Source organism: Bos indicus, chromosome 12 (genome assembly GCF_029378745.1).
Source record: "Bos indicus isolate NIAB-ARS_2022 breed Sahiwal x Tharparkar chromosome 12, NIAB-ARS_B.indTharparkar_mat_pri_1.0, whole genome shotgun sequence".
Classification (NCBI taxonomy): Eukaryota; Metazoa; Chordata; class Mammalia; order Artiodactyla; family Bovidae; genus Bos; species Bos indicus.
This window is the reverse complement of record NC_091771.1, coordinates 51,143,677-51,631,263: the sequence shown is the minus strand read 5'-3', so window position 1 is coordinate 51,631,263 and position 487,587 is coordinate 51,143,677. Positions and strand designations below refer to the sequence as shown.

At 39.4% G+C, this 487,587-nt stretch overlaps 2 long non-coding RNA genes across 6 annotated transcripts; one reads left to right on the top strand and one right to left on the bottom strand.

Annotated features, from left to right (window-relative positions):
- Positions 1-4,605: 4,605 nt before the first annotated feature.
- Positions 4,606-23,624, bottom strand: LOC139186218 (uncharacterized). Of its 3 annotated transcripts, none has more exons than XR_011569772.1 (3): positions 23,378-23,624; positions 12,053-13,211; positions 4,606-7,391 (listed from the first exon to the last, which is right to left on the bottom strand). It is a non-coding gene; the product is annotated as an uncharacterized lncRNA (long non-coding RNA). The 3 variants fall into 3 exon arrangements; XR_011569773.1 differs by lacking the exon at positions 23,378-23,624 and having other exon boundaries at positions 12,053-12,231; positions 12,586-17,147; XR_011569774.1 differs by lacking the exon at positions 23,378-23,624 and having other exon boundaries at positions 12,053-12,656; positions 13,043-17,147.
- Positions 23,625-24,370: 746 nt separating this feature from the next.
- LOC139186217 (uncharacterized) lies at positions 24,371-283,499 on the top strand. 3 transcript variants are annotated; one of them, XR_011569769.1, is made up of 7 exons: positions 24,371-25,433; positions 59,989-60,079; positions 60,289-60,421; positions 70,049-70,135; positions 154,530-154,593; positions 156,608-156,735; positions 158,676-161,252. It is a non-coding gene; the product is annotated as an uncharacterized lncRNA (long non-coding RNA). The 3 variants fall into 3 exon arrangements; XR_011569770.1 differs by lacking the exons at positions 156,608-156,735; positions 158,676-161,252 and adding an exon at positions 281,958-283,499; XR_011569771.1 differs by lacking the exons at positions 154,530-154,593; positions 156,608-156,735; positions 158,676-161,252 and adding an exon at positions 78,226-78,432.
- The last annotated feature ends 204,088 nt before the right edge of the window (positions 283,500-487,587 follow it).

Here is a 487,587-nt window from a genome sequence, read left to right as displayed (position 1 = left end):
TGCTAATTTCATAGTCCTGATTTAACTGTTCCTTGATCCCTTTCCCCTTTGGTAACCATAGCTTATTTTCTCTGTCTGTGAGTCTGTTTCATATATAGATTCATTTGTATTATTTTTTTGATTCCACATATAAGTGATATCATATAGTATTTGTCTTTTTCTATTAGACTTACTTCACTTAGTATAATTTTTTCTAGGTCTATCTATGTTGCTGCAAGTAGCAATATTTCATTCTTTTTATGGCTGAATACTATTCCACTGTGTATATACCACTTCTTAAGCCAATTGTCTGTTGATGGTCGCTTGGATTGTTTTCATGTCTTGGCTACTGTACATAGTGCTGCTATGAACAATGAGGGACATACACCTTTTTGAATTGCAATTTTCATCTTTTCCAGATTTACATCGAGGACTGGGATTGCTGGATCATTAAGTTCTTGCCCTAATAGCTTAGAGTGAAACACAGCTAACATAAGAGAGCCAATAAAATGAGGAGATGAATGGGAAAATTCCTCAGCCTATGTATTCCAAGTGGGAAGCTGATATTTGGGTGTGGGCTGCTTTTCCAACTACAGACAAAGCAGCATAATTTGTTTAAAAGAGGTCAGTTGGAAGAGTTTTCCAAAAAAATATTTCGAGGCAGTTAACATATGTGGTGAATATCATGCGTATTTAAATGGTCTGAAGAAAGTCTCCCTTAGTAGCAGACAGAAATATTAACTATATGGACAGTTCCATTACATTATGCCTCAGTTCCTCTCATCTGCCTAGAGTAGCCCTATCTGGGAAGACTGACTCCTGCACAGCATTTCAGTCACCAGAAAGGCTTGAACATGGCTGAGGGCATTAGAGGTTCCTCCTGATGGGAGGCTTACAGAACAGGTTCTTCTGGAGTGTTCTCACATTTTCACCAGTGACTGGACTGATAAATTCCCCAGTAAAATTGTCCCTTGGATGCAAATATCCCAAGCAAAGAGAGTAACTTCCGTTTGTTTTCCAAGGAAATGTTGCTTATTGCAAAAGAATGGAATCATCTTCCCAGAAAAAGCTGATTATAATAGTGTTTAGAGCTCTTTGAGAAAAATCCTTTCCCGATGCATTTTATTTGCTATGTTTTATTTAGAACAGAGAGTCTCTCTTTCAAGTATGTTTATTTCTTTTGGTTAAGTGGTGCCTATGACATTTATGGCCTAGAAGAGTGTAACATATCAATTATGCTGTCAAAAAACTAACCAATCTAAAGTTTGCCAAGTTATCTCTTGAGAATTTTTGGTTTCTTAAAGTACCTCATGTATTATATTATGTAGTTTAAGGTTGAGACAAAAAAAGTTGAAAATTCTAGATTTTTAAATATATATCTCAAAATAGTATTTTATTGTATTTAGGGAAATTTTTTAAACAGATTAGTCTTACTTAGTAATGTCCTTTTTCTAAGTTTTACATTACTTAAGCACTGAACTTGGGATATTGTTACTTAATAATATTCATACAAGTATTTTCCCTTGTATCAATAGAAGTTGAATAGTTCTTAGATTCCACCAGCTTGTTTAAGTCCCCAGGCTGAGATGACTCCCGCAGCAGTAGTCCTCTCACTGCATCCATCAGTGACCACTTCTTCTGAGAGGCAGGCCCTGATTCGTTGTGGCTACTGTGTTATTCAGGGAAACCTCCAGAAGTACAGGAGAGGGCAGAGGCTGCCTGGCTTGGCCTTTCTAGTCCTGTGGGTTGGCTGCTGCCTCTCTGCTTGGCATGTGCAGCTTGCTCTTGACCTCTAGTGGCCTGGAGTGTTTATCCTGAGTTGCTGTGGTCTGGAATTCTGCCTCCTGACCTAAGCTGTTCATTTCACTCTTTGGTCAATGGGAAAATGGCCTTCCTTCTAGAGTCCAGGTCTCTCCTTCTTGAGCATGTGGGTTGGAAGTAATGACTGCCTCATAACAGACTTTAAGAGCTAACATGAGTTTCAGTTATGTTACGAGCTCTCCAGTGGCAAAATGGCAATTCATACAGCAGAGTGGCTTAGGGTCTTACTGTGACAGGTTTGCACATTTAAAGAAAGTTGTTTTTTTTAACATATTTCTCTCTTTTCTAAGGTGTGTAGGCAGTCCTGCCCTCAACATTTTTGAGGCCCAGAGTAAGAGTAAAAAAATGGAGATGCACATGTAAAAGTCTAAATACTTGAGTATAAATCAAGCAAACCACTGCAAGGAGATCCGACCAGTCCATTCTAAAGGAGATCAGTCCCGGGTGTTCTTTGGAAGGACTGATGATAAAACTGAAACTCCAATACTTTGGCCACCTCATGCGAAGAGTTGACTCATTGGAAAAGACTCTGATGCTAGGAGGGATTGGGGACAGGAGGAGAAGGGGAAAACAGAGGATGAGATGGCTGGATGGCATCACCGACTCAATGGACATGAGTTTGGGTGAACTCCGGGAGTTGATGATGGACAGGGAGGCCTGGCGTGCTTCAATCATGGGGTCACAAAGAGTCGGACACGACTGAGCAACTGAACTGAACTGAATGTGTTATATAAAATACATCTTATTCTCCTAATGACAAATGTCCCTTTATTTCAATGAAATTTCCATTTAAAAAATTTCAGCCTTTTTACATTTTTTGAACTCATTTCTCATTTTCTATCATAATTTTGTCTTGTTTTCAACCTTGATGATCTAAAGTATAGTGTACTAAATTTGAAGACACTTTTTAAAAACATAAATTAAAATAGATGTAAAGATGGAAAAATAAAATATTTTTGTATTTTCCAAAAGATTCTTTTATTTTTTTTCTGAAATATTAAAAAAACTCTATTGAAAATTAAGATGTAAAATTCAAGTGGGAATTAGTAAATATCATAAATTTTAATCAATTTTGAAAATAAAGCTGGATATTTAATTTTCTGGATATAAATAATTTAAATATATCTATAAAAATAAAACTATTACTACTTCTAGTGTTCAAAGTCCATCTAGTTGCCACTGTAAAGATATTTTGCTTCATGCATGTTTTGTTTAGATCTTTATGCATTGTTTTAAAATGTGAACTTATATATGTATAACTTAAGAGTCATGTGAACTATTTAATATTGAAGAATGTTACTCATTTTGCACATGCAACTTCTATAACCAGTGTGCTGATTTGTGAGTGCCTCTGGACCCCCAATTTGAAACATAAAAAGAAGGAAGACTGAATGCTCAGTAGTAATGGGAAATGATACCTCATTATGCATGAAGTTATTATATTCATAATATTGGGGGGTGAGTGTGACACATTCTTTATTATGGTTTTCTTTTCTTAAGCACTTTTAGCTGCTAACACCCTCCCTGTACTCTGAAGCATTGTCAATCTCTGAAGTTGGCAGGGTCATAGCCCTCAAACCTTCATGGCATTTGGATACAGTTGTCATCCTTTCAAAGACAGGATGAGAGATGTGAAATTTCCCTGAGGCTTGAACAACATGAATAATGAGAGCAGATATGTAGGCTTTATGGACTGTGTTTAAATTCTGAGTCTTGGTTTAAAAGAGACAAAGATGCCCAGATGTTCTTTAGTGAATTCCTTTTGCTTGAAACCCAATCAAGAGACTGAGTTTTCTTTTTTTAGTTTTGTTTTGTAGGATAGCTGCTTAACAATGTTGTGTAGTTTCAAGTGGACAGCAAAGAGACTCAGCCATACATATGCGTGTGTGTGTGCCAAGTCTCTTCATTTGTGTCTGACTCTCTGTGAACTTACAGACTGTAGCCTGCCAGGCTCCTCTGTTCATGGGATTCTCCAGGCAAGATTATTGGAGTGGGTTGCCACGCTCTCCTTCAGGGGATCTTCCCGACCCAGGGATCAAACCCAGTTCTCTTACCTGTCCTGCATTAGCAGGCAGGTTCTTTACCGCTAGCACCACCTGAGAAGGCCCAGCCACACATATCAGATCAGATCAGTCACTCAGTCATGTCCGACTCTTTGCGACCCCATGAATCGCAGCACGCCAGGCCTCCCTGTCCCTCACCAACTCCCGGAGTTCACTCAGACTCACGTCCATCCAGTCAGTGATGCCATCCAGCCATCTCATCCTCTGTCATCCCCTTCTCCTCCTGCCCCCAATGCCTCCCAGCATCAGAGTCTTTTCCAATGAGTCAACACTTCGCATGAGGTGGCCAAAGTACTGGAGTTTCAGCTTTAGCATCATTCCTTCCAAAGAAATCCCAGGGCTGATCTCCTTTAGAATGGACTGGTTGGATCTCCTTGCAGTCCAAGGGACTCTCAAGAGTCTTCTCCAACACCACAGTTCAAAAGCATCAATTCGTCAGCACTCAGCCTTCTTCACAGTCCAACTCTCACATCCATACATGACCACAGGAAAAACCGTAGCCTTGACTAGACAAACCTTTGTTGGCAAAGTAATGCCTCTGCTTTTGAATATGCTATCTAGGTTGGTCATAACTTTCCTCCCAAGGAGTAAGTGTCTTTTAATTTCATGGCTGCAGTCACCATCTGCAGTGATTTTTGTGTTGAATTCTCCACCAAAATCCCCTCCCAGGGGATCCAGGCTACCATATAACATTGAGCAGAAGGCCCTGTGCCATTCAGTAGGTCCTTATCTGTTACCCATTTTAAATACAGCAGTGTGTACATGTTTATCCCCAACTCCTGAAAAGTGTGAGTGTCAGTGTATCAGCTTGCTCTGGGCCAGTCAGCACTTTAGCTTTGGATACTTAAGTATTGTTTGGCTTCTCATTTGCTCCCACATTCTCTCCTTGTTTACAATGTTTCCTTTGGCTGTCCTTTCCTGCCATCTAGTTTCCTCTGGACATTTCCAGAAGTCATATTTTTAATGTACCTGAATATCATCGTTGTCATAGTTTGAGCCCTTTCCATGTTTTGCACGTCTCTGAGGATTGTGACAGTGAAAGATACATTTTTTAGGGTCTTAGGGAAGATCATAAGTACTCTCAGAAGTGTTGCCTAAATCCACATGCTGGTCCAACCCAACTGGTGGTCTAGCTTACAAAACAGCATCCTGTTACATTTAAATTATTATCCTTCTGAATAATCTCTTCTCAACACTGGTGGTCTAAAAAATGACAAAATGTTCCAGATAGTGTGCTTTGAAGATAAACATGATATTGCTGACAGAACTTATTCCTAAATTCTTTGGTTCTTCTGTTGATCTTACTTCCTCATAAGAGGTAGTTACCACCCAAGTGTAAAAATAGATGCCATTTTTGGCTTTTCTGAGAAGGTCTTCTTTCATTTTGACTATATTCATATGGAGCAGATCCCACATAGATAATTTATGGTTAAAATAGAGCATTTAGGAGCTCAGTTTATCTTTTTTATTGAGATGTAATTCATATATTAGTTTTACAAAGATTCAATATTTGTATGCATTGCCACATGTATAATGATCTCCACAATAAGTCTGGTTAGCATGTCACCTTACGTTGCTGTTGTTTAGTTGCTAAGTTGTGTCCAACTCTTTGCAATTCTATAGACTGCAGCACACCAGGCTCCTCCATCCTCTACTATTCCCCGAGTTTGCTTAGATTCAAGTCCATTGAGTTGGTGATGCTATCTAACCGTCTCATTCTCTGTCGCATCCTCATCTCACATAATTACATTTTTTTTCTTTTTATGAGAGCTTTTAAGATCTATTTTCTTAGCAACTTTAAAATATACAATTATTAACTACAATTACCATACGCACATTATATATACCCATGACTTAATTGTTTTGTAACTTTAAGTTTGTACCTTTTGACTTTCTTCACCCACTTCTCCCACCCTAGATTGCTTCTGGCAGACACCAGTGTGCTCTCTGTTTCTATGAGTTCAGGTTTGTTAGATTCCACATATTAGTGAGTTGATACAGTATTTGTCTTTCTCTGTTTGGCATATTTCACTTAGCATAATACTGTTAGTATCAATCCATGTTGTTGCAAATGGCAAGATTTCACTCCTTTTTATGGCCGAATAATATTCCACCATATGGATATGCCATATTTTCCTTATTCATTTATCCCTCAGTTGATACCTGGATTATTTCCATGTCTTGCTATTGTAAATAATGTTGCAATAAACATAGGGGTGTTTATATCTTTTCAAGTTACTATTTTCTCTTTCTTTGGATGAATACTCAGGAGTGAAATTGCTAAGTTGTATGGTAGTTCTATTTTTAATTTTTTGAGTAAACTCCATACTAAGGAAACCATTTTCCTTAGTAACTGTACCAATTTACATTCCCACTAACAGGCTTTCCTTTTCTCTACATCCTTGGCAACACTTGTTTTTTGTGGTATTTTTGATAATAGCCATTTTGACAGGTGTGAGGTGGTATCTCACTGTGGTTTCAATTTGCATTTTAGCAGTTCAGAGTGTTTATAGATGAGGCTAAACATTAACTATCCGGGTATTGCTCATCAGTTCTGTATCTCTCATTAGTCTTAAAGTTTTTAATCCTAGTACTTCCTCAATTACCTTCTTGCTTCAGAATGATCAGTCATTTTGACACCCAGTATCATCTTTCAGTTCTCTTCTGTAGCCCTTCTTCCCTTTCACTTTTTCCACATTCCATATTAAAATTTGCATGGTGGTTAAGGCCATGAATCCATAGACTGCAGCACACCAGGCTCCTCTTGGAGCTAGGCCTTGAATCCTAGCTCTATCACTCGCTAGAATGGGACTTTTGGAAACAACCCACCCTGTCAGTTTCCCTGTTTATAGAATGGGGATTATAATGCCAATCTCATAGGGTGGTGGGAAAGATGAAATAAGATAATGCAGGTAAAGCACTTGGCAGAGATCTGACATGGGAAAGATACCACCAAATGGTACTTACTGCTGTTTGTCTTTCCTTTTATTTGTCTTTGGATTGTTTCATAGCTTTACCTGAACATCAGTTCAATTGAAGGAGGGAAATTGAAGGGGAATTTTAAAATTAAACAGCAGAACCAAGAGTTTCACAGTAATCTACTGGATATTAATTGAACACAGAAACATAGGCTGCCTCCTCTGAGATATACTGCTTTGAGAAAGAAGGAGATTCTTTCATGGATGTTACCAAAGCCAAACAAAATAATTATTCTTTCTCTCCAGGTATGGGTTTCTGATATCATTTCCATTTCCAGGGGAATTGAACTTAAGTAATTAATAGAATGTTATCTGTATAACACTGTATAAATACCAACAAACAAGTCCCACCAAACCCCCAAAACAGAAGATTCAAGCCCAGTCCTAAGGCACTCATGCTGTTATTCCCTCCACCCCCAGCTATCACCAGGCTGGCAGTAGGGTGGGCTGGTGGTAGGAGGAACATGTGCTGCTAACACGTGGTTTCTTCAGGGAAGAGGTCATACTTTGGTTGTGAAGAAGCACTATTTCAGGTCCTGTATTTAGTTTACTACAAAAAAATAAAAATATGGTGCATTAAAGGAAATAGAACTTAAATGGGGATAAAAACCCAATTAATCAAAGCATTTAATTCTCTAATGAGCATAAAAATGTCCCCTTCCTGGAAATAACTGAAATGAAATAACCGAAACTTTTTGAACATGTTAATTGGCTTTCTCTGCTTGCTTCCTCACAGGCTTACTCAGTGTTCCTGAAAATTCTCAAAGCAACCCTCCTGTATATCTTTAATCTTGCTATTCCTGGACTGGAGTCCCCTCTCTCTACCTCTCCACGAATCCTAAATAGTTCAAGGTCTTGCTGGCATTTCTGTTCCTCCTGAGACCTCTCTTCCTCCTGCTTTACCTTTTCATTGCTCTCTAAATTGTTTCAGTTAAACTTTAAACCATGTAGGAGAGCAAGGACCATGTCTTGTATTTTAAAAGTGCCACATCCCATGTGGTAGCTGGGTGTAGTTCTGGACACACTAGATATAAACTGAATACATTTTGTCTGATGGTTTGAAGACCTGCCTTTTACTTGACCAGAAATTCAGACAAATTTGGCAAGACGTTTATCCCTTTCAAAATATGATTAATAAGACTTTATGAAAAACTCTGGTCTCGTATGTTTTAAAATTTCCCTGCTCGTAGAATTCTCTGAGGCTCATACAAAGCAGCTGTGGATAGTGATCACGAGGTGTACTTTCACAAGCAACAGGAAAAGCAAACAGATGCAGTTGAAACCCATCCGGAAGAGTAAAAGGTGGTGGAAATATCACACTAGGAAATAAATTCATAAACACTGTAGACTTCGCTGTTACCCCTGAAGAATCATCCCAAATATACTAGATAACAACCTCAAATTCCTATGACGCTAAACAAGCAGAGCTTCTGGAAAATAATCCCTTTTGTCTTGCCTGTTTTTCTTGATTAAACAAGAAAAACAACATGGAAATGACTGGCAAGGTAGTGGCCAAAGGAAAAAGGAAAACCCCAAACTCAGAAGGCCACGAGTGTGAGATGACCTTTTCGTTTACTCTCTGCTTTTTATCTGCTGCTGTTTGGGATTCAGGAAAGACAGCTCTTCATGTTGTCTCAGCTGCATCTGCTGTAGCTTTTCTTTCCATTTCTAAAAGTCTCTCAGCAGATTCTATCATCTAAACAAAACAAAACAGCACAAATCCATAGATAACTTCCTCCTGGTTTTAAACCTGCCACATTTTGATGTCAGGAAAGAACAATTCTTTCTTTTTACTCCTCTCTCTTCAATAGTAGCTTTGGATGTGTGCTTGTCTCTTAAAGTTTTCTTATTTCAGGGTATATACGTGATGTTCTTTTTTCAAATCCATGTTAGATAATACAGATAAGGATGGTTTCTACAAATTACTGCATAAATCATTATAGTAGCTACATGAGAGGTTGTTAGATGGATTATTGAAGATGAAACACTATTCTCATCCTCTATTCTCTTGGCAGAAATGGTATTTGTAGAGGCAAGTAGGCTTGGCTTATTCTGTTACAGATTTAATCCTTCTTTTCCTTCTTTCTCCTCTTGCCTTCCATTTCTCCTTCCCTGCTACACTATTCTCAGCCTGCTATGCAGTGATTCTAAAGTATAATGACCTCCCAGTGTCTTCTTAATATTTGCCCACTTCATATAGGAAGCAGGACAGTGGGCCTTGGTTTGCTGCTTTCTTTAATATTGACGTATTTAGCAGCATTTTAGCTTATGGACACAAACTCAGAATTTTTTAAAAATTTGGCTTCTATATTTAGCTCGACTCTTCAGTGTCACATAGATTTTCCACATATTCTAACATGCATTTCCCTCCAGTCCTCATTGAATTAAATCTCACTGCTCTTTAGTTCTCGTTGATGGTTCTTTCCAGGAATGGTATCATATTAAATTTTTAAAAATACGTGGGAAATAATTTGACTTTTAGAAGCTATGTTTTGATTTTGAAAGAAAAATGGATGTGATTTTTTAAAAACCCCTTCCCCAACTATTCGAGAAAAATCAGAAAGTAGCAGCTAAGTGGTGGTTACTATGTGCTCCAGTATGTAATGAGGAAAGTAAATAATCACTCCTAAAGGCCCAGGCATTTGCCTCCCATTATAGAGACAAGTGATAAATAATACATTATCTGTAGTACTGTGTCAATAACATTATCAATAATATTAACTAGAATTGTAAACACCCTTGGTGATGATGGTAAACACCCTTGGTGAAACTAGCTTTGATACCCAAATGTAATAAGAACAGGGCAACTAAGGGACTGAAGTATCCATAAACAGGGAATGAGAGAAGGGCCTTGGACTGTTTATTTTGCAGAAGAAGAGATTAAAATGAGATGTGAAAGAGGGAGCAAACTCTGTCCACATTGTTCCTTCAGGCTTGTTGGGTTTGTTGCCTTCTAGAAATAGTCCAGCAAAGGTTGAGCAACTAGACTTCTGGAAAATGACAAACAGAGTTCTTTTCCTGGGTGAGAGCATGGGGGATGGTGTCTGTGGTCTGTGCATGAGATATGGGGAGAGTTCCAAGTTGCTAGTTGACGTAAAGGCAGGATGTTACTGAGATCGCTGATGGTAGTCTGCACTGAGCGTTTCCGATGGCTTAAGGCTGTGAACCCATTTCTTGTTGTGGGTTCCCCTGTCTCCTGTGTACTGTGAGTTGTGAGGTTGAGGTCCCGGGTGGCCAACAGGGAAGTCTGCAAATCTGCACTGGAACACCGGGTAGCAGGGAGAAGCACCCAGCAAGTTGGGGCTGAACATTTGGTTTGGTCAACTCATAAGGGAATTTGTTTATTGACACCAGACTTGCCCTGTTTTTCCACTGGGATCACAAGAGCTTTCCTCTTGTTAACTTTAGAGAAGTTGAGAAGGTGAAGGTCAAAGCATTTGTGCATGGTAAGTTGCTTTAGTCATGTCCGACTCTTTGTGACCCTATGGACTAGCCCACCAGGTCCTCTGTAGGATTCTCCAGGCAAGAATACCAGAGTGGGTTTCCATTTCTTTCTCCATGGGATCTTCCCTACCCAGGGATTGAACCCACATCTCTTATGTTTCCTGCATTGGCAGGCAGGTTCTTTACCACTAGCGCCACCTGGGAATCCTTTGTGGAGGTTGTCAAAGAACACTTATAAAAGCTATAGTTAGTTCGTGTTAGTTGTTCAGCTGTGTCTGACTCTTTCCGACCCCATGGACCCCACCAGGCTCCTCTGTCCATGGAATTCTCCAGGCAAGAATACTGGAGTGTGTGGCCATTTCGTTCTCCAGGGGATCTTCTGACCCAGGGATCAAACCCATCTCTCCCTCACTGCAGGCAGATTCTTTACCCCTGAGCCACCAGGGAAGCCCCTAAAAGCTATAGACCCTCTCAGTAAGCCCTGAGCATGGTGTGAACATCAGTTGGGACCTGTGTGTTGTCTGAGGACCTGACTGTCTTGGAGGCTTTCATTGTTCTGTCACAAGGCATCATAGACATCCTTTCCTGTGATGGTTTTGTTGTAGCTAATAGGAAGAAAAAAAATGGCAAGTGTAAGCTTGGGAGAGTGAGAGAAGTGGTATGAGAAATACATAGATGTACTGAGAGGAAAGGAGTGGAATCAATGTAGGATGAGAATTTGAAACACAGAAATGGGAGAGGAAGAAAAAGAGATGTTCTTTGGATGCTTACAGATCAAAGAACTAGAACTTGAAAAGGAACTTGACTTACAGAGACAAAGCATATTGAATAAGTAAGAGAAGAAGCAATGGAAATAACTTTATCTCTTCTTTCCTATGAAATAGAACTCTCCTTTGTTGAAAGATGTATTATCTGGTCTACTGCCAACCTCCAAGCTCTAGAAGTAGGCACTTGTGATATTCCTTGTTTCAATCTAGGAACCTGGTGGATAAACCATAGTGATAACATACTTAAAGTAAGCTTGATTTTTAAAAAAAATCAGTTAAAGATAGATTTGCATCCAGAATTTTACATTGGTAGAAACCAGAAGGCTTAAGGAATCCAAGAAAAAGAGATTTTGTTTTCATTTAACATCATTCGATTGGAAACACAAGAACCGAGAGGTGGTTTTTAAAAACTCCTCATGACAATAGTAAAATAAGTGACTAATGTCCTGGAGTGAAGCCAGAGACCAGTATATGTCCCAGTTTCCTGGGATGAAGGAAGGATGCTCGTATTTGTGGAAAGGGAAAGGGAAGTCATACTTATGGAGTGCCACACACTAGGCTAAACACCTTACATGTTCGATCTCATTTATTCATCACAACCCTGCAATTCAGCATTATTATTGCTGTTTTGCAAAGGAGGAAACTGTGGTTCTGTCACTTAGGAAAACATATATAAGGGCCATAAGTAATTTTTTAAACTATGTCTTTCATTTATTGGGTATCTGGGGTTTGGAGTCAAGTGTAAGGTTTCTATAACTTGACTTTCAAGGCTGTGAGATTTCTTTTGAGAAATTGTCAGCTCCTCCCTTTTGTGAGAGTATATTGACATCCTACACTCCCTACTGCCACTACTCGGTTGCTACTCATCTCAACTAAGATGGCAAGAGCTGAAACCTCCAGGTCATGATGTCCTGCCATTCTGAAACTTCACCTGCAGCTTCTGATGGTAACATCTGTTGAAACCTGGTTAAGCCTATAGTTGGACAAGGAGACAACTTACCCATCCTTCTCTTGACTCAGGTTAAGCAGCTCTCACACTTGTGATGGAGAGTCCCTGCAGAAGCATCTTGGAATTGATGTCTCCCTCCTGGAAAGTCCCATCTCAGGATGTCTTAATGTACTGAATTGTGTCTTCTCCTTCTACCAATTCAAATGTTGAAGCTTCAACTCCCAACATGACTGTATTTGGAGACAGAGCCTCTGAGAAGGTCATAAGGATTAAATGAATCATAAGGGTAGAGATTAATCTAATAGGTCTGGTATCCTTGTAAGAAGAGGAGGTGATATGAGATCTCTTCTCTCTGCCAGTACACAGAGGAGAGGCCATGTGAGGACATGGCAAGAAGATGGCCATCTACAAACCAGGAGGAGACGCATCACTAGAACCAACCTTCGCAACACCATGATCTTGGACTTCTAGCTTCCAGTACTGTGAGAAAATACACATCTGTTGTTTAAGTCACTCAGTCCATGCTATTTTGTTATGGCAACCTGAGATGATTAACATAGATGATTTCTGCCAAAAAACTGTACCTGTAATAAGGGATTGAACACCAGTAGTTTCTTCGGCATGAGGTGCCAGAAAGCACTGTGAGATGGTGGGGCTGTGAGACAAAGAAGGAAGGAAAACCAGTGAAAAGTGTGGTCATGAGTGAACTGGACTATGTGGAATTGGATCTCAGTGCTTCTGGGGAGCTTCTGAAGGATTGTGGAACACATCTCCGAATCCTCTTATTGCAGAGTATTTATCCATCTACTCCTCTCCCCCAGTCATTGAGTGTCCCTCCCACAACCCCAGAGCAATTTCCAGCCTGCCAAGATCCACAGCCAGCGCAGGCAGAGATGTAGAAAGCCATTTAAGCATGAAGAGTCAAACAGTTATCTCTTGAATAGGCCAAGAGTGACCTTCAAAACGAATGTTAAATTTCCATCTTAAAAAGAAATCACTATACAATGTGTGCAGTAGATACTTCACTCCATCTCTACATACCTTATCCTGGATCCTTTCCAGTCATGAGCTTATCCCATTCCTGCAACTCATCCTCTCCTGAACTGCTCAGGTGTGGAGTAATATTTCCGAATGGAGGAAAAGTCACAAATGTCCTCATGTCAGAATCTCACCATCAAAAGTTCCCACTGTGAGTTAAAGAGTTTTGTTTCTGGTAGGATGGTATAGACAAACAGTTGATAAGTGCTAGCCTGAGAAGCTTAATTCAACTGAAATTCTCCTGACGAAGTCCCTGCCACTGCCTAGCACTGATTTGACAAATTTCTCACCTTTGGAATTTGCGCTTTATATTAAGGCATTATGCCCAGCAACAGGCTAACCAAGGGCATATTTCAAGGGGAGGGGTGAACAACACAAGGGTGCATTGTTTCCCATTGGCCCCTATTATCAGAGCAAAATGAAGAAGTGCAATTGGTTGTATTTGTTGGGAGAGAGAGATAAGCAGACAAGCAATCCTGGGCTCCTTGATAGAGAGAGGGTAACAGCAGAACTCTGGTTACTACACCCTCTTCCTGCCCATCACTATTGCTGTTCTGCCTTGGACTCCATCCCAAGTGAAGTGTTCTTCCCACTAATTGTTTAATGTGGCTTAGTCATGTTTTCCTCAAAGAAGGCACTTGGCTTGAGTGTATGTGGTGAAAATTTTCTTGCTTTCCACACCTCCCTCCCTTCTTTTCTCACTCGCCTCCTGTTTCTTTCTCTTTGTGTGCTTAGTCGCTCAGTCGTGTCCAACTCTTTGTAACCCCATGGATGGTAGCCTGCCAGGCTCTTCTATCCATGGGGATTCTCCAGGCAAGAATACTGGAGTGAATTGTCATGACCTCCTCCAGGGGATCTTCCCCACCCAGGGATTGAAGCCAGGTCTCCTGCATTGCCAATGGATTCTGTACCCACAGAGCCACAAGTCACATAAAAAATATTGACATTATCTTTAAAAAAAAAATCATACTTGCTCACCATAAAATATCACACAATGCTGAAAAGTATAAAACTGCAATGATTATAAATATCTTCAATTACCTACCAGAAATAACTTATGGTTATTTCAGACACCTTTCTGTATATATTAGAAAGATAGATACATAGAGATATAAATACTTATAAAAAATGGAGTTATTCTCCATATGCTACTTGAAAGTGATATGCATTAAATTTTATCTTGTTAATAATTTAGCCAAAAAAAAGAAGAAACAGAATTAAATGAAGTATTGCTGAAGTTCAGATAAATTTTCACTGTAAGGCAAATTGGTTCTCAAGGTATCTTGCTAAGAGGATACAGAGAATGTAGTCGTTTTTTTAAAAACTACAGATTTAAATTTTGGATAGTATCTATTGACTCCTTGCTCTGAATATTAGAAAATTAGCACACTTTCCCCCTCCAGCTTTCACCTGGATGCCAGTTTTGAAAATTATTCATATTATAATTTTTCTATTTTCAAGATTTTTGAGATTTACGTTTATGCATAGTTCTATGATGCTGGGAGGGATTGGGGGCAAGAGGAGAAGGGGACGACAGAGGATGAGATGGCTGGATAGCATCACTGACTTGATGGACGTGAGTCTGAGTGAACTCCAGGAGTTGGAGAGGGACAGGGAGGCCTGGCGTGCTGCGATTCATGGGGTCGCAAAGAGTTGGACACGACTGAGCGACTGATCTGATCTGATCTGATCTGATGTACACACTGATTCGATGTTTACCACCTGTCTGTTCTTTCCAAAGTAATTTATTTTTGTTCATTTTTATGTTGACTGGATCTTACCTTTCAATATTTAAAAAATCTTTAAATTAAATTAAAATTTTTGGGGGGGGAGCAACTTGTGGGGTCTTAGTTCCCTGACCAGGCATCAAACCTGGGCCCAAGGCAGTGAATGTGGCAAGTCCTAACCATTGGACTGCCAGGGAATTCCCAGTTTTTCATTTTTCTTTCCTTTTAGGTCTTATGGGTTATAGAGTTTCCAAGTTCTTACCCAAACTGACTCTCAAGACTATAAATATTATCTGAAATTGAGAAATTTTGTGGAAAAATTTGGGATCTATCTGATTAGTTACTTGCTTTTTATGCCTAGATTTAAACAATGTTTGTTAATTTTTAATGGCAGCGAGGTACTTTTCCAGGATGTATACTGCCATTGATCATACTGATAATGTTTTTACAACTGCAGGTTTTACTCTAATAATTTGTACCTGGAAGGATCTAGTTCAAGGAAATTTATTTATTTTTATAGGATATCTTTGTACATTTTCTTCTATTCCATTTTTCTGTTCTGTCTTCACAACAATTATGTGTATGTTCATTTTTAAATCTAGCTTCCCTATGTATCACTTTTTCTAGACATTTTAAGTATATTATTCCTCTTTTCTATCTCATTTTGTTTAATTTTCTCAAGACTACTTATTATGTCCCTGAGGATATTTTCAGTTGTTCTTATTCCATTTTCTTAATTTCTTCTTGTGTAGCATCTACCACTCAAATGTTGTTTTCCACTTCCATTTATTTTCTGAGCTCTGCTTTCTTGGATATGATATTCTTCTATAATTTAACAAGCTCTTCTTTGTACTGTTATGATGACTTTGTCTTTTCTATGAGGCCAAGGAGAGCTGTTTGTCTCTTATCTTCATTATCTTTCTTTCCCCTACTCACTCCTCATAATTGAATAGAGCTAGTGGTTTCCTGACACACTGATGCATTTGTGTGTCAGAACTGGGGTTAAGGTGAGACAAGCAAAGTGCCTGGGGTGCAAAATTCAAGAGCAACAGACTTTCAGGGTCTCCCTGGGCTCCTTACTTGCCTCACCTTACTCCTGGCCCTAGTTCGTATGTGCGTGTTTGTGTGTATGTAGAGAATGGGTGTTGGGGGTAACACTGAATGGGTAGCAGTGGTGCAGTAAGTCATGGATACCTGCTGACCGCCTTAGGGTTTCTTGTCTTGGAGACTTTCTCCCTTCCCAAAGTTGACACTCCCTTTTTGCCTAGGGACACAATTTTCCTGTGTTTTTTCCCTATATAGAGAATAGTATAGTGAACAGCAGTCATTTGAATCACAGGCTCACTGTTCTCTGCCCATCACTCTTTCCTCTCCTCCCTCTACGCTGCTTCACTTCTGCCTACTTCCCTTGGGTAAGAGGCTGGATCATCCCATAGAAAAGGTAAGGTGACATGCTTTCACTCTGAGCTCCTTTTCCTTTCTCCAGTTTTGTGATATTGCTCTATGACTGTCCGGGACCATTCCCTGCCTCTCTCATCATCTGTTTTCATGTCAAGAACACATGGTTTCAGTTCAAAGATTACTGGCTGTGACCTTCACTTACTGTAGGGGATGCCTTTATCTCACCTAACATCTGAGAAACTGCGCACGTACGCAGCTAACTGACTCAGTCCAGATTGCACAGTGCCTGCAGGTTGGCTCTCGGATGTGTGATTTGTGGTTGTGATACTGCCCATGTTTTGCAGAAGTGGGAGCTTTTCCTCTGTATTTTTAGATATTTTTGTGGGTTTCTCTAGGGTGGCAAGCTGAGAAAAAGGGCTAAGAGGCATAGTGTGAAAGGAGATGGGCAGGATCCAGAAAGGGACACTGTTGTTGTTGAGGCTGTGACTTCCACAAGGTACCAACACTTTGCTTTTGTACAGGCTCCAAGCTGAAATTAGGGACGTTGATTAAGAAGGGAGGAAAATTTGTCTTAGCTTTTCATTTTTGTTACAAGGAAGGGGGGATGTGGAGGGCCTTTTCCAAGGCTAGGACTGAAGATTCCAACCACAACTAGTGCGCAAAAGTTGATTACTTCTGCATTGTCATTTCCAGACATAGATACGCTGTTGTGATTCACCCAGTGGGCCAGTCATGTCATATAGTTTGCCCATCGTGGACATGGGGTCTCCTTGGAGCTAGATTGTTGCTTGTCTGGGTCTTTCCCAGGCTCTTCCTTGGACTGCCTAGGCTCTAAACCTAAATAATTTTTTTTTTAATTTTAGCAAAATAGACTAAATTAATTTAGTTTATACTTTTTAGTCATAAGAAGAAAGCAACATACTACCCCAAAGACAATCATATTTAGGAAAAATGTCTTTTCTGAAACTTGGTTATTTTTGTTGTTCCATGATAGAGTTAAAAACAGTCTTCTGAGGTTCTTGGGAATTGACCAATGGGCATTTTCAAGGCTGATTGTAGCATCTCCTTTTCTGAGCCTTGTTAGAAAAGTTTAAATAGGAATAAGTTAGCCTAGTTTGAAATCATTACTGTCCGGAAGAATGTAGGTTTTTAGACAACTTCTTGAGATTATTTCCAGATCTATGATTCAATGGTAAGTACTCCCCAAGTTTTCCAATGTAAAATTACTATTTATAGAAAAACCAAGAAAGAAGGAGTTATGGTAGATAATTTCTTGTAATATTTTTAGTGATCCTAGACCAAGTCCTTTAAAAAAATTTTTTAGCAATTCATTTGACACACTAAGTGCACAAATCTTTTATTTTTCTGTTAAATACATTGGTCTCACTTATAAAACATGATCAGTGGTATTCATAAGCTCTCAGATAATTCTGTCATGTAAATAAATAACCTTTCCTTTAGGTTTGAGACTGTAAAGAATCTGCCTGCTATGCAGGAGTCCCAAGTCAGGAAGATCCCCTGAGAAGGGAATGGCTACCCACTCCAATATTCTTGCCTGGAGAGTCAGTCCCATGGACAGAGGAGCCTGGTGGGCTATAGTCCATGGATCTCAAAGAGTCGGACACAACGAAGTGGCTGACATTTTCACTTTCTTTTTTTCCATTCTTGAATAAATTGCCTTTAAGTGTTCATCTAGATTTACAGTCTTTTGAGTCAGTACATTATTGAGATCATCTGTGGATTTAGTTTATATTCCCCATTTTCTCTTTTTTGAATATATTAATATTTAGTTTCAGTGTGCATCATATCTGTTTAATTTTAGTTTTGAATAGCTGTAGTAATAACATTTTTGAGATTTACTGTTCATTTCTTTTTTAAATATAAAATTTAAACATGCATTTTCTTTCATAAGGAATCACGTCTTGTGCTTCTGAGTGATTTCCCCCCTGCCCCCATTCCTCCCCACTTCTTTCTATTGTCATCCATTACTTCTGTCTACATCCCTTCTCTGAATCAGCATTTGTTTATTTGGGAGTGTGAAAGTGAAAGCGTCAGTTGCTCAGTTGTGTCTGACTCTTTGTGATCCCATGGACTGTAGCCCATCAGGCTCCTCTGTCCATGAAATTCTCCAGGCAGGAAAACTACAGTGGGTTGCTATTCCCTTCTCCAGGGGATCTTCCCAACCCAGGGATTGAACCCAGGTCTCTTGCATTGCAAGCAGATTCTCTACTGCCTGAGCCACCCTTGAAGTAGTTGTATATAATTAATTGCTTTGCTGCTGATGGGATTGACCACATGGCTCCCAAATTTGATGTTGCAGTGGGCCAACACTTTTGATATAATCCAGACAGTACTATGAAACTGATAATATTAGGTGAAGCAATGGAGAAAAGGATCAGTACATGTAAAAGAATCGATTTTTGTGGGTTCTAATCATCTTGCTTTTATTTTCTTTTATCACTCTGCTTCTTTCTTTTTCCTTTCCCATAGACTACTTTGATCATGATATTTTTTATGGCTCCTCTTTCCCATAATCTGTTCTCAACTAGGATGATTGCCTAGCACCGAGTAAGAAATTTTCTCCTGTGAGCCTTCTCTCTCATCAAGCTCAACTTTCATTCTTCTCAGGAGATGGATTACAGAAGGAGCAGATTTAAAATTCACTGCCTGCTCATGAATAAACATGGTAAAGAGAGCTGTTGAGGTAAAGTTATATTACAAAGTATTTGTTTAAAAAACTCATCCTTTTGTTCTCATGGAATTTCTCTCTTAAATTCACTTTAGCAAATAATAACAACCATAAAAAATAAATATACCCAAAGGCCTTAATAAAAAGGGAGAACAAATGCACAGCATTTTATGTCATGAAAATAATAGCTCTGGGAAGTCCACTGGAACGTCCACTGCTTCAGCCTGACCTTGGCTGTTGGATTTCCAATGTTTCCCCTCAAGTTCTAGATGAACTGTGAGTGCATGCGTGCACGCAATCTCACGTGTGCCTGAAACACATCCGCTGACTAGAAGTTGGTGTATTGAGATTTCGTGATTGTTTTTGTTCATCAGAGTGCTTATTTAAGACACATGAAGTTAATGACAGTCCACTCACCTCTCATTCTGCCCTCCTCCTCAATCTTTATTTCCTGGGTAATAGGAACTTCTTCTTCCCAAACAGTTTTGCTGCAATTGGGAACTATGGCCACTTGATGTGAAGAGCTGACTCATTGGAAAAGACCCTGATGCTGGGAAAGATTGCAGGTAAAAGGAGAAGGGGGCAGCAGAGGATGAGAGGGTTGGATGGCATCCCTGACTCAATGGACATAAGTTGGAGCAAACTCCAGGAGATGGTGAAGGACAGGGAAGCCTGGCGTGCTGCTGTCTATGAGGCTGCAGAGAGCTGGACACAACTTGATGGTTGAACGACAGCAACTATACTAATGTGTGTTTGGAAGCCATTTTATTATTTTTAAAGTGTTTTTTAAAGTGTCTTTCTACCCTTTTTATTCCCACTAGACTTTGAAAGAGTCTTAAAGAGCATTGCCACTATCTGCATTTATAATCACCAGTATTTTTAAGTTTTTTTTTTTTATTAGAACACTGGACTGGGCTCTTTGGTTGTTACCGAAAAATAGTGGAAGTAGCCATTCATTTTCTTAATGTGCCAAATGTTCTAGTCCAAGCTAAATATCATGGCTGGGATAGATTAAGGGAGAAGGACTTCTTTTTTTTCTTACTTGGTATTTCTTATATATTTAAAAACATATTTATTAATTATAATTGGAGGCTAATTACTTTACAATATTGTGGTGGTTTTTACCATACATTGACATGAATCAGCCACGGGTGTACATGTGTCCCCCCTGCCCCGAACCCCTCTCCCACCTCCCTCCCCATTTCATTCCTCTGGTTGTCCCAGTGCACTGGCTTTGAGTGCCCTGTTTCATGCACTGAGCTTGGGCTGGTCATCTATTTCACATATGGTAATATACATGCTTCAATGCTATTCTAGAGGAGGACATAGAATTCTGAGAAGCAGGCAGGGTTCCTTGTCTTTGCACAGACTGGACCAGGAGTCCAAAGACTTGCCTTTTAATTTGTCTCTGACACTAACTAGGTGTCTTCATACCGCTTCACCTTTTGGAATCTTTGTCTCTTTGTTGATTAGGTTAGTTTTAGAGGAGAACTGCTTCAATCTTGTTTTTCTCCTGCTTTCAAGCCTCTCCCCAGCTCGCTGAATTAAAGTCCAACTCTGTGCTTGGCATCCGTGGCCCAGAGCCTGCCTTCCCGACCGGGTCTGCTGTGAAGCTACGGCAGGCACCTACTCTGTCGTGGGTGGTGTGGTTCCCTAGGGCTCCCCTGGCTCTTTCGTCTCAGCCTGGCCTGATTGTCCTTCTCACTCTGCCGTGTTCTCCTACAGTGCACACACTGCTTTCCACCCAGCAGCTGAAGGCAGAAGCCTAGCTGTTCCTTTTTACATTCCCTCAGCATCCCTCACCAGTTGATCCTTTGCCACTCCATCCTATTAATTTCTTCTGCTTAAAATCTTTTCATGCATTTCCTCTGTATTCCATGTGCTAGGTTGAGTCTCCTTTGTATTGTACCTCAATTGTTGCCATAACTCCTAATGCTTTTTGCTTCAGTTCTTCCCTTTAAATCTGTTCTCCATTCTGCTGGCCAGGTGATCTTTGTAAAATGCAGTTACAGTCCTGCATGCAGTCCTTCAGTGCGTTTCCATTAGTCTATGGAAAGTAACCAAAAGCTTTTCACAGCCCACTTTGTATTGTGGTTACATGTGCCTTTGCTTTGTCTTGCCTCTTGATTATGAGCTATCAGAGAGTGGGGCCTATGCATTACTCAGCTTTTTATTTCCCAAAGCTTCTAGCAGAGCAGCTCACATTCTAGTAGGTGTTTGCTGCATGCGTGTTATGTGATTCTATCAAATAGAACTGATATTATCTATTGTATCTTTCTCAAATCCGAAATATTGTATGGAAGACTTTCGGTAAAATTAAATGGATCCATCCTCAGCAATTAAAAAAAAAAAGCCTGCATGAGTCACATAATCATAAGTCCATCCGAAAACTTTTTCTTTCTATGAATAAAAACTCATCTTTATGTAAATGATGTTCCAGTCATGATGAACTGTTGCAAATCTCAGAAACAATGACGGAGCTCTCCAGATGAAAGTCCAAAGAAGGTGAAGCTGGGATGCAGTCTGTCTTTGGAGCTCTCAGCAGCAAATAGGGTGGCAGGACTTGATGAGAGCACTGTGCTAAGTGATCCTTAAGGACTCAGCAGACTATAGGGCTCCCTACAGACAGCCAGCAAGCCCTTAATGGGCATCCCAGAGGGGCTTAATCTTCCATGTGCTGTACTCAGACACAGTCATGTCCGACTCTTTGTGACCCCATGGACTGTTGCCCGCCATACCGTCTATACCGCCACTCAAGAACCTTTGCTCTTGGCTAAGATTACTTGGTAAATCTGCAAAGTTGATTGGCCCACAGCCAGAGTTCAAATATTCTCTTTCTCATCAGTTTTTCCTTTTACATCTCCCAGGCATGGATAAAAGCTATGAGATGGGCCGGCTCGAGTCCTAGTCCACTTTAAGCATTATTTCACCAGAAAAAACAACTCACCGTTGCCCCTCTTAAAGAGATAAAAACTCCCCTGCTTAGAATTCTGTGACTCATGCCACTTGGACACAACTACATTCTTTCTAGGGCGGAAACCCTGAATTCAAGTGCAGCTGGCCAAGTTGGGGAAGAACTTTAAGCTGTTTCTGGGAAAGAACTTAAGTCTTCTTACTGATGATGAGAAACAGTTTTTAGTCTTTGTGAAGAGTTAGAAGCAGTATGCTGTTGAATAATAACCTCGGGGCCAGCCAAAGAATGTTTGAGTGGTGTTTTGATTACCATTAAGTTTTTTCTTTTTTAGTGTAACCTACTAAGTTTCTGAATTCTTGTGATAAATGTAATTCTAGAGAAGCATCAAAGGGGAAGGAAGTACAGATGGGAGTGAAAACAGGGAAGGGTTACCAGATATTTGTAATAGCAAAGTGTCTTTTTGCTAAACAGTTTTGTAGCTAAAGCCACAATTTTCTGTGTAGTTGGGGATAGATGCCATATTTTCTTCCTATATGGCGGGATCTAAGCTAGCACTCAGCCCACTTGATAGACCTCACATAAACCCTGCAAGATGAACAAACTCTAACTGCCAAACAGAATCTACATTTGCCTCAGAGACCGATGAGTATTTATTCAGTGCCCCTAGTAGAATTACTTAGGGACTAAAATAAAGCTGTGACAAAGCAGGAAAGGCACAGCAGTGAGAAATGCAGTGTTTAACAGAAGGGATGTTGACGAAACAGGACTGATGCTAAACTCCCTTGGGCAAGTAATCATCTCTTCGAGCCTTTCTAAATCACGGAAGTGTGTTGTGAGTTTTTTCTGGTCTGCATGTTTTCTATAGTCTGCTGAGGCCTTGAGGATCGCTTAGCACAATGCTCTCATCCAGGGTAAAGGGGATCTAAAATGAATGTCATTCAGCCTTATTATCTAACCACAAACTTTGTGCCTTGGACCTGGAGACTCCTGAGTGCCTGCTATGGTTGAAAGTCCCAGGGGGCAACAGTTCAGTAGCTAACTGAGGCTTTCTTTTGTGTACATCTTGCCAAAATCCCTTAAGAGCATCTTTACCGCCGCGCAGTTTTCAGGATGAATCCTTTTCAAGTGTAAAATAAACAGGGGTTTAAAAATCTTCCCTTCTGTTGCAGACAGAATTCCAGCTGTCGGTTTCTTCCTTCCCTCCAGCAAAAACAAAGCGAGTGACTTGTATCCATTTACAGGCCACAGAGTTTCACCTTGGTGCTCCCTTTACTGGTCGGGATGCATTCCTTCTGTTGCATTTCCTGCATCAGCTAGCTTTTCATCTTCCTGCCTCCCTCAGTGTTTCCCCAACTCATTGTAACTCTTCAAGCCCTTAAAAGTTTTCCTATTGCTATCGCTTGCTAATTTTTTTGGTTCATTTCCCCAATATTACCCTTTTCCTGCCAATCCACCATGCTGCCATAGTTACCTTTACAAAACACACCACAAGTTTTATCTGCCTTAAGCCTGCTTAAAACTGGTGATAAGTCCCTACTGTTTCCCAAAGTGTGTGGGATAAAGTACCAGCTCCTCGGTGTTGGGGTTTGAGGCAGAAGCTTACTTACCGTTCTTCCTTTCCAGATTCAGAATCAATTGTGTGTTCGACACACAAGCCAGATGGAGATGAAAATGCAGCGTTCGGCTCACTACTGATCATGCTGCACTGGGGCTTGGGCCAGAGGCAGGCTAAAATATGACTTCCTGGAACCTTTGCCTTGAACTTACCCATAAAGTTCAGGAAGAGCTGCTGGAGAACTTCTGGTAGAGGTTTTGACGGGGCCTGGGGACAGCCTCAGGGGTTGAGCAATCAATCACAAGCCTGTTTGCAGGGCTTGCTGAGTCTCTGGAAATAACACTTCCTTAAAATCTCAGATGGAGGTCAGCCTATTCAATGTCTGGAAATCCAATAGGCTAGCAACTAAGACACAGTCATACCACAGCCTGATCCTTGAATCCAACCTGCTTTCAGAGTTCCTGATTAGCCCACTTGGAGTTCCTATTTCTTAGCAATGTCTTTACCTGTTTCCCTCTTGGTCCCTGTTCTTGGAATAGGCTGGGATAATGAGATGGGGTTTATCCTCCTGGAAGTTGCTTTAAAATGATGACATCATAGTCTATTTCAGGTGGGAGCATATAGCCTGAAGTACTTGGTGAGGTCTGGGGAAATTTGGTTTCCTCGGTGTTCTAGCTCTTCCTGCCTTCCCATATGATTTCCTTTCAAAATAGAAAAATAAGTTCTTGTGTCCACATAAAGATTGCTGGAAGAAGAAATGGTGAGACTCTGTGGACCTTCCCTTCTCCTATCAGAGGGTGAGCTTGGCCTGAAACGTCTAGGACCTCACTGAAGCAAGATTAAAACACAGTCAACCCACTTTAACTTTGTCATGGTTGGTTCCCCAGACACAAGTAAGTGAACTAGATTGAGTCCCAGAACACAGATAGGAAAAATCTGCCAGGCTGCTTTGTTACCACTTACCCAGTACTGTCACCTTCCCAGGAACAAAAGGCCACTCTCACTGCCCAGCATCCTGCTTGTTTTCAACCAGACTCATGTTGTAATGCCTGTCAGTTTCAACACCCCACTTCCCACTACTGATTGCTATTTTAGGCAGAATTCTTGTGGGTGCAAGTTAGAGAAACCCAACTCAAACTAGACTATGGTTAGAAGTATGGAAACCCAAGAGGTGTCTCTGACCTCAGGGTTGGCTGCATCCTGGGACCTAAACTACCTTAAACGATGAGTTTTTTTTTTTTCTCTCCATATCTTGGCTCTTCTCTTTGGTAGTCTTTAGCTTCAGTGTATATTTTTATAACTGCTTCTAGCAGTCAGAGATGACTGAGCAATTGACCGTTTCACTTTCTAGCACCATAGAAAGAAGACTCTTCTTTTCCCAGAGACCGTGTCTCAAATGTGATGGAGAAGGCCTGATTAGCCCACTTAGAGTTCCTGTTTCTTAGCAATGTATTTATCTGTTTCCCTCTTGGTCCCTGTTCTTGGAACAGGCTGGGATAATGAGATGGGGTTTATCCTCATGGAAGTTGCTTTAAAATGGTGAAATCACAGTCTTCCACTCATGTGCCTCTCCCTTGCCCAATTTCAATGCCCACATGGATGGGTTGCTCTGAACAACCAAGTACAACCATTGTGCCGTAATTGTGTGTTTATGTGTCTCACTGAGACTCTGTGTTAGACTCAGAGCTACAGCATGGCAAAGAAGATCACAATTTGTCCCTCCCACAAAGTCAGGAGGCCACGGTACAGTCTGGAGTTCATTTGTTTGAAAAGGGAAGGAAAGAGACTCCCTAAGCGCTGCAGCCCCATGGCCGTGTGCCGTGTGCTGTAACCACCAGTGCCAGTGGGGTCACCACCCCATCCATCATACTGAGAAAGGATCCTGGCACAACCACTGGCCCCGCTGAGCTTGAAACCTCCCCTGCCGAAGCCTGAGGCTCAGTGTAGCTGTCGCCTGGGAGGTCTGCAGAGATGTGGCCCTGGCCAAACCACCTGCTCTGGCTTTTCATTGCCTGCTCCCCTACCCCAACTGTCAAATTTTCCCAGAGCACCGAGGTTTCTGAATATGGGTTAAGAGCATTCACCGTGACTCTCAAAGATGCATCCAGGTAAGGGTGCTGCACACTGACATGGTTTAGGTTCCAGGTTCTTTTTATAACGTCCCTCCCTTCCTTTTTATAACTGAACTTCGTTTATTATTATTTAATAATTTTCTTTATTTATTTTTGGTTGTGCTGGGTCTTTGTTGCTCCATGGGCCGGGGCGAGGGCTAGTTTTCTTTAGCTGCGGTAAGCGAGGACTACTCTCTTGCGGTGTGTGGGCTTCTCATCGCGTTGACTTCTCATGTTGCAGAGCACAGGCTCTAAAGCACAGGGTCAATAGTTGTGCTGCATGAATTTAGATTCATGGCCCATGGGATCTTCCCAGTTCAGGGATCAAACTCGTGTCTCCTGCATTGCCAGGCGTTGGCAGATTCTTTACCGCTGAGACCCAGGGAAGCCCCCAAACAAGCTTCCTTATTTTAAATTAATTTTAGTTTTACAGAAAAATTGCAAAGACGGTATAATTCCCATATGTCCTTTGCCTGGCTTCTCCTCTTGCTGACATCTTACAATCATGATGAATTTTTCAGAACTAGGAGATTATTACTCTTTCCTAAAATACAGACTTCATTCAGATTTCAGTAGTTTTCTCACCAATATGATTTTGTTGTTGCTGTGCCAGGATATCACATTGTCTTTAACCAAGTTCCTTTGATTTACTCACAAAACTAATTCTCTTACATCAGTTGCTAGTGTGGTAGATTAGCTGTCCTAATGGCCTTCATTGATGACCCCTCCCTGTATCCATGCTCCTTGCAATGTGAAATCTTAGCATCTCCTATAAAGAAGTGCTCTACCTCCCCATTCTTGAATCCGGCTGATGTTGTGACTTGCTTTGGCCAATAAAATGCAGCCGATATCAAGATCTGCTTATTCCAAGCCTGGATCCCAAGAAGCCTCGGGTGCTATTGCTCCCTCCCTTGGACCCCAGCCTCCTTTATGAGAACAAGGCTGGGCTAACCTGCTGAACAGAGGAACTACATGAATGGGATAGGAGATATCCCAGCTGTATACTGAAGCCATAGACAGCCAGACCCCAGCTGACTCAGATCCATGAGCAAGTCCAGCCATCATCAGCTGAGCCTGTCCCATTGCAGAAGGGTCATCCAAATGGCCCATAGACTTGTGAGCAAAATAAATGTTTAAGATGGTGAGTCACTTAAGATTTGTGGTGTGTTTATGTAAAGGTGTCATAGCAAGAAATAGCTAATACAGTTGGGACTGGATGGTGACCCAAAGTTCACTGTCACCAATAAGTTGAGTTAAATTCATTGAACTTTTCAGGTTGTGGGCCTTCTTGGGAGTGGTCTTAGACCTTTGTAATCCGAGTTAATGAACACTTCTTTATCCCCTTCTCTGGATCTGAGTGGATTTGGATAGAAATCACATATGTGAAACAATATTTCTCCTGTCACACTGGGTAGTTCTGAATGCTTTCCTAACCACTATGTCATGGGCTTGTGCATGCTGATTGAAGTCGTGGGTCACCACAATATGTCCCTGGATTTCTTTCTGTCTCATTCCAAGGACAAGAAATCTCTGCATACTTTCTCTAAGTTTTGCTGCTTTGAGTATTTCCCAAATAAACTGTCTATATTGGCAGGGTTTTCTGCTGACTCTAGTGGATACAAGTCTGGAATTTAAATTTGATATCTTCAGCCATCTTAAACTTTTTTTTTTCCCTTTCTTCCAGGGCAGACAATGGTCATTTTAAAAAAAGTGCTCTGAAAACTGTGGCGTGCTGCTTTGAGGGAAAACCAGTTACAAAGGGGCAGCCTATCCTCTCATATCATGTCCATTAAACAGTTTTACTTTCTCAGTCTTGGAATTCAATTCTGATTCTCCTGGAGAAGGGTTTGTTTTTCTCCTTTACAAGGTCTCAAGCTTTTCCTCTGCCTTTTCCTCCTTCCTGGATTTCTCCTCCTTCCTACTGGAATGGTGGCAGTTTCCCCAGGATTACAAAGATGCAGGCGGTAGTCCCAAGTTTCTGCCATTCTCCCTCCAGAAACTATCTTACCCCTGCCTCTCATCTAGGCGTTTCAGTATCTTGTGGATGCAGAAACAAGACAGCCATGTGTTTCTGAGCTCTGATCAGCAGCTGTTGTCTGGAGGTGACAGATGAGGAAGGGGACCTGGAGTGTAGCAGGCTTTCAGACACTCCTTCTGTGTGTGGTTCTCTGCCCAGCTTTTGAGACAACTATTCCCCTGCCAGTGCCTGAGTCTCTGGGTTTCTGTGAAATGAAGTCACTTGCTTCATTCCCTTCTTCCTCCCTTTCCAGTGCTCATTGGGAGCACTTGTTCAGCTTTTGGTAACTTGAATACTTTTCCATCTTCCAAAATGTCTTGACACCGCTCATTAATGTGTTTATTAAAATATTTCAATGTATGTGTGTATTTGGCTGTGCCGGGTCTTAGTTGCAGTATGTAAGATCTTTAGTTGCAGCATTCGCACTCACAGTTGCAGCCTGTGGGATCTACTTCCCTGACCTGTGCCCCGCTCTGGGAGCACACAGTCTTAACCCCGGGCCACCAGGGATGTCCCAACACTGCTTTTTCACTACTATCTCTTATGTTCTCTTAGTCCTTGTGAATCTTCTTTCCGAATGCATTATTAATTTTTATTAAACTTCAAAAGTACATAAATGCTTAACATTAATTTTCATGCCTTTTGTGCCTAAGTTATTTAATAGTATATAAAAGCAATTAACATATTATTTACTATCACAGCCATAAAGTTGATGATAAAAAGACATATCAATATGAAGAAATATTGAATAGATATAATAAATCTTCCTAAAAGTAAAATGAAAATAAATACACCCTCAGATGTAACTTATATAAAACTTGATACTGCAGGGGTGGGTTTAAATCTTGATTTGATATCTTCTCTTATTTTAGTGGGTTTTGCAAGGGAGTTATGTTCACATTCCATCTGCCATGTTAGCCTGAAGTCTTCAGACTTTTTGGATTTTTATGAACATATATAAACTTGTTCTGCTGTTATTTTCTTCTTTAGGAAGTCTGTCTGGCTTTTTAAAAAGTCACTTAATAAATTATTTCAAAAGAAAAAGGAGTTGAAACTGTAGAGTTTGGAATTTTAAAACAAAATTTTTTTTATCTTTAAGAATTTGAGTAACTCTGAAAAGAATAGCAACAAAATGTAAACACCCTTGGGCACATCTAACATTTGATTATATACAATTTTTTGTTCAAGAGAGTAGATTTTCTTTTCTTATTGATATTAGCACTCTCATTAACACAGAGCTCATATTCATTATTCTCATCTTGATCACCCATTTTACCATTCTTCTGAGAAGCAAAAGAGTTTTTCTGAAAGACAGGAAGTAGCTCTCACGGCTTCTTTTCCGTGAACTTGATGTTGGCTATGATAGGGACAATATAAACAGTGTTTGTCCTTTAACATATTAAGGATGTGACATTATAGTGAAGTCCTACCTAAGTTTTCACAAGTGCAAATATTTTATACATATATATATATATATATATATATATATAAACTGGATTGTAACACTTTGTGTTTTGCAAATTGCTTATTTCTCTTTATAGATTATGAACCCCTTCACATCAGTACATAAAGAACTAACTCATTCTTTTTTTTTTTCTAAGATAGCTTCTCAAATGGTTTGCTATTCAAAACAATGTTGTAATAAGCACGCCTTAATATACGTTTTTGCTCATCTGTTTATGTATTTCTGTTAGATATTTTTTCTGGAGTAGAATTACGAGTCACATGACTAGCACCCATTATATTTTGATAGATAAGGCCAGATTGCCTTTCAAAAAACTATCAATTTATACTTTGCATTTTTAGAATATTCATTATTTCATCCTTTCTTCAAAACGATATTTATTTTCTCCTCCAGATCTTTGCTCATCTGATAAGCAAGACAGTATGGTCTTAGTTCACACTCTTGATTATCAGTGTGACCATGTTGCTATTCACTGCACCTCCAGTCTCCATACACAAGCCAGTACTTTCCTCCCATTTCTGATGGTAGAAGAATGAAGTCAGCCCTAAGGTTTGCAAGAAATCTGGATGTTTGTTCATTAAAGGGAATTGTCATTGAGAACACGGATGACCCCAAAGGCGTAAATCTTGTTTACCTCCTGATTCTGTCACTTTGGTAGTATTTTAGAAATATGCCAGTTCAGGACACAAATGCTCTCTCCCTGGTTCTCTCTGAGAAGAGTTTGAACTCTAATAATTGTCTCTAGCTAGAGGGAACCACACTTCTTTGATTTCCTTTCTTGTGCTTTAGTGCAATCTTTGGGAGTTTCTTTCTGTGTCACTTCCTTGTGATAGTCACTAGAGATATATTTTGATTCTTTCATTTTAGGCTTTTGAAGAGTTTGTACTCTTGACTGCTTTTCTCCCCCATGAGATGTGGCCATGGGATGCTTCCTTTTTACCTAAAGCCCTGAGAGAAGGGTTCTAAGGAAGAAAGAGTGGCCTGATGCCCAAGAAAGGGAAGTAAACTGGCTAAAATTGCCATGAGAGCAAGGAAGTGAATTGGATGCCTATTATTAATCTTTTCACATTCTTTAGTTTCACCTCTTACTTTAGCCATTCAGGCTTCAGTCTATTTTGGGAAGTGAAAATTGACTATATCTTACCTTGAACCTCTTGCTTCCTGTGCTGTGGTTTTTCTGAAGCTGTGGTGAATATTGTAGGACATTGTAGGACCCCACTTCGCACTAATGCAGTAGCTTCTGGACTTATGGGGGAGTTTTCACCCAGGGCACAACCTTGATCAATAAGGGATGGATGCCTCCAGAGAAGGCAATGGCACCCCACTCCAGTACTCTTGCCTGGAAAATCCAATAGACAGAGGAACCTGGTAAGCTGCAGTCCATGGGGTCGCTAAGAGTCAGACATGACTGAGTGATTTCGCTTTCACTTTTCACTTTCATGCATTGGAGAAGGAAATGGCAACCCACTCCAGTGTTCTTGCCTGGAAAATCCCAGAGAGGGCAGAGCCTGGTGGGCTGCCATCTATGGGGTTGCACAGAGTCGGACACGACTGAAGCGACAGCAGTAGCAGCAGCAGCAGCAGCTGCCAGAGAACTTTGTCTTCCTTTCTTCTCCTAGCTGGGTGGCTTGAGATGGATTTCATGACTACTTAGAAGGTTCTACCAGAATGAATTGACATAGGAGTGGCCAGTGCATCTGTGGTAGGTTGAAAAATGATACCCCAAAGATAATCATGTTCTTTCCCTGGAACCTGTAAATATGTTATCTTATGGCATAAGGGAATTTTCAGATATGAATGCATTGAGGATTTTGAGGTGAGTAGGTTATCATGAGTTATCTGGATGGACCAAATGTAATCAAAAGAGACTTTGTAAGAAGGAGGCAGTAGGGGACTTCCCTGGTGGTCCAGTGTTAAGACTGTGCTTCCACTGCAGGGGCATGGATTCAGTCTCTGGTTGGGGAGCTAAGATCCTGCATGGTGCATGGTGCAGCCAAAAGTAAAAATAAAAAATAAAAAAGAAGGAGGCAGTAGAATTAGAGATAATAGAAGATATGATGATGGATACAAGAGGCTGGAGTTTTGTGGAAAAGGGGTTGTGGAGCTAAGGAATACGGGCAGCATCTAAGTAGAATCTGAAAAAAATAAAACAAAATAAAAAACCCAAGGGAATGGATTCTGCTTTCAGAAGCTCCAAAATAAACCAGCACTGTCAGCACCTTGCTTTTAGCCTGTAAGACCCACTTCAGACATCTGACTTCAGGACTGTGAGATAATAAATTTCATTGTTTTAAGACACAGCAGTAACAGAAAACTAATAGATCATCTGTGTTTCATTCCCTCATCCCTTACTCTGTTCCTTGGGATCATATTCCCATATTAATTGCTTATACAGTCACCTGTGTCTCAGAGTCTGCTTTTAGGGGAACCTAGGCTAAAACAGGAAGTAATTGGACTTTCTCTGACAGTTCCTACAGTTTGTTTTCTTAAAAATCAGATTTGCTTGGTCTGTCTTAAATCCCATCAAAGAAGGCCATTGGCCAAGGAAAGAAAGGAAAGGAGGGCAAGGAGGTCTCAACTGAAAGATACTAAAGTATCTTCAAGGATCAGAAGGAGTCAGGAACTGCAAGTGCCTACCCAGAGTACATGTCCATGTCTGGGAATTGAAGATGAGGTCCCAGTACTGGGGGAGACAGTGTGTGTGTGTGTGTGTGTGTGTGTGTGTGTGTGTGTGTGTGTGTGTTGAAGAGCATCATCAGGGTCTATAGGAAAACAGATAAAAAATACCTTCTTATATTTCCAGTGAATGAAACTTAATGTAGGCAGTTGTCTATGCAGGTGACAGAGGAGCTGAGAACCAGACAGGGGCTGGAGAGGTGACCCAGAAATTGGAAAGAGCAGGAAACCACTACATCCTTAGGGTGGAGAACAGTGAGGAATGGTGCTATTGCAGTCCATGGGCTGGGACCAGCAGAAAGAAGGTGGAATCAGAGTGGGGCTCTTTGCTAGGACGGACTCTCTGAGGAAGCACAGCCATTTATTTCTGAAGAGGACATTGGAGGTCAAGTGACATGAGGAGAATTATCCTGGCTTCTCCCTCCAGCCCCTTTCTGGTCCCCATTTAGTGCCCTAATTGGCCAAACCCAAAGAAACCAGCTTGCTGAAATACAGGACAGGCGGGATAAGAATGAATCTGACAGCAAACAGACCTGGGACTGGCCTAGAGCATCCTGCCTAAGAATCTATGAAGAGACACCCATGAGAGAAAGAATCCATTTTAAACACCAGCCAATCTCTGTGGAAACAAATTTCAGATTGGTGCCAATTGGGCAAAATTTTTTCTTTACTTGTCTTTCTTCCTTTCCATGCTCTAAGCCCTGAGGGATCAGAAACTGTGGCCATTAAGTAGGACAGGTTTCTGGAGATGCTGATGGAATAAAGAAGGAAGAATCTACCTTTCCTTTTCCACTACTGATTTCCCACCTATCCTGGGTTAGAGCTATGGAAGGTAGAAGTTTTAACTCTGAATGAAGATTAAGTTTTTGGTTATTAGATAAAACACACCTCAATTACTAAGACAAGTCTATTTTAGGCAGTACTGACATAACTGGAGGATATTTTTTGAGGAAAGTTAGATAACCTATCGGAGAAGGCAGTGGCACCCCACTCCAGTACTCTTGCCTGGAAAATCCCATGGATGGAGGAGCCTGGTAGGCTGCAGTCCACGGGGTCGCACAGAGTCAGACATGACTGAAGTGACTTAGCAGCAGCAGCAGCAGATAACCTATGGTGCATGAGTGCTAAGTCACTTCAGTCATGTCCAACTCTATGTAACCCTAGGGACTATAGCCTGCCAAGCTCCTCTGTCCACAGGGATTCTCCAGGCAAGAATATTGAAGTGGGTGGCCATGCCCTCCTCCAGGGGGTCTTCCTGACCCAGGGATTGAACCTACATCTCTTACGTCTCCTGCATTGGCAGGTGGGTTCTTTACCACTAGCACCACCTGGATAACCTATGGGGCCTACCCTAATTGTGAGAGAAGAACACAATTTATTTGAAATTTTCTCATTCCATCTGTGCCTGAGAAACTTTGTGAACTGGTCCCTTTGAATCTTTTCTTATTTGGTTAGAGGTCACAAGAAAGATTCCACACTCCTCCCTTTACACTCACTGGTGGGTTAGGGGCCAATGATTGTGTAACCGTTTTTGTTTTTATTTTTGTTTTAACTACCTCCACTGTAGGAAATCAAGTGTGGGAATGACTGGCATCCATTATTGTGGAGCTTCAGCCACAACTTAGATGTAACATTTTCTTTTTAAAATTTATTCATTTTTAATTGAAGGATAATTGCTTTTGAGTATTGCATTGGTTTCTACCAAACATCAACATGAATCAGTCATGGAAATGTTTGCCCATGTCCCCTCCCACTTGACTCTTTTACCATTCTTTATATCCATACTTGAAGTAATTATGTTTTTAGTTTCAGCAGGAAAAAGAAGGAGCGTATGAGATGTGTTTAGTTATGAAGGTATAAGGAAAAGTCTGTCACTATACAAATCGCCTTCGGTGATTGTTGAAATTCATATCCCTTGTACATGGACACTTGTCTGGAATGATGAAGAACTCTTGTATAAGGCACTTCTGCTCCACAAACAAATAACATAATCTTAGATGAGCATTGGAACAAGTCAGCTTGAAATCAGAGTTGTGAGCCAATGGGAAAAATGGTGTGCAGCAAAGAAATATGTTTTCTGAAGTCCCCTCTGATTTTGGAACAGAAACTTTCATAAGCCCATGACTGAAAGTGTATCACAGCAAAGAATGGACATGGAAACACCCCAGTTACAGACATACAGGAGTTGAAACTACTGAAGAGTAGTTTTCTCTTCTTCCTGAAGAGAAAATGCTGTCCAATCTTAGATGAAAAGTATGGAGGCCTGGGACATATTTGAAAGAAGAGAGCTTACCCCATTATCAGGAAAGGAAGAAATTTTCAAGCTAGGAATTGGGATACTAAAGCAGACTCGGGAAACCCGAGGGAGGGAGTGGGAGGGAGCATGAGAAAGGATCCAGAAAGTGAAGATAAAATCTACACAGAGTAGGTGACCACACCTCAGAGACTCAATGACTTTGGGGAGGAGAAACGAATGGCAGGAGACTGTGTTGGTGTTTCCCCCAATACTTTTCTCTGCCTTTAAACAAGAGCAGCTGCTCACTCTCCTTGAGCAAGCACTACCTGAAGCCTGTCTGCTCTCAAGGGAAGCCATGCCTGTGTCTGAGGTTGGGCAATCTGGGTGTGGTGGGGTGGGTGTGGTCAGTGATGTTGGAAGAAAGGAGAGTCTCTAGAGAAACAAATGGTGATTCTCCAGTAGAAAGATGTGAGCACTTCAATAGATTTGCATCCAATAAACATGTTGTTGGGTAGCCTCTTGTTCTGAAGAAACAGATTCCAGTTGTTAACTTTATCCCGCTTTCTGGGAAGAGCAGGTTGTGTGCAGTACACTCAGATGCCAGCAAATGTCACTTCTAGGAATGCAAAGCTAGTCAAGCTAGCCAAGGAGATAAATGAAGCAAGATGACACACATGTACACAATTGCGAGGGAAGGAAATGGATGCAGAGCCCTCAGGAGATGGGAGTAGTGTGGTCAGTGGTGGTGCAAGAGGATTACGCACGGACTGTGACATGTGAGAAGGATTATGTGTGACTGTGACATGTCATGCATGGGCCATGTGATGAAAGGGAAAGATTTGGAAGGACCCCACAACAAAGAGCAGAGGAGCCTTGAGACTGCCAGCTCCGGCCACATGCATGCTATTGAGGGCATGGCAGTGCATCAGCACCCGTGCATTCCCGTTCATGTGGCCCGCATCACACCTGATGCAGAGGAGCTACAGCAACTGTATATCTAGTGAGTATTTGCTGAGAGCTGATGTGATGGGAAAAACTGATGCCTGTTCAGCTCCATCTGAAACCCTCAGAATAGATCTCCCCCTCGTAGTGACCCAGAAAACTTAGTGGTTCTAATGTCACTCCCAATCCCATCTAAAGAATACATCCAAAACCAGAAATTTAGGTGCTTGACAAACGGGGATATGGGACATGGGACAGGAAAACCCTCCTGCCTTTAGTTGGTGTGACCAAAGAGAAACAACTTGAGATTCTTTCTCAGAGCTGGGACATGTGGAAACATGGCCACGTGTACCGTCTCTGTTATGTGAGCAACAAAAACCATGTTTTCTAAAGCTATCTCCTTATTCCTACTTCCTTCTTGAAAAGAAGACTATGACAAACTTAGTGTATTAAAAATCAAAGGCATCACTCTGCTGACAAAGGTCTGTATAGTCAAAGCTGTGGTTTTTCCAGTAGTCATGTATGAATGTGAGAATTGGACCATAAAGAAGGCTGAACGCCGAAGAACTGATGCTTTTAAACTGTGGTGTTGGAGAAGACTCTTGAGAGTCCCTTGAATGGCAAGGAGATCAAACCAGTCAATCCTAAGGGAAATCAATCCTGAATACTCATTGGAAGGACTGATGCTAAAGCTGGAACTTCAATACTTTGGCCATCGGATGTGAAGAAACTGACTCATTGGAAAAGACCCTGATGCTGAGAAAGATTGAAGGCAGGAGGAGAAGGGGGCGGCAGAGAATGAGATGGCTGGATGGCATCACTGACTCAATGGAAATGAACTGGGGTGAACTCCAGGAGATGATGAGGGACAGGGAAGCCTGGTGTGCTGCAATCCATGGGGTTGCAAAGAGTAGAACACAACTTAGTGACTGAACAACTCCCTACCCTGTAACTCACATTGCTATTAAAAAGAAAAAAACAAAACAAAACAAGTAATATTCCACTTCAATTTTGATTTCTAAAGAAGACCCAAAATACGGGTGTCACCAAGACTTTTATCAGTTTCTTTGCTCTTTGACATTATAGCACACACTATCTCCATAATCTCAGTATCAGCAAATGTTATCTAGGTGTTTATAGGTGGTGCTGAAACCCTAGCTTTCCATTCTCTTACCCTGACTTGAACTATGGTTAGTAGTTAGTCTCTGAAAGATCAGATGCATTGCTTCTAGAGAAAGTGTGTCCTAATTTGAGTGATTCAGAAGTACAGGCAGAAAAAGTCAAAGGTTATTTTGTAATTAATAGCAATTTATGAATATTTAATACTACATTGGACATAGATTTCCTTTGTTGTTTTAAAAACATTTTCATACACAAGTCTAGAAATGCATTTGGCTCAACTCTGAAAAACAGACACTGAAGAATTTAGAGCAGATAGCTAGGCAGTTGTTGAATTTAAGTCCTGTCTTAATCTGGGGAGAGGAAAGGCCTATCTCCAGCATGATCTGATACAGAAAGAGAGGTAAGCGGGGATCTCTTCTGAGTAATTCCACTGAGGGCTCACTCTCTTTGTCTATATTTGTGAGTCGTATGATTCACTAGGCTGGTAGTGAAATCATTAGGGAAATGCTGTGCTTGGAAAATTCTCTATATCAGCTTATTTTTGTTGTTGAAATAGATAAAGCAATTAAGCTGCTATTAGAGGTAACTGGCTTTCTAATTTCAATTTGTCAAAAGTAATTTCTTTCATGTTATACAAACATACATACAAGTATAAACCTGCCATAAGTATTTTAAATAATTAAAAAATTAGCTAATCATTTTTGAAATTATTCTAAAACTAAAAGTCCCCTAGGAGTGACTACAAACTTGCAAATTAGATCTTAAAGAGGGTTTAAAAAAAAAAAATCTCAGTAAGGTCTCAAACCACAAGAGACAATTTTTTTTTTAACTCCAAAATTCATCTGGCTTTTATAAGCATTTGAAAAAAATTTTTTCTTTTGGGGATTTCCATATAAGACACTATTATTCTCATATTGCATTTTGCATGTATTTTTAGACACAGTATGGCAGCTTTGATGAAGTATGAAAGGAACTAAATATTTTTAAACTTTTCATGAAAAATTTTTTGAGGGGGGAAAGGAAGAGAATTTTTAAGTCTGCTTTTAGATTTCTCTCAAAAGTAGATCCAAGATAAAAGGGAGAATTGAGCATAACTGGGAACTCAGATAGTGAAGCCCTGTTAATTTAATGCTAACTTACCTTCCACAGCGGGGTCAGCACCTGTCTTCCCATGTTCTCTGGTGGATCAGACGCCAGAGACCCAGGTTTGATCCCTGGGTTTAGAAGATGCCCTGGAGAAGAATGGCAACCCACTCAGTATTATTGCCTGGAGAATTCCATGAACAGAAGAGCCTGGTGGACTATAGTCTATGGGGTCGCTAAGAGTCAGACACAGTTGAGTGACTAACACTTCCCACATCAGGGCACACAGATTGCAAGCAATTGATGCTGATTCTTTCTCACTTAAGCATATAAGGACTGTGTAGGAAGGATTCTGGAGCTCTTACACATTCCAAGGAACTGTTGAATCCCCAGGCCTATGGAAGGACAGGAGCTGGAACAAGTCCAGGGGTTTGTCAGGAATCCACTGACCATCTCACAGTGCCCTTGGAAAAACTCAGCCCTAATGGCTTCCATCTGTTTTTCCTGCTGTTGTAGATAGATGGAGCCTCCCAGGAAAGACAATCCAATTAGTCTGGCCTGGATCACATGCCCTTTTTCCAGTGTCCATGGGACCAAAAGAATGGGAAGGGGTTTGATTTTTCAAATGGAAAGCAGAGGTTGTTGACAGGACACGTGGGAAGGGAGGCTAGCCCAGCATGCTCAGTTCAGTTCAGTCGCTCAGTCGTGTCCAACTCTTTGCGATCCCATGAATCGCAGCACACCAGGCCTCCCTGTCTATCACCAACTCCCGGAGTTCACTCAGACTCACGTCCATCCAGTGAGTGATGCCATCCAGCCATCTCATCCTCTGTCCTCCCCTTTTCCTCCTGCCCCCAATCCCTCCCAGCATCAGAGTCTTTTCCAATGAGTCAACTCTTCGCGTGAAGTGGCCAAAGTACTCGAGTTTCAGCTTCAGCATCATTCCCTCCAAAGAAATCCTGGGGCTGATCTCCTTCAGAATGGACTGGTTGGTCCTTGCAGTCCAAGGGACTCTCAAGAGTCTTCTCCAACACCATAGTTCAAAAGCATCAATTCTTCGGCGCTCAGCCTTCTTCACAGTCCAACTCTCACATCCATACATGACCATAGGAAAAACCATAGCCTTGACTAGACGAACCTTTGTTGACAAAGTAATGTCTCTGCTTTTGAATATGCTATCTAGGTTGGTCATAACTTTCCTTCCAAGGAGTAAGCGTCTTTTAATTTCATGGCTGCAGTCACCATCTGTAGTGATTTTGGAGCACAGAAAAATAAAGTCTGACACTGTTTCCACTGTTTCCCCATCTATTTCCCATGAAGTGACGGGACTGGATGCCATGATCTTCCTTTTCTGAATGTTGAGCTTTAAGCCAACTTTTTCACTCTCCACTTTCACTTTCATCAAGAAGCTTTTTAGTTCCTCTTCACTTTCTGCCATAAGGGTGGTGTCATCTGCGTATCTGAGGTTATTGGTATTTCTCCCGGCAATCTTGATCTCACAGGAGATATGGGTTCAATTCCTGGGTCAAGAAGATCCCCTAGAGGAGGGCATGGCAATCCACTACAATATTCTTGCCTGAAGAATCCCATGGACAGAGGAGCCTGGTGGGCTACAGTCTATAGGGTTGTAAAGAGTCGGATGTGACTGAAGCAACTAAGCACGTACCCTTAAGCCATATCACCTAACATGATGTCAACACGATTGCAGGTACAAAGACAATGTTCAGATTAAAAATCTGATTCTTTGCCATGCTTTTTATGTTCTTCTGATGTTTTTGTGTAGATTCTCAGTTGAACGTTCTGAAAGGAAAGGCGCTGAGCTGAAGGAAAGGCATTGATTAGGAAAGCTGGGTGGTCAAAGACTGCTGTGATGTCTCTTTCTTCTTTCTTAGACGGACATCCCTCATTGTTAGAAGAATTTAAAGAGAAATGAATCCAATCTACTTTCTATTTATTTCGCACCATAATTATAATAATAACGCACTCTATAATTCATGCAGATTATCTGCAACTCTTAATAAGAGGAACTGGAAAGCAGTGCAATCAACATTCTATATATACTTACCTTGAGACTGGGAATTACCGTGCATTTAAGTGTAATGACATAAACTGCTCCCGTCTGATTATAGCAGCATAATGAGATGGCTTCTATATCTGACATGCATTTAACTAAAAGAATGTGTCAATGATAGGGACATAGGAAATGATTTAGATGATAAATGATAAACATTGACATTACAAACAAATTTATTTTTATACATTTCCCATCTTTTCTCCATTCTATCCAGAGTTCTGAGGTTCTTGTCTTATGTAAAGAATAGTCTTGCAAAATAGTTATATTTCTTTTAGAAGTCCCCATGATTTCACTGATTTATAGGCAGAGGTGGATTTGCTTTGAAGCAAATGAAACTTTAGTTTCAGTACCCTTCACTTATCTGGGCTCCTTCTTAGCCCCTGTTTTCAACTTTGTATTTTTGTGGAATTGTTTTCCTTAAAAGATAATTCCTCCAATTTTTATCACTTTAGGCCCTAGAAACCCTGAGTCTACCCTGCTTTTAGGTTTTATGTATCTAACCAACCCAATGTTAGCCACCCCCTCAACCACACCCTGATTCTGTTTCAGGCTGCATCAACCCAGGTTTGGATCACCGTACAGTCAATAGCTTTGTCAAGAAATCCAATAAACATCAAGAATTTTTGTTAGTGTATTTTTTGGATAGTGTTTACTGAAGACATGGAGTGGAGGAACATGGTGGGAGGATTGAGTAGGAATAGGTGTCCTAGATTATGTAACATAGAGCCCCCTGGTGGCTTTGACAATAAAGAATCTGCCTGCAATGCAGGAGACCTGGGTTCCATCCTGGGTTGGAAAGATTCCCTGGAGGAGGAAATGGCAACCCACTCCAGTATTCTTGCCTGAAGAATCCCATGGACAGAGGAGCCTGGCAGGCTACAATATATGGGGTGGAGAAGAGTCAGACACAATTGAGTAACATACAAACCTTACTATGTAACATAGAGCATGGTAGGACTTGAGAGATGGTTCCATCAAATGTCAAAAATGGACTCAGCATGCTGGAATCTGTCTTGGCTGAGAGATGTATGCACCACTAAGAAGGACCCTGAGTGAGACTCAGTATGGGTCAGTCAAGATGAATGGCCAGGGACAACCCAGAAACTAACTCTGTTACCATAAAACCTGAGACTGCAAGCCACGTGGCAGAGTACTTCTCCTGGCCTGCCTTACCCTGCTGCTCTCTGCCCAGGCACCTCTTTCCAAAAAGTCTTTTGCTTTGCCAGTAAAAAAAGAAAAAAAAAAAAAAAAAGGAATCAGATTCCATACAGTTATCTATTTGTTAAAAATGGTTCACACAGTTACTTACTAGAAACAGTTCAATATCATTCTAATATATGCATGGAAATAAGCACCTTACCAAGAACTAACAGCCTTAATTAACTATATGCAAAATCTCCTTTGCCTTGTAAGATAACAATCACAGGCATGATATGTCATCGTATTCATAGCCCCAATTTTAATTTAATCATACTATGCACTAAATTATGGCATCACTGACTTGATGGACATGTGTTTGAGCAACTCCAGGAGTTGGTGATAGACAGGGAAGCCTGGTGTGCTGCAGTCCATGGGGTTGCGAAGAGTCGGACACAACTGAGCGACTGAACTGAACTGATTGTTGAAATGGCGTGAGAGCATAGCAGCATGACATTGAATAATTAGTCAATTCAATCAGAAAATAATCAAGATTGAAGTTTGAGTTGACCAGGAAGTTGTATCAAGATTATCAAACACACCAAGAAACTTAATGACTAGGGTGAAAAAAAAATCGTACTAGATAACTTACATTAACTGGACTTCTTTCTTGGCCTCGCCCCTACCAAGACTCTGCTGCTGTTTCTTCACTCTTGCCTCTGCTTCTCTGTGTCCTCTTCCTTCTTTTAAATTTCCCCAGAGGTCTTCAAACTCCTTTGCCCTCTGTTATGCAGAATGACCCAGCTTTTTCAGTACTCCTACCCCTGGGTTGTTGCTCACTCATCACAGGACCTAGAACATGAGGCCACATTTAACAGTTTTCTGATTCTTGGAAAACACTTGAATGAAAATCTTTTAGTTGAACGTGTCCTCTGGCGTCTCAAATCTCACTAAAATGTGCAATGCTTGCACCAAGAGGAGTTTTGAGAGCTGAAATATTCTTTAAATTTTACATGCATGTTTTCACATTTGAAGGGGCTTTCCTGATGGCTCAGATGAAAAAAAGATCTGCCTGCAATGGAGGAGACCTGGGTTCAATCTCTGGGTCAGGGAGATCACCTGGAGAAGGGAATGGCAACCCACTCCAGTATTCTTTCCTGGAGAATTCCAAGTACAAAGGAGCCTGGCGGGCTACAGTCCATGGAGTTGCAGTTACATGACTGAACGACTAACACTTTAACTTTCTTTTCACATTTGAACCATGTTTAATTGGACAAAAACACTGGCATTGGATGGTTTGCTGCCGGATTACTGTCTTATCTGTTCATCATCTAACTTAGAAGTAGTAGCTTATAGTAGGGGCTCAGTAAACAAATGCTGAATGCTTATTGAATGAGATTATCACTTTAATAAGAGGTGGCATTATTGACATCTGCCTTTTTAGTATGGCTTGATACAGAAGCTGCAGGAAATACACACTGACTGGGCCGTTTCCTCCAGGGAGTTTCCGGAATCTGTATAGATTAGACGAACAAAGAAATGAAAAGAAAACCAAGCCAGAGTAATCTATTTACAACTTGAGTGATCACTGACAGGGGCATTTTGAGCTAGCTCTTACTATTGACATGTCTGCTTGCATATTATTTTGTAAGCAATGTTTTCTAGCTTTGGAATTTTCATAAAAACATAGATTCCGTAGAAAAATAATCTAACTTTTCAGAATCTCTTTTATATTGCACATGAGGAAATACAGAGAAAGAATATGTAACATAATAAAGAACAGATTTATGGCACAGACAAAAGCTAACAAGTCTCTGTTCGTTTCAAATATTCTGAATCTTCCTGAATATTATCATATAAGGAAAGACAATTTTTCAAAATAGCAATGGAAGAAACAATGTATTTTTAGGTTCCTGAAATGGTTTTCTATGTTGTAGCACTTCTGGCTAGAAATAAAGTGTAACTTATATTCTTTTAATTAGTGCCAGTTCTCAAAGAAGAGACATATTTTCTGGTTCCATCAATGTGCCCCATTAATATCCTTTATCATTGCTATCTCATCCTTTGAGTTGTTGTTGTTATTGTTCATTCACTTAGTCGTATCTGACATGAACTGCAGCACTCCAGGCTTCTCTGTCCTTCACTGTCTCCTGGAGTTTGCTCAAACTCATGTCCATTGAGTTGGTGATACCATCCAACCATTTCATCCTCCATCACTCTCTTCTCCTGCCACTAGTCTTGCCCAGTAGCAGGCCTTTTTCAAATGAGTCAGCTTTTCGCATCAGGTGGCCAAAGTACTGGAGCTTCAGCATCAGTATTAGTCCTTCCAGATATTCAGGGTTGATTTCCTTTAGGGTTGACTGGTTTGATCTCCTTGCTGTCCAAGGAACTCTTAAGAGTCTTCTCCAGCACCAGAATTTGAAAGCACCAATTCTTCCAGTGCTCAGCCTTCTTTATGGTCCAACTCTCACATCCGTACATGCCTACTGGAAAAACCATGGCTTTGACCAGACAGATCTTTGTTGACAGAGTGGTGTCTCTGCTTTTTAATATGCTGTCTAGGTTTGTCATAGCTTTTCTTTCAAGGAGCAAGTGTCTTTTAATTTTGTAGCCACAGTCACTGTCCACAGTGACTTTGGAATCCAAGAAAATAAGTTCTGTTACTTTTTCCAATTTGCCCCCATCTATTTGCTATGAAGTGATGGGACCAGATGCCATGACCTTAGTTTTTTGAATGTTGAGTTTTAAGCCAGCTTTTTCATTCTCCTCTTTTAGCCTCATCCAAAAGCCCTTTCGTTCCTCTTCACTTTCTGCCTTTAGAGTGGTCTCATCTGCGTATCTGAGGTTGTTGCTATTTCTCCCAGAAATCTTGATTCCAGCTTCTGATCTAGCCCAGCATTTCACATGATGTACTCTGCATATAAATTAAATAAGCCGAGTGACAATTTACAGCCTTAACGTACTCCTTTCCCTATTTGGAACCAGTCTATTGTTTCATGTCCAGTTCTAACTATTGTTTCTTGTCCCGCACACATATTTCTCAGGAGGCAGGTCAGGTGGTCTAGTATTCCCATCTCTTTAGGAATTTACCACAGTTTGTTGTGATCCACACAGTCAAAGGCTTTAGCATAGTCAATGAAGTAGAAGTAGATGCTTTTCTGGACCTCCTTTGAATTAACTGGGGCCAACTCTTTGATTCAGGTTAATAGGAATAAGCTATTCAGGGATGAATCCTCTGACTGGTGTGTCTGAAGATTCTATGTCATGCCTTAGACTGGGTTTTTTCATAGCCACTTCACAAAGGTGTTATTGTCACACTACCGAAAGACCTCATTTAGGCTACTGAAGAGATGGATAAAGGCACCAACTTAGTATTTTAGTCACAATCTTAGTATAAACCATTCCCTTAAATAAGTTTCCAAGACTAGTTATTTACTCTTTGAGCCCAATATCAGTAGCCATGGTAGCTCAGATGGTAAAGAATCTGCCTGCAATTCAGTAGACCTGGGTTCGATCTCTGGGTCTGGAAGATCCCCTGCAGAAGGGAACAGCAATCTACTCCAGTACTCCTGCCTGGAAAATCCCATGGACAGAGGAACCTGGTAGGCTACATTCTATGGGGTTGCAAAGAGTTGGACATGGCTGAGCGACTAACACTTTCATTTTCATATTTCAGAGCCCAATGTCATCATTTCAGAGAGACAACACTAACACCAGAATTTTCCATGATTAAGTCACGACTTGGGAGCTTTTTGTTTCAGCAGATGTTATATGGTATGAGAGTTAATAGAATACAATATAGATTAAAAGAAAAACATACATATTTTTCTTTCTTTAACATGTTTCTATGACACTGTTTATTGCAGCTCCATCTTCCATTCTTCCTTAAGAAGTTTAGTCATTGTGCTTTTTCTTAGCATAGACAGGAACTGAAAATCTGAACCTAAAATATTTTTAAGGACAGATTGACAGGAACTGGATTTAGTATTGCTGCTGTTGCTGCTAAGTTGCTTCAGTTGTGTCCGACTCTGTGCAACCCCATAGAGGGCAGCCCACCAGGCTCCCCCGTCCCTGGGATTCTCCAGGCAAGAACACTGGAGTGGGTTGCCATTTCCTTCTCCAGTGCATGAAAGTGAAAAGTGAAAGTGAAGTTGCTCAGTAGTGTCTGACTCTTAGCAACCCCATGGACTGCAGCTTACCAGGCTCCTCCATCCATGGGATTTTCCAGGCAAGAGTACTGGAGTGGGGTGCCATTGCCTTCACCAGGATTTAGTATTAGGAGACATCATTAGTTTGCTATAATATGTTCCTTGAAAAAGTCCATATAGCCTCAGACTTCTGTAAGAATTCATTTTATAAATTCAAAGTACATAAAACAAACATTTAAAAAAAGTCTTATTTTTTCTTTACCTTGTCTTTCTTGTTATTATAGTAGTTAAAAAAAAATGACAGCAGCCTCCATTAATCGCTTAACCTATTGATGTAACCGTAGTGGTATCATTGATTTCCAATTTTCAGGAAAACCTTTCCTGCTGGCGGAAGCCCAAATCTATTCATTTATTTTTGTGTGTACTCCAGAGAGGTGGATGAACCCACTGATCCAGTGGTGAACCAGCTGTAAATATTTAATATTTATCACTGAAATTATGTCCAGTTTGAATATTGACAGTCACTGGCGTGCATGGTCTGGTATGGCCTGTGATACATAACACGTGTCCAGTGGGCTACAGTTCATATCCTCTTTGTAGATTGACTTCTTTGCTATGTTGTAGTTTTGCAACATAATTTTCCAGATAGCTGTCCTGCAGTCCAGATTTGAATTTCAGTTAATCTTGATGCCTTTTGATAGAAGGATTATGTAAAAGACATTTGGTCTTTACTCTTTTGCACTATTTGAATATTATTAAAACTTTAACATCCTTAAGTGTACTTGAGAATTATTGACCTTTATAATTGTCGTAACAGCTGTGCCCTCTTGTGCTGTGTCTTACTCGAGATAATTTGCTGCACCAAGAGGAAGATTCTGCCTTCAGATCTTCACCACGGCAAGAAACATTTTGCTATGAGCCACTAAGGTCATTCACATTTAAGTGTTTAAATCTTGGCTTTTATTTTGAGATCCTTGGAGGTCTGCCCAGACTCAGTCTTTGAAGCCATTGTTATCTTCTCAGTCACCATATACCTTCTGGCTCCTTCAGTTCAGTTCAGTTTAGTCACTCAGTTGTGTCTGACTCTTTGAGACCCCATGGACTGCAGCATGCCAGGCCTCCCTGTCCATCACCAACTCCCGGAGTTTACTCAAACTCATGTTCATTGAGTTGGTGATGCCATCCAACCATCTCATCCTCTGTCATCCCCTTCTCCTCCTGCCTTCAATCTTTCTCAGCATCAGGGTCTTTTCCAATGAGTCAGTTTCTTCACATCAGGTGCCCAAGTATTGAAGTTTCAGCTTCAGCATCTGTCCTTCTAATGGTCATTCAGGACTGATTTGTTGGATCTCCTTGCAGTCCAAGTACTCTCAAGAGTCTTTTCCAACACCACAGTTCAAAAGCATCAATTCTTCAGCTTTCCTTACAGTCCATCTCTCACATCCATACATGACCACTGGAAAAACCATAGCTTTGGCTAGACGGACCTTTGTCGGCAAAGTAATGTCCCTGCTTTTTCATATGCTGTCTAGGTTGGTCATAACTTTTCTTCCAAGGAGCAAGCATCTTTTAATTTCATGGCTGCAGTCACCATCTGCAGTGATTTTGGAGCCCCTAAAAATAAAGTCTGTCACTTTTTCCACTGTTTCCCTATCTATTTATCATGAAGTGATGGGACTGGATGCCATGATCTTAGTTTTCTGAATGTTGAGTTTTAAGCCAACTTTTCCACTCTCCTCTTTCACTTTCATCAAGAGGTTCTTTAGTTCTTCAAGGGAGCATGAATACCTAGAAGTAGTGGAGACGGTTCTTCTGAAAACTCATGTCCTGTTGGACTGGCTCTGGTCTGCTAGAATTCTGACTTCAAGATCAAGGGCTTTTTGTCCCTTGTGCTGATTACTCTTTTCCTCTTGGCTTTGGCGCTAGCCTTCTGTCTCTTGGACTTTTGAGCCTCACTTTTCCCCGTGGTTCATCATCAGGTATACACTTGACTCTGAGTATTCACAACTCTACAGTTCCCATTCCAACCTAGGGAATCTGGTTCTGAGCAAAACCAAATCATCAAACCAGGTTTAATCATAAACCTGGTTGAGTTGGATCAGCAGTCTGTTTAAGAGGAAAACAATCATACACTGTTTGACTGTTTCTATGTTCTTTAAAACAAAATAGGTATAAGACCCCTGCTTTCTGGTTAGGGGGTCCAGATGTTCTGTGCTATTATAGCAGTATTTAGTACTTCCATTTGAAAATTGTGAATTAATATTAACTACAGCTTATCAGGCTTCCCAGGTGGTGCTAGTAGTAAAGAACCCGCCTGCCATTGCAGGAAACATAAGAGACATGGGTTCAATCCCTGGGTCAGGAAGATCCCCTGGAGGAGGGCATGGCAACCCACTCCAGTATTCTTGTCTGAGAAATCCCACAGACAGAGGAGCCTGGTAGGCTGTGGTTCACAGGGTCACAAAGAGTCGGACACAACTGAAGAGACTTAAACACATGCATGCACAGCATATTCATTAAAAATTACACATTCCACTGGCTTCTCTACAAAATTAATTCTATTATTTCTTTCATCTCTGGGGGAAATCCATGACAGTCTAAGAGAAATAGGGTCACTAAACAAACTTTTGGCTCGTTATACTTGTGAAATGGATAGAAAATTGGAAACAGTGTAATAATTCTACCTATTGTGTGTTTAGTTTATCAAGTGCATTTTAAAAAAGAAAAATGGCTTTTTCCATAGTTTTAATCAGGTATTATTAAGTACTCTAGAAGAATGCTTTGTGAAAAAAGGAAGGGCCTAGAAGCAGACTGCCTGAGGTTTAAACCTGGCCTATGGGATCTTGGACAAGTCACTTAATTTGTCCTTGGTTTCCTCATCTGTAAATGACAACATTTAGAAGGTCTGGGGGATGATTCCATAAAGTTAGATAATGTTTGGAATATTTATTATGGGTCTTGTTCATTATAAGAACTGCTGCTGCTAAGTCGCTTCAGTCGTGTCTGACTCTGTGTGACCCCAGAGACAGCAGCCCACCAAGCTCCCCTGTCCCTGGGATTCTCCAGGCAAGAACACTGGAGTGGGTTGCCATTTCCTTCTCCAATGCATGAAAGTGAAAAGTGAAAGGGGAGTCACTCAGTCATGTCCGCCTCTTCGAGACCCCATGGACTACAGCCCACCAAACTCCTCTGGCCATGGGATTTTCCAGGCAAGAGTACTGGAGTGGGGTGCCATCGCCTTCTCCATTATAAGAACTACATAAATGTTATTGTGATATATATGCTAGACCAGACTCCTTTCATCTAAAAGTAACAGAGATTTAACTCAAATTAGCTTAACTATTAAGGAAATTTACTTTCTTATGTAACAGGAAGATCACTGGTAGGACTTAAGGGGTGCTGAGTCCATAACTCTGTGATGCTATAGTGATTCATATTCTTTCCACCTGTGATCTGCAGTTCCTAAGAGTTGGCTTCAGGCACAGACAGTAGCATGGTCTTAGTAGTTTCCTTAAAAAAAAATCTAGTAGAACAAGGGAAGCTATTCCATCTAGCAGCTCTCTTTAAGCAAGGGGACTTTTCTTTGTTCTCAGATGAGTCATAAGCCTCTTACAGAACCAGTCACTAACAAATGAAATGAGAGTTCCCTTAGACTATTTAAGTACAACTTCTGGATCTAAAGATGGGGTCAGTTTTATTTTGGGGAAGAGGTGCCTTTTTCAAGATTGTGTGAACAACCTCAGTAACATAAGAACTTCCTCAGAGATTGGTGTTAAAACTATTAAGGAGTATTCTGTCTTCTTGGGAAATGTGACACATTGACATCACAAAGAGAAAAGCAGCAAGAATTAGGTCTTCCTGTCTAATCCTTAGGATGATTTCCAAAATCCCCATTTTTGTAGACTCAAGAAGTTTAATATGGGGTTTTGACATTTGTCATATTTAAAATAGGATAATTATTAAAATGTTGTTTCTTCATTATCAGTTTTTCAATTACATAATTCCAATATGATTTGCCTGAACATTCCACATTCTTTTGACCTGATCCTTACTCAGTTCAATTCAGTCGCTCAGTCGTGTCCGACTCTTTGCGACCCCATGAATCGCAGCACACCAGGCCTCCCTGTCCATCACCAATTCCCAGAGTTCACTCAGACTCACGTCCATCCAGTCAGTGGTGCCATCCAGCCATCTCATCCTCTGTCCTCCCCTTCTCCTCCTGCCCCCAATCCCTCCCAGCATCAGAGTCTTTCCCAATGAGTCAACTCTTCACATGAGGTGGCCAAAGTACTGGAGTTTCAGCTTCAGCATCATTCCCTCCAAAGAAATCCCGGGGCTGATCTCCTTCAGAATGGACTGGTTGGATCTCCTTGCAGTCCAAGGGACTCTCAAGAGTCTTCTCCAACACCACAGTTCAAAACCATCAATTCTTCGGCGCTCAGCCTTCTTCACAGTCCAACTCTCACATCCATACATGACCACAGGAAAAACCATAGCCTTGATTAGACGGACCTTTGTTGGCAAAGTAATGTCTCTGCTTTTGAATATGCTATCTAGGTTGGTCATAACTTTTCTTCCAAGATCCTTACTGTACCCATGTAATAAGGCAGAGCTGATATAAATGTCTTTATTTCACAGATGTAACCAGAGGTAGAGAGGTGAAGTGACAGTGCTGACATCCTCTGACACAGACCCTAGGCCTTTTCATTATATCTTGTGCTGTGCGTCTCCTATTTTCCTTGATGTCCTATCTCTTTAACTTGAGGATATACTTTTTAAGGTAAGAGACGTAGTGAAATAAAATTCATATTTTAAGGCAAGACAAGAAAAAATTTAAACACAGACATTTTTTCTGCCCATTTGGGCCCCCTCCCTCCCCGCTACTGTGCACTGTGCAGCTGCCTGGTGTGTTAGCCAGACCGCCCCGTGGCAGAAACACCTGCTTAGCTGTAAAGGTCATCTTTCTTCTCCTGGCACCAGAAGATGCTAGATTTTAGAAGATAGCATTCCTTTCTCAGTCCTCCAAGGGGTTACGATGACCCATCACACAAGTACATGCACATATCTTTGGTGAGTTTTATATACAAAGCCAATAATTTCCCTTAAGTAATTTGCCTAAGTAATTGCCTTAGCTTAGATATTTACTTTTGACCCTGTTCTTTTCTCAGTTTTCACATTTAATTTTTTTTTTATTTGGAGGATAATTGCTTTACAATATTGTGTCAATTTCTGCCATACAACGTTATGAACCAGTCATATATGTGTGTCAATTTTATATATATATATATATATATATATATGTATATATGCGCCTCCTTCTCACCGTCCCCCCACCCCGCCCCCACCCCATCCTGTCCTTCAGAGTCATCACAGAGTGCCAGGCTGGGCTCCCTGTTATTCAGCAGCTTCCCTCTAGCTATTTATTTTACACCTGGTAGTGTATATATGTCAAGGCTACTTTCTCAGATTACCCTCATGCTCTCCTTTCCCTGCTGTGTCTACAAGTCTGTCCTCCACATCTGTGTCTCCTCTTCTGACCCCATTAATGTTACCAGCTTGATTACTTGTATTCCGCCTATTTTACAAGACTATTGTTTCTTGCATTACCAGATTTGGGACTGAACCTCTGATAAAATGAATGATAATTAGGTGATTTGAAATATTGACCAAATATTCAATTCTGTAAGATCAATGATTGTGATAGTGTGTGATAGATCAATAATTGTAACTATGAGGAAAAGCAGCGAGAGGGAACCATTTCTTGGACCATGGCAGGCAAGTAAGACGAGCGGTCCAGAGAGTTTTGGTTACTGTTAACAGGAAGAGCACATTGAGTGGCCCACAGCAAAATCCTTGCCTGATCTGGGGGTGTGCATTCCTAGCACCTTGGGACAAATTGATCATGAGATACCCCCTCAAACCTTCATTGAAATTAATAATGAAAGGGCAGGGATTGTAAAATAAAGAATGCTGCCCATCATTCAGTTCTCTAAGAATCAAGTCTTCAGCCACTGCTGTCCCTGACCTCCAATACACCCTGAAAGGAATTCAGGGCAAGGATCAGGATGATGCACTTTGTGCTCTGAGAAAACTGGCAGAACTGGCCCTCAGAGAGTTAGAAATTTTCAGGAGAAAAATTTTTATGAACCTGGATTCTGACATCTTCCCGTACTTAGGAAAGCACTAAAATCATAAACTAAGGTATCTGCTACTTGTGACTGGCAGTAGACTTCTGCCAGGCTGTGTACTTGACTGCATATACCTGCTTTGCCAGAACCACAAAAACGCTGGACTCCCCTTTTACCTCTTTGCAACAGTCCTCAGAGCTTTCTGAGAGACTAACTTCCAGATTATAAGCCTCAGGTTAGCTCAAATGAAATTCTCTATATCTTTCTTTGAGTATTAATTTTTTGTAGACAGATGTATCTTCTATGTATTCTAATGTCTAGTATTTTAGGGTTCAGAAAATGTTTATTGATTGCAAATATTCTGCTGAAACAGAGAAAGATTAAAAATGTTGAGTTTGAGTCTTTCCTTGACAGCGATATACCTCTGGACAAAGCAATTAATCTTTGTGTGGGTCAGTCTTCAGGGGCATTTATTTACATCCAAGTAAACCCATTCTCCTATAAAGTGGAAAAGGCAGTTTGATACTTAACTTCCTCTTCTTGACTTTTTTGTGATCCTCCATAGTATGTCTCACAAATTAGACTGTATTTTAAAAACATGAAGTCATTAACATATCTGAAAACCTAAAGATCATAAAGTAAGTTAAGTATAGAAGTAAACAAAGCCAAAATCCAATCTGGCCAAAAGAAGCTAAAAAGAAAAACAAACCAGTTCAGCAGAAGCAAATGGAATTAATTACCAGCTTCCAAGCCTGGCTTTTCCAGGAGAGATGAGAACAATCAATTGGAAATAGATTAATTACCTAATCTATATAGTTCAGAATAAGATAATAGCAATAGCAGCAACTAAATCTAATTGAGTAGTTTAAGACATCTGAGACCAAACACTTCTGATCATAAGTAAATTTACTTTCATTAAATTATGTTATTTTAATCTAAGGATAATTTTCTAAATGAATTATATTGTACTGTATTCATCCACAAAAGGCCCAAGGCCCAAAGACTACAGCCTAAACCCAGATGGGTAAAGAAGTGGCATTGGATCAACATTTACCTGTCTAGAGTCATTTGAAAAATATGCTATTTGTTTTTTTTTTTTTTTTTTTTTCTATTTTCATCTTGAACTCATTCCCAAATTGTTTTGATTTTATCAATGCACTGAATTATAACCAAAGTCAACAAGGTCATCTACATGGACAGTTGCTGCAAAAGTTTTTATAGGTAATAAATAGCTTTATTCCAAAGTGCGTGGCCTGCATTCACAGGAAGAAAAATACTGACATAAAAAATATATTGGCATTTAATCAGAATATGACACTTAGAAGTAATGTGGAATGAAAATGTAAGAATAAAAAAGTTTCTTTTCAACTCATTGAAAATAGACCATAATTTGTATTATAACGCATTCTTTTATGAATGCTATTTGTACATCCAAGCAAAGTTTATAGTATCTTTTGGTGAATGAAAGAGAGAAGTTTAAGGGCTAATAAAAGGGGACCGTTTTGGCTGTTGCACTGGTGCCTCTGCTTCTGAATGAAAAAAAAAATCATTTTTTTAAAAAGACTTCTTTTTTTTGGATATGGACCATTTTTGAAGTCTTTTGTGAATTTGTTACAACATTGTTTCTGTTATATGTTGTGGTTTTTGGCCTAGAGGTAAAACCCAAAGTGGGTTTTACTATTTCTATTGTAAACATTTACTATTTTATGTAAACATTTACTATTTCTATTGTAGTAAATGTTACATTATTCAACAGATGGTTATCAAATTCATGGATTATCTAGTCCCTTTATTTCCTCTCTTTATTTAAACCTGCCTTCATTTTAGTCACCCCGCCAGGGAAAATATAAATTAAAGATGAACAAAGAGTGAACTAACAGTGATGGCTAAATGAAATTATATTGCTTGAAATACATTTTAGTCACCCATTCTGCCCTTGTCTCCTCATTTGTTGTCACTAAATTTTAATGACATGCTGAATTTCTCCTTTAGCCTTTCAGCTGTTTTGGGCGAGTAAGGTGTGGCAAATCCATTTTAATTGACAGTGGTTCTATCCCAATTAAGTGTAAACAACTCTGACAAGTTATTTTTGCAGCCAGAATGTTTTCAAAAAATATTTCTTCCCTCTGTGCTGTGCTGTCGCTCAGTCATGTCTGACTCTTTGTGACCCCATGGACTATAGTCCACCAGGCCCCTCTATCCATGGGATTTCCAGGCAGGAATACTGGAGTGGATTGCCATTTCCTACTCTAGGGGATCTTCTCAACCCAGAGATTAAACCTGTGTCTCCAGGGTCTCCTGCATTGGCAGGAGGATTCTTTGGATTCTTTGTCACTGAACCACCTGGGAAGCCTGACTAAATTTGAAATAATATTTAAGGTAAAGAGAAAAGGTATTTGAAAGTCTTGATACAATTACTGATTCCTTTTGGGAAACATATTAGCTGTAGTTTCAGCAGCATTCTCTATTATTAATCTTATTGCTGGATTTTTAAAGTATTTCTCAGGAAATGGATTAATTCATGAAATCTGACAAGATCTCTTGGCTTTATATGGTAGATAGATCTGTAAGGACTAGGGGGTTATCTGGTTATGCAAATCTTCTGTAAATACTGCCCTGAACTGTGAAAACTGGGAAATGTTCCCAGGGTAGGCAGAAAGAAGGGTGGGCTCTTACAGGAGGAAGGATGTGACAATGCTGTTTGTGATGGTTTGAATGTGTCCAGGTAGTCCCTGGTGGCTCAGATGGTAAAGCGTCTGCCTGCCATGTGGGAGACCTGGGTTCGATTCCTGGGTCGGGAAGATCCCCTGGAGAAGGAAATGACAATCCACTCCAGCACTCTTACCTGGAAAATCCCATGGACGGAGGAGCCTGATAGGCTACAGCCCATGGGGTCACAAAGTGTCGGACACGACTGAGCGACTTCACTTTCACTTTCTTTCAGGCTGCAATCAGAAGAATGGGCTAGGACTAAATGACTTTAGAGCTTTCTTCTAGATCAAGGAGCGTTTCCAATAATTAACTGTACTTGCTATTCAGAAATTTCAATCTCTATATTTAGACCCCTATATGTCCCATTGTTTATTTTCATTTAAAATTTTTTTTTAAAAATTACGATTTAATTTGGCTGTGCTGGGACTTTGTTGCTACACCTGGACTTTCTCTAGTTGCAGCAAGCAGAGGCTACCCTCTGGTTGTGGTGTGCAGGCTTCGTATTGCAGTGGCTTCTCTTGTTTCAGTGCAAGGGCTCGAAGGATTGCCGGCGTCAGTAGTTTCAAGACTTGGGTTTAGTTGCCCCACAGCATGTAGGATCTTCTTGGACCAGGGATGGAACCTATGTCCCCTGCTTTGGCAGGTGGATTCTTCACCACTGGGCCACTGGGGAAGTCTCCCCCATTTTCATATGTAACCCAGATAGGAAATAAAGCCTCTCAAGCTTCTAATAACCAAATATTATTTTCTAAGACCCCTCCTAAAGTCATGGTTTTGAGAGTCTAGAGCTTGCCTCATGATTTCTGTTAATTTAAAGAATTTTCACTCATATAGTGAAAAACCTCTCTATTTCTGCCTCTCCTTTATCCCATGTCAATTGCAGAGTTCAAAATTACTTTCCTGCCTTTTCCAAAGTCATTTTTGCCTTTCTGCCATCAAACCTGCATACCTAAACTCAAAGAGAATTATCTCTTAGGGTAACTGATCACTTTGGCAAGACAGCAGTTTATTACACATATGTTATATTTTGTTACAACAACTCTTCTTCCTCGAATATCAGCTGCAAAAGAATTTCTTCCTCTTTCCTTTTACAACCTCTCTTCCTTTAAAATTATCTTTAAAACATCGCTCCATGGATAGCAACCCATCTGGAATCATTTAGAGGTAGCCTGCTTTGGTTTATTCCAGAGTTTCCAGTTACACAGATATAGTCTGGGAAAAGGCCAAAATAAAATTCCAGCACAGATCTGTCTAGTGGCTGTTGACCATCCCTACTATTTCTGCCATGTCTCTGTTAGGGACAAAGATGAAGCTTTAGCTGAAAGGTAGCATCTAGACAAGTTAGAAATATAGGTGTCCTAAACATATTTCTATTTCAATTTTTTTACTCTGCACTTATAATCAAATCCTCATTAAGCCTATGGGACCACCTGGCACTGCTACTTTGAATGATAAATTCAGTACAGATAATGCATCCAGCTGGGAATACTTAAGAAAACTCAAATCCTTTTTAAAGTTTTTAATAAAAATAGGTTTTAAAACTTAAATGAAGATCTGTGCAAGATTTGGGTTTAATTGGATGCTGGTCTAAATTAGAAGAAATGATAGTTGAATATTTTCTTATAACTTAACAAATGCTATTGAATGGTTTCTGATTGTTTTTCTAGCCACAGCTGAGGGTAGCATTTTTCTCCCCTGGGCATATTTGAGAGTTTGCAAAGCTTTGCTTACAATAGGGGCTTAAACAATTATAGGTTTAAACTCAGTTCGTAGGACTCTGAAGCAATTATGTATTTAAATCTAAGAGTGAAGCTCTGGTGTATGCTTCAGCAATGTGGCAAATCTATAAATATATCTTTCTTTTTATTGAGCTTGCATTTACCTGCATGATGCACTCCATTTTTTCCTTGGAAGATATGTTTTTTTCCATACAGCAACAGAAAATGTTATATTCTGAGGTATGTTTAAACTTCCTTTAATTTTACTCCATTTAATCCAAGGATTAACTTTATTATCTCTTCTCTGTTTTTTCTTCCCTAAGAGCTGAAACATTTTCATGATGTTCTAAATCCTACAGCACTGAATTGAATATAAATGGAATTCCAAACAAGCAAATGCATAATCTATCATCCCTTTCTGGGGCTGCCAAATATCAAAAGAAAGTTAATTCTTTGCTTTCAGGGTTTTTACATATATATATTATTTTCACTTAGGCATTTAAAACACTTTATTAGGTTTTAGTGTTATCTGAGGCACTTCTATTTTTATATAAACAGATATGTGGAGTAAGTAGAATATTTCTTCTTATAGTTCTGCAGTTGGACCATTTTAAAGAAATACGCTTCTTTCTAAGGAGAAACATTGTTAAATGTGCTTGATTTGGAGTTGCAGGGCCAGTAGCAAATTATTCAATACTAAGCTTCCCTAATAATAGGACCAATCTCCTCATGTTAGGGAAGACGAGCTGAGACTCGTCAAAGAAAAGTGACTCCTCTAAGTTACTGGCAAAGTTCTGTGCTCTTTGCAGCATAACCTGTTGCCTCTCATCCAGAAAGCTTTCCACATTCATTGAACTTCTACTGCATGCCAAGACTATATAGGGGACATTTTGTTAAACTGAATGTTAGTTAACATGTCTATCACCTCATATATTATAATATTTTTTGGTGTATGGCAAGAACATTTCAAATCCACTCTCTTTGCAACTTTCAAGTTTATAATAACAGTGTTGTTAACTATAGTCAGCATGGTAAAGAGTATGTTGCAGGAAGGCGGACCCCTTCCAGGGCTTGAAACTGGGCTCTTGTCTAACACTCAGAAATGAATTGTCCAAGGAGACACATGTGCTGACAAAGCAAGAGATTTTATTGGGAAAGGCACCTGGGTGGAGAGCAGTAGGATAAGGGAACCCAGGAGAACTGCTCTGCCGCGTGGCTCGCAGTCTCGGGTTTTATGGTGATGGGATTAGTTTCCAGGTGGTCTTTGGCCAATCATTGTAATTCAGTCTTTCCTGGTGGTACACACATTGCTTAGCCAAGATGGATGCTAGTGAGAGGGATTCTGGGAAGTGGATGGACACGGTGTCTCCTTTAGACCTTTCCCGAAATCTTCCTGTTGGTGGTGGCTTATTAGTTCCGTATTCCTTATCAGCATCTCCTGTCATAAAACAACTCATGCAAATGGTTACTATGGTGCCTGGCCAGGATGGGTGATTTCAATCAGTGTGCTTCCCCTAACAAGTAGATCCCCAGAACTTATTCATCTTTCAACTGGAAATTTGTACCCTTTGACCAACATCTTCTCATTCTTCCCACCCCCAGCCTCTGGCAACCACCATTTTACTCTGCTTTTATGAGTTTGGCTTTTTTTTAAATTTCACATATAAATGGAATCACACAGCATTCATACAGTATTTGTCTTAATCTGACTTGTTTTGCTCAGCACCATGTCCTCAAGGTCCAGCCATGTTGTTACAAATTGTTATTGTTTTAGTTTCTAAGTTGTGTTCAACCTCGTGGACTGTAACTCTCCAGGCTCCTCTGTCTATGGGATTTCCCAGGCAAGAATACTGGAGTGGGTGGCCGTGCCCTACTCCAGGGGATCTTCCTAACCCAGAGGGAAAACCTGTGCCTTCTGCATTGGCAGGCAGATTCTTTACCACTCCACTGAGCCAATCCATTGATGGACACTTGATTTGTTTCCATGTCTTAATCACTGTGAACAGTACTGCAGTGGATGGACATGGGGTTATGAGAGCATAGGTTCTGATAACAGAGAGGCCCAGATTCAAATCTTATCTCTATTATCTACTGGTTGTTACTTATGGCCAAGTAAGCTTTTATGGAATCTCCATAGCGTGTGCACTGGCTGGGACATGAGTAGGATGCTGTGAGAGCATGGAAAAGAGGCCCCAGCAAGGCTGGGGGATGTTGAAGAGGTCATACCTGATCCTCTGCAATTGAAAGACTAATACTGAAATTTGTAGCATAATGTGTTAGATGCAGAAAAGTTTTCTTGTTCAAAAAATGTTTCTCTCTATCATCAATCATTACTCTCAGTATCACACTGCTGGAATACTTAAAATTGCCGCTGTTGTAATAACTTCTTTCAGATAAACCTTTTCTCTAAAGTACATCAATAAAATACAAGTATGTCCAAAAACTGGGGTGACATATTCAGAATATATCCCCTTGCCCTTTTTCCTCTTCCTTGTTACCTGGAGGCAGGTCAGGGATTTGGGAAAGTGAACAGGATAAAAAAGTTGTGGCAAAGAGGCAGAGAGAGAGATTTGGTGGAAAGGTTGAGCTCCAGATGCCTGGAAGGGCACTCCTCTGGAGGAGGCAGGTAGTGTGTAGTGGGTGTGAGCAGATATAGGGATAAACTTTGCTGACCGGATTGTTTTTCTGAGACCATCCCTAGAAGTGGAGACAAGTTTTCATGACAATAACTTTATAAAACATTGACAGTTGGAAACCTGAGACTATAAAAGAAGGGTTTTCCTTTGTCTATAGTTTTGGCACACATGTTTTATATTTAAAGAAAAAATGAGGGGAGAGGCAGCATGTGTACAAGTGTGGAAAATACAGAAAGTAGCTACTATGAGGAATTACCTTTCATATGAATAATATTTTGTATATTTGTCAAAACCTAAATCCAGGGGTGAATGAGAACTGGAATACGAGGAGAAACCTTTGGGAAGAAGTAGCTAACCAACCCCAAGGTTGCAGTTTTCAATGCATATGTCTTGTGACACTGCTGACTGGGTCTTAGGAAATTCTAGGATTTCCATCAGAACTCCTCATGTACCAAAGGGCACCTTGGGCCACCATGTTTGACTCAACTGTGCTCTTAGTCCTTGGAAAGCCAAATAGATAAAAGTTTGCTTCATTTCTAGCATCCTAGCATTTACACTTTGAACAAACTAGATTTCTGTCATATCTTATCAACCATAACAAATCAATGGTATGAGCAAGGCATGTTTTGGCGTCATTGTTAATATTTGATTTCATTTTCTAATAGAGATGTGCATGAGCTATACATCAATAGAGACAAATAATATCCTTATGTGCTTTACATGTTGAAATTCTATCAGATGTCTGGAGTCAAATGTACAGTAATAAAAATTGATTAGCAAAGTTGTCAGTTTTATATAAAAACAGTGACAAAAACTTTTAAATAAGTGAGTAAGGAAACAGATTGGCAGTTACTAAAATATTACAAGTGACTTAACTTGGTAAACTTTTGGAAGAATAATACATATTCTTGAAAACTTTTATATATATATATATATAGTTTCAGAAATTTAAATAATGCAAGACAAAATAAAAGGGAGTAGATAATACAATTTTAAGCATTGTAGAATCATTTGGGTATTAGCATTCATAAATAAATACAATGACATAAAAATTGCATTTAATTATTATTTATTTCCATTTAAGGCTTAAGTCTTTCACAACAAAATGTCTTCACATTTGTGAGGAAAATTAAAAGCAGAAGACAAACTGTGCCACCTGAAGATTTTCAAAGCAGGAAAATCTTAAAAATTACATACAACATCCATGAAACTCCTCTCTGATGCAGACATCATGAAGGCTCTAAAGAATGTGAACAAGCAATTATTAGGCATTGTTAGGCTGAGTAGTTATGAAGATAAGTACACATTCTCATGGAAATTAATTAGCTGAAAGTTTATTGATGCTGTATGTGATGCTGAAGTACGCATTTGGCTATTCAGCTTTCTGAAGGCCAAGGGTGAAGCTGACTGGCAATTTCAGGGATGTCTGTGAATGAAGTTAACAACCTTGCTTCTCCCAATCTGCAGAAATAAGTGCTGCTGCAGACACAAAAGTGTCTCAGAATTAATGGCAGATGAGTCACATGATGAATATGTGTGCTGGAGGCAAAGACTCAACACATTTTGGAGAAGGTGGTATTGTTTTATTTTACATTGCTGCCAGAAAGGAATCACACAGGTAAAAATTAGGATCTTAACTTACACAATGTGATTGACTGTATTCCAAACATAAATATATTCTCAAGGTTTTTCTCCTTTGCTAGTTCTAGCGACTAAAAATCAAGTTATCAAAACCTAACCAGGCAATATGTTGGAGATTTTTGCTTCTACAGTTTCACTGAACCACTTGCTTAAACTGCTCAAGAAAACTCTATAAAGTTTCAGATTCCCTGCTATTTTGGAATGCTATAATTCCAGGAATGAAATAGGAACAGAGCTAGGTAGTAGTGTTTGGGGTATCTTATAGATTATTTTCAACAATAACCTACTGGCTCACTCAGTAAAGAATCCACCTACAATGCAGGAGACTGCCTACAGTGCAGGAGACCTGGGTCAAGAAGATCCCCTGGAGAAGGAAATGGCAACCCACTCCAGTATTCTTGCCTAGAGAATTCCATGGACAGGGGAGCCTGGTGGGCTATAGTCCATGGGGTCACAAGAGTTGGACATTTTATCTATCAGCTAAGATCTTCAATGAACCCAGTGGAGGGGAGAGAAAAGTGTTTTAAGATTCAAGTATTTAAGATGATTTAAACCACGTGAGCCCTGGTGGTTCCGATGGTAAAGAATCCGCCTGCAATGTAGGAGACATGGGTTCGATCGCTGGGCTGGGAAGATCCCCTGGAGAAGGGAACATCTACTCACTCCAGTATTTTTGCCTAGAGAATCTCCCTGGACAGAGGAGCCTGGCGGGTCACAGTCCATGTGGTCACAAAGAGCTGGAAATGACTGAGTGACTAAGCACAGCACAAACCAGGTGAAGTCATTCATTAATGCACTTATTTATTTATTTTTGCAGCTAAACTTGGCAGCCATGAAGTTCATTTAGGCAGAAAACTTGAAGGACTGTTTCGGATGTATCTGGCACTCCAGCAAATTGCATTTTCTAAGTATGACTGCACTAACATGTGTCCCATCACATACGCTCTTCAGAGAGTATGATACTGACAGTAGTTTTGCCCATTAAAACTAGATGTGTGTTTGCAACTGCCTTGACCAACAGAATGTGGCAGAAGTGATGCTGTGTGGCTTTCAAGTCTACATTATAATTAGGCAGTATGATTCCATTTGCTGTCTTTTTTGTCTCCCTCTCTCTCAGCTTGTTCACTTTTCAAACACAGCCCCCATGTTGTGTGGAAGTTCTGGCCCCATGGTGAGGCTGTGCCTGTGGGTTTCCATCCAGCAGCCTAAGCTCAAGTCTCAGCCGACAGCTGGAATCAAATGCCAGATTGGTGAGTAAACAAGCCTTTGGATGATTCCAGGTGCCAGACTTCAAACTTCTAGCTGCGGCCCCAGGCCTAATGGAGAAGATACCAGTTCCCCCGGGGTGCCCTGTGTGAATTTTGACCCACAGGAATCATGGCCAATAATAAAGGACTCTAGTGGTTTTCATCCAGTCCACTCTGGAGTGATTATTATGCAGCAGCAGATCTCGAGGTAATTTTCCCACCTCTCCTGCTTGCTGGCTTTCCCACTGTAGTCAGAACACGCTTGTTCACAAACAAAGTCAATTCATGAAGTTTGTATAAAAAAGGAGGAAATTGAAATGGAGTTCTCCAAAGAGGATAAAAGGTTAAAATGGTGATTTAAAAAGTGAAGTGGTTGAAATTAACAATGAAAATATTAATATAAATCAAAACTATAAAGATTCAGAATAAAAGTAAGAGAAAAGAATAATTTTAAAAGCTAAAGTATAAAATTTAAAATAAAAATTAACAGTAATATAAAGAAAAAGAATTAAAAAATTTTAAAATGAGAAAATCCTTTCTTTGTTTCCTCCATCCTTCCCTCCCTTACTCCCTTTCCCGTCCCTCCTTTCCTTTAACAAGGAACCAATTTTCAAATAAAACCTGTCCTTATTAAAAAGAGTTAAACATATGAAATGATCAATTTTACTCATAGCTGACATTTAAATTAAAATTCCAGTTATATACATGTATGAAAACATGCATTCTCAGTTAACATCCGACTCTTTGCGACCTCATGGACTGCTGCCCTCCGGTCTGCTCTGTCCATGGAATTCTCCAGGCAATTTGGAGTGGATATTCCCTTCCCAGGGGATCTTCCCGACCCAGGAATTGAACCTGGGTCTCCTGAATTTTGCAGGCAGATTTTATATGTATATGTATATACATTTAATACTGAGGTCCGTCCTTTATTTAGACGTGTTTGTTTGTTTTTTGTTGCTGTTGTTTTGATCTCCCTGTATTGTACACCAGAACCTTATGTTTTTATTTTCTATTTTTTTAATTTATTTTTTTTGTTGAAGGATAATTGCTTTACAGAATTTTGTTGTTTTCTGTTAAACCTCAACATGAATCAGCCATAGGTATACATATATCCCCTGCCTTTTGAAACTCCCTCCCATCTCCCTCTCCATCCCACCCCTGTAGGTAGATACCGAGCCCCTCTTTCAAATTCCTGAGCTATACAACAAATTCCCGTTGGCTATTTTACATATGGTAATATAAGTTTCCATGTTACTCTTTCCATACATCTCACCCTCACCTCCCCTCTCCCCATGTCCATAAGTCTGTCCTCTATGTCTGTTTCTCTACTGTTCCCCTGTAAATAAATTCTTCAGAACCATTTTTCTAGATTCTGTATATATGCATTAGAATACAATATTTACCTTTCTCTTTCTGACTTACTTCATTCTGTATAATAGGTTCTAGGTTCATCTACCTCATTAGAACTGACTCAAATGCATTCCTTTTTTATGGCTGAGTAATACAGCTCAGTTGGTAAAGAATCCACCTGCAATGTAGGAGACCCCTGTTCGATTCCTGGGTAGGGAAGGTCTGCTGGAGAAGGAATAGCCTACCCACTCCAGTATTCTTAGGCTTTCCTTGTGGCTCAGCTGGTAAAGAATCTGCTTGCAATGTGGGAGACCTGGGTCTGATCCCTGGGTAGGGAAGATCCCCTGGAGAAGGGAAAGGCTACCCACTCCAGTATTCTGGCCTGGATAATTCCATGGACTGTATAGTCCACAGGTTGCAAAGAATCGGATATGACTGAGAGACTTTCACTTTCACTTAACATTCCATTGTGTATATGTACCACAGTTTCTTTATCCATTCATCTGTCAGTGGACATCGAGGTTGCTTCCATGTTTTAGCTATTGTAAATAGTGCTGCAATGAACAATGGGATACATATGTCTTTTTCAATTTTGGTTTCCTCAGGTTATATGCCTAGGAGTGGGATTGCTGGGTCACATGGTGCTTTTACTCCTAGTTTTTAAAAGAATCTACATACCATCTTCCATAGTGGCTGTATCGATTTACATTCCTACCAACAGTGCAAGAGCATCCCCTTTTCTCCACACCCTTTCCAGCATTTATTCTTTGTAGACTTTTTAATGATGGCCATTCTGGCTGGTATGAGGTGATATCTCATTGTAGTTTTGATTTGCATTTCTCTAATAATGGGCAATGTTTAGCATCTTTTCATGTGTTTCTTAGCCATTTGTATGTCCTCTTTGGAGAAATGTCTGTTTAGGTCTTTTCCCCACTTTTTGATTGGGTTGTTTTTCTGACATTGAGTTGTATGAGCTGCTTGTATATTTTGAAAATTAATTCTTTGTCAGTTGTTTCATTTGTTATTATTTTCTCCCACTCTGAGGGTTGTCTTTTCATTTTGCTTATAGTTTCCTTTGCTGTGCCAAGGCTTTTAAGTTTTTTAAAAGCTTTTAACAGGTTCCCACTTGCTTAAGCAATAGCACCCCACTCCAGTACTTTTGCCTAGAAAATCCCATGGATGGAGGAGCCTGGTAGGCTGTAGTCCATGGGGTCGCTAGAGTCGGACACGACTGAGTGACTTCACTTTCACTTTTCACTTTCATGCATTGGAGAAGGAAATGGCAACCTGCTCCAGTGTTCTTGCCTGGAGAATCCCAGGGACGGGGGGAGCCTGGTGGGCTGCCGTCTATGGGGTTGCACAGAGTCGGATACGACTAAAGCAACTTAGCAGCAGCAGCAGCACTTGCTTACTTTTGTTTTTATTTCCGTTACTCTAGGAGGTGGGTCATAGAGGATTTTGCTTTGATTTATGTCATTGAATGTTCTAACTGTGTTTTCCTCTAAGAGTTTTAAAGTTGCTGGACTTACATTAAGGTCTTTAATCCATTTTTGAGTTTATCTTTGTGTGTGGTGTTAGGAAGTGTTCTAATTTCATTCTTTTTTACATGTAGCTGTCCAGTTTCCCCAGCACCATTTGTTGAATAGGCTGTCTTTGCCCCATTATGTATTCTTGCCTCCTTTGTCAAAAATAAGGTACCCATAGGTGCATGGGTTTATTTATTGTCTTTATATCTTGTTCCATTGGTATATATTTCTGTTTTTGTGCTAGTACCATACTGTTTTTGATGACTGTAGCTTTGTAGTATAATCTGAAGGCAGGACGGTTGATTCCTCCAGGTCTATTCTTCTTTCTCAAGACTACTTTGGCTATTTGGGGTCTTTTGTGTTTCCATAGGAATTGTGAAATTTTTTGTTCTAGTTCTTTGAAAAATGCCATTGGTGATTTGAAAGGGATCTCATTGAATCTGTAGATTGCATTTGATAGTATAGTTATTTTTACAATATTGATTCTTCCTACCCAGAAACATGGCATATCTATCTATCTGTTTATGTCCTCTTTGATTTCTTTCATTAGTGTCTTATAATTTTCTGTGTAAAAGTTCTTTTGTCTCCTTAGGTGGGTTTATTCTTACATATTTACTTCTTTATTTTGCAATGGTGAATGGTATTGATTCCTCAATTCCTCTTTCTGATTTTTCATTGTTAGTGTATAGAAATACAAGTGATTTCTGTGTATTGATCTTGTATCCTGCAACTTTGCTAAATTCACTGATTAGCTCTAGTAATTTTCTGACACTATCTTTAGGGTTTTCTATGTACAATATTATGTCATCTACAAACAGTGAGAGCTTTACTTCTTCTTTTCCTTCTTCTTTTCTTGGATTCCTTTTATTTCTTTTTCTTCTCTGATTGCTGTAGCTAGGACTTCCAGAACTATGTTGAATAATAGTGGTGAAAGTGGACACCCTTGTCTTGTTCCTGATCTCAGTGGAAATGCATTCAGTTTTCCACCATTGAGAATAATGTTTGCTGTAGGCTTATCATATATGGCCTTTACTATGTTGAGGTAGGTTCCTTCTATGCCCATTTTTTGAAGAGTTTTCATTGTAAATGGGTGCTGGATTGTGTCAAAGGCTTTTTCTGCATCTACTGAGATGGTTATAAGGGTTTATCTTTCAATTTGTTAATATAGTGTATCATATTGATTTTCATATATTGAAGAATTCTTGCATTCTTGGAATAAACCCAACTTGATCATGGTGTATGAGCTTTTTGATGTGTTGCTGAATTCTGTTTGCCAGAATTTTGTTGAGGATTTTTGCATCTATGTTCATCAGTGATACTGGCCTGTAGTTTTCTTTTTTTGTGTTGTCTTTGTCTGGTTTTGGTATCTGGGTGATGGTGGCCTCGTAGAATGAACTTGGAAGTGTTCCTTCCTCTGCAATTTTTTGAAAGAGTTTTAGAAGGATAGGCATTAGCTCTTCTCTACATGTTTGATAGAATTCTCCCGTGAAGCCATCTGGTCCTGGGCTTTTGTTTTTTGGGAGATTTTTGATCATAGCTTCAATTTCAGTGTTTGTAATTGAATTGTTCATGATTTCTATTTCTTCCTGGTTTAGTCTTGGAAACTTGAATTTTTCTAAGAATCTGTCCATTTCTTCCAAGTTACCCATTTTATTGCCATATAGTTGTTCATGGTAGTCTCTTATAATCCTTTGTATTTCTCCATTGTCTGTTGTAACCTCTCCTTTTTCATATGTAATTTTGTTGATTTGATTTTTCTCTTTTTTTCTTGATGAATCTGGCTAAAAGTTTGTCAATTTTGTTTATCTTCTTAAAGAAACAACTTTTAGTTTTATTAATCTTTAGTATTGTTTCTTTTATTTCATTTTCATTTATTTCTGCTCAGTTCTTTACAATTTCTCTCCTTCTACTAATTTTGAGAGTTTTTTGTTCTTCTTTTTCCAGTTGTTTTAGGTGTAAAGTTAGGTTGTCTCTTCAATGTTTTTCTTGTTTCTCGAGGTAGGATCGTGTTGCTATAAACGTCACTCTTAGAACTGCTTTTGCTGCATCCCGTAGGTTTTGAGTAGTCATGTTTTGATTGTCAATTGTTTCTAGAAATTTTTTGATTTCCCTTTTGATTTCTTCAGTAACTTGTTGGTTATTTAGAAACATGCTGTTTAATCTCCATGTATTTGTGTTTCTCACGGTTTTTTTCTTGTAATCGATATTTAGTCTCACAGCATTGTAGGCAGAGAAGATGCTTGATGTAGTTTCAATTTTCTTAAATTTACTGAAATTTGATTTGTGACCCAAGATGTGGTCTATCCTGGAGAATGTTCCATGTGCACTTGAGATGAAGGTGTATTCTTCTGCATTTGGATGGAATGTCCTGAAGATATCAATGAGATCCATGTCATGTACTGTATCATTTAGGACTTGTGTTTCCTTATTAATTTTCTGGTTTGATGATTTGTCCATTGGTGAGAATGGGGTGTTAAAGTCTCCTACTATTATTGTGTTACTGTCAATTTCTCCTTTTATGTCTTAGTGTTTCTCTTGTGTATTGAGGTGCTCCTATGCTGGGTGCATAGATATTTACAATTGTTATGCCTTCTTGGATTGATCCCTTGATCATTATGTAGTGTCCTTCCTTATCTCTTGTAATCTACTTTGTTTTAAGGTTATTTTATTCGATATGAGGATTGCTACTCCAGCTTTCTCTTGCTTTCCATTTGCATAGAATATATTTTTCCATCCTCTAACTTTCAGTTATATGTATCTTTAGGTGAAATGGGTTTCTTGTAGACACTATAGATGGGTCTTGCTGTTTTATCCATTCAGTCAGTCTGTGTCTTTTGGTTAAAGCATTTAATCCATTTACATTTAAAGCAATTGTTTATATACACTTCCTATTGTCATTTTCTTAATTTTTTGGTGTTGATTTTGCAGATCTTTTTCCTTCTCTTGTGTTTTTTACCTATATAAATCTGTTAAGCATTTGTTGTAAAGCTGGTTTGGTGGTTTCTAAAGCTGACTGACTGACTGAGTGTTAGTTCTCTAGTAGGCTAGGGTCTTGGAGTCAGTGTTCCCACTCCAAAGGCTCAGGGCTTCATCTCTGGCCAGGAATGAAGATTCCACAAGTGGCTTATTATGGCATTAGTTCAGTTCAGTTCAGTTCAGTTCAGTCGCTCAGTCATGTCCGACTCTTTGTGACCCCATGAACTGCAGCATGCCAGCCCCACCCCCCCACCCCACCCCCCGTCCATCACCAACTCCTGGAGTCTACCCAAATCCATGTCCATTGAATCAGTGATGCCATCTAACCATCTCATCCTCTGTTGTCCCCTTCTCCTGCCCTCAATCTTTCTCAGCATCAGGGTCTTTTCAAATGAGACAGCTCTACACATCAGGTGGCCAAAGTATTGGAGTTTCAGCTTCAGCACCAGTCCTTCTAATGAACACCCAGGACTGATCTCCTTTAGGATGGACTGGTCGGATCTCCAAGGGACTCTCAAGAGTCTTCTCCAACACCACAGTTCAAAAGCATCAATTCTTCAGTGCTCAGCTTTCTTTATAGTCCAACTCTCACATCCATACATGACCAATGGAAAAGCCATAGCCTTGAGTAAATGGACCTTTATTGGCAAAGTAATGTCTCTGCTTTTCAATATGCTCTCTAGATTGGTCATAACTTTCCTTCCAAGGAGTAAGTGTCTTTTAATTTCATGGCTGCAATCACCATCTGCAGTGATTGGAGCCCAGAAAAATAAAGTCAGCCATTGTTTCGCCATCTATTTGCCATGAAGTGATGGGACCAGATGTCATGATGTTAGTTTTCTGAATGTTGAGCTTTAAGCCAACTTTTTCACTCTCCTCTTTCACTTTCATCAAGAGGCTCTTTGGTTCTTCACTTTCTGCCATAAGAGTGGTGTCATCTGCATATCTGAGGCTATTGATATTTCTCCCAGCAATCTTGATTCCAGCTTGTGCTTCCTCCAGCCCAGTGTTTCTCAGATGTACTCTGCATATAAGTTAAATAAGCAGGGTGACAATATACAGCCTTAATGTACTCCTTTTCCTATTTGGAACCAGTCTGTTGTTCCACGTCCAGTTCTAACTGTTGCTTCCTGACCTGCATACAGGTTTCTCAAGAGGCAGGTCAGGTGGTCTGGTATTCCCATCTCTTTCAGAATTTTCCACAGTTTATTGTCATCCACACAGTCAAAGTCTTTGACATAGACAATAAAGCAGAAATAGATAAATGAGCTTAAAACAAATATCCAAAAACAAGAAACCAAAGATGAATCCCAGACAAATGACAGGTACAAAATCAGGCAAATGATAATTAAAATAATGGAATATACACATATGAATATATACCCATGAGCAAAGTGAAAACAGTCCAACAAAAATAAAATACAATAGATTGACCTGTTGAACAAAGGAAATAAATTATATTTACTAGCTAAGAACAAAAGTAACTAAAGCGCAAACTGGAAAACAAAACTAAAGCAAGGTGTCAAGTGGAGAATAAAGCAGTGAAAATAAAACTAACAAAATGTTGAGAGGAAAGGAAAGAAAAAAAAAGAAAGAAAGAATAGATATGCAAAGTTAAATAGAGGTACATGAAGAAGATTTATATACATTTAAGGTTAACTGCAAGGGGAGAAGAACAGTACGAAAGGCAAACAGAGTAATAAATATAGAAAAAATATGATAAGTTTAAAAAAATTAAAAATTAAAATTATAAAAAAGAGAGAAGAAAAAAATGGAAAAAGAAAGAAACAAGGAAACAAAAGGAAAACTCCACAGAACCGCAAAAGCCAACGTAGAGGCAGAGGTTTATAGCAACATAAAAAGTGTGACTGAGTGTACAAATATATACACCCATAAGCAAAATCAAAAGAGTCAATCGAAAATAAAGTATAGTAGATTGACTCAGCAAACAAAGGAAACCAAAAATTATATCTACCAGAACAAAACTAACTAAAGCACAACTGGAAAACAAAACTAAAGTAAGGTGCCAATTGGGGAATAAAGCAATGAACATAAAACTAAGAAAATGTTGACAGGAAAGGAAAGAAAGAAAAGAAGGAGAGACTAGATATGCAAAGTTAAATAGAGGTACATGAAGAAGATTTATATACATTAAAGATTAAATGTAAGGGGAAAAGAACAGCAGGAAAAGAAAAGGAATAAATATAGAAAAAATATAATAGGTTTAAAAAATTAAAATTAAAAAAAGAGAAAAAAAAGGGAAAACACAATACTGCAAGAGCAGAGGTTTATAACAACAATAAAAGATGTGACTGAGAAAAAAAAAAAAACTCAAAAGCTTAATTAGATTTCATAGTGCCAATAAAATCAACAACTATGACAGAGAGGGGAGGAAAGAAAGAAAAAAAAAAAAAGAATCCAAAAGAATCTACAGAGCACATCAAAACATAAGAATAATAAATGTTTTCCTTGAGTCACTGCTGTTAGAGTCCTTACCCTTGCTGGGAGTCACAGTCCACTTCACCTCCCTAGCATTCCCTCCAACACTGTGCTGATCTCTGGGCCTGCTGTGGCGGCAGCTCAGATTCTATTCTGGTCCTACTCCTATGTGTTCTTGCTTCCAATGTTCACAGCTATCAGAACTAGTGTGTTTTCTTTTGTGGGAGCTCTCAATGACCATTTATCTATTCCATAGACATAGAGTCTGCTTAGTTGATCCTGTGGATTTAATCTGCAGCTTCTACAGCTAGTAGGAAGGTTTTGGATCTTATTCCTTAGCTACACTGCCCCTGAGTTTCAATTGTGGTTTTATTTCCACCTCTGCATGTGAGTTGTCCATGGGGGTTTGCTCTTGAGGCTGCCCTGGAGGATTTGGGTTTGCCCCTGTGAGGGCCAGGTGTGGAGGTGGTGCAGCTGCTTGGGTCGCAGGGGTTCTGGCAGCACCAGGTACTCAGGGGAGTTGGTGGCTAGGGCAGCAGGAAATATAGTGCTCTAGAAGTGTATGGCAACCTGTATTGGCCAATACGCTTGAATATTCTTGCCTAGAGAACACCCCGCCCTGATGGAGCAGCCTGGCAGGCCATAGTCTACAGGGCCACAAAGAGCTGGACACTACCAAAGCAACCCTTTGTGCATAGGTGCAAGACTTCTTTTTGGCCTGTGGCAGCTCTGCCCCAGTGAGAGTTGAGTGTGAAGGTGGCACAGCTGCTTGGCTTGCGGGGAACCTGGCAGCGCCAAGTGTGCAGGGACATGGACTGCCTCTGCTGCAGGAGTTATGGCCCTATCAGAGTCTTTTCTCAAGGCTCTTGTAGCTCAAAGAAGGGTTCTTTGGCTAATCTTACTAAGTAGCTCCACCCATTCAGGCACTTAGAGGGCTTTCTTGTCTGGGGCCCTTATCTGTTGTTCCGCACATCAGGCACATAGAGGGCCCCCCTGGCCGGGATTCTATTCTGTAGATCGGTGCATCAGGCACTTAAAGGGGCACCCTGGGTGGGGCCCTACTCTGTAGTTTGGGTGCATTAGTCACTTAAAGGAGCACCCTGGGTTGAGTCCTGCTCTGTAGTTCAGTGCGTCAGGCATTTGATGGGCCAGCCTCTCTATTGTTCAGCTGCTGTTGCTGGTATGTGGATGGAGAGAGAGGCTATGGTGATGGCTCCACCCCCTACACATGACTCAGCAGTATTGCCTTGCTTCCATGGCTGCCAGGCTTTCCTCCACAGGCATTTCCCACCACGATCTCCTCCCTCACCTCTCCTCAATCTGTCTCTGCACTCAACAGTACCCCTCGCCCTGGGATTGCTCCACAATCTGGAAACTCCAGCTCCCAGCCACTGCGCCTTCCAGGGGACCTGCATCCCTGTCCAAGGTATGTATGGCTGCAGCAAGGACTATCTGATTGTCCTTCCATTTAGGCTGCCACAGAACAGCTGTTTTACTCTTAGCCTTAAATGTTTCTCCTCTAACTCAGACAAATGCCTTGATGTGGAGATCGGACCCCTGCTTCAGTTCCCCACCCGCCAAGGGCGAGTCCAGTCCTACTAACACTCCTTTTTTTCCCCCTAGCTCCGTCATCCTACTGAGTTTCATGCAGTTCTATATATTCTTTTCCGCTGGTCAGGTACTCCTCTCCGCTCTCAGCTGGTGTTCTGCATGCACTTCTGTGTCTGAAGTTCTACTCCTGATGTATCCGTGAAGAAAGACGTACTCCACGTCCATCTGCTCCTCTGCCCTCTTGTTCTCTTTGACTTCCTTGCTTTTTACTAGATGTTCTTTTTCTATGCCAGGATCCCATCCAGGCCACCACATTACCTTTAGTTGTCATGTCTCCTTACTTTCATCTTGGCTATGACAGATTCTCACACTTTTCTTGTTTTTGATGTCCTTGAAAGTTTTGAGTACAGTTTGAGTATTTTGCAGAATATCTCTCAATTAGGTCTGATCTTCCTTCTCATGATCAGAGGAAGGAAGGGGAGGGACACCACAGAAACAAATAATCATTCTCACCATATCATATCAAAGATATATCCTATCAACACAATTTATCCCTACTAATATTAGTCTTGATCACCTGGATGAGGTAGAGGTTGTCAGGTTTCTCCAAGGTAAAGTTACCCTTTTCCCTAGAGTTTCCACACTCTGTTCTCTGGAAGGAAGTTGCTATGTATATCTTGCATTTAAGGAGTTCTATTCCAGGGGCTTCCCTTGTGGTCCAGTGGTTAAGAATCTGCCTGTCAATACAGGGATGTGGGTTTGATCCCTGGCTGGAGAGCTAAGATCTCACATGCAACTAGCCTGTGCACTACAGCTACTGACCCCCATGTGTCTAGAGCCCATGCTCCGCAACAAGAGAAGCCACTACAATGAAATGTCTACACACCACAACTGGAGAGTAGCCCTCGCTTGATGCAGCTAAAGAAAAGCCTACACAGCAACAAAGACCCAGCACAGCCAAAAATAAATAAATACACAAAAATTATTTAAAAAGGAGTTATATTCACCTCCTTGAGGGAAGTGAGCTACATAAATGTGGAATTCTTCTGCATAGATTTGTATTTTCTCCTACATTTATTTGGTATTCAATTATGTATTTATACTGGTATGGGTTCAGGTATTTATTTTATACTCTGGGTTATAGTCCAATACTACTTTATTTTGTTGCTCAAATTATTGCATCTTTGACTATTCCAAGCTCCTTTCAGTTCAGTTCAATCTCAGTCGTGTCTGACTCTTTGCAACTCCATGGACGGCAACATGCCAGTCTTCTCTGTCCATCACCAACTCCCAGAGCCTACTCAAACTATGTCCATTGCGTTGGTGATGCCATCCAAGCTCCTTTAGTTGGCTTCATTGTCCTTCTACATATACACATCATTGTGTTTTTACCTTTTTTTTTTTAAAGGCACTTTCTCACTTTCTGAAACTGCAATATGCTCCAGGCTCATTTGGTGTATTTTGTGCTCCCATTCTAGAATTAGTCTTTTCCCCAAGGAATCCTAATTTCTTTTGTTGGAGAATGGATATTATAAACCACAACTTGGGTGCTAGGTGTAATTGCTACTGGGATGTTATTGCTTCTTGGATCTTTCAGTTGACAGAGCAAGGAAATATATGTGTATACACTAATCTGTGCATATACATATATCTGAAAATATTTCTATAATATATCCATCTGTATCTATATTAAGCTAAACATCAGTTTATACTGATATCTCCAACTCTAATCCATTCCCATGCAGATCATTCTAGCCTTCTTCTCTTGCTTCTTTGTAAGCTCCCACTCCTACAGTGACAGATGGTTCCAACCATCCACCATCCACTTGTTAACTCTCAGTATACTTGCAGAGTGGTTTCAGAATAGGAAATAACTTGTCAACTAGAGTGTAATGCTTATGTACAATTTGTTTTTGCTTTCAATCTTAGTCTCCCCTCATTTTCAAAGTTACGTAGATCAGCACTTTTCCTTCCATTCCCTCCAAGGACGTTGTTTCACATATTTGTAATACACTTAGATTCTTTTGTCACATACCACATTCCATCCAGGGATTCCCTGATCTTGTAAATTTTAAAAAATTTGCAAGATGTTTACTCTGAAAAACACTATGGTGTTTGACACAGGTATAGTGTCATGTGTCCACCATTACAATGTCACAAAGAGTAGATTCATCACCATAAGTCTCTTCCATGCTTCATGCATATAGCACCCTATGATATAATTTAAAAGGCATCTAGAATATTTGTAACTGTTTTCTACTTATTGCATTTGTATTTTGTTCAATACTTTACACATTTTATTATCATTCTTGTTCTTCTAGAGTTACTATGTTTTTTCTCCCTCTGGCTTCTTGGATTTTTTCAAGGTTCTTTCCTTGTCTTTGATTTTCCACAGTATGAACATGATATGTATGCCTAGGTTTAAGCTTTTGCTTGTTTGCTTTTTAATCCTGCTTGGTATTCACTGAGTTTCTGGATATGTGGTTTGGTGCCCATTATTAATTTTGGAAAGTTCTTGATCATTATTACTTAAAATATTTCTTCTTCTCTATTCTGTCTCTCTTTCCTTCTGGTATTCTAACTATGTGTACCTGTATCTTTTCATATTGTCTCATAGTTATTGGATGTTCTCTATTTTTCTCTTTTTTTTGTCCTTGTTTTTCTTTAATTTTACTTTGGGAAGTTTCTATTGTCCTATATTCAAGCTCATTGATTTTTTCCTTAGCTGTCTAGTCTATGAATGTTCCCATCAAAGGTATTCTTTGTTTCTTCAAGTGTTTTGACTTCTAGTATTTCCTTTTGATTCTTATAGTTTCCATCTGTCTGATTACCACCTAACCCATCTATCCTGACATGTGGTCTACTTTTTATATTAGAGCCATTATAGAAAATACTTTTATATTAGTCATCGTTACCTTAATTTTTTTGTTTAATCACTTCAACATCTGAGTCATATATAAGTCTTCTTTTTTATTGCTTTATCTGGCACAAGGATTTCAACTCCAAGTGGGAAAACTAAAGAAATGAAAAATAGAATAAATAAGGATAACACATTTCCATTACTTAAGTACAAAGACATAGAGATAAATGTTTAGTAAAAAAGAAAAAAGAGATAAATGAAAAGATAACACAGGGTGATAGAGTGAATACTCATGTGCTTGTGCTCGTGTCCAACTCTTTGTGACCCCATGAGGAGCCTGCCAGGCTCCTCTGTCCATGGGATTCTCCAGGCAAGAATGGTATAGGTTGCTGTGCCCTCCTCCAGGGGATCTTCGTGACCCAGGGATCAAACCCAGGTCTCCTGCATTGCAGGCAGATTCTTTACCATCTGGCCACAAGGTATCTACAGTAGATCCTAATTCCTGTAACTTGTGAATATTACTTTACATGATAAAAGAGATGGATTAAGTTAAGGATTTTGAGAATGTAAATTATCTTAGATGATCTGGGTGGCCTCTAAATGTAATTCCAAGTGAAGGCAATATGACCACCGAAGCAAGAGTTTTGCTTCTGATTTTGAAAATAAAAGATGGGGCCAAGAGCCACAGTGCAAGGAATGCATATTGAGAAAATGGGAAAGCAAGGGGATGGGATTTTCTCTAGAAACTAACACGTTCATTTCATCCCAGTGAAACCACTTTGGACTTCTGGTTTCCAGAATTGTGAGAATAAATAAATATACGTTAGGTCACTAAATTTGTGATACTTTGTGATAGCAGTCATAGGAGACTAGCTCACATGGTGAATTTTTTAAAAGAGGTCTCAGTTGGCTCTGGTGTCCTTCAGAATTGAAGAGCCCCATGGACTTCTCTGGTGGCGCAGTCAGTTAAGAATGCATTTGCAGTGCAGGAGCTGCAGATTTGATCCCTGGGTGGGGAAGATCCCCTGGAGGAGGGCATGATAATCCACTCCAGTATTCTTGCCTGGAGAGAATCCCATGGACAGAGGAGCCTGGCCGGCTACAGACCATAGGATCACAAAGAATCGGACATGGCTGAAGTGACTGAGCATCCCGACACCTGAGTGGAAACTCTCTCTGTGGTGGAATCCCAGGTGAATGGAAGACCTGAGGCAGAATGCTGTAGATATCTCTTCTTCTCTGTCTTTCCTTTACTGTCTAGCAGCTTGAGCTCCTTGCCAGAGCATTTATTTCAAGTGGAATCACCTGCCAACTAATTAGAGACTATTAGGCAAACAGGAGTGATTCACACATTTTCTGCTATGCAGCCACAAAATCTCTAAGTTTGAGCCTGTTGGCACAGCCAGAGAACTAAATACTCAGCAAAAATGTAAACAAAATGAAAGTTGTCTTAGATAAATTGGGCAAAGAAAATTCCTGAATGTAAACAAAATAAAAAAGGATACATTTGAAAGGATGATAAAAATGTCAAAGAGGCTGAGAACATGCGAGCATATATGAAATGCTGTTGTTAGTGAACTCTTTTTAGAAATAAGAAATTAAAACAGAAATATCTCTAAGTTGACTAAAGACATTTTTGAAATATTTTGTTTGTTAAAATAGAAAACTAAAGGGATAGGAAAAAAAAAAACCTCAAACATCAGGGAGAGTTTTACTGATACAGCATAAACAAATTAAATTTTGATAAAAATTGATTTTAGGTTAATAGGCCACTAGAGACTCATAAGGAAATTAGTTCACATATTCCCTTCCTGTATGTGGTATGAAGTAATTCTAATGTTTAAAAGACTGCAAATGTCTGTAGCACATATCATTCTAGTAAGTGTAACCCACCAAAGACCCTTATTTTACTCCAGTAACTGACTAAAATAAATGTCTTCATCAAAATTCATTCAATGGATCACCTAAATTCCTTTCACACTTGCAATACCAGATCTGCCCAAGTCACACACAATATTGAGATCATCACACACCATCTTTTCAATTCAATAAACATTCATTGAATATCTACTATGTGTTAGGCATGACTGAAGTTTCTCCTTGAACTTGAAGTTTTATGAATAGTAACTTTATTTGCTCTGTCATTATCACTTCTAAGTAAATGGGTCAGATGGAAAGGATGAGACTGTTTTCAAAGGATCTGAATTAGGCTGCTGAAAAAAATTTGCCAACACAGTAGAGTTTCTGCTAATCCACAGATTTCTTAGTGGTCAGCATTAGAAGCCATTTCTCATTCTCAAAATTTCCTCTCTTATGCTGATTGAAAAATTTTAAGGATAACTTAAGCATTATTTGAACATAATGGGGCCATACCCTCTGCTCTAAATTTTGGCTTTGATATGCCACACATCCTTTATGTTCCACATCCATGCTGCTCTGTCGACATCTACTCTTCTTACTTATTAATTAATTCACTTTTGCTACACAAGTTGATTTTCACCAAAGATCTTGAATCTAGATCAATACAAAGAGTTTGTGTTATGTAACAAACTTTGTAATGGGGATGCTTGGGCCTCATATGTTCATTAATTGTAATAGCATCTGAGTTGATTTTCTTTGGTCTACGTAACTGAAGTTGCCTAGCAAGAAAAGCTATAAATGACAGCGTCACTGTTGCTGAAGTGACATTATGAATGTTCAAAGTTTTTGGTTCACTGCCCTGGCAAGTGGGGCTTCCTCTCAGGTGGTGTAGAGATAAAGAATCTGTCTGTTAATGCACAAGATGCAAGAGACACAGGTTCAGTTCTTGGGTCAGGAAGATCCCCTGGAGAAGGAAATGGCAACCCACTCCCGTATTCTTGCCAGGAAAATCCCAAGGACAGAGGAGCCTGGTGGGCTATAATTCATGGGGTCGCAAAGAATCAGACATGACTGAGCACACATGCAGGCTCCCCTGCAAGTGCCAAGAGTCTGGTTGTCTTTGTTCCTGTGGATATGGTAGGGATACGGCCAAGAACGCAGACGTTTAATGAGTTCAGGCAGAGGCTCATAGGTCAGCTTTGTTGCTGGCCCTTTCACACCCTTGGCCTAGTTAACTGGTCTTTCAGTAACTGGGCCTCGGTGTTTCTTCTCCACATTCTTTTTGCTTCTGGGCATCCTGCCTAGGGTCTTAGTTCTTCCAAGCCCAAAGTTTCTCTTGTTCCTTTCAATCTTCTCAGGTCTGAACCCTTCTCTTGTCTCTGAAGCCCAGGCATCAGGACTAGATTCAAGAACTCTCTGCCTAATTTCCTCTATCTTTGTCTCCTATCTGGTACCAGAGCCCTCTGAAGTCTCCCCCTTAGAACTGTGCTCCACCTGCTGAGAATCTGCTCTTGGCTGTTCACAGCACTGACTCTTTGCAGCTCTTGCTTTTTCCTTATAAAGGCTGATAAGGACCTTTCCTCAGTACCTGCTATCTCTGTCCCATTCCTGTGACCAAAACATGACATCAACTGCTATTTCTGAACCTGTAAGTAAAAGACAGTGGAAACTGGAAAAAGATACTCATTTATTGGTTTCTATAAATTTGGCAAATTATTTTTATGAAATGTTTGATTATATCAAACACATCATGTAGCAAAAAGTAGTGAATAGTCCACCTTTCCTTTCTGATTTTGCCTCTTGAAGAAACTAGAGTCAACATTCTACCAGGAGTAGTTTTCAACTACCTTGCCTATGGGAATTATCAGAGGAGTTTAGAAAATATACTGATATATGATATCCATCCAATAGTGTGCTGCCAAGATTAACAACTGGCTCTGTGGCGGTGGGGATGGGGGGGGCAATAGCTAGTTCTCAAGTCAGCATGAACCAGCACCAGACTCCATCATCCCATCCCTTCTCTCATCCCACCCCTCCCCACTGTAAATGAATTAGACTCTCTGAGGATCAAGTCAAGGAAATCTGTCTCTCATAGAGCCCTTGTAAGGCAGTGCTTGGCATCCTGGGTCTGTAACCTGTTTCTATCCCTTAGTGTCTATCTAACTTTAGGAAACTTATTAGGCATCCCTTTCCCCAACTATAACATGGTGGTATTAAATGTCCCCACCTCTTAGGGTAATTGCAAAGATTAAAGGAGTTTATATGAGGCCTTAGATGAATGTCAGGCATGGAAGCTCTTATTAGTCTCTTTTTGCTCAGATTCTTCCTCTTCATGGGGCCTCTTGGAGAAAACTGTCTTGGAGAAGACTTGAATGGTGACTTTTGTGTATTGAATTGTCTCAAATCACTCAGAGATGTGCATTGGAAAGACTTAAGGATGAGCCTAGATTAAGAATTTAGACTGAGGAGATATAAGAATTTTAATTAAATAGACAACTGAAATTCAGAGAGTATTGTATTTCATTTCTTACTACAGACTGGGTCAAAGGGGTTAGAAAACATTTGATCAGCTCGAAACATTTTCTGTGGACTTACTCCAATACTGTGAACCCAGGTTAAAAATGCATGCTACTTTGGCAATGCACAATGCATAAAGGCACACTCCTCTTAAGAAGCTTGCCTCTGTGGAGTAAGTACAGGCTTGGACTTTGATGAATACTGAAAGCAGAAATCAGTCCCTTGAAATGAATTTCTGAAGAAGAGCTTAAGGGTTCAGATGCACTGCTCACATCATTTAAAAAAAAAAAAAAAAAAAAAACGTGCTCTCTTAAGGAAACCCTGCTCACTTTAAATCACAGAAATTTCCAGCCAGAAGGCACCTTAGAGATCATTCGTTATTCACCTAAAAAAGAAGAACTTGTTGCTAACTGGCTCTGAGTTTTAATAAGTAAGTTCTGAACAAGCCCCTGGCATTTTCTCAAATGTTCTTGGGCTCTTGGCTTTTCCCTCCCTCAGTTGAGCCTTCTGAATGGAATTTTTAAGATTTGCTGTGAGTTCCTGTTAACTGTGCTTTGTCAGGTCACCCTGGACAAAGGGACTCTTACGAAATAAAATAAAGGAAAATAATAAAAAGTTATTTCTTCTTGTTCTTTCTTTTCTTAAAATTTTAGAAGGTTATTTCTAAGTAATGATATTGGATCAGCTTGTAAATATGTTGGTTTTCTGTTGTTGTAATTGTTTTGCAGCAATGAAACCTCTGTGGTAGTACGTAGGATCCCACTCTGGCAAGTTACGGTCTACATTGATGCTGAAAGGTCTAGATGATCCATGTTTCCACCACTGTTTGGATCAGAAAAGCTGTTCACAGTGGAAGAAGTAAGGTACCAGGAAGATATGATTACTCTGTAGGCTGCCCAGTGGAGTAGCAGTTATGTTCCTAGCTTTCTTTTTTCTCTGTGGTTCAGAAAACTGGAATTTCATCTTTTTAAAAAGTGTTTTAAAATTTCACATATGATGTGAAATATTGGGGGGGGGCAGGGGGACAGGAGGAAGGAAAGAGGGAAACATTTTTAAATGTTCTTATTTCACATAAGGCACTGCAAGCTGCGGTTTTCGTGTGTTCCTCCGTGAAACCTAACTTCCATCGTTGTCATGAAGCGGTGAAACCGCATGACAGTGGTAACAGTTAGGTTTCACGATGTGCTAAAGCTGTAGGGTTGATACTTAGCAAAACTGTTTTGAGCAGCTGGTTCTGACTCCAAACGTGTTATGGGGTCAGAGGCTATAAGGCCAAAGGGCTTTTTACCTGTTTAGGTATTTGCTTTGCCCACTCTTCTGTGAGCTCCACTGAGAGTAGAAATGTTGTCTTCCTCATCTTTACACCTATCACCAAGAAGTGTCCCCTGGTACCTAGAGGTCTAGATGATCCAGGTCTAGATAATTGAAAAAGGTCTGTGATAATTGAAAAGATTGTAACTTTAATATGTGTGACTTACTTATAGGCCCTATCAGACTTTCAAAGGCTGGATATTCAAATGTATTGATAGGAAATTAAGTAGGACTTAACATACTGTCCTATCTCAGAACTTAATAGTTGCTAAATAAACCTTAAGTGGCGGTTTCCCAGGTGGCACTAATGGTAAAGAACCCACCTGCCAATGCAGGCCATGTAAGAGACTTGGGTTTGATCCCTGGGTGGGGAAGATCCCCTGGAGGAGGGCATGGTAACCCACTCCAGTATTCCATGGGCAGATGAAGCCTGGCAGGCTACAGTCCACACAGTTGCAAAGAGTCAGACATGACTAAAGTGACTGAGCATCACGCATGGAGGAGGTGAGATAAGGAGGGGTATTGTGAGGAGAAGCACGGTGAAGTAGGTAATGTGCTCTGGATTCCAGAGTACTTGGAGTTTTGTTGCAATGGAAGTGGTACAGTTAGTGTCAAATGAAATCAAATATGCTAGTGAAGATTGGTACCATTGTTTAAGCACCATATATACAGTCTCTATGAAAAAATTCACTCAGTTCTAAATAATCAGTCATAAAATTTTGAACCAACATTAGTCCTTATTTTGTCTGAACTTCATAAGATATGGAGAAGGAAATGGCAACCCACTCCAGTGTTCTTGCCTGGAGAATCCCATGGATGGAGAAGCCTGGTAGGCTGCAGTCCATGGGGTCACACAGAGTCGAACACGACTGAAGCGACTTAGCAGCAGCAAAAGATATAAGCATTTCAGGTTAAACATGTTGAAATCATCCAAGTTCTCTGAGAAAATGAATAATTTTATCTTTCCACATTTATTATTTAATATTTATAAGCTATTCAATAGTATTTTCAATAGTATTTTACTATTTTGATAGTACTTTTCATGACACATGTTTACACAAGAAATATTATCATGATGAATAATGACTAAACAGGATTTCAGCTGAAATGCGTATTACAAGATAATAGACAGAATGGTGTTTGAGAACTATGTTGTTGAATTTGAAATCAAATGTTGTTTGAAAACAACACCGTGTCTTGTGTGACAACCTCAGCTAGAGAATGTGCCCTTAGATAAAGCATGCTTGGTCGCTCAGTTGTCTCCCACTCTTTTGTGATCCCATGGACTATAACTCACCAGGCTCCTCTGCCCATGAGATTTTTCAGGGAAGAATACGGGAGTGGGTTGCTATTTCCTCCTCCAGGAGATCTTCCCAACCCAGGGATTGAACCCAGGTCTCCTGTGTTTCCTGCATGTCAGATGGATTCTTTACCTGCTGAGCTATGGTGAAAGCCCTATAAATAATAGGTAATCTTAAAACTTGGCTTAGAAAATATGTAGAAATTCTTTACCCAAAGATGTTTGTAGTTTCAAAAAAGACATAAGGTAACTAGACAAACGGAGAAGGCAATGGCACCCCACTCCAGTACTCTTGCCTGGAAAGTCCCATGGATGGAGGAGCCTGGAAGGCTGCAGTCTAGGGGGTCGCTAAGAGTCGGACATGACTGAGCGACTTCACTTTCACTTTTCACTTTCATGCATTGGAGAAGGAAATGGCAACCCACTCCAGTGTTCTTGCCTGGAGAATCCCAGGGATGGGGGAGCCTGGTGGGCTGTCATCTATGGGGTTGCACAGAGTTGGACACAGTTGAAGTGACTTAGCAGCAACTAGACAAAAGTCTGGAACAAGTAGCAAAGAATCAACTTCTCCCATGGAAAGAAGCCAGGCTGTGTGTTCCATGGGTCAGCTTGAGATAGGAAATCTGTAGATGTCAGGTTCCTCCTCAGAGCTTTAGTTGGGAAGACAGATCACAGAGAAGCTAGAAAATATGATGAGGGAAGGTTCCCAATGCCTCGCTTCTGAAGCTGCAGGATTTCTTAGTATTGTGAGCCTTAAAAATCTCCTTCTTTCAAGTGTACACTGGAAGATTGGGACTGATCAAACCCAGATGCAACCAGAACCCTTAACCTTCTTCTCCCCACTGTGTCCTAGAGACAGAATTCTTGATGCCTTAAGCGTGGGTTGAAGTGGCTAAATGTGGCATCTGGATGATGAGAAAACTATAGTTTTCCTCTTGGGTGATCAAGATGTGGGAAGAAGCTATTGGAGGCATTCAAAACAAAACTGAACTCCAACAAAAACCCCAAATCAGGAGGAAAAAAGCAGTCAGGCTGCTACCCTTGGGGAACCCTTTGAAAACCCATTCAGACTCTGCTATTCTACTTAAAATCTTGTTTCTACCCTGTCTTGATAGGCTTTGACTCCTTTTCACTACCTCTTTCATCTCTAGTTTTGGGGCAGGTTTTATATCCCTGAGTTCATGATCTCTTATGTTGATGCCTTATTGGTGCTAACACTGGTTATTGTTTGTGGGTAGAAAGCAGGAGGGGCTTTGGGGCTTCCTAAATTAGTGATTGATTCTAGTTCCAGACTCTAAAGTGAATTCCGATCACCAGGTGAATGTTTATAGATGAGAGTGAGGAATTATAATTTGTAAGAACTGAAGATTTTGCAACCCACTCCAGTGTTCTTGCCTGGAGAATCCCAGGGACGGCAGAGCCTGGTGGGCTGCCGTCTCTGGGGTCACACAGAGTTGGACACGACTGAAGCGACTTAGCAGCAGCAGCAGCAGCAGTTAGGGAAAAGGGGAGACAAAGAGTTGAAAACTAGGCTTGTTGTTGTGGTTTAGTTGCTAAGTCATGTCTGACTCTTTGGGACCCTGTAGCCCACTAGGCTCTTCTGTCCATGGGATTTCCAAGGCAAGAATACTGGAATGGGTTGCCATTTCCTTCTCCAAGGGATCTTCCCAAACCAGGGGTCAAATCCACGTCTCCTGCATTGACAGGCAGATTCTGTACTGCTGAGCCACCAAGGAAGGGGAAACTAGATTAGGCATATGTATATGTATTCCAAAGAACCTCCTGGTGAGGTAGATGGACTTGAGCAGAAAGGATAGTAGTAAGTTGGAATTTGAAAGAAAATCCAAACACCTTGGGATGTTCAAGGAGAGAGGACCAATTTTAAGAACTGTTTGGTCTTCAATGACCAAAGATAGCCATGACAAATAAACTTCTAAGCATAGTTTTCATCTGCCATGTCATCATCTCTCTTGGATTCTATTTTTTTCTCATTTATGTAAGATTCATGTGTTTTATTCCACATATTCATTTTGAGAAATGAAATATTTCCTGCCATATCAGTAAACAAGGATGTCACCAGTCATCAGCGATTCCAGCCCCCCAGTATGAGCTGGTGAGCCCTAAGCATACTCAGGAAGGAGAATATCTGTTATCTAATAGCAATCAGGGTTCAACCACTCCCTGTGGTGAGCCCCAAGGGGGCTCAGGATGAGAAAAACATGGGATACTGACCCAGGGCAGATGCAATGCATAGGAAAGGAATGATTTCAGGGAGTCCAGACTCTTGAATCTTCCAGACTCTTGCATCTTCCCATACATAGAGAAGTGCTAAATTGCTTAACTTGGGATATCAGGGCTTCCATGGTGACTCAAACAGTAAACAATTTGCCTGCCATGCAGGAGACTTGGGTTCAATTCCTGGGTTGAGATGATCCTCTGAAGGGAATGGCAGCCCACTCCAGTATTCTTGCCTGGAGAAGTCCGTGGACAGAGGAGCTTGGGAGGCTACAGTCCATGGGGTCATAAGCCCCATAAATTGGGATATCTGGTTTTCTTTAATTAACAATAACCTTTTGATGTTCAGACTACCTGCCCTTTGTTGCAAAACTTCTATATAACGTGGCTTCTCCTGTCTCCTCCTCCAAGAAGTTCTCTCAGGGTTTCTTGAGATGCTGCCTCCCAGGTTTGAAGTTCTAAAAATCCAAATAAAACATTACTCTCAACTTTGAGATTGTGACTGTTTTATTTTAAGTTGCCAGTTTTTAAGAGCAACTTAAAAGCTTCCATCACATGATCATACATAGCCCTGACCACCTTGTAATATACTTAAGTAGATTATCTCTCTCCTGTGCCATTCTTTAGGTGTAGTTCTAGGCAATGGGCTGTGTCCCACTTGTCTGTGATGTTCCAGTGCCTGCAGTACACAGGGCACTAAAATATTTGTTGAAATAAAGTGTTGTATTGGTGTAATTGTTTTGTTGAAGTTGAGCTATAACCACTGAAGGGAAAAGTAAGACCTTGGGTAAAGGTAGGGAAGAAGAGACTATTCTGTGATATCTCACACCCCTTTTCCAAAATATAACATGATTTCACTCACCTTCCTTTACAAGCTTTGTGTCTTCTTTTAGACCATATCTGAATGCTCTTCTTTTATTTAAGGTACGATTGGAAATATAATCATTGAAGATTGAAATGTACTAGGGAGAGCTTGACAAGAGCTATAAAAAAAAAAGGCTCTGAAGTATTTATATAACAGTTTATCAGACATGAATGCCATGTGTTTAGAAATCTGTGGTGCCCTGCAGCTGACAAGAAAGTATAGTCAATAAATTAAAATCCCAGGGGGAAAAAACCAGGTCTACAGGATGCAGAGAAGCAAAAGGCAAGTCAGAATTAATGGGACTTCCAGGGAGAGTTGAATTTGGTTAAATGTGCTGATCTGATTCTAACTGGACTATCTCAAGATTTCCTTTATTGATAAAAACACACATTATCTCATAGAATAGAAACAGTATGCATTTCTCAGTAATTAATAACAATGTTGATGGGATCATTACAGTGATTCCTCTAGCCATTGTGACAAGAGCATTGATTTTTTATTGGCACTGTTTAAGAATATAATACAGATACTTCCTTCTCTTAGCTTCCCTAGTGGCTCATTGATGTAGGAAACGTGGGTTCGATTCCTGGATCAGGAAGATCGCCTGGAGAAAGAAATGGCAACCCACTCAAGTAGACTTGCTTGGGAAATCCCATGGACAGAAGCGCCTCTGGTGGGCTACAGTCCATGGGGTCACAAAAGCATCGAACCGGATATAGTTTCCTTCTCTCAGAAACATATAATTGTATTTAAAAATCCCAACTTAAAGATACATAAAACATGAATACAATAGCTCCCAAGAGTAACAGGGCTGAGTCACTTTCCACTGTAGACCATTTAATGTCTTTGGATTTTTCAATAATTTTTTTCATTTTTTAAAAGTTGATGTGTAGTTGACTTAAAATAATACCTTTGGATTTTTGAACCGTATTATTACTCAAAATTTATTTCAAAATCCCAACATAATATCTATTTGCATTAAAAATAATTCATTTCAGAGCTTCTTTAAATAGACAATTTCCTTTGTCTATTTAAAGTAACATTTCTATTGTATAAATTTTCAGAAAGATTTAAATCCATGCTTGTGGAAATTCAATGTTTGCTTGCTTCTTATTTAAAGGACTTACATCAGGGAGGTAGAATTATGGAGGAAAGATTACTCAGTAGCTGTGACATCTTGAGTGTCTTATTTACCTGCTCTGCTCTGATCTAATATAGAAAAGGAAAGAGGGAGATAGGTGTTTCTAAGATAGCTTCCTGTTATTTCCTGTGTAGGTCTATAATTCTGCTACATACAAGACAAAGTTTCCTAAATAATAAAAAGTCTCTTTCATGTCATTGTGCACATAAATTTCTGTGTACTAGAAGATAACCTAGCCAAAGAGCAGAAGAGGCTTGTTTATCTGATTCTAACACCTTCTCCCCTCTGGTTCCTTTTCCTGTAAGTCATGCCCTGTGGTGTGATGGGAAGAGAGGAAAGCTGTAGAGCTATACCTGAATTCTCCCAGGTTCTTTGTTCCAACAGAGCAGTTACAAATAGCAATCATCTTTTAGTGCTTCTTTCCACCCCACTTCCCAATTCAAACATCTTCATTTCTCCTTAAAGGAAAACAACCAGCCAACCTTAAGGAATACCCCCCGCCCCCCGCCTCCACCAACCCTGCCGCAACAAACCATTAGGATCAACATATATAACAAAATATTTTCTAATAAACTAATTAAGCAAACAAAAGGATGAAAAATGTATGCACTCCTACAGTACCCTATATACTTCCTTTATCTTCACACTCATTATACCTGCATTTTGATGCTTTTGACTTGATGCCTTTGAACTGTGGTGTTGGAGAAGACTCTTGAGAGTCCCTTGGACTACAAGGAGATCAAACCAGTCAATCCTAAAGGAAATCAGTCCTGAATATTCATTGGAAGGACCAATACTGAAGCTGAAGCTCCAATACTTTGGACTCCTGATGCAAAAGACTGACTCATTTGAAAAGACCCTGATGTTGGGAAAGACTGAAGGCAGGAGGAGAAGGGGACAACAGAGGATGAAATGGTTGGATGGCATCACCGACTTGATGGACATGAATTGAGCAAGCTCTGGGAGTTGATGACAGACAGGGAAGCCTGGTGTGCTGCAGTCCATAGGGTCACAGAGAGTTGGACACAACTGAGCGACTGAACTAACTGATACCTGCATGGTTTAGCTAGGTTAGGGGTTGTATTTGTTATGTAAAATGAATGAAAATATAAACACTTGAAACTTAGAGGAAAACAGGATAACATTTACATGATGTTTTTGTTTCTCCCCCTGGACTGGAATTCCAAATTAGTACTTTTTATTAACCATTTTTTACCAGCTAGGCAACATATTTACTTCTCTATGTTTTTCAGAAAAGGAAATTTAACTTTAGTACAATTTTAGTCCAATAGGCAGTCTTCTATAATTCATGCAGTTTATCTAAAACCTAAATGTTGCCGGAAAAAAGGAGAGAATGAATGAATGGCAACATACAACCACTGTTAGCAGGAAAGCCAGCCTCCTCTTTACTCATCTGCCAAAGCCATTTTTCTTTCTACAGGATTTTGCTTCAAAGGCTTAGCCTCAGGTATCTGGTTACTTCTTGGTATTTCCAAATGTATTTTCACATATTTCCCTCTAGGGATCCAACTTTTTGCTACATCAAGGGACTATGTGACTCTATTTTAATTTTCATTTTCCATGTCTGTTCTCACATTTCTCCGAATTTGAAGAAGGATTTGGTATCACAAATAAGTGAACGAATGAGTTAAGAGACCATAAACACATGGGGAAAATGGCTGTGGAAAGGAATTAGCAGAAATAATTTATGTCAAGAATAAGTAAGGAAATGAGTAAGGAAAATATGCTAAAATAGAAAAGATAGATAAGAGACGGAAAGACGTCAAAAGGAAATCTAGGAGAGATGCTCTTTACCACTAGTGCTTCCCAGGTGGTGCTAGTGGTAAAGAGCCCACCTGCCAATGCAGGAAATGTAAGAGTTGGGTTCAATCCTTGGGTCAGGAAGATCCAGATGCAGGCATGTATTCCTGGAGAATTCCATGGACAGAGGAGCCTGATGGCCTGCAGTATATTTTGGATGTTGATAGCAATCGCTGGATCTCTTAAATGTTCAGTTCAGTGCAGTTCAGTCACTCAGTCGTGTCTGACTCTTTGTGACCCCATGGATTGCAGCCCGCCAGGCCTCCCTGTCCATCACCAACTCCTGGAGTTTACTCAAACTCATGGCCATCCAACCATCTCATCCTCTGTCATCCCCTTGTCCTCTTGCCTTCAATCTTTCCCAGCATCAAGTGGCCAAAGTTTTGGAGTTTTAGCTTCAACATCAGTCCTCCTAATGATCATTCAGGACTGATTTCCGTTAGGATGGACTGGTTGGATCTCCTTGCAGTCCAAAGGACTCTCACGGGTCTTCTCCAGCACCACAGTTGAAAAGCATCAATTCTTTGGCGCTCAGCTTTCTTTACAGTCCAACTCTCGAGTCCACACATGACTACTGGAAAAGCCCTAGCTTTGACTAGACAGACCTTTGTTGGCAAAGTAACATCTCTGCTTTTTAATATGCTGTCTAGGTTGGTCATAACTTTCCTTCCAAGGAGCAAGCGTCTTTTAATTTCATGGCTGCAGTCACCATCTGCAGTGATTTTGGAGCCCAGAATAAAGTCTCTCACTGTTTCTGGTCCCAGATGCGATGATCTTAGTTTTCTGAATGTTGAGTTTTAAGCCAGCTTTTTCACTCTCCTCTTTTAGCCTCATCAAAAAGCCCTTTAGTTCCTCTTCACTTTCTGCCATTAAAGTGGTATCATCTGTGTATCTGAGGTTGTTGCTATTTCTCCCGGAAATCTTGATTCCAGCTTGTGTTTCTTCCAGCCCAGCGTTTCTCATGATGTACTCTGCATATAAGTTAAATAAGCAGGGTGACAATATACAGCCTTGACGTACTCCTTTCCCTATTTGGAACCAATCTATTGTTCCATGTCCAGTTCTAACTGTTGCTTCTCGACCTGCATACAGATTTCTCAGGAGGCAGGTCAGGTGGTCTGGTATTCCCATCTCCTTAAGAATTTTCCACAGTTTGTTGTGACCCACACAGTCAAAGGCTTTGGTGTAGTCAATAAAGCAGAAATAGATGTTTTTCTGGAACTCTCTTGCCTTTTCAATGATCCAATGGATGTTGGCAATTTGATCTCTGGTTCCTCTGACTTTCCTAAATCCAGCTTGAACATCTGGAAGTTCACCGTTCACATATTCTTGATGCCTGGCTTGGAGAATTTTGAGCATTACTCTGCTAGCATGTGAGATGAGTGCAATTGTGCGGTAGTTTGAGCATTCTTTGGCATTGCCTTTCTTTGGGATTGGAATGAAAACTGACCTTTTCCAGTCCTGTAGCCACTGCTGAGTTTTCCAAATTTGCTGGTATATTGAGTGCAGCACTTTCACAGCATCATCTTTTAGGATTTGAAATAGCTCCACTGGAATTCCATCACCTCCACTAGCTTTGTTTGTAGTGATGCTTCTAAGGCCCACTTGACTGTGCATTCCAGGATGTCTGGCTCTAGGTGAGTGATCACCCATCTTAAGTGTTAGCTTACTATCAGGTGCTTGAGCAACTAGTAGTCCCAACAATAAAATATGGGAGTGCCCATTTGCTCCTATCTTCATCAGTACTGAATGCTCAAAATCCTATTTTGCAGTTAAAGTTGAAAATTGCCATTTCTCTGAATTCTAGTGAAACTAAGCATCTTTTCATGTTTATTCCCAAATGTGTTTCATATTCTGTGAATTGCTTATTTGTACCTTTTGTTTATTTTTCTTTCATTTTTTTCAAATTGGAGGCATTCTTTTTACTTTTTTAGAAGTACTGGCCCTTTGTCACATGAACTGCAAATATTTCCCTAGTTTATCATTTTCATTTTGACTTTGTTTGTAGTGAATTGGGCATATAATATGTTTTAATTTTATGAAGACAAAAGATGTCTCTTTTTTATTTATGATTTAATGCAATTGTGTTTTGCATAGGAAGTTTTCCTCTACCTCAAATTTATGAGAATATTTTAATTTTCTAATTTTTAAGAACTTGAAAAATACTTTTGTGCTTAACTTTTATCCATCTGGAATTCATTTTGGCATATGGTATGAGGTAGATGATCTAGCTTGTTTTTTTTCTAGACAGATAGCCAGTTATGCCAGGATCATGTATTAATAAACCAATTATTTCACACTGAATTAAATTGGCACTTCTGTGGATCTATTTCTGCACTGTCTATTTTGTTCCACAAACATTATATTTACTATTTCTGTGTCAGTGTCAGATATTATAGTAACTTTGCAGTACATTTAAATATCTGATAAAGTACATATTCTCCTTATCATTTTTCTTTTTTCATAATTTTTTTCTACCAAGACACTTCTTATATCTATAAACTTAAAAAAAAATTTTATCCATCCCTCCACCAAAAACAACAAAAGGATCATCAAAATTAGGATTTTGATTGAAATTGCATTAAATTATTAAATTGATATTTGTTGAATACAATTTTGGGGTAAAGCTCCTAACTTTTTATATCACAATCTTGTTCTTCATCTTGGTTATTCTTGATCTTCTGCATTTTAATATGGAATTTAGATTGCCAACTTCTACCAAAAACTGTAAAAATTTGAAACCAAAGACAAATTTTGAAACAACTGATATCTTTAAAAAGCTCAGTTTTTCAATTCATGAAAATAATTATAGCCCTCCATTTATTTAAGTTATAATTCTCTTAATAATATTTTTAAAATTATTGATTCCTAGGTATTTGACATTTTTATACTGTTGTAAATGCTACTTAAAAAAACCCTACATTTATTTATGCTCTATAGAAACAATATTGATTTTTTCTATTGTTGTTTCTATCTAGAACTCTTGGTAGCATCACATTAATTCTAATAAGTTCTCTTTTTGTTTACAATTTTTTTTCTCTGTATTACAATCACCTCATTGTGTCAATGCAAAGAAGCAGAGGAAAACATTAGAATGTGAAAGACTAGAGATCTTTTCAAGAAAATTAGAGATACCAAAGGAATATTTCATGGAAAGATGGGTGAAATAAAGGACAGAAATGGTATGGACCTAATAGAAGCAGATGATATTAAGAAGAGGTGGCAAGAATACACACAAGAACTATACATAAAAGATCTTCATGACCTGCTAATCACGATAGTGTGATCACTCACCTAGAGCCATACATCTTGGGATGCGAAGCCAAGTGGGCCTGAGGAAGCATCACTACGAACAACGCTAGTGGAGGTGATGGAATTTCAGTGGAGCTATTTCAAATCCTAAAAGATGATGCTGTGAAAGTGCTGCACTCAATATACCAGCAAATTTGGAAAACTCAGCAGTGGCTATAGGACTGGAAAAGGTCAGTTTTCATTCCAATCCCAAAGAAAGGCAATGCCAAAGAATGCTCAAACTACCGCACAATTGCACTCATCTCACATGCTAGCAGAGTAATGCTCAAAATTCTCCAAGCCAGGCATCAGCAATACGTGAACCGTGAACTTCCAGATGTTCAAGCTGGATTTAGGAAAGTCAGAGGAACCAGAGATCAAATTGCCAACATCCATTGGATCATTGAAAAGGCAAGAGAGTTCCAGAAAAACATCTATTTCTGCTTTTCCCTGATGACTAAAGATATTGAGCACCCTTCTATGTACTTATTAGCCATATATATGTTTTTTAGTGTGTGAAGTGTCTGTTCAAATCTTTTGCTTACTTTTGTTTTTTTTTTTTTTTTTGTTTGTTTGTTTTTTAAAAAATGTTTATTTATTTGGATGCACCAGGTCTTAATTGAGACAATCTGGATCTTCAATCTTCGTTGCAACATGAGAAATCTTTTAGCTGTGGTGTGTAGGATCTAGTTCCCTGACCAGAGATTGAACCTGGGTCCCCTGTGTTGACAGCACAGTCTTGGCTACTAGACCACCAGGGAAATCCTCACGTTGTTTCTAAATGGAGTTTATTTTCTTATTGAGGTGTAAAAATTCTCTCTACTGGACATAAGTCCTTTGCCAGTTGTATGTATTATAAAAGTTTCCCAGCCTTTGACTTGGGTTTCCCACTTTAATAGTGGTGCTTTTTGAGGAGAAAGTTTTAAATTAACAAAAAAAAATCTAATTAATCACTGTCTTCAAAATGTGTTCTGTTTATAAAATCTTTGTCTCTCTCAAGGTTTCAAAGGGCTTTGCTCTTTTTTTCTAGATGTTTTTTATAATTTTAATGTTTAGATTTATAATCCATCTGGAGTTTATTTTTGTTTGCCATGTAAAGTAAGGGTCAAAGTTCATCTTTTTTTCCACACTGATATCCGGTTACTTAGTACCATTCACTGAAAATACATTTTTTTTTTCCTCTCCCCAAATTACCTTGGTGAGTTTGTTAAAAACAAACAAACAAACAAAAAAAAAAAACAATCCCTGAAAACTTCCACTCTGTGAAAAACCTCATCCCAAATGGAGCAAATACATGTGGATCTATATTTGGATTCTCTGTTTTGTTCCATTTTTTTAATGAATCTATTTTTATGCTACTATCACACTTGACAACTGTAGCTTTATATAGTAAGTGTTAAAATCAGGTGATTTATATCTTCAAACTTTGTTCATATTCAACATTGTTTTAGGTATTTTAGGTCTTCTCCATTTCTACATGATTATGAGAATCAGTTTGTTAATTTAAAAAGAAACCTTGTGCCTTTTTTTTTTTTTTTTTGGAATTTGCACTGAAGCTTAGATAAATCTGGGAGACCTGGTATCTTAACCTTGCATCAGTCATACCATGGACATAGTATATTTCTCCACTTATTTAGGTCTTCATTTGTTTTTAGCAATGTTTTGTAGTTTTCAGTTTAGAGTCTTGTACATGTGTTTTAAGTTTATCCTCAGTATTCTACTTTTAAATATTACTCTAAATGGGTTTTAAATTGTTTTCATTTTCTAATTGTTTATTGGAGCATAAACATTGTGCTTGATATACAAATATGATTAATTTTTAAAGTTTCTCTTGATTTCTGTGACTGTGCTATATTCATTTGTAAGTTCTGATGGCTTATTCTGGAGATGCCTTAGAATTTACTACGTAAAAAATGATGTCATCTGTAAAAAATGAAAGTTTTACTTCTCTCTTTCCAATTGGAATGCCTTTTCTTTTTTTGACTTATAACAAAACCGGCTAGGACCTCAAATATTATATGGACATGGAGAGAGGAGACATCCTTGCCTTGTTGTCATTGTGTCACTTGTAATTCATTTTTATTATCTTTCGATTCATATATATATATTTTTGAATTTTCTATAATTAAAGAAAACAAGGGAAATGTTGATCTCTGAATATGAGAACTAATGTTTATAGCTAATAATGTTAATATTCAAGATTCTAATGAATCAGATACAATTTTAGCATTCTCTTTCTTGAGAGGGAGTATATATATATATATATGTGTGTGTGTATATGAATAAATATATATATAGAGAGAGGTATCTGGAGAAGGACATGGTAACCCACTCCAGTATTCTTGGCTGGAGAATCCCATGGACAGAGGAGCCTGGTGGGCTATAGTCCATGGGGTAACAAAGAATCGGACATGACTGAGTGACCAACACACACACACACACACACACACAACTTTAAAATCTCGTGCGTGTTTGCTAAGTCTCTTCAGTTGTGTCTGACTCTTTGTGACCCTATGGACTGTAGCCCTCCAGGCTCCTCTGTCTATGGAATTATCCAGGCAAGAATACTGGAGTGGATTGCCATTTCCTTCTCTAGGGTATTTTCCTGACCCAGTTATTGAAGCCATGGTCTCCTACATTGGCAGGCACTTTCTTTACTGTTAGCACCACCTGCTGCTGCTGCTGCTAAGTCGCTTCAGTCGTGGCTGACTCCCCAGATATTAGCATATGTCTTGTTTTGCGGGTTGTGACTATGCCAAAGCCTTTGACTGTGTGGATCACAATAAACTGTGGAAAATTCTAAAAGAGATGGGAATACCAGACCACCCGACCTGCCTCTTGAGAAATTTGTATGCAGGTCAGGAAGCAACAGTTACAACTAAACATGGAACAACAGACTGGTTCCAAATAGGAAAAGGAGTACGTCAAGGCTGTATATTGTCACCCTGCTTATTTAACTTCTCTGCAGAGTACATCATGAGAAATGCTGGGCTGGAAGAAGCACAAGCTGGAATCAAGATTGCCGGGAGAAATCTCGATAACCTCAGATATGCAGATGATACCACCCTTATGACAGAAAGTGAAGAAGAACTAAAAGCCTCTTGATGAAAGTGAAAGTGGAAAGTGAAAAAGTTGGCTTAAAGCTCAACATTCAGAAAACAAAGATCATGGCATCTGGTCCCATCACTTCATGGGAAATAGATGGGGAAACAGTGTCAGACTTTATCTTTTTGGGCTCCAAGATCACTGCAGATGGTGACTGCAGCCATGAAATTAAAAGATGCTTACTCCTTGGAAGAAAAGTTATGTCCAACCTAGATAGCATATTCAAAAGCAGAGACATTACTTTGCCAACAAAGGTGTGTCTAGTCAAGGCTATGGTTTTTCCTGTGGTCATGTATGGATGTGAGAGTTGGACTGTGAAGAAGGCTGAGTGCCGAAGAATTGATGCTTTTGAACTGTGGTGTCGGAGAAGACTCTTGAGAGTCCCTTGGACTGCAAGGAGATCCAACCAGTCCATTCTGAAGGAGATCAGCCCTGGGATTTCTTTGGAAGGAATGATGCTAAAGCTGAAACTCCAGTACTTTGGCCACCTCTTGCGAAGAGTTGACTCATTGGAAAAGACTCTGATGCTGGGAGGGATTGAGGGCAGGAGAAGAAGGGGGCAACAGAGGATGAGATGGCTGGATGGCATCACTGACTGGATGGACGTGAGTCTGAGTGAACTCCAGGAGTTGGTGATGGACAGGGAGGCCTGGCATGCTGTGATTCATGGGGTCCCAAAGAGTCGGACATGACTGAGTGACTGAACTGAACTGAACTGAACTATGAGATTAAAATGTATGTGTATAGCAATGCTGAAGTAGCCTTGCTGGCTCTCTCAAGGATATATGTAGTTCATGCCACAAGCAATTCAGCCATGGCTATTGCTACTGGTCATTAACAGACTGAAACTTGTAGGATGTCTGGCTCTGCTGGTGGCATTTGGTGCCTCAATATAGATAGTTTTAGGGCAATATCTTTTATTGCAACTATTATTTCACTGGATTTTTAAATTTGGGAACCAGAATGCACAGCTAAAGAATGTTTCTCAATATTTAAACATATAGAATTTTCAGTGTGGTAAATGCATTGATTGTACAGGTGTATCCCTTAACAATACCATCCTGAAAGAGAGTAATTCTTGGCATTTTTTTTTATACTTTACAATATTGTAATGATTTTGCCATACATTAACATGCATCTGCCACGGGTGTACATGTGTTCCCCATCCTGACCCCCCCCCCCCCCACCTCCCTCCCCATACCATCCCTCTGGGTCATCCCAGTGCACCAGCCCCAAGCTTCCTGTTTCCTGCATTGAACCTGGACTGACGATTTGTTTCTTATATGATATTATACATGTTTTAATGCCATTCTCCCAAATCATCCCCCCCTCCCTCTCCCACAGAGTCCAAAAGACTGTTCTATACATCTGTGTCTCTTTTGCTGTCTCACATACAGGGTTATTGTTACCATCTTTCTAAATTCCATATATATGCATTAGTATATACTGTATTGGTGTTTTTCTTTCTGGCTTACTTCACTCTGTACAATAGGCTCCAGTTTCATCCACCTCATTAGAACTGATTCAAATATATTCTTTTTTTTGGCACGTTTTTGTCTAGGAACCTTCTATGAATGTGAAAATGTTCTTAGTAATGACAGACAACCTCGTTGCAGACTGCCTTGTATACAGCTTCCTTTGGTTTACACAAAGTGGATATTAAAATTGGATTTTGATGCCTAAATTCTTTCTGTTGTTAGAACACCTGGTTCCCGAAATTGCTTTTATGCATGGACTCTTGCCTGTTTTCTCTAATTAATGTGGTTGTGTATGTGTATTTGTTTTCGTTTCTCCTTCTACTTCTTGGCGTTTATGGCCCTTCCAGATGCTCTAAGTCCTAGGGTGAAAGATGTAAGACAAAATCTCATACAATGTTAAATTTCCCAGTAAGCCAAAGCAAATCAGTCAGGGAAAAGGGTTAACATATATTATCTACTTGTTTAATAATTTCTGTCTTCATTAGGCTAGTTATTATTTTCACTAATCTCATCCTAATTTCATTAAATACTGAGTATTTACTTACAGAGCTGCCTTATACTTTACATGAAACAATTTTAAATGGATCTAGTATTTCTTGGAATGATCTGTCTGCTCTAAATTGATTGCCAGCCCAGTGTTTTGAGCACTATCTGTGGAGTCAGGAAGTCTGGGCCTTTGTCATCTATCGTACTAGCTGAGTTTATAAGGGTACTGATTTTGTACTCTTTAAAATAACCCATTTGACATCATTTGTGGGATACGCCCATGCATATCCTGCTTCTAACTGGTTGTGTGACCCTGTATAAAACACTTATTCTTTCTGGGATTCAGGTTCCTCATTTGTAGATTAGGAGATGGGTCTAGATGGTCCCTGAGATCCTTTGTGGTTCTAATATCTCAGGATTAAAAATTTATTAAAGTTCTTCATTGGAAATTTCAGTCTCCAAATGGACTTTTGCAACAGAAGATTATATATAGTTATTTGGTTTCTATGTTGCACTGCGTGGGCATATCCCACGAATGATGTCAAATGGGTTATTTTAAAGAGCACAAAATCTGTACGCTTATAAACTCAGCTAGTATGATAGATGACAAATTATCCACGTGTCATATCAGTAAAGGAGAAAGACATTCATACAGTTATATTAAATCACTGCCATTGTATTTACTGTCTACCTACAGTAAAACAAAAGCCATTTTGTCACATTACTGATTCCTAAGAGGGAATGTTTTGCTGTGTGCTTTCTGAAGCTACACAACAGAAAATTATTTTTCTGGTTTCTGACAAATCTTTCAAACATCTTCTATTAGTTTAAGAAATCATTCCCTTAGATCCAATAAGTTTCACATCCACTAGAAACCCTAAGCTGGTATTTTAGGACTCCTTTGGAGCAAGTTTTATACAGGCTGAGTTTCCTGAGTTGTCACTGACACTGCTAGTTGAGCAAATAGAATGATCTGTAGTAGAGAAAAAATTGTTTATAGCTTCCCAGCTTCTTGCCTCTTATATCAGAAACTTTCTAGTTAAATGTTTCCACAGATCTCTGGGGAGCTGGGATTGCTGGGTACAGGATGCCACAACCGAGGACAGTTGAAGCTTCACCTTCTTTGGTTGATTGGCATTTATGTTCAGCCTGTTCATGTGATTGCCTGACTCCCTTTCTATCTGACTCCCTCTCTATATTCTGTATTATTAGAATTTGGAGCACTGTAGTAGATTTGATTCACTGTATTCTTTATTATTGTCTGACAATAACTATTCAAGTCTACTAAGTTCCAGTTACTATACTAGGCACTGCACAATATCCAACATCATTCAACTCTTACAACAATGAAAATATTGTCCTTTGATTGACATGGGTGCTAAAAAATCAGCAAGGTTAAGTTGTTTGCCCAAGACCACACAGTAGGAAGAGAGACTAGAGGGTGATCTCAGCTCTGTGACTACAAAGCTTTGTTCTGTCACTGGGTCTTAGGCGTGGTGTGCAAAGCAGCTTGTTTGTGTGTTCACTCTGAATGTGGAAGTTGTTCACACTGCTTATTCTATTAGATTGGTTATAGATTAAGCAGTGAGACCACTGCTTCGTCCACCAAATCCCCCTTTTCTAATCATTTGCATCTGTTTTCCCCCACTGATATCATATTCTGTTCAAGTTATTTGCATTATGGTTTTAATTCCTTCTATTTGGCTCAGTTCCTGAAAATAAGGCCATAGCCATTCATGATAATAGCACAGACATAGTACTGGCTTTTAAATAAACTTATGCTTATTTCCAGCTATGGCTTCTGTTATTAGAATTTTTAGCCTCTTGGTTATAGTTACAGAATCATAAAATAAGAAAAAAATTTCGATATTATGGGAAAGTAACCCTTCAATTAACAAGAGGAAATGAGTCCCCTAAAAGGTTGAATATTGCTCAATATATTTATGCTCATGGGAAAGTTTTTTAGTTGCATAAAATATTGAAAGAAAAAGGGCACTCCTATTACTATGGTTGAAGTGAAAGTGAAAGACACTCAGTCATGTCTGACTCATTGTGACCCCATGAAACATTGTGACCCCGTGAAACATTGTGACCCCATGGACTTTACAGTCCATGAAATTCTCCAGGCCAGAATACTGGAGTGGGTAGCCTTTCCCTTCTCCAGGGGATCTTCCCAACCCAAGGATAGAACCCAGGTCTCCTGCATTGCAGGGGGATTCTTTACCAGCTGAGTCACAAGGGAAGCCCATTACTATGGTTAGGTCTGTGTGTGTTAGTTGCTCAGTCGTGCCCAACTCTTTGTGACCCCATGGACTGCAGCCCACCAGGCTCCTCTGTCCATGGGATTTTCCAGGCAAAGATACTGGAGTGGTTTGCCATTTCCTTCTCCAGGGGATCTTCCAGACCCAGGTATCAAACCTGGGTCTCCTGCACTGCAGGAAATCTTTATGGACTGAACTAATAGGGAAGCCCCATGGTTGTTAGGTCTGAACCCTGGTGGTTCAGACAGTAAAGTGGCTGCCTACAATGTGGGAGACCTGGGTTCAATCTCTGGGTTGGGAAGATCTCCTGGAGAAGGAAATGGCAACCCACTCCAGTATTCTTGCCTGGAAAATCCCATGGATGCAGGAACCTGGTAGGCTACAGTCCATGGGGTCACAAAGAATTGGACACGACTGAGCGACTTCACTTTCTTTCCTTCTGTGGTTCAGTTCAGTTCAGTTCAGTCGCTCAGTCGTGTCCGACTCTTTGTGACCCCATGAATTGCAGCACGCCAGTCCTCCCTGTCCATCACCAACTCCTGGAGTTCATTCAGACCCACGTCCATTGAGTCAGTGATGCCATTCAGCCATCTCATCCTCTGTCATTCCCTTCTTCTCCTGCCCCCAATCCCTCCCAGCATCAGAGTCTTTTCCAATGAGTCAACTCTTCACATGAGGTGGCCAAAGTACTGGAGTTTCAGCTTTAGCATCATTCCTTCCAAAGAAATCCCAGGGCTGATCTCCTTCAGAATGGACTGGTTGGATCTCCTTGCAGTCCAAGGGGCTCTCAAGAGTCTTCTCCAGCACCACAGTTCAAAAGCATCAATTCTTCGGCACTCAGCTTTCTTCACAGTCCAACTCTCACATCCATCTTTCTATGGTTAGTATATAATCCAATTAATTTTGTCCTTAAGTCTTTCAGCTTCTTGGATATCCTGTATATAACAGTGTATAAAATGGTTTTTAAATGATTTTTCCCCAAATCATCCCTTCGTGACCTATCTTTTGATTTCTAAAAATGCTCCTATGCTTGGCTACTTCATATTTTGGTGAAAATAAAGTTGCTCATACAATAAGGGCATCTTTGTTTAAGATGGAATCTGTTTCACTTTACCAAGGTTAGAGGGCTGCATAGTGCTTCATTTGGGGAGTTTCTACACAAAAATAAAAATAAAATACTATTAGTAGATAAAAATACTAATTTAAAAAACCTAATTATCCCCTGTGAAGAAATAACTGGATGATGTAAACATGTATGTTGTAAGCAATTAAAAATGAACTCCAGGGGTAGAAGATACACATAACCTTTTATTAAAGATTCATGGATTCTGTTCCTTGATTTTTTCAGGTTATCATTCTTGCCTTTGAGCAGATGTTCTGCCATATACACACTTCTATGGAATTAAAAGAAAGCTCTCTTGCAAGCACTTATGTAAATATTAGCACAGTCTGCCGTGCATCCGCTAGGATGAGAGAGAGCTAGGAGGGAGTTAGCCATTTATCTACTTGCCCCCTGAAGCAACTTTGTTTCCATCAGTTCAGTTCAGTTCAGTTGCTCAGTCATGTCTGATTCTTTGTGACCCCATGAACCACAGCACACCAGGCCTCCCTGTCCATCACCAACTCCCGGAGTCCACCCAAACTCATGTCCGTTGACTCGGTGATACCATCTAACCATCTCCTCCTGCCTTCAATCTTTCCCAACATCAGGGTCTTTTCAAATGAGTCAGCTCTTTGCATCAGGTGGCCAAAATATTGGAGTTTCCGCTTCAATATCAGACCTTCCAATGAACACCCAGGACTGATCTCCTTTAGGATGGACTGGTTGGATCTCCTTGCAGTCTGAAGAGCTTTCTATACCACAGTTCAAAAGCATCAATTCTTCAGCACTCAGCTTTTGTTATAGTTCAACTCTCACATCCACACATGACCACTAGAAAAACCATAGCCTTGACTAGATGGACCTTTGTTGACAAAGTAATATCTCTGCTTTTCAATATGTTGTCTGCTGCTGCTGCTGCTGCTAAGTCACTTCAGTAGTGTCTGACTCTGTGCAATCCCTTAGACAGCAGCCCACCAGGCTCTGCCATCCCTGGGATTCTCCAGGCAAGAACACTGGAGTGGGTTGCCATTTCCTCCTCCAATGCATGAAAGTGAAAAGTGAAAGTGAAGTTGCTCAGTCGTGTCTGACTTTTTGCGACCCCATGGACTGCAGCCTACCAGGCTCCTCCATCCATGGGATTTTCCAGGCAAGAGTACTGGAGTGTGGTGCCATTGCCTTCTCCAAATATGCTAAGTTCGTCATAACTTTCCTTCCAAGGAGTAAGCGCCTTTTAATTTCATGGCTGCAATCACCATCTGCAGTAATTTTGGAGCCCCCAAAATAAAGTCAGCCACTGTTTTCACTGTTTTCCCATCTATTTGCCATGAAGTGATGGGATCAGATACCATGATCTTAGTTTTTTGAATGTTGAGCTTTAAGCCAACCTTTTCACTCTCCTCTTTCACTTTCATCAAGAAGCTTTTTAGTTCTTCTTCACTTTCTGCCATAAGGGTGGTGTCATCTGCATATCTGAGGTTATTGATGTTTCTCCCAGCAATCTTGATTCCAGTTTGTGCTTCTTCCAGCCCAGCGTTTCTCATGATGTTTGTTTCCATAGTTCACCGTTATAAAGCCTGAACATACCCAAAGTCCTTCATCAGCTCTGGTCTACTTGCCTAGTTAGACACTATGAGTCAGCAACTCCAATGAGGCTGTCATACATATAGGGCAATCCTACTATACATCTGTATATATTTTATTTTTTATTTTTCAAAACAGTTTCAAACTATCTTTAGAACTTCCCTCATAACACCTTTCTCCTTCACTCTTAGCTGATGACCTTGTCTTATATAACTAATCAAATAGCAGTTCTCCAAACTATCAATCTACACACTTTCTTGGTGGCTCAAACAGTAACAAGTCTGCCTCTAATACAGGAGTTCCAGGTTCAATCCCCAGGTTGGGAAGATTCCCTGAAGAAGGGATTGGCAACCTTCTCCAGTATTCTTGCCTGGAGAATTCCACGGATAGAGGAGCCTGGCAGGGTACAGTCCATGGACTCGAAAAGAGTTGGACATGACTGAGTGACTTTGACTCACACACTCCTGTAGGCTACTCTCTGGCTTGTTATTGTAGATGGAGTGTCCCTGAGCATACCAAGGGTCAAAACCCTCAATTCATTGTGGTCTGAATCATAATTTTTCTTAATTAAAAAATTATTTATTTTTACAAATATTTGTTTATTTTTAATTGCTTGATGGTTTACAATATTGGTTTGATTTCTGTCATACATCAACATGAAATAACCATAGGTGTACATGTGTCCTCTCCCTCTTGAATCTCCCTCCCATCTCCCACCCATTCACACCCCTCTAGGTTATTCCAGAGCCCCAGTTTGAGTTCCCTGAGTCATACAGCAAATTCCCATTGGCTATCTATTTACATATGTTAGTGTATATGCACCCATGCTACTCTCTCCATTCATCTCACCCATTTCCTCTTCTCCCCCCACCCTTGTCTGTAAGTCTGTTCTCTATGTATACATCTCCATCACTGCTCTACAAACAGATTCGTCAGTACCATCCTTCTAGATTCCATATATATGTGTTAATATAATATAAAATAATTGTTTTTCTCTTTCTGACTTACTTCACTCTGTATAATAGACTCTAGGGTCATCCACCTCAGTAGAACTGACTCAAATGCATTCTTTTTTATGACTGAGTAGTAGTTTTTTTTTTTTTTCTTCAAATATTTGGCTCTGCCAGTTCTCCGTCTCTGTCTCTTGCATCTTCTGTATGTCTCAACTGGATGATTTCCATCAAATATTCAGGGAAATTTCCCTTCCATCTTAAATATCCCATCTCAAAAAAGAAGAAAAACTCATTTCTCTGTGGCTATAGTTCCATTTCTATGTTCACCTCTGGAACAAAATTTCTTCTAAATAGTTTATTTTTTCCACATGATATTTATATTCTCCCTTCAACCAACTCTTATTTACCCCTCAACTATGTTGAGGTGGTTCCTGTCCAAATTATGAGATGAGCTCTGGGTTGCCAATAAATTGGTTATTTCTCTGTCTTTATCTTTGTTGACCTCTCAACAGCATTCAGCATTGGGATGCTCCTAGGACCCTTCTCCTCTCTACTTTTTCTCCCATGGTAATTTCATGCAGTCCCACTTAAGAAACAAAACAAAACAATGTACATGCTAATGACTCCTAAGTCTATGTCTTGAGTGCTGCTATTTTCCCATAATTCTAGATTCAGGTATCTAATACCTACTGGAACTCTCCACATAGATGTCTAATTGATACTTTGAATTTAATATGACCAAACAGAATTTTTAATTCTGGTATAACTTAACTCCACTAATTTTCTTTTTTTCAGGCTTTCTCATGCTGATAAATGTTGTCACTGTCCCTTCAGTTGCTCAAGGGAGTTATCTCTAAGTTTATACTTTATCCTGCTTGCTGCATCCATTTTCCTAGTGAGCTTTGTTGATCATATCTCAGATATATTGACCTCATTCATTTGTTTTCATTTCTACTTTTGCCCTCCTAGTCTAATCTACCATGATTATCGTTTGACCTAGTGTATGAGTCTTCTCTGAGTCTCTGTGTTTCTACTTTTGTCTCCTGGGCTGGTAAACTGTCTTTTTGTTCTCTGATCTCTTGTTCAGCTCTGTGTCTCAGAGAACTAAATTTCCCAGCCTCCCTTGACCTCCGGTTTCTGAATAGATTGGGTCAATAGAAGCAATTGGTGGAAGACTGCTTTTTGTGGTCTCTCTCTCACATTTTCTGTGTGACTCCAGGTGCTGTCAGACAGTTCCACCACCTTCGCTGGAAAGCCTTTCCATGCTAAGATCAGCTGGGTGACTGCAGCACCTGAGCCCTGTTCCTACTACCTTTGTCCTTGCTTCCCTCGGTCCCAGAGGTGGCAGTGGCTACAGTGAGTCTCACCTTGCTTCATCACACCCTGTTCAAATTCTTAGGTCTTCTGTCAGTTATGTACCCAATTCCTAGAACTAAATATCCTTTGTTTAAAAGACCCTAAAGTGATTTTTAAAGCATTTCTTTGTTTAGCACTAATTAATATACTCCTACACAGTATAATTTCCACACAGCAGCCAGAGAAATAGTTTTAAAAATGTAACTTAGATCCTGTCAAAAACATTTAAATCTTTCTAATAACTTCTTATCACAATGAGAATTAAATGTAAACTTCTCATATTGGATGACAAAGTGCACCATGATCTGGTTCCAGTTTGTGACTCTTAATCTCATTTATACCATTTTATGTTTCACTCATTAGGTTCCAGCCATGCTGGTCTTTGTTCTGCTCTTTGAATAAACCAAGTTGTTCTAGCTTCAGTAATTTTGCACAAAAGCATCCCTTTACCTAGAACACTCTTCTCTCTGACCCTCATGATGTAGCTCTTTATCATCCAGATCTCAGCTTTAACATCAGCTCTTCAGTCAAGACTTTTATGAGTCCTATTGTAAAGTGATTCCTCTTTGCTTTCTTACATTAATCTATGTTAATTAATTAATCTATGTTAATTCTTTGCATATCATTTGTTAATATGTAATCATTTTTATTTCCTGTCTGTCAATTTTCTGATTTATTCAGGCATTCATTTTGTCCCTATCTTCTAGGTAGAGATCCTAATCTGTCTTGTTCCAGTTTTTAGAACAATGTTTGGTACATACAAGGGCTTTCCTGATAGCTCAGTTGGTAAAGAATCTGCCTGCACTGCAGGAGACCCCAATTCAATTCCTGGGTCAGGAAGATCCCCTGGAGAAGGGATAGGCTATCTACTCCAGTATTCTTGGGTTTCCCTTGTGGTTCAGCTGGTAAAGAATCCACTTGCAGTGTGGGAGACCTGGGTTTGATCCCTGGGTTGGGAAGATCCCCTGGAGAAGGAAAAGGCTACCCGCTCCAGTATTCTGGCTGGAGAATTCCATGGACTATGTAGTCCATGGCGTCGCAAAGAGTCAAACATGACTGAACTACTTTCACTTTCACTTTCACTTTTCACTTGGTACATACAAACCACCAATAAATATTTGAATGGATATACAAATGAATGAAAATCAGACTTCTGTTGAGGCAATGGTTGCATGGATAAGCACTAGAATCCCTAAATTAAGTAACTAAATATTCATTTAGTGTTTAGAAGATAAATTGAAGAATGTTGCTAAGGTGCTAAGTATTATGTATAAAAGAAGACTGCAGCCTAATATAAAAGAAGGTAAAATACTACAGTCAAGTTCACTACTCTGTGTCTATAGGTGGAGTCACGAATATACTCTCATGCTCTTTATAGCTGAGTGGAAAGAGGTTAAAAGGAGTGACTGCAGGCTTCATCTGCTAGAGACTTCAACTTCTGGTAATGGCTGATAAGGCAATTCAGTATAACTCTAATATTGAAAATAGCTTTAAAAGGTGAAAAAATAAACTGAAAGTACTTGCTTGAAGGCATTGGTGTGCTAATAAGACAGTAAAAAAATTGTAGAGTCAAAATCTAAGGAAAAAGGGAGGTCCAGAGAAGTAAGCCTGGCATTCGGGTCAGTTTTTCCAGTTTTTCTTTAAGTACCTAATGATTTGAAAGAGGTAGCGGAGAGACTGAAAAACACAGGAGGGCTTTTGACAGCTACGTGGGACCAAGGGGACAAACTGGAAAGGTGAACAAGTAATAGACTGAAAATATATTTACATTCAGAATGTGGAAACCACTCCCACAAATCAATAAACTAAAGACAGAAAATGAAGTAGAAGCCGTAAGACTCGACCAGACACTTTCAAAAGAGGATGTACAAATAGCCAACAACATGGAAAGTGTTCAATTCTTTTAGCAGAAGTCGAATGTAAAGTAAAACCATAATGAATACCATTATACAACCACCAGAAAAGATATAATCATGTGTTGGTGAGGATTTGGAGCAACCAGAACTCCCACAGAACTGATGAGGCTGTAAATTAACAACAGATCTTAAGACAAAGTTTGACATTATCTTCCAAAGTTGAAATTATGCCACTCTCATAGCCATATATGAGCTTGTGTATTGAGAAATTTACAAGGATATTTATTTATGCCAATACATTTGTTACTTCAAATGTTTCTTCTCCTCCTTTCTCTTTCTAGTATTCCAATTATGTATATATTATGCTTTTTGATATTGCCCCACTGTTCCTGCATACTCTATTCTGTTTTTTTTTTTTTTAATTTCACTGGTCATACCCAGTGCAGTGATGAGCCCATTGAAACAATCCTTCATTTTTGTTGCAGTGTTTTTGACTTGTACCATTTAAAAAATTCTTTTAGTTTCCATACCTTTACTCACTTTACCTGTTTGCCCATGCATGCTGCCTAGTTTTTTTCTAACATAAAAAAGATAGAGTCCTTAACATACAGCTATTTAAAATTCCTTATCTGATAACTTTAACAGGTATGTCACATGTGTCTGGACTGCTTTGTCTCTTCAGATTGTTATTTATCCTTCCTTTTCATATGTGCTGTAGTTTTTTATAGAAAGCAGGACATGTATCAGGTAATAGGAGCTAAGGCAAATGGACCTTTATGTGAAAGCTTATGTCAGTCTGGCTAGGAATTGGGCTGTTTTTAACATTTGCTGTAGTTATAGGTGCTGTGCATGCATGCTCAGTCACTCAGTCGTGTCTAAATCTTTGTGACCTACCATGGACTCCTCTGTCCATGGGATGCTCCAGGCAAGAATACTGAAGTGGGTTTCCATTTGCTTCTCCAGCTATAGGTTCTAGAGGCTTTGAATTTCTCCAATATCCTTATTCTTGTCTCCCTTCTTCACTTTCCTAATTATTCCTTCTCAGAAAGAGACTGTGTCATGCAGCTTTTTCAAGTGTAATCCACTGTTATTATACTAGAGCCCTGTTGGTGTGGTGGTGGGATGTGGCAAAGGGGAAGTGTGATTAAATCTCAGATTTTCAGTGGGCTGTGGAGTCAGCACAGTAGGCAAACTTCTAGGATGGGTCTTCAACATTTTACACCTCCTAATTCCTGGAACCTGTGAATGTGATGAGCTGCATTTCCTTGACTGTGTAATGTTACATGGTATATTAGTTTGCTAGGACTGCCACAACAAAGCACCACAAATTAGATGGCTTAAAACAACAACGTATTGCCTCGCAGTTCTAGAAGCTAGACATCTGAAAATAAGGAGTTGTCAGGACCATGCTCCCTCTGAGACTCTGGGTAGAATCCTTCCTTGCCTCTTCCTAGCTTCTGATGGGGGTGGATAATCCTTGCTGTTCTCTTCCAGTTGCTCTAGTCAATCTCTACCTTTGCCTTTACATGGCATGTTCCTTGTGTGTCTTCATATGATTTTCCTTCTCTGCCAGGCTCTATGTCCAAATTTTCCCTTTTTATAAGGATGCTGGTTATATTTGATGAGGGAGCTTCCCAGGTGTCTTAGTGTTAAAGAACCCACCTGCCAATGCAGGATATGCAGGTTTGATCGCTGGGTTGAGAAGATCCCCTGGAGAAGGAAATGGCAACCCACTCTAGTGTTCTTATCTGAAAGAAATCCCATGGACGGCGGAGCCTGGGGAGCTACAGTCCATGGAGTCACAAAGAATCAGACATGACTGAGCAACTGAGCACATGCATATATTGGATGAGGGTCTAACTTAATGACCTCATTTCAACTTGATTACCTCCTTAAAGACCCTGTTTCCAAATGAGGTCACATTGTGGGGTACTATGGGAAAGGACTTGAACATACCTTTTTGGGAAGACACGAAGCCATAAGATAAGATATAGTTGACCTTAGAACATGGAAGATTACCTAGGTGGACCTAATGTAATTGCATAAACCTTTAAAAGCAGAGAATTTTCTCTGCTGGGTGACAGAAGAAGTGAGAAAGATTTGAAGCAGAAGTGGAATTTGATGTGTCATCTCTGGTTTGAAGATGGAAAGGGCCAAGAATCAAGGAATATGAGCACCCTCTGGGATCTGTAGGTGGACTCTGGTTGGTAGTCATCAAGGAAAGGGACTTCAGGTGCAGAGCTGGAAGGAGATGAGAGTTCTACCAATAACATGAAAGTGGATTCCTCTCCTGTGCCTTTAGACTAGTTAGTCAACAACTTGATTTTGGTCCCATGAGAATTTAGCTGAGTCCACTTGAACTTCTGATCTACAGAACAATGAAACAAATGGATATTGTTTTAAGTCACCAAGTTTATTGTAATTTTATATAGCAGTAAAAACCTAGCACAATAAGGTACAGAGTGCTATGAACTGGTCTCCAGATTTTATGCTACAGAGCCACACTGGGATCCAGAACCATTATTATTTTTTTAAAAAAAACTTCTTATTTTATATTGAAGTATAGCTGATTAACCGTATGGTGATAGTTTCAATGGACAGCAAAGGGACTCAACCACACATATACATATATCCCTTCTCCCCCAAATTCCCCTCCCATCCAGGTTGCCACATAACATCGAGCAGAGTTTCCTGGGCTATACAGTGGGTCCTTTTGGTTATCAATTTAAAATATAGCAGTGTATACATGTCGATTCCAAACTCCCTAACTATCCCTTCCCCCTGGCAACTGTTCTTAAATAACAGTTTTCCCTACAAGAGCCACTGACACAATTGGATTTGGGGAAAGACTATGACTAACATCGGAAGCAGATTTTGGAAGTTGTTGGGAGCTTAAGGGACAATTCAGAAATTTGCTGTGCTGTTAAAGGGCAGCTGTGGTGACCAATGGACCCCGTTAAAGGCTGCTGGCAGTGCCAGCATAAATATATTGACAGCAGCCATCCCTGGAAGTGATGGAGACCATTTTAATTGGAAACTTCTAGTCTTATGTATTAGTGGTTACTTCTAGTCTTTTATATTAGAAATGTGAAAGTACCACTGATTAGTTAAGCATAGCCCCAGAAAAGCAGACTGGAATTAAATTTAAGAGTTAGTGGGGTACTTGGTATACACCCTCAGGAAACCATAGTTGAAAAAGACACATGTACCGCAATGTTCTTTTCAGCACTATTTACAATTGCTGGGAGAAGGAAGCAACCTAGATGTCCATTGACAGATGCATGGATAAATAAACTGTGCTACATATACACAATGAAATATTACTCAGATTTTAAAAAGAATGCATTTGAATCTGTTCTAATGAGGTGGATGAACTTAGAGCCTATCATATGAGTGAAGTAAGTCAGAAAGAGAAAGACACATATCCTATATTAATGCATCTATATGGAATTTGGAAATAATGATGATCCTATTTGCAGGGCAACAAAGGAGATGCAGATATTAAGAACAGACTCACAGTACGGGAGGGAGAAGGTTGGGACCTGAAAAAGTAGCATTGAAACATACATTACTATACATAAAGTGGATAGCTGGTGGGAATTTTGCTGTATGATGCAGGGAACCCAAAGCTGGTGCTCAGTGATGATCACGAGGGATGGGATGAGGAGGGAGGTGGAAGGGCCACTTAGGAAGGGAGGGGGGCCATATGTATACCTATGGCTAACTCATGTTGATTATGGCGGAAACCATCACAATATTGTAGAGCAATTATCCTCCAATTAAAAATAAAAAAGAGTCAGTGGGGGAACTTGAGGAATAACTGGGAACCAGAGAAGTCCTATCACATGAACAGGGCACACACACGGGGCTCCCCCCAAAACTGGTGGCTTGAGGATACACATATCTTCAAAGGCACACTTGGGACAAACTGGACAGCATCCACAAGGTGACGATGTTAGGGGTGGGGATAACGTTTCTATACATGTGGAGTTTGCTGATTAACTAAAGGGTTGGGTTGAGCAAACAGCATGAACATCTTCAATTCTCATCCTTAGGCAGGAGTTCAGGCATGTGGGAGCTGACCAGATATGGTTAGTGACCCAGAAATCCTGATGAAATCTCCCATAAATGCAGAATCCTTGAATTGAAACTGATATTCATATTCTCAGCTTCTTAGGGTATTATTTGGGTTTGGAAAAGGAATACATACATGCCTATTTCCTTAGATCCTCTTATTTCTAAATCACTACTTTCCTTGGATGATGCATTTCTATCCTTCACTTAAGAAGGATCCAGTAAAACTGTTTCAATAGAAACACTTCATATTGAAGTGTTTCAACACGCTCTTTCATGAAATAGAATTTGGCTTTTTGTTTATGTCCAGTTTAAAATTATGCACCAGTAACTTATGAAGTCAACCTAACATGAAGAAAACAATTTCTCAAGAACTGCTTGGTTTCAGTTTCTGTAATTCTTTCCCTTCACTGGTGTCATTGGTCGCCTCAGCACCATTTGCCTGGTCCTAGCACGTGGCAATGGCACCCCACTCCAGTACTCTTGCCTGGAAAATTCCATGGACGGAGGAGCCTAGTGGGCTGCAGTCCCTGGGGTCGCTAAGAGTAGGACACGACCGAGCGACTTCACTTTCAATTTTCACTTTCATGCATTGGAGAAGGAAATGGCAACCTACTCCAGTGTTCTTGCCTGGAGAATCCCAGGGATGGGGGAGCCTGGTGGACTGCTGTCTGTGGGGTCGCACAGAGTCAGACACGACTGAAGTGACTTAGCAGCAGCAGCAGCAGCACATGGACATAGCCTGACCATGGCTAAATTAGGTTTAAGGGCTGATGACTCAACCTCAAGTCACTGTTTCTGCTCCGCTGGCCTTTCCCTTGGTCTCCAGAATCTGCTTCTAGACTGTGCATCACCTCACCTCAGCAGATCAGTCTTGGTCCTGAGTGGCCCCAATCAGCTGCAGTCATCCAAACCTAGGCTCTCTTCAGTTCTTCCGGGTGTCTTCCCCTGGCCAGGGTGCAGAGACTGATTCCTACTTTGAAGTTCCTTAGTATCCTTGATCACCTTAGTTATTCAACACTTAGCCTGAGCTACTTTGTAAAGTATTCATATTTTTGCTTAATCTGAACTCATTGATAATTCAGAGGTAAGAGAGCTCTAAGCAAGCATTTATTCTAATATGCTCATTTTCAGAATCTGAAACTCGCCTTGAAAAGATTAAATATTAGGCTAAAATCATACTGAGGAAGAACCAAGACCACAATTATAAGAAATTACATTCTTTGTCTTGTTATTTTTGCTGTACAATCAAGTAACATTTTATTTTGTATTCTCATCAGAGTATCAGACCCTCAATCATTAGAGACCAATCTTTGTTTTCTCTATATTTATAGTAGATAAAATATTTTGATGTCATGAATGAGAAAGCTTACTGATAGGTATCTTAGTCATCTCCCATGGCTATTTAAAGTTTATAAATTTTTTTAAATTATAATTTTATTTTTATTTATTTGTTAACTTTAGGCTGTGCTAGGTCTTTGTAGCGAGTAGGGGTTATTTTCTAGGTGTTGTGCTTGGGCTTCCCATGCAGTGGCTTCTCTCGTTGTAGAACATGAGCTCCAGGGCATGAAGGCTACAGTAGTTACAGCAAGTAGGCACAGGAGTTGGCGCTTCCCAGGCTCTAGAGCAGTCTTAATAGTTGTGGTCATGAGCTTTGCTGCTCAGGGCAATGTGGGATCTTCCTGGATCAGGGATCGAACCCATGTCTCTTGCATTGGCAGGCAGATTCCTTAGCATTGAGCCAGCAGTGAAGCTCCAAATGTTATGATGATTATGCCTGCCTTTATTTATACCATGAGGATTGACATCAGTTACATAGGTGTTTCCTTTATGGACTTCAAGAAGATATGGTCCAAATTTTAGCTTCTCTGTGAGTCAAATAGGAACCAATCCTGTAGTAAGATTCCATATAGGTAATAAACTTGACAGAAGAAAAAGAAGGAAAAAAAAAAAAAAACCAGCCAAAATACATTTCTTTAAAAGATAGGAGAAACACTTAAAATATTATATATTAGTCAATTTTATCAGTTTCACTTTCATTGAGAACACAGGTATATTTGAACTAGAAAGGTTAACATAAGTACTAGAGATTTCACAATGGGATTTTTTTGGTCTTGATATATATTGATTGTGAGGCATTAATGCCACATTTATTGTTGAATACAGTACACCATAATACTGTGTATGTAAAATGTTTTCTTAGTATTCATTAATCTAAAATATATATATTGCTATTTTTTGTAGTCTGCTAGTAAGGCCTAATAAACTTAGTCAGAAATCTAGATTTTATTGGCATACTTCAAATTGCTGGTGTTCCTTGATTAGAAAGGTTATTTCCGGGGTACCATTGTTAAGATTAAAAAAATAACAAATTTGACATGCACATTTATTTAAAGGAATTTGAGTTACTTGTGCATGAATTGAAGAGTTTTCTGGTAAGTTATTAGCGTCTGTTCTGCATCAAGGGACAGAATTTCACTCAGCAGTCCCTTTTCCCTCTTACCTTTTAAAAATGACTATGCGACAGCTTACTGTAGGAAACATTGAACAATTGTTTGATATTCTTCACTGAATTTGGCAACAGACATTCAAATGTTAAAGTGTTTATTTGTGAGATTTTTACCAATCATCAGCTGGGACATGGAATGAAAGAATGAATAAAAAATTGCAGTAAATGGTAACCCAAAAGTAGCAGCTTGGATCAACCCTGGTACTTGATGGAGAATAAGGTATAGTTTATGAAGTGCCCTTCAAAGTCCTTGGTGTGTCTAATTGTGGAGTTAGGAGTCACAGGCTTGAAGAGCAGGGAGGAAACTCTACACAACTATGCCAATGATTCAGACAACTGGTGTGCGGCGGTCAGGATGACTGCCCTGCCCCCCATGCCCCTCACCCCACAACAAAACAACCTCAGCTGGCAAGTTTGGCACTGATGCTGGGCAGCAGGATTTTTTTCTACTGATTTCAATCTAATCTAAATCCACTGCTATTTTTAAATTTCCTGGAATCAACTTAATTAGCTATGTCATTTTCAAGTCAATTTATCCATTGAGTTAAACAGCCTCCAGTGAGGTGCAATAATCTCTTAGAAACTAGATGGCCCTTGCAGGTCTCTGGCCAGTACGCATAGCCAGTACATGCCCCGCATTGGCGTCTGCATATCCCCAAACCAGGATATTCAGGCAGCAGCTGTGGTTACCCTTTACCAGGGCGACCATGGGGCAGCTTCTCCTTAAGTCACACAGGCTTGGTGTCCTATGCAGCATAATTTTATGGAAATAAAACCTGAAGCATAAACATTTTTGGAAACTAGTCCGTAACCATACATAATAAACCATAGAAGAACAGGAAATTCTTTCTAAGGAGGACACACATTTTTTAAGTTTTTCTTTTTTTAGCCCAGTAATTAGGTTGCCCATATGAAAAATCTCTGTTGCAATTTACAAATGTAATAGTTATAACATGATGCAAAAGATTGAGTTATAAACAAACTCTACTGTTCTAGATAAAAAGAGAAATGTATGGCTTGAAAGTGATCCATCTAAAGGAAGTTATATGCTTGAGTTATTTGCTGGGGATTCTCTCAGGCTCCTGGCTTTGCTCTCCTTGGGCAGAACTGCCTGCTGAGGTTTTCCTTGGGTGTAGTTTTGCTGTGACAGGAAGCCCTCCTCCTCATCTTTAGTACCTGTCCCGTCAGGGGAACGTTCAGTGCTGCTCTTCGCTCTTGAAAAGGGGAGCCCACTGTGTGACTAAGGTTCTTTGATGGAATGATTGGTGGAGCATGAGGTAGATAACTTGGCAAGTCATGACTTACAGCACACCTGTTGGACATATGCTGGTAACGAAAAGGTCACTTGGTAACTTGCTTGCAAAAATCCTGGTTGTTTTCCAAAAGTGACTTGTCAAAAGCTTAAAAATTAAAAACCACCACCTGTTACCTTATTTCCTCTTGCTTCAAAAGAAAAAAAAAAAAGAACAAAATAAAACAAAAAATTCCAAACAAACCTTACTTGAAAGCTTCTATTGAACAGGCCAAAATATTCTGTGATGCTAAATAAAATAATTGGTGACAGGTGGCTAGTTAAGTCCAGCAGCTGTAATCATGATGACAAAGAGAACTTTCATGGTCAAGTCCAGGGTCTTCAACATACTTTTGATGTGAATGGAAGCTTTGTATGGCTAAGGAATAAGAATACAACAGAATACTGTATCAGCTGAATGCTGCCAAATGCTAGGAAAACTAAAAAAATGGTCATTTTTTTTTAAACTTAAAAAAGTACTTTACATTCCTCATAATAAATTCTTACTTTATTTCCCACTTTTTACTCATACATATAAGGATTTACATAGTTAGAAGAACCATTTTCTTTACTAATCATGACATGATTGATGGCCAGAGTTAAGGCAAAATAATCTGGGGAAGCATAATTTGTTCTTACTTAAATGACAAGTGTTATTTAGTTCTTCTATAATGTTTCTTTGAAAAGAGTGGGTTAATTTATTAATATATTTTAAGGCAACATTTACTTCTTGAAATCACGTTAGAGACAATGAGGCCAAGTATTGATATGAAACTTGATAGATACTTCATTTATCAAGTTATACAGTTGCAGAGCTGGTAGAAATAGAAAACAGACCTTAAGCAAATCAGACAGGTAAGTGCTGACTCCATGTTTTAAAATAAAGTCAGAGTAGGAGTGCCCATAAGGACTTTGGTGGAATTTCCTAGTATTTGACTTAGTTTCTGTATTATTAGGCTTCCCTGATAGCTCAATTGGTAAAGAATCCACCTGCAATGCAGGAGACCCCAATTTGATTCCTGGATCGGGAAGTTCTGCTGGAGAAGGGATAGGCTACCCACTCCAGTATTCTTGGGCTTCCCTTATGGCTCAGTTGGTAAAGAATCCACCTGCATTGCAGGAGACCTGGGTTTGATGCCTGGGTTGGGAAGATCCCTTGGAGAAGGGAAAGGTTACCCACTCCAGTATTCTGGCCTGGGTAATCCAATGGACTATATAGGCCATGCGGTCACAAAGAGTCAGACAGGACTGAGCGACTTTTACTTTCACTTCTGTGTTACTAGTATTTATGCTATAACTCTCCTTCAATTTCCTGTTCTTTTCTTGTGTGCTGAGCATTGTCGTAGGGTGAAATCAAAAGGAAAAATGCCTGTACTCATCTTGCTGCTTAAGACAGTGCCCTATTTTGCTCCTTTGATGTGTTGCCATGCTTCTTTAGAGATTATTTTATTGTACTATATTTGTACTGTTTTCTGAATCCTTGGAATCTTATGATAATAAATCATAACTACAAACACTTACACAGAGCTTGTACCAAACAGTAGTTTCAGCACTTTAAACACATTAGCTCATGTGATTCTCATGTCCAGTCGCTGAAGTCAGTGCCTATCATTATCTCCATTTAATAGATGTGGACACAGAGGCAGAGAGAGAATAAATAACCTGTGCAGCTTCATAGAGTGAGCAAAAGGTTCAGCCTGGATGCAAATGCAGGCAGTCCCACTGCAGAGTTAGCCAGGCTGCCTCCCATTCAAGGTTTCCGTGATCTCTTACTCATCATATTGAATGGCATTTTTTGTTAGGCTGCTTAGCATCTTGATGTCACTTGGCACTGGTAATCCTCCTCTTTCAATTCTTCCTTGGATTCTGTGACCATGAAGTCTTCTGGTTCTTCTAGTTATTTGCTTTATTCTTTTTTTGTGGATTTTATTGTGCTGTTTACATTTTTGCGTGTCTGTTCTATACTTGTACACTCATCGAGCCCTGTCCTCATTCTTGTTTATTTTCCCACTCTACTACCTTTCCTCTGGAAATCTTTTCATCCAGCACCGCTTTGTTTGGCTGATTCTCATGTATTATTGCCATCCCTGACCTCTTGCCTGAAATATATGCTACATGTCTCTCTTCCGAAATGTTTCACAGGTACTATAAAGACAACACATCCCCAAATTCATCACCTCCTAACTATCCCCTTCTTTCCCTTTGTTACCCAAACAGTATGTGTGTGGGATCCAGCTGCTTGCTGCTCAAAAGCCAATAAACAGGCCAGGTTGGTGGAAAGGAAAGTTTGCCTTATTTTGGATGCTGGCAATTGGGAGTGGGGGTGGGTGGCAGACATCCCAAAGGCTGACTGTCCACCCCCCTGACAAGCAGGGCGTGAGAGCTTTTATAGACAGACTAGGGGGTGTACATGCAGAAGCAGCATAGTTATCTCCAACAGTCATCTTCCAATTGGTTATCAATGGTCTGACCAGCATCATCTTGATTTTTTTAGGTACAATTAATCTTCAGTTCCAGGGCCAACTTGTTTCTATTTCTCTGCAGTCAGTTTTCAGAATTGCAGCAGCTCTTGTCGTGAGTACACTCTGGTCATCATGCAGTTAACTTCTCCACCGGTATTTCAGTATCTGTAAGACAGCTCACAAGATATGGTTCAGAATATTATCTGTACCCCTCGAGAAAAAACTAAAGGTCCTTGACTCTGCTTAAAGACTATCATTATTGAGCCTCCTTTGACTGTTTTTCTTTGTTTTAGCATTCCTCATTTTTCTGATTAAACTTATTTTTTGACTAAAGTTTTCCACAGGCAAAACTGAGGCAGAGGACATGGTTGGGGGTCGGGGCGGGGGGGGGGGGGGGGGGGGGCCAAGGGCCAGTGGTCCTGCTCTGTTTCACCTTCACCGTGTGTCTGCATCTCAGCTCACTTAATGGCACCACTTTCCTTCCATCCATGTAGATTAGGCAGCATGAGAATCATCCTCAAAGGCTCTCTTCCTGTGACTTTTTTGGGTATAGTTAGTCATAAAGGATTTTCAGTAGAAAGAACACTTTGAGGAGAGGATAGTGATGTGACTATTCTTGGCATGTTAGGGCAATGGTAAGTGGCATAGTAGGTCAAAGGAAGAAAGGGTGAGGCTAGGAAAGAAATACTTAGAAGAGATTGACTGAGTATAATTTATCAGTCTTCAAATGGAAGTGTTCTTTGAGATCAAAGTGTATTATTGGTTGATTGGCTTTTCATCAGTAGGTGTCTCTTTTTTAGAGTACCCTAAGTGAAGACACTGAGATCAGATCTGATCATTTCTACATATCCAGGACCTTGGCATTACAGTGCTTCTAGAGGCCAAGAGACTAAGAGATGGACTGACACCAAAGAAGACACTATCAGCTAGACATGGGGACTGGAAGTAGAAATTAAGCCTGGGAGAGGAGAACATTCTTTCCAGTGCTCATGTCCCCTATCCAGGACACTACCCCCAAGCATCAAGCCCCTGGGGAAGCCAATCCAGTAATCAAAGTACCTTGTGAGCCTGGAGAGAGTAAGGATAGAAAAATAGCCCAGAAGCAGGGACTGTGGTTTCTCCTCCATGCCTCTACTCTGAGAATTGATTAATTGCTAGTGAGTAGCATTCACTTATGGAGAAGGCAGTGGCACCCCACTCCAGTTCTCTTGCCTGGAAAATCCCATGGGCGGAGCAGCCTGGTAGCCTGCAGTCCATGGGATCGCTAAGAGTCGAACATGACTGAGTGATTTCACTTTCATGCATTGGAGAAGGAAATGGCAACCCACTCCAGTGTTCTTGCCTGGAGAATCCCAGGGACGGGGGTGCCTGGTGGGCTGCCGTCTCTGGGGTCGCAGAGTCAGACATGACTGAAGCGACTTAGCAGCAGCAGCAGTGGTAAAGAATCCACCTGCCAGTGCAGGAGACACAAGAGACATAGGTTTGATGCCTGGGTTAGGAAGATCCCTGGAGAATAAAATGGCAACCCATCACTTCATGGCAAATAGATGGAGAAACAGTGGAAACAGTGGCTGATTTTAATTTTTTGGGCCCCAGAATCACTGCAGGTGGTGATTGCAGCCATGAAATTAAAAGATGCTTACTCCTTGGAAGGAAAGTTATGACCAACCTAGACAGCATATTAAAAAGCAGAGACATTACTTTGCCAACAAATGTCCGTCTAGTCAAGGCTATGGTATTTCCAGTAGTCATGTATGGATGTGAGAGTTGGACTATAAAGAAAGCTGAGTGCGGAAGAATTGATGCTTTTGAACTGTGGTTTTGGAGAAGACTCTTGAGAGTCCCTTGGACTGCAGGGAGATCCAACCAGTCCATCCTAAAGGAGATCAGTCCTGGGTGTTCATTGAAAGGTCTGATGTTGAAGCTGAAACTCCAATATTTTGGCCACCTGATGTGAAGAGCTGACTCATTTGAAAAGACCCTGATGTTGGGGAAGATTGAGAGCAGGAGGAGAAGGGGACAACAGAGGATGAGATGGTTAGATGGCATCACCGACTCAATGGACATGAGTTTGGGTAAACTCTGGGAGTTGGTGATGGACAGGAAGGCCTGGCGCAGTTCATGGGGTCACAAAGAGTCAGACACGACTGAGTAACTGAACTGAACTGAACTGAACAGGATTTTTGCCTGGAAAATTCCATGGGCAGAGGAGCCTTACTGCTATGAATTCTATTCCATGTCCTTACTCCCTCCATCGCCTTTCAAGCACACACTCTTAGGTAGGTTGAAATAGCTAGAGGCAAGGGGCTAATTCCTTAAGATATGGAAATCATTCCATCCTTGTACTGTAAGATCAAGTCTTTTCTCGTTTTAAGGGGGTGGGATTTAGGCAGATAAATGATGTTTTAGTGAGTCAGAATAGGTGAACCCTTTACTTTGAGCAGAGTATCTATAATCCTCAATTAAGGCAGTGACCTGGCCTCTGTAGGGGCCTCTGGCTGATGTCAGACTGAACAGAGGGGAGTCTGGGGGAGAGCCATGTCTGAGGAGTTGAAGGAGGGGTAGAGAACCTCGAAGACTCTTGCTTACTAGCTTTGTGAGATTCTGTTTAGGCACTCAGATACTAGGGCAGAATTGGGAGTTTCCTGGGGTTTTCTAATTTATGACATTTTCTTTTCATTTTGATGAAGCCAGAGTAAGAAAATTGTTCTCTACAAATGCTTAGTAACCTATCAGTTCCTTTGCACTTCTTTCAGAAGACTGGCTTCTTTGTAAATTGAACAAGTCTCCCTTCACCCTCTCCAAACAGATACAGAAGACAGAACATCAGAGTAGTCCAGTCACCTCTGAGCCATTCTCGGTCTCCTTGAGGTTCCAGGGGTTCACGTCATGAAATTCCAAAACAGATCATACCTCTGTGATGGGAGATATTTTGATATAATTATTTCCTTCTTTGGTTTTCTTTGTTTTGATTTCATCACTACAGTTACTTTACACTTAAGTCTGTTTTATAAATTAAGGGTTGGCAATTTGTCAATGAAAATAAACCATAAACTGCTAAAAAAAAATGTAGGGAGAGGAAATAGAACTAGTGAAACATAGAAATCCAAACATATGGTCGCCTATATTCCCCATATGAAACATTATACATGGTCTGACAAGTGTGTATCTATTTAGAGACAAGATCACCATATATATTGCTGTTCAGTCGCTAAGTCATGTCTGACTCTTTGTGACCCCATGAACTACAACATACCAGGCTCCTCTGTCCTTCACTATCCCCCCAAGTTTGCTCAAACTCATGACTATTGAGTTGGTTATGCCATCCAGTTATCTTATCCTCTGTTTCCCCCTTCTCCTTCTGGCCTCGTTCTTTCCCAGCATCAGGGTCTTTTCCAATGAATCTGCTGTTCACATCAGGTGACTAAAGTAATGGAGCTTCAGCTTCAGCATCAGTCCTTCTAATGAATATTCAGACTTGATTTCCTTTAAGATTGATTGGTTTGATATCCTTGTAATCCAAGGGACTCTCAAGAGTCTTCTCCAGCACCACAGTTTGAAAGCATCAGTTGTTCAGTGCTCAGCCTTCTTAATGGTGCAACTGCCATATCCATACATGACTACTGGAAAAACCATAGCTTTAACTATATGAAAGTGAAAGTCATTCAGTCATGTCTGACTCTTTGCAGACTGTATATGGACTATACAGTCCAGGGAATTCTTCAGGCCAGAATACTGGAGTGGATAGCCTTTCCCTTCTCCATGGGATCTTCCAAACCCAGTGATCAAACCCAGGTCTCCTGCATTGCAGGCAGATTCTTTACCAGCTGAGCTACGAGGAAAGTCCTTTGATTATATGGATATTTGTTAAAGTGATATCTCTGTTTTTAATATGCTGTCTAGGTTTGTCATGGCTTTTCTTCCAAGGAGCAAGTGTCTTTTAATTTCATGGCTGCAGCCACCATCCACAGTGATTTTGGAGCCCAAGAAAATAAAATCTGTCACTGTTTTCAGTGTTTCCCTATCCATTTGCCATGAAGGCATGGGACCGGATGCCATGATTTTAGTTTTTTGAATGTTGAGTTTTAAGCCAGCTTTTTCACTCTCCTCCTTTATCCTCATCAAGAGGCTCTTTAGTTTCTCTTTGCTTCTGTCCAAAAAAAATATTACACCACAAGTATTCCTGACAACTTGGCTTTTATGATTTCTACAAGCCTTAGAATAAGGGACCTAGGTGGGCAGCTCCCGCTGCCAGCTGCAGAGAGCACAAGTGGATCTTTGGAGAGGCTCCATTCAAACCCTTTTGCTCTTCTTCTCAAGGCGATATTGACAGAGGAGGGATATTTATTCCCCCATTCCCGTGGAAGCATCAGCAGGCTTCAAGTAGCAAAATCTCTTACCAAAGTTCAAATATTTCCTAGAACCGGCTTTTCTAATGTAAAAACTCCAGGAAAGCATACATAAGGTTACCAAGCGCTCAAAACCGCATATCCTCTTAACTTTACATTGCATTAAAAAGTTGATTAAAATCAAGCTTGATTCTTAACTGCATCACTGTGCTCTTTCTATATGAAAAAGATTCATGCTGAGCTATACACTTAAAAGAACGTGTGTGCTTTTCTACAAGTAGATTTCCTCTCAACTATAGGTTCACCGCGCCTTTCATGCTCACGTATCTGTGTACCTTTTGTGTTCCACTGGCTGAAAACATCTTTTTGTGACAATAAGAAAGTTCTCCATAAAGAGCAATCTGGTAAAAGGACTCTTTTCTCTACTTTAATTTGTATGACAACTTGAGCTTTTATCCTGTCCATATTGAATAAGTCTAGAGTGATACTGAATGATTAAGAATTGTGTATACATATATAGTTTAGCCACTTGCTTATATTTTTACTCATGTTTTGGAGACATTACAAGCTGTTAAAACACAGGAAAATATAGACTACTATAGAGATGGGAAGCTTAGGTTATTCCTTGGTATGTGTTCTGTTAAACTGTCATCTGAAGTTCATTCCTGGGAGGAATGGTTTGGCTTTGATGTTTTAATAGGTCTGGAAGTCATTTTGCAAGTGCCAGCTTCCCCATTCTTTTTTTCTTGATTCCATACCCTCCTGCAAAGTCATAACACTGATAGAAATTAAAAGACAACATTGGTCCACGGGGAAGGAAAAGGCCTCTCCCACCCTTTGATCCCTGTCCTTCATTCCCCAATCCTCCTCAATAGGGGAGCCAGCATCTTATTTCTGCCTCTTGATCTTATTATAAGGCAAAGAGGGGACATTAGTAATAAGATATAAGTCATCCCAAGCAAAAATGAGAAATTATAAAGGACATTTTGGTCTCCAGGGTAAGAAATTTATTTTACTTTTAACTCAGACAAGCCCCTGAGAACTATTATAATTGGGAGAAAAGATTCAATTCCCACACCATAAGATGTTCCTGCTTTTAACCAAGATATTTCACATACTCCCTATCCCTTCACCCTCTGCCCATGTTCGCAAATTCCTGTACCCTAGAAATTCCTTCTAGGCTTGGACCTCTACTGTCAAATGCAACCCCAAGATGGACTTACTGCCAGTAAGTGAATTGGTAGATTGTAGTGTTCCTACTTCATTTATTACCAAGTAGTTAGACTTGTCTCCCCTGGAGAAGGAAATAGCAACCTACTCCAGTATTCTTGCCTGGAGAATTCCAGGGACAGAGGGAACCTGGCAAGCTATAGTCTATGGAGTCACAAAGAGTCGGACATGACTGAGCGACTAAGCACACACTAAGGACAGGGATCAAAGGGTGGGAGAGGCCTTTTCCTTCCCCGTGGACCAATGTTGTCTTTTAATTTCTATCAGTGTTACGACTTTGCAGGAGGGTATCAAATCAAGAAAAAAAGAATGGGGAAGCTGGCGCTTGCAAAATGACTTCCAGACCTATTAAAATGACTGAGCAACTAAGCACACACTAAGTTAGACTTGGGGGACTTCCCTGGTGGCTCAGTGGTAAAGAATCTGCCTGCTATGCAGGAGACATAGGATACATGGGTTCGAGCCCCAGGTTGGAAAGATCCCCTGGAGGAGGGCATGGCAACCCACCCCAGTGTTCTTGTCTGGAGAATCCCATAAACAGGAGCCTGGTGGGCTACAGTCCATACGGTTGCAGAGAGTGGGACACAACTGAAGCCACTGTGCACACATGTACACTCGCAGACAGACTTGGGAGCCTTGTTTTGTTAAGTATCAATGTCTGGGGTTGTCTGAGAGAAGTGCTCTTTACCGTGCTCTGACAGCTGTGCTCGAAGGTAAGCAATTGTCACTTTCGAATGAAGAGCTTCCAAAATGTGTCACTTCCATGTTGTCGTCTATTGCACTGTCTTCCAATGTCCTTCATAAAAATATCAGGACACAGATTCCCTTGGTCTTGTGTCTATTTTACCACTTTGCGTTGCACCCTTGAGAAATTCTCAGTGTAAAAATGGGTCTTCTCTTTGACTCAGAGGTTGGACTTATACATACAAAGAACTTTGAGAATTCTGGCTGTAATGGTTAATTTTATGTGTCAAATTGACTTGGCTAAGGAATAAACCCAGGTTAGTGGTAAAACATTATTTCTGGACGTGACTATGAGGGCATTTCAGGAAAAGATTAGCATATGAACCATAGACTGAGTAAAGAAGATGGCCCTTCCCAGGGCAGGTGGAATTTATCTAATTCACTGAGTGTCTGAGTAGAGCAACAAGCCAGAGGAAGGGTGAATTTGGTCCCTGGCAATCCACTCCAGTACTATTGCCTGGAAAGTCCCATGGACAGAGGATCCTGGTAGGCTACACTCCATGGGGTCGCAAAGAGTCGGACACTACTGAGCGACTTCACTTACAGCTGGGACATCCATCCTCTTGTGCCCTTAGCCATTGGTGCTTCTGGTTCTTAGGTCTTCAGACTCAGACTGAGACTTACACCACTGACTCCCCTGGTTCTTAGGCCTTCAAGTTTGAACTGAAAACTATACCACTGGCTTCCCTGAGCCTTCAACTTGCAGATACCAGGGACTTCTCCAGCTTCTATAATTGTATAAGTCAAGCACTCATAATAAGTATCTTTATTGATATTGAATATATATATTCAATATATCCCATTAGTTCTGCATCTCAGAAGAATAGTAACTAACACATTTGTTAATGTCATAATGCAAGTTCAAGCTAGTCATGTGATTAAAGACCCGAATGAGCCTGTGTAGGACAGTAGTTAGGACAGGGTTCTGGAGTCAGGCTGCTGGAGTATGAATCTTGGCTATGAATGCTGCTCACATTACCTGTGTGTATGGGGGAAGTTATTTAACAGCTCTTTGTTTCAAACTTCTCAACTTTAAGCTGGGAGCATGATTAATGCTTATCTAATAAAATCATTTGTAAGCACCTGTAGGTGCTTACTTGCAAAACCTGCAACCCCAAAATGTCTCCAGGGCATGCAGATTATTTAGAGATGGAAATAATCAAGGCCCAGGAAGAAACCTTGACTTTTGCCATAACTATCTAAAATAGTTTGTATAGAAGTCCTGTTCCCAGAGTAGAGCTTTGCAGAGATATCTGCCAAGTATGGGCTAGGTGTAGTGGGGAAAACTCTGGAGACCAGAGTCCACTGTGTCCCATTTTCTCTGCAGGGCCCAGCAAACATTTATTTACCAAACATATGCTTTTCCATCCTCATGTGAATTGTCTTCCTCCCTTTTGAGATTGCAAACTGCTACCCCCGGCATCTTCCTTTGTCTTTAGTTGAAGATGGTATTAACATTTAAGGTGAGGGTTTTGGCCATTTTGACAAATGACTCAATTCTCTTGGGTCTCATCCATGCATATATGTTATTAAACTTTTGTTTGATTTAATCTGTCTCATGTCAACTTAATTCTTAAACCAGCCAGAAGAACCAGGGAAAGTAAAGGAAAATTCCTTCCTTTCCAACACCCCATGAGCTGTACATGCAAGGTTTTTAGAATAGTCCTTATCATGTGTTACCCATTATTTAAAAATTTCCCACCTTCCCACTTGTTGCTATTTTTCCTTTCTCTCTTAGACTACATATGCTGGGCTATGATACTCCTGCCTGGGCAGGTCACATAGATATGTGATAATAAAGCATTGTTCTCTGGACCCACCATTCCTCTTGCCTATAGCTGAAAACCTTGTGCAATATGTTCTCCACTTAATATATGACAAAATAATTACTCTTAAGATGTTAATGACTGAAAATATCTATGCATGTTCTTTCTTCCCTGCCTTTGTATTTAAATAGGGCAGAAGATGTTAATTCAAAGTGTGAATTCCTAAGGGGTAGGCTTTAAGATGAGGTATATTTCTATTGGTGTTTACTGCTATAATATTGATGACATCCTTCAAATCATAGATATAAGGCAGTGGTCAACTCTAGTTGCTTAAAATAATCAAATTCCTTGCTCATTTGCAACTTGTCACTATCACATCCTCATTATTGTTGTTGTTATCATTTGAATAAAAATAGTCATTTGAGCACTTTCCTTGGCATTTTACAAGATTATCTGAATCCTAAAAAGTCTCTTCTAGGTAAGTATTACTATTCCCTATTTACATATAAGGGGCTTCCTTGGTGGCTCAGTGGTAAAGAATTTGCCGGCCAATGCAGATGTGGGTTTGATCCCTGGGTTGGGAAAATACCCTGGAGAAGGAGATGGCAACCCACTCCAATTTTCTTTCCTGTGAAATCCCATGGACAGAGCAGCCTGGCAGGTTATAGTCCATGGGGTCGTAAAAGAACTGGACATGACAGCAACTAAACAACAACAATATACAGATAAGAGGACCAAGATTTAAAGAAATTGACTTGGCAAAGGCACGCAAGTGGTGAACGTTTGCCGTTTGAGCTCATTTTGTGCTCCATGCGTTGTCTCATTCGGAAGGTAACAGCTTAGTTCCCATAAAACTGAAATGGACAGTCACCTAGTTTATGATCTTCCTTCTCTTGTGGACATCATAAGACAGCCTGCCTCTTCTCATGATGCCCTCAGAGGGTCCCACTACTTGTTTGTAGGAAGAGTAAATAGATGATGTGTGAATGCATTTATAAAATCTGTACATTTTTCAAGGAATGAGATGTAACCAATGACTGTTGGTTAGCTTTGTTAGTTTTCATATAATGAATGGCTCAATAAGTACCTGGAAAGTAAGCTACTGCATCCACTATTCACAGACCATCTTAATAGCATTAGTAAATCAGAAAAACCAGGTATCTGAATCACATTCATTTACACCTTACACAAACCAAACTGCCTACAATCACAATATCTGACAATTACATGATTAATTTCACCAATAAGGAGAAGAGTTCCTAGATCCATCTTAAAATGTAAATAAGCTCACTTAGGCAGTCCCTCTTGGCCAAATTAACCGATCTCTCGTATCCTCTACTCTTTGTGCTTTATCCACCCAACCAGAAACAGTGTATTCTACTGTTTTCACTTGTACTGTATTTTGAGTATAGCCCTACCAGCATCCATTTCAGCATGGTGGGTCGAAAGGTATTTCTCACTTTTCATTTCCAGTAAGTCTATTGCAAGTTGCATGGGGAAATCTTGTAAGGGCTTGCTGTGCTGAAAATGTGTCTCATGGTGTCCCATATTTTACTGCCCTGTGAACCAAACTGAGCAATACTGAAAATAACAGTAACCAGAAACATAGATTCAGTGTCACTACAAATTCCTGCTCCAAGGACCAGCTTTCCACTTTTAAACAAAGAGGTTGCATATGGTGCATATCTAAGACAGTCACTGTAGATTTTTTGGACTTTTAAAATTTTTAAAGAACTCAAAAACATTATATAATATTAGCAATGTTCAACTACAGTGCATAGCTGGGACATTCGAAGAGTGCTGTTGTATGTCTCTTGATTGATTTCTAACTTCAAAACAATAAAACATATAAAAAAAAATGAAAGTCCCTAAGTTGTATCCAACTCTTTGTGACTCCATGGACTGTAGCCTGCCAGGCTCCTCTGTTCATGGAATTCTCCAGGCAAAAATACTGGAGTGGGTAGCCATTTCCTTCTCGAAGAGATCTTTCTGACCCAGGGATTGAACCCAGGTCTCTTGCATTGCAGTCAGGTTCTTTACCATATGAGCCACCAAGGAAGCCCAATAAAACATATAACCATGGATTAAAACTTAGGGGTAAAAACCAAAGATGTTTTATACCATGGCACAGTTTTTCAAAAATAAAGCCCTCGTGTGGGATTCAAATAAAGTGAAAAGCAAGACCGTAAGCTAATGATTTTTTTAAGTCTATTTAGAATTCAAAAACATTTTCATCACTCCGAATTAGAATTCAACAGTGATGCAACTGATAATGTGTTCAATTGCTTAGAGATATGCAGAAAAATGCAACCGAGTTAAAAAACATTAATTAACATTGTTCAGAATTTGTGTGATATTTTGTTTCTTAGGTCTGTTTTCTTTCAGAAACTTTGTTGTTTTCCCAGTGAAATGATTCAAAAGCTTTTTAAATAAGTACATCTGGTTGCATTCATATAACAAAGGAAAATTACTCCGAGAAAAGCAGTTAAAGTCAGATAAATCTATAATCATCCAGTAAAGGTGGACACATTAAAACTGTATTTTCTTTTGCTGAGTGATTGGGAGAAAAAATTGCCGTAACTTATTCTTTTTACTCCAAATGGTTAAGAACAAAATGCTTACTTTACTGGTCTCTGCTTTTGTGCACTGCTGACTGTGCTGATACACGAATTACTTTCCATATATTGATTTTCTGTTGAAATGAGAATCTGCAAGGTGCTCTAAAATGGATGGGCAGGGTCTCAATGTCTATAAAGTGGTGTGCTGGTACAGATTCAGGGAAACTTCAGTTTTCAGGCTGCACGTGCCGCTTGGAAGGAAGTGGGTTCGTACTGCACACTGGTGTTGATGGTGCCCAAAGGTTTTTATGAGTAACCTGGACAGCGACTCTCAACCTGGGTGTTTCTAAGGTGAGGGGACACTACACAGGGACTATGTATCTGTCACTAGTGTGATTGCTCAGGCCATCGAGGTGCTGAGTTTGGTCCATTTATAATCCAACACAGCCACAGGTCACCACGATGTAGGGGACATGTTGCTCATCAGCAAAATGAAACCTAGGAGCTCTTGGGTTGAGCCCTGGAAGAAAATCTCCAAAGAGGAGTTAGCATCCAGTGCCCTAATTGTTCTCATTTATCTAAGAGTCTTCTCACTCCAATTCCTTGTACCATTAAGGATACACTCAATCCATTAAAAGGACTTTGATTTTCTCAAGGAATAGCAGAGATAGACCAGACCTTTCAAAAAAAACTTTTTAAAATACCAAGAGTAAACAAAGGTGTAAAATACAGCAACTATAGGCAGAAAATTACAGCCAGTATATATAATATTAGGATTTTCCTGCTATGGCTAACCTTAGCTTTATCCCTAAAAGAACACTTTTAGCTGGATTCTTCATTTTCTAGCTTCCTGGTTGCATTTCATGTCTTTCTTTCAGAAAAAAAAAAAAAAATGCCTTTATTCACCTGGTATTTTTGCTACAAAGTCAAGAAAGGGTATTTTAACTCTGATTCATTCATGAGGCTATCCAATTATTCCTGGTTTTTAACCTGAGGAACAAAACTTTATCCTAAAAGAATGCCAGAAAAGGACACATTTTTTTTTTTTTTAGATGAAAATAGGCTATATGTATAGGAAGTGGCTTGGTCTCTAGAGCCTCAAGCTATGATATTCCCTTTAAACCAGCATCAAGTCATATATATCACTTAGCTTCCTTTTGGTCAAGAGTGACAGAAACTTGACTTAACTGGCTTAAATTTTGAGGAAATATGTAGGATTGTTTAACAGAAGCAGGGCAGGCACGAGATTTAGTTAAGCCAGCATCTCAGGGTGCCATAAAGGATCCAGATTCTTTGCATTTCATCTGCTGCTCATGATGTAGACTTCATGCTAAAACTGGATCCTTGATAACCATAAAGGAACTTCTAGTAGCAAATGAAGTACCTTATTTTTCAGCCATTTTGGCACAAAAGACAGAAAGAATTTCTTCCTGGAAATTGTCCTCTGATGTCTCACTGACCTGATTCGAGTCAGATGCCTATTCCTGAACTGATGTGTGTTTCCTGAAAAATACTATGATTCATTGGCCTAGGCATGGCTTCTTGATGCTTGTGTGAATGAATAAATGCCCATGATTGATATAGACTTAGTATCCACTCTGCAGTAGGGTCAATTCTCTACATTACACTGATGATTCCCAATGAGTAGTGGTAGAATTAATGTGGGGCAGTCAATCATGTGTGTATCTGCCTATAAAAATTAATTATCAACAAAGGATGATCAAGAGGTCACTCCATTATGCTCTATCTTTTTGAATTATAAAATTCTTGGCTTCTTACTTTATTACTTACTCTTTAGTGAGGGATTCAGTAAGCATTATAAATGACTGAGACATTGTGGAAATATCTTTGGTCTAATGTCTCTCTTGGAACTCTGGGATGTTCAAGGATAGTTGGAGAAGAATTAGTTCAGTTCAGTCACTCAATTATGTCTGACTCTTTGCAACCACATGGACTGCAGCATGCCAAGCTTCCCTGTCCATCACTAACTCATGGAGCTTGCTCAAACTCATGTCTATCAAGTTGGTGATGGCATTCAACCCTTTTGTCCTCTATTGTCCCCTTTTCCTCCTGCCTTCAGTCATTCCCAGCATCAGGGTCTTTTCCAATGAGTCAGTTCTTCACACCAGGTGGCCAAAGTATGGGAATTTCCGCTTCAGCATCAGTCCTTCCAATGAATATTCAGGACTGATTTCCTTTAAGATTAACTGGTTTGATCTTCTTGCTGTCCAAGGGACTCTCAAGACTCTTTTCCAACACCACAGTTCAAAAGCATCAATTCTTTGGTGCTCAGCTCTCTTTATGGTCCAATTCTCACATCCATACATGACTACTGGAAAAACCATAGTTTTGCCTATATGGACCTTTGTCGGTAAAGTAATGTCTCTGCTTTCTAATATGCTGTCTAGGAGAAGAATAGGGGTTCTATTTTTTCTCTCCTTAGTTTTACATACATGTGTACCTGGAGTGGGAGCTCTTCAGCTGGATACGTTCTCTTTCAGCTAATATGTACGCTTTCTGTTGCACCTTGACCACTTTACCAGATGTTGCATTTCTCAGACCCATACAGATCTGGCCTTATGAGTTTCTTGGGACAAGAGGATTTTACACAAATGTGAGGTCGATGCAGACTGAGCAGAGCCTTGGAGCTCTGATGGATGTTGTTCATGCTGGCTGGTCAATAGCCATTGAACAATTCTAGCTACTGTCACGGAGAAGGAGATGGCACCCCACTCCAGTACTCTTGCCTGGAGAATGCTATGGATGGAGGAGCCTGGTAGGCTGCAGTCCATGGGGTCGCAAAGAGTCGGAGACGGCTGAGTGACTTCACTTTCACTTTTCACTTTCATGCATTGGAGAAGGAAATGGCAACCCACTCCAGTGTTCTTGCCTGGAGAATCCCAGGGATGGGGGAGCCTGGTGGGCTGTCATCTATGGGGTTGCACAGAGTTGGACACGACTGAAGCGACTTAGCAGCAGCAGCAGCAGCTGTTGTCAAGGTGTCATCCTCCCTGAACTCCATTGAAGAGGATACTAGCTCTTTGGTGTAAGAACCACTCACAAGAGTGGAGACTAGGTGGTTTATGGGCTCTGTTTCTGAACCTGTGGTGTGTCTCTGTGTTAGCAATAGCCTGGACTTCTGGTTGGAGGCTGGGCCATCTCTGCATCCTGACTTGGCTTTAATCTGTGGTCTCTTCACAGTGGAATCTCTTGTCCCAAGCTCCACCAATTCCCACACAATCTCTTTCTGCCTCCTCAACACAGACAAATGAATTCCATTTAGACCTTGCTTATTACATGTTCCTTCAAATCTAATGTTTATTTCTTGAGTTGTTTCTTTCCTTCCTTAAGAGTTTTGTACCTTAAAAGCCAGCAACAGGCTCCTACTTTCAGCTCTCTGTTAATACATGCATATTGATTGAACTATTTGTCTAACCCTCTTCTCAGAATCTCACCAATTTCTGTGCCTTTAATTTCAAATTAGTCTCACTATTTATTCTTCTTTAAAATTACATGCCCTCAAAGTCCTGAGGATTGGAATATCTTTTATAGGGTGAAATAATAAATCAATATGATACTGTGGATCATTTATTTTACATTAATGGCTTTGAGCCAGCTAGACAGTAGATGAGGTGACTCTTGGAGAATCTATTTAACTTTCTGGAGGCAAACATCTTATATAAACTTGCTTTAATTTTTAGAGAATTTCTAGAAATCAAAACGTTCTATGCCTAATTTGCAAGGATTGTCTAATACGATAAGCTCATTTTTTTTTTATCAGTAACCTTATTTATAAGACATTATTGATGAACTTTTAATTCATAACATAATGTTTATATATGTAATAATAATATTAACTAGTATTGAGTACTTTGAAAGATTACAGGGTACTTTTTTATTTTTTTAGCTCAATTATTTTGAACCTATGATAGCAGGTATAAACATTGTTTCTATTTTACAGAAAGTTTAAGCAATAAGCTCAAGGTCATGTGTGCAAAGTGATGGAGCTGATATTTAGATAACTACAATCTAACTTCAAAACCTGCATGCTTTCTATTGGACCAAACTACTTGTATTTACCACTGGGAAAACCCCTTTACTAAAATCTAAATGTTCCCTTAGCCTCTGTGACCTTGGAAAGAATCCATGGACACTAAGAAAACATTTTGATGCATTTGAATAATATAAAAAGTGATTTTATAATCTCAATGACAAGGAAGAAGGCTAAAAGGATTTTTTTTTTTTAATTTTTGAAAGGACACCCACTGCTACATAATATATAGCTTGTTGACTCAGGGAGTGATAGAACTCATTTTTGTTAAAGGATAACACTATTTCCTTAAACTTATAGGCTAATTAGTTTCTTAGCTGCTCCTTCTGAAAAGCAGCTCAATGCCAATTACCTAATTGACACACTGCAGACTTCATTTTCCTAGGTCTATCTTTTATGAGGAGAGAAGGAAAGGTTTAAATTTAGAAAGGGAAAAGTAGCCTTTGATACCTAGGACATAGCTTGATACTATCAGCTAGATGTTGGCGTTTTTAAAATCCAACCTTAGGAAACTCACAGTACGACCTTGTTGTCTATTTCACGAAGTACCAGCATTGCACAAGGCCTCTCTGTGACCAATAAATGATAGGAGGCACAGAAGGAGACCGCTCTGTAATATTGTCTACACACAAACAGACCAGGATTATGTACCAGCCACAAAACCCCACACAATCCCCGAGCTTGCATAATATGAGTGACTGCTGCTTCTTTCCTGACCCCAGCCTCACTCTACACTCCCCTTCTTCCCTAGAAGATAGGTTCTAGAATGTCTTCTTTTTCCTAAAACAACTGCTTTGCTTCCTGAAACTTGCCCAAAGTCACCTAACCCAAGTCTGATACCTGCAGTAAGTTCTTTCTAATATCCTCTTATTGAGACATCCCATGGTTCTTGTCGTGTACGCCTCCTTTATTACAACAAGCAATAAATTCAGCTTGTTTAAACACAGAGGTGTTCCTCCTGATAGTTTTTAGCTGGAGGCCATTGATAAAGTTTAGTTATTCAGTAAGAAGAAAGATTTAAGTAAAGTGTATTCCATTAATCTCTTTAGTAACACATTTTATTACCTCAGAGACATCTCCTGGGGGTAATAATAGAAGGTTATTTGTGATTGTTCTTATCAGAATAGTTTTTGGATTATCAATATGATCTCCACAGACACCATTCCCGCCCAGTTATTGACAGTTATTTAGAATTTGCACCTTAATGCAAGGTCAGTATTGAAGATTTTGGATACTTCTTATGTCCATGTGCAGTGGGTAAACCAGAGATATACCTTGAAGCTATTTTTAGTAGTCCACTTAGTATTATTCCAGGAGATAGTGGAGGACAGGGAAACTTGGCATGCTATAGTCCATGGGGTTGCAGAGAGACACGACTGAGCGACTGAACAGCTAGCTGGGTGACTTTGGAAAAGGTGTTTGTTTAACTATTTGTGAGATGGAGATAATGATAGTGTTAAATTCACAGGGATGTTGTGAGGACTGAGTGAGATAATTAGTCATGTATTAATCACTCAATGTATTTTAGCCATTATAATAATTTTCACTATTGTCATGACTTAGGAGTGGTATGTTAGTTTGCTCAGGTTGACATAAAACGATACCACAGACTGGGTGGCTTAAACAACAGAAATTTATTTCTCAGTCTGGAGCCTGAAAGTCTAAGATTAACATGCCAACACAGTTGAGCTCTGGGGAGAATCCTCTTCCTGGCTTCCTTCTTGCTGAGTCCGCACACTGGGGTTGGCGGGGCAGAGAGGGAGATGGGAGGTGGGGAGGGAGGGAGGGAAAATGTGAATGAGCACAAGCTCTCTGGTCTCTTCTTACAAGGGACTAATCCTATCATGGAGGTCCTACCCTCATGACTTCACCCAAACCTATTTATCTTCCAAAGGCCCATCTCCAAATACCATCACAATGGGGGTTAGGTCACCAGCATATGAATTTTGGGGGTACATAATTCAGCCCACTGCTAGTGGTCTTGTCTTTTAACTCATGAAAGAGCTGCAAAATAACTATATTAAAACCTAAATAATAATTTCTGGTGGTCAATTCCCTCAATATTGATTTAGGGTTAATAATTTGCCATAGTAAATTCTGTAGGATACATCAAAAATTTATATGGTTCAAAGTTATGCTTTCTATGAGTCCTTGATGGAAATTTTTCATGACCTTTCCCATCTGTACCTCCTCCATCCTCTCTGGATTGAGGAAGAGTGGCTTTCTATTAGGACTGAAGCACTTATCAGACTTCTCAGCTTTAGTTAGAGAGTGGCAGGTCCACCCACAGATGGGCTGACTCAGAAAAAAAGTGGCTCTGGATTTAACTGAAAAGATAGAATATTGAAATATAGGTACTCATGGGGATATTATCTCAAACTCTCTGCCACTTCTTATTAAAAGCTCAGTTTAAAGAACAAATACTTACATATTGTGATCCATTTATTCCTCCGTGCTTTCTAAAATCCATACTAAATTTAAGTCAGAGCTGAGGATAGTTGAGTAGCTGTGCTGTATTATTTTGGCTCATGTAGGATTGCTTTTACAAATGGGATTTAGTGATTGTGCTGTTAGCCTGCATTAGATGTCTCAAACTAAGATCTTTTGATTTTGATACTTACTGCTAAATCTGGTGAATGGCAGAGTGTCTAGAAAAATAGTTAAGTGTTCAGTCAATGAATGATGAAACAAATATATAAATGATTACATGGGTATTTGGTATTCATTACTATTCATTACCACTGGTTCAATCCCTGGGTTGGGAAGATCCCTTGGAGGAGGACATGGCAACCCACTCTAGTTTTCTTGCCTGGAGAATCCCATGGACAGAGCAGCCTGGCAGGCTACAGTCCATAGGGTCACACAGAGTTGGACACAACTAAAGCGACTTATGACCAACCTAGATAGCATATTCAAAAGCAGAGGCATTACTTTGCCAACAAAGGTCCGTCTAGTCAAAGCTATGGTTTTTCCTGTGGTCATGTATGGATGTGAGAGTTGGACTGTGAAGAAGGCTGAGCGCTGAAGAACTGATGCTTTTGAACTGTGGTGTTGGAGAAGACTCTTGAGAGTCCCTTGGACTGCAAGGAGATCCAACCAGTCCTGAAGGAGATCAGTCCTGGGATTTCTTTGGAAGGAATGATGCTAAAGCTGAAACTCCAGTACTTTGGCCACCTCATGTGAAGAGTTGACTCATTGGAAAAGATTCTGATGCTGGGAGGGATTGGGGGCGGGAGGAGAAGGGGACGACAGAGGATGAGATGGCTGGATGGCATCACTGACTCGATGGATGTGAGTCTGAGTGAACTCTGGGAGTTGGTGATGGACAGGGAGGTCTGGCGTGCTGCGATTCACGGGGTCGCAAAGAGTCAGACACGACTCAGCGACTGAACTGAACTGAAAGCGACGGCACACATGCATGCTGTACTCATACACAACATTCATTAGAGTGGGAGAAATTTCTCATGGAATTTAACACAAAGACAAGAAGCATTCTACAAGTATTTTAAGAGCTTTTATTTTTAAATTAGCATATAGTAAAATTAACTTTTTGGGGAACATAGTAGAATGTACAGTCAGTAGGTACACAGTAGAATTTTAACATATATCTACTTTCAGGTAACCATCATCACAATAGGATACAGAACAGTTTAATCATCTACAAAAAATTCCCCTGTGCTTTCATTTTTGTCGGGCTTCCCTAGTGGCTCAGATGTAAACAATCTGCCTGCGATGTAGAAGACCTGGGTTTGATCCCTGGGTTGGGAAGATCCCCTGGAGGAGGGAATGACAACCCACTCCAGTAGCCATGGAAAATCCTATGGACAAAGAAGCCTGACGGGCTACAGTCACGAAGAATCGCAAAGAACGGTCACAAAGAGTCAGACACTACTGAGCAACTAACACTTTTGTTTCATTTTGTAGTCAGACTTCCCCCTCCCTCTAATCCCTAGTCACTGATGTATTGCCAATCACTACAGTTTTGTCTTTTTGACAATATCATAAAAATAGAATCATACAATATGTAACCTTATAAGACTGGCTTCTTTCATTTAGCAGAATGCCTTTGAGATCATCCAAGACGTCATATCATAATTTCTTTTTATTACTGGGTAGTATTCCATCATATGAATGTAACAGTATCTTCTCATCCACTGAAAGGTGTTTGGGTTATTTCAGATTTTAGTTGTTATAAATAAAGTTGTTATGATCATCCATGTGCTATTTTGTGTGTGTGTGTAAGTTTTTGTTACTGAGGAGAAATAACTTAAAGTAAGAATGTGATCATATGGTAACTGTATGTTCAACTTTGTAATGACTTCCCCAGTGGCACAGCGGTAAAGAATCCACCCACCAATGCAGGAGACACAAGAGACATGGGTTTATTTCTTGGGTCTGAAAGATCTCCTGGAATAAGAAATGGCAACCCACTCCAGAATTCTTGCCTGGAAAATTCCATGGACAAAGGAGCCTGGCAGGCTATAGTACATGGGGTCGCTATGACTGAGCGACTTCACTTTCACTTTTCACTTTCATGCATTGGAGAAGGAAATGGCAACCCACTCCAGTGTTCTTGCCTGGAGAATCCCAGGGATGGGGGAGCCTGGTGGGCTGCTGTCTCTGGGGTCGCCCAGAGTCGGACACGACTGAAGCGACTTAGCAGCAGCTGCAGCAGCGGCAAGATAAGGAACAACACAGAAAGTCCATCTCACCTCTCCAATTGAAAATTGTAGTGGAAATCTTAGTTGGAATAATAAGGCAAGAACAACAACAACAAAACGCATACACATTGGAAAGGTAGATATAAAAGTCTCTTTTTTGATAGATGGGATGATTGTCTGCTTAGAAAATCCTATGTAATCCACAGTAAATCCCCTAAGACAAATAACTCAGTTTGGCAAGAATGCAGGATGCAAAGTCAACACACCAAAATCAATTATATGTATATTACCAATGAACAATTAAAAACTGAAAAGTTTTTTAAATACCATTTATATTAGTTCCAAAAGATAAAAAGTATTAGGAATGTATCTAAACAAACACTTGCAGAACTAGTATGCTGAAAACTACAAAATGTTGATGAAAGAAGACCTTGATAAATGGAGTCACCTCGCTTTTGGGGATTTAAAGATACAATATTACTAAGATGCCAATTCTTCCTGATCTATAGATTTAACTCAAGTTCAGTTCAGTCGCTCAGTCATGTCTGACTCTTTGTGACCCTATGGACTGTAGCATGCCAGGCTTCCCTGTCCATCACCAACTCATGGAACTTGCTCAAACTCATGTCCATCTAGTTGATGATGCCATCCAACCATCTTATCCTCTGTTGTCCCCTTCTCCTCCTGCCTTCAATCTTTCCCAGCATCAGAGTCTTTTGCAACGAATCAGTTCTTTGTATCAGGTGGCTAAACTATTGGAATTTCAGCTTCAGAATCAGTTCTTCCAATGAATATTCAGGACTACTTCCTTTAGGATTGACTGGTTTGGTCTCCTTTCAGTCCTAGGGACTTTCTACAGTCTTCTCCAATACCGTAGTTCAAAAGCATCAATTCTTCAGGGCTCAGCTTTCTTTATAGTCCAACTCTTACATCCATACATGAATACTGGAAAAACCATAGCTTTGACTAGACGGATCTTTGTTGGTAAAGTAATATCTCTGCTTTTTAATATGCTGTCTAGGTTGGTCATTGGAGAAGGCAATGGCACCCCACTCCAGTACTCTTGCCTGGAAAATCCCATGGGTGGAGGAGCCTGGTAGGCTGCCGTCCATGGGGTCGCTAGCAGTCGGACACGACTGAGTGACTTCACTTTCACTTTTCACTTTCATGCATTGGAGAAGGAAATGGCAACCCACTCCAGTGTTCTTGCCTGGAGAATCCCAGGGATGGGGTAGCCTGGTGGGCTGCTGTCCATGGGGTCGCACAGAGTCCAGACATGACTGAAGCTACTTAGCAGCAGTAGCAGCAGGTTGGTCATAGCTTTTCTTCCAAGAAGCAAGCATCTTTTAATTTCATGGCTGCAGTCACCATCTGCAGTGATGTTGGAGCCCAAGAAAATAAAGTCTGCCACTATTTGCATTGTTTCCCCATCTATTTGCCATGAAGTGATGGGACTGGATGCCATGATCTTAGTTTTTTGCAAAGTCTACAGGATTTTCAGTAAATACAGAAAACTAATTCTAAAATTTATATGAAAGGCAAAGGGATTGAAATAAGGCAGTTCTCAAAATAAGAATAAAGTGGGAGTAATCTCACCACTCAATTTTAAGTCTTACAATAAAGTTTTTTGGTCAGGTCTTATGGAAAAGCCCAAATGAAAATTTTGCTCAACCTATATTTTCTTTTTCCATGTGAGTTAAGATTTCTCTGATTTTTCTATACTGAGTTAATTTGGATTGTATTCTGGTCATTTAAACATTATGAAATTGTGCGTGTTGTTTAAATCCAAAGGACAGTGTTGATATTTTTCTTTCTACAGGCAATCAGTTAAGTTGGGTTCAGCCTGCACATTTCCATCAATCCTTGGTTGGCTGTGGTTTCAGTGTTCCTTCATCTTCAAAGCTTTCTCAGTGTTACTCAGATCTGTTTCATGTGTGTATCACCCAGTGGTCAGTGCTGGGGCCAGGGCGCTGGTCTGTCCTGGGTGGTGTTCTATACCTTGGTTCAGTTTTCAAAGTCCTTATTATGCTGTTTAGCTTTATTTCCACACATGTGTGGTCAGAGTCCCAGTGGTCATATACTAATTTATGGGATCAGTTTCCTGAGTACTTCCCTCTCAGTGGTCTCCCTTTTACTTCCCAATTCTTTGGAGGTAACTCTTATAAATCTTTGGTCCAGAAACTTAAAGACTTTACTTACTTCACATTGCCATGTATTCCGATGACTGTGCCCACTCTGGGGCCAAGAGGAGATAGGACCAAAAGAGAGAAAAAGCATGAAGGGCTCACCTGTTCTCTTGAGATCAAAGCTCCTACAATCAGGGAAGAAGTTTCCCCTTCTAGAGGGTTTTAGGTGTCTGCTCTTCCGGGTGCTGCTGCTGTTGGGGCTAGCAGATTTCTTTCTCATTCCTTGATCCCCAGTCATGGGTTTCTTCTGGGGCTACCCAAGTCATCATCAATGCCCTTGCCTCTGTTTCTTCTAAATCCTGGCTGGAGCTACTGGAGAAAAACTTACCAACAGTTCACCAATACTTTGAATTTTGATCTGCTTTCCTAATATACCTGCTACATTTCAGTGTCTTCAGAGAGCTCTTCCTTGTATTCATTCCAAATTTTATGATTTTATGACTGCGTTCATATGGCAGAGATGGAGTGATGAGTGCTTAGTCCATATTACCTGGAACAAGAACCGTGTTTGGTTTGCTTTTATATTCTGAACATAGGAGGTCGTGTAACTTACAGTTTATCTCTCACTGCCTTTCAGAAATTTTATTTTATTTATTTTTTTAAAATTTTATTTTATTTTTAAACTTTACATAATTGTATTAGTTTTGCCAAATATCAAAATGAATCCATCACAGGTATACATGTGCTCCCCATCCTGAACCCTCCTCCCTCCCCATACCATCCCTCTGGGTCGTCCCAGTGCACTAGCCCCAAGCATCCAGTATCATGCATTGAACCTGGACTGGCATCTCTCACTGCCTTTCAGAAATTTTAGAGTAAAATTTGGGCTTTCCTGGTGGCTCAGATGGTAAAGAATCTGCCTGCCATGTAGGAGACCTGGGTTCCATCACTGGGTTAGGAAGATCCCCTGGGGAAATGAATGGGTACCCACTCCCGTATTCTTGCCTGGAGAATTCCATGGACAGATGAGCCTGGTGGCCTACAGTCCATAGGGTCACAAAGAGTCGGACATGATTGAGTGACTGACATTTTTAGCTGACCTATGGCCACACCCACAGCCCAAGATAACTCTGTGGTATTTTGAACCTTTAGCCATTCTGTCATATCCCAGAGATTTGAGAAAGGTCTAGGAAATCTAGGTAAACATCATCTCCTAAACCCTAATATTTCTCTGTGCTGCACCCTTGGGTCTTGTGTGCATTTGTGTGTGTATACGTGTGTGTTTGTGTTTTATACTCTGTAGAATCTTATGATCTAACTAAAGTGAAAGGAAGACGTTTGTAAAACAAATGTGATTCATTCTTGGAAGATTATTCACAATTTTCTGAATGTAAAATGCTCTTTAATGCTTTCAAGCTAATGCCCACAGTATTATTTCTACCTAAAATGCTTTAGCATCCTTTTATAACTGGAAAATTCCTAGTCATTCACAAAAGCCTTTGGAATGTGTTTTTCTCTCTCTTAGCCTCTTTAATTGATCTGCTGCAGGCAAAACTGGTTGTTTTTTTATGCTTCAAGGACACTTCATTCACATACTAATATTTTGACATTTGTGGTATGTTGCATTATTGTTTCCAGTTGTCTGCTCTTGCTCCTTCTTCTTAAGAGTGGGTTTCCCTTGTGGCTCAGACAGTAAAGAATCTGCCTACAGTGCGGGAGACCTGGGTTTGATCCCTGGGTCAGCAAGTTCCCCTGGAGAAGGGCATGGCTACTCATGCCAATAGTCTTGCCTGGCAAACTCCATGGACAGAGGAGGCTGGTGGGGTGGCAAAGAGTTGGACTCAACTGAGTGACTAACACTTTCACTTTCACTCCTCTTAAGCGTATAACACACCCCACTCTTGCCATGATGCCAAGGAGATGGTATTTTTCTATTCCATAGACAGAATGGGCTGTTTGACTTTCCCTGACTGAGAGAATGTGAGTGGACATGTGTCCTTTCCAGCAGTAATTTATACATGTTGTGTGATTTAGTTTAGCCTTTTGCTCTTGCTGTCTACCATGAGAATGAGATTTCTAGGTGGTGGGGGGTGGCGGGGAGTCACACTTTCAGCCAGCATCCAGAATGAGAAGACACGTGGAGCAGAAATAAGCAGAGTTCCAGATGACCTGCAGACCACTAAGTGAGAAATGCGTGATTTTTTAAAAAGTAAGCCACCGGGATTTTCAGGTTTATTGTTATTGTTATTATTGTTGCAAAATCTGACTAAGAGAATGTCTGAATCTCCAGCTAGACTGGGCCGAGTTTAAAATGGGAGAGGTACTTGTGGAAAGCTGTTGAGGACAAAAGACCAAGGAGGATAATAGGACTAAGGATTTCACACACAGGAGTCCCTGGGGCCTCCAGCACTTCCAGCCTGAGCCTCCTGGGGTAAATTCAGACCAAATGGACCATGAATGGATTGTCCCAGTCTGAGTATATACTTTGGAATGGCACTGTTTTTGATCCTGTTTGAGTCCAGGGATAGCCCAGTATGGTTCACAAAGACATATATATGATTCATACCTCAGTGGGATTCAATTTAGGAATTGGATGGTTTAAATTAACTCCAATACTGATAAACTGGATAACAAGTCACTGATTACGTTTCTCAATCTCATTTTCTTTTTATCATCCATAAAAATGAAGGGGCATAAGGGTAGATAAGAGTTAGTTTAGTCATTTTCAAAGTCCATTTTTAGTCTTATTTTTTTCTTTGATCTTTGTTTCAACATTTTTACTTCAGTTCTTTGTATGCCTGTGTAGTTTACATGTATCCACAGAAGGGACCAAGTTTCTGCATAAAAATACCATTTCAATTATTTGGAATTTTATTAAAGTAAATAACTGCAGGTTGCATCACTAAACAGGGAAGGGGGCTCAGTTATTCAGTTGTGTCTGACTCTTTGTGACTCTTTAAACTGTAGCCTGCCAGGCTCTGCTGTCCATGGGATTTTTTTCAGGTAAGAACCCTCGAGTGGGTTGCCATTTCCTTCTCCAGGGGATCTTTGTGAATCTGTGTCTCCTGCGTCTCCTTCATTGCAAGTGGATTCTTTACCCACGGACACATCAGGGAAGCCCATCACTAAACAGAATCATCAACAAAACAACCATGTTTGGTGCCATTCCGGTTGGGAGTATGTAGGCTTTCCTGAGCATCTCAGCCTACTGCCTTCTCAGATTGCTCTCCAGCTCTATTTCAAACCACTCTCAACTCCTAACCCTATGGCTTCTTTGCCTTGACCCTGTGCTGTGCTGTGCTTAGTTGCTCAGTCATGTACAACTCTTTGCAACCCCATGGACTGTAGCCCGCTAGGTTCTTCTATCCATGGGGATTCTCCAGGTAAGAATACTGGAGTGGTTGCCATGCCCTCCTCCAGGGGATTTTCCCAATGCAGTGATCAAACCCAGATCTCCCACACTGCAGGTGAGTTTTTTTTTTTTTTTTTTACCATCTGAGCCACCAGAGAAGCCCATGAATACTGAAATGGGCAGCCTGTCTCTTCTCCAGGGGATCTTCCTGATGCAGGAATCAAACTGGGATCTCCTGCATTACAGGAGGATTCTTTACCAGCTGAGGTACTACGCAAGCCCTTGCCCTGGCAAAGACAAAGAAAGACTTGCTCTTCTTGACTGTCCCTGGTGTTTCTACTCAGAAAGGAAGGTAAAAAGACTATTTGGGGCTTCTCATGGGTCCCTGATGGAAAGTGCAGTTGGTCTCTTGTGGTTCAGAGTCCTAGGAATTGTACATAAAAACTTACAGAAAAATTGAGCTGGCTAAGAGGTTCAGTTCAGTTCAGTCGCTCAGTCATGTCCAACTTTTTGCGACCCCATGAACTGCAGCATGCCAGGCCTTCTTGTCCATAACCAACTCGCTGAGTCCACCCAAACCCATGTCCATTGAGTCAGTGATGCCATCCAACCATCTTATCCTCTGTTGTCCCCTTCTCCTCCTTCCCTCATTCTTACCCAGGATCAGGGTCTTTTCAAATGAGTCAGCTCTTCTCATCAGGCGACCAAAGTATTGGACTTTCAGCTTCAACATCTTACCAATGAACACCCAGGACTCATCTCCTTTAGGATGGACTGGTTGGATCTCCTTGCAGTCCAAGGAACTCTCAAGAATCTTCTCCAACACCACAGTTCAAAAGCATCAATTCTGAAATTACCTAATTCCTAATTTAGAGATGAGGCCTTAAAATCCAGAGATTTTGCAGAGATTTTGACTTACTTAACTCAGCAAAGCTGACTAGTGGGAAGTTTGGGGATAGACATTGGATCTGTGACTCTCCTCCTCAAAACTAAAGATTGAAGCTTTAGGAATCTAAGGAAAAATAAACTACATAATAAAATGCAAAATGATCTCTAAATTATACCAGGTTAGAAGCAGAAAAGGGATTTGATAGCTCAGCTCCAGTCTCCTTGATTCTTATCCTTTTCTCCCATTAAATATGCCATTTTGGTCAGCCCACTTGATGACAACCCACTTTTTTAAATTAAATTTATTTTTTTATTGAAGGATATTTGCTTCACTGAATTTTGTTGTTTTTTGTCAAAGCTCAACATGAATCAGCCATAGGTATACATATATCCCCTCCCTTTTGAAACTCCCTCCCAATCCCACCCCTCTAGGTTGATACAGAGCCCCTGTTTGAATTTCCTGAGCCATACAGCAAATTCCCATTGGCTATCTACTTTACATATGTAAGGTAAGTTTCCATGTTACTCTTTCCATACATCTCACCCTCTCCTCCCCTCTCCCCATGTCCATAAGTCTATTCTCTATGTCTTTTTCTCCATTGCTGCCCTGTAAATAAATTCTTCAGTACTATTTTTCAAGATTCCATATATATGCGTTAGAATGTGATATTTATCTTTCTCTTTCTGACTCACTTCACTCTGTATTATAGGTTCTAGGTTCATCCACCTCATTAGAACTGACTCAAATGCATTCTATTTTATGGCTGAGTAATATTCCATTGTGTATATGTACCACAACTTCTTTGTCCATTCATCTGTCGATGGGCATCTAGGTTGCTTCCATGTTTTGGCTATTGTAAATAGTGCTTCAATGAACAATGGGATACATGTGTCTTTTTCAACCCTGGTTTCCTTAAGGTATATGCCTAGGAGTGAGATTACTGGGTCATATGGTGGTTTTATTCCTAGTTTTTAAAGGAATCTCCATACCGTCTTCCATGGTGGCTGTATCAATTTACAATCCTACCAATGGTGCAAGAGTGTTCCCCTTTCTCCACACCCTCTCCAGCATTTATTGTTTGTAGACTTTTTGATGATGGCCATTCAGACCGCTGTGAGATGATATCTCATTGTGGTTTTGATTTGCATTTCTCTAATAATGAGCAATGTTGAGCATCTTTTCTTGTGTTTGTTGGCCACCTGTCTGTCTTCTTTGGAGAAACATCTGTTTAGGTCTTTTCCCCACCTTTTGAGTGAGTTATTTGCTTTTCTGGAATTGAATCATATGAGCTGCTTGTATGTTTTGGAAATTAATCCTTTGTCAGTTGTTTCATTTTTTTTCTGTTTTTGCTGTTATTTTTTTTGTTGTTGTTATATTTTTTTCATTTTTGCTGTTATTTTCTCCTGTTCTGAGGGTTGTCCTTTCACCTTGTTTATAGTTTCCTTAGATGTATAAAAGCTTTTAAGTTTTATCAGGTCCCACTTGTTTATTTTTGTTTTTATTTCCATTACTCTAGGAGGTGGGTCATAGAGGATCTTACTTTGATTTATGTCATTGAGTGTTCTGCCTATGTTTTCCTCTAAGAGTTTTATTGTTTATGGTCTTACATTTAGGTCTTCAGTCCATTTTGAGTTTATCTTTGTATATGGTGTTAGGAGATATTCTAATTTCATTCTTTTACATGTAGCTGTCCAGTTTTCCCAGTACCATTTATTGAAGACGCTCTCTTTGCTCCATTGTATATGCTTGCCTCCTTTGTCAAAAATATGTTATCCATAGGTGCATGGGTTTATTTCTGGGCTTTATATCTTGTTCCATTGGTCTATATTTCTATTTTTGTGCCAGTACCATACTGTCTTGATGACTGTAGCTTTGTAGTATAATCTGAAGTCAGGAAGGTTGATTCCTCCAGCTCCATTTCTGTTTCTCAGGACTGCTTTGCCTATTTGGGGTCTTCTGTATCTCCATAGGAATTGTGAAATTTTTTGTCCTAGTTCTGTGAAAAATGCCATTGGTAATTTGATAGGGATCTCATTGAATCTGTAGATTGCATTTGGTAGTATAGTCATTTTTACAATATTGATTCTTCCTACCTGGGAACACGGAATATCTCTCCATCTGTTTATGTCATCTTTGATTTCTTTCATCAGTGTCTTATAATTCTCTGTGTACAGTTCTTTTTTCTCCCTAGGTAAGTTGATTCCTAGATTTTTAATTCTTTTTGTTGCAATGGTGAATGGGATTGATTCCTTAATTTCTTATTTCTGTGTATTGATTTTGTATCCTGCAACTTTGCTAAATTCACCAATTAGCTCTAGTAATTTTCTGATACTATCTTTAGGGTTTTCTATATACAGTATCATGTCATCTACAAAGAGTGAGAGCTTTACTTCTTTTCTCATCTGGATTCCCTTTATTTCTTTTTCTTCTCTGATTGTGGTAGCTAGGACTTCCAGAACTATGCTGAATAATAGCAGTGAAAGTGGACACCCTTGTCTTGTTCCTGATCTTAGGGGGAATGCATTCAGTTTTCCACCATTGAGAATAATGTTTGCTGTCAGTTCAGTTCAGTCGCTCAGTCATGTCCGACTCTTTGTGACCCTATGAATTACAGCACGCCAGGCCTCCCTGTCTATCACCAGCTCCCGGAGTTCACCCAGACTCACGTCCATTGAGTCAGTGATGCCATCCAGCCAGTAGGCTTATCATATATGACCATTACTATGTTGAGGTAGGTTCCCTCTATGCCCATTTTTGAAGAGTTTTCATCATAAATGGGTGCTGAATTTTGTAAAAGGCTTTTTCTGCATCTATTGAGATGATCATATGGTTTTTATCTTTCAATTTGTTAATATAGTGTATCACACTGATTGATTTTTGTATATTGAAGAACACTTGCATTCCTGGAATAAACCCAACTTGATCATGGTGCATGCATCAGCTTTTTGATGTGTTCCTGAATTCTGTTTGCTAAAATTTTGTTGAGGATTTTTGCATCTATGTTCATCATTGATACTGGCCTGTAGTTTTTATTTTTTTGTGCTGTCTTTGTCTGGTTTTGGTATCAGGGTGATGGTGCCCTCATAATAGGTTTGGAAGTGTTCCTTCCTCTGCAACTTTTTGAAAGTGTTTTAGAAGGTTAGGCATTACCCCTTCTCTAAATGTTTGGTAGAATTCTCCTGTGAAGCCATTTGGTCCTGGGCTTTTGATTTTTTGGGAGATTTTTGATCACAGCTTCAATTTCAGTGCTTGTAATTGGGTTGTTTATAATTCCTATTTCTTCCTGGTTCAGTCTTGGAAGATTGAACTTTTCTAAGAATCTGTTCATTTCTTCCAAGTTATCCATTTTATTGCCATACAGTTGTTCATAGTAGTCTCTTATAATCCTTTGTATTTCTGCATTGTCTGTTGTAACCTCTCCATTACCATTTCTAATTTTGTTGCTTTGATTTTCCTCTCTTTTTTTCTTGATGAGTCTGGCTAAAGGTTTGTCAATTTTGTTTATCTTCTCAAAGAACCAGCTTTTAGTTTTATTAGTCTTTACTATTCTTTCATTTCTTTTTCATTTATTTCCACTCAGATCTTTATGATTTCTTCCCTTCTACTAATTTTTTGTTGTTGTTGTTCTTTTTCCAGTTGTTTTAGGTGTAAAGTTAGGTTGTCTATTCGATGTTTTTCTTGTTTCTTGAGGTAGGATTGTATTGCTGTAAACTTCCCTCTTAGAACTGCTTTTGCTGCACCACATAGGTTTTGAGTTGTCATGTTTTCATTGTCATTTGTTTCTAGAAATTTTTTTATTTCCATTTTGATTTCTTCATTACTCTGTTGGTTATTAAGAAACATGTTGTTTAATCTCCATGTGTTTGTGTTTCCTATAGTTTTTTTTTTTTTTTTTTTTCCCTAGCCTCATAGCATTGTGGTTAGAGAAGATGCTTGATATGATTTCAATGTTCTTAAATTTACTGAGGTTTGGTTTGTGACCCAAGATGTGGTCTATCCTGGAGAATGTTCCATGTGCACTTGAGAAGCAGGGGTATTCTGCATTTGGATGGAATCTCCTGAAGATATCAATGAGACCCATCTGATCTATGTATCATTTAAGACTTGCGTTTCCTTATTGATTTTCTGTTTTGATGATCTATACATCGATGTGAGTGGGGTGTTAAAGTCTCCTATTATTATTGTGTTACTGTCAATTTCTCCTTTTATGTCTGTTATAGTGTTTTATGTCTGTTATAAGTGTTTGTCTTATGTATTGAGCTGCTCCTATGTTGGGTGCATAGATATTTACAATTGTTATGCCTTCCTCTTGGATTGATCCCTTGATCATTATGTAGTGTCTTTCCTTATCTCTTGTAATCTACTTTATTCTAAAGTCTATTTTGTTTTGATATGAGGATTGTACTCCAGCTTTCTTTTGCTTCCTGTTTGCATGGAATATATTTTTCCATCCTCTCATTTTCAGTCTATATGTGTCTTTAGGTCTGATTGGTTTTCTTGTAGAGAGTATACATATATATGGGTCTTGTTTTTGTATCCATTCAGCCAGTCTTTTGCTTGGAGCATTTAATCCATTTACATTTAAAGTAACTTTATATACATCTTCCTATTGCCATTTTCTTAATTGTTTGGGGTTGATTTTGTAGATCTTTTTTCTTCTCTTGTATTTCTTGACTATATAAGTTCCTTTAACATATGTTGTAAAGCTGGTTTGGTGGTACTGAATTCTCTTAACTTTTGCTTGTCTGAAAAACTTTTAATTTCTCCATCAATTTTGAATGAGATCCTTGCCAAGCACAGTAATCTTGCCTGTAGATTTTTCCCTTTTAGTACTTTAAATATATCCTGCCATTCCCTTCTGGCCTGCAAAGTGTCTGCTGAAAGATCAGCTGTTAAATGTATGGGATTTCCCTTGTATGTTACTTGTTGCTTCTCCCTTGCTGCTTTTAATATTCTTTCTTTGTGTTTAGTCTTTGTTAGTTTGATTAGTGTGTGTCTTGGCATGTTTCTCCTAGGGTTTATCCTGTATGGGACTCCTTGTGCCTCTTGGACTTGATTGACTATTTCCTTCTCCATGTTGGGGAAATTTTCAAGTATAATCTCTTCAAAAAATTTCTCATACACTTTCTTTTTCTCTTTTTCTTCTCAGACCCCTATAATTCTAATGTTGTTGTGTTTGATATTGTCCCAGATGTCTCTGAGACTGTCCTCAGTTCTTTTCATTCTTTTCACTTTATTCTGCTCTTTAGAAGTTATTTCTACCATTTTATCTTCCAGCTCACTGTTTCACTCTTCTGCTTCAGATATCCTGCTATTGATTCCTTCTAGAGTATTTTTAATTTCAGTAATTGTGTTGTTTGTCTCTGCATGTTTATTCTTTAATTTTTATAGGTGTTTGTTAATTGATTCTTGTATTTTCTCCATTTTGTTTTCAAAGTTTTTGATCACTTTTACTCTCATGATTCTGAATTCTTTTTCAGGTAGTTTGCCTATTTCCTCTTCATTTATTTGGACTTCTGTGTTTCTAGCTTGTTCCTTCATGTGTGTAGTATTTCTCTACCTTTTCATTATTATTTTTTTAAACTTATTGTGTTTGAGGTCTCCTTTTCCCAGGGTTCAAGGTTGAATTCTTTCTTCCTTTTGGTTTTTGCCCTCTTAAGGTTGGTCCAGTGATTTGTTAAGCTTCCCATAGGGTGAGGTTTATGCTGAGTTTTTGGTTTTTTGTTTGTTTTTCCTCTTTTGAGCAAGGCTGAGTGTCTGCTGATGATTGGGTTTGTATTTTTGTTTTGTTTGTTGTTTAGATGAGGCACCCTGCACAGGGTGCTACTGGTGGTTCGGTGATGCCTGGTCTTTATTCCAGTGGTTTCCTTGTGCGTTCTCACTATTTGATACCCCTTAGGGCTCTGGTAGTCTAGGGTTTGGAGTCAGTGCTCCCACTCCAAAGGCTCAGGGCTTGATCTCTGGTCAGGAAAGGAGATTCCACAAGTGGTTTGTTATGGCATTAAGTGAGCTTAAAACAAATATCCAAAAATGAGAAACCAAAGATGAACCACAGACAAACAGTAGTTACAAAATCAGGCAAATAATAATTAAAGTAATGGAATATACACATATGCATATACAACCAGGAACAAAGTCAAAACAGCCCAACAAAATTAAAGTACAATAGATTGATCTGATGATCAAAGGAAATAAAAAATTATATTTACCAGTTAAGAACAAAACTGACTAAAGCACAAACTGGAAAACAAAACTAAAGTAAGGTCCCAGTTGGGGAATAAAGCAATGAAAACAAAAGTAACAGATATGTTGAGAAGAAAGCAAAGAAAGAAAAGAAAGAAAGAATAGATATGAAAAGTTAAATAGAGGTAGATAAAAAAGATTTGTATATATTAAAGATTAACTACAAGGGAAAAAGAACAGTAGGAAAAGGAAGCAAAGGAATAAATGTAGAAAAATAATAATATGTTTAAAAATTAAAATTATAGAAAGAGAAAAAAAAAAAAGGAAAACTCCTTGGAACTGCAAAAGTCCAACGTAGAGGCAAAGGTTTATAACAACAATAAAAAATGTGACTGAGGAAAAAAAGATTTAAGAAAAATGGTCAAAAGCTTAATTAGATTTCATAGTGCCAATAAAATCAACAACTACAATAGAGAAGGGGGGAGGAAAAAAAATCCAAACGATTCTACAAAACAAGTCAAAAGATAAATATAAATTAACAACAATAATAATATTTATTTATTATAAAAGAATAATAAATGTTTTTCTTGAGTCATTTCTGTCAGAGTCCTTTCCTTTGCTGGGAGTCACAGTCCACCTCGCCTCCCGGGGATGCCTTCTGCCGCTGCACTGATCTCTGGACCTGCTGTGGAGGCAGCTCAGATTCTAATCCAGTCCTACTCCTCTGTATTCTTGCCTCCAATGTCCACAGCTATCTTTCCTTTTGTGGGAGCTCTCAATAACCTTTTATCTATTCCATAGATGCATAGTCTGCCTAGTTGATCCTGTGGATTTAATCTGCAGCTTGCACAGCTGGTGGGAAGGTTTTGGGTCTTCTTCCTTAGCCACACTGCCCCTGGGTTTTATTTGTGGTTTTATTTCCACCTCTGCATGTGGGTCGTCCACTGGGGTTTGCTTATGAGGCTGCCTTGCAGAACTTGGGTTTTCCCCTGTGAGGGCCAGGTGTGGAGGTGGTGCAGCTGCTTGGGTCTCAGGGGTTCTGGCAGCACCAGGTACTCAGGAGAGTTGGTGGCTAGGGCAGCAGGAAATACAGTGCTCTAGAAGGGTATGGCAACCTGTATTGGCCAATATGCTCCAGTATTCTTGCCTGGAGAACTCTCCTCCCTGACAGAGAAGCCTGGCAGGCCACAGACTACAGGGTCACAGAGTCAGACACTACCAAAGCGACCCTGCATGCATAGGCACAAGATATTTTTTGCCTGTGGCAGCTCCTCCTCAGTGAGAGTTGAGTGTGAAGGTAGCGCAGCTGCTTGGCTTGCAGGGACCCTGGAAGCGCCAAGTGTGCAGGGACAAGGACTGCTTCTGCTGCAGGAGTTATGGCTCTATCAGAGTCTTTTTTTGAGCCTCTTGTAGCTGGCCATCAGAAGGCCTCTTTGGCCAGTCTTTCTCCATAGCTCTGCCTGTTCAGGCACTTAGAGGGCTCCCTTGCCTCGGGTCCTTCTCTGTTGTTCAGTTGTGTCAGTAACTGGCGTGTGGGGAGAAAGAGGCTATGGTGATGGCTCTACCCACTATGGGTGACTCAGCAGTATTGCCTTGCTTCCATAGCTGCCCGGCTTTCCTCCACAGGCATTTCCCACCACAATCTCCTCCCTCACATCCCCTCGATCTGTCTCCACACTCAACAGGAGCCCCTGCCCGGGGATTGCTCCATAATCCCTAAACTCCAGCTCCTAGCCACTGTGCCTTCCAGGGGACCAGCGTTCCTGTGTGGGGTATGCATGGTTGCAACAAGGACAGTCTGATTCTCCTTCCATTTAGGCTGCCACAGATCACCTGTTTTCGCTCTCAGCCTTAAATGTTTCTCCTCCGACTCAGACAATTGCCCTGATGCGGGGATGGGTCCCCTGCTTCAGTTCCCCCACCTGCCGAGGAAAGGTCCAGTCCTACTAACACTCTTGTTTTCCCCCCAGTTCAGTCATCTTACCGAGTTTTGCTTGGTTCTGTATATTCCTTCCCACTGGTAAGGTACTTCCTCCGCTCTCAGCTGGTGTTCTGCATGTGCTTCTGTATCTGAAGGTGTATTCCTGATGTATCCGTGGAGAGAGAGGTATGCCACATCCATGAACTCCTCTGCCATCTTGTTTTCTCTTGACAACCCATTTTTAAAAAGTGCTTTGCACCAGCTTTTAAACAGCAACAACTAAAACACTGAAAAAAAGAGAAAAGCATAGCCCTCCCCCGCCCCCCCACCCCGAAAAAGAAAGAAAGAAAGAACTCAGTAGGTTGCTTGTATTTTGAGGATCACAAGAAAACTGACAAATTGCTCAACCTGTAAGCCTCAGTTACTCCAGTTATCAATTGTGTATCATAATTCTTGCTTGTAAAGTCCTTTGAAATATTCAGATAGGAGACTCCAAAGGGACAAAGTAATTAAGATGATTAGTTACAGCAGAAAAATGTTTAAATCAATGTTCCATGTAGTGTCCTTCATATTACATTATTCTTGATTCTTAACCCCCTTGTAGATACAGGAGATGAGCTAAGAGACACAGAAAGATTGGAATTCATTGGGTGGGGGAAACTAGTCTTGGCTCAGCATCTGTTGAGCAGGAAGTTGCCTTATTCAGACTGCCTCATTTAATGTTTCTAAGAAGCCCCTCCAAAGAAAGAAAGGAAGAAAGTTGAAGCTCAGAGCAGATACATTTCCCAAGATCACACAACACCTAGACTTGAACGCTGACCTTTATAACTCCAAAATCCATGCCCTTAAGATAGGTTGACTTCTTGCCTTGCTCTGTGTGTGTATCCTAAAAGGAAGTGAGATAGTTGGACAAGGGGTAGGTAGTGGGGTGAGAAGAAATATATGAGCAAGATTATCTGGTTCTATGTGTGCATTTATTAATTCATTGTTTTATATATTGCTTGCTGACTATTCTCGAGACACTGTGAGATAGACAAGCTATCTATTTTACAGTTTCCATCTTCAAGGACCTTAGGGTCTCATAAGGTGAGGAATAATCACAACACAATCACAAGAAAGTGTTTTAAGTACTCAGATGTGTAAGAGCAGAGGGAGTTCTAAAATTTCTATATGGAGGGGTGTTCGATATGGTCGGTTGGTCTAAACGTCCATTCTGACCTCTTTTTGTGAGCTTTCTTGTGTTGCAAAAGGGTGGAAAGCAAAAGTCTAGTTTTTCTGGATTCCCTTGCAGCTGATGTTTTCAGTATAAAATAACTTCCACTAAATCGGTGCATGAGTCCTGGAAAGCAGAAGAGAGGCAGAGGTCTTTTTCTGACACTCTTGCTGAGAACATGGGTTCAGAGTTGTGAATGCTGAGAGGGAGTTACAGCAGCTGAAACCTTGCTTGCCTGTGAGAGTCATAAGACAGCTACGGTTGTTGCCCCAACTGGGTTGATGGCAGGGTCTTCTTGATTCTGATGCTGGTGTTTTCTTGAATCCAATAGTTCCAGTCACCCCTGGCTCCTTCTCCTTCAGCCCTTCCAACAATTTTATAAGCACTTAATCCTTGTAATCAATCTCTTTCTATTTATATATGTAGAGTAGGATCTATTTCCTGCCCAAATGCCTGATGGATATAAAGGAGCTTAGGGAGAGGGATTCACTGGAAGGGAGAGGGATTCACTGGAAGGGAGAGGGATTCACTGGAAGGGGGAGGGAGTATCAAACTTTCCTTAAGAAGTCATTTGCATGATGAGCATCTTGTGTCTCCATAATTGTGTATTTATTTTGATTGGCTTTAGGCAATAAGTGGCTTTAGTGGATAGGTTTTGTTCTAACAAAAAACACTGACATGTTGCCCTTTTTCCCCTTTCTTTCTGCTATTATGTTCTAGTTTAAATCAACTATGTATCCTTCCTAGCTTCTCAACTGAGTTTGTTGTTTAGTCACTAAGTCCTGTCTGACTCCCTGTGACCCTATGGACTGCAGCACACCAGGCTTCCCTGTCCTTCACCATCACGCGAAGATTGCTCAAACTCATGTCCATTGGGTCAGTGATGTCACCCAATCATCTCATCCTCTGTCGCTTTTTCCTCTTGCACACAATCTTTCCCAGAGTCTTTTCCAATGAGTTGGCTCTTAGGCAACTGTCAGGCAGAGCTGATTAAACTGTCCCCTTTATGTTTTGTTGTTCTAACCAATATTAGTTGGAATGATCCTCACCCACTCCTGATCAATAATCTGTGAGACATGGGACTGAAGTACTAAATGAAACTTACTTTGAAACCAAAACTAATCTTTAAACCGAGAAGTATAATAGTGATATAATACAGAAAAAAACATTGAATTTTTAAGATTATATTAGACTATGTTAGTTTTGAAACTGGATGTCTGTATTGAATAACGAAGCCTATTTCAGCATGGTGATAGCTTTTCTTTCTCTTTTATTGACTAAGATAAAGAAATAACTTGTGGTTTGTTATCTCTTATATGGATTTGCTGGCTTCTATTAGTAGTTACTTAGGTGCCATTTGCAACAAATGTGAACCTAGAGGTTATCATGCTAAAATGAAACAAGTCAGAGAAAGACAAATGCTGTATGACTCCACTTATATATGAAATTCAAAAACCAAAACAAATGAACAAACAAAACAAAACAGAAATAGACTCAGAGACGCAGAGAACAAACTGGTGGTCCTGGGAGTGGGGTGTGGGAGTGGGAGAGCTGGGTGAAATAGATGAAGAGGATTAAGAAGCACAAACTTCCAATTATAAAATATACATCATGAGAGTCTAATGCTGTAATGCATAGCATAAGGAGTATAGTCAATGATATTGTAATAACTTCATATAGTGACAGATGGTCACCATATGGTCACTAGATTTATTGTGGTGATCAATTTCTAATGTATGTAAATGTTGAATATGTGGTATACCTGAAAGTGGTACAATCTTACATGTCAATTATACTTCAATAAAACAATGAAAAGGAAAAAAATAATTATTTTGGCGCCTTAAGATCTGTAGGGGCTTCCCAGGTGGCTCCGTGGTAAAGAATCTGCCTACCAGTGCAGGAGATGGGCTCACTCCCTGGGCTGGGAAGATCCATTGGAGGAGGGAATGGCAACCCACTCCAGTAGTCTTGCCTGGGAAATCCCATGGAAAAGGAGCCTATTGGGCTGCAGTCCATGGGGTTGAAAAGAATCAGACATGACTTAGCAACTAATTAAGAGATACATACTTAATATCTGTAAGTATAAAAAATATTTTACTTATTTCTGCAATGCATTTTATAATCATTTCTATGAAATGTAATTTGTTTAATATGATAAGGTAATAAGTGCACTAGTTACATCATTTGTATTGCTTAGTCTACCAGACAAGGAGTGTGCCTGGTGCACTTCTGACTTTTAATAGATAAAATGCCCTGATTAAAAAAAAAAAGTATTGAGAGAGTATAAAATCTATCCCAAACAATCCCTGTACTGTATCCCTAGTTTTTACAGTCTAGAGAGAATAATATAGATCTGAAAAGTAACATTAAGGCTGGTCCATAGGATGTGGGTTAAGAAGTAGGATGGCTAGTCAATGAAGCCTCCAAAAGGCAGGCAACCTGTGTGCTGAGTCTTGAAAGATGGAGTCCCTTTGCCTGGTAGATATAGGGAAGGTCGGTGTATTCCAGGTAGAGGAGCACAAGGATCAAAACCTTGAAAGTAAAAGAGGGCAGTAGGAATCTGCAAATTGCTCAGTGTGACTAAAACACAGGCAGAGGGAAACCCAGAGAGGCCCTCACTGGTCCAAACCTTCAAGGTAAGGCCCACCTTATCATAGGTTTTGCAGTGGGATAATGGGGAGAGTTTGATGCGTTTTAAGCCAGGAAACAACATGACTGCTTTGATTTTTGAAAGAACACTAGCTGCAGTAATGAGGATGGAGAATAATACTGGGGGCAGGAAGACACTTGGGAAACTCAGGGAGAGGAGATATAAGATGATAGAAGGTCGATTCCAGTGGGCTGCAGAGTGAAAAGCTGTGTTACCAGAAGTGCAGATTAGTCCCCAGAAAAGATGAATTGGAGAGCAAAGATGGGGAGACACTAACTTGAGAGAGCTACAGAGTCAAAGAGCTTTTTATTTGTCTAGTTTGTTTGTCCAATGTGTGAGACTTCAACAAACTTATTGGTTAAATGGGAAAAACAAGGAAAGAAAAGTACTAGAAATAGGAGAGAGGCAAAATTTTTTATAAGGCTTAAATAAATATAATAGTATACTGAAATACAGTCCAGATCTTTCTAAATATAAAATCAATGTTACACAATATATTGGAAGATGATATAGATAATGATGCTTACAAATTCATGTTGATGTATGGCAAAACCAATACAATATTGTAAAATAATTAGCCTCTAATTAAAATAAATAGATTAAAAAAATTTTTTTGATGAAAAAGTATGGTAGACAAAAGAGTGGCTCAGATGTCCATGCCCTACTTCTTGAGGCTTGTTATTATGTTACCTTACATAGCTGAAGGGACTTTGAAAGTGTATTAGATTAAGGGTGTTGAGATGCGAGATTATTCTGAATTGGGTAAATGCAATGTAGTCATAAGAATCTTCTTAAGTGGAAAGTGAGAGGGTTCCGAGTCAGGGATGAAGATGGGAGATGTGATGAAGGAAGCAGAGTTGTGTGTGTGTGTGTGTGTGTGTGTGTGTGTGAGAGAGAGAGAGAGAGAGAGAGAGAGAGAGAGACTTGAACATACCACGCTGCTAGACTTAAACACACAGAAGGAAGAGATGATGAATCAAGAAATCTAAGTAGCCTTTAGAAGGTAGAAAAAGAAGGAAATGGATCCTTCTCTAGAGCCCTGGGAAGGAATGCAGCCCTGACAACTCCTTGATTGCCAGACTTCTGACCTCCGGAACTGCAAGCTAACAATTTTGTTCTGTCGTAATCCACGAGTTTGGGGTGATTTGTTACGGTAGCATAGAAAGCTAATACAATATGAGATGGGAACCAAATAGCGAAGGGGAAATGGATATTCTTGATGACAAAGTTTTAGACTTTTTGTATCAGTTCCAAATTATAAACCTGACAATAGGCAATTCAAAACTGAGAAAAAAATACTGAGAAAGGTTATACAAAAAGCAACAAGTGTGCAGATAAAAACAGTTAACAACAGTGCTAATATAAAGCATACTATAATCAACACAAGGGCTTCCCAGGTGGTGCTGGTGGCAAAGAATCCACCTGCCAAGGCATGAGACACAAGAGGCACGGGTTCAACACGTGGGTTAAGGAGATCCACTGGAGCTGGAAGCCGCACCCCACTCTAGGATTCTTGCCTGGAAAATTCCATGGACAGAGAAGCCTGGCAGGCTGCAGTCCATGAGATCGCAAAGAGTCAGACACGACTGAGTGACTGAGCAACAAAACCAGCATAAAAAGACTAATCTAATAGAAAGGGAAAAAAGAATAATAAATTGATAATGTCAGAAGAAATCCAAAAAATATAGGTAAAAATGTGTTGCTAAGAAATGTGAATTAGAACTTTGAAATAACCCTTTAAAAAAATTCTGGACAAGCAGCAATGATTTACTTGATAGCCAGTGCTGGCCATAGTATAGGTAGGGTACAGACATTGCCATAAACTCTAGGTGAGGTTATAATTTGCTAAAAGCTTTCTAGATATCAATTAGCATTTATTATTTAAATAATAATTGTTTATACTCTTTGATTTAGCAGTTTGATTTCTAGGATTTCATTCTTTAAAAAATGCAGATTCAAGTGAACTATGATATACATATAAGAGTGTTCATAGTAGCATTGTTTGTATAGAAAAAATAGAAATACGCTAAAATTAATATTATTAGAATGTTTGAAAGACATTTGCCATATTTGAATAATGGACTACTATGTTCCCTTTAAAGAAATGAGGTAGATAAACTATAATACATTGATAAGTGACCAAAGATAGTTGAAGAAAATATGCCTGCTGTGATTCTATCATAAAAATATATATGTGTCATGTGCATTTATATATTTGTGAATTGCATGCACATGTAGTTTGTATCTGTATATACTTGGAAATGATCTGAGAATTTACAAGCAAAGAGTTAACAGAGGAAATGTGATTATAGGAGATTTTACCTTCTGATTTATTTCTCTATCATTCATACTTTTTTGGCAACACAGGCTTTTTTATCCAGGAATGAAAAACTTATTTTCATTGAAAATAAATACATTTTCAGTGAAAATGTATTTATATTAGAGTTTTAATGACTCTTCAGTGACTTAATTGAGCCCAGTGTAGAATATTCTTCTCTTGGTAACAAATGACCACTCTGACTACATGTGAAAGAAAGATTCTAGCAAATTATTGTTTTTGCAGCATAGACAACAAATAACTACTTGTTGAGATGATAAATGAGTAAATAGAAGAAAATTGACATGCTTTCATAGCTAAGAAAGGAAAGGCTCTATAAATCTCCTATTGGAACCAACACTCATTTCTTTGATGCTACTTGAGGAAAGATGTGTCAAATATCTCTGGCAATTTCTTTCCTCCCTCTTGCAATTTCCTCCCTCTTGATTTCAGTGTCCTGACATCAGTTTGGAATCTTCATATAACACAAGGTATAAATATAACCTATTGGAAATCTTAAGTACAATGTTTCCTGTTGATTTAGAGTCAATTGGCCCAAGAAAAAATTCCAGAGCGAAGCATCTGTGGAGTCCAGTGTTCTGAATCATGTGAGTAATATGTTGCCACATAGTGGTAACAACTGCATCTAGTAAGATTTTGAACTGGCATTTAAAGACCTCTCATTTTAAATGTGATTATGTTTAATTGCATAGCACTAGTTTAAAATGATATCAACCTTGACAGTTTAAAAAATATTTCAGCCATTAGCTACATCATGATGGTGAGTGAGGTTGGACAGTCACATAACCAATTTCAAATAGACAAATGAGACCCAGTGATTGAAACTGACTTTACATCTGAGGAGAGCTTAGAAAGATTAGGTCTTACAGTTGAAGTTTTAGAACTGTATTCTCTTCACGTGCACCCAAGGGACCCCCTTCCCCTAGCTTTTTTTGTTTTCAAGTTGGACCAGATGTAGACACCTGGACCATTCAGTGTCTCTCCCCACGTGGACTGCAAATGGATTCAGGAGGCCAGTTCTCTATAGATGGGGAGATGTGTCCTGGAAAGTCAGGAGTGCTGGTAGCTTCATATTTCTCTGTGTGGATGGACAGTAGAGAAAACCCACTGGGAGGGAAAGAGAAGGATGGGAGAGGGGGAGGGGAATAGGAAAAGGAGTAAGATAAACGATGAAAAGAAAGAGGAGAGGAATGGGAGAAACCAGGTGTGCAGGAAGAAGCAGAGACAAGAGACAGTAAAAGAAAGAGAGTACTACCTGGGTTCCTGAGGGATTCACAGCTCTAGTGCTTTCCTAGGTCCGGATAATATTCCTATAATTATTTGCACCTTTTTCCCTAAGATACATTGGCATGGCTTCTACTATTCACTATGTTAGAGTCCTAATTAACACCAGAGAAGAAGTAAGTGTGCCTTTTGTCCAGAATTATTTCAAGCAAGTCTTGAAGTCAAGCTGTCTAGATGGCCAGAGCCTCCTGTACCTGCTGAGGTCCGTGTCTTATTTCAGTTACTCCAGAGCTGAGTATTTGTGAATCAACCACCTTCAGCTCTTGATCACTTCCATTTTCCATTACTCCCAACACTTGGATGTCCACTGGAAGCAGGGGGCAGTTGGTTGCTTTGGAGAAATTACATACCTCCCAAGCTTTACCCTCTTCTTCCTTCATTACTGACCACAGAGTCACAGCATTATGTGACAAATCAGAAGGAGACCTGGGTTCAATCACTGGGTTGGGAAGATCCCTTGGAGGAGGGCATGACAACCCACTCCAGTATACTCGCCTGGAGAATCCCCATGGACAGAAGAGCCTCATGGGTTATAGTCCATAGGGTTGCAAAGAGTCAGACATGACTTCGCAACTAAGCACAGCACATTCAGCATTATGTGACAAATCAGAAGCAAAGCCAGGACCAGAACCTTCCACTATTAGAGTCTCTTCCCTGTGTACTGCCAGCTGAAGTGAGCATCCATGTTTGGCTATAATCAAGCAAACAAAGCCGATGCTTTGGGGAAATGGTGATGAACTTCATGAAAAGCAGCAATTTCCCTCAGCTCTCAACATTTTCAGAGGCAGCTTCAATTCTTGTTCCCTCTTGCAGAGCAGTGCCCAGCTCCCACAGCAAGAAAAGCATTCAACTTTTCACAGCCTTCATTTTCAGGGTCAGTATAGTAAATAAGAAAAAAGCTCTGAGCTTAATTGGAACTTCTTTTGTAAAGCAGAACGTAAGGGTCACTTAAATGTCAAAACATTTTCCAGTGATCTGAGCAACGTACCTTTCCCTAATGCAATTGCCAAATTTTTCAACATGACATTTGCATTACAGAAAGACTTGCAGGGAATTAGAAATCACACCAGGTCTGATTTTTTATCCTCTGCAATAATGGAAATAGGGAATTCCCACAGAGGTTTTGCAAATATTTTGTTTTGGTTTCTTTCAATTATTATTATTATTTGCTGAAAGTTGGTTTTAAGCTTTTTTTCTTCTACTTCCATGAACTATACTTTCTTTTCCAATGTAGAAATTGGTATCATTAGAGTTCAAATTTCAACAAATTACAGAATCAAATTTTTTTATCTTAAATTAATATTCACTGTGGCTCAGATGGTCAAGAATCTGCCTGCAATGCAGGAGACCTGGGTTTGATCCCTGGGTTTGGAAGATCCCCTGGAGAAGGGAATGGCAACACACTCCAATATTCTTGCCTGGAGAATTCCATCAACAGAAGCCTGGTAAGCTGCAGTCCATTGGGCTGCAAAGAGTTGGACACAACTGAGTGATTAACACACACACAATCAATAAAATTAATAACCAAACTGACATCAAAGTGATATTCATGGAGATATTTTAAGGGATGGTAACATAAACACTATTTGTTTTGGTATTTTAGTTAATGGTTATTTGTATGCCTTTAAAATTAATCACCCCCTACCTACGTATTGAAAGAGGATAGTGAGTTTAACCAAACTTTACTGTTTCAGGTCGTGATCATTCAAGGTAGTGCTATTTTGAAATCTTAAATTTTAGCTTGCTTGGTAAAAATATTTTTCATACAGTAAATTTATAGTGCAAACATAGTGTCAAGGAAAATGGTTAAAATGTTTAATTTAGTCTCTCATTTCCTTGTCAGAGAAACCCTACAAGATAGGCAGTACCCACTGTAAACTCCTTTTACACTTGATACAAGAGGGTGGCAGAGAGGTTGAGAACTTAAGATCGCACAGCTACTATTTGGCTCAGCTGGAAAGTGAACCCCAATTTTTCTGACTGCGTGCCTGTGCTATTTTCTTTGCCAAGATGCATCCAACAACAGCATCAACAGTTTATTTATTAATTAATTTACTCACCAAGCATTTATTGAGTCCCTATAACACAGACAGGCTCTGGCAGTATCAAAATGAATAATATCCAGTCCCTTGCTGGGGCTTAGGAGATGATTACGGAATAATGTGGCCACCTCTGTCACAGAGTTATGTACACAAAGAAACCACAAAAGACACACTTATTTGCTAATAATGAATTCTACTTATTGCTCTACTGAAGTCGTATTGTTGGCATTCTTTGAGTTGCTTTGTGTGATTCAAATAGAAGAACTAACTGCGTTTCTTTAATAGCTGTGAGTAGCTCAGATTATACTATTTAAGGCTGGCCATTCACCAAGTAGCCTAACGTTTTACCTTATTTACTTTGATGATTTCTGTGAGAGAGATATGGTAAAAGATACAGCAAGCCAGGCTGACATTTCATCCAAAGGATGACTTAGGTTCTGACTATGAGTAAAAAAACACTTTTGTCTCTTCCAGAAAACTAGGAAAGTAACACCCTTGGTGTGTCAGTATTTCACCATATACATTATTCTTGTAAACACTGTTCTTTGAAATTCCTCAAGATGTAACTTTAAATATGAATATTTTCTTTAGTTTTATATTTTTCTAGAAACATTTATAGAACTTTCTGTAGCTTTCAGGTACTGCTTTCATATACATTGGTATATGCAAAGGAGGAACATTTATTTGAAAAAAAAGAACCCTGTTTTCATACATTATAGCAAATTATTTCACTACCTATAAACTGGATAAAAGAGTTGCACTGAATACTCAGGGTTGTAAATAGGATAAAATTAGATAACATATGAAAAATTATTTAGGAAACTCTATCAGATAAATGGTATGGCTCTAGTAAAAGTAAACTTATGTGCTATAAAGTATATAGTTCAAAATTGCAAAGTATGTGGAGTGGTTTAGATATCCTAAAGGACTTTATTTTTGAAACAAATTCTAATTGATTAAACATCTTAGTGGTGCAAATGGCTTCCTCTAAAATATTTGCTTTATGGGCTCAGGTGTTGAAATTTCTCATAGCAGGACACACTTGCCCTTCCTTTATAAAGCACATCTGTTTTAATGGACTTTTGTTTTGGGTAACACCTCTGGGCTCTCCTGGTGGCTCAGATGGGGAAAAAAATAAAAAACAAACCTCCTGCCAATGCGGGAAACCCAGGTTCAATCACTGGATTGGGAAGATACCCTGGAGAAGGAAATGGCTACCCACTCCAGTATTCTTGCCTGGCGAATTCCATGGACAGAGGAGACTGGCGGGCTACAGTCTATAGGGTCACAAACAGTCAGATATGACTGAGTAGCTAACACTTTCACTTTCTTTTCTCTTTCAGTGCAAAAGAAGCCAGTTTGATCCTTGTGTATTTGTTTTTGCTAGAAGTCCAGTGTTTCTCAGATGACAGCAAAAACAAGTGACAGCTTTTAGCACAACCAGAGTCAAAGTCCGAAAGCTTTTTAAAATCAAGTCTGGAACTTTCCACAAAGCTGGACCCCTGGCCATGAGAATAACACTGATCAACAGTGTTGTCATAGTCCCAGACCTGTCATACTGTACTTAAATGCTGTTACAATTTGCTACAGAAAGTGCATCAGCCTCAAATGATGAAGTTTGTGTTCTGCCTGCTGCATGAGTTTCAGACAAGCACGCAAAAGGTGACAGGCTTGTGTTGTCAGCACCTACAAGTGCAGCACGAAGGTGCTCAAGGATTGATCTTGGAGAGATTGGAAGGCTGATTGAAAATTGTTAGAGGCCGAGATGGTATCTGTAGGTGGAGCTGGCTGGTGTTAGTGAAAGTTACTGCCGGAACTGTTGTTTGCCTCTGGGCAAACAATACTTCTTCCTAATTCGAATTAGTATTTCCAAACGCTATAAAAAGAGAGTCAATTTTGTGTAGGCTGCCCGGGAAAAAGAATGTAAAACACCCTATGGGTGATTAGGATTATAAAATTACTACACAGAATACATTAAAGAATGAGGGGGAAGTTGGGGGACAGGGGAAACCTATTCTTCTATTTCCAGATAAATGGCAGAGTTTGGCAATAAAATTTCATTGCTCATGAAGTTAGAGTGCCTTGCTGTAACAGTTCTAAGAGAGGTTTAGAATGCCCCAGCTGAAGTCTTTAAACCATAGTCACCATCCAAGAAAATATATTGGAAGCAGGCATTGATGGAAGGCAGGAAAAGAAATACTGGAAACTCAGTTAGGTTTGAGAGTTGTACCTCTCACCCTGAAGTGGTTAACTCTGCTTCCAAAATTTTTTTGAGATCTTCATTTTACCATCATATTATTTGTTAAGTTTGAAGATTTTCTTGTTTTCTCTCTTAGTATTCTTAGATGTATAGAATCGTGTTTTACTTTGTGGACTGAGTATAGTACTATCATACCTCCCTGACAATTATAGTTTACTCAATTATAGTTTACTCAAAGTTCATCTCTGCTTAGTGCAGTATTTTTGTTTGTCCTGAGTTATTATTATTATTTTTACTTTTTGCTTATCTTAACTTCTCTCTTTCATGTTGAAAACTTTCCTCAAATGAGTAATGATTCTTAACTTCCACTCATTTTTTAAGAATGAGACAAGGAGATCCAACCAGTCTATTCTGAAGGAGATCAGCCCTGGGATTTCTTTGGAAGGAATGATGCTAAAGCTGAAACTCCAGTACTTTGGCCACCTCATGTGAAGAGTTGACTCATTGGAAAAGAGTCTGATGCTGGGAGGGATTGGGGGCAGGAGGAGAAGGGGACGACAGAGGATGAGATGGCTGGATGGCATCACTGACTCGATGGACGTGAATCTGAGTGAACTCCGGGAGTTGGTGATGGACAGGGAGGCCTGGCGTGCTGCGATTCATGGGGTCGCAAAGAGTCAGACACGACTGAGCGACTGAACTGAACTGAATAAAAGGTTGGTCAGTCACTATGCATAATTGGGAAGGGTTTATCAATGAGTGACTTCTTTATTGACAGACCCCACACTACCTCTTCTCTTAGTTTGGTCATTTTCCCATTTGAAAGGTATAAACCTTTCCATCAGCATCCTGGAGGAAGTGAGCAGGGCTCTCACTGCTCACTTGATGTCCATATTTTCAACATAATACACTGGCCCTCAGTTCTGCTTATGCGTTGAGCTCAGAATCTCTCTTGTTCACTCTTTTTAGAGAGTAAACTTCTCTCTTCTGTTGGGGTGGGAGAGACCGCAGGGGTTTTAAGTGCATTTTGTGCAGATTTTCAATTTATTCTGTTTTTATAGCCCATCTGAACTTCCACTCTCACATAACAAGGTGCCTTAATTCCTGAGCTTTTCTGTGGATCATCCTGACTTTTTCCTGCTACTGGTGGTGGGTTACTTTTCTCAGCTCTGTGTCATCAGTTACCTCTTATCCAATACCTTTCTCGTTTCCAAAGTTGTTTTGCTATTGTCTTCTTTCTTGTTCTCTTTTTCTTTGTGGATTTATACCCTTAAAAAAAGCACCTCTCTGCACTGTTATCTAGTGTGGTTTGGGAAAAGAACTAATAAACACTATCTGTAAGTGGTCTCAGTGCTTTTAATATTGCTGTAAAAAATCTGGTTGTGAAAGTAACATGTGTTGTTTTGGACAACTTTTATAATTATAAAATATAAAGTAATCCAGGATCCTACTTTCTGTAGGTAGTTAACATTTTGGTTATTTCCTTGAAGTCATTTTTTCCTGGAATTATTTTTTACATAATTGAGACCATTTTGTGGTTATAATTTTATATCTTCTTTTTATTTTTACTCAAAATTATAAAGATTTTCCATGTTATTAAAACAATTTGTAAACATTATTTTTATAAGCTCCATTATGTTGATTTTCATATACCACAGTTTATGTAGACATGTCTGTTACTGGGCATTTGGGATGTTTCCCTTTTTACAATATTTTTAAAATATTAAGGAATGAAAATTTGTATATGAAAGTGGGGTGGGGTACACTAGGGAATGGGGAGTGTGGTAGGTATACGGGGAGAAGTATCTTGTTCATTTTTTTCTGAAGACGCAAAGATAGACTGTGGCTTTCCTGGTGACTCAGTTGGTAAAGAATCTGCCTGCAATGTGGGAGACCTGGGTTGGATCCCTGGGTTGGGAAGATCCCCTGGAGAAGGGAATTCTCCAGTATTCTTGCCTGGAGAATTCCAGGAACAAAGGGGTCGGGTGTGCTACTGTCCATGGGGTCACAAAGACTTAGACATGACTTTTGCTTCAAAGATAGACCAATAATCTAACCCTACTCCTGTATGTGAGTAAAAAATAGATTCCACTTTGAGATCCCATGTACTGTAGCCCGCCAGGCTCCTCTGTCCATGGGATTTTCTAGGCAAGAATACTGGAGAATGTCCTTCTCCAGGAGATCTTCCCAACCCAGGGATTGAACCCAGATCTCCTGCATTGTGGGTAGATTATTCACTGCCTGAGCTATCAGGGAAGCCCAAATATAATACTACAGTGGGTTTAATAATAATGACACAAAGACATTAAGTATCAATCCTTGGAACTTGTAAATAGTAACTTAAATGATAAGAGGATCCTTGTAGATGTAATTTCATTAAGGCTCTTGAGATAAGATTACCCTGAATTGTCTGAGTGGTCCCTAAATGCCATCACAAATATCCTTGTTAGAGAAGGGCAGAGGTAGGTAATTCAGACAAGAGGATAACGTTATGTTGAGACAGAGTAGAGATGTGGCTACAAGCCAAGGAATGCTAGCAGACCCCAGAAGTTGGAAGAGCCAAGAAAAGGATTCTCCCCTAGAGCCTTCAGAAGCATGGTGCTGCTAACACCTTGATGTTGGACTTCTGTCTCCAGAACTAAGGAAATGCATTTCTGTTGTTTTAAGTCACACAGTTTGTGGTCATCTGTCATAGCAACCATGGTAAACTTATACAAGTACTATTAAATGAAAACTATCATTACCACTTTCCCTTTAAACCTTAATACATGAGTCTCAAGATACAGACAACAAAATTCTTAGATCATTCTTTGTCGGGCCAAGGGTTTTCACAGAACACTGATTAACATTTCCGTAGTCTGGAAAAACTAGCACTTAGGAAAAAGACATGCCATACATAATTCCCGGGATTATTGTCATGTTACCTGAGAAGATTAAGCTTCTCAGTTCTACTCCCCTAAGCAACACAATATAGGATAAAGACTAATGTTTTAAAATTAGATTTGGCTCAACTCTCAGCTCTCTTACTAGATGTGTGATTTTAAGCATGTTCTTAACCCCTTACCTTGCAACACTGGAGATAAACTTGTTCTGGTACCATCTTCAGAGGCACTTCAAAAGAAACTTGGGTCCATGAAGATCTCTCATGATCAAGTCTAAGCTTCATATATGTATTCTTTTATCACAGTCCAATAAATCTCTGGGCATTCAGAGATTATAGTGTGAAAAATATAATTTGTTCAGAATTTGAGTAATTTTGTTCATGTTAAAATTTGAATAGTTTAACATAGCACTTTGTAAAATGAAAGGAATGGATACTAATAGTAGAAATTTAGACATTATGGCTGGCTCATGAGAATGATTTTTTTAGTAAGAATTGCATTTAATGTATAAATTTCAAGCATCATGTATTGATAAATCAGCCCTTCCATATCAGTATTTCTTTCTGTCTCATTATGACAAGAGGGCAAATGAGTGCAGTTATAAAAATAACGAAAAAGTAAGATTCATCTCCTTATGTTGTTGTGCAGTCTAGAAGGATTTACCCTTAGACCAAGGCTTATTTCCCTTTATGTGAAAGAGAAATCAGTGGAAAACCACAATGGATAAACAATCCCTATTACAGATCTTAAAAAGTGGAGTTGTGAACGGTTTCCACGAAGAGCAGCAGACCATCCCTAACTTACCACCCTGGATTGAAGCCAACATTCACAGCTGCTCTTACTTCTCAACTCTGCAGAACCAGCTTATCCAAGGAATTAGTTCTACTCAGTATTTCTTTAGGGGGTTGTGCTCCTTTTGACTGAGTCTGGAATTTTTAAAATACTCATTACTAAATGCTCACTTTTACATTTAATCTTTTAAAAGCATTTGATGCCATGCCTCCTTTTGGAGGAACTGTAGACAGTGGGGTTGGGTCACAGGCTGATGATACTAACAGCTGTCACTGCTGTAGGAGTATCATGAGGGATTACAAGATGAATTCTCTGATATGCGGACCAGATGTGTTCTTGGTGGAGATATAATAGCCAATTTTTTTCATTGTCATTCTTCCTAGTGGGAGATATAACAGCTGATTTTATTTCATTGTTCTATGGTCAGGGAACGAAGACACTGAGAAGCTGGAACTTGGTGATTGAGTGGCTGATAAGTTCAATAAGGACAAAAGACAAGAACATTTTGGCTGGTGCACTAGGGCATCAGGGCCAGTGCTATTGTGGTCAATGTTTCTCATTCAGCTCCCTGGAGAAAGATCCCCATTTGTAGTATTTGCTGCTGCTGCTGCTAAGTCGCTTCAGTCGTGTCCGACTCTGTGCTACCCCATAGACAGCAGCCCAGCAGGCTCCCCCGTCCCTAGGATTCTCCAGGCAAGAACACTGGAGTGGGTTGCCATTTCCTTCTCCAATGCGTGAAAATGAAAAGTGAAAGGGAAGTCGCTCAGTCGTGTCCGACTCTCAGTGACCCCGTGGACTGCAGCCTACCAGGCTCCTCTGTCCATGGGATTTTCCAGGCAAGAGTACTGGAGTGGGGTGCCATTGTCTTCTCCATGTAGTATTTGCTAATGATTATGAAATAAACTGGCTTCCCAGGTGGTGCTAGTGGTAAAGAACCTGCCTGCCAGTGCAGGAAACATGAGAGACACAGTTTCGATCTCTGGGTCAAGAAAATTCCCTGGAGGAGGAAATGGCAACCCACTCCAGTATTCTTGCCTGGAGAATCCCATGGACAGAGGAACCTGGCAGGCTATAGTCCATGGGGTTGCAAAGAGTTGGACATAAGTGGACCCAGTTAGCATGCACATGAAATGGATACTTCCATTATGGCTGGTTGTAAGCTGTACAGTGTGATGTCAATTGGCTCAAAAAATTCCTGAAATTTGACATTTATTTCTGACAAGCTGGCAAGAGCCAGATTCAGCACATCATTGACAAGATAAGGACAGAAATGTGCTGTGTGTGTGCGTGTGATGGAATCACCTATTATAAATGGAAGTGGTTTAGGTTTGTACAGTATAATAGCCAAAGGTCTTTGGGATATTTGGACAGTGGTAGGTCATAAAACTCAGAGAAGGCAATGGCACCCCACTCTAGTACTCTTGCCTGGAAAATCCCATGAATGGAGGAGCCTGGTGGGCTGCAGTCCATGGGGTCGCAAAGAGTTGGACACAACTGAGTGACTTCCCTTTCACTTTTCACTTTCATGCATTGGAAAGGAAATGGCAACCCACTCCAGTGTTCTTGCCTGGAGAATCCCAGGGACAGGGGAGCCTGCTGGGCTGCTGTCTATGGGGTCGCACAGAGTCGGACATGACTGAAGCGACTTAGCAGCAGCAGGTCAGAAAACTATGTGGGATCTCTGCTCAGTCTTTGACCTTACACATGAGTTGTTGCAGGTAGCAACATTCTGAGCATGTGTAGGTGGGTGCAAGGTCATTGTGCGTTTTGTTGACCATGTGAATGACTCTGAGGACTGACCAGGGTGGCATCAGGAATTAAGTGTCTCTGTGGCTAGCGACAGTGTGTATTGTGTCCTGTTCTTATAGAACAAGGCACCAACTTTTTGTGCCTCTGAGAACACCAGTACGCACTCGCATGCATTCTACTGCCATTAAGCATTTGTTCAGTCTGTGGGACTGTAGACCTGTTTTGGGTTTTGCATCCAGATATGCTCATGGTAAGGATTCCCTCTGCTTTACGTACTACTTTTGTTTCTGACAAAGGACATTAGTGTGGCAGTCTGTCAACAAATAGTGAATTGTGACTGCCAGCACACATTGAATTCTGAACATTTCCAGGTTGTTCCAAGTGACAGAGGAATGTCTTAACACATCTTCAAGGAACACCAGGCCTCAGTACTCCAAGAAGCACCAGGCACTTTCTACACCTTGAAGGTGCTATCACTGACCCCAGCTGTTCCCCTACACTGGAACTGACTGTGACTGAGACCCATTTTTGGAGGAACAGGGAGAGGACAAAGTCATTTGCGCCTTCCTGGATAGAATGTTATACATGTCCATGCTGAGAGCAAACCAAAGAAGAGCCTCAGCAAAAACCACCATGAGTGTCTGCACTGATCCTCTGGCACAGGGGTTGGCAAACCATGGCCTCCAGGTCAAATCCAATCCCTTTTCCTGTTTTTGTAAATTTTGACTGTAACAGGGCCATGCCCATTCATGCGCGTATTGCCTATGTCTGATGTGTGGTACAACTTGTGACAGAGATTGTACAGTCTGCAAAGCCAGAAACCTTTCCTATCTGGCTCTTTAAAAAGAATTGTTTCAGAGTTCCTCCTACTTCTCTGCCCCACACCTTCACTTTCCTGATTTTTCTACTTCTGTGTTAGTGATTATACAATGAGATAGAGGTGTTGGCTAACCTTCTCATGGGAAATATATTGCAATAAGTAAATGTATTCACTCAGCAAGTTGTACCCCTTAACTTTCCATGATGTTATATGTCAATTATATTTCAATTTTTAAAAATTGAAGGAAGCAAATAGGATATGTTGAATGGCATATGTACCTTTCTATTTCGTGGGCTTTACCATGATGCTAATAAGAACAAAAGACTCCAAAAAATGATGAGTGATGGTCAATGTTAAATGTGTAATTCTTCCTGTATTTAAATTCCCTTTTGAAAAGTATGAGAACTTGGAAACAAAAAGAAATATTAAAGAAATTTCTAAAACAGTTCCAATTTTAGAAGAAAGATTTTTCCTTCCTTTTGAAAAGTTCCCCTTTCACAGAAATTGGAGAATAAACCATGTATCTCTGAGAAAATAACATCCCTTTCCTACCCTTTTTTTAGAGAAGATCTTTCTCAGCAATAGTTACCAGGTACGTTCTTGACAAGAGACATGGACATCGGCTACTTACTCCCACAATTTCAAAAAGAAAAACAAGTTTTTCACAAGTTCAGCCAAAGGGCAAAAGTGTCATTTTTTGGGACAAAAGACAACCTCCAAATATTTGGATTAGGGTTGAATAACTGATTGTAGTAGTTTCCTAGAGCGGTTATAATAAAGTACCATCAGCTGAGCAGCTTGAAACAACAGAAATGTATTCTCTTACAATTCTGGCGGTAAGAAGCCACAAACCAAGGCATTGGCAGGGAGCCACTAGAGGAATATGCCTCCTTGCCTCTTCCACCTTCTGGTAGCCCCGAGCATGCCATCACTTATGGAAGTGTAGCCTCCTTTCCTGCCTCAGTCTTCACTTGGCCAACTTCTCTCTGTGCCTGAGCCCATGTTTCCCTCTTTTTATAAGGACACCCATCATAGTGGATTAAGGGCCCATCCTAAGGACCTCATCTTAACTTGATTACAGCTCAGAGACCCTATTTCCAGATAAGGTCACATTCATAGGTTTCAGGAGGGTTAAGACATAAGCGTATCTTTTGGGCAGGACACAATTCAAGTTATAACAGTGACCGAATATTTATGAGCTGTGGATACAAAAGAACTGAGGCAACCACATTCTCTATCTTAAGAATCTAAAATCTAAGCAAAATAGGAAGGTTTTTTTTTTTTTTTTTTTTTAAGGATGTCATGGATCAGGACTGTGACTAGTCAGAGCCTTGTGCAAACTGAAATTGTAAGGAAGTAGAAAAGATATAAAAAGGTGGAGAGAGTAGAAGAGAGATGATGTGTATTGTGAAAGAGGGATGAAGAGAGACAGGTGGAAAGTAAATGAAGATTTTGCACAGCAGCTTCGATTCTTCAACTGAGCATCCTTATATTTAAGGTACCTCTGCCCTTGGGATAACCCAAGTGGTTTTTTGTTACTTGGAAACGAAAGAACCAAACGCTAACGCCTGCTCATTGTCCACAAGATTCAGGCAGGAAGGCTCAGGTTGGGAGGTCACAAGAGGGACAAGGGAGGAGAAAGTAAGGAACAAAATCTTGTGATTCCTTCCTTTCCTGTTTTGTTTGTGCCTTGCTGCCTGTCTTTGTTTTCTGTCATGGATTCTCATAGAAGCATTTGTTTGTAAAGTCACACTGACCTTCAAATCCAGCTAGAACAAAGGATGAGGAGAAGCTCTTCTTGATATTACATCCCTTTTTATTAAGTCAGGCATTTCTCATTCTCCTGGTCTCAGCTAGACAAATAAAAAGATAAGGAAACACACACACACACACACACACACATTCCATCCTTTTCACTTCTCAAATTCACTTTTCAGTCTTGACTATAATTTCCCCTTCAATGAATGTTTTGTAAAATGTGAATTGTTTGCTGGGTCAATAAAAGACAAGGTGATGGAAAAATCAGATTTCATACTTTTAAGAACCATGCTGACAGTTGCTATGTGGGAAAGCCTTGTCTCAAGTACATCCTAGACTTTCTCTGTAGGGTAGAGAGCCCAGCCAGCTATGGGCTCAGGGTGTACTCTTCCTGGCAACTGGAGACCCGTGTCATTTTCTCCTAAAGATTCTGAATTAATATTTTTGATACTCTTGAGTGTAATTCCCTTGCACACTCATAGTGATGGCAAAATAAATTGCATACAGCCTCAGCTTTTCTTCCTGATCAATAGAAACAATCCTGTGGTTTTTGAGCTTTCCAAGAAGTGGCTTTAATACTCTGTCCAATTAAAGCTTCCTATATCAACCTCTTGAAAAATCAACAAAATTTTTTCTAGGAAGAATTTTAGTTTGTGTTAAGGCATTTTTGCTTTTTGGCACTTTTAAACTGAAGTGGGAAATGTTTGTATTCTTAGAAGCTTTCATGACAGAAACATTTATCGTTGCTCTCTGAAGATAATGTCTTCATGCTTGCTTTGTGACTTTCATTTTGGGGTACAGAGTCAAGTTGAATCCAAAAGCTTGTTTGCTACCTTTGACTTTTGCAAGCAATATTCATCCGAATGCCTGTATCTCCCAGTCTTTAACAATCGCTGTTTCGGGTGGAGGTGTGCTCCATTTTATTGCGAAGCCTTCTACAAATTGCCAGAGTTCCTTTTATGTGAACCCTGACATACATTACTAGTGTGGTTGTAAAATCTTTACAATCATGTTATCTGTCAGGGTCTAAGAATGATATATGGACATTGTCAAGTAGAAGATACATCTTGCTGGAAAAAACTGTACTCTGTGGTTACCTGGCACATTTAAATCAGCAATGCTCGTTTTAACTCAAGGAAAATAGTTTCTGTGTTTGATAAAAGCAAATTATATTTTAAAATTCTGTATAACATATTGTGAAAAGTTCTCTTATGTTCCTGAAAAATTTAGTTTAATTGGCTATTATCAGATAAGGGACAAAAATCAGATATGGCATCACCAGGAAGCATGTGAATAAAATCAACAGAAAAGTAATTGTACCAGTAATGGCCTCCCTTTTAGGATATTTGGTTTATTCTTTATACATCTAAGTTTTCGTGTATTTCTCTTTTGTTGTTTATTAACTTTAACTTTATCATGATAAAGGTAAAGAAACATATGGCAAACTACAGCCCATATTTTCCTTTTGCTGTGTTCCATTTAAGAGAAGAAAAATGCAAGTGAAGAGTAGGATGTGATAATCCTCTCTAAAGAAACCAGAAAGGTTTCTTTTTTTGATGCTGATTGGATGTTACCATATAAAGAGGGAAGAAGTAATTGCTTCATAATTAAATTTGCTCTCTCCAATCCACCGTCAATTTATTTATTTTAAAAATATTTTAAAAAGATACTAGAAAAATTTATCTAGTACTTTCTTTTTTTTATTTTATTTTTAAACTTTACATAATTGTATTAGTTTTGCCAAATATCAAAATGAATCCATCACAGGTATACATGTGCTCCCCATCCTGAACCCTCCTCCCTCCTCCCTCCCCATACCATCCCTCTGGGTCGTCCCAGTGCACTAGCCCCAAGCATCCAGTATCGTGCATCGAACCTGGACTGGCATCTTGTTTCATACATGATATTTTACATGTTTCAATGCCATTCTCCCAAATCTTCCCACCCTCTCCCTCTCCCACAGAGTCCATAAGACTGTTCCATACATCAGCGTCACTTTTGCTGTCTCGTACACAGGGTTATTGTTACCATCTTTCTAAATTCCATATATATGCGTTAGTATACGGTATTGGTGTTTTTCCTTCTGGCTTACTTCACTCTGTATAATAGGCTCCAGTTTCATCCACCTCATTAGAACTGATTCAAATGTATTCTTTTTAATGGCTGAGTAATACTCCATTGTGTATGTGTACCACAGCTTTCTTATCCATTCATCTGCTGATGGACATCTAGGTTGCTTCCATGTCCTGGCTATTATAAACAGTGCTGCGATGAACATTGGGGTACACGTGTCTCTTTCCCTTCTGGTTTCCTGTGTGTATGCCCAGCAGTGGTATTGCTGGATCATAAGGCAGTTCTATTTCCAGTTTTTTAAGGAATCTCCACACTGTTCTCCATAGTGGCTGTACTAGTTTGCATTCCCACCAAGAGTGTAAGAGGCTTCCCTTTCCTCCACACCCTCTCCAACATTTATTATTTGTAGACTTTTGGATCACAGCCATTCTGACTGGTGTGAAATGGTACCTCATAGTGGTCTTGATTTGCATTTCTCTGATAATGAGTGATGTTGAGCATCTTTTCATGTGTTTGTTAGCCATCTGTATGTCTTCTTTGGAGAAATGTCTATTTAGTTCTTTGGCCCATTTTTTGATTGGGTCATTTATTTTTCTGGAGTTGAGCTGTAGGAGTTGCTTGTATATTTTTGAGATTAGTTGTTTGTCCGTTGCTTCCTTTGCTATTATTTTCTCCCATTCTGAAGGCTGTCTTTTCACCTTGCTGATAGTTTCCTTTGATGTGCAGAAGGTTTTAAGGTTAATTAGGTCCCATTTGTTTATTTTTGCTTTTATTTCCGATATTCTGGGAGGTGGGTCATAGAGGATCCTGCTGTGATGTATGTCAGAGAGTGTTGTGCCTATGTTCTCCTCTAGGAGTTTTATAGTTTCTGGTCTTATGTTTAGATCTTTAATCCATTTTGAGTTTATTTTTGTGTATGGTGTTAGAAAGTGTTCTAGTTTCATTCTTTTACAAGTGGTTGACCAGTTTTCCCAGCACCACTTGTTAAAGAGATTGTCTTTAATCCATTCTATATTCTTGCCTCCTTTGTCAAAGATAAGGTGTCCATATGTGCGTGGATTTATCTCTGGGCTTTCTATTTTGTTCCATTGATCTATATTTCTGTCTTTGTGCCAGTACCATACTGTCTTGATAACTGTGGCTTTGTAGTAGAGCCTGAAGTCAGGTAGGTTGATTCCTCCAGTTCCATTCTTCTTTCTCAAGATAGCTTTGGCTATTCGAGGTTTTTTGTATTTCCATACAAATTGTGAAATTATTTGTTCTAGCTCTGTGAAGAATACTGTTGGTAGCTTGATAGGGATTGCATTGAATCTATAGATTGCTTTGGGTAGTATACTCATTTTCACTATATTGATTCTTCCAATCCATGAACATGGTATATTTCCAGTACTTTCTTTTGAAAGACCCAGCCTGGATAATAAATCAGGTACCATTACAAACATTTCTTTCATTGCAGGTCTCAAGAACTCTAAGCTGTGTGTGTGTGTGTGTGTGTGTATGTGTATATGTTATTTTACTTTGATTTTTGGGGAAAAACCAGGACTTCTACTTAGAAAGCGGATGATCCCAGATTTTGGAGGCAGATTACCTGGTTTCAAACCTTGGTTCTGCCACTGATTAGCTTTATGACCCAGGGCCATGCACATAATCTCTTGTTAACTCAGATTCTTCATGTGTAAAACGAAATAATAGTGTTACGTTTCCCATAGGGTTCGAAGAGTGCCAGGCAGAAGTGGTTACTATGTGAGTGTTCGCTCTTCTTATTATTTGCATGATGAATAGATGGTCTGTTCCACATAGCAAATATTTGATTATGCACACTTACCTGGTCAACTCATTTGTCATCTGCTCTCCAGGGGGCCACCACATTGCACAACACAGAATACAACATAGAATACAATGTGAGTGACACCCCACTCAGGTCCAATGTTGTGTTCTCTGAGAATAATGTCTTCTAGTCTATTGCAATTTGGAGGCCTTGAACCATCTGTTTCCATTTTATACCTGTCAATGTAGGCCGTCAGCTTGTTGCAGAACTTCTAAACTGCACTAAGAGGATGAATTTCTGCAATCCAGAAAAGAAGAGAAAAAAATCCTTCTCCTGTAGAAGAAAACAAATCAAACAAACATTTCTATAAGGATGTGACCAAATTGGACTAAGCAGTGTAGTCAGTTTGCTACTCTGTGGTTCGTCTAAAATAGGCAAATTATTCTGGGTAGACCTCACAGTACTGTGTGTTGCCAGGTGACGAAAAAGGCAATGCTCTCAGGGAACTGGTATACCAGATATTTTAGCTCTATTATCATGGTAATGTGGAGAAGGCAATGGCACCCCACTCCAGTACTCTTGCCTGGAAAATCCCGTGGACAGAGGAGCCTGGTAGGCTGCAGTCCATGGGGTCGCTAAGAGTGGGACACGACTGAGCAACTTCACTTTCACTTTTCACTTTCATGCATTGGAGAAGGAAATGGCAACCCACGCCAGTGTTCTTGCCTGGAGAATCCCAGGGACCGGGGAGCCTGGTGGGCTGCCGTCTATGGGGTCGCACAGAGTCGGACACGACTGAAGTGACTTAGCAAGTTTACAGTGGATGTTGCCCAATAGATGTCAGTTTCAAAAATGTGTCTTTTATAAGACAAGGAGGGAAGGATATTCTGTTTCTTGGACTTTTGGCTGGTGGCTTTGAATATGTGATCCAAAGTATAAAGTCACGCACTGTATTAGCATTTCAGAGCTTACCCTTGGACATCAATACCCAAGAGATATTGATACTCAGTTACACTGAATTTTAAGCTATGGGGATTTGTGTTTATTTTTGTTTCAAAACAATAACCACCTGCTGCCTTGCCAGAATTTTGTTTCTTCCAATCAAAATAATATAGCTCTTAAAAATTCATTTTCTGTACTTCTGAGAAGCAGAGTGTTAGGAGAGAATGTTCTCTTCTATTTCTTTAGTTTTTGTTTGTTCCCCTAGTTAATTACCAAATCCCAGGGGTAATGGAATTTAATTCAATCATCATAAATGTAGCATGGGACCCATTTAGGAATTTTCCAGTCTGTAATCCAATCCCATCATCATCCTTTTCTGGCCAAAAAAGAGACTGTTGCTGCAGAGAAGGCATCTGAAGTTCCTTTTTTCTAACTTCACATTTATAACTATCACTTGTAAAAATAAACTGTTTCAAAAGATGAAGTACTTCTTCTTATCTCCTCAAAGAATTGTGAAATTACTATGTGCAAATGTTTATAAAGACTTTAATTAGCACTTTAGGATTTCACATAGAGATCTGTAAATAAACAGAGGACTGAAATTTGAAAAGTACTTTTGAAACCCTTACTGTATATGATACTTTTAATTAAGGCCTAACACCTCATCCTGACTCTATTATTTCTAGGAACTTCTGTAACCCTTTACCCTAGTTTATGCTATTCCTTTCTGTCTAGGTCCCTCTTACTTTCCACTTTTACTACTGTCTTATTTTTATCACCTTACCACTTTACCATGGACTTCTCCCCGAGACTGAATTTTCAACTTATATTTGAATACGTTATCATCCATTTCAATAACACCTTTATATACCTGATGCCCTTGACTTTCTTCCATATTTTAAATTTTTTTATGTATTTAATTAGACTTAATTTTGGCCTACAACCTGAATTTTTTATATCCTCCTCTCTTGGGTTGGCTTTCCTGGTGGCTCAGTGGTAAAGAATCTGCCTGACAATGCAGGGGATGCAGGTTCGATCCCTGGGTCAGGAAGATCCCCTGGAGAAGGAAATGGCAACCCACTCCAGTATTCTGGCCTGAGAAATCTCATGGACAGAGGATCCTGGTGTGCTACTGTCCATGGGGTCGCAAAGATTTGGAAATGACTTAGCCACTAAACAACAGACAGAAACTCTTGGATTGCTGGAGAAAGTCATGTTGATGTAGGTGCTTAAAAATTCAAAGAAAATAACCTTTGGCGAGCTCCCAGCCAATCCTGCTAGTCAACTGTCATGATTGAGCCAGGGTCTTCATAGCTGCCATTCCCTAAATGTTTTGCTGTCTTCAGATCAGGAAACCAATCCATGTCTTGTATTTTCACCAAGGTGAAAACTTATTCATACCATCTTAAAAAAGTCAACCTTATTTCCAACTCATATTCCTTCAGGTCAGGTATTTCCCCCCTTGCATTTCCTTTGTATTTTCACCTGTCATATTAATCTTAATTTTTATAAAGTCTTAACAATGGAGAAAGAAGATTCATTTTTCTTCTCAAAGCCAGTGGCTTATACCATGCTCACAATGCATCTCTTTTGTAGAACTTACTCTACTAATTATTTCCAGTTATTTTACATCTCTGAAAACTTTGTTTCCAATTTATTTCTTTTTTCCAATTAACATTTTTGTATCTTCTTTAAATTTCTGCTATGTTTCCTTTTCAGTAGCATTCTATGCCCACTAGCTCCTTTTCAATCAATTGCTGATTCCATAAACACAATTTGATGTCTAACATCCCATTGAAAGAAATACTCTCCTGAAGGCACAATTTCCTAATTGCAATGAATTATCTTATATTTAAAATAAACCACATACATTTACATGTTTATTTTCCATCTTCTCAAACAAGAATATAGACCCCTTTAGGATGAATAATTTATCTGTCTGGTTCCTCACTGTGTCTCCAACATATCCTCTCTGGTGCACACCTGACCCTCCATAACTATTCACTGAGTGAAAAAGTAATCACCTCATCCAAGAGCCCCTTCTCAAACCAACTTTAATTTTCAGAGACTTCTGATAATAATTCTGCTCAATATTAATTGAGTCAATTTAATTTGATTGAGGGCAATTTATTCTTTGGGATTATCTTTCTCATCTTTCATTTCCACCAAGATATCCAGTCGGCTCCCAATTTATTATTCTGCAAACCCTCCTAAGTATTTCTTTTCTCATCCACTCTCATCTCAGCATGCTGAACTGGAAAAATTTCAGTAGCGTATCCTAGCTTCCTTCCATGCCTCTTGTTCAATCCATTCTTCCCTGAGCCACCCGTGTAATCTTCATCTGAAACAAAGTTCTAGCCACACAACTCTTAGCACTTTGTGACTTACACACTAGAATCATAGGAGATCCATGACTCGGCTCTAATTGGTCTTCACTGTCTTATCTCTGAAAAATTTCTTACATGAAATATATGTCCCTTTGCATGTTAGAACTTGACCATAAAGAAGGCTGAGCACTGAAGAACTGATGCTTTCAAATTGTAGTGTTGAAGAAGACTCTTGAGAGTCTCTTGGACAGCAAGGGGATCAAACCAGTCAATTCTAAAGGAAATCAACCCTGAACATTCATTGGAAGGACTGATGCTGAAGCTCCAATGCTTTGGCCACCTGATTTGAACAGCTGACTCACTGGAAAAGACCCTGATGTTGGGAAAGATTGAGGGCAGGAGAAGGGGACATCAGAGGTTGAGATGGATGGATGGCATCAGTGACTCAATGGACATGAGTTTGAACAAACTCTGGGAGATGGTGATGGACAGGGAAGCATGGAGTGCTGCAGTCCATGGGGTCACCGAGTCAGACATGACTTAGCGACTGAACAATAAAACATTTTTCAAGTATACTCCATGGATTTTATAAATATAAATCAAGGTAAATGTCATCTTAATTCAGTTCTCCTGAAATTTCTGCTTCCATAAGCTATCTAACTCATATGTTAGAATGTAATTCACATGTTACTCTCTTTCCATAAGCTCTGTCAAGTGCTCCCCAAATGGAAGTGACCACTTCCACCTCTAAATCCTCATAACATTTTGCACTTGTTTCATGGTGCAACTTATATTGTGTATCTATTAAATATATTTATAAGTATTTTTCTCGTGTTTGCAAAACTATACATTGAGTACAGGCATACAGTTTTTGTATATTTTTATTTCATTAGTACTTAGCACAGCGTCCTTTCCTTCCAGCTTTACTGAAGTAAAATTACATACAATGAAATCCATTTTAAGTGGAGTTTGATGAATTTTGGCAGTTACTTGGTTGGCCTTAGAAATAGCTGTGAAAAGAAGAGAAGTGAAAAGCAAAGGAGTAAATGAAAGATATTCTCATTTGAATGCAGAGTTCCAAAGAATAGCAAGGAGAGATAAGAAAGCCTTCCTCAGCGATCAGTGCAAAAAATAGAGGAAAACAACAGAATGGGAAAGACTAGAGATCTCTTCAAGAAAATTAGAGCTACCAAGGGAACATTTCATGCAAAGATGGGCTGAATAAAGGACAGAAATGGTATGGACCTAACAGAAGCAGAAGATATTGAGAAGAGGTGGCAAGAATACACAGAAGAACTGTACAAAAAAGATCTTCATGACCAGATAATCACGACGGTGTGGTCACTGACCTAGAGCCAGACATCCTGGAATGTGAAGTCAAGTGGGCCTCAGAAAGCATCACTGCAAACAAAGCTAGTGGAGGTGATGGAATTCCAGTTGAGCTCTGTCAAATCCTGAAAGATGATGCTGTGAAAGTGCTGCACTCAATATGCCAGCAAATTTGGAAAACTCAACAGTGGCCACAGGACTGGAAAAGGTCAGTTTTCATTCCAATCCCAAAGAAAAGCAATGCCAAAGAATGTTCAAACTACCGCCCAATTGCACTCATCTCACACGCTAGTAAAGTAATGCTCAAAATTCTGCAAGCCAGGCTTCAGCAATACGTGAACTGTGAACTTCCAGATGTTCAAGCTGGTTTTAGAAAAGGCAGAGGAACCAGAGATCAAATTGCCAACATCCGCTGGATCATCGAAAAAGCAAGAGGGTTCCAGAAAAACATCTTATTTCTGCTTTATTGACTATGCCAAAGCCTTGACTGTGTGGATCACAATAAACTGTGGAAAATTCTAAAAGAGATGGGAATATCAGACCACCTGACCTGCCTCTTGAGAAACCTGTATGCAGGTCAGGAAGCAACAGTTAGAACTGGACATGGAACAACAGACTGGTTCCGAATAGGAAAAGGAGTACACCAAGGCTGTATATTGTCACCCTGCTTATTTAACTTATATCATGAGAAACGCTGGGCTGGAAGAAGCACAAGCTGGAATCAAGATTGCTGGGAGAAATATCAATCACCTCAGATATGCAGATGACACCACCCTTATGGCAGAAAGTGAAGAGGAACTCAAAAACCTCTTGATGAAAGTGAAAGAGGAGAGTGAAAAAGTTGGCGTAAAGCTTAACATTTAGAAAACGAAGATCATGGCATCTGGTCCCATCACTTCATGGGAAATAGATGGGGAAACAGTGGAAACAGTGTCAGATTTTATTTTTCTGGTCTCCAGAATCACTGCAGATGGTGATTGCAGCCATGAAATAAAAGATGCTTACTCCTTGGAAGGAAAATTATGACCAACCTAGATAGCATATTCAAAAGCAGAGACATTACTTTGCCAACAAAGGTCCATCTTGTCAAGGCTATGGTTCTTCTGGTGGTCCTGTATGGATGTGAGAGTTGGACTGTGAAGAAAACTGAGCACCGAAAAATTGATGCTTTTGAACTGTTGGAGAAGACTCTTGAGAGTCCCTTGGACTTCAAGGAGATCCAAACAGTCCAGTCTAAAGGAGATCAGTCCTGGGTGTTCATTTGAAGGACTGATGCTAAAGCTGAAACTCCAATCCTTTGGCCACCTCATGCAAAGAGTTGACTCATTGGAAAAGACCCTGATGCTGGGAGGGATTGGGGGCAGGAGGAGAAGGGGAGGACAGAGGATGAGATGGCTGGATGGCATCACCGACTCGATGGACATGAGTTTGTGTGAACTCCGGGAGTTGGTGATGGACAGGGAGGCCTGGCGTGCTGCAATTCATGGGGTCGAAAAGAGTTGGACACGACTGAGTGACGGAACTGAACTGAACTGGGTTGCCCAAAGGTTTGTTCAGGTTTTTCCTTAAGATCTTATGAAAAATCAGTATAAACCTTTTGACCAAGTCAATATATAAAGTTATCATTCCATAAGCAAGAAACAGAATATTTCTAATATTATAAACATTTCATCATGCATCTTTGAAAACTGTTCCCCTTTAATCTGTAGCCTTAGATAATTACAGATATTTCTGGAACTATAGTTTGCTTTTTTAGAATTTATATGAAATTGCTTTTGCGCTTGATTGCTTTCATTTTTATATAGCTTTCCACCCTTGACGTTTCATATTTTAGTTGATTTCATGTATTAATAATCCATTGTATTGCTGAGTATGAATAGACCACCATGTTTATACATTCAGAAGCTGGTGGATATATATATATTTTTTTCAGCTTTTGGGTATTACAGATAAAGGTGTTATGAACATTTATGCACAAGCTTTGTTATGAACATGTGCATTCATTTATGTTAGCTAAATCATATTGTAGATCTATATCTAGCATTTAAAGAAACTTTAAGAACATTTTCAGAAGTTGTGGAGCAGGCTTAATAGAGTATGGGGGTCTAGGGACAAAATGGATGTGCCATTTAACTTCTATAATGAGAGGGCCTGAGGAGGGGCAGGAAGCTGAAGGTAGTCAATCCAGTAAGTCATAATTCCTTGCTCTGTTCTTGGACCTGAGCCAATTTTTGGATCTGGAACCACTGACTAAAGGGTGGCCTCTAGGAGAAAGGTCACAGCAACTCCCTGGCAATTGCATATTGTAATGATTTCACTGTGCCTCCGCAGAAGAACCTGTATCATTTACTCAGATGACTACACAGTCAGGAGAGGGAAATGCTCAGATATTTCAAGGACTATTGAACACAAGTAAGTTGATTTTGATGCTTGGAGAACCAGAGCATCATGATGGCTCCCCTGCTAGAATGCTGGTTTATGAAGGTTAGATAATAAATGGAGTTCTAAAATCTACTTTCTAATAGGTCCATTGGTTCTACTGGTCTATTCCGTGGTCATTTCCCAAATGTATAGTAGGATGAACATACTTATAGTTGGGATAATTCTTTCATTGAGTATTTGGCCTATTTGGTAAGAGATCATATACTGAGGACAGCCTAATAGGAACCTCTGAAACTTCCCTGGCTACCATATTCTGGGGCAAGGGTAGAGTGAGCACAGCAGAGATAGTGGGGTGGTGCTCCCTTGTAATTTCCTTATCTCCTTTTGATTTGTCAGTCTGGCCTCTTCAGATACTGATGGACCTGGAGAATAACTTTAGATCACTGCAAGCTCATACATATAGTAGCCCTGTTGGCAGCCGTTGTGCCAGATGTTTCATTTGTTGCTAAAAGAGATATAGAAAGCCTCAGTTAAATGACAGTGGTCCATTAATTTGGTGAATGTGTGTGTGTGTGTGTGTTTTTCTGAATTCTAATCAGAGAAGACGGAGAAGGTGATGACACCCCACTCCAGTTCTGTTGCCTGGAAAATCCCATGGACGGAGGAGCCTGGTGGGCTGCAGTCCATGGGGTCACTACGAGTCGGACAGGACTCAGTGACTTCACTTTCACTTTTCACTTTCATGCATTGGAGAAGGAAATGGCACCCCACTCCAGTATTCTTGCCTGGAGAATCCCAGGGACAGGGGAGCCTGGTGGGCTGCTGTCTATGGGGTTGCACAGTCGGACACGACTGAAGCGACTTAGTAGCAGCAGCAGCAGCAATCAGAGATGATCAGAAATAGTTCATATTTTTATGGAATGGACAAATATTTATGAATATGTTTGCCCTACCACAGAGAAGGCAATGGCACCCCACTCCAGTACTCTTGCCTGGAAAATCCCATGGATGGAGGAGCCTGGTAGGCTGCAGTCCATGGGGTCGCAAAGAGTCGGACACGACTGAGCAACTTCACTTTCACTTTTCACTTTCATGCCTTGGAGAAGGAAATGGCAACCCACTCCAATGTTCTTGCCTGGAGAATCCCAGGGACAGGGGAGCCTGGTGGGCCGCCGTCTATAGGGTCACATAGAGTCGGACACGACTGAAGCGACTTAGCAGTAGCGGTAGCAGTTGCCCTACCTAGGGCTTTGCTAACTCATATTCCTTCTTTCATAATCAGGTATGAAGGGACCAGGAGCCCACAGAACATCATACGCATCCATCACACCAATGATATTATGTTGATTGGGCAGGATGAACAAGAAGGGGCTAATATGCTACAGGCTCAGGATCCTACACCAGGATCCATTCTTTCTCCTTTTCTCTTGGTCTCAATGGAAGTCTTTTCTTTAACGCTAATTCATTTATTTGCCTACTCAAAAATCCTGTGCTTCTTTGTCTTGTATATTTAACATCCTCTCAAATAGCTCTTTCTTATCAATTTTTGACGCTCTCCATTGAAACAAACTCTGACAACCCTTCCTTTATCCCACATTTCTATCTATACTTGTTTCTATTCCTTTACCTTTTCCCACATTATAATTAAAATTTTCCAATTTAGTTTTAATATCCATTATGTAATAAAATTTGATATTACAGTTCAGCTTTGCAATCCTCTTGAGCTCCGGATTCATATAACTAACTGCCTACTTAATATTTTTACTTGGATAATTCAAAGTTACCACAAACTCAGCTTATTTAGATTCAAAGTCATTCTCTACTTGCTAATTCTAGTCTTTTCCTTCAATGGACCTTGACTCAACAGCTCCAGAAACCCAGGAATTAACCTTACCTTTTGCTTTTGTCTTATTCTCAACACCTGATCTACCACTGAAGTGAACTGTTAGTCGCTCAGTCATGTCCAACTCTTTGTGACCCCATAGACTGCAGCCCACCAGGCTCCTGTATCCATGGGATTCTCCAGGCAAGAATACTTAAGTGGGTTGCCACTCTCTTTTCCATGGGATCTTCCTGGCCCAGGGATTGAACCCGGGTCTCCCACATTATAGGCAGATTCTTTATCATCTGAGCCACAAGGAAGCCTGGTCTACCACTAGGAAGGGTTTTTCCTCCTGATGCTTTTCGGTGTGTCCCTTTTTCTTCTCTACTGCCTCTGTCCTTGTTCAAGCTACCACACTTTCGCCTAGAATACTGTATCACTTTCTAACAGACTTTCCCTTAGAGTCAATTGTCTTCTTCCAGTCTTTACTCCATAGTCAGAGAAATAATATTTTTCTCCAAAGAGAAACCTGATCAAGTCACACTTTCTGTATACCACTTTAGTAAAATAAAACCCCAATATTTAATGTGGCCAAACATACCCGCCATTGTCTGTCTTTACTTTTCTCCATGTTGCACTTTAATTTTACACAATTTCCTCAGCCCATGCCCCTCATGTAGGGAGCTCTTACCTTTCAGTCACCAGACATGCAGGAAGTACTTCTCTGGCCATCAACAGTCATTTATTTCTCCTTATTCAATGCTCTTTATACTTGTACTTCATTCTGTTCTCTCATTTATGAAACGTTTAACTAGAAGTTGCTATGTGTCAAATGTAAAATTACATAATCCTATTTCATAGGATTGCTGTAAATATTGATTGAGCTAATATTTTAATTAGCTCAATAATATTTTAATTAGCCTAATAATTACTTATAACAATCCTATGACATAAATACTTTAAAAATTTTCCATTTTATATATCAGCAAACTGAGGACCTAGAAGTTAAGTAATTTTCCCAGGGTCATATAGTTAGTCTCTGATAGAAGAGATCAATCTCAGGCATCAGACTCCAGAGTTCATGCTTTACAGACCTTACTTATGCTGTTTCTCTCCCGTAGTGACATTTTTCAGTCACAATTTACATTTATTTGTATGAATGTCTATTTTCCCATTTTAAGGATAACAATCTGTGTAACTCATTATTATGGTATATAATACAACCAGAAATGAAAGGATGAAAACTGAATGAATAAAATATTAAACTATTCATATAAATCTATATTTTAGATATTAACTTCCTCTCATATGCGTCCTGTACTTTGGAGTTTCATATTGCTATGTTAAATTATTTCATCAAAAATCTGTATGAGCTTTGGCAGAGGTTTTTGAAGTAGGTAATGAGTATTTTCATGGCCTAACAAGTTAAAAAATGGAGAGTCTTAAGTAGAGACATCAGCATGTCAGAAATGTTAGAGAATATTCATTTTTCACTCACGTTGAAAGTTTCATGAACCAGAAAGTTTCATGATGTTCCATTTCCCTTCCTCCAATTAATTATGAATTCAAATTCCTTGTCAAGCTAAAGTCAAGGAATAGTAAAAGAAGGGAACATTTTTCTGATTATGAAATAACACATGTTCATTACATGGAGTTTTAGAAATGTAGAAGATTTTTAAGAAGATATTAAGAATCAATTACTGCTAAATCTGCCAAGAAAAGAAAAGTGAGAATATTTTGGTGTATAAATCCTTTAAGACCTCTATGCACATGTAGATATATAAATCATATTTGTACATATATTTATGTCAAATACAGAGGAATACATATACATATGTGTGTGCTATGCTAAGTCACTTCAGTCGTGTCCAACTCTGTGCGACCCCATAGACAGCAGCCCACCAGGCTTCCCCGTCCCTGGGATTCTCCAGGCAAGAACACTGGAGTGGGTTGCCATTTCCTTCTCCAATGCATGAAAGTGAAAAGTGAAAGTGAAGTTGCTCAGTCGTGTCGGACTCTAGCAACCCCATGGACTGCAGCCTACCAGGCTCCTCCGTCCATGGGATTGTCTAGGCAAAAGTACTGGAGTGGGGTGCCATTGCCTTCTCTGCATATGTGTGTATGAGTATGTATACTTTCAAAATTAGCATGTTACTTTATATGAATACTTATTTAACCTTATATAAGAAGCAGTGCTGGAGAAGACTCTTGAGAATCCCTTGGACAGCAAGGAGATCAAATCAGTCAATCCTAAAAGAAATCAGCCTTGAATATTCATTGGAAGGACTGATGCTGAAGCCAAATCACCAATACTTTGGCCACCTGATGTGAAGAGCTGACTTATTGGAAAAGACCCTGATGCTGGGAAAGATTGAGGTCAGGAAGAGAAGGGGACGACAGAGCATGAGATGGTTGGATGGCATCACCAACTCAATGGTCATGAGTTTGAGCAAATTCTAGGAGATGGTGAAGGACAGGGAAACCTGGTGTATTGCAGTCCCATGGGGTCACAAAGAGTTGGACACAACTGAACAATGACAACAAGAAGCAAATTTCACTATTATTGTTTTTCAAAAACAAGGTATTTATTTAATGTCTTGATAATATTCATCCTATGGATAAGCCATAACTTATTTTGCAACTCGTTCTTATTCTCAGTATTTTTAAAAGTAATAGCTCAATGTTTTATTAAGTATAAACAACTACCCTCATCTCTAAAATTTTCCTCATAACTGAGTGTTCAAAGTGGAGAGGCTAGATCTTAAATGTTTTCACCAGAAGAAAGAAATAATAATTGTGTGAGGTGATGAAGGTGTTAGCTAATGCTACAGTGGTAATAATATTGCAATATAACATGTGTATCAAATAAGCATGTTGTACACTTCAAAGTTACATAATGCTGTGTGGCAATTATATCTCCATTTTAAAAGTCAATTTAAATTTCTTGATTCATGTTGCCTGACTGCTTCCAGAAAGATTGTACATAATTACACAAAAGCATTTAGGGGTACCTATTTTATGATACCTTTATTAACTTTAAATATTGCTCCTGGAAACAAAATCTTTGATGATCAGAAACTTTGCTAACACCGTGTGAAAGAGTCTTTGAGAAACAGATGTTCTCATATTTTGTGAATATGTGTAAAAATTGATACAAGTTATATGGAGGGAAATTTGGAAACTCTTGCTAAAACTACATTTCTTTTTTGATAACAATTTGATTAATTTCTCCAGATATATTCAAGCTTGGTCTCAAAGTCATGCGACCAAGTGAATATATACAAAAGTATTCATGACCCCTTGTTTGTAAATAGTCAAAGGTTGTAAACAACTCAATTATCCATCTAAACAAGACTGGTTATACAAGTATGGTAGAGTTGCAGCATAGACTGGTCTTTCCTGGTGGCTCAGACAATAAAGAATCTGCCTGCAATGCAGAAGACCTGGATTCAATTCCTAGGTCAGGAAGAACCCCTTGAGACAGGAATGGCTATCCACTCCAATATCCTTGCTTGGATAATTCCATGAACAGAGGAGCCTGGTGGGCTTCAGTCCATGGGGGTCACAAAGAGTAGGACATGATTGAGTAGCTAACACTTTCATGCCAAAGACTACTGGACCAGTTAGAGCTCTTGATGCTAAAAATAACAGAAATCTAACCCCAAATGACTTACACTATAAGGAAGTCCATTGGTAACTTGACAGTGCAGAGACAGAGTGAACTTCAGGCAGCTGTAACCTCCTGACTCTCATGTTCTTATCTCTTATTATCCCCAAAGACCAAGTTTCTCTGCTCTGCCTTCTATATTATCTGCTACAACACATGCACTGCAGGCAGGTTCATTACCATCGGAGCCATCAGGGAAGCTCAGGGCTTCCCAGGTGGTGTTGTTGCTGCTACTAAGTCGCTTCAGTTGTGTCCGACTCTGTGTGACCCCATAGACGGCAGCCCATCAGGCTCCTCCGTCCCTGGGATTCTCCAGGCAGGAACACTGGAGTGGGCTGCCATTTCCTTCTCCAGGTGGTGCTAGTGGTTGGAAATCTGCCTGCCAGTGTAGGAGACATAAGAAATGAGGGTTCACTCCCTGGGTCAGGAAGATCCCTCAGAAGAGGGGACGGCACCCCACTCCCGTGTTCTTGCCTGGAGAACTCCATTGACAGAAAAGCCCATGTAGTACCCTCACACCTGTGTACTTTAAATATTCCTAGTCCTAAGTCAACTATACATTAACAAAAAAAGAAAACAATTTCTAATTCAAAAAATTCCTAGTTTTAATTTCTAAGATGGTAAATGTTAACATATATGACAAACATTAACTAAGGTGTTTTGGTTCCTCAATACATTTTAAGTGTTTAAAGGAGTCCTGAGAAGTTTGAGCCTTATAGTTCTACTTAGATATTGTCCATTTTTTTTAAATGCAAAGGTTTAATAGTGATTGTAAAGATATTTTTATTAATGTTAGTCTTCCCTCTCTCTCTCACATATTTTCATTTTTTTTTAAATTTTATTTTATTTTTAAACTTTACAATATTGTATTGGTTTTGCCAAACATTTTTGTTTTATTCTCTTCTAAAAATTGGATATGGCAAACGTCTCTCCATTTGATTGATTTCACTTTTTACCTGACCATAGCTATAACCAACCCTATTCTGAACTATTTTATGTTTAGCTCTTTTTTTGAATCTTTTCTAAATATCTGAGGTTTAAAACAAAGCTTATTGATTTTTATTCCTTATTGTTTAACATGAAAAGTTTAAAGTTATATTTAAGAACAAAATATTTTGGCCTAAAAATTTAAAATAAGTCAAACTAATGCAGATGTACTATAGCAATAAACGTATCTTTCTAGATACACAAAAACTCAGGAACAACATCCAGATGTGCTTTCTTAAAAAATTACTTGAAGACATAGTCAGCCAAAAATTTGATCATAAAAATTCAGTAGCATGGAAGGGTGTTATAAAACAAAGTTGTATTTTTCATTAAAACTACCTTAAAACAGTTTTGGTCAATCAAATTGCTGTAAATAAGTATATTTCCTGAGTCCTTGACTTCCTATTTTTCTGTTTCTTTCATCCATTAAAAGCAACTTACTAAATACATTTAAGTCACAACTTTTCCCCTTCAAATGCCTTTATATCATGTATATCAGCATCCTCTTGCTCCTTTAACAAATTACCAGACAGTGGCTTAAAACAACAGTGACATTCTATCTTACAGTTTTGGTTGTTGGAGGTCTGAAATCAATTTCACTGGACTAAGATAAAAGTGTCAGCAGGGCTGGTTCTTTTTGGAAGCCCCGAGGAATATCTGTTTGCTTGTCTTTTCCATCTTATGGGAAGACACTCACATTTAGACCTGGGGTCTCTTCTTTCATCTTCAAAGCCAGCATCATAGCATCTTCTCTTCTCTCTGATCTCTGCTTCCATCATCTCATCTCTTTCTGATTTGGATCTTTCTGCCTTTCTCTTACAAGAACCCTTATGATTACACTGAGTCCACTTGAGTACTCTAGAATCATCTCACCTCAAAATGCTTAACTAATGACATCTGCAAAGTCCCTTATACTTTGGGAGATAATATATTCCCAGGTTCTGAGGGTTGGAATGGGGATGTCTTGTGGCAAGGATATGATTCAACCTAGCATACCATGTTCCATTTGTTCTGGTATTTAGTGTTTCAGAGGAAAAGTAAGGTTATCACTATTTTCATTTTCTTAAATCTGTAGTTATTTTCAAACAATTTAAAATCACCTATCTTTTTTTTTGAATTCTTAAAAGGATATGGTAGTGGTAGACTTCACTTGTAAATTTAATTATTGGACCCAGGTCTTTTTCCCTTTCTGTTCCCAAACTCTTTGCCTTGAACTTTGTAGTTCCTGCTGCCAGTGAGGTGGATGCATTCCCCAGCCCTTGTCTTTGGTCTTGACTAGCTGGCTTGCCCTCCAGCCTCATTTTATCACTTCTCATTTGCCCTGGTCTAGCCACATGCACCAGGCCTTCAAATAACATTTCCTTTGCCTCAAAGGTCAATCCCCTCTCTTGAACTTGGATGCATTCTCTTCATCCTCGAGGCCACTGTGTTAAGGAAGCCTTCTCTGATTCCTGGACAAAATTTTACTGCTCAGCAGCCATTCATTGCCCTTCAGTCTCATTAAGCCAATTGATGAGACACAAGACTATGTTCAACTGTTACTGGAGACATAATCCATTTAACAGATATTTATTGTGAACTTGATATAATGTCCTTGAGAGGGCTCTCAACCCAAGAGAAATATTGCATCTCCAAAAACAGCTCTTGTTGACTGAGGACCTGCTCAGATAACTTGGCAGATGTTGTCCAAATCTGGTTTTCAGCTGCTTGTACATGTACGCACACATATGTACTTTAATCTACTTTAGAGTCTGTAGACTTTGAGGATTGCTGAGGATATGCCTGGGTAGATAATCTTGACAGGAAGCAGGGCTTGTTAGTGACAGAGACAACTTGGATTATCTTGAGACGTATGGCACTTAAATAAAATCAAGACACTCTCTCCTCTATTTGTATAGGATTTGCCTTCAGAAAACACTTTTGGTGCTGAAAACCCTTCAGGAACACTCTGGAGTATACCAGGGTTGACTGATGGGCCCAAGAACCAGTGCTCATGCTAAAACTGAATGTGTTATTCTACACCTCATTTCCAAGCTTGCCAGGCAGATTATGATGGCCAGGATGAAAGCTGAAACTATGGGATGGCCATGAGATTTCATTTACTTGTTAAATGAGACCATGAAACAGCTTAGTTTGATTGAGTGCAGTACTTCCAACTCTCCTGTGGAAAAAGAAATACACTTCAAACGGTTATATAAGTCTGCTTTCAGACCTTTGGGTTCTCATTTATGCACTCTCCATGCATAAATGGGCTTGAGCTTAGCCAATGCTAAGGACACTGTTTACCCATCTATAGACCATTCCTTTCCTCTAAGCCTGATAGAGAGGGGAATGGAGATGGCTTCTTAGAGAGCTGAATCCCTGGAGAAACATACCGCCTAGCATGTCAACATCCTCCCAATGTCCTTCTTTTGTATTTCTTTTCATTGAGGTATACCTATTCTTCCTTATCAAGATCTATCATGAGATTCAACTTGCTTGTAGGGTTAGTTGATGACTGATCTTTCTAGAAATACGCTTTCATTATAACACCATACCATCAACTTCTCACCTAACATGTGGCCTGGTTCTACATGCCAGAGGCAGGATTCCCCCACTCACTTTACAGAGTCTGTGATTATTCCAAACTCCACCCTCAAGTTCTTTAGGCCAGAAAGACTGTGGCTTTTTTAAAATCAGAGTTTTACCAAATATCAAAATGAATCCATCACAGGTATACATGTGCTCCCCATCCTGAACCCTCCTCCCTCCTCCCTCCCCATACCATCCCTCTGTTTGGCAGAACTAATACAATTATGTAAAGTTTAAAAATAAAATAAAATTAAAAAAAATATATATATATAAGCAAAAAAAAAAAATCAGAGTTTTAGATGTCCTTCATCTTAATTAAGACCTATATTTGTCTACATTTAAATCACACTTTCAATCAGATTAATTGATCCTGAAATACTTTGAACATGTTTCCTTTGTAATTACAAAAAGAGGCATATTTCTGCAGAGAGTAATAGTAAGTAGGGGTTTCCCAAGTAGTACTAGTGGTGAAGAACCCACCTGCTGGAGACATAAGAGATGCAGTTTCGATGCAGTTTCACCTGGAGAAGGGCATGGCAACCAACTCCAGTATTCTTGCTGGAGAATCCCATGGACAAAGGAGCCTGTTGGGCTATGGTCCGTAGGGTTGCAAAGAGTTTGACATGAAGTGACTTAGCATGCAGCTTGTAGGAAGTAAAGACACGGGAACTTGAAACTGCAACCAACAGCACTGTGACCTTAGGCAAATCCCCTCTTTTGTCTGAGGGGTGATTTCCTCATTTGGAACACAAAGTATCAGTCTCAAATTTCTTTTAACATATATATCTCTATAAATTTTAAAGTTCTGTGGTTTTCATGGTGGGACAAGAGTTGGGGGGGAAGATTCCTTCTTTCCGTTTTCTTTTAAAAACTGTATTGAGGTACAATTGGCACACAATAAACTGCATAGATTTAAACTGAATAATTTCATATGCTTTGATTTCCCAGGTATACCCCTGGGAAACCATCACCATAGCCAAGATATCCATATCCATTGTTCCCCATTGGTGCCCCATTGTGATCACTCCTAGTCCTCCTTTCAGCTCCTCCTCTGAAAGGAGAAAACCACTCATCTGCTTTTAATCTCTATAAATTACTATGGGGAATGGAAATCCACTCCAGTATTCTTGCCTGGAGAATGCTATGGACAGAGGAACCTGACGGGTTACAGTCCATGGGGTTGCAGAGAGTCCAACATGACTGAGCGACTAACACATACACAGTGTCACCTCATGGTTTTGACTTACAGAACCCTAACAACTAATGATATTGAGTCAATTTTCATGGGGTTCTTTGCCATTTATATATATTCTCTGGTGCAGTGTCTTTCAAGGTTTGCCTGCTTTTTATTAGATTGTTTGATTTTTTTATTATTGGGTTTTCAGAGTTTTTTGAAGTGAGGTTAAGACAATGATTCTGAAACAAGTATAATAAACATAATTTTATTTTTTATTTTTTTTTTCTTCAGGTGGAACTCCCTGTGGGACCCACATATGTATTTTATTTTATTTATTTATTTTTTTAGTTTTTTTTTTTAATTTGATTTTATTTTTAAACTTTACAATATTGTATTAGTTTTGCCAAATATCGAAATGAATCCGCCACAGGTATACCCGTGTTCCCCATCCTGAACCCTCCTCCCTCCTCCCTCCCCCACCCTCCCTCTGGGTCGTCCCAGTGCACCAGCCCCAAGCATCCAGTACCGTGCATCGAACCTGGACTGGCAACTCGTTTCATACATGATATTATACATGTTTCAATGCCATTCTCCCAAATCTTCCCACCCTTTCCCTCTCCCATAGAGTCCATAAGACTGTTCTATACATCGATGTCTCTTTTGCTGTCTCGTACACAGGGTTATTGTTAAATGAAAAAAAATAAATAAAGTACATTCTGGATACAAATGCTGTACCAGATATATTAGCAGTGTCTTTTAAAGAGCAGAAATTATGTGGACCCTGAATTTCTGACCCACATAAATATAAGGTACCATAAAATGGTGGTGGTTTAAAGTCACTAGGTTTTAGGGTAGTTTATTACATAGCAGTATATTATCAGAACATTCACCATGGGATCTTTAATCTTTAATCACCAAGGAATAAAGAAGGAGAGGAGCAGAAATGAGTCAGGCAGCAGATACAGTGATTCAATCTGCTTTTGCCCCACCCAGTGGCTCTGTTTTCACTTTTCTGGTAAGCACAGGCATGCATGTGAAGTCACTTCAGTCATGTCCAACTCTTTGCAACCCTACCGACTGTAGCCTGCAGGCTCCTCTGTTCATTGGATTCTCCAGCAGGAATATTGGAGTGGGTTGCCATGCCCTCCTCCAGGAGATCTTCCCAACCCAGGGATCAAACTAGCATCTCTTGCATCTTCTGCATTGGCAGGCATGTTCTTTATCTCTAGCACCACCTGGGAAGCTCTCTAGGAAGCTGAACCTCTCCTTGAGTTCTATAATTTCAAGTCCTGATAAAAGAGAAGGAAATTCATTAGGACTGACTCAAATGTATTCTTTTTTAAAGCCGAATAACATTCCATTGTATACATGTACCACAATTTCCATATCCATTCATCTGTTGATGCACATCTAGGCTGCTTCCATGTCCTAGCTATTGTAAAAAGTGTTGCAACGAGCATTGGGGCAGATGGACCTACAGCCTATTGTACACAGTGAGGTAAATAAAAAAGAGAAAGACAAATATTTTATATTAAATGCATATGTATGGAATCTAGAAAGATGGTACCGATGAACCTATGTCCAGGGCAGTACGGAGATGCAGACATGGAGAACAGACGTGTGGACCCAGTGTGGGAGGGAGAAGGTGGGACAAATTGAGAGAGTAGTAACATACAATGGAATGTCACTCAGCTTTAAAAAAGAATACATTTGAGTCAGTCCTAATGAACTTCCTTCTCTTTTATCAGCACCTGAAATTATAGAATTCAAGGAGACAGTGAGCTTCCGAGAGGGCTTCCCCAGGGGCTCAAGTGGTAAAGAATCTTCCTGTAATGCAGGAGACTCAGGAAATGGGGGTTCAATCCCTGAGGTGGGAAGATTCCTCTGCAGGAGGAAATGGCAACCCACTCCAGCTTTCTTGCCTGGAGAATCACATGGACAGAGGAGCCTGGTGGGCTACAGTCCATGGGGTCGTAAAGAGTTGGACATAACTGAGCATGCATGAATGACCTGACCTGATGACAAGTATCATTGCACATTTCTATAATGCCTAGTGCTGAGGACTCAATGGGGCTCAAGTTTTAGCATCTGCTCATAGGAAGCATGTAGAGAGTGATGTCATTGCTTCTTTGGGCAGCAGTGGGTATTGGTTCTTCCTGAAATATCCTTTGTATCAATCTGGACAATGTCTGGGTCTGGCCATGAAATATTTCCAGTGAACATATATCACTTCTTATAAGAGCATGTCTGAGGGCTACAGAGGTTCTTCCAGTCTGAGGCAGGCATCTCAGGCACCCTCTGGAGGAAATTACACCTTGTTCTTCCACAGAAAGAAGTGGGAGAAGGAGTATTAATTTTCTATATAAGCAGCATTCTCAGACTACAGTTGATGGACAGTTACTTTTCTCGGTAGGCATACCTTTGGTTCCTCAAGATGATAGGTTTGGAAGTCCTAAAATAGCTTCTTCCTTTCCTGAATGTGAAATTTGAAAGGGAATACTTTGATGGATTTCCTGCACTAAATGGTACCTGAACATTTGCAGACACAATATAATTAGAGTATTGTTTGATACTTATAGTGTGTGGATTATCAAGACCTAGGGCAATTCAAAATGTGGGGAAAAAAAGCAATAAAATATACAAGTAAAAAAGGAATTGGGAATAAAATTGTTAATAAAGTACCTTTTGCTTCTAAACGCAGGATGCAATGTCACAAAAGAAAATGGAGATACCTAAGTAGAATAAAATTCCAAGGGACTTCTGTTCTGAAGTATCAAAGCTACACATAATGGCAAGGACAGTTCTCAAAACCCATATAGACTGTCATCAGTGAAAGGTCAGAGTCTTTCTCTCTTAAGCTGAAATAGGCTTGTGCTAATGCTAAGTGCTTTTGTTTGCAGTTGTTTTTAAAAATAATCTTGGGCTCAACAAGGGAAATGCCATAGCTGTGACAATTAAATTATTTGAAGAATCTGAAATGTCTTACATTATGTAAGTCTGCAATTAAAATTACTTGAGGCACTTTTTGTTGTAATAGTAACATATATTCATTGTTATAAATCTTGAAAACACATGTAAACAAAAATTGACTATCAGCTGTTAATATTTTGTCATATTGCTTTTTAGTCTTTTGTCTTTGTTTTTATGCATTTGCCTCAATTATTTAAGGAACAAAAAATTAGATTCACGTTATAAAATACAGCAAAATGGTAGTGTTCAATAGAAGACAGTGCTTCTTCACCCATATAATCACTGCCAACAGTTGTTGCCAAGTTCCACTCTTTTTTCTATGCATATATATTAACCAAAAATGGGATCTTAGTGTACATTCTACTTTATCTGTTTGTCTGATCACATATTAATTTTGTAAAATATTCTTTTATATCATTTTTAATGAAATGGACTTAGTGATTGAATTACTCAAACTCATTAATATTTAGGTTGTTTTAATGTTTATATCATCATGATTAGATAAGTATTTATATGTATCCTTAGGATAAATTTCCAGAAGGGGAATGTTGTATCAAATATTTTCTGGTCTTTTAAGATTTCTCTTGCGATAAAAACAAAAATTGTCCTCCAGGAGAGATACAAATTTAGTTTCTTATCGGCAGAGTGTGAGAAAGTGTCTTTCCCTTATGGTTGTCTATGTTGACTATTATTTTTTAATCTTCTCTAATCTGATCCTAAGAGGATCTAATTATTATAATTTACATTTCTTTAACTGCTGAGTGAATGTGAGCATACAATTTCCAGTTTAGAGAAAACAGTAAATTGAATGTGCTTAGCATAGTCCTTGGAGAAGGAAATGGCAACCCACTCCAGTGTTCTTGCCTGGAGAATCCCAGGGACGGAGGACCCTGGTGGGCTGCCGTCTATGGGGTCGCACAGAGTCAGACACGACTGAAGCGACTTAGCAGCAGTAGCAGTAGCAGCAGTATAGTCCTTGGGGTTTAACTGAGTGAGTAACTTGCATCAGGTGACTCCAAGTGGGAAAGCTGCTGTAAGATGAAGTGAGAAGTGTGGCACTACCTACTTCACAGATCCCATGTTGACAGCCTAAGTCCACAAAAAGTGACAGCAGGATGAGATATGCTGGGAGCAAAGACGGAAGCAATGGAGACCCTTGTGGAGTCATGTTTCTTTTTCATTTGGGAGAGTTTTGTAGCTTTGAGGTCTCTAAGGTCTTTCCCTTTGGCTTTCCATCTGATTTGAAGATGGGACCACCTCTTTGAATGCCTTTATTCTTTCTGTAGAAGTTTTTGGAACCAATCCATTTTGGAGTGCTGGTTTACACACCTGGACCTCATTCTGAATGACTATCCTCTCTTCTCTGCAGACTTTAGTCCCAGGAAGCCCATTAGAACTATCTGGGGAACTTTCGTGACCATTCATACCTCTCTCCCCTCTCCATCCCCTCACAAATTAAGTTAGAATCTCTGGGCAATGGGACCTGGACAGAGTGGTGCCTTATTTAAAGCTTCAAATATGACACTAATGTGCCTCCAGGCTAAAAAAACAAAAACCAAAACCCACTGGATTAGTTTATTTCCACCCTTCATTTGGAAAGCAAATTTGGAAGACTCGGCAGTGGCCACAGGACTAGAAAAGGTCAGTTTTCATTCCAATCCCAAAGAAAGGCAATGCCAAAGAATGCTCAAACTACCGCACGATTGCACTCATTTCACACGCTAACAAAATAATGCTCAAAATTCTCGAAGCCAGGCTTCAACAGTACGTGAATTCTGAACTTTCAGGATTTAGAAAGGCAGAGGAAGCTGGATTTAGAAAAGGCAAAGGAATCAGAGATCAAATTGCCAACATCTGTTGGATCATCGAAAAAGCAAGAGATTGCCAGAAAAGCATCTTCTCCTGCTTTATTGATTACACTAAAGCCTTTGACTGTGTAGATCACAACAAACTGTGGAAAATTCTTCAAGAGATGAGAATGCCAGACCACCATACCTGCCTCCAGAGAAATCTGTATGGAGGTCAGGAAGCAACAGTTAGAATCGGACATGGAACTGGTTCCACACTGGTAAAGGAGTATGTCAAGGCTGTATATCGTTACCCTGATTATTTAATTTATGTAAGCTGGAGTCAAGATTGCTAGGAGAAATATCAATAACCTCAGATATGCAGATGACACCACCCTTATGGCAGAAAGCAAAGAACTAAAGAGCCTTTTGATGAAAGTGAAAGAGGAAAGTCAAAAAGTTGGCTTAAAACTCAACATTCAAGAAACAAATATCATGGCATCCAGTCTCATCACTTAATGGAAAATAGATGGAGGAACAATGGAAACAGTGAGATACTTTGTTTTTTGGGGCTCCAAAATCACTGCAGATGGTGACTGCAACCATGAAATTAAAAGACACTTGGAAGAAAAGCTATGGTCAACCTTGACAACATATTAAAAAGCAGAGACATTACTTTGCTGACAAAGATCTGTCTAGTCAAAGCTATGGTTTTTCCAGTAGTCATGTATGGATGTGAGAGTTGGAGTATAAAGAAAGTTGAACACTGAAGAATTGATGCTTTTGAACTGTGGTATTGCAGAAGACTCTCGAGAGTCCCTTGGACTGCAGGGAGTTCCAACTAGTCAATCCTAAAATAAATCAGTCCTGAATATTCATTAGAAGGACTGATGCTGAAGCTGAAATTCCAATACTTTGGCCACCTGATGTGAAGAACTGACTCATTGGAAAAGACCCTGATGCTGGGAATGATTGAAGGCAGGAGAAGGGAATGACAGAGGATGAGATGGTTGGATGGCATCAACAACTTGATGGACATGAGTTTGAGTAAGCTCTGGGAGTTGGTGATGGACAGGGAATCCTGGCATGCTGTAGTCCATGGGGTCACAAAGAGTCAGAAACGACTGAGCAACTGAACTGAACTGATTCTTCGTATATTACAAGAAGCACTTCTCTTCACACTGTTCCCCTCCCTGTATACAGATATATATATATATATATATATATATATATATATATATACACACACATATATATATCTGGTGTATATATATATATATATATATATATATATATACACACACACACACACACATATATATGTATATATGTATAATTTTCCTAGCCAGCTCTAACTTGGATTTTACTGAAAAGAATCAGAACAATGAAGTGATAAACAATATGCAGTTTTACTACCTAGGTGCATGTAAGCCTAATGAGTATCACAATAATGCTTCTTGTTAAATCAGCAGTCTCTCCTGTTAGGGAGAGTTCAGTATGTTCTATGCCTAGAATCAATTTCATATTGATTCAAATATTTATTAGTACCAGCAAACAAATCAGTCCCTTAGCTTCAAGGATGTGAGTCTAGAAGTTCAGCCAGGGGACTAGAAATAGTTACAGCAGCCTATGAGCCTAGAGAAACTGTCTTATCTGAAGTCCAGGAGCTCTGACATCTGGCAACCAGACCACAATCCCAGGTTTGTCTTTATTTCCTTGCTGACATTTCAGATATAGAAACTACCAAATCACACTGGCTAGCTGGACCCATGGGTCCCACTATGGCTTCCTTGACATCTTTCTCTCTTTAGGTTGACTTTGATGTAAGATTTTGTAATTTCCATCTCGTCTCTCAGTTGTGGTCCAAAATGTTTGTCTTTCCCTCATGATTCAGAAGAACCACAGGGAGACCTGGGTTCAATCCCTGGGTCGGGAAGATTCCCTGGAGAAGGAAATGGCAACCCACTCCAGTATTCTTGCTTAGGAAATCCCATGGACAGAGGAGCCTGGCACAAGCTACTCTCCATGGGGTCGCAAAGAGTCGGACACGACTGAATGACTTCATTTTCTTTCTTTCTTTCTTTACAGGGAAGAATAGCTCTAAACCAAAGTTGGTTCCCCTAGCAAGAATCATCTCCTTTTTCTAGGGTCTTCTCCAGTTCCCTCTTTGGAAGCTTCCCCATCCTCTACAACAACGGACAAGAGACAAAAGTGTATATTAGAGACTTCCCTGGTGGTCTAGTAGCTAAGACTTCCCCTTTCCAAAGCAGGAAGTGTGAGTTCAATTCTTGGTCAAGGAGCTAAAATCTCACATGCCCTGGGGCCAAAAAACAAAACATAAAACAGAAGCAATGTTGTAACGAATTCAATAAAGTCTTTAAAAATGGTCTGCATCAAAAAATCTTTAAAAAGTGTATATTAGACAGGGAAACACTATGCTTAGTATTCAGATAGTGCTATCCCAGCAGAAACGTTCTTCTTAGGGCTTTTAAATACATTAGCTCTTTTTTATTTGAATACCTGCATCTAGTCAAAGCTATGGTTTTTCCAGTAGTCATGTATGGGTGTGAGAGTTGAACTATAAAGAAAGCTGAGCATTGAAGAATTTATGCTTTTGAACTGTGGTGTTAGAGAAGACTCTTGAGAGTCCCTTGTACTGCAAGGAGATCCGATGGACTGCAGTCCATCCTAAAGGAAATCAGTCTTGAATATTCACTGGAAGGACTGATGCTAAAGCTGAAACTTCAATACTCTGGCCACCTGATGTGAAGAACTGACTCATTGGAAAATACCTTGATGCTGGGAAAGATTGAAGGCAGGAGGAGAAGGGGATGACAGAGAATGCAATGGTTCGATGACATCACCAACTTGTTGGACATGAGTTTGAGCAAGCTCTGGGAGTTGGTGGTGGACAGGGAAGCCTGGTGTGCTTCATTCCTTGGGGTCGCAAAGAGTCCTCCAACATGACCGAGTGACTGAAATGAACTGAACTGAACTGACTTTGATCCCCCGTTACTGCTGGCAGAAGTGTAATTAAGAATATGAAATCGTGGTCAAAGACCTATGGGCATGCAGGAGACTTTATCAGTTTGAGTCTCTCTGAGCTTTAACGTTCTCATCTGAACAGTTCATAATAACACCCGCCCTGCTGGCCTCACAGGGTTGTTGCAAGAGGAAGAGTATGTAGAATATATGATTTGAAAGCTTTGAAGTGATGAACACCTCATTAAACTTCATTACTGAAGTTTAATCTATAAGCAATAAAATGCACAAGGTTCAATACATTTTTGCCAAATATATACACCGTGTAAAAATACCCACAGAGAGCCACAATAGCTCACCATCGCTGTAGAAAGATCTCTTGTTCTTTTATGTTTAATCCATATCACATCTCCAGTCACCACACAGAAAACCACCCTTCTGATTTTTACAGCCTAGATTAATTTTCCTTGTCATTTAATCTCAGATAAATGGGATCATATATTATGCGTTTTTGTATGTGTTTGAACTTGTTCTCTAAAATAATGTCTGTCAGATGCATGTATGTTTTGCATATCCTTCCTTTTTATTGAAAGTGACAGTCGCTCAGTCGTGTCTGACTCTTTGAGATCCCATGGACTGTACAATCTATGGAATTCTCCAGGCCAGAATACTGGAATGCGTAGCCATTCCTTTCTTCAGGGGATCTTCCCAACCCAGGGATCAAACCCTGAACTTCCACATTGCAGGCAGATTCTTACCAGCTGAGCCATCAGGGAAGCCCAAGAATACTGGAGTGGGTAGCCAATCCCTTCTTCAGTGGATCTTCCTGACCCAGGAATTGAATTGGGGTCTCCTGCATTGCAGGTGGATTCTTAACCTGCTGAGCTACCAGTGAAGCCCTTTTTATTGCTGAGGAGTATTTTGTTGCATGAATATACCACATTTTGTTTATCCACACTCTAGTTGATTGATATTTAGGTTATTCCCATTTTTAGCTGTTATGAGTCAAACTACTATAAACCTTTTTGTACATGTTATTTGGTATATACACACTTTCTTTTCCCTTAAGTGTGTATTCAGGGTGGAATTGCTGGGTTATGGGGGCAGGTACGACTTTATCTTTGTAAAAAATTGTTAAATTGCTCTCAAATGCATATTTGAGATAGTTCATGCAAATATGTTCAGTCTCTTTAGTTTCAGTGATTCTCATGGGTTTCAGTACCGTTTTAACTTGCATTTCCCTAATGACTAATGATGCCAATCAGCTTTTCATGTGGCTAGAGGTTATTTGTATATACTCTTTGGTGAAGTGTCAAATCTTTTATCTATTTAAAAATTAGGTTATTACTGGATAGTCAAAATCCTTACAGTTAAAAATTCTTCTAATTATATTAGTTTATTTCCTTAGCAAACATAACAGAAAACAAATATGGAAACAGAATTCTAAATCTAATAGCCAGTGATTTTTCAAATTTCAATGTTAATACAAGTTACCTGGATGTCCTTTGAAAGGTCCATTATGATTCAATAGGCCTTGAGCATGGCCCAAGATTCTGAATTTCTATCAGGGTGCTGCAAAATGTCAACACCAGTGGTCCAGTTACCACCTTTGAGTAGCAAAGTAATCGGTGCATCTTTTATGATGGAGTAATGAAAAGTCATTTTATATAGATACATCTATCAATAACCTCAGATATGCAGATGACACCACTCTTATGGCAGAAAGTGAAGAACTAAAGAGCCTCTTGATGTAAGTGAAGGAGGTGAGTCAAAAACTTGGGTTAAAACTCAACATTCAGAAAACTAAGATCATGGCATCTGGTTCCATCACTTCATGGCAAATAGATGGGGAAATAACTGAAACAGTGAGAGACTTTGCTTTTTTGGGCTCCAAAACCACTGCAGATGGTGGCTGCAGTCATGAAATTAAAAGACACTTGCTCCTTGGAAGAAAAGTTATGACCAACTGAGACAGAGTATTAAAAAGCAGAGACATTACTTTGCCAACAAAGGTCCACCTAGTCAAAGCTATGGTTTTTCCAGTAGTCATGTATGGATGTGAGAGTTGGACTATAAAGAAAGCGGAGCACCAAAGAATTGATGCTTTTGAACTGTGGTGTTGGAGAAGACTCTTGAGAGTCCCTTGGACTACAAGGAGATCCAGCCAATGGATCCTAAAGGAAATCAGTCCTGAATATTCATTGGAAAGACTGATGCTGAAGCTGAAACTCCAATGCTTTGGCTACCTGATGCGAAGAGCTGACTCATTTGAAAAGACCCTGATGCTGAGAAAGATTGAAGGCGAGAGGGAAAGGGGATGACAGAGGATGAGATGGTTGGATGGCATCACTGATTCAATGGTTATGAGTTTGAGTAAACGCCGGGAGTTGGTGATGGACAGGGAAGCCTGGTGTGCTACAGTCCATGGGGTCGCAAAGAGTCAGACACAACTGAGCGACTGAACTGAACTGAACATTTATTGTAAATCACTATTCTTTTGGAATTAAAGCCTGAAAATGCCAAGCATGAAAAGAGTATTAGACATAAGATTAAAAGTTATAGATTCTGGTATATTGATTTGATTAGTGGGCCCAATTCTCCAACCTCATGCTTTCAAATCATTTGCCCTATAACTTTGTTATGCCTTTCACGTCCACTCTGTATCAGGCGTGTGACTTGCTTTGTCCAGCGAGATGTTAGCAGTTTTCACAAAGCAGAGTGTAATTGTGTAATTGGACTTGTCTGTGCTTGTTTCTCTGTGTTCACCCATTCAGCTTCCTGAAGAATGAGAAGACACAAGGTCATTTATTGGTCAATCTTTCCTTAGTGCCTCCTATTTATTGAGCACGTGCTTTGCATCAGGTAACATGTGAATCACTCTACTTATATTTTCCTAGTACACTTCCCCAAATAACTCCATGCCATAGGTAGTACTGTGGAGGATATTGAAACCTAACAGAGTTTCAGTGAAGTAATAAGCCCCAGGCTAGGACTTAAATTCTTTTTTTTTTCCTGAGTCCAGATAAAATTTTAGGAACCAAGTTGAGGCAGCCTAAAACAACATCCGATAAGGGAGATAAGAACTCTAGAATTCTGAGGGGCAGCAGTAGAGAAGTAGAGAAGGATTTTCATTGGTATCCTAATGCCTCTCTTTATGCAGTTCTTTCCTTCATCAAAAGATCACCCATTTATTGTTTGTAGATTTTTTGATGATGGCCATTCTGACCAGTGTGAGGTGATACCTCATTGTAAACTGATCTACATTTCTCTAATAATTAGTAATGCTGAACATGTTTTCATGTGTCTCTTGGCCACCTTATGTCTTCTTTGGAGAAATGTCTATTTAGGTCTTCCACCCATTTTTTTTTTTTTTTGGATTGGGTTTTTGTTGTTGTTGTTATTACTGAGCTGCATGAGCTGTTTGTATATTTGGAGATTAATAGAAGCAACCTAAATGTCCATCGACAGATGAATGGATAAAGATGTGGTACATATATGCAATGAAATATTACTCAGCTGTAAAAAGGAAGAAATTTTATCATCTGTAGATATGTGGATACACCTAGAGTGTGTCATACAGAGTAAAATAAGTCATAAAGAGAAGAACAAATATTGTATATTAACACATATATTGGAATCTAGAAAAGTGTATGGATGAACCAATTTGCAGGGAAGGAAAAGAAACATGTAGAGAATGGACATGTAGACATGAGGAGTGAAAGGGGGAGTGGGGTGAATTGGGAGACTGGGATTGACATATGCATATACCACCATGTGTGAAATAGATTCTTAGTGGGAAGCTGTTGTATATAGCACAGGGAGCTCAGCTTGGTGCTCTGTGATGTGGTGACCTAAATGGGTAGGCTGAGGGCTGTGGGAGGGAGGTCCAAGAGGGAAGGGATGTATGTCTACATATGGCTGATTCGCTTTGTTGTATGGCAGAAACTAACACAACACTGTGAAGAAATTATAGTCCAATAAAAATAGATCATCCATTATCTGTAGCCTCAATAACTCTGTGTAGCAAACTTAAAGCTCACTGCATTAAAAAAAATAAGCATCTATTTAATTTAAGAATTAACAAATCAGGTGGGGAAGTTCTTCTTGTATCCATCCATGCTGCCCCAGCCAGCAGTCAGTGAACCACCAAATGCCAGCATGAGAAATTAAAATTTTTCATATTTTACCTGGATTTTATATGATTTTATGTATAATTCATATATATTATATATATACATGTGGAGTGATGACAGACATCAATATTCAAGTTAATGTGTAAAAAACCATTATTATACTAAGTCTATTCCAGGCAGAGCATGCTATTCAGATAGTTGTGTAACTTTTACTGAAGTACCAAAATATTTTACTCTTATGGGTAATAATTTTATTTATAATATTGATTTCCTACACTCACTATCTGAGTCTGGGCTGATAAATCTGTTTTTCAAGGATCTTAAATCTTTTCCTAAAAGTTACTTTTATATGTAGCATCCTACTTCTGGCAACTATATCAACTCTACCAAGACTGCTTTGTTTAAGTTGAACCACAGTTTATTTCAGTTAAAATAAAATATAGCAGCAATACTCGATTCAGAATGCCATTTGGAAGATTGCTTAACTTGGTAAGTAAGATAGACTTCCAGTGATTTTGGTCAGTAGCTGAGTAAACCAGGATGATTACAATGATGCACACTCTGTGTTACTAGAATTGATTTTCTTGTGGGCTCCCTTTATCTCATGACCTTTATTCTTCTTTTTTTTTTTTCTGGGCTGTTGGGCAATATATGTTGCATCGTTTGGAAAAAATAATTACTTGTCTGTGGTTCTCCCAGTACTAAATATAAGAACCTTAGAAGGAAAACATGTTACTTTACTAGCAATAGTAAAAGGAAGAAAGTGTTCTTTGTGTTTAGAATTATGAAGGAGAGCTCTGTGTCTTGAATCTGATTTTGTTGCTGTATATTGGGAATGTCTGGAACAATAAAGATTACTATGAGCCAAGAGAGCTAGAAAGCCGTTAGCCTAATGTTTCATTTATTATTTTCTCTCTACAAAACTCATTCAGACAGTAGGATCATGGAGAGATCAGAAACAAGAGTAGTTTATGTATGAATTGCCACAAATGACATACACCTAGACATTTTAAGCTCAAAGTTGGGTACTTAAAACAGACCTGCTGTTCAGCTGGTTACTTGAGGCATTATCTCAAATATGCAATATGAGAGTCTTCTCTTGGGTTTCAGTTTTGGATAGACAAAGGGAAAAAGATAATAAGTTTGGAATATAAATATTGCTCACAGCAGTACCTAAAGAACGGTGTTCCGAGAGGGCAAACAACAATAATAAATAATGGATTGTGAAATGCAAATCTGAAGAGGAGTTTTCTGCTGGGCTTTAACCTTGAAGGATACTTTAAAGAGTTTAAAAAGTATGTAACTTTCTGTAGTTTTTAGCAAGAATGACAATTAGCCTAACTGTCAGTATACGAGGTACAGAATCCACATAGGAGATAAATAAATGCAATTTAATATGAAATAAGATGGAAACAAAACAAAAGAAAACGGCAGCTAGAAATAGAAGCTTCAGAGTCTTCCCTGGAGATCCAGTGGTTAAGACTTCCTCCTCCCAATGCAGAGAGTGCAAGTTCAATCCCTGGTCAGGGAGCCACATGCCTCAGGGCCAAAAAATAAAAACATGAAACGGAAGCGATATTTTAACAAGTTCAATACATATTTTAAAAATAGTCCACATCAAAAACAAACAAAACAGAAGCCACAGAGTAGAACGCTCTTTGCTTGACCTGGGCAAAGGTTAAATCAAACAGTTAATACTTTTTGCAAAATAGACAGTGGCCTTTCATTTGGCTAATGGTAAATATAAGGTTCTTTACCAGAGAGATGGCTATAGAACTGGCAACTGTTGTATCTCATGCAATGAAAGTGAAAAAGGGAATTCCCCAGCAAAGTTTTTCTTAATATTTTCTTTTGATTTTTTAAAATATTTATTTCTAAAATAATTTGAGAACTTTCCAATATTAGAGGAGTATTTTATTTTATGTTACTTGCTGAGTATTTCTTCTTTTGCTTATTTCTTATTTATCAAATCTGAGCTTCTAAAAAGTCTAGCTGAGTTAATTTGTAATAGTAGCTGTATTATACATTTTATTAACTATGGCTTGATAACTCATCTTTTGGCAAATGTTAGAATTCAGATCTCTCAAGAATCAGATATATGTAGCACATATGACAGAATGCATGAAGAGGCAAATAATACAGTTTCAGGCTGCTGCAATTAGGAATGTTTTAGCATGCTTTTTCTACCCAAAGGGATATTCCCTGCTGACAACACCAATATAGAAAACAATTATTCCTACCTCAAAAGCCAAGCATTAAAGAAACAAAAACTTTCCATGTTTTTGTATAGCCACCTACGTGACTCCAAACAAAGTATTCAGATATAAAATTTCAGTGCAAGGCAAATGAGAAGAGGAGTCATTTTCTAAATCGGAGTAAATGACTGGCATTTTTCTGAATCGGTTGGAGGAAGCAATCTTCTTAGCAAGAGAGTTAATGAGGACTTTAATCTTTGAAGTCTGAACCTTGACCAGTTCCAGAGAGACTTAGAATTTGCTCTATTTAGTTATAAGGGAAAAGAAATATAGGTACAGTTGATTTAGTGCAAAGCAGACTGGGACAGTGTGGGATTTAGTGCAAAGTGGCCATGAGGGATTTAGTGCAAAGCAGCTTTAGTGCAAAGCCTCATAGCTCAGTTGGTATAGAATAATGAAGGAGACCCCAGGTCGATTCCTGGTTCAAGAAGATCCCCCGGAGAAGGGATAGGCTACCCACTCCAGTATTCTTGGGCTTCCCTTGTGGCTCAGCTGGTAAAGAATCTGCCCGCAATGCGGGAGACCTGGGTTCGATCCCTGGGTTGGAAAGATCTGCTGTAGAAGGGAACAGCTACCCACTTCAGTATTCTGGTTGGGAGAATTCCATGGACTGTATAGTTCATGGGGTCTCAAAGAGTTGGGCACGACTGAGCAACTTTCACTTTACCTCACTTCACACACTGGGACAAGATCAAGGAGGACATGGAGAGATCATCAAGTCAGAAAGATAGAAACAAGAGGGAACACAGAACATTAAGAATATTCGCCCAACCCCACAAATTCTTCAATGAGTGTGGGTAAGAGAGGGATTCACCATGGAACCCCACTTTGCATCACTTATAGGTTGTTGTGTTCACCTGTACTTCTGTCAATCATGTGCTAACATGCGTAGAACTCTAAATTTCAGTAGAACTTAAATTTAGTTATTCTCAGTTGAGTTATTGGCATCTTTTTTACCATCATGTGTTAAAGAACTCTGGGCATTGTTGTGGGTCTGTATCTGAGCCAGTTGGATCCCAGATGGCAAGATTCTGGTAGCTTACACTAGATAAGCAGTTTAAATAAGCAGTGTCCCTTCTATCATGTTACATGCTGAGACTTCTTCCTCTCTGGAAGCCATATATTGATACATTACACACACATTTCATGAGACAATATTTTTACTTCAGAAATGGATGCTAACACTGTGCTTCTGGCTGTAAGATACTTAACCTTGTAATACCACAGAAAGAATTTAAGTAACTTGCCTATTTATGGTGCTGATGGCTCAGTGGTAAAGAATCTGCCTACCAATGCAGAAGATGCCGGTTGGATGCCTGGGTGGGAAGATCCCCTGGAGGAGGAAATGGCAACCCAACCAGTATTCTTGTTGGAAAACCTCATAGGCAGAGGAGCCCATCGGGCTACAGTCCATGGGGTCACCAAAGAGTCGGACACAACTTAGTGACTGAACAATAACAACAGCAACAAATAAGCTACAAGCACCATTATATCTGTTTTCTTACTTTATTCTATCCTTGTTGGGTAGATATAGATTTTTAAAGATGAGAAATCACATTGAGATAATTTAAATAACTGACTTGGGTCGTGTTTTTGGTCAAAAGACTTATAATTAAGGTTTTTTTTTTTTTTTTTTTTTTAAATCTTTATAATCCCATCACATTGCCATTCTCTCCAGCGTAACTACTTCCAGACTATAACTGAAATGTTTCTTAGGAAGGATTTTTTTTTACAGGGCATTCATTTGAACTTCTCTTTCTCATTGCAAAATTTGTTTCAGTCACAATCTTATTTTACATATAATTCAGTCATTTTTTGTTTAATAAAAATCAGTTTTAAAGAATATTATATAATTTCTATTATTTAATTAAAAACAATGAATATGTATTCTTTTAGGAGAATGCAAACATGTATTCTATAATAAGAAATGCCAAATCTCTCAGTTGCTGACTTCCAATCTGACAATGGTAAAACAGACAGACTCACTTTATGAAAAAGGGTTTGCAAAGCCCTTAATAAAGTGACTAATGTATAAACAGAAGGCTCTGTCACTGGGAGAGGCATAGGCTTGGATAAACTGTGCTTTAGTTCTGATAAAAAAGAAAGAATTGATACATTTGAACTCTGTCATTCTTCACAAAGATTTGTTAAATATAATCTATCAACTTTTCCAAGTTGATCTTAACTATAAAGAAAAGGATATGTTGTATAAGAGATAAAAGGCAGACGTTTCAGTGTTTTTTTTTTTTTTTTTTTAAGATTTTTTTGTTTGTTTAGTGAATGTTATGAAGAAGCAAAAGTTAGGATAAGTGATGTTTTTTTCCAAAGCTTCAGTAAATACAAATCCCTCACAGCCTGCTTTAAAAATGGCTGTTGTATCCAAAAAGGATCATTGACCAGACTGTGAAATTATTTAATGTTTACAACTATGGAAAAAAAGAAAATACTGTATTGTCCAATCTGTAATTATTTTTTAATTTATTTTTTTTATTGAAAGATAATTGCTTTACAGAATTTTGTTGCTTTCTGTCAAACCTCAACATGAATCAGCCATAGGTATACATATATCCCCTCCCTTTTGAACCTCATTCCCATCTCATTCCCCATCCCACCTCTCTAGTTTGATACAGAGCCCCTGTTTGAGTTTCCTGAGCCATACAGCAAATTCCCATTGGCTATCTACTTTACATACGTAAGTTTCCATGTTACTCTTTCCATACATCTCACCCTCTCCTCCCCTCTCCCCATGTCCATAAGTCTATTCTCTATGTCTGTTTCTCCACTGCTGCCCTGTAAATAAATTCTTCAGAACCATTTTTCAAGATTCCATATATATGCATTAGAATATGATATTTATCTTTCTCTTTCTGACTCACTTCACTCTGTATAATAGGTTCTAGGTTCATTCACCTCATCAGAACTCACTCAAATGCATTTCTTTTTATGGATAAGTAATATTTCATTGTGTATATGTACCGCAACTTCTTTATCCATTCATCTGTCGATGAGCATCTAGGTTGCTTCCATGTTCTAGCTATTGTAAATAGTGCTGCAATGAACAATGGGATGCATGTCTCTTTTTCAACCCTGATTTCCTCAGGGTATATGCCTAGAAGTGGGATTGTTGGGTTATATGGTGGTTTTATTCCTAGTTTTTTAAGGAATCTCCATACCGTCTTCCATAGTGGCTGTATCAATTTACATTCCCACCAACAGTGCAAGAGCATTCCCTTTTCTCCACACCCTCTCCAGCATTTATTGTTTGTAGACTTTTTGATGATGGTTATTCTGACCAGTGTGAGTGTACACAGAAAATTATAAGACACTGATGAAATAAATCAAAGATGACATAAACAGATGGAGAGATATTTCGTATTCCTAGGTAGGAAGAATCAATATTGTGACAATGACTATACTAACAAATGCAATCTACAGATTCAATGCAATCACTATCAAATTACCAATGGCATTTTTCACAGAACTAGGACAAAATATTTCACAATTCATATGGAAACACAAAATACCCCAGACAGCCAAAGCAGTCTTGAGAAAGAAGAATGGAGCTGGAGGAATCAACCTTCCTGACTTCAGATTATACTACAAAGCTACAGTCATCAAGACAGTATGGTACCGGCTCAGAAACAGAAATATAGACCAATGGAACAAGATATAAAGCCCAGAAATAAACCCATGCACCTATGGGTACCTTAATTTTGACACAGGAGGCAAAAATACACAATGGGGCAAAGACAGCCTCTTCAATAAATGTTGCTGAGAAAACTGGATAGCTACACATAAAAGAATGAAATTAGAACACTTCCTAACATCACACACAAAGATAAACTCAAAATGGATTGAAGACCTAAGTGTAAGACCAGAAATTATAAAACTCTTAGAGGAAAACATAGGCAGAATACTCGATGACATAAATCAAAGCAAGATTCTCTATGATCCACCTCCTAGAGTAATGGAAATAAAAACAAAAATAAACAAGTGGGACCTGATTAAACTTAAGAGCTTTTGCACAGCAAAGGAAACTATAAACAGGGTGGAAAGACAACCTTCGGAATGGGAGAATATAATAGCAAATGAAATAACTGACAATGGATTAATTTCGAAAATATACAAGCAGCTCATACAACTCAGTATCAGAAAAACAAACAGCCCAATTAAAAAGCAGGAAAAAGACCTAAAAAGACATTTCTCCAAAGAAGACATACCAATGGCTAACAAACACATAGAAAGATGTTCAACATTTCATTATTAGAGAAATGCAAATCAAAACCACAATGAAATATCACCTCTAATCTGTAATTTTATTTTCCATTCTTTCTTTATTTTCAGAGACCCTAAATCCTAAAACTTAGTACCAATTCCATTCTTCTAGTTCCAGACTTTTAGTTTGCTGGCTACATAATTATCTAGGTTATATACTAATAATCTGGGTTATATAGTAATAATCTGGGTTATATAATAATCTAGGTTTCCCTGGCAGTTCAGATGGTTAAGAATTTGCTTCCAGTGCAGGAGATCTGAGTTCAATCCCTGGATTGGGAAGTTCCCCTGGAAAAGGAAATGGCAACACACTTCAGTATTCTTACCTGGAAAATTCCATGGACAGAGGAACTTGACAAACTATAGTTCATGGGCTCAGAAAGAGTTGGACATGACAGAGTGACTAATGCTTTCACTATATAATAATATCATACACTTAAACAGACATTTCTCCAAAGAAGACATACAGATGGCCAACAAACACATGAAAAGATGCTCAACATCACTCATTATCAGAGAAATGCAAATCAAAACCACAATGAGGTACCATTTCACGCCAGTCAGAATGGCTATGATCCAAAAGTCTACAAGCAATAAATGCTGGAGAGGGTGTGGAGAAAGGGGAACCCTCTTACACTGTTGGTGGGAATGCAAACTAGTACAGCCACTATGGAGAACAGTGTGGAGATTCCTTAAAAAACTGGAAATAGAACTGCTTTATGACACAGCAATCCCACTACTGGGCATACACACAGAGGAAACCAGAACTGAAAGAGACACGTGTACTCCAATGTTCATCGCAGCGCTGTTTATAATAGCCAGGACATGGAAGAAACCTAGATGTCCATCATCAGATGAATGGATAAGAAAGCAGTGGTACATATACACAATGGAGTATTACTCAGCCATTAAAAAGAATACATTTGAATCAGTTCTAATGAGGTGGATGAAACTGGAGCCTATTATACAGAGTGAAGTAAGCCAGAAAGAAAAACACCAATACAGTATGCTAATGCATATATAGGGAATTTAGACAGATGGTAATGATAACCCTGTATGAGAGACAGCAAAAGAGACACTGATGTATAGAACAGTCTTTTGGACTCTGTGGGCAAGGGAGAGGGCAGGATGATTTGGGAGAATGGCATTGAAACATGTATAATATCATATATGAAATGAATCGCCAGTCCAGGTTTGATGCATGACACAGGATGCTTGGGGCTGGTGCACTGGGATGACCCAGAGGGATGGTATAGGGAGGGACGTGGGAAGGGGGTTCAGGATGGGGAACATGTGTATACCCGTAGCGGATTCATGTTGATGTATAGCAAAACCAATATAATATTGTAAAGTAATTAACCTCCAATTAAAATAAATAAATAAACCTAAAAAAAAAAGAAAATATTTAAAAGAACATTACAAATAAGCTTATTTACAAAATAGAAATTGATTCACAGACTTAAAAAACAAACTTAAGGTTACTGAAGGGGAGGAGGGCACTAAAGAAATACACTACTGTATAAGCAATAAGAACCTACTATATAGCATAGAGAACTATATGCAATATATTGTTTTTAAGCAGTATATATTTTTAAGAAAATACAAACTGATATACTATAATAATATCCATTTGTGTGCCTGAAGGTTGCTATCCTGAGCATATAAAGCACAAATTTCTCATAGCTTTAGCTGAAAGCACATGTCATTTTCTTCATGGTCTACATCTCAAGTTGGCATAACCATCTGTTTTATGGTTGGAAGACTGCGAGATATTCTAGGTTGTTTGTGGGGAGACAATGGTGTTTTGAGCTAGATTTCCCTTGTCTGAATTACAGCATGATCACAGAGTATGTCAGATTTCCCATCAGAACTTCAAAGGAAAGCCACATGACTCTGGAAAGATTAGATAGCAACTTGGCACACCTGTACTCACAAAGTGTCAAGTTGTGAAGCTACTAAAAAAAAAAAAAAAAGAAGAAGAAGAAACAGTCATAACAGAGGGTGAAAAGGACAAATGAGATGGAAAAGATGTCCAGTCAAAGACTCCTCCCTGAGAGGGGAGGTTCTAAATACAACAGGACACCAAATCCAGCCCTAAGTATCCTAACTCAGGGGTAGTCTGAGAAGTATATAAGCCAGTATACTGCTGCTGCTGCTGCTAAGATTCTCCAGGCAAGAACACTGGAGTGGGTTGCCATTTCCTTCTCCAGTGCATGAAAGTGAAAAGTGAAAGTGAAGCCGCTCAGTCGTGTCCGACTCTTAGTGACCCCATGGACTGCAGCCCACCAGGCTCCTCCATCCGTGGGATTTTCCAGGCAAGAGTACTGGAGTAGGGTGCCATCGCCTTCTCCACAAGCCAGCATAAAACAGAGCAAAAACAGGTAATGCTAGATTTTCTCCTTTTCCATATAAAATACGGATTTACTCAATGACTTATCTAGAACCAAAGCTGAAACTTAGTAACTTGAGGATGTCGAAACAATGACATGACTGTCCATGCACGGCTTGATTTTTCCAGGAGCAGAAGTCTCTTATTGATCCGCCCTGAGGTCAGTGGCTCAAAGACTGTCATGGATCAACATCTGCCCAGTAATGGACAGTGGGGAGTAATGGGTACAGTGGTAGCAGCCATGCAGTATCCTCAGACGTGTGTGTTTATGTCTGCTTGTGTCAGGACTTGGCCAAAGACCTTTAGCTCAGTAAGGGACTCAGTTTTGAACAATTTTGTCCCCATCTGCAAAGAGACACTAGGGTTGAAACTGCCAAGTCAAGGAAACCACTGTCTTTTGGGACAATGGTATACTGAATCCTGGGGCTGTATTTCACTAGACTCTTCTCTTTGTGTTTAGTATTGTTCTTCAAACGATACTGAGTGGCAATGGTACCTGAACCCTAAGAATCACCCTTTTATAGAAGGAGAAAATATGTTCTATTTGAAATGTTGCCAGCAAATAAACTCTTTGAGGGCAGGATTATTTTCCACATTACACCCCCAAAATCTGGCAAATAAGACAAGCACAGCACGTGTTTGCTGGCTGAATAAAATAGAGCATAGTTTTGTCATGTTGAAACCTCTTACAAGTCAATGTTGTAACTCTCATCTGCATTATTTTTGGGGAGTTTTAGTAGGATCATGACTGCTGAAATAGCTAGAGATTTGTCCCTCTACTGGAGCTAATAACTCAGTGAACTGATAACTGATATTGAAGACAACATACAACTAATTTATTTCCAGTTTATGAATGTGGGTTCGCTATTTTCTTCTATGAGACTTTGCATGTGGGTTAAGTAGAATAGTTGGGGGAAGCACTTCTACCTGATAGAATTTGTCCTACTGTTTCATGAACTTAGTAGTTGCATGTTTGCTTTACAGGCTGGGACGAGGTGCTGACTGTCCTTGCTTTTATGAAATAAATTTCAAAGCAACTAAGTATTTTAGACCCCTATTGTGCAAGATCCTAAGAGGAGGAGAAAGGAGATAACAGGCACTTAATAGTTTGTTTCTGCTCTTAGGTAGCATATATCCTAGCTGAGTGGCAGAGACGTGTACACAACTACATGACTCACATCTTCATTTCATAGAGGAATTTCTCAAATGCTCTATCTCCTTGTGTGCATGTGTGCTAAGTTGCTTCAGTTCAGTTTAGTTCAGTCGCTCAGTTGTGTCCAACTCTTTGCGACCCCATGAACCGCAGCACACGAGGCCTCCCTGTCCATCACCAACTCCCGGAATTCATTCAAACTCATGTCCATCGAGTCGGTGATGCCATCCAGCCATCTCATCCTCTGTTGTCCCCTTCTCCTCCTGCCCCCAATCCCTCCCAGCATCAGGGTCTTTTCCAATGAGTCAACTCTTCGCATGAGGTGGCCAAAGTATTGGAGTTTCAGCCTCAGCATCAGTCCTTCCAAAGAACACCCAGGACTGATCTCCTTTAGGATGGACTGGTTGGATCTCCTTGCAGTCCAAGGGACTCTCAAGAGTCTTCTCCAACACCACAGTTCAAAAGCACCAATTCTTCAGCGCTCAGCCTTCTTCACAGTCCAACTCTCACATCCATACATGACCACAGGAAAAACCATAGCCTTGACTAGATGGACCTTTGTTGGCAAAGTAATATCTCCGCTTTGCAATATGCTATCTAGGTTGGTCATAACTTTCCTTCCAAGGAGTAAGCATCTTTTAATTTCATGGCTGCAATCACCATCTGCAGTGATTTTGGAGCCCCCCAAAATAGTCTGACACTGTTTCCACTGTTTGTCCATCTATTTCCCCTGAAGTGATGGGACCAGATGCCATGATCTTCATTTTCTGAATGTTGAGCTTTAAGCCAACTTTTTCACTCTCCACTTTCACTTTCATCAAGAGGCTTTTGAGTTCCTCTTCACTTTCTGCCATAAGGGTGGTGTCATCTGCATATCTGAGGTTGTTGATATTTCTCCCGGCAATCTTGATTCCAGCTTGTGTTTCTTCCAGTCCAGCATTTCTCATGATGTACTCTGCATATAAGTTAAATAAACAGGGTGACAATATACAGCCTTGATGTACTCCCTTTTCTATTTGGAACCAGCCTGTTGTTCCATGTCCAGTTCTAACTGTTGCTTCCTGACCTGCGTATAGCTTTCTTAAGAGGCAGGACAGGTGGTCTGGTATTCCCATTTTTTTCAGAATTTTCCACAGTTTCTTGTGCTCCACACAGTCAAAGGCTTTGGCATAGTCAATAAAGCAGAAATAGATGTTTTTCTGGAACTCTCTTGCTTTTTCCATGATCTAGCAGATGTTGGCAATTTGATCTCTGGTTCCTCTGCCTGTTCTAAAACCAGCTTGAACATCTGGAAGTTCTCAGTTCACGTACTGCTGAAGCCTGGCTTGGATAATTTTGAGCATTACTTTACTACACGTGAGATGAGCGCCATTGTGCGGTCGCTTCAGTCATGTCTAATTCTTTGCATTCTTTTTGGGCTGTAGCCCGCCAGGCTCCTCTGTCCATGGGACTCCCCAGGCAAGAGTGCTGGAGTAGGCTGCTATGTCCTCCTCCAGGGGATCTTCCCAACGAGGGATCCTGCTTCTCTTATGTCTCTTGCATTGGCGGTGAGTTCATTACCACTGTCGCCACCTTGGGAAGCCGGTTCTATCTCCTTAGCTGAACTTATTTTACTTTAGAGTACTTACAACACATTTGTTTGTTATCTGTCTCCTCTCACCAGAATGTAAGCCTATGAAGATAAAAGTGCTTTATTTTGTTCACTGCTCCGTTTCCAGTTCCCTGGACATTGGTTGGTACATAGTAACCGCTTAATAAATGTTTATTGTTCAGTGAACTGTCAATATCAGGTAACTTTTAATTTCCTCGTAATTTAAGACTAAATAAACTGTGAGGCCTTCAGTGATAACATTTTATAGTCACCTATAGTTCAGTTCAGTTCACCTATGGTCAATGACAAATATCCTGTTAATAAAAAAGAATTATAAGAAAAAAAATCTATTCTTATCTTATCCAGTGAATTCCATCTCTTTCTAGCATGTATTAAAACATATTATTTTCAACAAAGAATTTTTTTTTTCTTTTTAGTCTCTGATGTTTCTGCTAGAGTAGATTCTCTACCACTTCTGTTGCTGAAGTGACAACAGTTCAGATGGGCATCAAAAATGTCTGATGGCATTTTGTAGTACACAGAACCTTATCCTCACAAAAATAGAATGTATATGGATGTTACAGTCTTTTGGGAAATTAAGACCACAGGATCTGAATTGATTACTTGAGGGGGGAAAAAGAATCAATACATAGCTACTTAATGTCTCCCAGACTCTGAATTACAGAAAAAATTTTGTTGAAACACAATGAAGTTATATGGTGCAATTCAATCACAGAGTAAATCATTCAGAGTTGTTTTGACCTTAAAATCCATCAATAATAGCAATAGTGTTTGGTAGCAAATGCAATTTTGAAGACTGATGCAAATTGTCTACTTAAATAACCATAACACCAACCAATTAAATTTTTTCACAGTCATTTTCATCTTTTTTTTTTTTCTTTTTTTCCATACACTGGTATCTTGGAAAACACCTGATGATGACAACTAAGGAACTGTAATTCTGCTGCCTTAGTCTGACTTATTTTTGCCTTAGGGAATGAATACGAAAATTAGACATGACTCATATTAGTCACTTGTCAATGCAAAAATGTTTGATCAAGGTAGGCCAAAAATGACTGGCTGGGGATTGTAGAATTTATGGATTTATATTGCTTTCTTGAAAATATGTTCAGTTCAGTTCATCCGCTCAGTTGTGTCCGATTCTATGTAACCCCATGGACTGCAGCACACCAAGCTTCCCCGTCCATCACCAACTCCCGGAGCTTGTTCAAACTCATGTCCATCAAGTCGGTGATGCCATCCAACCATCTCATCCTCTGTCGACCCCTTCTCCTCCTGCCTTCAATCTTTCCCAGCATCAGGGTCTTTCCCAATGAGTCAGTTCTTCGCGTCAGGTGGCCAAGTATCGGAGTTTCAGCTTCAGCATCAGTCCTTCCAATTAATATTCAGGATTGATTTCCCTTAGGATGGACTGGTCGGATCTCTTTGCAGTTCAAGGGACTCTCAAGAGTCTTCTCCAACACCACAGTTCAAAAACATCAATTCTTCGGCACTCAGCTTTCTTTATAGTCCAACTCTCACATCCATACATTACTACTGGAAAAGCCATAGCTTTGACTCAATGGACCTTCATTGGCAAAGTAATTTCTCTGCTTTTTAATATGCTGTCTTGGCTGGTCATGGCTATTCTTCCAAGGAGCAAGCATCTTTTAATTTCATGGCTGCAGTCACCATCTGCAGTGATTTTGGAGCCCAAAAAAACAAAGTCTCTCACTGTTTCCATTGTTTCCCCATCTATTTGTCATAAACTGATGGGACCAGATGCCATGATCTTAGTTTTCTGAATGTTGAGTTTCAAGTCAACTTTTTCACTCTCATTTCACTTTCATCAAGAGGCTCTTTAGTTCTTCTTTGCTTTCTGCCTTAAGGGTGGTGTCATCTGCATATCTGAGGTTATTGATATTTCTCCTGGCAATCTTGATTCCAGCCTGTGCCTCTTCCAGCCCAGCATTTCTCATGATGTACTCTGCATGTAAGTTAAATAAGCAGGGTGACAATATGTAGCCTTGACATACTCCTTTCCTGATTTGTAATCAGTCTGTTGCTCCATGTCCAGTTCTAACTGTTGCTTCCTGACCTGCATATGGATTTCTCAGGAGGCAGGTCAAGTTGTCTGGTATTCGCATCTCTTTACTAATTTTCCAGTTTGTTGTGATCCACACAGCTAAAGGCTTTGATGTAGCTGATAAAGCAGAAGTAGATGATTTTCTAGTATTTTCTTGCTTTTTTGATGATCCAACAGATGTTGGCAATTTGATCTCTGGTTCCTCTGCCTTTTCTAAATCCAGGTTGAACATCTGCAAGTTCACGGTCCATGTACTGTTGAAGCCTGGCTTGGAGAATTCTGAACATTACTTTACTAGCATGTGAGATGAGTCCAATTGTGTGGTTAATAGAGCGTTCTTTGGCATTGCCTTTCTTTGGGAGTGGAATGGAAACTAACTTTTCCAGTCCTGTGATGACTGTTGACTTTGCCAAGTTTGCTGGCATATTGAGTGCAGCACTTTCACAGCATCATCTTTTAGGATTCAAAATAGCTCAAGTTGAATTCCATCACCTCCACTAGCTTTGTTCATAGTGATGCTTCCTAAGGCCCACTTGACTTCACATTCCAGGACTTCTGGCTCTAGGTGAGTGATCACACCATTGTGTTTATCTGGGTCACGAAGATCTTTTTTGTATAGTTCTTCTGTATATTCTTGCCACCTCTTCTTAATATCTTCTCTGTTTCTGTTAGGTCCATACCATTTCTGTCCTTTATTGTGCCCACTTTTGCATGAAATGTTCTCTTGGTATCTCTAGGTTTCTTGAAGAGATCTCTAGTCTTTCCCAGTCTATTGTTTTCCTCTATTTTTTTTGCATTGATTGCTGAGGAAGGCTTTCTTATCTCTCCTTGCTTTTCTTTGGAACTCTGCGTTCAAATGGGTATATCTTTCCATTTCTCCTTTGCCTTTAGCGAGAAACAGGCTGAATTAAAATCAGGAAATTACTTAACTTTTGGGCAAGATGACCTTTTAGTTCCCTTCCCACCAGACACAGTTTGATTTCAAGAAATTGTAACCCATCACTAGAGGACTTCATGCAGTACATGTTTTGCAGAGTAAGAGAAGGAAGCTGAAATATCTGTAATAGAGTAGAAAATGTAATTAAGTAATTTATCAATCTGGATTGTCAGATAGTCTAACTGATATTTTCCAAGCTTCTTGTGTTTTGAGATCACCAGATGAACTTGTTAAGAATCAGATCAGATCAGATCAGTCGCTCAGTCGCGTCTGACTCTTTGTGACCCCATGAATCGCAGCACGCCAGGCCTCCCTGTCCATCACCAACTCCCGGAGTTCACTGAGACTCAAGTCCATTGAGTCAGTGATGCCATCCAGCCATCTCATCCTCTGTCATCCCCTTCTCCTCCTGCCCCCAATTCCTCTTCAATCCTGAGCTCTGCAGATTCTGATGAAGTGAGCACAATTTGAACAAAAGAGAAACCTTCCTATAATCCAACCAGGAATGAAATGAATGTAGCTTTATCTTTTCCTGGTAACTAAATAAAGTGACTGACCCTATATATGACCATTTCTAATTATTTATATATTTGGCTAATCCAGGGAATTATGAATTTAGATTCCAGTTGATCAGGGACAGAAGTTTGATTACATACAAATTTGATTAATATTATATATATATACATACTTGATAAGAATCTTAAAATTATATACATACTCACATAACATTTATATAAAATATTTATTATACATATGCTTATTTTTTAAAACATTGAATGGGAAAGAGATTGACATTTTCTGCTCCCTGTATGTAGTATAATATAAATTCTTAGGAAGAGAAGACTTGTCAAAGTTTTTAAATACTGTGCAATTGCCAATAAGATATTTTAGACTACATTCTTAACACCCTATTCATCATGGACAAAATGATATGAGAGGGATGGGCACACTGACATATGAACAACATCATTAAAAAGGAGAAAAATTTTATGGCCTCATGTACATGAACTGAGATGCCACTTAATTATAGACTCAAATAAATGACTCTCTTAAGTAATTTTTGCATATTTGTATGTGGTTACTTTGGGAACAGCATTTTATTTTTGATAACTTTAAAAGTTCACTCTGTTCAAAACAGTAAAAGAAAAATGTCCTGGGAATTAGTGTGATAAAATCATTAATTAAAATATTTACTTCCATGCAGATATTCTATAATGGAGTTGGCACTTGAGAAACACACAGGAGTATTTTTTCCTACAGGAAAGTTCTGCATTAATTATATAGCATGCTCGTTGAAGGCATACATGAAGACATTTGTACTCATGAGCTGTGTGGACAAATGGACATATACTACTTGTGCAGCTAATTGCTTTTTCATTCATAGATGAAGAAATAAACTGTCAATACTATATGTTTAGAGTTAATGGGAGATTGACCTTCTTCATTGACATTTTACAAGTTAAAAACAATATTAAAATATTTTTTTAAATTTTAGGGGGAATTAATATTTCCAGTTTAAGAAAAGCCTGAGGACTAGAAGGATGGGTTAACATCAAAAGTTATGGCTTGGTCTCCTGAGGCATGTTCTTCCGTGCTTCACCTTCTTCACTGAGAAAATTACAATACTTTCTGTTAGATTGCAAAGATTCAGTGATTTCACACATGTAAAATGTTTGGAAGAGTGTCCAGAAAATACTTATTCCCAACAATAATAGTTATTGTCATCATTTTAGAGTGGGAAGCACTCTTAAGGAAATCATAAGTCCAGGCAGTCCTCTTCTGCAGCATTATAATCTCAGGGCTAAAGATAAGGCAATAAAGAGAAGGTAGAGAACCTATTTCACAAGCCAATTTTTCTTATGTATATCCGTTAAAATGCTTCCCTCACTCTTCTCTGCTTCAAAAAAATAATTTTAAAACATTTTCTGAGGCTGTCTGTCTTAGGAACCCTGAGTGCCAAGATGATATGGGACCTGGCCTCACCCACCAGAGGGCCTGGAACCTGGGTCTTCCCACCAGTACACCTGCACTAGCCCCAGTAGTAGGCTCAACCTTCGGTGGCTGGCCCTAGATCCAGGACATGACCTCATACCCCAGTAGGAGGGCATCATCCAAAATTAGCAGAATACACATTCTTTTCAAGTGCAGATGGAGCATTCTCCAAGATACTATGTCACAAAAAAGTCTCTGTAAATTTGAGAAAATTGAAATTATATCAAGCATCTTTTCCAACCATAATGCTCTAAGACTAGAAATCAACTATAATTTAAAAATTGCAAAAACCACAAACGTGGAGGCTAAACAATATGCTACTAATGAGTGGATCACTGAGGAAATCCAAAAATAAATTAAAAATACCAGGAGACATAATGCTCTAAAACCTGTGGAACACAGCAAAAACAATTCTAAGAAGGAAATTCAGGATAAAACAAGCTTACCTCAGGAACCTGGAAAAGTCTTAAGTAGAGAGTCTAATATTACACCTAAAGGAACTAGAAAAGGAAATAAAAGCAAATTACTTAGACAGATGTCATAAAGATCAGAGCAGAAGTAAATGTATTGGAGACGACAAAAACAATAGAAAGATTCATGAGCTGGTTCATTGCAAAGATAAGCAAAACTGAAAAACCTTTAGCCAGACTCATCAAGAAAAAGTGTGGCCCCAAATTAATAAAATCAGAAGTTGAAAAGAAGTTATAACCAATACCAAAGAAATATAAAACATCATAAGAGGTTATTATGAACAATTATGTATCACTAAAATGAACAAACTAGAAATGGACAAATTCCTAGAAATGTACAACTTCTAAGACTGAGTCAGGAAGAAATAGAAAACTGATCAGACAATTACTGTAATGAAATTGGATCAGTAATTTTAAAAACTCCCCCAAATAAAAATCTTGGACAAGACAGTTTCACAGGAGAGTTCTATCAAACATTTAGAGAAGAGTTAACACCTATTCTTCTTAAATTATTCCAAAATTTGCAGAGGAAAGATTGCTTCCAAACTCATTCCATAAGGCCAGAATCACTCAGATACCAAAACCATACAAAGACATCACCTCAAAAGAAAACCACAGGGTAATAGTACTGATGAACACAGATGCAAAATTTTTTAACAAAATATGGCAAACCAACCTAAACAATATAATAAAAGGATTATGTGCCCTGATCAAATGGGATTTATCCTAGGAATGTGAAGATGGTTCAATATATGCAACTTTCCCCCTCTATTCTAGAGTCCTCAAACCTTCTTCTAATCTATTTTACTCAACTTTGAATATTGTCAGTGAGCATAAGGTTTTACAATAAAGGCCAGGGAGTCTTTTACTACACTTCTACTTCGTACCTTGCTTCAAATCTTCTATCAATTAATGAACACAAAGACAACTACTTCCCAAAGAGGATGAAATAGGAAAAGAGAAGCAGAGATGAGGACAGTCCCATGATTTGTTAATAAAGCATTCCATCCATCCATGCTGATTTATTTTCTGCCAAAGCTTTTGATTATCCTTCCCAACTTTCCAGACTGTAAGTTTTATGAAAGGAAGAACTGTTATCTTTACCAACATGTATCTAGCAACTAGTACAATGTATAGCACAAAGTAGACACTCAAAAATTTGTGTCAAATAAATGAAAAAGTAATCAGTTCAGTCGTCACTCAGTTGTGTCCCCAGACTCTTTGTGACCCCATGGACTGCAGCACATCAGGCTTCCCTGTCCATCACCAACTCCCGGAGCTTGTTCAAACTCATGTCCATCAAGTCAGTGATGTCATCCAACCATCTTATCCGCTGTTGACCCCTTCTCCTCCTGCCTTCAATCTTTCCCAGATCAGAGTCTTTTCCAATGTATCAGTTCTATGCATCAGGTGGCCAAGTATTGGAGTTTCAGCTTCAGCATCAGTCCTTCCAATTAATATTCAGGACTGATTTCCTTTAGGATTAACTGGTTTGATCTCCTTGGAGTCTTAGGGACTCACAACAGTCTTCTTCAACACCACAGTTCAAAAGCATCAATTCTTCGGTGCTCAGCTTTCCTTATAGTCCAACTCTCACATCCATACATGACTACTGGAAAAACCATAGCTTTGACTCGATGGACCTTTGTTGGCAAAGTAATGTCTCTGTTTTTTAATATGTTGTCTAAGTTGGTCATAGCTTTTCTTCCAAGGAGCAGGCGTCTTTTAATTCCATGGCTGCAGTCACCATCTCCAGTGATTTTGGAATCCCAAAAAATATAGTCTCTCACTGTTTCAATTGTTTCCCCGTCTATTTGTCATAAATTGATGGGACCAGATGCCATGATCTTAGTTTTCTGAATCTTGAGTTTTAAGCCAACTTTCTCACTCTCCTCTCGCTTTCATCAAGAGACTCTTTAGTTCTTTGCTTTCTGCCACAAGGGTGGTGTCATCTGTGTATCTGAGTTACTGATATTTCTTCTAGCAATTTTGAGTCCAGCTTGTGTTTCATCCAGCCTGGCATTTCACATGATATACTCTGCATGTAAGTTAAATAAGCAGGGTGACAATATACAGTCTTGACATACTCCTTTCCTGATTTGGAACCAGTCTGTTGTTCCATGTCCAACTCTAACTGTTGCTTCCTGACCTGCATACAGATTTCTCAGGAGGCAGGTAAGGTGGTCTGGTTGTTCCCATCTCTTGAAGAATTTTCCATGTTTGTTTTGATCGACACAGTCATAGGCTTTGGCGTAATCGATTAAACAGAAGTAGATGATTTTCTGGTATTCTTCGCTTTTTTGATGATTCAATGGATGTTGGCAATTTGATCTCTGGTTCCTTTGCCTTTTCTAAATTCAGGTTGAACATCTGCAAGGTCACGGTTCACATACTGTTGAAGCCTGGCTTGGAGAATTTTGAGCATTACTTTGCTAGTGTGTGAGGTGAGTGCAATCGTGCAATAGATTGAACATTCTTTGGCATTGCCTTTCTTTGGGATTGCAATGAAAACTGACATTTTCCAGTCCTGTGATGACTGCTGAGCTTTCCAACTTTGCTGGCATATTGAGTGCAGCACTTTCACAGCATCATCTTTTAGGATTTGGAATAGCTTAACTGGAATTCCATCACCTCCAGGAGCTTTGTTTGTAGTGATGCTTCCAAAGGCCCACTTGACTTCACCTTCCAGAATGTCTGCCTCGAGGTGAGTGATCACACCATTGTGGTTATCTGGTTCATGAAGATTTTTTTTTTTTTTCATAGTTCTTCTGTGTATTCTTGCCACCTCTTAATATCTTCAGCTTCTGTGAAGTCCACACCATTTCTGTTTTTATTATGCTCATCTTTGCATGAAATGTTCCCTTGATGTCTCTAATTTTCTTGAAGAGATCTCCAGTCTTTTCCATTCTATTGTTTTCTTCTATTTCCTTGGACTGATCACTGAGGAAGGTTTTCTTATCTCTCCATGCTGTTCTTTGGAACTCTGCATTCACATGGGTATATTATTCCTTTTCTCCTTTGCCTTTAGCTTCTCTTCTTTTCTCAGCTATTTTCAAGGCACCTCAGACAACCATTTTGCCTTTTTGCATTTCTTTTTCTTGGGGATCATCTTGATCACTGCCTCCTGTACAATGTCACGAACCTCCGTTCATAGTTCTTCAGGCATTCTGTCTATCAGATCTAATCCCTTGAATCTATTTGTCACTTCAACTGTAAAATAATAAGGGATTTGATTTAGGTCATACCTGCATAGTCTAGTGGTTTTCCCTAATTTCTTCAATTTAAGTCTGAATTTGGCAATAAGGAGTTCATGATCTGAGGCACAGTCAGCTCCTGTTCTTATTTTTGCTGACTGTGTAGAGCTTCTCCATCTTTTGCTGCTAAGTATATAATCAATCTGATTTTGGAATTGACCATCTGGTAATGTCCATGTGTAGAGTCTTCTGTTGGAAGAAGGTGTTTGCTATGACCAGTGTGTTCTCTCAGCAAAACTCTGTTAGCCTTTGCCCTGCTTCATTTTGTACCCCAAGGCCAAACTTGCCTGTTACTCCAGGTATCACTTGACTTCCTACATTTGCATTCCAGTCCCCTGTGATGAGAAGGACATCTTTTTTGAGTGTTAGTTCTAGAAAGTCTTGTAGGTCTTCACAGAACAGTTCAACTTCAGCATTTTTGGCATTACTGGTTGGGGCATAGGCTTGCATTACTCTGATAGTGAATTTTTTGCCTTGGAAACAGAGATCATTCTGTCATTTTTGAGACTGCACCCAAGAACAGCATTTCAGACTCTTTTGTTGACTATGAGGGTTACTCCATTTCTTCTAAGGGATTCTTGCCCACAGTAGTAGATATAATGGTCATCTGAATTAAACTCACCCATTCCAGTCCATTTTAGTTCTCTGATTCCTAAAATGTCTATGTTCACTCTTTCCATCTCCTGTTTGACCATTTCCAATTTGCCTTGATTCATGGACCTAACATTCCAGGCTCTTATGCAATATTGTACTTTACAGCATTGAACTTTAATCCATCACCACTTAAAAGAAAAAAAGTATATTGGACATTAAATACATATTTATTCTATTTCTGTTGCTGAATACATTACCTCACAAAGAGAACACAGTCAATAAATGCTGAATGAAAATACATAATAGAAAGTTGACAGTGTGATGCAGCATCAAAACATTGGAGGCTGTTTCACAGAGCCTTGAGCCAGCTAAGTTGGTGGATGTTGAATGTGTAAGACTAACCTCTGACCTAAGTATAGCACCAGTAACAAATGAAAATCAGCAAGACTCCTACTCTTCATTATATGTCCCTGAGTCTCCTGATTCATGTTGACTACTAAATCTACCAAGACTTTTGCCTTGACTTTTTAGCAGTGGTTCTGGCCTTATACAAAGTTTCACTTTGAGATGGTGATTAGAAAATAAGTGTGTGGTATGAAACTGGAAAAAAATAAATAGTGAGATGAATTGACCTAATAAGCTGAATGCTCCAAACAATTGTATGAACTAAAACAACATGGAACATCTCATCTATTTTATAAAGAAAAGACAGAAAGGACTGTTACATTTAATGAGAATTCTTTTGAATAGATTATACAATATTAGAGAGAACATGCTTTGTCATTAAATAAATTCATGACCTAGAAAATTCATTTTTAAAATTTCTTTGTGATTTGAACAATTGAAAAGTAAAATAAATTATCTCATGGTTCTCCCAGAAAAAGGAGTAAGTATAAAGCATTCCTTCTGGCTATAGAGTATTGTGAATATACTGTTATAGTAATATCATATTATTGACTTTTTATTCATATACACGTGAGACAGGATTGAGTCTTAACACTCTATACACAGTCAAACACAGTGCCCAGAACTTTACTGAAATTACAGATTTTTCTTTTAATCTCAAATAGCTTGGCAAACATGTTCATTTTATCAAATAATGTAAAACTTATTATTTACCTATTCTAGTGCCTTTCATATACCATCTTCCCAGGTGGCGCTATTGGTAAAGAACCTGCCTGCCAATGCAGAAGACATAAGAGACCTGGGTTCGATCCCTGGGTCAAGAAGATCCCCTGGAGAGGGGAATGGCAACCCACTTCAGTATTCTTGCCTGGAGAATCCCATGGACAGAGGAGTCTAGTCAGCTACAATCCATGGGGTCTCAAAGAGTTGGACACGACTGAAGCGACTTAGCATGCATGCATGCAGTGCTTTTCATTTTTCATGTGGACTCCCACGGTGTCATTTTCTAGTTCAGAACAGCTTTGTTCCCATCCTCTTTTTGTACTTGTTATTTTCAAATACATTTTTATGCTATAGGCTTAAAAATACAATATGTATTTTTAAAGAAAAAATTTACTTTATATCAGAGTACTCTTGGTTTACAGTGTTACATTGGTTTCAGATGTATAGCCAAGTTATTTAGTTATACACACACATATATCGATTCTTTTCAGATTCTTTTCTTATACAGGCTATTACAAGATATTGAATATAGTTCCCTGTGTTACACAGTGAGCTGTGTTATGCTCAGTCACTCAGTCACGTCTGATTCTTTGCAACCCTTTGGACTGTGGCCCTGCAGGCTCCTCAGTCCATGGCATTTTTCAGGCAAGAATATTGAAGTGGGTTGCCATTTACTTCTCCAGAGAATCTTCCTGACTCAAGGACTGAACCCATGTCTTCTGTGTCTCATGCGTTGGCAAGCGGATTCTTACTACTGAGTCATCAGGAAAGCCCGGGCTACACAGTAGGACCTTTTGTTTATCTGTTTTACATACAGTAGTGTGTATATGTTAATTCCAAGCTGCTTCCCCTCACACTTTCCCCACAAGAAGCATAAATTTGATTTCTGTGTCTGTAAGTCTGTTTCTGTTTTATAAATAAATTCATTTATATAATTTTTAAGATCCCACATGTAAGTGATAGCATATGATATTTGCTTTTCTCTGACTTATTTCACTTAGTATGATAATCTCTAGATTCATCCATGTTGCTGCAAATGGTGTAATTTCATTCTTTTTCATGGCTGAGTAATATTCCCACACATACATATACCACATCTTCTTTATCCATTCCTCTGTCAGTGGGCACTTAGGTTTCTTCCATATCTTGCCTATTGTAAATAGTGTTGCTGTGAATGCTGTTTGTTGTTTTTAGTCACTAGGTCATGTCTGACTCTTCTGCAACCCTGTGGACTGTAGCCCACCAGTCTCCTCTGTTCATGGGGTTTTTCAGATGAAAATACTGGAGTGGGTTGCCATTTCCCTCTCCAGAGGGTCTTCATGACCCAGGGATCTAACCCATGTCTCCTTGGCAGGCAGATTCTTTACCACTGAGCCACCTGGGAAGCCCTGCTATGAACATAGGGGTGCATATATCTTTTCAAATAGATACAGATACTTTTTAAATATAAGAAGAAAGAAAAAAAGATCTTTTCTAAATAAAGGTGTGCTTTTCTAATTTAAGTCATGTGAAGGACATTTAATCTTTTTTAAAAAATTAATTTAATTGGAGGCTAATTACTTTACAATATTGTGATGGTTTTTGCCATACATTGACATGAGTCAGCCACAGGTGTACATGTGTACCCCCGTCCTGAACCCCCTCCCACACCCCTCCCCAATCCATCCCTCTGGGTTGTTCTAGTGCACTGGCTTTGAGTGCCCTGCTTCATGCATCAAACTTGGGCTGGTCATCTGTTTCACATATGGTAATATATATGTTTCAATGCTATTCTCTCAAATCATCCCACCCTTGCCTTCTCCCACAGAGTCCAAAACTGTTCTTTACATCTGTGTCTCTTTTGAGGTCTTGCATATAGGGTTGTCATTATCATCTTTCTAAATTCCATATATGTGCATTAATATATGATATTGGTATTTTTCTTTCTGACTTACTTCACTCTGTATAATAGGCCCCAGTTTCATCCACCTCATTAGAACTGACTCAAATGTGTTCTTTTATGTAGCTAAGTGATATTCCATTGTGTATATGTACCACAAATTTCTTATCCATTCGTCTACCGATCAACATCTAGGTTACTTCCTTGCTAGCTTGCTGGCTAAGTCGCTTCAGTCGTGTCCGACTCTGGGCAACCCCAGAGACGGCAGCCCACCAGGCTCCCCTGTCCCTGGGATTCTTCAGGCAAGAACACTGGAGTGGGTTGCCATTTCACTTCCATGTCCTAGCTATTGTAAACAGTGTTGAAATGAACATTAGGGTACATGTGTCTCTTTCAAGACTGGTTTCCTAGGTGAGTATGCCCAGCAGTGGGAATGCTGGGTCATATGGCAGCTCTATTTCCAGTATTTGAAGGAATCGTAAAACACTGTTCTCCATAGTGGATGTACTAGTTTGCATTCCTATCAATAGTGTAAAAGGGTTCACTTTTTTCCACACCCTCTCCAGCGTTTATTGTTTGTAAACTTTTTGATGGCAGCCATCCTGACTAGCATGAGATGGTACCTCATTGTGGTTTTGATTTGCATTTCTCTGATAATGAGTGATGTTGAGCATCTTTTCATGTGTTTGTTGGCCATTTGTATGTCTTCTTTGGAGAAATATCTGTTTAGTTCTTTGGCCCATTTTTTGATTGGATCGTTTATTTTTCTGGTATTGAGCTGCATGAGCTGCTTGTATATTTTAGAGATTAATTCTTTGTCAGTTGTTTCATTTGCCATTATTTTCTCCCATTCTGAAGGCTGCCTTTTCACCTTGCTTACATTTTCCTTCATTGTGCAAAAGCTTTTAAGTTTAATTAGGTCCCATTTGTTTATTTTTGCTTTTATTTCCATTACTCTGGGAGGTGGGTCATAGAGGAACTTGCTGTGATTTATGTCAGAGAGTGTTCTGCCTATGTTTTCCTCTAGGGGTTTTATAGTTTCTGGCCTTACAATTAGATCTTTAATCCATTTTGTGTTTATTTTTGTGTATGGTGTTAGAAAGTGTTCTAGTTTCATTCTTTTACGGGTGGTTGACCAGTTTTCCCAGCACCAGTTGTTAAAGAGATTGTCTTTTCTCCATTGTATATTTTTGCCTCCTTTTTCAAACATTTAATATTATCACTTATATTTCTTTCATTTTATTCATGCCAAATCAAATGTTGAGATTCATGTTGTTCTCTTATAGTATGAGCTTGTGGAAGGTTTGACAGTGCTCAGCAAGTAAGTAAATCAGTGCCTGCTGAATGCACAATAACCATAAAATGTTTGTGATTTTTACCTTTGCAGATTTCATAATACTTTCTATTGTGCTAAGTCACCTCAGTCGTGTCTGACTCTGTGACCCTATGGACACTATGGACTGCCGCCCCCCAGGCTTCTTTGTCCATGGGATTCTCCAGGCAAGAATACTGGAGTGGGTTGCCATGCCCTCCTTCAGGGGATCTTCCTGACCCAGGGATCAAACCCTGCGTGTCTTATGTCTCCTGCATGGGCAGGCAGGTTCTTTACCACTAGTGCTACCCAGGAAGTCCTCAATATTTTCTATTTCTATCTTGTCTAAGTAACCATGACACAACTTTCTTCACCTTAAAATAATTGTATGTTATATACAGGCAAAAGAAGCATGACTCCACTAGTCTTATATTTAAAGTGCTATCCCTCCTTATTTATTCTCACTTTTTAATTTACTTTTAATCACTCCTCCCTCCAGTTTTGGACCATTATCCAGGACCATTACTCAGAATCCTGCTGCTTATTACAGTTCAGTTACAGTTCAGTCACTCAGTCATGTCTGACTCTTTGGGAACCCATGGACTGCAGCACTCCAGGCTTTCTTGTCCATCACCAACTCCCGGACTTTACTCAAACTAATTTCCATTGAGTTGGTGATGCCATCCAACCATCTCATCCTCTGTCATCCCCTTCTCTTCCTGCCTTTAATCTTTCCCAGCATCAGGGTCTTTTCCAATGAGTCAGTTCTTCACATCAGGTGGCCAAAGTATTGGAGTTTCAGCTTCAGCATCAGTCCTTCCAATGAATATTCTCATTGGTTGCCAACAAGTTGCAACTAGTCTTGTGAGAGAAGTTAGCACTCCAAGTGACTGAGGCTGTAACGCCTGCTATGGAGTTAGGGAGGAGTTAAGCATAAGCCATTGTTTTTTGTCAGAGACAACTAGTAAGAACCTGGCATACTGCCTGGAAAGAGGTAGATTAATGAGAAGGGGATGAAATCTTGAATATAATGTTACCTATTTCAGCATTCACATGTATAACTCTTCAGGTACATATGACATTATACATCCTCTTGAAATGTTTGAGAATGTCCAGTGTTAAAAAAAAGAGAGAACATTTAGTTACTTTTATTTTTCAGCCATATATATTGAAGTGTAATTTGTTTTCAGTAAAATTTATCCTTTTTAGGTATACAATTTATTTTTGACAAATGTATACAATAGCATAGACACCATGACAACCATGATACAGAACATTTTTATCATCTCAAGGAGTCTCTAGTGCCTGTTTTTGGTGTGGTATTCACCACTTCCTCCCCCAGCCTTCTGGTAACTATTGATGTGATTTCTGTAATAGTTTTGCCTTTTCCAGAATTCCATAGTAGTAGATTATACTGTATGTAGCTTTTAGTACTTCACTTACTGCACTTCACCTAATGCCCTTGAGATTAATGTTGATGCAGTATGAGATTAATGTTGACACCAGGGCTCCCTTGGTGGCTCAGACAGTAGAGTCTGCCTGCAATGCAGGAGACCCAGGTTTGATCCCTGAATTGGGAAGATCCCCTGGAGAAAGGAGTGGCTACCCACTCCAGTATACTTGCCTGGAGAATTCCAGGGACAGCGAGGTATACAAGTTTCTTTCTATTGATAAGTAGTATTCATTTGTATCATATATCACACTTTCTTCATATATCCACCAATTTTAGGGCATCTGGGCTATTTCCAATTTTTGGAAATTTTGAGTAAGCTGATGTGTGTGCTTCGTTCCTCAGTCATGTCAGACTCTTTGCAATCCCATGCATTGTAGTCCACCAGGCTCCTCTATGGGACTCTTCAGGCAAGAATATTGGAGTGGGTAGCCATTCCCTTCTCCAGGGGATCTCCCCAACCCAGGGATCAAACCTGGGTCTCCTGCATTGCAGGTGGGTTTTTGTTGTTGTTGTTGTTGTTTTTTTACCATCTGAGTCACCAAAGAAGCCCAATTATGAGTAAAACTGATATAAATTCCCTTGTACAGTACTTTGTGTAAACTCCCATGTATAGTACTTTTTGTGCACACATATTTTTACTTCTATTGGATAAATACTTAGGAGTGGCATTGTTGGATTGTGTGGTGAATATATGTTTAATGTTACTTTGTCAACAAAGGTCTGTCTAGTCAAGGCTATGGTTTTTCCAGTAGTCATATGGGTGTGAAAGTTGGACTATAAAGAAAGCTGAGTGCCAAAGAATTGATGCTTTTGAACTGTGGTGTTGGAGAAGACTCTTGAGAGTACCTTGGACTGCAAGGAGATCCAACCAGTCCATCTTAAAGGAGATCAGTCCTGGGTGTTCATTGGAAGGACTGATGCTAAAGCTGACACTCCAGTACTTTGGCCACTTGATGCAAAGAGCTGACTCATTGGAAAAGACCCTGATGCTGGAAAAGGTTGAGGGCAGGAGGAGAAGGGGACGACAGAGGATGAGATGGTTGGATGGCATCACTGACTCAAGGGACATGGGTTTGGGTGGACTCCAGGAGTTGGTGATGGACAGGGAGGCCTGGCATGCTGCGGTTCATGGGGTCACAAAGAGTCAGACATGACTGAGTGCGTGAACTGAACTGATAGTTAAGTTATGGAAAATTATGATCTTAACAGTATTAGTTATTTCAATCTGTAGATGTCATAAACATCCCATTTGTTAAAATTTTTATTAATTTTTATAATTTCCAATGGGTTTTACAATTACTTTTAAAGATTGTATCCAGGAATTTCATGTTATATGGTTCTGTTGTAAGTGATACTATTTTTAAAAAATTTGATTTCTAATTGTGCACTGGTGACCTGGGTTTGATCCCTGGGTCAGAAAGATTCCCCTGGAGAAGGAAATGGCAACCCACTCCAGTATGCTTGGCTGAAAAATCCCATGGATGAAGAATCCTGGCAGGCTACAGTCCCTGGGATCGCAAAGAGTCTGACATGACCGAGCAACTTCACTTTTTTTTCACTTTCAGTATATGGAAAACATTTGATGTTTGCATAATGACAGCGATCATTCAGCCTTGCTAAATTAACTTATTAGTTCTAGTTCTTTTTTTCTTTTATAGATTATTTGGGACTTCCTATTTAGATGATTTTTCATCTGTAACTAAAAACTGTTTTATTTCTTCCTTTGTATTTCTATGCCTTTTTTTTTTTTTTTTTCTGGCCTTAATGCAAAGATTAGGATCTCTAGCACAATGTTGAATAGAACTGGTAAGAGCAGAAATACTTGCCTTATCGCCTTCTCTTAATATATTCAACTAAAAGTATGAGTGATGTCAGAAACTAAGTTCTAGTTCCAGATCTATATTTAACTGTCAATTGAGATACTATTTCCCTCTTTATTCTAATGAATATCCTCAAGCAGGAAAAGTCTTTAACACCAAATTAAAAACCTATTTATGGCATTAAACTCTCAGATTAGTTGATAGTATTTTGTATTTGTATGAAAGAAATAGAAAAATTCCCGAGACCTGATTAAAGTTCCTAATACACAGACAATAACATTTAAGGATCTATCCATATAGTTATACACACTACTCAACAGTGCTAGTGCTTAGTCACATACTATATCCCCATCAAGTATTCAAATAATTATAAATATAGTGTTAAAATAGGCTACAATGGTATATTATATAATACAGGAGATATAGCCAATATTTTATAATAACTATAAATGAAATCAAACCTTTAAAAATTGTGAATCATTATGTTGTACTCCCGTTACATCAACTATATATGTCAAAAAAAACTCACCCAGATTTTTTGAAAATCAAATCAAAAAGTTATTTACTTTCAGTTTGGAACTTGCCTTGCCTTCTGTGATTATAATTGGTGGATGACAAATAAACTATGTATCACATTATAATATATACCACTAGTTTCATCATTTTGAAATGAGCTTTTTTGGGGGTTTAGATTGTGAAAATTAATTCATTAGGCCTGCATACTTTGGGGTAAATATGATTAAATTTTTCTTTAATTGCTATAGAGTGGCTAGAAGCAGTCTTTAAATGATGGTGACTTTACTCAGAATGTGTAACCAATCTTCATTGTTTTTTATATAAAATATTTCTAAAACATAAATTCAGGAAGGGATTTTTTGGAAAATATACAGATGTGCTCTTTATTTTTACACTTGCTTGAATTTGACCTTTTTTCCCCTTTCAGCCAAAGGTATGTATTATCTTAGGGAGATATAGATCATAATAACTTAGAATGTAAAATACTGATTTTAGCTTTGACTGACAAAATATGATAGTACAGCCCGTAGACAGACAATAGTTCTGAGAGCCTTTGCACACCAAGAGTAAGACTTCGAGATCTGAACTTCGGGAGATTTTAAACCATAGATAGAGGCTTTCCAGGTGGCAGTAGTGGTAAAGAACCTGCCTACCAATGCAAGAAACATTAGAAAGGCTGCCAGTGCAGCACACATGAGACGCAGGGTTCGATCCCTGGATCTGGAAGATCCCCTGGAGGAGGGCATGGCAACCCACTCCAGTATTCTTGCCTGGAGAATCTCATGGACAGAGGAACTTGGTGAGCTACGGTCCATAGGGTAGCAAAGAGTCGGACACAACTGAAGCAACAGCATAGCACACACACACACACACACAGTGAGAACTCAAGATATGCCCAGGTTAAAAATGAAGTCTTTAAATTTTTTTTTAATTAAAATAGTTTTGATTTTTGGTGAGAACATTTTAATTTCTACTCTCTGAGCCAATTTTTATGAAGATTCTTTTGTGGAGAAGGCAGAGATTCAGGGCTCTGCTCTCCCTTCTCCTGGCTTTATCCTCAGGTTTTACCTTGGGTATTAACCCTAAGAAGGAAGAAACTCCAGGTGGGGACTTTGGGATATCAGAGCAATTACCACTCAAGGAGCCCTCTCCAATATCCAACACAGAGCAGGTGCAGATGAAGGAAACAGTGCTGTGGTATGTTTAGAAGCAAGGATAACCTAAGATAATGCAATGTTCCTGCGTAAAACTCAGCTCTCAAGGGGAGTTGTATGGGTTCCACAGATTCCTTGGTAACCTGAGAGGGTTATAGAAGGTCAGTGAGCATGAAATTATAGCTGCAGTGTGGCCGCACAGAACAGTTCTGGCTACACGTAAGGAAATCTGCAGTGCTCATGAGGGGTAGACCGGCCAACAGTAAAAAGTGGCTGATGTCTTTTGGAGGCAATGAACATGCCTTGCCCAGGCTGAGAAAGCAGTTCACACTTACATAAACTGATACACTGCCACGGATATGTCCACATTAGAGTCTGTGAGCAGATACCCAAAGACGAATGGGACAAGACATTCATTCAGGGGATAGCGTTTGAATCTCTGATAATCCAGTGCTATGAGAAGATTAGCTTTCTTTTCTCTGGATGCTCAGTCGCTTCAGTCATGTCTGACTCTTTGCGACCCTATAGACTGTAGCCTGCCAGGCTCTTCTGTCCATGGGATTCTCCAGGCAAGAATACTGGAGTGGGTTGCCATGCCCTCCTCCAGGGGATCCTTCCAGCTTAGGGATTGAACCCAGGTCTCCTGTGTCTTCTGCATCACAGGCAGATTCTTTACCCCTGAGCCACCAGGGAAGCCCCTTCTTTTCTCTGTACCCAGGTATTATCGTGGGAGGAGGCAGGGATGGGAGACCCCTTTCATGGGGGAGAAAGCCTAGCAGGGAGATTAAACTTTGACTGTGACCTGGCTCCATTTATATCCAAAAGAGAATGACTTCCCTTTAGTTAGAAAGTTAAAATTATTCTTCTAAGCCTGTTATCAGAGGGAAAGACATTTAAGAACAAATTGAAGTCTGTTTTAAACAATTAAGGACATTTTTGCTTCATGCACTTGGGGAGTATCATGTGTAATTTCTCATCCTATTCTACCCTGACAGATAAAAATAATTTTTCGGGACAGAAAATTTGCTTCATGCATATAGTAAGTGGATGCTGACTCTTTCAGTGGTGATATTAAGCTGAACGCTTGACATTCTGGCAAACCCTACCTCCTACCTTCATCTTAACAAGTTTGAAGTTAGAAACACCGAGAAAGCTTTGATATTTTTCTCTACTTCAGTAAAAAATGTATTTTGTGTATCATGACAAATCAATTACAGCCTAAATTTTTGAATAGTAAAACATTCTTTACAAGGAAGTAATTTGTCTGTTACTGAAACATTTAAAAAATAAATACACAATGGAATTTATATGGCTTTAATTTAGATAATCAGCCTGAGACGATCCAATTGCACCTGCCAGCATCAGTTAAAATACTAATAAATTTAGTGCTAATGTTCTTGAAAGGGTGTATTGTCTATCCAGAACAAAGCAGGACTGTTTCCTCTTGACTGCAAAGGGTTTCTTATTTCCCCTGATGCTCAAAATTTATGTCATTGGGCTATTTATAAGTAAGTATGTATCTTCCGTGTTTTGAAAGTAAGAGTTGTCATCTGAGTTTAAAGATTGGCTTAATATCCATGCCAATTTTAGTTCCAATATTTCAAGAGAAATTAGAGAGTATGTAGGCAAGAGTAATTCAAATGTATTATATTATTTATTCTTAGATTAAGTTTGGAACATGAATCAGATGGACTTAAGTTTAGAAGTAAAGGTGAATTTCTTGCCTCCTGACAATCACAGAAATATAGCAATGATTCTTAAATCACTGCCACTAGCCCAGCAGCTTCACGTGGGACCATGTTATGGGAACTTATTAAATTTCAAGCCCCACACTAAAACTACTGAATCAGAAACTCTGGTTATGTGGCTTGTAGTTTAACAAAAACTTGGGTGATTCGAATGCGTGCTAAAGACTGAAAGCACTATTGGCTTCCCAGGTGGCTCAGAGGTAAAGAATCCGCCTGCCAGTGCAGGAGACATAGGAAACAGGGGTTTGATCCCTGGGTCGGGAAGATCCTCTGGAGGAGGAAATCACAACCCACTCCAGTATTCTTGCCTGGGAAATCCCTTGTACAGAGGAGCCTGGTGGGCTACAGTCCATGGGGTCGCAGAAGTGTCAGACACGATTTAGTGACTAAACAACAGCAACAAAAAGCATTGCTTTTCCTGAAATCCCTCTAAAATGAGACCACTTGCATATATGGAATGTTTTGGTAAAAATTTTCCAAGAAGTAACTGTACCAAAAATCTATGTAGTATTATTTTATTAACATGTAGTAAAATATTTAATTATAAATTTCTCAAAATGGTATACATGGTCACTTTTGACTGTAAATATATGTAATATACAAAAGATAAGAAAACTTAATTCGTATAAGTATTTAGAACAGTGCTTAGAAATGTGCTTGATCACTAACTGAATGCCATAAAAAGTGATAACAGTTAAGGAGCATCTACTAGCATGTAGATGCTAGTCATATATATTCTAGCTAGTCATATATATTATTTTGTGCAAATATCTAATATTTATAACAAATGTAAAATATTTTCCCAAGTGTCACTCAATTAGGAGGTGATAAGTCAAATGCAAGTCAACTCTTCAGTGACAGCCTTATCTCTCTAAGTTACGAAAATGCTACTGCTCTAGATAGGGGATTCATTAATGACTATCATAAAATATTATTGTGAGATACTGGTCTCTTAGTAATAATCAGTGTGCTGATAATAGCATGATTTTATTAATATAGTAATACACTGAATAAAGCCATTGAGGCATAGGTCCACAGTAGCAGCCTTTATACTTATGATATGCTTAAATATCTCTTCACTTATCTTTCATACTCTCTTTATAAGATGAGCACTTCAGTGTTACAACTTTCCCCATGACTCTACTTTATATATTACTACTTAAAAAATAGTCTTCATAACCTGCCTAAGACAAAAGTATGTAACTTTTGTCTTGAATGGAATTCAAGTCAGTAATTTGCTATATCAAAATTTTAGTTCATTATTTTAAAACTGTCCTTTCCCTGAAAACTTGGACTCTATGCTACATTATTGCTATTTCAAACATTTTTGGAAAGGATGCTGCTGCTGCTAAGTTGCTTCAGTTGTGTCCAACTCTGTACGACCCCATGGACGGCAGCCCATGAGCCTCCCCCGTCCCTGGGATTCTCCAGGCAAGAACACTGGAGTGGGTTGCCATTTCCTTCTCCAATGCATGAAAGTGAAAAGTCAAAGTGAAGTCACTGAGTCTTGTCTGACTCTTAGCAACCCCATGGACTGCGGCCCACCAGGCTCCTCTGTCCATGGGATATTCCAGGCAAGAGTGCTGGAGTGGGGTGCCATTGCCTTCTCCATTCTGCATTGCAGGACGATTCTGATAAACTAAGTTTGAAAAATACCTTATCACTCTGTTATGTTACTTGTTATTCCACTCTGTATAAGTACATGCGCTTCGTGTTAAGTTTCTCAGCATGTCTGACTGTTTGTGACCTCATGGACTATAGCCCGACAAGCTTTTCTGTTCATGGAATTCTCCAGGCAAGAATACTGGAGTAGGTTGCCATGCCCTCCTCCAGGGGATCTTCCCCACCCAGAGACTGAACCTTCACCTGTAGAATCTGATATTATCTCCAGGTAGAGAGTGTCTGAATTGAATTGAATTCTCAGATGTGCTGCCAGAATCCAAGAATTGCATGTTAGTAGGGGGAAACCTCCACATACATATGTTGGAATTGGGTCCAGGAATTTTTGTACTTCAGACACCAGTGGCAAGCGCAGGTTACCTGGTCTTCTGACTGACTGACTACAAATTGGAGATTCTAACAAACTCCTCCAACTCAAGATGCCAATCACAAGTCCAGGTTGTTACTTGTACAACTGACTGGCTATAGATCAAAAGTTTCTAAGACTCCCTCTTTGGGCTCAATTAATTTGTTATAATAGTTCATGGAATTTGAGAAACTGTTTATTCACTAGATTATCAATTTATTACAGAGGATATGAGTCAATGGCAAGATGAAAAGATAGATACTTTCAGTAAGGTCCCAAACAAAGGAGCTTCTGTGTTTATGGAGCTTAGGGCCTGGCAAGGTGGCTTGTAGAAATGTTCTGTTTCCTTGACCTCTAAGCCTCCAAATACCTTCCTTTGGGATTTTTATGGAGACTTCATCACATTGGCATGATTAACTCGTTGACCATTGGTGATCAATTTAACCTTTAGCCTCTCTTCTCACCCTGGAAATCAGGGGATGTGACTAAAAGTTTCAAACCACTATTAAGTTGGTTTCCCTGGCAACCAGCCCCCATCCTTAAGTACTTTGAAGTCACCTTCACTAACAGAAAGTTAGTTGTGGTGGAAAGGGCTTACTATGAATAATAAAAGCACCCACTTGACCTTTATGGCTCTGAAGGATTCCCATGAATTGTAGATAAAAGACTAAATATTGTACCAAAAGATGCTCTCGTTGATTTCATTGCTTAGGAAATCCCAAGGGTTATGGGGACTGTGAGCCAGGAATTGTGAAAGAAGACTGAATATAAGGGAGAAATATATTTTGATCATCTGTGAGACCAAATATATGTATTTTTTATAAATCATAATATCACAATGTGGAAGCAGAGATGAGGGAGAGTGGGAACTGAAGGGTATGTGGGTAGAGACAGAATTAAGCAGGATGCAATGGTATAGAGACAAAGACCATCAGACCAGCCCTGTGGGCTTCTAAATAGGAAGTGATGAAGATCTTGGAGAATCTTTCTGGGATCCCGGAATATAGCAGCTGGTATTTTTACGTATTCTAGCCCAAGACATTTAAACCAAGAGTGGGAGGGAGTTTTGAAGAGTACTGAGCTAGCATGGACAGATCTCTTGATATTTTAAATTTTTAATGGTGTGATAACAACTTAAAAATGGGGCAAGGTGGAAGGAAAGACAAGCTGGTCAACAATGACATTACAGAAATAGTTATACCTTGGAAGAGAGTGATTTGACAGGACTTAAAGAAAGTGAAGTCAAATTGGAAGAATTTAGGTCCCATGTCAATGTTTTTTTGGTTTAGAATTAGTTTGTAGGGAGAAGAACACCCAATAAACCCTTGTTATTGAGGAATGGGGGTTTCCCAGGTGATGATGTGATAAAGAATTTGCCTGCCAGTGCAGGAGATGCAAGAGACATGGATTTGATCTCTGGGTTGGGAAGACTGGAGTAGGAAATGGAAACCCACTGTAGTATTCTTTCCTGGAAAATTCCATGGAAAGAGGAGTCTGATGGATCACAGCCCATGGGGTCACAAGGAGTCACACATGATTGAGCTACTGAGGTTGATATGGCATCGAGGAGCAGGGAGATTAAGGACAGTGACACTTGGCTACAACCAAGGAGCTGCCAGTTAGTTCTCTTTAAGGTTGTAGGAAAAAGGGTCAGCATATTCTACCTAAAAGTGCAAAGCCTTTGAAATCTAATTTTAGGTATGAAAATCTATCAGCAGTTTATTAAAGATATAATTTTTCTTCTTTGTCATAAATCTCTAAGTGACTTGGTTTGCTTTTAAACATGTTGTAAAAATCCACTTTATATTTAAATTCTTTTTAATGAAATATTAGTTTAATGAATCACTTTTCATTTGGAAAACAATTGGTAATCCGTAGTTTTTCTATCTAAAGTTTGAAAGACATTGACCCTAACAGTAGCCATAAAATGAATGAATGCACATTCTTAGGTGTTGTTGGGGAGGTGAAAATCTCCTTTTACCCCTTGTGAGTTCTTATGGCCGAACTAATAGCAAAATCCATACAAGACAGATTAACAAGATAAAAATGAACAGGTTTTAATTCATGCACATGGTGGTATTGTAGAAATGGGACCTAGAAGTGGCCAAAGCAGGCCACTCTTATAGTTTTTTAAGAAAAAGAAAAAATGTATTTGTGAGGAATTGATAGGACAAAGAAACTTGGGTTTTGTGTGCTCAGTGAAAAATCTAAACAGAAGGTGGGTTTGAGGTAGTAAATTAAAGTAACATGGTTTGTTTACGTAGGTTTCTCAGCCTAAATTGGCCATATGCAGTGAGTGAACTTTTCACGTGAGAAATTTACTTCCTGCTTTCAGGGAAATGTGTGTGTGTGTGTGTGTGTGTGTGAGAAATGGTTTAAATAGACAATGCTTGTATAATTCAAGTTTGACATTACATTTTACAAAGCCAAAGGAGTTCCTTTTAACTGGGAAGTGTGGTATTAAATAAAGGACTGGGAACAAAGTAAAACAGAGCGCTTCTGGTTAAGTCGTAACCTGGTGAGGTTGCCCGCCAACAGTGCATCCTGAGAGAAATTAAGGATGAAAAACAGAATGAGGTACCCTGTACTTAAACAGCCAAAACAGTTAGATCCATACCGCAAGAAGAATTTCAGTGATACCAGATTTTTGCTTCTCCCTGTATGTAGAAAAGGACTAACATCATTAACTTGAGGTCTCTGTTCTTTGTAATTAACAGCAATCTTTTACCATGATATATGATTGACTGAATGTATTTCCTAGCCAGAAAAAGTCATATATAAACTGGCTTCTCCTGAGCCACTGAGTGGCTGTATGCCAGGCTACAGTCTTAAGTAAGTCCATGAATAAAGCTTAAACTCACAAGCATTCTTCTTTAAATCAACATATCTTAAATTTTGAAGAATTGGCACATGGGAGAAAAAAATCAAAACAATTTGGAGGGCGTTAATCCCACTCCAGTCCTCTTGCCTGGAAAATCCCATGGACGGAGGAGCCTGTTAGGCTGCAGTCCATGGGGTGGCTAGGAGTCGGACATGACTGAGCGACTTCAGTTTCACTTTTCACTTTCATGCATTGGAGAAGGAAATGGCAACCCACTCCAGTGTTCTTGCCTGGAGAATCCCAGGGACGGGGGAGCCTGGTGGGCTGCCGTCTATGGGGTTGCACAGAGTTGGACACAACTGAAGTGACTTAGCATCAGTAGCGGGAACAATGTTTCTTTTAGAAAAGAGTTCTAATGCTCTTTTGGTTCTCAATGTCCCATTTTCAAACTGTGTAGTTTAAAAAAGTGGATTTAGGTCAAGGGCTATTTTGAAAATCAAATAAGGTCACTAATACCCTTAGAGATTTATAACTAGTTGTGAAGTGAACTAGTTTTCTTAAATGCTGAGTGGATGGTATGTACTACTTTAATTCAGGTACTGTAACATTAAATCTTCTTTCAGTTGTGGATTATGTCTATTTCAAAAAGGTAGCATTACTTCACTACCTAATTTAATGTTACTCTTTTTTATGTGACTTCCTTTTTATGACCTTCTTAAGAGGCTGCTGCTGCTGCTGCTAATTCGCTTCAGTTGTGTCCGATTCTTCGCGACCCCATAGACTGCAGCCTACCAGGCTCCTCCATCCATGGGATTTTCCAGGCAAAAGTACTGGAGTGGGGTGCCATCACCTTCTCTGCTCAAGAGGCTAGGGTATATAAATCAGAAATTTAGGTGGTAATTTCTTCAAAAACTATTCAGTTAACATTTTTAAGCTGTAAACAGTTTAGTTTGAAAAATATGAATACTTATTCTATTGAAAAAATAATGATTATTGTGACATATACCAAGCTGATGCAAATATAATTATTTGTGTAAATACAAAAACCTGATGCATTATAAAAAAGAAAAAAAAATATCAACTTTTCTATTGCCAGATTTAAAAATTAGAATTGTTTACAAAAAATAATTCCTGTGAAGATAAATGCTCCAAAGAATTTAATTGTTTTAATTCTCACTTGTCAAATTCTCTACTCATCAAATATAAACACAGACATGGAATTTTTGCAAATCCAAGTAATCCACTATCACAAATAGATTTCTTTTTTAGAAATGTGGTCCCATTTATTTTGATCAATTTTCACGTTCTCATTGAGGTGGATCAACTGTTCCTTATGATCAATGTTTCCTGCTGAAATATCTGGAATTAAGTAGGCATCGTATATGTGCAGAATAATAATATTTAGCACTTCTGTAGTGCTTACTGTGTGTCAGGCTCTTTGAAGTTGCCTGGTAGGCTAGTCTATGGGGTCGCAAAGAGTTGGACACGACTGAGCGACTTCACTCACTCACTCACTTACTTATACATATTAAATCAGTAAATTCTCAGAACAACCCAACAAGAAGTATACTAGTATATCTCCGTCTAACACAGAGAGATTAGCTAACTTGTCCAAGGTTTTATGCTTTGTGCTCAATTGATCATTCGTGTCCAACTCATTTGTGATCCCGTGGACTGTAGCCCACCAGGCTTCTCTATCTGTGGGATTTTCCAGGCAAGAATACTGGAGTGGGTTATCATTTCCTCCCCCAGGGGAATCTTCCCGATCCAGGAATGGAACCTGCATTTTCTGAGTCTCCTGCATTTGTAGGCAGATTCTTTACCACCGTGCCACCACAGCTGTTAGGCAGAACTCAGATCTGGGTAGTCTGATCCTGGAGATAACGCCTTAGACATAATACTATAGCTCAAGATTTTATAGTAATAACTCTATAGAATTATTCACTCACAGACTTATCATTAAAAATATTGATTATGCTAAATTGAGATCAGTATGGAAGAGGCAGGCTGAAGTTAATCTGATCAGGTGTGTGACTAAGGGGATTTATCATATTCATGGTCTGGTTTTCATAGAACTCATCTAAGGGCCTGCCCTATCATTTCTGGAACATCAACAATTGTTAAAAAAAAAAAAAAATGGAGTAACTAGTCTCCTAAGAGCCACTATTTAAACCATCTAGTGTTTTAAGTTGCAGCAGAAGAAAAACGTTCTTGGTTCTGTTTTGATCTTGATCATGAAGGCATTTGGAGTAAATCCTACAGGGCTTCCTTGGTGGCTCAGATGGTTAAAGAATCTGCCTGCAATGCTGGAGACCCGGTTTGATCCCTGAGTGGGGAAGATCTCCTGAACAAGGGAATAGTTACCCACTAAAGTATTATTGACTGGAGAATTCCTTGGGCAGAGGAGCCTGGCGGGCTACAGTTCATGGGGTCACAAAGAGACTGATATGACTAAGCGACTAACACATTCACTTTCATACAGGTTATATGTGATAGTTCCCTCGATTCAGCTTTTGGATCCCTCAGAGCAATTAAAATATGAACATTAGGGACAAGGTCAGCCATAACCAAGTGAGTAAGGGAGAGAGCTGAGACTCTTTCTGGGCACTCTCACTGCAAGACAAGGATAACAAGTAGGTTTCAGTTGGCAAGTCAGCTCCAGGGGCTGGCTAAGGCCGCTCAGGTGCCCTGGAGAGTTCTGAGGCTGCATGCAGACACCAAAGGGAAACATGGTCTGAGTTTATCAGCAGTTTTGAGGGTATTTGTCATCTAGGCTGAGAGGGGTAAAAGTCAAAGTATTAGTCGCTGAGTCATGTTGGATTCTTTGCAACCCTATGCACTGTAACCCCTCAGGCTCCTCTGACCATGGGATTTTTCCAGGCAAGAATATCAAAGTGGGTTGCCATTCCTTTCTCCAGGGAATCTTCCTGATCCTGGGATCGAACCCAGGTCTCCTGCATTGCAGGTGGATTATTTACTGTCTGAGCCACCAGGAAAGCTCCCAAAGTGAAAGTGTTAGTTGCTCAGTCATGTCCGACTCTGAGACCCCATGGATGTAGCCCGCCAGGCTCCTCTTGCCCATGGAATTCTCTAGGCAAGAATACTGGAGTGGGTAGCCAGATGGGTAAAATGTCTTAATTTCAGCAATTATGAAGAGTCCTCCAATTCAATGTGTGCAGCACTGATCAAATCCTCCCTTTCCCTCAGTCTGCCTGTCAGAGGTGGTAATCATTTATTTGTACCACTTTGCCTCTGTAGTTTGTCAGAACAGAATATGTTTCTGATTTAAAGTCTTTTAAATGAAGGTATTATGGAAGTATAAAACATCTTAATTCACTTGCTTAAGGTAGCATCGTAAACCCAGTGAGAAGGATAAACAAATGAGGAAATATACCTCAAAAACATTATTGCTTTTTACTTGCTGTTCTGAAGAAGTTTTAGTTCTGGAGCAAATTATTTATTTCTCCCAAGAAGCAAAGCATCGCTTATAATATGAGTGCTCCTGGCACAAATGCTTGCGAAATAATCACCTGTTGGCAATAAAAGCTCTGAATCAGAATCTCACTATGTATACATAATAGTCAGGGTGATCACAAGTCCTCCTGCACACGGCTACTTCTGCGTCTATGTGGGTTTAGTAAGGCAGTAAGTATCCTGTGAGCAGATTCATGGTCACAGATTGCTTCCAAAGTGTTGGTAGGAGAATACCATTAGTAATGAGTTCACTGTTAAAAATTGTTCAGCATCTGGGCCTTGGGGTTGCCAAGAACTGTGGTGTGTTCTTGATTGTTGGCTGAAATTCTGGACCAGATGAAGGAGAACGAGGAAGAAGAGCAGAATTCTGTGTTGACATCGGATGAGGCAGGTGCTAAAATGACTAATGGGATGCAGTCACAGACAGTGCCTTTAACTCTGCACACGTTCCTGTTCCCTAGGGATAGCTAAAAAAGGGGGAAAAAACACAGCAGTTTGAAGTCTAATCTCTAAAGGTTCAACTGTAGACACTTTAGGCTAGAAATTCAGAAGTTTCCTTATCTCAATATTGATAATGCGGTTTTGTGAGCATTGAGGTTGGTGCACGTTTATTAATAGTCAAGAGGAAGTTGCCTCATTTGAATGTAAGGAGAGGTCTTGAATTTTCTGATTATCACAGGCAAGCACAACAGCTTGGCTCAAATTATGTTAATTCTTCAGCTGCCACAGTTTGCACTAGGTTTACAAATCACTCTGCTGTGGTATAAATGTATAGCCATTTCTCCCAGAGCACCCTGGGGCTGGTGCTGGGCATTAAACTGGGTGACTGACTCCTGGGCCTCCTTCCATCAGAGGGGACTGTGCTGTTACCATCCTTATTTATATCCTTGAGTTCAACCTACCCTCTCATGGTTCTGGGCCTTTGTATGGAATTTCCTATCCTGAAATACCCCTCTTCCTTTCTTTATAGTAAAAATCTTATTAATCATTCAAAATATGCTCAGTTGCTTCAGTCATGTCTGACTCTTTGCAACCTATGGACTGTAACCCACCAGGCTCCTCTGTCCATGGGGTTCTCCAGGCAAGAATACTGGAGTGGGTTGCCATGCCCTCCTCAATCATTCAAAACAAAGTGTAATGTTTCAAAGACAACTGAAATAGGGATTTTCAGTCAACCAGGCTTAGCATTCAAATTTCTCATAACTGTCATGCAAACTGTATATAGATTAATTGTATTTACTTAAATATGGATCTGGTAATTGGAAACTAATTTGTTCCAAAGGAAAAAAGGCAAAACAGCAGAATTAAACAGCAGTATCTTTATGTGAAATCTAGAAAAATGGTAGAGATGAACTTATTTGCAAAGCAGAAATAGCATCACAAATGTAGAGAACAAACATATGGCTACCAAGGGGAGAAGGAGGAATGGGATGAGTTGGGGACTGGAATTAACATGTATACACTGTGTGCATGTTAAGTCACTTCAGTCATGTCTGACTCTGCAGCCCCATGGACTGTAGCCTGCCAGGCTCCTTTGTCCATGGGATTCTCCAGGCAGGAATACTGGAGTAGGTTGCATGCCCTCCTCCAGGGGATCTTCCAGACCCAGGGATCGAACCCGCTTCTCTTATGTCTCCTGCATTGGCAGTCAGGTTCTTTCCCACTAGCACCACCTGGGAAGCACTACTACATATAAAATAAATAACTAATGAGAACCTGCCATGTAGCACAGGGAACTCTACTCAGTGATCTGTAGTGACCTAAATGGGAAGGAAATCCAAAAAAGAGGGGATATACGTGTATGCTGCTAAGTCACTTTAGTCGTGTCCGACTCTGTACGACCCCATGGACGGCAGCCCACCAGGCTCCCCTGTCCCTGGGATTCTCCAGGCAAGAACACTGGAGTGGGTTGCCATTTCCTTCTCCAATGCATGAAAGTGAAAAGTGAAAGTGAAGTCGCTCAGTCGTGTTCAACTCCCCTCGACCCCATGGACTGCAGCCCAGGAGGCTCCTCCGTCCCTGGGATTTTCCAGGCAAGAGTACTGGAGTGGGGTGCCATTGCCTTCTCTGATATATGTGTATATATATATATATATATATATATATATAAACACAAAAAGCTAATTCACTTTATTGTTCAGCAGAAACTAACACAAAATTTTAAAGCAATAAATTCATTTAAATTAATTAAAGAAGCATATTTACTATATATGTAATATGAGTCTACCATTTACATGAAAAGCTTAATTACATACAAGTTGTGAAACCTATGCTTACCAGTTTTCATTAGCAGGTAAGCTAAGATAAAAACTCAATTCTAAAACAATCTGTTTCCGTATTTAATTGTTGCATCAGGTTGGAGTTTTTCTTTCTTATTGGAGAAGGGTGAGGACATTTCAGTGTGCTCTTCAGCATTCGGTAAGGCTAGAGTTCTTTTTCTATGAAACCGTCTTGAAAATATAGGACAAAATTTCAGCTTCACATTACAAGGCATGACACACTTTCGTTAAGTATGCCCTTGCCTCAGTGTCCTTCAGGGCATTGTTTAGAAAATGACTTTTACTGGCATATTTCCTCTGTCATAGCACCTGTGGGAATATTGCTGCATGGAAATGGGAGGGTAATGACCCAAACTCTTCTTAGAACTCTTAGGAAATGATTTTTCAAAGACATTTAATTACAAAGAATTGCAGTTCATACACACAAGTATTTCCTCAGTAAACATTGTTGTCATTGGCTTATGTTTATGTCATCCTGAGACTTTCGAGAGGACTCAAAGTAGACAGTGGTGTACTCAGCTAGGAGGAGAGTCACTGAGCCATCATCTTCCTGTTGGGCCAGTAGAGTAGACTCCTGGAGGTTCTTCATTTTCAAACTTTTAGTAGCTAGCAATTTGCTTTTAAGTCACAAGGATTTGGAGAAAAGCAGCTTCATTTCCTCCCCCCGCCCAACCCAAGGAAAAATCAGTCTTCTTTCCTCCACTGAAATCTTTTTCTGAGCTAAATTTTTTTTTTTTGGTGAAAATTTAAATTTCCAAGAATATCATATTGGAAAAAATAATGGTTTGGATTTTGTACATCACTTTATTGCTTGCACAGCAGTGTCTTATATTTCATTCTCGGTAGGTATTGTTATTTGGCACTTGGCATTCACACTGAGTTTTCCAAGGGTCCTGTCTTTACCAATACCATCCTTCCCTTTTGAGAATTGCTTTATTTCTTTTTTTTTTTTTTTTTTCTCTATCCCTGGACAACTGTTCCAATGATCAGGGTTTTTTTTTTGTTGTTGTTGTTGTTTGTTTGTTTGTTTTATGACTGACTCTCTGGTTTAGCAATTGTTAACAACTGGTTATGTGACCCAAGCCAAAGTCCTTCCTTGGAGTTTTGCTTTTAATATCAAGTGTGTGCATGGCTACCAAGTAAGTCTAGAGTTAAAAGCAGAAATTAAAAATAGCACCTAAAATTAAAAGAAGATCATATGTGAGGTCTTTTTCCTTTCATGCTCCAGAAGAAGCAGCATTGATATTATATCCTTAAGAAGCATGGATTGAGATTCCTAAATAATATAACATGTATTTTGCTTTCTCAACAAGAAAAACATGAATGGTCACAATTAAGACAGGGCCTTCATCAGTTCAGCTCAGTTCAGTCACTCAGTCGTGTCCAACTCTTTGTGACCCCATGAATTGCAGCACGCCAGGCCTCCCTGTCCATCACCAACTCCCAGAGTTCACTCAAACTCACGTCCATTGAGTTGGTGATGTCATCCAGCCATCTCATCCTCTGTCGTCCCCTTCTCCTCCTGCCCCCAATTCCTCCCAGAATCAGAGTCTTTTCCAATGAGTCAACTCTTCACATAAGGTGGCCAAAGTACTGGAGTTTCAGCTTTAGCATTATTTCTTCCAAAGAAATCCCAGGGCTGATCTCCTTCAGAATGGACTGGTTGGATATTCTTGCAGTCCAAGCGACTCTCAAGAGTCTTCTCCAACACCACAGTTCAAAAGCATCAATTCTTTGGTGCTCAGCTTTCTTCACAGTCCAACTCTTACATCCATATATGACCACTGGAAAAACCATGGCCCTCATAGTCTGCTGCTAATTGTTGGAAATGCTTATTAGGAGAAACACAGAGGTGAAAAGCAAACAGCTACTCTATAATTGCTCAAATCAGCTTTTCTGAACCATTCAGCACTAGGAGAAACTTTGTATCCAATCTCTCTGTACCTGTATCCCAACACACAAGGTCATCACCTTGTCTCTTGGCCATTGGGAGAACATATCTACCAGGAGGTATCATGGCAGAGGTGTATTATGTCTTGAGCAGCTCACGCACCTGAAGAAGTTTCATGTCATTGTCCTGCTCATTTTTTCACTGTCCAGACTAAGGATAAGCAATTCTGGATCACAAGGTGACCCCTGGTCCCATTGGCTAAATGTCTGGAGAAAGGATACAGGGCATCACGGTGTGGCAGAAGGGCTTGTGAGCGGGTGGTTCACCTCCCAAGAGGCTATGGGCATTTTGAAGATTGTCTAATTCATTACGAAGTCTTTTGCAGTTACTCCCTTTTTCTTCCTTTAGAATATGAAGTTTTTAATTGTAAGAATTTAACTCTGTGAGTTTGCCTGTGCCTTTTATGTTTCCAGTAAGTAAAGTATTCTCATTTCCAAAATACTATGTAATTATCATTTGAATTTCCTCTTTGACCCACTAGTTTTTAGGAAGGTTTTTGAATCTTCAGTTGATTTCTTTTCAATTTAAACATTTACTATTCCTTTCTAGGTATTTTTGTACTGTAGTTAGAATGTAGCCTGAAAAAATTGTACTTTTTAGATTTTCTTATGATTCTTTCATGGTTTAAAAAAAGATTTTTAGATAAATAATTTATAATTTTCCCGTGATTTCTCATACATTGAAAATGCTATTTTGAAATCATTTGCCCATACTGTGTTTTTACCTATTTCTTTTATAATTGTGATAATTTCCCCCACATATCTTAATGAAATGTATTTGTTGCATCCATGTTTACATTAATTTTACTATTATTGTGCCCTATAAGCTTTTACTGATATAACATTATTATTTTTTTCCTATTTAAGACATTTCATTTTACATCAAATTCTACTTTGTTATTATTACCACTAACTTTTAAAAATATATCTTCCTTATTCCTTTTATTTTTAAACTTATGAAACATTCTGTTTTAGATGTTTCTTTTTAATAGCATGTAGTTGAAATATTTAGGAACTGGATCCTGGTATATATTTTTAATAATAAACTTTTAAAATTTATTTTCATAACTGAAGAAAATATTAATGAATATTTATCCAATCCTTGACTGGCAAAGTAATCACTAAAAAGAAAAATGATGAAAATAATTTCAAAGGAAAGGAGTAATATGTTAGGTTGCCTAAACTAAAAAACGTGTTGTAAAAAAATGTCCCTACCTCCTTGAAAATAGAGGGATCATTGAGCAAAGCAGAAACAAGACTAAACAGAAATAGAAAACATTATGATAAAGAAAAATTACATAACTAGCAATGTGGAAAAGAGTAAAAAGAATTAAAGACACACAGTGGATAACTTCATGGAAACATATCTGAAAGTAGAGATGAAAACAGAAAGAACATTCCTGGATAGTAGTATAAAGATGTCACTATCCCCAGGTAGTGCTAGTAATAAAGACTCCACCTGCCTGAGCAGGAGACACAAGAGATCTGAGCCCTATCCTTGCGTCAGGATGATCCCTTGGAGGAGGAAATGGCAACCCAGTTCAGTATTATTGCCTGGAAAATTGCATGGGCAGAGGAGCCTGGTGGGCTACAGACCACGGGCCTGCAAAGATTTGGACATGACTGAGCAACAGCACTAGCACTATGCCTTCAAAGTAATCTATACTTTCAATATAATTTCTACTGTGTATAATTATAAACAGTTTTAAAATGTTCAATGGAAAAATCAACAAAAACAATCACGAACCTTAAAATTACTTTTTTCTTTGCTCATCAGTGCAAAGAAAATCTAAACAGAAGGTAAGTGCACAGTAATTATTAGTTATGTGAATGCATGGATAAATATGACTTTCCTAGCATTACAACATAGTTAAAAAAAGGCACAGTAATTAAAACAATATGGTATTGATCTTAACGCCAAATCTAAATTCTAGGACTGGAAACTCAATAGAATATGGATTAGGCTTGCTAAACGGAATGGAATAGGATGGAGTAGAATAGAGAATAGAATAGAACAGAATAGATATTAAAGAAAAGTCATCTCTATAATGTTATGGGAAACTGTGTGAGTGTTAGTTGCTCAGTCTCGTCTGACTCTTTGCAACCCCATGGACTGTAGCCCACCAGGCTCCTCCGTCCATGGGATTCTTCAGGCAAGAATACTGGAGTGGATTACCATTTCCTTCTCCAGGGGATCTTCTAGACCCAGGAGTCGAACCTGGGTCTCCTCCATTGCAGGCAGATTCTTTACAGTCTGAGCAAGGGACCTATGAATTACTGATAAGGGATAAAGCAATTAAGGAACATTTTATAGTATAATCATGACTAATGTGAACACATTGCCTACTATGTATTAGGCATTTTGGTGGTGGTTTTCCAGACTGATACTAAAAGTAACCATATGAAGTATTTTCTCAATGACAGATAGGAAAAGAGAAGCTGAGATAAGCTACTTAAAAGTTTACATACGAGATTTGAATGTCAGCAATTTGTCCCTAGAGTCCATACATTTAACCACCTGGTTATATTTTCTTCCATTTTTGTGTGTCTGTGTGCATGATATAAATACATCCATTATGTAAATAGATATATAAATGGAATCTGATAAAATGTGTATGACAAACATAAACCATGGTGGTGTAGTTGTCTCTTACAAGAGATATTTCAGGGAAACATTAATTCTTTAAAATATGTATGCTTTTTGGAGAAAAAAGGGGAACCTCTCTTTTTTTAACAGATATGGTTGAACAACTAGATGGGAGAAAGAACAACCTTGAATTTTAACCATACCATATATTGCATGCTGTGTACTAAGTCGCTTCAGTTGCATCTGACTCCCAGGCTCCTCTATCCATGGGATTCTCCAAGCAAGAATACTGGAATGGGTCGCCATTTCCTCCTCCAGGGAATCTTCTTGACTCAGAGACCAAAGCTGTATCTCTTATGTCTCCTGCATTGGCAGGCAGGTTCTTTACTACTTGAGCCACCTGGGAAGCCCATATATTGGGTTGGCCAAAAAGTTCATTGGGGTGTTTCCATAAACTGTTACAGAAAAATCCGAATGAACTTTTTGGCCAACCCAGTACAAAAAAACGGAGAGGGCAATGGCACCCCACTCCAGTACTCTTGCCTGGAAAATCCCACAGATGGAGGAGCCTAGTGGGCTGCAGTCCATGGGGTCGCTAGTAGTCGGACACAACTGAGCGACTTCACTTTCACTTTTCACTTTCATGCATTGGAGAAGGAAATGGCAACCCACTCCAGTGTTCTTGCCTGGAGAATCCCAGAGATGGGGGATCGTGGTTGGCTGCTGTCTATGGGGTCGCACAGAGTCAGACATGACTGAAGCGACTTAGCAGCAGCAGTAGCAACAGTACAAAAATACCACTTGGACAGTAAGAAATACTGTCCAGCCCAGATTTCAAGCATCCAGAAAGTATGAAAAAGTATGTCATCCTAGAGACCAAGCAGGGAAGAGCTAGGGTTTGTGCTTCAGTCAGGGTCCCTGGTAGCTCAGATGGTGAAGAATCTGCCTGCAATGCAGAAGACCCGAGTTCAATCCCTGGGTCAGGAGTATTCTTGCTTGGAAAACATGGGTAAAGGAGCCTGACTGACTACGGTCCATGGGTCACAAGAGTAGGACATGACTGAGTGACTAAGCACTGGCACGCACTGTTCCCAAAAGCCAGGTGAAACGTGTATACCTACCAAGAAGGCAGGGGGTCAGGAGTAAACACAGAGCCAAACCAGCTCAGTGGGTCCCACACAGTCACACCCCTCAGTAGCTGTACTTCTTAAAAAGTGCTATGCAATATTAAGTCACCTTGAAAGCCTTATTTTTACCACTTTTATTTGCTCAGTCTTGTGTCCCCCAAACCAATCTTGTCAATTCTATCACCTGACTAGTGATAAGATGCCAATTACTGCACTTACCCAAGTTATCTTTTTTTAAACATTGATCTAACAGATCAAAGGACAGTTTCTGTTAGTTAAAATGCAGGCTCAAAATTTGATTATACTTCAAAGAGAACTTTTTTCTCTACTTTCACCTTAAGTCTCTTTTATTTGTTCATTTTCTCCAAACCTTGTCAGTGTGAAAGATTTACTTGTGGGTTTGAAAGGAATCTTCACTGGAGCAGAAGAGACAGTTTTCTCCAGGAGAGGAGAAAGTATGTTTCTGGAAAGTGAATTCTCTCAGCAGGATAAATTTTACACTCATGTGTAGGACATAGAAAGTCAGAAAAAACATCTGGAAATCTATAAATAATCACTTCCATTTTCAACTCTCTTTCCTCCAGACATTCTCCCCCTTATTAATAGATATTTACTGGTGTTTATTTAAAATTATGAATTGAAGCTAATATACTTAGATGCTAAATGAGGGGGAGATTACCTCCTTTAATTTTCTGTGGGGGAAAATAGAAATTGGATCTTGAAGTACCTTGGGAATTGTGATAACTTTGACTCACAATCAAATGCCACCAAGGATAACTGCTCCAACTCTGAAAAAATGATTAAAATCATAGAGAAGGGCTAAAAGAAGAAACAAATGAATGAAAGTTTTGGAATAACAACTCAAAGAAGTGCCTAGAGAGAGAGAAATGGACAGACATATCATCAGTAAAAATCAGACAACCACTGGCATTTATTAGGTTCAATTTTTAGAAACCAACCAACATACTCAGAGTCAAACATTGACTCAGTTCCTCTGTAAAGAAACTTCCCGCAGTGTGGGAGATCCGGGTTTGATCTCTGGGTTGAGAAGATCCCCTGGAGAAGGGAATGGCAACCCACTCCAGTATTCTTGCCTGGAAAACTCCATGCACAGAGGAGCCTAGCTGGCTAGAGTCCATGGCTGTCACAATGAGTTGGACACAAGGCAGTGGCACCCCACTCCAGTGCTCTGCCTGGAAAATCCCATGGACAGAGGAGCCTGGTAGGCTGCAGTCCATGCTAAGGGTCGGACACGACTGAGCGACTTCACTTTCACTTTTCACTTTCATGCATTGGAGAAGGAAATGGCAACCCACTCCAGTGTTCTTGCCTGGAGAATCCCAGGGATGGGGGAGCCTGGTGGGCTGCCGTCTATGGGGTCGCACAGAGTTGGACATGACTGAAGTGATTTAGCAGCAGAGTGACTAACACTTTCTGTAATAAACATCATTATGACTTTAAGAAATCAACATGTACACATTAAAAAACTAACTGTATGTGTATATTTATACTAACACCTGAAAACAAATATATATGTTGCCTTAGGCACAGTCTACACAATGCATCTTAAGGGGTTAAGAAATCTCCACTAAAAACCAATAAAGTTTTTACCCAAGTTTACTACATCTTGAAGTGGATTTATGAGAATGAAGTGCTTCGGTGAGATTTTCTGGGGAAAGGTCCCATCAGTAACTTAAAGTACATATTCCTGATTCTAATATTGCCTATTACTAGCAACTCAAAAGGTGGAAGGAAAGACCAAAGAGCCCTTAGGGATAGTAAGTTCAGAAAAGGAAACTTCACCTTGTTCAAAATTTTACACAGACCTGGACATGCATATTTTGAATGTATTTCAGCCATACAAGAAAAGGAATAAAGACAGATGCTTCTTTACGTTTTCCTCCTAGTCCTCTTTTAAGAATCTGGTATAAGTTATAAATTCTGACATCAGAAGAAAAATGTATGTGCACACATTCACCCAAATATTGGGGTACAACATCAGGGATTCAAAGACTCTGAAATTCATCCAAGAGAGCAGCTTGAGAACCTCTGATCAAAGGATTTGTTGGCATCATAAGAATAATGGGGTGTTTGTTAGAGGTCCTGAGTGTGATGAGTGCTTTCATGTCAGCTGGAAGAGAAGGCATGAGAAAAGGTGTGGAAATAAAATTACTGAGTGGTGGATACAGTGAGTTGGTTCATCTGGAGTAAAATGTGCAAATGGATAAAACAGAAGGCAGAATTAAAAAATTATAACTGGTACTTAGAACAAGTACAATTTGTAGCATGCATTTCACAGGCCACATTTATTTCCTTTTCTCACTGGTCTCTTGATGCTCAGTGACCTCAATTTCCCCCTGCCTAGGCTTGATCCCTGGATTAGGAAGACACCCTGGAATAAGAAATGGTAACCCACTCCAGTATTCTTGCCTGGGAAATCCCTGAACAGAAGAGCCTAGCTGGCTACAGTCCATAGGGTCGCAAGAGTTGGACATGACTGAGCTACTGAGCACACACACAGGAGGCATGAAAAAGGCAGTTTTAAGACTTTGTAGAACACATTCAAAGATTAAAATCACATTAAGTCATGCAGCTGTTTCATTTCTGTACTTAAAATGTCCAGTATCATCTATGGAAGTTAGTGCTTCCAACTTCTGTTGGAGTGGGTTCAGGGACATGGATTACCAGCTGCTTTGATTTTCTTCCCCAACCTAACTTCTGGTCCAGCAGCTCTGTGCTTGGAAAGTGCAGAGCAAGCAGATGTAGTGGGATGAGAGATATTTTCTCTCATAAGCCGTTTCCATGCTAAGTCTGTGTCAGGTCTAGGTTCAAACCAAATTTCTGACTTAGAGATGGGAGCCTTCCCTACTGCTGGAGATCTTATACTGGCAATTTCCTATATGCAGACAAAGACCAGGAGGAGAAACAGAGTGAACGACCTTCTTCACCTCAACTTCCTCAGGACCAATCTGAGCGCTTCCACTGTGTTCCAGGAAGTTGAGGGATTTCACTCCTTGAGTTTGAATTCTTCCTGAGAATTATAATTCCCTTGTGGCTCAGATGGTAAAAGTCTGCCTGCAATGCTAGAAGACCTGGGTTTGATCCTAGGGTTGGGAAGATCCCTTGGAGAAATGAATGGCAACCCACTCTAGTATTCTTGCCTGGAGAATTCCATGGACAGAAGAGGTAGCAGGCTACAGTTCATGGAGTTGCAAAGAGTAGAAAATGAATGAATGACTAACCCTGAGAATTGCAAAGGAGAGGCTGGCCAGGATCTCCAGCACCAGAAGTGGGAAAAGGGGTTTTCCATAGAGCTCAAAAAAATGTATCAGAGCAAAGGAAGTATGACTACTTCTGAAGGTCATGAAAGGGACTACACGTAAGAAAGGATCCTGTGGAGGTATGCTGGGGAACAGGCCTCTGCAGAGTAAAGCTCAAGGTGCTCAAGGAGAGAGAATGAGAGAATGAGAAGCCAGCCAGGTGGTGAGTGCTCAGTTCAGTTCAGTTCATTGGCTCAGTCATGTCCGACTCTTTGCTACCCCATGAATCGAAGCACGCCAGGCCTCCCTGTCCATCACCAACTCCCAGAGTCCACCCAGACTCACGTCCATCGAGTCAGTGATGCCATCCAGCCATCCCATCCTCTGTTGTCCCCTTCTCCTCCTGCCCCCAATCCCTCCCAGCATCAGAGTCTTTTCCAATGAGTCAACTCTTCGCATGAGGTGGCCAAAGTACTGGAGTTTCAGCTTTAGCATCATTCCTTCCAAAGAAATCCCAGGGCTGATCTCCTTCAGAATGGACTGGTTGGATCTCCTTGCAGTCCAAGGGACTCTCAAGAGTCTTCTCCAACACCACAGTTCAAAAGCATCAATTCTTCGGTGCTCAGGTTTCTTCACAGTCCAATTCTCACATCCATACATGACCACAGGAAAAACCATAGCCTTGACTAGACAAACCTTTGTTGGCAAAGTAATGTCTCTGCTTTTGAATATGCTATCTATGTTGGTCATAACTTTCCTTCCAAGGAGTAAGCGTCTTTTAATTTCATGGCTGCAATCACCATCTGCAGTGATTTTGGAGCCACAAAAAATAAAGTCTGACACTGTTTCCACTGTTTCCCCATCTATTTCCCATGAAGTGATGGGACTGGATGCCATGATCTTCGTTTTCTGAATGTTGAGCTTTAAGCCAATTTTTTCACTCTCCTCTTTCACTTTCATCAAGAGGCTTTTGAGTTCCTCTTCACTTTCTGCCATAAGGGTGGTGTCATCTGCATATCTGAGGTTATTGATATTTCTCCCGGCAATCTTGATTCTAGCTTGTGCTTCTTCCAGCCCAGCGTTTCTCATGATGTACTCTGTATATAAGTTAAATAAGCAGGGTGACAATATACAGCTTTGATGTATTCCTTTTCCTATTTGGAACCAGTCTGTTGTTCCATGTCCAGTTCTAACTGTTGCTTCCTGACCTGCATACAAATTTCTCAAGAGGCAGGTCAGGTGGTCTGGTATTCCCATCTCTTTCAGAATTTTCCACAGTTTATTGTGAGCCACACAGTCAAAGGCTTTGGCATAGTCAATAAAGCAGAAATAGATGTTTTTCTGGAACTCTCTTGCTTTTTTGATGATCCAGAGGATGTTGGCAATTTGATCTCTGGTTCCTCTGCCTTTTCTAAAACCAGCTTGAACATCTGGAAGTTCATGGTTCACATATCGCTGAAGCCTGGCTTGAAGAATTTTGAGCATTACTTTACTAGCATGTGAGATGAGTGCAATTGTGAGGTAGTTTGAGCATTCTCTGGCATTGCCTTTCTTTGGAATTGGAATGAAAACTGACCTTCTCCAGTCCTGTGGCCACTGTTGAGTTTTCCAAATTTGCTGGCATATTGAGTGCAGCACTTTCACAGCATCATCTTTCAGGATTTGAAAGAGCTCAACTGGAATTCCATCACCTCCACTAGCTTTGTTTGTAGTGATGCTTTCTAAGCCCCACTTGACTTCACATTCCAGGATGTCTGGCTCTAGGTCAGTGATCACACCATCATGATTATCTAGGTCATGAAGATCTTTTTTGTACAGTTCTTCTGTGTATTCTTGCCATCTCTTCTTAATATCTTCTGCTTCTGTTAGGTCCATACCATTTCTGTCCTTTATTGAGCCCATCTTTGCATGAAATATTCTCTTGGTATCTCTAATTTTCTTGAAGAGATCTCTAGTCTTTCCCATTCTGTTGTTTTCCTCTATTTCTTTGCATTGATCGCTGAGGAAGGCTTTCTTATCTCTTCTTGCTAATCTTTGGAACTCTGCATTCAGATGCTTATATCTTTCATTTTCTCCTTTGCTTTTCACTTCCCTTCTTTTCACAGCTATTTGTAAGGCCTCCCCAGACAGCCATTTTGCTTTTTTGCATTTCTCTTCTGTGGGGTCTTGATCCCTGTCTCCTGTACAATGTCACAAACCTCATTCCATAGTTCATCAGGCACTCTATCTATCAGATCTAGGCCCTTAAATCTATTTCTCATTTCCACTGTATAATCATAAGGGATTTGATTTAGGCCATACCTGAATGGTCTATTGGTTTTCCCTATTTTCTTCAATTTAAGTCTGAATTTGGCAATAAGGAGTTCATGATCTGAGCCACAGTCAGCTCCCGGTCTTACATGCTCAGCATGGAAGGATATATTTAATATGATCTTGAGCATCTAAATATTTGTATTAATAAGTCCTACTGGTTCATTTATTCCACAATCCATTTTAGAATCAGCTTTGGGTAAAAATTAGATAAAACTTTCAGTTCACTGAAAATAAAAATAATACATATGTAATTTTACAGAAATGAAAAACAAAATATATATGCATACTTCAGACAAAATACTTCCCTGGTGGCTCAGTGGGTTAAAAAAAAAAAAAAGATTTGCCTATTAATACAGAAGATGTGGGTTGATACCTGGTTTGGGAAGATACCTGGAAAAAGGGCAATGCACTCCAGTATTCTTGCCTGGGAACTCCCATGGACAGAGGAGCCTGTCAGAATATGGGTCTTCCTGGTGGCTCTGTGGTAAAGAATCTGCCTGCAATATAGGAGCTGCAGGAGATGCGGCTTCTATCCCTGGGTCTGGAGGATCCCTTGGAGGAAGGCATGGCAACCTACTCCAATATTCTTGCCTGAAGAATCCCATGGACACAGGAGCTTGGTGGGCTGCAGTCCATAGAGTTGCAAAGAGTTGGAAACGAGTGAAGTGACTTAGCATGCCCACGTAGACAAAATAGTTGTGAATCAACATACAAGGTCAATCTCTCCCAACAGGAAGCTCCCACAAGCCTCTTATCCTTGGCCATCAAAGGGCAAACAGATGAAAACCACAATCACAAAAAACTAACCAAACTGATCACATGGATCACAGCCTTGTCTAACTCAATGAAACCATGAGCCATGCCATGCAGTGCCAGCAAAAATGGAGGGGTCATGAAAGAGAATTCTGACAAAACATAGTCCACTAGAGAAGGGAATGGCAAACCACTTTAGTATTCTTGCTTTGAGAACTCCATGAACAGTATTAAAATGCAAAAAAGATATGACACGGAAAGGTGAATTCCCCTTCTCTACTGGAGAGGAGTGGAGAAATAACTCCAAATAGAATGAAGAGATGGAGCCAAAGCAAAGGCAAAGCCCAGTTGTGGATGTAACTGGAGATAGAAGTAAAGTCTGATGCTGTAAAGAACAATATTGCACAGGAACCTAGAATATTAGGTCCATGAATCAAGGTAAATTGGAAGTGGTCAAGCAGGAGATGGCAAGAGGGAACATCAACATTTTAGAAATCAGAGAACAAAAATGGACTGGAATGGGCGAATTTAATTCAGATGACCCTTATATCTACTACTGTGGGCAAGAATCCCTTAGGAGAAATGGAGTAGCCCTCATAGTCAACAAAAGAGTCTGAAATACAGTACTTGGATGCAATCTCAAAAAAGACAGAATGATCTCTTCATTTCCAAGGCAAACCATACAGTATCACAGTAATCCAAGCCTATGCCCCAACCACTAATACCGAAGAAGCTGAAGTTGAATGGTTCTATGATGACCTAAAAGATCTTCTACAACTAACACCAAGAAAGATGTCCTTCTCATCATAGGGGACTGGAATGCAAAAGTAGGAAGTCAAGAGTTACCTGGAGTAACAGGCAGGTTTTGGCTTGGAGTACAGAATGAAGCAGGACAAAGACTAACAGAGTTTTGACAAGAGAACACACTGCTCATAGCAAACACCCTCTTCCAACAACACAAGAGATGACTCTACACCTGGACATCACCAGATGGTCAACACCGAAATCAGATTGATTATATTCTTTGCAGCCAAAGATGAAGAAGCTCTATATGGTTAGGAAAAACAAGACTTGGAGCTGACTGTGGCTCACATCATGAACTCCTTATTGCCAAATTCACTTAAATTGAAGAAAGTAGGGAAAACCATTAGACCATTCACATATGACCTAAATCAGATCCCTTATGATTATACAGTGGAAGTAACAGATAGATTCAAGAGATTAGATTTGATAGACAGAGTGCCTGAGGAACTATGGGCAGAGGTTCATGACATTGTACAGGAGGCAGTGATCAAGACCATCCCCAAGAAAAAGTAATGCAACAAGGCAAACTGGTTGTCTGAGGAGGCCTTACAAATAACTGAGAAAAGAAGAGAAGTAAAAGACAAAGGAGAAAAGTAAAGATATACCCACCTGAATGCAGAGTTCCAAAGAATAGCAAGGAGAGTAAAGAAAGCCTTCCTCAGTGATCAGTGTAAAGAAATAGAAGAAAACAATAGAATGGGAAAGACTAGAGGTCTCTTCAAGAAAATTAGAAATACAAAGGGAACATTTCATGCAAAGATGGGCACAATAAAGGACAGAAATGGTATGGACCTAACAGAAGCAGAAGATATTAAGAAGAGGTGGCAAGAATACACACAAGAACTATACAAAAAAGATCTGAATGACCCAGAATACCATGATGGTGTGATCACTGACCTAGAGCCATACATCCTGGAATGTGAAGTCAAGTGGGCCTTAGGAAGCATCACTACAAACAAAGCTAGTGGAGGTGATGGAATTCCAGTTGAGCTCTTTCAAATCCTGAAAGATGATGCTGTGAAAGTGCTGCACTCAATATGCCAGCAAATTTGGAAAACTCAGCAGTGGCCACAGGACTGGAAAAGGTCAGTTTTCACTCCAATTCCAAAGAAAGGCAATGCCAAGGAATGCTCAAATGACTGCACAATTGCATTCATCTCACATACTAGCAAAGTAATGCCCCAAATTCTCCAAGCCAGGCTTCAATAGTATGTGAACGAAGAAACTCCAGATGTTCAAGCTGAATTTAGAAAAGAACAGGAACCAGAGATTAAATTTTCAGTACCCATTGGATCTTAGAAAAAGCAAGATAGTTCCAGAAAAACATTTACTTCTGCTTTATTGACTATGCAAAAACTTTTGACTGTGTGAATCACAACAAACTGTGGAAAATTATTCAAGAGATAGGAATACCAGACCACCTGACCGCCCTCCTGAGAAATCTGTATGTAGGTCAGAAAACAACTATTAGAACTAGACATGGAGCAAAAGAGTGGTTTCAGATTGGGAAAAGCATACCTCAAGACTGTATATTGTCACCCTACTTATGTTACTTATATGAAGAGTACATCACGAGAAATGCCGGACTGGATGAAGCACAAGCTAGAATCAACATTGCCAGGAGAGATATCAATAACCTCAGATATGCAGATGACACCACCCTTATGGCAGAAAGCAAAGAGGAACTAAAGAGCCTCTTGATTAAAGTGAAAGAGGAGAATGAAAGAGCTGGCTTAAAACTCAACATTCAAAAAAACAAAGATCCTGGCATCTGGCCCATCACTTCATGGCAAATAGATATGGAAACAATGGAAACAGCGACAGACTTTATTTTGGGGGGCTCAAAAATCACTGAAGATGGTGACTAGAGCCATGAAATTAAAAGACACTAGGAAGAAGTGTCTTCTTCTTTTCTTTTAGGAAGAAAAGCTATGACCAACCTAGACAGCATATTAAGAAGCAGAGACATTACTTTGCCAACAAAGGTCCATCTAGTCAAAGCTATGGTTTTTTCCAGTAGTCATGTATGGATGTGAGTGCGACCATAAGGAAAGCTGAGTGCCAAAGAATTGATGCTTTTGAACTGTGGTGTTGGAGAAGACTCTTGAGAGTCCCTTGAACTGCAAGGATATCAAACCAGTCAATCCTAGAGGAAATCCGTCCTGAATATTCATTGGAAGGACTGATACTGAAACTGAAGCTCCAATATTCTGACCACCTGATAGGAAGAACTGACTCATTGGATAAGATCCTGATGTCAGAAAAGATTGAAAGCAGGAGGAGAAGGGGATGACAGAGGATGAGATGATTGGATGACATCACCGACTTGATGGACATGAGTTTGAGCAAGCTTCAAGAGTTGGTGATGGACAGGGAAGCCATGCATGCTGCAGTCCATGGGGTCGCAAAGGGTTGAACAGTACTGAGTGACTAAACTAAACTGATACAAGGTTTAAATGTAACAAATTTTACAACCTCTACTTCCACTTTCCAAGCACTTTAGAGACCAATTTGTTTAATCCTCATAATAATGAACTTTCCAACACAAGCACTGGTATTGCCATCCTCATTTTCATTCAAAGAAACTGATGCCCAGAGAGGCTCAGCAACCTGTTTAAAGTCACACAACTGGTAAGGGGCAGAACCATGATTTAAGCCTATGCAGTCTGGTTCTAGTATAATTATTCTAAGCCACTATGCTATCCTTCCTCTCAAGGTTATTGGAATCCCTAAGCAATTAAAAAAGGGGAAAGTGTGTATTTTATCAACCTCAATTCCAGAATAGTAATGTTAACCATTCTGTGGCTACAACTCTCAAAAACTTTGCTTCTCTGTAGCTCTGTCTATACCTGGCCAATCAGATCATGTCAATTTTTACTTAAAATCTTTAGTATTTTTTTTATTACTCACCAAAACCACATTTCTTGATGATGTTTGAAAAGCCTTTCATGTTCTAGTTTCTTTTAGCATCTCAATCTCATTCTATGTCATTTTGCTAAACATTCTTCTCCATCACACCAATCTACTTGTCTGTGCCCTGAACATACTAAATCTCTTTGATTTCTCTGTACCATGCCATCCACCTGGAAGTGTCTCTTTCATGTATACCTTTATAGTTTTCAGTCCACAAGTGAACTGATTTTTCTTCTAAAAGGATATTCTTGACCCTTCCATTCATCTATGCATCCATCCATCTGTCCGTGGGTTTGTCATATATTCACCAAATGCCACAGCTTTTAATGTTCCAGGTGCTGGAATATAATGCCTACCAAAGTAGATATAAATCTGCATTTCCTCTATGGTGCTGTCTTAATCCCTGGGGAAGCATTCATTTCATTCCTTCTTGCATTATTTTGTAATAATTTATGTACGTCTCTCTTTTGCACCATAATCAGGTTCTCCAGGGCCCCCAAACAGGTCTTTTAAGCAATACTATCTCTATTTCTCCACGCACATGGCAGGGTTCTTAACACATACATGATAAGTGATGAATTATTAAATTAGTTAATAAATGCATACATTAATGAGAGGTAAGTGAATAGTTGAATCTGAGGACATACTTGCTAATTTTGTATTATTATTTGGTGTAGTTGGAAATTGATACATGGGAAACTAATTAGAAAAATGTATCTGGAGTCTAGGTTCAAGGATTTCAAGTCTGAACCAGCTTCTGAAAGTTGAGGGAGAAAATGTGGAGCCAGAAAAAGATTTGGCCTCCATTGAGAGAACATAAGTGTAATCCACTCTGAAGGCAAAATCAGTGCAGCTTTTAAGATTAAAAGACTTGCTCTGTTTTTCAGCAAACTTCTGAACTGGCCAAAATGGAAAATTCTAACAAAGAAATGCAAAATTACAAAAAGACATGTCAACAGTTTTGAAAAACTTGAAGTTCCTTTTTTTTTTTTTCTGTTCAAAGTTACATTCTTTCCTTTGATTTCAAGGGATTCCAAGAAAGGGTTTTAATATTTAAAGTAAAACACCCTACTGAGCCAAGTTACCCACAGGCTTCTCATGCCAAATGAAATGAATATTCAAAGAAATTAAAAGGAAGGTATATTAAAGAAGATGCTATTCTTAGTGAATGTGGGTCTTTGTTGACATGTGTGTTCTGTACTTGGATTGGCTTTCAGAACATTTTCTTAAATTCATCACCCAGGCTTCCAGAGAATTATCAGCAACTTGAAGAAACCCGTCTTTTTATTAGATCTTTTAATGCTTATCTAATAAAATAAATAATGGTTTTTTAATGTCACTGTATCAAGGATTACATTTCCTCTAAGGAAATTATTCACATCCCTTCCACAACGTGGTGAAAACGCTGAGTCACCTGCCATTGACCTTCAGATGTTTATGTGTACTTATCTAAACCACACATCTGTTCTTTATTTTCCAATAAAGAGACCATATGCCCCTTGACTCACATATAAGAGCATAATGTTCTAAAACAAACACACTAAAGTTAATTTAGGGGATAAAATGAACTTTGAAGAGAATTCACATTCAATGTTCTAGCTGTGAAAAATAGCAGAATATATTCCTAAACTCAAGAATGGCATTTCATCTCTTCTTCTGTAATGCTCTGGTGAATAAAATAGTTCAATAAAATAATTTTTTAAGAAAGCTAAAGAGTTAGCATCCATTTATTAGTGAGCTTTTGTGAAAAGTTATAAGAAGATGGCCTTCATAGTTTTCATCCAAATTCATAGCAAATACTTCATACATTAGAATACATTTTTAAAATTTTTTTCAAAATTTGTATTTTACTTATTTGATCCTAGCAATGACAGTCTAAGAGACGTATTAATCACAGGTCTGAAACTTACAAAGTAATAATAAAAATAATATTTCATATTTTAAAACAAAATGACTTTAAAAACTTTTACATTATTGACTTTAATTTGCTCTTTACCACAGTCTGTTAAAGACTGTTATTACTTTGGTTCCACCAATGACGAAATTACAAAGGGCTTAAGCAAATTGTCTGAAGTTCTAGAAGATAGATTTTGAACTCAGTTCCTTTGCCAAATATAATACTGAAAACACAGTAATGATCCAGAAAAGTGGAAGTTAAAGATTTAAGTCACATGAAGATGCTTGTTCTCAATAAACACAGGGCATAATCATCAAAGCATATATCCACTGATATTATCTATTTAGATATATGTTTTCTTAGATTTAACCAAACCACAACCAGACTGGAAGATTTAGTTTATACTTTTTTTTTAATTTAATGGCTGCAGTTGACAAATATGAAAGGTGCAAATATAAAAGAGTTTCAATACACATTGACTCCATACCCAAGAAATATACTTTATTTTCAAATATTCATGACAAACAAAAAAAACCTGATCACACACTAGAGAAACAGAAAATCCAGTAAATTCATAGCTAAAAATCCCACAGATTATGGTGAAAAAAGAGTCCTCCAAATATAATATCTTGGAAATAATGATAATAGACAAATCTTTTAATCATGTATGACTAAGAGGAAATGATTGAGACAAACATAAACACAAAACATCGTCAATGGAGATAGTGACAGAAGAGGTGTTTTGTCTAAGATCATCCTTTGTTTAATAGAAATTTACACTGAATTTTTTTGAAGAGAAGGAAGACTGTTTTAGACTAATGATTATTTATATTGATATTTTGAACAAGAAAGAAAGTGCTCTTAATAGCTTAATTTCTTTCCCGCTTCCTGAACTCAAAATATAATCTTCCATGAGGAAAAACTAACTCAACTTAGTACTTCTGCTAAGAAAGTCCTTGAGAAAGTTTATAAAGATAAAATCAGAGCACCAGTTTTCATAGATAGAAAGTACATACTTGTATCATTAGCATAAAATGTGAGTATAGACAGAGAGAGAGATGGATAAATTTCCTCCCCCAAGACTTTCCCAATAAGTTCTGTCGTTGTCTTCCTCTGTGCATTTCAGTGTTAAGTAAGAATCAGGCATGAAACATGGAAAGCATATAAAATCTAGAAGGGTTGCATACCAGATTACAATATTTATAGAAAGCTTTCAACTTTTATGGGCTTCCCTCGTGGCTCAGATGGCAAAGAATCTGCCTGCAATGCAGGAGACCCAAGTTTGATCCCTGGGTTGGGAAGATCCCATGGAGAAGGAAATGGCAATCCGCTCCAGTATGCTTGGCTGGAAAATTCCATGGACAGAGGAGGCTGGTGTGCTGAAGTCCATGGGGTTGCAAAGAGTTGGACACAACTGAATGACTTTCACTTTCATTTTCTACTTTTAGACACATCTATAATAAACTCATAAAAACCATATATTTTTATTAAATGAAGTGAAAAAATAGTTCACATTTAAAATATGTGTCTCATTCAAGGAAGAATTCATAGATAAAGAAAACAGACTAAAATTTACCCTTCAGTTCAGTTCAGTTGCTCAGTCGTGTCTGACTCTTTGTGACCCCATGAATTGCAGCACGCCAGGCCTCCCTGTTCATCACCAACTCCCGGAGTTCACTCAAACTCAATGTCCATTGAGTCAGTGATGCCATCCAGCCATCTCATCCTCTGTCATCCCCTTCTCCTCCTGCCCCCAATCCCTCCCATAGTCAGAGTCTTTTCCAGTGAGTCAACTCTTTCACATGAGGTGGCCAAAGTACTGGAGTTTCAGCTTTAGCATCATTCCTTCCAAAGAACACCCAGGACTGGTCTCCTTTAGGATGGACTGGTTGGATCTCCTTGCAGTCCAAGGGACTCTCAAGAGTCTTCTCCAACACCACAGTTCAAAAGCATCAATTCTTCAGTGCTCAGCTTTCTTCACAGTCCAATTTCTCACATCCATACATATCCAGTGGAAAAACCATAGCCTTGACTAGACGGACCTTTGTTGGCAAAGTAATGTCTCTGCTTTTCAATATGCTATCTAGGTTGGTCATAATTTTTCTTCCAAGGAGTAAGTGTCTTTTAATTTCATGGCTACAATCACCATCTGCAGTGATTTTGGAGCCCCCAAAAATAAAGTCTGACACTGTTTCCACTGTTTCCCCATCTATTTCCCATGAAATGATGGGACTGGATGCCATGATCTTCGTTTTCTGAATGTTGAGCTTTACGCCAACTTTTTCACTCTCCTCTTTCACTTTCATGAAGAGGCTCTTTAATTCTTCACTTTGTGCCATAAGGGTGGTGTCATCTGCATATCTGAGGTTATTGATATCTCTCCTGGCAATCTTGATTCCAGCTTGTGCTTTATCCAGTCCAGCATTTCTCGTGATGTACTCTGCATAGAAGTTAAATAAACAGGGTGACAATATACAGCCTTGACAGACTCCTTTTCCTATTTGGAACCAGTCTGTTGTTCCATGTCCAGTTCTAACTGTTGCTTCCTGACCTGCATATAGGTTTCTCAAGAGGCAGGTCAGGTGGTCTGGTATTCCCATCTCATTCAGAATTTTCCACAGTTTATTGTGATCCACATATCGTAATACTGAAAAATTATGCATAACAAATATTCAGCAATATAAAAAGTTATATTACTTATAGCATGTTAAAACAGTAGATTATTCTTCACATGAAATGATTACAGAGATTTTTAATAGCTGGGTAAATGTCTGTAATTATGCTTTATATTTATCTTGTGCGTCTGTGTGTACATGCGAAGTCACTTCAGTCCTGTTCGACTCTTTGCAACCCTGTGGACTGTAGCCTACCAGGCTCCTCTGTCCATGGGATTCTCCAGGCAAGAATACTGAAGTGGGTTGCCATACCCTCCTCATATTTATCTTAGATTATAACAAGTATTAAATATTCAATATGCTTAGGAAATGCACTATTTATAATACATATCTGAAAAAGTGTTGAAACAGAAGTGCAGAAAAAATTTGCAGTGAAATTATGGAAAATTTTGTATTTTAAAAATTTTTTTCATATTTTACAATTACCTTATAAAAATATAGGTCAATTTTGTAATTGGAAAATATTATTTAAAATATATTATACCTACTAAATATTTTAATTAAGATCAATTTAATCATTAACACTGAGAGTTTACTTTAACTGTCTACTTGAAGGCTTATTTCAGAACTTGCTTCTTAATGTTCTTGCCATTTGATAATTTAATCAACTTCATTCATAGAAAAAGGATTGAAACAAATCTATTAGAATTTTAACAGCAATTGTTTCTGTACCATGGGAAATCTTTGGTTCCTCTATTCTTTTTATATTTTAGATGTTTACTATGGCAAGAATGTTATTACAGTCTTATACAAATTATGCTGACTCTTTTATAAGCGAGGTCTAGTCTAGTTACTTTTAACTTTCACTAGACCTTAATCTGGAGAAGGCAATGGCACCCCACTCCAGTACTCTTGCCTGGAAAATCCCATGGATGGAGGAGCCTGGTAGGCTGCAGTCCATGGGGTCGCTAAAATTCAGACACAACTGAGTGACTTCACTTTCACTTTTCACTTTCATGCACTGGAGAAGGAAATGGAAACCCACTCCAGTGTTCTTGCCTGGAGAATCCCAGGGACGGGGGAGCCTGGTGGGCTGCCGTCTCTGGGATTGCACAGAGTTGGACACGACTGAAGTGACTTAGCAGACCTTAATCATCCCCTTGTATTCTATGATGCAGATTAAATATATAGCTGGATTATGGATGAATGGATAGGGAAGAAAGATGAAAGAGCCCTGAAAACTTCTGTATGCATAAATGGTATCGCATTTAATCTTCACAACATCTCCATTTTACATATAAAAACACTAGACACAGAGACTTTAAGTTACTTCTTTTCTTCTTCTCTTCCCATCCACTCACTTGACAAATACTTATTGAGTTCCTACTATTTGCCTGCGATAGGTGCTGGGAACAGATGGACGTGAAAGACAGATGTGGTCCCTGTCCTCAAGGATCTTAGAGTCCAGCATGAAATAAAGCATGACATGATTGAAACAATTGTTGCATCCCTACTAATTAATTGCAATTATGAACAGTATGCAAAAGAAGTACTTAGATAGGGAAAGAGATCAAATCAAGGTAAGGCTTAGCAGTGAAGGAGCAAGGAATGTCAGAGATTCAGATAATAGGATACATTCTTCTATATCTCCTCTTTCACTTACTGTGAAATTAAAAATAAAGTACCTAGTGAACTTGTACTAGATGCCAAAGAGGGAGATATTTATAAAGGGTTGTAGACTTTATAATACAGGTCAATCTCAGGAAGGAAACAAATGTTCTTGGTAAGAATAATGCAGAGGTTGCTGTTTTATAAAGGGTAGAGTCAAAGTTAAATTACTGGGAAATTTTTTCCTTTCTTCAGAGAAGGCTTGAATGTATGGTCCTTACAAAAAATGCATGCTTATTTGGGTGAAGTGTTCTAATTGGAGGACCTTGAATGAGGAATATCCCAAAAAAAGGAGGGGAATTTAGGAATGAGGGCCAGCAAAGAAAAGAGCATTCAAGTGTTGCTGCATACATAAGTCTTCTTATGAGTTGAATTAGTAAAGTCAGTCATCAGAGATGGATAAATTTGGTGTACTTTGATTAAAGTGAAGACTCTGAACTTGTAAACATCAGAACCTACCACGGACTCTAAGTGAGTCAAATTGTGACCATGTTATGAGATCTTGCTATCTTTTCTAGATGACTTATTTACTGATTGACTGGTTGATTGATTGCTTACCAGTTTCTATTAATATACACAGCTAAACAGTGTTTTCTGTATAATATTTCTATTTTTCTTTCTGTAGATATCTGCTTTTGTTTCTGGGAGCTTGTTCCTATCAATTTCCATTTCAGGAGTGCATTGTTATTAAACCTTTTATTTGGGGAGAATTGTAGATTCATGAGCCATTGCAATGAAAAATGCAAAGATGACATGTATCTTTCACCCAATTCTGCCAATGATAACATCTTGCAAAACTTACTGTACAATGTCACAAACAGGAAGTTGATCTAATTTTAATCTTAGATTTTTCCCAGTTTTACATGCACTCTTATCTTTGAATAGTTATTTCTATATGATTTTATCACATTTATCAATTTGTGTAATTTGTGTAGTGCTGAGCTGTGCTTAGTTGCTCAGTCATGTCTGACTCTTTGCAACCCCATGGGCTATGGCCTACCAGGTTCCTCTAAATCCATGGGTATTTTCTAGGCAAGAATAGCAGAGTGGGTTGCCATGCCCTCCTCCAGGGGATCTTCCCAACCAAGTGACTGAACCCAGGTCTCCTGCATTGCATGCAGATTCCTTACTGTCTGAGCCACCAGGGAAATCCAATAATACTGAAGTGGGTAGCCTGTGCCTTCTGCAGGGGATTTTCCCAACTCAAGAATCCAACCAGGGTCTCCTTCATTGCAGAAAGATTCTTTACCAGCTGAGCTTCCAGGGAAGCCCGATTTTTGTAGTAGAGTTATCTAAATGTTTCCTGTATATTTATTGAGAACTGCATTAGACTATGTTATAATTTATTTTTCAGCTGTGAAATATACTTGAGAAAACTCAAGAGGAGAAAGAATGTCAATTTACTCATACTTTGTCTCTTTCCATTCTTCTATTCTTTCTGTTATTTCATGATTCCTTCTTTTACCATTTCTTTTCTGCTTTAGAGTTCTTCCTTTAATCATTCTTTTATGGTTTGTCTGCTGCTGCTGCTGCTAAGTCGCTTCAGTCCTGTCTGACTCTGTGCGACCCCAGAGACGGCAGCCCACCAGGCTCCCCCGTCCCTGGGATTCTCCAGGCAAGAACACTGGAGTGGGCTGCCATTTCCTTCTCCAATGCATGAAAGTGGAAAGTGAAAGTGAGGTCGCTCAGTCGTGTCTGACTCTTCGCGACCCCGTGGACTGCAGCCTACCAGGCTCCTCTGTCCATGGGATTTTCCAGGCAAGAGTACTGGAGTGGGGTGCCATTGCTACCAGTGACTAATTCTTCAGTATCTTCAGCTGAGACTGCTTGATTTCCCCTTTCTGTTTGAAAGATATTTTTGCTGGATATATAACTCTATGTCAGCAGTTCTTTTTCTTTCAGCTCTTGAAAATATCAAGGAGCTTCCTTCTTTTTGGGCCTCTGTGGTTTTCAAAGAGAAATGTACTTCCATTCCAATTGTTTCCTTCTATGGGTAATGTATCATTCTCTTTTTGTTACTTTTGAGACTTTTTGGTTTGAATTTAGTTTTCAGAAGTTTGACCAGGATTTGTCTTGGTGTGGATTTCTCTGTACTTTTACTTTTCATATTTACTCAGCTTCTTAAATCTGTGAGTTTATGTCTTTTGCCAAATTTTGGAAATTTGAGCACTTTTTTTTTTTAACCTTTGTCTTATTTATCTGCTTGTTCTGGGATTCTAATAGATCATTTGTTATAGTCTCACTATTCCCTGAGGCTCTGTTTAGACTCTTTTTTTCAGATGGGGCTAAGAGTTCAGGCCTCCATGCTCACCCACATCAGTCCTCAACTGGTACCATTCTATCTGGAAGTTGGAGCAGAGCTGCCTCTCTATGGCCTTCACTGAAACCATAGGAAGGGTATCACCTCATTAACACTGATAATAACCCCTCATTATCACATTATCAGTGAATGATAGTGAAAGTTCTGACTCTCCATTATGCAGCCTCTGAACCATCTCAAGGTGGGTCTATTTTGTTATTACCTCGTCTTCGCCCTATCTTACAGGGGGGTCTGCAGCACCCTAAGTGGGGTCCTAGCCGTCCCTAAAACTCAACACAGGGGGAACAATAGGGCTGATGTTGTTCTGAGGGGGGAGCATCAGGGCTGATGACTCCAAGTGCTCCGTGGGGGGCTTACCTTTGAATTAGCCTGTCCAGGTGCCACTTGCCAGGGTCCAGCCCCGGTGGATCCAGGGAAATTCGAAGGAGAGACGGCGTTGGCGAATACACTGGCTTTAATTAGATATTAATTAGAGATGTAAAAAGTAATAGAATGAGGATAGCTCAGCAGGAAAATTCAGTGGAGAAAAGAGGCTGAGTAGCTTGGTTTACTCGGGAAACCAATAAAACTTCAAGACAAGAAGTTTGCACCACTTATGTAGGCCGCAGGCGTCCTTCCATTCTCCCGAAGGAGAGGAGACACTGAGGCCTCCCCAGTCGGATCTTAGAAGCCCAGGCATAATTAGTAAGCTTGGTAGTCTCCGCGCTGCAGATGGAAACTCAGCCAGAGTTTGAGAGAGAGAACGACATGGGGAGACCAGTCTTTCAAGGAACTGATCCCATTTTTTATTTTTCCAGGGTCTGTTTTTATACACTGAGATGTTATACAAAAGTCACGTGGGGTCAGCAGTCCTACTTTTATTAAAGTCAGGTGTTTCATACAGATATATACAGAGGTCTTAGGGGTGTTACATCATCTTCTGGCCGTGGGGCCTGCTGACAATTTATGACCCTTTCCTTGTGACAGTGGTCAGTCAACCAGAACACTTATTTCTCCAGGGGTGATTATTCTTAAAAGAGATGCCACCTTCCGAAGGTACCAGATAAAGTTACATTCCTATAGGGTGAGGGTGTAGTGGGTTTTAATTAAGGAAAGAATTTGCTTAGCTTAAGGTCTAACGTGATTAATATCAAAGGTTAATACTTATTTCTTCTATATATTCATTAATGTGTATAAGGACAGGGGATGTGGAGACTTAGCAGTAAACATTGGCTCAACAAATGAAAAACCCTTCACCAATACAATTTCTAATCAGCCCACTATACTTACGCTAATAGTTTTCTAACTTCTCTAAAGAGCCTGTTTTTCAGAAGATTTAAAGCATCTCATGCCTCTCATGGTTGGGAGGCTGTGAGCAATCACATGTGGCCAGACATGCCTGTCAGGCAGGCTAGAAAACCTTCAGAGGAGTTTGTAAGTTTGGAACACTTCTGTCACGCCCAGGAATTATTATTAACTGGAGCTCTAAGTTAACTCCTTCTCTGAAAGAGGTGGTGGGGGACAGCCCCCCATAAAATCAGAGGTGTAGGTGACAGCACAAAGTAGTAAAGCAGGCAGACTCTGGTTTTGGGGGTAGATGCTCGAGAATTTCCAGGGGGACTCCTGAGGCTCGATCCCACCTTTGCATATGTCAAGCCTCCTACCTCATGACCTTTGCCACGGGTGGAGGTCCTCACGCCGGCTCCCAGCAATTCTGTCTGGAAGTTGGAACAGAGCTGCTCCTCTTATGGCCTTCACTGAAACCATAGGAAGGGTATCACCTCATTAACACTGATAATAACCCCTCATTATCACATTATCAGTGAATGATAGTGAAAGTTCTGACTCTCCATTATGCAGCCTCTGAACCATCTCAAGGTGGGTCTATTTTGTTATTACCTTGTGAGAATGTCATAGCTTCCCAACTTGGCTTTTGTGACACGTCTATGCAGGATATAGGGGTGCCTTGTTAGAGATTGCTGAAGGTAGAAATCTAATTCCTCCACCTTGGCCTTCAGTTGTTTTTCTTTCTTTCTTTTAACCTGTGGCATTTGGCTGAAGAAGAGCAATTATTGTCTAAAAGTATTCTCTTTATAGGCTGCCTACTCCTGGTTATTCAGCTGGAGAAAGTAGGCTCTTCTTGGTGTCTTTGATTTGTTTTTCTTTTTATCTCTGCTTGAGGGTTTCCAGGATTCTGACTTCTTTGGAAGTCAGTCTAGGATATGTGAGACAAAAGTAAAACTCTGAAAATTCACCACCATATTACTCCTTGGGCTCCAAGTTTTCTTTTCTCCAACATTGAGAGCCTCCTTATTCTTGTTTTACATGTATTTCTAAGGTTTTTAGTTGTACTTAGCAAGAGGAAGGAGCCTGGTAGGCTGCAGTCCATGGGGTTGCTAAGAGTTGGACACGACTGAGCAACTTCACTTTCACTTTTTACTTTCATGCATTGGAGAAGGAAATGGCAGCCCACTCCAGTGTTCTTGCCTGGAGAATCCCAGGGACGGGGGAGCCTGGTGGGTTGCCGTCTATGGGGCCGCACAGAGTTGGACACCACTGAAGCGACTTAGAAGCAGCAGCAGCAAGAGGAATAGGGAGAACTATGTCTACTTTATCTTCTGAAGCAGAAGTGGAATTCATTTTTTAAATGTAAAAATGACCTTGGCTTTCAGGATGATGCTGGATTTGTGGAAGGAAGAAAATCCTGAAGGAACTCTCCTACTCCTCATCCAGGTGACTTCTAGGACCATTTATGGAGGTACTTGAAGGAAGAGGCTGAAAGTTTAACTTACCAAGAATGTTCTTTAATAGATTTAAGAAGAAAGAAAATAAACAAGAAATCATCTGTTATTCTTTTTTTTTTTTCAAAGAAGCAAATTAACTTTAAAGGTGAAAGAATAGAGGGAAAATCAAATTTACCTAGAACAAATGATTATATTAGAGAAGTAATAGGGAAGAGATGTGATAATAGTTAGAAATTAAGGTTTGCAGTATCTATACAAATGGATTTAGAGGCTTGTTTTTCCAGAATCCTGAAGAAGGAAAGCTCATTCCTGTGAAGACAATATGAGTTTCAAAGAGGAGCTATAGAAAATGAGGGTGAAACTAACATAAAAGAAATGATAAAAAGTAAGCCACAGAAATGAGAGACCACATTTTCCAAAACAGAGTGTTCCTTCTTCTTCCCAACTTTATGGTGTCTGGTAATTCAATCACGGTGATTTCCTACAACTATTGAAAGAATATTTGTAAAATTCATTCCTCCAGAATTTCATGTTCTATTTTGTTCATTAATTTAGATGAGGGTAGATGCAGTCTGGAGGACAAAAACCTGAAATAAAGCACCATAATTGTTGGTTACTCCGTTATGTCTGACTCTTTGCAGCCCCATGGACTGTAGTCCACCAGGTTCCTCTGTCCATGGGATTCTCCAGGCAAGAATACTGGGGTGAGCAGCCATTTCCTTTTCCCAACCCAGGGACTGAACCATGTCTCCTGCATTGGCATGTGGATTCTTTATGATTTAGACATCTGGAAAGCCCAGAGTGTCAAAATTAAGAGATCCTTGAAGCTCGTTAATTAAAGAAGTCAACTGTTGAAGTTATCTTCATTGTACTTTATTTGCTAAAAGTATTTTATCTTATCTATCCTAGCATGTACAAGATGTTGTCCTACACTCTGTGATCCAATGTAAATGAATCACAAGGCCTTTTCCATAAGGTGTTAGAGAAACCTTAGATTCGTTTTTGGAGTTGTGTGGGATATTTATTATAAATAAGTACATTATGATTGTGCCAACCAGGGTACTCTACTATCCAAATGTAATATTTTACAAAAGTAGTTGTACTAGAAATTTGTAAAAAAAAAAAAAATACCTGATTAATTCAATTATGGACTAGACCTTTCTCTGTACCTTGCGGTGACATGACCATAACAAGAATTTCTACAGAGAGGGCAACATGGAGGAGAAAGAACATGATAGCCTGGGTGAAAATATTGGCTCTAAAACTAATTGGATTTAAACAAGTCATTTAACTCCTTTAAGCTTTGTCATTAACCCAATTTTGGAAACCTTGAGTGTGTGTGTGTTAGTCACTTAGTCACGTCCAACTGTTTGTGACCCATGGACTACAGCCTGCCAGGCTTCTCTGTCCACGGAATTCTCAAGGCAAGAACACTGGAGTAGATAGCCATTTCCTTCTCCAGGGGATCTTCCTGACCTTGGGATCAAACCTAGGTCTCCTGCATTGCAGGCAGATTCTTTACCATCTGAGCAACTAGGATATCCTTAGTCCTAAATGAATCTGGATTCTTAGAAAATTTATATGTGTTTGAGAACCAAAACCATCTACACACATATACTTTACTGTATGTCATTGGAGAATTGTACTGTTGAACTGTTCTCACTAGTACAATTTTACTACTCCAGGAAACTTTAGCTCAAAAAGATAAAAATTGAAAATAGCTGTATATATTTTTTAGGGAAATTTTCCTTATTCCATGCAAAAGGCATCTACATTAACATCACACATTCAACTTTTTCATAGCTACTTTTCCCCCCTTCAGACTACTCTTTTCTCCTCATCATTCTTAGAAACTGTAGCCAAAAAATCTTCACTTTGCTGTGTTCACCACATCTCCTTCTCCTCTGAGATAGTAAAGGGATAGAGTGAGCTATTTCACATATCTCAGCCCAGAAACTGTAGTACATCTCTTCCTTTCTCTAATCTTACTCTATTCTTACTTTATTTCAAGACCATCAAGGTGACACATGCAAGCTGCTGATACTTATGTTTTGATGCATGTGTACACACATGCAGAATGTTAAATAGACATTTCCAAGGAGCAACTAAGTCCCAGGAAATAGTTTCTGTATCTGACAATATAATCTTTCTAAGATGATGGTTTAATGGATTTGACCTTCCTTTCATGCCAGGAGATTATTGAGCCACACAGGAAACTTTCTGATAGGAGATAGTTATAGGCAAGCTTTTCATTTGCCTTTTTTTTTTTTGGCAGAAATATAAAATACAGTTTCTAGGTTGTACTACTCCAGAAACCAGTTGAAAATGGAGAAATTTGTTTTATACATGTTTTTTAATGAAATAAATATATTTCTTATCATCCCTATGTCAAAGTTTCAACCTAATGCAGTAATACAACTTTCAGAATGGCCCAGATTCTTACGACTATTTTGTTCTTATATTTCAAAGAATAAAGAACCATCTTAATATGTTTAAGTTCCACATATTCTGAAAGGAACGCATCCTGAATGCTCAGAGTCAGTAGCTTTCAGCCCGGCCCTGAAGCACGTAGGTCAGGTCCCCTAAGAGTGTTGTCACCATGACCTGAGCAGGCTAAGTGTGTTTCTAAAGGTTCCCTCATGAGATTGCTTCTGCTCTCTAAGAGGTCAGCCAGCACACAGCATATTTAGAGGCAAGAATCAATAATCCCACTGTCTGGAACTTTCAAAAGAGGAAGAATATCCTTGTCCACCTGCCAGTGAACTTCCCATGTCCCTCTGTGATCACTAAACCAGCATTTTAGGCCAAGGAGAGCATCTTCAACAGATAATTCTCTTCATTGTTGCCTAGTGGAGGTGTGGGGCTTAAATGTCCCAAGGTCCATCAATTTCAATTATTCCTAAGACTCCTGCAGAGAGTCTTGATGACACATGGGGGTCACTGAATGACATCTTTTGAATGACAAAGCAATTTATTGAATCTAGTGAATTGGCGTGTGAAGTGACTTTGAGATGTAATCACTGTTTTTAAGTCTTTCTTATGTGACAGTCATCGTGCGAATACTCTCACATATGTGGTCTTTACTACCTTTATAAAGTGCATGCTGTTATTTTTATTTTGCGTGCGAGAATACTGAAGCTCAAAATGTTGTCTAAAATAAGATGTTTGCATAAATGTTTAGTTGGGATTTGGAGCCATGGCTATACCTAAAAAATGAATGCTTTTTGTATAAACCATTTTGAAGATCATACCATTCATCGAAGAAAATATGTCCAAGAAACAGATTTTGAAGGCATTTTGAAGGCACAGAAGAAAATGTTATTTTATTTCAGAAATACTTTGTAAAGTACAGGAAAACAGGTAGAGATGTTCACTACAACTTTTTTCCCTGAACTGAGACTCCACTAGTTGTGTTCAGTTAAATCTTCTTTGTATTATATGTTAGTTTTTTTGACTTGAAAAGTTTCTTTTCCCTCCTTTTTTAAACTTCCATACACCTGCCTATTAAGTCACTTCAGTCTTGTCCAACTCTGTGCGACCCTATGGACTGCAGCCTGCCAAGGCTCCTCCATCCATGGGACTCTCCAGGCAAGAATACTGGAGTGGGTTGCCATGACCTTCTCCAAGGGATCTTCCTGACCCAGAGATTGAACGCGTGTCTCTTGCATCTCCTGCACTGGCAAGCTGGTTCTTTACCACTATCACCACCTGGAAAGTCCCAAACTTCAGTATAGATGAATTTTAATTATTCAAAACTGTTTTTCAATTTCAGACACATTTTAAATTGCCTTCTCATATTAACATTATGACAAAAAGTAGAGGGAGATGCAATGAAGAAGCTTTGCCCAGCACCCCAGGGTGGTGGCTCAGAGCAGTCAACATCTAGACAGGACTGTTTTCCACAGCAGTGCTAGAAGGGCAGAAGCAAATACTCCTCTTTCAGATTGTGATGCCTCCTCTTCTTTTGCATTCTTTTCTGGGTAGTCTCCCTTTCACTGGAGGCTTTGAAATCTGATGAAGAATGACATAAGAAGGGCATATTTCATGCTATGAAGTTTGATTTTCTAGTCTACTGATTGTGGTGTCATGTAGATTTGATACCCGCTATAATTAACCATCAGTCAATAGTCTCAGTGGCACCCCACTCCAGTATTCTTGCCGGGAAAATCCCATGGACGGAGGAGCCTGGTAGGCTGTAGTCCATGAGGTTGCTAGGAGATGGAAACGACTGAGCGCCTTCACTTTCACTTTTCACTTTCTTACAACGGAGAAGGAAATGGCAACCCACTCCAGTGTTCTTGCCTGGAGAATCCCAGGGACGGGGGAGCCTGGTGGGCTGCCGTCTATGGGGTCGCACAGAGTTGGACACAACTGAAGTGACTTAGCAGCAGCAGCAGCAATAGTCTCACTGGATCTTATGTTCCATGTGTTTAGTGATGGATACCTTAGACTGGTACTGAACTTCTGAACTTCTCTTACTTGTGACTGCTTACTTTGGATATGTAAGAATATGAATACCAGAAAGTTCCCATACATAAAGGAAGAATTAAATGGCCTGTTTGCTTCATTATATTTTTACAGAAGGCCTACACTTAGGGTTTTGGAGAAGGAAATGGCAACTCACTCCAGTATTCTTGCCTGGAGAATACCCATGGACAGAGGAGTCTGGTGGGCTACAGTCCATGGGGTTGCAAAGAGTTAAACACAACTGAAGCAACTGAGCACACTCTTAAGGTTTAGAGCATGGACTTGAGGCAAGGCTATTAGAATTTGGATCCTGGTTCTATTACTTTTTAGCTCTGCTCAAATGAGAAATTTACTTAAAATTTCTGTATCTCAGCCTCCCTACTGATGAAATAGAATGGAACTTACTTTATGCGATTATTTAAAAAATTAGACTCAGGACAAGTTATACATTAAAACCATTCTAATGAAAGTGTCAAAAGTAGCTCAGTTGTGCCTCTTTGTGACCCTATGGACTATACAGCCCATGGAATTCTCCAGTCCAGAATACTGGACTGGATAGCCTTTCCCTTCTGCAGGGGATCTTCCCAACCCAGGGATCAAACCCAGGTCTCCCACATTGCAGGTGGATTCTTTAGCAGTTGAGCCACAAGGGAAGCTCAAACCATGCTAGGCACACAGTAAATGTTAGAATGTTAGCTAGTTTTTTTGTTTTTTTTTTTGACTATGGATGCTTGATCATCTTTCTATGAGGGACTAAAGCATTTCAATTCAAAAGTTGAATAACATCATTGAAATTTTCTGTGAAACACAAAATAATTTCTCTTTCTCCAAACTTTATTTTTCTTTATTAGCATTATATTCCATGAAAAGTTATAACCAGAGTCTTAGAATATAATATTGAGCTCTTCCTCTCTTTGAACACTGAGAAATCTTATATTTCAAAATATGTCTGCATTTCTACAAACCTTTCAACTAAGTTCTCTGCCAGTTGTGTGTAGGAGTCAGGGAAAAATTACAGTGACTAGGTAGGTAGGGATGATAGACAAGAAGGATTTTCTTAGGATGGAAAAGTTGGCATTTTTGTGGTGGTGCCAATCTAGAGTTTTAAGTCACTTTGCTATGGAGGAATTCTAGCAAATATTCTCTCTTTGCTCTTACAGAAAATGTTTAGTGTCAACCACTACATAAACTGGGGAGTAGTTTATACATCAAGTAAATTTCCACAAAATGCTTTTTATATGACAAAAGGTGTACAAGATTCACCTTAAGATAGAATTGAAGATTCAATTTCAAGTTACTCTCTTGCAGAAGAGAACTCCGTCATATGTTTACAAGATTGAAGATGACAACTAAGTTAAAAATTGTCATAAATTTGGCACAGGTGTTGGTGAATGTATCCTGGGAAATGTCTAAATCAGCAGTAAGCTCATCAGTCCAGTCTCTCAAGTATCCGTCAACTGGAACCAAGCACTGTGGTGCCAAAAGCTGTCAAAGACAATCAGCCTCCCACATAGAGCACTCCCATCATGATGTGTTTCCTGGGGTGTTTAAGCCCCCTTGCTCATTTGCATATGTGGCTCATCAATACCAAGAGTTTCAATCAGAGAAGTTTGTTGATTCAGTTCCATGCATTCTTTTAAACATGTGTTTTATCAAAAAAAAAAAAAAAAAAAGCCCGTCCCAGCTGTGAGCACCAAAAACCTCCACGATGCCAAATCTTCTGTACAAGTTTGGTCTTTATTTTTCTTGATCTCAGGATTTGGCAAAACTGACCACTGCCTCCCTTTGGTATCCCTTTCTGTGACTTCCTTGGCATCTCTCCCTTTCTCTGTTTTTGTCTCTCTCCCCTTGTTTCTCTATCACTGTTTCTCCCTCCTCTTTGGATTCCCTTCTTCATTTTCTTTATCAGCTCTATCCAATCAATAAATATTAGATTTTTGAAGCTTGCTTACCCTTTCCTTTCTTTCTTTCTGTGATCGTATCTACACTTGGCACTTGAATTACCACTTACTCACTGATAACTCTTATCTTATCCTGCTGCTGCTGTGGCTAAATCGTGTCAGTCTTGTCTGACTCTATGCGACCACAAAGACTGCAGCCTACCAAGCTCCACCGTCCCTGGGATTCTCCAGGCAAGAACACTGGAGTGGGTTGCCATTTCCTTCTCCAATGCATGAAAGTGAAAAGTGAAAGTGAAGTTGCTCAGTCATATCTGACTCTTTGCGACCCCATGGACATCAGCCCACCAGACTCCTTTGTCCATGGGATCCTCCGGGCAAGAGTACTGGAATGGCCTGCCATTGCCTTCTCCTATCTTATCCTAGGTTCCTCCAAAAGCAGAATGAAGCAAAGGTTTGTAGTTTATTTGAAAGTTATTCCAGGCAGTGGCAGAAATGCATAGGGCAAGCAAGACAGGGAAGGAGGAAGAGCCAGCAGAAGGCTGATTTATCAAGTTGACCACTTCCGCAGAGGCCACTGGTGCTAGATCCTTCTGAGATCATCTGAGCAGCTTATAAAATGCAGCTCAGATCTGTCCACCCAGGGGAAAATAAAAATAAGCATTTATTCATCAATATTCATCAACTTCAATCCCCATTGATCAAGGATGGCATCACAGGAGTTAACTCCCTCACATTCTGGGGGGTCCCATATACGAGCCTCAGGCAGCCACCAAGAGATACAGGGCAAAGGCCTAGGAGTGAAAGTGATAGTCGCTCAGTCATGTCTGGCTCTTTGCAACCCCATGGACTGTAGCCCACAAGGCGCCTTCTGCCCACAGGATTCTCCAGACAAGAATACTGGAGTGGGTAGCTATTCCCTTCTCCAGGGGATCTTCCCAACCCAAGGATTGGGAAGGATTGGGAAACCCAGGTCTCCCACAGTGCAGGCAGATTTTTTACTATCTGAGCCACCAGGAAAGCCTAAGGCTTAGGAGAGGTGCTATCAAATTGGATCTTTGTGTATCTGGTTGGAGCTAGGATGAGAAGGGATACAATGGTGATTGTAGCACATTTGGTTGGAGTAAGAGGTGGGGTAGAAGGGATGTATTGGATGCATGAAGGGGGCCTGATAAAATGTTGAAGGATCTTCTCTTGTCTGAACTTTTCTATACTTCAAATGCATATAACTAACTCAACTCATGCTTTTTTCCAAGAACTTCCTCCAAAGAACTGCCTTGGGAAATGGTACCTAGTTGCTTATGGTACAAAACCTAGTCATCATCCTTTATGTTTCCCCCCTCCTCAATTCTCCATCAACCAATTCCTTTTAGTGGTCTTCTCCCTGTCTACAGACCCTCCTGCAGTTTAAACCATCATCGTCTCTTACTTTGACTATAGAAAAAGCTACTCCACATTTGTTTTTGATTCATTTAGCTCTGTTCTCCACTGTGACATATAAGAATGATTTTTCAGTGAAAGTCTAGACACGTACAGTGCAGTCAATTCAGTCATTCAGTCATATCTGACTCTTTGTGACCCTATGAATTGCAGCACGCCAGGCCTCCCTGTCCATCACCAACTCCTGGAGTTCACCCAAACTCATGTGCATCGAGTTGGTGATGCCATCCAGCCATCTCATCCTCTGTCGTCCCCTTCTCCCCCTGCCCCCAATCCCTCCCAGCATCAGGGTCTTTTCCAATGAGTCAACTCTTCATATGAGGTGGCCAAAGTATTGGAGTTTCAGCTTCAGCATCAGTCCTTCCAAAGAACACCCAGAACTGGTCTCCTTTAGGATGGACTGGTTGGATGTCCTTGCAGTCCAAGGGATCCAACACATACTTCTCTTGCTAACTCCCTTTATTGACTTCACATTGCTCTTAAGGCAAAGTCCAGTCAGTTCAGTTCAGTTACTCAGTCATGTCTGACTCTTTGTGACCCCATGAACTACATCATGCCAGGCTTCCCTGTCCATCACCAGCTTCTGGAGCTTGCTCAAACTCATGTCCATTGATTGGTGATGCCATCCAACCATCTTATCCTGTGTCATCCCCTTCTCCTCCTGTCTTCAAACTTTCCTAGCATCAGGCTCTTTTCCAGTGAGTCAGTTCTTTGCATCAGGTGGCCAAAGTATTGGAGTTTCAGCTTCAGCATCAGTCCTTCCAATGATTATTCAGGGTTGATTTCCTTTAGGATGGACTGGTTGGATCTCCTTGCAGTTCAAGGGACTCTCAAGAGTTTTCTCCAACACACAATTCAAAAGCATCAATTCTTTGGAGCTCAGCTTTCTTTATGGTCCAACTCTCAAATCTATACATGACTACTGGAAAAACCATAGTTTTTTTCCAAAAGACAAAGTCCAAACTCCTTAAAAGTGGCCTGAGTTGACCCCTGCCCATCTCTACTCATCATCTTCCTTGTAGTTCACAATGGTCCAGCTGCACAGAGTTTCCTTTCTTGTGTCAAATGACACAAGCTCCCTCCTTCCTCTGTTCTTGAACTCACTACTGTAGTAAACATACTATTTTCTGTGAGATATTTTGGGGGAAATGGCAGATTAATAGAGATGTTTGGAACTTAGAACAATGGTGTGAGGCAAACACAGGGGACAACCAGAGAGAAAAAAGTAGTTCAGAACAAGGGAACTGAGATCTGATCTAAACATTGACTACTTTCCTATTTTTATCCAGGGCCCATTATCCAAGCATTCAGTATTTACTTACTGAACAAATCAGTTATACAGTACATAGTTTGTGCAAAATACTGTCACAAGTGCTTTGAAACATTAATTCATTTACTTAATTACTGCTGTGTTTCAAAATAGAGCTATGTTCCAGATTTTGGTTCCTTAATGTTGTCATGCTTATTGGGCAAAATACTACACCTCTCAGAAGCCTGGTGGTTTTATAGAATGAGTGGTTTAAACCTTGAGATTAAATTATTACACATTATGCATTTCTGGAATTATCTGATCTCAAAACACTCTTGCTTTTTCATTTAGTTTTTCTTTAATTCATTCAACATTTGATGAGAATTGTCTCCATGTTAGGAACTTTGCTACCAATGGAATGTGTTTCCAGGACATCAGATTCCCTGTACAAACTTCACCTTGTGGCGTTCCCTGCCACCTGTCTCTCCTAGTTTTAGATAAACTTCTTCATAGATACCTAAATCCTCTTGCCATAGAGGACACATTTTATCTGTTCCCAATTTCTTAACTTGAAATGAAAGACTTTGTACTATGCATATGTAGCCCAGACGATGTCCCTGGGAGTTCAGTTCTAACCTCCATTTCACACGTCTAGTTCCAACCATCCTGCCATTCCGGTAGGAGAGTCTCATGAGTAACACGTTCTTCTGTCACTGGCCTGTTTTTGCAATCAGCTTCCAGCTACTTGCAAAGTTCTTTAATCTTGGATTACCCCAGACATTGTAATCATTCTTAAACATCCAGGTTGAAGATTGCATTTTATTAGGAAAGTTATTTTGCAGAGATGGACACTGTTTTCTCTGAATTCTTACATCATTTTGTGCTTGTGTTTGCCTTCCCAGTTTTACATGTTTGGAAACTCCTAATTCAACTCAGTTTTTCAAGTTCACAAGTCTTATCTTCTCCATGTTTCTTTTATCAGCACTTTGGAAGTGACTATCACCATCAAAACAACAGAGATATCTAAGAAAAAAGCAAAATTAAGGTTATTCAGAAATTATATAAAGAGAATTTAATATTTCACTAAAGGATATGAAGCCAGCCTTACATTAAAGGAAAGCCATTTTTAGATAGAAAAACAGAATTTCTATTGACATTTTCCCCAAAATTAGACAATAAACTCATTTCCATTTCAATTAAAATAGTATGTTTTAAATTACCAAAAATTCATGTAAAATAATCAGCAAGTGAGAATATCTTGGAATATTCTATTAAAGAAAAGTAACTAGCAGAAAGTCATTTTTATTGGTTTTAAAAGTGTTATTAAGACACACTAAAGTAATTTGGTACAAGTTCATAAAGAAAAGACGGTAACTAAAATTCGGAGACAAACATAATCAACATATTGCTGAAGAGGATATTTAAAATTGTGGAAGATCTGATAAGTTATTCAGAAGGTTCTACTGGGGAATTTGGATAGCTCTTTTCATAAACTAAAGCTAAGTCCTTACTGGGAGCTTTATTCTATAACAAATACCAGATATACAAGCATTTAAACTAAAAAGAGAAATTCTAAGGCACCAAAAGAAATAATCTCACTTTAAAAAAAACTTCAGAAAGAAAAAAAATACTCTTTCTAACTTAGAAATTGAGAAAGTCATAAATTAGACCTCATAAAAAGTATAAATTTGATGTTGCAAAAAAAATTTCATAATGTCATAAGAAGGATGACAATAATGGAAAATATATGCAAAGTATAAAATCTATGCCAGACAAATGCCATATTTTCTTACTACATAAAGAGTCTTCACAATAGAAAAATGAGTAAAGATGAAGCAACATTTCACTGGAAAAAATTACAGATAGTGAATAGCTAGCCATACGGTTAACTGTTAAAATTCACTCATAACTATAGGTGAAAATTTAAGTAACAATAAGACACTATTTCCCCCTATCTTATTGGAAACACTAGAATGTTTTATAATGGCCAGTGCTAGCTAGAATAATTACTCACAAATCGTGTTGAAAGGCAATGTTAAAATACCAAGATTTCTTCTGATTCAGAATCCTACTCACAGGAATTAATCTTACAGTTTTACTTAAATGCAAAGATGTTCACTGATGCTCAGATCCAGCAGCAACACAAATGTTCACCAAACAGAGAAATATTAATAATGTTCACGTGTTCAGTCATGTCTGACTCTTCGTGATCCCAAGGACTATAGTCCGTCAGGCTTCTCTGTCCGTGGGGTTGTCCAGGCAAGAATATTGTGTGGGCTTGCCATTTCTCCCCCAAGGGATCTTTCTGACCCAGGGATCAAACCCGTGTCTCCTGCGTCTCCTGCATTTGCAGGCAGATTCTTTACCACTGAGCCACTTGGGAAGCCCATTAATAATAATCATACATTGTGCTACTTTGCAACTGTGATTGGAAATGGGTAGATTTAACTGTTTAAATGGAAAGTTGGCCAAAATATTAGCTAGTTAAAAAAAAACTGTGAAGCACAAATATTTGTGTAAATGAAAGGATTGTTTACTTGCAATAATACACATATTTTTCTAGACATGAAGACAGGAAACTTACCGTGGTTAGATCTGGGGAATTAAACTAAGTGTGCAAGAAGGGGTAGGGGGCAGCATTACTTTCAATGTTTCTAGCATTATTGGATTATTTTATAAACCTAATGAAGAAGTGTTTTTTATAGGTTTCTAATTTTTTTGTTTTTTCAAAAACTGGCACCTCTTTTTACCTCTCTCACTTTTGACTGAGAGAGTTATTCAGGAATAACTTATTTGTTCTAAGACACCATGTGTCTTCCTGGTAACTGATGTATCCAGAAATTGAAATATTCATGCTTCCTGATGGTGACAAATCCCCGTTGGGGTTAATTTTTATACTTCTGCTTTGCTCTGACAGGAGTGCTGAAATCTGCGTGTGCATGTCACAGCTAGGATGTTTCTGGCACAAGCAGAAGCTCTTGCTGCTGCCACATGGAAAGGATGGATGCCTGTGACAGCCGTGGCAGCTCGCTGGCGAGGAACAGCCTCATTTATTTTGGCATTGCGTACTTCATACTTTTCCTCTTGTCCTTTGCTTTCAGCACATCCTTCCAGGTTTAGTAGAAAAATAGATTTCACGGTATTAGTATTTTTTCTCTGTTGCTTCCTGATAAAACAACAGTGATGAATATTGCCTTTCTATGTGCTCTAATTGCCAAACATGAAAGCTTAGCTCTCAGTCATGTAACTAAAGGGACAACAACTTTGGTGAGTGACTCTTCTGATGACCATGTGTGATTCTCCACCCAATTCCAATGTGTGGGCCTTTTTTTTTCCCCCTGTGCCACCAAGCAATTCTCTGACACTATCTGGAAAGACAAAAACAAAAAACTTTGACAGTTCCCTAGTGGTCCGGGGGTTAAGACTCTGCGATTCCACTGCAGTGGGTGCAGATTCCCTCCCTGATCGGGAAACTAAGATCCTGCCTGTTGTGAGCTGCAGTCAAAACAACAAAAACAGCAAAAAAGAAAAAAAAGTGGAGCCTGCATCCCAATGTTCATAGCAGCATTATTTACAATAACCAAGACCTGAAAGCAACCTAAGTATCAACTGACAGACGAAAGGATGAAGAAGATGTAGTATATAAATATAAAGGAATGGTACTCAGCCTACCCTAAAATTAAACTTAACCCTGACACCAGCTACTCAGAGATAGCATCGGACCCCATGGCGGACTATCCCCTACTTCAGGTACCAGTGGCAAGTCCAGATTGTCACCTGTGCTTCTGACCAAACAGCTAGAGATCAGAGCTTCCCACAACCCTCTCTTTTAGCTCCATCAACTTGCTTGCATGGCTCACAGAACTCAGGGAGCCAGTTTACTTCCTAGATCACCAGTTTGACATAGAAAGATGTAACTCATGATGAGCCAGATGGAGGGGAAGTGTCGTATAGGGTGTGGGGAAGGGCTCAGAGCTTCCATGTTGTCAGTGCATCACTCTCTGTGCATCTCCACGTGTTCACCGATCCCAAACCTCTTCAAACTCCATCCTTTTGGGGCTTTATGGAGACTTTATTACATATGCATAAGCATATGTAATCAAATATACAATGATTGATTAAAACATTGGCCATTGACAACTGAGTTCAATCTCCAGCCCCTCTTCCCTCCCAGGAGATCAGCGACTGAAAATTCCAACCCTCTAATCACATTGTGAGCTCCACTGGCAACCAGCTCCCATCCTTAGGGGACCTAGATACTTTCCAAAAGTCACCAGCTTTAGCGAAAAATGACACCTTTGTCTCTCTCACCATTTAGGAAATTTTCGGGGTTTTAAGAACTCTGTGTCATGGATACAAATTGGGAGATTAGCATTGACATATATACACTACCACGTGTAAAAGGGACAGCAAGTGGGAACCTGCTGTATAGCACAGGGAGCCCAGCTCAGGGATCCGTAATGACCTAGAGGGGTGGGATGGGGATTGGGGGTGGGAGGGAGGTCCCAGAGGGAGGGGACATATGTATACATGTGGCTGATTCTTTTCATTGTACAGCAGAAACTAAGATAACACTGTAAAGTAACTATATTACCATTAGGAAAAAAAAACAAGAACTCTGTGTTAGGAATGGGGTGAAGACCTCATATGTGTTTCTTATTTCAAATCACAATATTATGCCATGTTTGGTCACAATTTTGGAAAGTCTGAGGGTAACAAACACAGAAGGAAAAGCCAAGTAAAAAACATATGGAGGGTCCCCTTCCTCTCGTCCTTTATTCTGTAGGAGTGCTGCTACAAGGAATTTCTCATGATGCTACTTATTTAAGTCAAAAATGTGGAGCTCAGCTTGCAGCCTCTTCAGGGAGAAGAGTAGGGTAAATACTGACCACTTCTACCCATGTTTTGTATTCTGAATTCAACATTATTAGCTAGATAAAAATTGTTCCCACGTGGTGGTAGTTTTTTTTTTTTTTAAATATGATTATTTATTACAGTTGAATTTAGTGTCCTTAGAGCCTCATATGTGATGATAACTTAAAAAAATTGTTGGCTGCCCATTTTCTTGTTACTTAAGTAACAATAGGATGCAGAGGACAAATATTTCTCTAATCATAGTATTCAGTGTTTCTAGTAAGTTAGAAAAAACAAAAATACAGTAAACAGCCAAAAGTCACTATTACAAAATTAAAATATAGAAGTATTTAACCCTATGGAATCTAGAAAAACGGGACAAGTGAACCCATTTGCAGGGCAGGAATGGAGACGCAGACATAAGAATGGATATGTAGACACACGGTGTGGGGAAGGGGAGGGTGGGATGAACTGGGAGATTAGGATTGACATATATACACTGCTGCTGCTGCTGCTGCTAAGTCGCTTCAGTCGTGTCCGACTCTGTGCGACCCCATAGACGGCAGCCCACCAGGCTTCCCCGTCCCTGGGATTCTCCAGGCAAGAACACTGGAGTGGGTTGCCATTTCCTTCTCCAATGCATGAAAGTGAAAAGTGAAAGTGAAGTCGCTCAGTCGTGTCCGACTCCTAGCGACCCCATGGACCGCAGCCTACCAGGCTCCTCCGTCCATGGGATTTTCCAGGCAAGAGTACTGGAGTGGGGTGCCATTGCCTTTTCCGATATATACACTACCAGGTATGACATAGACAGCTAGTGGGAAGTTGCGGTATAGCACAGGGAGCTCTTCTTGGTGCTCTGTGATGAACCTAGATGGGCTGAGGGACATGAGACAGAGGTCCAGGTGGGAGAGGATATATGCATTTCATATGGCTGAGCTTCCCTGGTAGCTCAGCTGGTAAAGAATCCACCTGCAATATAGGAGACCCTGGTTCAGTTCCTGGGTTAGGAAGATCCCCTGGAGGAGGGCATGACTACCCACTCCAGTATTCTGGCCTGGAGAATCCCCATGGACAGAGGAGCCTGGCGGGCTACAGTCCATGGGGCCGCAGAGTCGGACACGACTGAGCACAGCAAGCACAGCACAGCAGAAACCAACACAATACTGTAAAGCAATTACACTCCAAAAAGATAAATGAATAAGCACTGACATGGCTTCCATATTAAAAAGTTTATTTAACCCTCTATTCTTCACTGAACACAGTAATTCAACACAGTGCATAGGCACCCTCAGAATTCAACTCACCGGTTTCACAGAACTCACTTGTTCCTATTAATAGAAAGTGATGCACCCTTTTTTCCTTCTCTTTGAAATTGGGGCTCATAAACCTTTCTATAAGGAAAATCGCCAAATTACTTTTTCACGATTTCTATATAAAATTATTAAAAAGTATAATAGCTACTTACCAGAAAAGGAAGGCATTTTAGTACTAGGACATGGGGAAGCTATTTCTCTCATTTTTCAAAATAGAATTTAGCTACTTTCATGGAGTTTTATTTTTAATGTTTTTATTAAAAATTATGCTCATTGAAAATGATTCAAAGCATGAAGAAAGTTATAGGGTGACAAGTTACTTCTCCTTGCCTTATTTCCCCAATTTAAGCACATCACTTAAATTCTTAGGGGCTTCTCAGGTGACTCAGTGGTAAAGAATCTGCCTGCATTGCAGGAGACGTAGTTTCAATCCCTGCATCAGGAAGATCCTCTGGAGAAGGAAATGACAACCTACTCTAGTGTTCTAGACAGAGGAACCTGGTGGACTAAAGTCTATGGGGTTGCAAGAGTCAGACATGACTGAGCATGCACTCACACATGCTGTATTCTTAAATATTTTTGTGACAGATTAGAAGATTTTCATTGTTTTCAAGAGAATATCTAATTTCTTATTTTTATGAAGGCTGCTTTCAAATCCTTGTCCCATAATTCCATTATCCCATTCATCGTCATGTTGGCATTTGTCCTCTTTTCTCAGTATGATAGTTACTTTTAATTGTATCAAACTTTCAGCAATTATGTTAGGAGACTCTAGGTCCTATTTAAATCTTTTATTTTAGCATATGGTCACCTACTTGGGATTAGCACACACCCCCTGGCTTATCTTTGCATACTGTGGTTCCAAGAACAATTTTTTTTTTAAAGTATATACTTCAGTTGTTTTTAATATAGTTACTAATACATACAAACATCACCACAGTCAATTTTGGAACATTTTCATCATGAAAGTGAGAAACCCTGTATCTTTAGGAATGCTCTCCCTGCCTCCCCATTGCTTAGCCCTAAGAAAGATTAATTTAACTTTGAATCTGTGGATATGCCTGTTGCAGAGATTCTACATGGTGGAATTCAAACACATGACTTCATTTGCACTTAGCAAAATGTTTTCAACATTGTAGCATGCATGTGTACTTTATTCTTTTTCGTGGCCAAATAATTTTTCATCTATGGATATACCACATTTTGCTTATCTGTTGATGGATGGCCAACTGATACACAGTTGGACTGTTTCCACCCACTGGCTATTGTGAATAGTGATGCTGTGAATATTTGTATATGAGTTTTTGTCTCAATGTCTAACTTCATTCCTTTTGAGTGTATATATAGGAGCAGAATTTCTGGGTACTCCTACATTTAATGCTGTAATTCTGTGTTTAACCTTTTGAGGAGTCACCAAACTGGCTTGTACAGTGTCTGCACCATTTTACATTCCCACTAGCAGCATATGGGGGCTCTAATTTCTCCACTTCCTCACTCACACCTATTGTTTTCTTTTGTCTTTTGGACAATTCAATTTTTCGAGACTTTAAAGTACTATTTTTTGTCTGCTTGGTTTACTTGCTGCCACTGGGGCTCCTACAACACCTGTCCATTGCCTGAGGAGGAGACCGAAGCTGAGGTGCTTGGTGCCTCTAGTGGGTGAAAGTCTCCCCCTCTCCTCAAGGGATACAGCATTCTTCTGGGAGAAAGTGAAAGAAAGTGAAAGTTGCATAGTCATGTCTAACTCTTTGCAACTCCATGGACCATACAGTTCATGGTATTCTCCAGGCCAGAATATTGGAGTGGGTAACCTTTCCCTTCTCCAGGGGATCTTCCCAACCCAGGGATTGAACCCAGGCCTCCCAGGTTGCAGGTGGATTCCTTACCAGCTGCACCATAAGGGAAGCCCAAGAATACTGGCGTGGGTACCCCTTCTCCAGCAGACCTTCCTGACCCAGGAATCAAACCAGGGTCTCCTGCATTGCAGGCAGATGCTTCACCAACTGAGCTGAGGGAAGCCCTCTTCTGGAAGAGACTCATTAAAAAAAAAAAATATTGTGGTAAAAGTCACACAACATAAAACATACCATTGTAATCGTATTTAACTGTACGATTCAGTGGCATCAAGCACATTCACATTGTTGGGCAACACTCACCATCATTCATCTCCTAAATTTTTCAGCAATTCTACTCCTGGGTGTAGACCCAGAGAAAACCATAGCTCCAAAGGATACATGCACCCCAGTGTTCATTGCAGCACTGTTTACAGTAGCCAGGACATGGCAGCAACCTAAATGTCTATTAATAGAGGAATGGATAAAGAAGATGTGGTACATATATACAATGGAATATAGTCATAAAAAGGAATGGAATTGGGCCATTTGCAGAGACCTGGGGGAGAGACTCTTATTGTAGCTGGATCCCTTTTGCCCTTGGTGCCCACTCACACAATCTCTTGCTGAGGGAGGGGAGTCTTAGGTCTATGGAGACAAAGAGACTTTCCAGCCAAGCTGCCTGCTTGGTTCCCCCTGGCAGATGTCCTGGGCACAGAGCTTCTCTATGTGGAAGTGGATCCTGTCCCTTGCTTGCTGATTTCCAGAGTGAGTCGGTATCTCTCACCCTTGTATATACCACCCTGCTTGCCTGGTGTTATTCCCAGAACTCCTATTTGATCCAGGGAGGCATGAACTCATTTGGGCTCCCTACTAAGCCCTGATGGGAGATCCGTCATCAGGGGCTGAGTAGCCTTTCTCTATTGGGCGGAGTGTTGGGTGGAGTAAGATTCTACCACTCTGTTTTTCCCTTTAGTTTTGGGATCACAAACCAGTTTGTCTTCCTCTTTCCACCATCCAGAGTTCTTCTGTTGTCTCTTGCATTATTTCCAGGGTTTATAGCTGCAGCTGGCGAAGAGAAGCTGGGAGAGATGAATCTGCACCTACTTTCCAGACTGGAAGTCTCCAGCTGTTCTTAAGGTGCATGACTCTCCAACTAAGCTCTGAGGGCTTAGGCATAGGGACCATGTCTTGATGTTGTGCCTTCAGTGTTTAATACAACTTCTGACACTTAGCATGCACTTCTTAAGTAAGTATTAATGAATTAATATATAGAATTTGCTCTGTTCATATTTTACTATTGGAGAAGGAAATGGCAACCCGTTCCAGTATTCTTGCCTGGGAAATCCCATGAACAGAGGAACCTGGAGGACTACAGCCCATGGAGTCACAAAAGAGTTAGATACAGACATATTTCTGTGTTATGTTACTTAGCAGTGACAAGAAATCCAGATTAGGACTCTGTTTAATAATGTAAAAATATGACTTTTTTTTTCCTCTGTGCTTAGATAGCTGGCTTCACATTTATCTTTTAGTGTTATCTCCATTGCAAGGCAACAAAAAAATGTCAGGAAAGGATGCCACCAGGTAATAAGTATCAGATAATTTTTGAGTGGGCAAATAGTTTTCTCAAAGGATTTTAGAAAATGGTCTCTATACAGCTATGCTGCTTAAGGCTTCTGTTCGAACAAGGTAAAAAGTGAAGTTTTACTCTTGTAATAAATAAACCTGTGAAACACAAGCACCTAGCATAGTTGAAGGTTTTCTTTTTTTATCACCATGGTTTAATGGAATTCTGGGACAAAAAGGGCTAAATGTAGGTTAAGATTGCTTAATAGTAGTAATAATGTCTCCCTCTTTTTGAGTGTCTCCTTGTGCAAAATCCCTGAGCTCGACTTATTACTTATATCTCTAATAAATTTCACAAATCTCCATTCTGTAGATGTGAGGCTTATGAATTAGAGAACCCATGTTATCTAAAGTCATACCAAGGTTTTCCTGGAGGCTCAGTGGTAAAGGATCTCCTGGCCAATGTAGGAGATGTGAGTTCAACAAATGGTCTGGGAAGATCCCACCTTCCTCAGATCAGAGTACCTAAGTCCATGTGCCACAGGTATTGAGCCTGTGCTCTAGAGCCCGGGAGCTACAACTACGGAGCCCATATGCTGCAACTACTGAAACCCACATGCCCTAGAGACTGTGCTTTACAGTAAGAGAAGCCACTGCCATGAGAAGCCCAAGCATTGTAACTAGAGAGTGGCCCTGCTCCCCGCAACTAGAGAAAAGCCCGTGCAGCAATGAAGACCCAACACAGTCAAAATAAATAGGTTAATTAGAGCACAGACTTGTGGACACACTGCGGGAAGGAGAGGGTGGGACAAATTGAGAGGGTAGCATTCAAACATTTATATTACCATATGTAAAAGAGATAACCAGTGGGAATTTGTTGTGTGACACAAGGAGCTCAGCCCAGTGCTCTGTGGCAACCTAGATGGTAGGATGGGGAGGGAAATGGGAGAGAGGCTCAAGAGGGAGGGGACATTTGTATACCTGTGGCTGATTCATGTTGACGTATGGCAGAAACCAGCACAATGTTATAAGGCAATTATCCTCCAATACAAAATTTAAAACAATAGTCATATAGAACTCTTTTAAAAGTCATATGAGAAATGTTAAATGAAAATAAAGTCATATTGAAGCAAAAAATAAGGTCATACAATTTGTAAACGATAGAGTAAGTATGCAAACTCAAGACCGTCCACTCTTTTTTATGGGTTGTCTCATACAAGATGCAAAATTTCTAAAAGAAAAGCATGAAAATGTAATCTATGACAAATAAAATGTAATGAAAAACATCTCTTCATTTATCTAAATGTGTCAGGGTAATAGCTTAATTAATATTACAGGATGTTTTGTTGCAGCGATAGTAACTGCCTTTTAGTACAACTGTCTTTTAACAAAATATTGCACTGTTACTAGCTCATTGAACTTTAATGGAGCACGTTGTTTCCAGAGGCAATCATGTCTTACAATACAATGACTTCTGCCCTGCCTCCTACGATGTTATTTTCTTTCCTCCACACTGACAAAGGCATTGGACAAAATGAGAGGATGGTGGAGGGCACAGCTGAATCAAATTTTGAAACAAACAGCCAAAGATAAGTGTGTCACATGAGAACAGCTCTTAATTGTTCTGTGATAATTCACTCAAAATATAATGATGTTGTTAGAAAGAATGAACTACTTTCTGCGGATTAAGAGAAAATCATTTGTAGAAGATGAAAGGGCACTAGCATTTGAATAGACAGAGAAAAGAACTGCGAGAACATGAAATTACTTTTTTGCCTGATAAGACGTTTATCTATGTTTCTCTATCCTCATGCTAAATGAGGTCTAGAAGATAAAGTCCTTTGAAAACAGAAATGGTATTAGGTTGGAATTCTGTTCAAGCCACTCTGAAAAAAGATATAAATAAGCTTTGCAGTGAGGCTGGTTACTAATGAGGAGACCTCCTTTGCAAAAAGTCATCTTAACCAGCTCCCCACCTTCCCCCCTCCTAAAAACTGCCCGGGGTGTCTTACCAAAAACCAAGGCTGCATTCTATATTTTCAGGGAAATAGATGTACAAGTAGCCCCCTTTCACTGGGAAAATTTGGTACCTAGAATATATTAGCTCAAATCTTGCCTTTAGTGTTCACACAGATTTCAAAGCAGATGGTCATAGTAATTTGCTTTTCCAGATAAGCCCAAAATCTTACCAATTCACTCACATTTCTAAAACAACTCATTTTCCTGCTGCTGCTGTTGCTGCTACTAAGTCACTTCAGTCGTGTCCGACTCTGTGCGACTCCATAGACTGCAGCCCACCAGGCTCCCCCGTCCTTGGGATTCTCCAGGCAAGAACACTGGAGTGGGTTGCCATTTCCTTCTCCAATGCATGAAAGTGAAAAGTCAAAGTGAAGTCACTCAGTCGTGTCCAACTCTTAGCGGCCTCATGGACTGCAGCCTACCAGGCTCCTCCGTCCATGGGATTTTCCAGGCAAGAGTACTGGAGTGGGGTGCCATTGCCTTCTCCATCTTCCTGCTAGAGGCAGCCTAGTAAAATGAATAGACTCTGCATTGAACTTATCCTTGAGCATCCCTTACTGTCCTTTTGGTTGTACCCTTCCAATATGGAATCTTGCCTATTGGATGCTCAGTTGTGTCCAACCCTTGGTGACGTTATGGACTATAGCCAAACAGGTTCCTCTTTCCATGGGGTTTTACCAACAAGAATACTGTAGTGGGTTGCCATTTCCTCTGGTAGGAGATTGTCCCAACACAGGTATCAAACTTGTGTCTCCTGCATCTCTTGCATTGGCAGGTGGATTCTTTATTACTGAGCCACCTTGAATCTTAGCTACACTTTAATGATAAGCTCTCCCTCTAAGTTGGACAGTCATGTTATGTTTGATGGGAGTAGGAAGAACTTGAAGTCTTTGCGTGAAATAATCCAAGTAGTCTCTTGAGTGTTTTCAAAGTAGAAATTACTGGGCTCTTTTTGGGAAATTCCTAGAAATTTTTTGAAATAAATTCCTTTCATGAGAATTTCCCCAGAAACAAGAATCTATTTGGTATACTGTTGTTGTTTATTCACTAAGTCGTGTTCAACTCTTCTGTGAACCCATGGACTGTAGCCCTCCGGGCTACTCTCTTCTTGGGAATTCCCAGGAAAGAATTCTGGAGTGGGTTGCCATCTCCTTCTCCAGGGGATCTTTCCCACCCAGGGATGTAACCCGTATCTCCTGCATTGTCAGGAGGATTCTTTACCATTGAGGCACCAGGGAAGCATTTGGTATATTACAGAGAGACAAAGGGATTGAGGATTGAGGACTGAGAGTGGTGGGATGAGGGTCCAAGCGATATGGCACATGACTGACTCTGAAGGACCCATCTACCTGAGGTAAGCAAATCTTGCATAAATTGTAATGAAGTATCTGTATATTTGGGCTTCCCAGGTGGCCCAGTGGTAAAGAGTCTACCTGCAATGCAGGAGACCTGGCTTCGATTCCTGGGTCAGCAAGGTCACCTGGGAGAAACAAATGGCAACCCACTCCAGTATTCTTGCCTGGAGCATTGACAGAAGTACAGTCCATGGGGTTGCAAAGAGTCAGACACAACTGAGTGACTAACACACGCATCTGCATATTTAATATACATATTTCTAGGTTTACGGAAGTTAGAAACTAGAAGAGCAATCATGGGGGAGCAAATATACATGAAAGCTGGATTTGCTCTTGAGTCAAATGCCCAAACAATGGAATCAGGAAATCAGATATCAGGAGTTGAGAGTGAAGGTTATTCTGATATTTCCAATATAAATTGGAATCCTTACAGGGGTCTCAAGTAGAGAAAATTATGTGTAAATTCTTTTTGGAAGAAATCATTCTGATCATAATTTATTAGGAGAGATAAGGATATTTTTATCTAATAATTCCAGTATATGAACTATGTAGATCTAAATACTTTTGCTGTTTTTTATGACTTTCACATATGGTAGATTGTTTTCTTGAATTTGACATAATTTTAAAATCTAAATTTATATTTAATTATAAATGTAAATTTTAAAATTATAAATGTAGATTTAAAATTATAAATATAAATGTAGATTTTAAAATTCTAATTATAAATGTAACTTGGAGTATATATATATAGAGAGAGAGAGAGAGAGAGAGAGAGAGAGACAGTAACTTGGAGTATGAGAATGGCAACCCACTCCAGTATTCTTGCCTGGAAAATTCCATGGACAGAGCAGCCTGGTCATGGAGTCCTAAAGAGTCAGACATGACAGAGCAAGCACAAGCATGTGTACAGCTTATAGGAATTAGAGGACTGAAAAGTCAGCAAAGACTTCCTGGTCCAAGACCCATGTGAAGTGTGAAGCCAGGAAAAGTAGAAAAAGATGCCATGAAAAGAATAACCAAAAGAAATGTGATACAGTCCTCAGAAAGCATTACTAGCAGTAAAGACACTCATCATGCTAAAATTCAGGAAGATGTAACAATGATCTGAATGAACCCCAAACACTGACAGAACTGAACTGAGAAATAGACATGTTGAAGTGAAACGCTGGGCTGGAAGAAGCACAAGCTGGAATCACGATTGCCAGGAGAAATATCAATAACCTCAGATATGCAGATGACACCACCCTTATGGCAGAAAGTGAAGAGGAACTCAAAAGCCTCTTGATGAAAGTGAAAGAGGAGAGTAAAAAAGTTGGCTTAAAATTCAACATTCAGAAAATGAAGATCATGGCATCTGGTCCCATCACTTCATGGCAAATAGATGGGGAAACAGTGGAAACAGTGTTAGAATTTATTTTGGGGAGTTCCAAAATCACTGCAGATGGTGACTGCAGCCATGAAATTAAAAGACACTTACTCCTTGGAAGAAAAGTTATGACCAACCTAGATAGCATATTGAAAAGCAGAGACATTACTTTGCCAATAAAGGTCCATCTAGTCAAGGCTATGGTTTTTCCTGTGGTCACGTATGGATGTGAGTGTTGGACTGTGAAGAAAGCTGAGCACCGAAGAATTGATGCTTTTGAACTGTGGTGTTAGAGAAGACTTCTGAGAGTCCCCTGGACTCAAGGAGATCCAACCAGTCCATTCTGAAGGAGATCAGCCCTGGGTGTTCTTTGGAAGGAATGATGCTAAAGCTGAAACTCCAGTACTTTGGCCACCTCATGCAAAGAGTTGACTCATTGGAAAAGACCCTGATGCTGGGAGGGATTAAGGGCAGGAGGAGAAGGGGACGACAGAGGATGAGATGGTTGGATGGCATCACTGACTCGATGGACGTGAGTCTGAGTGAACTCCGGGAGTTGGTGATGGACAGGGAGGCCTGATGTGCTGCAATTCATGGGGTCACAAAGAATTGGACATGAATGAGCAACTGAACTGAACTGAACTGAAGTGATAATGGATTATTTCTTAAACCAAGCCATTCAATAATTAACAGAATATGGTGAACAATTAAGTAAAAAATAAACATTTGAAATACTCACTAACAGACACACACAACTACTCAACAACTGATTAGAGTTCTCAGGGACAAATGAGGTGGTTGAAAAAATTTATCATATATTGCCTCACAAATAAAATCTCAACAAATTTCAAAGAATTGAAATGATACATGCTGTATTCTCTAATCACAGTTTAATTAACCTAGAAATCCAGAAAAATTCCCCATATGTTGTTCAGTTCAGTTCAGTCGCTCAGTCCTGTCTGACCCTTTGCGACCCCGTGAACCGCAGCACGCCAGGCCTCCCTGTCCATCACCAACTCCCGGAGTCCACTCAAACCCATGTCTATTGAGTAGGTGATGCCTTCTAACCATCTCATCCTCTGTCATCCCCTTCTCCTCCTGCCCTCAATCTTTCCCAGCATCATGGTCTTTTCAAATGAGTCAGCTCTTCGCATCAGATGGCCAAAGTATTGGAGTTTCAGCTTCAGCATCAGTCCTTCCAATGAACACCCAGGACTGATCTCCTTTAGGATGGACTGATTGGATCTCCTTGCAGTCCAAGGGACTCTCAAGAGTCTCTTCCAACACCACAGTTCAAAAGCATTAATTCTTCTACACTCAGCTTTCTTTATAGTCCAACTATCTCATTCATACATGACCACTGGGAAAACCATAGCCTTGACTAGAAAGCTATGAAATTCAAAGTTACCCATGGTCATAGAGGGACTCACAGTGGCAAAGAGAAAATACTTTTTGTTGAATGTAAGTAAAATACTATTTTTAAAACTTGCACATTTTTGGTAAAGTGTGCTTAGAGGGAAATGTGCATGCTTAAATATCCATATATTTAAAAAGATGCAAAACTGAAAATCAATCATCTAAGTATCCATCTTAATAATTTAGGAGAACAGTAAATTAAACTCAATGAATGTAGAATACAAGAACTATTATAAGGCAATAAATAAAGAAATGTAAAAGATTAATAAAAAATGGATACAAATTTGGTGAGATTGACCAAGAACGGAAAGAGGGAAGGCAAAAATAATATCAGAAATTTAAAAGAAAACATTAATTAGGTTGGAAAAGTGTAATAAGAATTTGGTTAAAGAAATCATCCAATGTATACAATAAAATAGACATTTTTAATATGACATAACTTTACCAAAATGTAAATAAAGATATGGAGAAGGCAATGGCAAGCCACTCCAGTACTCTTGCCTAGAAAATCCCATGGATGGAGGAGCCTGGTGGGCTACAGTCCATGGGGTCGCCACGAGTCGGTTTCGACTGAGCGACTTCACTTTCACTTTTCACTTTCACGCAAAGGAGAAGGAAATGGCAACCCACTCCAGTGTTCTTGCCTGGAGAATCCCAGGGACGGGGGAGCCTGGTGGGCTGCTGTCTATGGGGTCACACAGAGTCGGACACGACTGAAGCGACTTAGCAGCAGCAGCAGCAGCAGCAGATAACGATAGAAAAGCTTTATAATCATAAATCTTTAAAATGTTAAAATTTTCCCCCAAAGAAAACTGCTGGCTAGTCCAGATGCCTCCATTAATGACATACCAAACATGAAAGGAGTAAATGCCAATTGACTCTTCCTGAAAACAGAGAACAGGGGCAACTTCGTCTCTGAAACCAAAGCAACAAGCATATGTGAAACAAACCTAACAGAATTTCTAAAAGGACCTAATAATTGATATAAAAACCTTAATGCATGAATTCAACAACACACAGATATAACTGAGGGAAAAACTAGTATACTGGAATATAGAGGGAGGGAAATTACCCAAGTTGCAACCTAGAAAAGCAAACGCATTAACATGGAAAATATGGAAAGTATTAACACGTGATAATTGAAGGGGAAAATCTGACCATATAACATATCACTGTCCCAGAAGAAAAATTAGAATGAAGAAAGGAGCTGATAACTTGTCAGAGCTGATGAAAGGTACAGGCTCAGAGACACAGACAGCACCACTGACTCAAGGCAGGATGACTTACAAAGAAATATAGACTCAGTAAATCTGTAGAAAGCCTGAGGGAAAAAGAAGCCAGAGAGAAAGAACAAATTACTTACAAAGAACAACACTTTGTCACCAGGCTTCTTAAAAAATTGAAAGCCAGATGATAGCAGAATAAAATTTTTGAAGTGCTTACAGAAAATAACTTTTAACTAGAACTGAATATTCAGCAACTTGTCTTTAAAAAAAAAGAGGAGGAATTGAAGCAAATACATATTCAGATATAGAAAGGCTGACTTCGCTGACCACTATTTAACTAATAAAAGAAATATGTAAAAGTTTCCTTCAAGAAGAACAAAACTAATCTTACAAGGAAAATGAAAAAAAAAATTGAAATTGGTAAGTATAACACATTAGTTACCTAATGCTGAGCAACAAAGAAGCTCCAAACTCAGTGGCTTAAATCAATAACCTGTATCTCTCACAGCTTCTGTGAATCAGGAATTTGGAAGTGACTTGGATAGGCAGTTCTTGTCTGGCGTCTGCTATGAGGCAGCCATCATATGCCAGCTAGGATAGCAGTCAAATGAAGAAATAATTGTAGCTAGAGGGTACACATCCAAGGTGGCTTACTCACATAGCTTTAAAGTTGGTGTGTGTGTCTGCTTAGTTGCTCAGTCGTATCTGATTATCTGTGACCCCATGGAATGTAATCCGCCAGGCCCTTCTGTCCATGGAATTTTGCAGGCAAGGCGACTTGAGCAGAATTCCATTTCCTGTTTCAGGGGATCTTCCTGACCTAGGGACTGAACTTGAGTTGCTTGTGTTTCCTGCATTGGCAGGAGATTCTTTACCTCTAGCACCACCTGGAAGCTCATAAAGTTGGTATTTATCCCAAAATTCTTTAGTAGTTCTTGGATGTCCTGACAACATGGAGGCCAGATTCTCTCAGAACAAATGATTCAAGACATCAAGGTGAAAATTAAGATGTCATTATGACCTAACCTAGAGCCAGACATCCTGGAATGTGAAGTCAACTGGACCTTAGGAAGTAGCACTACAAACAAAACTAGTGGAGGTGATGGAATTCCAGTTGAGCTATTTCAAACCCTAAAAGATGATGCTGTGAAAGTGCTGCACTCAATATGCCAGCAAATTTGGAAAACTCAGCAGTGGCCACAGGACTGGAAAAAGTCAGTCTTCATTCCAATCCCAAAGAAAGGCAATGCCAAAGAATACTCAAACTACCACACAATTGCACTCATCTCACACACTAGTAAAGTGATGCTCAAAATTCTGCAAGCCAGGCTTCAGCAATATGTGAACTGAGAACTTCCAGTTGTTCAAGCTGGTTTTAGAAAAGGCAGAGGAACCAGAGATCAAATTGCCAACATCCGCAGGATCATGGAAAAAGCAAGAAAGTTCCAGAAAAACATCTATTTCTGCTTTATTGACTATGCCAAAGCCTTTGACTGTGTGGCTCACAATAAACTGTGGAAAATTCTGAAAGAGATGGGAATACCAGAGCACCCGATCTGCCTCTTGAGAAACCTATGTGCAGGTTAGGAAGCAACAGTTAGAACTGGGCATGGAACAACAGACTGGTTCCAAATAGGGAAAGAAGTACCTACGTCAAGGCTGTTTATTGTCACCCTGCTTATTTAACTTCTATGCAGAGTACATCATGAGAAACACTAGGCTGGATGAAGCACAAGCTGGAATCAAGATTGCCAGGAGAAATCTCAATAACCTCAGATATGCAGACGACACCACCCTTCTGGCAGAAAGTGAAGAGGAACTAAAAAGCCTCTTGATGAAAGTGAAAGAGGAGAGTGAAAAAGTTGGCTTAAAACTCAACATTCAGAAAACTAAAATCATGACACCCAGTCCCATCACTTCATGGCAAATAGATGGGGAAACAGTGACAGACTTTATATTTTTGAGCTCCAAAATCACTGCAGATGGTGACTGAAGCCATGAAATTAAAAAATGCTTACTCCTTGAAAGGAAAGTTATGATCAAATGCTTACTCCTTCAAAGGAATGCATATTAAAAAGCAGAGACATTAATTTGCCAACAAAGGTCCACCTAGTCAAGGCTATGGTTTTTCCAGTAGTCATGTATGGATGTGAGATTTGGACTATAAAGAAAGCTGAGTGCTGAAGAATTGATGTTTTGGAGTGTGGTGTTGGAGAAGACTCTTGAGAGTCCCTTGGACTGCAAGGAGATCCAACCAGTCCATCCTAAAGGAGATCAGTCTTGGATGTTCACTGGAAGGACTGATGTTGAAGCTGAAACTCCAATACTTTGGCCACCTGATGCGAAGAGCTGATTCATTTGAAAAGACCCTGATGCTGGGAAAGATTGAGGGCAGGAGGAGAAGGGGACTACAGAGGATGAGATGGCTGGATGGCGTCACCGACTCGATGGACATGTGTTTGGGTAAACTCCGGCAGTTGGTGATGGACAGGGAGGACTGGCATGCTGCAGTCCATGGGGTTGCAAAGCGTCAGACATGACTGAGCAACTGAACTGAACTGATGACCTAACCATGGTGGTCACACCTGATTGCTTATGTTATATCTTATTACTCACACTGGTCAGTTACTATTCAGACTGAGAAAAGATTATACAAACATGTGGGTGGCTCAGTGGTAAAGAGCCTGCCTGCCAATGCTGGAGACACAAGAGATGCAGGTTTGATCCCTGGGTTGAGAAGATCCCCTGAAGTAGAAAATGGTAACCTGTTCCAGTATTCCTTCTTGAAAAATTCCATGGGCAGAGAAGCCTGGTAGGCTGCAGCCCACTGGGTCACGAAGCGTCGGACACAACTGAGCACTGAGCACATACAGACATGCACATAAATAATTACAGTCAAACAAAAGTTATCTTTATAACATGATAATCAGGTGTCAATTTTGAAAAGAAAAGCAAAATTAGAGGATGAAATTATCACCAGGAGAGACATGATCATAATTAAATTCTTTAAATGTTCCAAGAAAAGAGTAAGGAAACTGATTTAAAACTTTATGCCCACAGCAAAATTGTAATAGTAATCAGTTAAAAAATTGGAAACGGTTATGTAAATTATGAATTGCATAGAACAATAAAGGCCAAAACAGCAAACAAAAAAGTCATAGAAAATAAAAATATGATGCAAGAAGCATACAAAAATGGGTCAATCAGAAACCACAGTGAAATATGGTAGAAATTATTTCTGTTATATCAGCAATCACAGTAAATACAAGAAGAATAAATTTGTTTGTTAGACAGACATTGCCAACTTGGCTAAAAAAAAGGAAATGGCAATCCATTCCAGTATTTGGCCTGGAGAATCCCATGGACACAGGAGATGGGTGGACTATAGTCCATGGACTGACAGAGAGTCAAACATGACTGAAGTGACTTAGCACACAGCACACCACTATATTAAACACAAGAACGTAAAAAGTTGAAAACAGTTGAAAAAATACATATGTAAATGTCAGGAAAATATAAAATGAACAAATTTCAAAATGTGTAGCTATGTTAATATCAGAATGTAGAGTAATGAAAAATAAATCTTCTAAAAATGTAAAAGAAGCACAACTTGCTTATTTATGTATGTATTTTTTTGATGCCAAAAGCCCCATAACTATTTACTATTAAAGACAATTTAACAAATAAAAGGAAAATCCAATGTTATGTCTGTTCTCCACAGATTAATTTTACTGGTTCAGGGAAATTGCAATCAAGAAGCAGGATCTAGTATTTTTTTGGAATAGAAAATGCTGAATAACAGTCAGGAGTTTCCTGAAGAAGAATACTGTGTGAATATCCCCTGGAGTGTTCCAAGACTCATTACAGAGCTAATATATTGCCCCAGAAAGAGACATGCTGTCGAACTGAACCTAATAGAGAGACCAGAAACAGTCCCTGAATATACAGAAATTACATATGACACGTGGTCATGTAAACCACTGGAAAAAGAATAGACTAAACAATAAATGGAGCCAAGACATTTGTTTATCCCTCTAGGAAAAAGGCAAGATTGGATTCCTACCTCGTATATTGTACTAAAATAAATTCCAGATGGTTTAAAGACTCAAATATGAAAGACAAAACTTTAAAGCATTTGGAGAAAAGATTTAGGTGGATATTTTAAGATTTGGGGCTTCTCTGGTGGCTCAGACGGTCAAGAATCTGCCCATAATGCAGGAGACTGGCGTTCAGTCCCTGGGTTGGGAAGATCCCCTGCAGAAGGTCATGGCTACCCACTTCAGTATTCTTGCCTGGAGAATTGCAGGTCCATGGTGTTGCAAAGAGTTGGATACGATTGAGCGACTAATACTTTCACTTTAAGGTTTTGAAGCAGGGAAGAAGTTTTGAATTAAGACTCCAATAACAATAACATAAATAAAAGAATAAAATAAATAAAATAAAAGACTATTTTATTCTTTATAAAATAATAAAATAAAGGCAAATCTTGATAAATTGCTTTTTATTCAAAATAACATGTCCTTGTTAAGACATAGTGGAAGTGAAACATAAGCAGCCAAGTTGGAAGATGGTATTAGCAACATATGTACTGATTATTTATATTAGTTTCCAGAATACATAGGAATGTGTATTGCTTGGGAAATGCTGAAAGTTCTGACAATTTCAAGCACCGATAAGGATGATGAGCAAGGGAGTATCTCACAACCCAGCAATTCACTCCAGATCTTCATCCAAAATAATATTTCTCACATGCGAAAGCAGACAAGTACAAAACTTTCAAAATACCCCAAAATATTTGAGGCACAAACACAAACGTATATACTTCCTATTATGGACTAAATTGTGTCCCCTCCCCACAATTCCTGCTGAATTCCTAACCTCCAGTACCTCAGAATGTAAATTTATATGAAGGTAGGGCCTTTAAAAGGTAATGGCAACCCACTCCAGGATTCTTGCCTGGAAAATACTATGGACAGAAGAGTCTGGGAGGCTGCAATCCATGCGGTCGCAAAGAATCAGACACGACTGAGCAACTGAGCACAAGCTAAAAGAAACTAATCAGGTGGGTCTTAATCCAGTGTCTTGTCCTTATATGAAGAGATTAGGACACAGGAAAGGCACAGGGGATGCCGGCACACAGAGAAGGGGCCAAGTGCGGACACGGTGGGAAGGTGGCCGTCTGCAAGCCAAGGGGAGAGGCCTCAGGAGAAACCAAACCTGACAACACCTTGATCTTGGATTTACAGCCTCCAGAACTGTGAGGAAATAAGCTTCTGTAATTTTAGTCACCCAGTCTGAAGTATTTTGTTATGTCAGCCCAACCAAACTGATACACTCACCCCCTTCATAAAGGCAGAAAAACGAGAACAATCCAAATATCCACCTAGAGGAAAATGGACTTTCTCTTCTGCTGGTCCAGTGATTGAAAATCCACCTGCCAATTCAGGGGATATGGGTTCGATCCCTGGTCAGGAGGATCCCCCGTGCCATGGGACAGCTAAGCCTTTGTGCCACAACTACCGAAACCCACGAGCCCTAGAGCCTGTGCTCTGCAACAGGAGACACCACTGCAATCACTGCAAATACAGAAAGCCCTTGTGCAGCAACGAAGACCCAGCACAGCCAAAAATTAAAAACAAAACAAAACACTCAATAAAGGGAACCTTGCTGCTGCTGCTAAATCGCTTCAGTCATGTCCGACAATGTGCTACCCCATAGACGGCAGCCCACCAGGCTCCCCTGTCCCTGGGATTCTCCAGGCAAGAACACTGGAGTGGGTTGCCATTTCCTTCTCCAATGCATGAAAGTGAAAAGTGAAAGTGAAGTTGCTCAGTCATGTCTAACTCTTGGCGACCCCATGGACTGCAGCCTACCAGGCTCCTCCATCCGTGGGATTTTCCAGGCAGGAGTACTGGAGTGGGGTGCCATTGCCTTCTCCGAAGGGAACCTTAGTCCCTGTGTTTTTCGATTTCAATCTCCCAAATCCTGAAGAGAGAATCTGATTCACCTCCTGAAATACAGTCAATGACCAGTCCCACCTGGGTTAGCTACAAGAGTTTGAAATGAAGTGTCAGTCTGAGATCTACCAGCATGTGAAGTGGTGGTTCCATGTAATCACCACTGTTACAGACAATGCATGCTTTTCTACTCATAAAAGCAGAATGGCTCACTGACAAAAATTCTATGTGCTCTCCCCCTACTGTGTTTTCTTCATCTGATTTTGGTTTACGTCTCTTGGATTTCCAGAAGTGAGAAGGAAGATGAGAATGAGGATGTGTGTAGACTAGTCAGATTTTAAAATCTGTGCTGTAGTGGAGTTTATTTTAATTTACTTTATGTACACACTCTGGCTGATAAATGTGAGCCTCAAGGCAGACAAGCAGGACTTGGATGTCAGATTTCAGTGCTCTGTCTTGCAGGAATTTTGGAGTGTGGTTATTATTACAGAATAGCCATCAATCAAACTTTATGAGATTTGGTACTGAGGACGTTTTAATTTAATAAAGAATTAGTAGAGTAAGGCAAAATTTGCTATGGATGAGACAGCAATGAATTCATTTATCCTAGCTAGTCTTTTCCCATACTCTTAAGTAATTAATAAATGTTTGTACAATTATTGTAAATAAACCCATTTATTTCCAGATCTTTATTCACATAAAGATCTGAGGATTAGATTAGAAACTATTAGCTGTGGTTAAACATGTTTCAAATTTAAAAGGAAAAAAAAGAAACTAAAGGGTTCAACTCTATTTAATAGACTTTGCTACCAGAAGTTATATTTTGTGTATCCACAGTAGATAAGGAAAATTGTTTCCGCTAGAATGTGACAATAGAGGCAACTATTTGCATAAACAAAATTATTCCCAGAATTAAAGTTGTAAAAACAAATAAGAAGCATGTTTCCTTATTGTAACAATGCTCCAACTTCATAGAAATAATCCTTAATTCTACTTGTAGAGGAAATTGACTAATAGGTGTACCCTCTATGGTGTATCCATTCAACCAACACTTCTTTACCTCTGGTGATAAGTCAGGAACATTTCCTAGAACTGAAGATTTAAAAAATTGAAAAGGTGTGTTACCAGGTTGTTCATTAGTTCAATTGGAGTGATGGAAAAAGTCTCTCAGTTGTGTCTGGCTCTTCGTGACCCTATGGACTGGAGCCAGGCTCCTCTGTCCATGGAATTCTCCCAACAAGAATACTGGAGTGGGTAGCCATTCCCTTCTCCAGGGGATCTTCCTGTTCTAGGAATCACTCCAGGGTCTGCTGCATTGTAGGCAGATTCTTTACTAGCTGAGCTACCAGGGAATCCCCAGGCAGATGGGGGGTGGGTTGGGGAGGGGGGTGGGCCAGGGCGCTGTAAGAGGGTAGAATATTCCAGGCAGCTCTAGGGTTACTTATTAAACAAAGAAAATGCAGTCTTGAAAATACATTGAAATTGAAACTCAGAAAAATAGAAAACAAGAGTTAATCCACTTGGTGCCGAGGAGAAATTGATCCTAACTTCTACTGACCTCAAAAATGGTCAGAAACTCCGCTGGTTTTTTTTTTTTTTTTTTTAATGTGTCAATCCCAGTCTTATTTATTCTTAGTGTTTCTATATGTTGTACAAGCTCTGGACATTTAAAATTTTATCAGTCTCAGGTCCTAATGCTCCTAAGAAGTGTGTCAGACAGTTCTAAAATTCTCTAAAACGTTTAGAACTTTAGAGAGAGGTAATAAAATTAATTTTCCAGCATCCTAGAGACATTCATGTGTCAGAAGTGCCCTAGTTTATACATCACAACTTCCCAGATTTCACTATAGTTTATTACCGTGAAAAAACACCCACATGGTCCTGAGTGCCTATTCAATTTACCAGCATCAAAGGAAGACAGATTTAGATACACTAAGATGTGATTTCTATGTTTATAATGATATGCAACCACATAAAAAATAATGTACAGATACAACTTGTCCTACAAAACAGTTTTGGGAAATTTTCTTTGACTAGAAATTATCCCAGTTTGGGAACATTAGCTTAGACATGAACATAAACTCAAGATAGTATTAATTTATTTGAAAGAGTCGAACTTTTAAGAAGGCTGTTTCTACCAGTGGAAACAAAGATGGAAAACTCTCAAATAATTGTGAGTTGCTTGGAATTCTGTCTGGCTTCCAGAAATTAAATTGGGAACAGATGTCTGCCCACACAGTGAAAATGATCTTATTAGTAAATGTTTCTTTAAATGAAACATACAATGACAAAAAATTATTCTGTAGCAGACTCCCGGTCAAAGAGAAAGAAATATTAGATAGATTGAAAGCTATGCCATGCTGTTCAAATTTTAGAAGCAAGACAGCAATTTCGAAACATTTTTCTGGGATGTTCAGGTTAAAAGAAAAAAGAAAAAAAAACATTTACAATTCATTTATAATTCATTTTTTCTGAATATTTTGATGAACAACAAGAAATAATTGATGAAAAGATTAGATAACTGAAAAAGGTCTCAGATTTCATTCTTCCTAATTTGGTTACAGACACTAATACCTTTACTTTTCATTGGTTGCTGCTGCTGCTGCTAAGTCGCTTCAGTCGTTTCCAACTCTGTGCGACCCCATAGACGGCAGCCCACCAGGCTCCCCGTCCCTGGGATTCTCCAGGCAAGAACACTGGAGTGGATTGCCATTTCCTTCTCCAATGCATGAAAGTGAAAAGTGAAAGTGAAGTCGCTCAGTCGTGTCCGACTCTTAGTGACCCCATGGACTGCAGCCTACCAGGCTCCTCCGACCATGGGGTTTTCCAGGCACTGGAGTAGGATGCCATTGCCTTCAAAACAATTTTTTTTTACTTAAATCACGTAAGGAATTAAATAGCATATGCTTTAAAAAGAGGGAAATACTATTATAAGAAAATGAAATGAATAATTTTACTTTTAACTGTGTTTATATTGATAAATATAATAGGTTCGAACAGGTTAGTTTTGCTTTCTCTCTGTATTTGTAATCAGTTTTCACGGTTAGGTATTTGGAGTCGTGTTTCAAGGAGAATAACTATTTTTATTTAATGTTAAAATATGAATGAAGAAACATATCAGATGGCAATTTGCCAAAACCCTTTGTACAATACTTTTGACCCAGTTCTCAATAAATATTTCTTAATTTTATTGGAGAACTATGGCTCTAGAGCGGGGTAAGGAAAGTTTAGTAGTTACCACCAGGGGGCAGCAGAGGCTGTAGGATTTCAAGACCTAGCAGTAGCTCTACTGGTTAAAATGGGTGCAATATCCCACTCTTCCATTTTTGCCAGGTTGCGGCTCTCAGATGGGAGTGCACTTCGAATGGTCCAGGGAGTTTTGAATCATCATCTCTGGCGGAGTGTAGTTTCCAAAAGCTACTGGTTATTCCCATGCAAAAGAACAAGTAAGGAGTGAGAACTATAAGGATCCCTAAGATGACTACCTCCTTTCCCATGGATTGACCTTAGGGAACTGAAAACGTGAACCACAGATATGGGGGTTTTCAGTAATTTATCTGGGAATATTCAGTCTCATATTTTCTAGTCACTTGACAGGAGGAAGGGGAAAAAGGCCTGAACTGTGTTTTTTTGAGGTCCCCTAAGGACTCACATTTTAACTGGTAGGGAATATCCACTGAGGCGAAGTTCATTAGACTTCCCTCTGCTGTCAGTTGGTCCGCAAAGACCTTTGATTAATCTCATTTGCTCTGGCTTTCTAACTGATGTTGTTCCCATGCTTTTAAATTGTCAGTAATTTCAGTATTCACTCTGCAAAACACTTACTTCTTTAGCTGTTTACTAGGTTGCTAGTATTTGCACTAAAATCAGTAACAGTGGTTAGAATATATAGCTCTGATTCTCTTGGATAAACAGTTTTTTGAGGTTGAGTTTCTTGTAAATTACCAATCGTCTCACTATGCTGAACTCATGGGTGGGTAACTTTGAGTCTTCCAAAATCAAGTGTAAAAAAACAGTCTTTCCGTTTATATCTTAGAGCTGAATCTACAGTGCTTAAACAAGCATTGAATAAAGACTGTGGAATAACAAAAGGAGAAATAAATATGGGCATTTTATGATTATAGACAATATTTCATACAAGATAGGGTCTGTTCTCTGGAACAAACTTCATTTTATCCAAGATACACCCTAAGAACAAAAGAGGTAAGTAATATATCCTCTGTTATTGATTACTTCTACTTCTAGCTTTAAAGTATCCCAACCTCCTCTCCCAATTAGGTTAACAGGTTTAAATTGTATTCTGACTGTATTGACAAACCTTTGGAAAGTTCAGTTTGTGTTTAAAAGGAAGGAATCTGACTGTTCGGTGATAAATAGATGGTGAGGAGATGAGTGGAAGTGTAGAAGATCAGTTAGGAAACTAAGCGGTGATCTCCACTAGCTTGGTTCATAGTGATGCTTCCTAAGGCCCTCTTGACTTCACATTCCAGGATGTCTGGAATAGGTGAGTGATCACACCATCATGGTTATCTGGGTCATGAACATCTTTCTTGTATAGTTCTTCTGTGTATTCTTGCCAACTCTTCTTAATATCTTCTGCTTCTCCTAGGTCCATATCATTTCTGTCCTTTATTGAGCCCATCTTTGCATGAAATGTTCCCTTGGTATCTCTAATTTTCTTGAAGAGATCTCTAGTCTTTCCTGTTCTATCGTTTTCCTCTATTTCTTTGCATTTATCACTGAAGAAGACTTTCTTATCTCTCCTTGGTATTCTTTGCAACTCTGCATTCAGATGGGTATATCTTTCCTTTTCTCCTTTGCCTTTAGCTTCTTTTCTTTTCTCAGCTATTTGTAAGGCCTCCTCAGACAACCATTTTGCCTTTTTGCATTTCTTTTTCTTGGGAATGGTCTTGATCACTGTACAATGTCACGAACCTCTGTCCATAGTTCTTCAGGCTCTCTGTCTACCAGATCTAATCCCTTGAATCTATTTGTCACTTCCACTGTATAATTGTAAAGGATTTGATTTAGGTCATACCTGAATTGTCTAGTGGCTTTCCCTACTTTCTTCAGTTTAAGGCTGAATTTTGCAATAAGAAGTTCATGATCTGAAGCACAGTCAGATCCCAGTCTTGTGTTTGCTGACCGTATAGAGCTTCTCCATCTTTGGCTGCAAAGAAGATATTCAATCTGATTTTGGTAATGACCATCTGGTAATGTTCATGTGTAGAGTTATCTCTTGTGTTGTTGGAAGAGGGTGTTTGCTATGACCCTGCTATGCCAAATGTGTTCTCTTGGCAAAACTCTGTTAGCCTTTGCCCTGCTTCATTCTGTACTCCAAGGCCAAATTTGCCTATTACTCCAGGTAGCTCCTGACTTCCTACTTTTTCATTTCTGTCCCCTATAATGAAGAGGACATCTTTTTTTGGGTGTTAGTTCTAAAAGGTCTTGTAGCTCTTCATAGAACCATCCAGATTCAGCTTCTTCAGTATTACTGGTCATAGGCCCAGCATTACTGGGCATAGGCTTGGATTACTGTGATATTGAATGGTCTGCCTTAGAAATGAACAGAGATCATTCTGTCATTTTTGAGATTGCATCCAAGTACTGCATTTTGGACTCTTTTGTTGACTATGAGGGCTACTCCATTTTTTCTAAGGAAGTCTTGCCCAGAGTAGTAGATATAAAGGCCATCTGAGTTAAATTCACCCATTCCAGTCCATTTTACGTTCACTGATTTCTAAAATGTTGATGTTCACTCTTGCCATCTCCTGTTTGACCACTTCCAATTTGCTTTGATTCATGGGCCTAACATTCCAGGTTCCTTTGTAATATTGCTCTTTACAGCATCAGACTTTACTTCCATCACCAGTCACATCCACAAACTGGGTGTTGTTTTGCTTTGGGTCTGTCTCTTCATTCTTTCTGGAGTCATTTCTCCATTCTTCTCCAATAGCATATTAGGTACCTACAGACCTGAGGAGTTCATCTTTCAGTGTCATATCTTTTTACCTTTTCGTACTGTTCATGGGGTTCTCAAGGCAAAAATACTGAAGTGGTTTGTCATTCCCTTCTCCAATGGACGATGTTTTGTCAGAACTTTCCGCCACGACCTGTTTGTCTTGGATGGCTCTACACCGCATGGCTAATAGTTTCATTGAGTTAGACAAGGCTGTGGTCCATGTGATCAATGTGGTTACTTTTCTGTGATTGTGGTTTTCATTCTTTCTGCCCCCTGATGGATAAGGATAAGAGGCTTATGGATGCTTCCTGATGGGAGATACTGACTGTGAGGGAAACTGGGTCTTTTTCTGATGGGCAGGGCCATGCTCAGTAAACTTTAATCCAATTTTCTGTTGATGGGTGAGGCTGTGTTCCCTTCCTGTTGTTTGACCTGAGGACAAACTATGGTGGAGGTAATGGAGATAATGGCGACCTCCTTCAAAAGATCCCATGCAGGCACTGCTACACTCAGTGTCCCCCACACTGCAGCAGGCCATTGCCCACCCACGCCTCTGCTGGAGACTCCTCGACACTCATGGGCAAGTCTGGGTCAGTTTCTTGTGGGGTCACTGCTCCTTTCTCCTGGGTCCTGGTGCACACAAGGTTTGGTTTGTGCCCTCCAAAAGTGTGTTTCCCCAGTCCTGTGTAACTTCTGGTGATTCTATGGTGGGATTAACGGTGACCTCCTCCAAAAGGACTTATGCCATACCCAGGTCTGCTGCACCCAGAGCCGCTGCCCCTGCGGCAGGCCACCGCTGACCCATACCTCCACAGGAGACCCTCAGACACAGTTCTTACTCGGTCCCTGTGGGCTGGGCATGAGTTTTGTGCCCTTTCAAGGTCTGAGCAGCTCAAGTGACCAGGATCTTGGCGAACACACTGTCCCAGGTGGGCCATGTGTCTTAATCAGCTCCCCAATCCTGGCTGCTTGGTGTCACGGGTGTGCCACGAGACCACCATCTCAGGTGTGCCTTATGTCTCCTCTGGAAAGCTGATCTCAGCCTGTGACTCTCCTGGAGGATGTCAACCACCCAGGATCTTGGAAGGCATGGTTAGTTTTGCTCCCATGCTGGGAGCCTGCTCATGGTTTGGTGGAAGATGCCGTCTCTGGGACTGAGATTGCAGCAACCCCTTGGCTTCTGTTTCCAGCTGTCACAAGCCTGCCTCTCTGCCTCCAGGTGGGGAGGGGCCGGTACTCAGCTAGCTCTCCTTTCGTATTTGCTCAATCCTTTGTTCTGTGAGCAGGCCAGGCTGCATATTAGGTTGTTAGGTTAGAGTCTCTTGCGGGAATGTTCTCTTTTCCTTAGTTGAGGTTAGACGTGTATTCCGTGGGTTTTTTTTTCTCCTGATTATGTTGCCTTCGAGAGTCCAAAACTCCCTCCAGACCCACCTGTGAGAGGGTTTCCTACTGTGTACAAACTTCTCCTCCTACACAACTCCCTCCCCAGGACAGGTCTCCATCCCTAACTCTTTTGTCTCTCTTTTTGTCTTTTATATTTTGTCCTACCAGTTGAGTTATTTCAAATCTTAAAACATGATGTTGTGAAAGTGCTGCACTCAATATGCCAGCAAATTTGGAAAACAAAGCAGTGGCTACAGGACTGGAAAAAGTCAGTTTTCATTCCAATCCCAAAGAAAGGCAATGCCAAAGAATGCTCAAAGTACCGCACAACTGCACTCATCTCACATGCTGGTAAAGTAATGCTCAAAATTCTCCAAGCAAGGCTTCAACAGCACATGAACCATGAACTTCCAGATGTTCAAGCTGGATTTAGAAAAGGCAGAGTAACCAGAGATCAAATTGCCAACATCTGCTGGATCATCGAAAAAGCGAGTTCCAGAAAAACATCTACTTTTGCTTTATTGACTATGCCAAAGCCTTTGACTGTGTGGATCACAACAATCACAACAAACTGTAGAAAATTCTTCAAGAGATGGAAATACCCCAGGCCACCTTACCTGCTTTGTGAGGAATCTGTATGCAGGTCAAGAAGCGACAGTTAGAACTGGACATGGAACAACAGATTGGTTCCAAATCGGGAAAGGAATACATCAAGGCTGTATATTCTCACCCTGCTTATTTAACTTATATGCACAGTACGTCATGCAAAATGCTGGGCTGGCTGAAGCAGAGGCTGGAATCAAGATTGCTGGGAGAAATATCAATAACCTCAGATATGCAGATGACACCACCCTTATGGCAGAAAGTGAAGAAGAACTAAAGAGCCTCTTGATGAAAGTGAAAGAGGAGAGTGAAAAAGTTGTCTTAAAACTCAACATTCAGAAAACTAAGATCATGGCATCTGGTCCCATCACTTCATGGCAAATAGATGAGGAAACAATGGAAACGGTAAGAGACTTTATTTTGAGGGGCTCCAAAGTCACTGTAGATGGTGACTGCAGTCATGAAATTAAAAGATGCTTGCTTCTTGGAAGGAAAAAGCTATGACAAACCTAGACAGTATATTAAAGAGCAGAGACATTACGTTACCAATAAAGGTCCATCTAATCAAAGCAATGGTTTTTCCAGTAGTCATGTATGGATGTAAGAATTGTAAAGAAAGCTGAGCGCCAACGAATTGATGCTTTTGAACTGTGGTGTTGGAGAAGTCTCTTGAGAGTCCCTTGGACTGCAAGGAGATCCAAGCAGTCCATCTAAAAGAAATCAGTCCTGAATATTCATTGGAAGGACAGATGCTGAAGCTGAAACTCCAATACTTTGGCCACCTTATGTGAAGAACCGACTCATTGGAAAAGACCCTGATTCTGGGAAAGATTGAAGGCAGGAGGAGAAGGGGATGACAGAGGATGAGATGGTTGCATGGTATTGCCCACATGATGGACATGAGTTTGAGTAGGCTCTGGGAGTTAATGATGGACAGGGAAGCCTGGCATGCAGCAGTCCACGGGGTCGCTTAGAGTCGGACATGACTGAGTGACTGAACTGAACTGAAACGGTGATGTCAGAGAGGGATGAAGTTTTCTGGACTATGGGAGCAGTGATGAAGATGGATATGGTAAATACATTTGGAACACACTTTGGAGACCCTCAATGAACTGAATTGGTTTTTATATGATAAGGTGGGGTGGGGAAGGGTTTTGGAAAAGAATGATTGGAAAACCTACATTCTTTCCTTTCAGGTTGGTCATTGCAACATATTTTTCAGTTTCCCTTTAGTGTTCTGTTCTTTCCAATGAGGTGCTTATTTACTTTTTACTCTTTTCACCCGTGTGTGTAAGGGACTTTTTAAAAAGAAGATCGGACAATGTCTTCATGGAAACACTAGCTGGCATGGGTCTCTGAGATGATGCTTGTGCTTTCTGTCTTGGTAAAGAAATTGGGTAGAGTAAGACTGAATTTGTCCTTCTCTCTCCTACATTTTAAAGGGATTGATGTGTTTTCCTTTATCCAAACAAGTTCACATACTATGAAGAAAAACAAGTACATGCGAGCTCACACTAGAATGCAGAGATAGGCAATGGGGTACCAGGCAGACTAAAACATGCTCCGGAGCACTTGCTAGAGATACCAGTGTTTCCAGGAGTTGTTTAAATGAGAGGTATTATTGCATGTCCCATCTTGGGATTAGTCAGTCCAGACATCAAGGGTGAGGCACAATGCACTTTGCTGGGGCTTGGTCATCACAACATATTATTCAGTTTTCCTCTAGTGTTCTGTTCTTCCCAATAAGGCTCTGATTCATTTTCTCTCCCCACCCCCTGCATATGTGTATGTGATTTTTCGAAATGAGAGTTGGAAAATGTCCTCATGAAAGCACTAGCTTGGATGTTGAAATTTCTATTTGTGAAATCTGCTTCCCTTACCAAATAGCTGGGAAAGTCTCATATCCATCCCAGAGAAGTGATTGTAACATAAGGAATCTAACTTCATGAACCCCAAATGCCTGCCAGCTGTCATAATCTGTGGCAGCTGTCATAATCTTTGAGGTCCATATGAAAGTCATGACAACTCTTGACATCATTAATGGGTTGGCAGTTAGCTCTTGATTTTCTTCATTTTCTCAAATGAAACAGGCTCAGCCTTTGCACCATATATCAGCAATCTCTGGGAAACACATGTATTAGAACGTTCAAGGCAAAGAGAAACATAATGACTAGAGGCTGTTGTTTCAGTCCCACTCGATATAGTCATATTTCTTTTTGGGTTAATTAAACCCACATTTTGCTTTCCCTTGGGATTGTCATCATCTTCTTTCATCCATTTTTTGTTGTTGTTGAATATCATTGATTTCTTATTACACTGGGCTGAATAATGTCTTCAGATTTATGATTTCTGTGTAATCCAAAAACCTAATTCAATGCTAGTACAGATCAAGAATATTAAATAGATGATATGTCAGCAAGAGGAGTTTCTCCTAGCTTGGAGTGGACAGATAGAGTCAAAGTGAGCAAGATATGTTGATTTAGTGGCAACAAGAAGTGGACAATGAGCGGTTTTCTTTAAGAACCCGGAATAATCAGACAATTCTGCTATTTCATTCTTGTTACAAGGCTTCCTTGACCATTAGATCCAACAAGAGGATAACATTAGGCATTGTGACAGCTCAGAAGTAGAACTGCCAGGTGCATTCAAGGTATATAAAGAAGAACATATGGATGAATGTTATCCCCATCTTCTTAATTGAAAACAGACCAACTATTAGATTGTTGGTTTTATTCTTTGTCCATTTAACCAAATTTGAGAACATCCAGCATTTAAAGAATAGAGTTGAAATTCTCCAGGAGTCTGATCGAATGAGAATGTCATTTCCATGTGATTGTCTTGGTATCAACTTGAAGGAAACCATGAATGTTTAAACTGCTCAGCTACTTCCTTTAATATAGCTCCTACTAAAAGTTACAATTCTCATGACAGTCTAATTTACCTGAGTTGGCAGTTACCAGTTTTTCTTATTGTTTTAGAGGTTGCTTTCCCATTGGCCATTTAGTTGCCAATGCAAAGTAGATATTTTGCATGTGGGGCTGACTCCATAGTGAGCATAGGTAATTCAGTTCAGTTCAGTCACTCAGTCATGTCTGACTCTTTGCGACCCCATGAACCACAGCACACCAGTCCTTCCTGTCCATCACCAGCTCCCAGAGTCCCCCCAAACCATGTCCATTGAGTCGGTGATGCCATCTAAGAATCTCATCCTCTGTCGTCCCCTTCTCTTCCTGCCCTCAATCTTTCCCAGCATCAGGGTCTTTTCCAATGAGTCAGCTCTTCACATCAGGTGGCCAAAGTATTGGAGTTTCAGCTTCAGCATCAGTCCTTCCATTGAACACCCAGGATTGATCTCCCTTAGGATGGACTGTTTGGATGTCCTTTCAGTCCAAAGGACTCTCAAGAGTCTTCTCCAACACCACAATTCAAAAGCATCAATTCTTCGGTGCTCAGCTTTCCTTATAGTCCAACTCTCATGTCCATACATGACCACTGGAAAAACCATAGCCTTGAGTAGACAGACCTTGTTGACAAAGTAATGTCTCTGCTTTTCAATATGCTCTCTAGGTTGGTCATAACTTTCCTTCCAAGGAGTAAGCGTCTTAATTTCATGGCTGCAATCACCATATACAGTGATTTTAGAGCCCCCCAAAATAAAGTCAGCCACTGTTTCCATTGTTTCCCCATCTATTTGCCAGGAAGTGATGGCACCGGATGTCATGATCTTAGTTTTCTGAATGGTGAGCTTTAAGAAAACATTTTCACTCTACTCTTTCACTTTCATATGGGCTATTTAGTCTGAACATGGTTTCTGTACAGGCTAAGATATTACCTGTACCATACTCCTAAAATATTGTTAGGTTTTTATTCCATTTGCTTTAACAATGTAAATATATCTTGAAATAGAGCTTAGATCTTGAATTACAGTTTCAGTTCAGTTCAGTTCAGTCGCTCAGTCGTGTCCAATTCTTTGCGATCCCATGAATCACAGTGCTCCCTGTCCAGATGCCACGGTCTTAGTTTTCTGAATGTTGAGCTTTAAGCCAACTTTTTCACTCTCCTCTTTCACTTTCATCAAGAAGTTTTTAGTTCCTCTTCAGTTTCTGCCATAAGGGTGGTGTCATCTGCATATCTGAAGTTATTGATATTTCTCCCGGCAATCTTGATTCCAGCTTGTGCTTCTTCCAGCCCAGCGTTTCTCATGATGTACTCTGCATATAAGTTAAATAAGCAGGGTGACAATATACAGCCTTGACGTACTCCTTTTCCTATTTGGAACCAGTCTGTTGTCCATGTCCAGTTCTAACTGTTGCTTCCTGATCTGCATACAGGTTTCTCAAGAGGCAGGTCAGGTGGTCTGGTATTCCCATCTCAATAAGAATTTTCCACAGTTTATTGTGATCCACACAGTCAAAGGCTTTGGCATAGTCAGCAAAGCAGAAATAGATGTTTTTTTCTGGAACTCTCTTGCTTTTTCCATGATCCAGCAGATGCTGGCAATTTGATCTCTGGTTCCTCTGCCTTTTCTACAACCAGCTTGAACATCTGGAAGTTCACGATTCACGTACTGCTAAAGCCTGGCTGGAGAATTTCGGGCATTACTTTACTAGTGTGTGAAATGAGTGCAATTGTGTGGTAGTTTGAGCATTCTTTGGCATTGCCTTTCTTTGGGATTGGAATGAAAACTGACTTTTTCCAGATCTGTGGCCACTGCTGAGTTTTCCAAATTTGCTGGCATATTGAGTGCAGCATTTTCACAGCATCATCTTTCAGGATTTGGAATAGCTCAACTGGAATTCGATCACCTCCACTAGCTTTTTTCGTAGTGATGTTTTCTAAGGCCCACTTGACTTCACATTCCAGATGTCTGGTTCTAGGTAAGTGATCACACCATCGTGATTATCTTAGTCGTGAAGCTCTTTTTTGCACAGTTCTGCGTATTCTTGCCACATCTTCTTAATATCTTCTGCTTCTGTTAAGTCCATACCATTTTTGTCCTTTATTGAGCCCATCTTTGCATGAAATATTGCCTTGGTATCTCTAATTTTCTTGAAGAGATCTCTAGTCTTTCCCATTCTGTTGTTTTCCTCTATTTCTTTGCACTGATCACTGAGGAAGGCTTTCTTATCTCTCCTTGCTATTCTTTGGAATTCTGGATTCAGATGCTTATATCTTTCCTTTTCTCCTTTGCTTTTCACTTCCTTTCTTTTCACAGCTATTTGTAAGGCCTTCCCAGACAGCCATTTTGCTTTTTTGCATTTCTTTTCCATGGGGATGGTCCTGACCCCTGTCTCCTGTACAATGTCGCAAACCTCTGTCCATAGTTCATCAGGCACTCTGATTATCAGATCTAGTCCCTTAAATCTATTTCTCACTTCCATTGTATACTCATAAGGGATTTGATTTAGGTCATACTTGAATGATCTAGTGGTTTTACCCACTTCCTTCAATTTCAGTCTGAATTTGGTAATAAGGAGTTCATGATCTGAGCCACAGTCAGCTTCCAGTCTTGTTTTTGCTGACTGTATAGAGCTTCTCCATCTTTGGCTACAAAGAATATAATCAATCTGATTTCGGTGTTGACCATCTGGTGATGTCCATGTGTAGAGTCTTCTCTTGTGTTGTTGGAAGAGAGTGTTTGCTATGACCAGTCCATTTTCTTGGCAACACTCTGTTAGTCTTTGCCCTGCTTAATTCTGTATTCCAAGGCCAAATTTGTCTGTTACTACAGGTGTTTCTTGACTTCCTACTTTGCATTCTGGTCCCCTATAATGAAAAGGACATCTTTTTTGGGTGTTAGTTCTAAAAGATCTTGTAGGTCTTCATAGAACCGTTCAATTTCAGCTTCTTCAGCATTACTGGTCAGGGTATATACTTGGATTGCTGTGATATTGAATGGTTTGCCTTGGAAACGAACAGAGATCATTCTGTCGTTTTTGAGATTGCATCCAAGTACAGTATTTCGGAGTCTTTTGTTGACCATGATGGCTACGCCATTTCTTCTAAGGGATTCCTGTCCACAGTAGTAGATATAATGGTCATCTGAGTTAAATTCACCCGTTCCAATCCATTTTAGTTCACTGATTCCTAGAATGTCGACGTTCACTCTTGCCATCTCCTGTTTGACCACTTCCAGTTTGCCTTGATTCATGGACCTGACATTCCACGTTCCTATGCAATATTGCTCTTTACAGCATCGGACCTTGCTTCTATCACCAGTCACATCCACAGCTGGGTATTGTTTTTGCTTTGGCTCCATCCCTTCATTCTTTCTGGAGTTATTTCTCCACTGATCTCCAGTAGCATATTGGGCACCTACTGACCTGGGGAGTTCCTCTTTCAGTATCCTATCATTTTGCCTATTCATACTGTTCATGGGGTTCTCAAGGCAAGAATACTGAAGTGGTTTGCCATTCCCTTCTCCAGTGGACCACATTCTATTAGACCTCTCCACCGTGACCTGCCCGTCTTGGGGGGCCCCACAGGGCATGGCTTAGTTTCATTGAGTTAGACAAGGCTGTGGTCCTAGTGTGATTAGATTGACTAGTTTTCTGTAATTATGGTTTCAGTGTATCTGCCCTCTGATGCCTTCTTGCAACACCTACCGTCTTACTTGAGTTTCTCTTACATTGGACGTGGGATATTTCTTCACAGCTGCTCCAACAAAGTGCAGCCGCTGCTCCTTACCTTGGGTAAGGGGTATCTCCTCACCACCGCCCCTCCTGACCTTGAACGTGGAATAGCTCCTCTAGGCCCCTCTGCGCCCACACAACCACTGCTCTTTGGGCGTGGGGTAGCTCATCTTGGCCTCAGCCCCTGACCTCGGGCGTGGGTTAGCTCATCTCGACTGCCGCCCCTAACCTCGGACATGGGGTAACTCGTCTCGGCCGTGGACCCTGACCTCGGGCATGGGGTAGCTTGTCTCGGCCGCTGCCCCTGACCTCGGGCGTGGGGTAGCTCCTCTCGGCCACTCCTGTGCTGACGCAGCCTGGCACTCTTGGTCGCCGCCCCTGACGTTGGGCGAGGGGTAGCTCCTCTTGGCCACACTTCTGTGCGGTCCATTACAGTTTAGTCAAGAATCTATCCCCTACCTACAAAAATCTAAGGGGCTTCGCAAGTGGTGCTGAGGTAAAGAATCCTCTGCCAGCGCAGAAGATGCAAGAGATTTGGGTTTGATCCCTGGGTGGGGAACATCCCTTGAAGTAGGAAATGGCAAGCCGCTCCAATATTCTTGCCTGGAAAATTCCATGGACAGAGGAGCTTGGTGGGCTACAGTCCATGAGGCTGCAAAAAAGTCAGACACGACTGAGCAACTGAGCACGGGTGCACAAAAATCCAAAAGTGAATGGCATTTCCTTCTGCTTCGATGCAATCGTGACTCCTTCCAAATCTCCTCTGGTAGTACAGTCACAGGCACTTACAAAAGGAACGTTTAATAACATGCAGCACCAGTCTGTAAAGTAAGCAATATAAACTGAAGCAGCAATAACAGAAAACCCTTATGAATTACTGTTTCAAGACCAAGAAACTGCAGAGAACCTGAGACTTTTCTGAACTTAGTTTGCCAGTTTTGATACAAAGAAAGGGTCATTCTGCCATAAGATGGGGCAGAATAGTGTGGCATCTGCCTGGCCTGGAGCATGAAAGGGATGTGTTCGATGAAACAGAGAAAGATGGTGGTGAAGACAATCCTGCAGAAGGAATTGACTCAGAAGATATTAAAGTCACCATGAGAATCACACTCCATCTTTAAATTTAAATGAAGAGCAAAGTGTGGGTTAATTCACTTTCAGGTTGCCAAAAGTTGTATAATGTCTATAGTCCAAAAGTGCCAGTTAAAGTGTGCTACTAAAATAAGTAGGTGACTTCGACCAAAAATTGAAATCAGATTTTCATGCCCAGAAAGTGTTTCATCCATTCAGACTGGTCTCTTGCTGAATAAAGAATTTTTGTGTCTCAGTGCCTACCACAGCTAACTTATGCACATTCAAACCCAAGTTTTGGCAGGCTTTTTATTTGCCTTTTCCTTAGGAACATTTTATGAGCCAGAGCAATAATTTTGAGGTCTGGATGAAAATACTCTATAAATATATGATTATATTTTGCCTTTAAATACACAAGCTCAACTCTAAAGTTATGAGTACTTTCAGATGGGGAACCACAAGGGTTTGGTCAGGATGAACTCAAAGAAAAATGGCTAAGCTAAGTCTTGTATGTTTAGGACAGGAGAGATAAAGGAGATCATTCACAATATACCAAGAATAAATGGAAGAATTTATCATATTTCAAGCACTTTATTTCATGACTCAGGCTATGTCTATCAAATGCTATGTTGAAATGCTAAGGCAGAGTAGCAAGAAAATTTGGGATATGGAATAAAGTCATTTCACATAGATAGTACTGTCCACATGTTCTAAAAAGAAAAAAAAAAAGGTTCCAATGGAAATGTTAAATGTTTAGCCACAGAAAAGTATTTAATTCAGCAATGAAATGGTTTATTAAATAATTTCTAAAAATGTTTCATTAGGATGGTGCAAGAGGACATAGATTTGGGGATTATAATTTTTAAATTGCATATGTAGACATCTAACTCAGGAAATTCTTTTCAAAAAAAAATTGAAACAAAATTTAATGTGGTGCAGTGGAAAGCAATTAGTAAAATACAGAAGGTTGAAAAAGAAATCTTAATGAAAGATTAATTTTTCTGTAAAAAAGACATTAGAATGAAGTTAAGGGAGAACCTATAAACTGAAAGAGAGTTAAGATAAGTAACCATATAATTTTAATATGTGGACCTTATTTGGAATTTGATTCAAATAGGCCATATTGTCTAGAGGAGGGTATGGCAACGCACTTCAGTATTCATGTCTGTAGAGTCCCAGGGACAGACGAGCCTGGCAGGCTACAGCCCACAGGGTTGCAAAGAGTCGGACACAGCTGAGTGTGCACGCGCACACACACCAACCACATGGTGAATAGGCGAATAGGCAAAGTTGCACAGCATTTATAGATAAATTTAGGAAATGTAAACCCTGACAGGATATTTGATAATATTAAAGAATTATTCCTAATTTTATTCAGGCGTGATGATGTTTAAAACAAAAATTCCAGTCATTTGGAGTCACATGCTGAAATCTTTACCAATAAAATAGGTTAATGTGCTTGACTCAGATTTTGGGGGGTTTGGAAAGAAAGCCAATGGAAAACTTTTAAAACAACAGAGTTGTTTGATTTCTTAGCCTATATCTAATTTATAGTATATTTTATTTATTTTATTTTATTTTAACATTCTATTTCTTTTAATTAGTAAAAATGACAAAAATGATTGCTGCAAAATCATAAAACAATACAGAAAGGTATAGAATGAAGAGTAAAAATACTCCTTCATCTGCCATTAAAAAGAATACATTTGAATCAGTTCTAATGAGGTGGATGAAACTGGAGCCTATTATACAGAGTGAAGTAAGCCAGAAAGAAAAACACCAATACAGTATACTAACGCATATATATGGAATTTAGAGAGATGGTAACAATAACCCTGTGTACGAGACAGCAAAAGAGACACTGATGTATAGAACAGTCTTTTGGACTCTGTGGGGTGGGGGGTGATGATTTGGGAGAATGGCATTGAAACAAAAATTCCTATTAAAAAGTTTTCTTCTTTTGATTTCTTGATATTTACAGATAATTATATTCAGAGGGAAATAATTCTTACCACTAAGAGAGTGAATAAAAGAACCACACAGGCAGTTTGCAGAAGAAAATCCATTTTATATATTCCTACTTTGATTCAAGGCAAATGGAGTGGCCCATTTGCCATGGGCAGTGGCCCACTTTTCCATTTAAGCCTACTTGCCATCATCATAGGATTCCTTCCTTGTGGCTCAGCTGGTAAAGAATCTGCCTGCAATGCAGGAGACCTGGTTTCGATCCCTGGGTTGGGAAGATCTCCTGGAGAAGGGAAAGGCTACCCACTCCAGTATTCTGGCCTGGAGAATTCCATGGACTGTATAGTCCATGGGGTTGCAAAGAGTCGGACACAACTGAGCGACTTTCACTTTCACTTCCCATCACCATGAGGGTGCATTAAACTTTTTTTTTCCCTCTGGGAGGAGATACCCATGAATGTCCTTTTCTAAGTGCAGGGTTTACTGGGCAGGGATGATAGCTGTCTGTATATCTGGTTTTCTGGGATCATGCTGCCAGATGGGTGTCTGTGGTAATGCCTCCCACCACAGCTCTTGACTGGAAAAGAGATTCAAATAAGTTTGCAGTACTCAAGTGGTGAAGAAATAATATTCTATGTATCCAAACTCTTTCACTTGATTTTCAATATTTTCTCTGTGTGATAATGTACTGTGTATATAGCATATGTATGTAGGTTTAACTTTAAAGAATTAATTACTGATAGCTTAAAGTGAAGTCAAGTTGCTCAGTCATGTCCGACTCTTTGTGACCTCATGGAAGGTAGCCTACCAGGCTCCTCCCATGGGATTTTCCAGGCAAGAGTACTGGAGTGGGTTGCCATTTCCTTCTCCAAACCCTGCACTTAAAAGGGGATATCAGTAGAAGAAATCAAACAAGAGAGTAACAAATCAAAGGGAAGCACAGAGACTTCATAGGAAAAAAAGTAGAAGAAACAGTATTTAAAAACAAAAACTGGAGGTGGCAGTCAGTAGAGACTGGGAAACAAACAGACGCAATACACCAAGAAGAATCTAGCTAGTCACTTAACTTGTATGTTATAGGTCTCAGAACACAAAGTAAAAAAGACCTGGGACCCAGATGGAAGGATGGAAACGGGATGGCCAGTCAGTTGGAACTGAGGACTTGCCAGAGCTACCCACATTGTGGGAGGTTAGAAAGTATAGATGATTCCTGGATCCATCCATTCATTCCTTTAGGAAAGATTACTACTTCCTGTGTACCACACACTCTTCTAGGCAGTAGAGATACAGTGATGAACAAGCAATATTTTCCTTACTTGTGGTTTGTATCCATCAGCTATTGCTGTATTCAAAAAGAGTAGCTTGAAATTCTCTCTCAGGAATGAAGACCTACTCTGAAGACTAGATAGGAAGAAAAATAACAAACGAAATGTGTACTGCTTGAGAGTAAAGGAAATGCCAAAAGTGGACATTTCAATGTGGTGAAAACCTGATCGCATCCTCTCCTTATGTCTAGACATAACTCCTGGCATGTGTGCTCAGTCATGTCCAACTCTTTGCAGCCCCGTTGTCTATAGCCCACTGGCGGCCTCTGTCCAAGGAATTTTCCAGGCAAAAATACTGGAGCAGGTTGCCATTTCCTGCTCCAGGGGATATTCCGACTCAGAAATCGAATCCACATCTTTTGTGTCTCCTGCATTGGCAGGTGGAGTCTTTACCACTAGCACCACCTGGAAAGCCCCGAACTCCTGGGATAAAGTGCAAAAGAAATTATAAACCCAGAGATAAAAGTTGGAGAGAGTGCATGGGAATGTTTTGCTTTTTCTTTTTCAGATCTTTGCTACCCCTTTCAATATGTTCTCATGTAAAGGAACCTTGGGGCAGCTTGAATGGTTTCAGGATTAAAAAAAAAAATAAGGCACAGAAGGTACAACAGAGACCAAAGGCAAAAGAAGGCACATGTCTGAAGATGAGCTGTATGTTATCTGTATTTTTCATCACTCAAGAATCTCCACAGATTTGGTAGGAAATGAAGAATATGGTGTCTATGTTCCACAAAGGATGCAGGCCTTTCTATTTTTTTTTTTCCTACTACTGGATTCTGAAAGGACCTAGCATATTTTTCAGTACATGTTAAGAAATATATTTTTTGAATGAATGAATGACAAGGACAGAGACTTAACTGATAGTAAAGAAAATGAAGTATATAAGATGATGATTAATCTTGTAGTCTTGCATTCCTTAACATTTTTCTTGTTCTGTTTCAGCCTTAATGTCTGCTTCTCTAGGGGCTCATGCTATTTTGTGTCCTCAGCCTTCCAAGATATGTTAAACTAGATAGAACTTTTTAGTCCATGACACAATCTAAGATAGGAGTAGATAGATGTGTTTAATGTGTGTTACATATCAGTAGTTTGTGTTCAATACACACTTGGGATATTGAAGTGAGAAATGTTTCCTGCCTCCATTAGTACGGATTTAAAAAATAAATCCAATGAACATTATGTCACCTCTCATTGATTGAAAGACTGGTTATCTATCCGGAGGACTATCAAGACTCAATGTTGTTTTTCTTTTGATTAGATGGTCTCTTCCAGGATCAGTCTGAATTAACATGACTCATTAATACGTAGACATAACACAGTCTGGCATCCATAATTTTATAAAGGGGGGTGGAATACAATGATGGGGAGGCAAGAAGTAAAACGCATTGAATGACTTTTCTGAAGGTCCTGTCCCTTGGTGCCTCACAAGTAGAAAGCATCCCATTTCTTCACATTCCTTTTCACTTGTTTCTCCTTCTGTGTATGATGTGGGACGGTTGGGATGGATAGAGCCATCCATGAGTGGGTTCTTGATGGCCAAATTATTAGAGTAGAATAAAAGAATCATTTTGGAATCAAATCTGCATCTCTCTCACTCAGAATCCCACACTAGCAGAGGCAAACTCTTGTCATATGAAAGTAAAGTGGATGAGCCCCTTGCAGCAAACATTACAGAATCACAGGTGATTTTCTTTTTTTTTTTTTTTTTTTTCTTTTTTTTTTTTTTTTTTTCTGATTGCTATGCTTTTCCTTCTCACAGGTCTCTGCTCAAATAGCCTCTGAAAAGCCTCCATACCATCTACTGTTGAGGGTGAGGAGTAATTTTTCCTCCACCCTTCTGAGTTCTTGGTTGAGACCCCAGTAACAAAAGACCGATTAACAAGAGAAAAACACGGTATATATTAGCATGTATACCTCATGCACACCTAGAGAAAATACAAAAATGCCCAGAGATACCCAAAGGAAACTAACAACTCCCTGAGGTGGCTTAGAATTCAGGCTTAGGGAATCCTCTGGAGGTCTAGAGTTAGGACTTGGGCTTTCACTGGTGAGAGGCCTGGGTCAATCCCCAGCTGGGGGAAATAAGATCCCACAAGCTGGGCAGCATGGCCAAAAACAACAAACAAAAAAAACGAATTCAGGCCTAGGGGAGATGAAGACCTCTTGTGGGGAGAGTAAAAAGGTTTTTAGTAACAATGAAAGATGACGAATGGGCCCTTAGAAAAATAGGTTGGAGATATGCGAGTTGAACAAGACTTGTCTGGGTGTGGCATCCACTCCTACTCTTGAATCTCCCAGGGAGGGGGCTTACTTTCATTGAGCTCTTTTTTGGAGGGTCTGTGTTTAGGCAGGTGAGGGAATTCGGAGGAAGCTTCTCCCGCATTTGCTGTTTTTCAAGTGCCTGCAGCTCAAAACAACCAAAGCACCATCTGTGGAGTGGCTCGTCCTGGACTCTTACAGGCATATTTTAAAGCAGAGACTTAATTTCATTCACGAGCAAGCCCTGCCTACACTTGGTAGTGTGTGTTAAATGAATGGCTACCTTTCCTATAACGTACACACATTTTCCTTGCATAATCAGAACTTTAATTTCAAGAGACAAAAGCCCTGGTCTACTGGAATTCTGCAATCTAAACTCTTAACATCCAAAAAGGAAAAACAAAAAAAAACAACGGTGCACGAGGGATGTAAATGCCAATGCCCTTGGAAGGCTAACGCGGAGCACCGGCGCCAGCCGCTCATCCAGGCTTCCGAGGCTCCCCCGGTGGCACCAACAACCACCGAACAGCACCAGCACGTTCGGGGCACCACCCACAGGCATTCAGCCACACGCGCGGACCGGGCGAAGGGGCAACCGACGTCCCAGCGAGCGAGACGCAACCCGCCAGCGCGAACCGGTACAAACCGAAGACCGCCGGGCCCTCTGGCCCGCGTCTCTATGGTAGGCGCGGGACACCGGAAGTCCACAGGTGATTTTAAAATTTGCTATTTCAGGGCTGTTTGAGTCAGTTGTTTAATCTGATTTTAAAATGTTTATCTTCAAATAAGAGTATTGATGCCAGATTTTTATAGATATGAGAATTAAATTCATTAATGTGTTTAAATGTTCAGTGTAGTACCTGGCTGTTGCTAAGGTGCAACAGATGCTAGCTAATACTATTTTTACTTCATAGAAAAATAATTTTTTGTTACAATAAAATAATTCATTATGTTTGTGATTGCCCTTCATTTTTCTTCTCAGAATTTTTCATTTTTATAACCATTGAGTTTGTTTTCATGTAACATGCAGAGGTAATGTTTATCATTGGCCTATAATATATTATTTTAAGAAAAATGATTATTGTGGGTGCTTAAAATATTGACTTAAAGAGATTTTTAGAACTGAACTATTTTCTGTGAGGACTCTATATATATATATCTGTGAGATATGGACATGGAACTGGACATGGAACAACAGACTGGTTCCAAATAGGAAAAGGAGTACGTCAAGGCTGTATATTGTCACCCTGTTTATTTAACTTATATGCAGAGTACATCATGAGAAACGCTGGACTGGAAGAAACACAAGCTGGAATCAAGATTGCCAGGAGAAATCTCAATAACCTCAGATATGCAGATGACACCACCCTTATGGCACAGTTAAGAGGAACTAAAAGTCTCTTGATGAAAGTGAAAGTGGAGAGTGAAAAAGTTGACTTAAAGCTCAACATTCAGAAAACGAAGATCATGGCATTTGGTCTCATCATTTCATGGGAAATAGATGGGGAAACAGTGGAAACAGTGTCAGACTTTATTTTTCTGGGCTCCAAAATCACTGCAGATGGTGACTGCAGCCATGAAATTAAAAGACGCTTACTCCTTGGAAGGAAAGTTATGACCAACCTAGATAGCATATTGAAAAGCAGAGACATTACTTTGCCAACAAAGGTTCATCTAGTCAAGGCTATGGTTTTTCCATTGGTCATGTATGGATGTGAGAGTTGGACTGTGAAGAAGGCTGAGTGCCAAAGAATTGATGCTTTTGAACTGTGGTGTTGGAGAAGACTCTTGAGAGTCCCTTGGACTGCAAGGAGATCCAACCAGTCCATTCTGAAGGAGATCAGCCTTGGGATTTCTTTGGAAGGAACGATGCTAAAGCTGAAACTCCAGTACTTTGGCCACCTCATGCGAAGAGTTGACTCATTGGAAAAGACTCTGATGCTGGGAGGGATTGGAGGCAAGAGGAGAAGGGGACGACAGAGAATGTGATGGCTGGATGGCATCACCGACTCGATGGACGTGAGTCTGAGTGAACTCCGGGAGTTGGTGATGGACAGGGAGGCCTGGCCTGCTGCAATTCATGGGGTTGCAAAGAGTCGGACACGACTGAGTGACTGATCTAATCTGATATTTGTGAGAAGAATAAACTTGTGGTTGTCACAGAGAAGAGGGAAGGGGGAGGGACAAATTAGGGGTATGGGATTAAAAGATACAAGCTGCTGCTGCTGCTGCTGCTAAGTTGCTTCAGTCGTGTCCAACTCTGTTCGACCCCATAGACGGCAGCCCACCAGGCTCCCCTGTCCCTGGGATTCTCCAGGCAAGAACATTGGAGTGGGTTGCCATTTCCTTCTCCAATGCATGAAAGTGAAAAGTGAAAGTGAAGTCGCTCAGTCATGTCCGACTCTTCTCGACCCCGTGGACTGCAGCCTACCAGGCTCCTCCGTCCATGGGATTTTCCAGGCAAGAGTACTGGAGTAGGGTGCCATCGCCTTCTCCGAAGGTACAAGCTACTATATATAAAATAGATTAGCAAAAAGAATATATTGTGTGGCACAGAGAATGATAGCCATTGTTTTGTAATAACCTATAGTGGAGCATAATCTGAAAAAATCTGGATCATTATGCTATATACTTGAATCTAATATAATATTGTAAATTAACTGTGTGCTGCAATGGCACCCCACTCCAGTACTCTTGCCTGGAAAATCCCATGGACGGAGGAGCCTGGTAGGCTGCAGTTCATGGGGTCGCGAAGAGTTGGACACGACTGAGCGACTTCCCTTTCACTTTTCACTTTCATGCATTGGAGAAGGAAATGGCAACCCACTCCAATGTTCTTGCCTGGAGAATCCCAGGGACGGCAGATCCTGGTGGTCTGCCGTTTATGGGGTCGCACAGAGTCGGACAGGACTGAGGTGACTTAGCAGCAGCAGCAGCAGTGCTGTGCTTAGTTGCTTAGTCATGTCAGACTCTTTGTGACCTCACAGACTGTAGCCTGCCAGGCTCCTCTTTTCATGGGGATTCTCCAGGCAAGAATACTAGAGTGGGTTGCCATGCTCTCCTCCAGGGGATCTTCCTAATCAGGGATCGAAGCCGGGTCTCCCTCATTGCAGGCAGATTCTTTACTGATCAAGCCACCAGGGAAGTCCTAAATTAGCTATAGTTTGATTAAAAATTTTTTTTGTAATTGCTTTAAAATGTGGTGTTGCTTTCTGCTGTACAGAAAATGAATCAGCAATATGTATACATATATCATCTTTTTGTCATCACAAAGCGTTGTGTTGAGTTCCTTGGGCTGTGCAGTTCACTCTCATTAGTTATCTATTTCATATTTCAATTTTTAAAAGAATTTAGATTCACTTAGATTCTAAGTTGTTGATTCTGCAGGTAAGATTATGGTGAGGTAGTGAGGCTGAGGAAGAGATGATTGGATGGCAGCATCCACTCAATGGACATGAGTTTGAGCAAACTCCAGGAGATAGTGAAGGACAGGGAAGCCTGGACTGCTGCAGTCCACTGGGTCACAAAGACATACATGACTGAGTGACTGAACAACAACAATGAGGCTGAATTGGTGGCAGATGGTCACAGGTACCAGTTAGGAACAACTCTGATGACAGCTCGACTCTCTGCGGTTGTGTCCAGTTTTCTTTCTTGAGAAATGATTGCCTCATTTAAACAAGTTCTGATTGGACTGTGAAGCAGATAACTTGACTCTAGGTGGACTCATGAGCTTCTCTTTCCTATTAACATGAATTCATGACTCAGAAATGACACATCTTGAGATTGGTAGAGCTGAGAGGGAATGTTAGGGACAGGAGAAAGATCGTGCTGCCTAAGCAGACACAGAATCAAGGGAAACCAGTCAACACAGGGAAAAGTAGAGAACTGCAAGCTAGCTGTCTCCCCAAAACTCCTCTCTTTTGCTTCTGCTAGTTGGGATGTGTTTATGCCACTATAATCAAAAGAGCCTTAGCAAGGACTAAATAAATAATCATTTTTGTACAGATCAAATAAGTGTTTACTGAACATTTTTACCTTATTAATAGACATTAATTAATGTAACTTGGAATTGGATTTTATAAATATGTTGGCATTTTAGAAGTGCTCTTGTCTTTCATAAAATACAGCCAACTGCTAATAGCTTTGATCAAAGCATAAAAAATTACTTAAACTAACAAGAGATTTTGAAATGGAAATTTGAGGAGAAGGATTCTTCAGTTTTCTAATTGCTCTTCCCTGCTACTGAAATTAACCAGCATTTTATTTTTAATGGGAACAATTATGAAGAGAAACATTTGTTAGCTAATTTAATGGTTAGCCACTATGGCATGACTAATATCTATGGGGAAAAGGATCAGTAAATTGTTACATTGCAACAATCAGTATAATTGATTGCTCCTATGAATACCTGGGATATTTAACTCCTCATTTTCTTCAATGGATCATAACCACTGAAGTTTACACAGAGTAGAAATTCCACACAATAAATGTTATTAATAGGTTCCTGCTTTTGCCTGCTCAAATATGTTTCTAATAATTGCAAGACTTTATCTTTCATCTAAAGAATTTTGCTTTTAACAGAGAATAATCTTCACTTTGATGATCAGTTTTCACATCCCAGTAACTCTTTCTCATGGGCAGGTAGGAAGAGAGAAGGTTTTGGAAGTGGGAGGGTGTGAAAGGGGACTACAGAGGATGAGATGGTTGGATGGCATCACTGACTCAGTGGGCATGAGTTTGAACAAACTCTGAGAGATAGGGAAGGACAAGGAAGCCTGGCATGCTGCAGTCCATGGGATCCAAAGAGTCAAACACAACTTACCGACTGAACTACAACAGTAACATTAGAATTGCATCATCTCCAGCATCAAATGTGACCCCTGGGAATACAGAGACTGGGAGAATGCTTCAAGATCATTTATCAATCACCCTCTCTTTAGTCTTTATCACCACTCTGCTCTTTTCCATGGTATTTCCAGATATGTAGGAAGAAGGGGAAAAGTGGTTTTAAAAATCAACCTTCTCACTTGGAAAACTGAAGAAATTAAGCTTCAATTTTATATAATTAATGCTTTTTAAATAAAAGGCTCAACTTTTCAGGTTGAAAATCCACTTCTCTAAAGAAACAAAAGTCCTGTCAGATTCATACAGCTTATTCTGACTGTGGCCACGTCACAGAAAAGCATCTGATATGGTTCATTGTTTCTCAAGCAGCACACATCTGTGCCCCTGGGATGTCCCAGTGAAGATGCTGTCCTTTCCAGCCAAGTAGTAGGGTCTGCCACTTGGTATAATAAAGCCCCTTGAGAGGCAATATGAACTTGATTGGCTCCCTTCATATTCATCTCTGTCAACTAGTTTATTTTTACAAATTGTTTATTGGATTTTATGTATGTGCTTGCTTTAGAAGAGGCAGTTTGATCCTATGAAAGAAAGAGAATACTAATTTGATCCTATGAAGAAAGAGAATACTAATTGTTCAGCCATAGTGTTTGGGACCTTATTATAATATTTCTCTGCTGATGGAATATGGAGCCCTATCTCACAATGTACAGGTAACATGCGTTATCCAGACATTCAGTCATAATGACTGGATGGGGGAAGCTGCCAGCTTGATTTTTAAAGGTCTCCAGGTGGTTCTTAAACAAAGTGCATCTTGAGAAATAGTGATTTAGTGGACTTCAGCATAAAGTCCTCTCCATATACAACTGGTTTATTTAATCCTTTGGACTTTGGCATGGCTGTCTATCTGGCCCACTGATAAGTCTGCCTAGCCTTGAGTACAATATCAAAACATCCTTTATTATCATTTAGGTCCTCTAATATGTCTCTATCTCTCTTTTCTTAGCTCCCTTCAGTGGGTCCCAACATGTGTTGGAGAAAGGGATATCATTCAAAAAGCAACTTCAGACTCTCAAATGCAAACAAACATTACTCTCTTCTTTTAGCTTGGAAGTAGATGGATCCTACTTATACTTCAGCTTATACTGAATCAATGTCTATCAACATGTCTGTCTAGCCTCCTTCTAACAAAGAATTACTGAACTTCTTTGCTGAGCAAAGTACCAAGCACAGCATCATTGGAAATACTAAGATACGTCAAACACAACTTCAAAGGAGATTACAAACACCCAAGTGCAGTGATATTAACAGATTGGTAATGGGCACTGGATCTGACACTGATATGATTCTCTCATGAGCTGAGTGGGGCACTAGGAGACCTTGAAGTCTTGACCTTGGTACACTTGGGCACTGGTGAAGTTTTGAGACGTCTCATTGGAACCCCTATGCTGTCACACGTGGTATTATTATAAAGCCGTTTTAGAGGTGCAGGAGACAGAGTAACTAGCACCAGGGAGGAGACACTTTATGTCTTTTATCAGTAACGAAATTGTGCCACCACTGGAGCAGAGCTGAGCCAATCTATAGCACTGGAGTTCTTCTTTATAGTTCTATTATCCTTTTTTTCTTCTGTTGGGATGGAATCCAAGTTAACAGTCCCCCAACTGAAAATGAGATGGTAAATGCAATGGATGATGGAAAGAACAGTAGACTGAATGCTCGCCAGTTGGTGTGGTTGAGCTCTTCGCAGCTTGGAAATTCAGAACAGAGAGGGATCTGTGTAGACTGAAGCCGTTCTGTCAGGTTCTACAAGACTGCCTCTCACTCTTACTAGTTTTAGGTCGGTCTTCATCCAACTCTCTAGGCAGGAACATCTCCATTTTCATCCTAAGATAAAACAAAGAGCGAATCTTCCGTGAAGACATGCAGGACTTCTTGGTTGTGAATTATTCTTCACTTTATTACAAAGTAATACATACACATTGCAAAACATTAGAAAACACATCATACAGGAAGAGGGAAAGGAAGTTTCCTTTATAACTTTAACTTTGTTTAGTGTTTAATTCCTTGTTATTTTTCCTGTCATATATACTATACACACACATTCGTATTAATTTCCATAAAATGGAATTCTTTTGTATGCACAGTTTCAATATTTTCATTATTTAAAAATTTAACTCCATATTCTAAACATTTCTCCCTATTGTTTAATATTCATCCTGAGTATTATTTTAATAACAAATAATGGCCAAAGAAAGCTGAGAGCTGAAGAATTGATGCTTTTGAACTGTAGTGTTGGAGAAGACTCTTAAGAGTCTCTTGGACTGCAAGGAGATAAAACAAGTCAATCCTAAAGGAAATCAGTCCTGAATAATCATTGGAAGGACTGATGCTGAAGCTGAAACTCCAATACTTTGGCCACCTGATGTGAAAAACTGACTTGTTGGAAAAGACCCTGATGATGGGAATGATTGAAGGCAGAAGGAGAAGGGGATGACAGAGGATGAGATGGTTTGATGGCATCACTGACTCAATGGACATGAGTCTGAGCAAGCTCTGGGAGGTGGTGATGGACAGGGAAGCCTGGCATGCTGCAGTCCATGGGGTTACAAAGAGTCAGACATGACTGAGCAACTGAACTGAATAATGGCTTATTATATTTGAATGTAACATATTTTATATACACATTTCTCTATTGCTGAACATCTAAGTTATTTCTAGTTTCATGTGAGTACCATCATATAGTTGAGTGTAGCCAAATATACTTCAAAGTATTAAAATTTCCAAAGAATCAAAGTTATCAATTTGAAACAGAGCTAAAGGCTAGAAGTTGGCCAAAGGACTTGAGGTCTTGCCACCTCAGTGGTTAAACTCGTACAAAACTGAGCAGGGTCTTAAAGACAGTTCTGGACTCTTAGCTGATGATAAAATGCATACTTATCTCTAAGCAGGGGGAGTTATTCCAGTCTGCACATTGGACTAGATAAATAAGAAACCAGGCAGATTAATGGTCGGTAGATAGGTTCAGATGAATGTAGCTTTACCTTTATTAATGGCATCCAAGTAAAAAACAATAATAGGCTTGACAAGAGTTCAATAATCTTTTTTTTTAAAGTGTTCTCCTCTGTCCCATGAGCAAAACTTTTTAAATGCCCCTGTTTTAAAATGGTTGTATAAAATCATTTTATTTTTATTTTGGGTACTTTTTAAAGCTGTGAAAAGATTTAGTTAATAAAATCTCTTTACAGAAATCATAATCAGCATTTCTAACCAGAGAACAATGGTGGGAGGAAGAATTCTTTTCAGAAATACAAAGAACAATGCCAAGTTTCTGATTTTCAAAGGAGTTGTTAAATAAGGGGCAGAAATGAACTAGGGGTGGGGGAAAGCAAGTTAGGAAATTTTCTCAAGTTTCTCTCAAGTCAGAGAAAGTGTACTGCAGAATTTAATAGCATAAAGATTAGGCTTGGATTTTTAAGATCTACATACTGAGATTGCAAAACTCTATAAATCTTGTTTATAGTATGAGCCTCAATATTTAAAATATTTTATTTCACTATGGAGGCCATGTTCAGTTGATTAAAATAAAGTCTTATGTTTATGCAAGTCTCATACTATAAATCAATGCATACTTACCATTACAATTTATGAAAAAATATATGAAAGACCCCACAACCCTCCCGGTGTACATTTCTGAATGGCTTTTCTCCCTCCACAAGAAGAATTACAACATTTTTAGAATTAGAACTTTTAAAATGCCCTTATTTTAAAATTATTGTGTCAAATCATGCTATTTTATTTTGGAAACTTAATATTAACAAAAACTTAAACTTAACAAAACCTCTTTAGAGAAATCATAGCTGGTATTTCTAATCAAAGAACAGTTTAGCATGTATATTATATATGCAAAATAGAACTTTCACTTATGTAGGTAGATGTCTTCTACAATTAGACCTAAGGAAAAAACAGAGGTACTCTTTATGAGTTATATCCTCTTGATTTAGACTTCTTTGACTAATCTATAGTAATGAATAATGCATTTAAAAGATGAATGTATCAAGAGAGGGACAATGATTAGTAAAGCAAAAAGTCCACATGGTTGACCTTTGAAAGTGTGTATGTCTAGCTCTTTGAAAAGATGCTGGATTTGGAGTCTAGGTATATGCTTGTTCCTCAAATAGGTGTTCTGAACTCTTTTCTGGGAGGTGTTTTTCTTCTGCCATTTAGAAATAAAAAAAGGATAATTGTTGCACAAAAAAATATTACAGTTTGCCACTCACAATTTCCTCATCTATTAAACTGAGCCATCTAGTGAGTAACTCCTCCTTCCCTAGTCTTAGAAAATTTGTCATTGTTTTTCCTGGTATGTACATAACTCTGCTTCTAATATAGTCTGGGAGAAATAGCTAAGTGTTAGGATGACTCTGCAGTTGTTTCCTTAAGAGAATATATGAGTATCTCAGGGTTCTAAGGGTTCAGAAGGCAAAGAATGAATGATTTCAGTGGCAAGTCACAGTATCCTAATTCTCTGCAAAACAATCCCTGAATATGTGGTGATTGCATTTTAAGGGGCTGCAATGTGGTGTCTCAGGGGTAGAACCCGCCTGCCAATGCAAGAGACATGGGTTCGATCCCTGGGTCAGAAAGATGCCCTGGAGAAGGAAATGGAAACCCACCTCAGTATTCTTGTCTGAAGAATCCCACGGACAGAGGAGCCTGGTGGGCTATAGTCCATGGGGACTGAATCGGACACGACTGAGCAACTCAACAACAACAGCAGCAAGGTGAGAGAAATCTGCACTCCCAGAAGGGCTATTTGCAACCCTCAGACATCTTAAGCCAAAGATAGCTTCTGAGCAGCCCGCCTCACCTGTGACTGAGTGATCTTAATATGTAGAATCCAGAAAAACGCCCTATTTACAAATCAGAAATAGAGACATGGACTTAGAGAAAAAATGTGCAGATCCCAAGGGGGAAGGGGGAGGGTGGGAGGGATTGGGAGATTGGGATTGACACATTCAATATTGATACCTGTATAAAATGGATAACTAATGAGAACATAGCAGTTCTGGGGCATTTCAGAGGTAAAGAATCTACCTGCTAATTCTGGAAACATAAGAGACATGGATTCGATCATTGGGTCTGGAAGATCCCCTATAGGAGGAAATGGCAGCTTACTCCAGTATTCTTGCCTGGAGAATCCCATGGACAGAAGATCCTGGCGGGCTAGAGTCCACGGGGTTGCAAAGAGTCTGACACGACTGAGTGACTGATCATGCACAATGAGAACACACTGTATAAAAGAAAGATCTCTACTTAATGGTCTGTGGTGGCCTAAATGGGAAGGAAATCCAAAAAAGAAGTGATATATATGTGGATGGTTGATTCACTTTGCTATACATTAGTAAATACATAAGTAACACATTATAAACCAACTATATTCCAATGAAAATTAATTAAAAAAAAACACAGCCAGTCTGATTTATATTTTCTTTCACATTATCCCAGAACTCCCAAAGTCCAAGGCAACTAAAATAGGTAGGATACTGGAAATGGTAACCATTCTGGATTAGCAACTTCAATCAATATTCAGAATAACTTATCTTTGTTTCTTTCTAATGTTTATCTCTGTCTTCCAACCCTATTGTGTGAGTTCCTTACATTTATCTTGTCATTCTTTAAAAATTGTTAAAGCTTCCATCCATTATATAAATTTTTCCAAATTGTTTAAATATCTCTAAAAAATGGCATGTTTACTTCATGAATTTAATATTTTCTGTTTTTTTCCTGGGCCTCCCTTGTGGCTCAAACAGTAAAGAATATGTCTGCAGTGCAGGAGATGTGGGTTCAAACCCTGGATTAGGAAGACCTCATGGAGAAAAAATTTTAGTTTTTTTGAAGTTTTTTTTCTTCCTGCATTGTCTCTTTTATTTGAGACAATGTCTCTTTACAGTGTATGGATGGTGGTGTCTTTTTTTGTGTTTTGATTTTCTTGTTAGAGGTTAAAGTTTTCCTCAACTGTCTGTTGATTTCTTTTTATTTTTTTTTTCTCTCTAATTTTATTTTATTTTTAAACTTTACATAATTGTATTAGTTTTGCCAAATATCAAAATGAATCCGCCACAGGTATACATGTGTTCCCCATCCCGAACCCTCCTCCCTCCTCCCTCCCCATACCATCCCTCTGGGCCGTCCCAGTGCACCAGCCCCAAGCATCCAGCATCATGCATCGAACCTGGACTGGCAACTCGTTTCCTACATGATATTTTACATGTTTCATTGCCATTCTCCCAAATCTTCCCACCCTCTCCCTCTCCCACAGAGTCCATAAGACTGTTCTATACATCAGTGTCTCTTTTGCTGTCTCGTACACCGGGTTATTGTTACCATCTTTCTAAATTCCATATATATGCGTTAGTATACTGTATTTATGTTTTTCCTTCTGGCTTACTTCACTCTGTATAATAGGCTCCAGTTTCATCCACCTCATTAGAACTGATTCAAATGTATTCTTTTTAATGGCTGAGTAATACTCCATTGTGTATATGTACCAAAGCTTTCTTATCCATTCATCTGCTGATGGACATCTAGGTTGCTTCCATGTCTTGGCTATTATAAACAGTGCTGCGATGAACATTGGGGTACACGTGTCTCTTTCCCTTCTGGTTTCCTCAGTGTGTATGCCCAGCAGTGGGGTTGCTGGATCATAAGGCAGTTCTATTTCCAGTTTTTTAAGGAATCTCCACACTGTTCTCCATAGTGGCTGTACTAGTTTGCATTCCCACCAACAGTGTAAGAGGGTTCCCTTTTCTCCACACCCTCTCCAGCATTTATTATTTGTAGACTTTTGGATCGCAGCCATTCTGACTGGTGTGAAATGGTACCTCATAGTGGTTTTGATTTGCATTTCTCTGATAATGAGTGATGTTGAGCATCTTTTCATGTGTTTGTTAGCCATCTGTATGTCTTCTTTGGAGAAATGTCTATTTAGTTCTTTGGCCCATTTTTTGATTGGGTCGTTTATTTTTCTGGAGTTGAGCTGTAGGAGTTGCTTGTATATTTTTGAGATTAGTTGTTTGTCGGTTGCTTCATTTGCTATTATTTTCTCCCATTCTGAAGGCTGTCTTTTCACCTTGCTAATAGTTTCCTTTGATGTGCAGAAGCTTTTAAGGTTAATTAGGTCCCATTTGTTTATTTTTGATTTTATTTCCAATATTCTGGGAGGTGGGTCATAGAGGATCCTGCTGTGATGTATGTCGGAAGCAGGAATAGAAGGAACATACCTCAACATAATAAAAGCTATATATGACAAACCCACAGCAAACATTATCCTCAATGGTGAAAAATTGAAAGCATTTCCTCTAAAGTCAGGAACAAGACAAGGGTGCCCACTTTCACCATTACTATTCAACATAGTTTTGGAAGTTTTGGCCACAGCAATCAGAGCAGAAAAAGAAATAAAAGGAATCCAAATTGGAAAAGAAGAAGTAAAACTCTCACTATTTGCAGATGACATGATCCTCTACATAGAAAACCCTAAAGAGTCCACCAGAAAATTACTAGAAATAATCAATGACTACAGTAAAGTTGCAGGATATAAAATCAACACACAGAAATCCCTTGCATTCCTATACACTAATAATGAGAAAACAGAAAGAGAAATTAAGGAAACAATTCCATTCACCATTGCAACGGAAAGAATAAAATACTTAGGAATATATCTACCTAAAGAAACTAAAGACCTATATATAGAAAACTATAAAACACTGGTGAAAGAAATCAAAGAGGACACTAATAGATGGAGAAATATACCATGTTCATGGATTGGAAGAATCAATATAGTGAAAATGAGTATACTACCCAAAGCAATTTATAGATTCAACGCAATCCCTATCAAGCTACCAACAGTATTCTTCACAGAGCTAGAACAAATAATTTCACAATCTGTCTGTTGATTTCTAACTGACCTAAAGGTGAAGCAATAAACTGATATGTATGTCAGGTCAGCTACAATATTGAGGGGTCTCCAAGTCTGTAGTTTTCTTTTTGATCTAGAGGAGGTTCTCAGTCTTCTGCCTTGATGGACAGCCCATCAACTCGTTCTGGGTGAGGGGAGAGAGCTCACTTTTGGCATGTGTACTGTACCTCACTGCTGGTGTCCTTAAGCCAGGATGTTCCTGTACAATTTCAGCAGGGAGTAAACCACTCATTTCTTGCAGGGGTATGAGAGGGAGCTGTTGCTTTGATTGAACAGGCACTAGTCCCTCTGATTGTTCCTATACAAAGTGTCAGCCAATCCTGTTTTCAGTTTCTAATGTCTTAACCCACTTTCCGGCACACCTTCTGCCTATAACCCTTAAGTTTTCTGGATCCCCAGGTATGAATCATCTTATTTCTTATCACTAAGCACCCCTTAAGATATTGTGTTCCACTGAGTCTGTCACCAAGTTTGCACATTTACCCAGAGTACTCAGCTTATAGTGGAGTGTCTTAAAACAGCAAGGTAAGATTAAAACAAGACCCTGAATCTCCTGGGCCGCTTCCCTCTTTAGTTTAACTGCTTCCTCCCATCCTCTCTCTAATACCAGGGGAGACCGTTTCTACCACATCTGTGCCTTGTTATCCACATGATACTGACACCAGTCCCAGAAAAAGGAATGACATGGATCCTTCCCCCATAAACTCATTTTCTGTCCTGATATCACTTTCACTCCGCACAGAAGGACATGATCCCGCCATTTGGTCCCCAAATGATACAACTGTCTGGCCGCACCACATGTCCACGACTCTGAGTTATTAAATTCCGCCACGTGTAGGGGATCAGCAGTCCTGGATCCACAGCTCCAAGTTCCATTCAATTTATTTTCAGCCTCCCCTTGGCAATGGTTTCCAAATTGTGTGGTCAGAATTGAAGCAGTCTCTCTTGGCCAAGACAAATGAATGACAGAGGGTGAGAATGACAACCAATGCAATAGAAGTGACACCAGTAGAAATACTTGTGGAGCAGAGACGACGATTTTAGCTGAGAGAACTGGGGAAAGCTCTCCCTCTTTTTTCTTTATCTTTTTTTTCTTCCTTCCTTTCTTTTTTTTTTTTTAATGATCATGAAGAACAATTCCCAGTTTCCCTTGGAGGAATTCCTCTGTGTTACAATTCTGGTAGCCAAGAAGTTCTTTGTTATGTCCAATCTAAATTGCCTCTGATTTAATGCTGTTTTATTTCATTCCACTCAGCATGGAAAGGGAAAAAGTAATAAATTTCAACTTCATAGAACCACTTCATACACTTGATGACAGTGAATATGCCACCCTGAGTTTTCTTCTCTAGGCTTAAACAACCCTGACAAAAATTTTTCTGAAATGATTTTTAGATTGGTTTCCAGGGATGACGTTTCTCTCAGTAAAATAAAATCTGATTGAAGTGTTCAGAATTCTGTCATTTCTTCTGTTTTTCTGGCTATAATAAACACAAAAAAACTAGGCATGTACTTCAATCACACTCTATAAACCTCATTTCCAGTGTTCAGCACTTACATACTCAAAACTTATAGCCCTTTAAAAATTGCAACTTCACTCAAATTAACCAAAGCAGATATTGCAGTAATTCAAAAGTGATTACTGTCTGACTTTGGTCTTATGAAAACATAAACATTGGTCTCTTGGGCTAAATTTCCTCTTAAATTTCCTCCTTCGTATGGTCACGATTTTAAGAACAGACTGTGTAGACAGGAATGTGATTGCCAGAGACACCAGTTGGAAGTGGCCCTAAGTGAGCCAGTACGGTTAGTTTGAGCTAAACAAAGAAACAGTAAAATTTCTGCAGATTTAATCAAGTCCAGTTGAGAACACAGTCAGGAGGATTTCGTCTGTGATAAAGAGAGATTATACTGCAAAACATCATTCCTTAAGCTTCTCTAAGAGCATATATGTATTGCAAAGTTTTTGTTTTCAGTTCAGAAAGATCAGTCCACTAAATGATTAATAGCTGCTGGCAGTATTTTGACACAATTGACCTTCATATTTAAGATATACAGTCCTAACAGAGAAGGATTACTTAATAAAGATTGTTTAGTAGGTGTTAGGTTCTGAAAGCAGAACTAGGTATTTAATCATCTTTAAAATACAGAAAACTCCTTATTGCATGATCCCTATAATGGATAGACTCTATATGTCCAGCTTCCCTTTCTCCTTTTTTGGTAAGAAAATCTCTTTCCTAAGGAAATCCATGGGAAATTTGGATTCCTGTCCTTCATTTCATGCCCCACCAGCATTAAGGGACAGACGCAAGATACAGGTCTTCCCTAACTGAAGACTACTTTAGAGGCAGTGATGATGGGCAGACTTGATAGAAATAGTGGTATTTCTGAGATTTTTCAGCCAGTACAAGATAAGAAAGATGGAGAATAAAAGGTCTCCATTAAGTAAAGAAGTAAGAAACCTGTGTCAATAAATTCTGCCCCCAGTCAATTTTTTGTTTTAGTTGGGCCAGTTTTATTTGCATTTCTATTATAATTTAAAGTCTCAATTAATAAGACTAATCAGAAACACTCCATTTTACAAACAAGGAAAACGAGGCATGAAATGTCAAGTGATTTGCCTAAGTTAACACACAGCTGGTTTGCTTATTTCCTGGGCACCTTGAGTGTGTCAGATCTTGGTGGTAGACTGATAAACCTCCCTTCAGCGAGCTCATAGTCGATTTCTTTTTAATTCTCCATTTGGGTGAATCTGTGTATTTTTAAACAGTTTAAAGTCTCCAAGAGAGGATTTCTAAAAGCAACTTTGTTACAATAAATGGAATTGAGAAGAAGAAAATGAAAGATTTTCCATAGAACCATAAATTCATTGGAAAGACTGATTTAGAGTTGAAGCGCCAATATTTTGGCCCCCTGGTGAGAAGAATCGATTCATTGGAATAGACCCTGATGCTGGGAAAGATTGAGGGCAAGAGAAGAAGGGGACAACAGAAGATGAGATGGTTGGATGGCATCATCGACTCAATGAACATGAGTTTGAGCAAGCTCCAGGAGATGGTGAAGGACAGGGAGGCCTGGCGTGCTGCAGTCCATGGGAACTCAAAGAGTTGGACATGACTCAGCAACTGAACAACAATAAAAATTAAATTTAGAATTATTAAATATTTCATCTATATCTTAAAAAGCTTTTGTCAACTGCATTTTGGAGTTAAAATAATACAAGAGCTAGGAAAATTAAGCCACTTTATGAAATTCATACTATATTCTGCCTATTAATATTTTTTTAAAAGAGGCTTATTGTTTGTTTCTTAATTCATTAAGAAGACTGTGTACAAGAAAAAATACTGAGGTTAAATATTTTTTCCATGCCTTATTTAATAGTATGCATGATATTGTTTGTTAAAAACTTACAACTCTTCTATTACCATAACTATCCTTAAGATTAAATAAGTACTATTAATGAATATATTTCATTGCCAGCTACCTGCATTGTGGGAAGGAATATGAAACACCAAATTATTCCTGTTCTTTCACATTGCCTTGAAGTTGAAATGACCCCCGTCTCTTGCCTAGCTCAAATGTCTCAACTATATAATCTCCAAAAGTGAAAAAAAGGTGAAAGAAAAGGGCTTCCCTGGTGTCTCAGATGGTAAAAAAATCTGTCTGCAGTGCAGGAGACCTGGGTTAAATCCCTGGGGCAAATGCCCCAAACATAATCGCCAAAACTTTCCATTAAGACAAAGGAGCTGAAGAAGGTCTAACATGACTTGAGGGAAAAAGATAAGTCTAAAGTATACATAAGCTTTTTATCTCATATTCAAATGCTTCTTGTCATATGCCAACTTATTAAATAGAGGGTGCTAATAGACAAAGTGCATAAGTATAATTATTGAGATATGTCAATTTGTGTGTGTGTGTGCGCTCCATCTCTGCGTTGTGTCTGATTCTTTGGGACCTCATGGATTATAGCCCACCAGGCTCCTCTGTCCATGGGATTTTTCAGGTGTTACCATGTTGTACTCCAGGATATCTTCCCAAGACAAGGGATTGAACCTGTGCCTCCTGCATCTGCATTGGCAGGCAGATTCTTTGCCACTGGGCCACCTGGGAAGTCCTAGGTCAGTTTATTGTTTTTCAAATAAGCATGCTAAATTGTTTTGCTTTGATTTTTACTTTAAATATATGTGGCTCACTTTATATTAATTATAACTTAATGAAGTTGTTTTAAGCCAGTTTGATCCCTGGGTTGGGAAGATCCCCAGGAGGAGGGCATAGCAATCCACTCCAGTGTTCTTGCCTAGAGAATCCCATGGACAGAGGAGCCTGGCAGGCTACAGTCCATAGGGTCACAAAGAGTTGTACACAACTGAGGTGACTGAGCACACACACACACACACACACACACACACACACACACATGATCTACAATGAACATATGTAGGAGTCAGGCTCCAAGTTGGCCTCAGTTATCCCTACTTTCTGGGATTCATGCCTTTGTATAGTTATCTCCCACACTGTATAGGATATCTCAAAAATGACAATATGCCTTAAAAGGCAACATGGCTTCCTTTTCACTCTCACCTGAACTGTGTGTTCTGAAGGACAGAGAGCAGCTTTCTGGTGGGGTCCACATAAAAAGGAAGTGAGGCCACCTGTCACCAGCCATGTAAGTGAACCATCATGAAAGAGCATCCTCCAGATGTAGCCCAACCTTCATAAGAAGGTCTGTCATCCTGATTGCAACTATGAGATCCTATGAGACAGAATCATCCAGCTAGGCCATTTCCAGATTTGCAATACCCAGAAATATTTTCTGTTTTACAACCTTAAGACCTGGGAGTAATCAATTACATATATATGTGTGTGTTCGTGTGCTGTTGTTATATTCCATATATATATGGAACCTTTATTTGAAATAGCTTCCAAATATATATATATATAGTTGTTAAGTCGCCCAGTCATGTCAGACTCTGTGATCTCATGGACTGTAGCCCGCCAGGCTCCTCTGTCCATGGGATTCTCCAAGTAAGAATACTGGAGTGGGTTGCCATGCTTTCCTCCAGGGGATCTTCCTATCCAGGGGTCAAATCCACATCTCTTGTCTCATGCATTGGCAGGTGGGTTCTTTACTACTATTACCTACCTGCCAATGCAGGAGATGCAGGAGGCAGTTTCCACTTCTGGGTTGGAAAAATACCCTGGAGTAGGAAATGGCAAATCACTCCAGTATTCTTGCCTAAAAAATTCCATGGATGGAGGAGCCTGGCAGGCTATAGTCTATAGGGTTGCAAAGAGTTGGACATGACTGAGCATACGCACGTATACACAGTATTCAGATATAGTTAGCATATAATAAAATGAAACGTTCATGTTTAAAGAAAACCATTTGACAAGTTTTTATATATACAATTGATCTTTGAACAATAAGTAGGTTAGAGGCATCAGCCCTTCACTCATTTGAAAAAATCAGCATATGAATTTTAGTCACAGATTCAACCAACTGCAGATCATGTGGTACCATGTTTATTGAAAATAATCATCTATAAGTGGAGCTACACAGTTCAAGCCCTTATTATTCAAAGGTCAAATGTATATGCTATAAAATATAGATATGACATGTATCTGTATCTGTGAAGTATTATGAAAATCAAGATAATATACACACCCACCATCCACCCAAAAAATTGCTTAGAACTTTTGCTTATTCCTCCTTCTTCGTGGTCTCAGCTTGCTTAAAAGCAAGCCTGTCTGCTTTCTGTTGCTATTAATGACTTTGTATTTTTTAGGATCATGAGTAAATAGAATTACACAGCATGGACTCATTTTGTTTGTCTTCATTAACTTAGCATAATTATTTTGAGAATTGTTCGTGTTGTTGCATGTATCCACTTTACTGCTAAGTAGCAGTCCATTTTATTTTCAGCATTGGACATAGCAATTTGTTCATTCATTCACCTATTGATGGAGAGTTGGGTTATTTACAGTTTGAAGCTATTCCAAATAAAGGTTCTATGAATATTTATGTACATATATTTAAAAGATATATGCTTTCATTTCTCATCAATAAACACCTAGCATGGGCAATGGCTGGGTAACATGATGAGTATAAGTTTAACATTTTCAGAAACTGCCAGATTGTTTTCCAAAGTGCTGTGTCATTTTATATTGCTGGAGAGTTCCAGTTTTTCCACATCCTTGCCAGCACTTGGTATGATAAGATTTCTTAGCCTTAGTTATTATAATGGATACATAGTAGCATACTGTTATAATGTTAGTTTGCATTTTTCTAACGACTCATCATTCTGAACATCTTTTCATGTGTATAATTGTTATCTATATGTTTGTTTGTTTTGTTTTTTTTTGGTGAAGATTCTACTCAGTATTTTGTCCAATTTTTTACTGTTTGTTTTGTCACTAGAATTTTAAGTGTTCTTTATATGTTTTCCATAACATATGATTTGCAAATATTCCCTCCCAGTCTGTAACTTGGCTTTTCATTCCTTAAGTAGTGTCATCAACTAGCAGAAGCTTTAAAATGTGATGAAATCCAATTTGTGTATGTATGTGTGTATGTTAGTCACTCAGTCATATCCGACTCTTTTTGATCCCATGGACTGTACCTTGCCAGCCTCCTCTGTCCATGGGATTTTCCAGGTAAGGATACTGCAATGGGTAGACATTCCCTTCTCCAGGGGGTCTTCACAATCCAGGGATTGAACTCGGGTCTCCTGCATTGCAAGTAGATCCTTTACTGTCTGAGCTACCAGGGAAGGCAGACAACCAGTTTATCAAGTCATTTAAAAAATAGATTCTGTTTTTTTAGTTACACCAAAGAAATCTTTACCTAACTGAAGGTCATAAAGACAGCAAAAGAGACACAGATGTATAGAACAGTCTTTTGGACTCTGTAGGAGAGGGAGGCGGGGATTGATTTGGGAGAATGGCATTAAAACATGTATAATATCATATAAGAACTGAATCGCCAGTCCAGGGGATGCACATACAGGAAGCTTGGGGATGGTGCCCTGGGATGACCCAGAGGGATGCTATGGGGAGGGAGGCGGGAGGGGGTTCAGAATGGGGAACATGTGTACACCCATGGCGGATGCATGTTGATGTATGGCAAAACCAATACAATATTGTAAAGTAAATAAATAAATAAAAAATAAATAAATTAATTAAAAAATAAAGATAATGTAACATTAAAAAAAATGAAGGTCATAAAAAATTTTTCCCTCAATGTGGTCTTCTAGAAATTTTATAATTTTAACACCTAAAATCCAATTTCAGTTAATTTCTATAGACTGAGCCTATTTGTCAGAGTTCACTTTTTGGCCTATGTATATACATTTGTTACAATTGTTCCAACCTAATTTCGTGGGCAGAAGATACTTTTCTACAGAAATGTCATTTTTTTTTTGCCAAAAATTACTTGCAGTATGTAAATTTAAGGGTAAAAGATTTGATTCTCTGGAGAAAGTTTCCAAATGAAGACTGGTTCTTTTGTGTGAAAATAAATATGCTTAATAACAAAAGTTAAATAGGACAATGCAGAAAGCACACAGGAATACGAGACTCAATCATAAAGTCACTGGCTATAGACAACTAATGTTTTTATGAGCATACATTTCATCCTTTTATCTTTTTAGTAAAAATTGAGTCAGAATGCATTATTTTGAAATCTGCTTTACATATTTTTCAGGAACTTTCTTGCTTTTTCGATGATCCAGTGGATGTTGGCAATTTCATCTCTGGTTCCTCTGCCTTTTCTAAAACCAGCTTGAACATCTGGAAGTTCATGGTTCATGTATTGCTGAAGCCTGGCTTGGAGAATTTTGAGCATTACTTAACTAGCATGTGAGATGAGTGCAATTGTGCAGTAGTTTGAGAATTCTTTGGCATTGCCTTTCTTTGGGATTGGAAGGAAAACTGACCTTTTCCAGTTCTGTGGCCACTGCTGAGTTTTCCAAATTTGCTGGTATATTGAGTGCAGCACTTTCACAGCACCATCTTTTAGGATTTGAAATAGCTCAACTGGAATTCCATCACCTCCACTAGCTTTGTTCATAGTGATGCTTCCTGAGGCCCATTTGACTTCACATTCCTGAATGTCTGGCTCTAGGTGAGTGGAAATGGAACAACAGACTGGTTCCAAATAGGAAAAACAGTACATCAAGGCTGTATATTGTCACCCTGCTTATTTAACTTATATGCAGAGTACATCATGAGAAATGCTGGGCTGGAAGAAGCACAACCTGGAATCAAGATCTCCGGGAGAAATATCAATAACCTCAGATATGCAGATGACACCACCCTTATGGCACAAAGTTAAGAGGAACTAAAAAGCCTCTTGATGAAAGTGAAAGAGGAGAATGAAAAGGTTGGCTTAAAGCTCAACATTCAGAAAACGAAGATCATGGCATCTGGTCCCATCACTTCATGGGAAATAGATGGGGAAACAGTGGAAACAGTGTCAGACTTTATTTTTCTGGGCTCCAAAATCACTGCAGATGGTGATTGCAGCCATGAAATTAAAAGATGCTTACTCCTTGGAAGGAAAGTTATGACCAACCTAGATAGCATATTCAAAAGCAGAGACATTACTTTGCCAACAAAGGTCCATCTAGTCAAGGCTATGGTTTTTCCATTGGTCATGTATGGATGTGAGAGTTGGACTGTGAAGAAAGCTGAGCACCAAAGAATTGATGCTTTTGAACTGTGGTGTTGGAGAAGACTCTTGAGAGTCCCTTGGACTGCAAGGAGATCCAACCAGTCCATCCTAAAGGAGATCAGTCTTGAGTGTTCATAGGAAGGACTGATGCTGAAGCTGAAACTCCAATATTTTGGCCACGTCATGCGAAAAGTTGACTCATTGGAAAAGACCCTGATCCTGGGAGGGATTGGGGACAGGAGGAGAAGGGGATGACAGAAGATGATATGGCTGGATGGCATTACCGACTCGATGGATATGAGTTTGGGTGAACTCCGGGTGTTGGTGATGGACAGGGAGGCCTGGCATGCTGCAATTCATGGGGTTGCAAAGAGTCGGACATGACTGATTGACTGAACTGAACTGATAGCATGTATAGATTTTAATAAAACCATAGCTGTAACTACAAAATTCATATGGAGGCAGAATATATATTCTTGTGTACCAATTAAATTCAGGTAATTATTATTCTAAAAAATTGAAAACTAAACAGTTGAGAATTAATTTGAAAGCTTCCTTTAAATTGTTCAAAGTAGAGTACATTAACTTGTGATTTTTTCTGTTACTTTTTTGTCTGCATTTCTCCATTTTTCCCTGCTAACAATTTGCCTAAATTGTTCATTGCTCTTTCTTTTTTAAAGAAGACAGAAATAATTTTGCTACAAAGTTTTTTTAATCATAATGGAGATTTTGATATTAACAAATATTTAGAATTCAGATGATGTCATTTAATAGGAGGCTGGATCTGAAAATTAGAGGATATAAATGGAAATTCGCTGCCTAAAGATTTTGTATCTCAGTTCTCAGAGTCACTCAGAATGATGCTGCTGGAACCCATCCAGAATTTGACAAACCTCCAGGCTCATTGAAATGGAGACAGATAATATATTTCTAAAACTGCATGAAGTTCATCTGTGAATAATCAAATTAAGACTTTAAAGACAGAGAGTACTCTTGACAAGATTCAAATCAATTCCATGAATGATTCAATAAAAATGACTGAGTTTCAGTTACCCAAAACCACCTAGCCAGTCTTGAAAACATGTTAATCTTCTTGTGTAGAAATGTGACCCAAGAAAATCGGGCTGTACTCATTTGGTTTGTTGCTGAGGAAAGTACTAGCCAAGTTTTATAACTCATTCTACCACTGTTGTAATAGAAGGCAATGAAAACAGTGAGAATATAAATCTGGTCTGCTGGACAAGTTCTGGAAAGGGGTTTTTATGCCATTTTCTAAGTTAAAGAGGGTACTGCCAACAGGGGCAGGTGGTTGAAAAAGTATTAATTTAGGATTTTGCAGGTAGGGTATCAGGGCATCCATATGAGTTCAGATCAAGTCAAAAACTATGGAGTGTTTGAACAAAACTGAAATAAGTAAGTGTATTATAGGTGTCAGAGACATTACTTTGTCAACAAAGGTCCATCTAGTCAAGGCTATGGTTTTTCCAGTGGTCATGTATGGATGTGAGAGTTGGACTATAAAGAAAACTGAGCACTGAAGAATTTATGCTTTTGAACTGTGGTGTTAGGGCAGACTTTTGAGAGTCCCTTGGACTGCAAGGAGATCCAACCAGTCCATCCTAAAGGATATCAGTCCTGGGTGTTCACTGGAATGACTGTTATTGAATCTGAAATTCCAATACTTTGGCCACCTGATGCTAAGAACTGACTCTTTTGAAAAGACCCTGAATCTGGGAAAGATTGAGGGTAGGAGGAAAAGGGGATGACAGAGGATGAGATGGTTGGATGGCACCACCGACTCAATGGGCATGAGTTTGGGAAAACTTCGGGAGTTGGTGATGGACAGGGAGGCCTGGCATGCTGCGGTTCATGGGGTCGCAAAGAGTCGGACATGACTGAGCAACTGAACTGAACTGAATAGAATGGGACACTGTAATCTTAGGAATGACACAGGCATTTGAGTGAGATACTGTCTACTGATACTGAGTACCATCCCTCTGAAAGCACTGAATACTTTGCCCCTGTAAGGTCCTCCTTACATCTGCATTTCCCATGCTCCTTTTCAACATGGTTTAAATTTAATTCCAACAAGGGAAGTACTCACACGAGATTTGAAGGACAGAATTAAGGTCATTCTTTTTGCTTCCACCAGTAACAGGTGAGATGTTTGGTCAACTATAGACATAAGGTTTGCAGAATCTTCTGGATGAGCTTATTTTAATCACCTGCTTCAGTGCTGTAGGCACCTGAGAGATTCAGCAACACTTTCCTGAATGTCCATACTTCCTAATTTCCTAAAACCAGCAGTGGCACATGCTGACCTTTATTTGCCCCTGCAAACAGCATTGTAAATATCCAATTCCCTCTATTAAATCCCTTTCCATTAAATCGAGGAGAGCAGTTTTTGTCTTCTCACCAAAATGGACAGATGGACCATTTTAGTGCTAAGATTACTCAGTAGAATTCTTAGCATTTGTATGTGGTGTACACACTTAAAGTTTCAAGTGTAAGTTCAACTTTTTCATAAATATATATCCTGCGGCAATGGTTGACAAGGAACATGAACAGTGGTACAGTTCTAGCTGTTCCACAATACAGTGTATTCCAAGGCACTAAGAAGAAACATTCTATCTAAACACAAAATATTCTGAAAAAAAATGATCTGAAATAATTATCTAGACTATTTGATGATTTCAGGTAATTATCTGGCACAGTTATCTAGATTTTCCAGAGGAAGTAAAACAAGGAGAAAGCCTTAATTTAGATTTGCAGTTTCCTCTTCCTGTGCCTGTCAAGATTGTTTCAGAGAAATTTCACATAGCAGCAACATAGAGGCCAGAGTCCCTTGGAGAACAAAGAGGTCAAATCAATCAATTCTAAAGGAAATCAACCCTAAATATTCATTGGAAAGACTGATGCTGAAGCTTCAATACTTTGGCCACCTGATGTGAAGAGTTGACTCATTGGAAAAGACCCTGATGGTGGGAAAGATTGAGAGCAAGAGGAGAACCAGGCAACAGAGGATGAGATGGTTAGATAACATCACCAACTCAATGAACATGCATTTGTGCAAACTCCAGGAGATAATGAAGGACAGGGAAGCCTGGCGCTGTAGTCTGGATCGCAAAGAGACAGATACGAGTTAGCAACTGAACAAAAAAAGGCCAGAAGAAGGCATGACGGAAAATAAACAAACAAAACAAAACAAAAAACTCTCCTAGCACAAAGTAAGAAGGTGAATAATCAGCTTCTTCCTCCAAGCAAACATTTATGGTAATCAACAATAGAAAACACAGAAAATTATTTTAAAAACAGGACCAGTATTTATTATTGCACCGATTGACCCCACATGGATACTTTGTCGTGCGTGCACGCTCAGTCACTCAGATGTAAACGACTCTTTGTGACCTCATGGACTGTAGCCCATCAGGCTCCTCCGTCTATGGGAATTTTCAGGCAAGAATACTGGAGTGGGCTGCCATTACCTTCTCTAGTGGATCTTCCTGACCTAGGAATCAAACTCACATCTCCTGCTTGGCAGGAGGATTCTTTACCACTGAGCTACCTGGGATGCGTGGATACTTCATTAAGAAGATTCAACTTAAAAGAAATGTTTAGGACTTCTAACTTTGGCAAGTAAAGTTTGTTGCATGGAATCATTTCAGGAGAATGAACTACACATAAGTTAGCTGACACATTTCTCTCAAATTATTAATAGCTTTGTTTAGCCTTCCACAGGAAAAATGATATAGTCCTACAATTTACATTATTTAAATTTTTGAATGAAATATTGACAATGAAAAAAGTTGACATCCCTTTGAAGCCATTAACATGTTAAAACTGAAATTATTTAAGAAGCAGGAATACAAAGGCAGGTTTTTTTAATTTTTTGTCAAGAAATCTGGTTATGGGCTGAATTTCAGAACTTCCTGGAACACATGTTAAGTACCCATTTATCACTGCTCGTGTCTGACATTTAAGATAAAACCCACAAAACTTTATCGAGGGACATAAAGTTAATCAAACAAACACCCTGAACATGAATGAATGTGAAAATACGTCATGCTCCTGGATGGAGAAATAGTATTTGAAGATTCTAATCACCCTCAAATTAATATCTCCATTTCCTATAATGTTACTCCTGTAATGTATCTCCATTTCCTGTAATGTTAATTTCAGGGGGATGTTTGCTTTTCTTTGATCTTTCAAAATTTATTCTAAAGTTCATGTCGAAAGATAAGACAACATAGTCAAAATATCTGGAAAAAGATGTGCTCATCTCTGACTAGGTGCTATCAAAGACTGAAGGAATGGTTGTTATAGTAGGGAGGTGTGGCAAGTGGGACTTGAATCAATTACACTGCCTTCATGAGAGGGGCTGCTCAGCAACCATAAAAATAAACTGGTGCATATACTTCCCAGAATGATGGTGAGGATATATTGCTAATGGAAAAAAACAAACTATAGACCCATGTGTTTCACACAATTATATTTCTATAAAAACTGCACACACATTTATACGCGTGCATGCAAATGTCTGCATAAGCCTTAGAATGCTTGGCAACACATCAAACTGCTAAAGTGATCACTTCAGAGACACAGTAGGGGCTGAGGTTGACATTTGCTTCATATTCTGTGTGTGTGTGCACCCTCATAATATTTAAAGTAATAACAACCTTGTAACTTTCTTCATTTTCAATAGTATATTTCAAGTTAAATTTGAAATATTTCAAATTTATATTTCAAATAGTATATTTCAAATTTCAATATATTTCAAATTAAAATATAAAGAAATCCATCATATGCAGCTTTCCTGTTCATGTAAACAAATATATATACTCACATATGTATACATTTAAGCAAGAAAGAAACTTTGATATTTACAAACATGACTGCTCATTTTTGAGGAATAACTTTTTTATAGAAATGGTATTTGTTTTGTTTCTATTGGAAAGACCCTGATGCTGGGAAAGATTGACGGCAAGAGGAGAAGAAGGTGGCAGAGGATAAGATGGCTAGACAGCATCACTGACTCAATAGACATGAATTTGAGGAAACTCAGGGAGATAGTGAAGGACAGGGAAGCCTGGTGTGCTGCAGTCCATGGGGTCACAAAGAGTCAGACACAACTTGGCAACTGAACAATATTTGCTATGTTGAAAAATTTTGATATTGTGTAGGCAAGTTGGAGAGCTGGAGTCTGAGAAGCCTGAATTTCTTTCCATGATAGAAAAATGTTTGTGTATAGGATGTGGTTTGAGTTGGTTACTGTCAGTCGTATGATTTCAATATTGCCTCTGCCACCCCTACAAAATCCTGAATAGTCTACATGGTTCATGAAAGCTTTGGTATAAGAGGACTCTCTTGGCATAACTCAGAGTCAATTAGAGTACAGTTCAAGGGCAAATGCAAAGACAATGGGATTTGAATAAGAAGGGACTATGTAAAGTAACTCTCCAGGAATTTTTAGAAATTTAGATAATATTTTGCATTTGTCCCAGATGTTACTTAGGACAGTGCTTCAGGGAGAAAACTCATATAGCTTTGACTGTGTAACCTGGAGTCTGTCCAGCAAAGAAGGCTGGTTCAAAATCTGACAAAACTTAACAGTGAGAAGCTATAGCTGTCTAGTTATTTTGAAGGCTGAGTGAGAATGATTCCAGAGGGCTGCCTAGAGGGCTGATGAGATCCTAATTCAGATGACATCCTGTAAGGAGTGGACCAAGGAAACCAGAGGCTGGAACAGCAGAGATGTGTGAGTAACACAGGGGAAGACTTTGTCTGCACTAAAGTGTGTACAGTGAGAGATCCCCAGCAACAAAGAGTGGCATCTGAAGAAACCATGGCCACTCCCTACAAAAGAGAAGCAGTCTTTTTTTTTTAATGATTTTATTTATTTATTTATTTGGTCTTGGCTGTGCTGGTTCTTCCTTGCTGTGTGGGCTTTTTCTCTAGTTGCAGCAAGCAGGGATTACTCTCTAGTTGCAGCGCGTGGGCTTATTATTGTGGTGGCTTCTCTTGTTGGGGAGCGCAGGCTCTAGGGTGTGTGGGCTTCAGTCCTTGTGACACATGGGCTCAGTAATTGCAGCTTCCAGGGCCCAGAGCACAGACTCTATGGTTATGGTGCACTGGCTTCGTTGCTGCGAGACATGTGGGATCTTCCTGGATCAGGAATCGAACCTGTGTCTTGTGCATTGGCAGGCAGATTCTTTACCACAGGGCCACCAGGGAAGCCTGGAAGTAGTCTTAACAACCACCACTAAGCTCAGAAAGTACCAAGGGCAGATCAACACTAGAGTTAAGTGAGATGTTTCTTGTGCTACAACTCTCTTCTTTCCTGCCATATAAACCTTGAAGTGCCAGGGCCAGCATGCCATGTGAAGGAGTGCTAGATGGGCCTTGAAGAAGAATGTGAATTTCAAGGTCCTATTTTCTACAATGTGAAATTGAAGTGAAAGTGAAAGTCACTCAGTTGTGTCTGACTCCTTGCGACCCCTTGAACTATACAGTCCATGGAATTCTCTAGGCCAGAATACTGGAGTGGGTAGCCTTTGCCTTCTCCAGGGGATCTCCTCAACCCAGGGATTGAATCCAGGTCTCCTGCACTGCAGGCAGACTCTTTACCAGCTGAGCCACAAGAAGGCTAAAAAATTTAAGAACATTCTCTCTTCCCTCAACATAGAATACTTAAGAAAAAAAACACAGAACATGCTAATATTTAAGATCCAGTGGTTTAAAACATATACCAAACACTTACAAAACTATTTTTTTTCAGTTTAATACATTTTATCTCTATAATAAATAAGATGTATTTGCTTATTCAGCACTATTAATTGAGTGCCAACTCTGTGCCAGGCATTTTGGCCTCTGAGGAAATAAGGAGCAGAATGGCAACATCTCCTCTGTAGGGAGTTTACATTCCAGTTGGGGTGACCCGGGGCAAAAATGTAATAGGACAAAGTGACATAGCAACAAGCTCTATCATGAAAAGTAACTCTGCTAAGATCATAGAGTGACAGGACTGCTAATTTATGATAGACATCAGGTTACTTTGGTAGCATAAAATTTAAGTAAATTGGAAGCCATGAAGAAATGCATCATGAGGTATCTTGAGGAAGAGCCATTTGGCCTGAAGAAACATGAGATGCAGAGGACTGACCCATGTCTCAGCCAGGTTGAAAAGTGCAAGGAGATCCTGGTAATGAAGCCAATGAAGATGAGCCCCTTATTTCACATGAAACAACTTCCAGGGTAGATTTCATTACTGGACAGTGACAGTGAGCAGAGTGTCACCCAGCTACTAGGGTGGGAGATGTGGCAACTGTGACTGTAAATATGAAATCTCTGCCTGAGCAGGCAATTGGTTTGTGTAGGTTCCATCTGTCCTCTTGGCCACAGATAAGCTGTTGATACCCTTTTCGACCCCAAATAAATAAAGTCTGTGAACAAGTTCCAGCATTTTGAGAAGAGTTCACACTGAGAGCTCGGAGCCCCTTTCCTGGGTCTTGTCTGCAACCACCTAAACTGGAAGCTGACAAAGTGTTTCATCCAAAGCAGCAAGCCCCTGCCCACCAAGACAGACTTCATCCCTTCCCATCGCAGCCTCTGGTCCCATGTCAGCTTCTTCCTTTTCAGCTTCTCCATCTCCATTTCATCATGACATGTTGAGAAGATCTGGGTGCCAAACATAAATGCAGTGAAAATGTAAACAGAAGGCCCTCAAGGCACAGGAAGATCAACAGGATTGTAGTTAGGAGGTGAAAAATCACTGTATTTCTGACCAGTACACTCAGATGCAAGACTTGAACGCAAGAGATGATCCTCCGGAGCCTACAGAGAATCAGCATACACACTGAGGTCTGCATTATATATACAGTAAAGACCACAAAAATCTCTGATTCTCCTCCATCAGCATGGGCAGTGATGGTCCAGCTTCTGCAAATACTGCACTGGTGGGTGTGCTCAAGCCACATATAGCAGGAGTTGAGCATTTATAGATCTTTCTTCCAGGCTTAGCGGCAAGACCCCATGTACTCTTTCTTTTGAATATTTTATTGAAGTAGTTTCTTTACAGTGTTGTGTTAATTTCTGCTCTACAGCAAAGTGAATCAATTGCCTGTATACATATATCCATTCTTTTTTGGGATTTCCTTTCCATTTAGGTCACCACAGAGCACTGAGTAGAGTTCCCTGAGCTATACACTAGGTTCTCATTAGTTATCTATTCTATATGTAGTCATCAGTAACAAATATATGTCAACTCAACTTTCCCAGTTCATCCCCCATCCCCTCCCCTCTGGGTGTACGTATGTTTGTTGTCTACATCTTGTCTCTATTTTTGCTTTGCAAATAAGATCACGTATACCATTTTTCTAGATTCCACATATATGTGTTAATATATGATTATTGTTGTTGTTGTTTAGTCCCTAAGTCATGTACGACTCTTTGTGACCCCATGGAGGGTAGCCCACCAGGCCCCTCTACTGTGGTATTTTCCAGGCAAGAATGCTGGAGTGGGTTGTCATTTCCTTCTTCAGGGATCTTCCCGACCCAGGGATTGAACTTGTGTCTCCTGTGTTGGCAGAGAGATTCTTTACTACTGAGCCACCAGGGAAGGCCCAACATATGATACAAACAATAAACAGTGGAGAGGGTGTGGAGCAAAGGGAACCATCTTGTACTTTTGATGAGAATGTAAATTGGTTCAGTCACTACGGAAGATAGTATGGACGTTCCTTAAAAAACTAAAACTAAAACTACCGTGTGACTCAGGAGTCCCACTACTGGGCATGCACCGAGAGCAATCCATGTATTCTTTAATAGCATTTCCTTTGGTGCTGCCCTGGGGTGGGTGAGCATGGTCTTCAGGTGAAACAAGTAGGGTGAGCACTGTCAGCAGCAGGACCAACATCACCAGGAAATCCATGTGGGCGACCAGGAGCCACGTGATGTAGGCACAGATCCTGCCACAGACCTCTCAGATGAACCAGACTCTGGCGGCCCCATCTGCCTCTGAGCAGGAGGAGGCTGAAAAATCTTCATTGTCATTTCAGTCCGGAGAGGATGATGCTCGTCATCTCACCAGCCAATGTCCTGATGACCATGTGGTTTCCCAAAATACTCGCATAAGCTATTTCTAAAATTTGCTGGAACATTTTTTGCGTTTTTTTTTTTTTTTTTTTTCAGATCTTAAGATGCATACTGTCCTTTGTAATAGGATACAATGCCCGGGCAGGGTTGCCTGGTACCTCGGCTACTCCCAGCCTGCAGTGCGCATAGCTTTGACAGCAGCTGGGGAGGCAGGGTGCATAGAGCAGCCAGTGTGCTCATGGCTTGGGTGGAGCAGGCAGAGGCTGAGATTTCTGAGGGAAGAATTCTGAAGCAGGTTGTTGTTTCTTCCTCCAGGGAATCTTTCCGACCCAGGGATCGAACTCAGATCTCCTGCATTGGCAGGTGAATTCTTTACCAATGAGCCAAGGGTTAAAGCTAAAGAAATCAATGTAATATGGGGTCAGGTTTGTTCTCCTCTCTTATAGTATGGCTATTAGACAGCAACCAACAATGTCTGCTACAACCCACAGCTTTCTCATCTCTTTTTCTGATCCTTGTAGCAAATTCCATAACCATATGGCTTTGAATTCAGTATATGTGTGATGAAGTGAGCATTAAATTTCCTTATGGAAATGTTTTCTCTTCTGTATACCCCATGTTCTTTTATGCTTTCAGACTTTCATATATGTTCTTACTTCTGCTTGTCATTCCTCTACCTTTCTCTTCTTATTCAGTCTTCAGGATTTAACCAATGGGTTTTCATTCATTTATTCATTCACTCTATATCTGATAGTATCTATTGTTTATTATAAGTCAGGCAAATAGAAATTATGTTGGAGAGAAATTGTGTTAGAAAAGACTCTTGAGAGTCCCTTAAACTGCAAGGATATCAAGCCAGTCAATTCTTAAGGAAATCAGTCCTGAATATTCCTTGAAAGGACTGATGCTGAAGCTGAAACTCCAATACTTGATGCAAAGAACTGACTCCTTGGAAAAACCCTGATGCTGGGAAAGACTGAAGGTAGGAGGAAAAGGGGATGACAGAGGATGAGATGGTTGGATGGCATCACCGACTCAATGGACATGAGTTTGAGTAAACTCCAGAAGTTGGTGATGGACAGGGAAGCCTGGCGTGCTGCAGTCCATGGGGTTGCAAAGAGTCAGACACGACTGAGCAACTGAACTGAACTGACAGAAATTATGAAGGAAAGTGTAGACACAGCTTGTGATGAAAGAGATGGAGACGTGAAACGACAACTCAGAGCATAGTAAGTGCTAATATGGAGTTAAGTACTAACATCTGAGCTTTGATCACATACTTCACCTAAGATAGGAGACTGACCTTGTTGGAGGAGGTAAGGCTTAAATGGTTCCTGGAAGGAGTCACAAAGGTAAGAGGGGAAAGTCATCCTTCCAGCATGTGCAGAGTCCAAAGAGAACATGGTTCCTTCGGGAACATTTGTTCCATTAGGAACAAATGGTAAAGCCTAAATTCTATCCAGCAGTTGGAGAGGAATTTCCTATCCTCCTCACAGAGATTTTATATCAGTCTAAATATGTTTGTTATATTTGAAAGCTTTATAAGCTATCCTATACAAGTCAGTGAGTCATTATGTATTAGTGGAAAAAGGAAGAGATTAAAATTAGATCTGTACTTGAATTCTGACACATTCACACTTTTTATGACTTTGGGTAAGATAGTGCCCTCATTTGAGCATCTTTCTTATCTGTAAAAGAGGAACAATTACAAAGCCCCAAAATAACTTACTACTTGCAAAACACCTGTAAGTGCCTGTCTCATAATGAATTTTTACTCCTCTTCCTTCTGCCTCAGTATTAACTTTCTTTTTTTTTTTAATTTTTTTCTAGTTCACCTTGTATTTTATTTATTTTTTTTAAATTTTATTTTATTTTTAAACTTTACATAATTGTATTAGTTTTGCCAAATATCAAAATGAATCCACCACAGGTATACATGTGTTCCCCATCCTGAACCCTCCTTCCTCCTCCCTCCCCATACCATCCCTCTGGGTCGTCCCAGTGCACTAGCCCCAAGCATCCAGTATCATGCATCAAACCTGGACTGGCAACTCGTTTCTTACATGATATTTTACATGTTTCAATGTCATTCTCCCAAATCTTCCCACCCTCTCCCTCTCCCACAGAGTCCATAAGACTGTTCTATACATCAGTGTCTCTTTTGCTGTCTCGTATACCGGGTTATTATTAACTTTCGTATTAATTTCTTTCTTGAAATTCTCTCCTCACTTGGCATCCATTATACTATCTCCTAGTTCTCAGCCTCTGTTCTATAACTGTTGCTTTTGGCCTCCATCATGGATTTCTCTTCCACTGATGGATCTTCTTTTATTTAAAGACTAGCTGTCTCTAAGTATTTGCTTGCAAAACATCCAAATTTAAGGCTGACTCTATTTCTTGATATACTTCCTAATTTCCGTGCCTTCTTCTAAGCCCATACCCATATTTCAACAGCTCTGTGGATAGCAATATTGTGTTATGTATCTATTGCCATATAGGGATTTACCCCAAACATGTCTCAAAGCAACACTTATTACTCCATAGTTTCTGTAGGGATGAATCTGGGCCTTGCTTATTTGGGCCATTGTCCTGTGATTTTTCACAAGGAGACAAAGCATTAGATGGGCCTGAAGTCTCAAGTCTCCACACACACTCATCTTTGGACCATGTTTCCCATGGTTGATTGGACTGAAAGTCTCAGTTCTTTACTGGCTGCTGGGCAGAGGCTACGCTTACCTCCTTGCCACATGGGCCTCTACATAGGACAACACAAATATGGTAGCTGGTCTCCCTCAGAGCAAGTAAGAGAGTGAGTTTAATATCAGAAGTAGTGTGTGCTGAAAGTACATTGATTTTTTAAAAATAAGGAAATGGCCCCATGGGCATGATTGTGGGACAGGAAGAGGAAACAAAGCTAGTCAGAAGTGTTACCCTCCAGCCTCTGGTAAATACCAAATTTGCTTTACTATGAATTTGAGATTTGGGGATTTTTTTTTTTTAGATCCCACTTATAAGTGAAATCATGCAACAGTTGTCACTCTGTACCTGGCTAAATCACTTAACATAGTATCTTCCATTTTCATCCAAGTTGTAGCAAACGGCAAAATATCTTCTTTTTCAGGGATGAATAATATTCCATTATATATAAATATTAAAGAAGGAAATGGCAACCCACTCCAGCATTCTTGCCTGGAGAATTCCATGGACAGAGAAGCCTGGCAGGCTATAGTCCATGGGGTTGCAAAGAGTTAGACACCTAAGCGACTATCACTTTCACATTCATATGTAAATATACCACACATTTTCTACTTTTTTCCCATACATTTCCTTGATCTATTTATCTGTTGATGGACACAGGTTATTTCCATGTCTTGGATGGTGTGAATAATGCAGCAAAGAACTTGGGAATGCAGATTATCTCTGCAAGATACTGATTTAGTTTCCTTTGGATAGATATGCAGAAGTGGGATCGTTGGATCTTGTAGTTCTATTTGCAGCTTTTTTGAGATGCCATCATACTGTTTTCCATAGCGACTGTACCATTTATATTCCCACCAGCACTACACAGGGCTCATTTTTCTTCACAACATCTTTCAGTTCAGTTCAGTTCAGTTGCTCAATTGTGTCCGATTCTTTGTGACCCCATGGACTGCAGTATACCAGGCCTCCCTGTCCATCACAAACTCCCAGAGTTCACTCAAACTCATGTCCATTGAGTCAGTGATGTCATCTAACCATCTTATCCTCATCGTCATCCCCTTCTTCTCCCGCCTTCAATCTTTCCCAGCGTCAGGGTATTTTCCAATGAGTCAGTTCTTTGCATCGGGTGGCCAAGTATTGGAGTTTCAGCTTCAATATCAGTCCTTCAAATGAACACTCAGGACTGATTTCCTTTAGGACGGACTGGTTGGGTCTCCTTGCAGTCCAAGGGAATCTCAAGAGTCTTCTCCAACACCGCAGTTCAAAAGCATCAATTCCCATCTATTTGCCATGAAGTGATGGGACCAGATGCCAGCTTAGTTTTCTAAATGTTGAGATTTAGGCTAACTTTTTCACTCCCCTCTTTCAAATACATCAAGAGGCTCTTTAGTTCCTCTTCACTTTCTGCCATAAGGATGGTGTCATCTGCATATCTGAGGTTATTGATATTTCTCCTGGCAATCTTGATTCCAGCTTGTGCTTCTTCCAGCCCAGTGTTTCTCATGATGTACTCTGCATATAAGTTAAATAAGCAGGGTGACAGTATACAGCCTTGATATACTCCTTTTCCTATTTGGAACCAGTCTGTTGTTCCATGTCCAGTTCTAACTGTTGTTTCCTGATCTGCATACAGATTTCTCAAGAGGCAGGTCAGGTGGTCTGGTATTCTCATCTCTTTCAGAATTTCCCACAGTTTATTGGGATCCACATAGTCAAAGGCTTTAGCATAGTCAATAAAGCAGAAATAGATGTTTTTCTGGAACTCTCTTGCTTTTTCTATAATCCAGCCGACGTTGGCAATTTGATCTCTGGTTCCTCTACCTTTTCTAAAATAAGCTTGAACATCTGGAATTTCACAGTTCACATACTGTTGAAGTCTGGCTTGGGGAATTTTAAGCATTACTTTACTAGTGTGTGAGATGAGTGCAACTGTGCAGTAGTTTGAGCAATCTTTGGCATTGCCTTTCTTTGGGATTGGAATGAAAACTGACTTTTCCAGACCTGTGGCCACTGCTGAGTTTTCCAAATTTGCTGGCATTTTGAGTGCAGCACTTTCACAGCATCCTCTTTTAGGATTTTTAATAGCTTAACTGGAATTCCATCACCTCCAATAAAATCACTGCAGATGGTGATTGAAGCCATGAAATTAAAAGACACTTATTCCTTGGAAGGAAAGTTATGACCAACCTAGACAGCATATTAAAAAGCAGAGACATTACTTTGTCAACAAAGGTCCATCTCGTCAAGGCTATGGTATTTCCATTAGTCATGTATGGATGTGAGAGTTGGACTAAAAGAAAGCTGAGTGCAGAAGAATTGATTCTTTTGAACTGTGGTGTTGGAGAAGACTCTTGAGAGTCCCTTGGACTGCAAGGAGATCCAACCAGTCCATCCTAAAGGAAATCAGTTCTGAGTGTTCATTGGAAGGACTAATGTTGAAGCTGAAACTCCAATATTTTGGCCACTTGATAGGAAGAGCTGACTCATTTGAAAAGACCCTGATGTTGGGAAAGATTGAAGGTGGGAGGAGAAGGGGATAATAGAGGACGAGATGGTTAGATGCATCACCGACTCAATGGACATGAGTTTGGGTAAACTCCGGGAGTTGGTGATGGACAGGGAGGCCTGGCGTGCTGTGGTTCATGGGGTTGCAAAGAGTCGGACATGACAGAGCGACTGAACTGAACTGACTGAACCATTAGCTTTGTTCGTAGTGATGCTTGCTAAGGCCCACTTGACTTCACATTCCAAGATGTCTGGCTCTAGGTGAGTGATCATACCCTCATGATTATCTGGGTTGTGAACATCTTTTTGGTATAGTTCTGTGTATTCTTGACACCTCTTCTTGATATCTTCTGCTTCTCTTAGGTCCATACCATTTCTGTCCTTTATTGAGCCCATCTTTGCATGGAATGTTCCCTTGGTATCTCTAATTTTCTTGAAGAGATCTCTAGTCTTTCCCATTCTATTGTTTTCCTCTATTTCTTTGCAGGGATCACTGAGAAGAGTTTCTTATCTCTCCTTTCTATTCTTTGGATCTCTGCATTTAAATGGCTATACCATTCCTTTTATCCTTTGCTTTTTGCTTCTCTTCTTTTAACAGCTATTTGTAAGGCCTCCTCAGACAGCTATTTTGCTTTTCTGCCTTTATTTTTCTTGGGGATGGTCTTGATCCCTGTCTCCTATACAATGTCATGAAACTCTGTCCATAGTTCTTCAGGCTCTCTGTCTATCAGATCTAATCCCTTGAATCTATTTGCCACTTCCACTCTGTAATCATAAGGTATTTGTCTTCAGTCATACCTGAATGGTCTAGTGGTTTTCCTTAGTTTCTTTAATTTATGTCTGAATTTGGAAATAAGGAATTTATTATCAGAGCCACAGTCAGTTCCTGGTCTTGTTTTTAACTGATGGTATAGAGCTTCTCCATCTTTGCCTGCAAAGAATATATTCAATCTGATTTCAGTATTGACCATCTGGTGATATCCATGTGTAGAGTCTTCTTTTCTGTTGTTGGAAGAGGGTGTTTGCCGTGACCAGTGTGTTCTCTTGGCAAAACTCTATTTAGCCTTTGCCCTGCTTCATTCCATACTCCAAGGCCAAATTTGCCTGTTACTCCAGGTGTTTCTTGACTTCCTACTTTTGCATTCCAGTCCCCTGTAATGAAAAGGACATCTTTTTTTAGTGTTAGTTCTAGAACATCTTGTAGGTCTTCATAGAACTGTTCAACTTCAGCTTCTTCAGCATTACTCGTCAGGGTATATACTTGGATTATCGTGACATTGAATGGTTTGGCTTGGAAACTAACAGAGATCATTCTGTCATTTTTGAGATTGCAATCCAAGTACTGCATTTTGGACTCTTTTGTTGACTATGAGGTCTACTGCATTTTTTCTAAGGGATTCTTGCCCAGAGTAGTAAATATAATGATCATCTGAGTTAAATCCATCTATTCCAGTCCATTTTAGTTCGCTGATTCCTAAAATGTCTATGTTCATTCTTGCCATTTCCTGTTTGACCACTTCCAATTTGCCTTGATTCATGGTCCCAACATTCCAGGTTCCTCTGCAATATTGCTCTTTATAGCATCAGACTTTGCTTCCATCACCAGTTACATCTACAACTGGGTGTTGTTTTTGCTTTGGCTCCATCTCTTCATTCTTTCTGAAGTTATTTCTCCACTGACCTCCAGTAGCATATTGGGCACCTACCAACCTGTGGAGTTCATCTTTCAGTGTCCTATCTTTTTGCCTTTCTATACTGTCCATGGGGTTCTCAAGGCAAGAATAATGAAGTGGTTTGCTATTTCCTTCTCTACTGCACCATGTTTTGTCAGAACTGTCCACCATGACCTGTGTGTCTTGGGTGGCCCTGCATGGCTCATAGTTTCATTGAGTTAGACAAGGCTGTGGTCCATGTGATCAGATTGGTTAGTTTTCTGTGACTGTGATTTTCAGTCTGTCTGCCCTCTGATGGAGAAGGATAAGAGGCTTATGGAAGCTTCCTGAGGGGAGAGACTGACTGAGGGGAAAACTGGGTGTTGTTCAGATGGGTGGGGACATGTTCCGTAATCTTTAATCCAATTTTCTATTGATGGGTGGGGCTGTATTCCTTCCCTTTGACCTGAGGTCAAATGAAGATAATGAAGGTAATGAAGATAAAGATTCAATTCCCTTCAGTTCAGCCGCTCAGTCACGTCCGACTCTGTGACCCCATAAATTGCAGCACGCCAGGCCTCCCTCTCCATCACCAACTCCCGGAGTTCACCCAACTCTTGTCCATCGAGTTGATGATGCCATCCAGCCATCTCATCCTCTGTCATCCCCTTCTCCTTCTGCCCCCAATCCCTCCCAGCATCAGAGTCTTTTCCAATGAGTCAACTCTTCCCATGAGGTGGCTGAAGTATTGGAGTTTAAGCTTCCAATGAACACCCAGGACTGATCTCCTTTAGGATGGACTGGTTGGATCTCCTTCAGTCCAAGGGACTCTCAAGAGTCTTCTCCAACACCACAGTTCAAAAGCATCAATTCTTCAGCACTCAGCTTTCTTCACAGTCCAACTTTCACATCCGTACATGACCATTAGGAAAACCATAGCCTTGACTAGAAGGACCTTTGTTGGCAAAGAAATGTCTCTGCTTTTGAATATGCTATCTAGGTTGGTCATAACTTTACTTCCAAGGAGTAATGCTGGGAGCCAGGACGGGAGTCCCCACCCATGACAAGGTCATGTGGGAGAGTTCTGGTGGGCAAGACAAGCCAGAACTCAAGGGGTACCCCTCTGGGCCTGCCTGAGCGTCTACTCCAAAACCAGAGTCTGTCTGTTTTACTGCTTCATGACTTTCACCAACTCCTCTGACAGTCATGGTGGGCTATCCCCAACCCCTTTTCTCTGAAGGAAATCAACTTAGCTGCTGCTAAGTCACTTCAGTCGTGTCTGACTCTGTGCGACCTCATAGATGGCAACCCACCAGGCTCCCCTGTCCCTGGGATTCTCCAGGCAAGAACACTGGAGTGGATTGCCATTTCCTTCTCCAGTGTATGAAAGTGAAAAGTGAAAAGTGAAAGTGAAGTCGCTCAGTCATGTCCGACTCTTAGTGACCCCATGGACTGCAGCCCACCAGGCTCCTCCGTCCATGGGATTTTCCAGGCAAGAGTACTGGAGTGGGATGTCATCACCTTCTCCCAATCAACTTAGAGCTCTAGCTAATTGGCCTCCTGGGCATAATAGGAGTGTTTCAATCCAAACCCTTCAGATGGTTCTCTAATTTGCCTGACAGGTTTACCCAGACTTCTACAGCTACATACGATTGTTTACAATCTTCCAACCTCGAGAGGCAAGGGAAGCTTAAGATATTCAAATAGTATAGAGCCTCTCAGAGAGTTATAAATTGTTAGAACTAGTAGAAGATTTCATTGTTGAGCCAATGCTTGCTGCCAAGTTTCCACATCCCCTGTATTGTATCCTTGGAAGTGTGTTAATTAATATAGTTGGTACATAGGAAAAATAAGTAGTGGCCTTGGTGCTAACTTTAGACCCTTAAGGTAATAAATTCTTTCCTTGTTGTAAACCCACTGCACCTCTGCCCTATAGGAATGCAACTTTATCTAACACCTTCAGAGGATGGTGCCAAACTTTAAAATAATTACTCTTAGAGAAAATAAGTCTTATCGTTGACAAACCTTTATCAGAGTCATAAAATGTTAACAGGCCTTCTGGCCAGAAGATGATGTAAATCACCTAAACTATTTGTATATGATAAGTTTGCAAAAAATAAAAGCCTGGTCTCAATAAAGATCAAAGACTGATGACTTTGCATAATTTTACACCCCCTATTATCCTCTATGCACAACTTAAGGTATATAAGCTCCCTTTGAAAATAAAGCTATGGGCCTTGCTCACTGAAGCTTGGTCTCCCCATGTCGTTCTTTCTCTTTTTTTTTTTTCCTTTTCAGACTGATTCCCTGGAGCACAGGGCCCTCTGTGTTCACTTTCCTGCCTGGGCTTCTAAGACCCACTCAAGAATGTGCCTAAGGTGGGGCACCTTCAGCTATTCGAGAGGGCGCCTGCAGCCTACGTGAACAGAGCAAGTCCCGTGCTGGGGCTTTATTGGCTTTCTGCATAAACCAAGGAATATCAGCCTCTTTTCTCTCCTCTATTTTCTTAACTGCAAAATTCTTTCCTTATCTCTTTCTCTATCTCTCTCAGTCGCTGACGCCATCCTCCCGAGGGAATCCCTGGATCCAACCGGGGCTGGACCCTGGTAGAGTAAGCATCTTTTAATTTCATGGCTGCAATCACCATCTGCAGTGATTTTGGAGCTCCAAAAAATAAAGTCTGACACTGTTTCCACTGTTTCCCTATATATTTCCCATGAAGTGATGGGACTAGATGCCATGATCTTCGTATTCTGAATGTTGAGCTTTCAGCCAACTTTTTCACTCTCCTCTTTCATTTTCATCAAGAGGCTTTTTAGTTCCTCTTCACTTTCTGCCATAAGGATGGTGTCATCTGCATATCTGAGGTTACTGATATTTCTCCTGGAAATCTTTATTCCAGCTTGTGCTTCTTCCAGCCCAGCGTTTTTCATGATGTATTCTGCATATAAGTTAAATAAACAGGGTGACAATATATAGCCTTGACGTACTCGTTTTCCTATTTGGAACCAGTCTGTTGTTCCATGTCCAGTTCTAGCTGTTGCTTCCTGACCTGCATACAGGTTTCTCAAGAAGCAGGTCAAGTGGTCTGGTATTCTCATCTCTTTCAGAATTTTCCACAGTTTATTGTGATGCACACAGTCAAAGGCTTTGGCATAGTCAATAAAGCAGAAATAGATGTTTTTCTGGAACTCTCTTGCTTTTTCCATGATCCAGCAGATGTTGGCAATTTGATCTCTGGTTCCTCTACCTTTTCTAAAACCAGCTTGAACATCTGGAAGTTCATGGTTCACGTATTGCTAAAGCCTGGCTTGGAGAATTTTGAGCATTACTTTACTAGCGTGTGAGATGAGTGCAATTGTGCGGTAGTTTGAGCACTCTTTGGCATTGCCTTTCTTTGGGATTGGAATGAAAACTGACCTTTTCCAGTCCTGTGGCCACTGCTGAGTTTTCCAAATTTGCTGGCATATTGAGGGCAGCACTTTCACAGCATCATCGTTCAGGATTTGAGATAGCTCAACTGGAATTCCATCACCTCCACTAGCTTTGTTCATAGTGATGCTTTCTAAGGCCCACTTGACTTCACATTCCAGGATGTCTGGCTCTAGGTGAGTGATCACACCATCGTGATTATCTGGGTCTTGAAGATCTTTTTTGTACAATTCTTCTGTGTATTCTTGCCACCTCTTCTTAATATCTTCTGCTTCTGTTAGGTCCATACCATTTCTGTCCTTTATCAAGCCCATCTTTGCATGAAATGTTCCCTTGGTATCTCTAATTTTTTTGAAGAGATATCTAGTCTTTCCCATTCTGTTGTTTTCCTCTATTTCTTTGCATTGATCGGTGAGGAAGGCTTTCTTATCTCTCCTTGCTATTATTTGGAACTCTGCATTCAGATGCTTATATCTTTCCTTTTCTCCTTTGCTTTTCACTTCTCTTCTTTTCACAGCTATTTGTAAGGCCTCCCCAGACAGCCATTTTGCTTTTTTGCATTTCTTTTCCATGGGGATGGTCTTGATCCCTGTACAATGTCACAAACTTCCGACCATAGCTGAGAGGAGCAATCCCAAGTCCAAGGAGCGGTGGATGCGCAGGTGCAGGAGGGCTGAGAGGAGGTACTCCACGTTCAAGGTCAGGAGGGGCAGCTGTGAGGAGATACCCCTAGTCCAAAGTAAGGAGCAACAGCTGCACTTTGCTGGAGCAGCCATGAAGAGATGCCCCATGTCCCATATAAGAGAAACCCAAATGAGATGGTAGGTGTTGAGAGACGAATCAGAGGGCAGACACACAAACCATAATCACAGAAAACTAGTTAATCTAATCACACGGACCACAGCCTTGTCTAACTCAATGAAACTAAGCCATGCCGTTTGGGGCCATCCAAGACAGGCGGGTCATGGTGGAGAGGTCTGACAGAATGTGGTCCACTGGAGAAGATAAAGGTAACCTCTTTCAGAAGATGCCATGCATGTACTGCTACACTCATTGCCCCCAATCCTGCAGCAGACCACCACCAGCCCATGCCTCTGCTGGGGACTCCTGGACACTCTTGAGCAAGTCTGCATCAGCCCCCTATAGGGTCCCTGCTCCTTTCTCCTGGGTCTTGGTGAACACAAGGTTCTGTTGTGCACTCTGAGAGTCTATTTCCCAGTCCTGTGTAAGTTCTGGCAGCTCTATGGTAGGGTTAATGGTGATCTTCTCCAAGAAGGCTTATGCCATACCCAAGTCTGATGCACCCAGAGCCCCTGTGCCTGTGGCAGTCCACTGCTGCTCTGTACCTCCACAGGAGACACTCAAACACAGTTCTGTCTCACAACATCTTTAATACATGTTAACTTCTGACTTTGTGTAATAGCCATTCTAGCAAGTATGTGGTATTTCATTTTAGTTTTGATTTGTATTTTTCTGGTGATTAGTAATGTTGGGAATCTTTTCATATACCTGTTGACCATTTGTATGTCTTTGGAAAAATCATCTATTCAGATTCTTTGCCAACTTTTAACTGAATTATTCTTTTCTTCCCTCCTGAGTTTATGAATTCCTTGTATGTTTTGTATATTAACTCATGTGAGATAGGTGGCTTGCAAATATTTTCTACCATTTCATAGGTTTCCTTCTCAGGTTTTTGATTGTTTCCTTTGCTGTGCAGAGACTTTTTAGTTTAATGTAGTCCCACGCATTTATTTTTCCTTTTGTTGTTTGTGATTTTGGTGTCAATTTCAAGAAACCATTGCTAAAATCAGTCAAAGAGCTTTTCCCTACATTTTCTTCTAGGAGTTTTACCATTTCATGTCTTATGTTTGTCTTTCATCCATTTGGAGTTGATTTTTACCTATGCTGTAAGATAAGACTGCTTTTTATTATTTCACAGTAACCAATGGCTTTTGAGACATCTTAAAATTGTAATACTTTCAAAGAGATATTTTCTGTAGCTTATCTATGCTTATTCATGTATATGCAAATGAAACTAAACCAGAGTTTCATGCAAATATGCACATAAAAGAAAATCAATCAGGTCTCTGAATTATAAGTCTCATTTAACCTGAAGGCAACATAAACATGCTTGAAGGCAACAACTGGCTTTTCTGTCTTTGATTCTCCCTTCTTTCTTTTTTTTAAATATTATTAATGCGGGCTTGGAGTGATGATACCTCACTGTGCTATGGATGATACAGTTACCTTTTAACCAAACTCCATCCAGAGTCATAGTTTTCAGCCCCGTTGCTCCTATTAAGGCAGGAGAACCTGACCCTGGATATTTCTAGCCAGGAATTTCATCTGATTTAATGTGCCCTGGGTTTCCCTGGTAGCTCAGCTGGTAAAGAATCCTCCTGCAATGCAGGAGACCCCAGTTTGATTCCTGGGTTAGGAAGATCCCCTGAAGAAGGGATAGGCTACTCACTCCAGTATTCTTGGGCTTCCCTGGCAGCTTAGATGGTAAAGAATCAGCCCACAATGTGGGAGACCTGGGTTCATCCCTGTGTTGGGAAGATCCCCTTGGAGGAGGGAGTGGCAACACACTCTATTATGCTTGACTGCTGCTGCTGCTGCTAAGTCGATTCAGTCGTGTCCGACTCTTAGCGATCCCATGGCCTGAAGCCTACCAAGCTCCTCGGTCCATGGGATTCTCCAGGCAAGAGTACTGGAGTGGGGTGCCATTGCCTTCTCTGAGTATGCTTGACTGGAGAATCCCCATGGACAGAGGAGCCTAGCAGGCTACGGTCCATAGGGTCACAAAGAGTTGGACATGACTAAGCGACTAAGCACAATGTGCTCTGGCAATTACTTCATACTCATGATTGGAAAAGTATCCAATTGTGTACATTTCTGAGGATACCAGCGAGAGAAGCCTGAATATGGTATTGCTTTACAGTTTTTCACTTTGCCTATAGTACAAATCAAAACCAAACTTAGTATTCAATTGGAACAGTTTTTTGGCCACGTTTTCCCCCAGACTGTGCTTAACATTTAACTTCTTCATTCTGGCATTGTATTACTTTAATTTTTATATTTTAATATATATTTTCCATTATAAGGTGTCTTCCATCATTTCTGGAAGTACTCAGGGTCTAAATTAGAAATAATTAATAAATATTAAATGACACAAAATTAAGGTTTAAATTTACATGAACCATTTAAAAGAGATTTTTAAAATGTGTTTGAATGTCATATATAAAACTCCAAGTACATGTCCACATCCTAAACATTAAGCAGAAATAATTCACTATTAATCATTGAAATTCTAATATTTTCAACCATGAACAAATACTAATGAGGGAAATCAAAGTTGTTTGTATGAATTATTTAATCATTCATCCTTAAGAAAGAAACGAGAAGATGCAAGAGCAGTATTTTCAAACTCAAATCAAAACAGGGAGATTGGCTTATTTAACAAGTAGATCTAAGTATCATTGTCATGATTTGGAAAAATGTAAGCTATTAAATGGAAATTGAATGGCTAAATCTTCTCACAAGAAATGAATAGTATAACAGAACTGTGTCTTTGAATATAACTTTTTATCAACTGATAAATTGGAAGATAGAGTTCTCTAGCATGCTAAAATCATGACACATGCTAAAATATTAAAGAGCATGAGCTTATTATTACTATTACTTTCAACTCTCTGATGGGACATTTATACGTTAAAGAATACTTTTGAATAACATCTTCCAGAATAATGTTTCATTTTCTAATATTTCTCTGGATAGTCTCTATATTTTGTTAGAACTTAGTCATGTCTGTTGAATAATATACATAGTGTTGCCACTTTACTAAAATCTTCTAGAACTGAGTATCTATTTCATCAATTTGTTATTGTTGTTCAGTTGCTCAGTTGTGTCTGACTCTTTGTGACCCCATGGCTTGCAGCACAGGAGGCTTCCCTGTCCTTCACCATACCCTGGAGTCTGCTCAAACTCATGTCCAAGGAGTCAGTGATGCCATCCAACCATCTTGTCCTCAGTTGTCCCTCTCTCCTCCTGTCTTCAATATTTCCCAGCATCAGGTCTTTGCCATGCATCAATGACAGTTTAAAATCTGGCCTACGTCAAAGGTCACCCCTCATATGTCTGCAGGTTTAGGTTTGATTTTCTGTGATAAGAGCTGGTTGGAGGTAAGGGAAGGTCTCACTCCTCAAAGTTGTGACATTGTATTATAGCTGTTAATTGACTGCTATCTGAGCCAGTGACTTTATGAGGTAACATTCTGGGAATTGTAATGAGAATCATTGTTTCTGATGCTCTAATTTGGGTTGACTCCAGGTGATTGTAGTCTTATCATGAGGCTAAACTTCATAGAAAGATGTGTCCAAATATTCATGTATTACAACTTTCACAGGATTTCATCACTTCAGTAAAATAATTTGACTGGTCATATTGGAACCAAGAGAGACTCCTTTCAGCAAAGATCTCTTTCAGGAGAATGATGCTGCAGGACAGTGAAAAATCCACTAGACCTTGTCTTCAGCCATATGCCAGCTACTCACCATCCTTCTGCATCTCCTTGGATAAGCCAATCAAATCTCCTGAGTGTATTTTCTTATTTAAGAAAGTGAACCAAATCATTATTATTATATGAGGGTTCTGATTCTCTTTTTCTTTTTAAGCAAAGCGAAAATGAACAAAACATCAAGTTGTGTCTCTGCTAATAGAGACTGTAGCCATCCATATATACGTATCACCATTTGATGTCACAAACATTATATAAAAAATGGGAGGAAAACTTTAGGACCTTTTCAAATATAAGGAAGCCCTATGGCAATACAAATATAAAGACACTATACATGAATAATAAAAACATAAACACAAATGTTGAGAAGTTAACTTTAATGCTGTTTCTAATTAGGAAAGGGCTTACTCATTCCACACAAATTAAATTAGACCTAAAGATCCAAAATATTTCTTTAAACTAGGACAGAGCATATCTGGCCTTTCACTGAGAAATCATCTAAATGCAAATCATCTAAAGCCTATTCCATGTGATCCAGAGCAAAGTCAAGGAGAGGCTAGGAGGCAGATTCAGGCTTTTTGAACTTTAATTCATTTCCTTTTATACTCAGTGTGTTTTCTTAACAAAACTATTTTTCAAGTTACCTCACTGCTTGAAAAATAGAAGAGAAAACATATCTTTCAAATGTGTGTAACAGCTAATTGTTTGGAACTATCAGATTGTTATGTGATAGCCCTGATAAATGAAATAGAAAAAGACCTGGGCTGCTCCTCAATTTCTGCAATGCAAAACCATTCATAATAGGATGTATCACTCCCTTTAATATACATATTAGGCTCCTAAAATTTCAATTTAGTTGCTTCTTTTGCACAAAAGCCTAATTTTAATTCCTCAGTGAAATGGTTTGGACTATTTGACTGTTTTTTTTTTTTTTTGCTGAGATGTGAATCAGGAATATGTAAGCTATAAACTTCAAGACTTGTTGGAAATGAAGAAAGTGATCCTGTAATTTAAACTGAGAGTATCATTTTTTACATTGTTAATTGAGCTTTAATAGACAATAGCCCAAGGACATTGTCATATGGAACTTTTCCTCTCCGATGTCAACATGCACTCTGTCAAAAACACTTCCAAGAATAAGATGTTTTTCCTGTTTTTTAGGTTATTAGCACACATGTACAACAATTTTAATCCTCTCTATGGATAGCAAGTAATAATTAAAATGCTATGAGTAACCAACCATGACACAGCTGGTTTTCATCTCAGGAAGCTAGTCAAGAAGCTGTTTTATTTACAATATGACACAAGTGGTCAAAAGTCAGCTTGATGACAATTGTATCATCATGTGCTGTGGACTTAGATTTGGCTTGTCATTGCCAAGACTGTCTCCTGGGATGTTGTGAAATCCTTTCTGCTTAAAGTGAAGAAGAAAATTCCTTTTTTGTGTTTAATTTAGGAAAAGGTGCTAACTTATTTGTATTCTGAAAATGGAAGTAATGATAATTTTTAGGCTATCATTTAAAATATCTCTATATGTGCCATATACAGTCTTTTGTGTGTGTGTATGTAACCATTTATATTCTATACAAAATTGTATACACATAATTAATTATAGAAGCTGTACAATTATATTTGTATAAAAGTTATTTTCTTCCTTGCACACACCTCCTACCCCTCTAGGTCATCACAGAGACCGAGCTTAACTCCCTGTGCTATATAGCAGCTTCGCACTATCTATTTGACACATATTGCTATTTGTTTGTCCTTTTTGCTGTTGTTTAGTCACTAAGTTGTATCTAACTCTTTTGCAACCCCATGAACTGTAGCCTCACCAGGCTCCTCTGTCCATGGGATTTCCTAGGCAAGAATACTGGAGTATATTGTCATTTCCTTCTCCAGGGGTTCTTCCCAACCAAAGGATCAAACCCATGTCTCCTGCATTGGCAGGCAGATTCTTTATCACTGAGCCACCAGGGAAGCCATTGTACACATGGTAGTCTATATATGTCAATGCTCCTCTCTCAGTTGATCCCACCCTCTCCTCCCTTGCCTGTGTCCATGAGTCCCAGTGTTCATTGCAGCACTATTTACAATAGTTGGGATATGGAAGCAACCTGTATTTCCATCAACAGAAGAATGGATAAAGAAGATGTGGCACATAGATACAATAGAACACTCAGCCATAAAAAGGAACAAAATTGTGTTATTTGTAGTTGTGTGGATGAACCCAGAGTCTGTCAGAGTGAAGTAAGTCAGAAAGAGAAAAACGAATATCATAAATTAATGCACACATATGGAATCTTTGAAAGATGGAACTAATGAACCATTTCATAGGGAAGGAATAGAGATGCAGATGTAGAAAATGGACTTGTGATGACGGGTTGTTAAGAAATATTCACTATGACCCTAAATTATCATTGTTCCTTCAGCTGCGAATGGCATTCAGAATTTCTGCTTTCTGAACCTTTCTCATTCTTTGAAAGCTAGCTCAAGAATCAGCAGATGAATGGATAAGAAAGCTGTGGTACATATACACAACAGAGTATTACTCAGCCATTAAAAAGAATACATTTGAATCAGTTCTAATGAGGTGGATGAAACTGGAGCCGATTATACAGAGTGAAGTAAGCCAGAAAGAAAAACACCAATACAGTATACTAATGCATATATATGGAATTTAGAAAGATGGTAACGATAACCCTATATGCGAGACAGCAAAAGAGACACAGATGTATAGAATAGTCTTTTGGACTCTGTGGGAGAGGGAGGGATGTGATGATTTGGGAGAATGGCATTGAAACATGTATAATGTCATATAAGAAACGAATCGCCAGTCCAGATTCGATGCAGGATTCAGGAAGCTTGGGGCTGGTGCACTGGGATGACCCAGAGGGATGGTATGGGGAGGGAGGTGGGAGGGGGGTTTAGGATTGGGAACACGTGTACACCCGTGGTGGATTCTTGTTGATGTATGGCAAAACCAATACAATATTGTAAAGTAATTAGCCTCTAATTAAAATAAATAAATTTAAATTAAAAAAAAAGAATCTTTCTTTCCTGAAGCTCTGGCTTCTCTAAAAGTATAATTTATCCCAGTATTTAATATTGATGCCAAGTTACCAATTGACAAGAATATTCAAGTCTGAGATTATTTCATTTCAGATAAATCATAAACTATGTATAAGTGTAATAATTTCCTCCTTACTAATGTTGACAGCTATTGAAAACTCAATTTTTTATAAAAGCAGAGAAAAGCTTTCCTTTGCACCTCTATAGAAATATGTTGACTATTCTCATTTGACTTGGTTTTGAATTTGTTCTGATGAGATTCTGTATAATGGGCCATAATTTTTAAGAAATATAAACCTCATTAAAGTCAAAACAAGGAGTCAATTTAAGTTGTAACAAGAAAATATTTGATAAATATAAGTAGGAGAACACCTTACCTATGAAATCTCTGGCGCAGCCAAGAAAGAAATTGCATGCTTACCACTTCTGAAGACATTTAAGAATATTGATAATATAATTTAAGAACATACTTGCCAATTGCATAGAAGCACGTAGTTTAATGAATATGTTTAAAATAAGAAAGAGGTCATTTAAAATTCATTGTGGTGTAAGTTGGCAATGATTAAAGTTTAATGAAATGAATTGAAAAAATTAGCTTTCCTTTCTATAATTCAAAGATTACTTATTTTTAAAATTTCTTCCAAAGCACCAAACAAGTAAACACAAAGGCCTAATGTGTCTCTTGTCCTGAAAACTATACTGCCATTTCCTGATATTACCACTGCCACTGGATCTATAATTAGGATTTTTACTCTGGGCAATTTTCCAAGGGCAACTCCAAAATAAAGCTAGTGGATGGGCATTATAAACAAATGCCAGCAAGTAACTTCAACTGGAAAGTAACATGGTTGCCTTTGCTAATTGTATTATATACACAGTTGCTGACAAGTTTTCTTTTTTTTCTAGTTTCAAACTTATTTAACAGAATAGTGATCATTTTACAATGATTTTGGGTCAGAGAATTAACAGTGACCTTGGAGGATATTCATGCTCATTTTTTAGGGAGCCAATATTCAGTAATGAGAGTTTTCTGAACAGTATTTTTGAATATAAGTCTTTTCATCTTCAAATTTTCAAGCAGGCTGGCAGAAAGGTCAACAAGAGAAATGAAGGGAAAAAGAAAGAAAAGTTGAGCAGAAAGGAGGAAGAAGGACAAGAAGAAAGAAAGAAGGGAAGAAGTGCAGGAGGGAGGAAGGAAATCTCTTGTCACAACACCTAAAACTAAGGAGGGGGCTTCCCAGGTGGATCAGCGGTAAAGAATCCACCTGTCAATGCAGGAGCTGCAGGTTTGATCCCTGGGTCAGGAAGATCCCCTGAAAAAGGAAACAGCAACCCACACCAGTATTCTTGCCTGGAGAATTCCATGGACAGAGGAGTCTGGTGAGCTACAGTCCATGGGGTCACAAAAAAGTCAGACACAACTTAGCGACTAAACAACAACAAATCCTAATGAGTCATTTGGTTCTTGATGGAACTACAACTGAATTTTAGTTTTTCAGTCAGAATCTGAGGATGAAAAGGATAAAATAAACCCCTAAAATAAACAATGGAGAAAGAAGCTACCTTTTTCTGGCTTGTCATGACAAATATTATGTAATAAATTGGCAAGGAACCTATGCATTTTACTAAACAGAGAGATCAAACAGAAATCTTCTGCAAATACAAGATTTGGGGGAGGAAAGCAATGGAAAACAACATCCTTTATTGGGGCTTTTATATTTTATTGCGTGTATTGCCAGATTTCTGCAGATGGAATGAAACAAGCTTTATATTAGTGGCATAAGCCTTTCAACTTTTGATGGTTTCCAGCAAGATGTTTTATCAAATGTACTCTCAGACATTCATATAAGTTGGGTTTTTATGTTTGTCCTTAAAACTTAAGGCAAGATTGTCATTTGCTATTATACAACAAGACCTACCGATTGCTTTATAAGACAAGGTGTAAAAGGGGAAAATTCCATTGCTAAATTTATTGTATATTTAACTGTATTTTTTGTGTCTTTCTTTACATCTTATTTTATTGAAAATATAATATATACTTATATCTGTAAAGTATATAATATATGCTGCTGCTGCTGCTAAGTTGCTTCAGTCGTGTCCGACTCTGTAAGACCCCATAGACGGCAGCCCACCAGGCTCCCCCGTCCCTGGGATTCTCTAGACAAGAACACTGGAGTGGGTTGCCATTTCCTTCTCCAATGCATGAAAGTGAAAAGTGCAAGTGAAGTCGCTCAGTCGTCTCCAACTCTTCACGACCCCATGGACTGCAGGGGGGAAATCCATGGGATTTTCCAGGCAAGAGTACTGGAGTGGGGTGCCATTGCCTTCTCCAATATAATGTATAGTTTAAAATATTTTATAATCAGTGCAATCACATCACATTTACTGAAAGGAATTAGATAATCTTTGGTCTTCATTCTTTTCATACTAATCTTATCATCCTGTACCACCTTTCATCTGTCTGAACCATTTCCATCTTCTTTCTAATGATAAAGGGAAAGCTCTACTTTTGTCAAAATCAAATAGCTCTTAATTCTCTAACTTCTGTTCTTTGGTTATTCCCTCTCCTCTTGCATATCTAGTCTATTTCACTTAACAGGATCTACCCCCAACAACTTGCAAACAAGTTCTGATAATTCATATCTTTTTTTAAAATTTTATTTTATTTTTAAACTTTACAATATTGTATTAGTTTTGCCAAATATCGAAATGAATCCGCCACAGGTATACCCGCATTCCCCATCCTGAACCCTCCTCCCTCCTCCCTCCCCTACCCTCCTTCTGGGTCGTCCCAGTGCACCAGCCCCAAGCATCCAGTATCATGCATCGAACCTGGACTGGCGACTCGTTTCATACATGATATTATACATGTTTCAATGCAATTCTCCCAAATCTCCCCTCCCTCTCCCTCTCCCACAGAGTCCATAAGACTGATCTATACATCGGTGTCTCTTTTGCTGTCTCGTACACAGGGTTATTGTTACCATCTTTCTAAATTCCATATATATGCGTTAGTATACTGTATTGGTGTTTTTCTTTCTGGCTTACTTCACTCTGTATAATAGGTTCCAGTTTCATCCATCTCATTAGATAATTCATATCTTTAAAAAAGACAAATGTCAAAACTTTCTTTGATTTCATATCCCTTTTTTAGCCCTATTGTGTTTTTCTGTCTCTGTATAACCATGAATCCCATAAGCATCATCTGCTGTCATGTTTCTACCTTCTTACCTATCTTTCCTTCTTTTATTCACACTATTTGCAATTCTAACCTCACTTTTTCAAAGAAACAGCTCTTGTTAAAGCCATGGAATCTTCTCCATAGCCAAAATGCAATGGACCTCTTAGCCCTTAGTGATGAGATCTCTCTCTTTTTATCTTTCAGACCCTTGAGAATCCCTTGAACAGCAAGAAGATCAAACCAGTCGATCCTGAAATCTATCTTGAATATTCATTGTAAGGACTAATGCTGAAGTTAAAGCTCCAATACTTTGGTCACCTGAAGCAAAGAGCCAGCTCATTGGAAAAGAGTCTGATGCTGGGAAAGATTGAGGGCAGGAGGAGAAGGGGACAACAGGGGATGAGATAGTTGGATGAATCACCAACTCAATGGACATGAGTTTGAGCAAACTCTGGTAAATGGTTAAGGACAGGGAAGCCTGGGTTGCTGCAGTCCAGGTGGTCACAAAGAGTTGGACATGATTTAGCAACTGAACAACAACAGTGATCTTTCAGACACCGTACTTCCTTGTCCACTCTTGTCTTCTGACCTCTAAGTTCTCCCAGTTCTGTTAACTTATACTTCATTTTCTAAGCAATTGCTTGGATTCGGGAGTTCTGCAAAGTTTGGCCTTGAATTGTCTTCAGTTTTCACCTTAGATTTTATCACTGGGTCATAGTATCTATTTCTTTGGTGTTTGGTGACATTTATACAAGGTTTCCCTGCTGGCTCAGATGATAAATAGTCTGCCCGCAATGAGGGAGACCCAGGTTCAATTCTTAGGTTGGAAAGATCCCCTGGAGAACAGAATGGCTACCGACTCCTGTATTCTTGCCTGGAGAATTCCACAAACAGAAGAGCAAGACAGACTACAGTCCATGGGGTGGCGAAGAGTTGGACGTGACCATAGTGGTAATTCTCAAATTTGTGCTCCTAGCTCAAGCCACTCTTGTGAGCTAGACTTTTATAGTCAACTCCTGTGCTCATCTCAGATATACCAAACATGCCACTCAGATTTCTTAACATGCTTGGATGCATGCTAAGTTGCTTCAGTCATGTCCAGCTCTTTGCGACCCCATAGACTGTATCGTGCCAGGCTCCTCCGTCTGTGGGATTTTCCAGCTAAGAACACTGGAGTGGTTGCCAAGTCCTTCTCCAGGGGATCTTCCTGATTTAGGGATCGAACCTGTATCTCTTAGATCTCCTGCACTGGCAGTTCAGTTCAGTTCAGTTCAGTTCATTTGCTCAGTCATGTCCAACTCTGCGATCCCATGGACTGCAGCACACCAGGCTTCCCTATTCATCACCAACTCCCAGAGCTTGCTCAAACTCATGTACATTGAGTCAGTGATGTCATCAAACCACCTCATTCTCTGTCATCCGTTTCTCCTCCTGCATTCAATCTTTCCCAGCATCAAGGTCTTTTCCAATGAGTCAGTTCTTCATATCACGTGGCCAAAGTATTGGAGTTTCAGCTTCAACATCAATCCTTCCAATGAATATTCAGGACTGAATTCCTTTAGGATGGACTGGTTGGGTCTCCTTCAGTCCAAGGGACTCTCAAGAGTCTTCTTCAACACCAGAGTTCAAAACATCAATTCTTTGGTGCTCAGCTTTCTTTATGGTTCAACTCTCACATCCATACATGACTACTGGAAAAACCATAGCTTTGACTAGACAGATCTTTGTTGGGAAAGTAATGTCTCTACTTTTTAATATGCTGTTTAAGTTGGTCATAGCTTTTCTCCCAAGGAGCAAGTGTCTTTTAATTTCGTGGCTGCAATCACTATCTGCAGTGATTTTGGAGCCCAAGAAAATAAAGTCTGTCACTGTTTCCACTGCTTCCTCATCTATTTGCCATGAAGTGATTGGACCAGATGCCAGGATCTTTGTTTCTATAATGTTGAGTTTTAAGCCAGCTTTTTCACTCTCCTCTTCCACTTTCATCAAGAGGCTCTTTAGTTTCTCTTTGCTTTCTGCCATGAGGGTGGTGTCATCTGCATATCTGTGGTTATTGATATTTCTCCTGGCAAACTTGATTTCAGTTTGGCAGCCCGTTCTTCATCACTAGTGCTACCTATCTAAAACTGAACTCTCCATCTTAGAAGTATGCAACTTTACTCTGGTCCTCTTGTGTGCCTAGTCACTCAGTCATGTCTGACTCTTTGTGACCCTTTGGACTGTAGCCCTCCAGTCTCCTCTGTCCTCCAATTATAAGTAACTCATATCAAAATACCCAGTTATTTAATCCTGTGGAGAGGAAGCTCTTTGGGATCTTCTTTTGCCTCTCTTCACTTGATACATCAACTCTCAAAGTCTTTCCTATTTTTCCTTCTGGTTCCACTGCTCCTCAAAAATATATGTGGCATCTGCATACTTTGCCCCACTTCAACTGCTGCTACTCTTTCATCTCATCTGTTTCCTCTTTTGTTTTTCATCATCCATTCTCTCATGATCATTCAGTTAATATTGTCTCACACTTATTTTCGACACTTTAAAATTACTACCCATTATATTTAGGATAAGATCCCAAATTATAAGCATGTCTTAGCAATATCCTACACGATCATATGCCCACCTTGCTCTCCAGCTTAATCTCATTACTTTTGATTATTAGATTCCAGTCATGTTGTCTTTGAATTTTTTGAGTGTGTCAAGCCCTTTAATGCACCAATGTCTCCATGCCTTATTTCCTCTATATGAAATACCTTTCCTTCCACTTGCTCCTGGCAAATACTTTCTTATTTCTCACGTATTCGCTTCCAGTTCACTTCTTGAGAAAATCTTTATCATATCTTCCAATTTGAATTAAATTAAATTGCTTCTCTTTTCATATGGTAAGTCACTTCAGTTGTGTCCGACTCTGTGTGACCCCATAGATGGCAGCCTACCAGGCTCCCCCATCCCTAGGATTCTCCAGGCAAGAACACTGGAGTGGGTTGCCATTTTCTTCTCCAATGCATGAAACTGAAAAGTGAAAGTGAAGTTGCTCAGTCGTGTCTGCCTCTTAACGACCCCATGGACTACAGCCTACTGGGCTCCTCCATCCATGGGATTTTCCAGGCAAGAGTACTGGAGTGGGGTGCCATTGCCTTCTCTTCTTCTTCTGTTTTCATATAGACCATTATAATTCATTAATAATTAATAACATATTTAAGTTTGTTTGCTTTGCTCATACTTACCTACTGAATAGATTTAAAAATTCTAGGAGACCCAGGCTCTATTTTAAACACTATGTATTTAATACCTAGCAAGCTCTAGCACTCTACAATAGAGTAATTATTAAGTATTGTTGAATAAACATATCCAAATTATTTTTGGTTACCATGGTAAGCCAGTTTTCCCAAACTCAGCAATAGGATGATATGAGCATTACTACAACAACAGTTATTGTAAGAAGAGGCAGTTACAATTTTCTCATCCCCATCTCTTATCTTTCTTTCTCCAATACCAGAATTGACACTTTCATTGATATCTAGTTACAAATCTTTATGTAAATAACTTCTTGGTGGCTTTCTTCAGTAGAAATTTATGTAAATATTGTGCAAAATTTTGCAGCTATTTATAAGTTCTAGTTCAAGTTGTACCCATACCCTGATACACCTATGGAGATGTGAGTGGGAATAGTCAGTGAATATGCAGTTACTTGAGTTAATCTGACTTCTTTTGTTTGCTAATATTTTAAAGACATTAAGACAAATACTATTCAAAATAACACGAGTTCACTTCAATTTAGGAAAGGCATACACACTTCATTTGCTGATAATTTCATTTCCTTTTAGAAAAGGGACAATGCTATTAAAACATTAGCCTATAAAAGCAAGTTTGAAAAGAGACAAATAAACTAAAGAAAGGCTCATTTAGAAAGAAAGGCCAATACACAACTGAAAAGGAAAGCAAATATCTAATCCAGAGCAAGCCCAGAGTGACACTAAAGACTTCAGAGAAGGGAAATGAAAAAGTGCTATAAATATATTTTATTTATTTTTTTTGTTTTTTTTTTTTTAAATTTTATTTTATTTTTAAACTTTACAATATTGTATTAGTTTTGCCAAATATCGAAATGAATCCACCACAGGTATACCCGCGTTCCCCATCCTGAACCCTCCTCCCTCCTCCCTCCCCTACCCTCCTTCTGGGTCGTCCCAGTGCACCAGCCCCAAGCATCCAGTACCGTGCATCGAACCTGGACTGCCGACTCGTTTCATACATGATATTATACATGTTTCAATGCTATTCTCCCAAATCTCCCCACCCTCTCCCTCTCCCACAGAGTCCATAAGACTGATCTATACATCGGTGTCTCTTTTGCAGTCTCGTACACAGGGTTAGTGTTACCATCTTTCTAAATTCCATATATATGCATTAGTATACTGTATTGGTATTTTTCTTTCTGGCTTACTTCACTCTGTATAATAGGCTCAAGTTTCATCCACCTCATTAGAACTAATTCAAATGTATTCTTTTTAATGGCTGAGTAATACTCCATTGTGTATATGTACCACTGCTTTCTTATCCATTTATCTGCTGATGGACATCTAGGTTGCTTCCATGTTCTGGCTATTATAAACAGTGCTGCGATGAACATTGGGGCACACATGTCTCTTTCCCTTCTGGTTTCCTCAGTGTGTATGCCCAGCAGTGGGATTGCTGGATCATAAGGCAGTTCTATTTCCAGTTTTTTAAGGAATCTCCACACTGTTCTCCATAGTGGCTGTACTAGTTTGCATTCCTACCAACAGTGGAAGAGGGTTCCCTTTTCTCCACACCCTCTCCAGCATTTATTGCTTGTAGACTTTTGGATCACAGCCATTCTGACTGGCGTGAAATGGTACCTCATAATGGTTTTGATTTGCATTTCTCTGATAATGAGTGATGTTGAGCATCTTTTCATGTGTTTGTTAGCCCTCTGTATGTCTTCTTTGGAGAAATGTCTATTTAGTTCTTTGGCCCATTTTTTGATTGGGTCATTTATTTTTCTGGAGTTGAGCTGTAGGAGTTGCTTGTATATTTTTGAGGTTAGTTGTTTGTCCTTTGCTTCATTTGCTATTATTTTCTCCCATTCTGAAGGCTGCCTTTTCACCTTGCTAATAGTTTCCTTTGTTGTGCAGAAGCTTTTAAGTTTAATTAGGTCCCATTTGTTTATTTTTGCTTTTATTTCCAATATTCCGGGAGGCGGGTCATAGAGGATCCTGCTGTGATGTATGTCGGAGAGTGTTTTGCCTATGTTCTCCTCTAGGAGTTTTATAGTTTCTGGTCTTATGTTTAGATCTTTACTCCATTTTGAGTTTATTTTTGTGTATGGTGTTAGAAAGTGTTCTAGTTTCATTCTTTTACAAGTGGTTGACCAGTTTTCCCAGCACCACTTGTTAAAGAGATTGTCTTTAATCCATTGTATATTCTTGCCTCCTTTGTCAAAGATAAGGTGTCCATAGGTGCGTGGATTTATCTCTGGGCTTTCTATTTTGTTCCATTGATCAATATTTCTGTCTTTGTGCCAGTACCATGCTGTCTTGATAACTGTGGCTTTGTAATAGAGCCTGAAGTCAAGTAGGTTGATTCCTCCAGTTCCATTCTTCTTTCTTAAGATAGCTTTGGCTATTCGAGGTTTTTTGCATTTCCATACAAATTGTGAAAAGCTTCTAAAATACTCATTAGCTTAAAGTTCACTTATTGAAATAACCTTTTCCATATCTCCAAATCTGAATTAAGTTGCTTCTGTTTTCATATAGCCCGTTATTATTTTCATTAATAAAATAATAAACAGTAGCATATTTAAGTGTTTTGTTTTTAAAGAGTAGATTTCAAAATTTAGGGAAATCCAGTACGAAGCATCATAGAGAAAGCAACACAGAGAGTCAACTCTGAGACTTAGAGACAGTCCTTTCTATAGTGTTTAGTGGAGTACTGATTAGCTCATACCTGTGAAGAAACTTCCAGTAGCTAGAGAAAAGAATCCTATGAGAGAGCTTGAAAAAATAATACTCAGACTGGACAATAGTAAGATTCAACCTGTTCTCAATGAGGTTTTTTTTTTTTTTTAATATATTTATTTATTTAATTGAACAATAATAGCTTTATAGAATTTTGTTGTCTTCTGTCAAACCTCAGCATGAATCAGCCATAGGTATACATTTTGAATTCATGGATCATTAGTTAAAATACAAAGAAATATCTTGTTTTAATAGTGGGAAAAAAATAAATGTTCAATTGAATTAAGTGCTAGCCTACATAACAGAGCTTAAGAGAAAGACCTGAAAGGATCAAATTGTGTCTAACTAACTTGAAAATGTCCTAAAATAAAGCTCATAAATATTGCTGGAAGTATTTTAAAAATCATTCAAGAAGAGTAAATCACAATGTCTCATATTTAATCAGAAATTACTGGGCATTCAAATAAGCAAAAAATAAAACCATAGTAAGAAGAAAAATCAATCATTTGAAACTCACCCTGAAATGACACATGGGAAAATTAGTAAATAAAGGCATTAAAACAATTTATGACTATATTCCATATGTTTAAGAATCTGGAATATTGAACTTGTTTTGTAGAAACATGATAGATATATATGTATATTTTTAATATGACCCAAATTAAACTCGTAGGGCTTCCCAGAGAAATCAGTGGTAAAGAATTCACCTGCCAAGCAGAAGATGGCAGTTTGATCCCTGGGTTAGGAAGATCCCCTGGAGGAGGAAATGGCAACCTATTTCAATATCCTTGCCTGGGAAATCCCACAGACAGAGGAGCCTGGTGGGCTACAGTCCACGGGGTCACGAAAGAGTCAGACCTGACTTAGTGACTAAACAACAAACAAAAAATTAAACTTGTAGAGATGGAAATGGCAGTGTCTGACATGGAAACTTCACTGGATAAGATGAATGAGACACTAGAATTGCAGAAAAAATTATTAATGAGCTTAAAGACATAGCAATAGAAACTATCTAAAATGAAACCCAGTGAGGAAAATCTGAAAAAATACGAAGAGAAAATCAATAAAATGTGGAATAAATTCCAGATTTTAATACATATGCACCTAGACTCTCAAAAGGAAAAGAGAAAGAATGGAGGAGAAAATTTAGTCAAAGAAATAATGAAGCAACTGACAAACAACTAATCTCAAAAATATACAAGCAACTCCTACAGCTCAACTCCAGAAAAATAAATGACCCAATCAAAAAATGGGCCGAAGAACTAAATAGACATTTCTCCAAAGAAGACATACAGATGGCTAACAAACACATGAAAAGATGCTCAACATCACTCATTATCAGAGAAATGCAAATCAAAACCACTATGAGGTACCATTTCACGCCAGTCAGAATGGCTGCGATCCAAAAGTCTACAAGCAATAAATGCTGGAGAGGGTGTGGAGAAAAGGGAACCCTCTTCCACTGTTGGTGGGAATGCAAACTAGTACAGGCACTATGGAGAACAGTGTGGAGATTCCTTAAAAAACTGGAAATAGAACTGCCTTATGATCCAGCAATCCCACTGCTGGGCATACACACTGAGGAAACCAGAAGGGAAAGAGACATGTGTGCCCCAATGTTCATCGCAGCACTGTTTATAATAGCCAGAACATGGAAGCAACCTAGATGTCCATCAGCAGATAAATGGATAAGAAAGCAGTGGTACATATACACAATGGAGTATTACTCAGCCATTAAAAAGAATACATTTGAATCAGTTCTAATGAGGTGGATGAAACTGGAGCCTATTATACAGAGTGAAGTAAGCCAGAAAGAAAAATACCAATACAGTATACTAACGCATATATATGGAATTTAGAAAGATGGTAACACTAACCCTGTGTACGAGACTGCAAAAGAGACACCGATGTATAGATCAGTCTTATGGACTCTGTGGGAGAGGAAGAGGGTGGGGAGATTTTGGAGAATGGCATTGAAACATGTATAATATCATGTATGAAATGAGTCGCCAGTCCAGGTCGATGCATGATACTGGATGTTTGGGGCTGGTGCACTGGGACGACCCAGAAGGAGGGTAGGGGGAGGGAGGAGGGTTCAGGATGGGGAACACAGGTATACCTGTGGCAGATTCATTTTGATATTTGGCAAAACTAATACAATATTGTAAAGTTTAAAAATAAAATAAAATTTTAAAAAAAGAAATAAAGATAGAAATGTCTTCTACATTCAATTAAATCTGTAAATATGTGGATCCAAAAATCTCTATGAACCTCAAGCACAAGAAATATGAAGAAACTATATACCAAGGTGCACCATTATCAAGTTGCTTAAGACCAGTGATGAAGAGGAAAAAATTTGAAAACAGTGACAGAAAATAAATAGTAGGTACAGTCGGTAAAATATGTTAACAGCAAATTTTTGTTTTGGAAATGTAGAGGTAATATGCTTTATTGTATACAAAATCCATGGAAACATGAAATTCCATACTTAGGATAAAGATTTTTCAGAAACAAAGGCAAAATACTTATTGAAACATGCAAATGCTGGAAGAATTCATCACCAGCAGAAATGTGATAGAAGAAATGCTAAAGAAAGTCTTTCACAGCAAAAAGAAAAATTATACCAGATAGAAGTAAGGATCTACATGAAAAGTAAAAGTAGTGCAGTGGTAAAGAATCTGCCTGCCAATGGAGGTGACGCAGGAGAGGTGGGTGAGATCCCTGAGTTGGGAAGATCCCCTCGAGCAAGAAAATGGCAAACTGCTCCGGTACTCTTCCCTGGAAAATTCCATGGACAGAGGAGCCTGGTTTGCAAAGTTGAACATGACTGAGCAAATGGGCACACACACACACAATGGTGTCAAAACAAGGAAAATGATCAATTGGATAGTACAGAAAATGAAGAAATAGAGTCACATGTTTATGGACAGTTGATTTTGAGCAAGGATACAAAGGAAATACAATGGAAGAAAGGATAGTTTTTCAACAAATGGAATAAAACAATTGTATATCCATATGCAAAAATAAAAATAAATTAGCTTATATCTTGTGCTGTATACTAAAACAAAGGTCAAATGGGTCATGTACTGAAAATCTAATTTTGTGAAACTTTTTGAAGAAAACAGGGGAGAGTTTCTTACCTCAGCTTAAGCAAATATTGCTGAGAAACAACACCAAAAGCACTGTCTATAAATTAAAAACAAACCACTAAATTAGACATCATGAAAATTAAGAACTCCACTCTTTTCAATACTCTATTCAGAGATTCAAAAGATATATTTCATACTTGGAGAAGACATTTGCAAATTACATGTCTATAAAAGGGTTTGCACCCAAAATATAAAAAGAACTTTCAAAACTTACTAGTAAGAAAACAACCCAATTACAAAATGGACAGTTTACATATAGACACTTCACCCATGCAGATATATCAATGACAATAAAAGCACATGCTCAATATGTAATGTAAACCACTATAAGATACTACCATGCATTGGCTGGAATGTCTGAGCAAAAGAGTCAGAACAATAACCCTTGCTTCCAAAGAAGAACACATTGTGCATAATTCTATTTATATTAACTCTAGAAAATATATGATAAACCATAGTGACAGAAAGCAGATCACTAGTGATAGGGAGGGTGGGAGTTTTAGGCAAAAAGACAGCAAAGGAGCGTGAAGCATTGGAAGGAAGTGATATTCATATATTAATTATCTTCATTGTGGTGACAGTTTGTCAATGTATTTATCTGCCAAAATATTTCAACTTGTACACTTCTAACATGTATTTTATTGCAAATTTATAGTATGTACTTAATGAAGCTGTTTAAAGGAACAAATGTATAGTATGTACTTAATGAAGCTGTTTAAAGTATAAAATGTTCATAGTTTAATTCCATTTATATAAAAATGCTGTACAGGCTAACCACAGATAATCAGTCAAAACAAGACTGAAATAAAAATATGCTTAATTTTTAATGAGGGAAGTTTCTTTATTATATTGTCATTAAAGTATTTGTAAAGGACACATGCAATTTTAATCTTCAGAAAAGATAAATTTTTATTTTGTAGGTAAAAATAATGCCAAGTTTTAACTGTGAAAATAATTTTCCCCTCAAGTTTAAAGCACAACTAACTTTACTGAAGTTCAAAATACATCTTTTCTTCTCTTTCTTGCCTTCCTTAAAAATAGAAAGTCAAATCAAAGAGGACACTAATAAATGGAGAAATACACCATGTTCATGGATCAGAAGAATCAATATAGTGAAAATGAGTATGTTACCCAAAGCAATCTATAGATTCAACGCAATCCCTATCAAGCTACCAACGGTATTTTTCACAGAGCTAGAACAAATAATTTCACAATTTGTATGGAAATACAAAAAAATCTCAAATAGCCAAAGCAATCTTGAGAAAGAAGAATGGAACTGGAGGAATCAACCTGCCTGCCTTCAGGCTCTACTACAAAGCCACAGTCATCAAGACAGTATGGTACTGGCACAAAGACAGAAATATAGACCAATGGAACAAAACAGAAAGCCCAGAGATAAATCCACGCACCTATGGACACCTTATCTTTGACAAAGGAGGCAAGAATATACAATGGAGAAAAGACAATCTCTTTAACAAGTAGTGCTGGTAAAACTGGTCAAGCACTTGTGAAAGAATGGAACTAGAACACTTTCTAACACCATACACAAAAATAAACTCAAAATGGATTAAAGATCTAAATGCAAGACCAGAAACTATAAAACTCCTAGAGGAGAACATAGGCAAACACTCTCCAACATAAATTACAACAGGATCCTCTATGACCCACCTCCCAGAATGTTGGAAATAAAAGCAAAAATAAACAAATGGGACTTAATTAAAATTAAAATTTTCTGCACAACAAAGGAAACTATAAGCAAGGTGAAAAGGCAGCCTTCAGAATGGGAGAAAATAATAGCAAATGAAGCAACGGACAAACAACTAATCTCAAAAATATACAAGAAACTCCTACAGCTCAATTTACTAATATACTAATGCATATATTTGGAATTTAGAAAGATGGTAACGATAACCCTGTATGTGAGACAGCAAAAGAGACACGGATGTATAGAACAGTCTTTTGGACTATGTGGGAGAGGAAGAGGGTGGGATGATTTGGGAGAATGGCATTGAAACATGTATAATATCATATAAGAAATGAATTGCCAGTCCAGGTTCGATGCAGGATACAGGATGCTTGGGGCTGGTGCACTGGGATGACCCAGAGAGATGGTATGGGGATGGAGGTGGGAGGGGGGTTCAAGATGGGGAACATGTGTATACCCGTGGTGGATTCTTGTTGATGTATGGCAAAACCAATACAATATTGAAAAGTAATTAACCTCCAATTAAAATAAATAAATTTATATTAAAAAATAGAAAGTCAACAGTAATCTACACTTTGCAAAGTCAAACATGCAAAGAATGCTAAAACTAGACATTTTCTGTTAGATATCAGAAAGCAAATAAACTCTGGTTGCTGCTGCTGCTAAGTTGCTCCAGTCGTGTCCGACTCTTAGTGACCCCATGGACTGCAGCCTACCAGGCTCCTCCGTCCATGGGATTTTCCAGGCAAGAGTACTGGAGTGGGTTGCCACTGCCTTCTCCAAACTCTGATTATGAAACAATAATTCAATATTCTTAAGAGTATGCTTGCTGCTATACAATGGAAAGAAATATGTTCCTCTCTTGGCCTCCAAGGGTTCTGGCAAATTAAGATTCTCCTTTTACAGGAAGAGCTACAAGAAAAGGACACTAGTCAAAGGAGACTAATTAGACAGGTAAAAATAAATGAAAATGGGAAAACAAGAGGAAGCAGTAGAAGAGACAGTGGGGGCTGGAAACTCGGAAACTGAAAACAGTATAGAGACCGAGGAAACACAGGACTGACTGACCCCTGCCGATTTCACATCTCTTCCATCCTTGCCTGCCTTTCTCCCCTATAGGATAGGATTTAAAACCTATGTCTCTATGTAAAGTTTAAAAATAAAATAAAATTAAAAAAAGAAAAAAAAAAAGAAAAAGAAAAAAAAAATAAAATAAAACCTATGTCTCTTACAGATTTAGAAAACGAACTTATGGTTGCTGTGAGGAAGGGATAGTTAGGGAGTTTGGCATGGTCATTCACACACTGCTATATTTAAAATGGATAACCAACAAGGACCTACTACATAGCACATGGAACTCTGGTCAATGTTATGTGGCGGCCTGGATGGGAGAGGGGTTTGGGGGAGAATGGACATATGTATATGTATAGCTAAGTCCCTTTGCTATTCACCTGAAGTTATCACAACATTTTTAACTGGCTATAACCCCAATTTTTTTTTTTTACTTTACAGTATTGTATGCCCCAAATTTTTAAAAAGTCCAAAAAAACAACAAAAAAATAAAACTGTTTCTTCCTACAGTTCTATACTGCAACTTTATTTTGACATTTCCTTTTTTCCCTAACTTGTTTCACATCTTTCTACATATTTGATTTTCCTACTGTATATTTAATTTTTCTAAGAGCAAGGATCATGTCTTTTCCTTCTTTGTAACTTACACTCCTTGCCTCCTATTTTTTTTTTCTTTTTTGAAAGATATTTTATGTATTTATTTTTTGGCTATGCTGGGTCTTTGTTGCTGTGCATAGGCTTTCTCTTGTTGCAGGGCACCAACTTCTCTTTGCGGTGTCTTCTCCTGTCACAGAGCACAGGCTCTAGGGTACACGGGCCTCAGTAGCTGCAACACTTGGGCTCAGTAGTTGTAGCTCTTGGGCTCTAGAGTGCAGGCTCAGTAGCCATAGTTCACAGACCCAGTTGCTCCATGGCATGTGGACTCCTCCCCGATCAGGGATCAAACTGGTGTCCCCAGAATTGCAAGGTGGATTCTAAACCACTAAACCACAGAGAAAGCAACCCCTCCACACTCCAACTTTCTTGGATGAATACTTGGAAAAGTGTTTTTCAAATAGTTGGACTGATTAATGGACATTCATATCAAGATAAACTTTCTGTGAGTTCTATGTAATGGGCCTTCCATTTCTCTGCACCATCTAAGTTTCCCGGCCTCAATGCAAAATAGGGGTAGGTACACCAAACACATTCAGTTCAGTTCAGTTCAGTCGCTCAGTCATGTCCAACTCTTTGTGACCCCATGAATCGCAGCACGCCAGGCCTCCCTGTCCATCACCAACTCCTGGAGTTCACTCAAACTCACGTTCATCGAGTCAGTGATGCCATCCAGCCATCTCATCTTCTGTCATCCCCTTCTCCTCCTGCCCCTAAACACATTATTAGTGTGTTAAAAGCTAGGGTTATCTCTGCCTTTAAGAGCTTCACGATCCTCACATTCACAAAGACCCAAGGATGTTCCCAATGTTCTGCTTAAGAAGTAGTGAAAAGTAAAATATATTTTATCTTTTGTAACAAAAATGTTTAAAGGTATAATTTAGAGAATTCACTTGTGTGAACTAACTCACAGAAAAGGCAACAGTGTCAAGAAACTTGTACACTTAAGAAGAGATGGAGACAGAAGAAATATGTGGTTCAGATAATGCTTAACAATTGAGGCATTATTATTGATTCATTCTTTTAGAAACAGAGATCCAATTGTTAGGATTCAGTTGGAAGGATGTTCATTTTGGATTTATCCTTCAATACCAGTTCTTGTTAGCTCAGGGAGAATTCGATGTTAGAATCCTTTGTGTTTGTGTTTCTGCTGTAAGCTCTGGGAGCTCTTTCATATGTCTGTGTGTCAACAGGGCATAGTATGAGGCATCTGTAATCATCTATTTTATCAATCTAGACATTCAAATGGAGGCCATATGGTTTGTGTCTCTAACAGTTAAGGCAAAATAAGACATTTAATTTGGTCACAATTTATATCCTCTCTACACTGATGTCATTCCTATTTAGTGCTGACTGTGCTCTTGGTGAAATAGAAAACCCTGTTATTGCTGGATAGATGCCTTCCCTAGCTAAGCATTCATGTGTTTAGAAGACACAAAAAAGATCTCAGAAAACAAAACTTATACTTTGGGAGACAATTTGTATCACAGTCCAATTAGTGTTTGAAATATAGCTATAGTGTATTTTCTTCCCATTATAATGGGAAATTTATAAAAAGAATGATTCATTGCAATTTAAAATATCACTAAAGAAATGTGGGAAAACATTTTAGTTCAGTTGTTCTGCTAAAAACTTATTCATTATAAGATACTCAGCAAATAAATTGAGATTGATTCTGAACATTATTTACAGAGTCCTATTTAAGGTCCTTCATTATGACACATAGTCAAGGATGCCTTTTGATATTTTGCTTGTTATGTAAAAGATTAAGTTGGCAAGGGAGACTGTCTGAAATTATTTGAGGGTAACTGGAATAACTAGATTCACATCATGAGTTGATACAAGCATCTGGAGTTGGAGAAGTTATACTGATTATGGATAAGAAGGAAGTAGGGACAAACGGAAGTCAAAAATAAGAATTAAATTACTGAAAGAAGGAAGATGTTCAGGAGTTAGAAATGATGTAAAAGGTAATATGCAGAAGATTTTGAACAAATCAAAGACAATACCAGAATCAAAATTTAGCTTGATGAAAGAGAACTTACTTTTGTTGCAATACACCTACACAAGTATTTTAAGAAACAAATATATCACTTGATTTATATTTCCTAAACAATGAGCCCATTGTTACTTGTAAGGATAAATATTGGTAATATGAATCTTGTAGAAAAACTTTTTGTTAAAGATATCCAATAAGACCTTTAAATATTTATTTTTAAATGAAAAATGAGAAGACATGCATCAGCCCCACTTTTGTCTATTGATTAAAAGGCAAAAGTTTATTGCACTTTTGCCTTTTATCACAGTCTACTTTGCCTTAAAATGTCTATGTCTCAGTAAACTAAAGGGCAAAGGATGGGTTTTGGGCATCTTGTGTCCCCACAGTTCTTTGCATTTGTAGGATAAGGTCCTTCATTGTGTCTTTTGTGCAATACGCTGCTGCCCAGTCTACTAACTGCTCAATATGTTTCTTTGGACTTCAGTCTGTAAAGTTACAGTGTAAAGAGGTAGACAAGATAGGTGATTCTCATTATTCTTGGTAGCAAGATGTGCTGTAGGTTTAATCTCTGGGTCAGGAAGATTCCCTGGAGAAGGAAATGGCAACCCATTCCAGTATTCCAGCCTGGAAAGTTCCATGGACAGAAGAGCCTGGTGAGCTCCAGTCCATGGAGTCACAGAGTCAGACACAACAGAGCACATGCATGTACATACACATTCCTGGCAGCTAATGCTCTATGAAGTTGTTGAAAACACTAAATTAGTGAATACTGAACCAGAACATACAGGATTAGGTTCCTACAGGTCTCTGATAACACTACTTTCATGAACTGAGCAATCCATAACTTTGTTGTAAATGTGTGACTGTTTAAAGACACTTTGTTAACATTGAACTCATGACCAACAGCACTACAATTCATGACTGAGCAAAGCTTGTCTAACTAGCATACATTTCCTTCCTAAGGCACACCCCAAATTAGGAACACTTAGATGGCAAGTCAGCATTACTCTTGGGTCATTTTAAAAAGCAAAATGACCAACAAAAATGAAGAGGGAAAAGTAGCAATAAATTGTGTAAAGGACATTTGTTTATAGTATGAGAGTTGAATGGGAAGAAAGAGTGTCTCTTGTTCAAAATCAGGTCAGAACATGCAAGTTGGCAACTGAAATTTTCAGCATCATGGGTATTGATTTTAGGGTTACAAATAAATTTTAGCATTTAGGCAAATTCTCGTATTTGGGATCTGTGAATAATGGGGAAGCTTTGGATGAGAGAAAATGAACATAGATGGGCCACAGAACAAAGCTGATCCAGTTTAGCATCTTAGCATCTTAGACTTAGCATCTAAGTCTAAATTCACCTTTGGAGAAGGAAATGGCAAACCACTCCAGTATTCTTGTCTGGAGAATCCCAGAGACAGAGGAGCCTGGTGGGCTGTCATCTATGGGGTTGCACAGAGTCAGACAAGACTGAAGCGACTTAGCAGCAGCAGCAGCAGCAGCTAAGTTCACCTGCACATTCATTTCCCCACTCAGCTCAAATGCTACTTTATCAGGTTGGAAAATTTGTAGTCTACTCATGGTTTCCAGTAAATGTTCAAAAATAAATGGATTTCTGGATCTGCTACCTGCTGCTCTGCCATGCGTTGTAATTCTTACCTGAGAAGGAAGCTGACTTTTACTGAGAAATGAACACACTGCTAGTTGTTTGTTATTTTGCTAATTCATTTTTACCAATAGGGCTCTGATTTGTTGGGTGAAGACAGAAATATGCTCAATAAAAATAAAACAAAAAGACCCATGACATCCCCAGATCCTCTTCTAGATATGATGGTTAAATAAGCAAGATCTGATCAATGAGAAGCAAGTAAAAGTTCACTTGGTCTTTAGGGAAAGACTTCCTTTTGGCTTCCCTGGCAGCTCAGTGGTAAAGAATCTGTCTGCAATGCAGGAGATTCAGACTCTGCGTCAATCTCTTGGAGAAGGAAATGGCAACCCACTCCAGTATTCTCCCATGGACAGAGGAAACTGGCAGGCGACAGTTCACGGGGGCGCAAAGAATAGGAAAGGACTTAGCCACTGAACAAATGAAGGATTCAGCCTGAAACAAAGATACAAGGGCCGAAGCATCAGTAACCATGCAACTGAATGAACTTGATTTGGAATAGCAAGTCCTTATCAAGCCCAGAGGAATAGAAAAATAAAAGATCCTAGATTTCTGTTTTTATAATGGAAGTTTAATACCAGCCTTGCCTCTAGATTTCCCACCAGAAGGAAATAAAACTGATTATTTCTAAGGTTGGTTTGATTGTTTTTTCAGCTCTATACTCACTGCTGCCAACTTTCCATATGCTTTTCTTGCTCTTTGATAATTTCATTTCCAAGATTTTATTTTTTGGTTATTATTCTTTCAAAGCTTCTTTACTTTCCAGATTTCAGTTTGCTTGATCCACTTGCTAAGAATTGCACTTACAGAGGCTCTGATACACTTGGGGGTACATGTTGGCCATTTCTGGGTTCCCGAGCTCTTGAGATTAAAAACAAACAAACAGAAAACAACAATAATCCTTTTCCTCCTCTGTTGGAGGCTAAACCACTCAGGTAATTTTCTCCCAACAATTTGTACTCTGGTATTGGAAAGACATTTTTCATCTAACTTTGTTTAACATGTTGCTTCCTAGTTGCTCTGTCTTAATGAAAGTGTTTGAATAGATTAAAATGTCATAGCCTTTCTCAAGATCTTTTTTCCTCTAGAAGTTTAATCTGCATTCTATCTGATACCGCACACCCCAGCAAGCAAGCAGGTACTTTCTACTATTCCTTTATCTTTCCTTCAGAAAACCTTCTGAGATAAGTATTATGGCTAGCCACATTTTCAGATGACAAAATGAAAGCCCAGAGAAGTTAAGTAATTTGTGGAAAGTCACCAGAATAGAAATGGATGTAACCTACATTTGAAGTTGGCTCTCTTCAGCCCACTCGCAAGTGTTATGTAAATGATTTAAAAATAAATCTGAATGGAATTGTTTCCTTAATTTCTCTTTCTATTTTCTCATTATTAGTGTATAGGAATGCAAGGGATTTCTGTGTGTTGATTTTATATCCTGCAACTTTACTATGTTCGTTGATTAACTCTAGTAATTTTCTGGTGGGATGCAGGATACACTAAGCTTGGGGCTGGTGCACTGAAATGACCCAGAGGGATGGTATAGGGGAGGGAGGTGGGATGGGGGTTCAGGATTGGGAACATGTGTACACCTGTGGCGGATTCATGTTGATGTATGGAAAAACCAATACAATATTGTAAAGTAATTACCCTCTAATTAAAATAAATAAATTTAAATTAAATGAATAAATAAATCAGTGCCACCATTTAAAAAAAAAAAATCTGAAAGCACTGTTTCACAATTGTGCTCTTGCAGTGGGATGCTGCCCCTGGCCTCAGAAGGTCATAGACCTCATGATTTTGATGCTCAACTTAAAACATGTTAAAATAGATGGCTAAAAGTTTTTAGGTGGAAAAGAAAGTTGTAAAAGTTTAAAAGAGAAACACAACTATTCTTGTTTGTAAAAGGAGTCTAGGCAAATTCTAGTTAGTATGTTGGTCCCCGCGCTGCTTCTCCATACACCACTGTAAACATATTTTTTAGATAAAGGGAATGCAGTCCTCTAATAGTATCATGACTGCTTGACAGCACACATTATCGTTTTGTTACAAGGTTAATAATTCTAGTTCCTTTACCTCTCTATTTGGTGCATGCATGCTCAGCCATGTCTGACTCTGCACCCTCTGCCTGGCTCCTCTGTCCATGGGATTTTTCCAGGCAAGAATACTGGAGTGGGTTGCCATTTCCTCCTTCAGGGGATCTTCCTGACCCAGGGATCAAATCCACATTTCCTGCAACTCCTGCACTGGCACGCAGATTCTTTACTGTTGAAACCAGGGAAGCCCATCCCTCTATACGGGACTTTTAAAAGCAAAAATGCTTGTATCTCTCCTTTAATTTTTTAAAGTTCTACTGAGGCATAGTTAATTTATAATGTGTGTTAATTTCTGTTATACAGCAATGTGACTCAGTTATGCTCTTTTTCATAATCTTTTCAATTATGGTTTTCGCAAGATACTGAATACAGTTCCCTGTGCTATACAGTAGGACCTTGTGTTTATCCATCCTATACACTTGTATCTCTCCTTTAAATTTTTCCTCGATACCTTTCCTGTATCTCTCAGTTCAGTTCAGTTTAGTCGCTCAGTCATGTCCGACTCTTTGTGACCCTATGAACCGCAGCAGGCCAGGCCTCCCTGTCCATCACCAACTCCCAGAGTCCACCCAAACCCATGTCCATTGTGTCAGTGATACCATCCAACCATCTCATCCTCTGTCATCCCCTTCTCCTTCTGCCCTCAATCTTTCCCAGCATCAGGGTCTTTTCCAATGAATCAGCTCTTTGTATCGGGTGGCCAAAGTATTGGAGTTTCAGCTTCAAAATCAGGCCCTCCAATGAACACCCAGGACTGATCTTCTTCAGAATGGACTGGTTGGATCTCCTTGCAGTCAAAGGGACTCTCAAGAGTCTTTTCCAACACCACAGTTTAAAAGCATCAATTCTTTGGTGTTCAGCTTTCTTCATAGTACAACTCTCATATCCATACATGACTACTGCAAAAACCATAGCCTTGACTAGACGGACCTTTGTTGGCAAAGTAACGTCTCTGCTTTTGAATATGCTGTCTAGGTTGGTCATAACTTTCCTTCCAAGGAATAAGCGTCTTCTAATTTCATGGCTGCAATCACCATCCTCAGTGATTTTGGAGCCCAAAAAATAAAGTCAGCTACTGATTCTGCTGTTTCCCCATCTATTTGCCATGAAGTTGTGGGACCAGATGCCATGATCTTAGTTTTCTGAATGTTGAGCTTTAAGCCAGCTGTTTCACTCTCCTCTTTCACTTTCATCAAGAGGGTCTTTAGTTCTTCTTCACTTTCTGCCATAAGGGTGATGTCATCTGCATCTCTGAGGTTATTGATATTTCTCCTGGCAATCTTGATTCCTGCAAAGGTTTAAAATATCTTTTGGCACTTGCATGCACAAAATAATCTTTTCTCTTCTCCCAGTTTCCTCTTACTATTATCTGCCTTGGATGTTATTTTCCCCTTTGAACTATGAGAACAGAGAGAAATAGACTACCTAGTTAGAGACAAAAGAAGGTAAGACAGTGTGTACCATGTGCGGCTCCTGAGACAAGTGATTTCTATTTAACATCTAAGTTTATCCTTGCAAGGCTGTTTCCTCCATATCATTATAGTCTGAGCCCAAATATTATCTCTTTAGACAAACTTTCCATGATCCCCACAGCTAAATTCACAAACTTCCTCTCTATCTTCCTACTTCTTTCAGGGCTCTCTTTTATTTTCTTTGCAGTCCTTTTTTTTTTTTTTCATTCTTTGAAATTATGTTACTATCTATGTTTATTTTCTCTTTTCTTACATTAGAAAGTAAGCTTGTAGAGCATGAGTTGCCTGTCTTTTCTGTCACAAGACCCTGGCTCTTAGACTTTGCCTGAAATATAATATTTTCTCAATAGATATTTATTAAGTAGATAAATGATTAAATAAATAAGAGAACAAGGAATTCTGTGTAGGTAGAGGCCAGATCCTCAACAGAACCAAAATGTTCCATGAGGATAAAATCTTGAGCAACAGAAAAAAGAAGACTGATAAGAAAAACTCAGAAAATATAGATGGAACCATATTTCCTTCATTCCCTCTGAGGCGCTGTACAGTGGATTAAACTACTATACAGCAGTTAAAATAAATAGGCTTACAACTAGATTAAATGAACAGATAATCTGTCTTACATTTTCTGTATGCTGACCTCTGCCATTTTCTTCCTTTTCAAGATTACTAAACAATTACTAAATTGATAAGGAGAGTGTTCTTGAGACTAACTTTCTCGATAAAGTCAACCATATGCCAAATAATAATTATGAATATCGTAAGGCAAAGCTCATTGCTACTTCATTTACTGTCTGATAACTTGCCTGGAAAATCCCATGGATGGAGGAGCCTGGTGGGCTGCAGTCCACGGGGTCGCTAAGAGTCAGACACGACTGAGCGCCTTCACTTTCAATTTTCAGTTTCATGCATTGGAGAAGGCAATGGCAACCCACTCCAGTGTTCTTGCCTGGAGAATCCCAGGGACGGTGGAGCCTGGTGGGCTGCCTGTCTATGGGGTCACACAGAGTTGGATACGACTGAAGTGACTTAGCAGCAGCAGCAGCAGCAGCAGCGAGCATAATTTAGCTAATGAACATTTGTTTGCCCAAAGCATATTGCCTTAGACTAATTCTTTCATACTGGGATTTGGATATAATAAATTTACGTGTTGTTGTTCAGTCATCCAGTCGTGTCCGACACTTTGCTATGTAATGGAGTGCAGCATGCCAGGCCTCTCTGTCCCTCACCATCTCTTGAAGTTTGCCCAAGTTCATGTCCATCGCATTGGTGATGCCATCCAGCCATCTCATCCTCTGATGCCCTCTTCTCCTTCTGTCTTCAATCTTTTTCAGCATCAAGGACTTTTCCAATGACTCAGCTGTTCGCATCAAATGACCAAAATACTGGAGCTTCAGCTTCAGCATTAGTCCTTCCAATGAGTATTCAGAGTTGATTTCCCTTAAGATTGACTGGTTTGATCTTCTTTCTGTCCAAGGGACTCTCAGGAGTCTTCTCCAGCAGGACAGTTCGAAGGCATCAGTTCTTCAGGGCTCCACCTTCTTTACCGTCCAGCACTCACAATCATAGGTGACCACTGAGAAGACCATAACCTTGACTATATGCACTTTTGTTGGCAGAGTAATGTCTCTGCTTTTCAACACACTCTCCAGGTTTGCTCCTTCACAGATCACTGCCTTGTCATGGCAAAGGGGCTTGTGTAACTTGATAGAGCTGTGAGCCAAGCAGTGTAGGGCCACCCAAGATGGACTGGACATAGCAGAGAGTTCTGATAAAACATGATCCACTGGAGGAGGGAATAGCAAACCACCCCAGTGTACTTGCTGTGAGAACCTCATGAACAGTACAAAAATTTATGCATTATCTAGTATTATTGTTAGACTTCCCTTGTACCTCAGTCAGTAAAGAATCTACCACCAATGCAGGAGACACAGGTTCAATTCCTAGGTTGGGAAGATCCCCTGGAGAAGGGAATGGCAACCCACTCTAGTATTCTTACCTGGAGAATTCCATGGACAGAGGAACCTGGCAGGCTACAGTCCATGGGGAAGCAAGAGTCAGATAGGACTTAGTGACTAAACCACCACCACCAGTATTACTGTTATGAGAAGATTCACATTAATATGTCAAATTTTGCTTTAAGATGTGCTTATCTAAGCTTATTGTGTGACAGACTCAGACCTTACCTTTTGTCAGTATTTCTTTCTTGAAATATCTAGGATATTTTTGTTACTCATTTGTGCTAGTTTAAAAACAGGAATATGTGCTACAATAAGAAAGATACTTCACTCTCAATTTAAGTGACAGCTTTATTTATGCAGTGCAAGCAAGGGTATAAGAATTATCATGTTTTCAATATCTAAGTGGTCAATGGGGTATTCAAAAACTTAAGGGCTGTGATTTGTTAGTGACAAAACTAAAAATAATATATCTGTTTTGTTTGATAATCTTGATGTGGCCCATACCAAACCATACTCTATAAAAGTGTTAATGTATATAATTCTAAAATTAATCATTCCCATATTACTTTTATAATCTAGGCGTTAGAAATTCCCTTTCCTTCCCCTACTGTGTCCACAAGTCTGTTCTTTATGTCTGCATTTCCATCGCTTCCCTGCAAATAGGTCCATCGGCACCATCTTTCTAGATTCCATATATATGCATTCATATATGATATTTGTTCTCTTTCTGACTCACTTCACTGTGTAAAATAGACTCTAGGTTCATCCACCTCAGTAAAAATGACTCAAATGCATTCCTTTTAAGATGCAGGGAGCTCAAGTCCAGTGCTCTGTGGCAATCTAGATGGGTAGGATGGGGTGGGAGGTGGGAGGGTTTTTCCAGAGGAAGAGGACACATGTATACCTCTGGCTGATCATACTGATATATAGCAGAAATCAACAAAATATTGTAAAGCAATTATTCTCCAATTAAAATAAATAAAAAATTTTTTAATGAAATGAAAAAATAATGTCCAGAGCAGAAACTTTAAAAAGAAAGCTTCTATACAGACAAAAAAAAAAAAAAAAAGGAAGAGGAAGAATAAGAAATTCCCTTTCCAATCACATAATGAGCTAACTTATTTAGACAATGTACCCTACTGGAAAAAAATTGATAAATGTCTTATGTAATATGTTTTTATTATTTTTTTAAGTATTGAAGAAATGACCATAGAGGAAGAAGATATGAATGAAAATATGAATGAAAGTGGGAACACAGACAGGTAAGCAGGGTTTTGTGACTACTTTTGTGCTGAGGGCACACTGGCAACATTGAGAATGGAACTTTGGTTTTGGTGGTATTTTGCATGAAGGGAAAATTCTAATATCTTACAATGAACGGAGCTGACCAGGATACAGTGTGAGGGGACATCATCACCAAGAAGTTGTAATCACAGGGACTTTTCCTGTGGACACACATCCCAAATTTCTATCTCCTAGTTGTTTGTTTGTTTGTTTGTTTTAATTTTATTTTATTTTTAAACTTTACAAATTGTATTAGTTTTGCCAAATATCTAGTTTTTATTTTAAAAAAAGTCCTTTAAGCTGTGAACTTAAATGGAAGCAAAGCATTTTTGAGGGAAACAGCAGAAACAACAGACACAGAAACGGACCTGAAAGACTTCAAACACTGTCAGTATCAAGAAAAGATAAAGCAAATATTCTCACTACATTCAGAAACTAAAAGCAAGCAAGGTACATATGTCTATAAGAAAATGTTATAGATTTTTAAAAAATAAAAACTCTAGAAATGAAAACTATAATATTAAAAACAAAATGGCTAAATACATTAGCCATTTTGAAATACTTACAAAGAAATGTCACAATTTGGAAATTTGGTAGGTCAAAAGAAACTACCTAGAATGTTACATGGTGAGGCAAAGTGATACAAATCAAAACACAGAATTTAGTGCACATACAGTTAGGGTGCTAGAAGGCTGGACAACTCCAAATATTGGAGAAGCCCAAGGAATCCCTAAAAATGTGTTCAGTAAATTTGGTCAGGTAGGGAAAGGCCAAATATTCTGAAATTTCATGATAAAGCAATAATTATTGTTTGAACTGTTTTTATTTCTGAGAAGTTGATATATCTTATAACTCTAGACATTTTTAATTAGACTACAATCAAAGTGTTATTCGTTCAGTCACATCTGTCTCCTTGCGATCCCGTGGACTGTAGCCCGCCAGTCTCCTCTGTCCATGGAATTCTCTAGACAAGAATACTGGAGTGGATTGCCATTCTTTTCTCCAGGGATCTTCCTGACCCAGGGATCAAACTTGGGTCTCCCACTTTGCAGGTGGATTCTTTACCATCTGAGCTACCAAGGAAAAGATTAAAATCAGAACAGAAGTTACAAAAGGGTATTCAGAGACAAAGAGTAGAGTAAACCAAATCATTAGGTTATGTCATTATTGTGATTAATGTAACCTGAGCAAGCAAACCACAATCACAGAAAACTAACCAATCTGTTCACAAGGACCACAGCTTTGTCTAACTCAATGAAACTATGAGCCGTGCCACATAGGGCCACCTAAGACAGACAGGTCATGGTGGAGAGTTCTGACAAAACATGGTCCAATGGAGAAGGGATTGGCAAACCACTTCAGTATTCTTGCCTTGAGAACCCCATGAACAGTATGAAAGGCAAAAAGATAGGACACTGAAAGATGAACTCCCAGGTCGGTGGATGCGCTACTGGAGATCAGTGGAGAAATAACTCCAGAAAGAATGAAGAGACAGAACCAAAGCAAAACAACACCCAGTTGTGGACATGACTGGTGATGGAAGTAAACTCCGATGCTGTAAAGGGCAATATTGCATAGGAACCTGGAATGTTAGGTCCATGAATCAAGGCAAATTGGAAGTGGTCAAACGGGAAATGGCAAGAGTGAACATTGACATTTCAGGAATCAGTGAACTAAAATAGACTGCAATGGGTGAATTTAATTCAAATGACCACTATATCTACTACTCTGGGCAAGAATCCATTAGAAGAAATGGAGTAGCCATCATAGTCAACAAAAGAGTCGGAAATGCAGTACTTGGATGCAATCTCAAAAACGACAGAATGATCTTTGTTCATTTCCAAGGCAAATCATTCAATATCATGGTAATCCAAGTCTGTACCCTGACCAGTAATGCTGAAGAAGCTGAAGTTGAATGGTTCTATGAAAAGCTACAAAACCTTCTAGAACTAACACCCAAAAAAGATGTCCTTTTCATTATAGGGGACTGGAATGCAAAAGTAGGAAGTGAGAGATACCTGGAGTAACAGGCAAATTTGGCCTTGGAGTACAGAATGAGGCAAGGCAAATGCTAATAGAATTTTGCCAAGAGAACATACTGGTCAGAGTAAACACCCTCTTCCAACAGCACAAGAGACAACACTACACATGGACATCACCAGATGGTCAATACTGAAATCAATTGATTATATTCTCTGTAGTCAAAGATGGACAAGCTCTATACAGTCAGCATAAAAATACTGGGAGCTGACTGACTCAGATCATGAACTCCTTATTGCCAAATTCAGACTGAAATCAAAGAAAGTAGAGAAAACCACAAGACCATTCAGGTATGACCTAGATCAAATCCTTTATGATTATACAGAGGAAGTGACAAATTGATTCAAGGGATTAGATCTGATAGACAGAGAGCCTGAAGAACTATGGACAGAGGTTTGTGACATTGTACAGAAGGCAGTGATCAAGACAATCCCCAAGAAATAGAAAAGCAAAAAGGCAAAATGGTTGTCTGTCAAGGCCTTATAAATAGCTGAGAAAAGAAGACAAGCAAAAGGCAAAGGAAGGAAAGACACAGCCATTTGAATGCAGAGTTCCAAAGAATAGCAAGGAGAGATAAGAAAGCCTTCCTCAGTGATCAATGCAAAGAAATACAGGAAAACAATAGAATGGGAAAGGCTAGAGATCTGTTCAAGAAAATTAGAAATACCAAGGGAACATTTCATGCAAAGATGAGAACAATAAAGGACAGAAATGGTATGGACCTAAGAGAAGCAAAAGATAATAAGAAGACGTGGCAAGAATACACAGAAGAACTATACAAAAAAGATCTTCATGACCCAGATAATCATAATGGTCTGATTACTCACCTAGAGCCAGACATCCTGGAGTGGAGAAGTCAAGTGGGCCTTAGGAAGCATCACTATGAACAAAGCTAGTAGAGGTGATGGAATTCCAGTTGAGCTATTTCAAATCGTAAAGGATGGTGCTGTGAAAGTGCTGCCCTCAGTATGCCAGCAAATTTGGAAAACTCAGCAGTGGCCACAGGACTGGAAAATGTTAGTTTTCATTCCAATCCCAAAGAAAGGCAATGCCAAAGAATGCTCAAACTACCACACAATTGCACTCATCTCACACACTAGCAAAATGATGCTCAAAATTCTCCAAGCAAGGCTTCAACTGTAAGTGAACTACGAATTTCCAAAGATGTTCAGGCTGGTTTTAGAAAAGTCCGAGGAGCCAGAGATCAAATTGCCAACATCTGTTGAATCATCAAAAAAGCAAGAGAGTTCCAGAAAAATATCTATTTCTGCTTTATTGGCTATGCCAAAGCCTTTGACTGTGTGGATCACAACAAACTGTGGAAAATTCTTATTGAGATGGGCATATCAGGCCACCTGACCTGCCTCCTGAGAAATCTGTATGCAGTTCAAGAAACAGCAGTTAAAACTGGACATGGAACAACAGACTGGTTCCAAATTGGGAAAGGACTATGTCAAGGCTGTATATTGTCACCCTGCTTATTTAACTTATATGCAGAGTGCATAATGAGAAATGCTGGGCTGGATGAAGCACAAGCTGGAATCAAGATTGCCAGGAGAAATATCAGTTACCTTAGGTGTGCAGATGACACCACCCTTATGGCAGAAAGTGAAGAAGAACTAAAAAGCCTCTTGATGAAAGTGAAAGAGGAAAGTTGGCTTAAAACTCAACATTCAGAAAACTAAAATCATAGCATCTGACCCCATCACTTCATGGAAAATAAATGGGGAAATAGTGGAAACAATGACATGTTTTATTCTTTGGGCTCCAAAATCACTGTAGATTGTGACTGCAGCCATGAAATTAAAAGATGTTTGCTCCTTGGAAGAAAAGTTATGACCAACCTAGACAGCATATTAAAATTCAGAGACATTACGTTGCCAACAAAGGTCCATCTAGTCAAGGCTGTGGTTTTTCCAGTAGTCACATATGAACGTGAGAGTTGGACTATAAAGAAAGCTGAGTGCCGAAGAATTCATGCTTTTGAAATGTGGTGTTGGAGAAGACTCCTGAGATTACCTTGGACAGCAAGGAGACCTAACCAGTCCATCCTAAAGGAAATCAGTCCTGAATATTCATTGGAAGGACTGATGCTGAAGCTGAAACTCAAATACTTTGGCCACCTGATGCAAAGTCCTGACTCATTTGAAAAGACCCTCATGTGGGTAAGATTTATAGCAGAAGGAGCTGGGGACAGCAGAGGGTGAGTTGATTGGATGGATGGTATCACCTACTTAATGATCTTGAGTTTGAGTAAGCTCCGGGAGTTGGTGATGGACAGGGAGGCCTGGCGTGCTGCAGTCCATGGGGTCTAAAAGAGTCGGACACCCCTGAGAGAATGAACTGAACTGAACTGAGCAAGCACAAAAGGAAATGTGAAGGATTATATACACCTTTTTTCCCCCAAATAAAGGGAGATAATCTTCCTTTAGGAGTTACAGACTTTGAAAATGATTTTTTGCATGAATGATGCATGCACATTCAAGAAACATAAATATTCTGATGGAATGTGTCATAACTGCTTATGAGAAGATGAAGAAATGGCCTTACCACAGTTTTCTTAACAGGCCAATGTGTTTTTTAAGATGCACTTGAGCGCCGTTAATATACATTTTCATCAGCCCAATTCCATTTTGTGGCACAGCGAGGATAGTTTCATGAACTCCATGGGCACATCTTCAACTTTGATCTCTGTGCCTCTGTTCCCAAAAGTTTATAGCTCAGTTTCAAAGCAAGATTTATTTCTGCTTTTTTTTCTAGAATGGCTTTCCCCATTGCTTTGGCCAGTCAATACCCACCCCCAGGCTGGCAGCTGACTACACTGATGGCTGTGTTATGCATGGAATCTTCCACTATCCCAATTGTTAAGGCCAAATGTCCAAGGGAGTTAACAGTTGCTTATATATCCCTATTAACAAGATGCAGGTTTTGATACCATCCTTCACTGTGAAGCTCTAAATACATATTCCCTTCCATTAAGAAAGGTTGTATATACAGATGTATATGCAAATTTTGACTGTGCAGCATTTTTGAGTGATATCTTATTCCCTGTTGTCCATATATCATTTGTTGTAGTTTGGCCACTAAGTCATGTCCAACTCTTTTGTGAGCCCATAGACTATAACCTGCCAGGTTCCTCTATCCATGAAATTTACCAGGCGAGAATACTAGAGCTGGTTGCCATTTCCCTTCTCCAGGGGATCTTCCCAACTGGGGGATCAAACCTGTGTTTCCTATGGCTCCTGCATTGGCAGGTGTAATCTTTACCACTGAGACACGAGGGAAACCCTCCATATATCATAGGCAACTTTTTTGAGAGATATCCTAGGAGCGTCCACGCAATACTTTTTATTCCCTTTGACTGATTGTTACTGTGCTTCTTTAGACAGGTAATGAAGCCAGACAACATTGTTCTTTGTTTTCTCATCCTCCCCTATTGCAGACGTTCCCTCTACAGTTCACAGCTTTAAAAATAATACTGATTTTTTTTCTTTTGGTGAGATGAAAAATTCTCTTTCATGATATAAAATTTTAGAAAAAGTAATCTTACTGAACCCTTCCTAATAATGCTGTTTTGTACATTATTCTTTTTTAAAAGGAGAAGAGACTCACAAATGACATTTGGTGATGTTCTGACAGCTAATGAGGGAGATATTATGATTCTGAGGACTTTCAATGTCACTGAGGCTGCTCTAGAATTCTGACTGATTTTTAGTTTTTAAGGCCTCCTTTTGTTAAAAAGTACAACTTGTTTTTGTACAATATTAAAATTCCATTGGATATCCAAAGAGATGGTTGAGAGTTGTCTAATTCATCCTTCTAGACAGGTCATAAAATCCTTTTAGTCTTTTTAGAGAATATTAAACTGTATAGCATCCAACCATGAATCAGGCATTTGCCATGGTGAAACTGAAAAGAATAGGGGTTATTTTAATGTAGAACTGCAAAGAGACAAGGCTTTTTGATTTAAATCAAATGTGATATGGTATAGGAAGTGGTTTGTGTGAAATTTATTCAGAGGAGTAATAAACACTTGTTGTTTTACCTTTGGGTGAGAAATTCATTTTCCTCCATGGTTTATAAAGGACTGCACATACACTGCAACTTATATACTAGCCCTGCTGACCTATTTCTCAAGGCTGTTGAGTAATGCTGCTGCCGTTGTTTCTCCTAAATGTAATCCACAGGACTTTTTCCACCAACACTGACCTTTCCTCCACCAACCCATTGCTTCTGATGATGGGGGCAGGACTCAAGGACAAGGAGAGCCAGGTGGAGCCTCTGATTCATCTGTGCACAGCTCTACAGTTAGTTCCTCCCAACTCACTGTGGAGGTGGCTCTGAAATTTTTTCCAAGTACTCTAAAACCTGACTTTGCCTTCAGTTCAGTTCAGTTGCTCAGTCGTGTCCGACTCTGCGACCCCATGAATCGCAGCACGCCAGGCCTCCCTGTCCATCACCAACTCCTGGAGTTCACTCAAACTCACATCCATCAAGTCGGTGATGCTATCCAGCTATCTCATCCTCTGTCGTCCCTTTCTCCTCCTGCCCCCAATCCCTCCCAGCATCAGTCTTTTCCAATGAGTCAACTCTTTGCATGAGGTGCCCAGAGTATTGGAGTTTCAGCTTTAGCATCATTCCTTCCAAAGAACACCCAGGACTGATCTCCTTTAGAATGGACTGGGGGGGGTTGGATCTCCTTGCAGTCCAAGGGACTCTCAAGAGTCTTCTCCAACACCACTGTTCAAAAGCATCAATCCTTCGGTGCTCAGCTTTCTTCACAGTCCAACTCTCACATCCATACATGACTACTGGAAAAACCATAGCCTTGACTAGACGGACCTTTGTTGGCAAAGTAATGTCTCTGCTTTTTAATATGCCTTAGAATTACAAGTAACAATTATGAAAGAGAGATAAAACTGATATAACTCATGCAGCCCCATGTTGGTCAGGTGGTTTTTGTTTTTAGGCATCTTCCATTGTCATTTTATGTTTGAGTTTTGTCAGTTGAACAATCTACACACTTTTCATATTTAATTTTGGAACATCAGTGATAGTTCTGGAGTATGTTTATTTCTTGACTTAAAGCTCACCCTACCCATCAGAGCTTCTTTCTGTAACATACCTGAGAATTCTGAAGAAATATCAATCATGCCTGTGCCATGAGAATAATTTCTACATTGACCTATCAATACTGACTGTTATTTACTGCTCTTTATGGTTTGAAAGATAATTAATATTGAATGGTTTTTATTTTTAAGACATATTGCATAATTCTGTACTTTTTCAAGTCTTAAAAATGCCTTCGCTAACACACTTTCAAGGTATTTTTTAATTTACTGTATTTTGTTTCTGACAAATAAACAATAGCAGTCATAATGAGAATAATGTCACCTTCACAAATGTAGCTTCTTTATATTAATTCCATGCCCTTTTCATATGTTTTAATTAATCACCTGCAGTGACATTTTAACTGAGTGTTTTTAAGGCTAATATTAATTTCACAATACTTTAAAATTGTTCTTTCTTCAATAATTGTTTTTATACAAAAAAAATTGTCAGTCTTTTACTTCCTTTCCAGATTAATATTTAAATAACCTTGAGAACTGTAAAATTGTCTGTTCTTTGTCTCTGAATTGACTGAAGATTCATGTGACTGTGGACTGTGTATATATCAATTCAGTTTCATCCTTTGCCTCTGTGGATTTTGTTTAGAGATAGTTCAGCAAGTGTGGATAGACACACTTGAGCTCAGTAATACTTTATCTTCCCTAAGTGATCAATTTCAGTTAAATTATTGCTGCTTTAAAAGATGGCCTCATGCTATTTCATGTTTTCAGTGACTGATTGTGAAGAAACATTGAGGATTTTTCCAGCCTGTCACATGTCAACCTGACATTTTTTGCCTTACTCTGTAGCTTCTGATTTTCCTTTGAAACCACTTAGAAAAAAATTGAAAAAGTTCTTAGGTTTTAAGAATTATATTTCTTTGCCTTTCATTTATTTTGTTTTTAAAGGCCTGTCCACTACTTGACTGGCTTCAGGCAAGAAACCTGATGTTCATTCAGCCTCATTAGTAACTACTCATTCTTTTATTTTACGTCACATCATCTTCATGAACAATGACCATGGCTAATCTGTATCTTGTACACTAAACGTCTAGGACGATGCCTGTCAAGTAACAGGTGGCCAAATATGTATTTATTGGTGTTCAGGACTATTGTTGTGGACATTGTCTGTGCAAGCCACAAATACAGTGGTCAGCTGGTAATCAATACTTGACAGTCACATAGTTTCCTCTATACTTAGATCTGTGAAGACAAGGATAGAGAGTTTTGTAAGTCATCTGCTACCTAGTCATATATTAAGCACTCAGTGAGTATGTACTGAATAAACAAATGCCATATTTTGTTCTTAACTTGGTCATAATCTCAGGGTTTTGTTACTTTGAGTTCATGTTAGTATTATCTTGCATTTATATAGCAACATGTGTGTGCATGTGTGCCAAGCCACTTCAGTTGTATCTGATTCTTTGCGACCTGATGGACTGTAGCCCACCAGGTTCCTCTGTCCATGGGATTCTCCAGGCAAGAATACTGTTGTGAGTTGCCATGCCTTTCTTCAGGGGATTGTCCTGACCCAGGGAGTGAAACTGTATTTCCTAAAGCTCCTGCATTAGAGGCAGATTCTTTACAGCTGAGCCACCAAGGGAGCCCCATATAGTGGCGTACCCATAACTAACTCAGTAAATTTGGCTAAAAGTTATCATTGCTTGTCATACTCACAGCTGTAAATTTCTATTGAAAAATTGAAGAAAGAAAAGATGGCTTTAAAAGTAATATTTTGGCTCTTCATCTCTCTTGGATTATTAGGTTGGCACCTCTTCTCTGATAGCTCAGCTGGTAAAGAATCCACCTGCAATGCAGGAGACCCGGTTCAACTCCTGAGTCTGGAAGAGCCCCTGGAGAAAGGATAGGCTACACACTATAGCCTGCAATACAAGAGACCTCGGTTTGGTCCCTGGATTGGGAAGATTCCCTGGAGAGGCAATGGCTACTCACTCCAGTATTCTGGCCTGGAGAATTTCATGGACAATTCCATGGGATCACAAAGAGTTGGACATGACTGAGCAATTTTCACTTTCAATTTCTTTCATCCCTTACCATGAGCTTAATGATTGTGTCTCCCCAAAATCTGTATGTTGAAATATTAATCTTCAGTATGATGGTGTTAGGAGATGGGGCCTTTGGTAGGTAATTAGGTCATGAGGGTGAAATCCTCAAGAAACGCTGAGGGCTTTCTCAGCCTGTCACATGTCAGTATGTCACACATTGGCCTGACATTTTCTGCCTGACTCTGTAGCTGCTGATTGTCCTTCAAAACCATGAGAGAGCTTGCATCACCCCGTCTCTTCTCTGCCACGTGGAGATGCAGTGAGAGGTGGCCATATGCAAGCTAGGAAGAGTGCTCTCACCAGACCCTGGGTCTTTAGCCATCTTGGTCTTAGACTTCTAACCTCCAGAACTGAGAGAAATAAATGTTTGTTGTTTAAGTCAACCATCTGCGGTGTTCTGCTACAGTAGCCTTAACTAATGCAGTTCTTCATCCTCTGTAGATTGTCCTCTGCATCGAAACTAAACTTTTCCTTTATAGCAGGAACACCCATCACAGAATTTCTAGTGTCCTGTGTGTGTGCTCAGTCACTTCAGTCATGTCCAACTCTTTGTGACCCCATGGACTGTAGCCCACCAGACTCCTCTCTCAATGGGCTTCTCCAGGCAAGAATACTAGAGTGGGTTGCCATGCCCTCCTCCAGGGGATCTTCCTACCCAGGGATGGAACCCACATTTCTGATGTCTCCTGCATTGACAGGAGGGTTCTTTACCACTAGCACCACCTGGGAAGGCCTCTAGTGTCTTAATTAAGCTCAAGTTAGATGGCTGCTTTTGCAACTGCTACAAAATGGTGACTCAAAAAATATATATGGGGGTTTTGCTCTTTCCTGAAGAATAAAATACAAAATTTAGCACCTTCAGGTATAAGAAAGAGTACAAAAGATAGATGAGAAAGATGGAGGTGACTCAGCGAGACTTGCTGCTACCCTGTAATCCTATGCTAACATGATGGATTGCTTTTTAAACCAGCTGTGTTCATTAAAGCTTCTGGAGGCTTTGGGACCAAGTAAAATTCCACCTTGTTTTTCAAAAAAGCCATTCACTCTCTTCCTCCCTACATACCATGACACAGCTTAGGGATGCATAGCGGGCAATAGTAACAAGCTTCACCAGGAAACAGTGACAAGATATCTTAACCAGTATGCCATAGTCAGAGAACAAGGGTAGATTTGTTTGCAAGCACATGTGTACCAGGATGCTGTGGATATCCCAACATTACTGAGACAATTTTGAAGATAGAGTCTAAATTATTTTGGGGAAAAAGAAGCCATTAGAGACTGATATTAAAGACTTAGAGAATTTGAATCAAACCAGGATGAAATTATAGAGTAGTTCAAAGCTACCACTGCTGTTTCCTAAATCAGCCTCCAAAGTAGCTGAGAAAGACAACCAGATCTTACCAGGAAAACAGAATGATACGGTGTTTGTATAACTAATATATGGCTTCCCTGGTGGCTCAGCTGGTAAAGAATCTGCCTGCAATGTGTGAGACCTGGGTTTGATCCCTGGGTTGGAAAGATTCCCTGGAGAAGAGAATACCCACTCCAGTATTCTGGCCTGGAGAATTCTATGGAATGTGTTGTCCATGGGGTTTCAAAGAGTTGTACAAGACTTAGCAACTTTCACTTTCTTTACATACTTAATATAAAACATCTAATATGTAGTATTTCTTCTGATAAGAAACTCTTATTCCTCTTATCAGAGGTTATGTTGTAAAACACAAAAACATGAATATAATTTTAACAATTTCTCAGATGTTAACAGAATATAAAATTGGGAAAAATTCATAAATGATTCTCATTTAGAAATTTTTTACATGGACTTGAAAAAGAATTAAAAATAGTTAAGTTCACTAAAGAAAGGATAAGATAAGAAGTCCCAGAAGCATAATTTATCTAGTATATAAGCCATAGTAATTTCACATGCTCTGAATAAGTTAGCATTATTCAGAAGGACTTAAGGAAATCTAAAGGAATTAGACTAACTAGACGTCAAAATTTGGTGGCTTTTAGATATTTATTGTGTAAAACCAATCAACTCTGGAGCAATAGAAAGTCGCCTTTGTGCTCTTAGCCTCATGGATGCTTTCGATAATTAAAAAAATATTTTTGAATACCACCTACATGCCTGATTTGTTTTTGTGGACTTACAGTATATCAGAGAGCAAAACACACAAATATCCTTGCCTATATGACATTTACATTCTGGCAGAGTAGCAGAAAATAAATGACAAACATTAAAACGAAAATCAGTGTAAACTCTACAGTTTTTAAAAGGCAATAAATGCTATGGGGAAAAAAATGATACCAGAGTAGTGGGATCAAGTATATCAAATAGCCTCATGGATGTGTTGCTTCAGCAAAGATTCAAAAAAACATTTTGGTGCATTAAATCGAATATCTCAAAGTAAATTCCAAAGGTAATACGTGGTATGCTTGTACCAGTAGATCCTTGTATTCCCAAATGAAATTCTTATGCTACTATTATGAAAATAGCAGAGCTTAAAAAGCAAAGTAATTACTTTCCATCATCCAGCCTTCTTTTTTTAATATAAATTTATTTATTTTAATTGGAGGCTAATTACTTTACAATATTGTATTAGTTTTGCCATACATCAACATGATTCCGCCAAGGGTGTACACGTGTTCCCCATCCTGAACCCCCTCCCACCTCCCTCCCCATACCATCCCTCTGGGTCATCCCAGTGCACCCAGCCATGAGCATCCTGTATCATGCATCAAGCCTGGTCTGGCAATTCATTTCACATATGATATTACACAGTTTCAATGCCATTCTCCCAAGTCATCCCACCCTCACCCTCTCCCACAGAGTCCAAAAGACTGTTCTATATCTGTGTCTCTTTTGCTGTCTCGTATACAAGGTTATCGTTACCACCTTTCTAAATTCCATGTATATGCATTAGTATACTATACTGGTGTTTTTCTTTCTGGCTTACTTCACTTACGACACCAGTGCATGAGGCAGGGTTGCTAAGGACAGAAAACATGTACAGCAAGCTGAAGTAGTACAGTATTTACTCATAACCAGAGGAAAGACCATTTACCCCTTGCATATACCCCATCCAGCCTTCTTGAATCTTTCAAGTAATGATGACTATTTGGCAGTATGCAAAGAAAATGGTTTCACATTGCTATGACCCCTCTCATTTCTCTCAGACAACATCTGCTAATCCAAAATGTACACCAAAAAATGAGACCTAACATCGAACTTTTCAGCTGGTCTTAGTCAATGATTCAGGAATTGGGATGATTATACAAGCAAAAACAAAATGATCTCCTTTTCAAAGAGTGAAGGTTATTAAATCTCAAATTCAGAAGCTTAGGTAATAAGGATATAATTTAAAGGATTTAAATAAATCCTGTTCTACCACTAAAGAAAAGAAAAAGGATAATAAGATTTCAGTGGATCAGGTGGCCAGGTTAATAAATGCAGAAGGTTGTGTATTTATTGGGGAATTTGAGTGGGTCTGATTTTCATTTGCTTCCCTCTATGTTTCTCATCTGAAGTCCAGAATTCACATGATCAGTTTTCAAGGCTATTGGAAAATATCTGTTCATTCTGTGAAATATGACAAAGGCAGTCATCTTACAGGGAAAAGATTTGACTTCTAGTGTCCCTGATCAAATGAGTCTAGTCCTTTTCCTGCCTCATTTGTCTATTCACAGCATGCTTTCAGACATGATTTTTTAGAAGGACCTTCTTGGGTTACAAGAAGGTAACAGGGGAGTATCCTCACCCAAACTGAGTACTTTGTGGACAAGTTCCCAGGTATGTGTGAGCAGAGTAATAATGTTGAGGTATTAGCTGTCAAATAATAATTAACTTTCAAATTGTAAGTCAAGTCAAAATATTCACATGAAGATGACAATATGTCCTCATATAGACTGATGACTCATGTTCTGTGTCAGCAGAGAAAGAGGTGTCTATTTCCAAAGCCACTATAAGAAATTTAGAACTTCAATAGAGCTGAATCCTTTCTGATAAAGGTGAAAATTGAATCATTGGTCATAAGAGCTGATCCCCTCATTCTCTGGCTATCCCAAGGTAGGTGCTGAAAGCCTAGTGCTCAGCTAACAATTCATTGTTTCCTTGACAAGCAATGTCTACATCATACCCAGGATACCATCACTTGTATTGCAGGAGAAATTTCTCAAGATTAAGCTAAACATGTAGAGTGAGCCAAAGGTAGACCTTGAGGACCCATGAATGCATGCATGCTAAGTCGCTTCAGTTGTGTACAACTCTGTGAGACTCTATGGATTGCAGCCCACCAGGCTCCTCTGTCCATAGGATTTCCCAGGCAAGAATACTGGAATGGGTTGCCAAGTCTTCCTCCAGGGGATCTTCCCAACCCAGTGATCAAATCCACGTCTCTTGTGTATCCTGCACTGGCAGATGGGTTCTTTACCACTAGCTCTACCTGGAAAGCCCTGAGGACATGTATTTATCTGTAATTTTTTTTCTAGGCCCCTGATTGCATTTTGGCAAGTGGAAGTCGCTCAGTCGTCCGACTCTTTGCGACCCCATGGACTATACAGCCCATGGAATTCTTCAGGCCAGGATACTGAAGTGGGATCCTTCTCCAGGGGATCTTCCCAAGCCAGGGATCAAACCCAGGTCTCCCACATTGCAGGCAGATTCTTTACCAGTTGAGCCACAAGGGAAGCCCAAGAATACTGGATTGTGTAGCCTTTCCCTTCTTGAGGGGATCTTCCCAACCCAGGAATTGAACCAGGGTCTCCTGCATTGCAGGAGGATTCTTTACCAACTGAGCTATAAGGGAAGCATTTTGGAAGAGTCCCCTAAATCTAGAAAGAGGGACTTCTAGGCAGTTGCAACAAACCCTGAACTTCTACTCTAGTGATATTAGAATATTTTCTTTACCTTATTTGCCTGTCTCAGTCTATAGCAGTTCAAACTTTTCCAATGCATCCTTAACTGATACCAAAGATACAGTGTAAGATTATTGTTTCACTAGGTGGTCAGGCTGTATCACAGAATAGACTATGACATGAATGAGGCCAGGATCAAAAGGCAGGTAAATACCACCCAGGGGAGACACCAGTGCATGAGGCAGGGTTGCTAAGGACAGAAAACATGTACAGCAAGCTGAAGTAGTACAGTATTTACTCATAACCAGAGGAAAGACCGTATACCCCTTGCAATGCAATAGATGCCCCTGGCTAATGGATTGATTTCCCTGCCCAGGCAGACAGCATGGCTCCATGAATCCCACTTAGACTCTAGCTCTTTCCCTGTGGGGTCTGAACACAGAAAATTGGTGGCCTGCCTCGTGGTCACTGAGGCACGCATTGCTAAGTGATTTTAAGAACATTTTGCATATGCCTAATACTGAAGCCTGTGCTTCCCAGGTGGCTCAGTGGTAAAGAATCCGCCTGCCAACGCAGGAGACATGGTTTAATCTCTGAGTGGGAAGATCCCCTGTAGAAGGAAATGACAACCTGCTCCAGCATTCTTGCCTGGAAAATCCCACAGACAGAGGAGCCTGGCGGGCTACAATCCATGGAGTCTGTAGCGTCAGCTGAGCAACTGAGCATGCACGCAGTACAGAGGCATAGTCCGCTGCCTGTGCTGTGGCTCTCTGTGTTCTATGTCATCTGTGAGTTTACCACCACTTTCCATACAAAGCGCAAGGTTCTTCTTGGGAACACAGCAGTGATGTTGGGCTATGCTTGGACCCTCTCTTCACAATTTGGATCAACTGTGTTATTTTTAATTTTCTGCTACTTTTTTTTTGCTTCTAAACTTCATGAGACAGAAGAGCAGGAAGTAGCCACACATCTATCAGAATTTTGAACACCAAGCATTGACTTTTGGCAAGGTATGCCAAACGTGAAATATAGTAGTATCTGGTAAAAGTAAGCATTTGATAAATGTAAAGCTATAGTTTTTTATTATATAGTTTTTGATAAAGAAAAAAGCAAATATAGAGATGATAGTCATCTCTATTGCAGTCTCAGTAGGCTGGTAGCTTGCCTTTGAAAGGAGTTTGAATTAATCTGAGAAGAGAAATTATCAGTGTAGTCTTTCATTATAATACACTGCAACAGAACAAGGTATATTTGTCTGGTTCTATTCCTGATGCTTCACATAACTAATAGGATTTCAAGTGTTTAATTTTCTTCTCTAATTAAAGAATTTTTATGAATAATTTCAAATATACACAAAACTAGAGATAACTGTGATGAATTTCCAGTTATCCATTACCCTGCTTCTACATTTATTAGCTCACATCCAGTCTTGTTTCATCTCTTTCTCCAGCTATTCTTTGAGATACAAATTATTTTAAAGCAAATTTTAGCATCATATAATTTTATCATAAACATTTCAATATTTGTCTCATGCAGATAAAGACTTTAAAATCATGCCCACACTTTGGTATTATCACACATAAAAATAAATTTAAAAAAAACTAAGGAATTCTGATTATGGCAGAATAAAGGGATTGGCAAATCATTTTTGAAAAATAAACAAAAAAATAGTATAAAACCGAATAAGTTATCAAAAGCAAGAATTTGAAGCTGTGGGAATAAATGAAATGCAGATAACAAATTGAGAGGCATTCAGTCTTTAATAACTGCTAAGGCTTTGCATAAGAACAGCAGGAGTGTGTGTTCTTGCCTGCAGCTGTTCTCATCTCTCACAGAGATGAGAAAACAAGCTTAGTGTTGGTTTGTGAGAACTGTAGCTTTGCAATATGAGTGTGGCCATGAAAAGCAACAAATTTGGTGCCAGGGAGAAGAGGCTATATTTGGAGCACAGGCTTTGACAACTAAATATGGTGGATTTGTTACGAAATACATGGGGGAAACTTACAGCTTTGCTAGTTGTTGTCATGGTCCCAAGATATCATGAAAATGAGGGAGCAATGAAAGTGCTGAGATAAGCTCTCCATACATCCCTGACAGATGGGAAAACTATACACATACATGGACGAGAGCCTAGAAAGGTCATGGAAAAATAAAAGGCAAGACAGATTTAAAAACTGGGTAAGAAGTTTAATGCACATAGCAGATTCCTCCAAATTGATCTACAAGGAGTGGAAGGCTCAGGCATACAAGGTGTTGAAATGTAAAACCGGCCCAATTCATTGACTGACCATTTGTTTATTCAGACAGAAGTTTGATCTATAGGTTATCAGACCTGAAAATATATATAATAGTTCAAAACTGTAGCAGCCAAAGGCTGCAAGAAAGACAAATTCCAAATATCCAGAAGGAAGGACAGACTATAGCCTGCCAGGCTCCTCTGTCCATGGGATTCTCCAGGCAAGGATACTGGAGTGGATTGCTGTGCCCTCCTCCAGGGGATCTTCCCGACCCGTAGGTCAAACCCGCGTCTCTTATGCCGCCTGCCTTGGCAGGCCAGTAGTTTATCACCAGTGCCACCTGGGAAGTCCCATTTTTATTAGTAAGTAATGTTTTATTTTCTCAACAGCCAGTCCAGGTTCGATGCACAATACTGGATGCTTGGGGCTAGTGCACTGGGATGACCCAGAGGGATGGGATGGGGAGGGAGGAGGGAGGAGGGTTCAGGATGGGAAACACATGTATACCTGTGGCGGATTCATTTTGATATTTGGCAAAACTAATACAATTATGTAAAGTTTAAAAATAAAATAAAATTGAAATAAATAAATAAATAAAACAAACAAACAAAAAAGAATATGTTTAAGAATCCTAATTTGTGCAATTGTTTTTTCCATACGTTCTCTTCATTCCAAACTGTTTTACTGTACATCTTCCCAGTTGGCAAGGTAATAAAGAATCCGCCTACCAACACAGGAGACATAGGTTCGATCCCTAGGTAAGAAAGAGCACCTGGAGTAGGAAATAGCAACCCACTCCAGTATTCCTGCCTGGAAAATTCCATAGGCAGAGGAGCCTGGCAGGCAAGCTACAGTCCATGGGGTCTCAAAGAGTCAGAAACGACTGAGCACATACCCACACACCAGGGGTCTGTTTTGCATCATGCTGCTGCTGCTGCTGCTGTTGCTGCGTCACTTCAGTCATGTCTGACTCTGTGCAACCCCATAGACAGAAGCCCACCAGGCTCCCCTATCCCTGGGATTCTCCAGGCAAGAACACTGGAGTGGGTTGCCATTTCCTTCTCCAATGCATTAAAGTGAAAAGTGAAAGTGAACTTGCTCAGTTGTGTCCGACTCTGAGCGACCCCATGGACTACAGCCTACCAGGTTCCTCCATCCATGGGATTTTCCAGGCAAGAGTACTGGAGTGGGGTGCTATTGCCTTCTCCGGTTTTGCATCATACTATTATCTGTAATACTTCTTCCCTTGTCACCATCTTTTGATCTTGCCATATGTATATAATATTGATATTTCTCCAATCATTTGGGTTTAGTGGAATTCATGCTCGAGTAGATATACTAGGAAATACTCATTGGAACAATATTTTCTAAATTTCCTTATGTTCATCACAGTTTCTTAGGAGTCTTTGAACTTGAAAAACATTTTGTCTGGCTATAAAATTTATTTTATTCCTTTGGAATATCTTAAATATGCCCTTCCATTGTCTTCTGGAATAAAATGTTGCTGTCAAAAAATAATAAATGTGATACTCTTTCCTTAAAACTAACTTTAAGTGAGACAGTAGATGCCTTTAAGAAGCTGATGCACCCATTCCTTTGCTGCTGTGAATATTGGCTACTGAAAACTCACAAGTGTCATTTCCTCCAGAAGAGAGTTCATAGCTGATAGGCCCATCCTGCTGGGAGATCACATACTTCTTGGGAAATGGCCAACAACTCATAACTGTCTGATGTGGGACATGAAAGACTAGACTTCTTGCCTACTGGTAGAAACAACTCTACTGTGCGTACATCCTCCTTGGTTCTCATCATTTGCACACCTTGGGCCAGACCAAGGTCTGACCTGAGACCACATCCTCGCTCAGATTTGTCTCCTTTCCTACCCAGCTCCCCTCACTCCCTCAAAGATTTTATTTCTTCTGAAGAACACATTGGCAATAGAATCACATACATGCAGATCTCTGTCTTAGGCCCTATCTTCAGGTAACCTTCTCTTTTCAAATCTTCCTTTTCTTTATTCACCTTAAATATTTGAGTTTGTTTCTAGTTTATGTTATTCTTTATGTTATATTATTCTTTTATCTGTTCTTACTATTTTTAACTTGCTTTTAATGCTTTGTTAAATATTCAATTATTGTTTTCACCAGCTAGTGGGTATTCTTTTTGGATTGCCTTCTGGATTGCCTTCATTTCTACAGTATGACTATTCCGCTTCTTAATTTCTTTTTTCCCAATGTAATTTTGTATGGGAGTCAGCAGGAATATTTGCCTTTGTTCTTTTTAGTTGACATAATTATTCTTGGTAATTTTAGGAGGAAAATGAACCAGAATAGTTTTCCTAGCCTTATAACTCTAAGATTTCTCTTCTGATATAATCACAGGCAATAAAATTATGACTCTATAATTTCTGAACTATGCTGGCTTTCTCCCCTCCTAATTTTAGGTAACACCACTTGTTTTTCCTTGATATTCCTCTGGTAGACTTTTTGCAATTACTGAAGAGCAGAAATTATCCTGTTAGCATTTTCTTTCCCTAGGGATTTATCCCAAAAGAGAGCTTGAGTTTGTTTCCTGGGTTTCAGGAGCCCAGATAACTTTAATGCTATCTGACCTCTGAACTGATGGCTGTCCACCACTCTCTCAGTCTGTTACTCTTCTCTGATTGGCCCACTAAGGTTTCCAGTGTGTAGTTTTTATGACAAGAGTATATTTGGTTTCAGAGTGGCTGTAATTATGTTGCTTTTCTTTGACTCTTCCTGCTCACTTTCTGATTCCTTGTGAGTTTTGTTACTGTCAAAAGTTCATTTCCATCCAATCAGATTTGGAGTTTGCAGTCATGCATTTGCTTAACTTTGTTGTACATGTTGACTCTAGGTTTTCAATTTTGTTATCCTAATGGCTGTCAGTTTTTTGGTACAATTTATATGGATTTAGAAAATATGCCATTTAAAGAGGGCTTTAAAATTAAAGCCCTCTCTGTAGACTGGGTGTTCTGAGTAACTAAACCTCTACTACCACTACTACCATCCTTCAGTTACTACAGATTTATTAGTAAGTGTTTAAATTTAGGGTCTTCTCAGGTGGCTCAGTGGTAAAGAATCTACCTGCTAATGCAAGTGATGCAGGAGACATGGGTTCAATCCCTGGGTCGGAAAGGTCCCCTGGAGAAGGAAATGGCAACCTGCTCCAGTATTCTTGCCTAGAAAATCCCATGGCTAGAAGAGCCTCGCAGGCTACAGTCCATAGGGTCACAAAAAGTTGGCCACAACAACTGAGCATGCACTCACGTTTAAGTTTAAGCAGGTAAAAAACAATCACACCAAAAGATACTGCAAAACAAACTCCAGAGTTAAGTCAGTTTTGGTAGACTGAGTTAACAGTTTGGATTGCCAATTTGTAGCTCATTAATTAGCTCTACATGACTGCTATAGATTTTTGCACTTGGTAAGGATAGGAGATTTTCATATTATTTTATGAATTCATGCTCAGTGCCCTTCACTTTATATAGATTTTTTTTTCTAAACTTTATGGTATGCAAAATTAATGTTTCAGACATGAAAAGGAGGCTGGCATTGCAGGTAGTAGGAAAAAATGCATACAACTCAAGCTCATTTGAATATGGCTTAATTTGTCTTATATCAGAAAGTCTTGGCTTCCTTCCCGGCCTACTAACCACTTTCCTATATTCAGTTTATTTAGTAGGTTTCTAAGAAGCTTCTTAAAATTTCATTTGACTATGTGTCTCTAGCAGGGTAACAAAGTGGGAGCAAGTGTTAGCCTAGGTAAAAAGATGAATTTTTCAAAATATGTTGTTATGATCCTATCATTTTGTGAAGGAAAAAAAATTAGAATCATGCTTATTTAGGTTTGGATACTCATGCTGTCTGCATTAGACTCAGATTTGAGCTAAAAAGCACTTTCAATAAGAGCTCAAATTATTTTAATGGCAGGTTATTAATGATCTCTTACTCTCTCATGAGACTAAATCCTTAAGGTAATAAAAATAAAAATTAAAAGCCCTCTCTGCAGACTGGGTGTTCTAAGGAACTAAACCTCTACTACTAATATGAGAATATTGGCATAAAAAGGCCAAGGAGAAGCAGGCCCTGCATACTCAGATGCAGTCTAGTAGCATGATATAGAAGTTATCTGCAAATGTTGTCTACCCTTTTTTCTTGAATGATGACCTGAGACTCAATCCTATTTATCCAACTCTTTTCTAATCCCCATACCTACCATTGGACAGGGGGCTGCAAACTTATTTTGAGGGCCATAGAGTACATATTTAAGGCTTTCTGGGGCCCAAGTCTCTGTTGCATTTACTCAACTCTGCTATTATACTGAGAAAGCAGTCATATACAAAACAAAAAGGAATGGTCCAGTTGTGCTCCAATTAAACTCTCTTTATGGAAACAGACAGCAGGATTGATAGGGGTTTCATGGCAGTTTGTCAACTCCTGCTCTAGTTGTTGCTGTTATTCAGTCCCTAAGTCGTCTCTGACTCTTTGTGACCCCATGAACAGCAATATGCCAGGCTTCCCTGTCCTTCACTATCTCCTGGAGTTTGTTCAAACTCATGTCCTTTGAGTTGGTGATGCCATCCAACCATCTCATCTTCTGCCACTTCCTTCTTCTGCACTCAATCTTCCCCAACATCAGGGTTTTTTTTTCAGTGAGTCAGCTCATTGCATCAGGTGGCCAAAATAGAGGAGCTTCAGCTTCAGCATCAGTCCTTCCAATGAATATTCAGGGTTGATTTCATTTAGGATTGACTGCTTTGATTTCTTTGCTGTCCAAGGGACTCTCAAGAATCTTCTCCAGCATCACAGTTGGAAGCCATCAGTTTTTTTGCACTCAGCCTTCTTTCTGGTTCAACTCATATCCACATGGACCTTTGTTAGCAAAGTGATGTCTCTGCTTTTAATATGCTAATTGGGTTTGTCATAGCTTTTCTTCCAAGAGCAAGCATCTTCTAATATCATGGCTGCAGTCACTGTCACAGTGGTTTTGAATCCCAAGAAAATAAAATCTGTTACTGTTTCCACGTTTTCTCCATATACTTGCCTTGAAGTGAAGGTATCAGATGCCATGATCAGTTTTTTGAATCTTGAGTTTTAAGCCAGGCTGTTCGCTCTCCTCTTTAACCCTCATGAAAAGGCTCTTTAGTTCCTCTGCACTTTGTGCCCTTAAAGTGGTATCATTTGCATATCTGAGGTTATTGATATTTCTCTCAGCAATCTTAATTCCAGCTTGTAAGTCATCCAGTGTGGCATTTCGCATGATGTACTCTGCATATGCTATGACAAAGTTAGACAGCATATTAAAAAGCAGAGACATTACTTTCCCTACAAAGATCCATATAGTCATAGCCATAGTCATAACTATGGGTTTTCCGGTAATCATGTATGGATGTGAGAGTTGAATTTAAAGAAGGCTGAGCACTAAAGGATTGATGCTTTTGAACTATGGTGCTGGAGAAGTTGCTTGAAACTCCCTTGGACTGCAAGGAGATCAAACCAGTAAATCCTAAAGGAAATCAATCTTGAATATTCATTGGGAGGACTGATGATGAAGCTCCAATACTTTGGCCACCTGCTAAATAGAGTCAACTCAACAGAAAAGATTCTGGTGCTGGAAAAGATTGAGGGCAGGAGGAGAACGGGATGACAGAGGATGAGATGATTTGGATTGCATCACCGACTCAATGGACATGAGTTTGTGCAAGCTCAAGGACATGGTGAAGAACACGGAAGCCTGGCGTGCTACAGTCCATGGGATCACAAAGAGTAGGACGTGACTGAGCAACTGAACAACAAAAACAACTCTGCATATATGTTAAATAAGCAAGGTTACAATATACAACCTTGATGTATTCCCTCCCTGCTCTAGAGCAAGATTATATTGGAGGGTAAGGCAAAGATGGGCTCAATAAAGAACAGAAATGGTATGGACCTAAGAGAAGCAGAAGATATTAAAAAGAGATGGCTAGAATACACAGAAGAACTGTACAAAAAAGATCTTCATGACCCAGATAATCACTATGGTGTGATCACTCACCTACAGCCAGACATCCTGGAATGTGAAGTCAATGGGCCTTAGGAACCATCACTAGGAACAAAGGTAGTGGAGGTGATGGAATTTCAGTTGAGCTATTTCAAATCCTAAAACACGATGCTGTGAAAGTGCTGCCCTCAATATGCCAGCAAATTTGGAAAACTCAGCAGTGGCCACAGGACTGGAAAAGGTCAGTTTTCATTCCAATCCCAAAGAAAGGCAATGCCAAAGAATGCTCAAACTACCACACAATTGCACTCATCTCACATGCTAGAAAAGTAACGCTCAAAAATTTCCAAGCCAGGGTTCAGCAATACATGAACCGTGAACTTCCAGATGTTCAAACTGGTTTTAGGAAAGGCAGAGGAACAAGAGATCAAATTGCCAACATTCGCTGGTCATTGAAAAAGCAAGAAAATTCCAGATAAACATCTATTTCTGCTTTATTGACTATGCCAAAGCCTTTAACTGTGTGGATCACAATAAACTATGGAACATTCATAAATACATGGGACTACCAGACCACCTGACTTGCCTCCTGAGAAATCTGTATGAAGGTCAGGAAGCAACAGTTAGAACTGAACATAGAACAACAGACTGGTTCCAAATAGGAAAAGGAGTACATCAAGGCTGTATATTGTCACCCTGCTTATTTAACTTCTATGCAGAGTACATCATGAGAAACGCTGGGCTGGATGAAGCATAAGCTGGAATCAAGATTGCTGGGAGAAATAACAATAAACTCAGATATGCAGATGACACCACCCTGATGACAGAAAGTGAAGAAGAACTAGATAGCCTCTTGATGAAAGTGAAAGAGGAGAATAAAAAAGTTGGCTTAAAGCTCAACATTCAGAAAACTAAGATGATGGCATCTGGTCCCGTCAATTCATGGCAAATAGATGAGGAAACAGTGGCTGACTATTTTTGGGGCCCAAAATCACTGCAGATGGTAACTGAAGCCATGAAATTCAAAGATGCTTTCTCCTTGGAAGGAAAGTTATGACCAACCGAGACAGAATATTAAAAAGCAGAGACATTTCTTTGCCAACAAAGATCTGTCTAGTCAAGGCTATGGTTTTTGCAGTAGTCAGGTATGGATGTCAAAGAATTAATGCTTTTGAACTGTGGTGTTGGAGAAGACTCTTTAGAGTCCCTTGGACTGCAAAAAGATCCAACAAGTCATTCCTAAAGGAGATCAGTCCTGAGTGTTCATTGGAACGGTGAAATTCCAATACTCTGACCACCTGATGCAAAGAGCTGACTCATTTGAAAAGACCCTGATGTTGGGAAAGATTGATGGCAGGAGGAAAAGGGGACGTTAGAGGATGAGATGGTTGGATGGTATCACCGACTCAATGGACATGAGTTTGAGTAAACTCTGGAAGTTGATAATGGACAGGACAGCCTGGCCTGCTGCAGTTCATGGGGTCGCAAAGAGCCAGACATGACTAAGTGACTGAACTGAACTGAAAGGCCTAACCAAATCTTCACACAAAAGGAACATTTAATAAAAAACCCAATCTTGACAACTCTCATTAAGAAAGGAAATGACATTTAGATCAGAGTAACCTGGTCTGGGACCAAATTTAGGGGAATGGAATTGAGTAGCATCAGTGAGATTAGGAAGGTTATTTCTGTAGCTTCTCTCTTGTGTACTGTATATTTTTAATCATTCTTTCCTTTATTTATACCTTTGTGCTATGAAATGAAATTACATAGACACAGAGAGAATTGAGAAGATTTATTTAGCTGGCTAACAAATAACAAATCATATAAGAATACCAAAGAAACTGCTTGAAATATATTCTATGCTGGAGACATAAGAGTGAACAATATCATTTTTGGTAATTTTTATGCATGAGACGTCTAAGACAACTTGTGAATTTTAATCCATGTGTTGGGGAAATGCAGTCCTCAAAAACAGATTTTGATTCTGTAGTACCTGGTTAAGAAAATAAAAGAGGTAATTGAAGAAGTTCAATTTTTAAACAATTATAATTTACCCAACTTGAGACAAAATTATTGTTTAGGAACAGCCTACTTTGTTTGGTTTATTTATGCCCATTTTATACTTGAGTATATTTATTATCATGAATAAGAAGTATTTCTCCTAATATATTCTTTTTTTATAAAAAAATATTTTTTAATTTTTTTTCTATGTATTTATTTATTTTACTTTACAATATTGTATTGGTTTTGCCATACATTGACTTGAATCTGCCATGGGGGTACATGTGTTCCCCATCCTGAACCTCCCTCCCACCTCCCTCCTCATACTATCCCTCTGGGTCATCCCAGTGCACCAGGCCCGAGCACCCTGTATCATGCATCGAACCTGGACTGGTGATTCATTTCACATTTGACAATTTACATGTTTCAATGCCATTCTCCCAAATCATCCCGCCCTCACCCTCTTCCACAGAGTCCAAAAGACTGTTCTATACATCTGTGTCTCTTTTGCTGTCTCACATACAGGGTTATCGTTACCATCTTTCTAAATTCCATATATATTCATTAGTATACTGTATTGGTATTTTTCTTTCTGGCTTACTTCACTCTGTATAATAGGTTCCAGTTTCATCCACCTCATTAGAACTGATTCCAGTGTATTCTTTTTAATGGCTGAGTAATACTCCATTGTGTATATGTACCACTGCTTTCTTATCCATTCATCTGCTGATGGACATCTAGGTTGCTTCCATGTCCTGGCTATTATAAACAGTGCTGCAATGAACATTGGGGTACACGTGTCTCTTTCCCTTCTGGTTTCCTCCGTGTGTATGCCCAGCAGTGGGATTGCTGGGTCTTACGGCAGTTCTATTTCCAGTTTTTTTAAGGAATCTCTACACTGTTCTCCATAGTGGCTGTACTAGTTTGCATTCCCACCAACAGTGTAAGAGGGTTCCCTTTTCTCCACACCCTCTCCAGCATTTATTGCTTGTAGACTTATGGATCGCAGCCATTCTGACTGGCATGAAATTCTACTTCATTGTGGTTTTGATTTTCATTTCTCTGATAATAAGTGATGTTGAGCATCTTTTTATGTGTTTGTTAGCCATCTGTATGTCTTCTTTGGAGAAATGTCTATTTAGTTCTTTGGCCCACTTTTTTATTGGGTCATTTATTTTTCTGAAATTGAGCTGCAGGAGTTGCTTGTATATTTTTGAGATTAGTTGTTTTTCAGTTGCTTCATTTGCTATTATTTTCTCCCATTCTGAAGGCTGTCTTTTCACCTTGCTTATAGTTTCCTTTGTTGTGCAGAAACTTTTAGTTTTAATTAGGTCCCATTTATTTTTGCTTTTATTTCCAAAGGATCCTGCTGTGGTTTATGTTGGAGAGTGTTTTGCCTATGTTTTCCTCTAGGAGTTTAATAGTTTCTGGTCTTACATTTAGATCTTTAATCTATTTTGAGTTTATTTTTGTGTATGGTGTTAGAAAGTGTTCTAGTTTCATTCTTTTACAAGTGGTTGACCAGATTTCCCAGCACCACTTGTTAAAGAGATTGTCTTTTCTCCATTGTATATTCTTGCTTCCTTTGTCAAAGATAGGGTGTCCATGAAAGCAAAAGTGAAAAGTGAAGTCGCTCAGTAGTGTCAGACTCTTTGAGACCCCATGGACTGTAGCCTACCAGGTTCCACCATCCATGGGATTTTTCAGGCAAGAATACTGGAGTGGGTTGCCATTTTCTTCTCCAGGAGATCTTCCCGACCCAGGGATTAGACCTGGGTCTCCCATATGGTAGGCATTGTAGACAGATGCTTTACTGTCTGAGCCACTAGGGAAGAGGTGTGTGGATTTATCTCTGGGCTTTCTATTTTGTTCCATTGATCTATGTTCATATTTTTGTGCCAGTACCATACTGTCTTGATGACTGTGGCTTTGTAGTAGAGCCTGAAGTCAGGCAGGTGATTCCTCCAGTTCCATTCTTCTTTCTCAAGATTGCTTTGGCTATTCGAGGTTTTTCGTATTTTTATACAAATTGTGAAATTATTTGTTCTAGTTCTCTGAAAAATACCGTTGGTAGCTTGATAAGGATTGCATTGAATCTGTAGATTGCTTTGGGTAGTATACTCATTTTCACTATATTGACTCTTCCGATCCATGAACATGGTATATTTCTCCATCTATTAGTGTCCTCTTTGATTTCTTTCACCAGTGTTTTATAGTTTTCTATATATAGGTCTTTAGTTTCTTTAGGTAGATATATTCCTAAGTATTTTATTCTTTGTGTTGCAATGGTGAATGGAATTGTTTCCTTAATTTCTCTTTCTGTTTTCTCATTGTTAGTGTATAGGAATGCAAGGGATTTCTGTATGTTAATTTTATATCTTGCAATTTTACTATATTAATTGATTAGCTCTAGTAATTTTCTGGTGGAGTCTTTAGGGTTTTCTATGTAGAGGATCATGTCATCTGCAAACAGTGAGAGTTTTACTTCTTCTTTTCCAATCTGGATTCCTTTTATTTCTTTTTCTGCTTGATTGCTGAGGCCAAAACTTCCAAAACTATGCTGAATAGTAGTGGTGAGTATGGGCACCCTTGTCTTGTTCCCGACTTTAGGGGAAATGCTTTCAATTTTTCACCATTGAAGATAATGTTTGCTGAGGGTTTGTCATATATAGCTTTTATTTTGTTGAGGTATGCTCCTTCTATTTCTGTAAAAAATTTATTATTGGAATATAATTGCTTTACAATATTGCATTAGTTTGTAGTTACAACAAAGTGAATCAATAAGATATGATAGAAAGAAGTCCAGTTAACAGAAAATATAGTAGCAGTTGTTGGGAGACATGTATTAGTCTGCTAGGGCTACCATGACAAACTAACACAGACAAGGGCTTCCCAGTGATCAGTGGAAAACAATCTATCTGCAATGCAGGAGACCAGAGTTCCATCACTGGGTCAGCAAAACTCCCTGGAGAAAAAAATGGTAAACCACTCGAGTATTCTTGCCTGGAAAATCCCATGGACAGGCTCCCCAAGGAGACTGGTGGGCCATGGGGTCGCAAAGAGTTGAACACGACTTACCAACTAAACAACAAGGATGCTTAAACTATAGAAATTTAATTTCTCACAGTTCTATAGGTTAGAAGTCAAAGGTGAAGGTGTTGACAGGTTTGGTTTCTCCTGAGGCCTCCCTTCTTTGGCTGATAGGAGACTGCCTTCTCTCTATGTCCTCATATGGTCTTTTCTCCATGTACTCACTCACAACCTTAGTATCTCTTTTCTTATAAGGACACCAGTCCCATCAGATTTTGGCCTCCCCATTATAATATTTAATCTTAATTCTGTCTTTAAAGACACTTATCTTCAAATACAGCTCCATTGGGGGTTAAGACTTTAACATATAAATTGTCCAGGAACATAGTTCAGTACATAACATAGCAAATGACATATGGAAGTTGAAGCTGCTTCTGCTGCCAATATTTTAATTGTAGGACAAAAAGCCTAGCATTATTGAAGTGGTAATAGGAACTGCTGGTTATATAGACATATTTCTCCATGAATGACCACTAATAAGCAAGGAGCTTTGTGAACAATTTCATGCTAAAATTTTAAAATTGATTATCTGGAATAATAAAACATTGTTTTCATAAAATAACGTGTTAATTCCAGTACATAGTCCCCAAAAGAGTCATCATTGCATAAAACCAAAAACAAAGCAGAAGATTTTAAACTCAGAATTAACAGTTGGAAATTTCAACAGGGTAATAGATGAAGCAAGTGGTGCAAAAGTTTTTTATTGCGTTTTGAAAAATACTGTGTATTCCCTGTTCAAACTGATGTTGCAATTTTTTTCTCTAGGAATGGAGAGACTTTCAGGCTAGATAAACTGTTTTCCAGTTTCTACTTGATAATCCTCAATTCCAGACCACTGACTCTTTCTTCTGCCTTTATGGTAATTAATGGCAACACAGAGTAGAAAATGAACATTCTGTAATGTAGAGATTGGTTAAGACAACACAACACTTGATTGCTATCAGAAGAAGCAAAGAGCTCTAGGGTCAAGTTCAAGGATGAGGCCAACTTGGCATAATATCTATGCCAAGAGTCAAAGATATGTGATCTTATTTGCATAAAGCCTATAAAATTTTTAGTCACATCTAATTATTTTTTGAACTACATTTTCATTCCACTTAAAGCATTCAGAAATCTGAGTATGAGTTGTGCAATATTCTGATAAAGTAAGAAACAACTGTGTGAAATAATTTAGAAATCTTTTGGAAATTTTTTTTTCTTCTAAATCTTAAGCAATTTAGATTTAGAAAGGGAAGTCAAAAAGTATAATCCCTACTCTGGCTGGCCACAGATTGTTTTGAAATAGTCACCATTTTTCTAAGATGATATACTGTATGGAATTATTTCAGTTTAAAAGAAAAACATATAATTTATTTTGAAGTTCTTCAGAAAGAATTTTCCTAATATTTATACTTAAACATGTGGTAAATTAAAATAATAATACTCTCCAATTTGGAAATCAAATTCAGCAAACCATTCGATTTATCAACCACTTGTGTATTTGTAATATTCATTTGATATCACTTCCAATATTTAAATATCATATAAACATTTTTTGACAGGCTCAGATATCTGTTAATAGTCAGTTAAATCTAATTTATAAACCACACACTTTTATATTTGTCTAGTTTACAGTGTATTGAAATACTGTAATTTTTCCACAAATGCCTGATACTGTTGTTCAAAGAGTTATTAACATTTACAGAGTTTTAGAGTTCTGCTTGCTGATAGAACTACCTCCAAATTAACACTAAATGGTGATCACGACAGTACATACAAAAAGGTCTTCTCTTTTGCTTCCTAAAATTTGAAAAATCTATTAAACATTCCACCCATGTTATCAGCACTATTGTATTTTGGCCTGCTCAATTAAGCTAAAATGAACTCTGATTTACTGCAGATAAATTTTTATAACTCTATTTAGATTAGTCTCAGTCATCTTTCCAATGTAATGAAAATCAAACTGCTCCCTTTTTAAAGAGAATCTCTGATGTTCTTTGAGAGCATTTTACATAAATTGACAGCCACATCGCTTTTGCTTCATTGTTTGTTGATTGACGCTGTATTGAGTTAATGGAAACAATGCATTCACACATTCATCATTTTGGACATTATTGTTTTTCTGCCTAAAGAACTGTTAAGATCAATCTGTGAACTCATATATAAAACATTTCTTTCATACCTTTCTAATTTTCAACAAAAAATTGCTTCTCTTTACAAATGAAGCAGACTTTCTTAATAGTAAAACACTATTTCCCAACAACAAAAAAAAGTATTTTCAATTCTGAATTTCAGATTTCTTCAATTTCTTCAATATGCTTTTGTGAGCAAATCATTTATCTGCAACAGTTTCATCACTTTGACTCCAAAATCAATCACTTCAAATATACATTCCTTTTTCATGTGTTCTAGTTGTCCAGGTATTCTTTCTCATTCAGTTCAGTTCAGTCACTTAGGCGTGTCCAACTCTTTGTGACCCCATGAATCTCAGCACTCCAGGCCTCCCTGTCCATCACCAGTTCCCAGAGTTCGCTCAGACTCGTCCATCGAGTCAGTGATGCTATCCAGCCATTTCATCCTCTGTCGTTCCCTTATCCTCCTGCCCTCAATCCCTCCCAGCATCAGAGTCTTTTCCAATGAGTCAACTCTTCACATGAGGTGGCCAAAGTACTGGAGTTTCAGCTTTAGCATCATTCCTTCCAAAGAAATCCCAGGGCTGATCTCCTTCAGAATGGACTAGTTGGATCTCCTTGCAGTCCAAGGGACTCTCAAGAGTCTTCTCCAATACCACAGTTCAAAAGCATCAGTTCTTTGGCACTCAGCTTTCTTCACAGTCCAACTCTCACATCCATGCACGACCACTGGAAAAACCATAGCCTTGACTAGATGGACCTTTGTTGGCAAAGTAATGTCTCTGCTTTTGAATATGCTCTCTAGGTTGGTCATAAATTTTCTTCCAAGGAGTAAGTGTCTTTTAATTTCATGGCTGCATCTTTTTCTTTTTTTTTTTTTTATTACTTTTTTTAAAAATTTTATTTTATTTTTAAACTTTACATAATTGTATTAGTTTTGCCAAATATCAAAATGAATCCGCCACAGGTATACATGTGTTCCCCATCCTGAACCCTCGTCCCTCCTCCCTCCCCATACCGTCGCTCTGGGTCGTCCCAGTGCACTAGCCCTGAGCATCCAGTATCGTGCATAGAACCTGGACTGGCAACTCGTTTCTTACCTGATATTTACATGTTTCAATGTCATTCTCCCAAATCTTCCCACCCTCTCCCTCTCCCACAGAGTCCATAAGACTGTTCTATACATCTGTGTCTCTTTTGCTGTCTCACATACAGGGTTATCGTTACCATCTTTCTAAATTCCATATATATGCGTTAGTATACTCTATTGGTGTTTTTCTTTCTGGCTTACTTCACTCTGTATAATAGGCTCCAGTTTCATCCACCTCATTAGAACTGATTCAAATGTATTCTTTTTAATGGCTGAGTAATACTCCATTGTGTACATGTACCACAGCTTTCTTATCCATTCATCTGCTGATGGACATCTAGGTTGCTTCCATGTCCTGGCTATTATAAACAGTGCTGCGATGAACATTGGGGTACACGTGTATCTTTCAATTCTGGTTTCCTCAGTGTGTATGCCCAGCAGTGGGATTGCTGGATCATAAGGCAGTTCTATTTCCAGTTTTTTAAGGAATCTCCACACTGTTCTCCATAGTGGCTGTACTAGTTTGCATTCCCACCAACAGTGTAAGAGGGTTCCCTTTTCTCCACACCCTCTCCAACATTTATTATTTGTAGACTTTTGGATCACAGCCATTCTGACTGGTGTGAAATGGTACCAGCAATCAGAGCAGAAAAAGAGATAAAAGGAATCCAAATTGGAAAAGAAGAAGTAAAATTCTCACTATTTGCAGATGACATGATCCTCTACATAGAAAACCCTAAAGATTCCACCAGAAAATTACTAGAAATAATCAATGACTATAGTAAAGTTGCAGGATATAAAATCAACACACAGAAATCCCTTGCATTCCTATACACTAATAATAAGAAAACAGAAAGAGAAATTAAGGAAACAATTCCATTCACCATTGCAACGGAAAGAATAAAATACTTAGGAATATATCTACCTAAAGAAACTAAAGACCTATATATAGAAAACTATAAAAGACTGGTGAAAGAAATCAAAGAGGACAACTAACAGGTGGAGAAATATACCATGTTCATGGATTGGAAGAATCAATATAGTGAAAATGAGTATACTACCCAAAGCAATTTATAGATTCAACGCAATCCCTATCAAGCTACCAACAGTATTCTTCACAGAGCTAGAACAAATAATTTCACAATTTGTATGGAAATACAAAAAACCTCGAATAGCCAAAGCGATCTTGAGAAAGAAGAATGGAACTGGAGGAATCAACCTACCTGACTTCAGACTCTACTACAAAGCCACAGTTATCAAGACAGTATGGTACTGGCACAAAGACAGAAATATTGATCAATGGAATAAAATAGAAAGCCCAGAGATAAATCCATGCACATATGGACACCTTATCTTTGACAAAGGAGGCAAGAATATACAATGGATTAAAGACAATCTCTTTAACAAGTGGTGCTGGGAAAACTGGTCAACCACTTGTAAAAGAATGAAACTAGACCACTTTCTAACACCATACACAAAAATAAACTCAAAATGGATTAAAGATCTAAACGTAAGACCAGAAACTATAAAACTCCTAGAGGAGAACATAGGCAAAACACTCTCTGACATACATCACAGCAGGATCCTCTATGACCCACCTCCCAGAATATTGGAAATAAAAGAAAAAATAAACAAATGGGACCTAATTAACCTTAAAAGCTTCTGCACATCAAAGGAAACTATTAGCAAGGTGAAAAGACAGCCTTCAGAATGGGAGAAAATAATAGCAAATGAAGCAACTGACAAACAACTAATCTCAAAAATATACAAGCAACTCCTACAGCTCAACTCCAGAAAAATAAACAACCCAATCAAAAAATGGGCCAAAGAACTAAATAGACATTTCTCCAAAGAAGACATACAGATGGCTAACAAACACATGAAAAGATGCTCAACATCACTCATTATCAGAGAAATAGTTCAAAAACCACTATGAGGCTGCATCTTTTTCATTAGAAGCTTCTAATTTTGCTTCCAAGTAATTATAGCTGTTTAGAAAATATACACAGTTACAAATAAGCTGGAAAAAATGTCTAAATATTGAAAGAGAGGAAAGCAAAAATAAAGTGTTTCTGAGACATATCATGTTAAAATGAATAAACAGGTTTATGTGGATAGGATGGTGTAATTAAAACAACATTGATAATTGTGTCATTCATTGTTTTTTGCTTGTTCATTGTGATTTTGTTTTATCTTTTGATGCAAAAAATATTGTCTATTTTGCACTGTCACAGAACAAATAGAATCATTGCCATGTTTCATGATCCATGTAACTATTGATTTGTAACATGTACATATTTTTCACTGTGTAGAAAAAACAGAAGCAAATGTTAGGGCTGTAGAGAAGAAAACAGGTATGATTTGAAATATCATTTCATCATTCCTTTGGTGATAAGACATGGAGCCCTGTACTAGAGTCTCCAGAACCTGTGTTGTGGCCTATAGTTAGCTTCTTGTCTCGGTTTTCAGTATCTCCCAGGTCTTCACTGTTGTTGTCTGCTTGCAAGTAGTCAGTTGAATGTAACAACTGACTACTTGCAAGCAGTAGTACATCCTTCACACTGTGCTTAATTCCACCATGAATTTGAAACAGGCAGCACACAAGGAAAACAACCACAACCTAATCAAAATAGGAAAGGAAAATTCTAGTGCTTCATTCAGTTGCTGGGCTGCTGCTGCTAAATCGCTTCAGTCATGTCTGACTCTGTGCGACCCCATAGACTGCAGCCCACCAGGCTCCCCCATCCCTTGGATTCTCCAGGCAAGAATACTGGAGTGGGTTGCCATTTCCTTCTCCAATCAGCTATACAATCTTATCCTCTCGGTCCTGTTCCCATAGTTCAAAATGTAACAAAGTAACATCTTCTTTATTGATTTAGATCCCCTTGCTACCTCAAAGTTTGATTCAAGAATCTTCATGTAGTAGACGATAGACTTTTGCTTTAAATCTGGGTTAACAGGGACTAGATTTACTCACACACTTGAAATAACCAAGAGACAAACAAAACAAATAACTCATTGATTTTCAAGACACTGAATATCACTGACAAGGAAGGATAAAAATTCCTTAAAGATGGGAGAAAAATTTGATGAGCCCTACAATTCCATCCAGCTTACTGCCTGGAAAGAGTTTTCAGGCCATGGTGCAGTAAAGGGAAATTCATACAGAGCCCGGTGGACACGCTAAATTGAAGAGATAGAGCTGGGAGTTCAAGGATACTAAAGCAGATAGAGTTTTCCGGGCAGACTACTGCACAGGAGAGGGTGACATGAAGAAATTTCTGGAGTTCCACAGAGGGCAACGTTTGAGAGACAAATGCAGAATAAAACACAAATTGATATCTCCCTGAGGAACACATTATAAATATATAGTCTGAACATTCAGGCATCTGTGTATGTTCCATTAAAATTAAGACTGGAAAAAATCCTTCAGAGGATTTCTCCAGGATGCTTCATGGAGCAAAAGATGTGACATAAGCTACACAACACAGAGCCAAAAAGAGCCAAAACTATAGCGGGGACTGGCAATATTAAGGCCAATTCTAGAGAAGTGAAGAAGAAGTGTCATGTTCTGGCAAGGGGTAAAGCCATCAGCAGATGAAGTCAGAACAAAATAAGGGATGAAAAAATCAAATCAAGAAGAGAAGTGTGTGGAGAGGGGATGATAGAAGTTAAAATATCTCATTCTCATAACCTATGAGATATTTTTACCAAAAATCCAAATCAGAATCTAATCAAGAATCTACATCTAAACTCTGGTTAATGGCAAATTTGAATCACTAGAAAAACAGGTTAAATGTCACCATGAAGAAGTATAGCTAACTTCAGAATATGGACCATTCTCTATGACATAAAAATTAAAATACCTCTCATAAGCCAATGGCATGAAATCAAAAGGAAAGAGGATTGTTAGAGAACAGAAGATCCGTAAAAGATATGAAAAGCAAGTACAGTGTAGGTACCTCGTTTGAATCTCATTTTAAACAAATAAACTGAAAAAAGATAGTGTTGAGATAATTCAGGAAAATTTAAATACCAATAAGGAATTTAAAAAATTTTGTTTGCAAAGATCCGGAATGGTGATTATAGTAAAAAACATTCCTTAAAAATTATTGTGCATACTCAAGTATTTATAGGTAAAATGAGCTTATATCTGAGAATTTCTTTAAACAATCTAAATAAAAAGAGATAGGGCAATACACAGGAATGATTAGAAAAATATTAAAAATTGTTGAAGTTGGGTAACAGGTATGTGGGGACTGATTTTTCTTTTATAAAAAATGTTATTGAAATATAGTTGCTTTGCAATGCTGTGTTAGTTTCAAGTGTACAGCAAAGTGATTCAGTTATATTGATACATATCTATATATACATATATATATCAATATATATTTTCTTTTAGATTCTTTTCCATTATAGGTTATTATGTTATTGAGTATAATTCCCTGTGCTATACAGTAGGGCCTTATTGGTTATCCATTTTATTTATAACAGTGTGTATATTTTAATCCCAAACTCCTACCTTATCCCTCCATCATCTTTTCCCCTTTGGTAACCTCAACTTTTTTCTCTATATCTGTAAGTCTATTTATGTTTTGTAAATAAGTTAATTTGTATCATTTTTTTAGATTTTACATATAGGTAATATCATATGATGTTTATCTTTCTTTGTCTGACTTACTTCACTTAGTATAATATTCTCTAGGTCCATTCATATTGCTACAAGCATTATTTTATTCTTTTTTATGGATGAGTAATATTGCATTGTATATATATATATATACCACATCTTCTTTAATCATTTATCTGTTGATGGACATTTAGGTTGCTTCTGTGTCTTGGTTATTATAAATGGTGCTGCTATGCACATTGGAGTGCATGTATCTTTTTGAATTATAACTTTCTTCACTTTTCACTTCTTTGTAGATATATATCTAGGAGTGGGATCATTAGATCATAGGATATTTTTCTATCTGCTTTTGTGTTTGTTTGAAATTTTTTCTAATAATTATTTTTTTAAAAGTGAAGGAGGGAGGAGGGTTCAGGATGGGGAACACATGTATACCTGTGGCGGATTCATTTTGATATTTGGCAAAACTAATACAATCATGTAAAGTTTAAAAATAAAATAAAATTTAAAAAAAATTTAAAAAAAAAGTGAAAAAGATGTGGCTATTCAATCAACACTTATTAGTTGCTTACTTGAGCCAGACCTCAAGAGAACACGGAAATAAAATCAGAAGGCTCAGTTTTTTGTGTTTATGAATGTAAGCAAGTCCTTTTACTCCTTTTGTACTTGATTTCCTCACCATAAAGTTGAAATCACAATGATAACTACCTTCCTCAGATAGCACCTTGCTGCTACAGTAGCTGAGGACACAAAGAAATTAATAGCCTCACCAAATTGATGGTGGACTTGATTCCCAAAGAAGAGGCTGACCCAACAGTACCTTAAAGTCCAAACTCTGCTAATGAACTTTCCTGTGGCTATAAATGATGTCCTTAATGATATCTGCACTGTCACACGAACTCTACCAAAAATATAGCCTTAGAAGCTATGATTGCCTCAAAATGTCTTTCTCTAGAGACTAACATTTACAAGTTGTCATTAATTCTCAGTGTAACAAGTTAATGCAAACAGTGCTGGAAATTACATCCAAGTTCTGTTAAAAACAGGTCATGTGTAAACACAGCTAATGGTAAGAGGCAACATGCAGGAAACAATGCCAGCATCAGCAGCATCTTTGACTATAAAGAAAAACTACGTGTCATCAAGCTCAATTTAAGCCTTTACTCCCACAAGGGTAGTTCTGCATCACAAATGTTCAAAGCCATCAACTTGAAGGAGAATCTAATAATGATAGGGACTTGGGGGTAAGGATTTGTTTTTTTTTATTTTATTAAATCACTTTTATTACTCGAATCTTGAATAAAATTAAGTTTTAGCAAATTGTTAACAGCCTTAACAGGATGGACTTTGGAGGGAAGGAATGAGGGATGTAGAATTTTTGAGAGGTTCTAAGCTTTATGTTCTGGTGCCTGTCCTCACTACTTGCACAGCTTGATAGACATGACTCATGCTGACCGTGCATCTGGTCAACCTCAATATTTCCTATCACAGGTCTTATGGAATGAATGGTCTGCTACTGTCCTTACTCCATTAGCTACTGTAACTTATGACCAGGAAGAAAATATGGATTCAGAGATCCTGGAAAAACACCACTATGCCTATGGAAGAAGCAATGGATTACATAAAGGGATTGGGAGCCAAATGCAGATTGAACACCGGATGGGAGATTAGTTTTGTGATTGTGTGTTGTGAACACTCATGGGGTATCATGTTTCTTGGCAGGAGGGAAATTTTGTAAAATCTTAAAAAACCCAAAATTCAAACTAAGTACTCACTAACATCACAGAGATGTGCCTTGGAATCCACCTTGCTATCTTGTTTGATATATAGATATTTTGGCCTTCAATATTGGAAGGCTTCCCTGATGGCTCAGCAGTAAAGAATATGTCTGCAGTGCAGGAGACTCAGGAGACACGGGTTCAATCCCTGGGTCAGGAAGATCCCCTGGAGGAGAAAATGGCAACTTATTCCAGTAATCTTGCCCGAAAAATCTCACAGAGAAGAGACTGGTGGGCTACAGTCCAAAGGGTCACAAAGAGTCAGCCATACAAACATGCATTCCATTCTGTAGCTGATTGTATACTATCTGAGAAAAGTTGAGGAAATATGAACAATGAGCTGAGAATTGGGAAGACTGAGGCTTAACGCCCTTCTAACCTTAAATCACTTAACTGAGCTTACCCTCAGTTTTCTTGTATGTTTAATGGAACGATTAGACCACAAATCATTATAGAGGGGTTCCTGTATTGAGTGGGGTTCACTGATGAGGACCATATTGTCTTTATATTGCTATAGTAATACACACTTAAAACTATATTAAATTTTAGCTTTTATTATATAACTTCACTCACCCTGTGTTTATATCACATGAGCACAAATAATAAATCAACATGGCAACTCTGTGCAAAGCCAGTCAACTCAAATAACTTAGTGAAATGTCTTTCTACTAAAAATTTTTTCCCTTCTTGTTTTAAAATTTTGACATGCTAAGCATCAATGTCACTTTTCATTTAATCTAGAAAGTAATAATTTAGACTGCCCCCATGTGAATTATTCACTCACTAAATAATTAAATCTATTCCTTGACAATTTTTCATGGAAAACTTTTGTCGTACAAAAATATATGAGTTTTTAAAATTGTAATCCATGTTCCATCAATATTCATAGACACAGGTGGGCAGAAAAATATCAAAGTGGTATCGATTTGCTCTGAGCATAAAGTACAGTAAGCATGTTTTTGTCTTTCTGTTGACCAGACTGGGTTTAAGTACTTAAAATGAAGGGATGGATTCACAAAATTCAGACACTGAAGTCAGGTTAGGGACAAAAAGAGGTGAAAGGCCTAGAGTGAATCCAGCTCTGTCAGTTACAAGCTTTTGACCTTATTCAAGTATTAATCAGGCTTCCCCAGTAGCTCAGAGGTAAAGAATCAGTCTGCAATGTAGGAGATGCAGGAGATGGGGGTTTGATCCCTGGGTCAAAAAGATCCCCTGGAGGAGGACATGGTAACCCACTTTAGTACTCTTGCCTGGAAAAATCCCATGGACAGAGGAACCTGGCAGGCTACAGTCCACGGAGTCTCAAAGAGTCGAAGGCGAATGAGCACACAGGCAAAGTATTAATCATCCTGAGCCTTGATCTCCTCATTTGTAAAGTGGGTACAATAATCCTATTATAATACCATGCAATGAGAGTTTAATTGGTTAATGCACATAAAACGTTTAGACTATTCCATGACATCCCACTTCTAATCACAATTGCAAAATAGCACAGTGTATGAATATTATTAATGGGCTTCCCAGGTAGTTCAGTGGTGAAAAACCCACCTGTCAATGCTGGAGACATAAGAGACATAGGTTCAATCCCTGGATTGAGAAGATCCCTGGAGGAGGAAATGGCAACCCACTCCAGTATACTTTTCTAAAATATATTTTACTGCAAGATATCTGTTTTACAATATTATGTTGATTTCTGCAATACATCAGTATGAATCAGCCACAGGTATACATAAATACCTCATGAACCTCCCTCCCATTTCCCACCATCCCACCCCTCTAGGCGGTCACAGAGCCCTGGGCTGAGCTTCCCGTGTCACACGGCAAATTCCCACTGGCCCTCTATTTTATGTATGGTAGCGTATACGTTTGGAGAAGGCAATGGCACCCCACTCCAGTTCTCTTGTCTGGAAAATCCCATGGACTGAGGAGCCTGGTAGGCTGCAGTCCATGGGCTCACTAAGAGTTGGACAGGACTGAGTGACTTCATTTTCAGTTTTCACTTTCCACTTTCATGCACTGAAGAAAGAAATGGCAACCCACTCCGTGTTCTTGCCTGCAGAATCCCAGGGACGGGGGAGCCTGATGGGCTGACGTCTAGGGGGTCGCACAGAGTCAGACATGACTGAAGTGACTTAGCAGCAGCAGCAGCAGTAGCAGCAGCAACGTATATGTTTCCATGCTACGCTTTACCTCCCACACTGCATTCACAAGTCTATTCTCTATGTCTGCATCTCCACTGCTTCTCTGCAGGTTCTTAGGTACCATCTTTCTAGATCCCATACACATATGTTAATATACAATATGTGTCTTTCTGTTTCTGAATTACTTCATTCTGTACAACAGGCTCTTGGTTCATCCACCTCATTAGGACTGACTTGAGTTCTTTTTTAAAGCTGAGTAACATTCCATTGTATATACATACTACAAGTTCTTATGATTCATCTGCCAATGGACATCAAGGTTACTTCCATGTCCTTGCTACTGTAAAAAAGTGCCACAATGAACATTGGGGAACATGCATCTTTTTCAGGTATGGTTTTCTCAAAGTATGTTCCCAGTACTGACTCCAGTATTCTTGCCTGTGAAATCCCATGGGCAGAGGAGCCTGGTGGGTTACAGTCCATAGGGTCACAAAATTTGGACACAACTGAAGCAACTTAGCACTCACGTATGACTTATAAAAAATGTTCAATATACCTTAGTTAAGAACATACAGGCTTAGAAAACAAATTTCAAAAGTTTTATGACCTTTGAGTTGAAGCTGATACTATTATTGTTCCATTAAGGGCGTCGTGTGAAATCCTGCTTAATTCTGTTTTTTATGTTTGTTTTTTTGACCCCGAGGCATGTGACATCTTAGCTCCCTGAATTGGGTATCAAACCCACACCCCTTGCATTGGAAGGTGAAGTCTTAACGACTGGACTGCCAGGAAAGTTCCAGTGGTGACTATTTTAAAATATCTTAACTATACATTTCTCTCTGTATGTTGACAAATGTAAAAGAATTATCTATAAAATGAAACTAATCAATATTTATTTTCATGTAATTAATTTTTTAAAATTTCATGCTTCAGAAATGTAGGTTTCTCAGTTTTAAGTGGTCGAAGTTTTTTCATCCTTTAAATTCTTAGTCTCCTGTTCACCTTGGTTGCAAAGACTGACACTGTATCTACACACACACATGCACACGCACACACACACACACACACACACACACACTACATTAAAACAAGAGCTTCTGGCACATAATTAGTTACAACTGAGCAAACTTTAAAGCACTGATTTTTTTTTCCTTGAATCCTCTCACCTTATCTTTCCCTTTCTTCTGTTGTTTATACAACCTAGTACACTTCTACAATTGAATCTTGGACAAATAAACTTGCGTACTGTGTAATATTTCAATAGAGATATGTTGCAGGGCCCTGTGAGTTTCCTTTGTATCTATCAAGTGACCCTATTCTAAACACATTCTTATATAGCTGCTTTCTGCCTGTCCATGAACTAAGCTCAGTTCCAGGCAAACAGGAAGGCATAGTAGGCCCCAGACACTGTATTTTTATCCACAGGACTTCTCTATAATTTTGTTGCCTGAAGAAACTCAAACAAAGCAATGAGTGATAAATAGAACAAACCTTTTGGAGGCACAGAAAACACATAACCTTCTTCAGATCCTAACCAGATGTTTTATAGGCATTTATTTGCTCTCTTTCCTCTTTTTGCAAAAACAGTTTAATTTAATTATACACAACAGATTATATAATTGCAACAGTTTCATTCATTTATACAACAAAGTGTTGTTGTATTTATATAACAAATGTGAGCCCTTGAACATTTTACTTAAGAGCCAAGAGGTTAGGCAATTGTTTTAATTTCATAAGGAAAAACAGATGAGTTGCAAGGTCTCAAACTGATGGAATTGAAGCTGTGGGGAAGAGTTGGAAACTTGACTCTTCTTTGAAGCTGCCTCTCTGGGTTTGTTCACCAAATAAAAGGGCCCAGGTTGGGTGGCTTGGAAACACATGTCAAAGTCATTCATTCATTCTTTGTGCTTGAAAAGATATTAATAGGGACTTCCCTTCCACTGGTGTTCCAGTGGTTAAGCATCTGCCTTGTAATGCAAAGAACACAGTTTTGATTCCTGGTCAAGGAACTAAGATTCCACATGCTATAGGGATAACTAAACCCATGCACCACAACTAGAGCGCCCATGTGCCACAACGAAAGACTCCATGTGATGCAGCAGAGATCCTGCATGCCACAACTAAGATCTGATACAACCAAATAAATAGTGAAAGTGAAGTCGCTCAGTCTTGTCTGACTCTTTGTGACCCCATGGACTGTAGCCTACCAGGTTCCTCTGTCCATCTGTTCCTTGTCCTGGATTTTCCAGGCAAGAATACTGGAGTGGGTTGCTATTTCCTTCTCCAGGAGATCGTCCTGACCCGGGGATTGAACCTGGGTCTCCTGCATTGTAGGCAGATGCTTTACCGTCTGAGCCATTAGGGAATTATTTATTATTTATTAAATAAATAAGTAAATACTTAAAAATATATCAGTAAATGTACAATAAAGTCAATAGATGAATTTTCCTGCTCACTTGATAAATTCTATTTTGGGAATATTAGGTTGTAAAACCAAAAGCCATTAAGAATGATTGTAGATAGTGGACAAGAAATTTTTCATAAAGTGTTCTTGCTGCCAGTGTACCAGTAGTTGAATAAACGTAGTCCATGAGAAGGCAACGGCAACCCACTCCAGTACTCTTGCCTGGAAAATCCCATGGACGGAGGAGCCAGTCCGTGGGGTCGCTAAGAGTTGGGCATGATGAGAGACTTCCCTTTCACTTTTCACTTTCATGCATTGGAGAAGGAAATGGCAACCAACTCCAGTGATCTTGACTGGAGAATCCCAGGGATAGGGGAGCCTGGTCGGCTGCGGTCTATGGGGTCGCACAGAGTCGGACATGACTGAAGTGACTTAGCAGCAGCAGCAGTCCATGAAAGATTGAAACAAAACAAAACAAAACAAAAAACCACTGTAGAAACTACAATGTATGGGAACAAATTCTGTATCATATCTGACAATTGTCTCATGAGACATATTGTCCCCACAATGCTAACTTCAACTACTAGATCCCTACCATGTCTAATTACGTGTAACTTGAGCTATTTTATAAGAAAACGAGTTCCCCTCAAACTTATGAAATCAAAATATCCAGGGATAGAATCTGGGAATTTGTAATTTTAAAAATCCTAAACTGATCTTGATGATTAACCCAATTTGGGTTTTACTGATCCATCCAGGACATTTGTTAATAGGTTAATTGCATCTAGGTAAACTGTTCCTTGGAGAAGGAAATGACAGCCCACTCCAGTACTCTTGCCTGGAAAATCCCATGGACAGAGGAGCCTGGTAGGCTACAGTCCATGGGGTCATAAAGAGTCAGAGACGACTGAGCGACTTCACTTTCACTTTCAAACTGTTCCTAGATGCTTAATAGCAAAAAAACCAACAATTGTTTCTAGGGTACCTAGAATTTTGTCTTGTGAAAATGTATTTATTTTAGATCTAAAGGATTGAATGTACTGGTGGGAGGCACAGTTAGAACTCCAAGTTGTCGAGCAAATTAGCTGAAGCATTCTTTTCTACCTCAGAATTCTGAGGCCTGAGGAACATTTGAAACAAACACGTGTGTGTACTTAGTCGCTTCAGTAGTGTGTGACTCTTTGTGACCCTATGGACTGAAGCCCTCCAGGCTCCTCTGTCCATGGGATTCTCAGGCAGGAATACTGGAGTGGATTGACATGCCCTCCTCCAGGAGATCTTCCTGGACCAGGGATCGAACCCACGTCTCTTATGTCTCCTGCATTGGCAGGCAGGTTCTTTACTACTAGCATCACCTGGGAAGCCCTTGAAACAAACATATCTGGACTTAATTTCAGGAACACTACATTTGTGGTCTCCAATACCTCCTGGTGATTTCCAACTTTATCATTATAAACCTGTGCTGTGAAGTCCACCCACATGCATCTCAGGTGGCCAGGACATCATTACCATTTCCCTCAACTTCCCTAACTTCAGACAGGCTTCTCCTTCCCTCTTGGACCCTGATGTTACTTTCCTTAGATCATCTGTATTGTTGTTGCTGTTCAGTCACTCAGTCATGTCTGACTCTTTGCAACCCCATGGACGGCAGCATGCCAGGATTCCCGGTCCTTCACCATCTCCTGGAGCTTGCTCAGGAGAGTTGGTGATGAGTTGGTGATGCCATCCAACTATCTCAACCTCTGTCATCCTCTTCTCCTGCATTCAATCTTTCCCAGCATCAGAGTCTTTCCTAATGAGCCAACTCTTACCATCAGATGATCAAAGTATTGGAGTTTCAGCTTCAGTATTAGTCCTTCCAATGAATATTCAGGGTTGATCTCTTTTAGAATTGACTGGTTTGATCTCCTTGCAGTCCAAGGGACTCTCAAGAGTCTTCTCCAACACCACAGTTCAAAAGCATCATTTCTTTGGCACTCAGCTTTCTTTATGATCCAACCTGAGTCTCCTTCATTGCAGGCAGATTCTTTACCATCTGAGCCACCAGGGAAGCTCTTCATCTGTGTTAGAAAACTTGTAATTGTAAGTGGTTTTTCTATCTGAGATGTAAATCCTATAAATAGCTTCTTGCCAGTATTACAACTGTGAACTTATTTCTCATGGACATGAGAGTCATCCTTTTGACATATAATCCTTAAGGAATAGGATTCTTATTTTCTTAGGAAGGGTATGCACCTAACTTCTGAGGATACCTTGCTGCTACTTCCATCATGAAGGTATGAGAAAGTTTAGTTTTCCTCTGGGAAAAGATAATTACTAAGCACAGGAGTCCTATCTTCCCCTCCTCTTCCCCAAGTCTTAAAAACTCTCCAGCTTTTTGTTTCAGTGGAGCTGAGCTCTAATTGAGTTCTGGTCTCTCTCCTCTATTGTAGTAGCCTTCAACAAAATCTCCCATGACTGTTTAACCTTGGTCATTGCAATGTTTTCTCTGACACAAGGTTCTGGACATGTTATGATAATAGTCATTCATGTGGTATTCAAGTATATTTCATCTGTTTTCAAATAAGGGCCCAGATTTCCTGTAAATCTTAGTGTCTCTTTCTGAGAGAGCAGTTAATTATATGTGTCATCTATCTAAAAGAGAAATGAGTATGCTAAATATATTATAGTAATATACACTAACTATATATTATAGTAAAATACACTAACTATATGTTACTCTAATAGATGCTAGCTATATGTTACTGTAGGCCAGACAATGGAGAGGGCTTCAGCATCATGGGTCATAGCCAGAGGTCATATTAACTAACTGGGTAGGAGTGACAAAGAAATTACAGTGGCATTAAAATGTCAGTGACAACTGCAGAAGTCTCAGTTCTCTAGTCTGCTTCTCTGATCAGAGAAAGGGGATAAAAATAAGAAATAAAGCAAAGACCTTAGGACTTGTTCAATACACATCCATATACATATCTAGAGCATGACAACATTTGTGAGCTTTTTCACAGTTTAAAATTGTTGGGAAAAGTAACAGTGGGATACAAGGTTCTCTTTTTTCCCCCAGCTTCATTTTCCTGTTGAGGCCCAGAAAGTCACAACAGTGGGTCTATTCAAGTTGGAAAGAACAGAATACCATCCATTGATCTTTCTTGATGCCTAGATGACTGGACATCCCAGACACTAGCTCACAAAAGCATGCTAATGATGATAAAAGAAAGCTATGTCTGGGGAGAAAGAGAAAAACATTCAGAGCTAAGGGATACTTTAAGAACCTCTCATTAGATCAAGGTCAAAGACGACATGTGGTGCAATATTCCTTCTACTGAGACATGTTTTCTTTCCTTTTCAGTTTCCTAGGGCTGCTGATACAAACTGATACAAACTGTGTGGATTCTCTGGCAAACTTTTGAATTCTTTGCCTTGTAGAAGCATCACCTCTATCTTTGTCTTCATCTTCATGGTATTTGTCATGTGTGTATAGTTCTGTACCCAAATTTCCCCCTTTTAGAAGAACACCAGTCATATTGGGTTAGGGCCCACCCAAATGACCTAATTTGAACTAATTACATCTGCAGTGACCTTACTTTGAAATAAGGTCACATTCTGAAGTACTTGGGGCTAGGACCTTAGCATATGAATTTGAGATGAGGGCAAATTTCAATTCATAACACTCAGATAAAAAAAATGAAGTCTTTGGGGGTCATGGTAAGTTTTCAGTTATTGGACTGTGAACGTTGGCCTTTTTCACTTAAAGAGTAGTCTGTGTCAACTGAAATAAATGCATAATGTGAGAGTTATGAGTTAAGTTTTATTTGGGGCAAAATGAGGACTGCATTTCAGATAGCTCTAAGAAACTGTTCCAAGGAGGCAGGAGGGAAGGTCAGTATATATGTGATTTTGTTGAAGGAGTAGTATATGCAACCAGGCCCATGTCGTTTTTCCGAAGGTTTCTGCTAGCCTCGTGAGAATGACTGCTAGTCACAGGAGCGGACACCACCGTGAAGGATTTTAGTGCTTTTCTAGTTATGAGGAGATGTAGAACTGAGTTTATGGGGTCAGCTCCTGAAAATATCTAACTCTCTGGAGACCTGTTCTGCCAACTTTTCCCAGAGCACAGAATGCCTCATTTCTGCTCTCCACACTGAACTTCTTTCAGGGGGTGTAGAAAGCTAGCAGCTGTAGCAGCAATGATTAAATTCTTATAGAGGTAGATGGCAAGTGACCATAGCAAGTGCCAATTTTTAGTTGACATTTGCATCATCCAGGAACTTGTTAAATGTGCAGTTTCTGGCCCCACCTTGTGTGTGTACATGCTGAGATGCTTCAGCCATGTTTGACTCTTTTTGACTCAATGGACTGTAGCCCACCAGGCTCCTCTGTCCATGGGATTCTTTATTTATTTTTTTTTCATGGGATTCTTTAGACAAGAATACTGGATGGGTTGCCATGCCCTCCTCTAGGGGATCTTTTTGAACTGGGGATCGAACACGCGTCTCCTATGTCTCCTGAATTGGCAAGTGTGTTCTTTACCAGTAGCGCCACCTGGGAAGCCCTGGCCCCACCTTAGTCCTACTAAATCAGAATCTGTATTGGAACTAGATTTCCAGCAGATTCACCTGCATGTTCAAGTCTGAGAAGTGCTCCTGTAGCCTCATTGTGTTTTCCTATCCAGCTAGGCTTGCAGATAAGTCTGAACTAAGCTGTAGTATCGTGGGATGGGCTCAGTTGCTCAGTTATTTCTGACTCTTTGTGACCCCATGGACTGTAGCCCACCAGGCTCCTCTGTCCATGCAATTTCCCAGGCAAGAATGCTGGAGTGGGTTGCCATTTCCCTCTCCAGGGTATCTTCCTGACTCTGGGATCGAACCTGGGTCTCCCACATTGCAGACAGATTTCATACCACCTGAGCCTCCAGGGAAGCCCCCCATGACCTCATACACCTTTTCTCTTTCCTATTTCCCTTCTGTTATGTGATATCCATCATATTATTTTTTAACAATTAGCTTCATGTTTTATCACATATTTCTTGAGATTTATTGCATCTGTTCTTTTTTACTTAAAATCACCTTAAGTCACTTAAAAGAAGTACGCAGGTTAAAATCTATCTTTCCATACCAGCTATCTAATAGAAAAACTGCCTTCTCTTTCAAGGCCTCTGTGACCACTGTTAAAATCAGACTGCTCCTTGGCCCTGAACTCCACACCATAGCACAGTCAGATTGGGAATCTGGCTAGACACTGGCCTTGTCTCTTTGGTTTTTTTGAAACCTTTTATTTGGCTGTGGAGTGAAGAATTAGTCTTGAAAGTGGTATCAGTTCAGTTCAGTCGCTCAGTCGTGTCTGACTCTTTACGATCCCATGGACTGCAGCACTCCAGAACTCTCTGTCCATCACCACCTTCTGGTGTTTACTCAAACTCATGTCCATTGAACTGGTGATGCCATCCAACCATCTCATCCTCTGTTGTTCCCTTCTCCTCCCACCTTCAATCTTTCCCAGCATCAGGGTATCTTCCAATGACTTAGTTCTTCACATCAGGTGACCAAAGTATTGGAGTTTAAGCTTCAGCATCAGTCCTACAAATGAATATTCAGGACTGACTTCCTTTAGGATGGACTGGTTGGATCTCCTTGCAGCCCAAGGGACTCTCAAGAGTCTTCTCCAACACCACAGTTCAAAAGCATCAATTCTTCAGCGCTCAGCTTTCTTTATAGTCCAACTGTAATATCCATACATGACTATTGGATAAACCATAGCCTTGACTAGATGGACCTTTGTTGGTAAAGTAATGTCTCTGCTCTTTAATATGCTGTCTAGGTTGGTCATAACTTTCCTTCCAAGGAGTAAGCATCTTTTAATTTCATGACTGCAGTCAACATCTGCAGTGATTTTGGAGCCCCCAAAAATAAAGTCAGCCACTGTTTCCACTGTTACACCATCTATTTTCCATGAAGTGATGGGACCAGATGTCATGATCTTAGTTTTCTGAATGTTGAACTTTAAGCCAACTTTTTCACTCTCTACTTTCACTTTCATCAAGAGGCTTTTTAGTTCCTCTTCACTTTCTGCCATAAGGGTGGTGTCATCTGCATATCTGAGGTTATTGAGATTTCTCCTGGTAATCTTGATTTCAGGTTGTGCTTCATCCAGCCCAGCATTTCTCATGATGTACTCTGCATGTAAGTTAAACAAGCAGGGTGACAATATACAGCCTTGATGTACTCCTTTCCCAATTTGGAACCAGTCTGATGTTCCATGTCCAGTTCTAACTGTTGCTTCCTGACCTGCATACAGATTTCTCAAGAGGCAGGTCAGATGGTCTGGTATTCCCATCTCTTTCAGAATTTTCCACAGTTTATTGTGATCCACACAGTCAAAGGCTTTGGCATAGTCAATAAGACAGAAATAGGTGTTTTTGTGAAACTCTCTTGCTTTTTTGATGATCCAGTGGATGTTGGCAACTTAATCTCTGGTTCCTCTGCCTTTTCTAAAACCAGCTTGAACATCTGGAATTTCATGGTTCACATATTGTTGAAGCCTGGCTTGGATAGTTTTGAGCATTACTTTGCTAGCATGTGAGATGAGTACAATTGTGTAGTAGTTTGAGCATTCTTTGGCATTGACTTTCTTAGGGATTGGAATGAAAACTGACCTTTTCCAGTTCTGTGGCCACTGCTGAGTTTTCCAAATTTGCTGGCATATTGAGGGCAGCACTTTAACAGCATCATCTTTAATGATGACTGATGGTGACTGGAATTCCATCATCTCAACTACCTTTGTTTGTAGTGATGCTTCCTAAGGCCCATTTGACTTGGCATTTCAGGATGTCTGGCTCTAGGTGAGTGATCACACCATCATGATTATCTGGGTCTTGAAGATCTTTTTTGTATAGTTCTTCTGTGTATTCTAGCCACCTCTTCTTAATATTTTCTGCTGCTGTTAGGTCTATACCATTTCTGTCCTTTACTGAGCCCATCTTTGTGTGAAATGTTCTCTTGGTCTCTAATTTTCTTGAAAGTGGTATACTGTCTGGTAATTGGTAATAGAGCTTCTCTCATAGCTCAGATGGTAAAGAATCTGCCTGCAGTGCAGGAGACCTGGGCTCGATCCCTGGGTCATGAAATCTTGTGGAGGAGGAAAAATGGCAACCCACTCCAGTGTTCTGGTGGCTCATGGACAGAGGACCCCGGGTGGCTACAGTCCATGGGATTGCAGTTAGACGTGACTGACACAGTTGAGTAATAAAGTATATGAGCAGATGGTTAAAGCTGTGTCTGTTTGGAGTTTTGATACAGCAAGGAGAAATTAAGCAGAGATGATTTCATTCATTTAAAAAGTGGTGTTATGTGGTGTGCAGCAGAGTCCTGTGACTGGAAGAGACGAGTTTTGGAGTCAAAGAAATCTGATCATGGATCTGAATGATCCGTTCACTGTGCATAGGACACAAAGTGAGATATTCAAACCATCCAAGCCTCAGACTTTTCACCTATAAAAAAGGCAATCATATCTACCAACTAGGAATACTTGTAATGGAAACATTAAATTAGATAAATGAGCAAAATCACCTTCGAACATTCCCTGGTCCATAAAAAAGCCAAATAAAGAGTCATTTTGGTTACTTAGTGCTGCACCAGTTTTAATGTGCTTTTTATTCTTGAAAATCAAGTCACCTTCATATGCCAGAAGTATTGCACACTATATTTATGTGACAAACTACTCTGGAACTCATCAAACATTATGGAAAATAAAATGCATATAATTAGGCTTGTGTAATCTCATGAGATAAACTTGGAGGAACTTATGACTTTGGTGTAGCAAAGACAGGGCACAGAAAGGGCATCAGTCTGAGGGAAAACTAGATCTGCCTTTGCTAGAGGAAAGTAAAAATTGGAACAACAGGTACATAAGTGATGGGGACATGATGACAGTTAAGGAATAAAATAATCCAAAGCCCAAGATAGAATTTTAGAATGTTTGTGGCCGAAGTAAGCACCTGAGATAGAATTTTTAAATATTTATGTTTAACTCAGCCTTATAGATGAGGAAATGATGATGCAGAGGGCCAGTGGCAAACTTTAGCCCTTCTTCCAGTCTCTAACATATGTACACTGTTGGGTACTGTGCCAATAAATCTCTATTTTACCACCTCTGTATCAGGCAGGATGCTGCTTCTACTGTCTCCTAAGTTGCATTCCTGGAGATCCCCTGCTTATGTGATCATTGAAGAGCTAGGTCTAGAAATCAATGTTTGATGTTGTATTTACTGATTTTCCTCTAGGCCATTTTGTTTTTAAGAAAACAGTAGTAGGCTGAAAAAAGGAGTTACAGAAGGTGGGAAGATGGAGGTTCAAGCGGGAGCAGACATATGTATACCATGCTGGGCTGGAAGAAGCACAAGCTGGAATCCAGATTGCCGGGAGACATATCAATAACCTCAGATATGCAGATGACACCACCCTTATGGCAGAAAGTGAAGAGGAACTAAAAAGCCTTTTGATGAAAGTGAAAGTGGAGAGTGAAAAAGTTGGCTGAAAGATCAACGTTCAGAAAACGAAGATCATGGCATCTGGTCCCATCACTTCATGGGAAATAGATGGGGAAACAGTGGAAACAGTGTCAGACTTTATTTTTGCGGGCTCCAAAATCACTGCAGATGGTGACTGCAGCCATGAAATTAAAAGATGCTTACTCCTTGGAAGGAAAGTTATGACCAACCTAGATAGCATATTCAAAAGCAGAGACATTACTTTGCCAACAAAGGTCCATCTAGTCAAGGCTGTGGTTTTTCCAGTGGTCGTGTACGGATATGAGAGTTGTACTGTGAAGAAGGCTGAGTGCCGAAGAATTTGAACTGTGGTGTTGGAGAAGACTCTTGAGAGTCCCTTGGACTGCAAGGAGATCCAAGCAGTCCATTCTGAAGGAGATCAGCCCTGGGATTTCTTTGGAAGGAATGATGCTAAAGCTGAAACTCCAGTACTTTGGCCACCTCATGCGAAGAGTTGACTCATTGGAAAAGACTCTGATGCTGGGAGATATTGGGGACAGGAGGAGAAGGGGACGACAGAGGATGAGATGGCTGGATGGCATCACTGACTCGATGGACATGAGTCTGAGTGAACTCCAGGAGTTAGTGATGGACAGGAAGGCCTGGCGTGCTGAGATTCATGGGGTCGCAAAGAGTCAGACACGACTGAGTCACTGAACTGAACTGAACTGATGGCTTATCGTATTGATGTATGGCAGAAACAACACAATATATTAAAGCAGTTCAGTTCAGTTCAGTCGCTCAGTCATGTCTGACTCTTTGCGACCCCATGAACCACAGCACGCCAGGCCTCCCTGTCCATCACCAACTCCTGGAGTCCACCCAAAACCATGTCCATTGAGTCAGTGATACCATCTAACCATCTTATCCTGTGTCGTCCACTTCTCCTTCTGCCTTCAATCTTTCCCAACATCAGGGTCTTTTAAATATTAAAGCAATTATCCTCCAATTGGGAATGCAAACTAGTACAGCCACTATGGAGAACAGTGTGGAGATTCCTTAAAAAACTGGAAATAGAACTGCCTTATGACCCAGCAATCCCACTACTGGGCATACACACAGAGGAAACCAGAATTGAAAGAGACATGTGTACCCCAATGTTCATCGCAGCACTGTTTATAATAGCCAGGACATGGAAGCAACCTAGTAATCTGTCCATCAGCAGATGAATGGATAAGAAAGCTGTGGTACATATACACAATGGAGTATTACTCAGCAATTAAAAAGAATACATTTGAATCAGTTCTAATGAGGTGGATGAAACTGGAGCCTATTATACAGAGTGAAGTAAGCCAGAAAGAAAAACACCAATACAGTATACTAACGCATATATATGGAATTTAGAAAGATGGTAACGACAACCCTGTATGTGAGACAGCAAAAGAGACACAGATGTATAGAACAGTCTTTTGGACTCTGTGGGAGAGGGAGAGGGTGGGATGATTTGGGAGAATGGCATTGAAACATGTATAATATCATATAAGAAATGAATCACCAGTCCAGGTTCGATGCATGATACAGGAAGCTTGGGGCTGGTGCACTGGGATAACCCAGAGGGATGGTATGGGGAGGGAGGTGGGAGGGGGATTCAGGATGGAGAACACGTGTATACCCGTGGCGGACGCATGTTGATGTATGGCAAAACCAATACAACATTGTAAAGTAAAAAAAAAAAAGAAAGAAGAAACTAAATGCATTTTAAAAAGGAATTATAGATATGTGAAAATTGATTAAAATAATAATGCAACTAAAAGTGAGAATATGATACAAAATGTTCAGTCTTAAGGCTCGTTGTTGTTGTTTAGTTGTAAGCCTTGTCTGACTCTTTTGTAACCCCATGGACTGTAGACCGCCAGGCTCCTCTGTCTGGATTGGGTTGCCATTTCTTTCTCTAGAGGATCTTCCCAATCCAGGGATTAGACCTGTGTCTCCCGCATTGGCAAGTGAATTCTTTTCCCATGAGCCACCAGGGAAGCCTGTCTTGGGGGTTAAGCAACTCTAAAACATATTTTTGTGTTTTTAAAATACACTAAGCATAAAATGCATTCCACTTCATTAAGACCTCTTCATCAAACGGCAACTGACTTTTGGCTTGAGGCACTGAAATAGAAAGATCTAGAATTATTTTCCACTGGACCCATAGGGGTGTCTTAGATTACTGAAGTGTGCCGTTAGAATTACTAAGCACCCTTAGAATTCAAGAGGGCATAAAGTAATGGCAAAAAAAGACACCTGAAAACTTACCTAAAAAGTTGACTACTTTTTGTTTTCACATATAAAATTCTATTTTTCTAACTGATGTAGTATTGTGCTGATGCATTCTCTGAAGGACTAACCCTCTGGGTTTTGAGAGAAAACTCAGATACCTATTTTAATCATTATAACCACAGTGTAAGTTGCTGTAAAAGGCAGAGACACTGGGTCCCAAGCCCAAACTTTATTTCAGTAAATGAATCCAAAGCAAATAATCCATATCCATATCCTGTTATACAGCCTACAATACTGAAGTATGGGTGTCTAGAATGAAGAACCAAAGAAATATCAGACGAATAAACAAAATCTAGCACGTAGTCCAGTGTCTCCTGGCTACCTGCCAGCAGCCTAACTCTCTGATGGACAGTTCTCATTAAAAGTTAGAAAATTAGTGAGCATATCACCCAGGAAGGATTTATACTTCAAGTGACTGAAGGTAGATCTATCACAGACTTAAATAGACAAAGGCTTTTATTCCTTTAGAATAAGATGTGGCAGCCTAGGTGTGGTGAAGCTGCTCAAGGATATCATTCAGAACACAGGCTCCTCTATTCTTTCTGCTCCACTAGCCTCAGTGGGTGGTTTTCAACATAATGCTCACGATATGTCTGCTTTCCCTCCAGGCATTGTGTCTGCCTGCCAGCAAAAAGAAGGGGAAAGGAAAAAGTCAAAGAATATATTACTAGTGTTGTCTGCTCCATTTAAAAAGTTTCCCAAAGTCCTTACTTACTGAGTTACTATTGTTTCCTCTTACTGACTAGAATGGTGTCATGTGGCATGCCCAGTTGTAAGAGTCTGGATGAGCAAGCACTTGGGGTTTCCAGACTTTGTAGCAGAGATAGGAAAGAAAGAATGAAAATATGCATAACTTGCAAAAGCCAACCTATATAGGCTTTTGTAGCAAGTAATTTTATCTACATATGGTAATAAAACTGAAATTACAAATGGTTTATTTTTTTAACTTTTTTTAATCAATAATTATTTTATTTATTTTTTTACTTTACAATATTGTCTTGGTTTTGCCATATATTTTTTTAACTTTTTAAATTCCACTTCACAGCCTTTCTTGTCAAAAGCTATGAGCCATTTCAGTCCAGGTGCTCTTGTGTGCTTCACTGCTCAGTCCCGTCTAACTCCTTGTGATCCCATGCACAATAGCCTGCAGGTTCCTCTGTCTATATTAATTCTCTAGGCAAGAATACTGGAGTGGGTTGCCATGCCCTTCTCCAGGGGATATTACTGACTCAGGGATTGAACCCAGGTCGCCCACATTGCAGGCAGATTCTTTACCAGCTGAGCCACCAGGAAAACCAGGTTCTCTTGAGGGTTCAGTTCAGTTTAGTTCAGACACTCGGTCATGTCTGGCTCTTTGTGACCTCATGGACTGCAGCATGTCAGGCTTCCCTGTCCTTCACCAACTCCCAGAGCTTACTCAAACTCATGTCCATCGAGTCGGTGATGCCATCCATCCGTCTCCTCCTCTGTCATCCCTTTCTCCTACTGCATCAACCTTTCCCACATTAGGGTCTTTTTTTCAATGACTCAATTCTTCACATCAGGTGGTCAAAATATTGGAGTTTCAGCTTCAGCATCAGTCTTTCCAATGAATATTCAGGACTAATTTCCTTTAGGATGGACTGGTCAGATCTTTTTGCAGTCCAAGGGACTCTCAAAAGTCTTCTCCAATACCACAGTTCAAAAGCATCAATTCTTCGGTGCTCAGCTTTCTTTATGGTCCAACTCTCACATGCTTACATGACTATTGGAAAAACTATAGCTTTGACTAGATGGACCTTTGTTGGTAAAGTACTGTCTCTGCTTTTTAATATGCTGTCTAGGTTCATCCCAAAGAAAGGAAATGCCAAAGAATGCTCAAACTACCGCACAATTGCACTCATCTCACACGCTAGCAAAGTAATGCTCAAAATTCTCCAAGCCAGGCTTCAGCAATACGTGAACTGTGAACTTCCAGATGTTCAAGCTGGTTTTAGAAAACACAGAGGAACCAGAGATCAAATTGCCAACATCCGCTGGATCATGGAAAAAGCAAGAGAGTTCCAGAAAAAACATCTGTTTCTGCTTTATTGACTATGCCAAAGCCTTTGACTGTGTGGATCACAATAAACTATGGAAAATTCTGAAAGAGATGGGAATACCAGACCACCTGACTTGCCTCTTGAGAAACCTGTATTCAGATCAGGAAGCAACAGTTAGAACTGGACATGGAACAACAGACTGGTTCCAAATAGGAAAAGGAGTATGTCAAGGCTGTATATTGTCACCCTGCTTATTTAACTTCTATGCAGAGTACATCATGAGAAACGCTGGCCTGGAAGAAGCACAAGCTGGAATCAAGATTGCCGGGAGAAATATCAATAACCTCAGATATGCAGATGACACCACCCTTATGGCAGAAAGTGAAGAGGAACTCAAAAGCCTCTTGATGAAAGTGAAAGAGGAGAGTGAAAAAGTTGGCTTAAAACTCAACATTCAGAAGACAAAGATCCTGGCATCCGGTCCCATCACTTCATGGGAAATAGATGGGGAAACAGTGGAAACAGTGTCAGACTTTATTTTTTGGGCTCCAAAATCACTGCAGATGGTGACTGCAGCCATGAAATTAAAAGACACTTACTCCTTGGAAGGAAAGTTATGACCAACCTAGATAGCATATTCAAAAGCAGAGACATTACTTTGCCAACAAAGGTCTGTCTAGTCAAGGCTATGGTGTTTCCTGTGGTCATGTATGGATGTGAGAGTTGGGCTGTGAAGAAAGCTGAGTACCGAAGACTTTGTGCTTTTGAACTGTGGTTTGGAGAAGACTCTTGAGAGTCCTTTGGACTGCAAGGAGGTCCAACCAGTCCATCCTAAGGAGATCCATCCTGGGTGTTCATTGGAAGGACTGATGATGCTAAAGCTGAAACTCCAATACTTTGGCCACCTCATGTGAAGAGTTGACTCATTGGAAAATACCTTGATGCTAGGAGGGATTGGGGGCAGAAGGAGAAGGGGACCACAGAGGATAAGATGGCTGGATGGCATCACTGACTCGATGGACGTGAGTCTGAGTGAACTCCGGGAGTTGGTGATGGACAGGGAAGACTGGCATGCTGCTATTCATGGGGTTGCAAAGAGTCGGACACGACTGAGCAACTGAACTGAACTAGATTCGTCATAGCTTTTCTTCCAAGGAGCAAGTGTCTTTTAATTTCATCCCCAGTCACCATCTGCAGTGATTTTGGAGCCCCCCCAAATAAAGTCTGTCCCTGTTTCCTTTGCTTCCCCATCTATTTGCCATGAAGTGATGGAACCAGATGCCATGATCTTAGTTTTCTGAATGTTAGATTTTAAGACAAATTTTTCACTCTCTTTCACTTTCATCAAGAGACTCTTTAGTTCTTCTTTGATTTCTGGCATAAGGGTGGTGTCATTTACGTATCTGAGGTTACTGATATTCCTCCTTGCAATTTATTTCATTGAAGTACAGAATTAACCTAATGTAAAGTACATAAGTACATAATGTACATAAAGTACATAATATACTTCATTATGTTAATATACAGAATTCAGAACTGTATTATTATGAACAAATAATAATCTAGTGAAAGGGATAGTGTATGTACATGCGTGTGTAAATTCTGGAAGGCTTTTATGAATCACTGCTGTGCTGATATTGTTGTTTACCACTCTGGATCCACTTTTCATCCCTTTCAAGTCTGCATTCCACCCTGGGAGGTTTATTTCCATCCCATAGGATTCCCCAGAGCTTTATGTTCACTAATCCTAGATGAAATAAATTGGGAAGAGAGCTTGTCCTAGGAGAGAATTAGCTGGTTCTACAGAAATTTAAAGGAGGAATGATATTACATAAATGAAGTTCTAGTGGTATATAGGCCTCCATTGGTTTCCAAAGGGAATTTGTTCCAGGAGTCACTATGTATATCAAGAATACACAGAAGAACTATACAAAAAAGATCTTCATGACCCAGATAATCACGATGGTGTGATCACTCACCTAGAGCCAGACACATGGGGATGTGAAGTCAAATGGGCCTTAGGAAGCATCACTATGAACAAGGGTAGTGGAGGTGATGGAATTCCAGTTGAGCTATTTCAAATCCTGAAAGATGATGCTGTGAAGGTGCTGCCCTCAATATGCCAACAAATTTGGAAAACTCAGCCGTGGCCATAGGACTGGAAAAGGTCAGTTTTCATTCCAATCCCTAAGAAAGGCAATGCCAAAGAATGCTCAAACTACTGCACAATTGCACTCATCTCACACGCTAGCAAAGTAATGCTCAAAATTCTTCAAGCAAGGCTTCAACAGTACATGAACTATGAACTTCCAGATGTTCAAACTGGATTTACAAAAGGCAGAGAAATCAGAGATGATATTGCCAACATCCGTTGGATTACAGAAAAAGGAAGAGAGTTCCAGAAAAACATTTACTTCTGCTTTATTGACTATGCCAAAGCCTTTGAGTGTGTGGATCACAACAGTGTGGAAAGTCCTTAAAGAGATGGGAATACCAGGCCACATGACCTGCCTCCTGAGAAATCTGTGTGCAGGTCAAGAAGCAACAGTTAGAACTGGACATAGAACAACAGACTGGTTCCAAATTGGGAAAGGAGTATGTCAAGGCTGTATGTAGGCACCCTGCTTATTTAACTTTTATGTAGAGTACCTCCTGAGAAATGCTGGGCTGGAAGAAACACAGGCTGGAATCAAGATTGCCAGGAGAAATATAAAAAAACTCAGTTATGCAGATGATATCACCCTTATGGCAGGAAAGTGAAGAAGAACTAAAGAGACTCTTGATGAAAGTGAAAGAAGAGAGTGAAAAAGCTGGCTTAAAGCTCAACATTAAGTAAAGTAAGATCATGGCATCTGGGCTCATCAGTTCATGGCAAATAGACGGGGATGCAAAGGAAACAGTGGTTAACTTGGTTTTGGGGGGCTCCAAAACCACTGCAGATGGTGACTGTAGCCATGAAATTCAAAGACACTTACTCCTTGGAAGGAAATTTATGACCAACCTAAAAAGCATCTTAAAAAACAGAGACATTACTTTACCAACAAAGGTCCATCTAGTCAAAGCTATGGTTTTTCCAATAGTCATGTATAGATGTTAGAGTTGGACCCTGAAGAAAGCTGAAGAATTGATGCTTTTGAACTGTGGTGTTGGAGAAGACTCTTGAGAGTCCCTTGGACTGCAAGGAGATCCAACCAGTTCATCCTAAAGGAAATCAGTCCTGAATATTCATCAGAAGGACTGATGTTGAAGCTGAAACTCCAATATTTTGGCCACCTGATGCAAAGAACCGAGTCATTGGGAAAGACCCTGATGCAGGGAAAGATTGAAGGCAGGAGAAGGGGATGACAGAGGATGAGATGGTTGGATGGCATCACTGACTCGAAGGACATGAGTTTGAGTAAGCTCTGGGAATTGGTGATGGACAAGGAGACCTGGCCTGCCACAATCCATGGAGTCTCAAAGAATTGGACATGACTGAGGGAGTCAACTGAACTGAACTATATGTGTTCATTGAAAAAAGAAAAATATATGCAGATCTTTGGAATTCAAATCCATGTTGTTCAAATGCTAACTGCATTGTTATATAAAAAAGTATTTCTTACAGCATATTCAAGTCTATTAAACCATTAAGCTGTGACCATGATGTTAACATGCTTAGAGAAGACATCTTTCTAATGAATTATATGATGCTGAAAATGTTTGCATACTGACAGCATGTGTTTATATAATACCAACATGGGGGAGTTGTCCATAGTATTTTTATTATTAAGTGTCTTATTCTTTTTATCCTTGTTCAACTCATTCTATTACTTGAACCACATTTTTTTGATAAATCATTTATATTATTCTTTATTTGTTCCATTATATTAGAGTGGAACTTGGTATCACACTGTCATAGCAATAAGATTATGCATGATTATGGATTTTAAAAAAATAACCTCAATGTTCAAAACAGCATGAAATAGAATATAATCATTTTAGTTTGCTTTTGACAGATGTGTTAAGCAATTTCATGCTGTATCATTTCCTTCCATCTGCAGTTTAAAAAAGTGAACTCTGCTAGTAATTAGTAACCTTTTTTACTTATCTCATAGTTTTCTTCCAAATGATGTAGGTGTTTTCATAAAGCACATCATCTAATTACCTATTTCTTTATACAAAACTTATGCTTTAGTATGAATCTACTGTAACCTATTCTCCATAATGGAATTCACAGTCAACTGTAGATAGGACATGATGAAACATTTATCTTGTGTTGTTTGCATTGAAGTTACACATACACACAAATCCTTTTCTACCATTCATCATTTCTTTCTGCCCTTATATTCCCTTCTTGGGGCATATATAGAAGACCCTATAAAAGCTTCTAGTGTCTTCCTATGAGAGGAGCGAAGGAGGGAGAGGGAGAGAGAATAAAGGACAAAAGCCTTGTGTTTCAGATAAAACAAGGCAGTTCTACTTTATAGAGGTATTTTTGGTAGTTTTTTTTTAATATTGAATGGTGAATTTTCCTAAATGTTCTGGAAATATGTAAAGAAATTATTTCTCTCCCTTATATTATAAACATAGTGAATTATAACAATAAATTTCCTAGTATTAAAATAACTTCGCATTTATTTCGTAAACCACTTGTGGTCATGGTGTAACTTCTTTCAGTTAATTGATGTCTTTCAATTAGCTGATATTTGTGGCTAAATTCTGCTTGTGACTCAGATGTGTCTATAACTTTCTTTAGGGGACCAGCTTTCTCAAGTTGAAGTATCTCTTTTGTGTTCATGTCATTAAATAACAATTGGAAAGGTTTTCTTCTTATTAGAAGAGTTTAAATAGCATAAAATAGAACATTTAAATAGCATGCCCATTGTTTTGAGATGGAAACTGTGGCAGTTGTCTAAGTTTGGGAAACTATAATTTCCTGGAGAATTGTCTGCTTCATGTATATTTTCATGTTTATTTGCACAGAATTGAACAAAGCAATCTCTTAAATATTTTAGTATTCTATCCATATGTGATTTTTTCCCTGTTCTTATTTCTTACTTATCATATAAGTTCTCTCACCCTTTTTCTGAGAAATTTTGGTATATCCTTATTCATTTTATTGTACTTCCTCTATATATCCATATCTTTTATTTATTCAGTAGTTTTATCATTCTTTCTGCTTACCCAGCCTGCCAGTGCAGGAAACACAAGAGACTCAGGTTCTATCCCTGGGAAGACTCCTTGGAGGAGGGCACTGCAACCTACTCAAGTGTTCTTGCCTGGAGAATCCCATGGACAGAGGAGCCTGGTGGACTACACAGCCCTTCAGGTCGCAAACAGTCAGACATGAATGAAGCAACCTAGCAGACATGCATGCACCATTCTTTCTGCTTAATTATTAATAGATTTCTCTGGTTGTCTTTATTATTAATAATTTTCCTTCTACTCTTCTCAACCTTTCTTTTATACTCCCTAAGTCTTTTTTGAATTTCTTTTGTCCAAGAATTAATGGATTTTCATTCTTTCTGGTGAATTAAGGTGTGTATTTATGAGTTTTTCTATTTTTCTTTGAACAATGCTTTTAATGAATACAGAAAATAGTAGCAGAGTTTACTATAACTAGCATTTTATGTTGTACTCGTAATCATGGCTGAACCTGTTTTATGTTAATTTATTTGGAAAAAAAGTTTTATAATTATTTGATTTTCATTACAGACTAATTTTGTCATTATAAAATGACTTTATCAATTTTGTCTGACATTAAGACCTTAATTCTCGTTTTACTTGTGCTTATATTTGCCTGTTTTGGTTTGGTTTTTTGCTCATCCTCTTATTTTCAGCTTTTGTGGATTTCTTTTGATTTAGAGGCTGATGATCTGTAAACAGAAAAAAACAATTGGTTTGTGCTTTAATATTCACCAGGAAAAGTTTTAGCCCATTTGCATTAATTGATATGATATATTTATGTTTCAGTTAGTCTTTTTATAGTATGCTAAATAGTCTTTACTGTTTCTTTTGATTTTTCTTATTTAATTACACATGGTGTGGTTTACTTTACCTGTTACATTCCTGCTTGTAATTTAGAATGTTTATATTTTTATTATACTTTAGATGCTACTTTATAACCTCATGTACTTAAACTTCTAATTCTGTAGCCACTGTCAATATTGATAACTAAGTACATTTTAATTGCTTTTTTCTCTTCTCTCTCCTTCCATTAAATGATGTTTAGTATTATTTTTGTATTACATTTTTTGCCATTTTCTTGGTATTTGGCATTTTTACTTTTATATACGCTCAGATTTCTATTCTTTTTTTCTCGTATCTTTATTCCAGATTAACAGCTTGAAATTCTTGTGCTCCCAGGTTCTTCACAATGAGGAAGACACAATACTTACCTCCTTTTCCACACAGTCTCTTCCTCTTTCTTTCTCAACTTTCAGTCCAGTTCAGTTCAGTTGCTCAGTCTTCTCTGACTCTTTGTGACCCCATGAATTGCAGCACTCTGGGCCTCCCTGTCCATCACCAACTCCCGGAGTTCACTCAAACTCACGTCCATCGAGTCAGTGATGCCATCCAGCCATCTCATCCTCTGTCGTCCCCTTCTCCTCCTGCCCCCAATCCCTCCCAGTTGACTCTTTTCCAATGAGTCAACTCTTTGCATGAGGTGGCCAAAGTACTGGAGTTTCAGCTTTAGCATCATTCCCTCCACAGAAATCCCAGGGCTGATCTCCTTCAGAATGGACTGCTTGGATCTCCTTGCAGTCCAAGGGACTCTCAAGAGTCTTCTCCAACACCACAGTTCAAAAGCATCAATTCTTCGGTGCTCAGCCTTCTTCACAGTCCAACTCTCACATCCATACATGACCACAGGAAAAACCATAGCCTTGACTAGATGGACCTTTGTTGGCAAAGTAATGTCTCTGCTTTTCAATATGCTATCTAGGTTGGTCATAACTTTTCTTCAAAGGAGTAAGCGTCTTTTAATTTCATGCCTGCAGTCACCATCTGCAGTGATTTTGGAGCACCCAAAAATAAAAAGTCTGACACTGTTTCCACTGTTTTCCCATCTATTTCCCATGAAGTGATGGGACCAGATGCCATGATCTTCTTTTTCTGGATGTTGAGCTTTAAGCCAACTTTTTCACTCTCCACTTTCACTTTCATCAAGAGGCTTTTTAGTTCCTCTTCACTTTCTGCCATAAGGGTGGTGTCATCTGCATTGTTATACACAGTTTATGTGTCTTTTCCTTGTGATCAGAGGAAGGAGGAGAAGATAGAATTGAAACGAAAAGTCATCCTAGAGTGTCCCCAGATTCTATTGGCAGTAGGAAGTTATTATATTTCCTAATCCAACTCAAAGTCAAGTTTTAGGGAAAAGTTAAAAGGGAACATGTTAGGGAAATCTAACCTTCCCTTTCCTGGTTGGCCCTTGTCTTAGACAACAGAGGAAGATGGAGGAGTAGAAGGAGGGATTAATTGGCAGACCTGCCTGTTTTCTCTCAATCTCCTCTAGAAGTGTCAAGGAGGCAAAGTATCCAGCATATCCAGGGCACTCTGGGAGGTAGCTGAGTTTGAGTTGTGTGGCTAGGATCATTCCTCTCAGATAGCTGTCTTTGGGTTAGCCAGCAAGATGCTGCTAAATATATCATGTTATGGAAAGGAACTAGTAGAAGTTCAGCTAAAGTCACATATGAGCCTTGTGTGACTTATTATGGGTGAGCTAGCGCTTAGACCCCGGAGGCACAGGAGATATGTATAGCAACTCAGTATGAGCCCAGAAACACTCATGGCAAAGAAATGAAGATTATATCAATGTCCCCAAAATAAAGCATAAGTGCCTTTCCCCTCTTCCCTTCTGTCTATTCCCACTACTGAAATAGTTGGACCCAGAAAAGAGAAAGAGGAGTGGTGCATCTCTTGTTCTTAACCTTATTGCAGGTCCTTGAAGCTTACATGTAGTGTACTTTGAGTGGGAGGGAAAAAGAGCTTTAAGGTGACTGCCTGAAATAATATTAGACTAAAGTGTTAATGACTAGAACTATAAGTGAAAATTTATGAAATCTCCCAAAGGTATCCTTAAGGAACTAGAAAGGGAATTTGACATAATGGAGCTGAAGGCAGTTGATTGAAGAAAAATAAACTCTTCGGATTTGCACTCCACAGTACTGAGACTCCTCAGAACATTGTTTGTTGGGTCTTTGTATGGGTAATATGCTGGTTTCTTTGTGTTGACTGCATGAAGTGAGTTCCAGGTTAGTAGATTTTCTTTCTGGTATGGAGAAAGTTCTTTGGTATAACCCAGAATGAGAGTGAGTGGTTTTGTTTTCTCTGCAGTCCACAAGATGTCATAGCTCTGAACTTACTCTCAGTCATCCATCCTGCAAAGCTGGTCCCCTATGCGGATCTTTAGTCACCCAATTTTTTAAAGCAGAAAAGAATGTCACAAAGGGCCTAACGAACTTCCATCTGTTAGTCCATAAATCCTGTTTCTTGTTTCCAGTAAAGAGGTTTCATTCTACCTCCTTCACTTCATTTTTCATTTTGGAAAAAAATTGAAGAAATAAAAATTTATAAGAAGGTCAAGTGCATACACTCTTCACCTAGATTCACTGCTTGATAACATTTGGTACATTTGCTTTCTTTCTTTCTCTGTACATTGTAAGTGTACACACACAATGCACACTGTATAAATATATAAATATTATTTATTGAAACCATTGCAAACTTCAAGATTCTTCACTCAAATAATTTATGTCTATCCTAAGAACATAAATTATATTAGAAAATCATGTATAACAATCATTAAATTCATGAAATTATTCATGAAATTAACTTTGATACAAAATAACTATATCATTCATACTCACAAATTACCAGTCATCCCAATAATGCATTTTAGGGCATTTTTTTCTGACCCAGTTTCCAATCCAAGATTACATGTTGTATACAGTTGTCATGCCTCTAAAAAAGATTATTCTTTAGCATGAAACAGTTTTATATGTCTTTACCTCTTTTTATTGACATTTTAGAAGAGCATGGGCCAATTCTTTTGCAAACACCGCTTTGTACTCTGTTTTTTAGTGTTTGTTGACAACTGTTCAGTCGCTCTACTTCTTCCCTTCCTGCTTCACATCTGGACAAGCTGGTAGAAAAACCTATATTTCTCCTTTTGGAGGTTCAAACCAGGCAAGGTACCACCCACGTATGGGGGAGGAACCGTCTTCCCTGGCCCCACCTCCTATCACAGTAACATCCCCAAATCAGTCTCCTGTTCTCTTTTAAACTGTTGTTAAGGGTCTTTGGAATCCATTCCACTTAACCAAGAAAGCTTCATTATGTGAGAAATAAGCCTCTCCCTTTCATTGTGTGTGTGTGTGTGTGTGTGTGTGTGTGATCCTGAGTCTCAATGCTGGATCTAAATTTTAGGTGAGGGTCCACGTCATTGCTTTTGGATGTCCATAACACCCTTGGTTTCAACTGTGTCACTGTTTCCTCATTATTCATTTTAGGCAGGGCTTTTTAGGGAGAGAGAACAGGAATGAGTGATTTTGCGCCTTTCTCAGGAGGCCCATCATGTCGACCTTCACCATTATGGTTGACATTCACTCTGATCACTTGGTTAAATTCATAAAACCTGTTTTGAAGAACTATGTTCTGCCCCATTGCTTGAAATTCTAGCTTCAGGCATGCTTTCTCAGCATCTTCCCTCGTCTTCATTTGACCTTCACTACCATTGGCAGTGTTTCTACATACAATGTATTAATAGTGCTGGTTACCAATGTCTCCAATTTTATTGAAGTGTGAGTTCACACTTCTGTTTCCTGTTATCCTTGTTATTTTAGAGAGCAGAAGGAGACAGGGGCATGTATCTAACATCTGAAAAAAACAAAACATCCTGATTTGTTTTGTGAAAAGTTTTTCATGTTATGATCTCTGAAATAATTTAACTAAAACTAATTGTTATTACCACAGAAACTATAAACCAAGACTGATTTTAATTCTCTAAAGAGACTATGGTAGCAATTGTATTTCCTCAGCTCAAAAAAAGAGAGCACTGCTGAAAAAAAAAAGCATTTCAGGTAGTTGAAACTTACTCCAATTTAGAACATAAGAGAAGAAGGGCTGTTTGATTAGCAATCCCTTTCTGGTTAACTCTCAGGCTCACAGAATATTTTGGTTATTTGGGAGAGGCTGCCGTGATTCACATGCTGAATTTCTCCATTTTTATAAAGATGTCTTGATGAAATAAATACCATTGGCTTTCCTCTTGTATCAGAGCTGCAGATTGATTGTTTCCCTGGAGATATTTTCTGCTTGCAGCGATGTACTACTGATATGTTTATGGTTTTTTTTCTTCTCTCTGTAATATGATGAAAATTATTTTTCAACAAACACTACTATACCTGGAGAAAATGGGGAGATATTGGTCAAAGGGCACAAATTTTCACCTAAGTTGAATGTGGTCTGGCTACCTAATGTATAATATGGTGACTATAGTTACTCAAAATTTGCAAGAGAATATATCTCAGGTGTCTTTGTCACACACACACACACACACACACGCACACACACATGCACATACACACACAGGAAACTGTGTGAAGTAATGGATTTGCTAATTACCTTGGTTTTGGTCATCATTTCCCAATGGATACATGTCAAAACATCACATCAGTGATGCAGGAGACGTGGCAATGTAGGAGACCCAGGTTGCATCCTTGGGTCAGGAAGATCCTCTGGAGAAAGGCATGGCAACCCACTCCAGTATTCTTGCCTGAAGAATCCCATGGACAGAGGAACCTGGTGGGCTACAGTCCATGAGGTCGCAAACAGTCTGACACGTCTGAGAACACACACACACAAAGCCTTAAGAACGTGAGAAGGCACTGAAGTTAATTTCCTCAGGTTTTCAGTTGTTCAAAGGGAATGGCTCAGAGAAGTTGCCACACACTTTTATTTCTAGCTATGACAGGGGAAAAAAGTAACTAACATACAGACATGAAATACTACCAAGGATCATATTTTTTGTTTTAAAATCTCATGAAAAGGATATGTTTAAGTGGAGAACCTCAGTTAGATAGTTTTTTTTTTTCTTTTTAATGGCTTTTCCAAAGATTAAAGGAAAATGGCACAGAAGATGAGAAGGCCTACCGGAAAGCAGGGCACGTCATGGCTGCTGCTCCTCAGGAATCCAGCCAGGATGAAAAGGTTAGGATTTTTTCACAAAGGTGCCTCCCCGTTTCCCCATCGTGGGTTCTGGCCTTTGCTAATAGGAACAAGCCTAATTTTAGCCACCAAATGTGACTCGCTATGGTTTTAACCTTTTCAGGGATTTTTTTTTTTTTTGCACCTAAGCAGTTTTCAAACAGAATCTCATTTTACAAAGAAGTCTCACAGATGGTCTGAGACCCGGTCTTTTGATGGATGGACCACAGATGCTGTCATTTTCAATGTTCATTTTTGTGTCAGGAAAATGAATAAAGGACAGAGGGAAATGAAAATATTTTCCAAAGCCCACTCTGCAGGCAGCCTGCAGTATTCCTGAAGCTTTTCATAACCACCTTACCCCATGCTCCTAGCACAATTTCTGAACCTTATTAAGAAACCTGGGCAACCAGAATTGTAATAAAAATAAATCCTATTTATATGGAAACTTCCTCAGAATTGAGTTGCAAGCATGAAAAGCATATTATCCATCATTTTTCCCCAAATTGATTTAAGGGGGTATAGCATTTCTTTTTGAACAGAATCCAGAGAAGAAGTTATGGTGTTCACAAATGTCTTTGGATGAAATGTCCAGGATCATACTTTCAATTCAGTTCAGTTCACTTCAGTCTCTCAGTTGTGTCCGACTCTTTGTGACCCCATGAATCACAGCACGCCAGGCCTTCCTGTCCATCACCAACTCCCAGAGTTCACTCAGACTCATGTCGATCAAGTCGGTGACGCCATCCAGCCGTCTCACCCTCTGTTGTCCCCTTCTCCTCCTGCTCCCAATCCCTCGCAGCATCAGAGTCTTTTCCAATGAGTCAACTCTTTGCATGACATGGCCAAGCACTGGAGTTTCAGCTTTAGCATCATTCCTTCCAAAGAACACCCAGGGCTGATCTCCTTCAGAATGGACTGGTTGGATCTCCTTGCAGTCCAAGGGGCTCTCAAGAGTCTTCTCCAATACCACAGTTCAAAAGCATCAATTCTTCAGCGCTCAGCTTTCTTCACAGTCCAACTCTCACTCCATACATGACTACTGGAAAAACCATGGCCTTGACTAGATGGACCTTTGTTGGCAAAGTAATGTCTCTGCTTTTTAATATGCTGTCTAGGTTGGTTATAACTTTCCTTCCAAAGAGTAAGCATCTTTTAATTTCATGGCTGCAATCACCATCTGCAGTGATTTTGGAGCCCCCAAAAATAAAGTCTGACACTTTACCATATACTTTACCACCTGATAAATTGTCCCCCTGCCCCTCCTCTGTTCCTTGACCCAAATGTGTGTGCCCATTACGCTCTTCCTGGTACCACGGGTACTTCGGGAGCAACCTGGTGTGGGTGGGCATGATCCTCAGTGGGCCTGAATTTCTAGAGGGCCTCCCTCCCTGCTCCCTGAGCTGATCATCCAGTCCATGCTTTATACACCCTCTAAGGCTGACAGCTAGTTCTTCCTGTCCTTTACACTCCTTCCTCAAGAGGATGGATTTTAGATTTCCTAGTGATGTGGAGAATGCATCTGGGATTTGGGGCATAAAGCAAGCAGATAGGGTGACTGCTTTGAAAGTAACACAGACTGAATTGACTCACAACTCACTCCTGGTCCAGGCCATGGTTTTACTTATACTTCATCTTCAGGGGATTATTCAGTCTTGCCTGTTGTTCCTCAAGTTGCAGCTCTATTGGGGTCTCATGGCTAGAAAGCTACCTCTCATATGATTCTAGATTATTCTTATCAAAGGAAGCCCTGCCCCCTTCACCATCCACCTAACACCACCCCCACACACACCAACATTATTTTCTTATTTTATTCTGTGACTCCAAACTCCCTTGCTTTATTGACCTAAAAATAAGAGTATTTTTCCACTTAATATCTGTTCCTTTTTTGGGTGATGCCTATAATAATTATATTTTATGCTTGATTTCACATGATAGAGGCCAAACAAAAATGTCCTCTGGGCTCTATTTTGTTCTTAAGCCAGTGAAAATAGGCAAGGAATTGGTGTTTGGGGGTGGGGGGGGGGGTTGCCTAAGACTAGTATTTATCTTGCTCACATATTTTCCATCCTAAAAAATTGCCCTTCAGGATTTATTAATGTTTAATTATTTGAGGTTCTCCATTATGAAATTTCTGCCTCGAGTCATCATTCTCATGGCTGTGAAAGAAAATTTGTCTTTTTTTGGTAGACAAGGTTATGATGAGTTCAATACAAGCTCTTAAATATTTTGCAGGGAATTTCTGATTATACTACATATATTCCCTAATGCTATTGATGGTGGGAAAGATTAAGGGCAAGAGGAGGAAGGGGCAATAGAGGATGAGATGGTTGGATGGCATCACTGACTCAATGGACATGAGTTTGAGCAAACTCTGGGAGATAGTGAAGGACAGGGAAGCCTAACATGCTGCAGTCCATGGGCTCACAAAGAGTCAGGCATGACTTAGCCACTGAACAACAAAATTTGTACTTAAGTTTCAATAAAAAAAAAATGACATGTGCTCATGGGTAAGTTTACTGATAGTAATATATAACCAGACTTTTCTATTTTTTTTTAACATTTAACCCTTCACCTTACTGATATAATACAGTTATATACTAAAATACATTGATATAATACAGTTTTAATACAGATATAAATCTGTATATCTATGTTATAGATACGTCTGTGATCAAAATCAAAACATGAAAAGATACGTTGCAGACTTGTAAAATTTAATTTAGAAAGTCATTTCATTTAAAAGATTTATTAAATTTTTTCATGTATAATTGAAGGCAAAATTAATGGGTCAGGTTATCTGTTTAATGTCTACATTTTGGGACTCATATATTGATAGCAATTTTATTATTTTATATACTTCTGATGCAAATGAGTTCAAAATGCATTATTGGATGCAATCTCAAAAATGACAGAATGATCTCTGCTCATTTCCAAGGCAAACCATTCAATATCACAGTAATCCAAGTCTATGCCCCAACCAGTAATGCTGAAGAAGCTGAAGTTGAACGGTTCTATGAAGACCTACAAGACCTTTTAGAACTAACACCCAAAAAGATGTTCTTTTCATTATAGAGAACTGGAATGCAAAAGTAGGAAGTCAAGAAACACCTGGAGTAACAGGCAAATTTGGCCTTGGAATACAGAATGAAGCAGGGCAAAGACTAATACAGTTTTGCCAAGAAAAACCACTGGTCATAGCAAACACCCTCTTCCAACAACACAAGAGAAGACTCTACACATGGACATCACCAGATGGTTAACAGCAAAAGCATATTGATTATATTCTTTGTAGCCAAAGATGGAGAAGCTCTATACAGTCAGCAAAAACAAGACCAGGAGCTGACTGTGGCCCAGATCGTGAACTCCTTATTGCCAAATTCAGACTGAAATTGAAGAAAGTTAGGAAAACCACTAGACCATTCAGGTATGACCTGAATCAAATCCCTTATGATTATACAGTGGAAGTGAGAAATAGATTTAAGGGACTAGATCTGATAGATAGAGTGCATGATGAACTATGGAATGAGGTTCGTGACATTGTACAGGAGAAAGGGATCAAGACCATTCCCATAGAAAAGAAATGCAATAAAGCAAAATGGCTGTCTGGGGAGGCCTTACAAATAGCTGTGAAAAGAAGAGAAGTGAAAAGCAAAGGAGCAAAGGAAAGATATAAGCATCGGAATGCAGAGTTCCACAGAACAGCAAGAAGAGATAAGAAAGCCCTCCTCAGCGATCAATGAAAAGAAATAGAGGAAAACAACAGAATGGGAAAGACTAGAGTTCTCTTTGAGAAAATTAGAGATACGAAGGGAACAGTTCATGCAAAGATGGGCTTGATAAAGGACAGAAATGGTATGGGCCTCACAGAAGCAGAAGATATTAAGAAGAGGTGGCAAGAATACAAAGAAGAACTGTACAAAAAAGATCTTCATGACCCAGATAATCATGATGGTGTGATCACTGACCTAGAGCCAGACATCCTGGAATGTGAAGTCAAGTGGGCCTTAGGAAGCATCACTACAAACAAAGCTAGTGGAGGTGATGGAATTCCAATTGAGCTATTTCAAATCCTGAAAGATGATGCTGTTATAGTGCTGCAGTCAACATGTCAGCAAATTTGGAAAACTCAGCAGTGGCCACAGAACTGGAAAAGGTCAGTTTTCATTCCAGTCCCAAAGAAGGGCAATACCAAAGAATGCTCAAACTACCGTACAATTGCACTCATCTCACACGCTAGTAAAGTAATGCTCAAAATTCTCCAAGCCAAGCTTCAGCAATGCGTGAACCATGAACTTCCAGATGTTCAAGCTGGTTTTAGAAAAGGCAGAGGAACCAGAGATCAAATTGCCAACATCCGCTGGATCATCAAAAAAGCAAGAGAGTTCCAGAAAAAACATCTATTTCTGCTTTATTGACTATGCCAAAGCCTTTGACTGTGTGGATCACAATAAACTATGGAAAATTCTGAAAGAGATGGGAATACCAGACCACCTGACTTGCCTCTTGAGAAATTTGTATGCAGGTCAGGAAGCAACAGTTAGAACTGGACATGGAACAACAGACTGGTTCTAAATAAGAAAAGGAGTATGTCAAGGCTGTATATTGTCACTCTGCTTATTTAGCTTCTGTGCAAAGTACATCATGAGAAATGCTGGGCTGGAAGAAGCACAAGCTGGAATCAAGATTGCCAGGAAAAATATCAATAACCTCAGATATGCAGATGACACCACCCTTATGGCTGAAAGTGAAGAGGAACTAAAAAGCCTCTTGATGAAAGTGAAAGAGGATAGTGAAAAAGTTGGCTTAAAACTCAACATTCAGAAGACGAAGATCATGGCATCCGGTCCCATCACTTCATCGGAAATAGATGGGGAAACAGTGGAAATAGTGTCAGACTTTATTTTTGGGGGCTCCAAAACCACTGCAGATGGTGACTGAAGCCATGAAATTAAAAGACGATTACTCCTTGGAAGAAAAGTTATGACTAAACTAGATAGCATATTCAAAAGCAGAGACATTACTTTGCCAACAAAGGTCTGTCTAGTCAAGGCTATGGTTTTTCCAGTGGTCATGTATGGATGTGAGAGTTGGACTGTGAAGAAAGCTGAGAGCCGAAGAATTGATGCTTTTGAACTGTGGTGTTGGAGAAGACTCTTGAGAGTCCCTTGGACTGCAAGGAGATCCAAGCAGTCCATTCTGAAGGAGATCAGCCTTGGGATTTCTTTGGAAGGAATGATGCTAAAGCTGAAACTCCAGTACTTTGGCCACCTCATGTGAAGAGTTGACTCATTGGAAAAGACTCTGATGGTGGGAGGGATTGGGGGCAGGAGGAGAAAGGGACGACAGAGGATGAGATAGCTGGATGGCATCACCGACTCAATGGACATGAGTCTGAGTGACCTCTGGAAGTTTGTGATGGACAGGGAGGCCTGGCGTGCTTCGATTCATGGGGTCGCAAAGAGTCGGACATGACTGAGCAACTGAACTGAACTGAACTGAACTGATGCAAATGAGATCTCTGGACTCAAGGGTTTGGCCATTAGTTACAAATAGGCCTTCAGTTTAAATTTTAAAAGATTTAGCAGAAAACATAGATGTGGCCCCAATCTCCTCCCTCATCTTCCTTTCTCTCTCCCTCTCTGTCACATATACACACACTCAAATGCATACGTGCCTGCATACACACTCAGGCATGTTTTGGCATCATGGAGTTTTAGCCTGTTTGGAAGATTTGGCTCAGGACAGTAACAATACCAAAGAGATTTCATCCACAGGAAAATGCTGGTGGAGACTCTGACACAGATGCTATGCAGACCATGGCCTGAATTCTACAACAAGGTTGAAGATGCAGTTGATAAATTAGAAACAGTGGAGTAAGATTCTGATGGAGATGCCTATGAGTCTCCAACACAGATAGAAGAACTGACTCTGGTTTTGAGAGTGGATACCTCTTTCTCTGAGACCTTAAGAAAATAAATTAGATAAATGAGTTATTCAGACCCTGGTAACTTCAATTTTGTTTGTAAGAAAGGAAAGCACTGTAAGTACTGAAAGTGAATAGGGCAAAGGTAGGGAACAGGGAGGGAATAGGGCAAAGGGAGTAGGAAAGGACAGAAAATAGCTATTGTGAAGAATGAGAGATGTTAGTTACCAGTGGCTCAGGATGGAGATGATAAACTGGGAGCTGTGCACAGTCATGCTGCTCTTGGTTTTTCTCTGGTAGCAGCCAGGATGTAGGAAAGAAGTTGGGTGTTCACATTAATTCAGAAGAAGGTGTTTTGTAAAGCATATTTAAGTGATAATACCAGAAAGTAAGTAATGTAAAATGGTGGGATAAAGATATTTAAAGAATGAAAAAAAATTGGAATATGTGGTTTGTTTGGCTGGAGAAGAAAAAGAGGGAGAAATGAGTTGGGAGTATGAGGTTAAAAGGAATGACTAGGGATTGGGAATGAGGGAAAAAAGGAAAGATTAAAGAGCTGGGCTTTTTGAGCTAGATGAGCCAATATAGTGAAGATAAGGTAATAATAAAGTTATAAAGATAATTAGTATGTTTACAGACTTGGGATTAAGAATGTGCCACATAATAAGGTCTTAGTGTAGATTAGTGAAGGATGGCTAAAATTAAAGAAATCCATGAACCTTGTAGAGTGGGTTGTTCAACTTCAATTGAGAACTTGAGTCTTCACAGATTTAGGCAGAAAATGGGAAAGAGAAGATGACTGTAAACCAGGTACCACAGATGTAATGATCTTGAAAGCAAAAAAAAAAAAAAGGGGGGGGGAAGGAAAAGAAGGCAGTAGCTATACAGGTGGCTGCTGCTAAGTTGCTTCAGTCGTGTCCAACCCTGTGCAACCCCATAGACAGCAGGCCACCAGGCTCCCCCGTCCCTAGGATTCTCCAGGCAAGAACACTGGAGTGGGTTGCCATTTCCTTCTCCAATGCATGAAAGTGAAAAGTGAAAGTGAACTCGCTCAGTCGTGTCCAACTCTTAGCGATCTCATGGACTGCAGCCTACCAGGCTCCTCCGTCCATGGGATTTTCTAGGCAAGAGTACTGGAGTGGGTTGCCATTGCCTTCTCCAACACAGGTGGTAGGAAGCCCATCTACCAAAACAAAGGTAGGATTAGAGAAGGAAGCAGCCAGAGAGTTAAGAAAACAGACCAGACAGACTGAACCTCAGAATCCTTCTTCCCTAAGGAAAGTACAAGGAAAATTTTTGGTCACTAACAATTCTGGTGTTAACAATATAAAGCTATAGAAAGCTATGCATTTAGGTGACTTACAAATGAAATTCAGAAACCTCACCATTCAGCAGTCTCAGGGGAGAATCTGTATATTAATCTAAAAATGAACATGTAGTTTCCATTTTCCAGTGCTCTGTTCCTACCCACAACTTTATATCACTACTCTTGGTTTGCTGAGACTGAACTCTGCAAGGTACAATATTTTCTTCTCAATGAACCTGAATCTTTAGTGAATAGTTGGTAACACTTTTGGGACATTCTTCTGTTCTAAAGAATATGCTAAAGGCACCATCTTTATTTTCCAGTCTTCTACTGGTCTCAGCTGGCTAGATTTGAATCCCAGCTCCATTGGTTACTGGCTGATTGGCAAATAACTGTGTGTGACCTCAGCTTCACCTACAAAATAGGTATAACATTAATAACAGTATTTATTTCCCAGAATGATTCTGGAGATTGAATGTGATAATCCAAGTAAAGTAAATGTAAAGAACATGGGATGGACATTGCAACACTACTTACAATAGCCAGGACACAGAAACAACCTAAATATCCATCAATAGAGGAACAGATAAAGAAGACGTGGTGCAAATATACAATGGAATATTACTCAGTCACAAAAAGGAACAAAAGTGGGTCATTTGTAGAGACGTGGATGGACCTAAGACTGGCATACAGAGCGAAGTCAGAAAGAGAAAAACAAATATCAATATCATATTTTAATGCATATATGTGGAATCTAGAAAAATGGTATAGATGATATTTGCAAAGCAGAAGTAGAGACACAAATGTGAAGGACAAACATATGGAAACCAACAGGAGAAACAGAGGTGGGATGAATTGGGAGATTAGGATGGACATATATACACTATTCATACTATGTATAAAATAGTATAAAATGAGAAATACTGTATAGCACTGGGAACTCTACGCAATGCTCTGTGGTGACCTAAATGGGAAGGAAATCCAAGAAAGAGGGAGTATATGTATACATATAGCTCTACAGTAGAAAGTAACACAACATTGTAAGGCAACTATACTCCAATAAAAATTAATTTAAAGAACAAGAGATGGAAACTGATAGGGAGTAACTACTCAATAAACATCAGCTGTTTTATTATTGTTGTTGAATAAGATTTCATTGAGTAATCAAATGTCATGATTAAATTTTACTCTGTATAAATTGACAGAGAGCTAAACTGCTAAGGTGTTTAGTGAAACATCATAAAAGTTACCTGTGATGTTTGAGAAAAGTGGTATGAGACAGAATCATAACTAAATAAATATGGCACGACAAGCTTGGAGCCCTTAGTGTTCTACAGCAGGAATATCTCACTTCAGGGCATGTAATATAAATGTACTGAGCCAGGAATTACAAGATCTGATCTCAGGTAATGACTCTATTCCTCCCTACATATATGTCCTTGAACAAATTACTTCCTAAAGTTTCAGTTTCCTCATCAACAAAAGAAAAGCAATCATAGTTCCTCATCCCTGGGTTGTTATAATGATCGAATGATGTAATTAGGTAAATCATGCAGCATAGCACTGAATCTGGAGATGGGATTTAATGATTGCTCCCCTTCATCTCTCCAAATTCCAGTAGGCTTGATCATCTGATTTTCCAGCTCCCAAGTTATTTGAAACAGCAAATTAAAGTGTGGGAGGTGGCTAGAACAAGTTTTATTGATTTTGATAAAAAGTGACAGCTGGTAAACTGATGTGGCAGAAGCAATACTAGAAAAATTAAAAATACATATAAGATGTGAACAAGCTGCAGAGATATAGGACAATTAATTCAGCAACAAACAGTTTTACAAACATCAAAAGTGATGAGGAATCACCATTACAGTATAGTAATCGTTGCTCTCAACAGGGATCTTATGCTACTCGATTTTGATCTGAGAACAGGCCTTATTCATGTTCTTAGGTTTTAAGAAAAGTTGGGGGCATAAAGTGAGAAAGGAGCCAAACCCACTGCATACACATTTGCACATTGTAAATTAGTCTTCTTAGCAGCATTAACAGGTCAGTAATTGCATTCTACCTCATAGAACAGAAAGCAGAGGTACAGAAAGATTAAGTAACATGCCCAAGCCCATACATGACAATGAACAGTCTGTCTTTTTTAAAAAAATTAAATAAATCAAAACATAATGCTCTGTGACAACCTAGAGGGGAGGGATGGGGTGGGAGGGAGATTCAAAAGGGAGGGGACATGGGTTACATACCTATGGCTGATTCATGTTGATGTATGGTAGAAACCAATACACTATTATAAAGCAATTATCCTTCAATTAAAAACAGATACACTAAAAAAGTATGAATAGTTAAAGGGAATATGTTTATAATCTAAAAAAATTAGTTTGGGATCATTTTTTGTTACTATAAGAAAGAGGATAAAATGTGCATTAATATGGAGGTAAAAAATGTGTAAACTCAGGAGACTCAAATTAATGATCACAGAGACAGAAAAAGAACAACATTAGTTGGGTAACATTAGCATATATTTTGAGGTCCTTTGGGTTTCTGAAAACAGTTTTATATCATATGAAGAAGCCTTTAGTACACATTGGAAATCAAAGAAAAAATGAAACCGGCTATTGTGTTGAAAATATATGGTGTAAATCCTATTATGGGATATATTGTGTTCCCTGAAAATTAATATGCTGACATCCCATTCCCTAGTACCTCAGAATGCAACCACATGTGTAGAAAAGTTTTTTGTTTCTTTGTTTGTTTTAGGTATTAATTTCTTAACTTTATTGATGTATAGTTGACAAAACTGTGAGATACTTAAAATACATATCATGAGTTTTGATATATGCATACATATCAATGATGATTTGATATATATGCCCAAGGATTCCTTCCATCTAGTTAATTTTTTTAAGTGATAGATATTTAATGTGTACAACTCGATATATTTGGTTTTCTGTTTCTTCTTTCTAGTTCATCATAACCTTAAATAATCTCAGTCTCTGAAAGAAAATCAGAGGTCCAAAAGCGAAAGATTGGGGCAGATTCAAAAAATTCGTAGTTCTAATTGTGGCTTTGATTTTGACACATGTTCTGACTTCAGAAGCTCTTGTATTCTTAAAGAGGTTTTTAAGTTAAAAGGAGGGGACTGGGGTTGGCTCTAATGCAATAGGACTGGTGTCTTTGTAAGAAAGTAAGACATACCAGGGGTGTGGGTGCTCACAGAAAGTGCTCTGTGAGGGCACAGAAGGCCAACTGGAAGCCAGAAAGAGAGGCCTCAGGAGAAAACAAACCTGCAACACCCTCATCTAGGACTTTGAATCTCCAGACCTGTGAAAAAATTAATTTTCTGTTCTTTAAGCTACCCATGTACTGGGAGCACATCCATTTACTCACAACTGTAGTGCTGAGAAGTGATATGCTACGTAACAAAAACCTGAATGTGTGGAAATGACTTTGGAACTGGGTAATTGGCAGAGGCTGGAAGAATGAGATGCGTGTTAGAAAAACCTCGATTGCCTTGAAGAGACCATTGGCAGGAATATGAATGTGCTAAGTGATTCTCATCAGGTTTCTGACAGAAATCAGGACCGTATCATCGGAAACTGGAGAAGACATTATCCTTGCTTTAAAGCAGCAGAGAACTCGGCTGCATTGTATCCCATTGTTTTGTGGAAGGCAGAACTTGTGAATGAGGACATCAGATGTTAAGATGAAGAGAATTCTAAGCAAAGGATTCAAGGTGTAGCTGGTTTCTCCTTGCTGCTTACAGTAAAAAGTGAAAGGAGAGAGATAAAATGAAGGAGGAATTGTTAAGAAAAAGAACCAGAACTTGAATTAAGAGAATAGTATTACCATATGTAAATAGAGAGCAAGTGGGAATTTGCTGTGTGACACAGGGGGCTCTGTGACAGCCTAGAAGAAAGGGATGGGGTGGAGGTGGGAGAGAGGTTCAAGAGGGAGGGGACATGTGTAAACCTATGGCTGATTCATTCTGATGTATGGCAAAGGCCAACACAATTTTGTAAATCAATTATCCTCCAATTAAAAAGAAAAAGACAAGAAAAAGAATGAAAGAACCAGAACATTCTCAGCCTGACTGTATTGCAAAAAATTTAGAAAGTTCTAGAGAGAGCATGAATGGTGTGGCTAGACAATCACTCCATGAAGAGACTGTGAGTGTGGGTCATGATTCTAAACAGTGGTCTCAGCAGAAGCCAGGAGCAGAGAGAGGTTAGACCAGCATAAACACCACCAGCTTGGATCACAGAGGGTAAAGAGGGGACAGAATGAAGGCAGGCTTCTGGGCATCTTGGATTCTGGAGAACAGGATATTAAGGCTATCCAGCTGCAAACAAGTAGTATCCTTCCAAAAAAAAGGGGTGGCGCAAAGTAACCCCAAAGGTGATTCAGAAATCAGCAGGGCTGCCCCTGCCACCACAGGGCTGGGCTTGGGCAAAGCCATCTCCTCCTAGGTTTCAGAGCTTGGGACCACCTCCCTGTTTCCAATAGGTCAGACCGCTGCCCAGGACAAGGGGCAATGATGCCACCAAAATGGGCCCAGAAGGTGGGTGTGTCACCCCAGTGGACACAGAGGACAGAGCACTGCACCAAAGAAGGTCATTCTCAAGCCTTAAAATCTTATGACATTTGCCCTGCCAGGTTTTGGACTTGCTTGAACTCGTGACCCCTTTCTCCTCTCTGCTCCCTTTGGGAATGGGAATGCTTATCCTATGTAGATGCCATTGTTGGAAGCAGATGACTTCTTCGGTTTCACAGATCCACAGATGGAGAGGATTTCTGTCTCTGGATAAAGCATTCCTTGAGTTTCACCCATCCTTGATTTAGGTGGTATTTAAATGAGATGCAGACGTGGAGTTGATGCAGGAATGGGTTAAGAATTTGGGGATCGGGTGAATGTCTTTTGCACATGAGAAGACTATGAATTTTAAAGGCAGGATGTTATTGGCTTAACTGTGTTACCCCAGAATTCATATGGCTTCCCTGGTGCCTCAGTGGTAGTGAATCCACCTGCCAATGCAGGAGACACATGATCCCTGGGTCAGGAAAATCCCCTGGAAAATGAAATGGCAAACCACTCCAGTATTCTTGCCTGGAAAATTCCATGGGCAGAGGAGCCTGGTGGACTACAGCACATGGGGTTGCAAAAGAGTCAGACACAACTGAGCAACTGAACAACAACAAAAATTCAAACATTGAGGTCTCAACCCTTAGTATAGCAGAATTTAACCATATTTGGAGAGAGTCCTTAAATAGGTGATTAAGTAAAAACTGAGGCCAATATTATGGGTCCCTAATCCAATAGGCCTGGTTTCCTTGTAGGAAGAGGAAGAGAACACAGGAGTGCAGGTGCAAGGAAAAAGGTCATCATGACATAATGAGAAGAAGGTCATCTGAAGCTAAGAAGAGAGGTCTCAAAACTAAACCTAACACTTTAATCTTGAACTTCTAGCCCCAAGAACTATGAGAACATAGATTTCTGTAGTTGAAGCCACTCACTCAGTAGTATTTTCTTATGTCATTCCTACCAAATTATTACAAACCTTTTCCTGGGTTTCAGTGTTATGCATAGATTAATAATTCTGCTATAATCATTTGCAAAGTCCATAAACCACATCTTTACAAATCATCAACATTAAAATAATGATGAGCTTGAATTATTCTCTGTGTTAAACTATTACAGGAAAAAGTCAATGTCTAGTATTATCATATATCATTATACATCTCATTCCATGGGAATTAATTCTCTCTACTGATTTACAATTTTAAAGATCTACACTAGCATAGCATGTATTATGTTTATTAATTCTCAATATTGGTATGGTAAGATTTTTATTTCTAATTAAGAAACTGTGGCTCATGACTTACATATCCCTTTTCATCTACCAAAGCTCAAGATTCTTGCCTTGAAATGTTTTCCAGATAGAAGCTTATGCTTCTACTAATAAGCATTTTAATCTAGACCTTTCCTTTCCTATATCAGGATTTCTACTGTTACCAATATAATCACCCTACTTCTGTTTCACACTGATCTAATTTATTATTTTTACTAATGCCAAATGAATCTACTTTTCATTAAGCCACCCTCTTGTTCAAAAGTGAACTATACTTTTTACGCATATCAAATATCACTCTATATGAATCTTAAGACTCTTATCTTAATCCAGTTCTTACCTTCTATTCTCGCACACAATCACTGATTTAAACATATTGTGCACACTCTTTTTATTATCACTCACCTTTAAGTCTTTTAAACAGACTTTCTCATCATTCCTTGGATAAACTGTGTTCACTGTTTTGTCTTCATATCATTGCTTACTCTGTTCTGCCATTCTATTCTGAATGAAGACTCTGATGAATATTGTTAAGACTATTTCAAGTCTTAAAAATTATCCAACTCACTCAAACCCAGATTAGTCTTACTCTTCTCAGCACTGTAAACTCCTTGAAGGTATCACACAATGGAGTTTCATCCCCCTGGTAAATCCCCCTCTTGTGCATCCCCTCACTGACAGCACAGAGCATGGTTTTGGTTTCATGGAGGAAACACAGCGGAAGCCTGCTCACCAATGTATTCACTATCCTCATAAGCCTCCCAAGGTATCATATTTTTTTTATAGTTTTCAAATTCATTAACTGATTTGTCTCATCTACACACAATGATTAATATATGCTCTTTGCCTGGTGTTGGGCTTTAAAAGGATCATGAAGACTAGATATTGGGCATGTTGCAATTTTAGTTGCTCAGTTGTGTCTGACTGCTTGTGACCCCATGAACTATAACCCACCAGGCTCGGCTCTTCTGTCCATGGAATTCTCCAGGCAAAAATACTGGAGTGGGTTGCCATTTCCTTCTCAAGGAGAACTGCCCAATCCAGGAATCAAACCTGGGTCTCCCACATTGCAGGCAGATTCTTTACCATCTGAGCCACCTGAGAAGCCACCATAGAAGCATGAAAAAATGCAAATATTGCTCAAAAGAGCCTGATAATCTGTGAGAAGAGGCAGATGTACACAGAGAGATGCTGTATGATGGGTGAATCCATAGAAGCAAGGATTGTACTACTGTAAAATGATGGACTCTGTTTCCTAGATGAGATGCAGGAAAGGGAGAAGTTAGGGGGACCCTTGAGCTCAGGCTTGAAGAATAAGCAGGAGTTCATTTGGCTCATAAGGAGAAGAGTACCAACAGAGTGGAAAACTAATTTCTTTACAGGAACCCGCATGAGTATTTGATTGATGCTGGTGTGAGTTCATTACTCATTTATCTCCTTAACAGAGAAAAATAATTTAAAGTATCTTATAAAACCATGACAATAAAATTAAGTTTAAAAAAATTGGAGGAAGAGAGGAGGACAAGGGACAAATCAAATTTGGAAAAGAGATAAAAGCTGGCATGACAAATAGGAGGGAAATGCAGCTGTTACATTTCACTATAAAATTTAGCCTTAAGTTTCCTGAGAGGCAGAGGGATGAGAGAAATATAAAAAGTTACTCAAGCCTTATAAGGTAACAATGAATACAAACTTATTCCTTATCTTAGTCTCAAAGAAATTGTTCCTCACTGGGAAGTATAGGGAGAGATCTGGGAGATATAATAGACAGTATTTCCACATGTATTTTTAATAACTGACACAAAAGAGAACACAAATAAATATTTTATTTTTTTATATATCTTACTTAAATTTTTATGTACACAGAAAATGCACTGAATCTTTATTGAAGGAGAGCATCCAAGTCCCACATTAGATAGAAAACAAGATAAGAATATAAGACTCTCCTTTGAGACTAGGCTTTTTAGTCAGTAAAGTTGCCTCCAGCTAGATCTTTAACAAGGATTCTCCTTACAATTCTTCTCGAACACTTTCTGCTGCTGCTGCTGCCGCGAAGTCGCTTCAGTCGTGGCTGACTCTGTGCGACCCCATAGACAGAAACCCACCAGGCTCCCCCATCCCTGGGATTATCCAGGCAAGAACCCTGGAGTGGGTTGCCATTTCCTTCTCCAATGCAGGAAAGTAAAAAGTGAAAGTGAATTTGCTCAGTCGTGTCTGGCTCTTCGAGACCCCATGGACTGCAGCCCACCAGGATCCTCCATCCATGGGATTTTCCAGGCAAGAGTAGTGGAGTGGGGTGCCACTGCCTTCTCTTCAAACACTTTACACCACCAAAGTGATAAAAAATTTCTTGATGTTAATGAACTTAATACTTTGACATACATGTTGCACACATTAGACTTCTTCCCTTCTTTTAATAATTCAGTTGTTTCAAACGAGGAAAAATTATAAATTATGCTTAAAATATCTGTTGTGTGTTTCAGCAATAGGTCTCCTAAGATATTCAAAAATGCTTATTTATTCAGAGAAATATTTCATAGTGCTCGTTCTACTATGAAAGTTTTTCAAAATAAAAATTTTTGCATATTTTTTCCAGGAACTTCAGCAGAGGGCTGTGCTTTTGTGTTTTATAAACATTTACTCCCACATGTTTATCCTCACTTTCTTAATAAGATCACAGTATCTTTTACTGATCAGTTACATTTTATGGAAGGAGCTCAGAGCCCAGGAGCCAGCCCAGTTACTATGGCTTGGACTGATGTACTGGCCAACATCCAAGGCCTCTGAGAGTCATTCCCTCATCTTCTATTAGAATTTAATTAATGTTCTTATTGGCCTTCCTAAGTACCTCTATCTAAGGCATTTAAGTCAAGAAAGAACATTGTGAGCATGAAATTTGGGCTCCCTTTACCATGTTCCCAGAATAGGAACAGTTTCTTAATTCTATGTTTGTTGCTCTTAGCACCTGTCGAGGAACTTCCAAATAAGTATTATCACATCCTTTCTCTGTAGCCTAGTTGCTATGGTATTTTCTGAATCATTTTTTGATTAGCTTTCTTCATAAATCACGTAATGTAGCATCATTGCAGAAGAAATAGTAAGAAAGTGCGTGTGATGCCTCTGATGATGAAAGGCTTGCTGGTCATCCTAATGTGAAAGCTGGACATCAGGCAGCCAACTCAGTGAAACCAGAGAGGAGAATAAATTTCTTTAAGTGACAAATGAAAGGCATCACTTGTGTGGGGAGGTATGGATTTTTAGAGGCCAGATTACTGCTATGTGCTTTTTAATATTAAATTTCAAATACAGGGAGAAAAAAAGGCTAGATCTTGATTTGTAAATGATAAAAGAAGCATTAACTGCAAAATGGTTCTTTTATAACATTGTGATTGTTACAAAACTAAGTTTGAAGAACAATAATATTATATCAAACTTTTACATTGATTTAAGTCACCTTATTTTAATTATTCTCTGGGGCTTCCCTGGTGGTTCAGATGGTAAAGATTCCACCTGTAATGTGGAAGACCTGGGTTTGTTGCCTGGATTGGAAAATCCCATGGAGAAGAGAACTGATACCCACTCCAGTAGTCTGGCCTGGAGAATTCCATAGACAGATGAGCCTGGAAGACTGCAGTCCATGGGGTCTCAAAGAGTCAGACATGATTGAGTGACTTTCATTCATTCATTCATGATCTGTTTACAACTCCAGACCAGGGGTTAGCAACCTTTTTCTATGAAAGTTCAGAGATTAAATAGTTTTTGGCTTTGCAGACTCCTCAGGCTTCATCCCAAGTATTCAACTTTGCCACTGTTGGGAAAAAGCAGCCATGGACAACATGTAAACAAATGAGTGTGACTGTGTTCCAATAAAATTTTATTTATAAAAATAGATGGTTGTTCAGATTTGACCTACGGGCTACAGTTTGCTCACTCTGACTCTAAATGAACTGATGTACTCTCTTTAGTGATGTTCTCTGCAAAATCAAAAATGGGTGTTTAAGTGGTATTAATACTGAAAAGAAAGAAATTACTTCCTCATTCAACAAATATTTACAGAGTTCTTGCTGTGTGTCCAGCACAGAGTTAAGTATTAGGGAATCAGTGATGAACATGGCACGTTTGCCCCAACTTCCAGGAGTTTATAGATAGAGGAAATGAATAAGCAAAGCAAATTAAAATATAAAATGTGATAAATTAGATGATATGGGTGCATATAGGGTGTTACAGGAGGAGAAGTCATAATAGCCATATATAAAGATCTTTCTGTTCTCTTCCAAGGTCTTTAAAGCAATAGTTTATGATTTTATTAAAATCCTTTCTAAATATATAATCTGAATATTTTAGTCTCATATTTCCTTTATCCTTACTTTCATTCTCCTCAATTTCTTCTGTTATTCAATGACTATTGTCAACACACTTTTGCTCAAGTTAGTCTGTAGAAGATGCTTCTTAAAATCAGCAGAGTGCAAAGAGATCCCTATACATCACCTAGGAGAGTCCCATACATCTCAACTGAAGATAATGAGGCTTGGAATGGCTAGATGACTTGGTCAATGCCCCATGGAAGAAGTAGAATTCAAAGATGAATTTTTGGCTCTAAATCAGTTATAACTCCTGTATAGTATCTTAAACTCAAAAGCAACCTCATGGCCAGTAAACTAGAAAGTAAAAATGCAGTCCTTAAATTAAGAAACGATGGTACTTGATATAAAGACTACATCAAAAATTATTTTTCCTCTTTTAAGAACTTTAAAAAGCACTTTAATCAGATTCTTTAGAAGTTCATTTGCTTCCTTGCCTAGTAGGTATTCTTGTACACTTACTGCTCTAATTATAATTTAATGCAAAATTGTCCTTTTTTTTCAAATTCTTATTCTATATTTAGGTAAATGGTTTCTAAGAAGGAGCACTCAAGGCATTCCACAGATAATTATGAACTCAAATCTGCTAATATAAAAATGTCCTCCTGGTAACGTGTGAAATACAGATTTCTTGGAATTTGGGGTTTTGGTCTGGAAAGTCGCACTGCTTGAAACTGCCAAGAACTTAATATATGCAAATCAACACTCTGTTCTGTGAGTTTTACTATCTATATTGTTTGTCAATTGTCCCTTTCCAATATTCATTCTACTGTTTTAGTATAAAGATGCTGCTGCCGCTGCTAAGTCGCTTCAGTCGTGTCCGACTCTGCGCTACCCCATAGATGGCAGCCCAATAATTCTCCTTGAAATACATGGCTTGTATCATTTTTTTAAATCATCAATCAATAAAAATGATTAGGGGGATTTCCCTGGTGTTTCAGGGTCTTCCCTGGTGACTCAGATGGTAAAGAATCTGCCTGCAATGCAGGACACTGGAGTTCAATTCCTGGGTTGGAAAGATCCCCTGGAGGAGAGTGTGGCAACCCACTCAGTACTCTTGCTTGGAGAATCCCCACGGACAGAGGAGCCAGGCAGGGTAGAGTTCTTGGGGTTGCAAAGAGTCAGACATGAATGAGCGACTGAGCACAGCACCCTGGTGGTCCAGAGATTAAGACTTTGCCTTCAAACGAAGGTGGTGCTGGTTTGATCCCTGGTTGGGGAGTTAAGATCCCATATGCCTCTCAGCCAAAAAAACAAAGCATAAAACAGAAACAATATTGTAACAAATTCAATAAAGACTTAAAAATTGTCCACATTAAAAAAAAAAAAACCTTTTAAAAAAAGATTAGGGATTTAGGTTTTATTATAAGATCCCCTGGAGAAGGGAGTGGTTACCCAGTCCAGTATTCTTGCCTGGAGAATTCCATGGACACAGGAGCCTGGCGGGCTATAGTCCACCAGGTCGCAAAGAGTCAGACACACCTAGCAACTTACACTTTTTGGACTACCCAGATAGCTCATCGGTAAAGAATCTGCGTGCAGTATAGGAGATGCAGGTTCACTCCATGGATTGGGAAGATTCCCTGGAGGAGGGCATAGCAACCCACTCCAGTGTTCTTGCCTGGAGAATCCCATGGACAGAGGAGCCTGGTGGGCTACAGTCCACGGGGTCACACTGAAGCAGCTGAGCACACAAGCACATAGTACTCAATAAATCCAGTCAGTCAGTCAGTCAATAATGAGTGGCTATCAATGGAGTGAGATACATTTTAGGCAGGAATGGATCCTGGTTTTAAGGCCTTAATATTTATACAATAGATAACAGTGAGACTTCTTTAAGAACAATATCAATATAGATATGAAAAGAATATTTGTTAGAAGACAGCAAAAATACAAATGTCTTGAACTTAAAAAATTTCACAAAAGGTAGAAAAAAACAATATTTTTATTAATCAAGAGCCTACACATCTCTAAAGCATACTTTTCTGATATATTTTGGCTGTAGATTCTTTGCCTCTTAAGTGGCAGTAATTTTTTAATGTTATAGACAAATATGTAATATTTCCTCTAACATATTTGATCTAAATTGTTTTAATTATTATTGATTATCAAAATATATGACATGAAAATTTAAACATAGGATTATTTGTGGTGAGAAATATTATGGGTTTATGCTGTACAAAGGCATTCTAAAAATTATTTTACCATATTTTTAGTAATAAAATATTTTTTATCTATATTTTACAGTTTCATTAGGTTCAGTTAATCTGCGTCTAGTACTAGGTGCTAAGATACAAGAGAGAACAGAACAGCTACTTCTCTGGAATTTACATTCTAGGGAAGAAAGGAGAATATCCAAAGAAACAAGTGCATTAAAACTAAAAGTTGAAGTTTTATCTTTTTTCATGAACAATTCTCAAAGTGTGGTCATAGACCACTTTGGGGTTGCCAAGAGACATTTTTAGGGGGTCCATAAGGTCACAGCTATTTCCTTAATGATACTAAGAGATTTGCCTTTCGTACTGTGTTGACATTTGCACTAATGATGCAAAGCTGTAATGGGCAAAATTTTTGGTACCTTAATATAAATCAAGGTGGTACCCAACTGTTCTGATAGCCACTATACTCTTTACCATCACATGCACTTGCAATAAAAAGAAAAGAAAAAAGAAAGAGACTTATTGCAAATGGTTGTATCAAAAACAGTCTAAGAACAGTTGCTGCAGTTAAGCACCAAATTTAGGTCAGAATTCATCTTGGCAGAGCCGTCTATAACAATCATTGTCTATAATTGGAAGAATACTAGGCTGTGAGAAGAGAGATACATTTCCTAGTGTTCAAATCCAATGGGTAAACTTTTGTATAGGGTCAATACATAATGTTTTCAGTGATTTAGCCAAATGTGAAGAAATAATTGCATGGCTTTCATTATAGTACCCTTGGTAAAAAGCAAGAGCATTTCATAATAGGATGATTCTATGATTATCTTTCTGTGGTAATCATTCTGCAATATTTACTAATACCAGCTCATCACTTTGTACACCCTAAACTTACACAATGTTATATGTTAATTGTATCTCAGCAAAGCTGCGAACAAAAAGGTACAAATCCTGGGTTGAACTGTATCTAGTGCATGGCAAGCTGAAGGTTCTGGGCCTCCTATATCTAGGAAACAGAGTAATTGGCTACACTGCAGGTTCCCGCTTGCCATCTATTCTACACATAGTAGTGTATTTATGTCAAATCTGATCTTCCAATTCATCCCACTTTCCCCTTCCCCTCTGTGTCCAGATGTCCATTCTCTATGTCTGCATCTCTGTTCCTACCCTCAAACTAGGTTCACCTGTACTATTTTTCTAGATTCCACACATGTGTGTTAATATATGACATTTCTTTTTATCTTTCTGACTTACCTTGCTCTGGATGACAGACTCTAGGTCCATCCACATCTCTACAGAGAGCTCAACTCAGTGCTCTGTGATGACCCTGATGGGTGGGATAGGGTTGGGGAGAGCGGTGGGAGGGTGGTCCAAGAGAGAGGGAGTATATACATACTTCAGTTGATTCACATTGTTATACAGCAGAAACTAACACGACAGTGTAAAGCAATTATCCTCCAATTAAAAGTAATTGGCATTAGGCTCCAGTGGATTCCTTGATGAGCTGAATGGCGTCACTAGCCCTCTGTTCTTTCCATCTGCCTTTTCCCTCCTACTCACTCATTCACATCCTCCATCACCTAAGCCACTTTCTCTTGGGGCATGGCAGTGGCATCATTGCAGTTCTGCTGCTTCAACAACCGTGAAAGCTATAAATTTTTAGTAATAAAACAACAAAAAGATGAACCCATCTGTCAACTATGCACTTTAATTAATAACATTAATATAGCAACACTGGCTTATCAATTGTAACAAATGTATCACATTAATGTAAGATGTTAATACTAGAAGAAACTGGGGGAGGAGGTCTTATGAGAACTCCATATTTCTGCTCAATAAAACTAAGACTGCTCAAAAAACAAAGGCTATTGATTTTTAAAAACAACACTAAAAACAATTATGCTCAGTCTCAAAATTCTGTCAAATGTTTCCAGGTCTTGGAAAAATATTCCAAGTTCCAGAGCCCCATTGTATCTTTTGGTATTCCCACCACAGAGTTTCAGATTAATCAAACAAACAAATAATAAAAGGACTTGGGAACTCTTCTTACAATTTTAGTTTTTAATATTTATCTCCTCAAAGAGGTATCTATCTGGAGTATCATATTTTTAATGGTTGAGACATTCTATAATGGAAAGGAAAGGGAAATACAAAAAGGTTTCTAGAGGTAATTGTCAAAAGCAGTTTGTTTGTAATTTAATGAAAAGCATATTACAAGTAATTATTTTCAATAACCGAGCTTAAGGCAGGCGAGTGATGGAGGTTTTCATTATTTCTTGGTTTTCCACACTCATAACTATACAAGAGATGCGATGTGGCTACTGGATCTTACTGCACCCGCTTTAGTTCTCTTGTCTCCTCTCCCTCTCTCACCACCTTTGTTTGTTCAGAACTTTCTCCTCCATGACCCAGCACTTAAAGAAAGATTTCTGTAAAGACTTCTAGCTGTGAATTTCAAAGTCCATTTGTGTGCGGGCCTAGATCTAAGTAATTTGATGCTTTGACTCACAGTGTGGGCATGGTGCCTAGTGGTAAAACAGAATTTAAATTGCTTTAAATTGTTTTGAATTCTTTGGCTTTTATATTTTTCTGTTGCTCCTAAAGAGACCGAGACATCAAAACAACTGCTGCTCATAACAACAAAACCAACAAAAATGACAATATTTGTCACACGAACGTGCAGCTTGACTCAGTTGAAAGTTTGCCCATTGCTCACCAGTTCATTTATCTTTAATTTGTGCTAAAAAAGCTTTCAGCATAGATGGTTCTGGAGTGCTTGGAAGGCCACTTGCTCACTTTCTATTTGTTGTACACCAGTGTCGCTGCTAGTATGCTTTACTTACACCATTTAATGAGAAGATATTGGGTTGGCCAAAAAGTTTCTTCAAGCTTTTTCATAACATCTTATGGAAAAACTCAGAAGAGCTTCTTGGCCAACCCAATATTTATTTTCAAAGGCTAGAACCTTGGAAATACATGTAGCTTGCCACTAAATAATCCCAAGGACATAGGAGCCTAGCTGCGTATAATTCATGGGGTTGCAGAGTCGGACATGACTGAAGCGACTTAGCAGCAGCAGCAGCACACAGATATCAAAAGAAAGGAAAGTAACTTAGAAAACTGCCCAAATCTAGGTGATATTTTGAACACACACACACATCTTGTCTAAAAAAGAAGCAAGGAGATTTTGTAGATCACCCCTCAATTGCATATTTATACACATTGTCTGTATCTTCATGGGATCAAAGCCTGCAGGACTCTGATTTGGATGAAAGACTGTGGCATTTGGTTGGATAGTCACATGTTCAGAGGTTAGGTTTTTCTTTCTTTTTCTGGCCTGTCTCCTAAGTACACATGTCATTAAATCTTTATACAGTGTTGAAATGTTAATGTGTGAATTCTCTCAGAATTCTCTAAAGGTGATGTAGTGAAACCTTTGTAAGTCACTTAAGGATTCATCAGCCTTACACACTTGTGACATTCATAGGCAGTGCCTCCATAGGGGATGGCACTCCAGACATAAGACAACAGTAAGACAACAACTTCACAGAATAAAATTTCCACAAAGGACCTGGCAGGCCAAAATCCCACTTTCATTCTCTCATAGTCCATTGTTGACTATACCTGAAAAATCATTAATAAAACTCTCATGTGCAGAGTCCATGGGTGATACATGATTCGGGGGCCACTGGTGAGCAACAAGAGATTTGTCATCCGCATTCATGTTTGGAAGAATGAATTCCAGTCAATGTTCAAAGCCAGACTGCAGTGTCCTCCAAGTGGCTGCAGAAATTTCTGAACCTCTAGCTGACATCATGTCTTCGTTTTTATTATAAACTAATCTTAAATTCTCTTTTTTCTTCCTTTAATATTGAAAGAAAATGTACTCTGTGGAATAACAAAAAACAACTTAGCCTCCAGGTTATGCTCTCTCCTCTCTCTCCTTCCTCATGTTTTCATTCGTCTTCCATTTTTTTGGCTGTGAGGCTTGTAGGGCCCTAGTTCCCTGACCAGGGATCAAAGCCAGGCCCCTTGCAGTGGAAGCAGGGAGCCCTAACCCCTGGACTGCCAGGGAAGTCCCCCATTTCCTCTTTATCTGAGTATCTAGAATTCCCTTTCTTTGCAATTACTTGTTTCTTTAATGCTTTCTGTATACCTCTGTCCCAAGAGTCTTATCTTTTGTTTCTTAGAATTCTCAATCTTTCCCTTTTTTTTTTTTCAGTCAAAAAAAATTTTTTTTTAAATTTTTAAAGTATTTTCGTCAACAAACTTCCCTACCTTGTGCTTGGCATTACAGTGTTAGGTGCTTGGGATACAAAGATCAAAAAGAGTTGGTGACTGTCCTTAAGGGCTAAGAAGTTTGGTTCAGTTCAGTCACTCAGTCATGTCCGACTCTTTGCGACCCCATGGACTGCAGCACGCCCAGCTTCCCTGTCCATTCTCAACTCCCAAGCTTGCTCAAACTCATGTCCATTAAGTCAGTGATCCCATCGATTCTCAATCTTTCCCTTTTTAATAGTATCTCTTAATTTAGCCTCCAAAGATGTCTTGCTTGTTAAGTCACTTCAGCAGTGTCTGACTCTTTGTGACCCCTGGACCAT